Source organism: Amblyraja radiata, chromosome 19 (genome assembly GCF_010909765.2).
Source record: "Amblyraja radiata isolate CabotCenter1 chromosome 19, sAmbRad1.1.pri, whole genome shotgun sequence".
Taxonomy (NCBI): Eukaryota; Metazoa; Chordata; class Chondrichthyes; order Rajiformes; family Rajidae; genus Amblyraja; species Amblyraja radiata.
Genome location: NC_045974.1, coordinates 38,182,597 through 38,712,926, shown reverse-complemented (window position 1 = coordinate 38,712,926; position 530,330 = coordinate 38,182,597). Strand labels below are relative to the sequence as shown.

The window sequence follows — 530,330 nt, the reverse complement described above, 5'->3', positions numbered from 1 at the left end:
CAGTCCGAATGGCCTCTGGGAAGAAACTCCTTCTCAACCTCTCCGTTCTCACCGCATGGCAACGGAGGCGTTTGCCTGACCGTAGCAGCTGGAACAGTCCGTTGCAGGGGTGGAAGGGGTCTCTCATGATATTGTTGGCTCTGGAGTTGCACCTCCTGATGTATAGTTCCTGCAGGGGGGCAAGTGAAGTTCCCATAGTGCATTCGGCCGAACGCACTACTCTCTGCAGAGCCTTCTTGTCCTTGGCAGAGCAATTCCCAAACCAGATGGTAATGTTCCCGGACAAGATGCTTTCCACCGCCGCTGCGTAGAAGCACTGGAGGATCCTCGGAGACACTCTGAATTTCCTCAATTGCCTGAGGTGGTAAAGGCGCTGCCTTGCCTTACTCACGAGTGCTGAGGCGTGTGATGCCCATGTCATATCCTCGGAGATGTGGACTCCCAGATATTTAAAACAGTTCACCCTATCCACAGGATCCCCATTTATCCTCAATGGAGTGTACGTCCTCGGATGATGTGCCCTCCTAAAGTCCATGATCAGCTCCTTCGTTTTTTTGATGTTCAAGAGGAGGCTGTTATCCTGGCACCAGAGTGCTAGACCAGCCACCTCCTCCCGGTAGGCCTTCTCGTCGTTGTCTGAGATCAGGCCCACCACCACAGTGTCATCAGCAAACTTAATTAATGAGTTGGAGCTGAACCTAGCCACACAGTCATGTGTGTACAGGGAGTACAATAGGGGGCTGAGGACACAACCCTGGGGCGATCCTGTGCTCAGGGTGAGGGACTTCGATGTATTCCCTCCCATCTTGACTACCTGGGGCCTGGCGGTGAGAAAGTCCAGGACCCAGGCACACAGTGCAGAGGAATGCCTGTATTGTGCAGCTGGGCTGTTACCAGCATTCTATTTTGTAAGTCGTGATACATTTTAGGACATTCCTGAGTTTGGATATCTTGGTCTTGGGAATCGTTGGAAATTAAATGTATTTACTAAACTGCGTCAAGAAAATCTTTGTTCTTTCTCTGACCAGTTTACCAAATTCTTTGTTGTAATACTGCTCAAAACATTCCAGGAGGAAAATTAACACATTGCATAGAACCAGAGAAACCAACTCGATTGAAGAGGACAGTTCGGCCATCGTGTGCACAAACTGTAAGGACTCACAGTTATACAGCACGGAAACATGCACTTTGTCCATCTCGTCAATGCCAACCAAGCTACCATCTAAGCTACTTCCATTTGCCCACATTTGGCTAAACCTTTTCCATCTATGTCCATATCCAAATCCATGAACATGATAGTTGTACTTGCCTCTATAGCTTCCTCTGGCAGCTCATTTCATATACCCACCACCCTGTGTGAAGAGGTTTTCCCTCAGGTTCCTTATAAATCTTTCCCCTCTTCCCTGAAATCTATGTTCTCTAAATTTTAGACGTCCCTAACCTGGTAATAAGACCAATCATCCCATCTACATAAATGAATGAATAAGTTTATGTCAAGTATGTACACATACATGGAATTTGCCATGGTGCTCCGTTCGCAAGTAACAACATGACACACAGTAAAAAAGAATAAAACATAATACATTAAGAATAGAACATTATAGTTTAAATATGTGAATGAAATAAAATACCAGAACACAAGGAGGCTACAGACTTTTGGCTGTTGAGTAGAGCTACTGCTCGTGGGGAAAAAAGCTGTTTTTATGTCTGGCTGTGGCGGCTTTGACAGTTCGGAGTCACCTTCCAGAGGGAAGTGCTTCAAAGAGTTTGTGGCCAGGGTGAGAGGGGTCAGAGATGATCTTACCCGCCCACTTCCTGGCCCTTGCGGTGTACAGTTCGTCGATGGGGAGAAGATTGCAGCCAACAACCATCTCAGCTGAACGGACAATTCGATGCAGCCTCCGGATGTCGTGCTTGGTGGCTGAGCCAAACCATTCTATGATGGAGAAAGTGAGGACAGACTCTACGATGACAGTATAGAATTGGACCATCATTGCCTGTGGCAGATTGTGTTTCCTCAGCTGCCACTATTAGAAGCAGTGTACAAAAATATAAGCAGCGGCATATGACATAATACAGTTATTGTACAGCTTCAATTTTAATTTTTAGCTAAAAATGAGAGAAAAGAGAGAAAAAGCAAGAGAGAGAAAAAGTGGATGTGCAAGAATAGAACCCCTAGACTACCAAATTGGTGTAGCCAAAGAGTGAATAAGTAAAAGAAGAAAGAATGTATCCTTTATTGTCATTCAGACCTTCCGGTCTGAAAGAAATTTCGTGCCTGCAGTCATACATATAATAAAAATAACAAAAACACACAATAAACACAAATTTAACATCCACCACAGTGAGTTCACCAGGCACCTCCTCACTGTGATGGAAGGCAAAAATCTTAAAGTCTTTGTCTCTTCCCTCCTTGTTTTCCCTCTGCGCTGAGGCGATCCAGGCCTCCGATGTTGTGACCCCGCCGGGTGCTGGTAAGTAAGTCAGTCACGCGGCTGAATCCAGCTCCGCAAACGGCCCGGTTCAAACTCCGCGGCCCGGGGTGGTCGAAGCTGCCGAAGCTGCCGCCCTCCAGTCCAGCGGACGAAGCTGTTGTTGCGGGAGCTCCGGAAAAACAGGTCACCAACCTGTGACCTGCGAGCTCCCGACGATGTCGTCCACTGGGCCCGCGGCCGATCCTCCGAAGACGGGCCGCCGCTGCCGGAACGCTGCCACAGCCCCTGAAGCCGCGCAGCCGCTGCCGCCACAGCTCCAAGTTGGGCCCGCCACCGCCGCTGGAACGCCGCCACAGCTCCAAGTCGGGCCACCGCTGGAACATCGGAACGCCACCATAGCCCCGAGGCTGCCAGCTCCGCCAATAGGCCTCAGCACAGACGGAGACGGAGACGGGGGACACAACAAGAAAAAGTCGCAACCCCCCGAAGGAAGAGACTAAAACCATGTTTCTCCCCCCCCACACTTACACAACCTAATAAACTAAACTAAAACAGACAAAAGAAAAAAAAAAAAAAGGAAAAACAGATGGACTGCAGGCGAGCCGCAGCTGTCAGGCAGCGCCGCCACTTTGAAATAAGAAAGACGTAGAGAAATAAAAAGACAAAAACAGAAAGAAAAACAAAAGGTGATGATATACCTGCTTCGTATCCCTCCCCACCCATCACCCAACCCGTAATTAGATTTAACTCCAAAATAGTGTTGCACCAAACTATCCTTGTAATAAATCAATGAATGGTATCCATGTGTTCGAAAAATGCTCTGGTTTTTTTGTTGGGCCTTTTTGACTGTGGAGTCAATGGTGGTGCCCCCCCCCCCCCCAATCAGGGTTGTGTCATCTGCAAACTTGAGAAGCTTGACATAGCAGTCTGTGGAGGTGCATTCGTTGGTGTAGAGAGTAAAGGAGAGGGGAGAGTACGCAGCCTTGCGGTGCTCCTATGCTGAGGGTCAGCGGGTCCGAGGTGTACTTTCCCAGCCTCACATTCTGCTTCCTGTCTGTCAGGAAGTTGGTGATCCGCTGACGGAGAGGTTCAGGAACGGTAAACTGGGAGAGTTTGGAGAGTAGTAGCTCTGGCACAATGGTGTTGAATGCAGAGTTAAAATCCACAAACAAAATCCTTGCATAGGTCCCCTGGTGGTCTAGGTGCTGGAGGATGAAGTGCAGGCCTAGGTTGACTGCGTCATCCACTGATCTATTGGCCCGGTATGCAAACTGCAGAGGGTCCAGCAGGGGGTTTGTGATTTTTTCAGGTGGGCCAGCACATCTTTCAAGGGACTACAGAGGTCAGTGCGACAGGCCTGTCTGTAGCCTTTAAGACCAGTAATCCTTGTATTTTTGGGTACAGGGACAATAGTGGAGACTTTGAAGCAGGCAGGGACAGTACAGGTTTGCAGGGACTGGATAAAAATGTCTGTGTACCAGTTGTTCGGCACATAGCTTGAGGGTAAAGAGGAAAATATTGTCTGGTCCTGGAGATTTCTGGTTATTCTGTCTTCTGAATAGCCTCTCCACCTCCTCAATTTCTATTGTTGGTGATGGAGAGTGGCCAGACTGATGTTGTGCAGCATGGAGGGGGTGGATAGTGGACGAGGTCCCAGTCTTTGTAGACTGGAGTCAGGCTGTAAGTGGGTGTTAAGTGGGGAAGGGCCCAGTCTTTGCAGACTGGTCAGGCTGTAAGTAGGTGTGAAGTGGTAATTGGGGAGGAGGGGGTTGTGGGGGAGTTATGTTTCTGTTTATCGAACCTGCAGTAGAACTCGTTCAGGTTGTTGGTCAGCTGACGATTGTCCAAGGAGCAGGGTTTTTTCTCTCTAGTGATTTCTTGTTAGCCCTTCCAAACTAAAGAAGAGCCATTAGCTGAGAACTTGCTCCTTAACTTCTCAGCGTACCTTTCCTTGGCAGCTCTGATTCCTCTTCTCAGCTTGTACTTGGCCTGCCTGTAGAGGTCTACATCCCCACTCCTGTAGGCCTCATCTTTCGACTGGCGGAGCTGTCTGAGTTCTGCTGTAAACCAAGGCTTGTCATTGTTGAACCTGATCCGGGTCCTAGTGGGATTGTAACTGTCCTCACAAAAGCTGACATATGATGTCAAGGTGTCTGTATATACACCGAGGCTTGTGGTTGCTTCCATGAACTCATTACAATCAGTGCAATCAAAGCAGGACTGTAGGTTCTCAATACCCTCTTTTCATTGTTCTGACCACAGGCTTAGCAGATTTTAGTTTCTGCCTGTAGGTCGGAATAAGGTGAAGTAAACAATGATCAGAAACCCCCAGACCTGCCCGGGGAACAGAGCGATATGCTTTCTTGATTGACAGTCAACAATGGACTATTGTGGGCTCCTTGGCTTTTTTTGTTCTGTACCTTTTCTACTGTCCCCTCTCCCCCGACTCTGTCTGAAGAAAGGTCTTAACCCGAAATGCCGCCTATTCATTTTCTCCAGAGATACTGAGTTACTCCAGCATTTTGTGTCCATCTTCGGTGTAACCCTGCATCTGCATTTCTTTCCTGCGTACTTTTAAAATGTGATGTTACTGCCTCTACTAAACTTTTAGGCTATGAATTCCAGACCTCCAACTCCACCCCTTCCAAGGAGAAAAAAGTTCACTTTGCTCCCAAAAATTCTTGTCTATTACTTTAATGCCCTATTACTGATACCCAGAAACAGTGGCTCTTCAATGTTCGCCAGTAGTACTAAAAAACAAAAGGAACACAGATAAACTCAGTATATTTAAACAGGTGAGAACTGTATGCTATAACAACACTAGAGGGTGTGTTGCAATTTTGTTATATTAACCCCAATCTGCAAACTTGAAAGATCGGCTTGGTGCAGAAGTTGACTCATCTGTTTCGGTGGCACGATCTGCTGAATGTGTGTCTCAGATTTATATTCTGCTTTCCTTGGTGCATCTTCATAGCAGAAACTCAGCTGCGACTTCAATCGGAGGCTCCAATATACTAATCAGGCAAAGAGTTTCTCGTCAAAAATAAAAAGCTGCAGATAAGCACAGAATCAACAAATCAGGTCAAAACTAGGAGAAATTAGAAAATAAAAAAATTCAAGTTGCAGAGAAAGAGAAGGGGAGGATTACAAAGACTTTAAGGAATGCCTCTTTTTTCTCCCATCTGGCACATTACTATCCCTTGGACTTAAAATTGAATTTAACAATATCTAAATCCTAAAAAAATCATAGTCATGTGAGAGCTCTTAAAATTTGCAAAACATCTTTACCATGCACTGCAGATGGAATCTCCAGAACAGCTAATATCGTGGAGTTATAGCGACAACATTATAGTACTTTATTCAACTGTGTCCAAGATGATTTGTATAGGGTGGACAATATTGAGAGTAATGACTCAGTAGTGATTATGTCACATGAGGTGTATCATGCCATGAAGAAGATTTTCAGCTTGTATTAGAGCTGGCTAATTCTGATGACAAATAGCGTCATGGAGTACCGAAACAGGTCCATCAGCCAAACTTGCCTTTGCTGACCCAGATGCCCCATCTATGCTAGTCCCATCTGCCATTCCTATCCATGTACATATCCAAATTTATTTTAAATGTTGCTTTAAATGTTTTTAATCTTCAATTTGTTATGTTAACACCACTCTCCAGAGATGACGCCTGATCAGGTTTTTTTTAACGCATTGATTTTTAGGGTCTTCGCACCATAGCCAAGGTCAGCATTTATTACCTATCCCCCTAATTGGCCTAGAGAAGATGGTGGTGAAGTACCTTCTTGAACAGCTGAATTCCTTCTGGAGAAGAAACTCTCACTGGGCTGTTGGAAATTTAGATCTAAGCCTTATGATGAAGGAGAAGTAATAAAGATAAAGTTCCAAGGCAGGGCTTTTCCCAACATGAAGAACAAGCACCTGCTGCCCTTCTCCGTTTTAATGGCAGAAATCATATGTTTGGGGGGATGCCATTGGAGTACTCTGGGTGGGTGACTACAGTGGATTTTGTAGATTGTACATACTGAAGCTATGTGTAGCAGCAGTGGAGGGAATTAATATATTATGTGGTTAACAAGGTGCTAATGAAGCCGATTGCATTTTCCACCATGGAATTTAATTTCCTGTTTAGTGTAGAGATACAGCGCTGAAACAGGCCCTTCGGCCCACCGGGTCCGCGCCGACCAGCGATCCCCGCACATTAAAACTACTCTACATTTAATAGGGACAATTTTTAAATTTACCAAGCCAATTAACCTACAAACCTGTACATCTTTGGAGTGTGGGAGGAAACCGAAGATTTGGAGAAAACCACGCAGTCACAGGGACATGCGCAAAAACTCCGTACAGACAGCACCCATAGTCAGGATTGAACCCGGGTCTCTGGCGCTGTAAGGCACAATTCCACCGATGCATGACCATGCCACCCAATCTGTGCCTGCTAAGAGTGAAAACATTTTCAAACCCCCGATTCAATGAAACCATCCCTTAAAAAAACCTTACCATATTTAGACTGGCAAAATCACTGCTTAAAATACTGCAACTTATTAGGAACATAAGAAAAGTAGACTTATTTAGAGTAACAATTGTTTACACATATTTTGATCATATATTTTTTTTTTTTTTTTTTTTTTTTTTTTAAATTTTTTTTTTTTTTTTTTTTTTAATTAGAAGTACGGTAAATTACAATAACACACAGCACATATATCTTAATACATTTTTTGTACCGCTTCATTTTTTTTTTTTTTAAAGCTTTAAGAAAAAGATAGAAGTAAGGAAAGTAAAGAAGGTGCGCAAGAGTTGTGAAGTGCAGAAGAGTGTTGGGAAAAGAAAGCCCCTTAGAAAAGAAGTTAGAGAAGGAAGTAAAGTAAGAAAGTAGACCCTAGAAAAGAAAGAAAAAGAAAGTAAGGACAATCGCTCTATTATAACATTAAACTCCGCAGAAAGACTACCAACCAAGTCTGTTTTTGTTGTTTTATCTCCCAATGCCAGGTCCTGATACCATTTATTTATTTATTTATTTATTTTTAAATTACTATTGCACCTCATGCTTGTAATAGGTCCATAAACGTAGACCACGTCTTTTGGAATTGGTTTGCTTTATCTGCTAAGAGGAATCTCATCTCTTCCAGATGTAATGTTTCAAACATATTTGATATCCACATTTTTATTGTTGGTGTGGGCGCATTTTTCCAGAATTTAAGTATGAGCTTTTTTCCCATTATTAGCCCGTAATTGAGTAAATTCTTCTGATACACGTTTAATTCAGGGATATCTTCCGATATCCCAAAAATGATCCATTCTGGTTTTGGTACCAGTTTTATTTTAATTACTTTTGAAAAAATATCAAATATTCCATGCCAGAATTTTTGGATTTTTGTACAAAAAATAAAAGAATGCGCTATGGTAGCTTCTTGACACAGACATTTATCACAGATTGGTGAAACATTGGGAAAGATTTTATTTAATTTAGTTTTTGAATAGTATAGTCTATGTAATGTTTTGAATTGGATAAGCGTATGTCGTACATTGATCGAGCATTTATGCACCTGTAGTAAATGTTTATCCCAGCTCTCTTTTGAAATTTTTATAGCTAATTCTTGTTCCCAGTCTCTTCTAATTCCATCTGTTGTGGGTATTTCTATGTTTAAAATGATATTATATAAGTACGATATTAAGTTAGCTGATTCCGCCTTTGTCTTCATTGCTTCATATATTTTTAAACTACGGTTGCCTAGGTTTATACCAACATCATTAATGTTGTAATACTTGCTCTGATTTGGGAATTCAAAGTGGCTTTTGTATAGTCTTTAAGAACAGATGGATTAAAAGCTCTTCTTGAACCTGGCGGTCACAGTTTACAGACCCCACCCTATACCTTCTTCCTAACGGTAGGAGTGAAATGTGAACATGGCCAGTGATGTGGGTCTTTGATGATTAGCTGCATTTTTGAGGCAGCAGCTCCTGTAGATCCGTGCGATGGTGTAGGGGTCAGTACCTGTGATGGATTGGGCAGTATCTACCACTCTCTGTAAGCTCCTTTGTTCCTGAGTGTTCAAAATGCCAAACCAGGCTGTGATGCAATCAGTCAGTCTGCTTTCTATTGTAAATATTTCTATTTTAAATTCTTTTAAAACACCTATTTATTTTTACTAATAAGTGTACATATGTGTCAATGTTTGTCGTGTTTGTATTGTTTTTAACCGGAGGAGATGTAATGGAATTTCGTTGCACAGTATTGTGCAATGACAATAAACGTATTCATTCATTCATTCATTCATTCATTCATTCATTCATTCATACATCTGTAGAAGTTCAAGAGAGTATTCGAACGACATACCGAATATCCACAATGTTCCCAGGAAGTTGAGGCATTGATGGTCTCTTTGAGATTGCAACAATGTCCAGAGCCAGGACGGATCTTTAGAGATGTACACGCCATGGGACTTGAAATTATTGACTCTCTCCACTGCCAACATATCGATGAAAACGGGTTTGTGGATCCTTGACTTTCCCCTTCTGAAGTCAACAATAGCTCCTTGGTCATAAGGGATAGAAGAATTAGGCCATTTGGCCCATCAGGTCTACTCCACCATTCAATCATGGCTAATCTATCTCTCCCTCCTAACCCCATTCTCCTGCCTTCCCCCCATAACCCCTGACACCCGTACTAATCTGGCGCCGGATGTCTGGTCTTGCTGGCGGAAGAGCAAGATTGCTGTTCTGGCACCATTTTCACTCCTCTTATACTTAAATGCCGAGCTTTAGTCGACGAACAGCAGTCTGGCATACGTGTTCTTATTGTCCAATTGTTCCAGTGTAGAGTCCGTGAGATCGCATCTCCTGTTGATCTATTATAGCAATTGGCAAACTGTAGTGGGTCCAGGACCTTGCTGAGGTGAGAATTGATATGTGTCATAACCAACCTCTCAAAGCACTTCTTCACCACGGATGTTAGTGCCACCAGTAGGTAATCATTGACACAATCACCTTACTCTTCTTGGGCACCAGCGGTGTTGATGTTCTTTTAAACCAGGTGGGAACCTCGGACCTGAGTAATTGGAGGCTGTAGATGTCTGCCAAAACTCTAGTCTGTTGTTCTATGCAGATTTTAAGAACACAGCCAGGTATACCATCAGGCTGGACTTTTTTGAGAAATCACTTTCTGATGCCAACGAATTGTGCAGAACTATTTTTGAGTAATCTGGTATACATAGTACAACAAATTAATATTTAAAAGTCCTGAACTTTAACAAAAGTGATATGATAGTTTAGTTTAGTATATAAATAGCTGTGAGCGTTAATGTTTCTAGAAACCTACAAAAAATGGCAAATACTGCACTTAATTATAATGGCATCTGTCAAAATCCCTGGAGATAGCAAGATTTGAAGAATAAATGTCTTATCCTTGAGTAAGTTCTACAGTCAACAAAAGTGATATAACAGCTGTTATCAACAAAAAATATACATCAAGGCATTAAAACATGTTGTTTTAATTTGTTAAACATGCAGCAGCTTCATGAGCCATTAAACTGGCATATATTTGTTACTTCGTGTACTGGCAATTATATTAGCATCAAAGGCATGGCATTATCACTAAATTAAGATATGCTGAGTAAAAGCAAGGCATTTATTTTCCAGTAGAGGGGCAAAGAAGCACTGCCTTGTCAAGTCAGTGAAACTTTCCATGTTAGGCTGAAATAGCACAAAAAATAAAAATATATATATATCCTCAGAGCAGTCTTCTTTCTGTGTTCAGAGTCTTTGCAAGGTCAATTTTGAAAGGGCTGATATATTTGTGAGAATGTGATATAATGAAAAGGGCCTAACAATTGTAATCAGCAATATGTCATGTGCCCCCTCAAGCATTCTTCACCATATTTTGAATCCAGTATCTCATTCAAATCCCTCATAAGATCTATTTGATTTCTTGTTTCCAAATTCAATTGAGCACAGGCATGAATACAACTTAGCAGTCAAGATGAACTTTCAAGTTTACAAGAGGTAGTAAATTAAAAATACGGCAAGAAAATATTTTTTCCAAAATTAATTAAACTACTGACCTAAATATGTATTTTCAAGTATGAATACCTAGCCCTTTCCCTTCCCCATGTAGAATGCAACTTTTAGAGGTCAAAATGGGAAAGGAAACTGCGGCCCTGCTATTAAAGAATATAATAAAGATAGTGGAGAACAGCAATCTTGTCTTAAAAGTTCTTTAGTAACTTTAGTAAAAGGTTCTTTAGTAACTTTGTTGAACTAAATTAAGGCGCATGTTGCAATCAAAAACGCTTGAACAATTGGTTGGGAAGAAAGCCAAACTGTAAGAAAGAAAACATCGAACAATTGCAGTTTTGATGAAGCTAAGAAAAAAAGATAGAGAATTTGTCGGTTGTATATAGTTTGCAAAACTGTAGTTTTACTGCAAGGAATAAATCAAGAAATTAGTACAGCTTACAAGGATACCATAATAATCATAGGAATCTCCATATTGATTTAGCAGTAATAATGTAGAGGATAAATCGATAAGGTGTAAATGATGGTTTCTCAATATTGATGAACAAACAAGATAACAGCTTCTTTTATATCTGATGGTGTAATAATGAGAGAGCGAATGATCTGGTAGTTAAACAGCCTTTAGGGAACTGTGATAGAAATTTACATTGAAATTATTTAGTTCAATCTAAAACAAGGATCATAAATCTGAATAACACAAATTTCAAAACGTATGGGAGTTAATTGGGAACTACATGCAAGTATATTATAGAGAACCAGCAATTATGAACATTTACAGGATTTATGCATAGTTTTCTAGTAATACAGATTTCTATAAGTATAAAGAACAGGAAAAATAATCGAACTCTTGTCAGCTAAATGAAAAATAGTATTTGAACTAAGAAAATTACAAGGTTTTTAAAAGAAGACTCCAGTAAATGTGAGGAATGGGAAAATATTGTAACTTTTAACAAAGGAGACCAGATAAAGGTATGGAGAAACTGCAACAGGAAATAAGAAAATCGCAATGAAATTTACTGCTTGTTCTCATGTGAGCATAAGAAACCTCCTAGAATGAACTCAACACTGCAAGTCTAATGTATGAAAATAGTTTTGGTAAGAAATTAGTACTGGAGAATTTAATCTACCTGAAAAGTATTAAGATTCAGGGCTTGATGGCCTGCATGATAGGGCCTAGCTTCGAACATAGTAGATGTACGAACAACTTAAAATTCTTTAGACTGGAATTGATCTCATTAGAGGGTGGCATGGTGTCGTTGTGGTACAGCTACAGTGCCAGAGACCAGTGTTCGATCCGGACCACGGGTGCTTGTCTGTAAGGAGTTTGTACATTCTCCCTGTGACCTGCATGGGCTTTCTCCGAGATCTTTGGTTTCCTCCCACACACCAAAAGACGTACAGGTTTGGAGGTTAATTGGCTTAGTATAAATTTAAATTGTCCCTAGTGTGTGTAGAATAGTGTTAAGAGTGCGGGGATCGCTGGTCAGTGCAGACTTGATGGGCCGAAGGGCCTGTTTCCGTATCTCTAAAACTAAACTAAACGGGTGTAAATGTAACCCCAATATTTCAGAGGATGTAGAGAGAAAACAGGGATCTGCAGTCTGACATCAATACCAAGGAAATTCTAGAATCCATAACAAAGAAATAGTTACAGGGCAATTACAAAAAAAAGATTGGACATAGTCTATACAGATTTAAGAAAGTGAAATTATATTTGATAATCCCATTGGATTTTGTAAATTGCAGAATAGCTAATGCAAACCAGCTGATGAGCTGCATTGGGATTGTCATAAGGCATTTAATATCTCCACATGGGAGATTATTAAACAAAATTATACTAATGCCCCTGTCCCACTTTGTAAACCTAAACGGAAACCTCTGGAGACTTTGTGCCCCACCCAAGGTTTCCGTGCAGTTCCCGGAGGTTTTTGTCAGTCTCCCTACCTACTTCCACTACCTGCAACCTCCGGCAACCACTTGCAACCTCTGGGAACCGCACGGAAACCTTGGGTGGGGCGCAAAGTCTTCAGAGGTTTCCGTTCAGGTTTCCTAAGTGGGACAGGGGAATTAATGATTTAGGGGACAACATACTGGCGTGGATTGGGAATGAATTGAATGAAAATAGAGTTTTCAAATAAACGTGTTGAGGGTAATACTGGTGTTTAGGGACGCGAGATGGTCAAACGAAATATAGTCATGACCTGTGGAATTTGCTGCCAGAGGACTGTAGTGGCCAAAAGGTATCAAAGGATATGAGTAGAAAGAGGGAATATTGGATTGAGATAGATGATCAGCCATGATTGACTGAGTGGCTGGAAGATGAAATAGCTTATTGCTGTTACTAGTTTCAACACTTTTCCTTCTGAATATAAAACTAAGACGGTGCCTTTTTTTTTTCACTTAAATTTTTATTGATTTTTCACAGAGATATATACAAAACAGTGCAACACCATCACCATAAATAAAACAAAATAAAAAAATAAATAGATAGGGAAAAGAAAGAAGTGAATAAATTTTTTAAATGGAATAAGACCGTGTGGTTCACTTACCAAATTAAAAAAACATTACACTGATTAGTTATCTGGAGATATTTTAATATTCACACAAACATACCATCTAGTTCTATATAACACAATCTTCCCATATCTAGCTCGGCATTTATCTAGTTGGTGTCATGGCTCAAATAAACGGTCCATTTTTCCCAGATCTTCTCAAATGAATTATCCTTGATTCTCAAGGAATATGTCAGTTTCTCCATATTAAAGATGTCTAGCACAATTTCTAACCATTGTTCCTGTTTTGGTCTTTTTTCATTAAGCCACTGCCTGGTAATGGCCTTCTTACTTGCTGCAAGCAAAACTTTAATCAAATATGCATCTTCTATCTTTACTATATCTTTAATGTGCCCCAGATACATCACAGGGCAGGTATTTGGGATTTTATAAACCAAGATATTTTTAACAACTGCGTTAACATTTTCCCAGTATGGCCTTATCTTTACACAGTTCCAGAAAATATGCGAGTGGTCTGCCTCCATACTCCCGCAGTGTTGTTGTACAGCAAGTTGTCTGCTTTTTATTTTGGGTGTTATAAAAAAGCGAGTTAGATTCTTCCAGCAAAATTCTCTCTATACTAGTGAGCTTGTGAATGTACATTGTGTTTCACACATTTGATACCATTCTTCTTCTGTTATTTGAATTTTTAATTCTGCTTCCCATATTGGTTTTATGTAGAGCGTTGATTCTCCCCCGCTTCCCACCAGAACTTGGTAGAAAGCAGAGATGACCCGAGACCCCTTCTGTTTGTATGCATCCACAATCACCTTGATCACATTATTTGAAGTTTCATCTAGCTCTTTTGTAATGTAGTCTCTTAATTGCAAGTATCTAAAAAAAATCTTTGTTTTCGAGACCATACTTTGACTTTAAAACTTGGAAGCTCATAAACTCGCCATTTTCTGTAACTGTATACATTGCCGTTATGCCTTTTTGTGCCGATTCTTTGAATCTTGAATTATACACCCCTGGCTTAAACTTTGAGTCATATGCAAACCACTTCAATGCATGAACCCCTCTTTTTAATTTGTATTTTTCCATAACATTCCATATTTCTAACATAAATGCTACTATTGGATCCATAGTATGTCTCAAAGACCCTCTCAGACCTTTGGTCTCCCACCAAAATCTGGTGACTTTTCAAAAAACAACATTGCGAACACTTGGAGTTCAGCAAAGCACAATCAGTACTTAATGCAGCATAACAAGTTGGAAAAGATACATAAATTACCACAGGGCATATTTTCGATGAGGCACATTATTGCCCTTTCTGCTCAGTAGTGATTTTTATTATCCTCATTTATAACTCTTTGCCTTGTATAATAATTCCTTTTGTAATTTAATGTCCTACTCCATTAGACTTTCCCCTTTGTTTTTGACACCCTGTCTTCCTTTTCACCATTCTAAAATTAGTTATCTCTATTATCACCAGATTAAAACACATTATTTCCACATGGATGCTGTCCGAACTAATGTTTCCAACACTTTTATTGTTCCATTCCATTTTTATCATAAATGTTACCTGAAGGACATCTCAAGACCATGCAGAATGCAGGTCATCACAATGACCTGATTTAGTTTAGAGATACAGCGTGGAAACAGGCTGTTCAGTCCACCAGTCCATGCCGACCATCGATTACCCGTTGACACTAGTTTCATGTGATCCCACTTCCTACACACTTGGGCCAATTCACTGAGGTCATTTAGCTTACAATCCTGCAAGTTTAGTCTTTTTTGTTTTAGAGATACAGAGCGGAAACAGGCCCTTCGCGAGTCCGCACCAACCAGCGATCCCACACATTAACATTACCCTACACACACTATTACACCTATACCAAGTCAATTAACCTCCAAACCCGTGTGTCTTTGGAGTGTGGGAGGATAGCGAAGACCTCGGAGAAAACCCATGCAGTTACAGGCAGAATGTACAAACTCCGTAGATAGCACCCGTAGGAGTGATCGAACCCAGGTCTCTGGTGCTGCAAGCGCTGTAAGGCAACAACTCAACCACTGCGACACCGTGCCACCCTTTGGGATGTGGGAGGAAACCAGAGGAAACCTACGCGGTCATAGGGAGAACATGCAAACTCTTGACAGCACCCGAGGTCAGGATCGAACCTGGGTCTCTGCCGCACTATGCCAACCCATCAGTTTAGAGTTATGCTCAGATCACTAGACCGATTCTAGCTAGAGCAACAGTCAAGAGCATGTTTTTGACTGTCATATGCATCGGAAACAGAACAATACAATTCTTATTTGCTAGCATTTTACAGATCTGTTAATGCAATACACATGAATAAACATACAAAATCAATAAAACAATAATTTAATCATCAGTAATACTTGGTAACCAGACGATAATAGCCCAAAATCGAAGTGCAACCAAAACAAAATCCATAGTTGATCATAGATGCTGAGATGGGGTAGTTAGTGGTGTGTAGTGTTCAAACGCCTAATAGTTGTTGCGAAGATGCTATTCTTGAAGCTGGAGGTTAGTTTTTAAGCTCCTGTATATTCTTCCCAATGGTAAATAGCAACAGACCAGGCAACACCTAGCACTTTCTGCAGCCTCCGTGGCTTGATTTACCAAACCAGGTGGTGATGCAATCAGACAATACGCTCTCTAACGTACACCTGTAGAAGTTCCATGAGCGTATTCTGCAACAAACCCAATCTCCCAAGGAAGTAGAGGCCTTATTCAGCTTTATTTGTGGCTGTGTCAGCATGCTGGGCCCAAGACAGGTCTTCAGAGATATGCAGGCCCAGTTACTTCAAGTTGTCTCTCTCCAATGCCTTCCAGTTGATGAAGAAAGATTCCTGGAACTGACAAGCTTATAGCAGCAATTTTTTTTTTTTTTAACTGTTAGCTAGCTTACAACCTCACCATATGAACATTGAATTTGCCAACCTCACACAACCCCACCACTCCCTTTATGCCCCATTTGGACACACACCTATTTCTCCCCTCCCCCTACATTCTTTTATCTTGCTACACAATTCGCAACTCTTCAATCCTTTTGTCACACGTTGTTTTTTCACCTTTGGCCTTTGTCCAATCCTCTGACTATCACCCACCCCACCCCCTCCCTCACCTTGTTCACCTATTACCTTCCACACTTTGTCCTGTTCCTCTTTCTCAGAATTAAAGGAAGTTCCTTTAAGAAGATGAGGATGGATTTCTTTGGTCAGAGGGTGCTGAATCTGTGTTATTCTTTGCCACAGAAGGCTGTGGAGGACGTCAATGGACATTTTTAAGGCAGATATAGATAGATTCTTGATTAGTTCGGGTGTCAGGGGTTTTGGGGAGAAGGCAGGAGAATGAGATTAGGAGGGAGAGGTAGGTCAGCCATGATTGAATGGAGTAGACTTGATGGGCTGAATAGCCTAATTCTGCTCCTAGCACTTATGACCTTACAACATTCTCTCTCCCCCCCCACCCGACACATTACCTATCCATGTTGTACATGGATGTTGCCTGACCCCCGAGTTACTCTAGCACTTTGTCTTTAAAATAAAAAGTCTGTTGATTTAATAATAACCTGTTATGCTCAAATTTATATTGCAATTTGAATAATTTGGTAAGTACACAAAATCATTTCAAGCATTTGCCATTTTATTTTGGAAAATCACTTATGAAGACCACAAAATAACTGTCAAATCAAATAACTTGTACAATTTGCATTATTTTAGAGTGTGATTTTTTTTTTAGAGCAACGGTATTAAACAAAATAATCACCCACCAACTTTTAATACAATGCCTGAGTGTTGAGGTTCAATATTAATCTTCATAAATGATTTTTTTTCTTTCAAAAAAGAACGATAGAAATAGAGGGAATAAACTGCATTGAAAATTTATTTCTATGAACCAACATGGGCAAAAGGCCTCCTCCTTTCGTGCATAAGCCTTCTTTTCAGTACACATTTTACCAAGGTCCAATGCTGATTAAACTGTGAAAGTTAACCCTTTCCACAGACGCCGAATATTTCTTAACTAGAGTTCTAACATCTGCAGCATTTGATTTTCAAATTAAACAGCGCGCCTGCTGCCTTGGACACCAAAGATCCTATAGCGGAGGATCTTTGTTGGACACGTTGCAGCACAATCGGAAACGGAAACGCGCTTAATTGTTAAACAAAAGCTGATGCAATAACTGAAAGGGTCCGTCGATGCGAAAGTTAAATTTTTCGCATCGTTTCTCACCCTGGTTACCTGGCTTTAAGCCAGCATGCCCACCGAGCAGATAATGTAAAAAAGAGACGGCCTCCATTCGCGAAAGCGCCCCAGGTAGAAACAAAGATAGACACAAAATGCTGGAGTATCTCAGCGGGACAGGCAACATCTCTGGAGAGAAGGAACGGATGACCTTTCGGGTCGAGACCCTTCTTCAGACTGAGGGGAGGGACATAGAGATATGGAGGGTAAAGTGCGAAAACGACAGATCAATGCAAACGTTGATCAAGGAAATGTAGACTGGTTCAATGGGAGGGGAAGGCGACTACGCCATACTGAGTAATATTAGTACGAAGAATCAGTATGAATATATATTTCACTAACCCTTGCTTTCCCACTATCTCTGTCCCTCCCCAACCCTAGTTTCACTTTCCTTTTGATTAATTTTACTCTGTGTATGCCTCCTTGTCACCTTCCCCTCATCTAACATTGAACCATTCTACATTTCTGAGTCTGAAGAAGGGTCTCGATCCCAAACGTATTCGGTATATAAAGCAGCATCTGCATTTCCTTCCTACACATTTCCTTGATTAGCGTCTGCTTTGATCTGTCGTTTTCACACCTTACCCTTCCATATTTCTAGTGTCCCTCGCCTCTCAGTCTGAAGAAGGGCCTCGACCCGAAAGGTCACCTATTCCTTTTCTCCAGAGATGCTGCCTGCCTGTCCCGCTGGGTTACTCCAGCATTTTGTGTTGTCTTGGGTGTAAAACCCAGCACCTGCAGTTCCTTCCTCCACCTTTCCTCTGCAGTTCCCTCCGACAGGTAGAAGCGGCGAAGAAGAACTACATCTCCCGTCATGCTCAGCGCGCGGAGGGCGGGCGGATGACGGCACAATACAAATGGTGCGACCGAGCCAATGGGAGTGCATGTTTGGGAGGCGTTGGGCCGCGGACTGCCCCTCCCCCCTCTCCGCCGCCTCTCGTCAACGAACGACCAGCACTAAGCTCAGGCGCCATATTGGAACCATTTTAGGAAACAAAACAGTAACATTTGGTCGGTGTAAAAACCCTGCACTTTTTCAACATGCTGTACTTGGAGGATTACTTGGAGAGTGAGTATCGAGGGGAATCGCAGCGGCGAGAGGGGGGGTTGATAGATTTATTTTAAAAAATAAATAAAAAGCCGTATTGGTCGAAGCAATAATGTCGGACGGAAAGAGAAGCCGCCCCTCCATTGACGACGCTGTTGTTTCTCCCCCCCCCCTCCTTCTCTCGACAGTGATCGAACAACTTCCCATGGATCTCCGCGACAGGTTTACGGAAATGAGGGAGATGGACCTGCAAGTACAGAGTACGCAGCGCCACGTTAGTTATGCCAGCGCCGCACACCACACTCACTGCCCACCTCCCCTCATGTTCGCTCTGCCTGCGGTACATGTTCACGGGTGGGGGCTGGTGCCGCAACACATCCCCATCAATATCACTCATCCCTTGCCTGCCGCAATGCGCGGTGCAATATCATCAATAAAGAACTCCCCAACCCTAACGCTGATTAATAGCTTGTAAGAGAAAAGTTCAAACAAAACGCTCCCCCACTTTGAATAGTTGTTTAAGTAGTTTTGGCATTTTAGAGGGGACATTATAGTTTTGGCATTTTAGAGGCACATTAATGGGGAGGAGGTCCATTTTTTGTTTATACACAAGTCTGCAACCGTGATTAAGCGAATCGAGTCAGCTAACACCATAGCAACAGCGTTCCTAGCTCCGTGTACTTACCGCGTTATCTCAGAGGAAGTAATTTCTCCCAAGTTTGAATCATGTAATTAATTTGATTAATTGTGCAAACCTTTTTGAATGGGATTGCAGTGAAAAATGCACGCGTTCTGGGAGCGAAAATGTGGGAAGTTTCCCCGATCTGTCTTTGGGTGCTTGCATTCACTCGTTACCTTTTATTCAGGTATTAAAAAGTAATTAAGAGGCAAGTAATTTGTTTAGATATTGCACACATTAAGTAACGAAATGGCCAATTGTGAAAATGAACACTGAATAAGTTCTTATCTACTTCTCATTTAAGATTGAGAACATATAATGTGGATATATTTAATTTTGTGAATCAAACAATAAATGGAAAAATGCAATTTAAATTTTATTAAGATTTATACGTTTAAAAAAAAAATCAGTTTTTAAAACCATCACTACAAATGCTTACCACGTAAGTTTTTGATTAGTCCGGCTTAAATATGTATGTTTAGTTCAATTTCAGTCCACTTAAAACCCAATTAGGCCATTTCCATTCACATTGAAGCTTTGTTGCTCATGAAAAGGTGGTTGTTGGTGTATAACCAGTCACTTAACAGAAAAGCTGTAATTAACCCTTCAAGATGCAGAATTCATGTTGATACTCCAGTTAAATGAATTGTGATATGTGAAGAATTAGTGACATTACATAATTTTCACTATGATTATTCTTACTGATCAAACTTATTGTCAACTCTTCCCATTTAAGAAACTTTAATAAACTGCATTGTATATATAAATAAAAGTGTTATGTTGTGAGCTATCTTTCCCCAAATCATTCAATTATGAATTGGTCTCTGAGGCTGATTCAATTCAAATTAATAATGTTCAGAAAACACTAATATTTAACCAATTTGATAAATGTTCAAAAACAGCACTTACAAGATTTCTTATGGGTTTTTTTTAATATTCACCTGAAATCCCATACAGTAGAGTGTAGATGGTTATAATTATGGGACATGAAAATCAAACAACTGCAGGTGCTTGAAATCAGAAATAAAAACAGAAAATGTTGGTAATTATCAGCAGGTTAGGCAGCACCTGTGGAAAGAAACAAAGTTCATGTGTCGGGTGAAAGACACTTCACCAAAGAGGGATTTGACCTGAAGCATCAACTCTGTTGCACATTCCAAATATGACCTACTGAGGATTGCCTATTTTTAAAATGAAGGGAACATTTTATAAATACCAAATAAGCTAAAATTGAAATTGAAAAGGGTAAACTCTTTAATTTTAAGCTGTGCCGACTATATAACTATATTGTATAAACACACAATTTAAAAACAAATTATGATTAAATGACTTATTTTTGAACAATTATAATTATTTTTATAATGGAATGATTTTTAGAATGAAATAATTATAATTATTTTTAAATAGTAATTACTTGTAATCAATTATTTACTAAATTACTGATGATATAAATTTAGACTGGTGCCATTACATATGGACATATTGAGAGTACTTTGCTATTTAGCATTACTGAAATTTGACAAAATATTGGTGCTGACTAGAGAAGGGCTAGATTGTCTTCCTCAGTTGTAATTATCTTGACTTCTTGTTAAGTATCATGTACCTCTTTTTTCTTTTACATTAAACGTAAAGTAGATTTATTGGAAAATAAATAAATAGTGATCTAATAATCATTAAAATGTGTTATAATAATAGACACTTCGTATAATCAATGGTGTCTTTAATGTGCCCCAAAGAAAGTGATGCTTCATGAGCAATAAGCAGGTGCTGCATTTTACCATTTACATTACATCTTTTATTTATTTCTATCTGCATCTTAATTGGTCTGAGTAACCCTTGGTTGAAATATTTATGCAAATATAGTTGATAGATGTAGTTTATGCATGTATTCCATTCAACAATATTTTGCATAACCTGAGAAAAGGTATTATACAAAAAATGTATTATACAAAAATATTTGTAAATCCAATAAGAGAAAAATAAACTGGCAAAGTGTTTCATTGGCATTGGATAGAATTGTGTTGTAGACTCGTAATTATCATTGATTATAGAGGAGCCAATTTCATAATCACTGATCATAATCAATTTTTTTGTTAATCACATCATTATTGTAGTACAGGCTTTTTCCAAAGTACTTGCTTCAAGTCAAAAGCATGCAATTGAGCTGCTCCTTCATTGAGAATGATTTTTCGTAACTAAGTACAATTTGAGCACCAGAAATGTATATGATTCTGTTCCATTTACTTTTCCCAATGACGTATCAACAAATATTAATTTGAATTAAACCTGCATGTTTGTTCGATTGTCCCCTGCGTTGTGAAAATAGCTGGTTTTCTTTCCTCCTTGAACAGATGCAATGGATCAGTTAGAACAAAGAGTCAATGAGTTCTTTATCAATGCAAAAAAGAACAAGCCAGAATGGAGGGAGGAACAAATGGAAGCAATAAAGAAGGCAAGTGCAGTTGGATTCATTTTTTTATTACTATTTATATTTAATATAGCAATTGCCAATTTTAAGAGTAGGAAACCTATCTGAAAATGCATTTGGTAAAAAGATTTAACATACCAAAAATAGCTTTGAAATAAATGTAACCTAGTCTCTTAATCATATTAAAGTTTTACAATATCAACAACAAATTAGAATGGTTTATTGTTCTATTTGTTTTCTCCTTCATTTTTTTCCCTTTCTTGTTCTGGCTGTGTTCTTTGGCAAAAGCAAACAAAGCTGTGGATTTTGGAATCTGAAATGATGATCTTCTGTACATTGAAAAAACTACACACTTTGGGTGGTTGCTTTGCAAAACATATGCATTCAGTCCACAGAAGTGAAACTGACCTTCCATTTGCCTTCCACTGTAATTCACCATTCCACACCCATTCTGCCTGTGGCCTCTTGCACTGTTACAACATGAGATTGACAAGCATATCTAATTTTTCATTTGGGCATGTTACTGTTTATGGAACTCAATAATGGATTCTCCAACTTCAAATAACTTGTTCTTCTTTTCTGTTTGCATCTTTACTGGCCTTTTGTGCTTGCCATGCTTCTCCATTTTATTTTTCATTTATGTATCCTGACCTGCTCAGTACACCACAGTAGGCCAGACTATACAACATCTCGCAGACTTCACAAAAGCAAAGGAGCTTAATTTCCTTTCAATGGCTACATCATTTCAACTGATTACAGTCATTTCCTTTGTTCCACACATAGCTTTCCCTGTCTCCTCTGTTACTTACACTAATTTGCTTTCTCTCTTTCTCAATTCCGATGTAAGGTCTTCAATCTGAAATGTCAACCACGTTCTTTTTCTACAGATGCTGCTTGACTAGCTGAGTTTTTCCAATATTTTTGTTGTTAAATAGCCATTCATTTCTCAGTCACCACAGACAACATGGATTTTCTAGATTTGTGCAGGTCAGCTGATAATTAGATAAGCTTGCCAGAATGTCAAGGAGCACTCTGTTTCTTCCTTTTTTAATTAAAAGATTACTGACCAACAATTACTTCTAAGACAAATATTGGCATTGAAGGTTCATGAAATAATTTCCAGATGGCTGAATCCGGTCTCCCATTGTAACTTTATGGACAAACAGAAGAAGCCCCAGAGAAATGTCAAAAAAGGCATTTTATGTCAATTTTATAAGTTAACGTGGAAAATCAGGGAGCATCCATGGAAACTACACGTAAATGATGTGAGCCCTTCATGCATCAAACTGTAAAGTTTAAAACATTGAAAATAAATGGAAGTTGTTAATATTAAAACTTAAATATAAATGGCTTTTATTTTCTAATAGAACATTTACAGACTGTACCTGAGCCTTCAGAATGCTTTTTGATTTGTAATTTAGAGTTCTTGCAGTAGAATGCAGCATCATATTTTGTAAGAAATATATAAGTAAATATTTGTGGCACTGTGTCATTTTTTTCCTTTACCAATAAGCGATTTTTAAATGTTTTTAAAGGACTACTATAAAGCTTTGGAAGATGCTGATGAAAAAGTGCAGTTAGCAAATCAAATTTATGATTTGGTGAGTAAATGTCAATCAGTATTTTTATTTAAAAATCCATACAAAAATTCTGGTATCTGCCTATGTCTAACAATAATATCTGGAAATACATTGCAAACAGCAATTATGAGAAAAAGGATCACCCGGATGAAAAATAATAAGGTAAATGAAAGAGAATAATTCTAGCTGGCAAACTGCTGTGATTTTTATTGAGAAAGTGACTTTCCAAGCGAATAGTAGAAAATTATATAATATTCATTTTATCCTCAATTATCTCACAGAATATTACTCTTGAAACGGATATTAAGGTAAAATGACAGTATGAATAAGAAATTTACAAAGGATAGAATTATGGTATTCAGATCAGAACATGTGAGCTTTAGGAAAATTTAATGTTGAATCATTTAAGGTGTTTTAAGAATGGAAACTGTCCATCAGTTCTCTCCTACCCATTCAGCTGTTAGTCACTTGGTGATCCACTCGTTATTTGGACAATATAGATACACAAATCCATTTGTACTTCGGTATCCCATGCAGCAACTGCAGGATATTGAGTTGATTGGCATTGCACATTATTCTAGCAAGTTTTCACATTCCTTAGCCTAATGCCAATTCTTGACACTCCTTAATTTGTAAACTTTTAACCTTATACCAATAGTGGCCAGATAGGTGTGAACATAATTAGTCCACATTTTATTACTGAATAAGTTTTATAGCTGTAGCTATGATTATTTTTGCGTTAATAATATTCAAATGTTCACAGATAAATTTTGCAATCTTGCAAGTAAATCAGCAAAGTAGATTGCAAGAATACACCAAAGCTCAGGAATTCTACAAACCTGAAAATATCAGACCTATTAAAAACGAGATAAGTCAACACTATTTCATATAGAACACATTTAAACAGTTCCTGCTTGATTACATTGGCCATCCCCAACACTGGTGGAAATGCTTCCCCTACATTTCCTTGAGTAGTGAGTGCAATTTACAATCCCAAAGACCACCAAATCTAGCATAATAAAACCTGCTGGGGCTCAAGAAGAACCAGATATAGATTGTTCAATGGAGAGATTTAAAAACAAATACAAATTCCATAATGCTTGAAAAGATTGCAGAATTGTCCAAAATGGCACCCTGCTTGATCTGTTAAAAGCAACTTTTTTTTTCAACTGACATAGGGACTTAGGGCGGCACAGTGGTGTAACGGTATAGTCGCTGCATTACAGCACCGGAGACCTGGGTTCGATCATAACCACGGGTGCACTCTATGGAGTTTGTACGTTCTCCGTGTGACAGCGTAAGCTTTCTCCAGGTGCTCCGGTTTCCTCCCACACTCCAAAGATGTACAGGTTTGTAGGTTAATTGGCATCGATAAATTTTTTTGTAAAATTGTCTCTAGTGCGTAGGATAGTGTTAGTGTACGGGGTGAAGACTGGTCGGTACAAACTCAGCCTGTTTCTGCGCTGTATCTGTATCTCTAAAGTCTAAATGGCAAATCCTTGGTTTATTTTCTCCAATTTATCTATAAAAGTGCTTGTGATTGAAATTGCAACAAAGAATTTTTCAATGGTAAATAATGTTATTAATTCATTGTATTTTGATTGTCCAGGTGGATAGACATCTGCGTAAATTGGACCAAGAACTTGCCAAATTTAAAATGGAGCTTGAAGCTGATAATGCTGGAATTACAGAAATATTAGAAAGGAGTAAGTACATCAATCTTTCATTCTGATGTTTAAAGTCTCATCGTTTAAAGATATTTTTGAACGCTTTGCCACTGTATTTGGTATTTGTACGTTATTGTAATTCCTCCAGTCACACCGGTTTTCTCCTGTACCTGGTGAGCCAGATGCTAAACCATTGAGATTTCTAAATAGTGGCATAGCATTATGTCAAATTTTTACTGTAACAGTAAATTGCCAGTACAATTTCAATTGGTTTGTGTAAATGTGTACGCATAATAAAGATAAAAGAACACAACAAATCAGAGCAAACCAGAGAAAGTCACAGCAGCACTAAGAGAGGACATTCTGAAGGGACCATTCTTTCAGGCAATATGGGGAGAGCTTAAAAATAAAAAAGGTGCATTCAAATGGGATTATACTGTAGCCTACCTAATACCCAGCAAGAGAAAGAGGAATAAATATGGAGATGGGTTATGCAAAGATCTAAAAGCAACAGTGTTGATGTAGTGAATGACTTTAGCTCCCCCAGTATTGACTAGGCCTTTCTCTATGCGAAAGGGGAAGACGGGGCAGAATTTATTTGATGTGTCCAAAGGGGTCTCTTGATAAACTGCGTGAATTGTCCAACTAAAGGAGGGACCAAAACCGGGGAAATTAGCCTGGCAGATGATTTCAGTCAGAGAGCACTTTGGGAACAATGATCAGAACTCTTTAAGGTTTAAGATAGTTATGACTAAGATAAGCCTGGATGTTGGGGTAAAGTACGAAATTGGGGGAAGGAAAATTACAAAAGGCCAGCTTTCTTAAATTGATATGGAATATAATCGTTTACCCCAACCTCATCTAACACTCCCACAAGACGATATTTTGGAGAGGAATACCATGGCTTTGCTGCCTCTGATCTGAATTCGTTTCGATTTTGTCTGTTTTAATGATATCCCCTGGTGTTTGTGAAATCCTTTACAGCATTCTCACTTTTACTGTCAAGTTAATATTCTCCTCTCAAAAATAATTTCTCTTAACTTCTATATATCACTATATATCAAATAATGAAGGGCATAGGTAGGGTAAGTAATCAGTTTTTTTCCCCAGAGTGAAAAGGTCAAATACTTGAGAGCGTAGGTTAAGACGAGAGGGGCATTAAGGACATGTGCAAGGGATGGTTTTTTTACATAGAGAGTGATAGGTACCTGGAACACAATGCCTATGGAGGTGCTAGAAGTAGAAATGATAGCAACTTTGAAGAGGCATTCAAATCTGGCAAATGTAATTCATTTAAATTAGGATCAAGGTTGGCACAGATACAGTGAGCTGAAGAGGCCGTTATTGCGCTGTACTTTCTATGTACATTTTCCATTAATCTCTGAAGCACCTGTCCCACAGGCGATTTTTTTTCGCCGACTACAGGCGAGTAGGCTGTCGCCACATGGTTGCGGGGTGACGCCTGTATGGTCGTGAGTAGCCTCCACAAGTCGCCTAAAGAGTCGTAACGTTTTTCTGGTCACCGCTGGATTTTGAAATGTTAAAAACCTTTCGGCGACTGTGGGCTTGACGTAGCTTGTCTTCTCCTGTCGTTGGTGCTGTCATAGGTTGTCGCCAGGATGACGCAGGTTGTCGCCGGGTGACGTTGGTTGTCGCCGGGTGCTGACTTCGGTGAATTCCATGTGCGACTACCTACGTCAACTGGTGACAGGTACCGGCAACTGAATTGTCTTCAGTTGTCGCCGACAGGGTCATTGCTTGTCGTAGCTTGTTGCGGGTGGGCGTAGGTTGTCATAGGTTGTCGCCTGTTTGGTCGTAGTTTGTGGTGGGTGTGGTCGTAGGCGGACGTCCTAATGGGTCACCGGTTGTCGGTAGCTTGACGTTGACTAGGTGATAGGTTGTTGTAGCTTGTCGTAGACATTGTCGTGTGGGGGGGGGGGGGGGATCCAGTCGCCGCTTTTTTGGCGACCTTTTCCGACTGTGACAGTCGCTGGTAGTCACCAAAAAAAATCGCCCAAGTGGGACAGACCCTTAAGGCTCTTGACTCATCAACACGTCGCCTTATTAAATCCAGGTTTTATGGATTCTATATCACCAAAACTATTTACATAACCCAGTCAGAGCCTTCCTTAATTTTAATCTAATCCATGTAGCATGAATGAGAAAAGTTATTATAAAACCTCCCCTTGCTGTCTGTAACATTTTTGCTTTGTACTTTAATGTGTCTAGGCAGTCTATTCCAAGGACCTAATTTGCATGCAAATGACATTGCTACATGATGTCACCGGTGCCACCTTCAAATATCACGAGGAGAGCTAGTGCACAAATTGTTGCCTATAATCAGGTCCAAAGAAATATGATGTAAAAACAATTTTAATTAGCATCAATATCCTTCCAATATGTGAAGAAAATAAATAAATTATCAATCTGGATTGGTAAAGTTGTTAAATTTTATCTATTATAAAGCTAAAATGAGGCAAGCTTTGTATTGATCAAATTAAATTTGCATTTTGGATGAGTTTGTTGCTGAATTAGAATATTTAGGAAATGTTAAGTACTGACATTTACTTCAAAGTTATTCCCATGTTGACTCGTCTCAACTTGCCTCAATTCTCAGTCAGTATTATAAATTAATTTGTCATTAACACAAATGGCAGATAAAGAATTGTGACTGATAGTGGAATATAAAGTGCTGGAGTAATCTCTGGCAGCATCTCTGAAGGACACGGATAACCGATTAATCAAGTCGAGACCCTATCCACGTCCTTCAGAGATGCTGCCTGACCAACTGAGTTACCCCTGCACTTTGTGTTTTATGCAGAATTCCAGCATCTGCAGTTCCTCGTGTCCTGTGTGATTGATAGTCCCAGTTGCATGTGGGTTTTCATTAGCATTTCTGATTGGCTGATGGCTTAGCCTTACTCCTGTTAAGCTATATTGTTTATTATCTCTACTGCTCATTGTTCATAGAGTCTAAACATACAGCACGGAAACAGGCCATTCGGCCCATCTTGCCCATGCTGACCAAGATGCCCCATCTACGCTAGTCCCATCTGCCTGCGTTTGGTCCATTACCTTCTACAACTTTTTTTTGTTTAATTTTATTCATATAATGTATTGTATAGGTTGGCAAGAACCAAATTTTGTAAATCCCAGTTGTATTCTGGAGGTATTACTAAAATGAACAGTAAAACTGAAGCTTACTACTACAAAACACGTTTTTTTTTGTGGTTAATGTAGTTAGAAGGGTACAACTTAAAATGGTGCTAACATGCAGATTTAGCTGGAGCCAAAAGATAAGAATCATGACCTCCAAGAATAATTCTCCGTAGTCAAAGAATGATTTAACTGGTATTGTTTCTATTTTCCTTTTCAGGATCTTTGGAATTGGACAATCCACCTCAGCCCGTTAATAACCACCATGGCCACTCGCACACTCCAGTAGAAAGTGAGTGCTGAGCAGTGACTTTAAAAATAATCTTGCTGGTTTGATTTCACTTCATGTACCTTGCATAGATCAGAAAATATCTGTAAAAATGTAATATCATTTCTGCTAGTATTGTTACATCTATACTTGGCAGCTCCAGATAATTTTGCATTTGATTATGTAATATTTGTTGATTTTGATTACGAATCTGTTACTGGATAAAGAAAAAATACTGTTAAATAAGTAACTTTCATTAAACTGATCAGCATTTGATTTTTTTGGTGACATATTTGCAGAAAGGAAATATAACCCATCGACGCACCATTCTGTGGACCACGTTCCTGAGAAGAAATTCAAATCAGAAGCTCTTTTATCAACACTTACATCAGATGCTTCAAAAGAAAATACACCAGGTAATTTGAATGGTCCACTAGCTAAAATAATTCCATCATTTTAGACGTAACCATTTCACATTTTTTACAGTTCTTAGTGCAGCATTATAAGTGATAATGAGTTGGCTCATCTGACGTAGGCACCGTAATTGCCACTATTTAACTTTGGTTTTGCGTGACCAGTTCAGCAGACTAGCTTGCTGCACCGAGCGAGTTACACTCAACTTCTGCTGATTGGTCAGGCAGATCCCTCGTCGTGCTACTGGAAACTAGGATCTCCCAGCCTTTCATGAACCAATTTTCAACTGTGATGCTAGTTTACACTGAAGATAGACACAAAATGCTAGAGGGCCAGGCACGGGACGGGCAGCATCTCTGGATGGAAGGAACGGGTGATGTTTCGGGTCGAGACCCTACTTCAGACTGAGAGTAAAGTAAGAGGGAGACACAGATGGATCAAAGGGGACGAAAATCAAGGAAAATGTGGAACAGTTCATTGTTAGCGTGAAGGTGACAATGAGGCGTACAAAGATACATTTTAATCAGGAGGACAGTCAGACTGGTAGGAGATGGATGGAGAGAGAGGGAAAGCAAGGTTCACTTGAAGTTCGAGAAGTCAATATTCATACTGCTGGGTTGTAAACTGCCCAAGCGAAATATGAAGTGCTGTTCCTCCAGTTTGCCTTGGGCCTCACTTTGACAGTGGAGGAGGGTCAGGACAGAGAATGGGAGGGGGAGTTAAAGTTTTTAGCAAACGGGAGATCCGGTTTCCTGTTAATTTCCTGCCAATACAATGATGACAGAAGCTGGATCTCAATCTTATGTTAAACTATTTTTAAACATTTTCAATTTTCTGCATATTTCAATTGGAAATCCCTGGTGATTTTTCACAGCTGTCTCTTTGTGTTCAAGGATATGAGGTCTCTCCTACCTCAAAAAGGGACATAGATAAAAACATACCAAGGTTCCTGAAGAAGGGTCTCGACCCGAAACGTCGCCTATTCCATTGCTCCAGAGATGCTGAGTTTCTCCAGCATTTTTGTTTACCTTCGATTTTTCCAGCAACTGCAGTTCTTTCTTAAATGTTCTTTCATTAATCACTTGTGAAATGCAGAAGGTTACTTCATCTATGCAGGTGAGGGCTGGTCATGTGATCCCCGCATTTCCCAATGATTAGCAGGTAAACTTGAGCCCACCAGTCAGGAATTTTGCACGATTGTTGATCTTGCATCTGCAACACATGTAGATGCATTTACAAAGTGAGTGGAGGCTGTGGCAATCTGGTCCATTCGTTGTTGGGAGTAATGATATTATTTTTCTTGTACAGATTGGACAAGATTAGGAAAAAATTAATATTTTTTAATTTTGATGTTTATGAGGATAGTTTCTCTTTTGATGTAACCAGTTCTTTCCTGTTTTTTTTGCTGTGAAAGATAGCAAGTGGCATAACATCTGAAGCCTCCTTTCCTCTATTTCACTCTTATTCAATTTTTTACATCTCTATTTCCACCTTGTCCTTTCTCTCCCATTTTTTTGCCATACCTTCCTTGCATAATGAAAGGAAATGAATTGGTCTAGACAGGGTGAGTAAATTTTAATCAAAGGTAGAAAATATGTTGGAAGTAGAATCAGCACTTTCACAAACTGAACTACATAAACTCCTAGTGCTGAACTGTGACATGGAGACAGTAGGGGGTGGTACTGTTTGAAGCTTTACAGTCCTGATGAGTAGAAAATTCCTTTCAGCTCCGAGTATGTGCCCAGAAGCTCAGAACAGTGCAAAACTTGCTAGTCTCAATGATGTGGAAAAGGCCTGAAGGTTTTTTTTTTACAAAAGATCCAAGAAGTAGCAATGGTAGCAGTATGACATTACAATGACTTGGGGGTTGATATTGCAGAAAGGAGCTGGAATGAGGAGTTAAGAGTCATGGAGAAGAGCCTTGCGATGAAAGAAATGTATTCATAAAGTGCCATCAAGAAAAATGGAACTGGCCCAAGAAGCTTGGTAGAATAGGAGCAGCATTTAAATTTGGAAGGGAGAGCGTCGAGGCCTTGGACAATTTTACTTGAATAAAACCGGTGTTGAGTAGAGTGACGAAGAAGGTTAAAGTTGTCCTAAGACCAGACACAAAATGCTGGAGTAACTCAGTGGGTCAGGCGGCATCTCTGGAGAAAAGAAGTAGGTATTTTTTGGTCGAGACCCTTCTCCAGACTGAGCGTCAAGGGCCTGTCCCACGAGCATGCGACTGCATGCGGCAAGCGCGACCTAACGTGGTTGCTTGAACCGTACGGCCTCGCGGGGCCGGTCCCACTTCGATCGCCGGAGCCGTATGGAGTTGTGCGGAGCTGGTCCCGACATTGGTTCCGAGAAACTGACACTGTCCAAAAAACTGATTCTGTCCAAAATTTCCACGCGGCAACGGCCTGCCGGCCCGCAGCCGCATTGAGGCCGTACGCACCGCCTCGACGGGTGTGCGCAGCGTCTTGACAGGCGTACGCCTAGCGTGAACTTCCCGCGGACTTCGCTCGAACTTCACGTCAACTCGTAAGGGATCACTCGACCTTCGCGCGGCCCCCCCTTCCGGTTTGGTCGCGCTTGCCGCGTTCAGTCGCATGCTGGTGGGATAGGCCCTGTACGGGGATCACTCAACCTCCGCGCGACCCCGCTTCTGGTTTGGTCGCGCTTGGTGCATGCAGTCGCACGCTCGTGGGACAGGCCCTTCAGGAGAGAGTGAAACTAGAGGTGAGAAAAGGTACAGAACAAATCAGAGCCGGCACCGATGACTCAGGAAAGGTGGAGCTCACTAAGGTCCATTGCCCATTGCACTCATGTTGCCCAAGCTTAAAACCCAGCAGTATGAATGTTCTCTCTAATTTCAAGTAACCATTGCATTCCCTTTCTCTCCATCTTCTCCCCCCCCCCCCCCAATCACCACCCCCCCCCCCCATCCTAATCTTGCCAGCTCGTCTTGCTCGTTTCACGGTTCGTATCTCTTCGTTAACATCTCGTACACAGCCAACAATGGATCATCGTGGGTTCCACCTTTCTTGAGTCATTAGTTCTGGCTCAAATTTGCTTTGTACCCTACCTCTAGTTTCTCTCTCCCCTCAGTCTGAAGAAGGGTCTCGACACAGAACATCACCTATTCCTTTTCTCCAGAGATGCTGCCTGACCCGATGAGTTACTCCAGCATTTTGTGTGTATCTTCCATGTAAAGCAACATCTGCAGTTCTTTCTTACTCCTAAGAACAGAGTCTGGCCAGTGTTCAAATAACAAACTAGCTCATTAAGTAAATGAGGAGAAACATTTTCTGGTGGAACGAAACTTCAATAATCATTGGAAACAGAATTAATTTAATTGACAAAAGAAGGATGACATCATATTTTCTTTGTAGGTCAAATTGAATGCACTACCTAAAAAATACATTGTAAACAGAAACATAGAAAATAGGTGCAGGAGTAGGCCATTCGGCCCTTCGAGCCCATTCAATATGATCATGTGCTGATCATCAAAAATCTGTACCCCGTTCCTGCTTTCTCCCCTTATCCTTTGATTCCGTTAGCCCTAAGAGCTATATCTAACTCTCTTGAAAACATCCAGTGAATTGGCCTCCACTGCCTTCTGTGGCAGAGAATTCCACAGATTCACAACTGGGTGAAAAAGTTTTTCCTCATCTCAGTCCTAAATGGCCTACCACTTATTGTTAAACCCCTGGTTCTGGACTCCCCTAACATCGACTAGATGAAAGGTAATGTTTGGAATTATGGACTAGGAAATCTGGTGAGAATAGCAGAGAAATATGATGAATTAAATAACTTGTGAAAGAGTTGACACTCGCACAAGAGGTAGTTAAACTATATACAGGACAACAGGTAGTGCAAAGAGAAAATAAACAGTGCAGAATACAGTGTTACAGCAATTGAGTGCAGATAAAATAGTGCAAGGTCTGCAATAAGGTAGTTTTGGAGATCAGCATCCTTAGCTTATGAGAGGCCCATTCAAGAGTCTTATATCAGTAAAGAAGAAGCTGTTCCTTAAGCTGGTGGTACATGCTTTCAAGCTTTTGTTTCGAAAGCTTGACGGAAGAAGGGATTTTGTTGGCTGCTTTCCCAAGTCAGTCAAGTATTGATGGAGGTGAGATTGGTTTGCATGATGGACTGGTATGCAACCATAATTATTTGCATTTTTTTGAGCAGTTGTCAAGTTGTGATGCATTCAATTAGGATGTTTCCATGGTGCATGTACATAAATTGGAAGTTTTGGAAGTTCTGGTTGCATTTTAGTCCCACGATACAGGTGTAAGGCATTGGAGGTTTTGTCAAATTCCTTGGTCTTCTGAAGAAGTAGAGGCATCCGACCGTTTTCTTGGGTGTAGCGTCAATTTGGTTAGAGCATGACAAATTGTTAGTGAAATTTATGGCTGGGAACTTGAAGCTCTGGACTTTCACCACTTAAGCATCATTTATGCAAACTGGGACAAGTACGTCACCCCGGTTCCCAGAGGGGTTGGTGAAGTGTGGGGAAAATGTTAGTTTTTACTGTGATGGAATTGGTTCAAGAAGTTCCAGATGAAGATGAAATAGTCACTAATCAAAATATAAAAATGTAGTGAACATTAATATAGCTGGAAGTTTCCTTGTGCTTGATCGGCTAAATGACATGATAATCCTGCACAAACAAAAGATCTGCTCCACACCACCACCTAGTGGCTGGAGCCTAGAATGCATATAAAGTTTTTAATCGCTCAGGTACACAAAAATGCTGGAGAAACTCAGCAGCATCTATGAAGCGAAGGAAATAGGCTACGTTTCGGGCCGAACCCCTTCTTTAATCGCTCATGTTTGTTCTAAAAACTAGACTATTTTGTCAAAGAACTATTACTTGTTGGAATGTAACAATTGTAGCAGAATCATCTTTAAATCCTGCAAGTATTGATAGTAACAATTGTTTAGTAGGGAGTTTAGCTCACATTATCTCAACATTCCTGACCAATTAGCAAAATAATTACAAAAATGTAGATCTAATAATTTGTTAATTCATTAAGCAATAAATGTGCCAAGTTAATATTTTAATGGATACTGGACCAAGTGGGACCCGTCGGGCCCCATCCCCTAATAAGGGGGGGAGGGGGTGCGGCGTCGGCACTCACCCCTCACAAGGAAAATTATGGAATTTATGGTGGCAATCAATTGTCGGGGGGGGGGGCAGCAGCGAGGGATTGGGGGTGGGCCGAGGGGGGCAGGAGGGGTGGTATGGGGGGGGGGGCGGGGGGATCTTGTCCAGGCCCAGCAGCAGACTGACAGGGAGATTCCCCCTCCCCCCCCCCCCCCCCCCCCCGATCGGCCCTCCGCACTCCCTGCCTTGTGTCCAAACACCAGGATCGTGGGACTAAAATGCAACCAGAACTTGAGGAACAGCCCCTTCAGATATTCGTGGTGGGGATAGGGGGGGGGATGGTGGGGATGGGGTGCGGGGGGGATGGTGGGGGTAGGAGGGTTGTGGGGGTAGGGGGCATGTGTGGTGGGGGGAGGGGTGGGTGAGTGGAGGGTGGGGGAGGGGGGTTGTAGGAGGGGGATGTGGGGAGGGAGAGGGGTTGTGGGGTAGGGGAGGGGTGTATGTGGGAGGGGGTGGTGTGGGCCCCCGCTTGCAGAACAGAGCACAGCCTCCGCTCGCAGAACAGAGCACAGACCCCGCTCGCACTCTGCTCACTACGTTCCTTCAGGCTTATTCTCAGGCCGGTGATTGATAATGGGTGCCGGAAGGGGCGTTGCCGTCCTGGTGAATAACAGACCAATAACTTTTCCAATATTTCACCGATCGGAACAAAACCTATTTGACTTGCAGCAGAGGAAAATGGTGAGTAAGGTGGCGAAAAATCGTAGCGCTATGGGGATCATTTTTGCGCAAATTTAATTACAACGCAGACAACGTAAAGTGGTCAAGATGAAGTTTTAGTAATAGTATAGACAGATTAAAAGTGAAATGATTCATTCTCTAGTCTTTGGACTGAAATTTCAAATTTGTGAATAATGCAAATGGCATAAATATATCTCTGCATTTAAGAATTTAAAGAAATCTATTGTATTCAGTCTTCAGTGTTAAAATAGAGACCTTAATTTATTTCTGCATTTTAATTAATGTACAATAACATGTCTGCAAACACATGAGACAGGTTGTTTGGCCCAACTGAAAATCGATGATGTTCAATTTTTCTTCTCACCTCTTTATCAGACCCAGTCACCAAACTGTTCCATTATTTCCTCATTCATATTCTTATCTAACTTCCCTTTCATTGCATCTGTATACCATGTCCCTACTACCACATGTTGCAACAAATTCCATATTCACATTCGTTGTTAGTAATGTTTTCCTAATTTCCTACTTGCAGTGTGGGAAATAATTGAAATGTAATTACATAATCATGATGCATGTCTTTAGCAGTCGTCATTACCTTAGCGACTAATTATTTTCCATTTACATTTTGATCATTTATTCAAATTTTCATAAAGTTATGGCATGACTCTTGATATTTCATAATAACTTGCAACTTTACGCAAATTTTAATATTTTTCTATTAAACATTCTAACTGAAAGAAAATAACAATAATTTGTTTCATTAAAGTTTAGTTTCACTAAAACCAGTAGATTATTATCTATCCAAAAAGTGCATTGCTGATCAGCAAGTTAAAAGAGCCATAAACCTGCGCGTTCCACCCTGGATCTGACGGAATTTCTGGTGTGAAGTAGAATGCAGAGCTTTTTACAAGCATGTTTAATGTTGCTGAGTGGAACGGAATTTCTCAAGATGGGTAATCTTTCTCATGTTAATAACATTTGAACCAAAATTCTCCATTTCATGTTCTACTAAGAACTAGAAAGTGCCCATGGTAAGACCATTCTGTAAGGACTGTTAAAATAATAACAAAGTGAAACTATGTTTTGAGAGTCTGTGATACATGATATGTTGTTACTTTATAGCCATTGATAAAATGTATTCCTTTTTTATCTAGTGTTTTTTTAAATTCTTTTCAGGGTGCCGTAATAACAACTTAACATCAACATCTAACAGTGCCTACAATGCTAATTCATCACAGCCCCTCAGCTCGTATAATCTAACCTCATTATCTCCAGGAGCGGGACCAGGAGCTGTAGCTATTACAATGGCAGCAGCCCAGGCTGTTCAAGCCACTGCGCAGGTAACAAATGCTTTTCATAGATTTTTTGATGCGATAGAACAACTTGCGTGGTAGCATATGTTGTTTCTTTCAAACAATTTTTTCTCAAATATCTCTCTAATTATTCCACACGTCTTCTTACATCAGACATGTGTTTCTATATATTTGGCAATACTGTAAGCAATAACAAAATTTGTAAAGGAAGTTGTTTGAAACAGTTGTTAGAAATAAATAAAATTAATGATGCAGCTGTGTTACATTTGTATTTTGCCTTTATATATAAGATGAAGGAGGGCAGAAGAACATCTACTATAAAGGCCACTTATGAAGCATTCAAAAACAATGATTTTCAGCTGGCACGAGAATTCTCCATTTCAAGAGAATCAACAGGTTATCCATCGACACTTGCCTCGACACTTACACAGACATTACCTACATCAGCCACAGATTCACGAAGTGGTCGAAAAAATAAGTAAGTGTTTTCATTATTGATTGATTCATTTATTTTTGTTACTTATTTGGTTAACGTGGTTTTATTTATCAAAGTTCAGAATATATTACATATTGTTAATAATGAACTTGTATCAATTGCATGTTTGTTTGTATGGCTGTGGAAACAGAATTTCGTTTGAGCCTCACTGAGGCTCAAATGACAATAAATTGTATTGTGTTGTATTGTAATATAAATCTCATGGTGGTCAAATGTATCCTGAAATAATTGCTCATTTGATCAATGGCTTTTCAATTTCAAGTATGTGTCCAATACATATCTGGTGACTTGTTAATACAAGCTGGGATAAAGTTCTCCATTGGGGTAAAGTTCTCCATTGGGTCAAAATTCATGTTGCTTTGTTGTCGTATGTGATCCAGAATCTAAATTCAAGTTTTGTTTGCCCCTTAAAAACTGTGTTAGAAACAGTTAGTGACAAGATAATAATTTCAACCTGAATCATAACTTTTCTGTCTTAAAGAAGTCATCAAATCATTTAAAAATTACAACCAGGAATTTGTCTGGTTTGCTCTAAAGCTTAATTTAAGTAGTTAATACCAACTTAAAATATGTAGAGGATGGAAGATGTTTTAAAAATCAATAAAACTGCAGATGCTTCAAATCTGAAACAAGAAAAAAAATTCTGGAAGCATTCAGCAGTTCAGGTAGCATCTGTGAAAAAAACTCTCACAGATATTATCTCAAGTCAAAGTCCTTTCATTGGCATCTTCATTTGTAAAACATTTGGGATTGAATAAGATTTATAATTGATTTAAAAAAAAATCAAGATCCTGTTATTTTTATAAATTTGCAGTTTGTTCATAAAGTAAGAAACAAACTATTCGTGTATGATATGCTTTGTATATAAAGAAAATTCAGTTTTTATTATGGCAAAGAAAACTTTCTTATGACAAAAAGCCACCAAAATTCCTTGTTGAAACTGGTAAAATGTGATTTTGGTTTTCTGCTTTTTTTTGGGTTCTTTTTTTAATGTGAAGTGAATATATGGAAGTGTCAACTTATATTTAGGTTTTGTACCTGTTTTGTAGTTGATTGTCATCTTGAAGTTGTTTGTTTTTGATATGTTGTTACTTGTTTTGGTGGGTGAAGGACAAAAGACCAAACTGGCTTATACACCAAAAAGTTGTTGTTATAAACTGTGAAAAAAATAATTTGTAGAAAATGAACACCATTCAAGAAGTGTGAAGCGAGGCCTGAGACCATTTAAATTGGGGAAACTGAACCAGGCAATGGCAGGAGCTAGGTGTCAGAATTCTCAAGAATAAACCAGCCCAGCATCTCAACAACAACTTCCACAGAAATAGTAAATATCTTATGATCCTTCAGCTAATTTTAATAAAGAACCAACACGCTGCAGTCAATAATGCATACACACCCAACCTTAAAACTGAAAAAGTGTCCAAGGAGGATCTCTATTCCAATCTTGAAAGAAATTCTGGTCGCCAAATGGAGAGAAACTGATCTTCTTGAGTGACTTTAACACCAGAATGGGAAGCATTCAACCCAATGGTAAGCTACAATCAATAAGACAAGAGCATGAAGACTAAATGCTGCTGTGTCCTTCCATTAATGAAATGCTTGGAACATGGCCCTGTCATAATAAATAACCTCTTTCATCAGAAGGACAAGAACAACACTTCGTGGAAATACTTCCAATCTAAGTGTTCGGGTTGGATTATATTATTGTCCAGATGATGGAACCCAAATATGTTGGCATCAAGGCATCATTGCAGGCATTTTTGACTGCTTGATTGACCACAACTTAATTCCTCTGCTATCTTTTTCTACATGACCCCAAAGTGTATGCATTAGCGGAGATGTTGCCTCAACAAGATCAATGTTGAACCTCTTGTGAATAACACAGGACGAGTGTCAAGTCTCGGACTAACACTGTCGCAAAATATCCACAGTTTATTGGCTTCTCTGAAATCTGCCGCGATACTTGCCACGATTGAGACTCTTGCTTTGTCCATCAAGAAGAACTAAGAATGGTTTGATGAGAATGACAAGATGATTGAGTAACTAATCAGGTGCAAACATAACGTGTTCCAGATTGGAAGTTCCACCTTTGCTCTAGGAGAAAGGAAAAGCTATGCAGAGGCCCAGCAGAAAACCGATGACCCAGAGAACGAATGGTGGATGGAGAGACTGCTGGAGGCTCAGCGATCCACCAAAAGACATAAGGTGCATGAATTCTACAGTGCTGTAAAAACCACCTATGGCCCAAACACCCAAAGCTCCACGCCACTGAAACAAGAACAGAGAAGAGGTCAATGTCTACTGGAAGGAATACCCCCAAAGATCTTTCAATTGCAACTTTGTCCTTACGTGAGCACCCTTGAGTCCATCCTGCAGCAACATTTTTGGGCTAGTCCTGTCAATTCTAACAAGAAGTCAAGAAGGTCATATATCAATTCTAAAATAACAAGACATCTGGACAGACAGTATCCCTGCTGAAATTCTAAAACACAGCAGTGAAGAGCTTCACAAAACTTTGCAATCTCATTGTTTATATCAGAAGAAGAGGATATGTCGAGGGACCTCAGAAATGCCATAATCAATGTTATTGTTTATGGCTGCCTTCCATTAGGAAAATCATTACCTGGGTCCTCCTCACAGTGGCCAAAGAAGATCTCCCCACATCCGCATCCATCTAGAGGCACAGTAAGCTTCATCTTCACCACACAAGTTGCCTAACCAAGCTGGTAACACTTGTCTTCGCTTGGTTAACATCCCTGCAACCGTTTCCTTTCCATGTTTCTGTCCAAGTGTCATTTTATGTCACTTTCTTTGACACTTTTTCTGGCACCTCGTTCTGCTGTGTGATAAGGTTTCCTTTTATATGCTTCCCCTCTTCCCTTAAATCTATACCATTCAGCTTTAGATGCCCCTTTCCTGGGAGAAAGACTGTGGCTAGTCATCTTATCTATGCCTCTCATGATTTTATATACCTCTATAAAGTCATCCCATAGGCCCCTACACTCCAGAAAAAGTCCTAGTCTTCCCACCATTGTATGGAAGTAATTGTGTGAAGCACTTTGGGGTCAATGCAAGTTGACTAAAAATGTGCTGTATAAATAAAAGACATTATTATTATTATAACTCAAACCCTCCAGATGCGGTAACACCCTTGGAAGTTTATTTTGCACCCTTTCCAGTTTAATGGCATCTTTCCTATAGCAGTGCAACCAGACTGCACTCATTACTCCAAATGTAGCCTTATCAACGTCCTGTACGGCTGTAACGTTACGCCCCAGCTCCTGTACTCAATACCGTGACTGATGAAGGCAAGTGTGCCAGAATCTTTCTTCACCACCCTGTTTAACCTTGCTGCCACTTTCATGGATCTATGTACTTGCTCCCCTAGATCTTTCTGTTCTACAACATTCCCCAACACCCGTTCTTTTACTCTGTAAATCCTACCTTTTTAGTTTGTCTATCTGATTACAACCTATGGCAGCTCGTTCCATATACCCATCATCTTCTGAATGAAAAGTTTGCCTTCTGGTTCATATTAAATCTTGTTCCTCTTGCCTTAAATATGTCCTCTTGTTTTTGATACCCCTACCCTGCGTAAAAGGCACCGTGCATTCATCCTGTCTATTCCCCTCATGATTTTATACACCTCTATAAGATGACCCCTCAACATCCTGCGCTTAAGGAAACAAGCTCTAGCATGCCCAACCTCTCCCTATAATGTTCTTCTCTTGCCACTATACCACAAAATTTCATGTAATCTGCAAGCATACTAATAATGCCACCTACATTCTCATTCAATCGTTAATGAAGATAACAAACGCCGATCGACCCACCACCGATCTTTGTGGCATGCTACCTTCAACCACCATCCTCTGTCTCTTGCATTCAAGCTAATTTTGTAGCCATTTGGCTAGATCTAACTGGATCCCATCTACTATGACCTTCCAGAACAATCTTTCTAAAGTCCATATAGGCAATGTCTACTACACTGGCCTCGCTAGTCTTCTCGGTCACCTCTTCACAGGTATGGAGTTAATTTTAAGAACAAATGGGAAACTTCTATATGTAGCAGCTACACTCTGGAACCAAGGTCACCCAGTACTCATGCAGCATACAGACGATACTTGTGCACATTTGGAGTTTGGGCTCCAAGAATTTGTGGACTTGTTCACCAAAGCATACAAGAGTATAAGCATTACATGCAGGATCCATAAACAGGTCCTCTACCACTTTCTGCCTCCAACATAAAATGGTTCACAGCTTGCCCACTTCTCATATATCAAGAGCCACCTCTCAACAAAAGCAAACACCATTAACAAAATTGACCACTGCCTTTAAAGCACCGGCACAACACAAGGTTGATTGAGGAAAAGGGTCTTCAAGGCACAAGACCTCAGACCTGGCGCAAAACCTGTGGTCTATTAGGTAGCAGTGATCTCAATCACATGCTTCTGAGTCATAGACTACCCAGAGCAAGCATCTGAAGGCACAAGAAAAATATGATCAATTCTGCCTGCAAAATCATCCAAATTTACTCGAATAATAAGTGAACAAATGTCAATTTTTCCACCAAGCAATATTTTCAGCAATGAAACACCAGCTACACACAATTAACTTCTTTGGGTAGACTATATAATTTGGGTGCCTGACATCATGGTCCTGAAGCAGACAGTCTAGTCCAAGCACAGTAATGGGTAGTGATGGGTCAGAGACCGACTTCGGGAACTCCAAGCCGCAGGAGCAGGGGCTTCAATCACCCCGACGCAGGGGCTTCGACCGCCGGTTGCGGGAGCTTCGATCGCCCCAACAGATGGTTCGACTGCCCCGGCCGCGGGTGAAGAATGAGGGAAGAAGATTGGACTTTATTGCCTTCCATCACAGTGAGGAATGTGGGGAATCCGCTGTGATGGATGTTTATGGTAGTTGTGTGTCTTGTTGCTTTTTTTGGTATAACTATGGTAATTCGCATATCACTGTACCTTAATTGGTACACGTGACAATAAAAGACCGTTGAAACCTTTGATTACCAAATGGATAGGTGAAAAGATTCAATGATGTAGTCAAGCCTTCACTGAAGAAACACAACAATCCCACTGACACGTGGGAACCTCTGGCCCATGATACCTCAAAGATGAGAAGAAGCATTTTGGATTGAAAACATCGAGGACATGCCTCAAGAGCATGTGGAAGCTCTGCAGAAGTGCTGGAAGGAGCTCACCACCTCACAAACAATCCTCCAATCACATCTAAATAATCTTCCAATCACATCTATGGAAGAGAGTGTTATTCCCTCATTGACATCATAAGCCACTTCAGAATTCAAAACTGGAGTGGAAGCAGGTTATCCTCGATCCCAAGGATCTGAAGAAAATTTCACCAGTACTAGAATCATCCAAACGCTATTGTCCACTCAGCCCTCCACCTCATCTGCTGTCTCCTCAACCTGTGCCTCCACTTATGTATGAAGATATGAATTAGGAGCAGGAGTGGACCGTAACCTGCTGCATCATTCAATGAGATCATGGCTGATCTGATTAAATCCACAATTTTGTATTCCTGCCCACTTGGAAGATGTATAATCCTATGTTGTTTCCCATTGTAAATTGAGACATGTCTGTATGTGCATGACACGCATGATCAAAATTGTGCTCCGCCAAAGAGGAATCTATGCTTCAGTGCCCCTTCATGCACCAGTAAATAATAGTGTGGCTGGTAGAGCTCCTGCCACACTGGTTCAGTGACTGGCTCACCCTGACTATTTTTGTCTGCGTGGTGTTTGCACTTTTTCCCTGTGACCAGGTGGATTAATTGGCCACTGTGAATTGTCATTAGTATGTAGTGAGCATTATAATCTGGGGAACATTGATGGGGATGTTGGAAGAATAAGTTCCATAAAAATGTAGTTAAGGAATGGGATTTCTCTCAGTTGCCATAGACTCAATGAGCGAAAATGGTTTCCTATGTCATTAGGAATTCTAAATATAAAGTATCAGCTTTGATTTTGTTCTTTCATGCTGCTATGTTCCCAGTTTTACTGAAATATTCTAATTTGTATTTTATATTGTTATAGATTGGTAAAATATAAAAATCTTTAGTTAGATTGCCCATTTATAATCTTTATATCCTTTTTCTCTCAGAAGCAGCAACAAGTCTTCAAATCACCAGTCGTCATCATCATCTTCATCATCATCATCATCTTCATCATCAGTAGTAGCACAAGAAATCCCTCAGCAGACCCCAGTTTTACCAGAGTCTGATTCCAATAACCAAGTCGATTGGACATATGATCCCAATGAGCCTCGGTATTGTATATGCAATCAGGTAAGCTTGGAGAAGCAGATAATAGCGGCATTCAAAATAAACACACCTTATGTTCTGTTACTTTTATATTTTCAAAGATGAAAGTCGCAATTATACTAGGGTTTTCTTTTCTAGAAATTGTACTTTAAATTTTTATGGTAGTTCCAAAAAATTCGAATTAACTTTATCTGCAGAAATGTGTAACAGAAATAGAATATTTTGTAGCCTGTACTGAGAGTGAAAAAATGTTGGTTGAGTTTCCATTTAATGTAAGTGATAAGTAGTATGTTAAAAAAAATTAGCGATGAAAGATTTCTTGGTTATATCTAACATCAATTACAAGAAGCATGTTTAATTACTGTAAGTTCTTTTAGTTTTGTTGAATAAATCTCAACTAATGCTGCTATACATTAATGAACCTAATTCTAACTGCCACTTCCAAGCACTAAGTGGGGTCAACATACAGTATGATGCAAGCTTCAAAGAACCAATGACTGAACACACTTTTAAATATTCAAATACATTTGTAAAGAAGAGATGGACACCATATTAGCTGAATTGGTATTAGTTTATAATTAACACGTACCAAAATACAGTGAAAAATGTTGCATGCCTTCCAGTCAAATCAAACTGTACCTGAGTACAATCAACCCATACTCAAGAACAACTGGTAGTGCAAAGAGAAAAATCCCGGAGTACAAATCAAAAGTTCATAAGTTAGATGCAGAATTAGGCCATTTGACCCATCAAGTCTACTCTGCCATTCAGTCATGGCTGAACTCTTTTTGCCTCTCAACCCCATTCTTCTACCTTCTCCCTATAACCTCTTGACAACCGTACTAATCAAGAATCAATCAATCTCCTCCTTAAAAATATCAATTGTCTTGGCCTCCACTGACGTCTGTGGCAATGGATTTGACAGATTCACCAATATAGATTCACAGAATTTTAGCACTACAGCTACAGAGAAAGTGCAGATAAAGTTCAAAGGCTGAAATAAGGTAGGTTGGGAGATCAGGACTCTAGGTTTAACTTATGAGAGGACCGTTCAGTAGTCTGATGACAGTGGGGAATATGCTGTGCTTTGTGCTTTTCAAGGTTTTATATCGTCTCCCTGATGAGAGAGGAGAGAAGGGTGAATGACAGGGATGTAAATGGTTCTTCATTATATTAGCTGGTTTCCCGAAGCAATATGAAGTGTAGATGGAGTCTGTGGGGAGAGGTTGTTTTGTGTGATGAACCGGGCTACAGTGGCTTGCAAAAGTATTCATACCCCTTGAACTTTTCCACATTTTGTCACATTACAACCACAAACGTAAATGTATTTTATTGGGATTTTATGTGATAGACCAACACAAAGTGGCGCATAATTGTGAAGTGGAAGGAAAATGATACATGGTTTTCAAATTTTTTTACAAATAAAAAACTGAAAAGTGTGGCGTGCAAAAGTATTCAGCCCCCTTTACTCTGATACCCCTAAATAAAATCCAGTGCAACCAATTGCCTTCAGAAGTCACCTAATTAGTAAATAGAGTCCACTTGTGTGTAATCTAATCTCAGTATAAATACAGCTGTTCTGTGAAGGCCTCAGAGGTTTGTTAGAGAACATTAGTGAACAAACAGCATCATGAAGCCCAAGGAACACACCAGACAGGTCAGGTATAAAGTTGTGGAGAGGTTTAAAGCAGGGTTAGGTTATAAAAAAATATCCCAAGCTTTGAACATCTCACGGAGCACTGTTCAATCCATCATCCGAAAATGGAAAGTGTATGGCACAACTGCAAACCTACCAAGACATGGCCGTCCACCTAAACTGACAGGCCGGGCAAGGAGAGCATTGATCAGAGAAGCAGCCAAGAGGCCCATGGTAACTGGAGGAGCTGCAGAGATTCACAGCTCAGGTGGGAGAATCTGTCCACAGGACAACTATTAGTCGTGCACTCCACAAATCGGGCCTTTATGGAAGAGTGGCAAGAAGAAAGCCATTGTTGAAAAAAAGCCATAAGAAGTCCCGTTTGCAGTTTGCCACAAGCCATGTGGGGGACACAGCAAACATATGGAGGAAGGTGCTCTGGTCAGATGAGACCAAAATTGAAGTTTTTAGCCTAAATGCAAAACGCTATGTGTGGCGGAAAACTAACACTGCACATCACCCTGAACACACCATCCCCACTGTGAAACATGGTGGTGGCAGCATCATGCTGTGGGGATGCTTTTCTTCAGCAGGGACAGGGAAGCTGGTCAGAGTTGATGGGAAGATGGATGGAGCCAAATACAGGGCAATCTTGGAAGAAAACCTGCAAAAGACTTGAGACTGGTGCGGAGGTTCTCCTTCCAGCAGGACAACGACCCTAAACATACAGCCAGAACTACAATGGAATGGTTTAGATCAAAGCATATTCATGTGTTAGAATGGCCCAGTCAAAGTCCAGACCTAAATCCAATTTAGAATCTCTGGCAAGACTTGAAAATTGCTGTTCACAGACGCTCTCCATCCAATCTGACTGACCTTGAGCTATTTTGCAAAGAAGAATGGGCAAAAATGTCAGTCTCTAGATGTGCAAAAATTTCAGTCTCTAGATGTGCAAAGCTGGTAGAGACATACCCCAAAAGACTTGCAGCTGTAATTGCAGCGAAAGGTGGTTCTACAAAGTATTGACTCAGGGGGGCTGAATACTTTTGCACGCCACACTTTTCAGTTTCTTATTTGTAAAAAAATTTGAAAACCATGTATCATTTTCCTTCCACTTCACAATTATGCACCACTTTGTGTTGGTCTATCACATAAAATCCCAATAAAATACATTTACGTTTGTAGTTGTAACGTGACAAAATGTGGAAAAGTTCAAGAGGGTATGAAAACTTTTGCAAGCCACTGTATATCCACAAGTCTCTGGAATATCTTGCAGTTGCAGGCAGAGCTGCTGCCAAACCAAGTTGTGATGCATCTCCTTAATGTTTCTATGGTGCATCTGTAAAATGTTGGAGTTGCTGGAGACAACTTCGTCTTCTGAGGAAGTAGAGGCATTAATATGCATTCTTGGCAATAACTTCAACATGGTTGGTCCAGGCCAATGCCTAGCAACATAAAGCTCTCAAGCATTAATGCTGACTGGGGTGTGTGCACCACCTTGACTCCTGACATCAACAGCTGGCTCCTTCATTCAGCTTGCATTGAGGGAATGGTGATTGTGTTAAATTATCCAACTCATAATGTACTTCTTGCTGAGGCATAAAATATTGTCACAATATTTTAATCATGAACAAAAATGGTTTTGGTGCCAAAATTGCAGCATAAAAAGTTAAAGGATTAATTTTAACCTGGCAATTAAGGTTGGCGTTAATGTAACAAATCTGAAAGACAAATTGGTGGCGCCCGCAAAAAGGCACAGTGATTCTTAAATTGAATCCTTTAGTTAATTTAGTACACCAATAATTCACTGAGCATCAATATATATTTTTACCCCCTCTTTTTTCAGGTATCCTATGGAGAAATGGTAGGATGTGATAATCAAGATGTAAGTAATTTCCGTAATCTAATTTTTGGGCCATTACAGCCAGATACAAATTATATTGCTTGGTATAATTATCAATCTTTATTCAAGATGTTCTGTGAATAAATAATGTAATAAATGAAGCAAAAAAAAAGGGATAATTCCCTGGGGTAAATATAAGATGCATATTCAGATGTTTACAGATGCTGTGAGGCATGTTTCTATAAAGTAAATTGGATGTAATGCAATTGACAAATTGAGGGATACAATTTGTTTTACACAGGCAGAATTGGTTATATGATTTTCATTGGGAACTAGAGAAAAACCTTAAAAGTTACTTTGGAAATTGTCAAGCCGGGGGGAAAAAACTGTCTTGGAAGTAAAAACAGTCAATTGAAAAAATACAGTTTCCATGTAATCTCCCTACAATAATCAGACATAATTGTTTCTTGAAGTACAGTCAGTTTCACGGCAGATATCACCGAAATTGACAAGCAGTCACTTCCATTAAAGTCATTTGTGCAATGATATAATTAAATAATGTAACAAATGGCCTTTAGTATTTTTAACAAACTAGACCAAGTGAGACCCGTTGGGTCCCGACGCAATATTCCACCACTCATCCGTTCCCGCAACGCTACCCGTTCCACCAACGCAATATTCCACCACTCACCCATAGCCCCCAATTGCGCAGGCGCGGCTCATTTCTCCTCATCCCCCAGCACTCCCTCTCCCTCCTCTTCACTCTCCCTCTTTTTAAACTTTAAAACATTGACTTTTCATTTAAAAAAATCCAATTCCACTTGCTGCCCCATGCCGTTACAATGTTACAAATGACAGGACTCCCAGTGTCCTGTCATTTGTAACGGGCAGGGGCAGCAAGTGGAATTGGATTATTTACAGTGAAAAGTTAATTTTTTAAAAGTTTAAAATGTGAATAACTTGTAAAGTATACCTTCAATCTGAACAAAACTTGATACAGTACACCGCAGGACAATGACGAGTAAGGTGGTCCAATTTGTAGCGCTATGGTATACCGTTTTGGGGTAATTTCAGGACATCACAGACACGCACACAGACAGACATAGTAAGTAAATAAGTTTATTGGCCCGGTATTCACATACAAGGAATTTGCCTTGGTGCTCCACCCACAAGTAACAACATGACATACAGTGACAGTTATGAATAATTCAGAAAACACTAAACATTAATAATAATAAAACATTAATGATAAAACACCATTGATCAAGCATGTGAACCAACAAAATACCAGATCAAAGGGAGGCTACAGATTTTTGGCTGTTGAGTAGAGCAACTACTCGTGGATAAAAACTGTCTGGCTGTGGCAGCTTTGACAGTCCGGAGTCGCCTTCCAGAGGGAAGTGATTCAAAGAGTTTGTGGCCAGGGTGAGAGGGGTCAGAGATGATCTTGCCCGCTCGCTTCCTGGCCCTTGCAGTGTACAAACAAACAAGATAAGAATTTTAGCAATATATAGATAGATTAACCTAAATTAATTTGTAGCAATTTAAAAAATACCTTTGAACATCCTGCGGGATGGGAAAAAAAACATTGTTGCGATTCTGAAATCCTCTAGCCCTTACTGCTTTCTCCCTTCACTCTTCCCACCCATCATTGACAATTGTTTTAAGTAACACAATTGGTATAACGTGAGGTTCCTTGGGAATTCAACTGTCATATTATTGCAGAACAGCACATACATGAAAAAAAATAAATAAAAAAACCAGTTGAACAAGCAAAATGAAACTGCTTTGCAATCTGCCTAACAACATTTAATTTTCTTTCAAAGTGCCCCATTGAGTGGTTTCATTACGGATGTGTCGGGCTAACAGAAGCTCCAAAAGGAAAATGGTACTGTCCACAATGCACTGCGGCAATGAAGAGGCGTGGCAGCCGCCACAAGTGAAACTGAAAGACTGAGGAATTAATGTGACTGGTGCTTTGTACAAACAAACAAACAAACTTTAATAATAACATTGAATGGGAACAAACAATTACTGCAATATGTGACTTTTTTTGCAGTACCCATATCTGTTCATATCTGAGAATGTAAAGCTTATTGATGAAAATTTGATTTTCAATGTTTGTTTTAAGATGCAGGATGATTAATTATCAATCTCAACAATATTCTCTGAATAGTCTAACTGAAGCAAAAAAAATCCCAAATGTACAGTTCATATTTGTTTAAAGATGCTTTACTTTTGTGTTTAATTATTACTTCTGGGAAACTTAAAAGTTCAGCTGGCTGAAATAAAACGCAATATGGGCAATAAAATCTTGTAAAGCTAACAAATGTTAATGTCCTGATACATGAACAAATATTTCTTTATCATGTGAATGCCAGTTTGTGCCATTAGTGTTCAATGTTTTGGTGCAGCACGTTTCTTATAAAGAATATAAAAATAAAATTATCAGGATGTCTTTGATACTTAACAGAGTAAAAAACATTATGATGTGTTTATGGAAACATGTTTTTTCCTCACTTGTATTAGACATGACATTTGTGTTTAACCAGTAAAAACATGATGATTGGTAAAGTGTGAGTTTTTTTTAATAGTGTCTGGAACCAAGATTGAATTACAGTTGCAGAATGGCAAAATTGTTTTCATGAACAAACTATTTTGTGCATCTTTATTGCATTGTGTGATAACACATACATTACTGCAGTTTTAACACCAAAAATGGTCCATTATCTCTTCATGGTTTTGCTGTCATGAAAGACACTCTACAAATGCAAGTATTTCACATAGAATATACTTCTGCGACGTTCAGAAATTGTTTAAAATACATTAAGGCTTGAATCATTATCCTTTTGTCTACATTTTTATTTACAGACTACATCAGACCCCTAATATTTTTTTAAGTTCTAAATATACGTTACTCTGAACATCTAGGTCTAGCCTAGGATGTTTTAGTTAGACTTTGAGCTAATCAACATGGAGTCTGAGTTCTTTAAAAAGTTGATTTACTCCTTTTTCTAGACTCAAAGTGAAATCCACTATTATATGTGAGCTATTGTTACAAGCATTAAGGTTAAAGGAACTAATAACCTAATATCATCTTCATAAGATTGTCTGTTTAGATAAATCATGGCACTGAGATACAGATTACTTGTCGTTACAGACATTATCGTGAATCCAGAGATGCTGCCTCACCCTCTGAGTTACTCCAGCACTGTCTTTTTTTTATCGTTCTAGGCATTGCATTTAGAATAGTTCCAGATCTGCGCAACAGCTGAACCACATTTGTATTGTAAAACAATGTTGTTGTACAAGTCTAAAGTTGCTGTATAAACTAACTGCTAGATTTACAACTTGATCAGCTGCTGGCTCTAACAAGTTAACATCAGACCTTGTTTCTAGTTTGGGTTTTGTAATCTTGTCTGCTGACTTTTTATGCTGGAAGCATGTGATGTATTGCTATTTGTGGCAGTTGTCATCATCTTGTCCTGGCTCGGCAATCTTGCAAAAGCATTTATAATGTTACTGCAACTATACCGTGTGCAGGCTTCATGCTACGCTTACAACATGAAAGTAAATAATGTGGCAATGCACTTTATTAAGTTTACATCAGTTATATATTGAATTTTGTCTATGAAAACCTGTTTTCATTTGTACAGAGAAGTCCAATATATATACTCCAGATGTATAGTTTTGTAATTTTACTGTTGTGATACATGTGGCTACTGAATGATTCTTTATAAATAGTTTAATTGCTGAAATTTCAGCTTACAATTCTGGATCTTCTTGCTCTTGGCCATATCCTTTTATTTCTTGTCCTGTCGATAAAATTAAATTTTAACATCTGAAGAATGAAATTTTAAATGTTACTAAGAAAATGCCCTTTGGAGTTCTAATAATAAAACTGAGTAAATGTTAATAGAACTCCTTCTAAAGCATCATTTTTTTGTCATATGTCAGCAGAAATTATCCTTTTGAAAAAAAAATCAACTTATTCAATTTTGTCTCTACTGGTCAATTGATGTGCAAATCAATTGGGGCTTACTGGTGCAGTCTGGTGTTAGTTTGAAATTAGATGGACAGAATATTGGTGTTGGAAAACTGAAATATAAATAAACAAGACCAAAGAAGCATTTGGGAGGGGAGGAAAAAAAAGATCATTTACGGCTGGTAATGTAAATAAATACTGGAGAAGGGAAGAAAAAGCAAAAGGGAAAAGCTGTAATAGTGCGGTGCACAAGACAGAATAAATGAACAACAGAAACATTACTGGAACCTGCTATCTGAACAAATATAGGAGCAATTGTTATGCTATGAAATTGTTGAGCTTTGAGTTAAGGCGGGAACAATGTATGATGCCTTATTGAAAGATGAGTTGGTGTAGGAGGCTATATAAGTGAGACCTGGGAACTAGATTGGTTTCAGATATTGTCATTCCATCTTGATCCTATATAATTACATCTCTAATACAAAAATAAAATGCTGGAGATCTAAAATGGTGAAAATACTGGGCCAGTCTGACAACTTATGTGGAGATGTACTTCTTATTAAAGATCAACAATCTGAATCCTCCCTGATATACTGTGTATTTAAAGCATTTTCTGTCATCAATGATATAATTAAAACAATGCCTAGTTAATATATTTTTAAGAAACCAGGCTGTCACAAAACATTATAATTTCAGAGTTAACCATGAATTAAAAAGGGAAAACAATTAGAAGGGATTGCTCCAATTTGCGCGCACACACACCACATTGTACTGCATCTACCATGCATCTACCCACTCACCCAACCTGTCCAAGTCTCCCTGCATCCTCTTCACAGTTCACACTGCCACCCTGCTTTGTTTCATCTGCAAATTTGCTAATGTTACTTTTAATTCCTTCATCTAAATCATTAATCTATATTATGAATAGCTGCGGTCCCAACACCGATCCTTGCGGCACCCCACTAGTCACTGCCTGCCATTCTGAAAGGGACCTACTATTTGTTTCCTGTCTGCCAACCAATTTTCTATCCATGTCAATACCCTACCCCCAATACCATGTGCTCCAATTTTGCTCGCTAATCTGTGGGACCTTATCAAAGGCTTTCTGAATGTCTAGGTACACTACATCCACTTGTCCATTTTACCTGTACTTGTTACATCCTCAAAAAATTCCAGAAGATCTGTCAAGCATGATTTCCCCATCGTAAATCCATGCTGACTTGGACCGATCCTGTTACTGCTATCCAAATGCATCCCTATTACATCTTTGATAATTGACTCCAGCATCTTCCCCACCACCGATGTCAAGCTAACTGGTCTATAATTTCCTGCTTTCTCTCTCCCTCCTTTCATGAAAAGTGGGATAACATTAGCTATCCTCCAATCCACAGGAACTGATCCAGAATCTATAGAACACTGGAATATGATAACCAATCTGTCCATGATTTCTAGAGCCACCTCCTTGTGTCCCTGGGATGCAGATTATCAGGGCCTGGGGATTTTTCAGTCTCATCAGTCTACCCAACACTATTTCCTGACTAATGTGAATTTTCTTCAGTTCCTCCATCACCCTAGGTCCTCTGTCCCCTAATACATCTGACTAGTGGGGTACCGCAAGGCTCAGTGCTGGGACCCCAGCTATTTACAATATATATTAATGATCTGGATGAGGGAATTGAAGGCAATATCTCCAAGTTTGCGGATGACACTAAGCTGGGGGGCAGTGTTAGCTGTGAGGAGGATGCTAGGAGACTGCAAGGTGACTTGGATAGGCTGGGTGAGTGGGCAAATGTTTGGCAGATGCAGTATAATGTGGATAAATGTGAGGTTATCCATTTTGGTTATCCATTATCCAATCCGCTCAACACCACTCCCCTGGCTCCCTGTCCTATCCAACATAGCCCCTCCACACATCCGGCGAGTAGTCCTCACTCAAAGGATGCTCCAAAAGACCAAAAACTCCCCTCATCTGCCAATTCACATGGACATCTTCAACCCACCCACTGCTCGACTTCCATCTAGACGACCAATTTGGAAGAACCCACCACCAGCTGATTTCACCATCCAATCAGCTTGGAAAAGGGAATGGGAGTCCAAGGACGTCCCAAATAAACATCTGGTGTCAGACCCCACCCTACCGGTCCCTGGCACCAATCTCCCAAGGAAGCAGTGGACGACGCTGAATAGATTCAGGACTGGACATGGCCCCTGCTTGGCCAGCCTTCACAAATGGGGCAGCGGTCCAACCCCATGGTGTGCTTGTGGAGAGCAGCAAACAATGCAACACATCATTGAAGCATGCCCTCAACAAAGACTCAAAGGAGGACTTGTCACCCTTCATACAGCAGATCAAGAGGCAACTGCTTGGCTAAAGGACTTTGCATTCGCTAAATAAAATCCATTTTGGTGACAAAAACAGGAAAGCAGACTATTATCTAAATGGTGGCCGACTAGGAAAAGGGGAGATGCAGCGAGACCTGGGTGTCATGGTACACCAGTCATTGAAAGTAGGCATGCAGGTGCAGCAGGCAGTGAAGAAAGCGAATGGTATGTTAGCTTTCATAGCAAAATGATTTGAGTATAGGAGCAGGGAGGTTCTACTGCAGTTGTACAGGGTCTTGGTGAGACCACACCTGGAGTATTGCGTACAGTTTTGGTCTCCAAATCTGAGGAAGGACATTATTGCCATAGAGGGAGTGCAGAGAAGGTTCACCAGACTGATTCCTGGGATGTCAGGACTGTCTTATGAAGAAAGACTGGATAGACTTGGTTTATACTCTCTAGAATTTAGGAGATTTAGAGGGGATCTTATAGAAACTTATAAAATTCTTAAGGGGTTGGACAGGCTAGATGCAGGAAGATTGCTCCCAATGTTGGGGAAGTCCAGGACAAGGGGTCACAGCTTAAGGATAAGGGGGAAATCCTTTAAAACCGAGATGAGAAGAACTTTTTTCACACAGAGAGTGGTGAATCTCTGGAACTCTCTGCCACAGAGGGTAGTTGAGGCCAGTTCATTGGCTATATTTAAGAGGGAGTTAGATGTGGCCCTTGTGGCTAAGGGGATCAGAGGGTATGGAGAGAAGGCAGGTACGGGATACTGAGTTGGATGATCAGCCATGATCATATTGAATGGCGGTGCAGGTTCGAAGGGCTGAATGGCCTACTCCTGCACCTAATTTCTATGTTTCTATCTGGGAGATTGTTTGTGTTTTCCTTAGTGAAGACAGAACCAAAGTACCCGTTCAACTCGTATCCCATTCCCCATAATTAATTCACCTGTTTCTGTCTTCAAGGGACCCACATTTGTCTTAATGTTTTCCTCTTCACATACCTAAAGAAGCTTTTACTATCCTTCATATTCTTGGCTAGCTTACTTTCATCTTTTCTTCCGGTATTGCCTCTTTAGTTACCTTCTTGATTAACTGTCAAAGGTATGGGGAGAAAACAGGAGAATGGGGTTGAGGGATAAAAATAGATCAGCCATGATTGAATGGCGGAGCCGACTCGATGGGCTGAATGGCTTAATTCTGAATGTCTTATGGCCTTATGAAAAAATAGGAATCTGAAGTGGCGTATCAAGAAAGCACTGTAAATAAATACATATATGCCAACCTTTACGCCCAGCTATTCATGATGCATCTAAAGGTTGGCATGATATCATTAAGCTGAATGTAACTATAATGCTCTGCTAAGCCAGGGTTTTAAAATACCCTGACTATATGATCTGGAATATTTATAGACTTGTGCAAAGATTTGTTAATTGAGATAAAAATTCATTCGGAGCATCTATGACCCTGTTCAATAACATCTAACTGCAACCTTTGCACAATTTTAACATTGGGACAACAAAAACAAAACATGATTCTAGGAGAAAAGTTACCCACTGCCATAACCTAACAAAGGAATGCAATTTTCTTAATTCCTGTATTAAATAATTTAACTATGAAATAGGTATTGTCAGTGACAGCATTCAGAATCACCACATTATCAACGTCATTGCAAGGATGAGAAGAGTAAACATTGGTTGGCCGGTTTGCAAATTGTTTATTTCCGTACTTAAGGTTTTTATTTAAGGAACATACAGTGCTTGGAATGTAGAATTGTTTGCAGCGCAAAAGAAGGCTCGTTAGCCCATTTGAATCAATGCTGCTTCCAAAATAGCAAAGATAGACTCAAAATGCTGGAGTAACTCAGCAGGACAGGCAGCATCTCTGGAAAGAAGGAATGGGTGACTTCAAACTGAAGAGTCAGGGGAGGGGGAGATACAGAGATAAGGAAATGTTAGGTGTGAGAACGAGACATAGCAATCCCGTGAGTCTCATTCCCCAGCTCTTTCCCCATATCACTGCAAATTACTTTCTGAGTGCCAATCCATTACCTTTTTCCTAAAATGTTAAATGAGTGTCCCTGCTCGTCGTATCACCTTACAGTTTCCCTCTGAACAAACCAGACTAATTGTGGGTTGACTCAATCATGCAAGTGCTGGCATAATTTCTTCAGTTTCACTGGTTTAGTTTGGTTTAGTGATACAGCGCGGAAACAGGCGCTTCGGTCCATCGGGTCCGCGGTGACCAGCAATCCCCGCGCAGTAACACACAAACAAGGGACAATTTTTACATTTACCAAGCCAATTTACCTACATACGTGTAGGTCCTTGTGGGAGGAAACCGAAGATCTCGGAGAAAACCCATGCAGGTCATGGGGAGAAAACGCACAAACTCCGTACAGACAGCACCCGTACTCGGGATCAAACCCGGGTCTTCGGCGCTGTATCCGCTGTAAAGGGCCTGTCCCACTGTACGAGCTAATTCAACAGCTCTCCCGAGTTAAAAAAAATATCAAACTCGTGCTAAGTACGTAGCGGGTACGTCGGAGCTCGGGACGGCTCTTAGCGGCTCGTAACGCTAACGGCAGGTACTCCGGAAATGCGGTAAACTCGTGAAGACTCGTGAAGATTTTTCAACATGTTGAAAAATGTCCACGAGAGCCCCGAGTACCAACGAGCGGCTATTACCGTAATTCTCCGAGTTCGAATCGGGAAACTCGGGAGAGCTCTTGAATTAGCTCGTACGGTGGGACAGTCCCTTAAGGCAGCAACTCTACTGCTGCGCCACCGTGCCACCCGACATGGTCATCAACCTGCAAACCCTTTGATGATGTTACTTGGCTGGTGTCCTTTGACATGTTGTGTGGCTACCTACCAGCAAACCACAAAAGAAGTACACAGCTGACAAATGTCCCCAGACTTTCCATGTCGTCTGGGAAGAAGGGGGGAAAAATGGGGGCAGTTTCTGCCTCCATATAATAATTTCCCAAAGTAATTTCTGCTGCGTTGGCTATTGTTTGGGCAAGCAATCTTATGGGCAGTGTCAACCAAATTTGCTTCTTGAGAGCCCTCCTTCCACTGCTAGAGTCTCCATGTGAATGTGACACCATAGAAAGGCAAAGTAGGATCTCACTCAGCCAAACGCCCATCACCATTCAAACATACAGTGATGCTGTAAAAATGCAGTCCTTGATTGCTGTATGGTAGGGCCTGTTCTCTGCTGCTGATGCTGAGACAAGAGATTCTAGCTTCCAGGCTCTCAATAATTTTCTGTCTATGCCCAGTCAAAGGCAGTCAAAAGGTAACTGGCACAAAAATCAGTTGGTTACTCCACTAATCCATCTGACTGGATATAGAAGTAGAAACCAGTGGTAGAGCAGCTACCTCAACAGACCCAGAAACCAGGTTTGATCTTGACTACAGGTGCTGTCTGTATGGAGTTTGTACATTCTCCCTATGTTTTCTCCAGGTGCTCCGGTTTCCAAAGACGTGCAGATTTGTGGGTTAATTGACCTGTAAATTGCCTCTAGTGTGTAGGGTGTGAAGGTAAGATAACATAAAATTAGTGTTATTTTAGTGTTATTAGTGATCAATGGTCGGCGTGGACTTGGTGGACTGTAGACCCTGCTTCCACATTGTATCTCAAACTTAAATGTCAGTTTGTTCTTTGGAATATCTAGCCCATCATGAATCTTAGAACATACAAAGAGGCACAGCTGATAGAGCTGCTGCCTCACAGTGCCAGAGACCTAGGTTCAATACTGTCCTCAGCTGCTGTCTGTGTGCAGTCCACACTTTCTCTCTGTGACAACATGGAATTTCTCTGGGTGCTCCGGTTTCCGCCCACATGCCAAAAACGTGCGGGTTTGTACGTTAATTGGCCTCTGTAAATTGCCCCTAGTGTGTATGCAGTGAATGTGAAAGTGGGATAACATAGAACTAATATGAACTGGTGAGCCAAAGAGCCTGTTTCCATGCTGTATCTCTAAACTAAACTAAACTAATTCCATTTCCTCTACAAACAGATCTCTTAACATACCTTGCTCTTTAGACTACATCCTCTTGCCCATGACGTTGCTCAATTTTAAAGATTTACAATCTATTTTTTCACAAAGGTCACAATTAAATATTGCAAGTGTATTAAATGATGCAAGCTAAACTGTTACAGGCATCATGCACTGATTTCTCACAAGACAGAGTTGCACAATGTCACTCATATTTCTAGTCATATTATTTGTATAGTTCAAGTGGCTCATTTATATGTTAAATTGGTGAGATGACAACTAAAATCTAACTGATGGCTAAATTCCTGCTAATTGTAAAATGAAATCCAGGAAGCCAAAATAAATAAAGGTTTTGATGCAAATAGAATTAACACTTTAAAGTTGCCTGGAGCACCGTTGTAATTTAAAAATCAAGAATTAATTTTGTTCTCTCTCCAATTAAGTACAGGATGAGTCAGATAATGAGTAAAACCAAACGTATACATTTCCTGTAGAGCCATCTGCTATCATTGTTAATATAAAGTATTAATACTGCTCAGCAAGCCTTCAGGAACACAGTACATCATCCTCAGTGAATAATAATCATCCAAAGATCAACGTCCACCTATCCAGGCAGCAATAAGCCAATGGACTGTGAAGGTTTAGTTGATTAAAGACTTCAGATTAACCAGAGAATAACATGGGATGAAGTTTTGCTTTGATTTGCAGTTGGTCTAAAATTATACACAAGAGACCGCGTTTCCATTAATTCAAATTTTATGACAGTGTCGTTATGTTTGGATTGGAGAAATTATCCCACGGTATGTAAAATGTCAGACCCTGGATATTATCTGTGCTGGCGATTACATCTTGCACGTTGAAATATCCTGGAGGTTGAAGTGTACCTGAGTTTATTTCATCACTTAATGAGCTGACGAAAATGAATATTTGAGAACATGGTCCCCTCGCGAGGACACCAAGTTGGAAATGGATGTAGCCAGAAGGAGACCTGAATATATACAAAAATTAGTTATCAGTAATAAATCAAGGTAGAGTAAAGATATATCCTTTATACCAGTGTCATGTCACCAGTGTGGAATAGATGTTTATACATTTGTTTACAGCATTGTAAAGGCCTTGAAAGTAATGGTTTGCTTGATCATTTCTATTAAACCTCATTGATATGTTCAGAATATCATGCGCTATCGAGGCCAGCAGGCAGATTGATTTCCTGGACATGAAAGAACGAAATAAGATTTTATCATAATGCGGTAGTTTCATGATCACCATTAGTTTAAAAAAAATTTAATTTTGCAGTTATTTAAATGTATATTTCCGAACTGTGTGGTCATAAGATCATAAGGGATATGAGCAGAATTAGGCCATTCAGCCCATCAATGGCCACTCCGCCATTCAATCATTGCTGATCTATCTCTCCCTCCTAACCCCATTCTCCTGCCTTCTCCCCATAACCCCTGACACCCAAAGTATCAAGAATCTGTATATCTCTGCCTTAAAAATATCCATTGACTTGGCCTCCACAGCCTTCTTTGGTAAATAATTCCACAGATTCACACCTTTTGTTGTGGTGGAATTTGAACTTGCACGTTGAAAGTCCAAGATCAACAGTCCAAGCTTTTGGATATTTGTTCTGTAATTTAACCAAATTCCACCATAACCTACGTGGATTACAAAAACACATAACAAAAAGACTGGATTTGAAGGTGAGGAGGAGGTGAGTTATAGAGGGCAATAAATTAATTACTTTTGTAGCTGTTCCTTAGAAATCCAAAGTAACTTGTTACCTCTAAAGTATTAGGCCTAAGGGAGACAAAAGTTTCAGGAAGTGAAAGTGAAGTATGTATGCATTGTGCACAATTTGGAACAAATAACATATCAAGAATAACACCGTTTGCCAAATGAGATGGATTAAAATGAGAGCCTTCGAGATTATAATATCAGGATACTTGCTGCTCACATATAAACTATTCAAACATAGGGATATAAACAAAGGAACATAAGACAAGAAAATAGATAGCAAAAAATAATATGTTTTCTTAGAATACCAACATCGGTTCATGGAAAGAGGTGGCCTGCACAGCAGAATCAGAGTCACCAGAGTAGAATGAGAAGCTTTGGTCTCACTGGGAGAGTAATTCACTCCACTGGATAGGGTTTAAATTAGCACACACCACAGGAGGTGAAACGGGCAGGTAGCTATCCTGCAAGTGAAGTAAAAAGAGCAACATGCAGTGAAGTATGCTGCTGATGGAGTAAAGGACAAGGCTGAATGGAGTAGGGAACCCCAGATGACAAGCAATATTGAAGGGCAGGTCAGAAAAGGATGAAGGCATGGGTTAGGGACAAGCAGCTGGGAACAATGGAATCTCTGGAGGAATACAAGAGAATACAAGGGATGCAAGAAGGAAATCAGGATATGGGATGGCTTTGGCAGAGAAGATGGAGAATCCAAAGAGATTTTATAAATATATTGAGGGAAATAGGGCAATTAGAGAGAGAATAAGGGCCCTCAAAAAACAAACTATGTGTACATGTACAGTTGCAGGAGCTGGGTGAGGACCTCAATAAATATTTCACCTGTTTTTTCCATGTAGAAAGACATGTAGACTCAGAAAAGTTAATTGGAATCTCTTCGAGAAAGTCCCCATCACAGTAGAGGCAGTGATGGACAACTTAAAATGTATGAAGGAGATACATCTCCAGGGCCTGACTAGGTACATCCAAAAACACTGTGGGAAGCTAGACAAGAAATTGTGTTCTCCCTAGCTGAAATATATACATCGTCATTAAATACGGGCGAGATGCTGGAAGACTGGCGAGTGGCTAATATTGTGCCTTTTTTTTTTTTAAACGTTTGCTCAGAAAATCCTGGAAACTATTAAACACGTAAGCCTAACAGTTGTGGTAGATAAATTACTGGAGGGGATTCTAAGGGATAAGATAAACAGGAGTTTATTAAGGATAATGAGCACGGCTTTTGAGCATGGGAAACCATTTCTCATGAATTTTATTGAGTTTGCAAAGAAGGTTGATGAGGGCAGGGCAGTAGACATAGTCTATATGAACAAGCAGGTCTTTTCATTAAGTTCCACATGGTTGGCTGCTCTGAAGTTTAGATTGCTTGAGATCCAGGAAGAACAAGTTAATTGAATGCATCATTGGCTTCTGGGCGGGATGTTTGTTGTTGTTTGCCATCTACAGCAATAATTTGATGAAACCATACACGGTACGGGGAGCATAATAGCAAAGAGGCCTATGTTCCCTGAAAGGGACATCACTTGATTCATACTTTATTGTCACATGCACTTGGTGAACTTCTTTGTTTTGGACACATTATACAAGTATGCAAAGAGGCCCCACATATAGGGAACCGACAGAGTTACGAAAAGTATTCAATATAGTACTGATGGTCTCTCTTCCTTCTTGCCCCCCCCCCCCCAAACCCAGGTCCCCCTTTGTTCTCTGCGGCGCATTCTCCATCAACCGCAGGGACTCCCGCGACCCATCCTCGCGGCCAGTCACGCGGGCCAAACACCGGCACTCATGCGGGCGACGGCTATCTGACGGCACTCCCCTCTCTCTGACTACCCTCCTCACTCACCGACTGTCCACAGGAGGTGAAGTATTTTGGCTTCACTGATGTAAAAATAGACAATAGACATAAGGTGCAGGAGTAGGCCATTCGGCCCTTCGAGCCAGCACCGCCATTAATGTTATGGAGCACAATAATTGATGTTATGCTGCAATTGTACAAGATGTTGATGATGGGCACTCGGAATATTATGTTGTTTAAGAAGGAACTGCAGATGCTGGAAAATCGAAGGTAAACAAAAAAGCTGGAGAAACTCAGCGGGTGCAGCAGCATCTATGGAGCGAAGGAAAAAGGCAACGTTTCGGGCCGTAACCCTTCTTCAGACTGATCGGGGGTGGGGGGGCAGGGAGAAGAAAGGAAAAAGGAGGAGGAGCTCGAAGGCTGGGGGATGGGAGGAGACAGCAGGAGATCTATATTGGTGAGACCAAGCGGAAGTTGGGCAATCGTTTCGCCGAACACCTCCGCTCGGTCCGCAATAACCAACCTGACCTCCCAGTGACTCAACACTTCAACTCCCCCCCCCCACTCCATATCCGACCTCTCTGTCCTGGGTCTCCTCCATGGCCAGAGCGTGCAACACTGGAAATTGGAGGAACAGTACCTCATATTCCGCTTGGGGAGTCTGCACCCTGGGGGCATGAACATTGAATTCTCCCAATTTTGTTAGTCCTTGCTGCCTCCTCTCCTTCCTCAGCCCTCCTGCTGTCTCCTCCCATCCCCCAGCCTTCGAGCTCCTCCTCCTTTTTCTTTTCTTCTCCCCACCCCCCCCCACCCCCGATCAGTCTGAAGAAGGGTTTCGGCCCGAAACGTTGCCTTTTTCCTTCGCTCCATAGATGCTGCTGCACCCGCTGAGTTTCTCCAGCTTTTTTGTGTACACTCGGAATATTATGTTCAGTTTTGGTCACCCTGTAATAATAAAGATGCCATTAAGCTGGAAACCGTGCAGATAATATTTATGAGGATTGGAGAAGCTTAGTTTTTGTAAAAGGATGGGCAGACTTGGACTTTATTCCTTGGAGCATAGGAGACTGAGAGAGATTTTGTAGACGTGTCTATAATCACCCCAGAAGGGACATACTGTAGATAAGATGAATGTGCACAACCTTTTTCCTATGATGGGGAACCAGGAACTAGAGTGCTAAAGGAGCTGTCCCACTTGGGCGACTTAATCCGCGAGTTCTTGTGAGTTTGCCCTCGACTCATATTCGCAGCATAGTCGACATGGGGTCGTAGGAGGTCTTCGTAACTCTCCGTCATGCTCGAGAGTGGTCTCCGCATACTCGAGGCCTCAGCTAGGTCGTGGCGTATTTTTCAACATGTTGAAAAATGCCCGCGAGTAAAAAAAGGTTGCCATGAAAAAAATCGGATATTACTCGGAGGTTTAGTCGTAGTAGGTCGTAGTAGGTCGTAGTAGGTCGGCATGTTAGTCAAAGGTAATCGAAGGTTGGCGAAGGTAGTCGTAGATGGTCTTCAACATAGTCGAAGGAGGTCGAAGGAGGTCTTCTACATAGTGGAAGGAGGTCTTCAACATGTCATTTTTTCAAACTCTTATAAACTCGCCAATTAGGTCGCCCAAGTGGGGCAGCCTCTTAAGGTTTAAGGTGAGAAAGGAAAGGTTTAATAGGAACCTAAAGAACACAGAGGGTGGTACTTATTTGGAAAGAGCTGCTGGAGGTACTGTTCATCCAGGTACAATGACAACATTTGAAGCACATTTGAACAGGTTTATGGAAAAGAAAGATTTAGAAAGTTATGGGTCAGAATTGGGCAAATGAGACTAGTTTAGATGAGTTGGGCTGAAGGGCCTGGTTCTGTGCAGTATGACTCCATGACTCTAAGTACAGAAACAATTGAGCTAATATTATTAAAAGATAAATAGAGTTAGTAATAATGTAAGTGGCAAAGACAGGAAAGTGTTTTATCGTACTACTTCCTGCATCATCATGCTTTTAGTCCAACATTCTAGGAAAGGAAATAGATTAAGCAGACAAACTTCAGAAAAGACCAGCTGTTCCATTCTAACAGACAACTACATAACAAGGCTTATTTATGCGAGTTCTACTATCAACTGTACAATGCCTTTTGTTTGGCGATGTATGAATGATTTGCTAGCCCCATGGTTAAGCTAAAAGCCAAGTAGTTCCGAGCAAGATAGAAACAAATTCAGATTTTAAGAGAAATCAGTGGATTAATTGTGGGAAGCTTTCTTTCTGGGCGACCTGGGCGACCTGGTGAGTTTGCCCTCGATTCATACTCACAGCATGGTCGTCACGAGGTCGTAGGAGGTCTTCGTAACTCTCCTTCGTGCTCGAGAGTGGTCTCCGCGTACTTGAGGCCTCAGCTAGGTTGCGGCGTTTTTTTTTTCAATATGATACAAAATGCCCGTGAGTAAAAAAAGGTCTCCATGGAAAAAATCGATACTTTTTTTACTCGTAGGCTTAGTCGTAGTAGGTCGTAGTAGGTCATTGTAGGTTGCCATATTACTCGTAGGTAGTCAAAGGTAGTCGTAGATGGTATTCATCACAGTCGAAGGGAGGTCGAAAGAGGTCGAAGGAGATCGAAGGAGATCATCTTCACTCTCCATTATTCGGTGTCCAATTTCCCCGAAGTTAGTCGTAGCTAGTTATAGCTGGTCTTCAACATAGTCGAAGGAGGTCTAAGGAGGTCTTCAACATGTCATTTTTTAAAATTCTTCTATACTCGCCAATTAGGTCGCCCAAGTGGGACAGGCCCTTAAGACAATCACAGATTGGTTGCAGGATCAAAGGTACATTACCCAAGATCTCGTGTGTTTTCTGCCCAGGAAGTGCCAACAACTGTATCTAGTAAGTCCACCAGCTTCTGTTTCAACATTTGCAGGAAATCTCCGCTCACTGCACAAGCCAACAACTTATTCCAATAAAATATAACTTATGAAAAAGGTAAACAATCTGACATCTAATTCTTGTTAGAGGAATACATGATTTGTCTTTATTTCTTCTTTACCCTAATTGTAATTCAAATAATTTGTCGAAATGCACACCATCCTCAGTACATAATGAAAAGTAGATTTCCATCAATGCGAACAAGACATAATTAAGGTACTCAGAAGTTCAGTGCACAAAGATAAACAGAATTAATGCTTATGGGTGATGTTCTTTTATCAGAAGTGGAGGTGGACAAGTTTTAAAGTGAAGATAAAGGTGTAAAGGGAGGTGAGCAAATGAAGGTCTGTAAGGCAAGAAACAAAATAAAATGACAAAAGGGATGGTTGTGCAATGTGGAAAGGAGTGGTATTGGAATGGAGAGCAGCAAAAGACCAGCTTAGAGGGCATCTAGGTGGCAGAAGCAGAATAGTTATCTGAAATTTGAGGCGGAAAAAACTGTAGATGCTAAAACTTGAAATTAAAACCAGAAAATGTCAGAATGATCAGTGTTTAATCCAGAAGACTATAATGTACAAAGTTGGAAGATGAGGTTCTGTCATTTGGAACAGTAAATACCTGCGACAGAGGAATTGGAGTGATGGAGATAAAATGATTAGCTGCCAAAAACTCAGGGTTACACTTATGGACTGAAAAATGGAAATAGAGTCTACATTTGGCCTAGTCACTAAAGGGGAAATTGGATTTGAACCAGTAAATGTAGAATATAAAGTTAAAGAGATACAACCAAATCCCTTGAAGATGCATATGTCCATGACCACATTGGTAGAAGTGACCACTGCTCAGTTCTGTGGAGACAAAGTTTCATCTTCACATTAAGGCCATGCTCAGCCGCTTCTTCGGCAACTTTCCTTGCATTATATACTCACTCTATACCCATGACTATGTAGCCAGACATAATGCAAACCCCATCATCAAGTTCGCCGATGACACCACTGTTGTTGGACGAATTACAGATGGTGCAGAATCAGAGTATAGAAGTGAGATCGACCGATTGACCAAATGGTGCCAGCACAACAATCTGGCTCTCAATATCAGTGAAAACCAGGAACTGATTGTGGACTTTGGAAGGGGAAGGATGAGGACCCACAATCCTGTTTTTATCAATGGGACGATTGTGGAGAGGGTCAAAAACTTCAAATTCCTGGGCGTGCATATTTCCGAAGATCTTTCCTGGACCCAGCACACTGATGCAATTATAAAGAAGGCACATCAGTGCCTCTACTTCCTGAGAAGATTATGGAGATTCGGTATGTCAAAGAGGATTCTCTTGAACCTCTACAGATGCACAGTAGAGAGCATACTGACTGGTTGCAGTCCTGGTGTCCTAGTTTGACAACTTGAACATCCAGGAGCGGAAAAGACTGTAAAAAGTTGTAAACACTGCCCAGGCCATCACCGGCTCTGACCTCCCCACCATCGAAGGGATCTATCGAAGTCGCTGCCTCAAAAAGGCAGCCAACATCATCAAAGACCCACACCACACTCATTTCACCACTGCCATCGGGAAGAAGGTACAGGAGCCTGAAAACTGTAACGTCCAGGTTCAGGAACAGCTTCTTCCCTACAGCCATCAGGCTATTAAACACGACAACAAATAAGCTCTGAACTACAACAGACTATTATTATTATTACACTATATTTGATTATTTATTAAGTATGTGTGCATGTGTATACACACACTGAACTTTTTTTCTCCCGTTATGTACTATGTTTACATATTCTGTTCTGCTGCAGCAAGTAAGAATTTCATTGTCCTATCTGGGACATATGACAATAAAACACTCTTGACTTTTGACTCTTGACTCTTGTATGTCTGAAATGGGAATGTTTATTGTTGATTACTTTATGTTAATTCCGTTAGGAACTCCTCAGCAAATGAAGCAGACTTCAAGCGAACCTGGACAGCGTTCAGTCCTGTGCTGAATAGTGACAAGTAGCATTCATGGCACCAAAGTGCTTCGCTGGGCAATGACATCTCCCCAGAATGATTGCAACTCCATTGACAATCAAGAAACTCAACAACATCCAGGATAAGGCAGACATTGGACTGGAACAAAACGAACCACCCTAATCAGTCTGAAGAAGGGACTTGACCAGAAACGTTACCCATTCCTTCTATCCAGAGATGGTGCCTGTGCTGCTGAGTTACTCTTTTGTATCTATCTTCACCCTAAACGTTCATTCCATCTACCACAGGCTCAATGTTGCTGCAGTGTGTAACATCTACAAAATGCTCCCCTTGCGTACCATGGCAGCCTCTTCCGTTACTGTGACCTCGACCATTAAGAAGGACAAGTGCAGCAGGTACAGTATATGAGATAACTTACCCAACTTACAGATTTCTCTCCAAGTCGCATGCTTCTCTGACTTAGATATAAATCACCAATTGGACTTCAACGAAGCATTCGACAAGGTTCTGCATGGTAGGCAGTTCTGGAAGGTCAAATCGCATGGGATCCGAGGAGAAATAGCTGAATGGATAGAAAATTGGCTTCATGGAAGGAAGCAGGGGGTGATGGTGGAATATTGCTTTTCAGACTGGAGGCCTGTGACTAGTGGTGTACCTCAGGGTTCGGTGCTGGGCCCGTTACTATTTGTCATCTGTATCAATTAATTTGATGAGAGCATACATGGCAAGATTAGCAAGTTTGCTGATGATATAAACGTGGGTGGTTTTGCAGATAGTGAAGATGGTTGTGAAAATTTGCAGCAGGATCTTGATCAATTGGCCAGGTGGGCTGAGGAATGGTTGATGGAATTTAATTTTCCATTTTGCATTTTGGAAAGTCTACCATGGGCAGGGCCAACACAGTGAATGGTAGGTCTCTGGGGAGTGCTGTAAAGCAGAGGGATCTCGGAGTGCAGGTGCATGGTTCCTTAAAGGTGGAGTCACAGATAGATAGGGTGGTCAAAAAGTATTTTGGCACATTGGCCTTCATCAGTCAGAGTATTGAGTTGGGAGGTCATGTTGAAGTTGTATAAGATGTTGGTGAGGTGGCATTTAGAGATATTGTGTCCAGTTCTGGAAACATTTTATAGGAAAGATGTTGTCAAGCTGGAAAGGGTCACAAGGATGTTGCAAGGACTAGAGGGTCTGGGCTATTGAAGACTGAAAAAGGTGAATTTATTATGGGGAACAAGGAAATGGCAGATGAGTTGAACAGGTACTTTGGATCCGTCTTCACTAAGGAGGATACAAACAATCTTCCTGATATAGTAGTGGCCAGAGGATCTGGGGGTGACGGTGGAACTGAAGGAAATCCACATTAGGCAGGAAATGGTGTTAGGTAGACTGATGGGACTGAAGGCTGATAAATTGCCAGGGCCTGATGGTCTGCATCCCAGGGTACTTAGGGAAGTGGCTCTAGAAATCGTGGATGCATTGGTGATAATTTTCCAATGTTCTATAGATTCAGGATCAGTTTATGTGGATTGGAGGGTAGCTAATGTTATCCCACTTTTTAAGAAAGTCAGGAGAGAGAAAACAGGGAATTATTGACCAGTTAGCTTGCCATCGGTGGTGGGGAAGATGCTGGAGTCAATTATAAAATATAAAATAGCAGCACATTTGGATAGCTGTAACAGGATCGGTCCAAGTCAGCATGGATTTACAAAGGGGAAATCATGCTTGACTATTCTTCTGGAATTTTTTGAGGATTTATTAGGAAAAGGGAGAGCCAGTGGATGTAGTGTACCTGGACTTTCAGAAAGCATTTGATAAGGCCCCACATAGGAGATTAGTGGGCAAAATTAGGGCACATTTTATTGGGGGTAGAGTGCTGAAATGGATAGAAAATTGGTTGGCAGACAGGAAACAAAGAGTAAGGATTAACGGGTCCCTTTCAGAATGGCAGACAGTGATTAGTGCGGTACCGCAAGGCTCGGTGCTGGGACCGCAGCTATTTACAATACACATCAATGATTTAGATGAAGGGATTCAAAGTAACATTAGCAAATTTGCAGATGACACAAAACTGGGTGGTAGTGTGAACTGTGAGGAGGATGCTATGAGAATGCAGGGTGGCGGACAGATTGTGGGAGTGGGCAGATTATTATCTAAATGGTATCAAGTTGGGAAAAGGGGAAGTACAACGGGATCTGGGGGTCCTTGTTCATCAGTCAATGAAAGTAAGCATGCAGGTACAGTAGGTAGTGAACAAAACGAATGGCATGTTGGCCTTTATAAGAAGAGGAGTTGATTATAGGAGCAAAGAGGTCCTTCTGCAGTTGTACAGGGCCCTAATGAGACCACACCTGGAGTATTGTGTACAGTTTTGGTCCACTAATTTGAGGAATAACTTTCTTGATATTGAGGGAGTGCAGCATAGGTTTACAAGGTTAATTCCTGGGATGGCGGGACTGTCATATGCTGAGAGAATGGAGCGGCTGGACTTGTATACTCTGGAGGTTAGAAGGATGAGAGGGTATCTTATTGAAACATATAAGATTATTAAGGGTTTGGACACAATAGAGGCAGGAAACATGTTCCCGATGTTGAGGGCATTCAGAACCAGGGGCCACCGTTTAAGTATAAGGGGTAAGCTATTTAGAACGGAGACAAGAAAACACTTTTTCTCACAGAGAGTTGTGAGTCTGTGGAATTCTCTGCCTCAGAGGGCGGTGGAGGCCGGTTCTCTGGATAGTTTCAAGAGAGAGCTAGATAGAGCTCTGAAAGATAGCGAAGTCAGGGGATATGGGGAGAAGGCAGGAACTGAGTACTGATTGGGGATGAACAGCCATGATCACATTGAATGGCGGTGCTGGCTCGAAGGGCCGAATAGACTGCTCCTGCACCTATTGTCTATTTTCTATTTTCTATTGCCTATTGTATATAGGGAGAGGTTGAGTAGGCTGGGACTCTATTCCTTGGAGTGAAGGAGGATGCGGGGTGATCGTGTAGAGGTGTAAAAAATTATGAAAGGAACATATTGAGTAGATGCACAGAGTATTTTGCCCAGAGTAGGTGAATTGAGGATCAGAGGACATAGGTGTAGGGAGAAGGGGAAAAGATTTAATAGGAATCGAAGGGGTAACTTTTTCACACAAAGGGTGGTGGATGTATAGAACAAGTTGCCAGAGGAGGTAGTTAAGGCTGGGACTATCCCAATGTTTAAGAAACAGTTAGACAGGTACATGGATAGGGCAGGTTTTGAGAGATATGGGCCAAATGAGGGCAGGTGGGACTTGTGCAGCTGGGGCATGTTGGCCGGTATGGGCAAGTTGGGCCAAATTGACTCTAATACTTCATTGTTACTGGGTATGAACGCAAGAACTCTGTACGCAATATTATTGTGGGAGCATCTTCAGAAGGACTGCATCATCTTAAGAAAGTTGCTGACCATCGCCTTCTCAAGGCCATAGCGGTCGATAACAAATGCCAGCCTTGCCTGTGATCTGCATATCATGAAATATCAATTAAAAGTAACTGATTTTGTGTTGTCTAATTCTAGATTCCAATCAGTTATGGTGAATCAGAACTCATTTTTCTACTTTGTAACCTAACAGCAACATTTTTCATTCATTAACCTGATTTAAGTCCAGATTTTCAATGTAAGTGAATATGCACTAAACTTTAAGATGAAGGTAAAAATATATAAAGCCCATCTAGAATGAAAATGCATGGCATTTGACTGGCATCTTTTATAATATCGATGCTTACTTTCATTTTCAATAAATGCATCTGGTAATGATAAAGAAGGAGCATTTCAAACACTATAAATCTCGCTGAAGATCACGTCAACTTGTATGAACTCCAACATCTTGGCTTCCAACGTTGACATTAGTTTAGCATATTCAGTGTTTCTACTCTGAACAGGAAATTAATGATTTGGTTTCAGTCAACATTTTGATTGAGATTATAATGCCTACCGGCAGCTAATTTATTTAAACTAGTTCTGTAAATAGTAATAAACCTTACCCAGAAGTTGATATTGTAGGTATCTCCCCATGTTGGAAATTTTAAGAGAATATTTGTGGAGACTAACAGATAAGGTGAATGAGGAGGAATTTTTTTAAATTTTACTAGAAAAACAACGAAGCTGAGATATCTAATGTGGGGTAGACACAAAACGTTTCGGGTCGAGACCCTTCTTCAGACTGATGTCAGGGGATGGGGTAGGACAAAGAAAGAATGTAGGCTGAATTTAAATAGTAATGATATTAAGGCCTGGTGCTCGTCTGTGGGATCATGGTCCAAGGATAAGTAGGAAGAGTGTCCGAGAGTTGTCGCCTGGCCTCAGTCCTGTGGAGGTCAGCGCGCCAGACTACCACGGCACCTCCCTTGTCGGCGGGTTTGATTACCAAGTCGGGGTTGCTACAGAGTGAGCGGAAGACATTTATATTTGGGAACAGTTTAATTTGGGAACAATTTTCAAAGATTGGATTAAGTACAGTTGAAGAGATTGTCAATTTCTTACACCTTGATATGTTAATGGTAGAGAATAGGAGTTGGGAAGTAGACATCAACATAGAGGTTTTCTTTCCCAGTCCTTGAAGCTAAAGAAGCTTGTGAATGTTTAAAGGTTTTTCTAAATGAAGGCACAAATTTGTAAAGCAGTGCTTCATATTGCTGGAGATAGATGCAAAATGCTAGACTCATCGAGTCAAGTAGTATTTCTTGAGAAAAGGAAAAGGTGACGTTTCTCCAGAGATGCTGCCGACATCATCGGTGTAAAGACAGTATATGGTGTGCTTGGTCAGGGCATTGAGTACAAGAGTCAGGAAGTCATGATGCGGCTTTATAGGACTTTGGTTGGGCCACATTTAGAGTTATTGTGCTATTCTGGTCGTCCAATTACAGGAAGGATGTGATGGTTTGGAAAGGGTTTACCAAAATGGTGCCTTTATTAGAGGGCATTAACCACAGGAATAGGTTGGACAAACTTGGAACCCCGGAGGTTGTTGGGAAGCCTGATAGAAGTATATAAAATTATGAGAGGCATAGATAGGGTAGACAGTCAGAAGCTATTTCCCAGGGTGGAAATATCATAGCTTTAAGGCGAGAGGGGCAATGCTTAAAGAATATGTGTGGGGCATGTATTTTTCAGCTGTCGCATGTGGTGGTGGATGCAGATACAATAGTGACATTTTAGAGACTTTTGGAAAAGCACATGAATAGAGGGATATGGATTATGCACACATAAGGTCTTGGCATCATTTTCAGCACATACATTGTGGGCCAAAGGGTCTTTTCCTGTGCTGTTTTGTTCTATGTTCTATGTAACAAACTGAATCAAAAGATTTTATAAAAGGAACTTACAATACATTAGGTACATTTCAAGAACGGAACCAGTTAAAACAGCATCCATGGACCTCCATGCAATTAACAAGCGTGTTTAATTTTATATGCATCCATGACTGGATCAATGAAATTCTGACTTGGTTCTAGCTCTGCAGGTAAATTAAATGCAATTAAATGACCAATAAATATACAATAGATTGTCAAGTATTCTAGGTAAACCAGACCATGATAGTGCAAGCCAAAATAAATGTACAATCTCAGACATGCAGAATCCACAGTCATTCGATGCTGAGGTAGGATTGTTGTTAGAGGTAAAAAGAGAGGTCTAATAGTCTAATAGAGGGCTGATGGGAAGAAACAGTTCTTGAACCTGGAGATGATGTTTCTCAGACTCTGCTGCCTCCTTCCCACTGGTAGCAGCGAGATGAAAGCATGGACAGAGTGGTGTGGGACTTTGACAACATTAGCTGTCTTCCTGAAGGGCCTGTCCCGCTTTCACGACCTAATTCATGACCTTTTTTACTCGTGGACATTTTTCATCAGGGTAGAAAAAACACCGCGACATACTTGATGCCACGAGTACCTACGATTAGCATCACGACCTGCTATGACCTACCTACGACCTCCTACGACCTCGTGACGACCATGCTGCGAGTATGAGTCAAGAGCAAACTCGGCAGAGGTCGTGAATTAGGTTGTGAAAGTGGGACAGGCCCTTTAGTCAACATTTCCTGTAGAGTCCTTCAGTGGTGGGGAGGTCAATAGCCAAAAAATAGAGGAAGAGAAGGAAGCATTGGATAGAACATATAGAACAGTACAGTACAGGAACGGACCCATCAGCCCACAATGTTTGTGCTGAACATGATGCCAAGATAAACTGATCTCATCTGCCTGCAATATCATCCATATCCCTCTGCTCTCTGCACTTTTATGTGCTTATCTAAAAGCCTCTTAAACATAGAAATATAGAAACATAGAAAATAGGTGCAGGATTAGGCCATTCAGCCCTCTGAGCAAGCACTTCCATTCAATATAATTATCCAAAATCTGTACCGTGTTTCTGCTTTCTCCCCATATCTCTTGATTCCGTTAGCGCAAAAATCTATATCTAACTCTCTCTTGAAAATATCCAGTGAATTGGCCTCCACTGCCTTATGTGGCAGAGAATTCCACAGATACACAACTCTCGAGGTGAAAAAGTTTTTCCTCATCTTAGTCCTAAACAGCCTACCCCTTAAGGGCCTGTCCCATGGCTATTTTTTCAGTGACTGCAGGCATCATTGACTGACGTATCAGGTCACCAAAAAATTTGTAACGTGATGCGGCGTAACACGGCCGTGACGCGGCGTGATGACGTATTGATGCGCGGTGTTTTTTCAAGTGTCGCAACATTTTTTTGTCGCCGCTGGATTTTGAAATGATCAAAATCTTTTGCCGACCCTGATATGACGCCGGCAGTCGCCGAAAAAATCGCCAAGTGGGACAGGCCCTTTATTCTTAAACTGTAACCCCTGGTTCTGGACTCCCCCAACATTGGGAACATTTTTCCTGCATCTAATCAGTCCAGTCCCTTAAGAATTTTACATGTTTCTTTCAGATGCCCTCTCATCCTTCTAAATTCCAATGAATATAAGGGCCAGTCGATACATTCTTTCATCACCATCATACCTGCCACCATCGTACCTGCCTCCACCATTGCCTCTGGCAATGCGTTTCAGGCCCCCACCACTATCTATGTAAAAATCTTATCCCGTACATCTCCATTAAACTTCCCCCTCTCACCTTAAAACTATGCCCTCTAATGTTGGGCATTCCCACCCTGGGAAAAAGGCTCTGACTGTTTGCCCCATCAGTGCCTCTCATAATTTTATATGATTGACAATGATGTCTCAAAAAGGGACATAGATAATTGAGTATTTCAAAGTTATAGTAAATGCAGTTCCATTATTGCTGTCAAGTTGATGGGCAAGAATTCATTAGTAATTATACCAATAGGTCACATTTTTTTACAGTGCAACTGTGCTCATTCTTGACATTACTATTAGGGAAAATGCTGGGATCTATTAATAAGGAAATGCTAAGAGGCCACTTGAAAAATAATACCAGATTTGGGCAGAGTCAGCAGGAATTTACATTTGACAAATCGTTTGGAATATTTTGAAATTGTAACCATAGAATGAATAAGGCAAAATAACACTCAAAGTGCTGGAGTAAGGCAGCATCACTAAAGAACAAAGGGAGGAGGGGCAGGACAAAGCCTGGCAGGTAATAGATTGATACAGGTGAGGCAGATGGTGGACAAAGGTCAGAAATTACGAGATCGAAGGTGTGAGACAAATGGATTGAAGAGTTGCGAATTACGAAGGTGGAGGAAGGAATGTACGTGGAAGGGGAGGGGGGATAATAGGTGTGAGGCCAGAGGGGGGACGGGGAGGAGAAGGGAAGTGGGTGGGAGAAGTTGGGGAGGGCGGGTTAGAGCGGAAGACAGTAGATGGAAAGATTATGCAGTTGCCTAAAATTGAAGAAATCAATGTTCGTACCGATGGGTTGTAAATGAACCCACAGTATATGAGGTGTTGTTCCTGCATGAATGTGGCCTGATTCTGGCAATGGAGGAGGCCCAGGACAGAAAGGTCAGTATGGTAGTTAGGAGTTAAAAGCTGTCAAAAGGAACTAAAAATGGTAACTCTATAATTATTCCATCTTAGGGGAAGAGGGAGTGAGAACAGAACTATGGGACACAGTGTAGATGTGGGTGAGGGATCCATCTGTGACAGCAGGAGGGGAACCGTGTTTAGCCTCTGTCCCACTTTCCCGAGTTACTCACGAATTCTCCCGAGTTTTTCCCCTTGATTCAAACTCGGAGAATGTCCATAGCGAGTCTGTAGGAGTCCGTAGTGAGTCTGTAGGAGGCCGTAGGAGTCCGTAGATATTTCGTAATGGCTCGTAATGCCAGCCGTAGGTATTTGGGGCATCAAGTCAGTCGGGACGCTTTTTCAGCATGTTGAATAGTGTGCACGAGTAAAAAATATAGTCCCAAGTACCTACTGCTGGCTATTACCGTAATTCTCCGAGTTTGAATCAAGGGGAAAAGTCGCGAGAATTCGTGGTAGCTCGGGAAGGTGGAACAGGGTCATCTCGGATGTCCTAGGATGGAAAGCTTAATTGGGAGAAGATGCGGCAGACACTGAGAATTTGAGAGTAGGGCACACCGTCTTTGCAAAAGGCAGAGTGGGAGTAACTGTGGTCCAGAAAACTGTGGGAGTTGGTAGGTTTAGTAATGGATGTCAGTGGATAATAGCCTGTCACCTGTGATGGAGACAGAGATATCAAGGAAGGGGAGAGAGAGGTGTCAGAGATAGTCTAAGTGCATTTGCAGGCAGGGTCGCAGTTAGTGGTAAAGTTAATGATATATATGAGTGCTGCATGGGTGCAGGGGTCAGCCCCTATGCAGTCATAGATGCAGTGGAGGAAGAGTTTGGAGATGGTGTCAGTGTACATTTGGAAAAGGCTACTGTATCTACAGCTTCCACTTTTCCCAATGTGGCCACCTCTGCATCAGAAGACAACGTGTAGACTCGGCAACATTAATGGCCCTAACCCTAACCCAACGGAATTAATAAGGTACACAAAAATGCTGGAGAAACTCAGCGGGTGCAGCAGCATTTATGGAGCGAAAGAGATAGGCAACGTTTCGGGTCGAAACCCTTCTTCAGACTGATATTTGAACTTTCAGTACGACACCACTCAGAAGATAATTAAGCAGCATTTTGAGCTTATAGTTTTGGGGATGATGTACTGGTGTGGATCGTTAGGTCAAAGATTTGGATGAGGGGATCTGGTATAATAGAACATTGAACAGTACAGCACAGGAATAGGCCCTTCAGCCCACCATGCCTGTGGCAACCATGATGCTAATCTAAGATAGACACAAAGTGCTGCAGTAACTCAGCGGGACAGGCAGCATCTCTGGAGAGAAGGAATGGGTGAATTTTGTAATCTAACTTAATCATATTTGTCTATACTGTACGTGGTCCTTATCCCTCTATTGCCTGTCTGTTCATATACTGTACATGAGTTTTGCTGATAATATCCATGGTAGTATGAGCTGTTAGAAGGATACAAAGAAGTTTAGGGGGGATAAAGATAGGGAAAGTGAAAGGATAAGATATACAGTAAATGGAGAAATTACAGGATACATTACCTGTAGAAAACCAGTCCATATACTTTGTAGAAAAATCAAAAGACAGTAGTTTTTAGAGAATGGAAGATTAAAAGAGGGACCTGAATGCCCTTGCACATAAATCTCTGCAAGTTAATATGCGGATACATGAAAGCAATTTATTGCATGGAATTTAAGCACGAGCATAAGATTCAAAAGAATCAAGGGTCAAGAGTGTTTTATTGTCATGTGTAACGTCAACAGAACAATGACGTTTAGCTTGGCAGCGGTAAGGCCTTCAGCATTGAGCTGCAGTAACGGTAAACCTTGACAGTTGCCGGCGTTTAACGGTGCCGCCTGGCCTGGGGAGGCATGGCTTTTAGCCGTCTCCATAGTATGGCTATGCTGATGACCTGGCCATCCTGGGAAGCAGCAGAAGAGGGCCTCTCTGAAGACATGAATATCCTGTCTTCATACCTGAGGAACTGGCGCCTTAAGCTCAGCATGGGTAAGACAACATCTTCAATGGTCCACCTCAACAACAGGGAAGCGAGATGAACGTCATGGTGGATAACGCCCGGTTACGGTCCCAGGTGTGAAGCTCGACAGAACGTTGTCATTCAAACAACACCTGGAAGGTGCCAAGGCAAAGACAAGCGCCCGTGCCGGACTGATACGCCGCCTAGCAGGCACCACATGGGGAGCCACGACGAAGACACTGCGCATGTCCACAGTGGCCCTGGTGTTCTCAGCCGCCGAGTACTGCGCCCCGGTCTGGTGCCGTAGCCCTCACGCCAAGAAGCTGGATGCTGCCCTCAACAGCACCCTGCGGACTGTCTCCGGATGCCTACAAGCCACCCCAGTAAACCAACTGCCCGTCCTCGCTGGCATCGCCCCAGCCAACATCAGACGGGAAGCAGCCACGCTGGCCCTCTCTCGAAAGGCACAGACCAGTGAATCCCACCTCCTCCATCAGATCGTCACAGAGACACCACGACGAGTGCGCCTCAAGACACGCAAGTCCAAGAGCTGCTCTGCACAACACCGGCTGATGCCTCTAAGGCCGCCTGGGTCAAGACGAGATGGAGAGACCAGTGGAAGTCAGCGGAACCATCTAGGCTACATCAGTACATCAATGACCCCATGGACGTCCCTGGCCAGGGCCTGCCCCGAAAGCAGTGGACAATCCTCAACCGCTTGAGGACAGGCATCGGACGCTATGGATTAGCGATGAAGAGGTGGGGCCTCGTGGACAGCGAGTGTGGGGACCCAACTCAGACAGTGGAGCACATAGTCACCAGTTGCCCCAAACACCGGCCACCAAATGGTGAACGAGGCCTGATTGACCTGGACGATGACACGGTGGCCTGGCTCGCCTCAACGGAGCTGCAGGTCTAAAAGACACACGACAGAAGAACAGAACAATGACATTCTTACTTGCTGCAGCTTTACCGGCTCATTTACGCAATAACATAAAAACAAATATACAATAACCGATAGTATAAATTAATAAGCAGTAATATATGGTAACCAGACCACATGATTGCAAAACTGAAGTACGTAGTGCAATCAAACCAAAATCATAGTTGTCTGTATAGGGTTGTGGTTAGCGTTAGGCACTGTTCAAGTGTCTGATGGTTGAGCTCACAGTTTTCAGGCTCCTGCATCTTCTTTTTGATGATAGAAGCAGGTTGAGAGCATGGCTAGAATGATGTGGGTCTGTAGATATTGGCTGCCTTTTTTGATACATCGCCTCTTGTTGATCCCTTTGATGATTGCAGCATCAATACGTGATGGATTGGGTAACTTCTACCACTTTCTGCCATCTCCTTCTTTCTTGGGCATTCGAGTTACCAAACCAGGCCATGATGTAACCACTCAGTATGTTCTGTACCGTACACATGTGAAGGTCAATAGAATATTTGGGTCATATCGAATCTCCTCAATCTTCTACGGAAGTAGAGGCATTGATGAGTTTTCTTTGTGACTACATCAATATACTGGTGACAAGGACAGTTCTTCAGAGATATTCATGCCCAGGAACTTGAATTTCACTCTCTCCACCACCGTTATGTTCACGAAGGCAGGTACATGGATCCTTGGTTTTTCCTTCCTTCCTGTCAACAATGAGCTCCATGGTCTTGGTAATGTTCAAAGCAAGAAAGCACGATTATTGCTCTAGCACTAGTCAATCAAATGATCAATCGGATTATCAATCTCCCTTTGTGCAGACACATTGTGCATAACTCTAATGAACTGCCAGGTTCCTATTGTTCATTGTTCTGTTCAAGGAAAGCAGAGGTTCAAGTCCAGCACTGCTTTGAGTCGGTAGACTGGGCAAAGTTCAAGGGCAGGGTAATGGACCTGAACACATATGCTATGGTTGTTACCAATTTCATAAGGAAATGAGCAGAGGAAGTGTGTCCCCACCATAACCATGCAAGTTTTCCCCAACCGGAAGCCTTGGATGAACCAGGAACTCCACAACCTTCTGAGGATCAGATCTCGGGCATTCAAGTCTGGTGATGCAGATCCATGCAGGTACAGGTACAACCTGGATAAAGCCGTCAAAAAGGCTGAGAGACTCTTTCACTCTAAACTGGAGAATGGGACGAATGTTCAGCAGTTACGGCAGGGCTTGCACGCCATTGGTTCCTGCAATGCAAAACCAAGTGACAGTGAGGCATCAGTCTCAGACATACTCAGTGTATTCTATACATGCTTAGAAAAGGAGAACACTGATGTGCCTTCTCAGTCTCCCATAGCCCCAATAACATTGTCATCTCAGTCATCAAGGCAGACATCAGAAGATCCTTCATGAGATGAACCATTGTAAAGCATTTGGACCTGATGGTGTACCTGCTCATGTTCTCAAAAACTGTGCCGACCTACTGACTAGAGTTCATGCAAACATCTTTAACCTCTCATCACTGAGGATCCCACCTGGTTTAAAAAAGCATCACTCACACTGGTACCCAATATCCCTTCTTCTTGCATATGGTGTGCACAGCCTAATGTTGTAGGACAACTTGTTCTATTTGCATTTATCGAAACAGGGCAGACCACGTGAAAGTTGCAATCTTCCACCCCACCCAATACCTCAATGACCACCTACTGGTAGCACTATTGTCCATGGTGATGGTGATGAAGTGCTTCGAGAGGTTGGTTATGGCACTTATCAACTCCTACCCTAACAATTTGAACCCACTACAATTTGTCTTCGGCCACAATAGATCAATGGGGATGTGATCTTGCTGGCTCGGTTCATCGACTACAGCTCGGTGTTCAACACCATCACCCCCTCCAAACTTGTTACGAAGCTCAGGGAACTGAGTCTGTGCATCCTTTTGCAGCTGGATATTCGACTTCCTCATTAACACATCACAATTGGGACAAATTGGCACCAACACTTCCCCTTTGGTAACCATCAGCACATGAGCACCACTCCAGTGGTGTGTGCTCAGTCCCCTGCTCTACTCACTCTATACTCATGACTGTGTAGCAGTACCAACACCATTTTAAAATTCGCCACTGACGCCACTGTTGTTGGACAAATTACAGGTAATGATGAGTCAGAGTATAGGATGGAGATCCATTGTCTAATTGAATGGTGCCAGAACAACAATATGCTCTCAACATCAGTATGACCAAGGAGCTGACTGGTGACTTTAGAAGAGAGTTGCCAAGGACGCACTAACCTGTCTTCATCGACGGGTCGGGATGGAGAGAGTCAACAACTTAAATTGCTGGGCGTGTAAACTGTATCTCTGAAGATCTGCCCGAGGCTCAGCACTGATGCAATCACAATAAAAGCCCAATCAATGCCTCTTCTTCCTTTGAAAATTGAGGAGATTGAGTGTGTCGATGAATACTCGCTTGAACATCTAGAGGTGTATGCATCATGGTACACAAAATTGCTGGGGAAACTCAGCGGGTGCAGCAGCATCTATGGAGCGAAGGAAATAGGCGACGTTTCGGGCCGAAACCCTTCTTCAGACTGATGGGGGGTGGGAAAAGAAAGAAGGAAAAGGGGAGGAGGAGGAGGAGGAGCCCGAGGGCGGGCGGATGGGAGGGTGGGAGGAGACAGCTAGAGGGTTAAGGAAGGGGAGGAGACAGCAAGGGCTAGCCAAATTGGGAGAATTCAATGTTAATGCCATAAGGACGCAAGGTCCCCAGACGGAATATGAGGTGCTGTTCCTCCAATTTCCGCTGTTGCTCACTCTGGCAATGGAGGAGACCCAGGACAGAGAGGTCGGATTGGGAATGGGAGGGGGAGTTGAAGTGCTGAGCCACCGGGAGGTCAGGTAGGTTATTGCGGACAGAGCGGAGGTGTTCGGCGAAACGATCGCCCAACCTACGCTTGGTCTCACCGATGTAAATCAGCTGACATCTAGAGCAGCGGATGCAGTAGATGAGGTTGGAGGAGATACAGGTGAACCTTTGTCGCACTTGGAACGACTGCTTGGGACCTTGAATGGAGTCGAGGGGGGAGGTGAAGGGACAGGTGTTGCATTTCTTGCGGTTGCAACGGAAAGTGCCCGGGGAGGGGGTGGTGCGGGAGGGAAGAATTGACGAGAGAGTTGCGGAGGGAGCGGTCTTTGCGGAAGGCAGACATGGGGGGAGATGGGAAGATGTGGCGAGCGGTGGGGTCACGTTGGAGGTGGCGGAAATGGCGGAGGATTATGTGTTGTATTTGCCGGCTGGTGGGGTGAAAGGTGAGGACCAGAGGGACTCTGCCCTTGTTGCGTGTGCGGGGATGGGGAGAGAGAGCAGTGTTACGGGGTATGGATGAGACCCTGGTGTGAGCCTCATCTATGGTGGCGGAGGGGAATCCCCGTTCCCTGAAGAACGAGGACATTTCCGATGCCCTGGTATGAAATGTCTCATCCTGGGAACAGATGCGGCGTAGGCGGAGGAATTGGGAGTAGGGGATGGAGTCTTTACAGGGGGCAGGGTGGGAAGACGTGTAGTCCAGATAGCCATGTGAGTCAGTGGGTTTGTAATGTATGTCGGTCAGGAGTCTGTCCCCTGCGATGGAGATGGTGAGGTCAAGGAATGGTAGGGAAGTGTCGGAAATCATCCAGGTGTATTGGAGTGCCGGATGGAAGTTGGTGGTGAAGTGGATGAAGTCAGTCAGTTGTGTGTGGGTGCAGGAGGTGGCACCAAAGCAGTCGTCAATGTAACGGAGGTAGAGGTCGGGGATGGGGCCCTGGTACGTCTCGAACAAGGATTGTTCAACGTACCCGACAAAGAGGCAGGCATAGCTGGGGCCCATGCGTGTGCCCATAGCTACGCCTTGTGTTTGGAGGAAATGGGAGGAGTCAAATGTAAAGTTGTTGAGGGTGAGGACCAACTCCGCTAAGCGGAGGAGAGTGTCAGTGGCTGGGTATAGGTTGCTCCTCTGGTTGAGGAAGAACCGGAGGGCTCCGAGGCCATCCTGGTGGGGGATGGAGGTGTAGAGTGACCGGACATCCATGGTGAAGATGAGGGGGTGAGGGCCCAGAGAGTGGAATGCGTGGAGGCGGCGGAGAGTGTCTGAGGTGTCTAGAACATAGGTGGGGAGGGATTTGACCAAGGGGGATAGGATGGAGTCAAGGTATGTGGAGATGAGTTCGGTGGGGCACGAACACGCAGAGACAATGGGTCTGCCGGGAGAGCCGGGTTTGTGGATTTTGGGGAGAAGGTAAAAACGGGCCGTGCGGGGCTGGGGAACAATGAGGTTGGAGGCTTGGTCAGGTAGGGTGTGGGAATTGATGAAGTCGGTGATGGTGCTAGAAATGGTGGCCTGGTGCTCGTCAGTGGGGTCATGGTCCAAGGGTAAGTAGGAGGAGGTGTCCGAGAGTTGGCGCGTGGCCTCAGCTTTGTAGAGATCGGCGCGCCAGACTACCACGGCACCTCCCTTGTCGGCTGGTTTGATGACCCAATCTGGGTTTTTGCGGAGTGATTCGATGGCAGTGCGTTCAGAGGGGGAAAGATTAGAGTGAGACAGGGGAGTGGAGAAGTTGAGGCGGTTGACGTCGCGGCGGCAGTTCTGAATAAAGAGTTCCAGAGCCGGGACTTTATGAGGGGGGTTCCATGAGGAGGGGGTGCGTTGGAGATGGGAAAAGGGGTCATCATTGGGGGGCGAGGACTCCTTCCCATGGAAGTGCGCTGTGAGGCGGAGACGACGGTAGAAGCGCTCCAAGTCATGGTGGGCGCGGAACTCATTGAGATGGGGACGGAGGGGGACAAAGGTAAGACCTCTGCTGAGGACAGACCGTTGGGTGGGGGAGAGGGGGAGGTCGGGGGGGGATGGTGAACACCCGGCAGGGGTGGGAGTTGGGGCCAGAGGAAGGCAGGTGGGTAGACTGGGGACGGGGCGATGTGTGGGGGGGGGGGGTTGTGGGTGTTGGAGGAGTGGTGGGTGGTCAGGGGGTGGGGGGGAGAGAGGGCTGTAATGTGGGTGGGGAAGAGCGGGTGTGACATGGTTGGGGGAGGGTCAGTGGAGCAGCCACTGAGGTTAGCATGGCTGGGCAGACGGGCGCTAGGACCCAGTGGAGTTAAATCCAGGAGAGTGGGAGTAAGCAGCGTGGAGGCTGCAGGCCCAGTGCAGAGTCCGGGCTCCAGGTAAGGCGACGGCTGTGGGTTGCTGGAGGGGGGTGGAGTGGCGCGGGTCACCGGACCCGATGGTCGGAGTCGAGCGGCGCGGGTCACCGGACCCGATGGTCGGAGTCCAGTATGCATCATGGCCTGGTTCAGCAACTCGAACACCCAGGTAACAAGGACATTCTAAAAGGTGGTGGACACTGCCCATTCCATCACCGGTACTCTCCTCCCCAACATTGAAGGCATCTCCAGACAGTCAGCGTCATCAAGGACCCACACCACTCAACCCACGCTCTCATTTCACTCCTGCCATCGGGAAGAAAGTATATGTGTCTGAAAACCATGACCTCCAGGCTCAGGAATAGTTTCTTCCCAACAACCACTGCAAACACCAACAAAACTTCAACTACCGACTGACTTGCTTACACTGGGGACTCTGGGCTTCTGTCTGCATTAATATTGTTTTTATTCTAATTTAGTCAACTTTTTTTATTGTATTGCGAATGCATTTGGGAAAACAATGGATCTTGTATTTCAAGTTTTAAGTTTTTTGTTTAAACACAGAGGAATAAGCTGAGCTGGAACATTTGTGACCTGTTTGTGAGCATTTGAATTGAAAGTTGTATTCAATGAAAAGTGACCTAATATGTGCAATAACTTTCACTTTAAATATAAATATTGAAAGTGTTTCCGCCGACCCTGCCTGCGCATGGAGTCTGGCGTCATCCTGAACTGTTTACTTTTGGGAATGTTAACGGAAACCATAAGTTATGGAAAGTGAGGTCTGAATCGGGGTGGAAAGTACAAAAAAACAAGATTTTGTTTGGCTTTGACAATCCTTTCCCTTTTTAACAATGCAATTGGTCACCGTTTCATGCCACAGTCTACTTCTGTGGAAGTTTGATTTGCCTTTATCGTGATGTCGGGGAGATGCAACTGGTTTTAATCATTGAGTCGGGAATCGCTTCCCGCAGTTACAGAGAGCTGCCGTCGGTGTCCGCTGCACGGCACAGACTGAATTAATTTTTAACTGGCAACTGGGGGGGTGGGGAGGAGGAATTAACTTCGGTGACAAGAAACGTGTGCCACAGAACGACTGCTATTTGCACCGCTCGACGCCGACGTATATTTGCAAGTTAAAGAAATTCCAACCTCTGAAGAAGAAGTGGGAATGGTGATATTTTTATACCAAGATGGAACAAAAGGCTGGGAGAACTCTCCTCCTTTTTGGGGCGTGAATTAAAAAAGTTTCCAACTGAGCATCAATTGAAGATACAGTTTGTCCTCGTTTTAAAAAAACTTTTCTCGCAGTTCGCGTGATTTAGAGGAATTCTTGAAAGCTGGAGCGGTGCTGGGATTTTGCTGTGATTTCAAGGACAGACCCATGCTGGCTAAGTGACCCCCCGGTCCTGTGTGGGGCGGCTGCGATGTGACCGGTCCGGTGTTACCGTTATATTCCTGGACGAGCAATTGAATGGAATTGGCCTCCAGGATTAGGCAACAGCAGCAATCCGAAGAGATGTCACGGACACACGGCCAGGTGCCACACACCCAGGGGACACGGGAAGGGACGTGGTCGGTGTAGAGTCGTGACTATTGCTTCTTGATCTTGTGCCATTTACAAACACAGAGTGAGGGCGCAGAGCGCACAGCGCCGTTGACATGTGCGTTCGCCAAGTCGTGCCACACTGTCGCCGGCTGAAATGCTCTCATCCTTTCGTGTTGGTGGCGGCGATCGCCGTGTGCTTGGTTTACCCCTCGCTCACCGTGTACAGACTGAGAGCGGGCGGCGTCAGTCCTCTAGGGCTGAAGCTGAGAGCCTGGAACAAGTCGACACAAGTCCCTGCGAACGGGCAGGAATATGACGGGAATCTCAATTGCGTCCCTGGACCTGCTGCGCTTCAAAGCCTAACCGAGGTGGGAAACAATTACCCTTCGCTTTTGTAAATAGCGGATAGTAAGCAAATCTTTGGATAAACAGTCAATTTCGCGTTTCCCCCCTTTGTTTCATGGACTTGGGACTTTGCAGGAGTAGGACAAACAGTACACTGCCATTAAATCAACATAAAGCAGAACTGGGCGTTGCTTTTAAACTTAGTGAGATTTCCACTGGGGAACGCGTTTAAACTGTAGGGTCACTGATATGTCCGGTTGGGATTTGGTGACTTGTCGCTTGAAGTTCAAATGATGGCCAATAATAAGTAGGGCATGAAAGATGGATGAAACGTTATTAATAGGTTTGAGAGCTGACAACAAACAGCCGCCGATTGATGGATAGAGTTGAACTTATTTATAGTACCGGACCCGCTGAAACGCTTGCAAACCAGCCTATGGTACAGGACCTAGTTGAGGAGTTCAGAGTGAGGGATAAATCGGGTTTAGAGCGCGCATCAGTCAGTAATCTGATTTTTAATTTGAAAAGTGATAGCAGGAACTGTTCCAGAAACGTTACTTCCGATTATCCCATTGCAATAACATCTGGTAGCTTCAATGTTATGTGCAAAAAAACTGCAAATCGCCAATAAATTACACGACAGCGCCATATTAGCGACACACGCCGGAGATTTGCGCGTTTTTGAAAATTAAGTGGATAGAATCTGAACATCTTTATACAATAAATAATGAACAACGTTATTGCAACTTCGCATTTTCGGTGTACTTTTCTCAAACTTTGGGGTGAAAAGTCCTGAGGTGAGAAGTTTTAAGCAATCGTAGAAATTTACCCTGGACTTATTACAATAGACTATTACATTGGACGGCCCTTTAAGATTGTTATCCTTATTTCCGTGGTCGTTGTTACAGATGTTACATCCTTTAGTTTGGAAGCTACACGAAACGATTAGCAAGTATTGTCAAACGAAGTTTTCGCGTAATATGTCACCCACTGATATGAAACTTCTTAACCTGGCACGTAGACACAAAGAACTGCAGATACGGACTTATTAAAAAAAAAGACACGACGTGTTGGAGTAACAGCAGATCAGAGATGCTGCTTTATCTCCTTATCTCGCTACTTTTTGTCTTTTCATCACTTGTGCAGGAAGGAACTGCAGATGCTGGTTTAAACCGAACATTGACATAACATTCTGGAGTAACTCAGCAGGACAGGCAGCATCTCCGGAGAGAAAGAATGGGTGACATTTCAGGTTAAAAAAAAGGGTTATGTCCCAAAATTTACCCATTCCTTTTTTTTCAGAGATGATGCCTGTCCCGCTGAGTTATTCCAGCATTTTGTGTCTATCCACCTATCACTTGACAGGTTTTGTCTCGTCCCTACCTCTCTTCCAGCTTTCTTCCCACCCCCTCTCCCTTCCACTCTATTACAATCAGTCTTTAGAAGGGTCCCGACCTGAAACATCGCCTATCCATTTTTTTCCAGAGATCTCTAAACTAAACTAAACTACAGATGCTCACTGGGTCAGACAGCATCTCTGGAGAAAAAAGAATAGGTGATGTTTCGTGTCGAGACCCTTCTTCAGACTGAGAGTCAGGAGAGAGGGAAACGTTTCCCTTTCCTCTGACTCTCAATCCGAAGAAGGGTCTCGACACAAAACCACCTATTTCCTTTTCTCCAGAGATGCTGTCTGACCACTGAGTTGCTCCAGCTTTTTTGTACCTATCTTCGGTTTAAACCAGCATCTGCTGTTCCCTCCTGCACATATACTAAAGATGCTGCCTGCGTTACTCCAGCACTCTGTCTTAACTTCACAAACTGGATAAGCTTGAAGGTGTAGATCTTTAGTATATATGCAGGAGGGAACAGCAGATGCTGGTTTAAACCGAAGGTGTAGAAGCAGGAATTGATATGTTGTCATTACTTCTGGAAGGATAGATAATATTAGATATAGCAACACCCCTGAACTCAATATCCAACTTCTGCATTTAGTTATCTTGGAGATTTTTGTCGAAAAGATGTATTCCAAGTAGATGAGGTTGTTATCTGTGGCAGCCTTGTCTTTTGCTGGAACTCCTAACAAGAAACAAAGGCTTTCATGTTATCTAATTGTTTCAAAAGATTTTAAACAGGAACATGGGAACTCACTAATTAGTCTAACACTGTTGAGTAGTGAGTGATGAAGAGGGACCTATCAAATGCAATCGATTTTTAAGTGGTAGTTATCTTGGGTTTTGTAATGTAGACAAAAATGCTGGAGAAACTCAGCGGGTGAGGCGGCAAATAGGCAACGTTTCGGATCGAGATCCTTCTTCAGACTGGGTTTTGTAATAGTGTCTTGGAATGTTTCTGCTTAGCAGGGGGCCATCCAATCTATTCTGGGTCTTTTTAAGAGTTGCTCAGTTCGCCATTCGCATATTTTTTCCCCATGTTTTTCATTCACATGTTCAGTTTCCTTTTGCAAACTTTAAAAAGTCATGTATTGAAAATCTGGCACAAAATCAGGACATTCTGGAAAAACTCAGCAGGTCAGCAACATCTGTGGAAAGTAGCAGGTTCACCTTCGCAGACAGCGCATAATCCTCCGAAATTCTCGCCACCTCCAACAGGATCCCACCAGTAGCCACTTCTTCCCTTCTCCACCCCTTTCCGCTTTCCGAAGGGACCGTTCCCTCCACAACTCCCTGGTTAACTCATCCCTTCCCACCCAAACCACCCCTCCCCAGGTACCTTCCCCTGCAACCGCAGGAGATGCAACACCTGTCCCTTTACCTCCTCCCTCGACTCCATTCAAAGACCCTGACAGTTCGTTCAGGTGAGGCTGAGGATCACTTGCACCTCCTCCAACCTCATCTACTGTATTCACTGTTCGGCGAAACATAGGCTCGGTGATCGTTTCGCTGAACACCCCCACACAATCCACTTAGGGCTACGCAATCTCCCAGTTACTAAACACTTTAACTCCCTCTCCCATTCCCAAACTGACCTTTCTGTCCTGGGCCTCCCCTACTGTCAGAGTGAGGACCAATGCAAGTTGGAGAAACAGCACCTCATATTTTGCTTGAGCAGCTTACAACCCGGCGGTATGAATAAGAATTTCTCTAACTTCAAGTAACCCTTGCATCCCCTCTCTCTCAGTCCCTCTCTCATCCTAGTTCTCTAACTAGTTTCGCTATCCTCCTTCCCCTCACCGACAATAAACCAATCTACATTTCCTTGATCAACGTGTGCTTTGATATGTTGTTTTCACACCTAACCCTTCCATATTTCTCATTTCTCTCTCTCCCCTGACTCTCAGTCTGAAGAAGGGTCTCCTCCCAAAGCGCCACCCATTCCTTCTCGCCAGGAATGCTCCCCGTCCAGCTGAATTACTCCAGCATTTTGTGTCTATCATTTTATTAACCTTTCAGCTCTACCACCCTTCCCTTTTGGCACTTGCACTTGAATGGGCAAGAAACTCATCCGCATTGTGGCTACAAGGTAAAGATAATTCTCCTTTCTGATTCTTTAGGCAATTATTTAAAATCTGAGTTATGGTTGTAATTGTGAGTCCCATTTGGTAAATTTGTACCATTGAGTAGAATATGCCTGGAATTATTGGGATATAATGTTGAGCCAGTCTGGCAATTCGGTTGAACATATTACATAGATGTTCGGAAGAAGTTTGATTATCCAAGTTTGATTTTATTTTGTTTTAAATAAAATCCATGGACTATATTTAAGCATAATGAAAAATGTAATTTGTGGAATAAGTGAAAATCCATTTCAGGAAGTTGCAACAGCTATTGGATTGTCTTTCTCAAACTCTTAGGAATAAGTGAAAAATGTCTGAGTGGTGATTTATTTGATTATTATTCACAATTTACACACAATTTGTTACTACTTATGCTATGTTCATAACACATAGGAGCAGAATTAGGGTACTCGTCCCATCTAGTCTACTCTGCCATTCAATCATGGCAGATCTACCTATCCCTCACATCCCCATTCTCCTGCTTTCTCCTCATTATCTTTGACACCCGTACTAATCAAGTACCGATCTATCTCCCCTTTGAAAATACCCAATGTCTTGGCCCCCGCAGTCGGATGTGGCAATGAATTCCACAGATTCACCACCCTCTGGCTAAAGAAATTCCTCCCCATCTTCCTAAAGGTGCGTCTATTCTGAGTGTGCCGTATTGTCCTAGACTCTCCCAATAGTGGAAACATCCTTTCCACATTCACTCTATCTAGACCTTTCATTATTCAATGTTTCAATGAGATCCCCCCCCCCTCATCCTTCTAAACTCCAGCGAGTACAGGCCCAGAGCCGTCAAATGCTCATCATACGTTAACCCAATACTCCTCTGGTTCATTCTCGTGAACCTCCACTGGACCCTTTCCAATGCCAGCACAACCCTCCCACATATGGGACCCAAAACTGCTTCAAATACTCCAAATATGGTCTGATCATTGACTATTAAGCCTCAACATTACATCCCTGCCTTTATATTCTAGTCCTCTTGAAATTAATGCTAATATTACATTTGCCTGCCTAAAAGCCCTGTCCCACGGTACGATTTCATTCCAAGAGGTCTCCCGAGTTTGCCCTGATTCGAACTCTGAGATTTACGGTAATGGCCACTCGTCGGTACCCGGGGTTCTCGTGGACATTTTTCATCATGTTGAAAAGTCTTCCCGTGCTTACCTGCCGTTAGCGTTACGAGCCGCTTAGTGACGTCCCCGAGCTCCGACGTACCCGCTACGTTCATTCTCCGTGCTTACCACGAATTTGATTTTTTTAAACTCGGGAGAGCTCTTGGAATGAACTCGTACCGTGGGACAGGGCTTTTACTTGCAAATGAATCTTTTGGGATTCCTGCATCAGCACTCCCAAGTCCCTTTTCATCTCCAATTTCTGAATCCTTTCCCTATTTAGCAAATAGTCTATGCCTTTATTCCTTCTACCAATGTGTATGAGTGCACATTTTGCTACACTGTATTCCATCTGCCACTTCTTTGCCTCGTCTCCCAACCTCTCCAAGTCCTTCTGCAGACTACCTGCCCTCCGCCTGCTTATGTGCTTGCAAAACTCTGCATCAAATATTTTATTTTGAGTGGCTGCCATTTGCCTTTTAGAAGCAAGGAATTGATATCTCTAAATAAAAAGGAAAATACTCATTAGTGTATTAATACTAATGGGGCTGACACACACAGAAAAGTTTGAAACTTTGGAATATTATCAAAATGATACTATTATTAATGTAATTAACTATCCACTCTACTGCCACATGACAGGTTCATGGAATGCTTTGGATTTTAACATTGATCTGTCATAGTGGAACCATGAACATCACCAAAGCTAATAAACAAAAATGCAGCTAGCAAGATTATTAATCACTTAAAATTAACAATATTTGTTGTAGGTAAAAAATAGCTGTATATATATCGTATTCTTTAACATTTCCCTTCTAACGAATCCCAAAACATTGAAAAGGGTTGAAAATGGCAATGTGAATGACACAAGAACCTACGACTCTTGTGTAGCTATTAGAAAAAGTCATAGAATACGGGTGTCAGGGGTTATTGGGAGAAGGCAGGAGAATGGGGTTAGGAGGGAGAGATAGATCAGCCATGATTGAATGACGGAATAGACTTGATGGCCGAATGGCCTAATTCTGCTCCTATCACTTTTGACCTTATGACCTTAATTTAAAATGGATTTTGTGGCGGTAAATATTTTAATGGTTAAAACATCCAAAATCGCTATGAGAAACATAAATAATGATTCTTGAATTGAATACCAAATAAAACTCTAAAAGTTAAATCTCCTTTAAAAAAAATAAATGCTGGTATTGGTTTGACCAATTTGGTTGATGAATAAAACAAGAATGAATAGATTGGGAAATTCAAATTCTGAATAGCTGCTGGATCGAAAGATTCAGACATTAATAAAAATTTGTGCTATTCTAAGCATTTTAGTCACAGTTCAGTAAGGTACTGTAAAGATTACCTCTGAAATAGATTGTAACTTTGCAGATTTTCTCTCAGGAGTTTTAAAGCTGTTAGAAGCCAAAAATAACAAACCGTAATATGAAAGCAGTAAGTTGCAGTCTTAACCATGACTCTATAGTCCTACTCCAGAGCCTTGAGGACATCATTTACGTCGGCACATCTGTGCTGCACTAAGAGTATTTTATTGTGGGTTTTGTTAACTTTTGGAGATAATTGCAAAAGTGATCCCCATCTAATCTGTTAGTGAGTTATATTGATTAACGTAAAAGCTTGCAATTCTATTCAGTTCCATTTGTGAGACATACCTTTTCTCCTGCATTACAACAGTGTCCAGTTTATTTGGCTATAAGATACTTTTGGACAGCTTGAAGTCAGAAGAAGTATAGAACCATAAAAATGGAATTCTTCCTCCTCATTTAATGTGCTGAATAGTGTTTCTTTTACTATCTCAAGGGTAGGTAGTTGTAGCAGGTATTGTAACAGCATTTAAAAGATGCTTGGACGGGTACATTAATAGGAAAGGTTTGCTTAGATAGGGTATCTTGCTCAGCATGGATCGGTTGGACTGAAGGGCATTAATACGCTACGATTCTATAAATTTATTTAAAATAGTTGAACAAAGAATTAAACGCACTTGCTTGCCTTTGGTCATAGGAAAAGGCGTCCCGATTCCCAGAGTCCGTGCGATCCACGGAGGAATCGCAGGTCTCCATAGACGGCCTCTCCCAGAGGGAGTAATGGCCGCCACGGCCACCTTACCGCCGCGTTGTCCCGCGCCCGCGCAGCAATAACGACCTCCGCCGCAATGTTCTAGAACTTCAATACAATACAATACAATACAATACAATACAATACAATACAATACCTTTTATTTGTCATTTGAACCTCACATGAGGTTCAAACGAAATTTGGTTTCTGCAGCCATACAAGAAAAGAACCAAGACACACACCAACACAATTTACACAAACATCCATCACAGTGAGTCTCCTCTTCACTGTGATGGAAGGCAAAGTCTTGTCTCTCCCCTGCTCTCCATTCCTCTCCCGAAGTCGAGGTCAAAGCCCCCGGCGGGCGCTAGCAAGTCCGTGGCCACTCAAAGCCGCGCCGGGCGATGTAAGGCCCTGCCCCGGGTCTTGGTGTTGGAGCCCCGGCGGGCCAAGAAGCCCAGCATGACCTGAGCAGGAGTTTAAAAACGCTAAGTGACAAATTTTAAGAAGTGAAAGTTAAGAAGCCAAGAAGTACAGAAAACAGAACAGGGTGACGTCACTCACAGCAGCAGGCAGTCAGATCCATTGTGACATTATCAGCGAGACCATCTTGTTTATTTTCTAAGTTATTTGAGATTTGTGAACATTTTCATAAATAACTCGAGAAATAATGCATGAATATTTCAGATAAGGCGACTTTTGACATCATGGCGTAAATCCCTATTGGAATATGTAAAAATTTCATCGTCGTGTTTTCGAGGAGATGTTAAACGCACACGAACATCACACACAAATACACACACATCCAAGATCAGGGTTTTATGTATAGATATGGTTAATATTGGTGAGCACAATTATAACGACATAAGATCAAAGAATTATTCTGTAAAAGTCCCATGTTGAGTAAGATTTAGTGCTCTGATTTTTAACATTGTGCAAATGTTATTAGAATAAAGTTGAATGAATTATTAAGAAATGATAAAAGAACAAATTGGCTATTTCAGTCTTCTGGCTAAATTGAATGATTGGTCTTGTTTGGAATTGCTGGCCTGTGCTGCACTTGTAATATAGAAACATAGAAAATAGGTGCAGGAATAGGCCATTCGGCCCTTTGAGCCAGCACCACCATTCAATATGATTATGGCTGATCATCCAAAATCAATACCCCTTTCCTGCTTTTTTCCCATATCCCTTGATTCTGCTAGCCTTAAGAGCTAGATCTCTCTTGGAATTAGAGTGTTTAAAGTTTGCTGGGAACATAAGCTTAATGTTTTGACATCGGTGGCACATGCAGAGACTCCTGGTCATCAAATACGTTTGAATTCATGAGGCAGGCAGAGCTTGATCTGAACACAAGGTATTTGTACCAATGCAATCTCAGCCTCTGTTAAAACAATCCTTGAGTGTGGCCACAGGGGTCACTCTGTTTAAGCAATGTGCTTGCCAAGAATATTAAAGACATGTACTTTTTATACTTCCAGCACAAAATCTACTTATTTTTCTGAAACTGAATAACACTAAATATACAATAGGACTTTGTTTATTCTGTGAAGAACCAGCTCCGAGGGTAGGTTCGAAACTGAGGTAATTTCCCAGTTTAATTGCAAGGATATTTATGTCCGTTTTGTCTTTCTTGTTGAGACCAAGCTGATTATTATTATAAACACCCAATGTGTAAGATAGCTCTGTACCAGTTAGATTTTTCTCCTTTGTTATAAAATTGTCAGGATTTATGTCAACACTTGTGCATGTGCATCAGTTCTCATATATCGACAAGCTAGGTGACCCACAATCTACACCCTAGACAACATAGATTGTGCCAGAGCACTTCATTCAGTCCAAGAGTAGATGCTTAAGGGCATAATTTAGTTTTGTCTGTTCAGTGCAGTACTCGGTGAATGTTAATTGAAATGTCTTTTCGATAAATAAGGACCTACAAAAATAGGAAGGAACTGCAGATGCTGGTTTACATTGAAGATAGACACAAAATGCTGGAGTAACTCAGAGGGACAGGCAGCATCTCTGGAGAGAAGGAATGGGTCGAGACCCTTCTTGAGACTGAGGTCTGAAGTCTGAAGAAGGCTCGACTCGAAATGTCACCCATTCCTTCTCTCCAGAGATGCTGCCTGTCCTGCTGAGTTACTCCAGCATTTTGTGTCTTTCTTCTCAGGACCTACTGATGGTTCCCGTTGATGATTTTGCAGTATTGCTTGGGGAAGAGGAAATGGATTTGCTGTTTTTTTTGCTAATATTCTTCCTTTCACCAACCCCTCAAGGTACAGACACCAAGAAACTGTGGGCTATTCAAATCCAAGTTGTTTTCTCCTCTTTAAATTGTTCTGACTTTCATCTACCATTTGTGTTCTTTTTCTGAAGACAGTGGAACAGTGGAATACTAAAATAATACTTAAGGGCTAGAAAGTCCATGCACGACTCAAATAATAAGGGTTGTGCTGTGAAAATGGGCTTAATTTAAAGTAGAGCAGCACTTATCATTTAACGTGTTTCAGTGCCTACTTTTGGGCCAAATTTCTGTTTGCCTAAGCATCTGCTTTCCAGTATAACATTTCTGCAAGTGATGGCAACAGTAATGCAATGTCCCATGTAATTTTTAAACCTCGTTAATCTGAATAAACGAAAGTTCCATTGGCTCGCCCATCAATCAGCTTTTGCTAACGTGTGATCCCCATGAAGCTATATTATTGAAAGGAGCAATAGTCAAACTGAATTCTTTGTCCTTGCTGAAATCTGTGACCTGAAATACAGCCTTGCACATGTGCTGTGACTGCTCTGCTCGTAATAATCAGGGTCACAGTCACTCTTGGCTTCCTTTCCTTCAGATCATTCCAAGCTGCTGCTGCTGATCACTGCTGATTCAAGGCAGGTCACACACGCTCCAGATGGGGGCAGATGGAACTTCACCCACTTCCCGTCAGCCCAGAGGAGCAGCCAGAGCGGACACCGGCATTTGCCTGCATTCCCATGTCCAACTATTCAGATATTGCAGTTGCCATCGAGTCATAGATACAGTGTGGAAATAGGCTCTTCGGCCCAACTTGCCAACACGGGCCAACATGTCCCAGCTACACTAGTCCCACCTGCCAACATTTGGTCCACATCCCTCCAAACCTGTCCTATCCATGTATCTCTGCCTCAACTACCTGTATCATAGTCTCTGCCTCAACTACCTCCACTGGCAGCTTGTTCCATACACCCACCACATAAACGTTACCCCTCAGATTCCTATTCAATCTTTCCCCCTTCACCTTAAACCTACGTCCTCTGCAATGGAGAGTGGTGACATTTTCCATGTAGCTCCTCTTAAGACAGCCCGCTGTGCTCATTTTTCCTTATCAATCTGTCCCAGCGCTGAGAAAGCCTCATTGCTAAATCAAAGGAACTGTTGGAACAACTAATCTTTAATAGACCTCTCTGCTACAGGCAGTTAGCTGTGAGTACAAACAAACCACAGAGGCATGGCAGTCAGTTAGAGGAGGCGTTCAGGTCCGGCTAAAACAATGAGATTCTGACCTTTCATCTTCCCAGCATACTTCATGCTAATGTTGAATTACTCAAACAAACTTGTAGAGCAATGGGGCTGTCCCACTGTACGAGCTAATTCAGGAGCTCACCCGAGTTTAAAATAAAATCAAACTCATCTAAGCATGTAGAATGTACTTAGCGGGTACGTTGGAGCTCGGGATGTCTCTTAGCGGCTTGTAACGCTAACGGCAAGTACTCGGGAAATGCAATAAGCTCGGGAAGACTCGTGAAGACTTTTCAACATGTTGAAAAATGTCCACGAGAGCCCCGAGTACCTACGAGCGGTTATTACTGTAATTCTCCGAGTTCGAATCAGGGGAAACTCGGGAGAACTCTTGAGTTAGCACGTACAGTGGGACAGCACCATTAGGCTACTGATTTGTTTCGGAAGGAACTGCAGATGCTGGGCCAATTCCTTCTCTCCAGAGATGCTGCCTGCCCCGCTGAGTTACTCCAGCTTTAGGTGTGCAAGGCTACTGTTTCATTGGGAGATCAGAGGCTGACTGCTGTGTTCTCTGTTTCACTGGAACATGGCTCACCCCTGTCTCACCTCACCCCTGCTTTACAAACTGGAGGTATCTTCATTTATTGCATGGACTGTACGAGATCCTCGGGGAAGGGGAAAGGCAGCAGCGTTTGCTTTTAATCAATGCATCGTGGTACATGGATGTGACGGTCTTTGCTCAATTCTGGTGCCCTGACCTCGAAGATCTGTTCATAAAATGGTGTCCCTTTTATATAGTGAGGGAATTGATCGGTACAATCTTTTCAACAGTCTACATCCAAGGTGGAACTGGACAAATTAAACTTGGCCATCAACACTCTTGATACAATAATCCCTGATGTTCTGTTTATCATCGCTGGTGACTTTAATCAAGCTAACTTCAGGAACACACTCCGCAAATACCAACAGTGTGTCTCTGGCATCATGTGGGGTGTTAACACTCTAGACCATTGTTGCACCACCATCAAGTGTGCCCATCGCTTGCCCTCACGACAGCGGCTCGACAACAGTCCGTCTGTCTTTTTTTTTTTTTTTTTGTCTCGTTAAATGTATGTCTTGACTCTAGTTGTTATTATTTTTTAGCTGTGTATATGTGGGGGGTGAGGGAAACCGTTAATCTCTTCCCAGTACGGGGACCCGACTTTTTCCCTGTCGGGTCTCCGATGTCGTTGGGCCTAACATCGTGGAGCCGGCGGCAGCCTCCAACCGGGACCACACTGAGGGCTCCAGTCGCGGAGCCTGCGGACTCGCCATCGTGGAGCTGGCCGACTTCGGAGCGGGGAGAGCTGTAGTGGCGTGCGGCTGTGACCCGACTTCGGACCCTCGGAGACTCCGGCTGCAGGCCCGGTGGACAGGAACATCGGGAGCTCGCAGGTCCTTGGTGGGAGACCGCTTTTTGGAGCTCCCGCAACGGCAACTTCTCCCGCTGGAATCGCGGGGTTTAACATCGCCCGGCGTGGCTTAAACTGCCGTGGGACTTACCACAGTGAGGAGGTGTTGGAGATTCACTGTGATGGATGTTGGTGTAAACTCTGTTAAGTGTGGGGCTTGGGTTTTTTTTGTAATGTAAGACGAGAAAATACAATTTTGTTCAAACCAAGTTGTTTAAATGACAATAAAAGGCATTCTATTCTATTCTATTCTATTCTATTCTAGCGGCCTGTCTGATCACCTCTAGGTGCTGATGCTGCTAATTTACAGTCATATCAAAGTGCGTGTCATCGACACAGTGGAGTACAGCAGTGAGCAGCACTGGACTTCCTACCAGCAGACCTCCGTCGGTCAGAATTGGTCATAACATGTCCTCCACCCTGACCCTCAACACTGGTGCTCCTCACGATCCCCATGTGTGCTCAGTCCACTGCTTTACTCCCTGTACACCCATCACTGCGTAACCAGCAGAATGCTAAACAATCTTTGAGTTCACCGATGATATCACAGTCGATGGATCAACAGTAGCTTCGAGAGAGTACAGGAGAGAGATCGCAAACTTTGTGCCATGATGTTGGAACAAGCTCGCCCTTAACATCAGCAAGCTGGAAGATTTGATTGTTGACCTAAGGAAGTGAGGGGCGAACACAATCGTGTCTTCTTCAATGGGGCTGCTCTTGAGATGATCCACGCCTCAAATTCATATCGCCAGTGAATTAGCCTGGTTCCTTCACACCGATGCAGCAATGAAGAAAGCCAATCATGGTTTGAACTTACTTAGGCCTCTGAGAATATGTAGCCAGAAGCTGCCGAGAGTGGTGAACACAGCCCAGACCACCATAGGCTTGTCACTTCCTTCCGTATAGTCTATCTTCCTGGTGTGTTGCATCTGGGAGACTAGAAGTATTGTCAAGGATGCCTGCCACCCTGACCACTCCCTTTTCTCTCTTCCACCTTCTGAGGATTCAGGAGTTTGAATGCCTGAGCATCCAGACTTAATACAGCATCCATTCATCAAGCAGACTCCTGAACCAATCGGGTAGTTTTCACCTCTTCCCCAATAGTGCTGCCACATACTCTTACTTTTAATTCGATCTTATTTGGTTATTCCAGTATTGCACTTTAATTTTTTTTTGCACGACTTCAGATTGCAATGCAATCTTTGCACCATTTAGCTGTTTTACATTAGCCATTATTGTATGTATTGTTGCATTTGTAGTAGTGATTACATATGAGCTTCATGTAAACTAGGAATTTCATTGCACCCTGGTGTGTTTGACAATAAACTAATCTAATTTCCTCCTTGTAATTCCTTGTAAATGGATGTTCCCTGTGGTGAGAGGTTGTGCTCCCTGTTGTTTGCTGGCCTACTCGCAGTTGTTGTAATCCCTTGTAGACATCCTCTTGCCTCTCTCCAGTCATTGCATCATCAATTCACTAACAACACTACCTCTTCTATCCAATTGTATCCATTTGATTCGGCATCTGGCTCACCCCATGGCCCAGAATGTGACCCCTAAATGTGGATAGATGTGCAGCCAGAGCCTGGGGTTAGGACTGTGAGCCGAGTACGTGGCTGGAGTTGGGGTCAAGATGCACGTCCTTCATTCCTGCAAATGCAGGGATCCTGAAATGAAGGGAGTCTGAAGAAAGGTCTCGACCCGAAACGACACCCATTCCTTCTCTCTAGAGATGCTGCCTGTCCCGCTGAGTTACTCCAGCTTTTTGTGTCTATCTTCTGAAATGAACTCCCTTCTGAAGTTGTTTGAAGGTTTCAAGGTCAGTTTATTGTCACATGAACCAATTAAGGTACAGTGAAATTCGAATTAACCATACTGCCATACTAAAAAAAAGCAACAAGACACACAACTACATAAAGTTAACATAAACATCCACCACAGCGGATTCCCCACGTTCCTCACTGCCCTGGATGGCAATAAAGTCCAATCTCCTTCCTCTTTATTTTCCCGCGGTCGGGGCAGTCGAACCATCCACAGTCGCGCAGGCTCCCGCTGTTGGAGCTCCGAAGACGACCCCGACAGGGATCGCAAACTCCGAGATGGTAAGTCCGCAGGCTCCCGTGATGGATCTCCTGGTCGATCTCCAGCAAAGGCTGCCAACACCTCGATGTTAGGCCGCAGTGCGGACGGAGATACGATACGGAAAAAATTGCATCTCCGTCGAGGTGATTAGAAAAAAATTCCAACAACCCCTCCACCCCTCCCCACATAAAACAAGCTAAAGAACACCAAAAAAACATACATTTAACACATACAAAACAGATACAAAGAAGGAAAGGACAGACAGACTGTTGTTGAGGCAGCCATTGCTGGCGCCAGCTGGTGGAGAGCAATCTGGCATTCACAAGGTTGGTTGAAAAGTGTGTTATACCATGTAGTGTGGGGTGGCGGTGTGGGGGGGGGGGGGGGGGGGGGAGGTTTACGTGAAAAATAAGTGTTTGGATTTTTACAAGCCATTTTCACAAGTCTGGAAAATCTGCAGCCTGGCACCACCAAAGTCCCAGGGTGCCAGATTATTGGCGTTTTACAGTTGTAATGTTCTCCTGAAGGTGCTAATTTGAAAAGACATACGACCTACCAGGAGTGTACTTGGCCTTCTCTCAATAAATATTGACCAGGTTTTTACATGTATCATTAATGAAAGGGCAAGAATTTGTATAAAATGATCTCCCCTAATACCTAAATGACCAAGATGCAGTTAATGCTGAATTTGGGGAGTTCCAACACAAAAGTCACAGGTTTTATATACCAAATAGTCTTTGACCTTGATGTCTGTATCTTGGGTTATTTTTAATTTAATTGTATTCCCAAAATGGCTATGAATTCAGCTGCAGGAAAAATGTAAATGAATCTTGGAAATTATCCATTATTGCTGTTTTATAAATCTCAGTAGCAATTCAAATTAAATAATTAAGTGAAACATAGGGGAAAATTGTCCCTAATATTACAATATTACCTTCTGCTAGATTTCAATAATCAGATCATACTTTTAACACTTTTTCTCACAGAGAATGGTGAGTCTGTGGAATTCTCTGCCTCAGAGGGTGGTGGAGGTGGGTTCTCCGGACGCTTTCAAGAGAGAGCTAGATAGGGCTCTTAAAAATAGCAGAATCAGGGGATATGGGGAGAAGGCAGGAACGGGGCACTGATTGGGGATGATCACATTGAAGGGCCGAATGGCCTACTCCTGCACCTATTGTCTATTGTCTATATCTGCGCAAATTTAGAGCAGAATCTTGTGATTGCTTTTTGAGGGAGTTCAGTTCTGCAGAACAGGGTGATATGGTGGCGCAGTGGTAGAGTTCCTGCCTTGCAGCGCTTATAGCACCAGAGACCGGGGTTTGATCCCGATTATGGATGCTATCTGTACGGAATTTGTACATCCTCCCCGTGACTGAGTGTGTTTTCTCCGAGATCTTCGGTTTCCTCCCACACTCCAAATACGTACAGGTATGTAGGTTAATTGGCTTGGTGTGTGTGTAAATTGTCCCTGGTGTGTGCAGGATGGGTTTAAAAAAAAAAAAAAAAAAAATAATATTTTATTTTTTTAGACGTAAGTACAATCATATGCACCAAAGTGCCTAATATATATTTTCATAATACATTTTATGTACAGCTTCTTTGTTTTTTGTTATATTAAAGAAAGATTAGAATAAGAAAAAGAAATTAGATAGTAAAGGATAGAAAGACGTGAGATATATAGTGTGTGAAGAAAAAGAAAAAAGACGAATGAGTGAAGAAAGTTGAGAAAAAGAAAATAGAAAAAAGAGAATAAAACATTAAAAAAAATAAATTTAAAAAAAAGGTAAGGAGATCATTGTTTATAATCTTGACCAATCCTCGTCCAGTCCTGAAACAGTTATTTTTTACAATTGTGTTGCACCATATGATTCCAAACAGGATGGTGTTAATGTGCAGGGATCGCTGGTCAGTATGGACGGTGGGCCGGAGGGCCTATTTCCGCGCTGTATCACTAAATTAAACTAAACTAAGAGATGGATAAATATGTGCTTGAAAAAAATTAATGATTAGAGTTGTGTTCTATAAATAGCTCATTCTAAGCTTCCCCCAGGCTAGTTTCAGTCAATAAAATACTGTCAAGCACTTGCGAATCCAAACTTTATTTTGGAAAAACACAATAACAGTTCCCACTACTATACCTAACCACCGAGGGTTCGATCCTTGTATCTGCCAGCCTCGTGCAACCAGAGACACTCCAGAAGGTCACGCAGTCCTAAGCGTTCTCCCAGAAGAGGAGCGGCCTTTTATAGGTCCCCGAACCTTGAGGGGCCAAACCACATGGGGTGGTCTCTATACTGTCCAATAACAGATATCGATTAACACAGTACATGATAGACATTTCCCTAACCGAATAATACAGTGACTAATACAATGTATTTGACAAAGTGTCTAGATGCAAGATAACAGAGATGAATTATGCAACATGTGCCTAGATATTCAAGAAACCCAGACAAGGCTCAACACTTAACCCAATCAACATCTAGCAAAGTAAAGCTTTGCACCAATATTTACAATGCGTATGTCTAGTTTGCATTCACCCAATCCGTTCCATGCAATTTACATCTAATTGTCAGAATCTGCAGATGTTCCATTCTCTTCCTGCAACTCTTATCTGGGCTCTAGACCAAGTGGCACCATTCTGCAGCTTGCCCCATTTCTGCAGAAGGCACATTTAAATTGACCAAATGGCCTCGCAGTCCAGAAGCCTTTACTCAATTTTAGTGTCCTGGGATCTCCAATTAGGCCAGAAATAACAGTTCCACAAGATGTAAAACAAATTATACGGGTAGGAAAATTAATGTTGTAACTTAAATCAAATTCTGAGAAGAGGGTAATAAAAGAACATACTTTGAAACTAGTGAAAGAGAAATGTTAAATTTCTGTAACAATGAGTACAAGGAAATCTCTCTCCACTCTTGAGCATGTGAGGGTCATGGAACAGACACACGACAAATAGCAAATCATTTCGGAAAGTTGAATATAATTAAGCCTGCTCAACGTTGTTTTATGAAAGATAAATCCTGTTTGACAAATTTGCTCAAATTCCTTGAGGCTGCTACAGGGAGAGTTGATAGAGATCTTGTGGACATTTCCAAAAGGCATTTGACAAGGTGCCACATCGGAGGGTGGTGCATAAAATAAAAGCCCATGGTATCGGACACATTCCAGGTAGTCCTACTGTAACATGTATTTCCACAATGTGAACTGAATATAATCTGATTGATGAATCAGGAAACACTATTGTTTTTATAACCATTTCTATCGGGAACTAGACAGCCAGTTAATAGTCACTTTGGGAATTAACAAACAGACATTAGATCCAGGTTCAATCCTGACCTCGGGTTCTGTCTGTGTGGAGTTTGCATATTCTCTCTGTTATCACGTGGGTCTCCTCCCACATTACAAAGATGTAGATTAATTCGCTTCTGTAAATTTATCCTAGTGTGTAATAATAATAATAATAATAATAATAAATACTTTATTGATCCCCTCAGGGAAATTCAGATTCATGTAATGAGTGGATGCAAAAGTGGGATAAAATAAAATTGGTGATCGGATGGACTCAGTGGGCTGAAGGGCCTGTTTCCCTGCTGTATCTCCAACAAAATCTTCAAACACCAAGTTATATTGGAGGAAAAACAACTGTCCAGGGAAAAAAAACTGTTTCCATGTAAACGACCCACAGAAAGCAAAAACCATAATCTCTTAAGAACACAGTCTGTCAGTTTTATCAACAGTGGCTACTGCAATTGGCAAATAATAGCTGTTACTGACAATTGGGAAACAATGTAACATACAAGCTTTAGCATTTTTAGCTTGTAGTTACAAAATAAAATTCTAGATATTAAAAAGAAAGTCCTGCTAGCGACAGAAAAATGTAACTGCGAGTCTGAAACTTCCTCACCTCTTACCTCTTTGCCCTGTTGACATAATTGTTTTTATGGCATGATTTCCAGTAATGCGAGATTTCCTAGAAATACAGCTATTACCTTGCAGAAAAACAACCTGTATGTTAGAATGGATTGAAAACTGGCTGAATCATGGAAAGCTAAGTAGGAATGATTGTCCTTTTTCAGACAGGAAGGAGGTAACTAGTGAAGTACCACACGGTTCAATTATTGTCCTACAATTATTTTAATGAGCTGGAAGAAGGAACGTTATGTAAATCTTCCAAATGTGTTGATGCTACAAAAAATATATAAGAGGGCAAATTGGGATATGGATACTGTGACGGAGTATCGATACATTGTGCAGGTGGGCACGACTGCTAAATGCAGTTAATGTGGGACATGTGAAATTGTGCACTTGTGGGTAGGAGAAATCAAAAGGCGGGTTCATATGAAATGGAGATATGAGTGAATTTCACAGAGATCTACATGTTCTAGTTACCCGAATCACAAAAAGGTAACAGGTGGGTCCAAAAAGTGGCTCAGAAAAGCATTGCCGCCCACATTGCAAAGGGATTTGAGTTATTTTAGTTTAGTTTAGAGATACAGCGCGGAAACAGGCCCTTTCGGCCCACTGGGTCCATGTCAACCAGCGATCCCTGCACATTAACACTATCCTATACCCATTTTTACATTTACCAAGCCAATTAACCTACAAACCTGTATGTCTTTGGAGTGTGGGAGGAAACCAAAGATCTCGGAGAAAACCCACGTAGGTCATGGGGAGAACGTACAAACTCCTTACAGACAGCACCCGTAGTCAGGATCGAACCCGCGTCTCCGGCGCTGCATTCGCTGTAAGGCAGCAACTCTACAGCTGCGCCACTGTGCCGCACATATATATATTATAAACTAGACTAAGTGGGACCCGTTGGGTCCCAGCATCACAACGGAGGGCTGGTCCCCCAACACAATATTCCACCTCTCCACCAATTCCAATATTGGTGGCCAGTGCGGGGGGCTTTCTGGAGAGCTAGAATGGGTGTTGCAGGCTGAAGGGACTGGTTTCCAGAGGGCGAGTATGGACATTGTGGGCTGAATGGATTCTTGGGCTGGCGGCTAAGTCACTCAAGCCTGTTGTGCTGGCAGCTCACTCACTCACGGCTGGTGGGCTGGCAGTTGACACGGCTAATCCTTGAAATTCCTTTTCAAGCAGGGTGCAAAGCCACCAAATTCAAGTGCAGTTTCATACCATTTCAAGCAGGGTGCAAGGCCACTAAAGACAGCGAGTCGTGACCTCTCCCTCCTCCATCTTGCAGAGACTGAGCCACGCCCACACTTCCGGGTTTTATAGTCCTTCCCCCTCCCACCAGAAGGGGTGTGGCCTTCACAGAGTGATTGACAGGAGAGAGAATCTCAACATTTTCTAAACACTAATAACTCTTTTATTTTTCATCGATGGGAAAAATCCTCGGCATCTGATGAGCAGAGGGGGACTGAGTAAGATAGCCAACAATCACAGCCATACGTGGTAGAGTTTTTTCTAAAATCAATATAAAGGGCAAACAGGAAGTGGTCAAGATTAGACTTTTAATTATATCGAAGGCAAGGCAACTTTAATTAGGCATTTCCAAACCAAAGGCAACACAGCTTTAGCATTTCCAAACCAAAGGTAACACAACTTTAGCATTTCCAAATTACATTTTCAACCCACATTAAGGGCACTGACAGGTCAGTAAAACCACTCACAGTTTAGTAGACATGTGTTCAGTGTTATTCACAGCTCAGACTGAGAGACATGACTCTCTCGCTCCCCCATCTTGCAGAAACTGACTGAGGCACTCAACACTTCATAGAAACATAGAAAACCTCCGGGTTTTATAGTCACTCCGGAAGGGACGTGGCCTTCAGGAGAGAGAATCTCAATATTTTTTAAACACTAATAACTCTTATATTTAATCGATGGGAAAAATTATCGTGTCCTGCGCAGCGGAGGGGGACTCTGAGTAAGATGGCCAAAACTCACAGCCGTAAGTGGCAGCATTTTTTATAAAATCAATATACAGAACAACAGGAAGCGGTCAAGATCAGACTTTTAGTAATATAGATAGAGAGGCTTTTTTGCAATCTTACAGGATGTTGGTGAGGCCTCTGGAATATTGCATTTTGTTTTGGTCCCCTAACCAGAAAATAATATTATCATTGGCATCAATATAAAGGGATTAGCCAGGCTAATTCCTCGGATGAGAGGGTTGTCATACAAAAAACGACGAAATACTTTTGATCTATATTCCTTGTGGTTTTGAAGAAGGAGGGGAGACCTTTATCAAACATGTAGTATCCTAGAGAATCTTTCACTAGTGGGAGAGTAGAGAAGAACGCATAACTACAAGATAAGTTATCGGTCATTTAAAACTGATGTGCGTAGAAGTTTTTTCTCACAGAGAATGGTGAATCAGCAAGAAAAAGGTGATTGTGATTGACTCCAGGAACAAAGCGGTACACACACCAAGTCTACATCGATGGCACTGAAGTAGAAATGGTTGAAAGCTACAAATTTCTCGGATTAAATATCATCAACAATTTGTCCTGGACCAGCCACATGGAAGCTGTAGCCAAGAGAGCACACCAATGGCTCTACTTCCCTTGGAGGCCTTGGAATCTCGGCATGCTCCCAACAACCTTCAACTTTTACAGATGTGGCATAGAAAGCATTTTATCAGGATGCATCGCAGCTTGGTTTGGGAACAGCTCCAACCAAGACCACAAAAAAATTGCAGAGTTGTAGACATAGCCCAGACAATCACACAAACCAACCTCCGTTCCATTGATTCCATTTACATGCTGCCTCGGCAAGACCGCCTTCATAATCAAAGATCAGTCTTGCCCATGTCACTCCCTCCTCCCCTCCCATCAGGCAAGAGGTTTTAAAGCACATACAGTACCTCCAGATTCAGGAACAGTTTCCTCCCAGCAGTTATCAGGCAATTGAATGGTCCTCAGACTGTGGTTCTGAGATCGCATCCACTTCATTGGAGACCTGTAAACTATCTTGAATCAAATAACAATGCTATATCTTTGCACTCTTTATCTGTGCCCTGTGGACGGCTTGATTGTATTCATGTTTAAAAAAGACTGCAGATGCTAGAAAAATCAAAGGTAGACAAAAAATGGTGGAGAAACTCAGAGGGTGAGGCAGCATCTATGGAGAGAAGGATTTGGCGACATTTCAGGTCTGAAGAAGGGTCTCGACCCGAAACGTCGCCAATTCCTTCTCTCCATAGGTGCTGCCTCACCCGCTGAGTTTCTCCACCATTTTTTGTCTACCTTTGATTGTATTCATGTCTAGTCTTTTTGACTGGATAGCATGAAAACACTAGCTTTTCACTGTACAGAAATACCGTGACAATAATAACAATCTAAACTGAACTGGTGTGGAATTTTCCTCCCTGGTGGGTGATAGAACCAGGATTGTTAGAAGTATTTAAAGTGGAGGTGGGCACATATTTAGTTGATTAATGAATACAGGAGTATGGGGAAATGGCACAGATGAGAAGCTAAGGCCAGCAGAGATGAGCCACGGCAATGTTAAATGACAGGGAAAGCTTGGTGGAGCTCATGGCCGAGTCCAGCAACATTCTTGTATTCTTGTGTCCCTTGTTTGAACATATGGGGAAGACAAATGCCAGAAATGTCGGGTCTCCGATGTCATTGGGCCTAACATCGTGGAGCCGGCGGCGGCCTCCAACCGGAACCAACCTGAGGGCTCCAGTCACGGAGCCTGTGGACTCGCCATCGCGGGGCTGGCCGACTTTGGAGCGGGGAGAGCTGTGGTGGCACACGGCTGCAGCCCGACCTCGGAGCTTTGGAGGCTCCGGCCGCAGGCCCGGTCGACAGGAACATCGGGAGCTCGCAGGTCCCTGGTGGAGACCGCATTTTCGGAGCTCCCGCAATGGCAATGGCCGGAATCGCGGGGTTTAAATGACTCGGAGCGGGGCCTAGCATCGCTCGGCGCAGCTTAAACGGCCGCAGGACTTACCATCGCCCGCCGGGGGCTTTATCATCGTGAGCCCCAGTCACCTCGACGCTGCAGTTGGACTGCTGGACCGCGGGAGAAGAACAAAGGGAAGAGATAAGACTTTTTCCTTCCATCACAGTGAGGAGGTGTTGGCGATTCACTGTGATGGATGTTTGTGTAAATTGTGTTAAGTGTGTGTCTTGGGTTTTTTTCTTTGTAATGTCATTACTGCAGGAATTAAATTTCATTCAAACTTTGTCTGTTTGAATGACAATAAAAGGTATTCTATTCTATTCTCTTAAACAAAACGTGAATTAAAAGTGTGTTAGGTTATTGATGGGAATAACATCCAGGAAGATCAGCTCGACTTGTACCAAACACCTGAACGTGTCAGATTATTGGCATATTATATTTTATTTTTCATTTTACGTGACGTTAAAGCTTATTTTAATCTTTCATGTTTTAATTTTAATTTTGTATATTTTTGATATCTATAAAATGTTTTTAATATTAGCTAAAACTGGTGTTTTTTCCATCCTATCTGTAAACATCTTTTTTGAGATTAGTTGCATAGGGAGTTTAATGCAAGCACTGTTACTGGGTACAGGAATTGCCTGATGGACAATGCACAGAGATGACTAGGAGGAATCACAGAGGGGTTGCGGAGATAGAATTTGTGATAGGGCCAGTGTATGCCTGGTACAGGGATTGTTCGACGTACCCTGCTAAAGAAGCAGGCAGAGCTGGGGCCCATGCGAGTGGATTTGGAGGAAGCGGGAGGAGTCGAAGGAGAAGTTGTTAAGAGTAAGGACCAGCTCTGCGAGGCGGAGGAGAGTGTTAGTAGAAGGAAATTGGCTGGTACTGCTGTCAAAGTTGTGGAGATAGGCCTTTGTGTGGAGATTTCTTCGTCAATGTTCTTGTTATTGATAAGAAAATAACAATGGTGTAAGACTTTATATCTTTATTTTGCATTCTATGGAGAGAGGGTGACAGTTAACTCCATCTTCAAGATTGCTCATTTTAGATTTTAATATGAAAATCTCATTAAACTGTAGTTTCATATTCAAATTGCATTTTGTAAACAACATACAATGAATCATTTTGAAGAATATCGTTTGGAGACTTTTGGCTAAAATCTAAAATAATAATCTGAATTACTATTTAATTTTTCACAGAATGAACCCACAAAATCTAATGCCTTCAGCAATCGCAAGAAAACTGTTGTCCTAGGAGGATATAATTCCATTAGTTCATCTGACCTTCGATTATATCGGCAAATCTTTGCACAATACGGTTATGAACTTGTCCTATCGCCACAAGTTGGAGGTTCCAGCTACAATGGAGTATATAAAGATATTGGTAAGAAAATGGTTACTTTACTGCTGCGTTTTTTGCAATTTCTCAGTCTGCCTCTTGCAACGATTGTCTGAAGTCTATTTTTAAACGTTGAAAGGTCTTGTGCCCTTCTCTGTGATCCTACGACTCAGAAGCCAGCTGGAGGGAGCAAAGTTCATAACTCCATATGCTCTGACAGCAATACCACTCCATGTGCAGTCATCTCCCAGACGTTGTACTGAGCGAAGTCAGAGGGAAGGTCTATATTTACACTCCTGAAACCTAACAGTTTTCACTGTTGCAGATGCATTACCATGTGCATGGAAAGGGAGTCAGAAGACTTTTAATACTGGAAGTTTGCATCTGTGAAATTGAGCATTTGAATGACCAAAAGAGGAAATGAACTGTAGGTCTTATGTTGCAGCAGCCACAGAAATAACATCAAGATGCTTTTACAGTTGCTTTCTCTTTGCTGTGAGGTTTAGTTTAGTTTAGAGATACAGCGCTGAAACAGGCCATTCAGCTCATCGAGTCCGCACAAACCAGTGATCCCCGCACACTAACCCTAGTTCTACACACGCTAGGGGCAATTTACATTGATACCAAGCTAATTAGTCTACAACTCTGTACATCTTTGGAGTGTGGGAGAAAACCGGAGATCCCCGTGAAAACATTAAAAACTCTATCAGACAGCACCCGTAGTCAGGATCGAACCTGGGTCTCTGCCACTGTAAGGCAGCAACTCTAAATCCATTCTGTTTCCGCATGTTTACTATGCTTGGGGCAGGGTTGGAATTGAGAAGTGAAGCTAATTGCAAGAAGGATTGCAGCCCAATTAGTTTCTGGCACAGTAGCAGGAATCCTGGTTGACTATCCTTTCTATCAGGTCTTCAGCTTCCTGTTCCACATAATTCTTTCAATGATTAAGCAGTTTATTCTATTCTCAGTGAGGATCCAGGTGGTGGGGTAATGTTTGAACAGTCTAAGTTTCAGTAAAAGACTTGCCCCTTGCAACGAAATGCATAATCCCCTCCATCGCAGTACGGTAGTACCATGCTGTGACACCAACCATTGCTATAATAGATGGCCTTTGACAGGGCGTTTAACTAAACCATATCCCATCATCAACATGGGTATAAGATCTAGGTATTCTTTAATACCCTGACCGCATTAAGTCCCTCTACCACCCACAAAACCAAAGTTAGGAATGTGGTAAGGTAGTTGTCATATCAAAATGAGGTCAGCTGCACCAACTAGTTCACTATCATCATGGGTTAACGTACATTTGATCAGGACTCCATGCTCACCACCGCCTTCATCAGTGTTTGGTAGTTGCAGAATTTGTGGGATACACAGGAACAACATACCAAACATCACGGATTCACAAGCCCTAATATGTAGCGGGGGGAAAACAACAAGGTCTTGCAAATCAACAGCAAGTTTGTTTACAAATCAAATACCATTCTGACATTCTCATTTCTTGATCTTCATCATTGGACCTCACCACTACAAGTACTATTGTGATTCCAACTGTGGTATTGCCATCTTTTCATATGGTTTAGTTTAGTTCAGTTTAGAGATATAGCACGGAAACAGGCCCTTCGGCCCACTGAGTCCGTCAACCAGAGATCTCCGCACACTTACACACCGCACACTTACATTATTTGAGAAGGTCCCACAAAGGAGATTAGTGGGCAAAATTAGAGAACATGGTATTGGGGGTAGGGTGCTAACATGGATAGAAAATTGGTTGGCAGACAGGAAACAAAGGGTAGGAATTAATGGGTCCCTTTCAGAATGGCAGGCAGTGACTAATGGGGTACTGCAAGGCTCGGTGCTGGGACTGCAGCTATTTACAAATATATATTAATGATTTAGATGAAGGGATTAAAAATAATACCAGCAAATTTGCAGATGACACAAAGCTGGGTGGCTGTGTGAACTGTGAGGAGGATGCTATGAGCATCGCGGGGCTGGGGCTGCGGGCGTCCGGCCGCGGGCGGCGCTGGATTTGGAGCGCCGCAGAGCCAGGTTTCGAGTTCGCTGGGGTCGGAGCTACAACCGGCGCGGCCTGAGGACTACGAGTGCCCCGGTCCCCAGGGAGGAGGCAGCCGCTCCAGACTTCTCCAAGCCGCTGAGGAATGTTTCACCCGACGCCGAAGTTCCATCTTCACGGCAAGAGGGCTCTGAAAATCATCGGACTGGCTGCAAGGCCACAAATGGGCCCCGACCTCAGGTGTTTCACAGAGGAAGAGGACTTAACTTTCTGGTGCCTTTCCCCACAGTGGAAAGTTTTGATTCTGCTGTGGGGGGACGTTTGTGTTGAACTCTAAAATGTGTTGTGTCCATTTAATACATTTTTTTTAAACCTTTTTCTATGGTTTGTAATGGAACTTATTATTTAATTTATGTAAAGCACTTTGCTGTTATGTTGTCTGTTTATGATGTCTTGTTTATTCTTCTGTACAGCACTTTGGTCAACATTGGTTGTTTTAAAGTGCTTAACAAATAAAGTTGGATTGGATTGGATGAGGATGCAGGGTGAATTGGACAGGTTGGGTGAGTGGGCAGATGCATGGCAGATGAAGTTTAATGTGAATACATGTGAGGTTATCCACTTTGGTAGCAAAAACAGCAAGGCAGATTATTATCTAAATGGTGTCCAGTTGGGAAGAGGGGAAGTACAACAGGATCTGGTGGTCCTTGTTCATCAGTCACTGAAAGTGAGCATGCAGGTACAGCAGGCAGTGAAAAAATTGAATGGCATGTTGGCCTTCATAACAAGAGGAGTTGAGTATAGGAGCAAAGAGGTCCTCCTACAGTTGTACAGGGACCTGGTGAGACCACATCTGGAGTATTGTGTGCAGTTTTTGTCTCCAAACTTGAGGAAGGACATTCTTGCTATTGAGGGACAGCGTAGGTTCACAAGGTTAATTGGCGGGACTGTCATATGTTGATAGATTGGAGTAGCTGAGTTTGTATACTCTTGAATTTAGAACGATGAGAATGAATCTTATTGAAACGTATAAAATTATTAAAGGTTTGGACATGCTAGAGGCAGGAAATGTGTTCCCAATGTTGGGGGAGTCCAGAAACAGGGGCCATAGTTTAAGTATAAGTGGTAAGCCATTTAGAACGGAGATGAGGAAAAACTTTTTCACACAGAGAGTTGGGAGTGTATGGAATTCTCTGCCTCAGAGGGCGGTTGGGGCTGGTTCTCTGAATGCTTTCAAGAGAGAGCTTGATAGGGCTCTTGAAAATAGCGGAGTCGGGGGATATGGGGAGAAGGTAGGAACGGGGTACTGATTGGGGATGATCAGCCATGATCACATTGAATGGCGTTGCTGGATCGAAGGGCCGAATGGCCTACTCCTGCACCAATGGTCTATTGTCTATCCTACACACACTAGGGGCACTTTACAATTTATAGCAGCCAATTAACCTACAAACATGCACATCTTTGGAGTGTGGGAGGAAACCTGAGCACCTGTAGAAAACCCATGCAGGTCACGAGGGTAATGTACAAACTCTGTACAGACAGCACCCGTAGTTAGGATCGAACCTGGGTCACCGGCAATGTGCGGCAGCAACTCTACAACTGCTCCACTGTGCTGCAAAATTTTAAAAAAGTTGGATAAATATTTGAAGGAAAAATAATAAAGGATTATGGGGATAGTGAATGTGGCCAACTGGATTATTCTTCAGGAAAACGAGCATGAACATAATGATTTTTTTACAATTTCGTTGTACATGGTTCATGTTACAATGACAATAAAGAAACTATTCTACTATTCTTCGATTTGAATAATCTCCTATTATGCTATTTGATTCAATGATAAATATGGCCTTTGATGCAAATGCTATTCAAAACAAAGGGCAGAAATTTGTTTTGGGTGGTTCGTGTTAAACGAAGGATTGAGCAATTGTGTTCACAATTCAGCTCCATTGTCCATTGTGAAAAGTAAATACAACTGGCAGCTAATCCTATGTACATATTTCTTAGTGACCAAAGATCAATTTTCACCCGAAATTATTCTAAAAACTGATGCACGTTTATTTCTTTTAACATTGCATCCATATTCTGGCATCTCAATTGGATGTTTCGAGTTTTGCTCAAGAACTCATTTTGCAGACTCATTTTATGAGTTATTTTATCGTTAAAACATTTCACCTACAGTTACATAGTGTTAAAGATAAAGGTCAGGGGTACGAATTTTTCTGTGACTATTTTATTTCTATTTTATTATTTTGCTGTATCAAGTATTAGAACATAGAAGACTATGGCGGCACAGTGGCACAGTGTTAGAGTTGCTGCCTTACAGCGCCAGAGACCCGTGTTCGATCCTGGCTGCGGGTGGTGTCTGTATGGAGTTTGTACGTTCTCCCTGTGACCGTATGGGTTTCCCCCCAGGTGCTCCAGTTTCTTTCCACACACCAAAGACGTGCAGATTTGTAGGTTAATTGGCTTCTGTAAATGGTCCTTAGTATGTAGGATAAAACTAGTGTATGGGTGATTGCAGGTCCTGTGCTGTACTCGTCTATATCCTATGGTCCATTTGGTAAAACCTTCAAGAAATGGAAAAGACATGTTCATTAGAATATACTTGCCTACCTGTCATCCTTTCAAAATTGCAACATGAAATTGGCTTATGTTGCTAGTTTGATCTGCAGCACCATTTTCAAGGAGCATTTTTGATCTGGAAGGAAATTCAACATCTGGATGAACTTCCGACAATGTGGACATGATATGCATTTGCAAATAAAATATTATTCTCATAAGTTCACATGTGACAGGAGCAGAATTAGGCCATTCAGCCCATCGAGTCTACTCCACCATTCGATCCTGGCTGATCTATCTTTCCCTCTCAACTCCATTCTCCTGCTTCTCCCCATAACCCCAGACAAATGGAAGGGAAGGATTCAAGTTGAGAAACACGATGGCGCCAAAGCAAGGCAACTCTCTGCGTGTTGGTCCCAGAAGTGGATCTGTAATCACGCATTACAATTGCTGCAAATGTTACGGTGATTCTGCGCAGTTAAGAATACATTTATTGTGACCTTTATCTCAAACATGCTGGGATGATTGTCAATGTTAAAGATTCTACATAGTCACGTAGTGGTGATTGATTATAAGTGTTAATCATGCTTATTCAATGCACTCTTATGCAAGTGTACTTGGAGAGGCCTGAAAACTGCTATTTCACCAGCCCCCAAACAAGGTACTGATCTGTGGCATTGCATTTACTTGATCAGGTTTTTATAGCATTGATGCTCCAAAGTGTGTATCAGTTCATAGCTGAACCCTTTCAGAAGTGTGGTCTTGCTGTTCTACCTTTATGCTCTCAATGTTTAACCATCTGCTTTCTGAAAAGCGTTCAAAGTACAAAATGTCTTACCATGTGGTAGTTCAAATAGAATCGATCAAAGTAGTCAAGAGAAAATGAGAGGAATACTCGAAACCCAACTTAAAAGTGGAAAATGTCTGTGGTCATGTGAAACGATGGGATATTGAATTAGATGCGTTAGTTGCAGTAAGCTGCAGGCAATGATAAGCGGCATGATGAGCTGAATTATTTTCTACTTCTGTCTTTTTCTATGCTTTTTGCTATAAATGGCCAAAAATATTGTTGATTGTGCTTGCCCTGTTGTATTTCAGAGAATAATGTGTGTTTTGTGCATTGCACTCTCTGCACTTGAAGTTTGTGTTGGCATAATGAATAATATCTTTCACATTACATATTTTATTTTGAATCCGTTGCTGTGGTTACATCTATCCCAAAGGCCACATTTTCTTACAGCACCCAGCCCATCTGCAAAGTTCAGAAATGTTTATTGGCTGCAGGCTAGATTCCCCACAGCGGTTGAAGCAACATATAAAACTATAAATACTCAAATACCATGACTTAAAAAATAGTTTTGTTACCCTGCTAAGTAAGCAAGCACTTGCATTTTAATATTGCACCCAGAAGATAAAAGGAAGTGTGGGTAAAGATGCAGACAGTCTGACGACAGAATGCCTTTGTAATCACAGGACTATAAACTATGTTCAAAATGTCATGGTTTTTCTTTTCAGCCTGAAGCAATGAACTAGTGTAGAAAGTGAATGCCAGTTAAAACATATTTCAGCAGCAAATACGCAGTTGTTTTATGAAATGTAAATATTTTCAAATGATCCAGAAAATATCATGCAGCTTGCAACTGAGGTTTGACTAGAAAGGGGAGGTGGCTAACAGAGGAAGCTATGATTCATTTTGTTTGGAGCACCTGAAATGTGTCTGTTATATGGAGGGGCATGGGATAGACTGGGACTCTTCTCCCTGAAGCGCAGGAGGCTAAATGATGACCTTAAAGAAGTTTATAGAATCATGAGTGGCGTGGCCACAGTCTATTCCCCAGGGCAGGAGAGACTAAAGCTGGAGGACATAGGTTTAAGTTGAGAGGGGAAAGATTTAAAAGGGATCTGAAGTTCAACTTTTTCACATAGAGGATGGTGCATATGTGGAACGAGCTGCCAGAGGAAGTGGAAACAATGAAACATTTAAAAGACACAAGGACAGATACATGGATGTATTTTTCATGATATGGACCAGTCACAGGCAAGTAGGTTAGGCAATTTGGTCAACATGGATGAGTTGGGCTGAAGGGCTTGTTTCCATGCTGTATTGCTCTACAACTCTATATCTCCAATCCAATCTGGGAGCTAAATGATTGTAGATTTTGAGATGAAAATTTCTTCCATAGATTTGAAAAATTAATGGTTCACAATGCAGAACAAGATGAGGAATCACACCTGTATCCATGCAGATTTTTCCAGTTAAATTATTAATGGGAGGAGCTTCATTACCAAAGGTAAATATAATGTCTAAATAGTCTAAGGTGAATGGGGAAGCAATGGTCAGTTTACAGAAGGCTGTAGAGGCCAAGTCAATGGAAATTCTTAAGGCAGAGATAGATAGATTCTTGATTAATACGGGTGTCTGAGGTTATGGGGAGAAGGCAGGAGAATGGGGTTAGGAAGGAGAGATAAATCAGCCATGATTGAATGGTGGAGTGGACATGATGGGTTGAATGGCCTAATGCTGCTCCTATCACTTTATGAACTTATTACTCCTTCCTTTCTAATTCTGCGTAATTATTCTGAAGATAGACACAAAATGCTGGAGTAACTGAGCGGGTCAGGCAGCATCTCTGGAGAGACGGAATAGGTGACATTTCAGGTCGGAACCCTTCTTCAGACTGAAAGATAGAGAAGGCCAGAACAGAACGGGGAATGCCACAGATGACCTCAGAAAGGGTGGAATCCATAATGGGCCATACTGGCTGGGGAAGATGCGCTAACAACAGGGATACAAGGATGTGAACAGTGGAACTGGAAGGACAACTAGTGAGGGGAGAGGGGTGGGGGAGAAGGAATGGAGGAGTTACTTGCTGCAGCTGAAAGGATGTTGGGGTCCCTGGATGAAGTTGAGCAAGGAGGTATAAGGACAGATGTTACTTCTTCTACGGTTGCAGGGGAAAGTTCCTGGGCAAACGGTGGTTTGGGTGGGAAGGGATGAATGAACCAGGGAGTTGCGCAGGGACTGGTCTCTGTGGAAAGCGGAAAGGGGTGGAGATGGGAAGATGGGACTAGTGGTGGGATCCCGTTGGAGGTGGTGAAAATGTCGGAGGATGATGTGTTGTATGTGGCGGCTGATGGGGTGAAGGTGAGGGCTGGGGGGGACTCTGTTCCCGTTACAACTGGGGGGGAGGCGGAGCAAGAGTGGAACTATGGGATACAGAGGAGACACGTATGATGGCCTCATCTATGATAGAAGGGGGGAATCCCCATTCCCTAAAGGATGGGAACATCTTGGATGTCCTTGTATGGAACACCTCATCTTGGGAGCAGATGTGGTGGAGACAGAGGGATTGGGAGTGTGGGATATAGTCTTTTATCCTGTTGTAGCTTGTACATTTTTTATTTATTTTTATTTCAACAATTTAAACTATTAACTCTATTTCTAGGGTTAGCCACCCAGTTCAAGTTTTTCTATTTGGCCAGTTGATTTTCTTATGATTTAATAACAACTAAGACTTCGTAATGGAAATCTAAGTGTTGAGACTACACATCTGGGCTGCATATGTTTATCGTTATGTTGGAAGCTGATTTTTTTTATTTGTGAACCTCGTATAAGACCTTGTTCCTTGGATATAAAGCAGAACTTAAAAATATGTGGAGGAATAGTAAGCAGAATTGATTGTAATGCTATTTTGTATAGATTCAACACCATAAAAAGGGAGATCACAATGTGGAATTCTTACTGTTTAAGATCGAAGATGAGATTGGTTTACAAATTGCTCAAAATAGAATTGAATCATGTGCATGTGGAATGTGTTCCCCCTCCCCCACTTCCGGATAACAATGTTTGCTGAAACCACTAAAATGGGGGACAAAAATTGTATCTCATGATTGCACTGTGTCCAAAGAACTGTTACTCGAGGTAATCCCACACAATATCCAAGGCAGCCATCCACTTTTATGATCTTTATTGGTTTCTGTGCATGAGAAACCTGCAGAGTGCTGAAAGTTGAAGAGATAATAATGCAGGCCCAGGGATGGTTTGGACAGCAGGCATAAGGAAAATAATGGCAAGTGTGGACAGATACTGGAGGCCAGATGGTCAAGGGCTGCAATATCCGGAGTAAATGCTGGATTTCAAATGCTGGGAAAACAAGAAAGATAATAACCAGTCCAAAGGGCAGAGATAGACCATAACAGAATGTAGGTGGGAGTAGAGGCCAGACTGCTGGCAAGGCGCCAAAGGGAAAGGAATCGTAGTAGGATTTTAAATTAAATTTAAAATTATTATCTGTTATATAATGGGAAAATTGAAAATATGTTCATTTTGACAATGTAAAGAGAGGGCCATCATGGGACTTAAAATAAAATGGCGGACATATTTAGTTGCAACACCATCTTGTGTTGGGTAGATTGAAAAGTTAGTCATCTGATAATCAAGGATAGTTTTTGTTTCTCTCTGTTGGTCTAAATATTAAAGTTTTACTGTACCACGTTCCCTAATTATCATGGGGAAACTTTATGATCCTCGAGGGACAGGAATTGACATTGAACAGTTCCATGAACTCCAATGCAGCTGCATATCAGAGGGGCTCATAATGGGAGGTCAGTAATTACAGTGCTCGATCAAATCAAAGGGACATTTCAAACCCATTATATCTTTGGCCACAGCTTTTAACTTGTAAAAAATATCCTTCAATCCTTCCAAACTTATTATTTTGAACTTTATTGAACTACAAATATTATGAAGAAATCAATCTCCATGCTTACTTTCATTAACCCCTTCTGTGAAACATTTAGGTTTTATAAAATGTTGACTGCAGGTGCTCCACAGATGGGTTTTATTATAATGTCCTTTTGTGGCACAACAGGGAGAGGTCTACAATAGCTTATTGATCCTGATCGTAACAGCACAGTTCATTGACTTGCTCCATTTAACAGCTTGTGTAAACACCAAATGCCACTATTTTCTCCTTTATTTAATCTCCAAAGGGTGATGAGCAACAGCCAATGTGTAAACTGGTCTGATAATCGCAGAGTTTAGACTGATCAATGGAGGATTTTGTCAAATATTACGCATGCTAAACTGAGACTGGATGGTGCCCACACAGGTTACAATAGACAATAGACAGTAGACACTAGGTGTAGGAGTAGACCATTTGGTCCTTCAAGTCCATTCAATGTGATCATGGCTGATCATTCCCAATCAGTATCCCGTTCCTGCCTTCTCCCCGTACCCCCTGACTCCGCTATCTTTAAGAGCCCTATCTAGCTCTCTCTTGAAAGCATCCAGAGAACCTGCCTCCACCGCCCTCTGAAGCAGAGAATTCCACACTCACCACTCTCTGTGAGAAAAAGTGTTTCCTCGTTTCTGTTCTAAATGGTTCCAAATAGAGTTTAATCCAAAAGTTGAAAGCATAAAATTGATTAAAAAAACACCTTTCACCTTTGGAATACTTACTTACACCGAAGATAGACTCAAAATGCTGGAGTAACTCAGCGGGACAGGCAGCATCTCTGGAGAGAAGGAAAGGGTGACGTTTCGAGTCGAGACGGGTTCAGTGTGAAGAAGTGTCTCGACCCCAAACATCACCCATTCCTTCCATCCAGAGATGCTGCCTGTTCCGCTGAGTTACTCCAGCATTTTGTGTCCATCAGGAGGTGATGGTGGAGGCAAACATGATTGTGGTATTTAACTGACTACTGGATATGCACGTGGATGTGCAGGGAGTGGAGGGATATGGATTATGTGCAAGCAGATGAGTATTGGACTTGACATCATGTCTGGGGAAAACTTTGTGGGCCGAAGGGCCTGGTGCTATGCTGTACTGTTCTATGTTTTAATTGTTGATTTTACTTCGGAGTCACGTGAGTGACTACGTGAAGAAGGGCCGTCCGTCTGCGTGCGCGTCATTACGTCTGAACGCAACGCGCGACGGACTGGCAGGCACTGTGTCCTCCCAGACCGTCAGATTGGGCAGGTAAGGGAAGTTGAATTACTTACCTGCTTTCTTTCGGGCTTGAAGCTTTTTATAGTTTCAGGGCCCAGATGTCGTGGAGACGGTCCGCGGGGAAATCGGCTGCCGAAGACCGCAGCATTCCCAGTAGCTGGCGACGGTGTGGGCAAGTTGTGCCGAAGGGCCTGTTTTCACACTCTATGACTACATTATACCTCCACCATGCATGAATGCTTCAAAATCAAGTGATTGCCTTCCAGGACAGGTGACAGATGGAGGATGTCACTTCATCCAGGTTTAACTCATTTGTGCAGTACAGACTTTCAGAAACAGCAATTATTTCTAACAGCAATTATATCTAACTACTGTTTTATAGGAGCTTCCTATAAAATGGTCACATGGCATGCATCGACCTCAAAGCTGCATACTATTCGGTGTCTATTCACTAAGAACAGGAGATATTTGAAGTTTAACTGGATGGCATGGCTTTGCCAAATGGGTTGACATCAGCTCCTAGACTATTGACTAAACTACGGAAACCAATTCTGGGACTACAAAGGTCTCAAAACCACATAGTAATGGCATATTTGGAGGACATTTTCATTTTTGGAGTCACCAAGAATTGGCAGAAGCATCAGTCAAAGCAAACCAAAACCCTGTTTGAAAGAATTGGTTACCTCATCCATCCAGTTAAATCAAAATTGACACCTACAAGGGTAATTGATTACCTAGAATTTACTATCAAAAACAGTAATATGTTGGTGACTTTGCCTAGGGGCAAACGACAATATTAATTAAGCCTGCAATGACCTGATAGTCAAATACTAGCCATCTATCAGGCAAACAGCGAGTGTAATTGGCAAATAGTAGCTGCATTCCCAGCAGTACGTCACAGGCCTTTGCATTACAAGAATTTAAAGCAAGCAAAGGAACGAACACTCAGATTACATGCAGGCCAAATTGGCAAACTATGGATTGCCAGCAGAGGCCATTGTTGAATAACTATGGTGGATAACGAATGGGAAACAGCTCAAGGGATGGCTCGAAAGCCATCGGGGGTTCTTCAGACCTATGCAAGCGGCTAAGGATGGGGAGCCACCAACACAGTCTAGAGCTGTGGGGGCAGATGGAATGAGCAGGAGTCTGTAATTCCCCAACACATGGAATCAATTACCCAGAATTGTTGGGGGCACAATATGGACTCAAGGTTCTCTGTAGCGATATGCAACCGGTTCTTGTTCAAATTCAGATTGATTACACCACTGCGGTGGCATATATCCATTAACAAGGATAGTGTCAAATCTGTATCTTACGACAGATTGTCGAACCTCATTTGGCACTGGTGTATCGAGAGGAATATTTGGGAAATCTACGAGGTAGATATAACACGGTGACAGATGCTGGATCACAAATGTTTAATAACACACAGAATGGATGTTCAATCAGACAGTATTTAATGAAATAACTACATGATTTGGCATACCAGATGTTGATCCGTTTGCATCTAGACTAAACCATTAGTTACCCAGATATGTGTCCTGCGAGCTGGATCCAGGAGCAAGGCAGTGGATGCTTTCTCCCTCAATTGGGGAGGAATGTTTATGTATGCTTTCCGCCAATTTGTCTCACAAACCGATGCTTGACAAAAATCAAGCAAGACTAAGCCACAGGCATATTGGTAGTGCCAGATTGGCCTACTCAAGCCTGGTCCCCAAAAGTTTTGGGAATTATAGTCCAGTCAGTTATGGCTGTACCCAAGAGCAGGGACCTCCTAGTGAACCCAGTTACAGGGAGCAATCATCCGCTACATGATTGTATTAACTTGTTGGTCTGCAGATTCTGAGGAGGCCATTTCAAGGCATAGGACTGTCCGAACAAATACAACACAGTTCGGATAACGGATGTCTTGGAGTTCCTATCAACTCTGTACTATAACTATAAACAAAGTTATAGTGCAATCTATAGTGCCAGAGGCGCACTCTCCTCCTATCTGATGCCGGAAGCAGGGCACGGTTCGATAGGAACGCAGTGGTACAACAAAATTCATGAAGGGAATTTACAATTTAAGACCTCCAAGGCCAAGGTACATGGACACATGGGATGTGAGCGTGGTACTAACCCTACTTTGACAGTGGGGACCGCCTATAACTAACCCTGAAGGTGGTATGCTGACAAAGAGTCCAGACACTGCAAAAGCTACGGTTGGACTACATGACCACCAATATGAACAACATAACATTCCTAATCAGGAACCTGATAAAACAGAGCAGGCCAGGAATGCCAGGGATGGAGATCCAGTTCTTGGCATATCCAGAGGACCAACGGTTGTGTGTGTGGTAACATACTAACACCACTATCTGAGAGTTACGGAGAACCTCAGAGGCTCAGAACAATCGGTCCTCATCAGCCATAAAAAACCACACCAAAAGGTGTCAACTCAAACCATCTCCCGATGGTCAAAGAGGTAATGGCGGTAGCAGGAGTAAACATTTATATGGTTACATCTCACTCCACCAGGGCTGCATCTACGTCGGCAGCAAGAGCTATGGACGTGCCCCTTGACGACATCCTAGTGGCTGCAGGATGGACGAATGAAATAACGGTCCACCGGTTTTATAACAAACCCATAACCGGACTGGGGGTGTTTGCACATACCATTTTAAGTTCTGTCCCTTAGTTTTCCCCCAAGGTTGGGAGGGGTAACTATTTTTTAAAAGCTTTTCTTTCATTTAAAGCATCAGTGTCTTTACTTAACTGCGTAATGTCTGAATGCTTTAATGATTACACGCATCCATGGTCAACCCATTCAGTGTGTGACGCCTGGATTCGTAACGGGCGTAAAATCACAGAGCTTTGATATCTTCACGTAGTCACTCACGTGACTCCGAAGTAAAATAGTAAGATTAAACGAGAACTGACCAGTTTGAAGTTTGATCTTAATTTTATGAGGAGTTACGATGAGCGATTACGTGCCCACCGCTCCCACCCTCATACTATCAAGGTCATATGGAAGTTCTAGTTTCTTCACAATCTTACTATTCTCAGGTCTTCTTTTTATCTGTGATTTAACACCGCTGCTTTGAAGATTGACGCGCACGCAGACGGGCGGCCCTTCTTCACGTAATCGCTCATCTTACTATTTTTTAGCATTTGTTTAAAAGATTATTACAAAACAGGTGTTCTGTTGTTAATTCATAAGATTTTCTTCAATTTGTGAAATCTTATAGAAATTGTTTATTTTGTGCCTATCATTGGAGACACAGCATTTAAAAGTTAACTAAATCACCCTGCTGACCACTGCTGAAGAAGGGCTTTCTAAAGCCATGTTTCTTCTTCAAGATTCCATGCTGCTATTACAACCTCTTCCATGTGCAGCCCAGGAAGTGGTAGTGGGATAGCAAACATGTTGGCATTGGGTCTTCCTTGCATCCCATCACCATCCACTGCAGGTCTTTGTGCTCCTTGCGAAAGGGGCTGGCAGCAATAATTGTGTCATGATAGAAGGAACTCTTGAAGCAGATCAGAGCTTTTTCAGTCATTCCTGATAATGGCCAATGTCGTAGAGAAAAATCCCAGCTTGGATACTCAAAGCCTTGTAATCAACTTTGATCTATCCACATATTTTGGCCTGGCTTGGTAACTTGAACTCCCGGGAGTGAAGAAGACTGTAAAACATGGTGAACACTGCCCAGTCCATCACTGGTACTGACCTCCCCACCATCGAAGGGATTTACCGGAGTCGTGGCCTCAAAAAGGCATCAGAGACCCACACCACCCTGGCCACGCACTCATTTCACTCCTGCCATCGAGAAGAAGATTCAGGAGCCTGAAAACTGTAACGTCCAGGTTCAGGAACAGCTTCTTCCCTGCAGCCATCAGGCTGTTAAACACTACAACTTCAAATAAGCTCTGAATTCCATAAACTTGGGGGGATTGGTTTTGTCTTTTTGCACTACTATTGTTTGTTTGTTTTTACTTGTATGTATGTGTGTGTGTGAGATATATATATATGTATGCATGTGTGTGTATACATGTATATATATACACACATGCTGAACTTTTTTCTCTCGTTTATTACATTGTTTACAGAATACTATGTTTACATATTCTGTTGTGCTGCTGTGTAAGAATTTCATTGTTCTATCTGGGACATACGACAATAATGGCAAAGATGGCGGATGTGCAGGAGTGGGCGCCGTCTGTGTATGGCAGCCTGCCCGCAGTCCGTCTCTTCACCTTTTTTAAAATTTTAAGTCCTGTCAAAAAATGTTAGTTGGAGGTCTTTTATGTGGTGGGTGGGGAAGGGGGAGACTTTATTTCTTAGTCCCCTACCTGGTCGGAGAGGCAGCATCCCTCCGAGCTGCTTCTTCGCCCCGTCCTCGCGGCCTACCATCGAGAATGGAGCGGCATTTCCTGTCGGGACCGGCTGGGACTACAGCTTCGGCGGCGGTGGCGCAGCTCTGGGATACCAACACGGAGCGGGCGATGCCTTACCGGGTCTCCGAGCGGTAAGCTCCAGAGCACTGTGGCCGCCAACTCCCAACCACGCGGAGCTGTGGCTGCGGGCGTCCGGCCGCGTGCGGCGCTGGATTTGGAGCACTGGGATCGAGTTCGCCGGGGTCGGAGCTCCAACCGTCGCGGCCTGAGGACTACGAGTGCCCCGGTCTCCGGGGAGGAGGCAGCCGCTCCAGACTTTCCAAGCCGCTGAGGAATGTTTCACCCAACGCCGGAGTTCCATCTTCACGGCAAGAGGGCCCTGAAAATGATCGGACTGGCTGCAAGGCCACAAATGGGCCAAAAAGAGGATCTAACTTTCTGGTGCCTTTCCCCACAGTGGAAATGTTTGATTCTGCTGTGGGGGGACGTTTGTGTTGAACTCTATAATGTGTGTCCATTTTCTTTATTTTTTTAACCTTTTTCTATGGTTTGTATGGAAACATTATCTATTTTATGTAAAGCACTTTGGTGTCAATGCGAGTTGACTTAAAACGTGCTATATAAATAAAACTTACTTACTTACTTACTTACTAATAAAACACTCTTGACTCTATTTCTCAATATTTAAAAAAAAGATAGAGGTCGACTCATCTTCTTATCATTTAATTCTGATAAAGTAATTGAAGCACATTGCAAGTATTTGTACCTTATTTAAAATCTGTCTTGATGATAGTATTGTCAGTTTGTTAATAACAATGTTTATTTTGGTCAGATCTCATTTGAATCTACATATGTAGCAGCAGTTTGCATGGATAAGGACAAAATTGCCCTAATAATTATCACTAATTGCAATATGCAATTCAGTTTTAACTGCACAGTACATCCACTGTAGCTTTTTTTCCTTCAGCTAACAGGCTGAATCGTGCTGTTTTGTGGAGTAATACTACAAACTATTTGCATCTTTGAAATGTTTATTATCACTTTAATTCGTAGCTCTGTAGAAGTGTTTACCTTTTTCTTTAATCAGACCAAGCTGTTCTTTTAAGCAGGGTTCATTGAGAAAGTTCCTTTGCATACAAACTATTTTAACTTTTTCCGATGACCTTACACCAAAGAATTCTCTTTCTGCCATAAATGGTCTTAAAAGAGACGGTTGTGTCTGGTTTCTACGCCAATGAAATGTGACTGTTTCCTAAACTGGATTGCTTTTGCTGTTTGTAAATGACAACCAGATGTTTTATGCAACACACTGATTGTCATGACAGTATATTCTGGGCCTTTGGGGGCCCTTTATAATCCTCCTTGTTCAGAATAATTGACATTTTTCTCCGCTGTGTATTGATTAATTGTGTAGTAAATGTTATTAATGCATAAATTCTAAAGAGCAGGAAGTCTATTTGCAACCAGTAAAAGCTTGCACCATGTTTACTGTTTGAAATGTGACAGCCTGAAGGTTTATAACTTGGATTTCAGAAGTTTTAGAATTATCCAGAAAGTGGGCATTTAAAATGTATTGTGGCCCCTGCACATTAGTTAAACAGCATTAAAAGTATGACATTATTGGAGATTATAATTAGCACTAATAATTCCAGTTGCCAGCATGCCACAGGAATATAACAAAATAAAAACAAAAGTGGCATTAGGCATTTGTTTTATCTTGTAAATACTGCGTCTTTGATATTTCTGAATTTTCTTTTGATTGCCTTTTGAAAAAACTGTGTTGATCTGGTAAAAAGTGAAAAATTATTTGGGAAGACTCATCACCTCAATCACCTGCAAAGAAGTGGCTGCCAACATTTTATACTATAAAAATTGCCACTTGATACTCTAAAAATGGACCAGTATTACATGCCCTATTAAGGAAGAGCACACTTAGAAGATTCATACTTCATTTTTGCTGGCAGATAAAAATTTGTTAAATGAGAACAGCTTGCTTTGATAATTTAAGAGAAGGATTTGTCATGCAGAGTGTAGGTAAGAAGAGTTGGACAGAAGATATCTGCCTCAAAATATATAACATGAAGTGGTGCAATGAGCAAGAAGAGTAGATTTATTATAGTCTGCGGAAAACATGAACTCAGATTCAAATAAAACAGATGACGTTTCACCTGATAAAAATTACACTAAAATTCCAGAAAGCCTTCCAACGTTAAGTATTTTTCCAAGCAAGACCTGCTACAAATTGTGCCACATAATGTATAACTCAGGTTTAAACCTCCACGTTTTATGAGGATGTAGCCAGGACTAGAGGTTCAATTACAGGGAGTGGTTGAGTAGGCTGGGTCTCTATTCCATGGAGTGCAGGAGGATGAGTGGTGGGTGTATGGAACAAGCTGCCAGAGGAGGTAGTTGAGGCTGGAACTATTTCAACATATAAGAAACAGTTAAACAGGTACACGGATAGGACAGGTTTGGAGGGATATGGACCAAACGCAGGCAGGTGGGACTAGTGTAGCTGGGACATATTGGCCAGTATGGGCGAGTTGGGTCAAAGGGCCTGTTTCCATGCTTTATTACACTGTGACTGTGTATCCTAAGCATTGCTGCATTATAGTCCTATAAAGAATGAAACAGTTCTACCAATGTAAGACAAATACAAGTAGAAAGTTGGAACTGACAGATGAGATCTTTGTTAAGATAAACTAGCCACTTGTTTCATGTTCATGAAGTAATTAATAAGATCATATGCTGCACATGGCTGTACAATATTGAGAGGTTTGGTGTACAATTCTCTGAACAAGCTCTGTGCAAACCACTCAAAGGTTCAATGTAATGGAAGACAGCAACAAGTGATTCCAAGTTGCAATTAAAATTCTAAAATAAAATGGGATTGCAGTTAAAAAAATCTGCTGTTTTCATCATTCAAAGCATTGAGTATAAAAATTGGCAGGTCTTGTTGCCGCTGTAAAAAACTTTGATTTGGCCACATTTGGAGTATTATTTACTGCTCTGGGCAGCACGGTGGCGCAGCGGTAGAGTTGATGTCTTACAATACCAGGGACCTGGATTCGATCCTGACTATGGGTGCTTTCTGTACAGAGTTTGTACATTCTCAACTGTGACCGCGTGGGCTTTCTTCGGGTTCTCCAGTTTCCACCCACAGACCAAAGCCGTTCAGGTTTGTAGGTTAATTGGCTTTGGTAAAATTATAAATTGTCCCTGGTGTGTAGGAAGTGCTAGTGTACTGTATCTCTAAACTAAACTAAATTAAATAGTGGTTGACATTTATCAGAAGGATGTGGCAACCTTGGAGAGGGTGCAGAAGAGGTTCACTAGGCTAAACTTATTTTCATTTCTACATTTCATTGCATGTTGCCTGTATTGGAGAGTTTCTATAAGGGGAGGTTGGCGAAACTGGACTTGTTTTTTCCAGACCATCAGAGGCACATGGGAGACCTAAGAAATATCCGATTATGCGAGGCATAGATAGGATAGGTAGACTTTTTTCCTGGATGGAAATGACAAAAACTGAAGTGCTAAGGTTTAAAATGGGAGGGGAATGTTTAAAGAGGATTTGTGAGGCAAGTTTTGTTTTTTCACGAGTGGTTTCGTTGAGGCTAAATATGAGGCTTTGGCTCAAGGAGCTTTGGCGAGGAGGCGGAGTAAAGGCTGAGCAGAGAGGGGCAAGAGTTAAAGGTACAGTCCGCTGTTTCTTGTGTGTGATTGGTGTGTGTTTTTCCTCTTAGCTTTAGTGCAGTGGTGATGGCAGGTGGAATGGTGCAACGTTCCCCCTGCAGGATGTGGGAAGTCAGGGAGACGGCTGGTCTCCCTGGTGACTACAACTGAGGGAACTGTGTCCAGGGGCATCTCCTTACAGACCGGGTCAAGGGAACTGGAGCTGCAGCTGGATGACCTCAGGATTGTCCGGGACAATGAGAGCTTCATAGAGAGGAGTTACAGCGAGGTGGTCACGGCTAAAGTACAAGAGTAGGTGGCTGACCATGGGGAATGGGAGTAGACAGAGAATACAGCTGACCCCTGTGGCCATTCTCCGTCAAAAACAGGTCTACCCTTTTGGATGCTGTTGAGCTGCAGAAGCACCAGGGAGGCAACACTCCATCCTGGAGTCTCGATTGCTGCTACAAAATCTCCCATCTACCCCCTTAACTAACAAGTCTCCAACCACTGCATCTGTGCCTGACATTACCCTTCCCCATTGCGCCTCTGAGCCAGGCTCATAGTGATAATAATGTAGACGTGGTGGCCCAAAGGACTTATTCCTTTGCTGTACTTTTTATTTGTTCTGTTGGTTTTCATTGCTAAGTTTAATTATTAGCAATAACTCTTGTCTTAGGCACTCATTGCTTCTGTACTTGCTTTGCTCGACAAATTAAATCCTCCAAATTTGATTCCAATTTTCAGCAGTTATTTTACATTGACCATCTATGATTATTTGTGCAGCTGAATTTGTCTGTGAACTCATTAGTCTGTAATTTGGGTTTTGCCCCAGGGGCCTGTCTGTAATAATTGGAGGAAGTTGAGGATTAGACAAGGAATGCTTGTTAGATGCCATGTTTAAATGCATCCTGATGTTGTGCTTCATGTGTCCACGGAATGGTAAGCTTAACTGGTTGAGGAGTTTGGACTTTAGGGGCCCACTTTCCGAAGACCTGTGCCTTGTAAACCATTCCTGCTACTGGCTCATTCATGCAGTAGCCTCATTCTTTGTTTGTCTCTAGGGTATCCTTTGCTTCCCAGTTCATATCTGCGGTTACTGAAGCTGACTAGACTCGGTGGTTCCAAACTACTAGCTTTTGAGTGTTTCACGAACACCTCCTGTATTTGTGTGACCAAATGTGAAACTCTAACTTGGGTTGTGATACCGAAGCCCCTTTGCTGAGCCCCATGTAACAAACCCCCTCTGCACTGAGACATGCCCTCTCCATCTCCTACTGAGCCTATCTGCTATGGTATAAGATCAGTTCCACATTCATTACAAAGGTGATTTATAGCCGAAAGACTCGGAAGAACAAGTTGTCTTCATACCTATTTTTACTTGTTTATTTTAGGGAGATTTTAATGTTTTTTTTAATTTTATGAGCCATTTTAAAAGGAGGATGATTATGTTTAATTTATAAAGCAGTCTGATGAGACTGGAATGCAATGTACAATATTGTTCATTTAAAGAAGAATGCATTGAAAGGAGTTGAGAGAATGTTTAGTTAAATTTTTACTGTGTGAACCCACCTAAGTTCAATTTAGTTTAGGAATACAGCATGGACACAGGTCCTCAGGCCCACAGATTCCATGCCAACCAGCGACCCCCTCACACTAGCACTACGCTTCACACTAAGGACAATTTACAATTTTATCGAAGCCAATTAACCTACAAACCTGTACATCTTCAGAATGTGGGAGGAAACCCGAGCACCTAGAGAAAACCCACGCGGTCACACGGAGAACGTACAAACTCCATACAGACAGCACCCGTAGTCAGGATCAAACCCAGGTTGCTGGCGCTGTAAGGCAGCAACTCTACCCAGGGCCAGATTTAGATTTGATGAGGCCCTAAGCTATTTGAGATAATGGGGCCCTTTATATGTCCAGATGTCCTATGTTGGCGACAAATCGTCGCTGTTTTTTGTGTTTAATATACTATATGATTTTTTTGGGGGCCCCCTAGAAAGTGGGGGCCCTAAGCTATAGCTTGTATAGCTTATACGTAAATCCGGCACTGACTCTACCGCTATGCCACTGTGCCGACCAAACTAATGTGCCACCTCTATAAATCCCATTTACCAGCACTTGTTCGATAGCCTTCTATGGCTTGGTGAGCTAAGCTAGATGCAATAAACTTTACTTTAGATTTTAGTGATACAGTGTGGAAACAGGCCCTTTGGCCCACCGAGTCTGCACCGACCAGCGATCCCCCCCTCCACTAATACCTAGTAGGGACAATTTTACAATTTTTACCGAAGCCAATTAACTTACAAACCTTTGGAGTGTGGGAGGAAACTGGAGCACCCGGAGAAAACCAACGTGGTCACAGGGAGAGCATACTAACTCCATGCAGACAGCACCTATAGTCAGGATCAAACCCGGGTACCTGGCACTGAAAAGCAGCAACTCTACCACAGGGGCCAGTGTGCCACGAGATCGGAGAAGCAGAGTGTATGAATATTATTGCGTCAGAGGTAGATAGATTCTTGATGAGCTGGGGGATGTAAACAGGATGGCAGAGTTGAGGTTCTGGTCAAATCAAGTGATGATCTTGATAGCTTGAAGCTGAGTGACCTTCTGCTCATGGTTTCTGTATACTAGTAATAATTTTTACATGTCACCAAATAACACATTTAACAACTCTGGAGATATGGAGAAGCTCTTGGGTTTGGATAGGAGGTGAATCTTTACCCCAGTTTTTTATCCTATCAAAGGCCGTTCCAGGCATGTGGGATTGTGAAATCAGCCCGCACATCCAAAGCAAGCAGGGGAGGACCATGGACGGTGATTTTAGCTGGTGTACTGGACCCAATGGGATTCAGCCTATTGCAACAACCGTCATCCAATCTAGTTGATGGCAACTAGATGCCTCGATCACTGCCACACAAGTTGTTTGCACAGATCTCTGAAGGGGCAGCCAAATCTACTTGTTTAAAGGTGGTCATATCGTTCTGTGCAAATTGCGGTCTGTTTGGAGCTCACATCCTCTACTAACCCATGAGAACATCACAGTGGGGTGAAAAACCAGGGACACGGGCCTTTCTTTTTGAGGACAATTAGGAATACTCCTTCAAAGCCCACTGGGAAAACTGACAGGAATGACCTGTTCTCACTCCTATAATATCCCAAGAGATATATCTTCTCTAGTGCCATTTCAGCAACTTCCTGTCCAATCCAATAATCGTCTGCAAAATCTCTACATATCCCTACATAAAATCCCCCAAACTGATTGCAATTATGTCATCTGCATTTATTTCAGTTTATGTCTACCAATATATATATTTTTATTTGAACTTACTCCACTTTCAAAGTACTCCCCATTAATAATTACTAAAAGTGTTTTTCTTTATGTAAGATCAAAACCGCATGCAGCTAGCAATCTCTTTCCACATCTAAATGTCTACATGAGTTCTAATGCCTTGTTGCATTAACAATTGGGAAACTTGTTTTTTTACTGTCTTTATTAAAGAGAATAGTACTTCCTGAAACACCAAAGAAATGATTTCCTTTGCGAACTAACTTACTGTCAAGAAGATTTTCACATAAAGTGAATAAATACAAATATTTAACCATTTTTACATATTAACAAAGATTTAATATTAGGTTAAATATTTTTATATATAGCAAAATATATAACCAGCAGCTCTATTAGTTGCACATTGACGCAGCTGGTGGAGTTGCAGAGTCAGAGAGCTGGGTTTGATCCTGATCTTGGGTGCTGTCTGTGTGAAGTTTGCATGTGCCCCCTGTGGCCTGTGGGTTTCCTCCGAGTGCTGCGGTGCCACTCTCACGTCCCAAACACATGTGGGTTTGTAGGTTCTGCACCCGCTGAGTTTCTCCAGCATTTTTGTGTACCTTCGATCTTCCAGCATCTGCAGTTCCTTCTTGAACACATGGGTTTGTAGGTTAATTGGCTGCCGTAATTCGCCCCTAACGTGCGGGGAGTTGATGAGACAGAATTGGTGTAAACAGATGATGGATGGTCAGCATGGACTGGGTGGGCCGAAGGGTTTGTTTCCCTGCTGCAGCTGTAAAACTCAATGTAATCTTGAATGTGACCTTGCAATTGAAATGTGGTGCTATTTTCTAGTCAGCAGCAGGACTGAACTATGAGGAGTTTGGAATGTTATCCCATACAGGGAACGTGGCTGTAAGATTTGCTGTTTGCAGCATTCCTCATCTCGTTTTTGTGAGGTCATTTAAGGTAAAGCAGCTAAAATAACTTTTGTTATTACTGTACCCAAATCAGGGCTGCCAACATTGGGTGAGAGTTGGGAGTGAGAAATTTGCGAGAGACCAAGCCCGAGGGAGCATGTTCCGTACCAATGCCCCCTCCCATTGGTACGGAACATTTGCATTTTTCAGCTTGAAATTGTGCAATATGGTGCATACTGTAGCGAGTCGTCTAACTTACACTTGAATGCAATATATATGCTTTAAATTGGATTGGAGCGTTTTTGAAAGGGGGGAGGCAGTGCGATCACTGATCACTGGCCTTGAGGGTACCTGGTGAGGGAGTGGAGCAACCGAGTGGGGAGAGGGTGTGGAAGAAGGGTAGGAACTTTTTGAAATTTGATGTATTAAAATCATGTTTTAGTGCACTGTAGAAGTATGATTTCAATGTTTTTTGTATGAAGTATTTTTAAGAGGTAACTTTTTAAGGGGTAACTTTATCCACACAAAGGATGATGGGTGTATGGAACAAGCTGCCAGAGGAGGTAGTTGAGGCAGGGACCATCCCAACATTTAAGAAAAAGTTAGACTGATACATGGATAGGACAGGTTTGGAGGTATGGACCAAAAACAGGTAGCGTAGCTGGGACATGTTGGCGGGTGTGGGCAAGTTGTGCAGAAGGGCCTGTTTTCACACTGTATCACTCTATGACTACATTATACCTCCACCATGCATGAATGCTTCAAAATCAAGTGATCGAGTTTTATTGCCATATAATCAAGCATAGAAACATAGAAAATAGGTGCAGGAATAGGCCATTCGGCCCTACGAGCCAGCACTACCATTCAATATGATCATGGCTATTCATCTAAAATCAGTACCCCTTTCCTGTTTTTTCCCCATATCCCTTGATGTCGTTAGCCCCAAGAACTAAATCTAACTCTCTCTTGAAAACATCCAGTGAATTGGCCTGCATTGCCTTCTGTGGCAGAGAATTCCACAGATTCACAACTCTCTACGTGAAGAAAGTTTGTCCTCCATCTCAGTCCTAACTGGCCCCCCCTTTATTCTTAAACTGTGACCCATGGTTCTGAGCGCCCCCAACATCGGGAACATTTTTCCTGCAGTTACAGTAAGTGAAAATCTAGCAGGCCATCTCTCTCCCCCCCTCTCCCTCTTCTCTCTCTCCATTCACTCCCCCCCTGTCTCTCCCCTCTATCTCCTCTCACCCCCCCCCTCTCTCTCTCTCTCTCTCTCTCCACAGTCTCCCTGTTTCCTTCCCCTCTCTCTCTCTCCACCTCCCTTTGAGAGTCTGTCCCTTCGGTACAGAGACTCTCGCGGTAGCAGCAGCGGCAGCGGCGCAACGCTTCCGACGCCTCCGACGCCCAGGACTTGCACTGTCCGGAGTGCTCCATGGCCAGAGCTGCAGCGAGCGACACGCCGGCCCCGGCAAACACTCGTCCGTCCCGGCTCCCCGCATCTGTTCCGGCCGCTGGTGCTGCTCCCATCCCTCCCGCAGCCCCTGCTCTCCAACACCCGTGGACCATGCAGTTTATCCAAGTTTTGAAATTTTCGTTGATCACAAAATTTCTCACCACTGAGCGTGAGAAATTTCTGATGAGCGTGAGGGCGTGTGAGTTTGCTTGAGAGCGTGGGTCTCACGCTCAAAGCGTGAGAGTTGGCAGCCCTGCCAAATACAAATATTAACATATTCATGGGAGGTCATTTTTTTCTGCCTCAATAGTTTTTTCTCAATTTTTACCCATTTTCCTCGCCCTCTGTAAATGATTTAAAGCCCTGTCCCCGGTACGAGTTCATTCCAAGAGCTCTCCGAGTTAAAAAAAAAATCAAACTCGTGGTAAGCACGGAGAATGAACGTAGCGGGTACGTCGGAGCTCGGGGACATAGAAACATAGAAAATAGGTGCAGGAGTAGGCCATTCGGCCCTTCGAGCCTGATCATCCAACTCAGTATCCTGTACTTGCCTTCTCTCCATACCCTCTGATCCCTTTAGCCACAAGGGCCACATCTAACTCCCTCTTAAATATAGTCAATGAACTGGCCTCAACTACTTCCTATGGCAGAGAATTCCACAGATTCACCACTCTCTGTGTGAAATTTTTTTTCCTCATCTCGGTCCTAAAAGACTTCCCCCTTATCCTTAAATGTTTGCAGCCTCTGCAATGGGACGTCTCTTAGCGGCTCGTAACGCTAACGGCAGGTACTCGGGAAGACTCGCTAACGGCAGGTAAGCACGGGAAGACTCGTGAAGATTTTTCAACATGATGAAAAATGCCCACGAGATCCCCGAGTACCGACGAGTGGCCATTACCGTAAATCTCCAAGTTCGAATCAGGGCAAACTCGGGAGAGCTCTTGGAATGAACTCGTACCGTGGGATAGGGTTATAACGGCAATGGAGACAAGGTATTGGCCCATTGCTTTTTGATTGGGAAACTGAAAAGCAAAATTAAATACCTTTGCTCAAATTAGTTACCCTGTCTGTGCACTCTGATTATGTTTCCTCAATAAAAGCATCTCACAAACGAATAACGCAGCACACTGGCATACAGTAGCTGGTGGAGCTGCTGCCTCACAGCGCCTGAGACCCGGGTACGATCCTGACCATGGGCGCTGTCTGTGTGGAGTTTGATCATTCTCCCTGTGACCGTGTGGGTGCTCCGGTTTCCTTCCACATCCCAAAGATGGGTTTGTAGGTTAATTGGCCTCTTAAATTGCCTCTAGTGGATGGGAAAGTGGGATAACATAGAGCTAGTGTGAGCGAGTGATTGATAGTTGGCAAGGGTCAGGCTGAACACACTCTTCCATATTGGGAGTTTCTGGAGATCTGAATTTCCTAGTCTCTAATTATTGCAGTTCTCCTCCTGAAGAGTGGTGGCACAATTGATGTAAGGATAGCACTAGATGCTGTGACTTCAGCTGTGCTTCTCATGATGATTTGGTTGTAAGTCTACAGAATGTGAATGCACTGTTACTGCTTCTCTTAAAGTCTAATATTCAGCCTTGCACTTAGAAATCAAGGGTGAAACTATATACAAGAAAAGATGCAAAGTGCTGGAGTACTGGACAGCTGAACATGGACAAACCCTTCTTGAGACTGGTTGCAGTAAGGGTGGAGAAAGCTGGAAGCGAGAGGTGGGGCAGAACAAAGCCTGGAAAGTGATGGGCGGATACAGGTCAGGGGCTTTGCGATTGTCAGATGGTTGAATAAGGCCAGCAATGAAAAGATAAAAGGTAGGGGATAAGGGTAGGGGAGGAAAAGGAATATAGCTGGAAGGGGACGGGTATTGGGGGAAGGGAAGAAATGGGTTAAAGTACCGGTATGCACGCTGCACCTGATCTGCAGCTAATCCGGGAATCCTAACTCATCCTTTACTTTGGCTGAAGTTTTTTAATCAGATGATGAAGAGGTTTATGTTCCCAATCCACAATCCAAGATAATATGGGAACTCTTTATTCCCTGAGTTCATTACCAATGCAGGGCAGCATGTTAGTTGGCCACAGTAAATATAATGAAGATCTGAAAAACCTTGCCTCAGTTTGTAAATAGTTAACTATATTTTGCATCTACTGCAAGAAGTTTAATGGCTGTTGTGCGGTCATCCACAAGTCCACACATCATTTACTGAGTTAATCGGATGTTACTGATGGAAGTGTAAATGAAAACGGATGGTGCCAAGATCGAACCTGGAATGTCCCATTATTCTGAAATCAAAGTTTGCTAATCAACTGATGTGTATGGAGATTGCAGTTCATGATTACAATGATAATTTTCACGGGATTAATCCAGATGTTTTCAATAGTCAACCATGTCGTAGGCCATGGGTTGAGTCCTGACTAGTTACCATGTGCTTTATTTGTACTTGGTCAATTTGTTTTGTTCAGGTCCGAAACCCACACTGCTGCTTTGTGATACCTTCATCAAAGAATTGCATGTCTTCTGCAATGGCATCCTTGCTAGGAGCTTGAAACGTGGTAATATGGAAAATTAGCAGGAACAGGCCATTTGGCCCTTTGAGTCTGTTTTGCCATTCAATACAATCATGACTGATCCTCTGGCTCCACACCATATTCCTGTTCTCTCTCTTCATTTATGAAATGTGTATCTAGAAATATATCTATCTCTTCAAATATATTCAGCAATGTCTGTGGTAAAGAATGTCATAGGGTCAGTACTCTGAGTGTAGAAATCTTTCCTTTCCTTACGCTAAATGTTTTGCCCATATCCTGAGACTGGGAGTTCTGGTTTTATAGCCTTCAACCAAGTGAAACATCTTGTCTGCAACCACAGATAGTCACAAACAGCTGGCGTAACTCAGCGGGACAGGCAGCATCTCTGGAGAGAAGGAATGGGTGACATTTCGGGTTGAGATCCTTCATCAGGCCTCCTGTCCCGCTGAGTTACCCCAGCATTGTCTATCTTCGGTTTAAACCAGCACCTGCAGTTCCTTCCAACACATTCTATTTGCATCCAATTTGCTAGAATTTTCTATGATGGGATTATCTCCAGTGAATACAGACTAGTCAACTCAATCTCTCCTTAAGTACCAGTTTATTGATACATGATGTACATTAATAACAGCACCTTTAATAAAGTTGGATGGCTGCTTTACTTACTTTCAAGGTGGTGATGCACTCTGCATGTTGCCCTAACTAGTTTATCTAACCAGAAGCATGTACAGTGGTTAAGAAGCCTATCCATTAGTTGACCTAGGTTTTCAGAGAAATTTAAAAATATATATCATATTTTAAAAGTTTTGTTTTAATACATTTCTTTCAATTTCATTAATTTTTTAATATTCACTGGAGTTGCCGACAGTGCAGCTGATGCCCAGTTTCAATTTAACCTCTGGTGTTGAGTTTGCATGTTCCAATAGACAATAGGTGCAGGAGTAGGCCATTCGGCCCTTCGTGCCAGCACCACCATTCAATGGCTGATCATCCCCAATCAGTACCAGTTCCTGCTTTCTCCCCATATCCCCTGTCTCTGCTATAGGTTCCAGAGGTTCCCCTCTGACTACATGGGTTTCCCAAGGGTGGACTAGTTTTCTCACACATCTCAAAGACCTGCTGGCTCGGCAGGTTATTTGGCTGCTGTAAATTACCTCCAGCATAGATGGTCAATAGGGAAATGGTTTGTCGGAAACTAAGTGGGGAGAATGGAATTACTCTGAAAAACAGCATAGGCTGAATGCCCTTCCATTTCACAAGAATATGTGATCTAGCATTGAATATTATAAGTGTAACAAACTTGCAGCACATAAACAGGCTCTTCAGCCCATTATGTTTGTGCTTCACAATTTTTTAATATTACTATCATCCTAATCCATTTTATTCTCCACACACTTCCATAACACCCACCTATTTCTAACACCACAGGTCGAACAAGGGGAAAGATAGAGTGCAGAATATAGTTCTCAGCATTGGAGTGCATCAGATCCAAAGACAAAGTCCACTCCACAATGGGATAGAGATCAATCGAACGGTACCCTAATTTATGGAAGGACTATTCAGGTCTGATTATGGAAGGGAAGAAGCTGTCCCTGAGTTTGGCAAAGAAAGAATGCCCAGGATTGCTATTACCCCATTCACACACACACGTCAGAGCACTGGTTTGGTTCACTGATAAACACAACATATGTAGTTTTAGAGCTAGTTTAAGAGCAGCACCATTCATCCAATACTGAGAATATAATCTGGCCCAGTGTGTTTCATTGGTGTCATAGAAATGTTGGCAGCAAACTCAGTAACATTCTGTTTTCTTCTTAGGAGTTGAACATTGGGACTTACTAATCTGTTTCACATCAAATGAGGTTGATGGTGACAGGTGCATTCAAAAGGGAAAGTTTGATCAACTTCTATTCCACCAGAAGGTAACCACATTTCCTCTGAATTATGACAGATGTGGTCTTTTGTTTAAAATCATGTTCAGTGTTTTGCTTTTGCCAGGCACATCCAACTTCACAATCTGGTAACAATTGAAAGTGACCTTCAAAACTCGAGATACTAACTAACGATGTAATTCATAAATCATTGTATGATCATTGCTTATTATTGGCACTTTGATTGTCCATAATTATGACCCTTTGATTGAAATACAGCTGCCATAAACTGAATACAGTGCTATGACTGCCTAGCCAAAGGTCTGATGTGATCTAAATCTAAGATGCTAGTTTCATAGAATCAATGGTACTGCTATCATGACAGCACATTATGTAAATATTATTTTTCAAGCTTAGAAATGTTTCCACACATGTTCGGTGATAGTCATGTACAAAGTAATTAGTTATTGTCATTTTATTTTAATTTCCATGACATTAAGTATCGTTGAGTGCAGTTGTATTATTGATGGATATTGTTGGCAAGCCTGAATCTTTCTAGATAGGCCCTTATCTTATTGACCCTTAAGGGCCTGTCCCACCAGCATGCGATAGCATGTGTCTAGCGTGACCAAACGTGGTTGCTTGAGGCCTACGGCCTCGCGGGGCCGGTCCCACTTCGATCGGCGGAGGCTACGGAGTTGTGCGGGGCTGGTCCCGACATCATGCGGGGCTCCATAAATCTTGCACTGTCCGAAAATCCCGCGCGACAACGGCCTGTCGGCCCGCAGCCGCATTGAGGCCGTTCGCAACGCTTCGACGGGCGTACGCAACGTCTCGACGTCGTACGCAGCGTCTTGACGGCGTACGCCTAGCGTGTGGCGCTGCGTGATGACGTCACCGCCTGGCGTGCCGTTGCGTGATGACGTCACCGCCCGACGCCGTGCAATGTCCAAATTCAGTCGGCCCGCCACCTGCCCAGCTGATCGGTGAGTTTGACGTAAATTGCGTGAACTTTGCGCGAACTTGCCGCGTACTTACCGCTTCCGTTTGGTCGTGCTAGACACATGCAATTGCATGATGGTGGGACAGGCCCTTTACAGAGCTTGAAATTGTATTTAATTATTTATTGATTGGTCTTTTCTGACATTGGTCTAATGTGCCAAAGAATAGATTAACACTGGAATACAACGCAAAGGCAGGGAGATCCATAGTGGGTCTGGATGATTCACTGTGCTTCGACAATTCTTCCAGTTGTCATCTTTATTTCAGCATAAAGTGCATTCAGAAAGTATTCAGACCCCTTCACTTTTTCCACATTTTGTTACGTTACAGCCTTATTCTAAAATGGATTAAATTCATGTTATTACCATCAATCTACACACAATACCCCATAATTAAAAAAGCAAAAACTTGCTGTCTAGAAAATTTGGCAAAGTAATGAGAAAGAAATGACTGAAATATCACATTTACATAGGTATTCAGCCACTTTGCTATGACACTCAAAATTGAGCTCAAGTGCATCATTGATTAGTAAGTATTGATTAGTTTCCATTGATTATCCTTGAGATGTGTCTACAACTTGATTGGAGTCCACCAATGGTAAATTAAATTGATTGGCCATGATTTGGAAAGACACACACCTGTCTATATACGGCCCCACAGTTGACAGTGCATGTCAGAGCAAAATCCAAGCCATGAAGATGAAGGAATTGTCCGTAGACCTCCGAGACAGGATTGTGTCGACACACAGATTTGGGGAAGGGTATAACACAACTTCTGCAGCATTGCAGGTTCCAATGAGCACAGTGGCCTCCGTCATTCTTAAATGCAAACATTTCTAAATTTCGCTTTTTTATTATGGGGTATTGTGCATAGATTGATGATAAAAAAATGAATTTAATCCATTTTAGAATAAGGCTGTAACGTAACAAAATGTGGAAACAGTGAAAGGTCTGAATACTTTCTGAATGCACTGTAGACTGAAATAAACAAGTTTGATTCTTGCCTATGATTGATCCAAGCAAACTTGTTTGTTTTCTATTAACCAAGGTTGTGGACTTTTAACAATTGATCGAGTTTCTTCACTGTAGTAACTCAAACTTTTTCAGGATGATGTTTATAAGTTCATAAGTTCACGTTATTGGAGTAGAATTAGGCCACTCGGCCCATCGAGTCTACCCCGCCATTCAATCATGCCTCCTAATCCCATTTTTCTGCCTTCTCCCCATAACCCTTGACACCCGTTCTAATCAAGAATCTGTTGATCTCTGCCTTAAAAATATCCACTGACTTGGCCTCCACAGCCCTCTGTGGCAATGAGTTCCACAGATTTAAGGGCCTGTCCCACATGCCGATTTTTTTCGGCGACTGCCGGCGTCATATCAGTGTCATCAAAAGATTTTGATCATTTCAAAATCCAGCGGCGACAAAAAAATTGTCGCGACACTTGAAAAAAACACCACACGTCAAACATCATCACGCCGCATCACCGTCAGTGACCTGATACTTCAGTCAATGTTGCCGGCGGTCGCAGAAAAGATCGCCAAATGGGACAGGCCCTTTAGTAACTTGACTGTTCAAAAGTTAATTTGACAGCACTGGAAAATCAAAATAATTTATCACATTTTTGACATAATTTTGTATTAAACGGTACTGGTAATTATCAACAAAAATTATATATTTTTTAATTGGCCATTTTATTTTGTAAGGTAAGAAATAGCATCAATGATCGTGTATTTCTTTACAGGTAAACAAAATACCAGGATTAGAGAGTACACTTTGCAGAAAAGATGGCTTTTGCCAAATTATGAAGATAGCTCAAAGTCTACCAGGTAATGTCCTTCTCATTTTCTGTATTTGTTTGTCTTACTGTGGCATCTTGGTCGGCATAGGCAAGTAGGGCCGAATGGGCTGTTTCCTTGCGGTATGCCTCTATAATTGCAGTCTTGATTGAGATACTTAATCAAACAATTTTATAAATTAACAAAGCTCTATTTGGTCAGGATTGCTTGCGGTAAACTTGTTACCTAATAATCCATAACATTATATCAAAAGATTGCAGTACAGCACAGCTCATTAACTGAGGTTAATGTAGAATGTTACAAAACCTACCTTCAGCGATGCTGTAGATCTGCCACGGACTGAGTGTGCGACTCCGGAGCATTTTGGGGGGGGGGGGGGGGGGAATTAAAATGCAGGTTTGTATTGCTTGTCAGAGAGGGATTTCCTTGGGCTGCTTGTTGATGAAGAAAAATCGATCGGACCTCCGTTCCCATTTTTCTTTTTAAATCGCTGGACAATTTAATCTTTGGATTAAAGTAAAAAACTACTTCTAATGCCCTCAACGTGACGGATCGCAATATCAGGACAAAACAAAAGGCAAGTTGTGTATTTCACATTTAATCTTGCTTCTTGGGGTGGCTTTAGTCTAATTTTACGATGCGAAAATGTTATTTATTCCCCATACGAATCAGCCGTGTCTTGCCTGCCGATATGGGCTTAAAATTTACGGCAATGGCAACGTTCCAATCGATTACATTCCAGAAACACCCACTCTCAAGATGATTAAATTTCTCTTTTTTTATTGGACTATCATGTCTATATTTTGTGTTATTGTCTATCCATAATCAATATTTTCACACTAAATATCCACAACAGTTTTAGTCACATCTATTGTGCAGAAAATAGTAATTTTGATTATATTGAGAGTGGATGTTTCTTGATTAATTTATGGGAATTAAACATTAAATTCCTTCCATTTGGCATATAAGCTCATGACAGTGAGATTTAAAAATTATGTTATATTGTGAATTATTTTTCTGAATGGGATCAGTTTGTTATTTGGATACTTAGGCTATTTAAAAAATTTCGCCTTTTCTTAAGAAATGGACAGGTGTTTAGATCTAATACTTGAATTTAGATGAATTTAATTGATTTAATGAAACTGATGAATATGAATTTTTTGTTGGGTATTTACTATTTGTTTTAGCGTTTAACTTTATAATTTCTACCTTTTTTCTAAAACTGCAAATAATAACTTGTTTCTGTTAAAGCTGTTCAGTGTTTTTTTCCTTTACATTTTAAACAGATGTCTCTGAAAAAGAAATGCAAAATTGTCAATCCAAATGGCCATCAAAAGAGACTGATTTAGACAGCATTCGCAGAGATTATCCGAATTTGGACTACTCCAAATGTGATGATCTACAGGACATTCTTAATGGGAAAGTAATGGACAGAAAGGCATGCCATGCGTGGTTTGAGGAGCAAAAACCTGTGGTTTACAATGCCAAAATTGAAAAGTTGAGGGAAAACAAGGTGTACAGAGTCGCTTATTGATTGCAATCTGAGGAGTATGATGATGCTATTGATTATGATATGCAACTGATCTTCTCCATAAAGACTTGGTCTATTGCTAGAAATTGTAATATCTATCCATTACGGACACAGCATATAATACAATAATATTAAAGTTCTGATCTTGAGAATATCACATTTTTGAATTTTCAAGGCAGTCTGGGTGTTTATTACTATTTCCATCACAACGGTCAATTTTGTAATTAGCTCCAATTAGATAATTAACTAATTATATGCTTTAATTTCAAGTCATCCAAGTAAGATGTTTTATATTTGTTTCAGAATGCTTCAATCTATAATAACTGACAATTTAATTTTTAAGAAAGTTATGGGCTTTTGACTGTCCTCGATCACAGCTTTTGTGTTAAGTCAATGGAAAAGCAATAGGGAACAAGATTCTAATTTCCGAGTATGAAAATGGCCACAATTTTTTAAATACTGAAGATATGAAAGTGAATTAGGTGTCAAATTAAAGTTCTCTTTATGCTTTATCTGATGGGATAAATTACAGACTTGATTTTTAAAATCTCAAAATTTTGTAACATTCCTAATAAATGCTGAGATAAATTCTCATATACACCTGTGTGTTACGTTCTGGAAGTTGGGACCATGCTGGACATCAAATGCAAAGTTCTACATGCTGGTTAGTTCCACCATGGAGTTCAACCTACACACATGGCAGGAAAATGGGCCACGTCCAGAGTAGGGTCTGGCATTGAGCAGAAGATTTATATGCAGTATGGTATCATTATATATGGTAATTTTAATGTCCATTCAAAATTGTATAGCCCGTCATCTGGCTCTGCACTGTACGTGAGTGAAGTAATGAAGACAAGATCTGGTGTCAAGAAACAAACCGGATTACTTTAATTGCAAAGCACACAATCCATATCTTCAGCAACTATAAGGCTAATGTCATATGAATCACTAACTTGATCCACTTTAATTATCTTATTCTGTTTAGAATGAGCTTTAAGCTATTTTAATAACTCTCACTTACACTTGTCAAGTAGTCTAAGATGGATGCAATGTCATCATTTAACTCTAACATCCTGGACATGCTTATGACAATCTATCTGGTTGCAGCCTTTATACAAATTGTTTTGCCACAGTGTCTTTTGCTATGTTTATTTTAAACCAGTGAGAGAAATTTACAAGACGGTTTAAGTAATATGTGACAAAAGAATGCGTGGATTAATTAATACGGGATGCATCTATAAATAAGTTCTGGTCTCGAAGAACGGAAATATAAAACATAACATCACTGTCTATTTATTGTTCTAATTCAGTTATTTTTAATGCATTTCAGATCTCAAGAAGAATATGGGAACATTTATACCTCTCACTAGCAGATATTTATTAGAATGTTTGTTTGACTGTATCTCTGCTAAGATTCTACTTGTCTACACTTGGGTGGAATCTTGATTCTTGAATGATTTTCTCAAACTCCGCATTGGCATCTTTGTGCGATGCTGTTCTTCATCCATAATAATCATGAGAAAGGAGGAGCAACTAAATGCTGTAGAATTGTCAGTAGTAAAGAGATTGTTTCTAAATGTTGCAAAATGGGAGAAAATTAACGTCAGTGCTGCCACGAATTGTCCCTTCATCTCAGTGACTTGACACGCTTCTTCAGAGAGTGGTTAGGAGTCTACTTTGGTTTGTGAATCTAAAATGGGCCAGACAGGATAAAAGTAGTACATCTCTGCTCTGAATGGCATCAATTAACCAGGTGGGTTTTTATGACAAACTGACGCTTTCAAAATCAGTATTACTGATATCAGCTTGAAAAGCGCATTTTGTTTTAGAGTCGATGATTCCCTTTAATTGCTAAGTAAATAGAATTTTAAAAAACCCTTAAAAATAGAATAGCATAATACCAATTAAACCAAAAGGAAAAGATTTAAATGCCACACAATCTGGAGCTAATAATTATCTACGCTGTTTCATAGTTCATCTTCAGATGTACTCCAGCTGGAATTGTACCTACATAATCCATACCTACATAAGGCCTAAGTTTTAAACTTTATGGCCAGCTTATTGCACAGATCATTTGGTGATTCTGCTTGTTTAAAGCATTGGGATTGAAACAGTTGGGATAAAATTCCCATTTAAGTCTTTGACGTAGAACTCTCAGTGGCGTAGCCTGATTCATTATTTAGGATTCATGACAATCATTTCACATTTGGGATTAAAATCTACCATAACTAAACTAAGTGCGTAACCTTCTGATTTGATGGAACTTATTGTTAAATATGTACAATAGACAATAGGTGCAGGAGTAGGCCTTTCGGCCCTTCGAGCCAGCAACGCCATTCAATGTGATCATGGCTGATCATCCGCAATCAGTACCCCATTCCTACCTTCTCCCCATATCCCCTGACTCCGCTATTTGTAAGAGCCCTATCTAGCTCTCTCTTGAAAGCACCCAGAGAACTTGTGGCATTGTGGCATTGTTGGGGAGGAGAAGGTGGAGTGAATAAATGTGTTATTTTTATAGCAAGAATGTTGTGGACTAATCGCTAATCTTGCATTTTTTTCTTCTTCTGGGGAAGACTACAGCAAGTCCATAAAGCAAAATAATACATTGAGATAGTTTCTATAGTGTTTGTTAAATTTGCATTATACTTTTGATTTTCAAGAAAACATATATTTGTAACAAGAAAACACATGATCAGCAATAACAGCAACTGTTCTATTCAATATTTAGTGGCTTTTACTGTTGGTGTTTAGTTTAGTCTAGTTTAGAGATAAAGCATGACACATACTGAGTCCGCACTGACTATCGTACACTATTTCTATACACTAGTTAAATGCTGGGATAGTCCCTGCCTCAACTACCTCGTCTGGCAGCTTGTTCCATACACCCACCATTACCCAAAAAGTTACCCCTCAGATTCCCATTATATATTTTCCCTTTCACCTTAAACCTATGTCCTCTTGTCCTCAATTCACCTACTCTGGGCAAGAGACTCTGTGCATCCATCCGATCTATTCCTCTCATGATTTTATACATTTCAATAAGATCACCCATCATCCTCCTGAGCTCCAAGGAATAGAATCTCAATATTGTTGGTGAACAAAGATAGCTGCAGAATTGTGGAAATGCCACATGAAATGGTTCCAAAGAAACTCCATAATATTCTGTTATTCACTGTCTTGCAGTGCTTCAGCCCTTGGTCGTTTCTCCTTTGTGCTTTGACCACTATTTGGAATTGGAAACTGCCAGTGACAAAAGAATGCATGGAAACTCCATTCCTCATGATGAAAATACTCCTCTAAAGCGGCAGAAGCTGAACAACGACATTGGCATGAAACAGTAAGAAATATGAGGGAAATTACGATTTTTTTGACAAACGTAGCCCTTTTCAAGTGCTATCATTTTTAAATTGGCTACTAATCTCTTAATCTTTTTTCTCAACCAACCCATTGAAAGTGGTGACATCTTGCCAGCAACAACAAACTGAAATAAGAACTTACTAACCTGATGGAGTTTTTTGAGGAGGTGACGAAGGTGATCATTGAGGTTAGAGTGGTTGATGATGGATTTTAGTAAGGCATTGGATAAAGTCCTTCATGGTAGATCCAGTAAATTAGGATGCATGTGATTAACGGTGACTTGATCATAAGGATTCAGAACTGGCTTACCGATAGAAGACAGAGGGTTTTGGCGGAAGGACAATATTCAGGCTGGACGTCTTTGACCAGTGGAATTCCACAGGGATCTGTGCTGAGACCTTTGTTGTTTGTGATAGATAAATGACTTGGACACAAATGTAGATGGGTTGGTTGGTAAGTTTGCAAATTACACCAAGATTGCTGGGGTTGCAGACTGTGAGGAAGGCTGTCAAAGTATACAGCAAGATATAGGTCACTTACATAAATGGGTGGGGAAATGGCAGATGGAGTTTAATCAGAGCAAGTTGGAGGTGTTTCATTTTGAGAGGTTGAATGTAAGGAGAAAATATACAATTAATGGCATGACTCTTAACAGCGATGATGTGCAGAGGGATTATGTGGTCTATTTCCATAAATCTCTCTGAAATTGGTAACGCAAGTAGATAGAGAGGTAAAGAAGGCATATAGTGTGCTCTACATCATTGGTTTGGGCATTGAGTATAAGACATGAAGCATTCGTCATGCACTTTGTGATTTCCTCAAGTTTGCAACATCTGTGGCTCCTTGTAGGGCCTGTCCCACTTACGCGATTTTTTTGGCGACTTGCCGACACCCGTCATAGTCACAGCAGGTCGAGAAATTTCAAAATGTTGAAAATCCAGCGGCGACCAGACAAAGGTATGATTCTTTGGGCCACTACTAACGACCATACAGGCATCACCCCGTGACATGCCGAAAAATCGCATAAGTGGGACAGGCTCTTGTGCCTCCCGCTTAGAAATTGACACCTGATTTTAAGCATAAGTTGCATGTAAGAAGCAACTGTTATCTGCTGTGTGTTTGCTCTCATTTCTGATAGAAGTGCTGCCCACTGGGAAATTGGACTAGACCTTTCGACACATGATTAACATTAAAGCAGGCTTCATTTGCGCATTGTTTCCCAAGCTTGATGGATCATCAACACAACCTGGCTCAATTTAGTAATTTAATCACAGAAATTAGATGGAAAGGTGGTGATTTTTATGGTTAACTCACAATAAAATACAAAAGTACATATGTGGATAATAATGAACTTTGTAAAGATTAAACTATCTATCCCGCCACTCAAGACATTGTCTGCATATTAAACAAATGCTCTATTTATTTATTTTATTCAAAAGTTTCCTTTTGCCTCCCCATTCGCCAATGTCAGGCTACCATGGGAAGCTCTATTTAAAAATATTGACCTACTGGATGTTTGTAATTTGATATTAGCTCCAGGCCCAGGAACTCTCTAGTCCACCATAAATCTAGGCAGATTCCTTTTACCAATGTGTAACAAAATATGTTACATGATGCCTTTTTGATATTTCTTTAGATTCTTTTAAAATACTGGCCTTTAACTAATATGTGTGAAAAAACAAAATATTCACTCTGGTGCAAAAGATTGCAGTTTACCAGAAGAAGCTTGATTTTTAATCTTATCGGCCATGTTTAATGCTGACTGTTCATTGCAAAATGATCTGACCCATAGTACGAAAAATCCTTCCCTCAGGGGGTGGGGGGAGAGAACAAAGGAGGACTCGGCATGGGGGGAATCGCCGTAGCGGGGGTGTACAAAGGAGGACCTCGCATGGGATACATTGTAACTTTATCGGCACGTGGCAACTCTTTGCATACCTTGCGTATGCAAACCAAAGAATATCACTGTGACGTCACATGTGACAATAAAGTATCATTCATTCTTTCATTCATTCATTCATTCATTCATTCATTCATTCATTCATTCATTCATTATTTCCTTCATACATTCATCATTCATTCAGTATAAAAGCCACCAAAATAATATTTAATGCAAAATAGCTCACAGTTAATCTAAGAGGTTTTTTTTCTGTGACTTCTCTGGAAACTGTTATTTTTTAACAAATCTATCTCTAAGTATGCATTTCTAGTTCTGACTTTTTTAAATTCTTACCGCTGTTTTCTTATTGCTTTTTAAAACGTACGACTTTTTACATCATTTCAATATGTTGTGATCTCTTCTAGATATTACGCACTTTCAGAAAATGCACTCTGGGGAAGGAAACACAATGCTCCGATAGAAGGTCTTTCTGCAATTCTCAAAGTGTATGTTTTGGTGACCTCGTTGTCTCCACTCCGGGCATTTATTCATTCAACTGGACTTGTCCAAGGTGTACCCAATAAGAAGTTCTTTGTTACCAAGGTATAACTGTTTATACTTGGACTTCACTTGGAACTGTTACATTGGGAAATCTGTAGCCAGGGGAAATTCAGAAACTAGCATGCTCTAATATTCAGCATTTTGAGTTGAAAATTTTCAATGCTTTTGAATTGTCGCCTAACCTTTATGAACGCCTCATTAAAAGTGACATCTAAGGAGCAATATTCGCGTGAATTAAAAACGACTAATTTCTCATCTCTAAGTTTTATTTAAATTTTACTTCAGGAAAACATGATGTTTTGATAAATCAATATCTAATATTTTAGCTTCTTTATCAAATTCACTAATTGGTTAGAAATGCAGATAATCTAACCTATGATGGTTAACATAAAACATAGAACATCACAGCACAGGGCAGACCCTTCAGCCCACTATGTTCTATACATGATGCAAATTCAACTAATCTCCTGCACATAATCCATAACCCTCCATCCTTTGCATATTAATGTGTCTATCTAAAAGGCTCTTATGAGTCACTATCATATCTGCCACCACCACCACTGCCAGTGCATTCACCCACCACTCTTTAACATATCCACTATGGTAAAAAGGTTCTGACTGTCTACCCCATCTCTATCTCTCATAATTTTATATAGTTATATAATTCTCTGATGCACCAGAGAAAACAATCCATTGTCCAAACTCTCCTTGTAGCCTCTACCCTTTAGTCAAAGCAGCATTCTGGTAAACCTCTCTGCACCCTTTCCAAAGCCTCCACGTCCTTCCTTTAATTGAGTGACCACAATACAATTAATACAATACTGTAAATGTGGCCTAACCCCAGTTTTATAAAGCTGCACCGTGGCATTATAACTCTCATATCCCAAGTTCAGACCAATGAATACATGCATACCCACACGCCTTCTTTCCAACCTATCTCATAAGGTCAAAGGGAATAGGAGTAGAGTTAGGCCATTCGGCCCATCAAGTCTACCCTGCCATTCATTCATGGCTGATCTATCTTTCCCACCTAACCCGATTCCCCTGCCTTCTCCCCATAACCTCTATGTACTAATCAAGAATTTGGGTTACCACTTTCAGAGAGCAGTGGACTTAGACCACAGATCCCTCTGTACATCAATGCGGTTAGGGGGGTCTTGCCATGAACTATATACTTTCCTCATACATTCGACCTCCCAAAGTGCAACACCTCACACTTGCTCAGATTAAAATCCACTGTAAAGATGTACTGCCCATGATGAAAGCCAGGCAATAGTCCTTCAATTGTGTTTAGGCAAATATGCATTGCAGTAACCTAAAATTTGTTTGTATTATCATGTCAAACATTATAAATCACACCTCCTGCTGGGTAGAAAACTAAGCAAACAAACTGACCTTACATGGAAGAACAAATTGTGGACAGCCCATTACTATGTCAGAGTGAGCACTTGTTTCCATTTTACACACTCCAGCTTTAAATTCGGATGCTTGTGACTTAATCAATTTGCTATGATAGAATAATTATTAATGAATATATTCTCCCATACATAACTTACTTGTGTGGCTGTCAGTTCAATTAAACATGGCAGCAACAGACTAAAGACAAAGTGTGAGAGTAACTCAGCGGGTCAGGCAGCATCTCTGGAGACCATGGATCGGTGACATTTCAGGTCAGGAAACTTCTTCAGGAGGAGGTGGAGTTACAAAGCTGGAAGAGAGGAGGGGCAGGGCATGGCCTGGCAAGTGATAGGTACCTCTTTACCCTTATCTCACATTTCTGGCATTTCATCTCTGGCCTTTGGCTCCAAACATCTGCCCATCTAAAGAATCTGTATCCAGCTATCACTTACTAGGCTTTGTTCTGTCTCTCCTCTTCCAGCTTTCTTGTCCCCCCCCCTCCCCCCATCCCCCCACCACTACAATAGGTCAAAAGAAGGGCCCTGACCTGATAGGTCACTTATCATTGTTCTCCAGATGCTGCCTGACCCACTGAGTTACTCCAGCACTTTGTGTTTTTTTTTTGTAAACCAGCATCTGCAGTTCCTTGTTTTGACAGAATAAGTAAGTCTGCACCTGACATTGATCAAGTTTGGGCTAGAAATTCTCCCTCGAGGGGGAGGGGGGGGGGGGGGGGGAGTGGATGGCAGGTGAACGGTTGTGAGATTTGGTCGAGATGGGGAAGGATGTAATTGGGCCTGATTGGGGCATGATCCAGGGTAAGTCAGCCAGATGTGAAGGCGAGGCCCCCTAGGGGCAATGGCAGCAACTGCAAGCAGGGTCTGGAGAGAGCGGAGGGATAGAACTTTAAGGAAGATGGACATCTGCGTGGAGTTCTCTGGGCCAACTCAAGGGTCAGCTCGATGGTTTTGAATGCACCACCTGTTAATTTGAGCTATAAACCTGATTATTGCACGCAGCTGGCTCTTTTGCAGATGTTTTCATAACCTACACAGAGACTGCAGGCATTGCAATGGGATTAAATGTAACACATACTTTGAAGTTATTTGTGTAAATAACATAACCCACTCAGTCCTTGACTGGATGGTTGAGATCTGGCCTGGCAGTAGATAATGAGGGGGGGTGCTGAGTTTACCAGGACCACTGTCATGTAAATTTCTTCCAACCACTGTTCCCCCCCATCCCTGCTCACTATTGCACCCATGGCACCTCCACATTTAGCCAATCCTACCCAGATCCAGCCCGATCATGATTCTTCCTAATTGTTTCTGCTCCACCGCCTATTGTTTGGCCATCAATTTCCTTACCATTTCCAACTCCAGACCCCATCTTCTTTAGCTTGTTTTCCCCGGCTACACACACCTCCAATGGTCCTCTTCCTGTCTTAACAATTGTAAACATGGACTTTCTGCATCTCTGCTCTTGATGCTGGTCTGTGCCTGAGTCAGAACTTCGCACACTCTCTTCACACAAAGTGCATACAATCGCTTTAAATGGGCAATATAATTTCCCTCGAGAAAGTGGACTTTTCATGTTATAGATATCTCACATGTTGCTCATCAATAACCCTGGTCCATTTCTCATGTAGCTCTGAATGTAGCAAAGCCACCACAGCCTGACATAAAAACAGCTTTTTTCCACAAGCAGTAGCTCTACTCAACATTCAAAAGTCTGTAGCCTCCTTTTTTTCTGGTATTTTATTTCATGCTTCACATATTTAGATTATAATGTTTTATTTTTAATTGTTTACTGTATATCGTGTCGTTACTTGCGAGCAAAGCACCAAGGCAAATTCCTTGTATTTATACATATTTGGCCAATAAAATTTATTCAATTCAATTCAATTCAATATAAAACAAAATGCTGGACTAACTCTGCGGGTCAGACAGCATCTCTTGAGAGAAGGAATGGGTGACGTTGCAGGTTGAGATTCTTCTTCAGATTTCGGACTAATGTAGCCGAGTTTGCCTCTTCTGTCTGCAACTGACCTATAACTCAACTGAGCAAGATAATAATAATAAATTTTATTTATGGGCGCCTTTCAAGAGTCTCAAGGACACCTTACAAAAATTTAGCAGGTAGAGGAAAAACATGTAAGGGGAATGAAATAAATAGTAGAGACATGACTAGTACACAAAGTAAAGACATTTGTTAGTGGAGTGATTGCCTAAGTTCATCGTCCAATAATGAACAGAAGTGTATGAAGAATGAAAGTTGCAATTTGGAAAAACGGCAAGATTTCAGAGAGGGGATGGAAAGCGCTGTGTGAGGTGGAAATGCAGTAGTGGGGAAAAGTGGTCTGAGAATAGGCTTCAGATTCCAATGAAAGGAGATGTGGGTTGAAATTTGATTTGAAATTCAACATAAATAAAGTCAGTGGACAGAATGTAATGAGACAATTAAGAGTGAAGAGGGACAATTATAGACAAAAGGTGCAGGAGTAGGGCATTCGGCCCTTCGAGCCAGCACCGCCATTCAATGTGATCATGGCTGATCATCCCCAATCAGTACCCCGCTCCTGCCTTCTCTCCAGACCCCTTAACTCCGCTATCCCTAAGAGCTCTATCTAACTCTCTCTTGAAAGCATCCAGAGAACCAGCCTCCACCGCCCTCTGAGGCAGAGAATTCCACACACTCACAACTCTCTGTGTGAAAAAGTTTTTCCTCATCTCCGTTCTAAATGGCTTTCCACTTATTCTTAAACTATGGTCCCTAGTTCTGGACTCCTCCAACATTGGGAACATGTTTCCTGCCTCTAGCGTGTCCAAACCCTTATTAATCTTATATGTTTCAATAAGATCCCCACTCCATTACAAATTAGTAATTAGCTCTAACAATACCATCACCAGGAATTGAACTAAGGACAGGGGCAGAGGCAGACCAAAATGAGAAGAGACAGGCTGAGTCACGGGCCACAGGCAGAGGGAGAGGTGCTCTCTTTGGATGGAATTCAACATGCATGTGACCAAAGCAATCCACTGTGGCACTGAATGAGCCAAGAATATTGTACTGCTTTACACTGCCACCCAGTGGGCAGAGCTGAAAAATGCAGGGAAGTACAAATTATTATTTTTTTTTAATTGAGAAATAAATAAATGTGGTATAGAAACATAGAAACATAGAAATTAGGTGCAGGAGTAGGCCATTCGGCCCTTCGAGCCTGCACCGCCATTCAATATGATCATGGCTGATCATCCAACTCAGTATCCCGTACCTGCCTTCTCTCCATACCCTCTGATCCCCTTAGCCACAAGGGCCACATCTAACTCCCTCTTAAATATAGCCAATGAACTGGCCTCGACTACCCTCTGTGGCAGAGAGTTCCAGAGATTCACCACTCTCTGTGTGAAAAAAGTTCTTCTCATCTCGGTTTTAAAGGATTTCCCCCTTATCCTTAAGCAGTGACCCCTTGTCCTGGACTTCCCCAACATCGGGAGCAATCTTCCTGCATCTAGCCTGTCCAACCCCTTAAGAATTTTATAAGTTTCTATAAGATCCCCTCTCAATCTCCTAAATTCTAGAGAGTATAAACCAAGTCTATCCAGTCTTTCTTCATAAGACAGTCCTGACATCCCAGGAATCAGTCTGGTGAACCTTCTCTGCACTCCCTCTATGGCAATAATGTCCTTCCTCAGATTTGGAGACCAAAACTGTACGCAATACTCCAGGTGTGGTCTCACCAAGACCCTGTACAACTGCAGTAGAACCTCCCTGCTCCTATACTCAAATCCTTTTGCTATGAAAGCTAACATACCATTCGCTTTCTTCACTGCCTGCTGCACCTGCATGCCTACTTTCAATGACTGGTGTACCATGACACCCAGGTCTCGCTGCATCTCCCCTTTTCCTTGTCGGCCACCATTTAGATAATAGTCTGCTTTCCTGTTTTTGCCACCAAAATGGATAACCTCACATTTATCCACATTATACTGCATCTGCCAAACATTTGCCCACTCACCCAGCCTATCCAAGTCACCTTGCAGTCTCCTAGCATCCTCCTCACAGCTAACACTGCCCCCCAGCTTAGTGTCATCCGCAAACTTGGAGATATTGCCTTCAATTCCCTCATCCAGATCATTAATATATATTGTAAATAGCTGGGGTCCCAGCACTGAGCCTTGCGGTACCCCACTAGTCACTGCCTGCCATTGTGAAAAGGACTCGTTTACTCCTACTCTTAGCTTCCTGTTTGCCAGCCAGTTCTCTATCCACATCAATACTGAACCCCCAATGCCGTGTGCTTTAAGTTTGTATACTAATCTCTTATGCGGGACCTTGCCGAAAGCCTTCTGGAAGTCCAGATACACCACATCCACTGGTTCTCCCCTATCCACGCTACTAGTTACATCCTCGAAAAATTCTATAAGATTCGTCAGACATGATTTACCTTTTGTAAATCCATGCTGACTTTGTCCAATGATTTCACCACTTTCCAAATGTGCTGCTATCCCATCTTTAATAACTGATTCTAGCAGTTTCCCCACTACCGATGTTAGACTAACTGGTCTGTAATTCCCCGTTTTCTCTCTCCCTCCCTTCTTAAAAAATGGGGTTACGTTTGCTACCCGCCAATCCTCAGGAACTACTCCAGAATCTAAAGAGTTTTGAAAGATTATTACTAATGCATCCACTATTTCTGGAGCTACTTCCTTAAGGCCTCTGGGATGCAGCCTATCTGGCCCTGGGGATTTATCGGCCTTTAATCCATTCAATTTACCCAACACCACTTCCCGGCTAACCTGGATTTCACTCAATTCCTCCAACTCCTTTGACCCACGGTCCCCTGCTATTTCCGGCAGATTATTTATGTCTTCCTTAGTGAAGACGGAACCAAAGTAGTTATTCAATTGGTCCGCCATATCCTTGTTCCCCATGATCAACTCACCTGTTTCTGACTGCAAGGGACCTACATTTGTTTTAACTAATCTCTTTCTTTTCACATATCTATAAAAACTTTTGCAGTCAGTTTTTATGTTCCCTGCCAGTTTTCTTTCATAATCTATTTTTCCTTTCCTAATTAAGCCCTTTGTCCTCCTCTGCTGGTCTCTGAATTTCTCCCAGTCCTCCGGTATGCTGCTTTTTCTGGCTAATTTGTACGCATCATCCTTCGCTTTGATACTATCCCTGATTTCCCTTGTTATCCACGGATGCACTACCTTCCCTGATTTATTCTTTTGCCAAACTGGGATGAACAATTTTTGTAGTTCATCCATGCAGTCTTTAAATGTCTTCCATTGCATATCCACTGTCAACCCTTTTAGAATTAATTGCCAGTCAATCTTGGCCAATTCACGTCTCATACCCTCAAAGTTACCTTTCTTTAAGTTCAGAACCATTGTTTCTGAATTAACAATGTCACTCTCCATCCTAATGAAGAACTCAACCATATTATGGTCACTCTTGCCCAAGGGGGCACGTACAACAAGACTGCTAACTAACCCTTCCTCATTACTCAATACCCAGTCTAAAATAGCCTGCTCTCTCGTTGGTTCCTCTACATGTTGATTTAGATAACTATCCCGCATACATTCCAAGAAATCCTCTTCCTCAGCACCCCTGCCAATTTGATTCACCCAATCTATATGTAGATTGAAGTCACCCATTATAACGGTTTTGCCTTTGTCGCACGCATTTCTAATTTCCTGTTTGATACCATCTCCAACTTCACTACTACTGTTAGGTGGCCTGTACACAACACCCACCAGCGTTTTCTGCCCCTTAGTGTTTCGCAGCTCTACCCATACCGATTCCACATCCTCCAAACTAATGTCCTTCCTTTCCATTGCGTTAATCTCCTCTCTAATCAGCAACGCTACCCCACCTCCTTTTCCTTTCTCTCTATCCCTCCTGAATATTGAATATCCCTGGATGTTCAGCTCCCAGCCTTGGTCACCCTGGAGCCATGTCTCCGTGATCCCAACTATATCATAGTCATTAATAGCTATCTGCACATTCAACTCATCCACCTTATTACAAATGCTCCTTGCATTGAGACACAAAGCCTTCAGGCTTGTTTTTACAACACTCTTACCCCTTTTACAATTATGTTGAAAAGTGGCCCTTTTTGATTTTTGCCCTGGTTTTGTCTGCCTGCCACTTTTACTTTTCACCTTGCTACCTATTGCTTCTACCCTCATTTTACACCCCTCTGTCTCTACGCTCACACATTTAAGAAACCCTTTCCCTTTAACTCCATCCTCCACTATCCCATTCGACACCCCACCCCCCTTATTCAGTTTAAAACCACCCGTGTAGCAGTGGCAAACCTGCCTGCCAGAATGCTGGTCCCACACCTGTTAAGATGCAATCCGTCCCTTTTGTACAGTTCCCCCTTACCCCAAAACAGATCCCAGTGATCTAAGAATCTAAATCCCTGCCCCGTGCATCAGTTCCTCAGCCACACGTTCAGGTCCCGTATCTCCCTGTTCCTGCTCTCGACAGCACGAGGAACATGTGATACAGTTATTTGGTGTTACAAATATCATAATGGTTAATACTGAAGAACAAGACAGCTGCAACTGTAATATTGCAAGAAACTTGATACCTGGTCTTAATGTTCCCAGTGGGACATCAGAGTTAGAATGGCAAAGAGGCGTTGGTACACATTTTGCAGTATTGGGCACCATGATGTGATTACAATTTAAGCATTATCGAGGTAGGACCCCAGCTTGTGTGCTACAGGTACTTTTGGCATAAATGACATAAGTAACGAGAGTATTTGCTGCCTTTATAACATTTTCGGGGTGGTGGGAGATGGGGGTTTGTGGCAATACTGAGATACACTGGGTGAAGGTTGAAGTTTTCATGCATGCTAGCAAAAGCTAATGACCAGGTTTCTAGCTCCTGTCATGGATACTCAGCAATAACAGCTTGCATTTATATACTTTTAACACCATTACCAGGAGTGTTAACAAACAAAATATACTGTAATGCCAAGCCACATGAGGAATATTAAGAGAGGTACTACATGGAACTTCAGATGCTGGTTTACAAAAAGAGACGCACTTAGGAGAGGTGATTGAAAGCGTGATGACAAAGCTGGGGCCTGGACGACTGAAAAAGCACAAATTATAAAAATCTGATCTACAATATCACAATTTGCAGAGACGTTTCCTCATTTCTACTGTGAATTTTGTGCAGTGCCTTCCTGACCTGTGATAGTTGAGGACTTCTTTACTGAGTTATATTTCCCTGAAAATATCAATAAATGTCAATCTCCCACTCGGTCACTCAGCACAGGGGCTTCACAAGGCTCTATACCTCTACTCTATAACTATGATTGTATAGCAACACACAACACGAACACCATCATTAAATTTGCAGACGACCTGACAATGGCGGGGCTGATCACTGAGGACGTTGAGTCAGCTCACAGGGAGGAGGTAAAGAGGCTAATAGGCTGGTGCTCAGAAAACGACTTGGCACTCAACACCAAACAAACAAAAGAGCTCATCATTGACTTCAGGAAGAAGCAGGGTGACCATTCCCCACTGCACATAAACGGAGAAAGAGTGGACAGAGTTTCTAGTTTCAGGTTCCTGGGCACCCACATCTCAGAAGATCTCAGGTGGTCAACTAACATAAACTCTCTGGTAAAGAAAGCACAACAATGACTTCACTTCCTAAGAACACTCAGGAAAGTCAACTTGCCACAACAGCTGCTAGTGTCCTTCTACCGTTGCTCCATAGTGAGTGTCCTGACACATGGCATCCTGGTGTGGTATGGCAACAGTTCTGCTGCTGACAAGAAGGCTCGGCAGAGAATCATCAGCACAGCCCAGAAGATCACCAACACACACCTGCCTGCCCTGGAAGACATCTATAGCTCTTGTTGCCTGCGGAAGGCATCCTGCATCCTAAAGGACCCATCTCACCCCGCACATCACCTGTTTGCCCTTCTGCCCTCAGGAAAGTGCTACAGGTCCATCAAAGCGCACACCACAAGACTAATAAACAGTTTCTATGCTAAAGCCATCACCACACTGAACTTTGCACTGAAAGCACAACCCCTCATAGTCAATATTTATACTGTACAACACACACCTTTGTGCAATACTGATATATTAATTTATAATATTTATTTTTATAATACTATTCTGTGCAATATCTTATATTCTGACAATTACCTTCTAAGCACAATATCTTATATTCTGGCAAGGGTGTATATGTAGGAATAATGTGTATGTGTGTGTGTGAATCTGTCACAGAATGTGCACGTGAGGGTATGAACTATTTTTATTTTCATCACCTTTTTGCCGTTATTTTATTTTATTTTTTTATCTTGTACATTTGAACGCCGCTCAGGCTGTGTGCCTGAATTGTATGCACCACTACAATAACAATAACGTCGTCAAGTCAAGTCAAGTAAAGTAATTATAAATACACTGCACATTTATGAAGGAATTCCACTTTATAGCACATCTATTGAGAACATTTGGTAAATGGAAATACAGGTTGTCTAAGCAAGTATGAAATCTTTGACAGCTTCTGGAATATTTTGAAAAATACTTTGGTACAGCATCCTCCGCACAGGCCTTTGAGAACATGAAGGAGCTAATTACGCAAGTTTTATTAATAGCGGAAGTGAATATTGAATCCTCCATTAATAGTCAAGGAACGTCAGAAAGGTGAGTAACCTGACTGCTATCATTGGAGTTTAATCTTTGTTTTCTATTTTGACATCTAAATTGAACTTTATCGAATCATTGAACTTTAACGGAGTAATCTACAGTATGAATTATGTTACTGATTTCTATTGCTATAAAAATTAAAAAATGTTAGGTACCGTATTTCTCATGAATCTGGAAAATGATAAATGCAAAATTGTTTATGTTGTTGGTGATATGTTGGCTGGGCTTGCAATTTTATGTTACTGAATCCACTGACTTCATACCTCTGCTGAACGCAGGACTTACAATTATTACAGATCTTGCTGTTAAATGTCTGGGACTTCAAGTGTTTACCAGTGCAAATATACGTAATAATGCTCTGAATGATGACCAGAATATTGCGACCTTCATAATTTGAAATAGATCTTAAAATCTAACCACGCTTTTTTCTTGGCAGCAAGTTTCAGTTATTAGCTAATCATTTTCAGTAATTCCCTCCTAGTGTAGGAAGAAAAGAGAACAAAATGTTATTCCAGGAGTGACAACATGACTCCCGATACACGGAAAAGCAATGGATGTTGGAATCTGGAGCAACAAACAATCTCTTTGGCTCGAAGATAGACACAAAATGCTGGAGTAACTCAGCGGGACAGGCAGCATCGCAAAGAGCAATCACTTTGGCTCACTGAGTTGCTCCAGCAGAATTTGTCTATCTTTAAACCATTTGTATTTACAAGTCCAAGCAAGACAACCTTTCCGACCCTTACAGATACGATGGAAATTTATTTGTGGACTAATGTGCTACACATTGTATTTTTTGAAACTCAGTTCATTAGAATTCAATAAAGGTAGTTCATAGTAAAATACAATATCTTGTCCACTGGGATGTAGCCATTTAGTGCATGTGACTGAGGACAAATTTCTATCTTGTGCAGGCCCGTACGAAGCTTTTCAAAAGGATTACAAAAAACGTAATGTGAGCGAGCGCGAAGCATGAAGTCCCTCGATGCCAGGGTCCAGGGCCCGCTTAAGGGCCCTGGAAGCTCAGGGGTTTTAGATGCTCTCTGATGCATTCTTTTTTTAAATCAAAATATTTTTTATTTAGTTTTCAGGACATAACAAAGAGCAAAGTTGTCTATTTGTTACAGACAGAGGGTACGAAAAGAATAAATAAAAAACAACTTATGCTAACATATAACAAGACAACAACAATAAAAGAAAAATGAGATACCAAAAATAATCCCTCCTCAGTCACTGCCAGTGAGCATATGCAAATATCAGCCTGTCACAACAATAATCCACGATAAATGAATGGGTAGACTGTTAAGCTGTTACACTGTGCTTGATGATCAAGCATTTATGAAGTCTGGAATGCATTTAAAAAAGGTCCCCATGCTTTCTGAAACCTTCCATTTGAATGTTGAAGTGAGTACCTGATTTTCTCGAGCTTTAGGCAGGACATAATATCTGTTAACCATTGAGTATGAGTGGACGGGGTAGGTTCCGTCCACCTGAGCAGGATTGTTCGCCGATGCATTCTGAGCCTTATATTGGAGCATTTTTGCACCAAATTTATGACCAATATTTCAGAAATTAACAGGAATCTGAGAGGTAGCTTTTTCACACAAAGGGTACTGGGTGTATGTAACGAGCTGCCAGAGGAGGTAGTTAAGGCTGGGACTATCCTAATGTTTAAGAGACATTTGGACACGTACATGGATAGGACAGATTTAGATGGATATGGGCCAAACGCGTGTGAGTGGGACTAGTTTAGATGGGACATGTTGGTCGGTGTGGGCAAGTTGGGCTGAAGGGCCTGTTTCCACACTGCATCATTCTATGACTAAAAAGTGAAGAAGAAAAAATGCACGTAGATAAGTAGAGCAAATTTGAAAGAGCTGTGAAATGTAAAGGCAGAGAGAGGTTTATGGGTGGAAAGGAACATAGGAAAGGAGGGGGGAGAGTGGGCTTGGGCAGATGGGTGAAGAGAAAATAGTCACAAAGTGCTGGAGTAACTCAGTGGGTCAGGCAGCATCTGCGGAGAATATGAATAGGCGACCTTTCACAGAGTACTGGAGTAACAGCGAGTCAGGCAGCATCTGTGGGGAACATGGATAGATGACATGTCACAGAGTGCTGGAGCAACTCAGTGAGTCAGGCAGCATCTGTGGAGAACATGGATAGGTGACATGTCACAGAGTGCTGGAGTAACTCAGTGGGTCAGGCAGCATCTCTGGAGAAAAGGTATAGATTATATTTCGGGTCAAGACCGTTCTCCAGTAATATTCATGATGTGACATGCATAGACATTCCTGAATGTTACCCAAACCATCGTGAGCTACTTTGTTACGGTGCTTGCCCTCTCCTATAACATCTCTGCTGCCTTGGGTGATGCAGGACAGGACACAAGCTTTGGGACATGGTGTGAACCTGTTGCCGTTTGTCCCAGCCTGTTACAAACCTGGATGGAGTGGATTTGGAGAGGATGTTTCCACAAGTGGGAGAGTCTAGGGCCAGTGCCCACAGCCTCAGAATTAAAAGACATTCCTTTAGGAAGGAGATGAGCAGGAATTTCTTAAGTCAGAGGGTGGTGAACTGTGGAATTCATTGCCACAGACAGCTGTGGAGGTCAATGGACATTTTTCAGGAGGAGATTGATAGATTCTTGATTGATACGGGTGTCAGAGGTAATGGGGAGAAGGCAGGAGAATGGGTTTGAGAGGGAAAGATAGTCATAGAGTGATACAGTGTGGAAACAGGCCCTTCGGCCCAGCATGTCCCATCTGCACTAGTCCCACCTGCACTCGTTTGATCCATATCCCTCCGAACCTGTCCTATCCATGTACCTGTCTAACTGTTTCTTAAATATTGCGATAGTCCCTGCCTCAACTACCTCCTCTGGCAGCTTGTTCCATACACCTACCACCCTTTGTGTGAAAAACATACCCTACAGATTCCTATTACATTTTTTGCCCTTCATCTTAACTCTGCTCCTCGATTCACTTACTCTGGGCAAAAGACTCAACCATATCTATTCAAATCATGATTTTATACACCTCTATTAGATCATCCCTCATCCTCCTGTGCTCCATGAAATAGAGTCCCAGCCTACTCAACCTCTCCCTATAGCTCTGGCCCTCTAGTCCTGGCAACATCCTCATAAATCTTCACTGTACCCTTTCCAATTTGATGACATCTTTCCTATAACGTGGTGCCCAGAACTGAACACAATACCCTGAATGCGGCCTCACCAACTTCTAATGCAACTGCAACATGACCTCCCAACTTCTATACTCAGCCTGACCCGCTGAGTTACTCCAGCACTCTGTGAAACGTCACAGAACAGGGCAAGATTAGCAAGTTTGCTGATGATACAGAAGTGAGTGGTTTTGCAGATAGTGAAGATGCTTGTGAAAGATTGCAGCAGGATCTGGATCAATTAGCCAGGTGGGCAGAGGAATGGTTGATGGTTGCATGGTTCCTTGAAGGTCGTGTCGCAGGTATATCAGGTGGTCAAAACGTATTTTGGCACTTTGGCCTTCATCAGTCAGAGTATTGAGTATAGAAGTTGTGAGGTCATGTTGCAGTTGTATAAGACATTGGTGAGACCGCATTTAGAATATTGTGTTCAGTTCTGGGCACCATGTTATAGGAAAGATGTCAAACTGAAAAGAGTACAGAGATCCCCATCCTGGATCAGTCCAATCAGGGTTGTGTCATCCGCAAACTTGAGAAGCTTGACAGAGGTATCTGTGGAGGTGCAGTCATTGGTGTGGCGAGAGTAGAGGAGAGGGGAGAGTACGCATCTTGCGGTGGTCCTATGCTGAGCGTTTGAGGGTTCGAGATATGCTTTCCCGCCTCACATGCTGCTTCCTGTCTGTCAGAAAGCTGGTGATCCACCGACAGAGTGGTTCAGGCACAGTCAACTCAGAAAGTTTGGAGCGTAGTAGCTCTGGCACAATGGTGTTGAATGCAGAGATAAAATCAATAAAACAAAATCCTCGCATAGATTCCCTAGCGGTCTAGGTGCTGGAGGATGAACTGCAGACCCAGATTGACTGCATCATCCACAGATCTATTGGCCCAATATGCAAAATGCAGAAGGTCCAGCAGAGGGATTGTGATATTTTTCAGCCTGGCCAGCACAAGCCTTTCAATGATCTTCATGACTACAGAGGTCAGTGCGACCTGCCTGTAATCCTTAAGACCAGTAATCCTTACCTTTTTGGATACAGGGACAATAGTGGAGACTTTGAAGCAGGCAGGGACAGTACATCTTTGCAGGGACTGGTTAAAAATGAGTAATTGGGTGTGAAGTGGTGATTGGAGTGGGGTGGGTGTAGAAGGGCCCAGTCTTTGCAGACTGAGGTCAGGCTGTGAGTGGGTGTGAAGTGTTGGTTGGGGTGGGAAAGGGTCCACTCTTTTCATACTGGAGTCTTGCCTTAAGTAGGTGTGAAGTGGTGAATGGGAAGGAGATGGTGCAGGGTCCATTCTTTGCAGACTGGGGTCTGGCTGTGTTTGTTGGGGAAGGGGTACCAGGGTTGCATTTCTGATTTTCAAACCTGCAGTAAAACTCATTCAGGTCGTTCGTCAGCTGACGATTGTCCAAAGAGCGGGGGGCTTTCCTCTTATAGTTGGTGATTTCTTGCATGCCCTTCCAAACTGAAGAAGAGTCATTAGCTGAGAACTTGCTCCTCAACTTCTCAGAGTACCTTTCCTTGGCAGCTCCGATTCCTCTTCTCAGCTCTTTATCGATTAGGCTATCTTTTAGCTCTTTAACGATTAGGCTATCGGCTTGATGCATATTTGCCCCCAACCTCCCGCCCCCCCTCCCCCTGATCTCGAAATGGAAATGTTACATCTGTATATAATGATCCCATTAAAATGTGTATTTATGTCACAAACCATGGAATTCATATTTTTCAGTATTGTTATCAAGGAAACGAAAGCAGTTCCAATTGTTTGATATTATATGATATTGTTTAATATTATTCATATGGAGAAAATATAATACAGGTGCACAACCTTTTATCCGAAAGCCTTGGGACCAGACACTTCTCGGATTTCGGAATTTTTCGGATTTCGGAATGGAAGATTTTTAGCGTAGATTAGGTAGGTAGCGCGGGCGGCTTGAAAAGTCTGGCGCAGCTGCCTCCTCCCCGGAGACCGGGGAATCAATGTAAATCATTGCTTAAATGTTAGTCAGTTAGTTTGGAGGGATTTTATGTGGTGGGGGGGGTGAAGGGGGAAACTTTAATTCTTAGTCCCCTACCTGGTCGGAGAAGCGGGGAGCGGGCAATGCCTTACCGGGTCGCCGTGCAGCAAGCTCCGGAGCGCTGTGGCCGCCAACTCCCAACATCTGGGGCTGCGGGCGTCCGGCCGCGGGCGGCACCGATTGGAGCTCCGACCCCGGCAACTCTGCCCCTGGCTGCGCGGCGCTCCAAATCCAGCGCGGCCCACGGCCGGACGCCCGCAGCCCCAGCTCCGCGATGTTGGGAGTCGGCGGCCACAGCGCTGGGATACCAGCGGGGAGCGGGCAATGCCTTACTGGGTCACCGTGCGGTAAGCTCCGGAGCGCTGTGGCCGCCGACTCCCAACATCGCGGAACTGGGGCTGCGGGCGTCCGGCCGCGGGCGGCGCTGGATTTGGAGCGCCGCGCAGCCAGGGGTAGAGTTGCCGGGGTCGGAGCTACAACCAGCGCTGCCCGCGGCCGGCCGACCGCAGCCCCAGCTCCGCGATGTTGGGAGTCGGCGGCCACAGCGCTCCGGAGCTTACTGCACGGCAACCCGGTAAGGCATTGCCCGCTCCCCGCCTCTCCGATCAGGTAGGGGACTAAGAATTAAAGTTTCCCCCTTCACCCCACCCCTTCACATAAAAGCCCTCCAAACTAACTGACTAACATTTAAGCAATGATTTACAGATATTTAAGTGTCTCCCCGGTCTCCGGGGAGGAGGCAGCCGCTACAGTAGTACAGACCTGGGTTGACCGTGGGTCATTTCGGGTCAAGTTTGGCGCCAAACGTGAGCTTTGGTGTGCAGACGACATCCTGGAAAAAATGCCCGGTTTTCGGAGCTTTTCGGTTTCCGGAACTCCGGATAAAAGGTTGTGCACCTGTAGCTCCAAAACCTACCTTAATTTTGCAATCTCACTAAAGATAATCCCCCTTTCCCTCTCCCCTCCCCCATCTCTCTCTCTCCCCTCCCTTCCCCTCTCTCTCTCCCCCCTCTCACATCCGCCCTCTTTCTTGCCGGGGGGGGATGGGGGAGGGGGCGAAGATGAAGGTGGCGCGGGCCCAGCGGGCGTGGGGATGAAGGTGGCGTGGGCCCAGCGGGGGTGGCGGGGGCCCAGCGGGGGTCAGTGGGGGTGGCGTGGGCCCAGCGGGGGTGGCGTGGGGTCAGCGAGGATGGCATAGACCCAGCGGGTGTGGCGTGGGCCCAGCGGGGGTGGCGTGGGCCCAGCATGGGTCAGCGAGGTTGGCGTGGATCCAGTGGGCCCAGCGGCGGTAAGCGATAATGGAGTGGACCCAGCGGGTGTGGCGTGGGCCCAGCGGGGGTCAGCGAGGGTGGCATGGACCCAGCGGGGGTCAGCGGGGGTGGCGTGGGCACAACGGGGTGGCGTGGGCCCAGCGGGGGTGGCTTGGGCCCAGCAGGGGTGGCGTGGGCCCAGCGGGGGTCAGCGAGGGTGGCGTGGACCCAGCGGGGGTCAGCGGGGGTGGCGTGGGCGCAACGGGGTGGCGTGGGCCCAGCGGGGGGTGGCGTGGGCCCAGCAGGGGTGGCGTGGGCCCAGCGGGGGTGGCGTAGATCCAGCGTGGGTTAGCAAGGTTGGCGTGGACCCAGTGGGCCCAGCGGCGGTAAGCGATAATGGAGTGGACCCAGCGGGGGTGGCGTGGGCCCAGCGGGGGTCAGCAGGGGTGGTGTGGGCCCAGCTGGGGTGGCGTGGGCCCAGCGGGGGTGGCATGAGCCCAGCGGGGGTGGCGTGGGCCCAGCGGGGGTCAGCGGGGGGGAAGGTGGCTTGGGCCCCGGCGGCGGGGGGAGGCGAGGGGAGCGGGCTCTGTCGCAGCGGCGTCTGGTGTTGGGCTTACAGTCATTGGGTTTAGATTCAGCCACTCCCGCCCGGCGACGGGAGAACAGAGAACTGGCCGTTTCCAAAGCGGTTCTTAGGGGGAGAAAAAGGGGGGTGCGGTCGCATCCAACGCACCCCCCCCTTCGGACGGCCATGCTGTGGAGAGACTTGTATTAAGGCAAGAACTGGAGCCACTTACTTTAGAGATACCTGTAGCCAAGAACTGATAGTTGTCAGCGACTATTGTTCTCTAGAATGTTTGCAAGTGGTGTAGCAGCTAGATTTATAAATGGTCAAGAAGCCAATAGTTGAGAAGCACAGATATCTTGGAGGAAACTATATAATTAATGCTGGTGTGCAGGCGCAGGTATTTGGAAACAAAGGCGCCAGTTTTTAAATGGACGTTCAAGAATGGTTCAATAAGATTTAGAGTGAATTAGGACCCTGACAGCAGAATACATAGTGACCTTAAATTTAGATCAAGCAAGGCCAGACAGAATGCAATGGATTATTCATGTAAGGAAGAGTAACAAATTTACCAAGTGCAAGGGAAATTATTGGAATCCCTGTTTGGGTTGTTAATTAGAGCAGAGTAGCTTCTGTGAATAAAAAAAAAATCACTAAATCAAAAATGGATGTGATCAATAGTTGTCAAACACACCAAAGCCTGTTTCTAGACTCTGCCCAGTGTTTGTATCAGTCGTGCGCTGTATCAGCTACCTCTTGCCTACTCTATGCTGGAGGGCACATTACAAACAGGAACACTTGCTCCCTCTAAACATACAAGGGCAGGCAATTAAGTTTTGAGTTATGATTCCACTCTGTCCCATTGTACTCTGGCCTGCCACCAACTAGCAGGGGCCTCTGTTTAATACTATGTAATTTGAAACAAAGAGAATTTAATGGAAAAAATATCACAGCAGTTCAGTCCCATTTCTGACCAAGTAAACTCGAATGGTATTGGACAATGAATCATTGAAGCCAAATTTAAAGGAACATTTAATTTTTGGTCGACATAAAATGCTGGAGTAACTCAGCGGGGCAGGCAGCATCTCTGGAGAAAAGGAATAGGTAACATTTTTGGGTTGAGTCCCTTCTTCAGACTAAGTCAGGGGAAAGGGGAATGAGTTTTTGGTGTTTGGAAGGATCATAGTTTGACAAAGACCAGTTTTACAGCTTCCATTTTAGTTTATGCACCCCATTGTCACCATTGCTCTTGATTTCTTTGCCAGTGGCTACTGCTAGTCTGTTACACAAGGCATCTGCACTGGAGCTTTCTGCAGCTCGTTCCTATTAGTTTCAAGGAGGAATGCAAGAGAGCTTGGAGAACTGCAGTGGACGCTAGCTCTCAGAGAATCATTTGCTCACAACCTTCTCCTGAGGCAGATCCCGGGGATCTAGGATGACTTGCTTCCACTCTGAATGTGTGGTTTCTGAGGTAGTTAAGGTGTGAACCATATGGGGCAAGAGTGACCGAAAGGGGGGAGCAGTTAGATAGATTGCAAGATGCCGTGCTCCGACCACTCCTTATGCAGGACTTTGTGCGTGGGCTTGCACTGAGCATCATATTGCCATCAAGGTGATAGCATCTGCCATCAGCACTGGGCAATAGAAAATATTGTCATTTCATCAATACTGCAATATACTTGTCTGGTGATGTTTATCTATCTGACCTCCTTTCCAGGAATGTGATGGGATGGATTGGAGGGAAATGGAAAGCACTAGTGGATAATAATTTGCCGCTATATCTGAGCATTCTATGTGCAAGCAAAACCATTGTGTGCATGATTGGAAAGTTCTGCAGCATGTACTTATCTCACGATGTCTCAGAACTCCCGATAACATGTCCTGGAGTTTCTGTCGCATCAGACTAGACCCGAGTTAAGAATTACTACAATAGATAATTGTCGGTCCTATAAAGTAAGGAAGGATTTGTTGGATTGGTGAGTTAATCAGGCCTTGAACTTCATAAAGAGTTAGCAGACATCTGAATGAATTTCTGTGAAAATCTGCTGGAAATAGACAAAAAAAAAGCTTATCTGCTCAACAGGGGTAGTTTACAGCGATTAATTGACAATTCCAACCCGCATGTTTGTTTTGGGATGTGGGGGGAAACCAGTGCACCCAGAGGAAACCCACACAGTCACAGGAAAAAACATGCAAGTTCCACACAGACAGCACCAGAGATCAGAATCGAAAGCAGGCCTCTGGTGACATGAGCCAGTGGCACTTCCAGGGTGTTGCCCTGGTAACTGAATTTGATAGAAACATATAACATCCTTGGGGATCTTGACCAGATGGATGTGGAGAATCTAAAATTGGTTAGCACGTTTAAGACAGTGATTATAGTCTCTTTCTTTCCCCCGAGGGTTGTGAATCTATTGAATTCTCTTTGTCAAAGTGTGGTGGATGTAGAATCTTTGAAGGCATAAACTGATACTTGCTAACCAAGTGGGCGGACGAACTGTTTCGTAAGTTCTGTATTTGAATGGGAAAGAGGAACTTTGGTTGCATTCAGAATTGCCATGACTTTGTTAAATACTCCAGCAGGCAACTCCTCTCTCGGGTCAAGACTACTTCTTCATTCCTTCTCTCCAGAGATACTGCCTGTCCAGCTGAGTTACTCCGGCATTTTGTGTCTATCTTCGGTGCAAACCAGCATCTGCAGTTCCTTCCAACATCAATCCCGGACTGAAGGTGGAGGCAGCTAGCACCAGCATCACCAGAAATACAAGAAGGAACTGCAGATGCTGGAAAATCAATCCCGTTTACCACCAGCAGAGGGAGTGCGATAAAATATTTGGTTTAATAATAATAATAATAATAATAGATTTTATTTATGGGTGCCTTTCAAGAGTCTCGACACCTTACAAAAATTTAGCAGGTAGAGGAAAAAAATGTAAGGGGAATGAAATAAATAGTAGAGACATGACTAGTACACAAAGTAAAGACAGAATACAATTCAAAACACAATAATAATAATAAAGCTTTATTTCAGACAGGTCCATATAACACATCATACAGTATAAGGAGATACAAAAATACATTAAAAATTGCATATTAGCCTATAAAATATACAAGCTATTGCACCAATGCCGTCTTAGCCTAGAAGTGAATCTATAGCAGCTTTTCAGAGGGCTGACTAGGGCTTCAATTATGTGATTCTCTGACTTGTCCAGGCGACACATAAAACTAAACATCAGCTGTCTTAAGAGTGCTTCACAGGTTGGCACTCTAGTGGACACAAACAATTGACTGGCACTATGCCATCTAGGGACACGAAGCAGCAACCTCATTGCATCATTGTATGCTACCTTGAGCCTCTGCATACTCTTTTTCTTATAGTTAGACCACAATTGAGCAGTATATAACGGTGTGATGTAGGTTCTGAACAAGGAACACTTCACAGAGTCAGAGCACAGAGAAAACTTCCTTATAAGCATGTTAGCTTGAAAATAAATTTTACAGCGCTATCGGTAGAGGTCTTTGTCATCCGTCCAGTCATCGGATATGACATGACCTAGGTATTTAATTTCCTCACACACAGCAAGAGGACTGTCTGACAAATAAAAGGTCGGTTTAATAATAATAATAATAATAAATAATCATAAGTTTCGAGTTATGATTCCACTCTGTCCCATTGTACTCTGGCCTGCCACCAACTAGCAGGGGCCTCTGTTTAATACTATGTAATTTGAAACAAAGAGAATTTAATGGAAAAAATATCACAGCAGTTCAGTCCCATTTCTGACCAAGTAAACTCGAATGGTATTGGACAATGAATCATTGAAGCCAAATTTAAAGGAACATTTAATTTTTGGTCGACATAAAATGCTGGAGTAACTCAGCGGGGCAGGCAGCATCTCTGGAGAAAAGGAATAGGTAACATTTTTGGGTTGAGTCCCTTCTTCAGACTAAGTCAGGGGAAAGGGGAATGAGTTTTTGGTGTTTGGAAGGATCATAGTTTGACAAAGACCAGCTTTACAGCTTCCATTTTAGTTTATGCACCCCATTGTCACCATTGCTCTTGATTTCTTTGCCAGTGGCTACTGCTAGTCTGTTACACAAGGCGTCTGCACTGGAGCTTTCTGCAGCTTGTTCCTATTAATTTCAAGGAGGAATGCAAGAGAGCTTGGAGAACTGCAGTGGACGCTAGCTCTCAGAGAATCATTTGCTCACAACCTTCTCCTGAGGCAGATCCCGGGGATCTAGGATGACTTGCTTCCACTCTGAATGTGTGGCTTCTGAGGTAGTCAAGGTGTGAACCATATGGAGCAAGAGTGACCGAAAGGGGGGAGAAGTTAGATAGATTGCAAGATGCCGTGCTCCGACCACTCCTTATGCAGGACTTTGTGCATCTGCCATCAGCACTGGGCAATAGAAAAGATTGTAATTTCATCAATACTGCAATATACTTGTCTGGTGATGTTTATCTATCTGACCTCCTTTCCAGGAATGTGATGGGATGGATTGGGGGGAAATGGAAAGCACTAGTGGATTATAATTTTCCGCTATATCTGAGCATTCTATGCGCAAGCAAAACCATTGTGTGCATGATTGAAAAGTTCTGCACCATGTACTTATCTCACGATGTCTCAGAACTCCCGATAACATGTCCTGGAGTTTCTGTCGCATCAGACTAGACCCGAGTTAAGAATTACTACAATAGATAATTGTCGGTCCTATAAAGTAAGGAAGGATTTGTTGGATTGGTGAGTTAATCAGGCCCTGCTCTTCATAAAGAGTTAGCAGACATCTGAATGAATTTCTGTGAAATTCTGCTGGAAATAGACAAAAAAAAGCTTATCTACTCTACAGCGGTATTTTACAGCGATTAATTGACAATTCCAACCCATGTGTTTGTTTTGGAATGTGGGGGAAACCAGAGCACCCAGAGGAAATCCACACAGTCACAGGAAAAACATGCAAGTTCCACACAGACAGCACCAGAGATCAGAATCGAAACCAGGCCTCTAGTGCCATGAGCTAGTGACTCTTCCAGGGTGTCACTCTGGTAACTGAATTTGATATAAACATATAACATCCTTGGGGATCTTGACCAGATGGATGTGGAGAATCTAAAATTGGTTACCACGTTTAAGACAGTTATTATAGTCTCTTTCTTTTCCCCGAGGGTTGTGAGTCTATTGAATTCTCTTTGTCAAAGTGTGGTGTATGTAGAATCTTTGAAGACATAAACTGATACTTGCTAGCCAAGTGGGCGGATGAACTGTTTCGTACGTTCTGAATGGGAAAGAGGAACTTTGGTTGCATTCAGAAATGTCATGACTTTGTTAAATACTCCAGCAGGCAATTCCTCTCTCGGGTCAAGACCCTTCTTCATTCCATCTCTCCAGAGATGCTGCTTGTCCAGCTGAGTTACTCCGGCATTTTGTGTCTATCTTCGGTGTAAACCGGCATCTGCAGTTCCTTCCATCAATCCCGTTTACCACCAGCAGAGGGAGTGCGATAAAATAGTTGGTTTCCATGCCAATAGGTTACTGCATTAAAAAAACTTTTTAATTCAAGTATCCTTGCATGTTGAAGGGTAGTTTGGGGACCATTTTATGGTTTTGATAAACTATTAAAAGCAGCAATGTACATCAAGTTCGATAACTAAATCAGTTTGTACATCAAAAGGGTTTGTATGAAATAGTCTGTAATGTTGTGATTCTGAGTCTTGGACTGAAAGTGTAAATTGAATCTGTTTTCTGAGAACAAGGGAAATGATGCAATGCTTTTTAATTTTCAGTGAGGTAATGTATAATGACAAAGGTTCTCCCTGAAATTCCTGCGAATTTGCTTGTGCCTGCCAAGATTTTGGACGGGAATGATGCATCATGCAGATAGCCTGCCTTTGGGTGGAGTCAGATCCAAGCTAAAATTTCAAAGAAAAAAACAGAAAATGGGCAGCATATTTTTAAATAATTAAGCCAGGGAAGAAATCTCGTTTTTTTTTCTACAGAAATGGAAATTATAACTGCTCCAGTCGAACTGCAACTTGTAACATCAATTCCTGACCTAAACAATTGTTTAGCTGTAGTGTATTAACTTCTCACATAATCTTACCTGTTGTATCGAGTGGGTCTGCATGCTTAAGATTCAACCTCAGCCTGTTACTTAAATAGCTCTAACCAAAAGGAAAAATACTTGTTTGTGTTTAGAACCACAAGGTTGTAGAGGTGACTTGGGCTCCCCAAAATCTCCCTCAGACTTCTAAAGGGGGTTTCCTTTCCAATGTAAAGAAACCATGTCTGTTCAGCGCAAAGTGGAAGCTTCACATAGCTGAATGAAAATTGTGCCATTCACTGGTACATTGGATGAATTTTAAAGAAGACCACAAACAGGCAAAGCAATGATTTTGTGACACAAAATACTGGAGGACAGGCGGCATCTCTGGAGAGAAGGAATGGGTGACGTTTCAGGTTGAGACCCTTCTTCAGACTGGAGTGGAAATGGAAAGGCTCTGCAAATGCTGCTCCACCATATCATCAAAAAGTAAGGAGAGCCCTATAGCGATCCCATACAAGGCTGAAGCACATATCATGAGGCCTTTGTAGCTTAATTATGAAAAATGCAAATTGCAGCACTTTACAAGTCAACTTTTGCCCTTGCCATTATTCCAGAATATCGGCAATATAAGTGGCCTTATCATGGAAGTCCAGTCAAGATGATAAGATTGCTGTAATCCATGATCATTCTTCTTCTTCTTTACGTGCCCATCTTGTTTAAAATGTTTGTTATCGCTGTCATCGTCCGTCCTGAAAAGGACGCAAGCTTCCGGCAACAATCAGTGGAAGCCATCACATGCCGCAATAGATGACGGTGGTAGCAGAATTAGCTCAGGATACTTCCAGTTTCCAGCCCCATGACGTGGGCGCTTCTGTTATGGGGCCTCCATGGCCGTTGAGATGCCAGTAAAAAGTATCCAAAACTCACTTATTCCCCTGCCCCTGAGTTTCCTTGTTGTCACTTGAGTTGCTGGACATTCAGTTGGCATTCCCTGATTTATTTAAAGGATTTAGCTATTTCACAATGCACTCAACATATTCAATGTTTACCCACATTGTATGGCATTTTGCTCTAATGTATATTCAAAACTTCATCCCAATTACCAATCATCCACATCCATTCTGCTATCAATTTTGCTTTACCACATATATTAAATATCTTTTTCAAATCAAGTGAATGTGTGACTTCCACTTTATTAGGGTTTATTTGAACAACACCACTAAGGAGACGGGCAAAGGTAAATTTATAATATTCTGTGATAATAGCCTGAAGAAGGGTCCAGACCCAAAACATCACCTATTCCTTTTCTCCAGAGATTCTGTCTGACCTGTTGAGTTACTCCAGCTTTTTGTGTCTATAATCTGTGGCTGGTGGGAATGTTGATGCAGAGAGGGAATTCTGTTGAGATATGATGACCCATTGCATGCCATGCCAAAAGATTCCCAGTCACAACTGGTGAGTGAGCCACAAATACTAGATTCCTGGAGCCCATGTTGAAAATTGCCATCCAAATCAATCACCACTTTTATAATATAAGAAGCAAAAATATTGAAAGTTGCATTCATATTACGTTATGTAAAATTATGTACACTGCAAGGGCCAGGAAGCGAGCGGGCAAGATAATCTCTGACCCCTCTCACCCTGGCCACAAACTCCTTGAATCACTTCCCTCTGGAAGGCGACTCAGGATTGTCGAAGCTGCCACAGCCAGACATAAAAACAGTTTTTATCCACGAGTAGTTGCTCTACTCAACAGCCAAAAATCTGTAGCCTCCCTTTGATCTGGTATTTTGTTGGTTCACATGCTTGATCAATGGTGTTTTATCATTAATGTTTTATTATTATTAATGTTTAGTGTTTTCTGAATCATTTGTAACTGTCACTGTATGTCATGTTGTTACTTGTGGGTGGAGCACCAAGGCTAATTCCTTGTATGTGAATACTTGGCCAATAAACTTACTTACTTACTTACTTACTTACTACATTACTGAGACAAAACCAATCCTTGTAAAATAAAGCATATTCTTTCCTTTTAATTGTCCAAAATCAGTTTAAAACATGGAATAATACTTTTTCTGCATTGTTTAAATGTTCCTTGCTATGATGATTAAATATACTGATGTTAATTTATTTTTCTCAGATGTTGTTCATGTTTTCAGCTGTTGGCCTTTGATCTTAGCTTTGGCACATCTGTCTATCCAGTAATTGTTGAGGTAAGAATGTTTTGTTTTGCCTGGTCAAAGGGGATAGAGCAAATCGATGACATTTGCTTTGGAGAACGAGTCGTTAGTATTATTGAATGACTTGGATTCTACAGTTCTGAGGCTGACTTGGAGCTGTAAAATTCAGGAAACATGTTCCTATAAAACTATTTAAAGTTGTATAGTGAACCTTTTTATAGAATTTGCAGTGATCCACTCATGATGTTTCACAGTGAATGTTCAGAAATGCAGCATAATTCCCCAATGGGACAAACTTATCAATTACACTGCATGCCAGCAAGTACATAAACGACAATAGAAGTGTTAAAGGGAATATTAATTATGGGCAGTAGGATCTGGACAGCGTAAGCTGCTATGTGATTGCTGTGATAACTGCTGTATCTCAGCAGATATACGAGGGCCTTGGGCCCAGAACCAGGGCCTCAATTTATATTGCCTCTATCAGGGCAAAATTGGCGAGACTCTAATAAATAAACCCTAATAAATTCCATCCAAATTAAATAGGCATTTAAAAAAAAAAATCAGTTTAGTTTAGAGATTCAGCATGGAAACAGTTCTTTCGGCCCACTAAGTCCATGGTCGACCATGTTCACACTAGTTCTGTTATCCCACTTTCTCATCCACTCCCTACACAGTATAGAGGCCAATTAATCTGTAAACCCACATAAGGATGCGGGAGAAAACCAGAGCACCTGAAATAAACCCACGTGGTCACAGGGAGAATGTGCAAACTCCACACAGACAGCCCGAGGTCAGGATCCAACCTGGGTTTCTGGCTCTGGTAGTCAGCAGTTCTATCAGCTGTGCCACTGTGCCACAGTAGAACCAGAAGGACCGGTACTGAGGCTAATTAAGTCAAAGTGCCAAAAAATGAATGCCCAGTCAATGTTGAAGCACAACGCCACACAAAGACAATGATCATTTCAAGTCAAGTCAAGTCAAGTTTTATTCGTCACTTCCACATAAAGTGCAGTGACATGAATTTGCCAGCGGCGGTACAATAAAAAAAGAACACACAATACAGAATAAAAATTTAACACAAACAACCACCACAGCATTCATCACTGTGGCGGAAGTCACAAAGTTTGGTCAGTCCTCACTCCATTTTCCCCCGTGGTCGGGACCACAACCCTCCGCAGTCGCCGCTTTACCTGCCACTGGTTTGCCTGCCACTGATGCAATTAACAGACGCACTGGATCTGAGAATTTGTTCTACAAAGTCTTAATAACAGGTTTGAACGGGGCTCCTCAATTTATGTCAATTGAGTTGGGGTCCTAATTGCTTCACAGGACCCCTATTGTTCAGGTCATTCGGAAACATGGCCACCTCTGGGCTTTCATCAAGTAAGCTGGATAACACAGATCAGTAGAAATGACACAAGAGTGAAATAAACAAGTGATCATTAACAGCCCGTCCACCCATCACATTTGTTACTCCTCTTCAGGAAGTTGTTTCCTCTACTGCTATTCAGAAAAAAAGAGCAAGCTTGTAATATGTACATGAACAGATGAACAATTTTACTTTGGATGGACTTTTCCCCATTATAAATTAATGGGCATTGTGTTAAAAAAGTAAAAATTTACTTTGCAATATGAAAGTATTTCCTCACATTTATGTCAAGCTCATATAGTATTGGGCAACACGGTTGCAACAGCGGTAGAGTTGCTGCAGCACCGGAGTCCCGAGTCAATCTTGACTGCGGGTGCCGTCGGTATGGAGTTCGTCCGTTCTCCCCATGATGGTGTGGGTTTTCTCTGGGAACTTCAGTTTCCTGCCACACTCCAAAGACATACAGGTTTGTAGGCTAATTGGCTTGGTGTAAATGTAGATTGTCCCGAGTGTGTGTAGGATAATGTTAATGTGTAGGGATCGGTGGTCCGTGTGGACTCAGTGGGCCAAAGGGCCTGTTTCCACGCTGTATCTCTAAACTAAACTAAACTAAACTAAACTAAACTAAACTAAACTAAACTAAACTAAACTAAACTAAACTAAACTAAACTAAAAACTATTAACCATATATATTTTCGGCCTGTGTCCAAGAAAATTTTAAAAAAGTGAGAGGGGATATGATCAAAGTCATGTTGAGTCATAAGCACAAATACCGTGAGGTACAGATACAATGAAAACCTTGCTTGCAGAAGTGTCACTGGCACTTAGACTTGGGCGACACACAAAAACATAAATTGTATATAAATTGCACACACATTGAGGAAGACCATATAAAGAAAAACATCAGTGCACAAAGACAAGAAAACAGAAAAGAAACAAGTCCATGATAGTGCAAGAGGTGGTCCTTAGAGTTCCATTGCCAAAACACATAGTAGGTATGTTGCAAAGCCTACCTGAAGCGTCGCTGAAAATCTGTCGCTGCGGGTGTGCGCGATTTTGGCGCCGTTTAGAGGGGGCGGGTTTAAAACGCGATTTTCTCTAGGCTGTTCAAATCGAAGATGTTCAGCCTAGTTAATTATTAACGAAAAATCGCTGAAAGACCCCGTCGCAAAAGCTATTATTAGTTTTAAAGGCCTCGTATAATAGTTATAATAGTTTAAAAATCAATCTCTAAACCCGCGACCGCCAGCAACCGCAGGGTCTCATAAAGCAAATAACTGAAGGAAGGCTGTATATTTTTACATTAAAAAGGGCTTCTAAAGATCCCTTTATACAAAGTTTAATATTGCGAGTAGCTCATTTTGGGCCCATTATATCCCGCAGTATTTTTCTGGGCATTTGGGGCACAAATCTACCGCAATGTGAACGTTCTAAACCAGCGCGTTCCACAGGGACCCACTAGAAAGCTGATTTAAATGGGCATTTATTTACAGCAATTGAACACTAAATTCCTTCCATTTGGTCTATAAATTAATGTAAATGAGATTTAAAAATCATGTTTTATTGTGAATTATTTGTGAATATTATTTGGACATTTAGGCTATTTAAAAATGTTAATCATTTATTAAGAAATGGATAGATGTTTAGATCTAGTAATTGAAGTCTGAAATTAGCTACAATTAGGTAACTAACTAATTATATGCTTTAATTTCAGGTCATCCAAGTAAGATTATTTTATATTTCTTTCAGAATGCTTCAATCTATGATAACTGAAAATTTCATTCAGTTCTCTTAATTTTTAAGAAAGTTATGGGCTTTTGACTGTTCACGATCACAGCTTTTTTGTTATGTCCATAGAAAATCAATAGGGAACAAGATGCTCATTTCCCAGTATGAAAATGGCCATAACTTTTTAAATACTTGAGATATGAAAGTGAATTAGGTGTCAAATTAAACTTATTTTTATGCTTTATCTGATGGGATAAATTGCAGACTTGATTTTAAAAATCTCAAAATTTTGTAACATTGCTACACATAGTAGTCACAAAAGGATATACAAAATAAGACAGGGCCTGAGTAACTCATTGGGACTGGACTATCTCTGGTGAACATGAATAGATGATGTTTTGGCTCAGGACTCTTAGAGTCATAGCGTCATACAGCGTGGAACCAGGTCCTTCAGTCAAACTTGCCCATGAAGACCAACATGCCCCATCTACATTAGTCCCACCTGCCTGCATTTGGCCTCTGGCAGGTCGTTCCATATACCTACCACTCTTCGTGTGCAAAGTTGCCCCTTAGGTTCATATTATATCTTCCCCCCTCACATTTAACTTGTCTTCTTGTTCTTGATTCCCATACTCCCCGTAAAAGACTCCATGCATTTACCTTATCTATTCCTCTCATGATTGTATCTGCCTCTATTAGATCACCCCTCATCCTCCGGCACTCCAGGGAATAGTCCTAGCCTGCTCAACCTCTCCCTGTAGATCAGGCCCTCCAGTTCTGGCAGTATCCTTGATTATTTCTCAGCACCCTATCCAAACAAAATGTTTCCTATACAGGGTGACCAAAACATAACACAATACTTTAAATGTCTTGTACAACTGTAACTTGATATGCAACATATACTCAATACTCTGACAATATCAAAAGCCTTCTTGACAACCCTATCTACTACCTGATTTATTCTGACTGGTTGTGGTGGTGGGGGTAGAGGGGCAGGAGGAGGGGCGAATGCTGGAAGGCAGAAGGGGCAGGATGAAGCCTGGCTAGTAAGAGGTTTTTTGATTGGCAGATGGTTGGACAAAGGCCAGAGATGAAAAGAAAGAACATGTGGGGCAAAAGGATTGAAGTGCTGATCAAACCCACTCACCTGCATCCACCTATCACTTGCCAGGCTTTGTCCCACTGCCACCATCTCTCTTCCAGCTCTCTTCCCCCTCAGTCTGAAGGTGGTTTCCGACCCAATATATCACCTATCCTTGTCCTCCAGAAATGCTGCCTAACCCACTGAGTTACTTCAACACTTTGTCTTATCTGAGATGTCTTCATGCTTTAGGGAATGGGGGTTCCCCTCTTCCATCATGGTTGAGGCCCTCACATGTGTCTCCTCTGTCTCCCACAGCTCTGCTCTTGCACCCCCTCCCCCCAGTTGCTACAGGGACACAGTCCCCCTAGTCCTCACCTTTCACCCATCAGCCGTAGCATACAGCACCTAATCCTCCGACATTTTCACCACCTCCAACGCCTGTCCCGCTGAGTTACTCCGGCATTTTGTGTCTCTCCCTGGAAAACATGAACCACTTCTCAAGGATGTGCTGAAAGACTTCTTGTACAAAACATCCCCATTGACTTTTGGGACCCCTTGGCTCATGACTGCCCAGTCTGGTGCAGAAATATTGAGTATTGTGTGGGGGACACTTGCCAGCTCCATTAACTGGCAGAACGAGTCCACCACCTTGCCCACCGCATCGACACTTACTGCCCCACCTGCGGAACAGGCCGTGATTCCCACATTACCCTCACCAGTCCCTCAGAACCCATAATACTAGAGTGGGAGCAAGCCATCCTTGATTCCAAGGGCCTGCATAAAATGTTATTCTTAAGGTTTCTTTAATTCCCCATGAAGTTAATGGGAGTTAAGGTATAGTATTGCAGCAATAAATATTGAAAACATATTATATCTATGATGCAGTCTTCTATGACACTACGCTTCACTTAGATTATTTTTGTTGTTTATCTTGGATCTTGGCTTGCATGTCATCATTCAGCAATATTATTTGATAGCATTTTAACCCCTGTGATCTGCAATGTCTGAATATATTTAAAAAATATATCCACTAGAGGCCAGCAGAGCACAAGAGACTAAGGATCAAATGCATTTTTATTTCTTCACTCAGAATAATGGGCCTTCAGTTGGAGGCTTGACAACATGTTAAAAATAGTCCTATATGGTCTTGCATATGTGAACCAGCCAAAAGTGGTTTGGGTTTCAAAACTCAAGTATAGGTGGGTGTGCATCATGTACGCAGATATAGACACAAAATGCTGGAGTAACTCAGCGGGACAGGCAGCATCTCTGGAGAGAAGGAATGGGTGACATTTCTAGACTTCTTCAGACTTCAGAATCTGAAGAAGGGTCTCAAAACTTCACCCATTCTTTCTATCCAGAGATGCTGCCTGTCCCGCTGAGTTACTCCAGCATTTTGTGTCTATCTTCGGTGTAAACCAGCACCTGCAGTTCCTCCCTACACATGTGCACAGTTATACATTGACTCCACATATTTTCTTTACATTAAAAATAAAAAATGTTGAAAACATTTTTGTCGTTCATCTTTGCAAAGAGAAAGAGTTGATGTTTCTGTGCCAAGACCTTTCTCTTTCTAATGGAGGGTCTTCAACTTGAAAAGTAAACTTTGTTTCTCTTTCTACAGATGATGCCTGACATTCTGCTTCCAGCATTTTTAATTTCTATTTATTATTTCTAGCTTCTACAGTTTAGATTTTTTTTAAATTTTTGTCTTTATTATTGTACCACATAGTGTCATAGAGACACAGTGTGGAAACAGACCTTTCGGCCCAACTTGCCCACACTGGCCAACATGTCCCAGCCACACTAGACCCACCTGCCATCATTTGGTCCATATACCTCCAAACCTGTCCTATCCATGTACCTGGTACCATGTACCATTCTTAATTGTTGGGATAGTCCCTGCACCAATGACCTCCTCTGGCAGTTTGTTCCATACACCCACCACCCTTGTGTGAAAAAGTTACCCCTCAGATTCCTATTAAATCTTTTCCCCTTCACCTTAAACCTATGTACTCTGGTCCTCGATTCACATAGTCTGGGCTTGAGATTCTGTGCATCTACCTGATCTATTCCTCTCATGAAAACCTCAAAAATATCTTGTGTAAAAATGCCTCAAGGTGTCGACCGATTTCTACATCAATTTGCCGATTGAAAATTTTGGTTCAATTTTCTGCACACATGTTTATTTACAGGGAATATAAAATTAAATATAATGCAAACACTAGTGGTCCCTGCTGGTATGGATAAAAATGACTAGGCTGTTGTCTTGTACTATTTTTAGTCACATCCGTGTTACCAATATAAATACAGGGACATTATAAATGGATTCCACTTGAAATAGCTTGTATTTAAAATATTATGCAGAATTCTTCTTAAATTGCAAAATTCTTGGAGATTTCCTATACTTTGAGGACAAAAACCTTCAAAAATATTTTAATGCTGATCATAAAAACAGTTTATAAAATGGATTGTCAAAGTAATTGAGAAATTCTGTTGGATAAATGCTACCAAATGTTCCGTGTATATTTTTAGTAATGGTTTGAGAAGTTGACATTTTAATTAAGTTGCTATCAGCTAATGGGTTGTTCCAATTGATTACAGGTCTGACCCATATGTCAGGCGCATGTTTTATAAGATAGTGTGATCTTCCTGTGATTAGGTAGAAATTTAAACACATTTAATTAATTAATCTGACTGTATGAAAGGTTTTGAGATGTTTGAAATCGGAGCTAAAAACTAATCTTTTAATTCTTAGGTACATGAACAACCTGTTTTTGAAGCAAATGATAACATAGCTTTTGAAGATCGTATCACCAAAGATTTCATACTGGAAGACACTTTTGAGCTTCTGTTATCTGGCTCATCTGCAGTAAGTGAAATATCTGAAGCTTTAGAAAATATACATCAAACTGAACGATTGAAGGTAAGACTTTGAAAGGGTATTTTGATCATATTATTCCACTATGTGAAAATCCAACAGTAGAGATACTAGCCATTTGACCCAGGTGATCGTTCTGTGTGGTTATACATTAGTTTATTTGCCCTCCTGTATCTCTTTATCCCACCTAAATCTCTCCCTTCATGTCTGCATCAAGTCCGTTAGCTTCAGCCACACAAAGTGCCGACAAATTCCACAATCTCTTCACTGTGGTAATAAATTGATCCTAAACTCTTTGACCTCCCTTGTTCCAGAGCAAAAAACAAAATGCTGGAGGTGGTAACAGCTCTTAGTGTGTAATGCAGAGTAATGCTATGACAGTCCTTTCAATGATGGCCATCCCTGTACTCCTTGTGTTGTTGGTCAGCATTGCAGGATGGATCAACTAATTTGACTAATTCGTTATGGTTAATCATGTTCAACAAAGGCAATTGGAGGGTGGAAACGAGGCGTTGAGTAATAGGAAATCATTTTATATTTTAAATATCAGCATTTGCCCAATTTGCGGTGAGAAACGACTCCATCTAGCAGAGGTAAGGAACCACAGTTTTTTTATTTTAAAGTACAGCATGGACACAGGCCCTTTGGCCCATTGAGTCCATACTGACCGTCGATCACCCTTTCACATTAGTTCTATGTTATCCCAATTTCTCATCCACTCCCAACACGTCTAGGGCGTTTTACTGAGGCCAATTAAGCCACAAACTGCACGTCCTTGGGATGTGGGAGAAAACCAGAGCACACGAAGGAAACACATGTGGCCATAGAGACAACATGCAAACTCCACACAGATAGCACCAGAGGTCAGGATAGAACCCGGGTCTCTGGCTCTGTGAGGCAGCAGCTCTACCAGCTGCGTTACTGTGCTACCCATTGAAACTTTGTTTATCAAACTGAAATATATGTTTATTTTGTTGGAAAGTGTACTGGAATCAGGGACCAATCAATGTTGAGGCACTCTCTTTCCATAGATGCTCTCTGTCCACCACAGTATTTCCATCATTTTCTGTTTGTATTTCATTTGGTATCAAGTTCACTTTACTATTAAGTATTCTTCACCAGATCATTCTTATTACAGAATCACAGCCGGTTCCAGAAACATGATCTTTGTCTGAGTTCAAGAGATATAACAGTCATTCGTAATTTTCATATGGAATTCAAGAACCAAGGGAAGTTTCAGTTGGTATGTAAATTGGGCTTTAGGGTTACTTTGGTGCCTCGAACCAAATGTAGGTCTTTATAGAAGAAGTTTTTCAGGTTAAAAGTCCCTTTCAATGCATCCAACACATTTAAGATGTTTCTGGTCCCAAGATGTGCTGACAGAAAGCCTGAGGTTCCAACACAATTCCAATGGACAACAGCTGCTTTGGCACAGGGTTCTTGGATGAAAGGCAAAAGTCTAAGTAGTGCAACGTGGGCGTCTGCCATTGGACTCATATTGAGCCTAGCATTGATGCAATGATGTGTTCAAGAGGCCCCCTTCATTCGCTAATTCTGGGAGGCGGGCAAGAGAAACATTTGTCACCATTCATTGTAATGAATAATTTAAATATTAGAGTACTTTGTCTTCAATTTTATATTTCTTATTCACCTAATTATAAAATTTCTCAACTCAGATCTTTAAAATCTTTTTTAAATAAAACATTTGGCAGCAGGGCCTCAAGATAAACCTCTGAGGCCTACACGCCCCTGATGCCTGCTCCACCTCAGGGGCCTCATCTTTGCAGCAGAAGGTCAACTTGTACGGCCTACTGCATCTGCTTGCAGTAAGTGTACTTGGAAGGGAGCAGGAGCCAGGATGTTAGGCCTGCTGAATTGGAATCCCTGTGTAGAATTGTTCCTGAAACCTCAATTATTTGTTCAGCTTAGTCCATTTTGATTCTCTGACTTGCAAATTATTATATTTTTATAATTAAAGCAAGGCAAATTATTTTTTAGAATCACTACGAACATATGAATGTGAATTTAATTTATTTTTGATTTTAATTGTGTTTTTTTCTCTCCAGCTTTATCCATCCACTAACCCAGACTATCAAAGAATATTGTATGCACTATATCACCATTTTGATTACACATCCAGAAGAAGATCTAATCTAGGGATGCATCTGCTTCTCTCACAACTAAGAGACCAGTTCCAAGCTCTTCAACTAAAGAGCAACTTGAATTATTTTCAATGGTAAAAATATCAGATTTCGTCATTATATATTTTAATAGTTTAGAAACACTATTGAGAAGATCAGGTCCTATTTTGGTTTATAACATATATCACTGTTGTATAACGTATAAGCATAAAACATTACAGCACAGGAGTTGGCCCTTTGGCCCACAATGTCTGTGCCGAACATGATTTTAATTTATGTTCATTTCTTTCCTTTAATTGCCAAATTTAATTTCTTCTACCTGCATGGAATTCATATCTCTCCATTCATTGCATAGTCATGTGCCTGACTAAAAGCCTCTTAAATACCACTATTGTATTTGCTACCATCAGCACATCTGATATTGCTTTCAGGTCATCTACCTGTCTCTGTGTTTAAAGACACTTGCACCGCACATTTTTTTCAAAATATCCCCACTGGCATTAAAATGATATCCCTTTAATGTTTGGTAGACAAAAATGCTGGAGAAACTAAGGTTCTCGACCCAAAACATCACCTATTTCCTTCGCTCCATAGATGCTACCTCACCCGTTGAGTTTCTCCAGCATTTTTGTCTACCTTCGATTTTCCAGCATTTGCAGTTCCTTCTTAATCTCTTTAATGTTTGATTTCTCCACTGTGAGGAAAAGATTCTAACCGTCCACCCTATCTATGCCTGTCATAATCTTATATACTTCCATCAGGACTCTCCTCAGCCTCCGATACTCCAGAGAAAACTGTTCACATTTGTCGAACCTCTCCTGAAGACTAATGTACATTTGAGGGGCTCATTAATGGAGTGGGATAATCTTTCTGATTAGAGGATTAGAAAAGTAATATAGGGAATGTTAAGTACTGTTCTACTGTACTTGTAATTCAGGCAAGATCGTTGTGTGATACATCTGACAAAAGGTCTTTGCCCTGAAAGTCTATTTCTCTTTCCACTGTGGCTGTCTGAGTTGCTGAATGTTTCCAGCATTTTCAGTTTTATATACAATAAATTAGTTTGATATTCACCCATCAATGTGTGGCTCTGATTCTATTTTATTCAGACGGACTCCTCTACTACCATAACAATGCTTTGTCTATTGCCCTTTGCACAAGTACATGCCAGGCATAATGAAAATCTTACTTGCAGCTGCATCACAGACAAATAGACTCAAGCAAGCACACTAAAACAAATTATACATAAATTCCACGTAAAATTTCTAAAAGAAAGAAGACTGTCAAAAAAATAAGACATTAGTGCACAACATTAAAGGGAAGATTAGGATTGTGCAAGTTGGTTCAAGAACCTGATATTTGTAAGAAAGTAGCTGTTCCTGAACCTGATGATGTGGGATGTCAGACTTCTGTACCTCCTGCCCGATGGTAGCAGTGAGAAGAGATAGTGGGAACTTTGATGAAAGATACCACCCTCTTGTGGCAGTGCCTGATGTAGATGCATTAACTGGAGCGGCCTGTGAAGAACGATTACTTGGTCTTGTTGACGTCGAGTGAGAGGTTATTGTTGCGGCACCTGTTAACCAGGTGGTCTATCTCTCTCCTATTTTCTAATTCAACACCACCTGTAATTCCGCCAACCACAGTGGTATCATTGGCTGATTTGTAGATGGCAATGGAGCTGTACTTAGCCTCGCAATCAAGGGCCTAAAGAGAGTAGAGCAGCCTTGAACCAGCTATTTTAATGGTCAGTGTGGAGGAAATGTTGTTGCCGATCTGCGCAGACTGAGGTTTCCCCTTGACGTCAAGGATCCTGTTGCAAAGGAAGGCACGGAGACCCAGCTCTTGGATATTGGTGATTAGTTTAGAGGAGATGATTTATTCTTCTTCTTTGGTTACTATGATTTGTTTGTACATGTGTCATATATTAAAATTAATGTTACTACATTTTCTCTTCCATGGTACTGCTGGAGTTAGTTGAACAGCAGTTCAAACCCTGACCCAGTACAAGCACAAGAATAGCTATAACAATGGGACTTTAGTGTTGTTATCACATTGATATGAATCGGGGCGGAGATTGCAACCTTCACATGGTCAGCCCTGTTTCGACGAATGCAATCAACCTGGCGTGCACAATCAAATAAGATCAAATAGAACAAGTTGTCCTACAACTTTAGGCTGTACACACCATACGCAAGAAGAAGATTGATTTAAACCCAATTGCAAGAGATAACAATGGTTTATTGGCAATAAATACTTCATGTACAAATAGACTTGATCCTAGGAAACAGCCTTGCAACCCTCACGCAGGGGAAGAGTTTGCATCTATTCAATTAATCTCTTCAAGTATCGCAGCTTGATTATTCTCAATTACTGCAGGCATATAATAATGACATTCTGATGGATGAGTGGCTTGGCTATTTGTTATTATTCATGAAGCTGGGCAACTAACTTGGTTGTGTTATATTCCTTTTTATGACAGGGAACCATTTCAGACAATACCCCCTCATACATTTGAAAAGATTGACAACAAGATGGGTAAGATATTTAGTCTCCGATGGATATTGTTTACCATACAAAATTAAGTTTTGAAGTAATTCTGCATATATTTTAATTTAAAAATACTAGCATTTAGGAGTTGGATTATTTTTGTTTTGGAGATATAAAATGAGCAGAACAGTGATGTTACAGGTCGTGCAGCTGCGATGACCAATATGTGATCCTGTTGCCCAGTGCTATCTGTGTGGAGTTTGCATGTTCGCCCTGCAACCACGCTGGGTTCTGGCAAATGCTTCAGTTTCTTCCCAAATCTCAGACATGTTGAATGGTTGGCCATTAATTGGCCACTATAAATTGTCCCTTGTGTAGTTACAGTAGCTGGTGGGAAAGTTGGGCGATATTAATAGGAACATGGGTTACGGGAAACTAAGTGGACAAAGGGGAATGCTCAGAGTGTTACTATCAGCCTTGGTCAAGTGGCTTTCTTCTATGTTATAAGGAAAAATAAAAATGAAGTGATTTACTTGAAATAATATCTTACAATAAATCATTTCTATACAGCAGGAAATTACAAAGCGGGATTACAAGAATGTAGAAAACCATAAGATGTAAATAATGGCTCTGGAAGTAGCAATAATTTGAAACTATTCATTCTCTGAAAAAATTACAGAAAATAATTGACTAAATATTACATTTGCGATTTATCATTTCTTTAATTGTCAATATTTAATATTTTTATGCAGGTCGGAACAAGCAGAAAAACTGCAGCACAGGTAAAAAAGTGTTGATCAATTTCTGTGAACTGTAGTTTTTAATTTATTGAACAGTGGGAGTAAAAAGTGTCAAGTAAATTCTTCTGATTTACTGTGTTTATTGTGAACATTTAAAGGGACACAAAGATGCCGATGCTGGTTTAAACCGAAGATAGACACAAAAAGCTGGAGTAACTCAGCGGGACAGGCAGCATTTCTGGAGAGAATGGGTGACATTTCGGGTCGGGACCCTTCTTCAATCTGAAATGTCACCCATTCCTTCTCTCCAGAGATGCTGCCTGTCCCGCTGAGTTACTCCAGCTTTTTGTGTCTATCTTCGGTTTTAACCAGCATCTGTAGTTCCTTCCTACACATTTAATGTTTGCAGTAAGCGCTGTAAATGTGCCCTGACACCTCCTTTGTTAAAGAAAGGAATGAATTTGCCTCTGGCCATCTACCAAAGGGACCTGCAGAAGCTTTTGGGAGGAGTCCCTCCATTGCGGCCCCATGTCTTGCAAGAGCCTTGCGTGTTCTTAATGGGCATCACATGGGGAATTCCTGCTCATAAAATGTGAAAAATGTATTAATAACTCAATAAGCCATATCCCCATACTTACCCAGAAGTTCCAATCTGAATATTTCTGCAGCATTCAAAATATTTGTAAACTCCTTAAACAGAAAATTAATGAATACAAATTAATATGGGTGAAGAATTTAAAATATAATTCAAACAAAAGACCCTCAGTTGTAATTACTCTTGAGCACTTACAAAACATTCAACTCTAAACACTTGAATGGCTTAACTTAGAAATGTTAAAGATTCAAAATTCTTGCACAGATTAGAAAGGGGTTTTTAGTTTAAAAGTTAAAACTAATCAGAAAAATATTTTATATTAATAAGTTCTTGGCTGGGAATCTTGCTAGAATTCCCTTTCTTTGACCCCAAGAAGAGAATCAAGTGTTGCAGCTCTTAGACCTGACACAGAATTCTTTGGCAAGAAATGTTTGCCAATGTTAGACACTTAGAACAAGATGCCCTGCTTGTGTCCCCATGAGTCTGAAGAAGTGTCCTGACCCAAAACGTCACCTATCCATGTTCTCCATGCTGAGTTATTCCAGCATTTTGTGTTCTACGCAAGTTTCCAGCATCTGCAGTTCCTTGTGTTTTCTCCCTGTTCTTGTTGATCTTTCTGAAGAGTCAAGACACGAACATATTATGAATCATTTCTACATGACGGTGTACGTGTACAGTAAATCTGAAAGCGCTGTCAATTATGTGGGATGAGGAAACACTGACATTTCCACCATTGTTGGCCCAGAACATTTGTATTAATAGGTCCTTATCGCCTTGCCCTCTACCACATGTTTTTAATCCATGTAATTTCAGCAAGTAAATCCTAAAAGTAGCATAAAACAGAATATAGTAAAATGGCAGTGTGTGATACTTGACCATCAGAGAATGTACCTTTTTGTTTTTACATTTGTGAGATTTGGGTAGAAGTATGTCAAGAATGGTGAAACAAAGCTGCTTAGCTCGCGATGTCCCTTTAAGGATCCCATATAAGTCAGTTTGCACGCTTGGGGCTCCTGATTTACTGTACCTTCAACATTTGATGCAGTTAAATTAATCTCTTTGCTGGCTAAGGATTTTCTCCCACGTGACTTTTGGAATAGAATGGGCTAATTTGGGATAACCAGCGTGGCTTTGTATGTGGCAGGACCTGTCTTACTTAAGCCCCTGTCCCACTTTCCCGAGTTACTCACGAATTCTACCGAGTTTGCCCCTTGATTCAAACTCGGAAATGCCAGCCGTAGGTACTCGGGGCTATTTTTTTAACTCGTGGACATTTTTCAACATGCTGAAAAAACGTCCCGACTTACCTGATGCCCCGAGTACCTACGGCTGACATTACGAGCTGCTACGGCCTCCTACGGACTCGCTACGGACATTCTCCGAGTTTGAATCAAGGGGAAAACTCGTGAGAATTCGTGAGTGGTGGAATATTGCATTGGGGAATGGGTTGCTTTGGGGGACCAGGCCTCCCCTGTGACTGGGACCCAACGGGTCCTACTTAATCTAGTGATACTCTATTGCTCGGTTATAGTGGACAATCTTGAATAATGGACACCATTATTATATAGTAATATATCTGTTATGCTGCTCTGACTAGTTATTGGAAGATTTACTGGTTTTGATCTAACTTAGTAAAGTATCCGTTACCGGCATCCGTTAGGGTGCAAGTTGTTTGATATTTACTACAATCGTCAAGGGGAGCTTGTAGCATGTTATTAGTGGATGATCCTTTTTTATAAAAGGATATCCTGTGAAGGTCATATTCTTCAGGCACTACCAGTGAATTGTGCGTGGATCTGTAAATATATACACAAGCATATCAGCGGGTGTCTGTAATATTTTGTTGCCATTTAATAGCTGAGCAAGCCTTTCCTGTTCCAACTCATTATCCGCGACTTTAGGATTGTGAAGAGTATCTCCATTATAATGAGCTTTCTGTTTGCACTGTCCATACTACAGCTTTTCCAAGGGTCAATAACAAAAGATTTAGCAAAAAATATTTTGCAGTAATGAATAATGGAGTAGGCAAAGATCATAAACCAACAGTGATTGTGGTTTAAGATAAAATGATGATCTCCTGAAAGAGGAGGCGAATTAACTAAATTCTATTGATGACAGCACACAAGGCTGGGGTAACTCAGTGGGTCAGGCAGCATCTCTTAAGAAAAGGAATAGGTGAGGTTTCGGGTCGAGACCCTTTTTCAGACAACAGATGTCAGTTTCAAGCCAGCGTGCGGTATTGGTTGCCCCGTTTCAGGAAGGATGTGGAGGTTTTGCAAAGGAAGGAGAGGAGGTTCACCAGAATGATGCCGGGATTAGGGGATATTAACTGCATGGAGAGGTTAGACAGACTTGGATTGTTTTTTCAGGAATGCCGGAGGTTGGGCCAAGACCTGAGAGGAATATATAAAACCTGGAGAGACATAGACAGAGAGGCAGGCAATCAAAATCTTTTTCCCAGGATGGAAAAATCAAATACCAAGGCCATAGGTGTATGGTGAGCGGGGCAAAGTTTAAAGGAGATGCGTGGGGTAAGTGTTCTTACAGAGGATGGTGAATGCCGGGAAGGTGCTTCCAGGAGTGATGGTGGAGGCAGATACAATAGTTGCGTTTAGAAGAATTCTGGATAGGAACATTGATGTGCAGGGAGTGAAGGGATATGGATTATGTGGAGGCAGATAGGGGTTGGTGTTGGCATAATGTTCGGCACAGGTATTGTGGGCCAAAGGGCCTGTTCCTGTGTTCTTTGAGTAAATACTTGGTAAGGAAAAAGCTCTGCTAACCTTCTGGCCAGTTCCAAGAGCTTAATGTTTCCGCCCTGAAATATCTACGTAACACCTCTCAAATATGTTCATGACATTTCATTCCACTGCCGCCATGAACCCCAATGCATTCTTCATGAGGGAGAAGGTTAATTCTTTCCATTCCACGCTATCAAAGTATCATTTGGCAACATTAGAATTTACCAAGCTCCCAGAATGCTGATCACGCCCTTCTTACTTTGTGTGACAAATCATTTAACAATGGAGCAACTGAGCCTGTAAATGTTTCAACATTTGGTGCCTGATATTTCAGCTTGTGAGGCATTTCTCAATGATATTGGGGACGTTTGTACCAGGTACTGAGGCTGTGGACTATTGACGTTCATATTGAATGGTGGTGCTGGCTCGAAGGGCCAAATGGCCGATTCCTGCACCTATGTTCTATGTTTCTATGTTCTATGGTTCTATGTTCATGGTCACCTGCCTGAGGGTTGAAAAGAATGGGCATTTCTTTTCTCTGGCTGATCTCCAGACAGTGGAGAATTCGTTCTTGTTCAGGAAAGTCTCCGCCACTGTTTGCAACACCACTTCATCTACATTTCAAACCCTTCACTGAAAGATTCTTCTGACTGTGTTGCCACGTACTGAACCCATCACATAGCTGAATAAGATCACATGATCTTATCGAAGTGTATAAAATCATGAGAGGAATAGATCAGGTAGATGCACAGAGTCTTTTGCCCAGAGTAGGTGAATCGAGGACCAGAGGATATAGGTTTAAGATGAAGGGGAAAATATTTAATAGGAATCTGAGGGGTATCTTTTTCACACATAGGGTGGTGGGTGTATGGAACAAGCTGCCAGAGGAGATAGCTGAGGCAGGGACTATCCCAACGTTTACAAAACAGTTAGACAAGTACATGGATAGGACAGGTTTGGAGGGATATGGACCAAACGGTGGGACTAGTGTAGCTGGGACATGTTGGCCGGTGTGGGCAAGTTGGGCTGAAGGACCTGTTACCACAACTGTATGACTCTATGACATGGCATATTTTGCTTTTGTCAATGTCTCATGATCACTACTGTCCGGAACAAGACAGGAAAACGATAAAACAGATACTGCACCGTAAAATGTCAATAACCCACTCTTAATATTCAGTTGACGGACATAAACTGCCCATTTATTGTTTGTGGAGTTTATGCTGAACTACAATGAAATTGCATTCTTATAAATGATTTTATTATCTGTGATGCACTTCATTGGCAATTTGAAATGTTTTTTTGTTGTACTACTAATCTAAAAGGCATTCTGGCTGCATAAAGGCTGGAGTCCAATAAATTAACAAATGGTTATGTTGATCGGTGACTGATACACATTAAATATTTATTGCATATTTTACAATAATCCCATTCATGCAGTCTGTATAGAACAGGTCAGTGATAATCCATATCAACTGCACACAATGGCAGGAACATTTTCATTTGAAATTTTCATTTGATTCTATGCCAGTCTCATTTATTAACTTTAGAATGACTGTGCACTAGCCGTGATAGGTTGGTGAAAAATCTGGTAAACTGGTCTCCACAGCTGAAAAATTATTAAATAACCTGGATATTCCAAGACTACTCCACAGAAAGAACAAATCCATTATTCACTTCTGTGAAAGTAACCAAATGTCTCAAGGGGAAGAGGCACACTATATACAAAACACAGAGCCAGCAAGTTTAGTTGATGCCAGTGGTAAAATACAGCAGTTCTTAAAAAGCCGCAGAATAATGAAAACAGCGCTGTACTAGGAGGCAGTGAAATTGAATCCTGAGCCTTTAATGAGATTAACATCTGCAAGTTTGCGGAAGACACAAAGCTGGGTGGCAGTGTGGAGAATGCTATGAGGCTGCAGGGTGACTTGGATAGGTTGGGTGAGTGGGCAGATGCATGGCAGATACAGTATAATGTGGATAAATGTGAGGTTATCCACTTTGGTGGCAAGATCAGGAAATCTGATTATTATCTGAATGGTGTCAGATTAGGAAAAGGGGTCGAACAACGAGACCTGTGTGTCTTTGTACATCAGTCATTGAAAGTAAGCATGCAGGTACAGCAGGCAGTGAAGAAAGCTAATGCCATGTTGGCCTTCATTGCAAGAGGATTTGAGTTTAGGAGCAAGGAGGTCCGACTGCAGTTGTACAGGGCTCTGCCGAGACCACACCTGGAGTTTTGTGTGCAGGTTTGGTCTCCTAATTTGAGGAAGGATATACTTGCTATTGTGCAGCATAGGTTCACCAGGTTATTTCCCTGAAAGGGTTATGTCCCCTTTCGTAACAGACATATGATGAAAGAATGGGTCAACTGGGCTTGTATTCTCTAGAATTTAGAAGGATGAGAGGGCATCTTATAGAAACATATAACATTCTTAAGGGATTGGACAGGCTAGATGCAGGAAAAATGTTCCCGATGTTGGGGGAGTCCAAAACCAGGGGTCACAGTTCAAGAATAAGGGGTAGGCCATTTAGGACTGAGATGAGGAAAAGCCTTTTCACCCAGAGAGTTGTGAATCTGTGGAATTCTCTGCCACACAAGGCAGTGGAGGCCAATTCACTGGATGTTTTCAAGAGAGAGTTAGATTTAGCTCTTAGGGCTAAACGCATCAAGGATATGGGGAAAAAGCAGGAACGGGGTACTGATTTTGGATGATCAGCCATGATCATATTGAATGGGGGTGCTGGGTCGAAGGGCCGAATGGCCTACTCCTGCACCTATTTTCTATGTTTCTATGTTTCTTTGCCACTAGGGTAGGAATTTTAACATTTACCTTTATGTAGAGGTGCGTAGAATCCACGGGCCTGGTTTGTATCTGGTTAATACAGGCATATTTCCAACATGGAGAGTGTGGGAGTGGCCAGAGAGTGGGTGATGGGGGCTATTCCTGATTCCTGGCCATTGTACGTACACCCAGATTTGTGATAAAGGGCTTGTCTGTCTCCAAAAAGGAATAATATAAAATTAAAACAAAATTACAACCCTATCCAGGTAATCCTTGCCTGGAACATTCTCCTTCCCCACTGAGTTATATTCTACCCTAAAGAAAACATAGCGTGCTAGAGTATCTCAGCGGGTCAGAACAGCATCTCTGGAGGACATTTCAGGGCAGGACCCTTCCTCAATCTCTGAAGGGTTCTGACCCGAAGCGTCACTTACCCATGTCCTCCAAAGAGGTGCTGCCGCTGAGAATCTCCAGCACTTTGTGGTTTTTTTTGTAAACCAGCATCTGCTGTCCAGATACCACCCTTCCAGATGTGATGTGTGCCAATGTGGTCTAACGGCCTTGGGACTTGCTGCCTGAAGCACCTGCTCCGGGCATTTCCTTTGGCTGTCATTCGCCTTTTAAGGAATGGAAGTGATGGTTCCATCTTTAAACAGGACGAACACATCTCCCGAATCGGTGGAAATTTTATTAAGCCTATGACAGGTGGCCCAGAATATAAAAATAAAGGAGGTAGACTATGAGAGTGCAGTAGCAAATAATATAAAAATATACAATAAAGTCTTCTCGCTCAATGTCAATAAGAGCAAGAAATCGTCCATTACAGGCACAGCCCACCCTCCATTGAAAGCATCTACATTAGGTGCTGCCTCAGGAAGTCGGTATCTCTCAAGGTTCCCTCTTCTTATTGCTACTGTTGTCGGGTAAACAATAGTGAAGGGCTAATAATGAGTAAATAGGGATGTGGATTGTGCTAATGTGGTGACAGGAAACCGCAGACAAGGCCTAACAGGCATTTCATTGATTATGTGTGCACCCATCATTGTAACAGAGATTTGGATTTACTGTTAACGAATTTGGACTTGTGAATAATCATTTCATTCTGTTGGTGACCTAATTAAGTCTTTCTGAATTCCATTGTGCCATTAAGACTGTTACTGTTAATCAAGTTTCTAAGTAATCTTGTCATCTGAGAATATAACAAACGTACCAATGTCACAGTTGACAGGTCATCTTTGGCTGGCCTCCTGGTGCACACCAGTTTAATAAATCGCCTGTTACTTCAAACCCCAACTCTCCGTGGCCTTTGCATTTTGCTCCTACACCTACCACCAGGCAGGATGTACAGAAGCCTGAAGTCCCACACATTATCTTCAGGAACCATTACTTTCCTACAATGATCAGATTCTTGAACCAACCTGCCCAACGCTAACCCTCCCTTTTTTCTTCTAATTGCATTTAGCACTAAATGCCTTTTTTTTTTACTGTCTTCGTTCATTTAGAAATTTTACGTCATTTAAATATGAATTGTTTGCCTGCATCTATTTTTGATGTCGCTGCAAGTAAGATTTTCATTACCCCGATGCCTCACCATACTGTTTTACTTTCCTTTGAAGGATACGACTGGGAATTGTGAATAGGGAATTGAGAAATGGTAGAACTTCTAAATATGTTGGATTGTTGTTAACTGCAGAAAGCACTGAAACATTACTGTAATAATAGATTTATTGTTAGGCTGTGAAGAGGGATCACCTTAAAACAATCTCTTTAAGGTGATAAGGTTGTAAGTGATAGGAGCAGAATTAGGCCATTCAGCCCATCAAGTCTGCTCTACCATTCAATCATGGCTGATCTATTTCTCCCTCTTAACCCGATTCTCTTCCCTTCTCCCCATAACCCCTGACACCCGCACTAATCAAGAATAACTGGAGAGGGGGGGTCACTGAATATATTCAGGGTGGAAACTAACAGACATTTAAATGGCAAAGTGAATGGGGAAGTGGTGATGAAACCTAGGTTAGATCAGCCATGATACTACTCCTTCTCCAGTTTATCTTTTGCAAAGACTTCAGGCATTCAGGTGTCTGCTGGTTTTTAGGGCGTTTTCCAACTTTCGCAGCAGGCTTGGACCCTTAACAGAATTTTTTTTTTGAAATACTGATGTCAGTGCCAGAGCTATTGTTCAGCAGTAACTGATGGATATTGTTAAGCTATGACCTGAATATCGAGTTACTAAAGGGCATCAACTGATACATTGCTGCCAACTATTGTTCTTTAACGTCTTGTTTAACTACGTTAATTAGTTTACCTTTTCCTTTCTGTTTTGTGCAGCCAAACACACTCTGACACATATCTCTCGCATCCTTACCAGACCGCAGTTGAAACTGAATCCAACCTTCACGTCAAAAAACAAAGTGTACTATTCCGAAGTCCCTTTTGATGTGGTGATAATAAAGATTAGAGCAGAGGCAGCCAATTGCCACTGTCAGGTGCATTTAGATGAGAAAAAGGGATCCAGGTAAAATAGTATTTATTATTCCAAAAAAACATTATTCAGAATAAAAAATATATAGTCAAAACAAAAACTGTGCTAAAAACTCTTCCGACAATCTCAGTGTCTGTACATTCATTAGTGTTTTACTCAGTATGCTCCTGTCTTTAAATAAATCATCCTTGCTACTCATGTGGCCCTCTGGGGTGATATCCTACCCTTGTTTGAGTCTGTGTCCCCATCAAACTCAAACTGCCCCCCAATGTTCAGCAGCAAAGTGCTTTAGACTGTGACCCCGACCCATCCTCACAGAGCCTTGGTGTTGGCTGCATCGGGCTTCAGGTAGTCTCTCAGCACATACTCCTGCAGCCTGGGAAGTGTCCATCAGGCAGTGGTTAGCACGGAACATCCTGCAGGCACTGCAGGAAAAGGACTCGATGGATCCTGTAGCATGGCTCTCATACCAGACTGCCCAACTTGTCAGGCAAAATGCCTCATCGCCAGAACTCACCAACCAAGCACGAAGACCTGGCTTGACTGGCGGTGAGAGGAGCCCTCCCCGTCTGGTCCTTCCTGCACCATCGGAACCTCACTACCAGCGCACGCTGCCCTCTGGGCGGCTGCAATGGAGACAGTTGCCCATCTCTTAGCAGAGTGTGGATTTGTGAAGAGAGTCTGGAGAATGATGCAAGGGTCCTTGTCACGGTTTATCCTGAACAGCTCTGTGACAGAGGACTCTCTGATTTATGGACTGTTCCCAGGGACACGTTTGGAGACGCATATCAAGTGCTGCTAGACGGTCATCAACTCTGTGAAAGATGCTCTTTGGTCTGCCCGAAACTTGTGGATCTCCCAGCTGAGCGAGATGTCCATCAGCGAATGTTACTGACTGGTCCATTCCTTCCAATCAATCTTCTTCTTCTGGCGTATGGCATGCACAGCCTAAAGTTGTAGATCAAGGGTAGACATCCAGGCCAGGGCAGCATCGGTTTCTGGGTGGATGGGCTTTGATGCCACCAGGGAAAAGCCTCAGTGAGCATCATTCACAATGTGTAGGATGGTCTGGTCTGGATGTCCGCAGTCGCAAGCAGGGCTGTCTGTCATCCCCACTTATGCAGGTGATGGACTGTTCTTGCATGGAGGGTGCCGATTCTGTTCAAGGTTAGCCATTGCTTGTGATGGAGGCCAAAACCCGGTGGTTTCACTGTGCGGTCTGTGATGACCTCTCCGTTCCAGTCAATGCGAAGGGTTCTCAAATCTATGAAATTTTGGAAGATGACAACCTGCACATTCACAAATGCCAGAGGTCTAGCAAACTCAGTCAAAACCTTAGTTATTAATATCAGCAGGTTCTGCACACCTACTGCCTTTCAGTCCAAATCATTTATTCTTTTTTTTAACCATTGCATTTTCATTCATCTCCTCATTCATTCTATCTGTATGTTTTCCATTTTGTACACTGAGAAGACAGTCACAAAATAGTGGTCTAACATCTCCTGACTGACTAATATGATTCCCCCTATCTTAATCGCAAAAGACAGGCTATCACATAATAGCTGTTCCCTCAGTCTGTTATTCTATTTCCCCTTTCCTTGTTAACTTTTTTGTTGCTTGGCCGAATTCTGAAATGTTCTCAATTATCAGACTTATGCCCCTGTCCCACTTAGGAAACCTGAACGGAAACCTCTGGAGACTTTGCACCCCACCCAAGGTTTCCATGCAGTTCCCGGAGGTTGCAGGTGTTTGCTGGAGGTTGCAGGTAGTGGAAGCAGGTAGTGAGACTGACAAAAACCTCCGGGAACCTCCGGGAACCGCACAGAAACCTTGGGTGGGGCGCAAAGTCGCCAGAGGTTTCCGTTCAGGGTTCCTAAGTGGAACAGGGGCATTACTCTCCACTATTCTGCAATGTTATAGCCTTTCCTATTGAACTAATTCTATCGTGAGCTTCTCAGCCACAGTTGGCGAAATTTTATTTTGTGTTGTTGTACTTTAAAGAGGTACAAATTTGTCATATTATCTACTAATTATTTAACTATTGCTCATTACTAAAAAAATGTATTAGTGGTTTCATACCTTTATAGTTTGCTTTGTTTAGAATAATACCCTAGTTTCACAATATATAATTTTTGACATTTTGTATGAATTTGTAATATTTCAATCCCTGTTCTCCAACAAGACACATAATTTTACCTCCATACCATTACTACCACTTTTGTGTGCCAAGCCCATATATCAATTAATACCACCTATGGTGATTATAGTATCTGTGTTTTGTGTGCATCTAATTTCCCGTTCTACTACATTTAGGTGTGGGTGGTGGGGACAATAGACTATCTCAATCAATGTCTTGGTGTTGCTTAGCTCCACCAAAAATAATTGCATTCATAATTCTATCGTTAGTTTTCTGATGTTAGATGAGATTGCAATTACCAGTAAAAAAAAAAATCACAAATCATTTTTGTTTTCTTTTTGATTAATCTCAGCATCGCCAATTATCCTCTTGGCCTAGGAAACAACAGAATCCATATACTGGTATCGGATGAGTCTCGAGCCAAACCTGCTATTATAGCAACGTACACCATCAATGTTTACCGCCACAACCGCCCCAGTCTTCCGGCACTGGATGGAAGTATAGCGTGCAGCTTTGTGCAGGTAATCACTTTGACAGCTGGATATGACCTCACATTCTATCACAGATGAGGGGAAGTGAATGAGTAAGTAAGTTTAAGTTTAAGTAAGTTTAATTTATTGGCCAAGTATTCACATACAAGGAATTTGCCTTGGTGCTCTGCCCACAAGTAACACATGACATACAGTGACAATTACGAATTACTCAGAAAACACTAAACATTAATAATAATAAAACATTAATGATAAAACACCATTGATCAAGCATGAGAACCAACAAAATATCAGATCAAAGGGAGGCTACAGATTTTTGGCTAATTGGAAAGTATTTAACATCAGAGATTAATATACTGTCCTTGTATAAAATCATGAGAGGAATAGATCGGGCAAATGCACTGAGTCTCTTGTCCAGAGTAAGTGAATCGAGGACCAGAGGACATAGGTTCAAGGTGAACGGGAAAAGATTTACTAGGAATCTGAGGAGTTACTTTTTGACACAAAGGGTGGTGGGTGTATGAAACAAGTTGCCAAAGGAGGTAGTTGAGGCTGGGACTATCCCAACGTTTAAGAAACAGGTACATGGATAGGACAAGTTTGGAAGGTTATGAACCAAACACAGGCAGGTGGGACTAGTGTAGCTGGGACATGTTGGCCGATGTGGGCAAGTTGGGCCGAAGGGCCTGTTTCCACACTGTATCATTCTATGACTCTATGAGAATTGTAGGAGAGTAAATAATGTTGACCGGTTCACTATTTTCAACAAGTGAATCTATGAAGGATGAAACCATGCTAACATTGGGAAATAAGTCTTCTTGATACTTGAAGCTATTCCTGTGCAGGTGACAACTAGTATGAAGTATGAATGTCGGGTAATGTTATTCCGTGTCAGGCTTTCCTAGAGCAGTATTAACTAGCTTTATTGTAGCTTTATGTAAAAGAATAAATGTATGTGTAAGAAGCCTGAACACAGTAATTATACAAATTGGGGGACGAATGAACTGGAGGAAAATTAAACTACCTGGATTTGTCTATTTAGTAGCTATTATAATTGACCCAAAAGGGCATATGTAGCTAACAATTGTAGTATTGATTTCGTTATGGGGTGGGGTGGGGTTGAGTCTATTGTCTGTTGTGATTATTTGTTTCCTGGTTTGTAGACAAATCACATATTTAGCCGTTTTTTCTGATGGATGATTGCTGTAACTACCCTTGCACTTACATTGCAATCAATCTTCCATAGAGAATTGCGACAGTAGTATATAAATACATCAATTAATGCATTTTAAAATCATTTATAGTTATAATTATGATCTAAGTGATTTGGATCAAGCGTTTTGAGTGTATATGAAAAATTGCTTTGTTTCTCATGACTGGAAATCAATGCTATATTTTATACTGCAGTTAGTATGTTGAAAGCTTCCTCTGACAACAAAGGCACAGAGGTCGCTATTTCATTTTGCTTTTGCTGATTTACTGTGTCAGGTTGATTCTCTCTCCCCACAGAGGAAGTGGTATGGACTGGCAGAGTGAGTGGTTTCGTACTTGTCCTCTCCATAATCAAACACCTGTTTCGGTAGCAAAAGGATAAATACGGTGTGAACAGCTAGTCTTCCTGAGACACGATTAAACACAACTGGCATCATGCGGAGGAGGATAAGGTCACTGTCAGCAATGTGGCCTTTTCTCACAGTAGTAATCAGTTCAACTAATCCAGGGTATTTATTTCTAGTTTTCTTTTATGTTTAATCCCATTTGGATATTCAAGTTTCAGTGCAAACTGATACCGTGCTGAAGGTTGCAAAATCAGAAGCAAGGGATGTTACTTCCCTTTGAATGGTATATTTGAGTAATCCTGGATTAATTTTAAGGCCATTCAGTTAAAAAAAAGTGTGCAGTTCATAGTAGCATAACTTCTATGCTTTTTCTACACTTTCTTTTAAAAACCTTGAAGCATTTTGTAAACCAATTTAGTACGAAGTGTTTTAAGTTTTAACCAAGCATCTTATCAATAGAATATCAGGTTGGGGTGGGAGAGGTCTTGGGCAATTATCAGTTCATTCTATAGAGAGAAATACATGCAAATCATTTTGGTTCAGATATTTATATTTTCTGGAGGAAATACTTCAGTCTCTGTGTCAATGTAAGCTTTATTCCTAAATTAATGCTACACACTTGGAGCAAACAGAGAACATTCTGTCATGATTTTACCATTGAATATCTTCCTCTTGTTCACCATCTGCTGAAATGGTTTCACCCTCATTTCAAGAGTGTTAGATTTTTAAAACATAGATTAAGGACCATCTCTGTGAGCAGGTGCAAGTGGAAGTAAGTTTCATTGGAAAAAGCATTCCAGTCAAATTTATCTCGGAACAAATCCTAAAAGATTCTTATGTAAAATACTTTTCACTTGGCATCTCTCGAAACTCGTCTCTCCTATTTCGGTACCTATTTAGGTAGTAATGCCTCAGAATGAAGTGGACCTGTATCTTAAATTGAGAACATAAGCCAATATCTCACTAAATATTAGTAAAAAATGCTTCATTCATTCTCATTTGATATGTATTTACTTGTGCCACAAAGAGAAAGAGAGCAAAAGAAATTGGATGTGATGGAAAGCAAAGTTAGAAAGGATAGGTAAAAAAGTAAAATATAACCTTTTAAAATATTTAAACAAAAATTAACTACGATATGACCTTCTAGGTTTTGATTGTTCACTCTTTAGACTAGTAAATTGATTTGTATTCATTGTAGATTTTCCAACAAATTAAAATTAATTTTAACTTGGATCCAATACTAGCATTCAAGAGGCATTTGGATAGGTAGATGAATACACAGAGAATGGAGGGATATGGATCACGTGCAGTCAGAGGAACTTAGTTTAACTTGGCATCATGCTGGGCACATACATTGTGGGCTGAAGGGTCTATTCCGGTTCTGTACTCTTCATTGTTCTATTTCTAAAATTGTTGATTGCAAAACATTTGTAAAATCAAAGAAGCTGGCCAGTTGGAGAATGCACAATAAATCTACCGCCATTTACAATAGAGGATGATGTAAAAGACATTTGAAGAGGGTGGGGTGTTATGGGCAGGAATTTCCCTTTAGTGTGGAGTTTAGAAAACATAATTAATAACACCCCAATCCTGCACTTAGTAATCAGGAAATCAGTAGAGAGAGAGAATGTGTGTCGAGTGTGTTTAGAAGCAAGACCAAGCTATCCCTATTCTAAAGTGGAGATGAACGTTAGGGAGCAGGAAATAGACAGCAGCATCGAGAAACAGACATGAATTAATTTAAGAAAGAACTGCAGACGCTGGAAAAATCGAAGGTAGACAAAAAAGCTGGAGAAACATCAGTCTGAAGAAGGGTCTGGACCCGAAATGTCGCCTATTCCTTCATTCCATTGATGCTGCCTCACCCGCTGAGTTTCTCCAGCTTTTTTGTCTACCTTTAATTAATTTAATGCCATTTCAGATACTAAGATGGAATGTACTTCTGGAACTATTTACAAATGAATGTTGCTGCCATTCATCCTGTTTGTTATGCATGCCTCATAGTTGGTTATCACAAGAAAGTGTGCATTTATTTTAAACACAAAATGCTGGAGTAACTCAGTGGGGCAGGCAGCATCTCTGGAGAGAAGGAATGAGTGATGTTTCAGGTCGAGACCCTTCTTCAAAGTTTGAAGAAGGGTCTCTTCCTGAAACGTCACCCATTTCTTCTCTCCAGAGATGCTGCCTGTCCCACAGAGATACTCCAGCATTTTGTGTCTATCTTCAATGTAAGCCAGCATCTGCAGTTCCTTCCCACTGCATTCATTTTAATATGAGTTCTTGGCCAACAGAGGACATTGATGTGCCTCCCTCCAGTCTATACATGCTAACTAAATTGCCAGTGGGCAAAGGACTGGAAAATTACATTGTCATTCTGATCTGTGTGGAGAGCGCAATGTCACAATGGAGATCTTGCTAGATTAACAGAAGGTTGTTAAACCTATGGTAGACAAAAGTGCTGGAGAAACTCAGCAGGTGCAGCAGCATCTATGGAGCGAAGGAAATAACCAATGTTTCGGGCCGAAATCCTTCTATCCTTCTTCAGACTGATGTAGGGGGGGGGGAGGGGGGGGGGGGGGAGAAGAAAGGAGAAAGGAAGAGGAGGAGCCAGAAGGCTGAGGGAGAGCTGAGAAGGGGAGGAGACAGCAAGGGCTACCGGAAATTGGAGAAGTCAATGTTCATGCCGCTCAGGTGCAACCTGCCCAAGTGGTCTATATGAGGTGCTGCACCTATGTTGGTCGGTACCTGTCAAGCTACAAGAAAGGCCACTCATTAGAGGAATAGCTGTGAATGGCTTTCGGAATGTTCAAAGTTCATAAATACATTAATTTAAAAACGTAAACTCGCAAATTCTAGCAATTAATGGACAGAAATGAATATGAAAGTTAAGAGTCACCTTTGTCCAAGTGGAAGGTAAGGGCGCCTTTTCAGAAAAATGTACAAATGCAAACCCTGAGGGGGAAAGGGCATATTGTTCTTGAATTAGCAAATAAAAAACATTCCAGTATTGCTTTCTTACAACAGCATTCTACGCGAGCTTTTCCAGTGATGTTTATCATTGCATGTGAAATAAGTGCAAATGAGTTGAAATATTTAAAGCTAATCATTGAAGATTACAGAGTTAACTTGTCTTTACTTGCAGGTGTTAAAGTATGTATTTAAGATCAAAATAAGATCATAAGACATCAGAGCAGAATTAGGCCAATGAGTCTGCTCCACCATTCTTCTGAAGAAGGGTCTTGACCTGAAACGTCACCCATTCCTTCTCTCCAGAGATGCTGCCTGCCCCGTTGAGTTACTCCAGCTTTTTGTGTCTAACCACAATTCGATCATGGTTGATCTATTTTTCCCTTACAACCCCATTCTCCTGCCTTCTGCCTGTATCCTTTGACACCCTTACTAATCAAGAACCTAACAATCTCCGCTTTAAAAATACCCAATGACTTGGCCTCCACGGCTGTCTGTGGCAATGAATTCCACAGTTTCACCATCCTCTGGCTAAAGAAATCCCTGCTCATCTCTATTCCAAAGGTATGTCCTGTATTCTGAGGCTGTGCGCTCTGGGCCTAGACTCTCCCACTACTGGAAGCATTCTCTCCACATCACTCTATCTAGGCTTTTATTTATTCAGAAGGTTTCAATGAGATCCCCCTCATTCTTCTAAACCCCAAAGCCATCAAATGCTCCTCATACGTTAACCCAATCACCCCCGATATCATAAGCCTCCCCTGGACACTCTCCATGGCCTGTACACCCTTCCTCAGAGATGGGGCACAAAACTGCTCACAATATTCCAAATGTGCTCTCACCAATGCCTTAAAAAGATTCAGCATTACATCACTGCTTTTTATATTCTAGTCCTCTCAAAATATATATATATATACTGTATGTAGGAAGGAACTGCAGATGCTGGTTTAAACTGAAGATAGACACAAAAAGCTGGAGTAACTCAGCGGGACAGGCAGCATCTCTGGAGAGAAGGAATCCGCTCCCCATTTAGAAAATGATCTATGTGTTCCTTCTTCTACCAAAGTGTATGACGGGACACTTTGCTATTCAGTATTCTATTTGCCATTTCTTTGCCCATACTCCCATTGAATTCCACCAACTTATTTTTTTATCACAATTATAATGCTTCATCACAGTAACAAGTTAATATTTTCCTTTAGTTTTGCTTTCATTATTTACCAAATTGGCATTTTTTTCCAAAATATAATTCATTGCCATTGGAATTTGGTTCTCTGGTTTTCCTGTTGTTCAATCATCCATCTTCTTTAACCTTCCTCCACTTTGCTCAAGCAGTCGACAAGCTGCCGTGTGTTCCTTGGCCTCCGATCTTTTGGCTAATATATAATTCTGGTGCCATTAAATTTATTTCTATGAAACTGCGCAGGTTTCACCCCCACCTAGCAACCAGCCTGGGAGTTGTTGACACATGCAGTCACTAGAAACTTAGAACAATGGGTAAAACGTTGTTGTCGTTAACCACGTCCATGTTTAACAACGCATAGTGTGCCGTGCGCCAATGAAGAAAATGGGGCTTGTTGCACCACAGGTCAATCAATTGTCATCTCACTACTGAAAGATTCAAATGTGCGGGCTTGGTTACTAATGAAGTGGGTAGTTGACCTGTTGCTTGTGAACTCAATAAAATGTACGGGGTGAAACAGCACACATACAGCTTGGAACGTTAGTCGGTTAAACCAGCTCTTTCAAAGACCTTGATGGATTGTACCCAACCCATTTCACCAACCAAGAAAACATCCTAAACTTTTTCCTCCCATCTTTCCAAAGCTAACTTGAATTGAAACTTAAACACGAGGAACTGCAGGTGCTGCTTTCCACAAAAAAAAGACACAAAGTGCTGTAGTAATTAAATTGAACTAACCTTTGCTCTCACTAATGTGACTTTGTTTAAGCATGCTAAGGATAGTAGGACTCACTACCTAATTCTGCTGGAGAAGCGGTAATATTGTTCAGAATATTTTTGCTAGAAATAAATGTCTGCATCTCATTAGATTCAAGAGTTACTTTCTGTTAAAGAAAGTAATAAACATGTTGACTTTATTTGTAATTTGGATCTCAGCTTTTGTGCACTTAAACAATGTACTTTAGGAATCATTAACGTTGGCAAAGAAAATGTAAGAAAGATCTCCAGATAATTTAATTCCTATGTGTACAATTTTTAGTGGTATAAATTTTGAGTGCCATTTCATTTTGGCTGCAACAATTTTGCTGCACTGTTCACCAATAACAGGACTTCTTTGTGATCATCAGCAGTAAAAATATAAACGGTTAGGACAACTGTAACGTGGCAATAAAGTTGTGGTAAATTTCCCATAGCTAGAAATGTTGGCTAGAAATGGGAATGGAGGAATTCTTTGCAAAACATGGAAATGTTTTGAAAGAAGAGGAAATAGAGTTTTAAATAATAGTTCCGTCAGTGACTTAAGGTATGAAGAGTTAAATTAAATGGCGATGACCCTGATATTCTGTTGGGAGATTTGCCACTGATGTTTCTGTTCTGTTGAATAAAGGAGAATACGATTTTTTTAAAACAGTGGATGCTTATAACATTGGGTATGCATCAAATGCTGCTCCTGTGACTAAACCTTCCAGTGGAAAATGAACTTGTTGGAATTGAAGGCAAAGCATTTAAATAGACACAAGAATTGGTTCATTTTAGGCATCCCCATTTATTTTATTTAGCGAATGCAAAGTCCTTTAGCCAAGCAGTTGCCTCTTGATCTGCTGTATGAAGGGTGACAAGTCCTCCTTTGAGTCTTTGTTGAGGGCATGCTTCAATGATGTGTTGCATTGTTTGCTGCTCTCCACAAGCACACCATGGGGTTGGACTGCTGCCCCATTTGTGAAGGCTGGCCAAGCAGGGGCCATGTCCAGTCCTGAATCTATTCAGCGTCGTCCACTGCTGCCTTGGGAGATTGGTGCCAGGGACCGGTAGGGTGGGGTCTGACACCAGATGTTTATTTGGGACGTCCTTGGACTCCCATTCCCTTTTCCAAGCTGATTGGATGGTGAAATCAGCTGGTGGTGGGTTCTTCCAAATTGGTCGTCTAGATGGAAGTCGAGCAGTGGGTGGGTTGAAGATGTCCATGTGAATTGGCAGATGAGGGGAGTTTTTGGTCTTTTGGAGCATCCTTTGAGTGAGGACTACTCGCCGGATGTGTGGAGGGGCTATGTTGGATAGGACAGGGAGCCAGGGGAGTGGTGTTGAGCGGATTGTTCCTGTGATGATCCTCATTGTTGAGTTCAATTGGGTATCCACATGGTGTGTGTGGGATGACCTGGACCAAACAGGGGCACAATATTCGGCTGAAGAAAATGCAAGGGCTAGTGCTGAAATGCGCAGTGTGGGGGCTGCTGCCCCCCACTTTGAGCCAGCAAGCTTACTGAGGAGATTGTTTCTGGACTTCACCTTAGCTGCTGTTCTTTTAAGATGTTCCTTGAAGGATAGGGTCCTGTCAAGGGTCACTCCGAGGTAGGTTGGAGTGGGGGCATACTTCAGTTTGGTCCTGCTCAGATAGATGTTTGGTTCTCTTGTGGCTTCTGCATTATGGAGGTGGAACACACTGGAGACCGTTTTTGCTGGGCTTGGTTTTAGGCGCCAGGTTTTGCAGTACTGCATGACATTGCATCTTGGTCTCAAAATGTTACCTTTGTTTTGGTGGGTTATTATTGATCTGACCTCTTTTTAGCACTTTAATCATTTCAGATTAGGTTATTAATATTATAGAGAGAGACCAAAAGCTTTTCTTAAAGTTAATGGGTCAAAGCAAGTTTAAATACTTGGAACTTAATCTCAATGGGCTGGAAATTAGAACTTGGTTATCCCCTGCAATGCCTTTTGGAGTGATTATCGGCTTGGAAAAGCTATCCAGACGGCTCAGCCTAGTTTCTCTGGAACATTGAACCAGTGCCCAGAAATAAATAATTTGTTGCAAGCTACATTGGTCCAACATTGTTTTAGACGGTGCTTTTGTAGTGGAAAAAACTAGAAGATAGCAACTACACCCACTTAAAATTGGGGGGAAAATCAGAGACATTTCCATCCACAAGGTCGGTCCATTGAGAACCAAATACAAGAATTTAAGTTAAAGTAAACCATCATTAGCCCTGGACTGGCAATTGTGAGATATACTGTAGTTACTTCAAAAAGATCATAAGGGGCCATTTCTATTTCTTTGCACATTGTTTATCCCTGGTTAGACACAAAATGCTGGAACTCAGTGGGACAGGCAGCTTCTCTGGAGAGAAGATATAGGTGACGTTTCAGGTCGAGACATTTCTTCAGACATCTATCCCTGGTGCCCAGTTTCCTGCTAAGCAAAGCACGTAGTCACTTATCTGAATGAATGGTTCTCCCTCATTCCCAGAATTTTGAGAGATGCATAGCTAAAAATCTGTAGTGTGAGTCTCCAGAAACTTTCAGATATACTGTAGTTACTTCAAAAAGTAACTGGCCCTAAAACTTTGTTTGCGTCAGTTGCTTGGCCCAGGTATAAAACCCTATTGTGTTCTTAATAGGCAGGCACAGAAATGTCAAACTCTAAGCCCTGGTTCAAGTTATAGCACTTGTGTTGACTGATGGGGTTTTATGTTCAAGACTAGAAACCTCACGGCAACACCTAGGAAGAGTTACATTCTCAATGGTACCGTCTGCTGCAGATGTGAATCAGGACATAACTAATTTTTGGCCTCGTCTTTGCGTGGGGGGGGGGGGGTCACAAGAGAATAATCTCCTTGGTATCTTGGCTAATATCAGTAAAATTGATTATCCTCTTGTCAAATTGTTCCTTTTGTGAAAATTGGTGAATGTAATTCCCCATTCTCTAGAATTTTCAAGCTATTTGATATATCACAGATGTGTAGGGTGGTATATTTCACATTCAATATAATGGTGGATAGTTGTTATTCTGGCTGGAGGCCTGTGACAAGTGGGATGTTGCCAGGGTGAGTATGCTTGTGATATATATAATCATATAACCATATAACCACATACCAATTACAGCACGGAAACAGGCCATCTCGACCCTACAAGTCCGTGCCGAACAACTTTTTTCCCTTAGTCCCACCTGCCTGCACTCATACCATAACCCTTCATTCCCTTCTCATCCATATGCCTATCTAATTTATTTTTAAATGATACCAACGAACCTGCCGCCACCACTTCCACTGGAAGCTCATTCCACACCGCTACCACTCTCTGAGTAAAGAAGTTCCCCCTCATGTTACCCCTAAACTTCTGTCCCTTAATTCTGAAGTCATGTCCTCTTGTTTGAATCTTCCCTATTCTCAAAGGGAAAAGCTTGTCCACATCAACTCTGTCTATCCCTCTCATCATTTTAAAGACCTCTATCGTCCCCCCTTAACATTCTGCGCTCCAGAGAATAAAGACCTAACTTATTCAACCTATCTCTGTAACGTAGTTGTTGAAACCCAGGCAACATTCTAGTAAATCTCCTCTGTACTCTCTCTATTTTGTTGACATCCTTCCTATAATTGGGCGACCAAAATTGTACACCATACTCCAGATTTGGTCTCACCAATGCCTTGTACAATTTTAACATTACATCCCAGCTTCTATACTCAATGCTCTGATTTATAAAGGCTAGCATACCAAAAGCTTTCTTTACCACCCTATCTATATGAGATTCCACCTTCAAGGAACTATGCACGGCTATTCCCAGATCCCTCTGTTCAACTGTATTCTTCAATTCCCTACCATTTACCATGTACGTCCTATTTTGATTTGTCCTGCCAAGGTGTAGCACCTCACATTTATCAGCATTAAACTCCATCTGCCATCTTTCAGCCCATTTTTCCAAATGGCCTAAATCACTCTGTAGACTTTGGAAATCCTCTTCATTATCCACAACACCCCCTATCTTGGTATCATCTGCATACTTACTAATCCAATTTACCACCCCTTCATCCAGATCATTGATGTACATGACAAACAACAAAGGACCCAACACAGATCCCTGAGGCACCCCACTAGTCACCTGCCTCCAACCCGACAAACAGCCATCCACCATTACCCTCTGGCTTCTCCCATTCAGCCACTGTTGAATCCATCTTGCTATTCCTGCATTTATACCCAACAGTTGAACCTTCTTAACCAACCTTCCATGAGGAACCTTGTCAAAGGCCTTACTAAAGTCCATATAGACAACATCCACTGCTTTACCCTCGTCAATTTCCCTAGTAACCTCTTCAAAAAATTCAAGAAGATTAGTCAAACATGACCTTCCAGGCACAAATCCATGTTGACTGTTCCTAATCAGACCCTGTTTATCCAGATGCTTATATATATTATCTCTAAGTATCATTTCCATTAATTTGCCCACCACTGAAGTCAAACTAACAGGTCTATAATTGCTAGGTTTACTCTTAGAACCCTTTTTAAACAATGGAACAACATGCGCAGTACGCCAATCCTCCGGCACTATTCCTATTTCTTTCTCCTCTTGTGTCCGAGTGCTTCCCTTTTCTGCTTCCTGCCTCCCATTCTGTCTACTAGCTTTCTCTATTTGAGTCCCTCGCCCCAACCATTCTAGTTTAAAGTCTCCCCAGTGGCCTTTGCAAATTTCCCCGCCAGGATATTGGTCCCCCTCGGGTTCAAGTGCAACCCATCCTTTCTGTACAGGTCCCACCTTCCCCAAAAGAAGTCCCAATGATCCAGAAACTTGAATCCCTGCCCTCTGCACCAGTCTTTCAGCCACGCATTTATCCTCCACCTCGCTCCATTCCTACTCTCACTGTCGCGTGGCACAGGCAGTAATCCTGAGATTGTTACCTTTTTGGTCCTTTTCCTTAACTCTCCTCCCAACTCCCCAAATCCTCCCTTCAGGACCTCTTCCCTTTTTTTACCTATGTCATTGGTACCTATATGTACCACGACCTCAGGCTCCTCTCCCTCTGATTTCAGGATATCTTGGATGCGTTGAGACACGTCCGAGACCTTGGCACCAGGGAGGCAGACCACCATCCTGGTCTCCCGACTGCATCCACAGAATCGCCTATCCGACCCCCTAACAATAGAGTCCCCAATTACTATTGCCCTCTTCTTTTTTTCCCTACCTTTCGGAGCAACAGGGCCGGTCTCTGTGCTGGAGGCCCGTCTGCTGTCGCTACCCCCGGGTAGGCTGTCACCCCCATCCGTACTCAAACAGGAGTACTTAATTGCAAGGTGTACCGACATTGGAGTACTCCCTCGTTCCTGCCTCTGCCCCTTGCCCTTCCTTAGCGTGACCCACATGTCTCTCTCCCATGGTTTTGGAGTGACCACCTCCCTATAACTCCCCTCTATGACCTCCTCACTCTCCCTGACCAGACAGAGGTCATCGAGCTGCTGCTCCAGGATCCTAATACGGTCCCTTAGGAGCCCCGTCTCTCTGTACCTGGTGCAGATGTGGACGTCTGGAGGGCTATCCGACACCATGACCTCCCACATCTGACATCCAGAACAGTACACTGCTCTGACTGTCATTCTCTCGCCTTACCCTGGATCCGATACCAGTATAATACAATAGAAACTGCTGGGAGAAATCAGCAGGTATCTGACTCACAAACAGCTGCTCCCTCTTGCCCTTTAAACTGCACCTTTATTATATAAACAAAAAGCACTGTACCTTTAGCCCACTGTACCCTTAGCTCACTGTATCTTTACTAAAGCACTGTACCTTTAGCTCACTGTACCTTTACTAAAGCACTGTACCTTTAGCCCACTGTACCTTTAGCCCACTGTACCTTTAGCTCTCTGTACCTTTACTAATGCACTGTACCTTTAACCAGAAAGCAGAAATGCTAACCTGAGGTTGCACCCAATCAGCTGCTTCCTCTAGTCCGCCTCCACCAATCAGCGACTTCCACCAGAACCCTCCCTATGGAGTGTGGAACGTTACGGATTTTGGTCACTGCCCTGACCCTCCTCCACTCGCTCCAACGGTCCTGGGCCTTTGTGAAAGAAAGCCCCGCGCCTGATTTAAGTACTCACCGCCCTGACCCTCCTCCACTCGCTCCAACGGTCCCGGGCCTCTGTGAAAGAAAGCCCCGCGCCCGATTTAAGTACTCACCGCCCTGACCCTCCTCCACTCGCTCCAACGGTCCCGGGCCTCTGTGAAAGAAAGCCCCGCGCCTGATTTAAGTACTCACCGCCCTGACCCTCCTCCACTCGCTCCAACGGTCCCGGGCCTTTGTGAAAGAAAGCCCCGCGCCTGATTTAAGTACTCACCGCCCTGACCCTCCTCCACTCGCTCCAACGGTCCCGGGCCTCTGTGAAAGAAAGCCCCGCGCCCGATTTAAGTACTCACCGCCCTGACCCTCCTCCACTCGCTCCAACGGTCCCGGGCCTCTGTGAAAGAAAGCCCCGCGCCTGATTTAAGTACTCACCGCCCTGACCCTCCTCCACTCGCTCCAACGGTCCCGGGCCTCTGTGAAAGAAAGCCCCGCGCCCGATTTAAGCACTCACCGCCCTGACCCTCCTCCACTCGCTCCAACGGTCCCGGGCCTCTATGTAACCAACATGAACATAAATGAGGATGCATTAGTTTGTAAGCTTGCAGATAACATAAAAATACAGATACATGCGGAGTAATGACAAGTGGAGTTTAACCCGGGCAAGTGAAAATATTGGGAAGTGAAAATATTTACACAATTCCCCAAATACTTTCCAAATCATTATATCATTACAAGCTTGTAATTTCCTTCAAAGATGTGGGAGAAGACTATTGAACCCATCATTTGTTAGTCAATCTACAAACACCCTACATGCTACCTTCTGTTAAAGAGAAACAACAGCAGGTCAGGCAGAAGCTGTGGAAAGTGGAACAGAGTTAAGGTTACAAGATAATGCCCCTTCCATCAAAATCTTTCTGTTTCTGTTTTTGCTTTAATTTTAATTTTATGGTAAAACACGTATCTTGCAGCCTAGATATATAATTTCCAAGAATCAATTAGAGATTAATTAGACACAAAATGCTGGAGTAATTCAGCGGGACAGGCAGCATCTCTAGAGAGAAGGAATGGGTGACGTTTCGGGCCGAGACCTTTCTTCAGACTGAATTCTCAGGTTGGTATCACCGTTGTTTATCTGAAGTTGTGTTTGAATTCCACTGTGGCAACTGACAAATTTAAATTAAATTACAAATAAAAAGTTAGCTACTGTCAGTAAGGGCGATCATGAATCTAACATTGTTGTACCAATTTCTCCAATGACCTGGTCTGGCCACACATTACTTCATACTCCAGACTACTCTAGATTCACAACAGTAAGCACAATGCTCCAGCAAGGCCACTAGTTTAGGGACATTTGGGACTGGTAAATCGCATGAACACATAAGCAAATATAAATGTCTTAATCTGTGTGTTTCTATACAATTAACCTTGAAGTAGCTGACAAATTATGCTAAAGTCAGGTGGTAGAGTCCTTCTCCTACACTTGTTTTGGGAGTGTCTTTATCTGGAAAGGAATTTTCTGTGAATAATTCTCTATGAATTCTTCACTGTTCTAAGAGGTCATGCACTATTTACTAGAAATATATCATATCTTGACATTTTATGCTTCAGTGATGATCAAGCGTTTGCTGAAGTTATCCTCACTCCTGCAATTAAAATATATTTCAATTACATTTAAATGTTCATCCCACCCAGAACATTACTATTTCAGAATGCTATGTATTATCACCAAAAGATTAGCAGAATACGAATGACACACTAGCATAAAGTACTTTTGTTAAACTCAACAACAGCTCTCAAACATTGGTTCCTTGATCATGGTGGCAAAAAGAAATCAGATTCATCATGGAATACACTGTTGATGGACCAGTGCAAGAAACTTATCTTAGGTGGAAGGGTAGATGAGGCCAATGTTGAACTTAAGACCTACCATGAAGATGTTGTGGATGTTTGCTCATTAAAATAGGCAATAGACAATAGACAATAGGTGCTGGAGTAGACCATTCAGCCCTTCGAGCCAGCACGACCATTCAATGTGACCATGGCTGATCATCCCCAATCAGTACCCCGTTCCTGCCTTCTCCCCATATCCCCCAACTCCGCTATTTTTAAGAGCCCTATCTAGCTCTCTCTTGAAAGCATCCAGAGAACCTGCCTCCACAGCCCTCTGAGGCAAAGAATTCCACAGACTCACAACTCTCTGTGAGAAAAAGTGTTTCCTCGTCTCCGTTCTAAATGGCTTACTCCGTTTTCTTAATCTGTGGCCCCTGGTTCTGGTCTCCCCCAACATCGGGAACATGTTTCCTGCCTCTAGCGTGTCCAAGCCCTTAACTATCTTATATGTTTCAATGAGATACCCTCTCATCCTAAACTCCAGAGTGCACAAGCCCAGCTGCTCCATTCTCTCAGCATAGGACAATCCTGCCATCCTGGGAATTAACCTTGTAAACCTACGCTGCACTCCCTCAATAGCAAGAATGTCCTTCCTCAAATTAGGGGACCAAAACTCCACACAATACTCCAGGTGTGGTCTCACTAGGGCTCTGTACAACTGCAGAAGGACCTCTTTGCTCCTATATTCGATTCATCTTGTTATAAAGGCCAACATGCCATTCGCTCTCTTCACTGCCTGCTGTACTTGCATGCTTACTTTAAAATGAAATGGTATCATAGAACATTGAAAAAACAATGAAGGAACAGGCCATTTGTCCCACAATGTATGTATGCCAAGCCCAATTCTTACCTGCCTGCACGTAATCCATATCCCTCCATTCCCTGCAAATCCATGTGCTAATCCAAAAGTCTCTTAAATGCCACTATCACATCTATCTCCACCATCACCCCTGGCAGCACGTTCCAGGCACTCAACAAAACATGCCCGCACATCTCCTTTAAACTTTGCCCCTCTCACCTTATAGCTGTGCCCTCTAGTATTTGATATTTCCATCCTGGGGGAAAAAATCCATCCTCAGATAGTGCAGTTCATCTTTCTGTTTGCCACAACGTAGTATCCAACCCCTTGGTGTCTCTTTCTTCTCGTTAGATCGTTTTATTTTTCCTTTTCAGACAGTTCTTATGAATAAATTATTGCATTTGGTGAACAATTTCATTTTATGAAGCTGCACGCAAGTGGGGTTTCCATGTAATAAGATGCCCAAATCATGAATGTACTCTTGATATCAGATATTTAGAGTCAAGAGAGACAAGGGTATTTTATTGGCGTATGTCCCAAAATTGCACAATGAAATTCTTACTTGTAGCAGCACAACAGATATGTAAATATAGTATAGATAGAAACAAAAAGCAGGAGGGCGGCACGATGGTGCAGCGGTAGAGTTGCTGCCTTACAGCACTTGCAGCATCAGAGACCCAGGTTCGATCCCGACTACGGGTTCTGCCTGTACAGAGTTTGTACATTCTCTGTGGGTTTTCTCCGAGATCTTCAGTTTCCTCCCACACTCCAAAGACGTACAGGTGTGAAGGTGAATTGGCTGGGTAAATATTAAAAACAAATTGTCCCTAGTGTGCGGGGATCGCTGGCTGGCACGGTGGGCCAAAGGGCCTGTTTCTGCTCTGTATCTCTAAAACTAAAACTAAAACTAAAAGAAGCAGGAGTAACTCAGTGAGTCAGACAGTATCTTTGGAGAAAATATAGTAATCTGTAAACACCAAAATAAACAACAAAAAGAAGTTCCATATATAAAAAAATGAAAACAATACAGCAAAGATAAAATAAATGCCCATCCAAGTCTATGTAGTTTGGAGCTACATATAGGACAGTTAGTGTCTCTATGTAGATAGACGTCTGTCTAAATAGACAGATATCTGTCTGGGCAATCGGGAAAAATCAGGAGGATTAATGAGAATACTGGAAGAATAAAATTGACCTGAAATCTGTTGAATGGATGAGGTCTTAAAATAGTGGGAGCTGGACACATAATTCATATTTTGACAAGTTTAATTTAACAAATGCCAAGTTAAATTAGTCAAAGTATTCCTGTTGCAGAAATCCCAATGAAACACTGGAATGTGTATGAGCAGTAAGGTTATGGAACATATTTCAAGGTATGGGGGGGGAGAGGGAGCAAACTTTAAACATCACAGATGTGTGGGTGAGATTTCCACCAGAAAAGTGGATTTATGTGATACATTGCCAGTGCATTAGTGTTGCTGGGTCTAAATACAAGAGTGCTCTATTCAAAATTCATTATGAGAGTGTCTTCACCAGGATTGCAACAGTCCAAGATGGCAGCACATTATGACCTTCAGTTAGATAGAGCTGTTTGGGGCTAACGGAATCAAGGGGTATGGCGAGAAAGCAGGAATGGGGTACTGATTTAGGATGATCAGCCATGATCATATTGAATGGAGGTGCTGGCTCGAAGGCCGAATGGCCTACACCTGAACCTATTTTCTATGTTTCTATGTTTCACGAGGGCAATTATAGAGGGGCAATAAATGTTGACATCTATATCTTGAATAACGAATAAGTAAAAGGCTTGTTCAAAAATTAGATCAGTATTTTGCATAAACAGTATTGTATCTTTCAACAATATAAAGTCATGCTTGCGTGAAATGCTTTATTGTTTCAATTATTTTAAGAGATTTTTTGAGAGTCGCAGGAATGTGTTTTGTTTTGTTTTCTTTTAGAGAGCGTTTATGTTCCCTGTGTGCTCTGTTTGTGAATTACACAATTAATAGAAGAAAAGGTTGCTGGTAAATGGAAAAGAGAGTAAAGGGCCTGTCCCACTTGGGCATCATTAGCGCGTAATTAACGCGTCATCATTTACGTGTCACGACGCAGGCGTTGTGCCACGCACGTGATGGTGCGCATTACGCGTGCATGGTGCACATTACGCGTGCGTGGTGCCATAGTCAGTGCTATGCGATCGCGTGCGGCGCCCCGGGATTTTGGTATGTACAAATTCTTTGCGCTCGAAGAAAACTGGAAGAGAGGAGGGGCAGGACAGAGCCTGGCAGCCTGACAAGGTAGAGGCAAACACGGATGATCAGCATTTTTTGATAGGCAGATGGTTGGACAAAGGCCTGAGATGTAAAGACAGAAGGTGTGAGACAACAGGATTGACGAGTTATGAATTGTGAAGCTGGAGGAAGGAATGGAGATGGAAGGGGAGGGAAGAACTCGGTCCGAGTCCAGGTGGGGCGCAGAGGAGGGGAAGAGGAATTAATTAGGGACGATCAGCAAGTCGTGTCTTACTAACTCAATCAAATTTTACGAGGAGGTGACAAAGGTGATCGACGAGTGTTGTCTACCTGGATTTTCGTAAGGCATTTGGTAACGTTCCGCATGGTAGGCTGATCCAGAAGATTAAGATGCACAGGATTAATAGTGACTCGGTAAAATGGATTAGTATGGATAGAAGACAGAGGGGTTTTTGTGGAAAGACAATATTCAGGCTGGAGGTCTGTGACCAATGGAGATCCGCAATGATCTGTGCTGAGACTGCTGCTGTTTGTCATAAATGACTTGGACATAAACGTAGACGGGTCGGTTAGTAAATTTGTAGATTACACCAAAATTGCTGGATTGTGAGCTGTGAGGAAGACTGTCAAAACAGGATATACAGCAGGATATAGATCAGCGACAGAAATGGGCAGAGAAATGGCAGATGCCGTTTAATCCGAGCAGGTGTGAGATGCTGCACATTGGGAGGTCAATTGTAAGGAAAAAATATACAGTTGATGGCATGACCTTTAACAGCGTTGATGTACAGAGGGATCTTGGGGTCCAAGTCCATAAACTCCCTGAAAGTGGCAACACAAGTAGATAAAATGGTAAAGAAGCCATATGCTATAGAAACATAGAAACATAGAAATTAGGTGCAGGAGTAGGCCATTCGGCCCTTCGAGCCTGCACCGCCATTCAATATGATCATGGCTGATCATCCAACTCAGTATCCCATACCTGCCTTCTCTCCATACCCTCTGATCCCCTTAGCCACATGCTTTCATAGGTCCGGGCACTGAGTATAAGAATCAGGAAGTCATTTAGGTCTTTAGTGAGGTGGCATTTGTCCTATTGTGGTAGCCCATCACAAGAAGATTTGGAGGCTTTAGAAAAGGTGCAGAAGTTTAACAGAATAATGTATGGATTAAAGAGTGTCACCTATAACAAGAGGTTGGACAGACTTGGATTATTTTCTCTGGTTGTGGGGAGACCTGATGGACATATATAACACGATGTGGGGAATAGATGGGGTAAACAGTTGGAATCTTTTTATCCAGGATGGAAAATCAAATACCAGAGGGCATGGCTAAAGTGAGGGCAAGGTTTAAAAGAGATGTGCGGGGCAAGTTTTTTGCACGGCGTGGTAAATGCCTGGAACAAGCTGCTGGGGGTGATGGTTGAAGCAGATTAGTGACATATAAGAGACTTTTGGTTAGGCACATGGAGAAGCAGGGAAGGGAGGGGTACGGGTTATGTGCAGGTAGATAGGTGGTGGTCATGGCATCATGTTCAGCACGGACATTGTTGGCCGAAGGGCCTGTTCTTGTGCTGTACTATCCTACATTCTAAACTAGAAAGGGTACAAGCTTTCAGCATGTCACCGTCTGGAGAGTTTGAGTTATCGGAATGGGCTGGGTCTGTTTTCCCTGGATCTTAGTCACAGTCACCGGGTGGTGAATCTAAAACTAAAGGGCATAGATATAAGGGAAGAATGGAAGGATTTAAAAGGGACTGAAGGGTAACTTTTTCATGCAGAGGAACGAGGAGCTAGGAATATCAGTAGAGAAAGTGGCATTTAAAAGACACTTGGGCAGGTCATGGATGGCAAGGGTTTGCAGGGATATGGGTCAGGCAACGCAAATGGGACTAACTCAGTTAGGCAACTTAGTCAGCATGGATGAGCTGGGCTCTGTGACTAAGAAATTCCTTCACCCTCCATAAAGTAGATCTTTGCAATGCTTTCCCCAAGAGGGCAGTGGAGGCTTAGTCACTGAATATGATCAACACAGAGATTGATAGATCTTTCAATATAAAAGCTATCATGAGAGGAAGGGATTAATGCAGAAACCATTGAAGTTAAGATCGGTCACAAGGGACTGAATAGCCTACTCGTGCTCTGTTCATGTTCATATCTAAATGTATTTTGTACACTTAACCTTTTAATCACCAAGATGGAATTAATGCTTTACTTGATCATATTCATTTAGTGTAAATAATGGTGGACCATACTTAAATATAAAAAACACCTAAAGGGCCTGTCCCACTTGGCGATTTTTTCAGCGACTGCCGGCGTCATTGACTGACATATCAGGGTCGCCGAAAGATTTTGAACATTTCAAAATCCAGCGGCGACAAAAAAAATGTTGCGACACTTGAGGAAACGCCGCGCGTCAATACGTCATCACGCCGCATCACGCCGCGACTTTTTAGGTGACCGGATACGTCAGTCAATGATGCTGACAGTCGCCGAAGAAATCGCCAAAGGGGACAGGCCCTTAAGATGTAGAAAACACCTATTATGTTTAGTTTGGAGATATATCATGAAAACAGGCCCGTTGGCGCACCGAGTCCTCGCCGAGCATTGATCACCCATTTACACTTGTTCCATGTTGACCCACATTCATATCCACTCCCTAAACACTAGGGGCAATTTGCAGTGGCCAATTAACCCACACGTCCTTGGGATGTGGGAGGAGACCGGAGTTCCTGGAGGAAACCCTCACAATCACAGGGAAAATGGGCAAACGCCACACGGATAGCTCTCGAGATCAGGATTGAACCCTGGTAGAGACTGTGAAGCAGCAGCTCTACCAGCTGCACCATTGTTCCACCTTCTCTGGAAAGTTGATATTCTGTGATGCATTCCCAAGGGAATACTTTCTGGATGGTAAGCAGATCATTCTATCCTTGTTGCCATTATTAACAGATTTCAAAACTGGCAGTAATTGCTTAGCTTAATATCATTATAAGCAATTATCACATTGATCGAGGGAAGTTTTTTTTCCTGGTCTTTATGACTGAGATGCGTCTGCGCTTGCCTTTCATGTGTCTGCGGTGTACATTGTGAGAGCTGAAAGCTGCTGCAGCTGCCATTGCTGATCAGTCAGTAGTTACAGCCCCTTGGGGAGGCACCAGGAACAGCAGATAGAGGGAGGTACAAACCCATGTAGACGGGGACTGAGAGCCGGTAAAATTACACTCCACTTCTGTCCAGCTCATCAGCCTCAGAAATATAATTTAGATGATTATCTACCTTGCCATTAAACCTTGTGACCCATTAGAAGTTGTTTGAAGTTTGCCTGCTTAGACATGCTAATATGAAGAATAGAAGGATTAACTCGGAGGTCATATAATCAGAGGGAAGCACAGAAATACAGAAATTGCCCCCTAAAAAAAATTGGGGGGAAATGTTTTTTCCCTAAATCTATGAGCAGCAAAGAAATGTACTGATGTCATCAATGATAAAAAATAAATAAAAATCAATAACCAGAAACTTAGTAAAAAAAATTACATATTCTTGAGAATCATTCAACACAAGTGTAAATTATTTTGACATGGTGTATTTATCTTGAACTGTGTCTAAAGACTCAAGATTAATGTTTGATTGTCAGGTTAGAGAACAAGCCATAATTTCTTCAGAATGTTGAACTAGAAAGTTGGGAAATTATCCTGATCCTGCATGCACAAAACGTGTAATTTCCAGATGATGAGAGCCAGGTATTTGAGATTTTTAAATGTATTTTTATTTATATGAAATTCACGGCAGCTAAAATGAAGTTTCTGTCAGTCTGCCAGTGGGGGTATGGGGTGGTTTTCAAGTTATTTTGAGATTTAACCGTTACCAGAATCATTTTTAAAAAACGGGTGACTTCAATCGTGCAACACAAATCAATCACCTATTTCCCAGAGGATTTTTTTAAACTAACTGTTTAAGTTGTCAGGGTTTTTTTAACAAAGGATTTCACGTGACCCTAGAGCAGCTTCTTTGGAAAAGAAATGTTACCAGATAGTCAAAGCAATGAATTTGTACAATAAACGATAATTAAGTCAAGCAAATGTTTCTGCATCCGATTAAGCCCATAGGAAGCAACAGTCATTCAATGTTACATGTTGAGACGGTTGTCCTACTTGAACGGTTGACGTATCAAGTTGCACACTTTCATTAATCGTTGCCATTTCATTTATACGAATACTTATTGTTAACATTCCTCAAACGTCCCATATTTAAACAAAAGTGAAGCATTCTTCAGGATAATGTCCTCAAATTGTGAATTGAAACATTTCTGTTTTGTATTATTTAATATATTTAATTTTTTAGCACCATGACTGAGTTCAAACTTGTTTATTTGAATTGAGACACATGTATGACCATAGATCGATGAGCTTAATTATGAATGGAGCATTGAAGGACTAATATCCTCCACCAAGCTGTTTTTTCAAACAACAATGTAATTCTAAACATAATTTGCAATGATTTACGTAACTTTATATAACCATATTAGGTCCATTGATGAGGTTCTTGAGAACAAGTTAATATCTATTATCTACATTAAGACTATGATCAGCTTAGGTCAGAAGCTTAAACACTGGGTAGAATCAGTTACTCAAAATTGAAGTTAATTCTTTTTCATATAATTTTATGCTTTGTATAAAAAGTCTCAGTTGACTGGCTAATATTTCTTAAAAGAATGAGCAATACCTCCTCATGGAGCTGCAGTTTCAAAAGAAAAGCTGACAATGACTCATGATTTTCAAAAGATTTCTGCCATAGTTGGCACAATGTCTATGATGGTCCTAATGTTCCAGCTCCCAAAGTTCATATTGAGGAGTGGAAGTTGTTTGACAACTGCTAATGTTGGGTAGTTTTCTCATAAATAACATCCAGTTTCATCAAAGAAGAAAGCATAAGACTTCACAGCAACATCCTGATCCAGACATTGGCGTGTGTCACATTATATCACTGCCCCTGCAACAGACAGCAAGGATATCCGCATAACCCCCTCCCAGTTAGATACTGTTGAAAAACATTTTGGGTCGAGTCTTGTTCGGGTCGGGTCTTGACCAAAATGGTTTCTGAAGTGAATGAGACTCTGGAGATGGATCCAACCCAAAACATCACCTGTTCATATCTTCCAGAGATGCTGCTTGACCCGCTGAGTTACTCCAACAATTTGTGCATTTTTTTACTAAACCAGCATCTGCCGTTCCTTGTGTCTCCAAAGACTGTATTATTGCCCAAATTCTTTTTCACAGTCCTTCTTGCAGTAAATATCCACCTCACCTCCACCAATCATCCTGATAGAACATGACTAATAGTAAGATTAAACGAGAACTTGCCAGTTCGAAGTTTGATCGTTATTTTATGAGGAGTAACGTTGAGGGATTACGTGAAGAACCCGCCAGGACGCATGCGTGTCATTCTTCAAAGCAGCGGTGTGAAATCACAGATAACAGTAATGACTGAACATAGTAAGATTAGAGAAGAGGATACCAGTTGAACTTTATGATCAACGGTGGGAGCGGAGGGCACGTAATCCCTCAACGTTACTCCTCATAAAATAACGATCAAACTTCGAACTGGTAAGTTCTCGTTTAATCTTACTATTTTACTTCGGAGTCACGTGAGTGACTACGTGAAGATTTCAAAGCTCTGTGATTTCATGCCGTGGAAACGAGTCCATGCATCACATCTGCCTTAATTGACTAAGGGAGGAATTGTGTTAACATGTTTAAACATGAATCCGACATTGAAATCCATGATAAATTTATTAACAACAAATTATAGCCCCTATTTCATGGGGTGAAATCATATTACAGAACTTAAAATTGATTCTGCAAAAGTTCCAGGTTTAACCACTGGTTTATGGTAGAATTGTTGCAACGTTTTTTCCCTTGACCATCCTGCTGTCTCCAGGATTTGGTCCATCGGTACGTCCAACTCCATAGCTGCCGATGTAGCTGCAGCCCTGGTGGAATGAGATTTGAGTATGTTAGTATCCACCCCAGCTGTTGTTAAAACCTGTTTCAGCCATCTGGAAATAGTTTGAACCGACACTTTTTTGTGGGGTTGCTTGTGGCTGATTAGTAGTGCCATCTCATAGCCTCTGATGTTTTTGGTGTTCTCCATATATAACAATAAATGTCTTATTATACAGAGATGATCATCTATAGGGTAAGCCCTAAATTCTATTTTGAGGTCTGATGGTCCCGGTCTGTTCTGTTTGACTAATTCGTGAATATGAAAAGTTATATTTCTTGTTGAAGAAGTCATATTGTCCAGCCTTAACTTATGTAAAGACTGTAACCTTTCTGCTGTGACCAAAGCCATCAGCATGACTGTTTTATGCGTCAGTTTTTGCAGAGACAGAGCTGTTGTTGGAGACCAGTTCCTTAGCAACGTTAGGACAATACTCACATCCCATATTTGAGAGTACCTGGTTCTTGGGGGATTTATATAAAAATTCCCCTCATATGTTTGGTTACCAGGGGGTGAGTCCCGACAGAATGACGCTCTGATCTTCGCAATATATATGCTGAAAGGGCACTTCTGGCGCAGTAAATGGCACTGTAACTGAGCCCCTCATCATAATGGAGGCCTGCCAGGAATTCCAGAACAGACGTTATGTTCATCGAGCTGTAAGTGATGTTGTTTCTGTGACAATATATCTCCCATTTCCTGATGTATACCAGATATTGTTTTTTGGTGGACTGCCTGTGAGCCGCTGAGATAATGTTCAATGTTCAGTCCATCAGTCCCTGTTCCAGTAGAGGTTTATTTAGACTCTACAAATTAATAAGTTTGTCGTATTATGACATGGATGGCTATCCCCAGTTACGGGATGAACCAACAAATCTGGTCATTTCAGGATGGTGATACATGGTTCTAAGACCATGTCGAGTATCACAGGGAACCATGGTTGAGTAGGCCAATAGGGCACTATCAAAATACCAGATGCCGAGTCTTGGTGTATTTTGCGTAATACCCGACTGATGAGGCAGAAAGGAGGGAATGCATAGAAAAACAATTTCCCCCAATGCAGCGAAAAAGCATCTATCGCTGATGCCCCAGGGTCTGGTTCCCAAGAAACATAGTTTGGTAACTGGTGATTGAGTCTAGATGCAAATAGATCGATATCTGGTGTTCCATACCGTGCTACAATATCAGCAAATACTTTTATATCCAACATCCATTCGATGTTTTCATTGAATTTGCGTGACCTGGTGTCTGCCACTGAATTTAGGTTACCTAGTAGGTAAGTAGCTGATATCCAAATATTTCTCTGGATACACCATTGCCAAATTGTATTAGCCGGATTGTCACATGATGTCGATTTGATTCCACCCATATGGTTAATATATGCCACCCCGGTGGTATTGTCAATCTGTAGTCTAACATGCTGGTGATATATTCCAGAACAGTATGACTTTAGGCCATAGAACGCACCCAACATTTCCAGGTAGTTTATGCTAAGTGTCTGTAGTAATGATGCCTCCTATGCATTCCATCTACCTCCACAGCTGGAGATGGAATTGGTAGCACCCCAACCAAGTGCACTGGCATCAGTTTGTAGCACCACTGAGGGGTTGCTGATAATGATAGGGCTGGAACAATGCCGAATGTTATCCCTCCACCATTTTAATTCCATAATTGCTTTGATTGGTAGCTTCATTGGTCTGTCGAAATGACCAGCATTAATTTTGAGTGCTTGTATTTTTGCCCTTTGTAAATTTTGATAGTACAAAGGTCCAAATTGTGTGGCTGGAAAAGCAGCCATTTTTTTTGCCAATCACCCTTGCTGCCAATCTGATAGAAGGTTCACTGATGTCAATGAGGTTGTTGCAGGCCTCAGTTAAGACTGTAGCCTTGTCCTTTGGAAAAGTCACCGACATGTGAACTGAGTCAATAGTGAACCCCAAATAATCCATTATGGTGGAAGGTGTTAGTTTAGATTTAACTGGATGAATGATAAACCCCAGTTTCTCAAACAATTGTTTGGTGGCTGATACAGCTAGTTTGGTTAATTCCAAAGTTTAGCCCACAACCAATATGTCATCTAGATAGGCCATGATCATATGTTTTTGTTTCAGAAGAAACGCTAGGGCTGGTTTCAAAATTTTTGTAAACAGCCTGGGGGCTGATGTTAAGCCATTTGGTAGAGCTCTATACTGCCAATACTGCCCCATCCAGTTGAATTTTAAATAACGTCTGTGATCAGTCCGTATAGGCACTGAATAGTAAGCATCTTTTAGGTCGATGCTAGCCATGAAGTAGCCTGTGGAAATCAATAACAAAGTTTTCCATTATGAAATGAATATACTGCACAAATGTATTCAATTTGGTCAAATCTATGATGATGCGACAACCACCATCTTTTTTGTTTTTGGTAAAGATATTAGACACAAATTCCAGAGAATCGTGTTGGGTTTTTTCAATAACCCCCTTAGCGTGGAGTCTCACCAGTTCAGCATGTGCTTCCAATTTTTCTTTTCGTGAATGTACAAACGTTCGGTTCGGTACATGCTGAACTGGGGGCTATTTTTGTGCACAAATTCAATGGTATATCCCTGGATACTGTTTAGGATATAAGTGTCTGTTGTTAATGCACTCCATGCCTCCCAAAAGAAGTGTAATCTCCCACCGATATGTGTATTATCCACACTTCCTATAATTTGTAAGGGACCAGACCCACCTACCTCCATGGTTACCAGTGGAAAGTTTACTTCTTCCTGTGTAGTCTTCGAGGAGGTTGAGGCGCTGGTGTCTGGGTTTGGGTTTGGGGTTTGCGCATTTTCCACGAAGGCCGGTCTGGGCCATGGCCTAAAAAAGACCGCTGTCCTGTATGTCCGGCCTTTGAGCTTTCACCAGCTTCTGATTGTCTTGCTCTGCTGGTGGGTGCGTAAGGGTGCTGTCTTTGAGTGTAGGAGGTCCTTCCTGTTGTCGCCTTTATGAGCCCCAGGGTTTTTGCCTCCTCATCGAGCTCCTTCTTTCTCCTTCCTGCACCCCCTGCACACTTGTTGTTTGTTCAGCAAACCCTCTTCAGGGTCAGCCCAGAATTGACCCCCAGTACTCCCCTCTGACGAGGGAGATGCACTGTGCTGTGGGTGTTTTGTATAACCCATGGTGACTAGACTCCATCTCCCGGAGTCTGTCACGTTGGAGCATCTGCTCCATAAGCCGCTCCATTTGGCGCCAGCAACGCTGGTCCCCGCGGCATTTCTTGCAGTCCGACTTGTCAGAGTCAACGGCTCTGTTCCGTATAGCCTTCCCGCCCGGCCGTGGTGTTGATCTGGCCGGCGCGGGTGCCAAGTCGGGCACAGCTGATCCCACTCATGGTGATCTGGTGCCGTCAGCCGCTGCTAGCTGCCCGCAACTCCGCGGTTCTTTCCAGCCAGTGCAGCCCTGTGGACTCTTGTCCATAGTTTCCCCTGTGAAAAACAGCACGGGAAATAAAAAACGACCGCAGAGTAATTCCCTTACCTGTCGGTCTCGGTTTTAAACTTGCCGCTGCGGGGAAACGCTCCCTCCGCCTGCCGTTTCGACTTGTCAGAGTCAACGGCTCTGTTCTGTATAGGCTTCCCGCCCGGCCGTGGTGTTGATCTGGCCGGCGCGGGTGCCAAGTCCCACTCACGGTGATGCTGGTGCCTTCAGCTGCTGCTGGCTGCCCGCAACTCCGCGGTCCTCCCCAGCCAGCTTAGACGCAGCCCTTGTGGACTCTATTTTTGTCCATAGTTTCCCCCTGTCAAAAACAGCACGGGAAACAAAAAACGACCGCAGAGTAATTCACATACCTGTCGGTCTCGGTTTCAAAATTACCGCTGCGGGGGAACGCTCCACCCCGCCTGTCGTTTCGCAATGCGTGAAGCGATATGACGCATGCGTCCTGGCGAGTTCTTCACGTAGTCACTCACGTGACTCCGAAGTAAAATCAATAGGACAAGTGGGAAACTCTTTAACCTGCATCGCCTCTTCATCAGAACAAGATCACATGGGGCACCACGGTGGGGCAGCGGTAAAGTTGCTGCCTTACAGCGCCAGAGACCTATCGATCCTAACTATGGGGGCTGGCGGTACGGAGTTTGTACATTCTACCTTTGTCCGCATGGGTTTTCTCCGGGTGCTCCAGTTTCCTCCCACACTCCAATGATATACAGGTTTGTAGGCTAATTGGCTTTGGGTGTAAATTGGCCCTAGTGTTAGGATATGGCTATCATACGGGGATCGCTGGTCAGTGCGGACCCGGTGAAATAGCGTTTCTGCGCTATTTCTTGAACTAAAAATCACTCCATCCTCGCTCATGGAGCTGCAGTGTGCTGACGATTCTTGCTTTTGAGCAGTTTCAGAGGCCAAAGTCTAAGTTATCACTGACTCCTTCACCGAGGCATATGAGAGAATGGGGCTAGTGCTTTAAAAAAAAACTGTTGTCCGACTCAGGCCCCAGTGCACAATGCCTCCCCTTGACAACACAGCTTTAAAAAAACAAGTGAAAAGCAAAAAAATTGCAGATGCTGGAACTGTAAAGTAAAAACAGAAAATGGTGTAAGTTGTTAGCAGATCGGGATACGTCTACAAGAAACAAAGCTAATGTTTCGGATCAAAGACCCTTTCATCCGACCGGAAAAGTTTTGTAAATGGCCTGTCCTTCTTGGGCGTTATTTGCACGTCATTTACGCGACATCATTTTTGCGTCACGATGCACGACGCAACATAATTTACGCATCACTTCCGTGTTGTGATGCGCGCATGGCGTGCATTATGCGCGCATGGCGCGTGGTGCGTGGTGAGACATGGTGGCATAGGCAGTGATGCGCGGTCGCACGCCGCCCCCCAGGATTTTGGGATTCACAAAATCTTTGCGTGACGCGCAAATGACGCCCAAGTGGGCCAGGCCCTTTACTCTTTGGAAAGATGTTGCCTGGCGAGCTGATTATTTCTGCTTCTTTTATTTTAGAACACCCTAGCTTCTCTTACCGTTTATAAAACTGGAGGGGCAGGTATGAAGTTAATGCGTCAACTCAGCTCAGCAGAATTGCATTGAGGCCGGTTGCAGTGGTGTCCAACCTCCAGTGCATTCTGTGTTCTATACTGCAACGTGCAGGGAAATGCTGAGTCAGGTGTTGCTGTTAACCAGGTACTCTGTGGAGCAGATGAAGAGAAGCTCAAACCAATCATTGTGTCCTGGCATGTCTGTATGGAAAGGCAGATGCTGGCTTTAATGACGGGAATAAATAGTTCAACGCTGTTAACAATGCATTAAACGTTCGATGAATTAGAAGCATTAATAGTAAGATTAAACGAGAATTTACCAGTTTGAAGTTTGATCTGTATTTTATGAGGAGTTACGATGAGGGATTACGTGAAGACCCCATCCAGCACGCATGCGCGACATACTTCAAAGCAGCGGTGTGGAATCACAGAAACACAATAATTGAAATAAACATAGTAAAGATGAGGAGAACTAAGATACCATTTGATCTCTATAATTGAGGGTGGGAGCGGAGGGCACGTATTCCCTCATCGTAACTCCTCATAAAATACAGATCAAACTTCAAACTGGTAAGTTCTCGTTTAATCTTACTATTTTACATCGGAGTCACGTGAGTGACTACGTGAAGATTTTAAAGCTCTGTGATTTCAAACCGTGTAACAGTCCATACTTCACTCGCTGCCGAAGTCATCCAAGGGAGGAAGTATGTTATCGTAATCAAACCTGAATCTATTTGTAAAACAACAATGGTATTATTTGAAAATAATAACAAAGAAATTAATGCTCCCCCGGGCTAAATTATTTATTTTTTGCAGCGTCTAAAATTCTCTCTGCAAATGAAACAGGTTTTAATGGCTTGTTGTAGAATGTTTGAAAGTTCTTCCCATGGACCACCCCGTTGTTACCAGGTTAGGTCCAGTGGCACATCCATACTGTTAGTCGCCGACGTGGATGCTGCTCTAGTGGAGTGAGATGTGTAAATATCGGTATCCACTCCAGCAGCTCCCAATACCTGTTTGAGCCATCTAGAGATGGTTTGACTCGGTACCCTGACCCAGTGGCTTTTTTGTGGCTGACCCATTTTGTCTCCCTCGGGAATTTTAGGTTGTGTTGATAAATTGTAGAAGGTGAGTCACGACATTTAACGGTGGTCAGGTGGGTACGCCCGGAATTCCATAATGAGTCCTGAAGTTCCTGGTCTGCTCTGTTTTACCAGCTCCTGAATGGTGAATGTTATTTGGTCTGATGTTATGACCATATTGTAGGTAAAAGACTGGACCCTTATGCTGAGACTAAGCCATCAGCATGGCCGTATACAGTGTAGCTGTTTTCAGAGTAAGGAATCTGGCTGGTGGCCATCCCTTAGGTATGTCAGGACAACGCTGACATCTCAGATCTTGGTATATCTAGGTCTAGGGATTTTTAATAGAAGGTACCTCTCATTAATTTGGCCACCAGTGGAAGAGACCTATGGCCTGTTTCCCTTGGTGCCTGCCTTAGATAGGTTGACAGTGCACTTCTAGCACATTTGATAGTGCTATAGTTCAGACCTTCATCGTGGTGAAGGCTGGCCAGGAACTCAGGTACATAGGTATGGTGGTTGATTAGTAGGTTGTCTCTGTTCTTGAGCAGTATGTTTTGCATTTTCTTATACTGGAGAGATATTGTTTCTTGGTGGAGTCGGTGAGATGCTGTCATCGTGTTCATGGTCCTATTTGACAATCCCAGGTCCATCAAAAGGTCTTTTTGGAATCTGCAACCCAGTAGGCTTATTCTGTCATGGCATGGGTGAATTTCGCCTGATACAGGGTGGATCAGTAGATCTGGTCCGCTGGGAATGGTCATGGGTTTCAATGACCCTGTCAAGGACCACTGGGAACCAGGGATGTGTCGGCCAGTCGGGTACTACCAAAAGTCCGAAGCAAAATTCATCTGTATTTTGCATAGTACCTGACTGATGAGGCAGAAAAGGGGAGAAAACATAGAGATTAGTTCTCCCCCCCCCCCCCCCCCCCCCCCCCCCAGTTCAGTGAGAATGTATCCATCGCCGCTGCCTCAAGGTCTGGTTCCCATGCGACATACATCGGTACGTGGTAATTCAGTCGGAATGCAAAGAAATCGATATCTGGTGTTCCATATTGCTTTGTAATTTCAGCAAATACTTTGGTTTAACATGTCTGCCACAGTATTTAGCTCACCTGGTAGGTAAGTTACTGATAGCCAAATATGTTTGACGACATACCATTACCAAATTGTGTTAATCAAATTGTCACATGATATCGATTTTATTCCGCCCATGTGGATTAGTATAGGCCACCACTATGATATTGTCAAATTTTAAACGAACATGCAAAATGGTGCACTATTGAACAATATGCTTTTAACCCATAGAACGCACCCAATATTTCCAACTAGGTTTTATGTCCAGTGTCTGTAGTGGTGATGACTCTAGATTAGTCCATTTACCACCTGTTCCGGATATGGGTTATTTTGTTTAAACGCTAGCACCTTAGCTCTAATGGAAAGGTCCAAGTTAAGTAGCTGGTAATGCTGCTACTAATTTCCCAATTACTCTTGCCACTTTGTCGAATGGTTGGTTGATTGTTAACCATTAATTTGTTACAGGTTTATGCCAATTATGCTGACTTTCCTTTTGGCAACGTTATAGACATGTGGACTGAGTTAATTGAATACCAGATAGTCCATAGTTGTGGATGGTGTCAACGTAGATTTATCTGGATTATATGACAAAGCCCAGGCTAAATAGGTTTTTAGTAGCTAATGCTGCTGTTTTAGCTAATTCCATGGTTTGTCTGTTGTTAAATATCATCAAGATATGCCATGACAATATGTTTCCTTAATAGTGTCAGGGCTGGTTTGAATATCTTGGAAAAACAGTTTTGGCTCATATTTAGCCCATTAGTCAATAGTTTATACTGCCATAGTTACCCCATCCAGGTAAATTTTAGGTATCTCCGATGATTTTTATGAATGGGTACTGAATAGTATGCATCTTTTAAGTCGATGCCTACCATAAAGTATCCTTAGGAAATCCATGTTTGGCAGTTACAATTTCCATTAAAGTGTGTATACCTGGTGAAAGTATTCAATGTGGTTAAGTCAATGATGGTGCGACATTCACCATCTTTTTTCTGTTTTTTTGGTAAATTTAATACGGGTTCCAAAGGTTCATATTTAGACTTCTTTATGAGCCCTTTGTATGTCTTCTCCAGTTCAGCTTGTCCCTCATGTTTCCTTTTTAGTGAGAGGGTAAAACCCCTTTGGGGTGCATGCTGAACTGGTGGCAAGTTTTTCTTAAATTCTATTTTTGTCCTTGAATACTTTTGGTATATAACTACCAAGTGTGATAGTTCTTCATGCTTCCAAAACCAGGTGTGGTCTGCCCCCCCCCCCCACCCCCCCCCCCCCCCCCACCCCCCCCCCCCCCCCCCCCCACCCCACCCCACCCCCCACCCCACCCCCCCCCCCCCCACCTGTTAGCACAATCCCCTCACCTTTTATGTGATGGTAGGAACCATACTCACCTACGTCCACTGTTGTTTAGTGGTGTGTTCATTTCTTCGGTTTCTGGTTCCATGTCTGTCGGGGTGGTGTTGTTGGGGGATAGCACGTTTTCCATGGGGCCCGCTCTGGGCCCTGTCTCGAAAGACTTGCGGGGACGGTATGCGGGCCCCGAGCTTTCACCAGTACCTACTGGTGGATGCGTAGAGGTACTGCTGTCTGGGTTTTTGAGTGGTTTGCTCATTCCAGGTCCTGCCCTCATGAGGCCAAAATGCCTTGGATTCTTTGTCCAGATTTTAGGCTTGATTTGGTAATTGTTTGCCAAATAGCAGGATCTGTGGTTTTGAGGTCGACGTTCTACACAGTCCTGCGAATTTTTGAGGTTGAGGGCAGGTTTTATGACCTCCTTCCGGAGGTTGCCAATCACATACTGTAGAGCCAGGGTGTTTTGACATGTCAACCCTGTCCATGGAATGAGCATGTGAAATGATAGCCGACGTCAAAGGTATCTACATTTTTTGCAATTTTAAGTTTTTTGGGTTTTTTTTACCCTGCTCAATGTACCCCCTGTAATGGCAGGCAGATTGAGCAAATGCAATTTTGGGGGAGGCGTGAATAAGTCCAACGCCTCAATGACTACCTGTCTTGAAGAGGTTTGAAGGACAGGTAGTAAGCTGGCCGCCAGTTTAGGCTGTAACGGCCGTTCCGCTCGTGGTGTTGCCACGTAGCGGTTCACCACACCCAGCAGCTCTTCCTGGTCCTGTACCTCAAGCATACTCCCGATTTTGTTCAGCCAGTGACCCCTCTTCTTAACCAGCCCAGCCCTGGTCGCCAACGCTCCCCTCTGTTGAGGGAGATGCGATGGCCAGTGCTGTTAGTGCACTGGAGCGGGAGTGTTTGTGCTCCCTTGGTGAGCTTGCCCCAGCTCCCGGAGCAAGTCTCGCTGGAGCTTTTGCTCCATGAGCCTTTCCATAAGGCTTGAAACGGTCACCTTCTCGCTCTCGGGCGGTAGTCTACCGTGCCGGGCTCTGCTGAGTGAACCGGCCGGTCCGACTTCCGTGTGCCTGTTCTGTTCCTATTTAAAATAAAGCAGAACAGGTTTTCGAAAACGCCATGTCCTCAGAGTAAGATTTGCTTACCTGAAGGTCCGTTTTCAAATTGTTGCAGGAGAGCTCGTACTCCCGTCCGTTGCTGTGCACTGCGTGAGACGCTATGTCGCGCATGCGTGCTGGACGGGGTCTTCACGTAGTCACTCGCGTGACTCCGAAGTAAAATTTGTGTAGTTTAGGGCAGATTTATATGGAAGTAATTAGTGTTACAATTAAATAAAGTTTTCTTAAATAATAATACACTGTGCATCATATTATTTCATAATTAATAACCTATGAAAAATCATTGCCCAAATAGATAAAATAACAAACAGAAATGTGCTTTCTGAATAGTAAATGAATTTTACATAATTTCTTGAACAGAAAATAAAACCTAATGAAAATTCTTAATGTATTTGTTAATTGTGTATTAATAATGAAAGATTCACCTTACATGGGTTTACACAAATATACGATGATGTGAATTAATTTTAGATGATTTGTTTTCATCTGTCTCTGAAATGCTTCCAGCTGGTGAAGCCCTTCTCTCAAGCTTTTCAAAGTTGTCAAGGAAATTGAATGTTTCCAAATGACTCTGATGTTAAAATGCTAGGCAGCAATTTAAAGTGTAGAAATACACTAAAATCAGTACAAATTATATATAATTTTTAATAGGGGAAATGCCTTGCACTCATGTTTACAGTCCTTTTATCTTGTTGAAATCAATGGTCTAGCCGGACATGCCAGACTAACTATTAGGAAATCTTCAATAATTTGGAGTCCACGGGTCTATCCCAGAGGGGTCCAGTCATGCAGCTCAGAAGAGCAATGTTCAACCACATGGAGCGGATGCCACTTCTGCCTTTGCTCAAGTTCCTAACTTTCACCCTCCTACAGAAGTAAAAGTTGGCAGTTAGAACGAGGTATTGCTCCCAAATGGAAGATGTAGTCCAATGTTCTCAAAGATTTCTTTCAGCTGCTATTAATTTCATTCTCAGTTATAGATTTGCTGATATTGGCATCTTCTCCATGTACATTTATTTTAGTGTGTGATGTTTTTGGCCGAGGAAGCTTTTGTAACTACTTGGAAAGCTTCACCACTGAAAGGCAACATCGCTATTAGGAAAAGGGATGATTTATCTTACTTCCATTAAACTCTTTTTCAAAGAAACATACAAAATGCCACTACAAGATAAATACAGAACTTGATTCAGCTCAACACAAAGCAATTGATGTTCTTGTTATTTGATCCAATTGAATTTTTTAAATGTGATTAAGATTAAGGTCCTGGTCCACCCTCTTGTTATCACCTTCATTCTAATTTCCAAAGAACTGCTTAGTATTCACATGACTAATTTTATAGTTAATTCATTAAACTAAGAAACGGTGAGGAAAGTGCAGTTTATATGGTATAGGTCTACGTACAAATGGAACGTGAGAGACTATTGTCTAAAGCATTTAATATCAAGGTTAAAGTCTGTGGAATAATAGGGACAGTTTTAACATGGCTGCAAAATTGTCTATGGCACAGTAAACAGAGTATTGGTCAACTGTTTTGTCTCTGGGCTGGTGGGAAGAGTAGTAGTCAACTGTTTCTTCTCTGGGCTGGAGGGAAGAGTATAGTTTTGTTCCCCAAGTGTCGGTACCAGGACCATTGCTTTTCTTCAGTGCGCTGAGTACAAGATCCACATGTACAAACTTGGATGCACACTGCACCAATGAACAGCGAAGAGGACAGTAACAGACTGGCAATTTGGACAGACTGGTCGAATGGGAAAATCTGTGGCAGGTGGAACATTGTATAAAATACGCAAGGATTTCCATTCGGTTAGGAAAGAAAGGAGAGGTAATAGAAACCAGAAAAGATATAGAAGAAATGTTCTAGAAGAATTGTGGGACATGTGAACAGGAGGACGTTCCCCTCACAAGACGGCATGGTGGCGCAGCGGTAGAGCCAATGCCAGAGACCAGTGTTTGATCCTGACTATGGGCGCTGTCTTTATGGAGTTTGTACGTTCTCCCTGTGACTTGCGCTAGTTTTCGCCCGGGATCTCCGGTTTCCTTGCACACTCCAAAGACGGACAAGTTTGTAGGTTAATTGGCTTTGTAAAATTGTAGATTGTCCCTGGTGTGTGTAGGATAGTGTTAATGTGTGGGGATCGATGGTTTGCGCGGACTCGGTGGGCCAAAGGACCTGTTTCCACTCTGCATCTGTAAAATAAACTAAACTAAACTAAAAGACAGGAGGTTGAGAAATCTGAAAGGGTTTTATTTTTAATTATCAAGGACCCTGACAGCGTAGGTGTACTGTTGGATTGTAAGCAACCTCCTCATTAAAGAGGCCTCAGTGGAGTGTTTAATCCAGATCACCAATTAAGATTTCCAATTTTGCTTCAATTTCTCAGTACTGCCCTGGAGAGCCAACAGTGATTTTTCCGCTCATTTCCCTGGATTGAATCCACAACACAACCTTTGTCTTGGCGCGGGATGAGTTGGATGCCTGCTATCGCTTTGGCGGCACGTTCATAATTTCACATTACAGGCCCCAGCAAAGGTGTGGAAGATGGGAAGTGATGACATCTGCTCATGTTACTCCAAATATTAAATATTCTTGCCTCAGTTCCTTCAGTGTGATGGTGCTGTGAACGACTCCAGCAACATTTCAAAACATCTCTGGCTTCTCCATCTTGTGAAACTATGTCACTGTCTTAATCTGACTTTTTATGAAAACAACCTTTTTTCCATCTTCTTACAATCATGCTTATCAAAGCCATTGTGTCAAACTATTCCTATGTGTCGAATTCATTTCACTAAATCTCAGTGAAGGAAAAGGTTCTGTCTTTATTTAATTTCCACATTTTCTTAGTCACGTTGTCACAGAAACATCTCTTCTGTAATCTTTTTACAGTTTCCAATGCAAAATACTTCAGAGTTGTCATTCATTTTTATTTATTCAATATGGCTGGTCGGGGGGAAATTACTTTCCTTTAAACTAGATACTGTGGAAAAATACCATGATGTCATTCTTGATATGCTATATAAATGTGTTCTTGTTAAATTCTCCTTGAACTTTTGCTGAGGATGTTTGCTGTGTTTTCTGGGGGGGGGGTTTTGAAGTGCTGCAGTGTGAAAGGACCAAGTGCTAGTTTGGAACTCAGTATATCTCTGGAAGAAATTATCTTGAAAGTTATTCTCAACATTCACAACAGTTGAGTTCACAGGTCGGTTTCCAGCATGATCTACATGTCTACTCACGCTGAAGATGATGATTTTGTTCCTTCTACCAGACTGTGATGGAATCGTAGAGTTGAACAGCACAAAACCAGTCCTTTTGGTTTAGGTTTAGTATTGTCATGAGAAACAGTGACAGATATTGGTTTGCATGCTATCCATTCAAGTCAGATAATACTACACATAAATACAAACAAGTTCAAAAACAATAGATAAAGGGGAGGTTAAAGAGGGCAGGATATAATTATCTCCAGGTAGTAGAGAGATTTGAAAGAGTTGCACAAATAGTCCACATGCTCCAGCGCCATCTCGCCTCATCCATCCAACAAACATGACACCTATCTGCGCTAATCCTATTCACCAGCATTAAGTCTGCATCCCTCGGTGCCTTTTGAATTTCAGAAAATTCTGGAAGAAACATTGGAAAATTGACAGCAGTTGGTGTTTTCCAAAAATAAATCGTTTTCTATAACTTACTCATTGACTTTATTTTGCAAATCTACTAAAATGCACTGAAAGGTCTGAAGTCTGAAGAAGGGTCTCGACCCGAAACGTCACCCATTCCTTCTCTCCAGAGATGCTGCCGCACCCGCTGAGTTTCTCCAGCACTTTTGTCTACCTTCGATTTTCCAGCAACTGCAGTTCCTTCTTGAACATTGGAGCGAAGGAAATGGGCAACGTTTCGGGCCTAAACCCTTCTTCAGACTGATGCAGGGTGGTGGGGGGGGGGGGGGAGGAAGAGTGGGAGCCAGAGGGCTGAGGGAGAGTTGGGAAGGGGGAGGAGACAGCAAGGGATGCTACTCCCTCACCGCTCCAGTGATCTGGGTTCAGTCTTGACCTTAGTTTTCTCTGTCTGGCAGTTTAATGAACTACTGTAAATTACCTGTTTAATGTTGGTTGGTGGTGGGACGATCAGGATGGAGTTATTGGATGGGTGAGGCAGAGCTGCCATGGATTCTGAAGAATTATTAGTCTGAAGAAAGGTCCCGATCTAAAACATCCTCTGTCCCTTCCCTCCCCAGGCGCTGCATTGCCCGCTGAGTCCATCCAGCACTTTGTGTTTAGCTCACCTTCCAGCACCCGCATTTTCTCGTGTCTCCATCCTGCTGATATGGATTTGATGGGTTGAATGGCCTTCTTCAGTGTAATACAATATGACTTAGTTTTTCCGAAGTCTCTTGTCTGTGCAATTAATTACACAGGGTTGAAAAGTGAAGCAGTTAGTTGTTGTCATTGCGAGAGTGGGGAATTTGTGAGGTCGGTGGGCTTGGCATTTGTGAATGTACACACAATGTATCATGAGAACTTGGCCATTTAATGCAGCATTGCCTGGAAACAATAACGAGCTGAAGCTTTCAACACACACGTTTGGAAAATGTAGAACTGGCAATTGAGGCTACATCAGATGTTAATTTTAAACCTGAGATTGATAACCTTTGGTTCACCAAAAGCATTTAAGGGATGTGACAAAAGGTGGATAAATGGAGTTGGGGCATCGCTCGGTGGTGATCAGACTGAAAAATGGAACAAGCTTGAGGAGTTAAACGTTCCTTTTTTCCTGTGTCAATGTTTATATGACTCTTGCTCTGATAGCAGTATAGTTAATGACTTTCAGAATTCATTCTTATCGAAATGGCTGTCAGCCAGATACAATTCGCTACATCTGTTTGAAAACCTGCATGGGAAAATACATGAGTCCAATCTCTCTTTTATATCAGCTGTGCAGCATATGTTTATCCTCTGGTATGCTAATCAGGACATAATACAACAATAAATCATCCTGTAAGGTAAAATATTCAGATCTTTGAAGTTGAAGATCATAGGAAGAACCAAAGACGATTTCTTTTCCACCTACAGTGGCTGTACAACAGCAAATCCATGTTAAGTTAAAACTAACCAAGGCTCTGAAAATCCAGAACTCTTTGGAGTTTACTGAGGGACTTCCTGCTGCGTTAAGCAGACATTTGTCAACTCTGGCTGAAAATAAAATCAATAACATCTGACATAATGCTTGGGTGACCAAAGATCTATTGGAAACAGATTCTTCTTGATGGTAAGCCTATAATAATGATAATTCCTCATTATGGCTGCAAGCAATGTTATTGCTCAATTCTGATTATACTAGATGATCTAATTACCAAAGACCCATTGTTTCCCATTATAATGTCTTTGCTATGAACTATTCAGATTCCAAAACTGTTTGCAGTCACATGATGTAACTAGTTACCCAGTGTTTAATTGTCCATGTGTACCAAAGAATGTTACATTCCCTTGCATTGCCCCACAGCACAGCACAGCACTTGTTTTCATTGCTTCCTTTTGGATTACTGTGTGCAAGTTGGGATTTAGGTAATGAATATACCAAATAATCCCCTCAGCTGCTAATGCCTGTAAAAAACCTCTTGAAGCTCTGTAAGTGCTCAATGAATAAAGGTAATGTATGATGGCATGTCAAGCAATGCAAATCCATAGTGAGCAATCCTGATGCAGGAAACATTAGACCAGGGTAAACCCAAGTAATGCTGCTGCTTGATGATCACCAGAGGGAGATTAGACACAGAATGCTGGAGTAACTCTGCGGGACAGGCAGCATCTCTGGATTGAAGGAATGGCTGACGTTTCGGATCTCGACCCGAAACGTCAGCCATTCCTTCTATCCAGAGATGTTGCCTGTCCCGCTGAGTTACTCCAGCATTCTGTGTCTATCTTCAATGTAAACCAGCATCTGCAGTTCCTTCCTACACCAAAGGGCGATTCATTGGTGAGTTGTGTTCCCGAACCAATGGATAGGTTACCACTCAAAATCTACCTGACCACTGACCACTCACATGTCTGGAGCTGGGAACATAGAACATAGGACGGTCCCAGTCCACATTAAAAACATGAATTTTTGGCTGGAAGAAATGGACCAACAACCAGATTGGCTAATGATGGAAAAGGAAGACTGTCTACCTTTTGAAATTGGACTGATCATATTTGCCCCCACAAAACTGCACAAAAAAACCTATAAAGAAAACCCCATAATACATAGTGGAATACGAATTTGGGAACAAATAAAAAAAGATTTAAAATTGAATAATATACCACTCTGCCTTCCCATTGTAAATAATCCTTTATTCAAATCATCCTTTATGGACAAAGGTTTCACACAATGGAAAAATCATGGAATCAAAAATATAGGACATCTTTATGGGAAAGGTACTTTTCTTTCATTTCAAGAGTTACAACTGAATTATGGACTGCACTCAAATAATTTCTTCAGATATCTACAAATTAGAGATTATGTTAAATCTAAAACACAAGTTTACAGGAATAGGGAATCAGAAATTCTTGATGAATGTCTGAACAAGCATCCTAATACTGAAAAACTAATAGCTTATATTTATAACACCCTACTAAATAACGAGGTACCACCGACCGAACCATATAGATACAAATGGGAAAATGAAATAGGTCATCCTATCACGAAAGATATGTGGGACGAAAGTTTACAACAAATACATCAATGTTCATTAAATGCCAGACATACTTTAATACAATTCAAGGTCTTACATAGACTACACTTCTCTAAAATAAAACTAAATAGAATCTTCCCACAAATCTCTCCTATTTGTGATAAATGTCTACATTTAGAGGCTAATTTAACACATACGTTTGCAAACTGTATAAAACTTAAACATTTCTGGACAGATATTTTTGAAATAACTTCAGAAGTTATTAATACAAAACTGGACCCAGACATAAAATTAATAATACTTGGAATATCAGAACAAAGCTTAACACTCACAACAAACCAAAGAAACTTCCTCAATTACAGTATAATAACCGGAAAAAAATTAATATTAAAATTTTGGAAAGGCCCTACAACCCCCACAATTAAAATGTGGATTACGGAAATGTCGGAGACCCTATACTTAGAAAGAATTAGACTTGTCTTAATGGACAACAAGATCTTTTCCATAAAATTTGGGCTCCATTCATTAACTATCTGAAGAGATAGATTGGCACAGCACGAGGACCCAGCTGAAACTTGAACTCAGGAACAGATGAAAATCTATACTCTATGCTTTATAACCTACGAACCTATCTCCATTGATGTATTATAGGTAACCCATTCCACCTCCCTTGTTTTTCTGTTGTGTTGTTTTTTGGTTTTTTTTTGCTTTCTTTTTTATTTGTAACTTTCTACCCTCTCTTTTTCTCGCTTTCTATAAAAAATAAAAATACTAGAAGCAGAAGTAATTGATAATGGAAAATTTTAATAATGTATGACTGATGTATATGAAAAGTTTTTTTTTTTTTACTATAATATGTAACTACATTTTATAATATGTCTACTTCTAATAAATAAATAAATAAATAAATTAAAAAAAAGAACATAGGACGGTCCAGCACAGGAACGGGCCCTTCGGCCCACAATGTTTGTGCCGAACATGATGCCAAGTTAAACTGATCTCATCTGCCTGTACACCATCTGTACACCTCTATTCCCTGCACTTCCATGCCCCTATCTAAAAGCCTCTTAAACATCGCCATCGTGGGAGAAGGCAGATTTCAAGAGAGAGCTAGATAGGGCTCTTAAAAATAGCAGTCAGGGGATATGGGGAGAAGGCAGGAACGGGTTATTGATCGGGGATGATCAGCCATGATCACATTGAATGGCGGTGCTGGCTCAAAGGGCAAAATGGCCTACTCCTGCACCTATTGTCTATTGTCTATTGTCTCTGCCTTCACCACCACCCCAGGCAATGCATTTCAGGTCCCCACCACTCTCTACGTAAAAAACTTAACAGTGAAATAGAGGGATATAGAACACATGAATGAAACATTTCATTTTTTTATCCATTTCAAGGTTTCATTCGTTTGCTGTATATCTCTCTATATCACCATCTATATCTCTCGTTTCCCTTCCCCCGACTCTCAGTCTAAAGAAGGATCTCAACCCGAAACGTCACTATTTATTTTCTCCAGAGATGCTGTCTGACCCGCTGAGTTACTCCAGATTTTGTGTCTATGTTCGGTTTATAACAGAATCCGCAGTTCCTTCCTACACCAATCTAATTCATCATGGGGAGAAGGCAGGAGAATGGGGTCAGGAGGGAGAGGTAGATCAGCCATGATTGAATGGCGGAGTAGACTTGATGGGCTGAATGGCCTAATTCTGCCCCTATCACATGAATTTATGACCTTAAAAGCCTTTGCTTGATGTACATATGCACACATCCAACCTTCTACCCTCATTATCTACTGCACGACCAGTTCTTGACTGGCTAATTAGTGTATTCCCCACTGACTCACAACAGTGCCATTTCCTGAGTATTGTCACACAAGCCTGGACTGTTAGGTTACGATAGGAACAGTTTGCCCACCCTTGTGAATGTTAAGTTATCCTTCAAGTACACTCTGCAGTCTTTACCAGTTGTCCTTTTAACATAATTTTTTTCTGTCTCTCTCCATGGGGATCAATTAGTTAATTCCATAGCAAACATGCACAACAAAAGCCAAGTAATAATTTTTAAGGTCCTAATTTTTCGAATTTGAAGTGGTCGTTACATATTTTTTTAAATTGATAAATTAAATGTTTAAGAATTAGTTCATTTTAGATATTTCAATTTTCTGAACGACAGATATGCAATAATATTTACGGCTTTAATCAAAGCTGGGTGAAGGTCTTCACCAGTTGTCAACATTGTAAGTTGTGTATCAGGGACAGGGTTCTGGTGCATAACTGGAGACCCTGGTACATCGGCCATGCTGGTGGCATCTGAGATGCTTTGGGCCTGATTGGTAGATCTTTGCACTAGGACAGGTAGGCTTTGACTTGGTGAGAGCATGAGTAGCATGACTGACATCAGAATTTAGCTGAGTGACATTTGATATATCTGAGTATCTCTGGGTACCTCTCATCCAGATATAGAGGACTATGCAACAAGTGTTAGTAAACGGAATTGGTATAGATGGTTTATTGATGCTTAGGCCAGATATGAGAGGCCAAAGAGTCACCTACTGTGCTGTAAGATTCTGTGATTGTATTTGGCAAAGAGATATTTGAGAGACGATCTTATGTGTGTATGGAAATATTTCATTTTGAAGGCTGACTTAAAGATCATGGCAAGTGAAATTGCCATACGTGGCACAGATGGTAGAGCACCTGCCTCATAGCACTAGAGAAGAGTGTTCAATCCTGACCTCGGGTGCTGTCTGTGTGGAGTTTGCACGTTCTCCCTGTAACTACATGGATTTCCTTCGGGTGTTCCGGTTTCTAGTTTCCTCCCACATCCAGGAAAATGCATGAAGCAGCAAACATATCCTCTCAGGAGGTAGCTGGTGTCTGCAAGTTCACTGACGCAGAAAAATGGCACCATATTGAAATGAAGCAGAACACTAGTAAGTAGCAGAGAGAGAGGATGAATGCAGAAGGCATGATGCATAAAGTTTAGAAACATAGAAACATAGAAAATAGGTGCAGGAGGAGGCCATTCGGCCCTTCGAGCCAGCACTGCCATTCATTGTGATCGTGGCTGATCGTCTCCTATCAATAACCCGTATCTCTCCATATCCCTTGACTCCACTAGCCCCTAGAGCTCTATCTAACTCTCTCTTAAATCCATCCAGTGACTTGGCCTCCACTGCCCTCTGCGGTAGGGAATTCCATAAATTCACAACTCTCTGGGTGAAAAAGTTTTTTCTCACCTCAGTCTTAAATTACCTCCCTTTTATTCTAAGACTGTGGCCCCTGGTTCTGAACTCGCCCAACATTGGGAACATTTTTCATGCATCTAGCTTGTCCAGTCCTTTTATCATTTTATATGTTTCTATAAGAACCCCCTCATCCTTCTAAACTCCAGTAAACTCCAGTTTACTTTCACATTAAACCCAAGACACAAATTATTCAAGCTAGAATGAAATAATGAACTCTTGAAACCTTTGAGTGTCTGTTTCAACAATCCCACTCACTTAATCAGGAACCACTGTATTTGTGCAGAGCCATGAAACAAATATTATTTCACTAATTTGTGTAATAAATTAATAAATTCCATGCAATCCATTTAAGTATATACTCCTTAGAAAATCTGCCACAAAATTTCTCATCCAGAAAAATTGAAAGTCTTGATGAACCATGTAATTTGCAGATTTTTGTTTTTATCCATCAATATTACAACCTTTTCATTGGATTAAAATATACAAATCTTTGTAATATATTGAAAGGACCAAGCCTTTAGTGAGCTCGGTCTGCAGTAATATTAATTTACGGAGCATATACTTCTCTTTATAATATGTCTGATACTATATTGTCAGCAAATTAGAGTCTGGAAATATATATACATAATTCTTTACCCACCAAAGCTATCAATTGGGAATTGAAAATAATCCTTTTTTTTTTTGCTTAGTCAATGGGCTAAATGTTTTTTCCATGCAATAAGATTTCTGATTCTTTATTATTTTAAATGGAAACTTAAAAATATAACTTAAATTCTTACTCTCTATATTAATAATGTATCTATCAATTATTCAAAATCAATGAAGTAGAGTTCCTGCATAATTACAATAATAATTTGTCCCTTCTCAACAAAGCCTCGATGAACAATTAAATGTTGTGTAGGAAGGAACTGCAGATGCTACACCGAAGATAGACACAAAATGCTGAAGAAGGGTCTTGACCTGAAACATCATCCTTTCCTTCTGTTCATAAGGTCATAAGTTCATTAGTCATAGGAGCAGAATTAGGCCATTCGGCCTAGCTAGTCTACTCCATCATTCAATCATGGCTGATCTATATCTCCCTCCTAACCTAATTCTCCTGCCTTCTCCCCACAACCCGACACCTGTACAAATCAAGAACCTATCTATATCTGCCACAAAAATATCAACTGACAGCCTCTACAGCCTTCTGTGGCAAAGAAGTCCACAGATTCACCACCCTTTGACAAAAGAAATTCCTCCTCATCTTCCTAAAGGAACGTCCTTTAATTCTAACGCTATGAATTCTAGCCTGAGACTCTGCCACTAGTGGAAACATCCTCTCCACATCTACTCTATCCAAGCCTTTCACTATTCAGTACGTTTTAATGAGGTCCCCTCTCATTCTTTTAAACTCTAGCGAGTACAGGCCCAGTGCCATCAAACGCTCATCGTATGTTCAGAGATGTTGCCTGTCCCGCTGAGTTACTCCAGCTTTGTGTCTAATTCAATGTCGTTACTTAAAGCCCTGTCTCACGGTATGAGTTCATTCCAAGAGCTCGCCCAAGTTTAATCAAAATCAAACTCGTGGTAAGCACAGAGAATGAACGTAGCGGGTACGTCAGAGCTCGGGGGCGTCTCTTAGCGCTAACGGCAGGTACTCGGGAAGACTCGCTAATGGCAGGTAAGCTCGGGAAGACCCGTGAAGATTTTTAGACATGTTAAAAAATGGCCACGAGAACCCCGAGTACCGACGAGTGGCCATTACCGTAAATCTCCGAGTTCGAATCGCAAACTCGGGAGAACTCTTGGAATTAACTCATACCGTGGGACAGGGGTTTAATTCTCCAAAATGAACGACATGATTTTGAATTCTTCCACAAACTTCCAGTCGTTGCTTCAATGTCCATTTTCTCTCTTCTATACATATCTTCAACTTTTTCTTAACTGCGCCTATGTTTTTAAACTTGCTCTGCAAAAGCCGATCAAGCTCATTTAGAAGCATTTGCTTTTCTGCCAGATCTGGAGATTGGGAAAAGGTAAGAGCACCACTGTTTAAGCAAACCTCCATTCTCCAGTGGAAACAATTCAATCTTGTTTGCCCTGCCCCGGTCTCTGAGCACACAGTATCCTTTTAAAAATAAAAGATGATTTGGCCCATCTTAAGTCAACCCTCACTTAAAACAATAAGATGCCACAGGAAGTCCAAGGTTTAATTTCAGCATTTCTCATTGATATCTATTTCAAATATTTTCATCAGCCTCTGCACACAGGATGATTGTTGGTTCTAGAATCAACTTACTTAAGCCTTAATTCTTCAAAGTGAAATACAGTCCATCACTAAACAGCATTGGTCTATTGGAATCCTGATTCCCCTCTTCTAATGGCAAATGAACAATCCCTCTGCATGGGAAAAATGTCTCGAGAGCTTATTAGGATTGTTTAAATTATCCATGGAATCCAGCTGGATTGGCAGCCACTCTCAATCACAGGTGCATCTGGGAACAGTGGTTATTTTGAGATTTGGTATTTCCAGGAAGGTAAAATAATAAAGAGGCAGAATTTGAAGAATTTTAGGTTTAAAATTCTTCCTTCAAAAATGTAAAATAATTCCTTGTGCCCACACTAATTGCAAAACTATAATAAAGGTATAACAGCAATTGTAATACTGCAAGGAAATTCAAATCTATGTGTAGATTTAACTTAATTGTAGAACATTCTACTTTAGGAAAATTGATGCTCCACCTCTATAAAACTGGACAAAGTTAAACTAACGGTACCTATGCACTTTTCCCTCTGAAATAGTGTGCAAAGCAGCAAGCACATGTTTTGAGTTATTTCTAAGAAAGTGAAGATAAATACTTATCTTCAAATTCATTATTTAGAAGATTTGTGTCAACTCGTTAGTTAGTGGACACATTATGGAAATTTTGAGGAATGTGACCTAACATAGTGAAACTGAAACAGAGAGGTAAACAACATTGTATGTTTTATCTCAAGGTTTGTTAGTTGAGGAATCGCTGGGACAGATGGGGAGATCCTCGCTGGTTGGAGATGGGTAAATAAACCCAAATCCTAGAGTCAGCGTATCGGGACGAAAGATAGACACAAAAAGCTGGAGAAACTCAGTGGGACAGGCAGCATCTCTGGAGAGAAGGAACGGGTGACGTTTCGGGTCTGGAATCATTTGTACTGGCAGAAATTGAGAAAATGTGGAACTCTTTTCAATAATAGTGGGGAGGGGAAAGGAGTTGGAGGGATTACTTGATAATTTTAAGATTCAGCAAAATTTTTGTTCACTGATGGTGTTGAGACGTATGGGGGAATAGATGTTGTTAGGAAACGGTTTTTTAGTAGACATAAAGATCCCAATAGGCCCATTTAATAAACATACGTGTTCTGTTGCCAGAAAAGGAAAATATGATTAACTTTGTGGAGGTGTCAATCCAATCTACCAGGGTGTACCATCACTAGTGTTAGGTCTGTCGGCCAGCCAGTCGACAGAGACATCTGCCCCTCTTGCACTAATGATGGAGTCCACATTTGGGCAGCCATCTCCAAAGGTCCCAACCCGAAACATCACCTATCCATTTTCTTCAAAGATGCTGCCTGACCCGCTGAGTTACTCCAGCACTTTCCATCTATCTTTGGTATAAACCAGTATCTGCAGTTCCTTTTTTTATTATATTCCAGAAAGCTCCTCTTCCAGAGTTATCAGCAGTTTCCTCCACGAGAACTTAACCCCCTGCACTAGCCTTGATATCGCACCAACTAACAACATTAAGACGTAAAGGCAGCTGTAATATAGCAATCAGTTGACCTCTTGCAGAATATAGCATCATGTCATATATAAATGTCACATAGAATGTGTATATATCTTTTGCATTATTAAGGTGAATGCAGTGACAGGGGAAATTAACAATTTGTTGCTGAATGGAGTTGTATTACATGGGGCTGATACCCTTCGTGGGCTGCTTAGTTACTCCTCTCCCTCTCCTCAGCTGCTTATCATTGAATCGGTAGCAAGAAATGTGCTTTGTAATGCATGGTTGTTCAGTGCACTGGTTTCACCGTGGATCTTGAGAGCTGCATGTTGAAAGAGTGGAATTACTTTCATTCTCCATATAGGAGTGTATTGGACAACAGTGCCTGCAAAGCAACATGTGTGTAGTCACTTGCACCTCACACCAATGAACATCTCACAGACATCATAAAACCTGCTGACTGCCGATGTTTGACAGAGAATGAAATGTAATTGGCTCTGTCTGAAGCAAAAGGGTCAGTGACCTCTTTATAAAACACTGCAAAAGGTTAGATGCTGCAAGTATCTTCAGTGTCATCAGCATTCGTTGCCACAGACAACTTCATCACCCTTGGCAGTGCAGTCTTTGCCATTTTCGGAGGTTTCCACTATATATGTAGCAGGCGATAAAACTGGAGGTGCAGAAATCCCACAAATACGTGATAGGAGCTGAATTAGGCCGTTCAGCTCATCAAGTCTACTCCTCCATTCAATCATTGCTAATCTTTCTCTCCTTCCTAACACCATTCTCCTGCCTTCTCCCCATAACCCCCAACACCTGTACTAGTCAAGAATCTATCAATCTCTGCCTTAAAAATATCCATTGACTTGGCCTCCACAACCTTCTGTGCTTTAATTAGGAGAATTGCTCCCTGAACACCTTGAGGAAACATAACTACCAATATGCTTTCTCCACCACCTCCTCCATCTCCACCTTCTTGCACAAAGTCTCCTGAGGTTTCCGTTCAGGTTTCCTAAGTGGGACAGGGGCTCTTAATTCAACAACCACTCCACGTAGAGCTTGAATCTGCCAAAATATAAAGGTCCAAACTTTTGTAGATGCAGAAATACCATTAAGGAATCAACAGGCAACTAACCTGCAGTTATCATTTCTTAATTAATGTTGGTGATGTGGTTGGTGTATTAAGTATGCTTCTTCATCCTGATATCACACTGATTTAAATAAAACATTACCTACTACTTCTCTCTTCAGTCAAATCAATTATATAAATAATTAATAACATGACTATTCACATTAATTGTCTCCAGTATACTTTGCACATGCTCTGAATGATGTTTAACTGTGCTCATGGCATTGCACAATAATACATAAAACACAAACAGATTTTTTGGGTTCCTAGATTGGAAAGTCTATTGAGGTTCAATCTTGTTTCAGTTACATTTCTTTCTGAAAAAAATGTAAGGTAAGAGGACTTAAGTATATTTAGGAAACCATTAACTTGTTGCCAGAAAATGTAACTATAAAATGGCATTTTAAGTGTTATTTGGTAAATTGTTCGAAGAATATATTCTTTAAGCTTATGTCCAATTACATAGACCTATAGATTCTGAGATTGTGTCACTTGGTATTAACTTCAGAAAAACGCTGAATGCATTAGGCGGCCATCTCCACCAAAATGGAGGTGGGAAGAATTCAAATTAATATGTTAATTCTAATAATTTCAAGGTCATGGTGAATTAATAAGATTTATATTTTTATGTAATGTTTACTATTGAAATGTGCAGAAGCCTTCCAAAATAATACGTTACAAAATACGCTCAAAGATAGAAAAGCAGTATTGGAAGTTAAAAGGGTGGTCTAAAACTGCAAGCTCTCATTACAAAGATGTCTTAACTTTAAAAGAAGCATCATGGTGTCACTTTATATTTTACAATGGAGAAGCTTATGCTTCGCTCCCTTCTTTTGAAGTTTATTTGCCCTCAAACATTCAAGGGTGTCAAGAAATGGCAATTTTTTCTAAGCTAGAAGTTCCAATCTCCAGGGACTGCCCTGCCACAGCAATCCTTCGGAAAGGGGATACTGTTTGTCAGTCCATGAAATTCTCTAATTATGGCATGTTGGAAAACTGCCTTTAGTTTTGCCTGTTGGTATTTTAAGCTTACCTCAATTTTCAAAGAGATGGACAACATATTCTTTCTTGCTCTCTCTACACAATCTGCATAAACAACATTCCTCTGTCCAGTCATCCCTTTCCCCAGACACAACAGTAGTCCTCTGACTCTCCTGGCTGGCAATGCAGTTCTTCCATAGAATTCAGTGAATTGACATAACTTTATACAATTACTCTAATCGACTGTGAGTACAGAAAAGATTTGTGAGCAAATTGTGGTCAGAGATTTATGTGAAATGATGAAGGAATGTGACCGCTGTAAGCCAGGACTATTTACTCATGGGTAGCTAAATGAAAAGAGGAGTTAAAATGCTTTTTTATTGCATTAAGTGGACTTTTAATAAGTACAAGATGAATATTTTAGGTGAATTAAAATATTTTGAAGACAGATAAAACTATTATGTTAATGATTGAATATATATACTTTGACCTTTTTTTTTAATCCAACCTGGGATAGATTAATATCTCTGTAAAAATTGTGAATGTAGAGAGAGAGAGAGACTATATCTGCCAGTTTCATGACCGATCAATTCCAGGCTCCAGTTTTTGCTTCATTAGGTTGACCTGGATGATTGCACTTGGATAACTACTCAGGATGTCTAGTGCCTAGTTTTAAGAATTTCCCTTTGTTGCATTTATGGCATATTTAGAATTTTGGAACCGATTCGGATGTGGGGGGGGGGGGGGGAGTTTTAATTCTGGCTCCTGTTGGCTCACAGTTAAATTATTCGATTGGCAGCCAAGCGACCTGGATCATTGATCCAGAGAAGAGTTCCAACCCCACAAATTAACTCTTAAGGGACTGTCCCACCAGCATGCGATTGCATGCGTCTAGTGCGACCAAACGTGGTCGCTTGAGGCGTACGGCCGCGCGGGGCTTGTCCCACTTTGAACCGCGGAGGCGTATGGAGTTGTGCGGGGCTGGTCCCGACATCATACTCACCAATCAGCTGGGCAGGAGGCGGGCCGACTGAATTTGGACGTCGCACGGCATCGGGCGGTGACCTCATCACGCAACGGCACGCCAGGCGGTGACGTCATCGCGCAGCGCCACACGCTAGGCATACACCGTCAAGACGCTGCGTAGGACGTCAAGACGCTGCGTACGCCCTCAATGCACCTGCGGGCCGACAGGCCGTTTGCGCGTGGAATTTTCGGACAATGCAGGATTTTCGGAGCCCCGTGCGATGTCGGGGCCAGCCCCGCGCAACTCCATACGCCTCCGCGATTTGAAGGGGGACCGGCCCCGCGTGGCCGTACGCCTCAAGCGACCACGTCTGGTCGCGCCAGACGCATGCAATCGCATGCTGGTGGGACAGGCCCTTTATCTGCCACCTCACTTCTGGGGCAATTAGTGATGGGAAATAAACACAAATGTCGTCAGTGATGTCCACAACCTGCATATGAATGAAAACAAAATGCTGCTCCCATTTTCATACCTTCATAAGAGGAGCGTGTGGTGGTTGGGTGGCCCTCATTCACAATGCGAATAGGAACTTCTGAAAATATTTGTGCTGAATGTTTACTCACGATGGACTCCTCGGCCAATGCTGGCCAGTAATGTGAGGTTTGCTGTAGACGAGGAAACAAAATGTAGTCATGCAGATGTAACCGTTGGAAGATGGGAGGAATTAATTGTGGAGACAAGCCACATGACAAATAACATTTCAAGTGGGATCAAAGCTACTTCCCAGGTCCTCTGCCTTTATCTCCAGGTAGTTCCTGGGTTCTGGTCATGTCACAGGAATGGAGGAGTTGCCTCATGCATCTTGTTTAGTGTTTACTTAAGAGATACAGCATGGAATATGGCTGACCAGCCCACCAAGTCCACACCGACCATCGATCACCCTTTCACTTTAGTACTATCCCACTTTCTCCTCCCATGGTCCCTGCATGTTTGGGGAAATTTTATAGAGGCCAATTAACCTATGAACTCGCACTTCTTTGGGATGGGAGAGGAAAACACAAGATCACAGGGGGAACATGCAACCTCCACAGAGACAGCACCCAAGGTCATGGTTGACCTGGGATCACTGGTGCAGTGAGGTAGTGTCTCTACCAGTTGCAACACTGTGTAGAGAAAAAGAGGATGCTATCTTTTCCACCCAGAGAAAGATTTGAGATTTGGATGGATATGCTGGCAGGGAATGATACCTTATTTTTCAATTGGTTCTGCCAGATGTCCTGAAAAAAATCCAGGACACAATTAAACATAATAGGATAGGGAGATATGGAGGTGATTATAATTTGTTTTACCTCTTTTGATCTGTTCTTCCTTCCTAAATAATAATTTTAGATCCATTGTTTGAATTACATGTAACTCAAATCTTCACAATTGAATTATTTTAAAGACGCTATCCCTCTTATTGGCAATGGAAAATCAAAAACCACAAACTTTATGGTTGGTTTTCAAAATAGATGATTCATTAAATAAAATTTGGAATTTAAGTAAAAAAACAATAGTAGGTTTCAGTTGCTATGAATCTACTGGATTGGTGCAAAGACCCATCTGTTCACTTGAGTCCTTCAGGAAATAAAATTGGCTTTCCTTACCTTAGTTAGGCATAAAGTGCTGGAGTAACTCAGCGGGTCAGGCAGCATCTCTGCAGTACATGGACAGGCAACGTTTAGGACAGGCAACGTTTAGGCTCCGGACTTATCTCCCGACCACTTCATCCAACAGCGCTTACCCAAGTTGGTCGATGTATGACTACACACCCATTCGTGTGGTTGAGTCTTAATTGGTCCCTTGATTCGGGGTCAATTAGAGATGATCGATAAATGCTGGCTTTACCAAGGAAGTCCCTCTCCAGTGAAGGAGTTGATGGCCCCGTCTGCAGGTAGCCGCAGGAGAGCAAAGGATCACCAGAGTCATGGCTGCAGCCCGCGGGTGGCTGGAGTGTAGATAAACGTCAGCGGTGGCCGCGTCGTTGGCAGCCCGGCCTGGTAGCGGCCGAGGAAGCCATGTAGGCCGGTGGTGACATTGGCAGCCCACCCTGGAAGTGGCCGGGGAGGAGTCCATCCACAGTAACCAAAATCCGTTATAAAGAGGTTCGTAATAATGAGTGTTTATTGTACTTATAACTTTAGGTCGGAATGCAGCTCAAAAATGTGCTTTGGGAAATGTCCTCATTCATGTAGTTAGTCTTTCTGCCTGATCTGACACTTTGGTCTTTGTGAAAATGGTAACCTTTATATCCCTCTCACTGGGGGGGAAAAAACAGGCTGACAGTTATTTTCCTCACCTGCTGGTGAACAAGCAGTTTACTAACGTGTATAACAATTTCTCACTGTTCCAAGGCCTAGTGGGGCACCTGTCATATCTTTAACCTTGTTCTTATCTCTGTGACAGTACATAGTCTCGATTATCCTGAAGCAACATAAATATTTTTCAAACTTAGTTGTTTCCCAGTAACATTGTTCAATTCAGTGGTTTCACAGTTTATTGTTCTGTGCTCTATTATGTTTGCAACTTTCTGAACCATTACATTAGTGTTCATTAAAGTCAAATTTAAAAGTCCACAATGAAGAGTCCAAAATACTGCACCTTAGCGACTTCAGATGAATTCACTCCAAGTTCTTAATTTTCTTTCCAACATATTACCACATAACTAATGCAAGCTGTTATGCAAACTAATGTTTTTCATAAAATAAAACAAAATTGTGGAAACCAGAAAAAAACATTTTTTTGAACTTCACAAAATTCCAATTTGCAACCATATGAGAGTTTGGCTTTTGGCTGCCTAATTAGTAGAGTATGCAAACTGTTTGATTTTTCCAGTGATGCAGTGGCCCCTGCAAATTGTTTTGTTCTGGCGTCCTTTACAATTGCCAGGCAAATTGGATGACAACCAATTAGCGCTACCTGCAGCTCACCAGCTTCAGTGCAGGAACATTGGCTAGAGTATGGAATATAACCTTAGAAGCTTACCAAAATGATAAATATAAATGATTTCCTCTATTAACATTCGGTATTGCTTTACTTTGGCGAGATCTGCTGTAACTTGCATGGTAGGCTTCTTTGAAAATGGTGTTTCCACATCTCGGGCATTAGCTGGGTAGAAGGATATTCATATGCCAAGTATACATTACCAAAGATTTTACCTTTGTTACAATTTCATGTCACTGCAAAGATTTAAAAATACTTGCTGGGGGGAAAAGATCCACATTCATAATTTCATAATCATTACCGATAGTAATTTGATTACTTTGATAGCTGATGGATGCTCAGTGGTAAATAGTAAGATCCTGAGAACATATCCAGCAGCATGAAACTATTGGAATGCACCTTCTCTGGGTGGTACTGGCTGTATCCCTCCAAAACAAGGGCCAGTCAACATCATTGGAATCCTCATCACATCCCAGATAATCACGTAGGTCCATATAAGCATGGGTTCAAATCATGCATATATGTTTGCAAACATGAGAATAATTGTAAATATATATTAGTTTTGAGATACAGCATGGAAACAGGCCCACTGAGTCTACGCCAACCATTAATCACCTGTTCACAGAAGTTCCATGTTATTTCATTTTCCAATCCACTCTGCACACTTGGGCCAATTAACCTACAAACCCTCATATGTTTGGGATGTGGGAGGAAACTGGAGCACCTTGAGGAAACCCATGCGGTCACAGGGAGAACGTACAAACTCCACGTACTCACATTCTATGTGACCTTAAGGCACCCGATTCTGTGTTGGTGTATTCTATTTGTCAGTTTAAGTATGCATTTGGGCTTGATTTTCATGCAGTTTCTCACCATGTGTTTAGTCTAGTCCTACTTTGCTGTGGTCCAGCATATGTTGTCTGGCTATTACAGTCATGTTTGGTCTTTACAGATTGTGGTTAACCTTTAATCAAAACCTTCAGCATTACACATGATTGTAAACATGAGTGCAATAAATTAAAATGCAGAATATGTCATCACAAAATAATTGAAAACTCTTGGTGATGTGTGAAGAAGTATTCTGGTATATTACCAATAGAGCTATTTGAAAAAGAATGTTGAGTGTCAAGCCAAAATATTATCAGCTTGAGCAGAATAGTTTTAATTTTGATTGCATTGCAGTTTTTCGGAGAATCAATTTTTCGGAGAATCACTAGGTTTTCCTGGATCTTACCTCGAACACCCATTGCACACATTCTCTCAGATGATTCCTCATTTAATATACCAGCTGTACTTATAGCATAGACTAACAACAGAGGGAACCTTATCCTTCTGAGCTACAGTATGCTTGTGAGCTTTGTTGACTGATAGTAAGTGGCACAACATTCAGACAGATTAGGCTCAAAACTGCAATTTGTTTAAATTATACTTAGATTACTTCCAAGGACACATGTGGGGAAAACCTCTGAGGAAAATGGAATATTCAATTCTCTTTTACTTTGCATGTAAACAAAATGTAGTCTTGTACAATTAGTCTTGTTGCTTAATTGTACTTAACTATCTAACATTCTGCTGGAGTAGAATCAACATGGTAATAATAGAATTGCTGACACAGATTTTTTTCTGGCCTTCTGATTGTTTATGCGATTTTGTAAAACAAAATAACGAGCATTTCTCACAACTAAGGGGTTTAGATATGGTTGAAAATTTCTTCCAGTCGGTTTCATTTTATATACAAAATATTTTTGGCTCCAGTATTTTGCACAAAATGTCCCAGCTGCACATTGATAACTTTTTATTCCTGACAAATTTTTGTCTTGCCTCAAAATTATTAGTCCATTCGTGTTTAAGGATATAATTTTGAATCATGTTGGAAGGGCTGATACTCTAAAGAATTCATGGAAATACTTGTGAAAATTTTAGGCTTCCTGGAAGCCAATATTTATGATGCTGGAGGGACATGGCTATATGCTAATTTCAAACCAAATACTATGGTTTCTACACCGCTCTTCCTAACTTCATAACAAGAGGATTTCTGTACAGGAGTAAAGAGGGCCTTCTGCAGTTGTATAGGGCTCTGGTGAGACCACATCTGGAGTATTGTGTATAGTTTTGGTCTCCTAATTTGAGGAATTCCCTGCCACAGAGGGCAGTGGAGGCCAAATCACCGGATGGATTTAAGAGAGAGTTAGATAGAGCTCTAGGGGCTAGTGGAATCAAGGGATATGGGGATAAGGCAGGCAAGGGTTATTGATTGGGGACGATCAGCCATGATCACAATGAATGGCGGTGCTGGCAGGGCCAAATGGCCTCCTCCTGCACCTATTTTCCATGTTTCTACGTTTCAATATCTTTTATCTTTAGTTAATTTTCACCTTTAGCTTTTCTGGTATTGAGTCTCATGCATATTGGGCTGTGGGGGTGGGATGGAACTAATTTCCCTGTGTGTGCTAGGTTGGCTCAGAAATCCTTTGGATAGTTCATGTAACCACATCGGCATTATGTAATTTTAATTCTCAATTTTCATCAAAATCAATCAACCAAATGTAGACACACGGAATTGCAGATGCTGGTTTACAAACAAAGTCACAAAGTGCTGGAGTAACTCAGCAGGTCAAGAAGGGTCCCAACCTAAAACATTATCTATCCGTGTTCTCCAGAGATGCTGTGTCTTTTTTTCCAATCAACCACATGATGAATTGACTAGAGAGATACACTTATGGATGGATGTGTATGTTTTAGGATAGGTTTTCTTCCAAGTAGTGTTTAGCTGCCTGATTGCAGAAATATCTGACCCATTGACATTAGTTTTGGGTAATGACTGTTCATAAGATCATAAGTGATAGGCGTAGAATTAGGCCATTCGGCCATCAAGTCTACTCTGCCATTCAATCGTGGCTGATCTATCTCTCCCTCCTAACCCCATTCTCCTGCCTTCTCCTCAACACCTGTACTAATGAAGAATCTATCCATCTCTGCCTTAAATATATCCACTGACTTGTACTCCAAGGCCTTCTGTGGTAAAAAAATTCCACAGATTCACCACCCTCTGACTAAAGAAATTCCTCTTCATCTCCTTCCTAAAAGAACGTTCTTTAATTCGGAGGCTATGATCTCTAGTCCTAGACTCTCCCACCAGTGGAAACATCCTCTCCACATCCATTCTATCCAAGCCTTTCACTATTCTGTACATTTCAATGAGGTCCCCCTTCTAAACTCCAGCGAGTAGAGGCCCAGAGCCGTCAAACACTCATCATAGGTTAACCTACTCATTCCTGGGATCATTTTTGTAAACCTCCTCTGAACCCTCTCCAGAGCCAACACATCCTTTCTCAGATTTGGTGCCCAAAACTGCTTACAATATTACAAATATGGCCTGAGCCATATCACATCTCCTGCCTTATTTTTCAATGGTCCAAGATCCACTCTTGCCTCTTTCTTACTCGTTATATAACTGAAGAAACTCTTGCTACCTATCCTCTTTTATATTATTGGCTAGCTTACCTTCAGGGCCATCTATAGAGTCATACAGTGCGGAAACAGGCCCTTCGACCCAACTTGCCTTCACTGACCAACATGTCCCAGCTACACTAGTCCCACCTGTCCACATTTGGTCCATATCACTCCAAACCTGTACTATCCTATTTAACTGTTTCTTTAATGTTGGGATAGTCCCTGCCTTAATTACCTCCTCTTGTTCCATACACCCACTGCCCTTTGTGTGAAAAAGTTACCCCATAGATTCCTATTAAATCTTTTCCCCTTCACCTTAAACCTATGTCCTCTGGTCCTCGATTCACCTACTCTGGTCTAGAGACACTGTGCATCTACCTGGTCTATTCCTCTCATGATTTTATACACCTCTATAAGATCTCCCCTTATCCTCCTGCATTCCAAGGTATAGAGTCCCAGCCTACTCAACCTATCACTCAGACCGTCTAGTCCTGGCAACATCCTCGTAAATCTTCTTTGTACCCTTTCCAGCTTGACAACATCTTTCCTATAGCATGGTGCCCAGAACTGGACACAATACGCTAAATGTGGTCTCACCAACATCTTATACAACTGCAACATGACCTCGCAACTTTTATATTCAATACTGATGAAGGCCAATGTGCTAATGTTTTGACCACCTGATCTACCTGCAACTCCACCTCTGCTCTACAACACTACCCAGAACCCTACAATTCACTGTATAGGTCCCGCCCATGTTAGACTTCCCAAAATGCAACACCTCACATTTCTCTGTATTAAATTCCATCAACCATTCCTCTGCCCACCTGGCCAATCGATCCAGATCCTGCTGCAATTTTTCACAACCATCTTCACTATAAATCCACCCACTTTTGTATCATCTGCAAACTTGCTAATCTTGCCGTGTATGTTCTCATCCAAATCATTGATATAGATGACAAACAGAAACAGCATCAAACCCACTAGTCACAAGCCTCCAGTCCGAGAAGCAACCTTCCTCCATCATTCCTTCCATGAAGCCAATTTTCTATCCATTGAGCTATCTCTCCTTGGTTCCCATGTGATCTAACCTTCCAGAGCAGCTTACCATGCAGAACTTTGTTGAATGCTTTGCTGAAGTCCATGTATACAATATCTACAGTTCTGCCCTCATTAACCTTTTTGGTCACAATTTCAAAAAACGTAATCAGATTTGTGAGACACGATCTCCCACGTACAAACCCATGCTGACTATCCCTAATCAGCCCTTGTCTGTCTAAATGCCTGTATATCGTATCCCTCAGAATACTCTCCATTAATTTTCCAACTACTGGTGTCAAGCTCACTGGCCGATATTTCCCAGCATTTTCCCTGCAGCCCTTCTGGAATAGAGGCACAACATTTGTCACCCTCCAGTCTTCCAGCACCTCTCCTGTATTTAAAGACGACTCGTAAATCTCGTAAAGTCATTTTAACTCGACCAACTTGCAAATTTGGGTGTTTGTTGTGTTGGAAGGAGACACGCTGTGAATGCAGCTGAATGTCCAGAAGAGGTATGGATGAGGACATGGATTTTTGGGAAGTGGGTTGCTGGTACATCAGTGGCCCGGATTGTATTCCCTTTACTCCCAAACTCACTGAAAACACTGAGAAGCACAAAGTCTTCTTGACCTTTGTGCTACCTACTGAATTTGTTCTGTGTGTATTTACACATTGCCTGCTCCATCCAGTTAGGATTACTTAAAATTTCAAAGTCGTGCAGAAAACAGAGGGATATGAAAGGCAGTGAATTTCAGAGAGCCCCTTGCCTATCAAGACAGCAAAAGAACATCTTGATACCCAATGTTCCTATGACCATTCTGGTGTAGCATGGGTTTTGTTGAATAGATTCTCAGCTGCTATTCTGACAGTTCTTGTTCTAATTATTATTTATGGGAGAAAGAAGTATGTCACACACAAGCTATCTATTCATGTGATTTGCTGTCTTTGAAGAGGTCACGGGAGAGAATTCCAAAGGGTGAATGCGCCTCAGCAACTTACCGTACATCAAATTTGATGTGGATGATTCTTTGTAAGTTTTCACGAACCAGCTGCAAACAAACCAAGTAATAACCTCTTGTTCAGGTCATGACAATATTTATTAAAGGAGCTTGTAAAACAGTGTGAGTGCTATCTATTGCATCTGAAGTTTCTTAAAATAAATCCTATACAGTAAATAGCCCTATTAAACTAATGTGTAGGAAGGGACTGCAGATGCTGGTTTAGGCTGAAGATAGACTGGAGTGACTCGGGCAGCATCTTTGGAGAGAAAGAATGGTTAATGGGTGACGTTTCGGGTCGAGACCCAAAGATTATTTCTCTCCAGAGATGCTGCCTGCCCCGCTGAGTTACTCCAGCTTTATGTGTCTATCTTTGGCTTAAACCAGCATCTGTAGTTCCTTCTTACACATAGTAAAATGAATGCATTGCTTAGCAGGAATGAAATAACAAATAGGATTTATTTTGCACAAACATTATATATATCAGGTGATCTGCATTCAGAAATGCATTCATCAGATAATTGATAATATTCCTGGGAGTTGGGAATTTTATCCGGTTTGACATTACAGCAGAGCGTAAGTTTAATTGGAAGAGAGACAGTCTGAAGAAGGGTTCCGACCCGAAACGTCACCCATTCTCTCCAGAGATGATGCCTGTCCTGCTGCTACTACAGTTCATTGTGTCTATAATTGATTTTACTATCCTTATTCTTGTGCCACAGTCCCCTCATGACCACAACCCATCCATTTTATGTACACTCCAGCCCTCCATGCACATATTTTACATTACCCTAAGCCTGATATTTTGCACATTCCTCCCCGTTTGGTCTCACCACTGCCATCTTTTCTAAGATGTCCATGAAGCCTAACTTTTGGATAACGCGTTTGGACAACTGTCTGCTTTGTCTGTCAGGCTATGAAGAACCCTGGGGTGCTGTAAGGGTCATTAAAGGCACTAAGTAAATGGAAGTTACTTTTGTTGATATGACATGAGATTAGAATTGTCATGAACATTTTGGTCATGAGCAGAGCTTTACGTTGCACATCTATGTGGAGGGGGGGGGGTGCAGCACACCTTACCTCTTTGAAAAAGCGCATTCTTCACACATCACATTCTTCATTGAGCTAGTTAGGACCTTTATAGTCTTTAAATCCTGTTGAGAGAGTTTCACCTTCGAGACCATTCTTCAGGCAGCAGGGGTGGGCAGCCGGTGGAGTGACTGTCTCCACTCCAGCAACTAGATTCAGTCCCGACCTCCAGTATTGTTTGTGCACAGTTTGCAAACCCTGCTTGTGACCACATGGATTTCTTCCAAAGCCTCCAGTTTCTTCAAAAGATCTGAAAGACATATGGATTAATAGATCAACTGGTCACTGTAAACCATCTCTTGTTTCTGCGTTTGTGGTAGAATCTGGGTAAGGAGGGGTGAGTCATGGGAAACTTGAAAGAATAAAATGGGATTAGTGTAAATGGTGTTTGATGATTGGCACAGACTCCGTGGGCTGAAGAATCTGTTTCTGCACTTTATGACTGTATGACTCGTTGTCTCATTCTGCCTTCCGCATCATCCCCTACTTCATAAATTCATGTCATAGGTGCAGAAGTAGGCCATTCGGCCCATTGAGTCTACTCTGCCATTCAAACATGGCTGATCTATCTTTCATTCGCAACCCCATTCTCCTGCCTTTCCCCCATAACTCTAGACCCCTTACTTATCAAGAATCTGTCAATCTCCGCCTTAAAAATACCCAATGACTTAGCCATCATCTTCTCATCATCTTCCATTGAAACAGCCACCAATTTGTATTTGTAGCACCTTTGACATAACAAAATGTCTCAAGGCCCCTGACAGGATTTTGACTAACATCACACCACTAAAAGAGATATTACAGCAGATAACTAAGAACTCGGTTAAAGAGACAAGTTTCAAGAAGCGTCGTAAATGGAGGAAGAGAAGCACAGAGATAGAGATGTTTAGGCACAGAGAAAGATGTTCAGAGAGGGAATTGTACAGCTTTGGACCTTTACATCTGCCAACTGAGGAGAGATTACATTTCGGGATGATGAAGACTGAACATAATGTGAGGATTGTTCAAGAAAGAACTGCAGATGCTAGAACAATCGAAGGTAGACAAAAAATGCTGGAGAAACTCAGCGGGTGAGGCAGCATTTATGGAGAGAAGGAATAGGTGTCGAGTCGAGATCCTTCTTCAGATTGTATATGTCTTGGAGACTGGTGATTACAGAGGACATTTTATTATGAAAGCTAGGTATCGGTTTGCAAACATGGGAGTATTTAGTGAATGGGATGTAATGGTTTCAGGGATAGGCAGCAGAGTTATGATTGAGTTTAACGTTTCTGGAGTACAGAGGAAGAGGCTGAGAAGCAACTTGCTGAATAGCTGAGACCAGTGGTAACAAAGACAGATATGAAGATATTGGAAGATTCATGGTCAACGTGAACCCTGTATCTGGAGCTGAGAATTGTACGGGGCAAAAGAGATCTGCTCTCTAGCTTGGTTTAGAGATAACATGATTTGTCTTTGTTCAATGCTGAATAAAGGTATCAAATGCGGATTTTTTTTTTGAATTCCCATTAATCATGTCCTTTTGCTGGCTTTCCTAGATTTTCTGTAACATGCAGTGAGCTTTTATTATATTTTTTATATTAACTGACGGGTGCCATGTAACTTGGCAGTCTGGTCCTGTACCAAGTGGTCCTGAGCCAAGAAGAGTGATATAAACGTCTGATAAGTAATCTGGCATCATGTGGGCTTCATCCCATTGCCATTTCTCTCAAGCCTGGTGTAGAACTAAATTTTAAAAGGCAGTCCATGTACCTCTTGTGGACTTTTTTTAAATGCAGTGTGTAATCTTTTGAATATTAAAAGGGAACTGAATTCCATTTGATCTCAAGAAAAGCAAACCACTTTTGAAGTAAGTATGGTGTTCATTTTCTAATCATGTAAATAAAAAACATAGTTTCTATTTCCACAATAGAAAAGATTTTGTAAGAATGTTTCTGTCTTAAGAATTCAACAATTGCCATTTAACACAAGCGTTTAAGGATTTGTGAGTTTTTTTCTAACAGTGAGATGGTGAGAACTCTTGTTAAAAAAAGTACTGCATTTCTTTTCACCTTTTGCAGATTGAGAACCTGGTAAACATTTGTGACTTTTGAAAAACTGTTTCAGCTGAGTAATAACCATAAACAGTTATTATGCCCTCCTTCCCAGTGGTTTTATGTTTTATTGCTAACTGAGCAGGCTATCATTGTTTGCTTTAAAATATGAGATGGTTTGGTCATTGTGGTGAGCAATGAGCGACTGAAACACTATCTTGAACATAATTTTGCAAAGTACAAACAGATGTTCAATAAGAAACCTTGCTGATGAAAATAATCATTAACTGTATTTTTTGAAGCTCTGTGGACATGTTTCACAGCTACAGCACAACGGGCAGGGTAACATTTCTTCGATACTCTTGACAAGATTTTGATAAGATAATTAAATTAATGTTTGAATTATTACATTTATTGTCTATTCCATCACAGATACAGTAATTATTCATTTTTTCTTCTTTTGCTGCTTTTTGAAAGTTCAATTTGGGTTTTAGATCAAAGCAAAAATGCATTTGTCTAAAGAATAGCTTAATCCTTTAGCTAGGGTAACATAAGGTCTGGCTCATTAACCTAAGCATGGTAATTACAAACTGTGGGAAAAAATGTGGCTTACAAATACTTTGTTGCGTGGAAATGCTGAGGGGGTAAAGCGGTGGTTTACTTCCTTCAAATCTTTGTGATGGGTCAAGGAAGGGCTTCACAGTTATTATCCGGCATCTAATGATTTAAGAAAAACCATGAATGTACGAAATAGGAGCAGGAGCGTCCCTCTAGCCGGCACCACCATTCAATAGAATCATGGCTGCTCTGATCTCAGCCTCGACTCCAATTTGTTGCCTGTACCCCAGAACCCTCAACTCCACTTTTAGTCCAGTGAACATTAGTAGTTCAACTTGGTCAAGTAGACATAACATTTATTAAAAATGACATTTATTAAAGATTTATTAAATATTTGGATTTCAATCCACTTGAAATGATCCAAATAGATATATTTTGCAAAAAATGCATGACTTGAAATAATTCAAATGGATATATTTTGCCAAACATACATTAAAAACTGAATGTGACCCTATATCGGTTACGCTAAAACTAATCACAGTTCGGCTAGCTAGTATTTGCATTTGTTAAAACAATCCTTTTTTTTGTTTATGCAATTATGTTTAACTTATTGAGCAGGAAAAGATCCAACTCCTCCAAGAGATGTCCTTAGTTCACTTTAGGATATGTTTTTAAATCTACATTGTTGTTTCTATTTGGATGAAGCAACAGAGGAAGAACTGGAAAATTAGGCAGAGAGTGCTTTTCCTAAATATCTACTCACTAAATATGGATGATCGAATCATAGAATAGCACATGAGGCCATTTGACCCATCAAAGCCATGCCTGGTGTTTGGTATAGCTACCAAAGAGGTGCAGACCTTTCCACTCTCTGTAGCCTGGTATTTTCTTTTATCATGGATGAGAATTTGCAAACCAAATGTGTGGAATTTGTGCTCAAATAATGTTTGAATTACTAAACAACCCCTGTCAAGGAAGAAATATCCTGCAAACTGGACGTGTTCTGTATGCAAGCAGTACCTTGTTTGTTACCTCCCTGCAAGTTTCATAAATTTATTGCTTTTGCTCATTAGTTTCCCATTAAAATTGGCACAAAAATTGCGCCCGGCAATTAATAATATAAGTATCCTTTAACAATGTCATATTTGGTTATGGCCATCATCAATGTCTCCAACCTAGAAAGTATGTGCAAGGTCTCACTCCTTCAAGTAGTAAGTTGCCAGAGATTTTGAAATATATACTAGACTAAGTGGGACCCGTTGGGTCCCATGTTCACATGGGAGGGATGGTCCCCCAACTCAATATTTCACCTCTCCACCAATTCCAATGTTGGTGGCCAGTGGGGGGGGCTTTCTGGAGTGCTAATATGGGTGTTGTGGGCCGAAAGGACTAGTTTCCAGAGGGCTAGCATGGACATTGTGGGCCGAATAGATTCTTGGATTGGCAGCTCAGTCACTCGGGCCTGGTGGGCTGGCAGCTCAGGCCCCGTGGGCTGGCAGCTCAGGCCCAGTGTGCTGGCACCTCAGGCCCGGTGTGCTGACACCTCAGGCCCTGTGGGCTGGCAGCTCAGTCACTCAGGCCTGGTGGACTGGCAGCTCAGTCACTGTGGGCTGGCAGCTCAGTCACTCACGGCTGGTGGGCTGGCAGCTCAGTCATTCACGGCTGGTAGGCTGGCAGCCGACCCACGGCTGGTGGGCTGGCAGTTGACTCACTCATGGCTGGTAGGCATACACACACACACACACACTCATATACACACACACACACACACACCCTCCATCTCACACACACACCCACCATCACACACACACTCCATCTCTCACACACACACCCACCATCACACATACATTCCATCTCACACACATGCACGCACACACTCACACACACACCCTCCATCTCAGACACACAACCTCCATCTCAGACACACACCCACCATCTCACACACACACCCACCATCTTACACACTCACACCATCCATCACACATTCTCACACAACATATATATGACAGTAAAACTCTCTTGAATCTACTCACGTGGTTGAGGACGGCCTCTCCCCTGGGTGGGTCTTCCGGAGTGGCCGGGACCTCCGGAATGAGCGTGACATTCAGTTCAAGCTGCACAGTGCAGACCATCTCTTCAATTCAGTTCAAGCAACACAGTGCAGACCAACCCATCAATTCAGTTCAAGCAGCACAGTGCAAACCAATCATTCACTTCAATCACAGCGTAGATTCACAGTTCTGGACTCAACTCTCACTCACAGTCTTCCGGGGTGACTGACTCACGTCCGGCCTCTGGGACTTTATTCTCCTGCCCCCCCCGGAAGGGGTGTTATCTTCATCATGGTGACTGACAGGTGAGAAGACCAATCTGCAGATCTCATGATTTTTTAAACATTCATAACTTTTTTATTATTTAACCGATCGGAAAAACCTTGGGGCAGTTGGAGGAGAGGAGGACGATGAGTAAGATGGCGAAAAAATCATAGCGATGTAGTGTAGCGTTGATTCTAAAATGTATTTACAACGTAGACAGAAAGTGGTCAAGAAGAGATAATAGTATAGAAAACAGAAAACTTTACATTTTAACATATATTTCATTTGCCTTTTCTTTTACTCATAATCTAATACTTTATTTTCCTTTCTGTATATATATCATAAAAGTGACTATGTTTCCAAACTACTTACCAGATGGTCTAAAGGTCTAAATAAATAGTAAACAATAATTATTTTTCTCTGAACGGTTCAGGGTTAAGTCGGACTAAGTTGGTACACTGAGTTTGTACTATTCCACCATCTTGTTATCTATCATTTTAATGCCACTTATCCACTTGCAGACCTCAAGTCCAAAACAACCTAGAACGTTCTTCTAATTGTAGAATCAATGTGAATTGAGTTAGTATAGGCATGATTTCCCTATTTCTGGTATTGGTTAACGTTTAGTTTAGTTTAGTTTAGAGATACAGCGCAGAAACAGGCCCTTTGGCCCACTGAGTCCACACTGACCAGCAATCCCCGCATATTAACACTATCCTACACAGACTAGGGACAATGTACACTTACACCAAGCCAATTAACCTACAAACCTGTACGTCCTTGGAGTGTGGGAGGAAACTGAATATCTCAGAAAAAACGTGGTCACGGGGAGAACGTACAAACTCCGTACAGTCAAGCACCCGTAGTTGGGATCGAACCCGGGTGTCTAGCGCTGTGAGGCAGCAACTCTACCGCTGCACCATTGTGCCACCCACATGAAACAATCCAGTTCCAAATATTTTCTGTTTGAAGGACAGTAATAATTTAGAGAGACATTTGTAATTGCTTGGTAGATTTTGTTTGACATTTTGTTCTCTTCTGGAGGTGAATGCTCTGCTTTCTTATGTCTTTGGCATGGAAATCAGAAAGACATTATCAGAATAAGAAATCCTTTCAAGTTAGAAAGGCATGGATGAAGTAAGAAAAAGTATGGCATCCACTGAAAGGAACTATGTGGTGGTTTACTCTCAAATTGGTGAAGTCTCTGTGAGAAATTACACAAAAGCATTTAGGCAATCTTTCACATCAGCTTATCTAAAATAAAACCTCCCATCCATTCCACCAACGTTGGTGTTTCATCAGTAGCACAGCTAATCCCTTCAATGATTTATATAAATATTATATTGCACAAGCATACAGTAATCTTAAATGGTAGTAGCATACAGTATAGTCATTACACTAAACTCTGTGTACTGGTGATAGAGAAACAAAGCTGGAGTAACTCAGCGGGACAGGCAGCATCTCTGGAGAAAGGGAATAGGTGATGTTTCGGGTCGATAACCTTATTCAGACTGAGAGTCAGGGGCAAGGGAAACGAGAGAAATAGACGGTGATATATAGAGATATAGAACAAATGAATGAAAGATATGCAAAAAATAACGATGATCAAGGAAATGTGGAGCCCACAATGGTCCATTGTTGGCTGTGGGCTAGGTGATAATGGGTTAGACAGACTGTGAATCTCACCAGGACGACAGTGAAACTAGTATGACAACTAGGGTACCGGAGGGCCGGAGAGAGAGAGGGGACGCAAGGGTTACTTGAAGTTAGAGAAATTCATCTTCATACCACTGGGTTGTACTTTGCTCAAGCAGAATATGAGCTGCTGTTCCTCCAATTTGCATTGGCCCTCACTCTGACAGTGGAGGAGGCCATGACAGAAGGGTCAGTATGGGAATAGGTGGGGAATTTAAAGTATTTAGCAACCAGGAGATCATGTAGGTCTAGGTGGTCTAAGTCTAGGGGGTGGAATGAGATGCTATTCCACTAATTTGCGATTAGAGTATATCTTGTTGTTTTATTTTGGAACTGGGGACATTCTGTTGTTTTATTTTAGAACTGGGGACATTCTGAGACTGCAGTGTGTACTGCCTTTGAACACGATGAATGTGTGATGGCGAGGAGTGGGGGCTTCCTGAGGAACATGGGTTGTGCGCAGACCGAAACATGGAGGTAAACAACATTGTATGTTTCAGCTCAAGGTTGGAAAGCAGTAGAGAGGAATTGCTAGGAATAGATGGGGATCATCTCGCTGATTGGAGATGTGTAAATAAACTCAATCCTTAGTCTTGCCCAAGAAAAATATGAGGTGCTATTCCTCCAATTTGCGTTTGGCCTCACTCTGACAATGGAGGAGGCCCTGGACAGAAAGATCATTGTGGGAATGGGAAGGAGAGTTAAAGTGTTTGGCAACCGGGAGATCACATAGGCCAAGGCATACTGAGCGTTGGAGGTGCAGCACAACGATCGCCCAGTCTACATTTGGTCTCGCCGATATATAGGAGTCAACACATGAAAGAGTGAGATACAGTAGATGAGGTTGGAGGAGGTGCGAGTGGCCCTCTGCCTCACCTGAAAGGACTGTTGCTGGTGTTGGATATGCTCCAAAGCAGTCTGACTTGTTGTAAGTGATGCTGAGCTGTTTGAGTTGTGTCTCAGGTGCAGCAATCCAGGGAGGTTAACGATATTCATTGCATTCCTGACTTTTGCCTTGTAGTGTGGCAGAAAATGTTGGTCAGAATGTGCATCTGCATCTACACCATTCCACACCTTTGATGTGCTTTAACAGACATGATATTTATACTATTGATGCAGTTTAATTTTTAGTTATAACTGACACCGATATTTTGACATGGTGGGTTGGTGTGAGGATTCTGCAAAAGTACTAATATTAAAGGTGAAGGTGTGGCAACATTTCCTGTTGCAGAATGTTGATTGAAAGAGAGAATTGAGAACATTGAAATCCGTATCATTTTTGGTCCTCAAAATAACCCCCACTATAAAACACTGGGTTGAATAATAGCAATAATCATTGTAATAAAACTGACGTTTAATCAGAAAGGCGAATGTACTCTCTAAAATACACGTTCTATCGCTTGGTTAAGCAATCAGATTTTAACACTTTTGTGAAGAAGCTTACATTTTGATATTTCATTTCCTGTTTTGCTAACTTTTTTTTTAAATTGAACAAATTTTGTGTGCTCTGGTTTTGGTGTGTTAAGAGTTACTATGCCATTTTGTAGAACTTGGTATCATATGGTATCATTTTAAAGCTGATTTAGTGACATCATAGTGGTACTTGAAACTACAATGTTTGGATTAGTGTTTCAGCTTTTGTACCTGGCACATAAAGTTATGATGAATGTTTGTTTATGAAAACCTGTTCTGATGTGTTTTAATATGCAAAGGAATATCAGTCAAAAACTGAATACATAATTAACCATGATCAAGTAATTTAACAAATCCAACACCATTTATCTACATTTAAATATTTATTCTACAGTACTTTTCATTAGTACAGCCCTTTGCTCCCATCTCAGTTGCTAGCAGTCTATTTTTATCTGACTTCAAATGCATAATCTAACAGAAATAGTCACTGTAAAAATGAAAATGGTCTCAATGACTTGCTTGCTTCTTTCTCATCTTTAGTATGAGTGATAGTTTGTAAACATACCAAAGTTGGTGATTTGTTTCATCTATGTACAAGGCAACAGGGATGTCATGGCTCTTCAGTACCTCTTGATGACATGATAAATCCACAAGCTGTTAACAAAACCCATAATGTAAGTCTTGGAAGGATAGCTAATGTGCATATCCTGACCTCTGGCAATAACTGTTTCTCTTTTACTTTTGACAGTGTGTATTAGCAGCCTCATTGATCAAAAGAGATGATCATGCTGGGCAAACAGTATTAAATCAAGAAGACTAGAATTACTTTTAAAGTTTTTATAATCGTAATATATTGTAGTATTCAGTTGGGTCAAACAAGTGAGAAAAAAAAAATAGGACTTTACAATCACATTTATGAATTTTTAATTTTTTTAATTTTCTGTGAAAAGAGAATAGTCGGAACCATCTACATTTTGAAAATCAATGAAAGTAGAAATTTTCCGAATGTAAAATCAAAAATGTGGTTTCCTCTGGCAAGATCAATTAAAATTATTGCCATGTCTTTCCAATAAAAATGTGATTGTCTTTTTTTTAAATTTCTTGAACCTTCTTACATTTAATGTGGTGATTTTGTGTTTGACACGTCTACCAGGCAGTGCACAAGTATGAACAAGCAAATCCCTGTTAAGTTATCTTGTTGCACTTTGTTGACAGCAGTCACAGAATGTTCAGAAATTTCATACTGCCCTGTGAAGCTCTGTGTAAATTGTTAAGCTGCAAGGTAGGAACTTTCTGATGTCCATGTTAGTTTGAGTAATTCCTCCAAATAACTGCAGTCCGCCCAGTCCTCTTGGCTCTAAATGCAAACTTCAGTCTGACACAATTGATTCACAGTAAGATTCACCTTGTTTGACCTATCTACATATCGTTAAACAGAAGAGGCCTTGTGCCAAACACAAATTCAGAACTGCTTCTGAAATCTTTCCAGCCACAAGTGCCACATCATATTCTAACCTAGAGTAGTCAAAAGTTTTTAATAAAATCTATCCATATTAATGCTGGCAAACATCCTGTTTAGATCAAAAGCAAGAAATCCATTTATTTTGCCACTTAACCTGCATTAAATTTTTAAGAGATGAAGGATGAGTCATCAGTATTTTAGCGTGTACAGAGAATAAACGCTGGTGTGGATCAGTTAGCTCAATGTCTCATTTCATCATGAAAAACATACTTCAATAATTTATTATTCTCGTCAGAGTATACTTGACCAGATCTCATTTGTCTGCTTGTGTTTGCTTTAGTTTTCCAAGTTTCATGTGTTTTTGCTTGCAATGTTCGTCCTATCAACATAGATAGTTAATATAGAAAACAAAATTAAAACAGCATAGGCCCTCCTGAAATATTAAAATATCTTGATCTTTCACATGGTGGCTGACCTGATCTTTTAGTTTTGTTTTACAGTGCTGTACTTGACTGTCACCACAATCTACTCAACAAATCATTGACCATGCTCTCTATGTTTTATCTTACTAAATGCCTGCATTCTCATGAACAAGTTGTGATGTCTCCCCCATTCCTTCGATCCTTCTATCGGGATCAACTCACCTTTCCCCTTCTCCTTTAAGGTGTACCTTCTGTTCCAGCATTGAGCAGCCTCTTTTCCCCGGCGACTAGAATCTCCACTTTCAGCAGGTGGAGAAATGGTAAGATGATTTGCACAGTCATGAGGACCGATGGACCTGCACTTCAGCTCCACTCACCATCCCTTTTCACTTTGATCAACATCCCCCTCCATGTGACCATGCTCCAACTCTATCAATGCAAGCCATCTCAAGATTTTTGAGGTGTACTCCATTTTCTTCATCATCATAGGATTCATGTTTTGGAACTCCTCTCTCAGCAGTGGTTTAAGAATGTACTGTAGCTCACCACAACTTTCTCTTGAGGCTTATAGGGGCAGTGCAATAAATGTATATATATAGTGCAATATATAGCTATGGTGAAGATTACCACATTCCCAAGAAATGAATACATTGAAAAATGGAGTACATTGCTTAGTTTACCTTTCCCAAACATATCCCAACACTTCTCCTTGCTAACAAGTCTGTTTTCCAGTCTCTATTAATTGTTTCCTTGCAAAATACCATATCATCACCTTAGGCCTCATGTTCACCAATAGCTTCTCAACAGGGTCACTAAAATGTTAAGATCTGCATTGCCGCATAATTTGCACCTGTTGTCTTTGTCCTACTAATGTAGAATTAAACTGAGCTTGGAAGATACCCAATCAATTGTCATTCTGCATTTATCCTGAAGATATTACCAAAGGAATTTAGATGGGGTTGAGATGAAAAATCAGTCAGTGATTTTCTCAAGTCCTCTATCCTTTTCCAAAATGCAGAACAATAATGAATTGAAGACACTAATTCCACAATATGTCGTTATTCAGCCATTACACTTCCACAGCATCAGCACCTTTGTTTTTTCATCTTCAATGTTATCTTCAAAAGTCTCTTTAAAACATATTTGACCATGCCTTTCTCCCTATCTGATTACCTTTTTTCACCACTATCTTTGCCTCCAATACTGCCCATAACACCATATGGCTTTGTCAGAGATTTATCTGTGCAAGAATGCTATGGCAATGCATATGTTGTGTGTCGCTTACGTGTTCAGTTGTGTAATTCCATGTAACAGTGTGATGTTTTTGGTGGCCTATTACTGGTTGAATAAATTGACCTAGTAAATAAAATGCATTCATTTTTAGATTACCAATGAGGATTTCTCCTCATCAAGGAATTCTTAGCTCTTTGTATAAATGTCCAATTTAATCCCCTACCATAATTTACAAAAATACATAGAAAATAGGTGCAGGAGTAGGGCATTCAGCACTTCGAGCCAGCACTGCCATTCAATGTGATCATGGCTGATCATCCACAATCAGTACCCCGTTCCTGCCTTCTCCCCATATCCCTTGATTCCGCTAGCTCTAAGAGCTCTCTCTAACTCTCTTTTGAATGCATCCAGTGAATCTGAGGCAGAGAATTCTGCCCCTGTCCCACTTAGGAAACCCAAGGTTTCCGTGAGGTTCCCGGAGGTTCCAGTCACTCTCCATGAGTCACCAGAGGTTTTGGCCACTTGCCTGGAAAGCCTCGACCGAAGCGTGAGCTGCATCTACTGATCAAAGATCCTATAGGATCTTTGCTACCGACCGCACACACACACAAACACATTGTGAAGGTGGGGGCCAGGGACAGCGGAGGAGCGCTGTCTGCGCGATGAAGAGGAAGGTAAACGGCTGCCACAGAGCACGGTAAGTCCTTTAGAGAGCGCTGGAGGGAGGGAGAGAAGGGGAAAGAAGGGGAGAGAAGGACAGAGAAGGGGAAGAGAAAGGGAGAGAGAAGGGAAGAGAAGGGGAGAGAGAAGGGGAGAGAAAGGGCGAGAAGGGGGGAGAAGGGGAGAGAACGGGGGGAGAAGGAGTGGAGACAGTTTTAAGAAGTTTAATAAAGTTAGCGGGCATTTTACCTTCTGGCGGATCTTCTAGGTCCTGAAAACCAAAGATCCTACAGGATCTTTGCTGAAAACTCCAATGAGCCAATCAAAATGGCCGGTCAGCGAAGGAGATTGCCTTTGACTGCCTGTAAGTAAATAGCGACCCCACTCCACTGGCGTCGACCAAACGGCAACCTATTTTTAGTCGAGGCCTGTTTTGTTTTTTTTGAAATAATCGCAGGAACATAGAAGAAGCCTCGACTACGCGGAAACCACTTTCCACCATTAGGGAGAGTGACCGGAACCTCCGGAAACCGCCGGGAACCTCACGGAAACCTTGGGTGAGGCGCAAGGTCTCCAGAGGTTTCCGTTCAGGTTTCCTAAGTGGGACAGGGGCATTCCACAAATTCACAACTCTCCGGGTGCACGAATCCACAACTCTCTGGGTGATTTCTCCCATAACACTGCAAACTATTTGATATTATCAAATTATGTTATTTAAATTTAGTTTGTAAAGTTACTCAAACAGATCTTGTCATCCTATTCTAGATCAAGATCTTAAATGTATAACTCAAAACACAACTAATACACTATTGAATGCATAGCTCAAAAAGCGACTTCAATTAATGAACGGAATGAAAGCATGGAATTATTTCCTTTGGTGTAAGGAGAGTGGGAGTTATTAGCAAATAAATCCATTTAGGTTTTTATCATGAGGTGGGGTGCACAGATAAATAATCTGGTGTTTCAACCTTGCTATTTCTGGGATGTCACAAAATGCTTGTAAAACTTTCCATCCAGAGATTCAATGCACAGATGGAATGCATGAAACCATGAGGTGCGGCTGATCTGTGGCAGTGACTTGCTTGAGTTCCTCACTACTGTTCCATCTGCAAGGCTGGTGATTTTTTTTTAAATAATGCAAACTAAAAAATGTCATTCACCCTGTTCTTTATTTCCACGCAGGACTGTGGGTTGATAATCCAACCTGACAAGCCTTGCGGCCTGCAACCAGTGTCCAATGGCTACCTCTCACCAGTTGCTCAGAGGCAGATTCAAATCTGTAAAACAGGCGATGCCAAAGGTTGGTAATCATCACAGGATGGTTTTTATTAAAATTGTAGTCGGCAGGAATCCCCTGTCATGCGCAGATAACATTCCTGGCGATATATCATTAAAACTCTGCCCTAAGCACCACCTTTTCTTCTGTGCAAGACTATGTACTGTATATCATACATAAATAAGCTGACAGCATTTTCTGTCTTCATATCCTGTAAGAGGAGCATGGAAGATATTAGTAGACTCCAGTTGAAACGTGTATGGGGTGAAATCAAACTTTGACAAGAGTAACTAGTGGAGTTAAATTGTTTGCATACAACTTATATTTGAAACTTACATACTCACTGTGGAGGAAAATGTATTTTTGTTTAGTTTAGAGATACAGTAGGGAAACAGGCCCTTCAGCCCATCAAATCCACGTCGACCATTCATCATCCATTCTCACTAGATCTATCCCACTTTCTCATCCACTCCCTACACACTAGGGGCAATGTACATAGGCCAATTAACCTACAAACCCGCATGTCTTTGCAGAATGGGAGGAAATCAGAGCACCTGGAGGACACCCACATGGTCACAGGGAGAACATGCAAATTCCACACAGACAGCAGCCGAGGTCGGGATTGAACCAGGTTCTCCGGTGTTGTGCTCTATCAGCTGCAATTGTGCTGCCCCTGAGATGTATGTCTGGAAATTTCACATGCATGTTTACTGCAGAAATTCATTTGACTAGTTGAAATATTTAAGGCTAAATCGAGCAACAAAAAATATTCAGAGTGGAAAGATCTGAAGATGGCCACATTTTCATTGATTTTTGTTAAGAACTATTGCAATTCGCAAGAGAAAGGAAGATGATTGATAAGCTCAAAGTATAGTTACATGAGTGGAGTGGGGAGCATCTATCTGGAACACCATTTAAAGGAGATGGACACAAAAAGCTAGATTAGCTCAACGGGTCGGACAACATCTCTGGAGAAAAGGAATAGGTGACATTTCGGGTTGGGGCCCTTCTTCACTGAGAGTCAGGGGAAAGGGAAACGAGAGATGTAGATGGTGATATGGAAAGATATACTGTAGAACAAATGAATGAAACCTTGAAATGAATGAAAAAACATCACCTATTCCTTTTCTCCAGAGATGCTGCCTGTCCCGCTGAGATACTCCAGCTTTTTGGGATTATCCTGTTTAAACCAGCAGCTGCAGTGCCTTCCTGCACACCATGTAAAGGAGCACTTATTGCTTCATCATTGATGAAGCAATGGAGAAAATAGGTGAAGATAGTTGTCCTGAGAAACAACTCCACCGATAGCCTGCATTTGTATATCTCTCTGTAGCCTCCACCATCTTAATGTGTGTTTGATTTCCATTCATCTACTGGAGAGTTTTCCCACTGATGCCCACTAGCTTCCATTTTACTCAGGCTCCTTAGTGATGTGCTCAGCCTGGTCTGCCTCGATATTTAGAAATGTCATTCGCATCTCACATCTAGTGTTTGACTCTACTTGGACCACAACTTTAAAGAGGTCTGCAGATGAGGAGCACTGATGGAACACAAACTGAGCATTGTCAAAGAAGTCATTTATGAATAAGCTCTGCTTGAAAACAATCTTATTGACAAATCCCTTTGTGTTACTGTTTCAGGGCAATGGCTTGTTCCTTGTCTGAGCTGCTCAGACAACCAGACCTGTGACTGGCAGAAGGCAAGGTGGCACCCAGACAACTGTCATCACCTCTCACCAACTAAAATACAACTTCAACAGTGTCTGCGTGGAAGAAAGGTAAAGGTTGTTCCATATGACTTTAATTGCAGCAAGTCAGTTTTAGTTTATTGTCACGTGTACTGAGGTCCATTAGAAACATAGAAAATAGGTGCAGGAGGAGGCCATTCAGCCCTACGAGCCAGCACCGCCATTCATTGTGATCATTGCTGGTCGTCCCCAATCAATAACCCGTATCCTTCTCCCCATATCCATTGACTCCACTAGCCCCTAGAGCTCTATCAAACTCTCTCTTAAATCCATCCAGTGATTTGGCCTCCACTGCCCTCTGTGGCAGGGAATTCCACAAATTCACAACTCTCTGGGTGAAAAAGTTTTTTCTCACCACAGTTTTAAATGGCCTCCCCTTCATTCTAAGTCTGTGGCCCCTGGTTCTGGACTCGCCCAACATTGGGAAAATTTTTCCTGCATCTAGCTTGTCCAGTCCTTTTGTAATTTTTCTATGTTTCTATAAGATCCCCCTCATCCTTCTAAACTCCAGTGAATGCAAGCCGAGTCTGCAATTTTTCCTCATATGACAGTCCCGCCATCCCAGGGATCAATCTCGTGAACCTATGCTGCGCTGCCTCAATCACAAGGGTTTCCTTCCTCAAATTAGGAGACCAAAACTGTACACAATACTCCAGATGTGGTCTTACCAGAGCCCTATACAACTGCAGAAGAACCTCTTTACTGAAATCTGATACTGAAATCCTCTTGTTAGGAGGCCAACATTCCATTAACTTTCTTCACTGCCTGCTGTACCTGCACGCCAACTTTGAGTGACTGGTGTACAAGGACACCCAGGTCTCGCTGCACCTCCCCCTTATCTAACCTAACCCCATTGAGAGAATAATCTGCCCCCTTGTTTTTTGCCGCCAAAGTGGATAACCTCACGTTTATCTATATTATACTACAGAAAAACTTCTGTTGCATGCTGTCCAGTCAGTTGAAGACTATACATGATTGCAATCAAGCCATTTGCAGTGTATAGACACATGCATGATAAGGGAATAAGGTTAAATGCAAGGTAGAGCCAGCAAGGTTCGATGAAGGGTCACCAAAGAGGTAGATAGTAGTTCAGCGCTGCTCTCTGTATGTGGTAGAGTATTTATATAATCATGCACTGCAAGAATAATCAAACAACAGAGTCTAAATGATTGCCGCGCATAATAAATTAAAATTTAATGGAAATTTATACCACACATTTGTACACATAATTCAATAACCTAATAATGTACCTGTTGGTATAAAGACATTGCTCAGTGGTCGGTGAAAGTTGTAGTGCTGGATGGAGAGTGACTTCTTCATCGGGAAAGGAGAGTTGAAAACTAAAATGTCTTTGATCACATAGTGTAATGTTACCCTGAGGTTTAACTGAAAACTCATGCTCATATCAAAAGAGAAATAAACCAACAACATTTTGAATGAGTTCAGTTTGACTATATTCACTTTATTTGATCAAGACATTATTTTATTCGCTTAAAATGTAAGATGCGGCATGGTGGCGCAGCAGTAAAGATGCTGCCTTACAGCGCTTGCAGAGCCAGAGACCCAGGTTCGATCCTGACTAAGGGTGCTGTCTGTACGGAGTTTGTACACTCTCCCCGTGACCACATGGGTTTTCTCCGAGTCTTCAGTTTCCTCCCACTTTCCAAAGATGTATAGGTTTGTAGATTAATTGGCTTGGTGTAAGTGTAAAATTGTCCCCAGTGTGTGTGTGGGATAGTGTTAGGGTGCGGGGATCACTGGTTGGTGCGGATTTGTTGGGCTCCATGCTGTATCTCTAACTAAACTAAACTAAACTAAACTAAATATAATTAGGATTACTTAAAATTAAAATGTTTGAGTTAAGGCTTATATGTATGTTTGTGTGTTTACATTAAGTCTCGGTGCCTACATCTTTATTTTATGCTTAAAGATAACTGAGTAAATCAGATTGCTGCTTTCAAGGAAGATTTTATTTTCAATCGTGATATTTTCAATATATTTTCAATATAATATCTGATGGATTTTTCATTTTCATCTACAAGGTTCTTTTTATTGGAGATTCAACTAATAGGGGAATGATGTACTACCTAATGGAAGAAGTGAATGAAACTCTGCAGGACTGGGACAAAGCACATGACAGTAAATTCTGTTACAATTTAAATGGAGGAAAGACATTCACTAGTTATGTCTACTATCCTCAGTTCTGGCTGAGTTTAGATCAAAGACCAACATTTGAAAAGGCTTTGGAGCAACTCATACAAAGGTACAATATTTTTGAAAATCAAAAATCAATCAATTTGCAAATCTTATTTGTAATCCACTGACTCTTTGTTTGGGCATAACTTTGTGGGAACGGTCCAATACCCTTGCATTTTGCAATAACAATTCAATTAGAGAATATGTAATATGACACCGCTCTAAAATGGATAAACCCATTGAGCATCCTGGAACAATTTTACATTTTATTTCAATGGCTGAAAATGGCATTTAAACATCCCAGTGATAAAGCAAAAATTAGCAGATTGTATCAATGGCTTTCTTAATTAGTAAAGTACATTTTTAAGTATTTCCAAAATTTGGGTATTTCAGGTACTCTCTGCCTATGATGGCTAATGGAGCACCCACAAGATAAAATGAAAAAGGTGAAAACTGCTGCTTTAGTTATATACATTAACTTTGCAATACAAAGTTAAATTGTTTACTTGAATTAATAAAATTATCTTTAAAAATTGGCAATGAAATCGGGAGCTTCCCAGCATTTCAATTGCTTGAAAATCATAATGAAATTCTGGACCTGTTGGCTATCACCAACTTAGAAAATGATACAATCGTTTTCTGCGTAGGAAGGAACTGCAGATGCTGGTTTAAACCAATGATAGATACAAAAAGCTGGAGCAACTCAACGGGACAGGCAGTATCTCTGGAGGGAAGGAATGGGCGATGTTTCGGGTCGAGTCTGAAACATCACCCATTCCTTCTCTCCATAGATGCTGCCTTTCCCGCTGACTTACTCCAGCTTTTTGTGTTTATCAATCATTCCCTGTGCTTCTTTCACTCCTGAAGAGATTACAAACTTAACAAACAAAATGACAGTTGCCAGCTTTCATATTGTAATTCAACCAATTGGTATTGTTTTCATAGAGAATGATGTCTGGCCTTTCAATATGAGTGGGTATTGCCACTTTGTTGATCAAAATGCAAAAACCTGCAGACTGTAGAAATCTGAGATAAAAACAGAAATTGACAGAAATACGCAGTGGATCAAAAGAGAGTAAAAATTGGTAAATGTTTCAGGCCTTTTCATCAAAACCCATCTGAGGAGAGGTCCCACACCTGAAACATTCATTGTATTTTTCTCTCTCTGCAAAGGCTGTGTGATCTGTTGAGTAATTCCATCATTCTCTGTTCTATTATTGCTTTGTTAATCTTACCTGATCTGTTATCCAAATCCTCACCCAGAACTAAGATTTTCCCTGCTTCCCTGCCTCTGCTTTAAATCATCCAACACCAAGCCTTCAAAAATTCAATTACAGAAGTAATTGGAGTCATAGATTCACAAAGTAATACAGCATGGAAACTGAATCTTTGGCTCAACATGTCCATTCACCAAATCCCTAAGATTGCCAACAGACTTTCATTATTCATATATCATTCAAAATATCTAAATCTCAATTCCTTAGCTTCCACAGTAAAAACGAATAAGAAATATTAAATATCTCACCGATCTCCTGTTGTTCCACACATGGACAGCTATGCTGGTGGCCTTTAAGAGGTCCAATTCTTTCCATAGCCAGGCTTTACTCAATATGGCTCGTGATCCACCTCATGCCCTCATTCTGCCTTCCTGATATCCCTCTTCAGTGTATTCCCACGTGTCATGGGATTCACTTGATCCCCATTCTCTAAACCTGATGTTTGCCGCCTCCTTTCCTTTGATCCGAGCCTCTCGTCAACCAGGGTTCCCTAAACTTGCCAGCATTGCCCTTCACTGCAACGGGAACATGCTGTTCCTCAACATTTCCCATTGCACTTTTAAAAGTCTCACACTCGCCAGACATCCCTTTATCTGCAATCAGTCTCACTTAGTCGATTTCTGTAAGTTCCCACCTAGGATCTTAAAGGGCCTGTCCCACTGCGGCGACCTAATTGGCGAGTTTAGAAGAGTTTGCCCTCGACTCGTACTCGCAGCATGGTTGACATGAAGTCCTACGAGGTCTTTGTAACTCTCCTTCATGCTCGAGAGTAGTCCCCGCTTACTGGAGGCCACAGCTAGGTCACGGCGTATTTTTCAGCATGCTGAAAAATGCACGCAAGTAAAAAAAGGTTGCCATAGAAAAAAACTTTTTTTTTACTCGTAGGTTTAGTCAAAGTAGGTCGTAGTACGTCGGCATGTTAGTCGTAGGTAATCGAAGGTAGTCAAAGGTAGTCGTAGATAATCTTCAACATAGTCAAAGAGCGGTCGAAGGAGATCGAAGGAGATCGTCTTCACTCTCCACTATTCGGTGTCCAATTTTCCCGAAGCTAGTCGAAGCTAGTCTTCAACATAGTTGAAGGAGGTCTTCAACATGACACTTTTTCAAACTCTCCTAAACTTTTCTAAACTCGCCAATTAGGTCGCCGCAGTGGGACAGCCCCTTAACTTGTGGACCATAATAGAATTATGATTACTGGTCTCAAGGTCCCACACTGACACAGGAAACTACCCTATTATTCTTACAGCTATCTGCGATCTAGCTGCACATCTGATTCTATAATTCCTGCTATTGGGAGGCCTATAATACTGTCCCATCAAAGTAATCATCCCGTTTTTGTTTATAAGTTCTATCCATACAGCGTCACTGGACGATCGCTCAAGAATACCCTCTCAAAGCATTGTTGTAAAATCCTCCCTGATCAATTAAGCACCCCCCCCCTCCGCCTGTACCTCTACCATGCCCATAACCTCAAAGCCAAACTACCAAGATAAATTTGTTACATCAAATTGAAAATTATAAATAAATACGAACCATGAACTGAATGTTGAGCAGATATAGAAAAATAATCCAGTTAATTTGATTACTTTATGTCTTATTGTTTTCAGGTCACATCCTTTGGAAAACAATGACCAGACGGTTCTGGTTGTAGGTGGTGTGCAATGGTTAAACACACATCACCTGCACATTACACACAAGGTTTTACAAAGGTAATACAAACCATGATGTATATTTTTACAATAATTGTTAGAAGAAAAAATTAACTTGATGTAAATGACTATCTGTTTAACACCAGCATCCCCTTTCTATTTTCCTTCAGTAACCGAAAAGCCCCTCATAATAATTTGTGCCCCTTACCAATTATATCCGCAATATTTTACCTTTGTAACCCCTGGCTGCTGTCAGCTCAATTCCACTCACTATTACTCCTTCCAGTCTTGTTTATATGAAGTCAATCTACTTTAGAAGGGCAATCCCTCACCAGAATCATCACAATGTCCTAAGAATGAACACTTGGGCGGGCATGGTGGCGCAGCAGTAGAGTTGCTGCCTTACAGTGCTTGCAGTGCCAGAGACCCAGGTTCAATCCTGACTAAGGTTGATGTCTGTACGGAGTTTGTACGTTCTCCCCGTGACCACGTGGGTTTTCTTCGAGATATAACCATATAACCATATAACAATTACAGCATGGAAACAGGCCATCTCGGCCCTTCTAGTCCGTGCCGAACACTTAATCTCCCCTAGTCCCATCTACCTGCACTCAGACCATAACCCTCCATTCCTTTCCCGTCCATATAACTATCCAATTTATTTTTAAATGATAAAATCGAATCTGCCTCCACCACCTCCACTGGAAGCTCATTCCACACAGCTACCACTCTCTGAGTAAAGAAGTTCCCCCTCATGTTACCCCTAAACTTCTGTCCCTTAATTCTCAAGTCATGTCCTCTCGTTTGAATCTTCCCTACTCTCAGTGGGAAAAGCTTATCCACGTCAACTCTGTCTATCCCTCTCATCATTTTAAAGACCTCTATCAAGTCCCCCCTTAACCTTCTGCGCTCCAAAGAATAAAGCCCTAACTTGTTCAACCTTTCTCTGTAACTTAGTTGCTGAAACCCAGGCAACATTCTAGTAAATCTCCTCTGTACTCTCTATTTTGTTGACATCCTTCCTATAATTAGGCGACCAAAATTGTACACCATACTCCAGAATTGGCCTCACCAATGCCTTGTACAATTTTAACATTACATCCCAACTTCTATACTCAATGCTCTGATTTATAAAGGCCAGCACACCAAAAGTTTTCTTTACCACCCTGTCTACATGAGATTCCACCTTCAGGGAACTGTGCACAGTTATTCCTAGATCCCTCTGTTCAACTGCATTCCTCAATTCACTACCATTTACCATGTACGTCCTATTTTGATTTGTCCTGCCAAGGTGTTCGATCTTTGGTTTCCTCCTGCACTCAAAAGACATACAGGTATGTAGGTTAATTGGCTTGGTGTATGTGTAAATTGTCCCTAGTGTGTGTAGGATAGTGTTAATGTGCGGGGATTGCTGGTCGGCGCGGGCTCGTTGGGCCGAAGGGCTTGTATCTGTATCTCTAAACTAAACTAAACTAAACATGTCTCTCATCCGATTAGACCAGCATACATTCACCTCCCTTGTGCTTGTCTATTCACCGGTTTATGATACGGGCAATTATCTTTATAATACAACAAATTAGTTCACCTCTTCAATCTTTCTCCTAATTGCTTGAGCAAGATTTTGAAAATATTCAGCATGTCAGACTGCATCTACAGAAAAATTCAGATGAAAGGTCATCAATCTGAAAGGTTGACTAACTTTCTCTCTTCATGGATACTTCTTAGTCTATCAAGAGACACAAGAGTGTTTAAATTTCATATGCACCAGACATAACAATTAAATTCCTGCTCACTGCAGCTTTATGGGCACATTAACACAGCAGCACTATAAATAAATATAACCATAAAATAAGTTATTCTAGGTAAACCTGACCATGGTAGTACAAGCCAAAGTGTGTGGAGTGACCGACCATTGTAGTGCAATGCCCATTGTGTACTTTGTTCCTGGTGGCAGCTGCAAGGTAAGATGTGGCCAGTGTGGTGTGGGGCTTTGATGATATCAGCCTCCCCTTTCTACTTGCGCTCCTGAGGCAGCCCTTCCTGTACCTTTGATGGTGGGGAGGTCAGTACCCCCGATGGACAGAGTAATGCCCGACAGTTTCTTCAGCCTCTTACATTCTTGGATGTTCAAGTTGCCAAACCAGGCCATGATCCAACCAGTCAGTACACTTTCCACCATACACCTGTGCACGTTTGATAGACAGTGGCAGTGACATGTCAAATCTCCTCAAATGTCTGAAGAAGGAGAGGTGTTGATGAGCTTTCTAACCTGAAATGCTAGAAATGCAGTTATTCCTTGTATGGATTTCTATTGTCTTTGATTCCAACGCATTGTACATCTCACTTCTATACTTGGACAACTGACATTCTGCGCTCTAGGTCCAAGAGTGCTGCAGTATTGGAAGCAGTTGGGAAGGTCCCACAGGGTAGCGCACGCGGCTGAAACCACCCACAGGGCAGAGCGGTGACAGGGGGCTCCCGGCAGGTGGGCCCAACTCACCATCGCCGTGGACCGACGGCGGAGGACCGCCAATCGCAGATCGCTCGCCATGGACAGAGAATAGCTGACCATGACTGGTGGCCCCGCACACCGCAGACTCCAAACTCAGGCCCGAGCCACCGACATTGACCAAGAACGAGGAGGGATGTGGAACATGAGGTCGGAGGTCGCGAACGGGAAGAACAAAGGAGACCTGTGGTGGGGGGAGGGGAAACAAAGAAGGGACCAAAAATATACTTTGATCCTTTGTAAATGTCTGTGCCTTGTGACAACTCTTTTGTGTACTGTGTATGCAAAAACATAGAATTTCACTGTACCTTCATGGTACAAGTGACAATAAAGTATCTATCCTTATCTCAACCCATACCTATGTGGTAATATTATTACTAATTTCCTGTAATTAACTACTTTGACTATAGTAGCTTGTTGTATCCCTGCTTCTCAAATAGTCATGACTTTGCCACCTTAGGTGAGGAGATGATCATCAATCCTTTCTTTGCTAATGTGCATTCCTGAAACACAGCTATATTCTCCAAGGTGATGGAGCGTTATTAGCCTCTGAAACTTGAGCTAGTCCAATTAGTCAGGGACCCCTTATTTACACAAAACAATCCTTAAAACGTACAGATTGCAGCAGGGACATCCCTCATCGTGTAGGTATTGCACCTCCTGGGCTTCAGCTTCTTCATTAATTAAAACATTGCACTTTGGACATTTGAGCACTGATCAATTCAGTCATCCACTCCTTTAAATTTAATATTTGTCCAGCTGCAATTCAAGGCTGAACTCGCCCAAATGCTGAAACCTTGTTGAGACTGCACTGCACTAGTCTCTTACTACTCAGGATACTCAATGAGACCATAATCTTAATTTACATACTGGGTGAGATTTTAAAAAACAAGCAACAATGACTGATCATTTAAATAAATGGGAAACATACAATTTGAGCAACAGCAAGGTGGCTTTCAGTGGTGGAGACGTGGAAACACAAAGGCTGGAGTTGAGGAAGAGGAGGGATTGCCAGCATTTCCCTACACGTTCAGTCAAGAATTCGGGAATTGGATTGTCCCACTGTATCTGTGCTGTTATTCAGACCACATCCTGACATTGGACATGGAATCCTGCCGTGGAGCTGAAATGTTTACACAAGCAACATTAATTTAATAACTCCACTCCCTTCATGTAGACAGCAAAGGTTTTGCCTTTAAATTAATTAACAAATGTATTTATTTGTGTATAAATGGTCTTTTAACTTTATTTTTTAAGTCTCTTTTTATAGGATTTAACTATTTTCTGTAGTAAAAATCAGTTTTATTGTTCTTTGAATGTTTTTAAATGTTTGTGGTATTCCTACTGGGAATCTGCTCCACATACATTGGGGGCACAGTGAGCAGAGGAATCTGAGGCAACCAAATATCCTGAAAGTAACAGTTACTCCACGCTTGTCCCCTCCCCATGCACGACCTCCAACCCACTAGCATGCCAACAAGGTGTTAAAAATAGACAATAGGTGCAGGAGTAGGTCATTCGGCCCTTCGAGCCAGCACCGCCATTCAATATGATCATGGCTGATCATCCCCAATCAGTACCCCGTGTGGATTACAAAAAAAAAGAATGCTTTTGTTGTAATGGACAAAAGCTGTTCATTTAGGGATAAAGCAGGTCTGCCTAATTTCATAAATTTTAGCAGCAGAATTAGGCCATTTGGCCCATCAAGTCTACTCCACCATTCAATCATGGCTAATCTATCTTTCCCACTCAAACCCACTCTTCTGCCTTCTCCCCATAACCCCTGAAACACTTATCAATCAATCCAGTGGAGTTTTTATTGGAAGGTCAATAAGACAGTCTGTGGTTTTCCAGAAGGCATTACATTAAATTCTGTAAAAAAATAAATAAAATACTATCAAACAAGATTAATATTTCCCATTTAGAACCACAGCAAACCTATTTACATTCTGTTTAGGATAATGTAATTGGGAAAGATGGTCTTTGATGGAGTACAGCGTAGATTCACTAGAATGAGACGAGGATTCAAGGGTTTAAAACATGAATGCAGGATGCAAAGATATGGAGACATAATCAACTAAAGATGTTGGAATCTTGAGAAACAAACTTAGTGGGCCAGGCAGCATCTGTAGAGGGTAATGGCCAGTCAACCATTCATATCAGAACTCTTCTTAACATTCAGTCAGGAGTGGGGGCAGGAGGTTCTGGAACCTTCTTCCATCTGAAGAATGTCCCGACCTGAAAAATCATCTGTCTATTGCCATCCACAGATGCCACCTGGCCCTCTGAGTTTCTCCAGCAATTTGCTTTTTGCTATGTAAAGGTATGGTTTGGATTCTCAAGATGTTGATGATGATAAAGGCATTGGAAAGGAACTAATTCCATTATCAGAAGGTACAGAAGGATTCATTGCCCGAAATCAGGATTTTTTGTCAAACAGTTTCCTATTTAAGAATCCATTTTTCTCACAATGGGGTACTATATTATGTAATGGTATTAATCATTTTTATCTCAAAATTCTTTGGAATTCTATACCCCAAATTCCTGTGGAAGCTCAGCTACTGATTAAGTTCCAAACAGAAATTGATACTTTTTAATATAAAGATGCGGGCAAAAAATGTTACTTGAAGTAGAAGATCAGCCATGGTCTTAGTAAATGGTGGAGCAGACTTAGAGAGTTGCTCCTATTTCTTATGCATACAGCATTGAACAGCAGACACACAATCTTAAACTTGCATGTAGTTCCACAAATGAATTGCTAAAACAATGTGACAATACTGGACTCCAACACCCAGGCATTGGATGATTCCCAACCATCCTCTAGGTGAAAACATTCATCTTCACATCCCCTATAAACTTCTTCCGTCTTACTCTAAACTTATGTCCTTTAATTTTTGACGCTTCCATAATGGGGAAAGGTTTTGTGCTATTGCCCCTTCTAGGTCTCTCATCATTGTGTATGCCTCAAGAATCAAGGGTGTTTCATTGTCATATGCACTGGGACTGAAACAATGAGTTTCTTGCTTGCTGCAGCCTTACCGGCACATTACATGCAACAACACAATACTATTTTCTGTGTGCTTAAGCAAAGCAAGAATTTCATTGTCCTATACAGGGACACATGACAATAAACTCACTTGAACTTGAACTTGAACAACACAACAAATAAATGTACAGTAAATAAATTATCAGTTGTTTCGTTTTTTAGGTTATAGATACAGCGTGGAAACAGGCACTTCCGGCCCACTGGGCCTGCCCCAACCAACGATCCCTGCACTTAATACTATCCTATACCTACTAGGGACAATTTTTACATTTACTAAGCCAATTAACCTACATACCTGTACATCTTTAGAGTGTGGGAGGAAACTGAAGATTTTGGAGAAAATCCATTCAGGCCACAGGGAGAACGTACAAACTCCGCACGGACAGCACCTGTAGTCACGATTGAACCCGGGTCTCATTCGCTGTAAGGCAGCAACTCTACCGCTGCGCCAGAAAAATAGAAGCTATGATAGTGCAAGTTAACATATGCAATGCATCCTTGGTGCAAAATCCATAGTAATTTAGTGCTGAGGTAGGATTGTGCGTGGGGTTATACATGGTGGGCCAGAGCACACTGGCTGATGGGGAGTGGTTTATCTTAAATCTGTAGGTAATAGTTCTCAAGCTCTTGGACCTTCTTCCCAACAGCAACAGTGAGAGGAGAATGTGGCGAGGGTGGTGGGGTTCCATGGATTGTCACCTTGTCGTGGTGGAGCTTGTGTGGGCCTGAGATCCTGGGAGCGATGCAGTCTGGAGCTATGCTCCAGGTAGGGCGGTGAGGGGGAGGTCTCTGACGAAGAGCAATCCAACCAAGACCTCAACGTGGAACAGGCGGAGGACGATGGCTGACCTTAGTGGAGCGTCACAACGGCTGGGAAGGCGGATGAAGGCTGCAGCAGAAAAGGGTCTCCGGTCGTCTTGGACTCCATGCCACTGGATCCTGATCCACATCTGTCAAGGACCGTGGGATGGCTGTCTGTACACCAGTCTCCCCACGTTAAACAAATAGGCGTCCTCCATTTAGGGAATAGCACCCTGGAGACACACCATGGTCAACCATGACCGAAGGGGGCTTAAGTAGATAAGGTGGGATCTTTGATGATACTTGCTGCCATCTTGAGGAGCAGCTTCCTGTAGATCCTTTTGATGGTAAGGATGTGATGTGATGGATCGAGCCGTGTCCACCACTTTCTGTCGTCTCCTTCACACCTCAGCATTCAATTTACGCAACCAGGCCATGCTGCAACCAGTTAGTATACACCTGTAACGTACCAAATCTCTTGAATCTTGTGAGGAAGTGGAGGAGTTGGTGAGTTTTCTTTATTATGACATCAAAGTGCTGAGCCCAAGACAGATCCTGAGAGTGTATCTGCAAGAAGCTGAAACTGTTGACTGTCTCCACTGCAGTGCCACTGGTGAAGACAGGTGTGTGTGTGATCCTTTGACTTCCCCTTCCTGAAGTCAACAAGCAGCTCCTTGGTCTTGCTAACGTTGACAGTAAGATTGCTGTTCCGCCTCCACACTTCAGTGCCCCTCGTGCACATTGACTTGTCGTAACCTGCTATTTGTCCAAATATAGTGGCTGAGTTTAAAGATGGCATTGGAGCTGTGTCTGGCTACACGGTCATGGATACAGAGAATAGAGCAGGGCACTGAGCCTGCAGCCCTGTGGTGCCCCTGTGCTGATGGCATGGTGCCAATTCATACTGATTGAGGTCTGTCGATGAGGATCCAGATGTGGATCCAGATGCGATGAGATTCGATGAGTTTGATCTAACAGTTCCCTCTCTGCTCCAGGGATGATCCAGTTTCTCCTCATAACTGAAACTCTCCATCCAGACACTATCCTGGTAAATCCCTTCTGCACTCCTCTTGTGCAATCACATCCTTCCTCTGGAATGTTGACCAGAACTGGACAAAATGCAGCATTGTTGCATAACCAATGTTCTGTAAAGTTGTATCCCAACTCACTGATCTTATATTCTATGCCTCAGCACATGGAGGTTAGTATGCCGTATGCCATATGCCATCCTTACTTTACCTTGTGCTGCCTTCTACATGAGTCCTTGCCCTTGAACGACAAAGTACCTCTGTTTCTTAATGCTTAACCCCCATCATTTACTACATCTGGTCTCCCTTCTTTACTTTACACTAACACCATCACCTCACAAGAGGATTAAATTCTATTTCCCATTATTTTGTCTATTTCCCTCCTGTACCCTGATTCATTATTACTCATTATTCATCCAACAACTGTGAGGCAGCAGCTCTAGTAGCTGCCCTACTATGCAGTCTGCCAGATCTGGATGGGCCTTGTAGTTTCTAGCATTGGTGCACCTCATAGTTCCATAATTGTTTGAAGGAATTTCATTTCTCATCACAATGGATATTCTATCTGAACACTGACCATACTTTGCATGAAAAACTATTTTCTGTTATTGATGCCAAATTACCTTTACTCTAGTTAGAACCTGTGTCCACTTGACAATTCCACACTTGTGTCTCCACTGCTCTGGTACTTGAAAATTACTTTGTCTTTTAGTTTGCATGTCATAATGAGGTGCTCACTTTACTATTCACCTACCAACCCAACATCATGGCAATGGACAGATTCAGATAGGTAGGATTAACACCCAAATTATCAGAGAACTATCTTCTTGGACAATCCAAGGGATTTTGAGTAAGGATTAAGATAATCAAAATGTTTAAGAAAGAACTGCAGATGCTGGAAAAATCGAAAGTAGACAAAAATGCTGGAGAAACTCAGCGGGTGAGGCAGCATCTATGGAGCGACGGAATATGTGATGTTTCGGGACTTATTGTGTCTTATTCGGGTCTGAGGAAGGGTCTTGACCCGAAATCTCACCTATTCCTTCGCTCCATAGATGCTGCCTCACCCGCTGAGTTTCTCCAGCATTTTTATCTACCAAGATAATCAAAATGGTCACCTTTTGAGTTATTGAAATATACAACCAAAAAATCTTTGTTTTTATATTCTTTATATTTTTCTTTGCAGGCAGAATCTTTTGAATATTCTTGTAATCATAAAAACCATAGGAATGGGATTTCACCTTCCCGTGGATGGAATCCGATCCTTGTCTTTGGTAAGCAAATTATTATTTGTTGAGATTGTTGAATTTCTATCACGGAGAACAACATGTCCCTAAACTGCTTTGGATTCAACATAACTTTCGCTTGGCTTCAACAGCATGGTCTATTTTCACTGACACTAGTCTTAAAGATGTGTGTTATTCAGCTATTATTGGAACCATGCCATACGCATTCTTTAAATGTTATCAATTTGTCCAAAGGTATATGGAATGATGAACCCCTATTGAGATCAACAATGTACAAACTACACCAAATGCTGGCGCATAAACACCAGTGTAAAACACACAAAAACAGAAGATGTAACAACATGCAATAGTTTTCTTCCATTGACAAATGAAATCTCATCACAAAATATGGATGGTTAAGTAGGTATTAAGGAAATGATTAAGCTGCACCAAAGCCTTTGATGTCCAATAGAAATTTGCTACTCCTCTATACCTAAGATTTAAAATGCTTCATTTAGTACCTCTTCTCCCTATTTGTGAGTAGTTAAGAAGATACATTTTCAAATTGTTAACATTTAGACTGAAATGGTCAAGGAATATCAAACTCATAATTGTTCTTGTGAATAGTAAATATTTCAATTTGAGAGAAATAAGCAATTAAGGATAATGAATAACTTAATTTCCCGTGATCCACAGAGCTACACCAAAAAATGGTGCATCGGAGAACATCATAATCTTATAGTTTGTGCAGAAGCTTCTAACTGACCCAAAGCTTTGTAATTTCTGTGGTATTCACAGCAGGATGGACAAGTCGCCATGCAGCCAAACGGACATTTCCCTTGCTGCTCTTGCCATGCAAAGGACTTGACATCCCCTTTTTACGCCATCCCTTTATATTTAAAATGCATCCAAAATAGACTGGATATGCGACATTAGGTTCCAGGGCTACAGTGAAAGATGATTACACAGACATACACATAGCAATAAACAGTGTCTGGGCCGAACATGATGCCAAGATAAACTAATCTCATTTGCCTGTTCCACATCCCTCCATTCCCTGCATATTCACGTGCATTTCTAAAAGCCTCTTAAACACCTTATCATATCTGCTTCCACTACCACCCCTGGCAGGCGTTCCAGGCACCGACCACCCTTAGCGTAAAATAAAAACAAGTGCTGCACATTTCCTTTCAGCTTTACCCCTCACACCTTAAAGCTATGTCCCCTAGCCTTTGACATTTCCACCCAGAGAAAACTACTTCTACTGTCCACACTATGCCACAAAAATAAAAGTGGCTGAGACTATCTTTAATTTCACTTTCCAATTATTTCAAAGCGCTAGTGCATCAATTAAATTCTGGTTTTAAATTGGTGCCATAATAGATGTAGAAGGGCACTCGGGGACGGCCACATTACAGATAATTGAAATAACATAAATCAAAGTTTAAGCCATGTTCCTTTCATGTGCATTATTTCCATTATAAATGGTACTAACGAGCAAGCCAGACATACTTTCTCAGAGGGTCAGTTTCTTCTCCTGCCTGTCCCCAAGCTAGTGAAACATTAATGTAAATTTAATCCAGCAGCTGGCTTTCAAATACTGATTGGGTATTTATTCCAATTCCTTTTCCCTAAATTTGTTTTGTTTCTCACTCAAATGTCTTCAATGAATACTTTTAAGCAGGTCTCTATCTTTCAGGTGCAATCATTTGATACCTTTTGTCCCATTTGACATATTGTATATTAATCTATCATCTCAGGTTGCCTCTTTTTGTCTTTGAGAATCAAATTATCATTTAAAATAGCTATTAGTTTTTATTTCACAAGTTTCGCTGGTTATAACCATATAACCATATAACAATTACAGCACGGAAACAGGCCATCTCGACCCCTCTAGTCCGTGCCGAACACATAATCTCCCCTAGTCCCATATACCTGCGCTCAGACCATAACCCTCCATTCCTTTCAAATCCATATAACTATCCAATTTATTTTTAAATGATAAAAACGAACCTGCCTCCACCACCTTCACTGGAAGCTCATTCCACACAGCTACCACTCTCTGAGTAAAGAAGTTCCCCCTCATGTTACCCCTAAACTTCAGTCCCTTAATTCTCAAGTCATGTCCCCTTGTTTGAATCTTCCCTACTCTCAGTGGGAAAAGCTTTTCCACGTCAACTCTGTCTATCCCTCTCATCATTTTAAAAACCTCTATCAAGTCCCCCCTCAACCTTCTGCGCTCCAAAGAATAAAGCCCTAACTTGTTCAACCTTTCTCTGTAACTTAGTTGCTGAAACCCAGGCAACATTCTAGTAAATCTATTATGGTTATGGTTATGATTTGTCCTTTTATATATATATTGATGTATCATTGGGCTTCACGGTGGCACAGCGGTAGAGTTGCTGCCTTACAGCGCCAGAAATCCGGGTTCAATCCCGACCACGGGAGCTGTCTGTACGGAGTTTTTACGTTCTCCCCGTGACCGCGTGGGTTTTCTCCGAGATCTTCGGTTTCCTCCCACACTCCAAAGATTGTAGGATTATAGGTTAATTGGCTTGGTATAAATGTAAAATTGTCCCTAGTGTGTGTAGGATAGTGTTAGTGTGCGGGGATCGCTGGTTGGAAGGGCCTGTTTCCGCGCTGTATCTCTGAACTAAAAACAAATTGCTCATCTAAATGATGCAGCCGCATCTTTTTCTATCTGCATTTAACATTTCTGCATTGAGCTAATGCAAACACTTGCAACTCATACATTGAGGATTATTTCCCTTCCTACATATTGCCTCTATTCTTGCAATAGAAATGCCATTCCTCACCTGCTGCAACATACATCAACACTGGAGTCTCTGTAACTAAGCAATATACTTCAAAAAACCATCATGCCGTCCAACCGTACGGATAATGTCTTTTTCAAATTATTTTCACAGTAGATTTGAGACATCTGGTAAATTAGACAGGAAAACTACCTAAATAATTCATTGTGCCAAGATAGATATACCATTCAACCAGTGAGAGTTTTTTTCACAAACTTGATTGCTCCACTCTTAGTTTCTATGGTTTCAAATGGTCCCGATGAAAGTGTTTCCTATGTAACTGATCCTTTGTACATTGAACTTGCACTTTTATACTGAGCTTCACATTGTGTTCCCTTATTTCATGCCTCTAACTCTTTCATTCCCATCTCTGGTCATTTGCTCTCTCTCCAATATCCACCACCACATTTCCACCTATTCGTTTTCTCACTTCCTGCGTTATGTCAAGCATATGTCACTGTGTCAAAATTGAAAATCTTCAAACGAACAGGTCAACATTTATGATTGGATGACCATATTGCATCATGATATGATTTCACTTAAACAGTTTATTGATTAACCTCTAGATGCAATGTAGAGAGCCAAGACTGACAACATTTACAGATGTACCTGGTATTCTCCTCACTGACAGAAATGAGCAATGGGACATTACCTAACTAACTCAAGGACTTTGGTTAGTCCTGGTCATAACTTATCTTAAAAATAAATCTTTTATTTTCTTCATTGTTGCATTCCTGACATCAATCAATTGTTTTCTGATCATTATTGGAAGAGTACTATTAGCACCAAATTTCACCACTTATAGCCCTGTCCCACATTACGAGTTCATTCCAAGAGCTCTCCCGAGTTAAAAAAAAATCAAACTCGTGGTAAGCACGGAGAATGAACGTAGCGGGTACGTCGGAGCTCGGGGACGTCTTTTAGCGATTCGTAACGCTAACGGCAGATACTCGGGAAGACTCGCTAATGGCAGGTAAGCACGGGAAGATTCGTGAAGATTTTTCAACATGTTGAAAAATGTCCACGAGAGCCCCGAATACTGACGAGTGGCCATTACCGTAAATCTCCGAGTTCGAATCAGGGCAAGCTCGGGAGAGCTCTTGGAATGAACTCGTACCGTGGGACAGGGCTTTAATGGACTAGACTTACGAAAGACTCCAAGAAAGACAAATTACTGAGTGACATGGAAATAATCAGATTGCTCTCGGATTTTTCAGCAACACCAAGATTAATTGTGTATACCAAGGCGAACTGTGTATTGAACTGTCCACCATTTTTCCTAATGGGAGGAGGCAGAGACCATGTAGAACCCCAATTATCTACCAGTCCCAGGTACACCAACATCCCACAATCCTAGTTAAGGATTTTCAGGATGTTATAAACCTCAATTTTATTTAGTTTGAAAATAGGGAGAAGACCATAAGTGTGTATCATTGTCAAAGTTAAGTTGGACAGCGACTTCCACTGACTGTACCTTCACAGTTAAACAGAAATAGCATCATCTTGCTGAATGAGCTGCCCTACTCCTCGGTATATATTGAGTCAATAGCATCTCACTAACAAACCTTGATTTTAGGGTTTAGTTTTGGACATACGACACAGAAACAGGCTCTTCGGCCAACCGAGTCCACGCTGACCAGCGATCCCTGCACACTAACACCATCTTACACACACTAGGGACAATTTACAATTTTTACCAAGCCAATTAGCCAACAAGCCTGTACATCTTTGGAATATGGGAGGAAACCGCAGATCTTGGAGAAGACTCATGCATGTCATGGGGAGAATGTACAAACTTCGTACAGACAGCACCCGTAGTCAGGGTCAAATCCAGGTCATTGGCGCTGTAAGACAGCAACTCTACCACTGCACCATTGTGCTGCCCCAAAGGTTATTAAGGTTACACCAGAAGTTACAGTACTTTAACTTTGTTAGATGGTACTTGTCCAATTTACTGGTTGTAATTTTTAATGAATTATGGATTTATTTACAGTTAAACAAACTCTCACAAAAAAATTACTTTTCATAATGATAGACTTTCATTCCTTCTCATTTTTCAAATATTAAGAAGAGAACATTTTCTATTTAATATTGAACTTTATTCTGTGCCTTATCTCTCTTTCAATGCTTCATTTTGTTTCACTTTCTCCACAATTTAATTTTGATTGAACTATTCTAAGTGACACTTCCATGTTTGATTTTCCTTGCCTCAGTGGGGATATGTTCCCCCGACTGCCCAACCATAGTTGCTCTCCCCATACTTACAGATTCCTTGCGTGATGAAATATTTAGTTGCCGATATAATTCACCTGGAGTGCGATGTGCTATAGCAATCTCAAACTGATTCAGCAAATGTGATTCATTGCAAATAAAATAAAAATACAAGATCTCTGAAGCACTTGCAGAATCTGGCTATGTCCACTGCACCTAGAACTTCCATTATTGTGTGGTATTTTGCTCTTTTTTTTTTTTTTTTTGGGCCGTGTGGGATTTCTAAACACTCCAAAGACGTACAGGTTTGTAGGTTAATTGGCTTGATATAAATGTAAAATTGTCCTTAGTGTGTGTGGGGTAGTATTAATGTGCGGGGATTGCTGGTCGGTGCAGACTCGGTGAGCCAAAGGGCCTGTTTCCGCACTGTGTCTCTAAAATTAAAAAACTAAAAATTGAAACTAAAAAAAATAGGGGCCGTTACTTTAAAAACAATCTTATTTGGATGCTGAATGTTTGCTTGAAGTATATAGTTCAGTTCAAACATAAAAATATGTTTTGCACAGATAAACCCATCAGTTTATTTTAAAAAGTAGATGCATTAGACTAAGAATAATTTACTGATGCTTGCAGCAAAATCGAATGCTAATAAAACTATTCCTACACTTAATGACATCCTTATAACTGAGAAGAGCAAGAGCATGATTAGGCATGCTTAAAATATTTAAAAACACTCGTGCTCAAACCTTCATTTTGCAAACTTTGTTCTGAAGTATTAATTCAATTCATTTTAAATTGGCATTAATTGGAATCAGTTCAATTCAAATGTAAAATTCTCGCACCAAGGGAAGGAATGGCCTTCATTCAATCCATCATGAAGTTACCAGTTCATTAAAAAAAAATACAACAGACTGCCACTGGAAGGCTTATGTCATTGCTGATCAACTCACCATTGCTAATTGTGTTGCTATATGAAATCCATCTAAGTAAATCTATCTACAATAAATCTAAGTAACCGTGTTACTAGACAAGCTGTTCTTCACTACTTAGTGTAGACATTTAGAAAAATGTACACTTAGGATAGGGTCAACGAAAGGTTCACCTTTTCAACAGATTAATTCATATAACAAATACATTTTCAAGGTCATCTTAACCTTGCATAGTTTCCTTTACTTTTGTTGGTTGAAAATTAATTGTACATCATTCAGAGGGTTCCAGAATCATTTATAATCAATGGAATTTGCATTACATTGAATGACGGAATGTCTGTAAAGTGAAACAGTTCAGAGCAACGTTTAACATGTTTATTAGTTGTTATAAAATTCTTGTCTCAAAAATAAACTTCAAGGTTGATGTTTGGAAGGAACATAAGATTTTATAAGCAACAGATAAATATAGTCCTGATTTTAATTGGATAATAACAAAAAATTATAATAAAGTATATAGTAGAGGTTAACTAACTCACTTCATGCCTGATCATTTTGAAGAATGACTACCTCCCCCTGACAGGACCTATATGGCCGCAGACAAAAGGCCTCCCTTGGCAGATATATATTAGGAGATAACATTTTGTGGGAGTTATTATTCACCATGACCTGAAAAGATGTGTAGTTGACAGCATGATTAAATATAAGTGTACTGTCCCGATCGATGTTCTGGGGCAGTACAACAAAGCAGCTAGTCTATACAACAGTAAATCAGCAATGTGACCATACACCTGCCCTGCTGAGTCAAATGCACTGTGATCACCATTACCCGCAACTGGTGCACAGGATAGCACTTACAACCTGTTTTGCCAACAGTCTATCTCTTACTTGTTGTTACTTGTGGGCGGAGCACCAAGGCAAATTCCTTGTATGTGAATACTTGGCCAATAAACTTACTTACTTACTTTGAGAAATACCCCATTAGTCTGTCTTCATATTCTCTCACCAGACATATTCTGTATGAATATCTACTAAATCCCCTCACAAAACCTGGGAAATCAAAAAAGGCAGCGTGCTCCTTCTTATAAAAAAATGTAAATAAGGTCCATCTCCCAATGTACTATAAATAGATTTATATACAGATAATATATATATATATATAATATTTAGATACTATATTTATATTTTCAGAATATAATTATTTAATGTAAAGAGACATATTAAGACAAAGAGTTAATTAGTACAGAAAAAATCCGTAAGTCCATCTCATCCATGCTGACAAATGTGCCTATCTCAGCTAATCCCATTTGTCTGTGTTTAGTCTATATCCATCTAAACATTTCCTATCCATGCACCTGTCCAAATGTCTTTAAACGTTGGAACTGTGCTTGCCTCTACCATCAGTCCGAAGAAGGGTCCCGACCCAAAACATACCTATCCATTTTCTTCAAAGATGCAGCCTGATCTGCTGAGTTACTCCCACATTTTGTGTATGCGTCTTCACATTCTCTTTGGTAGGTTATTCCATAAACCCAGCAACCTGAACTACTATCTGCCTCATTGGAGACCTTCAGACTATCTCTATCTTTGATCAGACTTTACTGGCTTTATCTTGCATTAAACATTATTCATGTTATTCCGTTTATCCTGTATCGGTACACCGTGGATGGCTCGATTTTAATCACGTATTGTTTTTCCGCTGACTGGTTAGCAGGCAACAAAAGCTTTTCACTGTACCTCGGAACACATGACAAACTAAACAAACTCAAACCTGTGTGATAAAACCTGTTGCTCTGGTTCCCTTTAAATCTTTTTCTCCTCTCCTTAAACCTATGCCCTCTAGTTTTTGACTTCCCTATCCTGGGAAAAAGACTGTGACTATTCACTTTATCTATTCCCTTCATGATTTGAAAAACCTCAACAAGGTTTCACTTCAGCCACCTTTGGTCCAGGGAGATCATCCCAGCTATTCCAGTCTCCTCCTGTAACTCAAGCCCTCCAGTCCTGGCAACATTGTAAATCTTTTTCTGAACTCTCTCCATCTTAATCTTATTTTTCCTATAGTCTGGTGACGAGATCTGCACACAATACGCCAACATCTTGTACAGCTGCAACTTGATATCCCAACAATTAGTGTCCCACCCAATGAAGGCAAGCTTCGTTTCGGCCCGAAACGTTGCCTATTTCCTTCGCTCCATAGATGCTGCTGCACCCGCTGAGTTTCTCCAGCATTTTTGTGTACCTTGCCATACACCTTCATCAAAGCAAATGTGGGGCATGTGGTTACTTGAAGCAAATCACAAAGTATTCTGTGCCCATTGTTTTCCGCATAAAAAGTTCAAGGCACTATAAGTCACAATTCCTGAGGAAATAAAAGGCAGTATTAAATCACTTTGGTTTAAACAGCTTGTACTATCCATGCAAGGATAAATACATGGAGCAGTAAAAAATTGCAAAGGTAAGCAAAATTAAATCTACTCATACTCACCCACTGCTCCAAAAGATTGGTAATATTCATACTGTCATTGAGTCATAGAGCTCTGAAACAGGGCCTTCACCCAACTTGGCCGTGCAGACCAAAATGCCCCATTTCAGTTAGTTCTATATCTCTCTAATCCTTTCCTATCGATGTACCTGTGCAAATGTATTTTAAATATTGTTATAGTACGTGCCTCCTTGGGCAGCTCGTTACATTAGTGCCATTCACTGCACACGTTAAATGGATTTCTTGACACGGACTGAGGCATTCGCAAGAATGGAAATGCAGATGAGAATGAATGGAGTTGTGAGAATGCTGTAAGATCCTCTCTTGAGGAACCACAGTGTTAATACCACCCCTCCCCATAACAGGGCCACTAAAACAGTTGTGTATGAGGCAAGGAGGACTGAAATGTATCTTGCACATGGGCTGGAAGCCGCATAGAGCTCTGTTTACATGTCTGTTAAGGAAGGAGTAGTGACCATCAGCACTTGTGGCAGGAAACAAAGAGATGAGATGGTATATTTTCATTTTCTATGATTTGTTACCATGATCCCATTCAATTACAGGTGGAATTATTGAAGAAATTCATGCCTTATATTACTTAATTGAATATCAACCATTCATAGATTAGTTTACATAAACATTAAACCCAATTATAAATTCTGCAATAGCTGAGCTTAATGTGTTTAACTTAAGGCAAGGAATTCTATGGACTCGCCTCAAAAAATATATATTTTGTGAATGTGGCTTTACCGTTATTCCTTAAAAATTCATGCCATTTCTGGGAAATGCTCACTAACTGATATGTATTTCACAAAATCTTAATTTAACATTAGTTTTGGAGTCAATTGTTCTCCTGTCCAGTAACCTATATGAGTTTTATTGGGCACAGTGACCAACGAGACCATGTAATGGACCATTTGAAACCAATGGCATTTTGCAAGCACTTTCTCTGATAGCATTGTGGTGCTTTACACATTTTGACCATCATTTTCCATTCAGATCTGCAGCATTTTTCATTTTTATAATACATTTGATCAATTAGTTTGTGGTTCAGCATTATAAATGATACACTCACTGATCAAATGGAGCAGTAAATTAAGTTTATCTCCTGTCCTCCTTGTGCTTTACTGTTTCATATTTCATTGGTAGGTGTATTTTTAAGTGTTTCAGTGACAAAGAGTATCTTTGTATAAAACATTAGGCAATTCAATTTAGGTCACAAAGAAAATTATATTTCTTAGCATATAATAGATTTTTCTATTCAAGAATTTCCATTAACACAGGATACATTAGATTGCTTGACTTAAAACAAAGTTTTTTTTAAAGAGGTTAATGGCATTTCTTTGGCATTGTTCTGCTACATGCAATTATGCATCTGGCATATTAGAAGGCCGATGTTTACTGGGTCTTTTTGGTTGAATAAGTAAATACAGAGGCAAGCATTATTCATTAAGTACAACAGGCAGCTTAATAGAGCTGCACTATATTTTACCGAAGTAGCAAAATCAAAGCCCTTTCCAACAGTAGCGATTCTACACTAGCAGTCATGAAGGCATTTTGCAAGACCAGTTTTTCCTCTTAACTGCATCGAATATTTTAATGTAATAAAAATAAACTGCAGATGCTGGTTTATATCAGAGATAGGCGCAAAATGCTGAAGCAATTCAGTGGGTCAGACAGCATCTCTGGAGATAATGGATAGGTGCCATTTCGGGTCGAATCTGAAGAGTCTCATCTCTCCATTTTCTCCAGAGATGCCGCCGCACCTGCTGAGTCACTCCAGCATTTTGTGTCTATCCTTGAATGTTTCAATCCAAACATCCTGCAACTCCATTCATGTAGTTCATTAAATAAATCATTCTGGTGCCTTTCCACAATGCTGTTTATTGCCACTTCTATTCATTTAATGGATGCTCTACCAATTGTTTCCCTCAGCATATATTCAACCCTCAAATCAGGCTTGTATTACAACAGGTTAACAGAGTGGAATTGTTTTACTCCATTTATGGGACAGGGCACTACTGATTAGCAAATATTTACTCCCCATTCCCAACTCCCTTGAGAAGATGATGAGCATTGAGGAGATGCTAGTAAATTAGCCTGCAGGGGTAACTGCAATTTGTTTCATATATGGCATATGCTGCAGCTACTGTGCAACAGTGGTGGAGGGAGTGAATGTTTTGAGGTGATGAATGGAGTGTTAACAAAATGAGTTGCTTTGTTCTTGATGGTGTAGAGGAATAGCACATACTGTACATTGTCAAGCAAAGTATTTCATCATGTATACTGTATAGGAAGGAACTGCACATGCTGGTTTACACCAATGGTAGACACAAAATGCTGGAGTAACTCAGTAACAGGCAGCATCTCTGGAGAGAAGGAATGGGTGACGTTTCGGGTCGAGACCCTTCTTCAGACTGAGAGTCAGGGGGCCATGGCAATGATAATGTCAAAGATAGGTGATTCGACTCTTGTAAGAGATGGCAATTCCCTGGGGCTGGTTTGGCACAATGATACATTACGTGCCTGCGTCTTGCTGCACTGGAATCAAGCATTGTGAAATAATCGGTACGCATGATCTGATAGAAAGGAAATCTTTGATGTACCTAAATGCATCCTTGTCAAGAGAGTTGGGATTGGGGATTCTGAAGAAGGGTCTCGACCCGAAACGTCGCCTATTTCCTGCGCTCCATAGATACTGCCACACCCGCTGAGTTTCTCCAGCATTTTTGTCTACTATTAAGAAGGTATTGTTGAGTGATTTGCTGCTTGAAGGCACTGTGGACAACACTTTGATAATTGGGAGTATATTGAAATGCCTTTTTTGTGTTCTTTTACACTTATGGGCAAATTTCCACATTGCCAGGTGAATGCTAGGATTGTACAGGAATAGTTTAACTAAGTTAAAGTTGGTTCTCTAGATACATGTTCAGGACTACGACTAGGATGTTGTCTGGACTGATAGCTTTTGTTGTGTTTAGTTCTAAGCAGTGTTGTGGAATTCTCATGTTTTGGCTAAATGAAAGGGGAAAAGGGTTTCAGGAAGGAATCCAGTCTATGACTAGAGGATGGAACAGATGCACCAGTTATGAAATATCTGCTTCTCTGTTTCTGAACAAGCAATACGTGGCACTTTAAGAACATATTTGCTGATAGTGGCAGAACACCCTGCATCCACGGCCTTTTAGAATAAAATATGCAGTTACTTCTTCATATTTTCACAGTTTTCAAAGAAATCTTCCACCAGTGGGAATCTGCTGTTTCTAAATAATACTCTGATGGAAACAAACCAGAAGTTAGATATTAGTTAATGACTGTGTTGTGAATACACACCCTTCCCTGTATGCGGGTGCAGGCACTCCCGCCTTATGGCTCTTCTGGTTACCAATATTTGACTTACAGAATTTACAAATCACTAGCCAAACATTTGAGACATGGAATAAAATTTGCTCTCACGGAATGTGTGAGAAAATACTGTATTAAACAAATCAAATGTTTATTTTCACCACTCATTTCTTGACACGTGGCTTCACCGAATTGAAATTCGTGATGTGTCCAAGTTTCTAGGAATGTACACATCTACTTAATGTGGGTGTTGCCGGCAGTCCAATGAGTCAGGTATATCAGCTCTGATGTGTAAGAAGGAACTGCAGATGCTGGTTTAAACCAAAAATAGACACAAAATGCTGGAATAACTCAGCAGGTCAGACAGCATCTCTGGAGGAAAGGAATAGGTGACGTTTCGGGTCGAGACCCTTCTTCAGAGGCCTGACTCTCAGTCTGAAGAGCGGTTTTGACCCAAAACATCACCTATTCCTTTTTTCCAGAGCTGCTGTCTGACCCACTGAGTTACTCCAGAATTTTGGGTCTCTATCAGCTCTGATTACAACATTAGGTCTTGGCACAAAATCCCTTATTTCTACCTCTGAAAATCTTCATCTACAGTACAAAAAGTGTTAAGGACCTGTCCCACTGTACGAGGTAATTCAAGAACTCTCCCGAGTTTAAAAAAAATCAAACTCGTAGTAAGTAGGTATGTTGCAAAGCCTACCTGAAGCGTCGCTGAAAATCTGTCCCAGCCCGTGTGCGCGATTTTGGCGCCGTTTAGAGGGGGGCGGGTTTAAAACGCGATTTTCCCTAGGCTGTTCAAATCGAGGTTTTTCAGCCTAGTTAATTATTAACGAAAAATCGCTGGAAGATTCCCTCGCTTGAGCTATTATTAGTTTTAAGGGCTTTATATAATTGTTGTAGTAGTTTAAAAATTAATCTCTAAACCCGCGACCATCGGCAACCGGCCGGATCTCATACAGGGGACAACAGAAGGTAGGCTGTTTATTTTTACATTAAAAAGGGCATCTTAAGATCCCTTTATACAAAGTTTAAAGTTGCGAGTAGCTCATTTTGGGCCAATTATATCCCGCAGTATTTTTCTGGGCATTTGAGGGCACAAATCTACCGCAATGTGAACGTTCTAAACCAGCGCGTTCACAGGATCCCACTAGAAAGTTCCTGGTGGCGGCGCGACTCGTTGCAGCGGCTCCTACAGCCTGTCTGTCTTTTTTTTATTTTTGTCTAGTTAAATGTAGTGTTTGTGTTTTTTTTAAGCTTGGTTTTAAATGTGTATATGTGGGGGGCGGCGGGGGGGAGGGGGAAACCGTTTTAAATCTCTTCCCTGTTCGGGAGACCCGACCTTTTCCCTGTCGGGTCTCCGTTGCCGTTGGGGCCTAGCACCGTGGAGCGGCCTCCAACCTGAACGACCCGGGGGCTCGGGAGACTGCAGATCTGCGGACTACTCACCATCGTGGGGCTGGCCGGCCTCGGTGCATGGGGAGCGGTGGTGACTCGCTGCTGCGACTCGACTCCTGGGGCTCGGAGGCTCCAGCAACGCAGCCGCAGGTCCGGTGGACTGGGACATCGGGAGCTCGCGGGTCCGGGGGGAGAGAGAGAGACCGCTTCCCGGAGCTCCCGCAACGCGACTTCTCCAGCCCGTGTCGCGGGGTTGGAACGACCCGGACCGGGGCCGTACATCACCTGGCGCGGCTTCATGGCCGTGGGACTCACCATCGCACGCTGGAGCTCCGACCTTTTACTTTCAGACCGGGAGCGGGGCCGTAAATCGCCCCGCGCGGCCTAAAATGGCCGTGGGACTTAGCATCACCCGCCTGGAGCTTGGACATCGGGAGAGAAATTGAGAGCAGGGGAGAGAAAAGACTTTGCCTTCCATCACAGTGGGTTCACTGTGATGGATGTTTGTGTGAACTTAATTGTGTGTATGTCTGTAGGACATTGTTTTTGTTTGTATGGCTGTGGAAACAAAATTTCGTTTGAGTCTCACTGGGGCTCAAATGACAATAAATTTGTATTTGTATTGAAAGCTGATTTAAATGGACTTTAATTTACAGCAATTGAACACTAAATTCCTTCCATTTGGCCTATAAATTAATGTAAATGAGATTTAAAAATCATGTTTTATTGTGAATTATTTGTGAATATTATTTGGACACTTAGGCTATTTAAAAATGTTAATCATTTATTAAGAAATAGATAGATGTTTAGATCTAGTAATTGAAGTTTGAAATTAGCTCCAATTGGGTAACTAACTAATTATATGCTTTAATTTCAGGTCATCCAAGTAAGATTGATTTATATTTGTTTCAGAATGCTTCAATCTATGATAACTGAAAATTTCATTCAGTTCTCTTAATTTTTAAGAAAGTTATGGGCTTTTGACTGTCCACGATCACAGCTTTTTTGTTATGTCCATAGAAAATCAATAGGGAACAAGATGCTAATTTCCGAGTATGAAAATGGCCATAACTTTTTAAATACTTGAGATATGAAAGTGAATTAGGTGTCAAATTAAACTTCTTTTTATGCTTTATCTGATGGGATAAATTGCAGACTTGATTTTTAAAATCTCAAAATTTTGCAACATTGCTATAGTAAGTGCGTAGAATGTACCTAGCGGCTACGTCGGAGCTCGTGGATGTCTCGTAGCGGCTCGTAATGCTAACAACAGGTACTCGGGAAACGCGGTAACTCGTGAAGTTTTTTCAGCACTGTGAAAAATGTCCATGAGAGCCCCGAGTACCTACGAACGGCTATTACCATAATTCTCCAAGTTCGAATCAGGGGAAACTCGGGAGAACTCTTGAATTACCTCGTACAGTGGGACAGGCCCTTTAAGCTGTATAGGTTATAGGTTATACCCATGCATTGCTTGATGCTTCCTTATTATGCTTCAGCTCACAGTTCCCTCTTATGGGCCTGTCCCACTTAGGCGGTTTTTCAGCGGACTGCCGGCGACTGTCAAGTTGCCGGCAATCGCCTGAAAAACCGGGAACTGCAACGGCGACTGTCAGAGTGACACACACACGCACGCGCACGCGCACACGCACACACACACACACACACACACACACACACACACACACACACACACACACACACACACACACACACACACACACACACACACACACATCGCAAAGGTGGGGGCCAGGGCAAGCAGGGGAGCGCTGTCCAAAAAATTTTCACGGTGCAAAGCCAAGGTGATACAGACACACACCGCGATGAACAGGAAGGTTGGTGCTGTAATTAAGATGGCTAAAGCACAGTGTTCAGAAAATCCTTTAAAAGAGGGGGAGAAGGAGGGAGAAGGAGGGAGAAGGAGTAGAGACAACTTTTAAGAAGCCAGAGATACATGGCTGTGAAGCTTGGCGGACATTTAATATTACCGGTCAGTTACTTGGTTCTGAAAACTACTGCTTACCTTTTTTTCCCCTAATGAGTCAATGAAATTCACCGGTCAGCACTGGCTCCAACCTACGAGAACCTCCGACCTCCTGGCAACCCACTAGGACCTCCTTGCGACCCACCCGTAGGTGAATTCTCGCCAATCTCGCTTGAGAATTCTCGCCAATCTCCATGGTGGCTGCATTCTAGTCATCGCTAATTTTTCAACATGTTGAAAAATTCTCAATTACCATAATGAGGCTGCGACTAGTTCCCAAAATGTGGGAACTCCTCACGACCATGAAGGCGACTCCCCGGCAACCACCCGCGAACATGTGGCGAACATGTGGCGAACATGTGGCGACTACATAGTCTCCAGCAGTCGCCCAAAAAGTCGCTTAAGTGGGACAGGCTCATAAAACTCTGTTAGTAAAGCACAAATGCTTCCTCTAAAAGCTCTTGAACAGCATCATCTCAAGTATTATTAGAGGTTCTTCCTCACTCATTCAATGACAGCCCAAAAAACAAATAGTAAATGTGAGTTTTCTTAAGGAATCCTATTGCTCAGAAACAGGCCCTCACAGAACATTAAGCACCATTTACACGTCTTGCGTAATCCTATTTTATTCTCACCGCACTTGCTCCAACTCCCAACACATAAGCAAGTGCAGGTGTTGGAATCTTGAGCAAAAAAAAAACAACTGGAGGAACTCAGCACGTCAGGCAGCATCTGGGAAGGGAATGAACAGAGGATTCTTCAGGCCGGGTCCCTTCTTCAGATTGTTGGAGTAAGGCAGGGAAAGCTGGAAACGAGAGGTGAGGGTGGGGCAAAGCCGGGCAAATGATAAACTACTGGCAAGTGGGTACAGGTGAGGGTTACATGGGGAGAGTAAGAGAAAGGCTAGAAGTGAAATGGAGACAAAAGGGAGTCAGATAAAGAAAGAAGAGGAGGTAGAGTGTGGTAGCGGTGTGGAATGAGCTTACAGTGGAAGTGGTGGAGGCAGGTTCGTTGGTATCATTTAAAAATAAATTGGATAGGCATATGGATGAGAAGGGAATGGAGGGTTATGGTATGAGTGCAGGCAGGTGGGACTAAGGGAAAAAAGTTGTTCGGCACGGACTTGTAGGGCCGAGATAGCCTGTTTCCGTGCTGTAATTGTTATATGGTTATATGTCCAGTGATCACAATACCATTAGTTTCAAGAAATGTAAAGCTGGCGGGAGGAATAAGGGTAGAAAGGGACAGGGGAAAGGGAAAGAGGTGATATACGAGGAAAGTATTGGACTCAGGGGTGGGCAATGAGCACACATGAAAGGGGAAAGGAGCAGGGTAATAGAGGTGGTGGGACAAATGTGTGTGCACCAGGTTGGGGGGGGGGGCCGGGGGAGTGGGGCACAGGAGGAGGAGGAGGAGCAGTGGAGTTTTATTACCTGAATTGGGCTTGGACTGCACCCAGATTCTGCCACTTATTACACACTAGAACCAACTTAAGGTGGCCAAATAAGCTATGAACCCAAATGTCTTTGAAATGCTGACAGATGCTGGGGCACTTGAATGAAACCCATGCAGTCATTGGGAGAAAGGTTCAGATATTTCATTGGACATGAAAGGTTTAGGAATATATGGGCCAAATGCTGGTATATGGTACTAGGTCAGAGAGACATCTTGGTTGGGGTAGACAAGGTGGGCTGGAGGGACAGTTTCCATGTTGTATGACACTAAAATAAACACAGACAGTTTGAGAGATTTGGATTGAGCCCAGTCACTTGAGCTATGAGGCCATAGCTCTACTAACTTCACAACCACGTCACTCTTCAATGCCACAACACCTTTCCTATGTTCACCATGAAGCTAAAAGACTTTGTTAATTTTCTCTGGAATGCTAATCAAGCAGTTTTCACTCCAAAATCTTCACCTGATAATTACCAAATTGGTTCTTCTCATTGAAGAACCCGTCTGAAGAAGGATCTCGGCCCGAAAGGTCACCTATTCCTTCTATCCGGAGACGCTGCCCGTCCCGTTGAGTTACTCCAGTATTTTGTGTCTATCTTCTCATTGCACTCTGTCTTCAGCATGTAGTTAATATCCATATATATATATGAAAAGTGGTATACCATTCATAGCAGGAGAAATATCACTGATGCTGATGTTAATGCAGTGAAACAATATGTTATTTTAAATGAACTAAAGCCCCTACTAAAACAAGGATTTAGGAAAATGGAACTGATTATGGCCAGAAGTTATTTTTCACCTGGTATGAATCATTACATCATAAAATGTTACTTACTTTGATGGAATTCAATGAATTCCATAAAATCTGAAAGTTCAACTGCTTTGAATCAATGGCATAACGCCAAGAAATCTGGCAGTTTCTTTAAAAAAAATGTAATTTATTTGTGAAAGAAAGATTGAATAACGTGATAAAATAATCTTTGATAATCATGTATCGCAGATCGTCACCTGATTGGTACATTGAAAGGTAATTCTGATCACAAATTCCAAAAGAATACTAAAACATTTGACAATAAATGACCACCCACAAGATTGAAACTTGCAGATCTCGTTCCAACTAAACCAGGTCCCCACAAAGTTTAACAAAAACATAAGTATCCACATTTACTGAAACACATCTAGATTGATTTGTGGCAGCAGTGTTCGATAACTAATTTTACTATCCTCAAAGAGCCTGTTACAGCAGCAAATCTGTTTTCACACAAGGAGAACATGGTGCAGCATTTTTGTAGAAGTTACAGGCACAAATTCCAGAGAATTAGAAGAAAATAATAGCGTTCCTATACTGATAATGACTGAAACCCAGCTCACTCTGAGAAAATACAAAATAGAAGCAATATAGGCTCTATAGAAGCTTAGAAGCCTTGCCATTAATGAAGGTGTGCTGCAAACCCTCTTTCCTACCTGATTACCGCATCCTTTGATGAATTTCTGCACATAAGGAGAATCAACCAACTTTGAATGAAAGTCCAACTTTTGAATGAATGACTGCTCCCTTAGATGATGAATTCCTTAACCATTTACTCAAAGAAAGGTCTCCCCATCTCCATCCTAAGTGCAGATTCTTATCCTGTGCATATCTGCTGCTTCTGGAGAAGCAAAGAACTGCTCACCTGATAGGACTGCTAGGGTCCCTGGATGGAGACAAGGGAGGAGGTATAGGCAGAGCAGGTGTTACATCTCGTGCAGTTGCAAGGGAAAGTGCCTGGGAAGAAGGTGATTTGGATGGGCAGGGATGAGTGATCCAAGGAGTTGCAGAGAGAGCATTCTCTGCAAAAGGCAGAACGCAATGTGACTGTGGTGGGATCATGCTGGAGATGACAGCAATGTCAGAAGATTAAGTGTTCGATGCTGCAGCTGGTGGGATGAAAGGTGAGGACCAGGAGAACTCTATCCTTAGGGGTAGATTTGGGCGGGAGGGGAAGCGAGAGCACAACTACGGGACATGGAGGAGACATGAGTGAGGGATCCATCTACGACAGTAGGGGGTAAACCTCGTTTACTAAAGGAGGAGGACGTCTTAAATGTCCTCGAATGAAAGGCCTCATCGTGGGATCAGATGTGGTGGAGACAGAGAGGGATTGAGAGTAGGAGATAGCGTCTTTGCGAGAGGCAGAGTGGGAGGAAGTGTAGTCCAGAAAACTGTGGGACTTACAGTAAAAATCGGATTATAGTAAATATCAGTCGATAGTCTGTCTCCTGTGATGGAGACAGAGAGGTGAAGAAAGAGGAAAGAGGAATAAGGTGTCGGTGAATATGAGGACAGGGTGGAAGTTAGTGGTGAAGTTAATGAAATCAATGAGCTCTGGGTGCAGGAGGCAGTTCCGATGCAGTTGTTGATGTAATGGAGAAAGGGTTGGGGAATGGTGCCAGCACATGCCTGGAATAAGGACTGTTTGATATAGCCAACAAAAGACAGGCATAACAGGCCTTGCGAGGGGCCATGGCTACACCTTTAACTTGGAGAAAGCGAGAGGAGTCAAAAGATAAGTTGTTGAGGGTGAAGACAAGTTCTGCCAGGCAGAGGAGAGTGTTCGTAGAGGGAAATTGATTTCTTCTCTGTTGTAATAAGAACAGGAAGGCCTTGAGACCTTCCCGGTGAGCGATGGAGGTGTAAAGAGTCCGAACATCATCCGTAAAGATGAGCTAATTTGGGGCATAGAAATTCAAATTTATTCGAATTGAGGGGTATGTGATGTGTCCCGAAGGGCCGAATGGCCTCGTCCTGCACCTATATTCTATGTTTCTAAATGCTCTACATGATGTCTGACCCAGAACTCATTGAGGTGTGAGTGTAGGGCGTCCTCAGCTACCTCTGGACTGTGTCTGTACAAGGAAATGGCCTTTCAGTATCTTTCTATATTTGACTCTATAGAGTCATAGAGTGATACAGTGCGGAAACAGGCACTTCAGCCCAACTCACCCACACCGACCACCAATGTCCCAGCTACATGAGTCCCACTTGCCTGCGATTGGTCCATATCGCTCCAAACCTGTCCTATCCATGTGCCTGTCTAACTGTTTCTTAAACAATGGGATAGTCCCAGCCTCAACTACCTCCTCTGGCAGCTTGTTCCATACACCCACCACTCTTTGTGTGAAAAAGTTACCCCTCGGATTCCTATTAAATCTTTTCCCCTTCACCTTGAACCTACGTTCTCTGATAGTCGATTCCCCTACTCTGTGCATCTACCCGATATATTCCTCTCATGATTTTGTATACCTCTCTAAGATCTCCCCCTCTTCCTCCTGCGCTCCATGGAATGGAGACCCAGCCAAGTCAACCTCTTACACCCTCTAGTCCTGGCAACATCCTCGTAAATCTTTTCTGAACCCTTTCAAGCTTGACAATATTTTTCCAAGACATGGTACCCAGAACTGAACACAATATTCTAAATGCGGTCTCACCTCCTTCTTTAGCAATGTCTTTGACCACCTTAACTACATGCGACTCAAACTTCAAGGAACCATGCACCTGTACTCCGAAAATCCCTCTGCTCTACAACATTACCCAGAGGCCTACCGATCCAGATCCTGTTGCAATCTTTCACAACCATCTTCACTATCTGCAAACTTAGTATCATCAGCAAACTTGACTGTTCCCTGTATGATCCCATCCAAATCATTGATGTAGATGACAAACAGGCCCAGCACCACTACTCACAGGCCTCCAGTCTGAGAAGCAACCTTCCACCATCACCCTCTGCTTCCGTCCATGGAGCCAATTTGCTATCCATTCAGCTACCTCTCCTCGGATCCCATGCGATCTAACCTTCCAGAGCAGCTTGCCAAGCGGAACCTTGTCCAACCTTATTTGAGATTTATGGAGATATTCAAGTACTAAATAATTGCTTGCACTAAAGTACTGTGCTGGGTTTCAAATGATGGTAAATCCATATATTTAATCTCACACATTCCTCAATTTCATTGTGGCTTTGAATGAAGATCTTTTTTTGCCTTTACATCTAGCTGTATGACCTTCCTTTAAGGCAAATTTCAAAGGACAATATCTCCGCAGCTCTGGAATGCTCGCCTAGGTTCTGCATTCAAGTCATTTCTTTTTGACAGACGCTGGGCCCATAAACCTCAAAGACAAATAGTGTGATAGTGCTGTGAACTAAACAAAGCTGACATCTACTGTATCCAATCTCAGCTATGTCTCTATGGAAGAATGCCAAAAGAGGCCAGTTATTCCCCAGACTCTTTGCTACGTTCCTATGGGACACTCCAGAACAGCAATGCCATACGTTTGGTAACAGGTTACTTGTTTACCTTTTTTCATAACCGGTGAAGAGTGCAGAAGAGGAAAAAAATGTTGTGAGTACACCTTGAAAATAAATTAACTTTTAAAATTCAAATTGTTAATTTTAATACAATGAACCTTAATACCACAAGATTAAAATTATTATATTTTCAATGATTATCAACAAAATCAAATTCACTAACTATCATGCTTGCCTTGATTTGCCACTGTAGACCAACTTACTTCAAACTAATCACCATATTATTATTCCATCCTGCAACATTAGTCATAACCACTGTTTCAACTTGAGGTGCTTTAATTCCACCATTTACTTAGCTGTTTAGGTCAGTACCATTTTATTGATCAATGTTAAGTTAATATCAACTTTTTTGATGGTAATGACTCTTAGTTGAACATGTTTTCACATTGCTGAATCGTAATATTTTGTTTTGCAATTGTTATGCTTTCATTGTGTTGTTGCAAATAGTTTACTGTGTGCAGCACGTCTTTATTAGTGAGACCTCTGATCCAATTATTATTAGAAAATAGTTGATTACCACCTAGTAGACCGCAGTAAAGAATATTGTTGAAGACTTGGGAGTAAGCTTAATTCCAGCAACCGTGTTATATTTTTCTCCCTGAGATCAGTAGGGTGAATTTGAAAATAATATTAAAATAACCTTAGTTGTTAGTTATAGCTCAAAAAGATGCTTTGTCCATGTTCCATCTAAGAAGAGAAAATACAGAAGCATATTATTTTGTAATTTACAATTAATTACCCAATTTTGGAGTGTGAATTAATTGCAGCAGCAAATTAATCATCCAGTCAACGACATCTATTTTTATATAAAAGAAAAGTAAAAATTGCTGTAAACCTTCAGTGGGTCAGGCAGTAACTATGACAAGAGAAACAGAATTAACTTTTCTGATCAGACCCTCCTAACTTCTGACAAAGGTTCCTTGACCTGAAATCTGTTTCTCTTTTTATAGATGCTGCCTGTCCTCCTCAATGTTTCCAACATTTGGTCAAATGCACCTACCGTGTGCACAGGTTCAAGTTTGTTTTTATTTCAGATTTCCAGCATGTGCAGTATCGCACATAAAGTCTGATACCATCATTAACATTGCAATATAACATCCAAAGTTCTAATTTGTGCTTAATGGCACATTTTTCTCTACTAGATAGTAAATAATCTTGAGAGATTGTTGATTCAGTATGAAATTTGCAGGATGTTATATTGGTTAGGAGATTTGTATATGGACATACTTAGCTACTGACAGCATGCATAGAAACATGATGAGATGGAAATTAATTTGCATAATTGATTTAAAAATACAAATGCATCATCTCTGCAACTCTACTAATCTTTATCATCAGATGGTCCATGGATGCAAAGATCCCTGACGAGGTGGAACTATTTTTTACATACATGGGCTTTCTGATAGGCACAATGCCTTTTGTTTGCATGTACTTAATCCTCACTTTCTGTGGGCAGATCCATCAATATCCTGAACTGAGCCTTCTGTGGCCAAGAGTGTCCAATATTACATAGAAAACATAGAAACATAGAAAAATAGGTGCAGGATTAGGGCATTCGGCCTTTCGAGCCAGCACTGCCACTCAATATGATCATGGCTGATCATCTAAAATCAGTACCCCGTTCCTGCTTTTTCCCCCGTATCCCTCGATTCCTTTAACCCTAAGTGCTAAATCTAACTCTCTCTTGAAAGAAAGACTGTAAGGACGCTCAAGCCTTTGAGAGTAGAAGCATGATTAGAAGAACTGGTGGGGTGGAGTGTTGCTTCTTATTTTTATATTTCCTTGTGGTATAGAAGACCATTTAACTCATCGTCTATGCCAGGTACCATAGCAACCCCTCAATCCCACACACTACCCTAACACCTATTCCCTCTCCTGTACCCATTAATACCCTTTCATTCTCCCATCAGCCACTTAAGTTAATTATTATTTTATAGTAGCCAATAAATTTAATCAAAGGCACAGTTTTTGTTTGTGAAAGAAAAATTGATCACTTGGGCGTACCTGCAGCACCATTGTGCCGTTCATATAGTGATGCTCTAGAGTGCGGAGAGAGTTATTTACAGGCCTCCCAAACGATAGCCAGGAAGTTACATCAGGAGATACAATTGGCTTGTAAGAAATGCAATGTTACGGTGGTCATGAGGATTTCAATATGCAGGTAGACTGGGGAAATCAGATTGGTACTGGACCCCAAGAGGTGGAATTTGTAGAGTGCCTACAAGATGGTTTCTTGGAGCAGCTTGTAGTTGAGCCTACCAGGAAAAAGGCAATTCTGGATTTGGTATTGTGTAATGAACCAGATTTGATTAGGAATCTTAATGTAAAAGAACCACGAGGAGGCAGTGACCATAATAGGATAAAATGCAACCTGCAATTTGAGAGGGAGAAGATGAAATCGGATATGTTTGTATTTCTTTTGAGCAAAGGTGAAAGTTGATTTGAAAGAGATGTTAGCAGGAATGACAGTGGAACGGCAATGATAGGAATTTATGGGAACAATTTAGAAGATGCAGGATCTTTTTATTCCAAAGAGGAAGAAAGATTCGAAGGGGAGAATGAGGCGACCGTGGTTGACAAGGGAAGTCAAAGACACCATAAAACTAAAAGAGAACATTGCAAAGATTAGTCGAAAGCTGGAGGATTGGGAAGCATTTAAAAAACTACAGAAGTTAACTAAAAAGGCTTTACAGGAAATAGCAGGATAGACAAACATCAGGCACGGAAATCGCTATCAAAATATGGAGGGGACCGGGGGACAGGAGGGACACAATATTTTGGCGGCCGCGCATGCATGCGCACACTCACGTGCGAGGCTTCGAAGGCTCAATCCAGCGCTGAATGCAGCTCAACTCTGCCTGTCTCGCCGGGTTAACCTACAGCCGTGCCTGGACTGACGGGACACCAGCGCAGCTTCTCCATGCTGACTGTAAGCCTGGGCCATATTTCCAGCAAGTCCAGGAAGGGCTGTAGGTTCACCTGGCGGGACAGGCAGAGTTGGGCTGGGTTTAGCGCTGCTTCTCTGCGCTGGCTGTGGGCCTGGGGGCACAGCTCCCATCTAACTCCTGACGTCTTTGGCCACCCGTGGGGGGCACGCGGGACAGCGCCGGTGATCCAGGATCGATCCTGGCTGCAGATGAGGCGCAGGTCTGTGCCGCGTCTCCCTCTTCCAATCACTGCTCTCTATCCTCAGTCCCTCCCCCGCCCCCCCTACTCCTCCCTCCTCCAATGATCATGCTGAATCATCATGTCCTGCCCCCTTTGCCTGCTGACCGATGTCTCTCTCGTCCAATCGGCACCTTCAATCATCAGTCCCACCCCCACTGTCTCGCGGAAAGCGGAGATTTCACCGGGTTTTAAAATCCGGATTACAAAAACTTGGGGGGGATGTCCCCCACCTCCCAAAACAGACGGGGGACGTGTCCCCCCTGGGTTTTCCGCCCCTGCAAAGGATAGTCAGTGGATGTGGTTTACCTGGATTTTCAGAAGGCCCATGTAAAGGTGCTGCACATGAGGCTGCCAAGGAAGATGAGAGCCCATGGTATTAGTAGGAAGATACAAGCATGGATAGCAGAATGGCTGGATGGCAGAAGGCAGAGTGGCAATAAAGGGGGATTTTTCTGGTTGGCTGCCAGTGACTAGCGGTGTTCTGCAGAGGTCGGTGCTGGGGCTGCTACTCTTCATGATGTATATAAATGATTTGGATGAGGGATTTGAAGGCTTTGTGGCCATCTTTGCAGATTATATGAAGATAGGCAGAGGGGCAGGTAGTGTAGAGAAAGCAGGGACTCTGCAGAAGAACGGGTTGGGAGAGCGAGCTGAAAAGTAGCAGATGGAATACAGCGTAGCAAAGTGTGGAGTCATGCATTTTGTTCGTAGGAATAAAGGGGTAGACTATTTTGTAAATGAGAAGAGAATTCATCAATCGGAGCTGCAAAAGGACATGGTAGTGCTGGTGCAGGATTCTCAAAAAGTTCATTTGTAAGTCGAATCGGTAGTAAGAAAGACGAGCGCAATGCTAGCATTTATTTTGAGATGGCGACAATACAAAAACAGGGATGTCATGCTGAGGCTGTATAAGGCACTGGTCAGAACGCATTAGGAGCACTGTGAGCAGTTTTAGGCCACATATCTGGGGAAGGATATGCTGGTGTTGAAGAGGGTCCAGAAGATGTTTACGAGAATTATCCCAGCAATGATTGGGTTAACATATGACGAGGGTTTGAAGGTACTGGTCCTGCACTCGCTAGGGTTTAGAAAGACGAGGGGGGACCTTATTGAAACTTACCGAATAGTGAAAGAACTGGATTGAGTGAATGTGGAGAGGATGTTTCCATTAGTGGGAGTGTCTAGGACCAGAGGCCATAGCCTCAGAATAAAAGGACATATCTGTGGAGGCCATCAATTATATTTTTAAGGTGGAGATTGACATATTGTTAATTAGTAAGGGTGTCAGGGGTTATGGGGTGAAGTCAGGAGAATGGGGTTGTGAGGGAAAGATATATATCAGTCATGATTGAATGGTGGAGTAGACTTGATGGGCTGAATGGCCTAATTCTGCTCCTAGAACGTCCAGGTGCTGTGGCAGATATATGTTTAGGTTGGTCTAGCAGATGTTGGTGTGAATGGGGATTGCTGACAGAGGACTGCAAGATGGTGAGATAGTTAGAGAGATGATCAGGGGGCCTGTTAGACTGGTGTCAGGCAGACACTTGGTGGACTGGCCTTCTGAAGACATCGACAGCTTCTGTGTTGTTGTCAGATTTGTATGTATGCTAGACACTTCCCAACAAGTCACAAACACTACACAACATTAACCTTAACAATGAAATCTAGGGACATCTTTTGTTGCACTGAGGACTTTAAGGCTTTTTTTGCAGCGATATTGTGGTTATTAATTGACTGACATTTTGTTTATTATATATTCTCTATGAGTATTGTGTTTACAGACCTGTTATGCTGCTGCAAGAAAAAAAATCATTGTTCTGTTGTCGATACATATGACAATTAAACACTCTCGACACCTGAGATTTTTATGCATGACATGTAGCAAGTGTTGCACCTATTTGTCTCCATGTGTTCAGTGCAGTTGAGCGCTTGACACATACTGGAGCACTAAGAAAACTTTCATTCTGCAGCCTTCTGCACTAACCCGAGAATGGCTTCTCGGTCTGAGAGCTGGAGTGCCAAGGCACTAAATCAATATTTAGTGGCAGGGGATGCAAGGAATTGCAGATGTTGGAATGTTGAGCAAAACACAAAGTGCTGGAAGAAATCAACTGGTCAGCCATCAACTGAACTGCTGTCTGAATGGACAGACAGCAGTTCAGTTGGGAACCTTCTTCATACTTTGTGTTAGTCTTGGGCCGGTAGCTATCAATGCTACCTGATCAGGGAGGTCTCGGTGTGCTGCAGAGAAAAGTAGATTACTTTTTGGTTGTAATGAAGGAAGAGGGGAAGCAAGAAATCGAAAAAAAGTTCAATAAATAACAAATATAGTGCAGTAATAATATATTATTTTGCAGTTCAGAGCTCAGAGCTTATTTGTTGTAGTGTTTAATAGCCTGATGGCTGCAGGGAAGAAACTGTTCCTGATATTACAGTTTTCAGGCTCCTGTACCTTCTTCCCGATGGCAATGATGAAATGAGTGTGTAGCCAGGATGGTGTTGGTCTTTCATGATTTTGGCTGCCTTTTTGAGGCAGCGACTACGATAGATCCCTTCAATGGTGGGGAGGTCAAAGTCAGTGATGGACTGGGCAGGGGCACAACCTTTTGTAGTCTTTTCCGTTCCTGGACGTTCAAGTTGCTGAACCAGGTCATGATGCAATTGTAGGAATTGTGTAGGAATTCAGCACCTTAAGGGCACGTCCCACTTGGGCGTTATTTGCGCGTCACGCAGATGGCACGCAAAGATTTTAAACATCCCAAAATCCTGGGGTGCCGCGTGCGACCGCTCGTCACTGCCTAAGTCACCACGCACCATGCGCGCATCACGTGCGCGTTGTGAGTCATGACGCGTAAATGATGTCACGTAAATAACGCGCAAATGACGCCCAAGTGGGACAGGCTGTTTAGTTTCCATCCTGCACGAATTAGAACTCTGAAGTACTGAGTGTACTAGATATATGTACTGAGATTTATATGTGTGTGTGTCTGTATATATAAAATAACAATTGTGTTCAAATCTTCTTTGATCATGTGGCAATACAATGACGCCCAAACTAAAAACTTGAAGTAGAGGTACCATGGAAATTGTTCAGCGCTACTATAGCTGCTTTGGAATCTTATTCCGAGAGTCACTTAATTAACTTTGAACCAAATTAAGTTATTGCAGACAGTTTGAAACCAAATGTCATGTGCTTATGGGATATCTGAACATGCCATCCGATAGTGGTGTGTGCAGTAGCTACCAGTTAGTATTCAAGTCTTCAGCAGTTCTGTGCCAGTGCAGAGTCCAGTAAGAATGCCCATATCTCTGATATATCTGAACCAACCAGAGCACAAAAAGATATTGGCTTTGATTCACAAAGATATTGATGCAATTACTCCCAGGTAGATGTAAACACATTTGTTTGTATGTCTGTGGTCAGCCAATTAACTAAAAAGCAATCGATCAATGCTATTCTTGGTAGATGGGCACATGCAGAACCAGCATGGGGGTCATTGCACATTGCAGTAAACATATACATCACCACAACTATCCCATTAAATAAAGCCTGCTTTAGGCAGTCCATGATTTGTTTACTGTGTGGAGATTGCCACTGTGAATTGTGCCACTCTGTGTGATCTCATGGGGCCTCCTCCATTACGTGGTAATTAGTAATGACTGCTGCAATCAACGACTTAGACCAAAACCATCTGTGCCCGCCCATTTTTATCAGAGCTATTACTCTGAAATTCTTCCCTTCAGTACAGTCACTAGCTAAAAAATGACATCTATTAAAGAACTTTACATTTTTTTTGTGGGGTGAATTGATCATTACTAAAAATAAAATTTTAAATCAGCCTTTTTCTTCCTTCCATTTTCTGATCTATTTTAAAAGCAAATGAATGTCCATTTCATACATTAATGGATGTTTTTGACTGAATTCCATTGAAGATCGTGGAATTTAAGTATTTTTTTAAACTCAACGCAGTCGTTATAGAGAGTGCCTCATGCTTTCAGGAGGTAAAACCTCCCAAAGTTTGACACAGTAGATAAATTACACCAGCAAAGAAAGTGGAGACAACCTTGAGGAAATCCTTAAGTGCAGCTTCCATGTCTCAGTGCACTTAATGTGCCACATGCTTTGCGAATGCCACCTGGTCATTTCATAAGCCATTGGATACTCTTTCATTAAAGCTTCAGGATGACGGAATTAGACCTAGGGTATCATTTCAGGAGATTAAATATTTAACCACTGTGTGATCCAAACCTTTGAAAGTCTCAAGGTTGCAACTGGAGATTTGGCAGCAGGTGTGGTAAACGGAAGTACTAATGGATTTAAGGTCCAATTAAATGCGTTGCCTTTTCATCGAGCAAAACTCGGTGTTCACCTTAAGCCCTTTAACATGCGTAACTCATGTCCTACAAAACAAGATCCAGAATCTAAAGTTGTTGGCATCAGACACCTCAGCAAACTGAAAAATTGTTATTTTGCGGAAAATAAACACGAACAGCAACTGGCGTGGGCAAAGTATCCCTATATTTGCTATGAACTGTTATGGTCTAAGATATTGCACGATCAAAGTATCCCTTGACTAGTTTTACAGGAGTCCAGCAGAACTTTCAGAAGAACATGGAATATTATTTATTCTGCAGAACCACCTTGTGCAGGTCAAACAACTTTTCAATGGTTCAAACTTTCCACACAATCTAATGTGGAAAAAAGAAACAAAAGCAGAAGGTCATAGAAAGATTAAAAAGCTGAGGATGAGTTGGGAGCATTGATGCACTTTTTAAATTTTAAATGGCATGAAATGTGCAGCACACAGCGTATGTTTACCAAAAGATATTCATGAGTTCATAAGTGATGGTAGCGGAATTAAGCCATTTGGCCCATCAAGTCTACTCCGCCATTCAATCATGGCTGATCTATCTCTCCCGCCTAACTCCATCCTCCTACGTTCTCCCCATAACTCCTGACACCTGCCTGCACTAAGCAAGAATCTATCTATCTCTGCCGTAAACATATCCATGGATGGCCTCCAGTGCCTTCTGTGGCAATGATTTCCAGATTCACCATTCTCTGACTAAAGAAATCCCTCCTCATCTCCTTCCTAAAGGAACGTCCCTTAATTCTGAGGCTATGACCTCTGGTCCTAGACTCTCCCACTAGTGGAAATATCCTCTCCACATCCACTCTATCCAGGCCTTTCACTATTTGGTAAGTTTCAATGAGATATATCCCCTCATCCTTCTAAACTCCAGCGAGTAAAGGGCCTGTCCCACCAGCATGCGATTGCATGCATCTAGCGCGACCAAACGTGGTCGCTTGAGGCATACGGCCTCGCGGGGCCGGTCCCACTTCCAACCGCAGAGCCGTCTAGAGTTGTGCGGGGCTGGTCCCGACATCATATTCACCAACCAGCTGGGCAGGAGGCGGGCAGACTGAATTTGGACGTCGCACGGCGTTGGGCGGTTACGTAATCACGCAACGGCACCCCGGGCGGTGACGTAATCGCGCAACGCCACACGCTAGGTGTACACTGTCAAGACGCTGCGTACGGCGTCAAGACGCTGTGTACGGCATCGAGACGCTGTGTACACCCGTCGAGGCGCTGCGTACAGCCTCAATGCGGCTGCGGGCCGATAGGCCGTTGCCGCGCGGAATTTTTGGACAGTCCCGCACAACTCCATACGGCTCCGGCGATCGAAGTGGGACTGGCCCCGCGTGGCCGTACGGCTCAAGCGACCACGTTAGGTCGCGCTCGCCGCATGTAGTCGCATACTGGTGGGACAGGCCCTTAAAGCCATCAAATGCTCATGATAGGCTAATCCACTCATTCCCGTTATCATTCTCGTAAACCTCCTCTCCAGCCCAGCACAATCTACCTCAGATATGGGGCACAAAATTGCTCAGAATACTCCAAATGTGGTCTGATACCTATTACCTCCAAACCAAAACCAACCATAAAGCCTATCAATAATACCATCTGGATGGGTCTGCTTAATGTTAGGTCTCTTAATAACAAATCATTTTTAGTCAACGATTTTATTACCACCTCTAAACTGGATTTTATGTTTTTAACTGAAACATGGCTAGAACAAAATAACAGTGCAACCATTCTGATCGAGACAGCTCCTCCCAACTATAACTTTTTTGATGTATGTAGATCTGGAAAAAGAGGTGGAGGGGTTGCTGCTATATTTAAAAATGTATTTCAGGGGAAACAGATGTCACTTGGTGATTTTCCATCATTCGAATACCTTTGTGCTGTATTGAAATGTTCCCCCAGAGTTCTCCTATTAATTATTTACAGGCCTCCTAAATATTATGCTAATTTTTTCGATGACTTTACAGAATTATTGTCTAGCATCTCCACTGACTTTGACTGTCTAGTTATAACTGGTGATTTTAATTTTCATACTGATGATTTGAATGACAAGGGTGCAAAATAATGTTTTACTATTTTAGACACATTTGAACTGTCTCAACATGTGAAAGAGGCTACTCATTGTAAGGGGCACACCCTGGACTTGATTATCACAAAGGGTCTCAATGTTTCTGATATTTTCGTGACTGATCCTTCATTGTCTGACCACTTCTGTGTTTTCTTTAATATATCTTTTATTCCCGACATACAGACAAAATCAAAGTACTGTCAAATAACGGTATATAAATGAACATTCTAATGTACTCTTTAAAAATGCCATCTCCTTGTTACCACCTCTAAACCCATGTTCTGCTGATGATCTTGTAGATAACTTTAACTCCAAAATTGTGAAAGTTATAGATGTCATTGCACCTGTTACGGTTAAAACGATTTCTGGTAAGCAAAAGGCACCCTGGAGAAAAGCTGCTTTTGTAACAGCCCAGAAAAGAGAATGCCGGAAAGCTGAGCGCATCTGGCAGAAAACAAAACTTCATATTCACCATGACATCTATAAAGAGAGCCTCCGTGCCTACAATTTAGACTTAAAAAGTGCTAGAGAAACATTTTTCTCCAATATCATTAACAACAACAATAATAAGGCAAAAATCCTATTTGCAACTGTTGACAGACTGACCAACCCCCCAACACAAATACCACCTGAACTCCATTCCACGCAGAAATGCAATGAGTTTGCATTATTTTATACAGATAAAATTGAAGGCATCAGACGTGCCATCAATATCACCGCTTCAAACAAAAATGTTGGATCACCACCCTGTTTAGGCAAAGGTAACGTGGCAATGACGACATGCTTTAATGTCATAAACTCTAAAACTCTTGTGGAAACGGTAACACAACTAAGGCCATCCACCTGCTGCCTTGATGCTTTACCTACCAACTTCTTTAAGAATGTTTTTGACTGCCTAGCAATAGACATACTGCAAATAGTTAACAGCTCTCTTCAATCAGGCAATTTCCCAAAAGCCTTGAAAACTGCAGTAATTAAACCTCTTTTAAAAAAGCGGAGCCTAGATGCCTCTATTATTAATAACTATAGACCAATATCAAACCTATCTTTCATAAGTAAAATCATTGAGAAAGTTGTCCTCCAGCAACTTAATCACTTCCTGGCTTCAACTGGCTGCTACGACAACTTCCAGTCAGGATTTCGACCTCTTCATAGCACCGAGACCGCCCTTATTAAAGTTGTAAACGACATCCGTCTTAACACAGACTCTGGCAAAGTTTCAATATTAATGCTATTAGACCTCAGTGCTGCATTCAACACTGTTGATCACTCAATACTTTTGGACAGGTTGGAAAAATGGGTGGGGCTCTCAGGCACAGTCTTAAGTTGGTTCAGGTCATATCTACAAGATAGGAACTATTTTGTTTCCATTGGCGACTTTGTATCAGAACCAACCAACGTGACGTGTGGAGTCCCGCAAGGTTCGATCTTAGGGCCCTCTTTATTCAACATCTACATGCTCCCACTAGGGCAAATCATGCGAAATAATAATATTGACCACCACTGCTATGCCGATGACACTCAAATCTATGTAGCGCTATCACCAAATGACTATCGCCCCATAGGTCTGCTGTGCCAGTGCATTGAGCAAGTCAAAGACTGGATGTGCCAAAATTTCCTCCAACTAAATAAGGACAAAACGGAGATAATTGTTTTTGGTGTTAAAAAGGAAAGGTTTAAAGTAACCCAACACCTTCACTCTCTATCCCTGAAAACTTCAAACAAAACGAGAAATCTTGGGGTCATTATGGATTCAGATTTAAATTTCGACAGTCACATCAAATCAGTAACAAAATCGGCCTACTATCACCTCAAAAACGTAGCATGTCAGCTCAAGACTTAGAAAAACTTGTACATGCCTTTATTACTAGTAGGCTAGATTATTGTAACGGTCTCCTTGCAGGTCTTCCAAAAAAAAAGTAGAACACATGAATATTGCCACATAATAAGAAAGAAAGAAAGATAATCAACTTACAATGTACCTGCCAAATTGTTTCAATACTACTGCAGTTTTCTTTTGATTCTTTGGTCAGTAGATCTAGAATTCATAGAGTCTGAAGAAGGGTCTCGACCCAAAATGTCACCCATTCCTTCTCTCCAGAGCTGCCGCCTGTCCCACTGAGTTACTCAAGCTTTTTGTGTCTATCTATAGAATTCACACTGTATGCATTACAAGAAGATGAATTACTGCCATCATTTTAAAACATTCAGATATTCCCAGTAACGGTAGCTTCAACAGTGTGTAAACATTTTGAGGATTATGGGTAATTTAAAATAATGTCTAAATAGCTCGCTAAAATAGATATATCTAAATTGATCCCCAAATTTAAGACCAGGTGAAACAAGTAATCACTTCAAATTCCTAATTTTCGTTAATATGCCAAAGACTAAAGATATTTTCATGTATTTGATTATTTTTTGTTCTTTTAGGAAGAAGTACAAAACTTGTGGAAAGAAAATACAGAAATACTCTCCGAGGCAAAGAAATATGGTTTTGATGTAGTTGATACATTTAGTATCACTATGGGACGTTATAAAGAATTTCTTCAGGGAAAGTGTGCATGTCATTTTCATGAGGTAACTTTTTTTTAAATGTTTCTACTATTAATTTTGCAATCAAGATATTACAATGAGATATTCAGTGTACTTATCTAATTCATTTTCCATAACTTATTATGATACACAATATAGTTTCTACAGCGTATCAAATGCTTTTGAGCATTCAAGACATTGTAGAATTCCCACTGAATATTATGTCATGATTCCAACAAATCCCAGATCTCACCAATCACACCGGTAAATTAATTAGCCTTGGTGGTTCACCTCTTCCCGGAATCTTTTTCTGAATTTTCCAATTCCATGCCACTCTTATATCAGCATTATATATGAGATAGCTTTCCCATAGTTGCACAACTCTACGTATCATAACAGAGGTTCCACAGGAGTAGTGAGTCCATGCCAATAGAATCAGTCTGTACATCGAAGGACATCAGCCCGCCAGCATTTGTACAATCCACAATCGTCTCATGAGGAACTTTATAAAGCGTTGTAAATAGAACAGGTCCACTTCTGCATAGATGCCAGTGCATCAGCTTCACCACAATAATATACACCTTTGCTTCACTGCTGTAACCTGCCTGTTTGTGGCAATTAAGAAGAAACAAGCACCTGAGGGAAGAGGTTAATAAAAGAGTTGAGTCAGCAAACAAGACATAATAAAAGACACAAAATACTGGAGTAACTCAGTGGGTCAGGCAGCATCTCTGGAGAACATGGATAGGTGACATTTCAGTCGGGACCCTTCTTCAGAGCATGGATAGGTGATGTATCCATTTTCAGACTCCTGGAATCACAGAGAGGGAGCTGTGAGAGAGGGTCTCCCAGAACCTCCCGGTGGACCTAATAAATTATCAAAAGAATATAGGGCATTCTATAAATGCATCAGCAACAAAAGGGTAAAGAAAATAAGCACTAAGGAATCTACTAATCTTGTGGTGAATTAGTAATATAAACTAACCAAAACAATTGTACAAAATTGGGGGGTTAAAGGATAGATCACCATGTTTCAGTTTAATTGATAAGGATCAATAAAGCCAATGACAACAGATAAAATAAGATGATGACAGATAGATATTTCAAGAATTAAAATTCAGAGCCCAAAATCTAGCTGCTTAAATCCAAATATTATATCAAATCTGTGAGGATAATATCTTGCAAAGTTTAATGGTTCAAGTAAAAATGAAATACCTTGATAAGAGAAGTGACAATGTCTTGAATAGATATCATTTGAAACTGATTTTATCAAAAATAAACATTCTTTTGGAATATATAAATGATGATTTTCCCTTTTTTCCCTCCTCTCCTCTTAGGTAACCAGTTCTGAATACTCTAGATCAACAATGCGTATAAAAATGAAGCATTTAGCACGCTCCTTTACTGGAAAGGACAACTCAAGCCAGAGCAAGGCTTCAGCACTCCGAGATGCTTTGTCTGCTTCTAAATCACACTATCATGTCAAAGGTCCAATAAACCAGGCCTATTCAGAAATTCTTCTCAGCAGAGTCTGTGTTAACAGATTGAACATTCTGAGTACTCAGCAGTAAAAAAGACACATTTTACAGTTTTAAGATTTGCTGCTTCCCTGGAGATCTGTGCAAAATACCGCACGGTATGCATTCTGTTTCTTGCTGATTGGCTACATATCCTACCACCACCAAAGACATGTGACACTTTTTAAATCTTTATGAAATCAATATGTGCCTCTGAAAATGTGAGGCTTCAGAATGGCAGATGGAAAAGCAGAAAATTGATGTGATTCGCTGTCTGGCCAGATGAATTGCATAAACAGCTGTGGGCGAAACAAAGTATTTTACATAAGATTAAGTACATATGAGACTTGAAGTCCTTAAGTAAGCCACTTAATCCTTTTCTGTGCAATATTCAGTCACTATCTGCACTATTTTCTGCTGGATTTCTGAATAGCTTTTTATTTTTATATGTATTGTTCACGAGAAATCACATTCCCCAGATATTGCTGGTGATATCAAATTATATATACCTCACAATGCCTGTTTATACAAGAAAATAATTTAGAATGTTGCCTAAATACTCAAATGTCTTAAACATATTTTGCATACAGAGAATGTTCAATGTTTATAAAATGTTGGTATTTTTTTACATCTACTTTTAATACATTTATGTATTTTTAATTTTTCTATTAAAACATATAATGCTTTAATTTACAACACTGCAGATGCCTGTTTTTTTGTTTATCATCCATGGATTGCCTTGGAAAAGAGGGATTGAAAAGGGTTTTAGAAGGGCAATGCTCTGACACAGGGCTAAATATCTTTCTATAATTCTTCTAACAATTCTTTATAACAGTATTAAAAATAATTAGTGTGCCTGTCAATTAGAGAATTTCACTGTCATTCCTCATTGCAAACAAGAGGATAACAATTGAAACATCATAATTTATGTGTGTAATATGAGGAACTGGAAACTGTAATGCCCCATGTTACCATGTAGGAGATATTGTATGTCCCTATTATATACTGTACATGACCCCTGCAGCAATATACTATCATGCACAAAGCTGAAGGTGTCGCAGAGGACTTTTGTCTGCGAGTTCTTGACATCTGAAGAAGGGTCTCAACCTGAAACATCACCCATTCCTTCTATCCAGAGAAGCTACCTGTCCCGCTGAGTTACTCCAGTATTTAGTGTCCATCTTCAGTGTAAACCAGCATCTGCAGTTCCTTCCTACACAACTTGGATAAGGGAGCTCTTTGAGAAAATTTGTTGGCTGGCAGATTGTTGGTGGAGGTTGGGTGGTTTGTAGGGAAGGAAAGTAACATGAAAAGGATCATTGATTTGGGTAGGGTGGTACATATTCAATTGTGGGCAGGCAAGTGATGGTCGAGCTTCAGGATAATGGCTGCAAGGAGATGGAGCATTGTGTGAACGATCACTAGGTCATCATTATAAGATCAAGTGCAAAATGATCAAGGAAGAAACTGGATGCTTCAAATTCCTCAGCATCAACACAGGTAGCATGAGCGCCCATTTAAATAACACCGGTTCAAGTTTTCCAATCAAGGCTTGCTTCTATTTTCAATGTCAATGCATTTCCGACATATTCACCAAATAACCTATTTGGTGAGAACATCCAACCTGCCAGGCACCAGTTACAGCCAGCACTTCAATTCTCTGGTCAGGTGGTGGCTGGATCAAGGGGTTGTTCACTAATCGGTGAGCCAGCAATCTCCAGGCCACCCACTCACTGCAAGGTATCTCCTCGAACTCGTGTCAGCTGTTAACTTCCACTGCCAGCAATCCATCAAGAATTTTCAGCACTGTGTGAGACCCCAGGAAGCGACAAACACTCTCATTCAGCCTAAGACCCATATGCTGGATCTATCAGGAAGGCAATCCTGCAACACCCAATGTGCATTAAACTACATGATATAACAAGTCATTCATATTTTTTTTAATAAATGTAAAAAAAAGGAAAATAAATCAGTGTTTCATAAGGGATAGGAATAGAATTATGCCACTCAGCCCATCAAGACTGCTCCGCCATTCAATCATGGCTGATCTGTCTATCTTAACTCCATTCTCCTGCCTTCTCCCCATAACCCCTGACACCCATACTAATCAAGAATCGATCTGCCTTAAAATTATCCACTGATGCTGCTTTCTTCTGACTTTCATTTCTCCATCTAATCCATGGTAAACAGAGCCTCTGAACTGAAGATTAAATTTCCTTAAACAAAAGCAAGCATTCCGCAAAGGACCTCAGTGTGTATCTAATTATAGCACCTCTCCAAAGAGAGATGATGGGCAGGCAGAAAATCAGATGTCAACTCTGATCAGTTTAATGAACTGACCACTTCAAACACAGCTTTACTTTTAAACCAGCTATGTTGCAGTTTCACCAGGGATAGCAAATGGAAGAAAGTCAGACAGGATAGATCTTACAGGGTATTTTACCTGAAATTCTGCCTGCTTAAATAGAGGTACAATTGCATGGCATGTTCAATTGTGACCATATAATAAATCTAATATGACAAGTGCAGGAAAAATGAAATGTGCTGAATTAGTCTCCACATAACACGGGCATCGTATCAGTAAAGTCAAAAGAGTTTATTGTCATGTGTCCCAGATAGGATAATGAAATTATTGCTTGCTGCAGCACAACAGAATAGTATAGACATAAATACAGAACAGATCAGTGTGTTTATATACCATGAATGACCATATATATATACACATAAATAAACAGATAAAGTGCAGTAGGCTGTTATAGTTCAGATTTTGTATGATGTTGTGTTGAATAGCCTGATGACTGCGGGGAAGTAGCTGTTCCTGAACCTGGATGTACCAAATTTCAGGCTCCTGTACCTTCTACCTGATGGCGACGGAGAGATGAGTGTGTGGCCAGGATGGTGTGGGCCTTTGATGATGTTGGCATCCTTTTTGAGGCAGCGACTGCGATAGATCCCTTCGATGATGAGGAGATCAGAGCTGATGATGGACTGGGCCGTGTGCGGAAGTGGCACTGACGGATGAGAGGCCAAAGCAAAGAAGTCGAAGCCAAAGAACCTAATGGAAACGAGGCCAAAACGCCAATAAACTGAAAGATTACGAAGACGAAACGCCTATTAACCGAAAGGATGGGACGCCTAAATGCAAACTAACCGAAAAGGCGGGACGCCTAAAAGCCAACGAACCGAAAAGCTGTGTCGCCTAAAAGCAAACTTACCGAATGGCCGCTCTGTCGAAACGCCACCTACCCGAAAGGTGGCGTCGCCTACACGCCAAAAGACCGACTGCCGCTCAACAGAAAAGACCAATAACGGACATGACGTTGCCGGGGACAGGACTCGTCAGCAATTGGTGCAGACCCCCGTGTCCATCATATCACTGGATGCGTCCATCACATTCGGTTCTTTGGCTTCGACTTCTTTGCTTCAGCCTCTTGTCTGTCGGTGCCACGTTCGGGTACCGACTGGGCAGTGGTCCCAAATTTCTGCATTCATTTCCGCTCCTGGATGTTCAAGTTGCCGATGCAACCAGTCAGTATGCTCTACTGTGCACCTGTAGAAGTTCGAGAGAGTCCTCCTTGACATACCGACTCTTCTCAGGAAGTAGAGGCGCTGATGTGCTATCTTTATAATTGCAACAGTGTGCTGGGACCAGGAAAGATCTTCGGAAATATGCACGCCCAGGAATTTGAAGTTCATGACCTTTTCCACCATCGTCCCGTTGATATACATGGGACTGTGGGTCCCTATCCTCCCCCTTCCAAAGTCCACAATCAGTTCCTTGGTTTTGCTGGTGTTGAGAGCCAGGTTGTTGTGCTGGCACTATTTGGTCAGTCGGTCGATCTCACTTCTATACTCTGACTCATCACCATCAGTGATTCGTCCCACAACAGTGGCATCGTCGGCAAACTTGATGATGGAGTTCGCAATATGTCTGGCTATGCAGTCATGAGTATAGAGTGAGTACAGCAGGGGGCTGAGCACGCAGCCTTGAGGTGCTCCAGTGCTGATTGTTATCGAGGATAACACATTTCCACCAATACAGACAGACTGTGGTCTGTGGATGAGGAAGTCGAGGATCCAATTGCAGAGGGATGCGCAGAGACCCAGATCTGAGAGCATGGTAACCAGCTTGGAGGGGATGATGGAATTAAACGCCGAGCTGCAGTCAATGAATAACAGCTTGACATATGAGTTTTTGTTGTCCAAGTGGTCCAGAGCGGAGCGGAGAGCCAGTGAGATCGCATCCACCATTGATCTGTTGTGGCGGTAAGCGAACTGCAGTGGGTCGAGGTTCTTGTCGAGGTAGGAGTTGATATGCGCCATAATCAACCTCTCAGAGCACTTCATCACCACAGACGTTAGTGCTACTGGTCGATAGTCATTGAGGCACGTCACCTTACTCTTCTTGGACCCTTGTATTATTGTATTGCATTGTATTATTGATGCCCTTTTAAAGCAGGTGGAAACCTCAGACCTCAGAAGTGAGAGGTTGAAATGTCCGTAAAAACTCCAGCCAGTTGGTCCGCACAGGTTTTTAGAACACGACTTGGGATACCATCAGGTCCAGACACTTTCCGAGGGTTCACCCCCCTGAAGGATTTTCTGACGTTGGCCTCTGTGACTGTGACTGAAATACCATCACAGCGAATGGGGACTCGGGAAGGCGCATCAGTATTCTCCCTATCAAAGCGAGCATAAAACGCATTGAGCTCATCAGGAAGTGATGCTTCACTGACATCTGAGCTGCCTCCTGGTTTCGCCTTGTAGGAGGTGATGGCATTCAGGCCGCGCCACAGTTGTCGAACATCCATCTCATCCTCCAGCTTGGAGCAGGTCCTTTTTGGCCTTTTTGATGGCCGTACCAAGGTCGTATCTGGACTTCTTGTAGACCTCTTTATCTCCAGACCTGAATGTCCGGGATCTGGTCTTCAGAAGAATGCGGATCTCATGGTTCATCCAAGGCTTCTGGTTAGGAAACACTCGGAAGGTTTTAGGACCGAGATGAGAAAATCATTTTTTACACAGAGTGGTGAATCTGTGGAATTCTCTGCCACAGAAGGTAGTTGAGGCCGGTTCATTGGCTAGATTTAAGAGGGTTAGATATGGCCCTTGTGGCTAAAGGGATCAGGGGGTATGGAGAGAAGGCAGGTATGGGATATTGATTTGGATGATCAGCCATGATCATATTGAATGGCGGTGCAGGCTCGAAGGGCCGAATGGCCTACTCCTGCACCTATTTTCTATGTTTCTATGTTTCTATGTTTTATTTATCTTCTCTTCTCCTTCCTGTACATCCCCAGCTTTCCCCAGTTCTAACTAATGGTAGCCGACCTAAAACATTGATTCTATTTCTTACTTCATGGATGCTGCTTGACCTGCGTTTCGAGCATTTTCCCATGTCTTAAGATTTCTAGTATCTGCAAAATATTGCTTTTGTACAAGGTGATGAATGATTATTCAGGATAAAGAAACAGGTCAAAGAAAAGCAATCTTCATTCACTCTCCCCATCCCCCCACTCATAACAAGGGCAGAGTCCCCCTAGTCCTCACCTTTCACCCCACTAACCGTCACATACAACAAGTAGTCCTCCGTCAGTTTCGCCACCTCCAACGTGACCCCACCACTCGCCACATCTTCCCATCTCCCCCCCTGTCTGCCTTCCGCAAAGACCGCTCCCTCTGTAACTCCCTTGTCAATTCTTCCCTTCCCTCCTGTACCACCCCCTTCCCGGGCACTTTCCCTTGCAACCGCAAGAGATGCTACACTTGTCGCTTTACCTCCCCCCTCGACTCCATTTAAGGACCCAAGCAGTCGTTCCAGGTGGGACAGAGGTTCACCTACATCTCCTCCAACCTCATCTATTGCATCCGCTGTTCTAGATGTCAGCAGATCTATATCAGTGAGACTAAGCGTAGGCTTGGCGATCGATTCGCCGAACACCTCAGCTCGGTCCGCATTTACCAACCTGACCTCCCGGTGGCTCAGCACTTCAACTCCCCCTCCCATTCCGTATCCGACCTCTCTGTCCTGGGCCTCCTCCATGGCCAGAGCGAGCATCACCGGAAATTGGAGGAACTGCACCTCATATTCCGCTTGGGGAGTCTGCATTCTGGTGGCATGAACATTGAATTCTCCCAATTTTGTTAGCCTTGCTGTCTCCTCCCCTTTCTATCTCTCCCTCAGCCCTCGGGCTCCTCCTCCTCCATTTTCCTTTCTTCCTTTCTTCTCCCCGCCCCCACCTCCCATCAGTCTGAAGAAGGGTTTTGGATAGTTATATGGATGGGAAAGGAATGGAGGTTATGGTCTGAGCGCAGGTATATGGGACTAGGGGAGACTATGTGTTCGGCACGGACTAGAGGGGTCGAGATGGCCTGTTTCCGTGCTGTAATTGTTATATGGTTATATGGCCCGAAACGTTGCCTATTTCCTTCGCTCCTAGATGCTGCTGCACCTGCTGAGTTTCTCCAGCATTTTTGTGTACCACTGAAATACTTTGGACCACCAGCTCATTGAAATAGCAAGGGATCTCAGGAATCCAATAACTTTTTTTAAAATAGTCAGAGTCATAAAAAGACAAGTATAGAAACAGGACCTTAGGCCACAAAGTCCATCCTGATCATCAATGACTACATTAAACTAATTGTATAGTAATACCTTTTTTAAATTCTCCCTACATTCTCATCCGTTCTTCTGGTTGATTCAAACAGTTTCAGAGGCCATAATAAAAATGGTAAAGTGATCTTTGACACCATTCCATCCAATGCAAATGGTTCTGGGAACCCAATGTTGCCAATAGCTAATTTTGAATATATTTACTAATCAGTTTCAGGCAGCTAAACTTTGGAACTCAAGACAGGCACTGGTAAGAATTTCTAAAATCATAGAATTGTTGTAACTCTGAATTTGGCCCATTAAGTTCATATCAGTTGTTTACTGTGCAATTTAATTGTTCCAGTTCTTTTCCCATAGCAAATATTCTTGCCTTCTAATATTCATGCAGTTCCCCTTTGGAAACTGATAAATTCCTTAATTTTGTAATTAAAAAGTCGTTTTCCTTAAGTCATCTGTAATGTTTTGCCAATGTATTTAAATATGCATCCTCTTGTGCTCAATGTTATCCACTGAAGTGAACCGTTCTCTCCATCTACCATCTCTCAACCCAGCAATCTCTTCCCAGCCTTCCCAACTCCAAGCAGATTTGAAAGAGTGAAACCTTTCAATTAATATTTCTGCATATATTTCTGCAATTTTAATCATCTATTCCTGTGTATTAAATTATTATGGTCAAACATCCTCTTGTGAAAGTACCTCATGGCCTGAATGCTTCTTGACCCTCTGCTACTCAACGGTATGAAGCTCCCTATCATATACAGTACGATTCAATACCCATTTTCCCAACCTGCCTTGAAGGATATTTCCAGTTAAACCTGCAGGTTTCTTGGTTTGTGTGTACACTTAGCCTTTATGTTCTTTATTCTTTCTTGTCTCTCCTCATTCTTTTGGCTAAAATGAATAATTTTGCACTTTTCTCCAGTGAAATTATTTGTCAACTATCTTCTTATTTCACTTGACAAAAATGCTGGAGAAACTCAGTGGGTGAGGCATCATCTATGGAGCTTCTTATTCCACTATGTCTCTTAAGAAGACTTTGGCCTGTTTCCCTAAACCAATTTCTTATCCCTAATCTCTTCATTCTACAGGCTTCAAATTTGTCTTTCATGCTAATGGCTTTTTTGGCTTTTACTTTTGCTTTTGTCTCTTTTGCCTATGAATGGTTTTTATATGTGAATTTATGATATATTTTCTGAAAATCCAGTCATAAGTACCACTTTCCTTTCATCAGCACTCTTTTACTTAATCAAACATTTTGAGTTTGTGGCAGGAATGGAACAATTATAGACTCCTGTAATTTTAACAGATTGCCCATGTTTTACCTATCAGGTTGGGAGAGTAAAAAAATCAAGTCTATTACACTGGAACAATGACACAAATGTTGACAGAAATCTTAATTCAATACAAAACTTGCCGTTCCCACCTGTTCACATTGATGTGTACCATGCGATTCACTGCAATTGTCAGTCTCCACCTAATACCACAATTACAGGAGTTAAATTCCTGTAAGAACTGAATGCAGAGTTGCTCTCTGCTTGTCATCTTTTTGCTTCATTGCTGGTTTTAATTATGTATTCTAATTTTAGAAATTTGAAAATTTAGTGCACAGGAATATTAAATAACTATAACTAATCTCAATACTACCAGAAACCCCAGTGAAAAGAAGAATAGTTGGAATAACAAACTAAGGGAAAGATGATTGCTGAGAAGTTCGGCATTGTGGGTGGATAAATGTAGGGAGATTTGAAAGCTTGCTTGTGTCCAAATAAGGCCCAGTGATGGAGCAAACCAGTTCCCAGTTTTACAATTCTAATAGGATTAGATAGGGCTGTTCAGTAGCACAGTTAGTAGAGCTACTGCCACAAGAATGCAGATTCTTGGGTTCAATCCTGACCTCAGGCACTGAACTGTGTGACATTAGCATGCTTTCTCTGTGGTCACGTGGGTTTCCTCCCACATCCCAATGATGTGCGGTTTCTTAGGTTAAATGTCCCAGTATATAGCTTTGTAATGGGGTGGGATAGGGGGGGGGGAGCAGTTGATATAAATGTTTCATTAATGTAGGTTGGTCTAAATGGGTGGTTGGCCACTTCTTTGCTATATCTCTCCGAGGTTCTAACAAAGTGAGACTTAGGAGATGAAGCTGCCGGCAGGAATTTAAGGCAACTGCTGGAATCCATGCTTGAAGTAGTAAAATGGCATTTAGTATAAATTAACAACACTGGGCAAAGTCAACATGGAAATAATGAAAGGGAAAAGGCAGGATATATAAAAGAGACAGGAAATATGATGTATCTTTTGATAAAGAGCCACTCAAGAGATTAATGAACAATATTAGAGCACATGGATTTTTTTTTCCCACCCAGAATGAGTCTTTAGTTCTCTGTCTAGGATAGCGGTGGAGACTCAGTCACTGAGTTTACTCCAGACAGATCCATAGGCTTTTGGATATTAAGAGAATCAAGTGCAGGAAAGTAGTGTCAAAGTGAATGGAAAACCGTGATCTTATTGAACGGTGGACCAGGTACAAGGGATCAAATAGGGCGTCATGGTGGCGCAGCAGTAGAGCTACTATCTTACAGGGCCAGAGAGCCGGGTTTGATCCTGATTATGGGTGTTTGTCTGTACGGAGTTTGTACATTCTCCCCATGACCTTCGTGGGTTTTCTTCGAGTTTCCTCCTATACTTCAAAGAAGTACAGGTTTGTAGGTTAACTGGCTTGGTATGAATGTAAAATTGGCCCTAGTGTGTAGGATAGTGTTAATGTGCAGGGATCACTGGTCAGCGTGGACTCAGTGTACCGAAGGGCCGGTTGTGTTTTCCACATTTCTTTTGCATACAAATCCTTCACTTCTATCTATAATCTCTCCATCTTCCTCAAAATAACATTCACTTATATGAACCTCACTGACTCAATCCACCCACCTTTGCAACCATATGGGACAGAATGTTCAACCTGCCATGACAGTAATGAAAGCAAATGCACCTCTTGCAAATACTCACTGATTCTCTCCCACCGGCAAATCACACAGGGAGTCTCCACACCACACAGAGTGCCACATGTGTTGAGAATGCCAGCCTTAAATAGCCTTCTTTGTGTCAGGTCTTGTGTTTGTTGTATTGGATCTCTCCTAGGTGGTCACATTTAATAAAAGCCATCTATCTGCACCTTCTGCAGTGGATAGTAATTCAGGTCAATTACCTTAATAACTTTGAACTTTCCCTGTATTATTCTCCTCGACTCAGTGCATGCGTTCTATTGTCTATTGTTCTATGTGTTATAAGTCAACGGTGGGCGGTGGTGAAGTATTTAAAGTGGAAGTAGATAATTATTTGATAGGTCAAGGAATAGTGGGGTATGGAGAAATGGCACAGAAGAGGAATTGAGGCCAGCACAGATCAACCATGATCGGATTAAATGATGGGGCTGGCTTGAGGAGCCTGATGGCACACATCCTGTGACTCCTGTGTTATTTTTTTATCATGAAATAAACCTTTGATAACAGCCACTGCCTTTAGGAGAACCTCCACCCATTCTTTCTCAAAATTCATTGTTGAACAATATAACCAGAACTCCTGCCTTGGTTTATAAACGTGTCCATTATCAGGGCAATCTGGTAAAGGAACTTCTATTCCATATTAAATGCACTCAATTTGCATTTTTCTTTCCAAAGAAGGAACCCGACATGAAACATCACCAATCCACGCCCTCCAGAGGTGCTGCCTGACCAGTTGCTATTCCAGCACTTTATGTCTTTTCTATTTGTGCTCAATTCATCTGCCTTTGCAGATAAGTAATCACACTTACAGAAGTGCAGATAAACCATTGTCATATTCTAATTCACAAGGAGGATGGGGCCAATTTCCTACTTATGATATCAAGAGCTTAGTAAATAGAATCATTCTGATTAATACATAAATATCATGTGTTTTCTCTCAGGCGTTTGCTTCATATCGTATCCACAGCTGTACGATACCAGTGTCACTGGTCCCTGAGAAATGAACCCCATGCTGCTGGTAGACCCAAAGCTTGAGTTATTAACACTGGTCCCCGAGGTGGTCACTCTGCCTGTCAATTTTGACAAAATCAACATTTACATTGGAAATATCAGTCTCATGAGAGTCTGAGGTTCACGGAAACATATAAAGTTTATTCTGTTCATGGTGGCCGTCTGTCACCTGCAGTCATTTCACTACTTTCCAATGGTATGATCTGAACTCATGACCACTGGTGATGAAAACTGACTACAGCCAGGATATAGCAACATTTGTAGGAGCAATTTGCACATTATCACATAATCCAAATATGTAATTTCAAATTATTATGTAAGGTTTGATGCAGAAAGAAAGAAAGTGGAAAACAGAATGAATATCCGTGAAGAGGAAAATTAATGTTGAAAATAGATACAGTGGGTGAAACATTACAGTACTTGGGTCATAAGCTGCATTAAATGTGCGTGTGATGTCCACGGATATGATCTTAGAGTAAAGGGACACAATGAAGAAATACAACAATCAGTATAAAAACTGAAAAGGCTGGAATCTCTGAGCAGGTCGGATGGAATCTGTGGAAAGATAAGAAGAGTTAACATGTCAGGTTTCTTTCACTGGGGGTGATCCTGGCCTGCTCAATGTTTCCAGGATTGTGTATATTTATCTCAGATCTACAGCATCAGTAGTCTTTTTTATCATATCCATCAGATAAAATGAGCACTTAGAAGGTTAATTTTAAGAGAGAGAGGGGGAGGGAGATGGAGAGAGGGAGGGAGGGAGGAAGGGCGAGTGGGAAAGAGAGAGGTAGAGGGAGAGGGAGAGGTAGAGGTAGAGGTAGAGGTAGAGGTAGAGGTAGAGGTAGAGGGAGAGGGAGAGGGAGAGGGAGAGGGAGAGGGAGAGGGAGAGGGAGAGGGAGAGGGAGAGGGAGAGGTAGAGGGAGAGGGAGAGGGAGAGGGAGAGGGAGAGGGAGAGGGAGAGGGAGAGGGAGAGGGAGAGGGAGAGGGAGAGGGAGAGGGAGGGGAAGGGGAAGGGGAAGGGGAGAGGGAGAGGGAGAGGGAGAGGGAGAGGGAGAGGGAGGAAGGGCGAGTGGGAAAGAGGGAGAGGGAGAGGGAGAGGGAGGAAGGGCGAGTGGGAAAGAGGGAGAGGGAGAGGGAGAGGGAGGAAGGGCGAGTGGGAAAGAGGGAGAGGGAGAGGGAGAGGGAGGAAGGGCGAGGGAGGAGGGAGGAGGGAGGAGGGAGGAGGGAGGAGGGAGGAGGGAGGAGGGAGGAGGGAGGAGGGAGGAGGGAGGAGGGAGGAGGGAAGAGGGAAGAGGGAAGAGGGAAGAGGGAAGAGGGAAGAGGGAAGAGGGAAGAGGGAAGAGGGAGAGGGAGAGGGAGAGGGAGAGGGAGAGGGATGGGGAGAGAGAGACTAGATACTAGATGGAGAGAAAGCTAGCTGAATTTCTAAGTTTAGAGCTTTGGTAAATGAAGAAGTAGCCACTACTATGGAGTGCCTATGTACTATGTACTAGAGACTTTATGGTGGATGTAAGGGTGTAAAAGGAAAAGGCGGGGAAGATTTTTTTTAACTGGGGCAAATGTACAAAGGGAAGTCAGGATTGAAGGGTTATTGGTGAAAGGATTTAGAGGATATATTAGAGTTGTATTCCAACTCTCATATTGAAAAATACTGTTGCAATTTACATCATTTTATGCGATGGCCAAAATAACCTCCTTTTGTGATGAAAAACTCTTGGTATAATTCCTTTCAAAGTGTAATGTACAGGAGGAACTGCACTTGCCATGATTTTAAGTTAACAGGGAACCACTGATAAATAGGGGCGGCACAGTGGCGCAGCGGTGGAGTTGTTGCCAGATGGCGCAAAAGACCCAGGTTCGATCCTGACTGCGGGAGCTATTTGTATGAAGTTTGTACATTCTCCCTTTGACCGCCTAGGTTTTCTCCGAATGCTATGGCTTCCTCCCACACTCCAAAGACCAACAGATTTGTAAGTTAATTCACTTCTGTAAATTGTAAATTGCCCCTAGTGTGTAGGGTAGTGCTATTGTATGGGGTGGTCGTTTTTCGGCATGGACCCGGTGGACTGAAGGGTCTGTTTCCACGCTGTGCCTCTAAAGTCTAAAGTATAAAAGTATAAAGCTTGCACCAAGATCTGAAACACTGCATTACTTAGGACAGTTAGATAACAAGATAATTTATGCAATCCAAAATTAAGTAGCCAGAAAATGACACAGCAGATCAGACTTTGTGAATAAATTGTCAAAACAAAACTGATTGGGATTATAACAAGGAAGAAAAGTACAATATAAGCTTTCAATCTTCAAAGACAGGCTCTGAAGGTATGCATTCTTTGGATGGAGTTAGGTGGATGGGGTGGTAGAAACAAAGGTGACTAGCACTAGTTTAGTTTATTTTAGTTTAGAGATACAGCGTGGAACAAACGTTTCAACCCACCGAGTCCATGCTGACCAAATATCACCCATACACTAGTTCTATCCTACACACTAGGGACAACTTACAAAAGTCAATTAACCTACAAATCTGTATAGGTGGGAACTGCAGACGCTGGTTTAGACCAATGTATAAAAACACACTATACTAGGCACAAAATGCTAGAGTAACTCAGTGGGACAGGCAGCATCTCTAGAGAAAACGAATAGGTGATGTTTCAGGTCCTTCAACCTACAAACCTGCATGTCTTTGGAATGTGTCAGGAAGCTGGAGGATCTGGACATAACCCATGCAGTCACCGGGAGAACATGCAAACTCCATACAGATCATCTGTGGTCAGGATCGAACCCGCTCGCTGGTGGTGTAAGGCAGCAACTTTACCGCTGCGCCACCTCGCCACCCTCTGCTGCGGCACGGTGCCATCCTCCTGGTGTGGAAAATAAATGTACCATTGAAAGAGAGACCCATACCAAAGTAGGGAGAAATATAAATGTCTTAGTTAAGTGTTGCTGGCAAACTGCTGTTGCTCATCAATTGGATAGAGGACTAAATCAACCAGCCAGGGTGGGGCTAGGGTGGAATAATTGTGGGCAATAAGTCTTTGTTTATTGATCCAATTTTATTGGGTGACATCAATGGCAAACAATTATTGTTTTAAATTGCTCTAAACAGAGCTTTGGGTGTGTAAAGTTGAACGTACAAGTTTACACCTTCGTTTTGGGCTCAATGTTCTACAACTAATGTGGAACCATAATTTATGCAGAACCTCACTGCCTCTATCAAATTCACAAGGTGACTAAAAGTCATTCAAGCCAATATAATAGATGTACAATCCATGCCGGATGTGACACATCATTGCTCAGAATTCAGGTGTCCAACATTCATTCTATGGGCCCAAACAGCTGATAGACAACAAACAAAATAATGTTCGCTTTTACACATCTGATCTTTTTTGTAGAGACTTTTTCTTGGGCTGAAACTATTTAACATTGACTACATTAATATTGACAAACACCAATGGTTCATACATTTTCCATAACTAATACAGTGCATCACAGTTCATGCTACTTCAAAAGGCAACAGATTGATACCTGGAAATTGACAAATATAAACAGTACCTGCTACCTTCAAATCCAAAAAGCATAATGCCAAATATAATACTAAATATCAACGTAATCAGCATCAAAACTTAACAATTAGGAGAAAGTGGTCATTAACGTTTTCAGTTGACTTGGGGTGAACTTCCAATTTTTCATAATAATTACTCATCTCTTGTTCCCATGTACAAAAAAGCAAAATAGCTGTGTCAGATTCAAGATGTGGATTATTTTCAGCTGGAAGGGAAAAGTAGCTTTTCAAGCCATGAACCTGAAATACTGTTAGTTGTGAAAAGCAATGACTGCTTTTGCATCATATTTCCTCTGTGACTGATGATCAATACCATTATCTTAGTAGTAGGCCCCCCTTAGTCATGACTGACCATTATCTTATACACATGAATAATTGTAATGGTGTCACATGGATATGAACATGGTAAATACAGTACGTGACATTGATCGAGTATGTATGAGTTGGATTTTATTTCAGCTGTGTTATAGAAAAGAACTAACACACTTTGTAGCTATTATTTGACATTTTATGTTATCCTCAAAGATTAAAGCGATGTGCATTCAAATTTAATAGACAGCATGAGAAATATTGGGTGCGTCAGTTTTTTTTGGTTAAGACTTTTGCCTCAATCGGAAAGTGACAGTGCTTAAACTAGGTTATGTTTTCACGCTTGGGTTTAAATCCCAAACATGAATGTATAATGCAGCTTAAATTTTAAATAGTAATGCAAATTCTATTCAATTCAATCCATTCAATATAATGCTACTTTTTATTTTGCTGGAGCCTACTTTAAGATGAAATATTAAAGGTTAACCACATGCAGCTGTTTGGGTACATAAAGAAGTTTTGATAACTGAAATGATAGTTCTCCTGTTTTCTGACCAGTTTATCCGAAATGACATCAGCTGAACTAGATTGGCCCAGAATTTACAGTTGTAGTGACAGTAACATTGTCAATATTCCACATAATTTCTCTGGAAAGCTGACAATAACCATTTTCTCCTTTAAACAAGATGTTGATCAGTGATGTTGTTCTCCTCTGCAGATTCCCTATTGCACTTGATTACTGATGCAACTAAAATAAAATCAATTATTTTAAAATAAAAAATGGAACTGGAGTGTGATGACATGTTGCCAGTAGATGAGACAGATAACCCTATATATACACCCGTTTTAATTCCTCATGCTAAGAAAATCAGCAGAAATCATATCTGTAGAAATGCCCTGACTCAAAACATTGTCTGTCCACTTAGAAAATCAGCAGAAATCACGTGTCTCAAGGAAGGTCCTTTCTTTGTCTGTTCATTCCCTCCTCGGATGCTGTCTGACCCATTGAGTTCCTCCAGCACCTTGTGTTTAGCACAAACCAGTGCAGTAGCTAAGAGACTTCTTAAGGGCCTGCCCCATTTTCACGACCTAATTCACAACCTTTTTTACTCGTGCACATTTTTCATCAGGCTAGAAAAACGCCCCGCCATGATTGATGCCACGAGTACCTATGACTAGCATCATGACCTAGCTACGACCTCCTAGGGCCTTGTGATGACCACATTGCGAGTATGAGTCAAGGGCAAACTCGGCAGAGGTCGTGCATTAGGTCGTGAAAGTGTGACAGGCCCTTCACTATCACCCAAGAGATACAGACATCCTGACCTCGCAACACACAGTCACTGTAATTACAGGGCCTGCATGTGCCATGGAGACTTCCATTGTGCCCTGAAATGTGGTCAGCAGGACAACCTCCAAGTAAGGGTGAAGTGTTGGAGACTACACCTCCAACTCCATCCCAGGGCCCCCCTCAATGACCCCATGATCACAGTCAATAGATAATCCTTCACAAGACTGAATCCTTGGAAAGTGTCCTGCCCTGATGGTGTACCTAACCATGTTCTCAGAAACTGTGTGGCCTAACTAGTTGGAGTTTCTGCCTTTCCCCACCTGCTTTAAAAGGATATCCATAACACCTGTGCCCAAGAAAATCAAGGAGACATAGCTGATCAAGTACTGACTGGTGGCACTCACGTCCATTGTGATGAAGTGCTTCGAGAAAGTGGTTATAACATAAATCAGCTCCTAACTCAGTAATGACCTGGTCCCACTGCAATGTATCTACTACCACAACCTGATTGTGAGCTGATCTGATCGAAGAATAATAAATACGAGTCAGAATGCAGGAGGGATAGTGATAACCTGATTGAGTGGTGCCAGAACAACGATCTTCCTCTCGATGTTAACAAAACCAACGGGCTTAATTTCAGGAAGGGAAAGCTGAGGAATCATGCATCTATTATCTTTGGTGAAGTGGCATTGGAAAGAATCTACAGGTTCAAGAATCTGTACCTACACATCTCTGATGATCCAATCTGGGTCCAGCACATAGATGCGATGACACAGAAACTCACCAACACCTCTACTTCCATGGAGGTTTAAGACGATTCAGCATGTAACGAATACTCTATTGAACTTCGACTGGCGAATGGTGGAGCGCATACTGACTGGTTGCATCATGGGCTGCTTCAATCATTTAAATAAGAATGACAGAGGATGCATAATGTGGTAGACCTCCCCACCATCAAAGGAATCTACAGAAGCCATCTCAAGAAGGTGAGTAATATCAAAAACCCACAACAACCTGGCCACGCTCTCTTCTCGCTGCTACCAGTCAATATAGGAGCCAGATAACCATTACCTCTGTTCAAGAACAGCCTTGTCCTGTATACCACCAGGTACCACCCTGCACAACCCTATCTCAGCAATTAACCACTAGACTCTGCATTATGGTTCCTCTGTGAACTTTGTATGTTACACTATCATGGTCTTGTTTACTGACAATAACATATATTTTTTTTGTATATTTATTGTGTCTAATAAGGAAGTAAGAACGTCATTATTCTGGTTCATATCCCGTGTAAATGACAAATAAACGCACTTGAACTTTACTTTGAAATATTGTAAAAAATTCTGGAGGGCCAGAGGGAGTGATAAAGCAAGAGGATTTTGGAGAGAGAATCTTGAGCAGAGCACTTTGATGGCCAAAGCTCTGTCAGCTGCAATGAAGTGGAGCCAAATCTGAAGGATGGGAACAGCAGGATGATTGTCCAGGTAATCTGGGACAGGGTCATGATAGAATTGCGATCAAGCCGTAAATGTTGAAGTCAGTAAATGGAAGACAAAAAGCCCGTGTGAAGCCAGGGTTATTGGTGAGCTTTTTCCAATGTCATGAATAAAATTTGACAGTTAGTGCACACGTCTGATTTCGTGGACTTGTAACAGTTTACGACGTTTACAGAAATAGTTATCATTGCATGAAACGTATAGCAGTGTAATTTATTTGCAAATGCACATGTAAAGTAAGGGAAGATGGACACAAAGTGCTGGTGTAACTCAGCGGGACAGGCAACATCTCTGGAGAGAACGAATGGAGAGAAGGGCCTAGCATTTTGACTGATAAATCATGGGACACAAGTATTTTTATTCTGAGATTAAATAAAATAGGATTTTACAATATACATCCACTTAATGACGATGCTGATAAATACGTCAAGGTCTCGCGACCCTGTAATAAAAAGGGATTTGATCGAAGGTTTTAACCAGAAAAGTACTTGGGACTGAGCAAATTAGCCTTATGGGAGACATTGTGATCCGTGTTATTGGAAAAATATATTCATAGATATCCTTTCACACATCTCATCTTGGTAAGGAAGCAGCTCGAAACACATTGTCATTTAATGAATCAGATTTGAGTAGCGCCACGGCAACCGCCTCGTTGAGTACCGCCAAATAGATATATACAGTATTGAGTGTTGTTAACTGATATTGAACAACTATCAACAGTGGTTTAAGCCAAACAAGAGTTGCAATTATCAACCCGTATTTTGTTCAAAATATTTTCGATCATAGGATCCTTTCCAAAATACTGAGTTACAGAGTTCCGGTGACTTAAACAGAATAAATAGCACAACTAGAGTATCTATGGCTGCGAATTTCAATTGTTCTGCAGGGTACTTTAAACATCAAGACTGATCTTTGTAGCAGAATAATTACATATTGGAAATGAAAGGAAGTATGTTTACCATTTGGCGGTTATGTTGGTTATGTTAATTTGTAAATACACGTACAATTTTATTGAACGCATTTTTCCATTCGACTGGTGTTTTATTGATTATCATTCATCAATGATGTTCGTGGCTCTGGTACTTACTGTTGACCTGATGTGGCATGGTTTTTGATTTTAAATATACAGAAAGAACGTACCATTAAATTCACATATGCGACAAGTAACCATGTCAGTAGAAAAATGTAGTCGTTGTTTTAGATTAACTAGAAGCGTTTTAAATATAAATATTAAAATAGCAATACTAAAAATGACATTTCTAAATGCTTCCTCGTTCCCCTACCCTAAACACTAATATTCAAATTTACTGCCTATAACAGAAATAAACTAATCCGCTTGGAACTTTTCTTTAGACTGGTATATTAATCTGCTACATATATTAACTCGGCGAGTTATGAATAGCAGCTCAACTGAAATGGCTCCGTTAAATTTACAAAAATCTGAAACACATGTAAATAATTCAAACTTCAAACATGTCACGGTGGCACAGCGGTAGAGTTGCTGCCTTACAGCAAAATGCAGCGCCACAGACCCGGGTTCGATCCCGACTACAGGTGCTGTCTGTACGGAGTTTGTACGTTCTCCCCGTGATCTGCGTGGGTTTTCTCCGAGATCTTGTGTTTCCTCCCACACTCCAAAGACGTACAGGTTTGTAGGTTAATTAGCCTGATTAAAAAAGAATGTAAAATTGTCCAAGTTGGCGATATGCAGAGTACTGCCCTGCCGACTACAAAACTCAGAAGGTTCAGAAGGTTCATGGTAATATTACAACGACTTCTAATAGTGTGCCGGTTAAATTGCACGTCAAATAAATGGTGAGGGATTAAAACCCCGATGATATCAAATAAATGATAAGCGTTAAAACAGGACACCGGTTTGAGGAATTTGTTAACACACACAAATGCGTGTTTTTTATAATAAAATTATTTCGCTATCAAATGCGGAATCAATGTATGTAGCACTTGTATTGAACGAAAGAAACGTTATTATTGTAGAATAGTTTTCGTTAACCGATCAAACTATTTTGTTTGTTGCAGGAATGCACATTCTAGGGGAATTAAGGTAAACTATCCACATTGCGAAATTTAGAACGGTAATAGATTTACCATTATGTTAAAATTGTACGAGATAAACTCTGAAATTTACATTGTACTCTAAAATATTCATACTTAACGTCTGTTTTTAAGCACTGCACACCCTCTGCACACCCTCTCAACCAACACCCCTCCTCTACCAATTATGTCACTCCCCTCCCCCGAGTCCACCATTCTTTATAATTGATTCTTTCGGATGAAACTAATTTTAAAGGCTTCACTTGAAGTTACGGAATGTCTCACTCCATTATGGCTGTTGTCGTATTTTCCAAGGCAATCCTTCAGTGATTAAGAGCTTTCAACGAGTCGCTCGAAGTATACCAGAAGCACATTTATTACCGTTTGCAGTCAATCTGCCAGGTAGACGCACAGACACACATAATAGGTTTGCACCCGCGCGATTATTCATCCGCATGCCCACGTGTTGTGAAAAAGGCCAACTCTGTGTGCCTCGTGTAACAGACTTTACTTTTGTTTTTGAACCGAAGATGGACACAAAGCTGGAGTAATTTAGCGGGTCAGACATCATCTCTGGAGAAAAGGAATTGGTGACGTTTCGGGTCGAGACCCCTCTTCAGACTGAGAGTCAGTTTTACTATCCACGTTGAATATGGATAAACTAAAATGTTTACATTGGTAATTCCGGATTATCTCCATTACATTGAAGAGTAATAATACATCGTTTAAGAAAAGCGTTGACATAATCTGATCAAAATATAGCATCGCAAATAATCTCCATCACCTGCGATATGCTTTGTGTAAATGTTAGCTCGCTAATGTTGAGTAACAACCGAATCACTTTGGCAGGATGTATCATGCTAACTGCATTATGTGCTTTGATGAAGGGAATGATTAATTAGACGGTCGGCTGTGGAGAGATTTGACAGTAAATTGGGAATTATCCATTACACGTGAAAACAGAAACCATAAACGCTGTCGAACAGGATGCTTGGATTAAATATCCCAAATCGTTTTGGAGAATAATGAAGAATCTCGGTTTATTTTTAACACTCAAACATATACGCACAATTCTTACTTAAACGTGCCGTGATCGTCCAATACATTCGCCAATTTGATAAAGTACTGCGAGATGTTCTTGAAGCTAAGAATTTGCATTGCAGTGAGGAAGTAAGAATTTAATTTAGTTCTAGAGGTACACCATAGAAACAGACCCTTCGGCCCACCGAATCCTCGCCGATCATCGATCATCCGTTCACATTCGCTCTATAGTTAAAGATCAGATGTGTAAATTGTACAATCTAAACCATCACCTTGGCAAACTAGTATGTACAAACAACACAGGAATAGCTATATCAGCTGCATCGCAAGACTGATTCAAGGAAGTAGCCGTAGCACATAAATACCCCCCAAGTAACCATGGGCTAGTTATTTATTTGCAGTTATCATCCGATGGAACTTTAAAAAAACAAACAGATTGCCACATTTTACATTCGAATAATAATTCGTAATTTCCTACTTCAGGTTTGAATAGACAAGAAATGTGAAGGTTTGCTGTTTAATGACAATTATATTTCAATCTGGATTAGAATATTTCCATGTGTATAAATAAAGCCAAATATCCCGGACAAGAACGATAAAGCACAATATAACATAGGAAGATAGACACAAAAAGCTGGAGTGTCTCAGCGGGACAGGCAGCATCTCTGGAGAAAGGACCCTGAAGAAGGGTCTCGACCAGAAACGTCACCCATTCCTTCTCGTCAGAGATGCTGCCTGTCCCGCTGAGTTACTTCAGTTTTGTGTGTGTCTATCTTCGTTTGAGACAATAACATTTACGAAATATTTCCAAATAGATAAAATGTGATTAGAGTTATCAAGGCCAGAACAACATTTAATACCGCACTGCCCTTGCACACGCACACAATAAAAATGCTGAAGTCCGATTGAGTTTAACATTTAGAAAATATTGCCTGAACAGTATTTCATTGTGTCAGGGTCAAATCATTAATAGTACAACCCTACTTCAAATGACAATATTTTTACGGAGAAATGGTTCAAGAATCTGGAAACGTGGCTGAACTTAATTTCCACATTTCATACAAACTTTTAGATGGTATTTATTTAACTTGAACAACGTCAGCAAACAAAATATAAACATTGCCTGGAATAGGCAACAACGTATCTGAAAAGAAAAGACACACTTCATGTGGTTACATCGCAGTTTCTCGCCACTGATGTTGCCTCGCGCGCTGCGTGTTTCCGCGTTCTTTACTTTCATTTAAGATTTCCAGAAAATTGAGTTACTTTGCTTTTCCGCACAATTATTAAATTACAAATCGGCTCCTATTCAATAAAATAATATTAAAGTGGACAGAATAGAGTTTGTGGCAGCATCGTTTTAGTAAGTTCTGTGTGTGTGTGTTTGTGTACCGACTAACAAGCTGGTAAAGCACTTCAGAACTTAAGACCCACAATGATTTCAACTGAAGTTGAACTTGAAATATTTTATTAAACTCTTAGCCTCCACCCGCAGCAGAATGCAACCCATCTTGTGTTTGAGGTTAACACTTGAATGGATAAAGTATATAGAGCACTTCTCCGGGTATGGTGTCACAAGGCCACCGACCAATCGCTCCAGTAGTCTGCCTGTTTTGTTGTAATGTTGCCTTTGTCCAATGGGCTGTTGTGGGCGGCAACTAAAGGTTTGTCAGGAACAATCCTTCCCAGGGTCAGCTTCATCTCTTTTGTTATTCTGCATCTCTTTTAAACTTTGCCTCCCCAGTCCACCGGTCAGTGTCCCGTTCTGTAAACTCCCGGGGAATTACAGAATGGACAGTGTGTTCGTTATAAGGAACAATCCCCCTAAAGTTGCAGGAGTTTGCGCTTATTTTCAATTGCATTAACGACGCAACACACTCGCGTGGCAAAAGATAATAAATGATTCGGTCATGGAGAGAGGGTCTTCGTTTGGATTACACCGGCGTTCTGTGTTATTCGCCGTCATTCTAACTGTATTTCCATGTTACTGTCATGGAAATTGGATGTAAGTAAAGCTTAATACGTCCAACTTAAGTGCGAGATGCCTGTCTATTCGCGGCGTGCAGTTTATTTGGTAGTGATGTACGTTTCTATATACTCGCGACAGGTGGCTGGGATCCACAGCCAGTGGACTCACGGAGAAGATGGGCTGCCCGGCTTTGCCGCTTTCAAACAAACTGAAAGATCTGTGCAAAAGGAAACCCAGTCTTTTGCCGGCCATTAAAGAAGGAGCGCGCATTGGTATCCACGAGTGCCAAAGTCAATTTAAACACGAAAGATGGAATTGCTCCATCACCAGTGATTACTCCGTGTTTGGCTTTGAGCTAACCAGCGGTAAGTCAAGAATTGTATTTTTAATGAATGTTCCAATCCAGGTATAAATAAAGCCACTGCTTCAATGCTCCAGCCAGAGTAGAAGATGGAGTTTCATTATTAGGTGGCAACAACATATGCAAATCCAACGTTACTATTTCTGATGGTACACAAAAATGCTGGAGAAACTCAGCGGGTGCAGCAGCATCTATGGAGCGAAGGAAATAGGCAACGTTTCGGGCCGAAACCAAGGGTTTCCTATTTCCTAAACGTTGCCTATTTCCTTCGCTCCATAGATGCTGCTGCACCCGCTGAGTTTCTCCAGCATTTTTGTGTACCTTCGATTTTCCAGCATCTGCAGTTCCTTCTTAAACACTTTACTATTTTTTATATCTGGCTAAATCTAATACCGTCGATGCAATAAAAGAACACTGCAGTTGTTGATTAACACAAAATGTTGGAGTAACTGTTGTTGTTGAATAGGTTTTAGAGATTATCATTTTAAATGTAACGATGCAAGTTGATTCCACTGTTCCGTGAAACCGCCAATAAGTAAATGAGCCATTCTGCAGGTCATCGTGCCGCTGCTTAATATCCCCATGTAATTTCCGTTAACTTTGTCAACAAGTTTTCAACCCTCATCTGATATCCGTTTGGTGAAATTAAACGTTTCCGAACACAACAAAAAATTGTAAGAAAAAAGATAGGAACAGTTGAGGTGAATTTGACTGTGGAACCAGTGTGATATAACAAATTACAACGTTAAACCAAATTAAGTTATTTATGGTGGGGAAAGAACTGCAGATGCTGGTTTAAATCGAAGGTAGACACAAAATGCTGGAGCAATTATTCCTTCTCTCCAGAGATGCTTGCTGACTTCCCTCTAAGTTGCTCAAGCATTTTGTGTATTTAAGTTATTTATGGTGTATTGTAATCGCATTTTAAAGAAAAATACCTTCTTTACACGATGGATGGTTTCTGTCGGATAAACGTATCCAGTTACAATCATTTAGTAAAGTATTTTACAGAAAACGTTGCTTTTAAGGGGATCGGGGAATTTCGGACAGATAACGATCGGTGTAGGTCGTTAAAATGGTTCTAGAAAATGGACAGGTTACAGCAACAAAAATAACCCCTTCATGTACTCCACAATCTCACCTAATGGTTACATTTGTGTGCGCGGTCCACTGCACCGCCCGCAGCTGGGGAAAGGGGATAGTGGACATTCACGGGAAAGTATTTGATTTCTATCTGTACAACATTGTGTGTGCCGTTTGCACAGGAAACAAGCCGACCATATTTCAATGAAATGGAAATTAAGAATTGCAAGCTATTCAAGTCCTTTAGTACTTGCCGCTTGCTTGTTCTCCTGCCTTTCAGAGCGCAAGCCGGAACCATAAAGTAAGCCGATAAGAATTTATCATTTGTTAAATATTCATTCATGAAAAGACGGCCAGCTACTCACCCTACACACGCCGTAATGAGTCTGGGGTCCTCGTGTGACTACCGAAGTGTTGACTCTCGGCTCCAGACTGGCGCCGGAACGCGGGCATGGGAGACTGCATTGACTGAGATTGCAGTACAAACTCCACGAGATATATATAACAATTTTCTGGTTATAAAGAATTGTTTGTTATTGAATGTTTCTTCTTGTCATAGAGTCGTACATCAAGAAAAAGGCTATTCAGCCCAATTTGTCCATACCGACCAAGGTCCCCCCACATTTGCACGCATGCTTTTCCTACCTTCAACTACCTCCCCTGACACCTCTTTCCATATACCCACCCATGCGAAAATGTTCCCTCTCAGGTTTCTAGTAAATGTTTCCCCTCACATAAGACCTATGCCGTAGAGGCACACAGCGCAGAAAAAAGCCCTTCGGCTTAACTTGCCCGTCGACGCTGGTGCCACCTGCCCTCTGGTTTGATTCTGATACGGGAGGATGTTATTTATACATCCGTTGCGGTGTGTAAAAGCAAAACATAGGGGACATTTAAACAAAAAGTACACACATTGCTCAATTAGCAGCCCAACCCCTAGACCTAGACCGCCTAGACTTACATGATCTCCCACTTTAATCCCCTTCCCGTTCCCATACTGGCCTTTCTATCCTGGCCTCCTCCATTGTCAGAGTGAGGCCCAACGCAAATTGGAGGAACAGCACCTCATATTTCGCTTGGGCGGCTTACAACCCAGCATATGAATATTGATTTCTCTAATTTCAAGTAACCCTTGCTTTCCCTCTCTCTCCATTCCTCCCCCATCCGATTCTCCAACCAGTCTGATTGACCCACTGATTAAATTGTTTCTTTATATGCCTCCCTGTCACCTTCCCCTAGCTAACAATGAACCATTCTACATTTCCTTGATCATCGTCTGCTTTCACAAGTTCACAAGTTATAGGAGTAGAATTAGGCCATTCGGCCCATCGAATCTACTCCGCCATTCAATCGCGGCTGATCTCTGCCTCCTAATCCCATTTTCCTGCCTTCTCCCCATAACCCTTGACACCCGTTCTACTCAAGAATTTGTCTATCCCTGCCTTAAAAATATCCACTGAGGGCCTCCACCACCCTCTGTGGCAATGAGTTCCACAGATGAACTACCCTATGACTAAAGAAGTTCCTCCTCACCTCCTTTCTAAAAGAGCGCCCGTTAACTCTCCCACCAATAAAAACATCCTTTCCACATCCACTTTATGCCTTTCATTATTCTGTAAGTTTCAATGAGGTTCCCTCGACCTTCTAAACTGCTTTGATCTGTCATTTTCACACCTTACCATTCCATATCTCTAGTCTCCCTCTCCCCTGAGTCTCAGACTGAAGTAGTGTCCCATTGCTATACTTGCTATTTGCAGCTGCTATGGGAAGAATGTTGCACTAACGGCGTGCTTTGCTCTGCTCCGCGGTGCAGGTACTAAGGAGAACGCCTTCATCCAGGCGGTGATGGCGGCGGCGCTGGTGCACGCCGTGACGCGCGCCTGCAGCGCGGGTAACCTGACCGAGTGCTCGTGTGACCGCAGCCTGCAGGCCGGCGGCTCGGCCGACGAGGGCTGGCACTGGGGCGGCTGCTCGGACCACCTGCACTACGGCACGGCCATCAGCAGGAGGTTTGTGGACACGAGTGCCCAACCGACGGACGGGGAACTGGAGGCGGACAGAGAGGCGCGGGCGAGCATGACCCTGCACAATAACGAGGCCGGCCGGCAGGTAGGGAACTCTTTATACCCCCTCACTCACTCATTTTTATCCTCTCTTCCCCTCTGCCACACCACAATGTGCACCCATTACTTCCTTACCCCTCCCCGTCCCTTCCCAACCCCCTTTTGTCCTCCTATTCCTTATGACCTCCCCCCCCCCCCCCCCCCCCAACCCCCTCCAACTCCCCCCACTTCCATCTCCCTCCATCCCCTCTCATACATACAGAATAGTGAAAGGCTTGGATAGAATGGACATGGAGAGGATATTTCCACTAGTGGGAGATAAGGACTAGAGGTCATAGCCTCAAAATTAAAGGACGTTCTTTTAGGAAGGAGATGAGCAGTCATTTCTTTAGTCAGAGGGTAGTGAATCTGTGGAATTCTTTGCTACAAAAGGCTGCGGAGGCCAAGTCAGTGGATATTTTTAAGGCAGAGATAGATAGATTCTTGATTAGTACCGGTGTCAGAGGTTATGGAGAGGGCAGGAGAATGGGGTTAGGAGGGAGAGGTAGATCAGCCATGAATGAATGGCGGAATAGACTTGGTGGGCTGAATGGCCTAATTATACTCCTATTCCTTATGACCTCCTTCCCCCCCCCCCCCCCCAATCCCTGACTACCTCACCCCGCCACTTCCCAATTCCTCCGACCCATCCCAACTCCCCCTCCATTCCCATTCAACTGTCCCAATCCGATTCAATCACATCCGAATCCTTCCAACCCCCAACCCCCCTCATCCCGTTTCCAAACACCCCCCCTCGTCCACTTGCCAACCCCTTACTCCAGCCGTCTATGGCTTTTTTCAGATTGGGTTCTGTGTCCCTCTGTTAAACTCCAGTGTCGCCATTCAGTCTTCAGTAAATGTGGTTAAACATGGCCACAATCTCATGAGAAAGAAACAAAAAGTGCTGCAAATACTCAGTAGGCTACAGTTAACAAAACAAAAACACAAAATGCTGGCTTGACTCGGCAAGTCACACAGCATCTCTGGAGGACACAGATGGGTGACATTTCCGGTTGGGACCCTCTTGCAGACTCATTGTAGTACGGAGGAGAGAGCTGGAAGAGAGGTAGGGGCGGGTCAAATGATAGGTGGATACAAAGGGCTCTTTATTTGGACAATGAGTGGACAATGGCCAGAAATGAAAAGGCAAAACATGTGAGATAAGAGAAGAATAGGAGATGTGTGAAATGTGAAGCTTTGGTCAATTTAGTATAGGAAGGTTGTCATCAAGTTGAAAAGAGTGTCAAAGCCATTTACAAGGATGTTGCCAGGACTTGAGTGCCTCAGCTGTAGGAAAAGGTTGGGCAGACCAGGACTTTATTCCTTGGAGCGCAGGCGGCTGAGTAGTGATCTTATAGGTGTGTATAAAATCTTGAGGGGCATGGATAGAGTGAATGCAGAGTCTTCACCCAGGGTAGATGAACGAGGAACCAGAGGACATAGGTCGAAGGAGAGAGCGGAAAGATTTAAATAGAACTCAAGGGGGCAACGTTATCTTGGATATATAGAGGTGGTTGAGGCAAATACTATAACAACATTAAAAAGGCAGGTACAAGTGGACATTTACATGGATACAAATGTTTAGATGGATATGGGGCAAGTGGGGGAAATGGGACAAGCTTAGATGGGGCAATTTGGTCAGCATGGATGTTGATCCGTGGGACTAGTTTCCGTGCTGTATGACTCTGTTGGAAACCTGAAATAAAATCAAATGCCAGAAAATGTACAGCAGAACAATTAGGGTGACACGGTGGCACAGCAGTAGAGTTGTTGCTTTACAGCATAAAGCTGCGGGTTTGATCATGACAATGGAGTCTGTACGTTCTGCCTGTGATTGCGTGCGTTTTCTCCGGGTCCTCTGGTTTTGTCCCACAATCCAAAGACATGCAGGTTTGTACGTTAATTGGCTCTTGTAAATTGTCCCTGGTGTACAGGATAGAACTACTGTACGGGTGATTGCTGATCGGCACGGAATCAGTGGACCAAATGGCCAGTTTCCCCACTCTATCTACAAACTAAACTAAACAGCACCTCTGGAGAGGAACAGTTAATGATTCTGTTGATAGTTTATGATTTTTGGCACTTCATTTATATGCAGTTATTCCATTCCATTTTTCTACAGAAATTCTGATATTTTTTATTAGGAAATGTTACTGTGGCTTCTGTATCCTTGAGCAGATTTGTTTTCCAAGTTAATTGATTATACACAGCAGACTATTTGACCAATCATGCCCTCCTCTCCCTCTGCTGACTCATTGGTTGACCTATTGTTGCCAGTAAATGTTCTTTGCTTTGAATTGTCTTTCACACTCTAAACAAGAGACTGCTGGGATAAGTACATCATTATTAACTATTGAAAGTTTATCCCTTACTAATGAGTACAGTTTAAAGCCTTATGTTAAAACAAATAGAAATTCACAAGGTGACTTTCCACCTTGAGATGGTTCGTCACTGATGAGATATAGTTTTTGTTTTTTAGTTTTAGAGATTCAGTGCGGAAACAGGCCCTTTGGCCCACTGAGTCCGTACCGACCAGCGATCACCCCATACAACAGCACTATCTTACACACTAGGGATAATTTACGATTTACCGAAGTCAATTAAACTACAAAACTGTAAGTGTTTGGAGTGTGGGAGGGAAGTGGAGCTCCCGGGGAAAACCCACGCGGTCACGGCGAGAAGGTGCATACTCTGCACAGACAGCCCCTGTAGTCGGGATTGAACCAGGTTCCCTGGTGCTGTAATGGCAGCAACTCTACTGCTGTGTCACTGTGCTGCCCCGATTTGAATGCAGGTAAGAACAAGAGAAAATAGGAGCAGAAAAAGCCACTGTGTCCCTCAATCCTGCCCCACCATTCAACATGACCATGGCTAATCTATGCTGGCCTCAGCTTCTCTTCTGTGCCAGTTCTTTATAATACTCCATTCAGTAATCTTTCAAATATCTATTAATCTGACCTTAAATATATTTAATAGACTGACTCCAATGCGACTTTTTAGGTAAGGAGAACAAAAGTGGGCGCAGAACTTCAGAGTCACGAACACCTTTATAACTGTAACAAAACCTCTCTATTAAACTTCAAGCCCATTGGAATGAAGGCCAGTGTTCCATTTGTCTTATTTGTCTTCTCTGGACTTCATTCATTTGCATACATTTAGATAAATATTTGCTTTTTGACTCCTTTTCCAAACTGCATAACCTCATGCAACCTTTCATTAAATTAAAGAATAAGTCTGAAGAAGGGTCTCGACCCAAAATGTCACCCATTCCTTCTCTCCAGAGATGCTGCCTGTCCCGCTGAGTTTACTCCAGCATTTTGTATCTACTTTCAATTATAGTTGTTTCCCTTTTCTGAGTTCTTATAAATTAAAGGCAGATCAGCTTCCAACAGGTTAAGAAACCAAAAATGTCCTATTTTGCATGTTAACCAGGATCTCTTACACCTATTTTGGCTTGATATTTAAAATCATGTCCAGATTTAAACATATCTGTGATTCAAGAAACAAAACTGCTGGAGGAACTCAGTGGGTTGAGTAGTGTGTGTGTGTGTCTTTCTGTCTGTATATGGGGGGTGGGGATGAAATGCTGACATCCATCCCCACCCTCCCACCCCCCCCCCCCCCCCCCTCCCACCCGCACACATGCGCACACACACACACACACAGAAGCTGCTCGGCCCGTTACGTTCGGCATTTTATTTTTTACTTCAGATTTCAGCATCTGCCATCCTTTGTTTATCTCCTATTCCTGTGATTCAGTGACAAAGGTCTGACATTATTATGAAACTATTATTTCATTTTCCGCATTCCTGGGCTGTTTGAGCGCCATCGAGGTCAGAATGATGACACTAAGACAAAGAATGTTTGAATTCAAGTGAAAGAAGAATTTAAATTGCTTTAACAAGCCCCTATCCTGATCTGCTATCCTGAATAATGTGGGTTAAGAGTAAAGCAATGAAAGTTCTGCAAATATTTTAACCTTGCAGATATTTGCATTGTTAATCATTCAGAAATATAATGCACCACTGGTAGAAGAGATTGTGCTAAGATTGTGTTTTTGTTTTGTTTCTATCCTGGAAAACAGTGGCTGGAAGTTGAGCTGCCCTTGGAACATTGATATATTCTCAATATCTGGTGCTGAATCTGCATTGGCAAACTTTATTAATAATTCCCTAAATACATTTACAATTCAGTATTACTATCACAGTTCTGATTTTTTTTCCTTACAGTGACATTGAAACTATAGCTAATCCTCACATTTACATTTGGAACTCTGTGCTCATTAAAGTAGTAAAATTGATCATGATGCTATTATGTGAATTAAGATGGGATGCAGATTCTGGCCCTAAATTGTCATTGGAGCCAAAAGCTTTGATATTTCTTTGTGGGGTTTGGGAGCTCGTATTTGCTTGTGAAACCGATTTGCATTCCATAAATTTAGCAACAACGTAGGCTACAAGGCTTTCCATCACCGTCGGCGAGAACAAAGACGGACCCAGTGTAGGGGGGCCGCTGATATCAAAGAGGGGCTCTGGGTGGGGAAGGAAGAGACTATGTATTGTATGCAAAATAAAGAATTTCTCTGTACGTAGTACACGTGACAATAAAGTATTGCAGTTGTAGGAAAAATATGCCCAGACTTAAAAAGTTTCCTTTTCCATTTCTTGATTTAGAAAATAACTCTGAAGTTGCTCCTGATCACTGATCACACATCAGTGATGCCTAATCAGCTGGCATTTACAGTTGGAAACGCTGGCTTAAAATGAGTACTTATTTTTTTCTGCTTGATTTAGTTAACATGGAATAGGTTTCCAAAAGAAAATTCATATTACCACCATCACGCTGCACTGCAATATATTCACTTCATATATTCAATGAAGACAAAGCAAATGGGCAGGTTAATGGTTAGAAGGGTGAGTGAGTTATGGGCCAAACACAGGCAGGTGGAACTAGCTAAAATGGGTATCTTAGTTGCAATGTATGAGTTGGGCTGAAGGGCTTGTTGCAATGCTGTGTGAATCTATGATTGTAAATGAGTTTCTGTGATGAAGTTTGCTTAATGTCTGTTCTAGGTAGACCAGTGCACATTATTTCATTATTTTACTTAGTAATTGAAAAGGCAAAATGCATGAGAGATGTATGTTTAATTTATAAGGGTTGTGTATGTAAACTAAACAATAGTGGTGGTAACCATTTGTTTTGATTTCTGCTATAGGCTGTGTCCAAGTTGATGTCAGTGAACTGCCGGTGCCACGGTGTGTCTGGCTCCTGTGCGGTGAAAACCTGTTGGAAAACCATGTCTTCCTTTGACAAAATCGGCCAATTCCTCAAAGAGAAATATGAACACAGTGTCCAAATACTGGACAAGTCAAAGAAGAAGGTTCGTCGTAAAGACAAGGAACAGCGGAAAGTGCCAGTGAAGAAGGATGACCTAGTCCACATTAAAAAGTCTCCCAATTATTGCGTAGAGGATAAAACGTTAGGCATCCATGGGACTCGGGGACGTCAATGTAACCGAACCTCTCCCGCTGCAGACGGCTGTAACCTGCTGTGCTGCGGAAGGGGATACAACACACACGTTGTCCGTCACGTGGAGCGATGTGACTGCAAATTCATATGGTGCTGTTATGTGCGCTGTCGGAGATGTGAAACAATGACTGACGTACACACCTGCAAGTAGCCGTGGTTTGAACATGGGAAAACACACCAAAGAAGTGTGAGATTGCTTTATTGGATTAAATGAACAATGAACTTCAAATAAAGTTGAACAGGCTGTTAGCAATAACATTTTGGATGGTCATGATCTTTGGTTGAGTAGAATATATATGTATAATATATTGTGATTTGTATCCATGAGCTAAACCCAGGAAACATCAACAAGCAGAAGGATAAGACCATCACCACTTGATCTCTCAAAGTGTATAAAAGCCTCAAATATAAAGAGCCAAAAGTAAAACTATGAGGAACAGCACAAGTACTGGAATACTACTACTACACAAGAGACTGTAGATGCTGGAATCTGAAGCAAAACAAACAGATGGAGGAACTCGGAGGGTCAGGTAGCATCTTGATGTAGGGCCCAAAACAACTATTCCTTTGCCTGCATAGATGCTGCCTAGCCTGCTTTCTTCAACAATGTGGGTTTTTTTTAACTGAAATACAATCATTAGGTGCATTTTTAGCAGAGTTTGAATAAAGTACCATTTCAACATTCCAAAATAATTGCTTGAAAACGTTGTGATTTTATGAAGCTCAATAGCACAACTTATATAAAATGGCTGCTGTACTTTGTTAAACTATAGAACAAATTAAACCTATGAAAATGTAGCATTGTCTGAAGACAAGATATTCAATTTTCTTCTGGAAGATAAAATCTAAATTATTGATCACTTACAATTGAAAACATGGAGACACTGTATTTCAGTTGCATGGCAACAATGTGTCTAAAATCGTATTACTTACAAAGTAACATAATTTAACTTACTATGGTGTGATCTGATATAGCAGTTCATACCTCTTGAAAAAATATATGTATAGAGAGTTTTAATTTTGGACGACAAGCATTCTAACAGCTAATAATATCTGTAAATATTTAACTTATGCAAAATGTGTAAAAGGACAGCCATAATCTCACTGTAAAAATTGTAGATTATCCCAATTGCTATGCTACATTATGTATAAAAATTCAGGAGAGAATTGAAAACATTTAAAATGTGTAAATTATTTTGTCTTTTTGATATCTGCGGGTTACTGGTAAATGACAGTTTTGGAGTTTAATTTTTGATACAGCATATTTGGCAGGAGATATTCCTAATTGGAAAACAAGATTTTGATACAACACATGCAGTTTTTAAAGTTACCTTTTCAGAAAATCTAGGCTTGTGTGTAACAGTTTTCCTAATTTCCCTTAAACCTCTAGTATGAGTGAGGATGATAAGTTGTGAAAAATAACAGGGCGGTGAAAAATACCACGTTGATTATTTAAAAGAAGGAGTTTTAGTTTAATGATGACCTTGGGATTATAGGTCTTGCCAGATTTGTTTGTAAAGATGAAAAATAACAAGCAACATAATCTGTTAAGAATTTAATAGTTTATCATCTGCCTTGACAGTGAATTAATCCTGTTATATAAACATTATTGCAGGCTTCCAGTTTGTATAATTAACGGATGATGTTGTAAAAACAGAGAAGCATCAATAGTTGTACAAACATCCGTGCACGAGAGTACATACTTCAGATTACATGATATTTTTAATTTATATTACATCATGTCATCTAAAAAGACATCCAAACATTTATACAGGAGGTTCTTGCCATCTGCTTGTATGCACATCTAACATTGTCATAGGCATGTTTTTTTAATCAGGCCTCTAAGGTCTTGAGACAAACCATTTATCAAAATAGTGCAAAACAAGAAAACTTCAAACTGTCCACAGAGTAAAATGTAATTTGATGCTATTATTTAGGGAATTCATTGGATTTTGTTTTACACACACATGGGGGGTTCCAATTGTCTAATCTATATTTAAAATGTCATTGCTTATTAAACAAATTCGTAATACTCTTTTATTCTAATTGTGGCAATTAGGATGTATAATCTTTCAATTTAATTAGACGTGTTGGCTTCCTGGTGTTAGTATGTGCAATTCAGTCCCTTTGAAATTAGATTGATTCCAAAATCAATCATGCCAAAATGAAAATAATTGTCTTTGGAGATATACATATACAAATTGAGGATGTGTATTTGCAGGGCACCCTGTTCAGATAAAGGGAAATATAATAGCAAGCAGTAAAATATGTGACAGTTAAATCAATGTAACATTGGTCTAAATATATTGGTTTTAAAATATTTTGTGGTGAATGAAACATATGTTATAGAACGTAATAAATATTTTACTGCATCTTTATATGTTGCTTTTGATGTGTTAAATATGGATCATTTGGTAGCATGGTTGCCTTGGCGTCTGAGGTTTGTAGCTTTAAATTCTACTCCAACAAATAAATCTAGGTCAATAATCCCAGTGTAGAACTGAGACACTCTCAGAGGTCCTGTCTTCATGGTGCAATGTTAAATCCTGCATGCCCCCTGCTTAGATACAAGAGATCCTAAGCAACAATTTCACAAAATGCAAGGATTTTCTTAATCTGGCCAAAATACATATGTTAAAAGATGATTATTGCCATTTGTAGAAGCCTTCAATGTACAAATAACTACCATGTTTTCTACATCGTAACAGTGACTACATTTCAAAGTACTTTAGACATGAATTGTTGTGGCATGTCCCAAGGCTATAAAGTGCTCTATAAAACAAAATGTTTTAAGGAGATGATTTCATTGTGTTTATTAATAAGTACACTAACTAAAATACTTTTCCAGGAAATGTGAAGTTTCCATTACATTTGTGACTTACGAGATGAGTCACTCATATAAGATGCCTAGCCCTGAGCTCATCATGTCGCCACAGTGTTTATGTGACTGTTTCAGTGAGCTACGGCACATAGGTGGTTGGGGTTAGTAATTTCATTGAATGTCAAGGGTACGGAGTTGGACTCTTTTGTTGGAGGTAATCATTGTCAAAAGGATTAGTGATGCAAATGTTCACTGCCAGTTATCAGCTCATGCCTATTTGTTGTTTGGACTACTCCATTTGCCGACAGTGGCAAATCGAATTGAGCGCCATGCAATCATCCCCAAACGTCCCCCTTATGACTTTCTTTCCGATGGAAAAATGTAATTGCTGAAGCATCTAAAGTTGGTTGGGTTTAGGATTCTGCCTAATAGCTCGAAAAGGAAAACGTAATTCTTTGATGTTATTAGAAAGGAACATGCACAAGTTGATTGGAGTAGGTTATTTGCGGGCAAAGGAATTCCAAAAAGTGGGATTGTTTTAAAAGCGTGATGGTGGGAGTTCAAAGCATACGTGTTCCTGTTAAAGTGAAGGGCACAGAGCTATCTCTATCTGCAAGAGATAGCTCTGGCAGATAGAGTATGGAAAATCCAAAGATATTTTATGAGTATCTTAGGGAAAGAAGGTAGCTAGAGAGAGATTAGGGACCCTCAGAATCCAGTGGTCATGAGTAAAAGGAGCCCCAGGAGATTAGTATGGTTTTCTATGAATATTTCTCAATTAGATTTTACTATGGAGAAAGACATGACAACCAGGAAAATTGGAACAGAAAATGAAGATGTCTTGAGGACAGTCTGTCTTAAGGTCGAGGAGGTGCTGGATGTTCTAAGGCATATGAAGATAGATAAAACTCCTGGGCCAATTAGATATATCTGAGGACACTTGAAATTCCAGGGGCCCTGGCTGAGATATACAAATCATTATCTGTAGGAAGTAACTGCAGATGTTGGTTTAAAATGAAGATAGACACAAAAAACTGAAGTAACTCATTAGGTCTCCAAAGAGTTAGGGTGGCTAATGTTGTGCCTCTATTTATGAAGAGCTGCAAAGAAAACCCTGGGAACTCGTGAACCTAACATCTGTAGTAGGGAAGTTTCTGGAGCGTATTCTGAGAGATAAAATATATATGCATCTGGGGAGATAAGGGCTAATAAGGGGTAGCCAGCATGGTTTTGTACATGGGAGTTTGTGTCTCACAAATTTGATTACGTTTTTGGAAGACGTAACTAAGAGGATTGATAAGGGCAAGGCGATAGATCACAGATTAGCCTCCGAGCTCAAAGGAATAAAGTCCTAACTTGCCCAATCCCTGGTGTGCCAGGGATGGGTGCTGTGTCCATTGTTGTTTGTGGTTTATATCAACGATATAGATGAGAATGTGCAAGGCATGATTAGTAAGTTTGCAGATGACACCAAAGTAAGTTGTTTTGTGGACAGGGAATATGATTATCAGTTTACAGCACAATCTTGATCAGCTTGGTAAATGGGCTGAGTTGTCTAATGGTTTAATGCAGATAATTGCAAGGTGTTGTATTTTGGGAAGTCAAATGAGGGAAGACCTTTACAGTGAATGGTAGGGCCCTCGAGTGTTGTAGGGAAAAGGGATCTAGAAGTACAGGTACACAGTTCCCTGAAAGAATCGTTACAGTAGATAGGGTGATAAAAAAAAGGCTTTTGGTACATTGGCCTTCATCAGTCAGGGAATTCAGTACAGAAGTTGAGATGTTATGTTACAATTGTACAAGACGTTGATGAGGCTACACTTGGAGTACCGTGTTCAGCTTTGGTCACCTTGCTTTATGAAGGATGTAATTAAGCTGGAAAGAGTGGAGAAGATTTACGAGGATGTTGCCAGGACTCGACAGCCTGAGTTATAGGTAGAGATTGGGCACGATAGGACTGTATTCCTTTGCGCGCGGGACGATCAGTGATCTTATGGAGATATTATAGGGTTAATGCACAGTCTTTTATCCAGGGAATGGGGATTCAAGAACTAGAGGGCATAGGTTTAAGGTGAGAGCGGAAAGAATTAATAGGGCAATTTTTTCACCTAGAGAGTAGAGGGTATATGGAATGAGCTATCGGAGATAGTTTGCCTCTAGCTGCTTGGTAGATAATAAAACAAGACAAAATTACCGTATAGAAGTGTAAATACTAGTGAGAACCAGGCAGCGACAAAATAATCAACGTTGATACAAATTAAAATAAGGAGGAGGAGTGCACATCAGAAAATATTAGTTGCCAACGTAAGTGGGAATTTAGAAGTATTCAAAACATATTTAATAGTAAAGGGGTCATATGTGGAGCACTGAGGCATATTAAGAACAGCAACTAGAATTTGCAGTTGGATGCTAAGGACATAGTTAAGATACTAGGTTGATACATTGCATCTGCCTTTATCAAGAGGAGTAAAAGGTGAAGGAGATAAGTGAGAGACCAAATAGGTTTAAAAGTAACACAGAGATATTAGAAACACCTTAAATATGTCATTCACCATTGCTCGACGGGCTGCATCCTAAGATGTTAATGAAAGCATAGGAGGAAAGGGCAAAGTACTGCCCTGGTTGTAATGTTCCAGTGTTCTTTGCATGAAGAGGACTGAAGAATAGAACTTTACTCCATTATTCAAAAAAGCGAATAAGGATAAACAAAGCAACTACAGGCATGTCAGTTTACACTTGGTGGTGAGAAAGCTTTTAGGAAATGTACCCAGGACATGATTAAGTCACTCAGTGGAAAATTGATTAATTAAGTAAAGCTAATAAAATGTTTGACAAATTTGTTGTTTTTTTAATGAAGTAGCAGATAGAGTTGATGTTAGTAATGCAGTCAATGTGGTCTATATATATCTTGTTCCAAAAGGCAAAGTTAAACCACATGACATAAAAGGGACATTGATGAGATGCATCTGAATTTAGCCAAATAACAGACAACTGTGGTTGACAGTTGTTTTACCGACAGATGGGAGATGAATGGTGGTGCTTCCTAGGGACTGGTTTTGGGCCATTGATTTTATTTTGATCAAGATCAACAACTTGGTCATGGAGGTGCAAGTCACAATTTTAAAATCTGCAGGTGACATAAATTTGGCAGTACTGTGATCCTTGAAGAACATATTTCTCTACAGCATAGCACAAACTGGCTGGTGGAATGAGCAGACACATGGCAGATGTGGAGAATTGTGAGATGATGCCTTTTGGCAGGAAGAATGGGAATGGTATGGTTTTAAGGCACTATAGTACAAAGGAATGCAGGAGCAGAGAGATCAAGGGATGCACATCCATAAATTATTGAAAGTGGCGCAGCAGGATAAGAGCAAGGTTAAGAAGGCAAACACAATTCTTGGCTAAATCAAGGATCTGCCGAACTTTTATACATATTACTCAAATTCAATTGGAGTATTGTGTTCAATAATGGTCACCAATAAAGGAAAGATGTGAATACATTATTAGAAGGGGATCAGAAAAGATTTATAAAAATTGATTACTGAAATGTGAGAGGATACAATGATGAGGATGGGACTGCCTTTTTTTGCAGAAGGCTGAGGGAGGATTTGACAGAAACATATAAAAGGTTGAAGGCTCTGGGCAGAGTGAATCATGGCAGAGTGATGGGGAAGGGATCAAGGATTAGAGTGGCAGTAAACATAAAGGGGAAGAGAACTAAAAATAACTTTTTAAAGTAGCTTCTTGATAAGCAGGGGGATAAAAGCATATTGTGGTAAATGGGAACTTGGAATTAATATAATGGATATATTGGTTTATTATTGTCATGTGCACTCAGTGAAAAACCTTGTTTGCGTGCCATACTATGCATGAGTACCATCAAGCCTTACGCAAGTTCACCAAGCAGTACAGAAAAAAACACCAAGAGTGCCGAATATAGTTTTACAGTAGTATAGTGGTACAGTTACAGAGAAAGTGCAGGGAATAAAAAGTGCAAGGTCTGTATTGAGGTAGAGAGTTGAGAGATCAGGACTATGCCCGAGCTTAAGAGAGAACCATTCCTGAATCTGGTGTAATACATTTTCAAGCTTTTATAGCTTCTGGCTGATAGGAGATGGGAGAAGAGGAATGACCAGGCTGAAAATTATCCTTGATTATGTCGACTACTTTCCCAAAGCAGTGTGAAGCGTAGATGAAGTTAATGAGAAGAGGCCTGCTTGTGTAATGGACTGGGCTATATCCACATCTCACTACGATTTATTGTGGTCTTGGGCAGAACTGTTGCCAAACCAAGCATCTCGATAGAATGCTTTCAATGATGCATCTGTAGAAATTGGAATCATTGGAGACATGCCAAATTTCCTTAGTCATAGAGCCACACAGCACAGAAACAGGACGTTCAGCCCAACCCATCCATGCTGACCAAGATGCTCCATATATGCTTGTGTTTGGCCTATATCCATCTAAACCTTTCCTATCCATGTACCTGTCCAGTCTGCTGAGAAAGTAAAGGTGTTAGAGTGCTTTATTTGTAATAGCTTCAATGTGGTTGGTCCAGGATAAATTGTTGGTGATATTTACACTTGAAACTTGAAGTTTTCGACCATCTCCACTCAGGCACCTTTGATGCAGGATGGAGTGTCTGAGTACAATGATTGAGATTACAATCAGAACAGCCATGGTCTCATTGTATGCCAAGCGGGTTGAGGAACTAAGTGACCTGTGGTTTCTAATTCACATACTTGTGTGTTTAAATTAAACCTAAAATCTGCAGGTAGTTAGGTTGGCTAAAGGATACAAAGCAATCGGCACTTATTAGGATGAGGGAAGTGCTCCAGAGAAAACTGATTTCAAACAATTTTGTTCCAACGTGAATTACCCATTTGAAAATCCCATGCAAAATACCCATTTGTAACACAGATCTTTTTGTCTGCATTATTTGATGCGTTGTTCTTAATCCACAGATAGACCTATAGACAAGGATTTTAGTTGATCTTTAATCCAGCAGCCACAAATGGACCAAATCTTACAGTGTAATTGCCATTGCACCTAAAGTCCTGATATTTATGTCCTAGTGCAGCAAAGGTGTTCAATCCAAGAACTGTGCAAATTAATCGAATGGTAACTTGTACATGGGAATAATTGAAGCTGAGCACGCTGCCACAGATCCATAAAATCAATCGACTATCTAAAACCATTCTAGGCAAATAAGATTTAACAGGAATGCAACTGTAATGTAATGCAAGAAAATCTACAAAATAAGAAGATTATTTTACATAATGAATGGTAATTAAACAACTAATGAGATTACGGGTATTAAGAGGAAAGAATGAAAAGTTGAAGGAAGACATTCTGAAACAGTGCTGTTCCAAAGGCTATGTTCTGAACATACAAATATTCTTGCCAGCAAGGAAGTTGGAGTGTGGCCAGTTTTGAAGACAAGAGTTACATGATGTTATCACCACATGGACTCTCTACCAGACAGAGCTGACATCTCTAGAACTAGGCTATTCACCAACAGTGCGAGCTGGAAATCAATTCCGTGTATTACAAAATAACAAGTTTTATTGGATTAATTGGAGTAAGCCGTTCCTCTGACAGGAATCAATGATAAAGGCATTTCAGTTTTAAATTGTCCTTGAAAGAGAAAAACAGGTTGTTGGGTTTGAGATGCTTTTCCCCAATGGTACAAATTATTTCAAATTTCAAACTGAGGATTATAGTGAGGCATAATGGGATGGTGGGATTAATGTTAAATTGCCCTAACAAAGAAACTGCAATAAAACAAAATAATTGTGTTCGGTCTTTCCTTGAACTCGGACAGTATAGCAACTTTTCTGTTCAGCAGCAAGTTCCTTTATAGCTACTTTAATATTGCAAACTATTCCAAGGCAGAGTGACATAAAATCAAAGTCGAAACCAAGCCATGAAGATATATGGTTGCAGGTGTCCAAAACCTTGCCAAGGAGCAGAGAAGTGGAAGATATAATAGCTAGAATTCCGCAGTTTGGGCCTGATCAGATGGACAAATATTTCCCAAAGATTGAGGCAATAAAACTGCAATTGGTCAAGAGACCAGAATTAGAAAATTGGAGATATTTTAGTCAGTTATAAGGGAGTTGAGGCCTACTTTGTTCAGCGATGATCATATTGAATGGCGGAGCAGGCTTGGAGGGGTTAATTACTTAATACTGCCCCTATTTCTTGTTTTCTTAGTGGGCTGGACTAAATGTTTTAAATGTTTTTTTATAATGTTTTAAATGTTTTTTTAAATTGTTTCAGGTTTCTGGAGAGAAAAATTAAGGCACCTGCAAGCGTGCTTTGGAATTGCCATCTAGAGGAAACAAAGACATGGATTAGGGTGTCAGAAGCAAGTGAACTTTGGCAAGGCTGAAGTCAGACAACCTTAGATCAACTGAAGAAGACTTCAATGTTGAAGACATTCCAAGCATATATGCAAGTGTTGGAGTCAACTTGCAGTCAGATATTGCTTTTAGTTGTGAACTCTCACTTTATTTTTGATATGATTTTAAAATCATTTTGGCAGCAAAGTTAAGAGTTTACAAAAAAGCTTTTGGGAAATTCACATTAGTAATGCTTCACTTTTCTGTGATCAGATCAGTGCACATAATGCACAGTCTTATGTTCAGTAACAAATTAGCACAGTTGAAGCTTAGGAATTCCACCAGGGTATTATAGTTTAACCAGATAAAACCATTTGTCCCAACCAGAGCTTGAACACGAGTGGCTCTTGGATGTTAAGGCATTGGGTTTCAGGGATATCTAGAGTTCCAGAATCCAGTAATGGATAAAATATATTCAAGTTATATTTTTTTAAAACAGACTAAGTGAATAATTGGAAACAGTGGTTTGAGTTCTCCAGGGCTGTTTGGATTTGGAGATTGCTGCCAATTTTAATCCTGTTTTAAATTTTATATGGGCCATCTCTGACACTTCCCTTTCCTTTCTGAACTTCTTGATTTCCATCTCAGGGAATAGATTAGCAACCAATGTGCATTAAAAGCCCAAAGACTCCCAAAGCTATCTTAACTGCACCTCCTCCCACTTGCCCCTGTTGTAAGGACTACATTCCATTCTCTCCGTTTCTACAGTTCTGTGACATCTGTTTGATGATAATGCCTTTCACACACACCAGTGCCTCTAAAACGTCTTTTTTCTTAACCATGGTTTGTTCTACATTATAATCAATAGAGCTATCAGTCACACTTATTCGATTTCCAATCTCATCTCCTCTCCTCCAACCCTGAGCAAGTATCGAATTCCCGACCCTCATCTTCCATTACACCATCCCAAAAGCCACAGCACTGAGTGGGTCATTCTCCAGCGTTTGTAATATCACCACCAATTACACTCGCCTCTCCCCTCCCAGCATCCTGAAAAGACCATCACAGATTTACAACTCCCAGATTTACTCTTCCATCTCCACTTCTCACAGATTCAACAATGAATTTCAGATGTCTTACCAATTTGTAGCAGAACTGTCCTAGATCTCTCTTCACTGATGCTGCCTAATCTGCTGAGTATTTCAAGAATTCACTTTTATTTCAGATTCCAGCAACTAAGGTATTTTGCACTTTGCAAGTCCAATATTGTTGTCTTAATCTATTTTTTAATCAATTTCTTTCTCATTTTATCTCCTTCAAATACATCAGATGTGATGAACAAGCTTCAATTCCCTCCTTCAACTGACACCATAGTATTTTGTTTCAATATGTTTCTCTTTGTCACCACCCTCTCACTGACATATCATTTATTCTCTCCGTCTCTCGCTTTTCTGCAACTTTGATTTCTAACATTTCTGAGTTCTGATGGAATGTTATTGACATAAAACATTGACTTTGTTCCTCTGTCCACGGATGGCACATGACTGGCTGAGTATTTTTGCTGTTTTCTACTTTCATTTTTGGTTCAAGTAACCAAGTCTGATTTGGAGATTTGGTCTAAATTCCAAATTTAGAATGCCTAGAATGTAATTTAGAAATAATATTCAAGCAAAATAAACCTAATAAACCTAAATAAACCTTTCCTGCAAAAGGAACTGACATTACTTGTTCATTGCCCAAATGAAGCATGGAAAGCAGGTACAGGTACTAAGAAGTTCTTACAAGCATCAGGATCAACGTGTCATAAATTTACATAAAGACCTGAAGATGCAGGTTTACAAAAAAAAACATAAAGTTCTGGAGTAACTCAGCAAGCCAGGCAGCATTTTTGGAGAACATGGCTAGGTGACGTATTGGGTCGAGACTCTTCTTCAGACTCACCAGTCTGTTATTCAAGCACTTTGTGTTATTATATTGTTTTAGGACATAAACTTTAAAAAACAATAATTTTTTCCAATTTTTTAAATAATTGTAATGAGTTTTGAATGCTTTTGGAAGTCAAAATTTAGAAACATTGAATAAAATTGATGACTTTGTCAGTTCTAACTAAGCTGTGGGTATGTGTTTTTTTTGAAGGGGGGGGGGGGTTCTTTGCACATGATCCTATCACACAGTGGGAGGCCCTGTCATTGAATATCTGAAGAAGATTCCCAACCTGAAACATCTTGTCCATTTCCTTCCACTCACAGCTGCCTGGCCTGCTGAGTTAATCCAACACTTTGTTTTTTGTTGGTCTGTAGCTACAATGCCAGAGTGATTTGTGTTCTTCGAGGTGTTTCTTAAATGACATGATAGTGTATGCTTCCGCTGTCTTCTCAGGCTGTGCATTCCGAACTTCAACCACCTACTGGATGAAAAAGTCTTCCTTAGATCCCTTGTAAACTTCACCTTAAATTTCTGTCCTCAGACATCCCTGGGTACGGTTTCTTCTTATCTACCATATTTATGCCACTCTTAATTTTGTGTACCTTAGATTCACTCTCTTCTGCACTAACAAAATCAAGCTCAGCCTCTCTAGCCTCTCCTCATAGATGAAATGCTCCATTCCAGGCTAGAGCCCGGTGAATTTCCTCAACACCCTCTCTGAAGCAATCAAATCATTTCTGTAATGTGATGACCAGAACTGTACATAATACTCCAGCTGTGGTGGCCTAATAACTGTGTTCACAAGGCTTTTTCTAAACAACAAATGTCAATATGTTTTTATATACAATGAAATTAATTAACATTAATATAGAACATGTAACATCCATATCTGTAGCAGATTTGTGAACTGAAACGTCAATAATGTAACACAATTGATGAACTAATGCCATGTGATAATTGAGCTGTAGCATTCTAATGGGTTTTATTGTATCTCCCAGTTACATGGCAGAATTACAGATGGCTAAACGCAGCAATACCAAAATCACTTGGCAGTTCAGATACATCCATGGAGAGATGAGGAGAATCTACATTTCAGGTCAATAATCCTTCATCAGAAATGAAAATGTCTGAATATAAGTGTATTATAAACTACAGAGAAGTAGAGAGAACTGAGAACAAAACCTACCATCAGTGGCGCTCCAGATCTGCCTGCTGATGGTTCAGATTCCTGAATCTGAGGGAATTTTAGTGAAAGGGCACATACCAAATTTGACAAGGCTACCATTACTTTAATTACTGATAGTGACAGAAAATGAATAAAGGAACAAATTATTCTCAAAATATCCAGCGAAAATCAACAGATTTTCCTGCCATCCTTTAAGGCTTTTCCATCATCTGCATGGAACAAGCCAGGGCCATGATGGAATTACACTTCACCTGCATGAATGAGTGCACCACCAACAGGTCAAATGAAACTTGACAAGATCCAGAATAGGGCAAACAATTCACCATTTTAAACATGCATATCTTCAACCCGCAGCCCACTGCAGCTGTAGTGCATCTACAAAATGCACTGTAGTTGCTCACCCAGGTTAGTCAAACAATATCTCGGAAACTCGCAATCTCTACCGCCAAGGACAAGGACAGCAGATTCATGGGAACCCTAATACCTGTGTATCACCCTCTAAGTCACACTCCATCCAAACTTGGGAAGTTCAGTTTTATTGTAACTCACTCTTAATCCTGGGATATCTTTCTTACAACAAGTGCTGCAGTGTTTTGAGGCAGCACTTCACTTGACACATAACAGCCCAACCCAGAATGGGGCTTACACTGGGCAGGCATCTTCTCAAGGGTAATTAAATGTGGGCCTTATAAATTAGGACCATATCCCAAAACATAGTTAAAAGATTTAAGTTATCTCAAGGGTTCTAATATTTCGGAAACAAAATATTACCCATTCCCAAACCACTCATTAAGCTATGTTCACTTCCCTGGTATATCTTTTCCCACAGTGAATGAATATTTTTAAAAGCTGGTTAACTTATCAAAGCAGCCTTCAAAGGTACAAGGTCAAATTGCACTATCATGCGCTGCCCCCTAAGGGTTACATTTGGGAAATATTTTAAATACATTACCAGTTTACATTTAGAGATTGGAATCTAAATAGTAATATTTAATTTGTATAAACAAAAATGATTATCATCTCTCATAACAAACTGGAATTTGAAGCTACATTTATTGATTTGTGATTGGTAGCAAGAATAGTACGATATCTGTAATTATTTCCTGATAAATGTTTGTAGACAAAAATGTAGACAAAAATGTTAGGTCAAAGCATCCATGCTGTTCCATTGTAATGATCTTTATTTAAGCGCTAAAAATGCATTTATAAGACAAGATAAAAAATCACATCCAGGCAATTTACAAGAGATTCAAGCAAAGCTTAGATTGGACGTAGTTCTATTGTAGCTGACTTTTGTTTATTTTTATTTCAGGTTCATCAAGATCAACATTTATTGTCCATTTATAACAACCCCCAAGAAGTGGATTGCCCTCTTGCACTGCAGCATTGTTTCTGATGAAGGTACTTGAACAGTGCCTTTGAGTAGTGCCAGGATTTAGAACCAGCAACGAGGAAGAAACAGCATTTTCCCCAATTTTGATTGTATGCAACTTACCATGTGCCTGAAGCTCCTGGTGCTGGATGCTGGAGATTTGGGAGTGCTGTTGGATAGATGAAATTTTATGAAGGGTGCAAACTGTAGGCACTATGCAATGATGATAATAAAGTACAAGAAGTTTGAGTACACGAGTCAGGAAATCATCTTGCAGCTTTATAGAACTTTGGTAGACTGCATTTGTAGTATCGTATTCCAGTTCCAGTTGCCTCATTACAGGAAGGATGTAGAGGCTTTGGAGTAGGTGCAGAAGAGTTTTACCAGAGGTTTACCAGTCAGAAGAAGGGACCCGAGACAACACATTGCCTATCCATGTTCACCAGAGATGCTGCCCAATCTGCTGAATTACTCCAACAATTTGTTTTGTAAACCAGCATCTGCAATTCCTTGTGTCCATATTTTTACCAGAATAGATGCGACCTGGAATAGAGACTATTACCCATAGAGATTGGTTTTATTTTCTCTGGAATGTCAGAGGATGAGGGGAGCCCAGGTAGAAGTATATATAGAAGTCTGAGAGACTTAGATAGGGCTTTTTCCCAGGATGGAAATGTCAAGGATTATAGGGCATCACTTTAAGGTGAGAGGGGCAAAGTTTAAAATAGATGCGCTGGGCAAGTTTCTTTTTTACCCAGAGTGGTAGGGGCCGAGAACGCATTGCTAGTGGTGGTGGTGGAGGCAGATAGTGGAATTTAAGAGACTTTTACATTAGCATATGGATATGTGTTGGATATAGTGCCAATAAAACAAGCCTTTTGGTCCAGGATGAAACAGAGCTGCTTATGGTGTTGGAGCTGCACTCATAAAAACAAGTACAATGCCTTCTTCCATCATATTTCTGGCATGCTATGGTTAAAAGGCTTTGAAGTGTCACACAGAAGGTGAGTCACTTTCTTCAGACCACCTCGTCTCTGTAGTCACATTATTTATGTGGCTGGTCCATAATTTTTCCCCTAAATCAACTTTACTCAGAATAAAAAATGTACTCAGCTGGTAGAGTTGTTGTATCACAGCACCAGAGACCCGAGTGTAACCCTGACCTTAGGTTAGAGTTTGCACGTTTTTCCTGTGGCCACATGGGTTTCCCCCAGGTGCTGTGTTCCTGCCACATCCCAATGATGTGCGGGTTTGTAAGTTAACTGGCCTCTATAAAATTGCCCAATTAACTATTTGATCAATGGTCAGTGTGAACTTGGTAAGCCTAAGGTCCAGTTTCTATGTGGTATGTCTAAACTAAACAAAAACTGTGTAAAAACTCTGTGTCTATACATCTAATACTGTCATACCTATCTTTAGTCAAAACACCCTTGCCACTCATGTGGCCTCCCGGGGCGCTGTCCCTGCTCTTGTTTGAGTGGTGTCTCCAACCTTCACCACACAAATATGCATGCCACCCTTTACATGGTATTACGGTACTACACAAAGACACACTCTCTCTCTCTCTCTCGGGCCTAGTTAGAAAGCCAGAGGCAAACAGCTGGCTGTTGAAATGCTCCAGTGTATTTGTTGGAATAAAGTTGGACTTCATCATGAATGTGTTTTTATTATTGGGCCGCCAATAAACATCCAGGGGACCCTGTGTTTCAATGGCCAGCTTCAATGCGTCCCTCAGCACAAGTTCTCCCTGTGACTGCATGGTTTTCCTCCCACATCTGAAAGACACGTGGGTTTGTAGGTTAGTTGGCTCTGTAATTGTCCCGAGTGTGTACAAAATGGATGCGAAAGTGGGATAACACAGAAATAGTGTGAACGGGTGATCGATAGTTGGCGTGGACGCAGTGGGCCTGTTTTCATGCTGTATCCTTAAAGAAAGAGGAATTCCTGCAGCTGGGATGATTGACCTCCAACAATGCCAACCATCGCAGTGTTTTCCCACTGATGCCCATTGACTTTACCAGAGCTCCTTGATGCCACACTCTGGCAAATGATGCCTTGATGTTGAGGACAGTCATTTTCATGTTACCTCTAAACTACAGTCTGAAGAAGGGTTTCGGCCCGAAACGTCGCCTATTTCCTTCGCTCCATAGATGCTGCTGCACCCGCTGAGTTCCTCCAGCAATTTTGTGTACCTCTAAACTACAACTCTTTGGTCTATGTCTGGACAAATGCCGTGATGAAGTCTGGTCCTGGTAAAACCCAAATTTGGAAGTAGCAACTAGGTTTGGTTGAGTAAGTAACACTTAATAATGCTGCTGATAATATCTGTACCCTTTTGGTGATGACTTAGAAAACACTTGTTAGGCTGGAATTTGTCAGATTGGAGATTTATTTTACATTTTATGAGCAGGATTACCCTTGTAATGTTCCACATTGTCACGTAGATGCTGGTATTGTAACTGCACTTGGATTGCTGGGCCACAGACTCAATGTTCTGAATTGCTTATATTCAATATTACAACTGAGATGTAATCTCCAGACAGATCAGCTGTCATTAACAAGTCTCCACTGGATTTTCTCAGCCATTCTACGTTCTCTGTAATTTCTACAGCACGTTCAGTAATTTCATATTTTTCTTGATATAACATAAGAGTAAATAGCATTGACTGATCATCCACTCAGCACTTCTGGAAGAACTTCCTTGTGCATGTTATTGCTTGGAATAGTTTGCAGAGGACGTTTGCATCCAATACAGTAAAATGTCAACCATTAAATATGACTACCTTTAAATAATAATTATTACCACATCACTGAAATAAACAAGCCGTGTGTATTGCTACATGAGTATTTATAGATTGTCTTTAATTTAACAAATGTTAATGGTTCAACCAATTTGATTCTGCAATTTAAAAATATTTCCTTAACATTCAGGTCTAATAACCTGAATGATCAGACATTTAATCTACCTTCGATTTTTCCAGCATCTGACATTCTTTCTTAGACAATTAATCTAGTATGTTCTAGTCACGTTCTTGAAATGAAGTGTGTCTTCACATGCTGAAGCTCAAAAGACTACTTTTACATATTTTAAATCTGAAAGAATTTCTTTATACATAGATCTTGAATTACAATATATCGTTTAGCACATTAACTAGGTAAATTTTCTATTTCACAATGCATATGGGAAGTCTGAATTCTCAGTATTGCATTTCATAACTTACAATATTTGATCATTTCCATACTTTGGGGAGGATTTATAGGCCCTTTGTTGTGGGGGATGGATCTAATATGTCCAAGAGTTAAATTCCTAGGAGAGATGACATACACTAGGGCTGTATCGCTGCAACTAAGCTTTCAAGAAAATAAAGGAAACAGATGGGGGACAAAAATCCTTCCATTGAGTTGGATTTCCACGATCAAGCAACATAGCTAATATTTTTAGGAGTGAGATCTGGCAACTCTTCTTCATATTTGGAGTGGATTAAGTCTGTACTCAACAAACTGCAAGTGATGGCGGACCCATTGTCAGTTAATAATCTAAAGATTGCTTTATTTTTGTTGACCAAAGATATTATTGGATGTTAGACTTAAGAAGTTTGCTTTTGTTCAATTATTATAATAATGAATCTATTTGCATTTGGTATTCCTAGGAGAGATTGCAATTCTGATACATTATTAACAATAATAACACTTTCATTTTACTCAGAGGTTGAACAGGACAGAACTTTGTTCTTTGGAGCACAGGGGTATCGGGGATGTTTGTATAGATGTGTATAATCATGAGGGTAATATGTGGGGTTCGTTCGCTCGTGTGTCAGATGACGTATAGTTCGCTGTTGGCTTCTGTCGCCGTCCAACATGTTGACAGAATTGGTCGCCGGACGTGTCACAGAGTGCATTGTGGCGTGGTTTCGGGGATTGCCACGTGGAGGCTTCTGTCATGATCCCCATAGATGGGGTGAATGCACAGTCTTTTACCCATAATATGGGAATCACGAACCAGAATACATAGGTTTAAGGTGAAGGGAGAAAGATTTAATAAGAACCTGAGAGGCAATTCTTTCCACAGAGAGTGGTGGATATATGGAACAAACTGTCAGAGGCAGTTTAGGCAGGTACTACAACAACATTTAAACTACATTTGGACAGGTACATGTATAAGAAAGATTTAGAGGGATATGGGTCACATGCAGGCAGGTGAGACTAGTGTAGATGGGGCACAGTGGTCAGAGTGGGCAAGTTGGGCCGAAGGGTCTGTTTCTACACTGCATTACTCTAAAATAAGATCGTGGCAAATCCAAACGTGGTCAACACAACTTTCCCTGACATTGACATAAAATTACCTTAATTTTTTCTCTCTCCACAGATGCTGCCCGACTTCCAAGGCATTTCCAGTGTTTATATTAGTTTGTGTTCCCACCAGAGACCAAAAGATATGGCAGATACTAGAATCTTGAGAAGAAAACAAACTGGAACTCAGCTAGTCAGACAGCATCAAGAGAGGAAAATGGATAAGCGACCTTGGGCCGTTTGAATTGGGCCGCTTCTTCAGACTGCTCATGGAAAATGCTAATTTCCCAATCTGCAGCATTGCTCTGCACTGCATACAAAATAAGTCACACTCTCTCATTATTCATCTCCATTTATTAAAATCTCCAGACAAATCAGCTGTCATTAACAAGTCTCCGCGGGATTTCTCAGCCATCCATTGATTTTGTATTATCATAGCTATTCCCTAAATTCACCCCATCCTTCCCTCTGCAACTTAAAACATAGAAACATAGAAATTAGGTGCAGGAGTAGGCCATTCGAGCCTGCACCGCCATTCAATATGATCATGGCTGATCATCCACTCAGTATCCCGTACCTGCCTTCTCTCCATACCCTCTGATCCCCTTAACCACAAGGGCCACATCTAACTCCCAAAACATGTTTGATCTCCAATTTCTCCTTGCCCTGAAGACTGCTCGTCAACTTCCAACGTCGCCTGTTTTATTTCCGATTTCCAGCATCCTAGATTGTTTAGAGATATTGTATAGCAGCAGGCCCTTCACAGCGACCACCCGTTCAAGAAGGGTCTCGACCCGAAACGTCATCTATTCCTTCTCCAGAGATGCTGCCTGCCCCGCTGAGTTACAAACTCCAGCATTTTGTGTCTATCACCTGTTCACTGTAGTTTTGTTTATCCCACTTTCGCACCCACTCCCTGCACCAGGAGCAATTGAGAGGCCAACTAACCTACAAGGTCTCGACCCGAAACGTCACCTATTCCTTCTCTCCAGAGATGCTAATTGCCCCACTGAATTACTCCAGCACGTTGTGTTTATCTTCGGTTGAAACCATAAGATATTTGGTTGAAACCAGCATCTGCAGTTCCTTCCTACAAACCCGCTTCGGGGCGTGGAGGGAGGAAACCGAACCGCCCAGCAGCGCCTCTGCCATCTGCGCTTTTCGACGAGTTTCCTGTTGGTCTGAATGCAAAAAAAAACACACACAAAAGGCAGCGTTTTAAAAAATAATAACTGGGAAAGTTTGAAATAGCTTGCATTGCACAATAGCGACATCGCATGGAAAGCCACAGGCCCGGGCGGAAGTGAAGGCGGCTGGAGGTGACGCGCATGGAGCGGCCGTTGCGTTGAGCGGGCTCGGCGAGCGCGGGTGAGTGGCGAGCCCAGGGTCACCATAGTAACGGGGGTTGGGGCCTGCGGTGGGGCCCGCCTGTGCTCCTGGCAGTTGGGGCTCTCATGTGCCAAATGGTCGCAGGCATGACTCCTCGCTTTCCCCGCGTCTGCGGTAACTGACTGCAATATCATCGCTGCTCCGTCTCTTCCCCAACCACCCCCATAAAGAGGAAGTATCTAGGAACCTTGCATCGGCGAAATAAATGGTAGGGATGCTGTAATTTAGAAAATTACAAGTAATGCGGATCACTGCTGTCTGCTCTCCGCATGGGGTGTTGTCACATACAAGAGAAATTTGGTGCATCTCGTACTTCATGAGATGGACACAACGTGTTGGAGTAACTCAACGGGACAGACAGCATCTATGGAGAGAAGGAATGGGTGACGTTTGGAGTCGAGACCCTTCTTCAGACCTTCATGAGTACAGCTTAAGCGTAAGCGCAGGTTTTGTGATGGTAGACGAACTAGGTGGACACTAGAAGAAAGAGAGAGAGAGAGAGAAAGATGTGCGAAATCTGTAGCAAAACTGTAAAAGGCTGCACGCAATGATTATAGACCAGTTTTCATCACTATTGTAGAACTGTAACCTATAGAGAGACAAGTCATGAGTGGAAGCATCTCATGAAACCGAAGGAGCGTCCCAACCAGAAACGCCCCATTCCCTCCACAGATGCCATCTCGCCCAGAGATTCGCCAGCGACACGTTTTGCTAATTGATAATCGCATCAAATTGTTGAAAGACGCATCGAAACAGCGTAGTGGCTGGTCCCAGGATATAGTCAAATATATACAGCATGGATATAAAACATTCGGCTCACCCATCAACTACTCATTTACACGAACCCAAGGAAAACCTCACTTTTTTTTATTCTTCCTGAATTCTCATCGACTCCCTCCGGATTCTACCGTCGACATACAGTGCAATTTAAAGTGGCCAATTAACCACACATCTGTAGGATGGGAAGAAACTGGATGACCCAGAAGAAACCCACACAGTCACTGGGAGAAATTGCGAACTCCACACAGAAGGACCCAAGGTCAGGATTGAACCCGATTCTCTGGCACTTTGTGGCAGTGGCTGCATAAGCTACACGACTGTGTAGCCCATCACTGCAGGAAATTCTTAGGCAGTGTGCTAGGCCTAACCATCTGCAACACCTACCTTCCATTATTATAAGTTTAAAGGGGTGTTTGCTAACGATTGTAAAATAGCTAATTCACTTTAATAGCTAATTCTCAAAAAATGAAGGAGCCCATTACCAGCAGCTCGGCACCATCCAGGACAAAGCAACTCTCTTGTTTGGCATCCTATTATCAACCTTAAGCATTCATTCACTCCACAATTTTTGTATACGAACTACAAAAAGGACTGCAGTTACTCACCTAGACTTGGGCCTTTAATGTTATATCTGGCACTGAATGCTATAACCTTTATCCTTTATTTGTGCACTGTAAACAGCTCAATTAGTATAGTCATGTATAGTCTTTTCACGCAACCAAACGTTTTTCACTGTACCTCAGTGCATGTGACAATAATAAACTAAACTAAATTAAACCTCCCAAACCCACAACTTCACTAAGAAGAGGCAGCACATACATGGAAACACCATCACCTGCAGGATTCCCTCCAAAGTGCACATAACCCTAAATTGGCAGTACATTGTCAGGCCTTTGTTGTCGTGAAGTCTAAATCCTGGAACTCACTCCAAAAATGTAGTGCTTACCACCGCAATAGATCAACAGACGGTGAGATCTCTCTGGCTGTCTATTCTGCACTGGACCACTTGAACAGTAAAAGCACAAATATTAGCCTGTGCTTCATAGACTACAGCTTGGCGTTCAACACCATCATCCCCTCCAATCTGTTTCCATGGAACTGGATCTCTGCACATCCATTTGTAACTGAATTCTCGACTTCCTCATCAACAGACCACAATCAGTACGAATTGCCCAAAACATTATTTCTCAATAACCATCAATGCGGGGCCACCTCAAGGATGTGTGATCAGTCGCCCGCTCTACTCACTCAATACCCATGACTGTGTAGCCACACACAGTTCCAATTCCATCTTTAAATTTTCCACTGAACCACTGTTGTTGAACAAATCGCAGGTGTCGGAGTATTGGAGGAAGATTGATCGCCTGATTGAATGATGTCAGAGTGACCACCTTGCTCTCAACGTTAGTAAAACCAAAGAACTAATTGTTTACTGTAGAAGAGGAAAAGTGAGGATTCACAAACCTGTCTTTATCGATGGGTCGGTGGAAGAGTGAGCCAACAACCTCAAGTTCCTGGGATACAAACTTCAGATTGAAGAAGGGTCTTAACCCAAAAAGTCACCCATTCTCCAGAGATGCTGTCTTACCTGCTGAGTTACTCCAGCACTTTGTGTCTATCTTTGGTATAAACCAGCAAACTGGGGATCTGTTCTGGACGCAGCACATTGATGCAATCATAAAGAGCCCATCAATGCCTCGACTTCCTTAACGATCAAGGAGATTTAGTATCAACAAATACTCTCTTGAACATCTGCAGATGTACGGTAGAGAGCATATTGACTGGTTGCTTCATGGTCTGGTTCAGCAACTCAAATGCCCAGGAACAAAAGAGATTACACAGAGTGGTGGACACTGCCTGATCCATCGTGGGTACTGACTTCCCCACCATTGAAGGGATCTGTATGAGGTACAAGCTCATCACGGACCCACACCACCCTGGCCACACTCTCATTTCACTCCTGACATAGGGAAGAAGGTATAGGAGTCTGAAAACCGTAACTTGCAGGCTCAGGAACAACTTCTTCCTAACAACTATCAGGCTACTGAACACTACAAATGCCAACTAAACTCCAAACTATGAACTGCCTTGGTTGCACTAGGGACTTGGGTTTTTGTTTTTTGCACTAGTATTTTTTTTAAATTATTGTGTGGTCTCAACTGACATGCAGCATCTTGCTATCTTGGAATTAAAATTGTTTTCTTTGCAAACAATTGAAGTACCATCCAAAATAAAATATATATACTCCACCCTACCTTTGATCTAATCCTGGTACTATTTGTATGTGCATTTTTTTCCCTGTGAATTTAAATCATACAATAATTATTTTCTAACAGATGAAGGAAGATGAGTACATCAATAGACCCAAACTCCTACATCCGCTTCTTGAACCACAAGTTTATTCGTGAACTTGCGGATATGTTGGATCCACAAGATGGGTGGAAGAAGTTGGCAGTAAACATTAAAAAAACTACTGGAGAGCCAAGATACAGCCAGTTACATATAAGGTAGTCAAAACTACTCTCAGCACTTAGCTATTTAATTGCTTAGTAATTTGCATCAGTGAAATAACTGTGTAAGAATCCAGCTAAGAAATTAGCATTTCATTCAAATGATAGAAATTTACAGCTAAGAATGAAGTTGTTTAGACAGTTCAGTTCATGCTAGTTGTTAAAGAGGTATATTAGCTAATTTCAATTCTCGGCTCTCAGAAGCAAAAGTAAGCAAGCACTGGCAGTTGCTCCCATAACTATTGGTTGATGCATCAGATAATCTAACCTTTTACAAATATTTTTTTTAGTTGCATTAAAGGTTTGTAACATTTCTACTCATGTGACCGGTCCACAGATACTGTCCTGCAGTCCGTGGAAATATTCCTCTATAAACTATAAGCTCTATTTTTGTAAGTCTAAATGTGAACATTTATCAGGCAAAGTTCCTCCCGCTGTTCCACCTTCCTTTTCCTCTGTTCCACCTTCCTTTGCACCAAATCCCTCAGATTAAATAGAATATTTCACAGCCAGTTACTTCTGCTTTTGTCTTAACCCATATTAAAGACTTTGAAACTAACTACACCAGTTATAGATACTACAAGATACATTATACTTTTAAATAAATAAAAAGCTTGTATTTTGTTATTGCAAGTTTGCCTTCTGAGAAAATAATTTGTGACATTATTAATTATTATTCCAGTTTATATTATAGCAGTATTCAAGTAATTAAAAATTATGTCGGTCCAGTTGAACCTATTTTGAGATATACATTTTGTCATTATCCGTGGACTTGTTATCCATGGATCTGCATGCTGTATTACTAAGAACATTGGATAGTATTACACATTTCTTGAGAATTCTAGTTTTGGGTGAATCCTGCTTACTGTGAGAAGGATTGCATTTGATATCTTGTTGTGATATATGTGTGTGGCCGGAAACAGAGTCAGAGTTGGGAACACCTGGGATCTGAAGTTTGGGCAGGGTGTGTGGCTGGTGCTGGGGACTGAAGCTTGAGTCACTTGTACATTTGAAGCCTGGGCCCAAAGTGTGGGTTGGATTTGTAGCGGGAGTCAGGGTCAAGGTTGGAGTTGGGAACTCTGAGGCTCAGTAATCAGGGGATTTACATCGGGACTATAGTCTGAAGTGTTTACGTGGTGCAGCTTGTTTTGGGAAGCTGAAACATACCAACTGAAACTTACATATAAATTGCTATATTTATGGAGGGGTGATCGATGTTTGTCATTACAGACATAATGTCAATGACAGCAGCCTTTGTAATATCTACAGGTTTTTTTGTCATGCGCCTAACTCGTGAATAAAAAGGACGGTGTACAAAGTGAATGTTCAATTATGTTTTCTTCTGGATTGTTCTAATTTCAAAAATACGACAGATCTTGGACCTGTACTCCCACTTGGATATTAGCATAATTCAAATTATTTCATTTTATCACCTAAAACATTTGCATTTTCACGAATATTGTATAATTTTTATCAAGGTGCATTATCAGAATCATAAAATTCAGTTATGGCTTTTGTTGTTGCTGAGATAAAAATTGCATAAATTGAACAAACTAATTTTGTGTAACTTGTCTGAAGGAGATTCGAAGGCGTGGTTCATATGGGAAAGAGTCCCACGGCAGAACTTTTGTTTGACTGGGGAACAACCAATGCTACAGTCCACGAGCTTGTAGAGATCCTGATTCAAAATCATTTCCTAGCTGCAGCTAGCTTGTTGCTTCCAGGTAATTGAATTTATTATTCTGTACAGTGGATTAATGCTAATTGTTTTTATGTATCATTGTTATGGAGCATTCATGGGTCCTGAGACCCAGAACCATATGCATCGCAGTCTCTGATTCTTCTGAGTTATATTTATCCCAATTGTCTTTTTACTGTCTTAAAAATATCAAAGCAAAGAATGATAATCAGCTACTTTTTTTTGTTCTTTTTGATTAAACCTGAGAATCTCCATGGATAGTTTATGGTCAATTAAGAGAAAAATATTATCAAGATTAAATAAATTAAATTTGTAGCTCACGTGGAATGTCAATATATATCTGTGCTGAAATTCTATATGTTTACATTTTGATAGGAACAAATTTAATTGCTGGTAAAAAATGTTGAACAATATGTTTTTATTGGCGGATGGAATTTAATCCCAACAAGTGCAAGGTGATGCATTTTGTGAAGTTAAATAGGGTTAGGACATGTACAGTACAAAGGTAACAAATGCTTACCTTCATAGGTCAGGGCACAGAATGGAAGAGTTAGAATGTTATGTGGCAATGTGATTGCAATCAGAGGATGTAAGGAAGATTCGCCAAGCTGTTGTCTGGAATGGAGGACTTCAATTATTTGATAGAGTGGTCATGTCATAAGTGATAGGAGCAGAATTAGGCCATACAGCAGATCAGCCATTCAATCATGGCTGATCTATCTCTCTCTCTCTCTCCTAACCCCATTATCTTGCCTTCTTCCCATAACCATTGACTCCCGTACTAATCATGAATCTATCTATCTCTAAGATCTATCTATCTCTGCCGTAAAAATGAAAAGATTGAATAGGTTGGGCTTGTTTACAATGGAATGAAGATGGCTGAGTGATGACTTGATGGATAATTGTACGATGATAAAAAGCATGGAATGTAAGAGACGTGAGGATATAGGTTTAGGGTGAGAGGAAGATGTTTTAAAATCAACCTGACGGGTAGGACTATTACACAGAGAGTGGTGCATCTAGAATGCATTGTCAGAAGCGGTGGTGGAATTAAATAGAATTACAATAGAATAAGAAAGAGACTGCACGGAAAGAGGCATTTGTGGACCACCTCATCCATACCAACCTTGATGCTTATCTATGCAAATCCCATTTGCCCAAATTACGACCATATGCCTTGACTCCTTTCCTATCACTATCTCCTCTGACAGCTTGTTCCAACTCTTCACCATCCTCTGTGTGAAAAATGGACCCCATAGATCTCCTTTAAGTTTCTCTTATGTCCTCTAGTTTTAGACTAATAGAGTCAGAGTGAAAACAGTTCTTCCAACTTGCCTACACTGACCAATACGCCCCATCTACACCAACCCCACCTGCCACAACTAGCACCTCTGACTGCTTGTTCCATACACCCACCACCCTTTGTGTAAAAAAAATGAACCCATTAAGTTCTTATTAAATTTTTCCACCCTCACCTTAAACCTATGTCCTCTGGTTCTCGATTCCCTTACTCTGGGCATTTACCTGATCTATTCCTCTCATGATTTTGTTCACCTCTGTGAGATCACTCCTCGTCCTCCTGCGCCCCAAGGAATAAAGTTCAAGCCTGCTTCACCTCTCCCATAGCTCAGACCCTCAAGTCCTAGCAAAATCTTCATGAATCTTCTCAGCTTGACAACATATTTACTATGTGTAGGAAGGAACTGCAGATGTTGGTTTACACTGAAGATAGACACAAAATGTTGAAGTAACTTAGCAACAGGCATCCATCTCTGAATGGAATGAATGGGTAACGTTTTGGGTCGAGACCCTTCTTCAGACTAAGTCAGGGGAGAGGGAGACACAGAGATATGGAAGGGTAAGGTGTGAAAATGAGATATCAAATGGGATGAAGCTCAAGGAAAATGTAGAATGGATCATTGTTAGCTAAAGGAAGGTGACAACGAAGCATGCAAAGATAAAATTTAATCAGGAGGACAGTCAGACTGGTCAGAGAACTAGGATGGGGGAGGGATGGAGAGAGAGGGAAAGCAAGGGTTACTTGAAGTTAGAGAAGTCAGTATTCACAGCACTGGGTTGTAAACTGCCCAAGCAAAATATGAGTCTGCCTAAACTTACATGATCTCCCAGTTGCTAAACACTTTAACTCCCACTCCCATTCCCATACTGACCTTTATATCCTGGGCCTCCCCCACTGTCAGAGCCCCAATGAAAATTGGAGAAATATTGCAGAGAAACCAAGGCAATTATGAAGGCAAATCATATGTTGACCTTGATGGCAAGAGGATTTGTGTGTAAGAGGAAAGGCATTTTACTATAAATAGTAAGGAAATCTGGTGTCACAGTAATTGGAATATTGTGAAAGATCTCGTCTCCCTATCTATGAAAGGATTTACTTGCCATTCAGGAAGTAAAACAGAGGTTTGCCGCATTGATACCTAGGATGAGGACATTGTTTTAAGGGAAGAGATTAAGCTTGCTTGAGTTTAGGACAATGAGTAATGGCCTGATTGAGGGAATGCAGCAAGGGTTCAACAGGTTACTTCAAGACATATGAGGAGAGACTGCAGACTGGGCACTTCTTAGAGTCTGGTGAAATGAGAAGTGATTTTATTGAAATGTACTAAGTTACTGATAGCTTGACAGAGTGGATGCAGTGGTGATGTTTTACCTGGTTGTGGTGTCGAGATTCAGGGATTATAGCCTCAAGTGAGGGGTTGGCCATTTGAAGAAATATCTTTATCCGTTGGATGTAACATTTTTGGATAAAATTTGTAACTGAATAGACTGAGTAAATACAGATATTATTTCCATTGACTGAGATGTCTAGAATCGGGCTTCACAATTTCAAAATAACGGGTTGGTCATTTGAAGACAGATGAGAAATGTCTTCACCTAGTGGAAAATAATTCTTTATAATTCTCCACAAAAAAAAATGATGGGGTGACATAAACAATAGACAATAGTCGCAGGAGTTGGCCATTCGGCCCTTCGTGCCAGCACCGCCATTCAATGTGATCATGGCTGATCATCCACAATCAGGACCCCGTTCCTGCCTTCTCCCCATATCCCTTGACTCCGCTATCTTTAAGAACTCTATCTAACTCTCTCTTGAAAGCATCCAGAGAACCGGCCTCCGCTGCCCTCTGAGGCAGAGAATTCCACAGACTCACAACTCTCTGCGGAAAAAGTATTTCCTTATCTCCGTTCTAAATGGCTTACTCCTTATTCTTAAACTGTGGCCCCTGGTTCTGGACTCCCCCAACATCGGGAACATTTAGCATAGAAAGCAGTTGGACCTCAGTTTAACTTCTTATCCAAATTATAGCACCTCTGGTGTTTGTTAAAAACATGTGTACTCCAGTCTCTAAAGTAGATTGAAGGATAAATTGTGATACAGGGAATGTCGTGTGAGTTCAAAGGGATGTTGGTGGTGACATGTGAGGCGAGATTAAGAAGACTGGGCCAATTCTCACCGGAGTCTCGTGGAATGCAAGATGATCTTATTGAAATGTACTAACGTTTGATAGCATGACAGGATGGAAGCAGTGGTGATGTTTGCCCTGGCTGTGGTGTCTAGATCCAAAGATGGCAATCTCAAATAAGAATAAGACGCAGCATTTGGCCAATGGACCCCACATGGTTATCTGCCAATCTATAACATCATTGCTGATCTTTTATCTCAGTCGTATTTACCTGCACTAACCCTACATCCCTTGATTTCCTTAGTACTTAATATTCCATTGACCTTGGTCCCAAATATACTTAGTGATTAAGCATCAATAGATCTCTTCGGTACAGAAGACCCCACATGGTTATCTGCCAATCTATAACATCATTGCTGATCTTTTATCTCAGTCGTATTTACCTGCACTAACCCTACATCCCTTGATTTCCTTAGTACTTAATATTCCATTGACCTTGGTCCCAAATATACTTAGTGATTAAGCATCAATAGATCTCTTCGGTACAGAAACCCATATCTCAAATAAATGTTTGGCCATTTTGGACAGAGACGAGAAGAAATGGCTTCATCCAGCAAATGTTAAATCTTTGGGTTTCTGTACCGAAGAGATCTATTGATGCTTAATCACTAAGTATATTTGGGACCAAGGTCAATGGAATATTAAGTACTAAGGAAATCAAGGGATGTAGGGTTAGTGCAGGTAAATACGACTGAGATAAAAGATCAGCAATGATGTTATAGATTGGCAGATAACCATGTGGGGTCCATTGGCCAAATGCTGCGTCTTATTCTTATTTTAGTAAATCTGAATGGCATAAAGTCATAGATTAGATATGTAATATTGGCTATGTTACTCATTGCTGAATTAAGTTATTTATGCATCTGATAATTTAATCTTGATCTCAATTCAAGAGTTTTTCAAAATAGTTACATGTTGCTGCTAAATTGTAGTGGGTATCTGTTTGCAGAAGGGACAAATAATGAGCCACGTTTGATCCATTCCAATGCTTATTTAGCAAATATGTATAAATATATATAAATGGAGAAAGGATTTACCATACCAATTATTTAATTTCCCTCAACTTATGGAACTGCTGTAAACAAAATATTTTAAATATTTTTTTGAAAAGTTTTATTTGTATTTCAAATGCTGAAGTAGAATATTTAACTTGTAATTGTATAATCGGTTTAATATAACCAATCAAAGTTTTTAGTTACAGGATACATAAAATAATTCTGTATACAACTATTTTTGTGATTTTTTAAAATTGTGTCTTTTTGTGAGCCTATGTGATTCATGAAGATACTGGAAACAGACATCTGTACTATAATGATCTATAATGTAAATGTTCATAAATGTTTTTTTTACCCATAATAGTATAGGATAATGTAATGCCATTTTTTCTGACAAATTAACACACATTATTGAAAACAAACATGACCAGAAACACAATTAAGTTATTAATAATTGCTCTGACTAATAATTGTTAATCAGGATTGGAGAAATATCAAGTGCTTTAATGAAATGGAAACTGAGTGCTGGATATAGAATCCCTGGAAGCATTTTTGCAGACAGGAAGAGTTGGTAAAAGTTGGAGATTAAATAAATATTAAGAAATGAGTGTAAGAAAGAACAAGCGACGTCCATAAAAGTGAAGAGTTTAAATGATAAAGGAGATGATGCAGGACAAGAGGATTTAATATTGTGGATAATGAAAGATGGTTAGAGGAGCTGAGAGCAGGAATAACAGAATAATTTCCTGAGTAATTCTGTTTTTCCTGTTTTTTTAACATTTCAGATGAATATGTTTTTCTGGAAATTGTAACATCTCTTTTTGTAGTCTTTGTTCTGGAGGTAGCAGTATCAAATCTAATTTTGAACATTTAATTTCCCAATGTTTAGTTATGTCAATTATGTGTTTCCATCACCTAATATATTTTATTGAGAGCAAAAAGTAATTATTTGCTCTTGATTTACATGGTGGCTGAATCTAAATATATATAATATAATAGCAAATGATAGCATGCCCTAATGGTCATATTCCATGTTTTGTGTTAACTATAATCTATGATTTAATTTAACAGGAGAAGTATCAAAGACAAACCCAACTTGTTCACGAACTGGAATAGCCGATACCACTGTGTCTTGTAAGTCTTCTGATACTTCCACATGTAGGTCAATGATACAGGTTTCTGAGCGTGAATCTGGTCACCTTGGCAGAAATTGCAAGACCCAGGAGACTGCCTTATTGACAGACTGTTCAAATCAGCAAAGCATTGTGTCTGATTCTACGGAAACTAGTAAGTAAGATAGGCAGTTTTGAGTCAAATGTTTGTGATGATATTTACATAAAAATATAACAAATAATTACAAAGTCAAAGTTAAAGTCGTGCCAAAGTGTTTAAAAAATATATAATAGGGTATAGAATCCTAAAAGTTGCAAGATGAATAATTTAGGACGAAAGTTGTACAATAGTATTATGCTTAATTTTCATCAAATTACATTCTGGTGAAATTTGTGTTCAGTTCACACCCATCAATTAGGTATATTGCAAAACTTACCTTCAGCGGCGCTGCAGTTCTGCCGCTGCCCGTGTGCGCGACTTTGGCGCCTTTGAGAGGGGGGCGGGTTTAAAACGCCGTTTTCTCTAGGCTGTTGAAATCGATGTTGTTCAGCCTACTTAGTTGCTGACGAAAAATCGCTGCGAAATTAGTTCGCTGCAGCTATTTTTAAACTAAATTGGGTTATTTAATTGTTATAGTAGATTAAAAATCATCCTCTAAAGCCGCAAACGCCGACAACGGGACGGATCTTATGTAGGGGACAAGGCAAGGTAGGTTGTTTATTTTTACATTAAAAAGGGCTTCTTAAGATCCCTTTATTCAAAATTTTAAGTTGCGAATACGTGACTTGGGGGCCCATTCAATCCCGCAGTATCTTTCATGCCGCATATGGGCTTCAAATCCACCGCAATGGCAACGTTCCAAACCATCACGTTCGAGAAAAACCCACTCGCAAGCTGATTTAAATGGCCATTAATTTACAGCAATTGAACACTAAATCCCTTCCATTTGGCCTATAAATTAATGTCAATGAGATTTTAAAATCATGTTTTATTGTGAATTCTTGTTTGAATGTTCTTTGGACACTTAGGCTATTTAAAAATGTTAATCTTTTCTTAAGAAATGGATAGATGTTTAGATCTAGTAATTGAATTATATGCTTTAATTTCAGGTTATCCAAGTAAGATTGTTTAATATTTGTTTCAGAATGCTTCTATCTATAATAACTGAAAATGTTTTTCAGTTCTCTTAATTTTCAATAAAGTTATGGCCATTTCACTGTCCTTGATCACAACTTTTGTGTTAAGTCAATGGAAAATCAATAGGGAACAAGATGCTAATTTCCGAGTATAAAAACGGCCATAACTTTTTTAATACTGAAGATATGAAAGTGAATTAGGTGTCAAATTAAACTTATTTTTATGCTTTATCTGATGGGATAAATTGCAGACTTGATTTTTAAAATCTAAAATTTTTGTGACATCAATGCTATTAGGGAACATTGCCAATCTCTAAAAATATGAAAAGACAGCAAAGTCTTCCCAAGGTGTGTAGAGGAATCGGCATGGGTGCTTTCTTGTGCAAAGGACTTTAATGACAGAAGACATAAGATACTGCAGATGTTGGAATCTTGTGTGAAAAAAACAAAAGCAAACTGAAGGTAGAATTTGTTGGTCAGGCAGCATCTGTGAAGGGAAATGGACAGACAATGTTTATTTTTTCCACACGGAGCAAACACAAACCTGCACTGCTCCCAAAATCAAATTAAGAGTTAAGGGGCTGTCCCACTGCGGCGACCTAATTGGCGAGTTTAGAAGAGTTTAGGAGAGTTTGAAAAAAATGTCATGTTGAAGACCTCCTTCGACTATGCAGAAGACCTCCTTCGACTATGTTGAAGACTAGCTTCGACTAGCTTTGGGAAAATTGGACACCAAATAGTGGAGAGTGACGACGACTTCCTTCAATCTCCTTCGACCTCCCTTCGACTATGTTGGAGACTATCTACGACTTCCTTCAACTACCTTTGATTACCTTCAACTACCCTCGATTACCTGCGAATAAAATGCCAACCTATTACGACCTACTTCAACTAAACCTACGAGTAGCAAAAGTATCGATTTTTTCCATGGCAACCTTTTTTTTACTCGCTGGCATTTTTCAACATGTTGAAAAATACGCCGCAACCCAGCTGAGGCCTTGAGTATGCGGGGACTACTCTCGAGCATGAAGGAGAGTTACAAAGACCTCCTAGGAACTCGTGTCGACCATGCTGCGAGTATGAGTCAAGGGCAAACTCGCCAGAATTTGCGGATTTGGTCGCCGCAGTGGGACAGCCCCTTTACAGTCACAGGCAGAAATCTGCCTCGTGGTCCATGCAGGCTATCTACTAACATATTCTGCGCACAACACTTTACAACTTACTGCTACACTATAGGTAAAAAAAAACTCTACTGGCAAAATGAGAAAGCTTCAATTTTTGATAAAAAAGCAACTCGAAAAGGTATTTGGCTGGCTTGCAGGCATCCCAAAGGTACAACTATTCATAAAGACCACATGCCCTTATAGACTCGATTCTGTTAATCTTATCATTTGGAAGAAAAAACAGACTGCTGGAGGAAATCAACTGGTCAGGCAGCATCTGTGGAGACAGGTGGACTTTGACGTTTTTCAAGACGAGTAAAGGATAGATAATTGGGAGAAAGAGGTGAGGGGAAAGGATGGGCACAAGCGGTAGGTGGATCCTGGTAAGGAGTAGTTGATTAGCAGTTCAATCAGGGGAGCTAGAAGGGTAGAGATACACTGACAGAGGGGTTCAGGCACAGTCAACTGGCTGGAGGTGAAGACAAAGGGTGGGAGATGGTGAAATATAGAGCCAGAGTGAAGAAAGAGGTAGGTGGTTGGAATAGGGGACCAAGAGTGCTTATTGGTGGGTGGAGAAGGAACTGGATGGCGGGGGGGGGGGGGGGGGGGGGGGGGGGGGGGGGGAGGAAGGAAGGAGGTGGTAGTGGAAAGAAATGTGTGTATGAGATAACCTAGGTAGATCAAATGGAGAGAGAATAGTGTGAGTACAGTTTACTTGAAACTGGAGAATTCAATGTTCATGCTGTTGGGTTGTAGATTAGCCACGCAGAATATGAGGTGCTAGTCTTCCAATATGCCTGCGACCTCACTCTGGCAATGGAGGAGGTCGAGGACATGGGTCGGCATAGCAGAGGAAAGGGGAATTGAAGTAGCCTGCAGCTGGTAGCTCCAGCTGGTCTTGACAGACAGAGCACAAGTGTTCGGTGATGCAGTCGTCTAGTCTACGCTTGGGCTTGCTTATCCTCAACCTTTTTCCTCATCTCTTTGTACTAATTATCTCCTCTGTAGTGCAGTCATGGGGAAAGATCCCAACCCGAAATGTTGTCCGTTCATTTTTCTCTGCAGAAGCTGCCTGACCTGGGTTCCTCCAGCCTTTTGTTTTCGCTGATTGAATTGGAATTTTGTCATTAAAGAATCAAGAATAATTGAATGGAATTGAATAAATTTTATTAGCCAAGTATGTATACATACAAGGAATTTGCCATGGTGCTTTGCTCACAAGGATAACAGCACAATATACAGTAAACATAAAGCATTATAATTTAAACATATGAAGAATAAAATAAAATACCAGAGCAAAAGGAGGCTACAGACTTTTGGCTGTTGAGTAGACTACTGCTTGTGGGAAAAAAAGCTGTTTTTATGTCTGGCTGTGGTGGAATTGACAGTCGCCTCCCAGAGGGGAGTACTTCAAAGAGTTTGTGGCCAGGGTGAGAGGGGTCACAGATGATCTTATCCACTCCCTTCCTGGCCCTTGCAGTGTACAGTTCGTCAATGGGGGGGAAGGCTGTAGCCTCCAGATGTCATGCTTGGTGGCTGAGCCAAACCAGACCATGATGGAGAAGGTGAGGACAGACTCTATGATGGCTGTATAAAACTGGACCATCATTGCCTATGGCAGATTGTATTTTGGGGTATGGGAGGGGGAGCTCACCTAAAGTCTACAATCAATTCCACTGTCTTAAGAGCATTGAGCTCCAGGTTGTTGCGATGGCACCAGGACACCAGCTGTGTCACTTCCTGTCTGTATGCAGATTCCTCCCCATCCTGGATCAGTCCAATCAGGGTTGCGTCGTCTACAAACTTGAGAAGCTTGACAGAGGAGTCTGTGGAGGTGCAGTTGTTGGTGTAGAGCGAATAAAGGAGAGGGGAAAGTACACAGCCATGTGGCTTCCTGTCTGTCAGGAAGTTGGTGATACACTGACAGAGGGGTTCAGGCACAGTTAACTGGGAGAGTTTGGAGTGTAGTAGCTTTGGCACAATGGTGTTGAATGCACAAACAAAATGGTGTGGAATCCACAAACAAAATCCTTGCATATGTCCCCTGGCGGTCTAGGTGCTGGAGGATGAAGTACAGGCCTAGGTTGACAGCGTCATCCACTGATCTATTGGTCTGGTATGCAAACTGCAGGGGGTCCAGCACAAGATCATTTTGAAACAATATTTTTGAAACAATAATTTCAGGAACTGAACTATGATTATTGCTTCTGCAAACTAGCAATATGTATTAAAAAAAAATCCAATTTGAGCTATCATCTGCAAAATATTAAATATTTTAACTACCTTTCATTACAATGTACAAAGTCTGACAACTGCAGTAAGTTAAATGAGGTGGCTATAATAAATACAACGTTATAGAAAAAGAGAAGGAATTATTGAATCTGATATTTTAAAGTTGCACATAATGTGTCATTTTGTTGTTTTGCTGATGTTTTGTAATTTGCATTTCAGATCTTCAAAGTTTCAGCTATTATGAATTAATGCAGAAGACTAGTAACTTTGATGGGCGTCCAGTTTCACGTGGTGGCAGTAAGATTGGCGAGGGAGGGTTTGGAGTTGTTTACAGATGTTTCATAAATAACAGAACAGTGGCTGTGAAAAAATTGGCTGGAGTGAGTACAACTTATAGCGTATAATTTAAGAACTTCGTCTTCTATGTTCTCCTGTTGGACTTTCAAAGATCATTAGTTTAAGAAGATTAATTGGAAAATAATACATGATTTATGTAATGCAATGGGCCTGTTTTATAGTGATTAGTAAGTAGGTTGCCTCGTCTAAGTCTTATTTCTGAGTCAAGTCATGAATGCACATCCCACACCAGATCTACATAATAATCTAGTTGGCTCTCGATTGAATGCTGCATTGTCAGACATGTTTCTTTTGGATGTAATAGGAAAATGGAAAAATATTTTACATTTGATTTCTAAAATGTGGATGCACTTTATGCCATAGAGACTAGCTACTTCACTTTATCAAACATAAAGGCTCTAGAAATCGGCTATGGAAATTGTGGATGCATTGGTGATAATTTTCCAATGTTCTATAAACTCAGGATCAGTTCCTGTGGATTGGAGGGTAGCTAATGTTATCCCACTTTTTAAGAAAGGCAGGAGAGAGAAAACGGAATTATAGACCAGTTAGCCTGACATCGGTGGTGGGGAAGAAGCTGGTCAATTATAAAAGATGAAATAGCCGCACATTTGGATAGCAGTAACAGGATCTGTCCGAGTCAGCATGGATTTACAAAGGGGGAATCATGCTGACTAACCTTCTGGAATTTTTTGAGGATGTAACTAGGAAAATGGACAAGGGAGAGCCAGTGGATGTAGTGTACCTGGACTTTCAGAAAGCATTTGATAAGGTCCCACTTAGGAGATTAGTGGGCAAAATTAAGGCACATGGTATTGGGGGTAGAGTGCTGACATGGATAGAAACTTGGTTGGAAGACAGGAAACAAAGAGTAGGGATTAACGGGCCCCTTTCAGAATGGCAGGCAGTGACTAGTGAGGTACCACAAGGCTCGGTGCTGGGGCCACAGCTATTTACAATATGCATCAATGATTTGGATGAAGGGATTCAAAGTAACATTAGCAAATTTGCAGATGACACAAAGCCTGGTAGCAGTATGAACTGTGAGGAGGATGCTATGAGAATGCAGGGTGACTTGGACAGGTTCGGGGAATGGGAAGATGCATGGCAGATGAAGTTTAATGTGGATAAATGTGAGGTTATCCACTTTGGTATCAAAAACAGGAAGGCAGATTACTATCTAAATGGCGTAGTTAGGAAAAGGGGTAGTACAACGGGATCTGGGAGTCCTTGTTCATCAGTCTATGAAAGTAAGCATGCAGATACAGCAGGCAGTGAAGAAAGCGAATGGCATGTTGGCCTTTATAACAAGAGGAGTTGAGTATAGGAGCAAAGAGGTCCTTCCGCAGTTGTACAGGGCACTAGTGAGACCACACCTGGAGTATTGTGTGCAGTTTTGGTCTCCTAATTTGAGGAAGGACATTCTTACTATTGAGGGAGTACAGCATAGGTTTACAAGGTTAATTCCCGGGATGGCGCGACTGTCATATGCTGAGAGAATGGAGCGGCTGGGCTCCATTCCATTGGAGTTTAGAAGGATGAGAGGAAATCTTATTGAAACATGTAAGATTGTTAAGGGTTTGAATACGCTAGATGCAGGAAATATGTTCCCGATGTTGGGGGAGTCCAGAACCAGGGGCCACAGTTTACGAATAAGGGGTAAGCCATTTAGAACGGAGACAAAGAAACACTTTTTCTCACAGAGAGTTGTGAGTCTGTGGAATTCTCTACCTCAGAGGGCGGTGGAGGCAGAGAATTCTCTGGATACTTTCAAGAGCGAGCTAGATAGGGCTCTTAAAGATAGCGGAGTCAGGGGATATGGGGAGAAGGCAGGAACGGGGGACTGATTGGGGATGATCAGCCATGATCACATTGAATGGCGATGCTGGCTCGAAGGGCCAAATGGCCTTTTCCGGCACCTATTGTCTATACTATTAATATTAGGTGAATGAATTTTCCACATCCTTTAGCAGACTTTTAGTAGATGAGGGCATCAATAAACAGCTTTTATAAGTATATGAAAATATCAATTACAAGTGCAAGTGAGACGTTACAAATACTTCAAGTTGCCATGTGCCAAGAGATGCATTTGTCAATCTTTGCTTCTTCTTCAACCCCTCTTCCTGAATGAGGTTTATATCTTTTTCTAAAATGCTGGACACTGCAATCTAGACAAATCTACATAACGTCTCATCTTGACCAATTCCTGTCTGCGCTGTATATTGATTTTAGAAAAAACGCTACCCTATATCGATGCGATTTTTGGCCATCTTATTCCCAGTCCTCCTCCGCTGTGGCAGTCCGAAGGATTTTTCCAATCGATGATAAATATAAATGTTATGAATGTTTAAAAAATCTTGAGATCAGCTGATTGGCCCTCTTGCCTGTCAATCATCATGATGAAAGTAACGCCCCTTCCGGGGGTGGGGGGCAGGACTATAAAACCCTGGATGCCTGGACATGAGTCAGTCACTCTGGAAGATAGCGAGGGAGACGCCACAACTGTGATTCTGCTGTGAGTCAACTGAACTGTGAGTCTGCAATGTACTTGCAACAAATGATTTGTTAGCCCTTAATGAAAATGAGATGAGTTGTTTGGCCTGCCCTGTGCTTGAAACTGAAATCGCAATGGAAATTAAATGAAATGAAAATGAGATGAGGTGTTTAGCCTGCCCTGTGCTTGAAACTGAAATAGCAATGGAAATGAAAATGAGATGAGTTGTTTGGCCTGCCCTGTGCTTAAAAACTGAAATGGCAATGGAAATGAAAATGACATGAGTTGTTTGGCCTCTGTGCTTGAAACTGAAATGGAAATGAAATAGAAATGAGATGAGTTGTTTGGCCTGCCCTGTGCTTGAAACTGAAATGGCAATGGAAATGAAATAAAATGAGATGAGTTGTTTGGCCTGCCTGAAACCAAACATTTTGGCCCAAAAGGCCCAGGAAAAGTCCAGAAAAAGTGCCTTTCACTGAGATTTCACTCCGATTTTCTTTTTGTCCCTTCAGCCCATTAGGCCTGTACTAGCCCAGGAAGAGTCCCTTCGGCCCATCAGTAAGTGTTCCCCTAGCAAGTATTAAACCTCACCCCAATATTTTTCTCCCTCCCTTCATTGGCTCCCTGTGAGATCCAGGCCAGGATAGACTTTCCACCTTCACTGTGATTTGCAGAAATAGATGAAAAATTTCTAAAATTGATTCTCCACCCTCTCCCCCTTCTCTCTCACCTGTTTTGGGCAGAATTTCTGGCAGTTTCTGAGCTGCCTGCCCACCAGGCCTGAGTGACTGAGCTGCCAGCCCACCAGGCCTGAGTGACTGAGCTGCCAGCCCACCAGGCCTGAGTGACTGAGCTACCAGCCCACCAGGCCTGAGTGACTGAGCTGCCAGCCCACCAGGCCTGAGTGACTGAGCTGCCAGCGCACCAGGCCTGAGTGACTGAGCTGCCAGCCCACCAGGCCTGAGTGACTGAGCTGCCAGCCCACCAGGCCTGAGTGACTGAGCTGCCAGCCCACCAGGCCTGAATGACTGAGCTGCCAGCCCACCAGGGCTGAGTGACTGAGGTGCCAGCCCAAGAATCCATTCGGCCCACAATGTCCATACCAGTCCTCTGGAAACTAGTCCCTTTGACCCACAACACCCATACTAGTGCTCCAGAAAGCCCCCCCCCCCCCCAATATTGGAATTGGTGGAGAGGTGGAATATTGCGTTGGGGGACCAGCCCTCCCGTGTGAACATGGGACCCAACAGGTCCCACTTGGTCTAGTAGATTCTAAAATGAAACAATTAAGTGTTTTATGCAATAGATTTTGTGCAACACAATTTGTCTAATTTACCAATCATTGGACCATAATATTGCTTTTGGTGGGTAAACTGCGCCTTGTAAATTCATTATGTAGGTCCTGGAAGCTGCTTGTGCTTGAGCTATAAAAAACATATTATTCACAGCTCTCTTTACAGCAATGAGGTGGTTATGAGAGGAGATGGATCCATTGCATCTAACTATTGCATTCATTGCCTTTACTACAGTAATTCACGTTTCATTTAATTAAGTTATAGCCACTCACTGTCATGGAACAGAAAGAAACTCAAGTAAGCAAACAGTAACAGTCCACTACGAAGGGGAACAAAACACATTAATATCCCTTTGCTCTTAACATATAAAATAAATAATTGGTGCATTATACCATTGCTTTTCAAATTAATTTAAATCATAGCAATTTTATTGGGATTTATTAAATCCAACTGGAGAGATTCATTGTTAAAAACAAACGTGTACATTTTATTTTAAGGATGAAGACTGTGTAAGTGAGCTATGAGCAACAGTCTCATGTTTGCCAACAATATAAATTGCTGGCATATGTGATGCTAAAGTTGATTATTCCATAGAATTACCTAATATCTGTAAATTTGTATCTGTTTTATTTTGAAGTACTTTACATTTGAGATACAGCATGGAAACAATCCCTTCGGCCCACCATATGCATGTTGACCATTCACACGGGTTCTATGGTATTCCATTTTCTCATCCACTCCCTGCATATTAAGGACCATTTATAGAGGCCAAGTAACCTACAAACCTGCACGTCTTTGGGATGTGGATGGAAATCGGAGTCCCCAGAGGAAACCCACGTGATCACAGGAAGAACGTGCAGGATTGAACCAGTGTATCTGGCAATGGCTGTTCTACCAGCTGCACCCCTTCAGTGATATTTAGTGATATTTGTTTCAGCTCAACAGAACATTTTATTTTCTCTTGTTTTTGAGTACACTTTCAAATATACCTATTTTAGACTAAATGTAGATTCCTAATCAGACTCATTTATATGGCTTTGTTTGTGCATCAAAAAATAGGACTTTATGTATGTGTAAACAATAGTAAGGATTAATTTAAATTCAGCATCTGGTCAAAATTAAAGATAAATGTTTGGGGAGGAATGACCAAGCATGCCTAACTAAAAATAATGAGGAAAAGAATCTCAATACACTTTAAGATATTTCTTACATCTTCAGAACAAGTCGCGTTGAAGATGTAAGAGACATCGTGAAGTATATTGAGATTCTGCAATATTTGAAATGCATCTGCCAATTTCTGCTCATTATGGTCCCACAAGCACCAGTCTGATAGTGTCTAAATAGACACTAGACAGTCGATCTGTCCGAGATAAAGGAAGACAGCACCTCAATGCATAAAGCACAACATTGATATTACAAAGACTCATGTAAAACATGTTGAAGGGCATCAAACATGCTGCATATTACTTAATTTGTTATTTATGCAGAATGACTGAAGCAAACAAGAAAATAAAGCAGGAGTTGGCCACAAGCCTTCCCTGCCATTTGATATGATCATTGCTGAACTATGCTGACCTCAATTTCATATATGTGTGAGGTCTTTATATCCCTCAATTACTCAATCTTCCAAATATATGTTTCCGTCTTAAATACATTTAATAATTTGGCCTCCACCACCCTTGGAGAGGGGAGGGGGTGAATTCCAGCCATCACTTGCATGCACATGCACCTCAGTTTTAAATTACTGGCACTTAGTTTGCAGCTATGACCCCTCGTTCTTGACTCTCCCAGTTAAGAAAAAATCTCAACATCTATCCTATCAAGCCCTCTTAGGCTCTTAGGTTTGAATAAGGTCACTCCTGATTCATCAAAGCCTCAAGGAGTACCCACCCAAAAAAGATCCCAAGGAGATTTCTCAACTGTGAGCAGCATCTAAGCAAGAAATGTAATCAACTGTGCTTCACTTGGAGAATGATCACCTGTCCTAAAACTCCAGCTCAGGGAATAGTGGCATGTCTCCAGTATCTAACTGGATCAGTGGCAACTTGCCTCTGGATGCTTTCTTGGACAGTGGCTGTCCATCCTGGTGCCCAAGTTCAGTGAGTTAAATCTGCTCCAGGTCTCCAGGATCTGCCTCAGAGCTTCCGCTGAGTGAATGCTCTCTTGGTGTGAGCTGTTTAAAAAAAAAACCCCAGTTCTCTGGTGCTATGTAGTTAATCTTGTTTCACTCCTTCACTGCTGTCTTCTTGTTCCAGCTTTGTTGATCTGCAATTTGTCAGGCCTCAAATGCACACTTCCTGAATATTTCTAGCAATTCCAGCTTTTATTTCAGATTTCTAGTATATGCAGATTTTGTTTGTTTAATAAATTCTTCACAACCTCCTGATCTTTATTTAGCATTGAATCAGTGTCACAAAAAAAAGCATAAAAAATGGTTTAATGCCACTGTTATTTGCAGAGCATTTATGTCTTTAATCACCTGCCATATTGCCGACATATCAAAATGATTTTATTTGTTGATTGCAAAGCATTATAGAATTTCCTCGTTATTGAAGGTGCCATGTAAAGCTAAGTCTTTCTTCCAAAGCTCTCACAGGATAATCCAATATTTGGGAAAGTAAGTGGTAAAATAAAACATTTTAAATGAGCAGGTACAAAATATTCTAATAACACAAGGTGAAAGAATTATGTTGTATCGGAAGGAACTGCAGATGCTGATTTACATTGAAGATAGACATAAAATGCTGGAGTAACGCAGCATCTCTGGAGAAAAGGAATGTAGACCTAAAACGTCACCTATTTCTCCAGAGATGTTGCCTGACCCGCTGAGTTATTCCAACTTTTTGTGTCTATCTTCGAAAGTACTATGCTGTTCATGTAAAGACAGTTATATTTTCTTCAATAAAATACCATATGCAGTTTCTTCTGCCAGCTTTTTCATCCCTTTGATGTGTAAAGGATTGTGAAAATCTATGCTAGAACTGAGTTATCAACTGATTATAAACTTCATCTTGTTTTTTTTTTCCCCCCACAGACAGAACGTCACCAAAATATCAGTCCTGACGAGCTCAAGTGCCAGTTCTTTCAAGAAGTTAAAACATTAGCGAAGTATGTCCAGTTTCGACAAATAGTTGTTGCTACTTTTATTAGTCTCTAAGAATATTTTTTAACTTGATGATAACTCTGGTGTAACACATTTCCAGATGTAAACATGAAAATTTGGTCGAGTTATTTGGTTTCTCCAATGATTGGGAACATCCCTGCCTGGTTTATGATTACATGCCCAATGGGTCATTGCTGGACAGATTAGCATGTCGGGTAACTACATTTATGCTTCATAAAAGTCTGAACATGGTGATCTTTGTATTAGTTTTGATTGATTTACAATGGCGTCATTTATTGATTAATATAGTTAATTCTTAAACATTTTCAGGATAAGACACCTCCAATTTCTTGGCACACAAGATGCAGTATTGCTTTGGGTACAGCTAATGGGTTAAAATACCTACATGAAAATAATCATATTCATCGTGATGTAAAAAGGTAACAAATATTTTTCATGTTTTTAACGTTTCTTTGTATTTCCTGTGTTGTATCTATGGTATTTTCTTATCATTAGATGGCTTGGAAAAGTACTAACTGAAGAAATCATTGATTATTATCCAAGTTTTTCATAACAAAAAGACATTCACTGATTTTTTTTATCAGTGTGCAATTTCTAGCAAATCAATCCAAAAGCAAAATACTGCAGATGTTGAAAATTTGAAATAAAACAGAAAATGCTGAAAATTATCAACAGATCAGGCATTATCTGGGCAGGGAAAAATTGGGTTAACATTTCATGTCAGTGACCTTTAGAATCATACAGCACGGAAACAGGCCCTTCGGCCCAACTTGCCAATGCTGACCAAGATGCCTTATCTACCCATACTTAGCTAGTCCCACCTGCCCATGTTTAATGCATATCCCTGTGAACCTTTCTTTTCAATGTACCTATCCAAATATCTTTTATATGTTGTTTTAGTACCTGCCTCAACTACCACCTGAAAAGGTGTTCCGGCCCAAAACATCACCTATTCTTTTTCTCCAGTGCTGTTGCCCGACCCACTGAGTTACTCCAGCATTTTGTGTCTGTCTTCAGAATAAACCAACATCTGCAGTTCCTTCCGACACATACCTTATCTGGCAGCTTGTTCCACCACCCACTGTGTGAAAAACCTGCTCCTCACGTTACTATTAAATCTTTCCCCTCTCACTTTAAACTTATGTCCTCTGCTTCTTGATTCCCCTACTCTGGGTAAAAGACTGTGCATTCATCCTTTCTATTTCCCCCTCATGATTCTATACACCTCTATAAAACCACTCACCAACCTCCTGCTCTCCAAAGAATAAAGTCCTAGCCTGCTAAACCTCTTCCTATAGTTCAGGCACTCAAGTCCTTTCAACATCCTCATAAATCTTCTCTGCACTCTTTCCAGATAACGACATTGTTCCTATAGCGGGGTCACCAACACACATACACTAAATGCTACTTCACCAACATCTTGCACAATTGATACATAACATAACAACTTTTATACTTAATTCCCTGACTGATGAAGGCCAGTGTACCAAAAGTCTTCTTGACCACCTTTTTTACCTGTCATGCCACTTTAAGGGAAGTATGTACCTACACACCTAGACTGTACTCTGCTCTACAACACTCCCCAGGGCCCCGTGAAGGTCCAAATATCACCTCACTGAAGTCTGCAAACTTACTAATCATGCTTTGTATATTCTCATTCAAATCGTTGATATAAACCACAAACAGCAATGGGTCCTAAGGCATACCACTGGGAAACAACCTTCTATCATCACCATCTGCTTCCTTCCATGACACCAATTCTCTATCCAGATGGTTAGCTCAACCTGGATCCCATGTGATCTAACCGTCCAGAACAGATTTATCAAGTGCCTTGCTGAGGTCCATACAGACAATGTCTACGGCTTTGCCGTCATCAACCTTTTTGGTTACTTCTTAAAAAAACTCAATTTGATTTATCTGAACAAATTTATAATTTTTACTTTTTATTAGCATTATGCTCTATCATTTTATTATATCATTTCAGTATTTGTAATTGTTTTAATTGTACTCTAACATCATAGAAGAAATTAACCAATTATATATAAATGTAACAAGTTAAAACAAAGATAGATACAGTGAACTGCAGATGCCGGTTTACAAAAAAGACACACAGCGCTGGAGTAACTCAGCAGGTCAGGCAGCATCTCTGAAGAACATGGTCTGAAGAAGAGTCCCAATCCAAAATATCGCCTATTTATGTTCTCCAGAGATACTGCTTGACCCGCTGTGTTACTCCAGCATCTTGTGTCTTTTTAAGTTAACACAAACATTGGATTGGGAACAGATGTTTATCATAGATTAACATTGTAAAAGGTAAGGATCATGGACCAGTTAGGCAGTTTATTTGGAGGGTAAAGGGCCTGTCCCACTGAGCTTCATTTGCGCTTCATTTACGCAACATCATTTACGCGTCACGACGTTCGCATGGCGTGCATTACGCGCGCATAGCGCGCGCCGAGGCGTGGTGGCGTAGGCAGTGGCGCGCGGCGCCCCAGGATTTTGGGATTCTCAAAATTCTCGCGCGCCACCTGTGTGACGCGCAAATGATGCCCAAGTGGGACAGGCCCTTAAGTAAAATGGGAAATTGGGGATTAGTAATTTCAGTGTGGGAGCAAGTTGTCACATTTTAGAAGAGCAGATGGCAGTGGTGTGAGGTTGCAACAGCATCGGGATGCAAAGTGAGAATTAATGTGGCGGGTCTGTACAGTGTGGTGTGAGCCAGGATGAGGTTAAATCATTTCACCTATCTGGCATTCCTGCCCTGTGCTATGAAGACTATTTTGTTCCAGGTATGTTTAGTTTCTAGAAACAGTTCACAAGTTATAGGAGTAGAATTAGGGCATTTGGTCCATCGAGTCTACTCCGCCATTCAATCATGGCTGTTGTCTGCCTCCTAATCCCATTTTCCTGCCTTCTCCCCATAACCCTTGACACCCGTTCTAATCAAGTATTTGTCTGTCTCTGCCTTAAAAATATCCACTGACTTGGCCTCCACAGCCCTCTGTGGCAATGAGTTCCACAGATTAACTACCCTCTGACTAACAAAGTTCCTCCTCACTTCCTTTCTAAAAGAGTACCGTTTAATTCTGAGGCTCTGGCCTCTTGTCCTAGACACTCCCACTAATGGAGACATCCTTTCCACATCCACTCTATCTATGTCTTTCATTATTCTGTAAATTTCAATGAGGTCCCCCCTCAACCTTCTAAACTCCACTGAGTATAGGCCCAGTGCTATCAAACACTCATCTTATGCTAACCCACTCATTCCTGGAATAATTCTTGTAAACTGGACCCTCTCCAGAGCCAGCACATCCTTCCTCGGGTATGGGGCCCAGATTTGCTCAGAGTACTCCAAATGCAGCCGAACCAACGCCTTATAGAGCCTCAGCATTACATCTCTGTTGTTAATTTGATGGGTAATTCCAAACTGAACATTGAAAGGGGAGTAATGTATTCCTATGCTCCCTGACAAAGAGGTTGCCATGTATTTGTCAATTAAATCTCAGAATGACAAAGAGACAATTATTTTGACATTTAATTTGGGGCAAAAAAACTGATTTTGAATTCCTAGGCAGGAAAAAGTTGAACAGGGATATGATATTAAAATAAGTGAACCAAAATATGTTGGTGAAATGGTAGCCAAAGGAATTAGAGGAAAAAACCCCTAAAGAATCCACATTTAAATCTCAATGCTCACTTCCATACACACTCAGACTTTTTTCCAGATGCACCCAACCCATTAGGTTAAAATGGTAGGCAAACATGTATGTTTGTATGGAAGCATATATGTATGTATATCACTAGATATTAGTTCTCTGTTGATATATGTGGAGGTGTCCTCCTTCCTAAAGATGATAAGATGAAATAAATGTTTTACATTGATTGCAGTTGGGGAGAGAAAGCTGGAAAAGTGGTGAGGGCGGGACAAAGCCTGGCAAGATAGGTATTTACAGGTGAGGGGGTTTTGATTGTAATATGAGTAGACAAAGGCTAGAGATGAAAAAGAGCGAAAAGGGTGCCAGACAGAGAGGAAGAGTGAAATGTAAAGCCAGAAGAAGAGAAAGGTGGAAGGGAAAGGGGGTGGGATAATGAGAAAAATTGTTGTGCATCATTTATCAGATCAGCTATTCTAATATTTATTTTGAAATACCCTTTGAACAATACGAAACATGCAATCAGAGAAATTAAAAATTGTATTTCTTGAAGAAGTTGAAGTATCTCAGAAATTGTTTATTGATCATTTTGTTTTTCAGTGCAAATATCTTGTTGGATGCTTTGTTTGTTCCTAAAATTTCAGACTTTGGACTTACTCGGGCTTCAACACAATTACCACAGACTGTGTTAACAGATAAAATTGTAGGCACAACTGCATACATGGCTCCAGAAGCTTTACGTGGGGAGATTACACCAAAGTCAGATATTTTTAGCTTTGGAGTGGTAGGTACTTGAGTTTTTTTTCCTACCTGACTGAACGATCGAATAAAGTGAAAAAATATTACACAGAAGCTTCAGTGAATCATGTCTGCACCAGTCCTGGAAGAGTGACCTAACCTAACTGATCTTAAAGATAATAATAAGTTCCGTCTTTATCTTCCCTTTGTTCAGTGAATTCCAGACCCGTTCCATTCTCAGAGTGAAAAAAAATGTCTGCTTGATCTCCCCTCTAATCCTGAGCATTAATATCTCAGATGGCCAGTACTGGGTCCAGCACATAGATGTAATCACAAAGCAGGCACGCTAGAGCAACAACATTTTTAGAAGGTTAAAGAGATTTGGCATGTTACCTTCTAACCTCTAACCTTCTACCGATTCACTGTAAAATAGATCCTAACTTGTTGCCTGATGGCCTAGTGGCAATATCAACATAGATGAACACAAAAGACTCCAAAGAATGATGGACTCAGTCAAGTCCATTACAGTCACTGTACGCTATTAAAAGTGCTGCATCTAACATCAGGCATCCCCACCATTCCAGCCATGCCCTATTTTAGTTTAGTTCAGAGAGACAGCGTGGAAACGGTTCCTTCGACCCACCGAGTCCACAACGGCCAATGATCATCCATACGCTTTTTCTATCCTACACACTAGGGGTACCAGAGACAATTTACAGAAGCCAATTAACCTACAAACCTGCAAGTCTTTTGGAAATGTGGGAGGAAACCGGAGCACCCGGAGAAAACCCACATGGCCACAGGGAGAATGTGCAGACTCCATACAGACAGCATCCAAGGTCAAGATCGAACCTGGGTGTCTGGCGATTCAGAAACAGCTACTTTCCTACAACCGTCAGGTTCTTGAGCCAATCTGCACAACCTTAAAACCATAATCTTATCTTGGAAATGGAGCAGTGTAGGCCACATCCTGAACTACCACGGACTTGTTTTCTAATTGTTGTTTACACTAATGCCTTGTTTTGTGCAGTTTTTATTTTCATTGTCTTGTTTAATTTTTATATGATTTTTCTACAATTTATATGTGTTCCTGCGTTGTCATCGCCTATGTGCTTTGTGCTATCTCACAGTACTTGTGCATATGACAATAAACTCAACTTGACTTACCATTTACCTTAAATTTCAGCCCCTTTTACAGTGCCCTCCAGAATGTTTGGGACAAAGACCCATCGTTTATTTATTTGCCTCTGTACTCTACAATTTGAGATTTGTAATAGAAAAAAAATCACATGTGGTTAAAGTGCACATTGTCAGTGTTCTCTGGTGATGCTCTGCTAGGCCTGTATTGTAGCCATCTTTAGCTTATGCTTGTTTTGGGGGCTAGTCCCCTTCAGTTTTCTCTTCAGTATATAAAAGGCATGCTCAATTGGGTTCAGATCGGGTGATTGACTTGGCCAATCAAGAATTTACCATTTTTTAGCTTTGACAAACTCCTTTGTTGCTTTAGCAATGTTTGGGATCATTGACTTGCTATAGAATGAACCGCCGGACAATGGGTTTTGTGGCATTTGTTTAGAGTAGATAGGATACGTCTATACACTTCAGAATTCATTGTGCTACTACCATCAGCAATAGTATCATCAATGAGGATGTGAGCCAGTACCTTCAGCAGCCATACATGCCCAGGCCATAACACCCCCACCACCGTGTTTCTCAGATGAGGTGGTATGCTTTGGATCTTGGGCAGTTCCTTCTCTCCTCTATACTTTGCTCTTGTCATCACTATGATATGTTAATCTTCGTCTCATGTGTCTACAAGACCTTTTTCCAGAACTGTGGTTTCTCTTTTAAGTACTTCTTGGCAAACTAACCTGGCCATCCTTTTTTTGCGGCAAACCAGTAGTTTGCATCTTGCAGGGTAGCCTCTGTATTTCTGTTCATGAAGTCGTCTGCGGACAGTGGTCATTGACAAATCCACTCCTGAAGAGTGTTTCTGATCTGTCGGGCAAGTGTTTGGGGATTTTTCTTTATTATTGAGAGAATTCTGTCATCAACTGTGGAGGTCTTCCTTGGCTTGTCAGTCCCTTTGCGATTAGTAAGCTCACCAGTGCTCTTTCTTCTTAATGATGTTCCAAAGTTGATTTTGGTAAGCCTAAGGTTTGGCTGATGTCTCCAACAGTTTTATTCTTGTTTCTCAGTCTCATAATGGCTTCTTTGACTTTCATTGGCACAACTTTGGGCCTCATGTTGATAAACAGCAATAAAAGTTTCCAAAGGTGATGGAAAGATTGGAGGAAAGACTATGTGCTGAGAGCTCTCTTATATCTGCATTAAGGAGGCAATTAAACACACGTGAGCAATTACAAACGCCTGTGAAGCCATGTGTTCCATACATTATGGTGCCCTGAAATGGGGGGACTTTGTATAAACACATGTAATTTCTACATAATGAAACCAAAATGTATATAAATGGCCTTTATTAAAATCTGACAATGTGTACTTTAACCACATGTGATGTTTTCTATTACAAATCTCAAACTGTGGAGTACAGATGCAAATAAATAAATGATGGGTCTTTGTCCCAAACATTATGGAGGGCACTGTACTTCTCTTTCTACTTGACCCATTGCTGGTAAAAACAGCATCCACGGCTTATTACCTGCAGTTTCTATTTTTCCATACTTTCCTGGCCTTCATGCCATTTCTGTTTCTGGGGCGGCATAGTGGCGTAGCACAGTGCCAGAAACCTGTATTTGATCCTGACCATGGGTGATGTCTGCATGGAGTTTGCAATGAAAGCTGTATTTCCTGTGACTGCATGGGTTTCCTATGTCTCAAATTTGTGCAGGATTTTAGGTTAATTGGCCTATGTAAATTGTCCCTAATGTGTTGGGACTGAAGAAGAAAATGGAATAACATAGCGCTGGTGTGAACTTGGTGGTGTGGTTGGTGTAGACTTGGTGGGCACAATGACCTGTTTCCATACTATATCTTTCAATCAAGGTCAATGGCCAGGTATTTCCCCGATTAGGGATGTGCTTTAAGTTTGTTAATGTTGCTTTATCCCCATCTTCACAAACGTGCCCTCCTGCCCTGGTTGATTATGTAAAATCCACAAATGTGTAGGTTTATTTCCTGTATTAATGAAATGTTCAAAGGTTATGAGGTTAAAAGCCATAAAAATTATATTCTTAAAAGTTTAATGTTATTAATGAATAAATTATATTCCTCTTTTAAATTATAAAAGGAAAAAAATTAATGTTCACTGTAATTATTTTCACAGTATTCAATTTTTATTCACTTCAAATTTATTTTATATAAGTTTGCATAATCCAGAAATGAGAAAGGCATCTTACATTATGCTTATAAAAACGGTAGTTGTAAATATCACATTTAGGAAGGTCAATTAGCGTGAAAAGATTGACACAAGTGGAACATTGAGTTGTAATTGCACAGTTGTGACAAATAATACATTTAATTTGAATTTAAAAAGATAGGAATACTGAAATCATTAATGATTTAAATGAAGGGATTAAAAGTAACATTAGCAAATTTGCAGATGACACAAAGCTGGGTGGCAGTGTGAACTGTGAGAAGGATGCTATGAGGATGCAGGGTGACTTGGACAGGTTGGGTGAGTGGGTATATGGATGGTAGATGCAGTTTAATGTGGATAAATGTGAGGTTTTCCACTTTGGTGGCAAAACAGGAAGGCAGATTATTATCTGAATGGTGTCAAGATGGGAAAAGGGGAAAGTACAACAAAATCTGGGGGTCCTTGTTCATCAGTCACTGAAAGGAAGCATGCGAGAAAGCGAGTGGCATGTTGGCCTTCATTACAAGAGTATAGGAGCAAAGAGGTTCTTCTGCAGTTGTACAGAGCCCTAGTGGTCTCCAAATTTGAGGAAGGACATTCTTGCTATTGAGGGAGTTCACAAGGTTAATTCCCGGGATGGCGGGACTGTCATATGTTGATAGAGTGGAGTAGCTGGGCTTGTATACTCTGGAATTTAGAAGGTTGAGAGGGATTTTATTATTGAAACATATAAGATTATTAAGGGTTTGGATACGTTGGTCGCAGGAAACATGTTCCCGATGTTGGGTGTCCAGAACCAGGGGCCACAGTTAAGAATAAGGGGTAAGCCATTTAGAACGGAGATGAAGAAAAATGTTTTCACACAGAGGGTTGTGAATCTGTGGAATTCTCTGCCTCAGAAGGCAATAGAGGCCAATTCTCTGTATGCTTTCAAGAGAGAGTTGGATCGAGCTCTTAAAGATAGCGGTCAGGGGATTTGGGGAAAAGGCAGGAATGGGTACTGAGTGTGGATGATCAGCCATGATCACAGTGAATGGTGGTGCTGGCTCGAAGGGCCAAATGGCCTACTACTGCACCTATTGTCTATTGTCTACATAGGAGATTTTTTTCCCTTGGATTTCCGTGTTTCCTCTTCACTTCCTAGATAATAATCAAGCAAGACTAAAACTAACCAATGTTGGCAAATGTAGATTTAGCATATTCCAGAACAGACTGAAAAATGTGTATGACTGTGCCTTTCTCCTCCTTGCATATAGGTCTTACTGGAAATATTAACAGGGCTTAAAGCAGTTGATGAGCATCGTGAACCACAGCTATTGGTAATACAATACTCCAATTTTTAAACTTTCAGATTGCTGTTGTAATTTAGGCTGATGTCCAGTCTAATGTGGGGAAAATGAATTCATTGTGGGAAACGTTGTTCTTTCTGTTTGGATTGTATAGTGATACTGTACTTAGTGCAACTGTCTCACAACCCCCGCTACTTGGGTTCAATTCTGACCTCTGGTACTGTCTGTGTGGAATTTGCACATTCTCCCTATGCCCACGTAGGTTTGTCCTGCATGTTTCAGATTTCTTCCTCATCTCAAAGACCTCCTGGTTGTGAGATTAATTGGCTACTGTAAATTATCCCCAATGTAGGTGGCAAGTGTATGAATCCAAAGTTTTAAGAGCTATGTGTGAGAAACTCAATAAGTAAATAAATTGGAGAGATGAGATTGCTTTGAGAGCAGGTACAGTTTCAATGAGTCCATGGAGCCTCCTGTATTGTGAGGAAATATAAAGCTTATTTCAATGGCCTTGGTGCAATGGTACGCTTGCAGACTGTTGTTACATTTTCTGAATAAAATATAAATCAACTGCCCATGGTGTTATATTGAATTACATTTGATATTCACCCGTATTAGTATAACATTTTATTTGCACCAGTAATAATTATTTTAAAAGCAAGAAAGATATCTGAGTTTCACTTTATCTTGAATCCGAAAGCTTGATATCAAGGAAGAAATAGATGATGAAGAAAAGACAATTGAAGATTATGTTGACAAAAAGATGCAAGACTGGGACTCTATGGGAATTAAGAAAATGTATTTAACGGCAAGGCAGTGTTTAAATGAAAAGAAGAACAAGAGACCAGATATTACAGAGGTATGTACTACCGATACATCTATTCAGGATAATGACTTCATAGCTGTTTTAAATATTAAATATTAAAACATAATTTCTCATTCTTTTGCAGGTGTATAATTCATTGAAACGAACTTATCCAGTCACTTCATAATGAGTTGAAGCTGGAATCCTCATTTACAGGTCACAGGAAAAATATTATTCAGTGCACAATGTAAACTTTGCATTTTTGATATATCCAGAGTATTCTTGATAAACGTTTACTGCTTATAGGTCTGCACATTCCGTGCACCATATATTCAGAATAAAAATTCTCATGCATGCCATCTATATTGTGATCATAAATGGTGTTCTTGGTCCGTTTTGGTTACCTTTTCATTATTAACAAAAATGAACAAATTATACAATGTTATCTTTGATCCCAAATCATTGTCTTCACTGACCCTATTGCTGGAGAAATATAATTTTGTTTATATAACACGTGATACCCTCTTGATAAGGAACTCTTTGATATGTTGTTTTACTTTTTGTAAATTATAGGATTATCTGTACAGATCTATAATGCTATGCTAACCTCAAAGACACAAGGGAGGTAAAGAGCACTTGTATTGCCTAGGTTTTGAAGGCTACAGGCCAAGTGCTGGAAGGTGGGATTAATACAAATGGGAGCCTACTGATCATCATAGACATTATGGGCTGAATGGCCACCATCTCTATAAAGTACCCGAATATGCACTTGGAGCTCTTGTAAGCCTACCAATAAAGTGCATATAGATGGGATTAGGTTGTCAAATCTTTACTGAGTCAAACAGACACAGGTGGCCAAATGGTCTCCTGGGTCATTATTTTTCTGGGATTCTTTGAATCGATGTCAGGCTTCACTTAAGGAGCATGCTGCACATTAATTTCCCAACATTTTGCACAAAGGTTCAATTCCCTATTGATAATTGAATCATCCACAATAATCATTGCAAAAGTCCATACACCATACGTCTAAAGTTCAACTCAGCTTGCATTCTCATCCTAAACCTTATGCTGGCCTTCATCCAGAAATTTTAGTTTCACACCTGTTCTCACAAGAAGCACAAATGAACATTTCCAACAAATTTCCAAAGTCAATTTAGAACCTTTCATGAGAGGTGTGGATGTGAGATGAGGATTGGCTACTCAAACTGTCTTTCTTGCCATAATCATTAATGCTGAAAATGAGGACAATGGTGAGGCTGAACCAGTCGGACTATCTCATCCGTTAGACATTTAATACATACTGGACTAAGTGGGACCCGTTGTGACCCATTCTCACACGGTAGGCCTGGTCCCCCAATGCAACATTCCACCAATCACGCATAGCCCCCAACTTCGCAGGTGACGCTGACGGATTCCCGTTGTGACGTCCCTGATCCCCCCTCCTCCGCTCACCACCCCCCACTCCGCCCCTTGTCTCCTCCCCCTCTCCCCCCCCCCCCTCACGCGCTCACTCCACCCCCCCCCCCCCCCTGGGCACAGCAAGTGGAAAAGGGATTTATTAAAGCTTAAAATGTGAATCTCTTAAAATATAACGACAATTTAAAGTTAAAGATGAGATTTATTCAGTCCATTTCTTGTTGTGTCTCTTGTTGCGTTCTGCAGCCGGGGTAGAGGGACGGCTACAGGCGGGGACTGTCGGGGCCGGTGGGGGAGGGGGAACGTCTTGCAGCCTGGGGAGGGGCACGGCTTCAGGCGGGGCCGGTGGGGTGGGGGTGGGAGCGCAGCCGTGGCCTACCCCTTGTCGCTGCCGTGGCCTACCACTGCCGCTGCCTACTGCTGCCGTGGCCTATTGCTGTTGCGGCATACCGCTGCCGCTCCCCACCGGCCTCAGGCGGGGACCGGTGGGGAGCATCCTGCAGTGGGGGAGGGGGACGACTTCAGGAGGGGGCTGTTGGCGGCCAGTGGGGGGGGGGGGGGGGGGGGGGTGAGGAGAGAACATCCTGCAGCCGATAGAGGGGGGACAGCTTCAGGCGAGGGTTGTCGGGGGCCGGTGGGGGGGCGGCTTCAGTCGGGGGCCGGTTGCGGGTAGCGTCCTGCACTCACTCTATACCCCCTCAACCACAGCAAGTGGAAAAGGGATTTATAAAAGCTTAAAATGTAAATAACTTAAAATATAACAACAATTTAAACGTTAAAGATGAGATTTCTTCAGTCCATTCTTTCTTGTTGCGTCTCTTGTTGCGCCCTGCATCTGGGGGAGGGGGATGGCTTCAGGCGAGGGCCAGTGGGTGGGGGGAGGAGAGCGTCCTGCAGCCATGGGAGGGGGCGGCTTCAGTTGGGGGCTATCGGGGGGGGGGGAGGAGAGCGTCCTGCAGCTGGGGGAGGGGAACGGCTGCAGGTGGGGCCTGTTGGGGGCCGGTGGGGAGAGGGGGGAGCGCTGCAGTGGCCTACTGCTGCCGTAGCCTACCGCTACCACTGCCTACCGCTGCCATGGCCTGTCGCTGCCTATCGCTGTCGTGGCCTGCCGCTTTCGTGGCCTACCTACCGCTGCCGTTCCCCACAAGCTTCAGGCGGGGGCCAGTGGGGGGGCGGTGGAACGTCCTGCAGCCAGGGGAGGGGGACGGGTTCAGTCGGGGGGTGGCTTCAAGCGGGGGCTGTCGGTGGCCAGTGGGGGAGGGGGCAGTGTCCTGCAGCCGGCGGAGGGGGATGGCTTCTGTCGGGGGCCGGTGGGGGAGGGGGCAGTGTCCTGCAGCCGGGGGAGGGGTTGGGTTCAGGCAGAGGCTGTCGGGGGTCGATGGGGGGAGTGTTCTGCAGCTGGGGGAGGGGGACGGCTTCAGTCTGGGGCAGGTGGCGAGAGGGGTGAGAGCTGCTGTTGCCTAACCCTGTCACTGCCTACCCCTGCTGCTGCCTATCGCTGTCATGACCTGCCGATGCTGCTCCCCACCGGCTTCAGGCGAGGGCCGGTGGGGTGGGGGGGGAAACGCCCTGCAGCCAGGAGAGGGGGACGGCTTCAGGTGGGGGCTGTCGGGTACCAGTGGGGGGGGGAGTAGTGTCATGCAGCTGGGGGACGGCGACGGCTTCAGGCGGGGGTTGTCAGGGGCCAGTGGGGGAGTGTCCTGCAGCCAGCGGCCGATGGGGGGGGAGCGTCCTGCAGCCGGGTAGGGGGACAGCTTCAGGCGGGGGAAGGGGGGGAAAGCGTCCTGCAGCTGGCGGAGGGGTACGGCTTCAGTCGGGGGGCTGGGTGGGGAGAGGGGGAGCGCTGCCGAGGCCTACCACTGTTGTAGCCTACTGTTGCCTAATGGGCCTGTCCCACTTAGGTGATTTTTCAGCGGACTACCAGCGACACATGCACACAAACGCATCGCAATGACGGGGGCCAGGGATCGCTGTATAGAATTCCCACGGTGCAAAGCCAAGGTGATACAGGCACATACCGCGATGAACAGGAAGGTTGGCGCTATAATTAAGACAACTAAAGCACAGTGTACAGTACGTCCTTTAAAAGAGGGGGGGGGGAGAAGGAGTGGAGACAATCTTTAAGAAGCCAGAGATACACGGCTGTGATGTTCGGCGGACATTTAACATTACCGGTCGGTTCCTTGGTTCTGAAAACTACTGCTTATCTATTTTTTTCCCCCAATGCGCCAATGAAATTCACCGGTCAGCACTGGCTCCAACCTACGAGAACCTCAGAGAACCTTCGACCTCCTGGCGACCCACCTACGGCTCGAGAATTCTTGCTAATCTCCATGGCGACTTAATTCTAGTCACTGCTAATTTTTCAACATGTTGAAAAATTCTCAGTGACCATAATGAGGCCGCAATTAGTTCCCAAAATGTGAGAACTCCTCATGACCATGAAGGCGACTCCCCGGCAACCACCTGCAAACATGTGGTGACCATGTGGCGACTGCAAAGTCTCCTGCAGTCACCTAAAAAGTCGCCCAAGTGGGATAGGCCCATAACCCTGCCACTGCCTACCCCTGCCGCTGCTGTGGCCTACAGCTGCCACTGCCTATCGATGTCATGGCCTGCTGCTGCCGTTGCCTGTCGCTGCCACGGCCTTCAGGCGAGGGCCAGTGGGGGGGGGGGGGGGGTTTGTGGGCATGGTGGGTGTGGGGGGTAGGGGAGGGGGTGTATGTGGGAGAGGGGTGTGAGCCCAGCGACTCCGGCCTCACTCCACGACTCCGGGCTCACCCAGCGGCTCCTGGCCTCTGCTCCAGACTCACTCAGCAGCTCCTGCCGCACTTAGCGGCTCCCGGCCCCGGATTTGACCTCACTCAGCGGCTCCCGGCACCGGCTCCGTCCTCACACAGCGGCTCCCGTCCCCGGCTCATGCCGCACACAGCGGCTCCAGCCTCACTCAGCAGTTCCCGGCCCCGGATGCACTCAACGGCTCGCGTGTCATCGTGGTGGTGGTCGCCCCTGCCCGTGGACACAGCCTATGCCCACACACTGTTTCTTCAGCTTTATTCTTCTCGCCGCCGGTGATTGACAGCGGATGCCGGAAGGGGCATCGCCGTTCCAGCGAATGACAGGCGAGAAGACCAATAGCTTTTGTAATATTTCACCGATCCGAACAAAACTTGGTGCACTGGCAGCACAGGAGAATGACAGGTAAGGTGGCGAAAAATCGTGGCGCTATCCGGTACCGTTTTTGCGCAAATTTAAAAACAACGCAAACGGGAAGGGGACAAGATGAGTTTTAGTTATAGACTAAACTAAGTTGGGTCCCATGTTCACACGGGAGGGCTGGTCCCCCAACGCAATATTCCACCTCTCCACCAATTGCCAGTGGGGGGGCTTTCTGGAGCGCTGGTATGGTTTCTTGGGGTGGCAGCTCAGTCCCTCAAGCCTGATGTGCTGACAGCTCACTCACGGCTGGTGGGCTGGCAGTTGCAAGGCCACCAAATTCAAATCCATTTTCCTATCATTTCAAGCAGGGTGCAACGCCACAAAATTCAAGTGCAATTTCATACCACTTTCAGCAGGGTGCAAGGCCACCAAATTCAGTGCAGTTTCATACCACTTCAAGCAGGGTACAAGGCCGCCAAATTCAAGTGCAGCTTCATTCCACTTCAAGCAGGGTGCAAGGCCACCAAATTCAAGTGCAGTTTCATTCCATTTCAAGCAGGGTGCAAGGCCACCAAATTCAAATGCAGCTTCATACCATTTCATGCAGGGTGAAACCACCATAAAACCACACTAAACACCAAACTCACAGTTCAGTAGACATTCTGTGTGTTCAGTTGATTCACAGCTCAGACAGAGTCGTGACCTCTCCCTCCCCCATCATGCAGAGACTGAGACACACTTCCGGGTTTTATAACCCCTCCCACCGGAAAAGATGTGGCCTTCATGGCGTGATTGACAGGAGAGAGATTCTCAACATTTTTTAAACACGAATATCACTTTTATTTTTAATTGATGGGAAGAATCCTCTGCACCTGCTGAGCGGAGGAGGACTGAGTAAGGTGGCCAAAAATCACAGCCGTAAGTGGTAGCGTTTTATCTAAAATCAATATACTGTGCAAACAGGAAGTTACCCAAAGCACCTAAGCAGTAGCGCCTTTTAATTTCAAGCCAAAGCACCCAGACCACCATTCGCAGTAGCGCCTTTTAACTTCAAGCCAAAGCACCCAGACCACCATTCGCAGTAGTGCCTTTTAATTTCAAGCCAAAGCACCCACACCACCATTTGCAGTCGTGACATTTAAATTCAAGCCAAAGCACCCAGACCACCATTTGCAGTAGTGCCTTTTAACTTCAAGCCAAAGCACGCAGACCACCATTCGCAGTAGTGCCTTTTAACTTCAAGCCAAAGCACCCAAACCACCATTCGCAGTAGTGCCTTTTAACTTCAAGCCTAAACACCCAAACCACCATTTGCAGTCGTGCCTTTTAACTTCAAGCCAAAGCACCCAAACCACCATTTGCAGTAGTGCCTTTTAACTTCAACCCAAAGCACCCAAACAACCATTTGCAGGCAGTGCCTTTTTACTTTAAACCAACCATATTTTCATTTTCAAACCACATTAAGGGGCTCACAGTTGAGTAGACATGTGTTCAGTGTTATTCAGAGCTCAGAGAGATGTGGTCCACTGGCTTCCTCCATCTTGCAGAGACTGAGTGAGGCACACCACTTCCTGGTTTTATAGTCCCTCCCTCTCCCTCCAGCAGGGGCAGCAGAGAGAATGACAATTTAAAAAGAAAATTAATATCTCTCTGATTTTTCATTGATGGGAAAAATCCTCTGGTCCAGAAAGGCGGACGTGGGCTCTGAGCGAGGTGGCCAAAAATGACGGCCGTAGGTGGCGGCGTTCTCTCAGAAATCGCACCACAGTGGGCCAAAAGCAGTCAAGATCAGACTTTTAGTAATATAGATAGATAGATGGAAGATGTAGATGGGCCAAGCATTGGTAATGCACAGGGATTATACTCTATGGCCTTGCTGAATAAACACTGCACTTTTGCATTCTACTGAGACCAAGTCCAGAGGTAGGGTACAAGAATGTTACGTGGAAGTTCACGTTAATATTTTGGAGTGGTAGGGAGGAAGGAGGTTTGCTGATCTCAGAGTAAGTTATATTAATATTTTTTCTTCCCATTATGTACAAATTGTACACATCCCGTTTGGTCTATATGCATTACTTTCACCTTATTTAGTTCTGCAGTGGTTGCGAATTCACTTTTTGCATTCATGCGAAAACTATTTTTATAAGCACTTTTAAAAATAATTTACCTTCCTCAAATCCTAAATCTAGAATCCTCATGTTTGCCATTATAGGGACACTAATAATAAACCTGTTATTGCATGGTTAAGATAGTTCTAGGGTCATACAGTGTGGAAACAGGCCCATCGGCCCAACTTGCCCAACATGTCCCTTCTACACTAGTCCCACGTGCTGAATTTGGCCCATATCCCTCTCAACCTATCCTATCTATGCACCTGTCTAAATGTTTCTTAAACATTGCAGTAGTATCTGCCTCAACTACCTCCAGGCAAAATGGATGAACTCAGGTCATGGATAGGTTTGTGGGACTGGGATATGAGAGCCATTAAAGAAACATGGCTAATGGAGGGTCAGGACTGGCAACTTAATATTCCATGGTATAGGTGCTACCGGCATGATAGAAGCGGGGGGAAAGGGAGAAGGGGGAGTTGCATTTTTGATTTAAGGAAAATATCATGACAGTAGTCAGAGTTGTCATTCCTGATGACATCATGGCCAGGTTTTAGAAATCTGAATTCGTGAAAATAAGAGACGGCAGAAAGTGGTGGACATTGCCAGGTCCATCATGATACTAGTTCCTCGGTGTGCAAATTACAGACAGCCTCACCTGGTCCAAGAACACCACTGGGACCGTCAAACGGGCCCACCAGCGACTGCACTTCCTGAGGAAACTAAACCAGGCCTCACTCCCCACCAACATCCTCAGGACTTTCTACAGGGGTACGGTGGAGTCTGTACTCACGTACTGCATAAATACGTGGTACTCCACCTGCAACTGCTCGGACAGGAAGGCTCTGCAGAGGGTAGTGAGGGGAGCAGAGAGGATCATTGGCGTCTCCCTACCCTCGGTACAAGAACTGTTCCAGAGCCGCTGTCTGAAAAAAGCTCAGAGAATTGCTAAGGACAAACTGCACCCCCTCCACATACACCTGGATCTCCTGCCATCAGGCAAGAGATATCGAAGCATCAAAGCCCGGACTACAAGACTGCTAAACAGCTTCCTGCCACAGGCTGTGAGGCTGCTAAACAGTCACTCTGTACTCACAGTCACTTGATTCGGCGCTGGCACGGACACTTTAATAACTGGCACTGGCCACTTTAATATCTGGCACTGGCCACTCAAATCAGCTGCCCCGGACATGTTTATGATTGGTTTATTGTATTTTAACATTGTGTTTTACCTGCTTTTAACTATTTATTTATTTATACTGTTCCATCAGGGACTGGATTGTTTTTAGTGTTATTATGTGTGAAACGTTTTAAATTTCATGTGCGATGCTCCGCTATTCCCTGGGAAACGTTTTTTCATTTTGCACTGTACAACTGTTGCTTGCAAGATGACAATAAAGGTTAATTGATTGATTGATTGATTGATTGGTTGATTGATTGATTGATTGATTGATTGAATAGTGACCAATCCACCTTCGAAGGGACCTACAAGAAGTGCTGCCAAGAAAGCAACCAATATCAAAGACCCACACCAGTCATGCTCTATTCGTGCTGCTACCATTGGGAAGAAGGTAGAGGAGCCTTAGGACCGTTACCAGCATCTTGAACCACCTGCACAACCCTGCCACCACGGACTTTGCATTGCCTTGGTTTGCTCTACATAATCTGGTTCTTGCACTATCATGGTCTAGTTCACTTCGAATAACTGATAACTTATTGCATTGTAGCAGCACCTAGTGGTGGTTTGAGGAAGTTCGAACCCTCGTCATTGTTTGGCCCGATCACATGACCGCGAGGGTTCGTTCGCGGGCTTTCTAGTCAGTCGTCAGCACTCCCAGCAGCAGGAGCTATTCTAGTGTTAGCTGACCAGGCATGTGTGTACTGAGTTTTATTATCGTTTTGTTTGCCAAATAAAATTTAACTCAACCTGCCTGATTCGCTAAAATGGTGACCCCGCTGGTCCGAATGTTTTTTCGGATCTTTACAATGAAAGCCGCCGAAAATCTCAGCGCGCAGCCCGCCCAGCAAAACGCAGTTGCACTGAAACTGCCCGTTTTCTGGGCGGTACAGCCTCAAGTGTGGTTCACCCACGTTAAGGCTCAATTCGAACTCCGCAACATCGTCGCGGATGCCACCTGTTACTTCTACATGGTGGGGAGTGCTCAGTCAGGAGACTGCCACCCGATTGCTGCCGTACCTGCAAAATCTGCCCGCATTCGGCAAGTATGAAGGCCTTAAGGCGCTGCTGCTCGGCACTTTCCGGCTCAGTCGCCGCGATCGCGCGGCCCGCCTGTTACACATGGACGGCCTCGCCGATCGTAAGCTGTCTGCGCTGATGAGCGATACGCTCGCTCTTATGGATGGCCACCAGCCCTGCCTCCTGTTCGAGCAGGCCTTCCTCGAGCAGATGCCTGACGACATCCGCCTGCTCCTCGCTGGGTCAGATTTCACCGCCCCCCTGCAGCTCGCTGAACAGGTCGACGAACTGTGGCTTGTCAAACAGCAGGACGGCGGGTCCATCAGCTGGGTGTCCACGCCTTCGCACCAGCAGCCTCGCAGGGACGTCCAGCCCTCCGCTGCCATCGCCGCGCCGCAGTCGACCGCCGGAGACCGCAATAAGAGACCTGCTCATTTTCGAGAAATGCCTCAGCCGATCGCCAGTAGAGGCTATTGAGGTCGGCCAGAACCATTGCCTCTATGTCCGGGATCGCCATTCCCGACTTTGCTTCCTTGTGGACACTGAGGATGTGCTGAGCATCCTTCCTCCGTCTGGGCTCGATACTCATGCCGATAAGCATGGCCCCGCCCTGACCGCCGTCAACGGCAGCCCCATCCGCACCTACGGCACTCAGACCCTTTCCCTCGTCCTCGACTCCCGCCGTTACTTGTGGGCTTTTACTATCGCGGACGTTTCCCAGCCGTTGCTGGGCGCCGATTGTTTGCGGGCTTTTTCTCTACTGGTAGGCGTGCGGGGCCGGCGCCTCATGCCTCCGGACTCCCCCCGGGCCACGCCTTTGCGGCCCGCAGTTCACTCCAACCCGCACCTCGGATCTGTGATGGATGTGGGTGGGGCATATGTTCCCACACCGGCTGAATTCCCGGAGCTTCTGACCCCACGCTTTCACGCAGCTGCCCCTAAGCAGCTGCGTGGACAGTCACTGCTCCCCGAACCTGGAGTATGTGACTGTTAAATGCAGGCCCATTTATCTCCCTAGAGAGTTTACTGTTGTCATGATAACTGCTGTGTACATACCACCGGATGCTAATGCTAACTCGGCTATCGGATATTTGTATGGTAGCACTAGCAGTCAACAGAGCATATATCCTGACGGTGTTCACATCATAGCAGGGGACTTTAACCACGCGGACTTGAAGAAAATGCTCCCCAAATTCTACCAGCATGTTAAATGTGCTACAAGAGGAGCTAACACACTGGACAAGGTCTACTCCAACATCAAGCTGGGCTACAGGGCTAGACCACTACCACACCTGGGTCAGTCGGACCATATGTCCCTGTTTTTAATTCCTGCATATGCCCCCCTCAGGAAAACCGCTCCTACCATCACAAAGACCATCACAACCTGGCCTGATGGTGCATCTCAGCAGCTGCAGGACTGCTTCGACAGGACCAACTGGGATGTGTTTGAACACCGGGACCTGGAGGTGTTCACAGACAGTGTACTGTGTTACATCAAAAACTGCATGGACACGGTCACAGTGGACAAACGCGTCCGGGTCTACCCCAACCAGAAGCCCTGGATGACCCGGGAGGTCCAGCAGCTGTTAAAAGAGAGGAACACCGCTTTTAGGTCTGGCGATAGGGCTTTATACAGCACGGCCCGAGCTAACCTGAAGAGAGGCATCAGAGAGGCCAAATCAGACTACAGGAGGAAGATAGAGGACCACCTGGACAGTAACAACAGCAGGCAGGTGTGGCAGGGGATCCAGTATCTCACCAACTACAAGACCAACCTTGGAGCTGCTGAAGGTGACGCCTCGTTGGCAGAGGAGCTGAACCTCTTCTTTGCTCGCTTTGAAGTGGAGCCACCCGAGACAGCCACATCACACCACATGGTCCACAGCAGCCTAACCCTCAAGATAGAGGAGCATGAGGTGAGGCGCACGCTGCGGGCCATCAATCCAAGGAAGGCTACTGGACCCGACGGCGTCTCTGGACGCGTGCTGAAGGACTGCGCTGACCAGCTGGCTGGAGTCTGTACGAGGATTTTCAACCAGTCTCTGGCCCAGTCCACTGTTCCACCCTGTCTGAAGTCCGCAACCATAGTCCCCTTGCCCAAAAAACCCCACATTTCCAGCCTCAACGACTACCGGCCAGTCGCACTCACACCAGTGGTGATGAAGTGTTTTGAAAAACTGGTCCGGGGTCACATCACATCACTCCTGCCCCGAAGCTTTGACCCCCACCAGTTTGCGTACAGAGCGAATAGATCTACAGAGGACGCTGTAGCCACAGCTCTCCATGCTGCACTGTCCCACCTGGAGCAGCGGGGGAGCTACGTGCGGATGCTCTTTGTGGACTACAGCTCTGCCTTTAATACCATCCTTCCCCACAAACTGGTGGACAAACTGGGGGACTTGGGACTTCCACACTCCACCTGCATGTGGATAAATAGCTTCCTGTCGGGTCGCAGCCAGAGAGTCAGAGTGGGCCATCACACATCCACGGCCCTCAGCCTCAGTACCGGCTCTCCACAGGGCTGCGTGCTGAGCCCCCTGCTCTACACCATCTACACACATGACTGCACCCCCGCCCACCACAGCAACACCATTGTCAAATTTGCGGATGACACTACGGTGGTAGGACTCATCTCCGGGGGGGACGAGTACGCCTACCGGGATGAGGTGGAGCAGCTGACAGTGTGGTGTGGAGAAAATAACCTGCTCCTCAACACCTTAAAGACAAAGGAAATAATAATAGACTTCAGAAAGAATAAAACGGACATGGTACCATTAATTATCAGAGGGGACTGTGTGGAGAGGGTGGCGGATTTCCGCTTCCTGGGAATCCATATTGAGGAGGACCTGACGTGGAGCGTGAACACCTCTGCGCTGCTGAAAAAGGTCCAGCAGAGACTGCACTTCCTGAGGGTGCTCAGGAAGAATAACATCACTCAGAGACTGCTGCTGTCCTTTTATCGGTGCTCCATTGAGAGCATCCTAACATACTGTGTATGCGTATGGTACACCAGCTGCACAGCGGCTCAGAGGAAAGCGCTCCAGAGGGCCATTGACAACGCCCAGAGGATTGTCGGCTGCCCTCTCCTTACCTTGGAGGACTTACACAGTTCCCGCTGCATCAAAAAATCCCAGAGTATTATAAAGGACATTTCCCACCCCGGACACTCCCTGTTTGAACTGTTACCGTCAGGCAGACGGTACAGATCTACAAGGACAAGGACAAACAGACTTAAAAACAGTTTTTACCCCACTGCTATAAAGGCACTAAATGTAGCCGCCAAGGAACGCAGGGGCGATACATACTAAGAGACTGAAATCGACAGAAGGATGTAGGGCTGGGTGTTTATGCGTGCTATTTTTATGATATTTATTTTAGTTGTTTATCTTTTTTTAAATATTTTACCTTGTATGTATCGTTAGCTTTTTAGAAATGTTTGAATGGTGCACTGACTGGCTGACATTTTACAATTTCGTTGTACATGGTTCATGTTACAATGACAATAAAGAAACTATTCTATTCTATTCTAAGCATGGGGTGGTCCATCATATTCTTACTGCCGGCCCTCCACTGCATGCAAGGGCGCGCAGGCTCCCGCCCGACAAGCTGCGTCTCACCAAGGAGGAGTTCCGGCAAAGGGAGGACATGGGGATTGTGCAGCGCTCCAACAGCACGTGGACTTCCCCATTACATCTGGGGGGTGGAGACAATGTGGGGATTACCGCCGCCTGAACGCGGTCACGACCGCTGATCACTTTCCAGTCCCGCACATTCAAGACTTCACAACGCAATTGGACGGTACTACCATCTTTTCCAAGGTGGATCTGGTGCGCGGCTACCACCAGATTCCCGTCAACCCCGATGATGTGCCGAAGACCGCCATCATCACCCCGTATTGCCTATTTGAATGGCTGCAGATGCTGATCGGGTTGAAGAACGCCGCGCAGGCTTTCCAGCGGTTGATCAATATGGTGGGTCGGGGGTTGGAGTTCGTGTTTGTGTACCTGGATGACATTCTGGTCGCTAACCGCTCCCACCAGGAACACTGCGCGCACCTCCCGGTGCTGTTCCAGTGGCTTCAGGATATGAGCTGGTGATCAACCCCGACAAATGTCAGTTTGTGCTCTGCTCTATTTCCTTCCTGGGACACCATGTCACCTCACAGGGTGCTGCACCTTTTCCTGCTAAGGTGGAGGCTATTCGGCAGTTTCTCCGGCCACTCACCATCAAGGGGCTACAGGAGTTCGTCGGCATGGTGAATTTCTATCATAGTTTCGTGCCGTCGGCGGCCCGGATCATTCAGCCCTTGTTCCAGTGCTTGGTCGGAAAGCTGCGGGACCTAGTGTAGGACGCCTAGACCGCGGCTGCCTTCGACGGTGCTAAGGAGGCGCTAGCCAAGGTCACCATGCTGGTGCACCTACGGGCTGCTGCTCTGATCGCCCTCACCGTGGACGCCTCGGATACTGCTGACGGAGGGGTCCTGGAGCAATTTATTGACAGAATGCTGACAACCGCTTGCCTTTTTCAGCCGGCACCTACATCCTCCGGAGCGGAGCTACACGCGTTTGATCAAGAGCTCCTGGCCCTTTATTTGGCGATCCGTCATTTCCGCGAGTGCAGACCCTTCACGCCGTTCACAGGCCACAAGCCCCTCACGTTTGCGTTAACAAAGGTGTACGACCACTGGTCAGCTCGGCAATAGCAGCACCTGGCGTTTGTGTCGGAGTACACCACTGATGTCTAGCACGTGGCAGGCAAGCTGAACCTGGTCGTGGACACTTTGTCTCGCCCTGCAGTCCCGACCATGTTGTCCGTGGACCCGGGCATGGATTATTCTGGGCTGGGTGCTGCACAACGCGAGGGCGGTGAGATGGACACCTATCGGACAGCAGCGTCAGGATTGGTATAGGCCGATGTTCGGTCCTGCAGGTGTGACGGTCCTCTGCGACATTTCCACCAGGAAGCCACGTCCCATCGTCCCTGTGGGTTAGCGGCGGTGTGTGTTCGACGCTGTCCACGGTCTGGCCCACCCTTCCATCCGGGCGACTTCTGCGTTGGTGACGGACAGGTTTGTCTGGCAGGGGCTTCGTAAACAGGTTGTGGCCTGGACTAGGGCCTGCATTCCCTGCCAGACGTCAAAGGTCCATCGACATGTGCGAGCGCCGCTTCAGGATTTTGTGGTTCCCCCTCATTGGTTCGAGCACAACCATGTTGATTTGGTGGGTCCGCTACCGACGTCTTGCAGTGCTACGCACCTGCTTACCATCATGGATCGCTTCACGAGGTGGCCAGAGGCCGTTCAACACAGACACCTCCGTCGCGCCTTATGCTCGTGCCCTCGTGGCCCACTGGATGGCTCGTTTTGCTGTACCTGTGGACATCCTCACCGACCGTGGTGCCCAGTTTACTTCTGCCTTGTGGTCAGCTCTGGCACAGCTGTATGGGATGCAGCTGCATCACACCACCGCCTATCACCCTCAGGCCAACGGTTTGGTGGAGTGTTTCCATCGGCATTTGAAGTCGGCGCTGAAGGCACGACTTACGGGCCTGGACTGGGTGGACCAGTTGCCTTGGGTGTTGCTGGGGATCCGCACGGCCCCAAAGGCGGATTTGGACACATCATCTGCCGAGCTCGTGTACGGCTCCCCGCTGCGGGTGCCTGGGGATTTCCTTCCTGCAGGTCGGGGGCTGCAAGAGCGCACTTCGTCTGTGTTGGCGAACCTACAGGAGAAAGTGGGCGGCCTGGCTCCTATCCCGACCTCTCCACATGGGATTGCTCTTGTCTATGTTCCGCCAGACCTTAAGGACTGCCTGTTTGTTTTTATCCGCAGGGACTCGCACTGGACTCTGCTGCAGCGGACCTATGAGGGTCATTTCCGGGTGTTGTGGCCTGGCATCGCAACTTTTCTGTTGGATGTCGGGGGTCGGAAGGAGATCGTTTCAGTGGCTTGCCTCAAGCCCGCCCACCTGGTTGTCGATAACCCGGTGGTGGTGGCTCAACCCTGACGTAGAGTTCGTCCGCTGGCAGTACATGTTGTGCCTGTCTCTCCTGTTACTTTGCCGCCTGCTGGCTCTGTTCCGCCTGTTCATCCTGTACCTCCGGTCTCGACTCAGTCTGGTCGCCTCATTCGGCCTCCCGCTCGGTTCCTTTCCTCAGGTTCTGGGGGGGTCCTGTAGCGGCACCTAGTGGTGGTTTGGGGAAGTTCGAACCCTCGTCATTGGTTGGCCAGATCACGTGACCACGGGGGTTCGTTCGCGGACTTTCTAGTCAATCGTCAGCGCTCCTCCCAGCAGCAGGAGCTATTCTAGTGTTAGCTGACCAGGCACGCGTGTATTGAGTTTTATTATCATTTTGTTTGCCAAATAAAATTATTTAACAACCTGCCTGTCTCGCTAAAGCATATTCATTGTTTTTTGTTGCATCTAATGTGCCTGTAAAACTAAGAATGTCATTGTTCTTCTGCATGACAAATAACACTCTTGAGCCTTAAGAAGTATCATAGCCAGGTAGACATAATTATATGTGCAACCTAAACAATGATTTAATCTGCACAAAGAAATTAGTGATTTAGTATGAGCCTAAATGAAGTTAAGAATTTTCATTCTCCTAAAACCATGCAGCATCAAGAGAAATGAGACATTGACCAGTGAATATTTAATTGAGGAAATGTTTTTATTCATGGATACCAGACCAGCCATGCCAGATTACCATAAACCATGGATAGGTCTACCGTCTTACTTTGATGCAATTCTTTTAAAATTGAAACATAAAACAAAAGTTGCTAGCTTTGGTGTTTTAATTTTCATATATCAGAATTTAATGTGCAATATTTACTGATTTATAAATCGTATAACAATTGCTACCCGTGTAACTATTACTTTGCATTCCAGAGTTGAATTTTACAGCAACAGGTGAAGTGTAATCAGAACAAAATTTTAAACCTGATTATTTAACAAGTGCAATATTAATCACACTTCAGACCAAATAATATTCTCATAAAATACAATATGGATAAAAAATATCAAGCCCTAGTTCACCTTGTTTTAATATGGTAAATCATTTGCAAATTGAATTCTATACACCCAAGTTTAAATCATTAATAAATATTAACCAAACTAGATTCTTCCATTTAAAAAAGGTTATTATACTGCACTCTACGTCCTATTACTTTGGCAGTTTCTAACCATGCTACTATAGTTCATTTTATCCTGCGATTTTCATTGTGAAAGGCAAGAAAAATAGTAAGAGAAGTGGGTTTCTGTGAAAAGAATGCAACTGGTACCTCTGCTATGCTGGACAAGAGGAAGGCAGACTTTAAAGAATCTCTTTCCATTACAGCTGCTGATTAGATGTAGAAAGATGTGCCGTGGAAATGATATAAATATGTAAATATAAAAAAGGTGGTGGAGGGGGGCGGGTGAGGGGAGTGGTGGGAGTGGAAATGACAAATTTCCAGTGAGTGATTTCCAACGTTAGAGTGTTGCCAACACCCTAATTCCACCTCATAATTACCTGGTCTAATTGAGTCCCACGTCACAAGTGACCTCGCGCCAGTGCAAGGTACAAGTTAATGGGTCTGGCAAACAATGCAGCAACTTGATTAACAAAAATATGTTAATATTGCCAAGTCTTATGCATATGTGCAGTTGATGCTGTGAGAAAATTATCAATATCACAGGAGGGATCATTTAGCTTGTATTGTGCTTGAGAAATCATGTCTCGCAAATCTGATATTAGAATATTTATTTTTGAAAAGGTCACCAATATTTCAAGTTCTTTGCTGGGACATTTTGAGGGGTCATTCCTGATAATAACTTGGACAAAGAGCTGCCTTGCTTCAAATCATCTCCTCAATTGAGTCATCACCAATATTTGAATTTTTATCCTCACTGTTATTAAAATACTAAACGAGGAAGGGTTCATTTGACCCAGTTTTCTAAACAGGAATAAATTTAGAAAAGGCAATAATTTCATAACATTGAGGTCGTTGTCTATTAAAAGTAGTATTGACATACTAATGGTATGGAAAATGTTTGAGGAACGTCAAGCAATTAAATTTATGTCAAACATGACAATATTCCATTATTTGAGATTTTGAAAAAGTAATTAAATATTACGTCTAACCTAAACTTCAGACAAATTAAAATGAGATCCAAGTTATTGACCAGGTTTGGCATTACGTCTTAATTAATTATTTAAAAACAAAAACATGTAAAACTATTTAAAAACAAAAACATTGTAATCTGCAATTAGAATATTACAGTAGTCAATTAACTAGTAATCTGAGCATCATAACTAATATGAAGGCATTGGTTCTTCATAAATGATTTGATACTAAATATATGATTTTCCCATTATACAAGTATTACATTTAACAAATGTGTTGCATCAGTTTCAGCTATGTGCGTTTAGGCAAGGGCAGATTGAAACCTACGCAGACATTATAGATATTCAAGGTTTTTGTAATGCCTCTATTGTATTATACCTTGATTTTAAATAAACTCACAGAGAACCATACTGGATGCAGTCATAGTAGTTTTATTAAAACATTTTACATTCATCCTCATTATTAATAATGGTATATGTTGGGAATCTAGGTATCCCAAAATTCGTGACCCAGATCTCTGTTGTGATTGTAAGGAAGCTTGGAGGGTTTTAGCAATTCTAGAGATCAACTCAATCCCGTTTCATTTGAGTTTGCTGGGATTGACCCGACTGATCAACGATCAGAATAATAATGATCATCGATCTGGTAAATGGATAAAGGGTTTAGATAAAACATGCTGGTGATGTCACTTAACAAATGTAATTTTGGGCAATTGATTTCCTTCTGTTGTAATTACAAAGGTGACCAGAGACATATGGTTTGAAATTATTAGCATTCATTTTATCCAAGGCTTCAGCATCCAATTGGAGCAAAAAAACAAACTGAATTATCACCAGCATGCAAATGTAATGAAATGCACAACTGAACAATGTGTACTACTTGTTTGAATTCAATATAGCATATTTAAGAATTATTTTGGGTCCTATTTAGTTTCATACAACTTGACGTCATTAATGATGAGAAAAAGAGAGAAACTTGGCATTATGGTCAAATTGAAGTCCAGTTTGGTAGCTTGCACTGAGCATATTAAGTTTTCACTATAAGTTTGATAAAAACATCAGTGTGGCAAACTATATCTCAGCTGTAGTTTGCATTCAAACTTGCAACTTTGATCCTTTACCACAGTAAGAGCAATAGCATCTTCAGGAACCGAGCTAGTGAGAAAAACTAGGATGCCAAACATCTGACCAACACCCAAACGAAAAAGCGTAATTACAGAAACTAACTCAATACTCCAGACATGATAAACAAGATAAGCAAAATATAACAAAATAGAATAGATTGGATGTAAAATGATATAGAATGGCCACAGTATACAAAAGTATTACCTATTAAGCCTTAAAAAAGCAAGATCTTAGAAGATATACTATTTTTAATCAGTTTTGTCAGGTTCTGCTGGCCCTCGTATTAATCGCCTTATACCCCTCTTGCCTGCAGGGCCCTTTGGTTTTGCAAATATTTGTCTGTGTGCGAGCTGCTTTGGATGTACTTCCTCATATAAGAAGTCAGGGGTTAACTCATTGCCGTCGCCGATTTCAATCTGAAAGCACAGAGGTGAACCACTCGGTTACACCATTTAATTTTACAAATGGAAAAATATGATAAATTCAAGCAGATTTGAGGATAAGAAGGACATTTTTACCAAATAAATTATTTCAAGACCACATGATCGGACTAAATATATCATTGAAGGGAGAGATATACATGATAGCAGGTTATAAGTTATTTAGATTTAAATCAAGACATAGATACAGATTCAGTTAATAACTAATTAAATGCCAGAGAGAACTCAAGGACCACGCGAGCTATTCCCACATGTTTTTGATGGAGGAAGGATTGGGAGATTGTTGGCACTTTCTTGGTTGCTAAAGAATTGTAGAGATGGTAATTGCAAACTGGTACAAATGAGCTGAAGCACTTCATTTTTTTTTACCTTTTTAGTTATTTCCAGTGAAAGCTGTTTTTCCACCATATCAATAAGGGGATTCTTACAACTGGAATATAACATTCGTTCTCGAATGCTACAGGTATAGCCAGGCATAGAATATATAAATACTGGAAAACAAAAATATTTATGTTTAAAGAAACAATTTACAACTTAATTATAATGTATTCAAAAATGAGAACAATTAGTGTGAGGAATTAATTATGTCAGCCAGTTCAGAGAATGCTTCCTCGTACGATTATTTCCGTTATTAATAAAGATCTGTCATTTGGTCGTTGCATATTTGTACTTGGTTGCTGCCATGAAAGAAACATGATAGAATCAAATCCGACTTCAAAACATGCACTTCCTGTGAACTGGTGATGCAGTAACAATGACAGGAACTCGAGATCGACCTATATTGAACCAACTTTGATAAAAGACGTTCCAGTAAAAATATTAAGAAAGGCAACAGCAGGAGAGAAAGAGCATTTACAATAAAATCAAGTCCCCCTTGGAAGTGTTTTTTGTGCAGGAGATTTTATTATTTTGTGGATTCAACAATAGGCATTTCAAGGTCCAACAAATAACTGCAAGATGAGTTTCCAAGTTTACAATGAAATCAACATTAGCGAAGACATTATACCTATAGACTCCCTGTAGTCTCCTTCGTACGAGTGCTTATAGAGGAAGAAATGATATCGTGCAGAATCCTTTGGTACACGCATTGGTAAATCCACTATCTCCGTATGGGATGTATCAGCCAACACTATACTTTCATGATTGAAGTCTATTTCCTGCCAACAAAAAGAGGTGGTGCATTGATTAATCAATGATAACAACAATGAATAGGAAACACATTCTGGTGAGAGCAGATGACCTTGCATAACTAATTTATTGAATTTAAAGGAAATGGTAGATATTGCTGACAGTATAAATTCTGCAAATGTGATATATATTTTAATTGCATGTTGTACTTTTAAAGCTTTTATTTTCAAATGACACAAGCATTACAAAGTTGAAAGCAATTTAAGGGAAGCCCTTCATCCACAGTTTAACCAATTCCTATGTCTAGGGCGACAGCACATGTGGTCACATCAACACAAGCTCAATATGTGGCAATAATTTGTACCTGGAGAAAAAAAAAAAATCGAACTTTCTGACAATGAAAGCAAGCAAAGTTTTAAGAGATTTGGAAGATGGAAAGGGAAGCTGAAGTATAGCAAAATGAAATCAGATACTTAAACACAGCCAAAATCATGATGAAAATAGGAAGAAAGGAACAAACAAACAAACTCTCCATGCTTTAGAAAAAAACAGAAGATTTTATTGGATACTAATGGTCAACTGATTGTGAAAACAAAAGTAAAGAAAACGAACCATGTTTTTACAATGTGTAACCACAGGAGAGATAATACAAATGTTTCTGTACAAACCACCAGGATTCTTGGAATACGGCAAGGACAGGCAGCCTTGAGGCTGTGCAGAAAATGGGAAGTAAAATGATCAATGAATTAAGATATCCACAAAGTGTAAAAAGGCCTGGGTTCTTATCATACTTTGGATATGGGTTTATTCTTGTTAAGTGTACATGTGTACCATGGTACAGTGAAAAACGTTATGCTACCCATTCAGACCAGATAATACTAAACACAAATACAATCAAGTCAACTCATATACAATAGGTAGAGCAAATGAAAGATAAAGTGTAGAACATAGTTCTCAGCATTGTAGCGCACAAGTCCCATAGACAAAGTCCAATGTCCGCAATAGGAAGAGGTAAATTGGACAGTAGCATATGGAAGGACTGAGCAAAAGCCTGATCACAGGGGGCAAGAAGCTGTTCCCAGGTCTGGTGGTGCACGTTTTCAAGCTTCTTCACCTTTTTTCCGATGGAAGTGGGAAGGAGGAGGAATGACGGGGGTGGGACGAGTCGTTGATTATGTACATCTTCTTCCTGGTGGTAGGAATGAAATGAGAGCATGTGCAGAGTGGGTCTTTTTATTGGCTGCATTTCTTCGAGGCAATGCCTCCTACAGAACCTTTTGATGGTGGGGAGGTCAGTACCTCTAGTGGACCAGGCAATGGCTGTGACTGCTATTGTTATTTTGCTGTATCAGCAGTACTACAAAACATTATCATTTCTTCATTATCATTTCCATAGAGAACAACATGTAGATTTTAAAAAATTAAGCAGTCCATTCACACAAATACTTACAAGTTGGACGTAGCTCAGCTCTTTGTGTTGGAGTTTTTCCAGGGCCTGTACAGCATCTTCCTGCAAAGGAAAGGCTATTCCTTGCAATGTTGGTCGTTTAGTTTCTACAAAGATTTCAGTGTCCTCCTGCCAAAAATATAACAAGTGGTTTACCAATGTATTTTTATTTTCCGACAGCCATTCATGGGGTGTGGATTTTGCTACCAAGCATAGTATTTTTTGCACATCCTGATAGCCAAGGCATTGTTAAATCTAAGGAACAGGTTTATATTTCCAAGTCAAGATGACATGCAACTGGGAGGGAAACTTGCACATAATTGCGTTCCCATCAATGGAGTTATGAGGAGTCTACATAACAAATGCAATTCAATCCAGAGAAGTTCAAAGTAATACACTTGGGAAAGGAAACAAATAAAGGCAGGTCACACCAAAGAACAAGAGTATGGTTTCGAATAACAGGTATTTTGGAAGGAATGTTCACTGCTCTTCAGTTAAAAGGACACAAGGGATTGTTGCCTTTGTTGGCCAAGCCATGAACTGCAAGAGCAGTGTGATCATGCAAGAACTACTGAAATATACTACAACCGATGGACTGCATTCAGTTCTAGTCACCTCACTGGAGAAAGACTGGATACCTCGAGGGCTCTAGAAAGTCTAACTGTTGTCAGGCTTGGCACTGGGCCTCTACTCGCTGAAGTTTAGAAGGATGAGGACACCTCATTGAAACTTACCGAATAGCGAAATTGTTGGGTAGAGTGCATGTGGAGAGGATGTTTCCACTAGTGGGAGAGTCTAGGGTCAGAGGTCATAGCCTCAGAAATAAAGGACGTTCATTTAGGGTGGAGATGAGGTGGAATTTCTTTAGTCAGAGGGTGATGAATCTGTGGAATTCTTTGCCACAGAAGGCTGTGGAGGCCAAGTCAATGGATATTTTTATGGCAGAGATATATAGATTCTTGATTAGTACAGATGTCGGGTTATGGGGAGAAGGCAGGAGAATGTGGTTTGGAGGGAGACATAGATCAGCCATGGTTGAATGATGGAGTAGACTTGATGGGCTGAATGGCCTAATTCTGCTCTAATCACTTATGACCTTATGTATTCTAGCTGTGATAGATTAGTTTTTTTTTAAATAACGGACATCGAGTTTTTAATCATGTTATGTAAATTATGAGAGACCTACACAAATTAAACAAAATACACCCATTTTGCTTGGCAGGTAGATCAATAATAGGGAAACAGATTTAACTAAACAAAATAAAGTACTACAAGGAAAATTAGGATTGTTTTCCCAACTCAAAAAGTTAGCATTAACTATTACGAACTAGGCCCTTTGGCCCCACAATGTCTGTGCCGAACATGATGCCAAATTAAACTAACCATATCTGCCTGCTCATGATCCATGACCCTCCATTCTTTGCTTGTTTTCATGCTTGTCTAAATGTTTCTTAAATGTTACTATCAGGTCTGCTTCCACCACTGCCCCAGGCAGCACAATTCAGGCACCCCTTGCCCCACATCTTTGAATATTCCCCCTCTCACCTTAAAGCTATACCCTTTAGTATTTGACATCTCTACCCTAGCAAAAAGTGAGATTAAAAAAAACAGAACAAGCCGAGGCCGACAACAAATGACCTCAGGCAAGAAGATTCCCTGATAGGCTGACAGGTTAGAGACAGTGTGAGGCCAAGAAGGATATTTTGTTGTGAACCATGGAACGGGTTATATATTTTCTACACTTTATCTTACTCTTCCATTCAGTCAACCAGATGAAACCACAGACCAATACTCTACTTGTAAATTCCAACAAAACAATAGCCCAACAAAAGAATAGAAAAAAGCAAACAAACTCCAATGCACGATGAGCAGTGAGGGGGGGGTAAGATGGAGGGTTGGGGAGGAAGGCGTTTGGAGAACTTACCCAAAATTGAAAAATTCAACGTTCATACCACTGCGCTGTAAACCACCCAAGCCAAATATGAGGTGCTTTTCCTCCAATATTCGAGTGGCCTCACTCCAGCAATGGAGGAAGCTCAGTACAAAAAGCTGAGTATTGGATTGGTTGGAGGAGTTAAAGTGCTTAGCACCCAGGAGATGCAGTAGCCCATGGCACACCAAGCGCGAGTGTTCAGCCAAACGGTCGCTGAATTTGCAATAAGGTATCCCTCTTACGCTCACAGTCTCTAGCCACCAATTGGACTATCAGGGAACCTCCTTGCCTGCAGTCATCTGTTGCCGACCCCGATTTGTCCTGTTTTTTTTTCTTGCGTCCAGTTTCGCTCCCCCACTCAATCAGCTTGAAGAAGCGCTTGACCCGAAACTTCCCCTATCCATTTTCTCCAGAGATGCTGCCCGACCCGCTGAGCTTCTCCAGCAGTTTATGCCTATCTTTAGCACCAACCAGCATTTGTAGAACCTTTTTATTATATTTAGCTCATTTACCTTAATCTTCTGTAGCTCTTCTTCTGCTGCCGTCAGTGGGACGGGATCCTTTTGCGAAACAAGATGCTTTGTGTAACCACTGAAGGAAACATCCTCCTACAAACACAGAAGTGGAAAATAGAAAAGCTGACCCAACAAAATACACTTTATCCTCACGTTATTCAACGTTCTGTTCCTATCACCACTCCCCATTATCCCAGCAACCTCTTCCCATATCCAACGTTTGCTCATCCTTCCTTAGATAAGAAGGCAATCCTGTTTTGGCCCTGCAGATAATAAAACTTTCAACTCAGTAATTCCCCGTTATTTGATGTGGCTCTATTTGCTTCTAACAATCCAGTCCTCGAACTATATTAAGAGCCAATGATGGACAAAAAGGTTGAAATTTACAAGGAGCACGGTTTGGGAAGGGCCACATAGAAAGATGGGGGTCATTTTAATTGAAGCATCAGTAAATCAGGAGTCAATTGAAGTCAGTGAATCTAGAATGATAAGCAAACAGAATTTGACATGAAATGATCTTTATAGTTCAGCTGATACTTATAGAGGAAAGAGGAATAGCAAAGCAGGGCTCGAAATTAACGGTTGCCCTGGTGCCAACGGCCACCTAAAGTCCTGCCGGGCAACCTAAAAGCTGTGCCATTTTGCCCGGCTTGGCAAGCACCCGGGACACCTGCTGTTCAACTCTGAGCGGGCCCCCCCTCTCTATCTCTCTCTCTGTCACTCTCCGTCTCTGCCCGCCATCCGTGTCTGGGCCGCCGGGTCTCCGCTCTCCGCTCGCCGCTCCTCATCCGCCGGCCGCCTTGCACATGCGCACTGCTACGGCCAGCACATCATCAGTCGCCCTGCACATGTGCACTGCCACGACAACTGGTCGGCGCCGGGCACTTTCTCCCTCCCTTTGCATTATGGGAGATCTGGCCACCATTGCTGTCCGGTTACTGCCTCGCCGCGACCGCTGAAAACTAACGCAGAATCACTCCCTGGAGCTGAAGTAACTCTCTGGAGTAATTCGTGCTTCTTGGTTTCCTGGTCCTCCAAAAATATTCTAAATGGAATTTAAACTGGAAGTGTTGGAGGGTCCACAACCAAACTCCAAACTCTGAACAATAACAGCCTATTGCATTTTATCTGTTTATTTATTGTATATATATATGGTCTATGGTATATAGACACACTGAACTTTTATCTCCTGTTCTGTATTATGTTTACATATTCTGTTGTGCTGCAGCAAGCAAGAATTTCATTGTCCTATCTGGGACACATGACAATAAAACTCTCTTGACTCTTGACTTGGACATAAGCAAAAAAGGGTTCTTGGGGAAAAAAGAGCTACCTTAAATTTAGTTGCGTGTAACTATGGTAGGGTGAAGACTATTCCTTGCTTTAATTGTGCGGGGGAACTCCATGGAGTAGCCAGCATCTCTGGATAGAAGAAATTTGGTGACGTTTCGGGTAGAGACCTCCTTTAGACTCCCTCTGGTTTTAGTGTTTTAGTTTAATTTAAAGATACAGCGTGGAAATAGGCATATATATATAATGTGTGTGCGTATAATGTAGTAGAGCTAATAGGACTTGATGTTTCAATCCCTGTAATAAGTCGGCACTCTTGCTATTTGCAGTGGGATTGGAGTGGTGGAAGGTAGGGTAGGTACGTCATCGGGTTCATCAGGTGTGCACCCTCCTTCTTTGACATTTCATTGATAAGCCCACAACATTTCCAGAGGGCTCAACGGTGATACCTGGCGTCCCAGTTACACCCCCCTCAGTTCCATACCCTCCTGTCTTCATCTTGCAGCCCAATTGTTGTCTCTCCTTTAGATCCAAATCCAATAGCTGCTTTTTTCTGCAGAATTTGATAATGACTTGATTGCTCACCCCCATTTTCTTTAATAGCCTGGTCATAGGTGTATCAACAAATCCCCTGCATCCCAATTCGACAGGGAAAATCTTGATCTTCTAGCCATTCTGGGAAGCTTCAGTTGCCAATTCAGAGTACTTGGTATTTTTCCTCTCATAAGCTTTAACACCATCTTCCCATGGAACTGTCAGTTCCACAACGTATGCCAACGTGGCTGTTGTAGACCATAGGACCATGTCTGACCGGAGTGTTGTAGCCACAATGTCAGGAAAACACAAGCCTTTTTTCTAAGTCCACTTCCATTTTCCAATCCCGAGCAGGCTGCAGAATGCTTGCATCCATTGATGTTATCTGGAGCTCTGGAGGTTGGCCTGCTGGTACAAATGTTGTGAAGTGGACATTTCGTGCCAATGTTGGTGGGGAAGCATTTGTGGTCGTTCGCCTCTGTTCAAGGATTGATGCCAGCTGTCTGAGAACGTGGTTATGCCGCCAAGTGTAACCCCCTTGGTCGAGGCTCATAGTGCATCCTGTTAAAATGTGCCTTAGTGATGCAGGTGCTTGGCAAAGGGAGCAAGCGGGGTCTTCTCCAAACCACTGCTTCAGGTTCTGGTGTGATGGTAGAACAACATAAGTGGCTCTGATGACAAAACTTAGCCGAGATCCTTCCTTGAGCTTTGCATCATGCCATCGACACAAACTCTTCACTGGCATTTCTGAAACAGTTGGAACAGGTATTCCGTCAATATGAAATCTTTGATCCTTGACTTGACCTTTGACAATGGAGATGCTTCTGCACTTGCTGGGTTTAATCTTCATCCTTGCCCATGTGATGTTTTGATGAAGTTTTTCCAGAAGTCTCTTGGTGCAGGGGATAGTTGTTGTTAGTGTTGTTATATCGTCCATATTGGCTCTTATCGGTGGCAATCACTGACCACACTGAAGCCATTTTCCTCCCACAACCCATTTTGATGCCCAGATAATGAGCTCCATTGCCACAGTGAAGGCCAATGGGGAGATGGTGCACCCCACCATGATGCCTACTTCCAGTGGTTGCCATGCTGTGGTAAACTGATGTTGTGAGACAAAATTGCAGATCCTGGAAGTAGTTTTTTACTAGATTTGTTATTATTGCAGGCAACTGAAAGAATTCAAAAGCAGTCCACAGTAGCGAATGAGGAACTGATCCATAGGCGTTGGCCAGATCGAGGAACAAGACATGCAGATTATTTTGTTCTTTCTTAGCAGTCTGGATTTGATGCCATATAATGCTGGTATGTTCAAGGCATCCCGAGAAGCCTGCTATGCCAGCCTTTTGGATTGACTTATCAATGAAATGGTTTTGTTTCAGATACTTTGTAAGTCTTTTCACCACCACACTGAAATTTTTGTTAGTTTTGAATATTTTGCCTCTAGTTCCAGGGGCTCATGTTCCCTTTAATGGGCAACAATTAATTAGACTTGGAGCACTCTCTGACTTGGTAAAGCCAAACGATGGATGTGGATTAATTGCACACAGTTCATTTTACTAGTGATGCAACATCAATGCAAATAAAGTAATTTGAGCACATTAGGAACTGACATCAAATATCACCCTGAGATCGTCACTGATATCCTGAGATAGAGTAAGGACTGGTAGCAAAACAAAAACGAACCACAGATTAAAAAGTAGATTCATACCGTTACAGTCCCAAATAATTCATCTTTGATGTGGCTATTCCCAAATTCCTTCTTCAAAGTTGTTCTTGTTGCTGCATATAACATTTTTTGTCGAACCTGCAGAAAGGATATAGGAAAATAAAACTTCACAAACCTTCTATGAACACAGATTCAGCTTTTTTAAACAAATACCATCAATGACAATTACGTAGCTCTAGGCTGCATGAAAAACATTCACCCACTTTGAAAAAGTCTACTTAGATTAAGTAAACATGTCATGACATTTGCAAATGCAATGTGGATACATAGATAGTGCCTCTGAATGTAATGAACTGGGAGTATTATCAAACAAGACTTGACACTCAGGCACAGTGAGTGCAAAGTAACTAACCTGGAAATGCATGGATGCCCCGAATTAGAATAGTGCAGAAATCTACAAATCATCTTATTTATTAATACTATATCTAATTTATATTTATTTTAGAAAATATTTCATATTTTTTCAACTGGTATGTCAGAGCTACGTGACAAACATTCAAAATATATATTCTGCTTTACAAAAAATCTACCATAAGAACAATGTTAAATATGTTGCATTATTGGGAGCAATACTACGTTAATTAATATTGATAGGATGCACTGATAAACCACATTAGGAAACTGAACATCGGAAATAAAAAAAACATGCATTAAAGATAGTCTTGAAAACCTTTTAAAATAATCTCACATTTATGTATTTACACTGTTAAGATGCTTTATTTTTAAAAAAACTATAAATTAGAAAAATAAATCAAGCTATTTGGTAATGGTACAAATGATCAGATAACACACATTCAAAGAATACTTGCATCTAAACTTCAACTAGAATCTGTTGCAATTTTGGACCAGAAGAATTTGAAAAGTGGATGGAAGGTACTGACTCCATTCCACCAACAATATACTTTAAACATATTCTAACAATGGGTGTTAGTCCAAAGCATTAACTCTTTTTCATTCCACAGATTCTGTTTAACCCACTGATTCTAGCAATTTCCATTTTTTTTATGTTCAGTATCATTTACTCCAAATTCTACACAATAATAATCTACAAAATAATTCCATAATGCATTAAGATGAAATCTCTAACACTAAGTTAATGCTATATGCAGGCAACATTTTCTGTAGTGACCAGAACATATGGGTAGAACCTTAAATGTTGCAGAAGCAGGTATTTAGCCAGGATCATAGAAAATGGATTCCTTTATGCACATTGTACATAAAATCTTTAATTTGTTATTTTTTGCTAATTGTAAGCTGTAGAAATTCTTCCCATTGGGAAAATGGATCAAATAATTGTGGTGTGATTCACATTTGTACATCCGAATCTAACCATCAGATCCGCATGCTTGATATTCAGTTCTGTAATCACCAATCAATGCAATAGAAATTGATCTTAATGGTGCAACTAGTGACCTACACTTCTCACTGGCAGTAGAATAAGAAGCAAACTCCGGTGTATAGCGATCAAAGGGCAATTACAGTCCCTGTAGATCAAGGAGGATTTTCAGAATTGATTAATGTCAATCCTTGCAGCATCTCCAGTTTGCATCTATAACGTGTCTTGTTTTAGATAAAATGGAGAGGGAGAGTCTGGAATGTTAACCAGAATTTATAAGCTTTGTGATTACTTAGATGCCTGCTATAATATTCCAGTTAAAAATTGCTTTGCTACTTTTTAATGTTATCAATATTCCTCTATAAGATATCCCAAGGCTGGGTGTTAAACCCTTATGAAGATATTTAACTTCAAGATTCATAAAACAGCAGTGATGATTCACCCACTTAAATCCTGTGAGCACAATGCACTGTATTAATTCAGTTATATCAATTACCTAAATACAATTAATTAATTGCAAATTCCCACAGATGCCAGCATTTTGACCTGTTGATGCAATTTATGAAGCTTGTGATATCACAGCATAAGCAAGCTACTGGAGAGTGTTGCCATTTAATGAACGGAAGCTGCCTTGATGAGAGTGGGACATGAGAATGCACCCATAAAGGAAAGAGCTGAGAGCTGGTGAAGGTACTGGCCATAAGAAGCACATCGCTTGTGCAAAATGGTGGCAGAGACTAGGAGACAACAGCCACGTCCTTCTGGAAGGAGGCATTTGCAAAGACCTTGGATAAACTTTATGAAAATCTGGACTTTAGAGCAGCTGGAAATGTAGGAAAATGCCCATCTTACTCTATCCGTTCCTGCAGAGATTTGTAACACCAGCCTGGAAATGATCCAGAGGTCAAAATGCCAAAGGGCCATGAACTCCATGGACAAGGTGGACAAGAGATTTGTGAGGCTGCATTGAGGACACATTAGATCCGTCAATATCAGTTCCAAGCTAAACGAGTTTAGAATAGAATAAGAACTTTGTTTATTCAATGGGAACTTTGTTTATTCAATGGCAACTTGAACGTCCAGGAGCAGAAAAGAATGCAGAAAGTTGTGACCACTGCCCAGTCCATCAATGGCTCTGACCTCCCCACCATCGAAGGGATCTATCGCAGTCGCTGCCTCAAAAAGACTGCCAACATCATCAAAGACCCACACTATCCTGGTCACACACTCATCTCTCTGTTGCCATCGGGAAGAAGGTACAGGAGCCTGAAATCTGTAACATCCAGGTTCAGGAACAGCTACTTCCCCACAGCCATCGGGCTATTAAACACAACATCAAATAAGCTCTGAGCAATAACAGTCTATTATTACTATTGCACTTTATCTATTATTTATTGTGTATATATGGTCTATGGCCTATAGACACACTGGACTTTTATCTCCCGTTCTATATTCTGTTGTGCTGCAGCAAGTATGAATTTCATTGTCCTATCTGGGACACATGACAATAAAACTCTCTTGACTTAAGATGGAATTTAAGTATCATGTGTATGCTGTACACACCAAAGATTAATTTTATATGCTGCACTATTATTGGCACCATTTGGGATGAGATTCACACTGGACAAGAGGTGATGGGGAAGGGAAAATCCTGCTGAAAAGTAGAAAGTTAAATTTCACAATGACTGCTGAGATTTCAACCACTGAGTATCATTGTTTTACGATGGGTGTTTGGTTTGGTTGTGAAAACTGCACTGCAGAATCCCTCGACCCCTCTCTAATAGCTATAGCGGCTCTGAACCGGCCCTAATGAGTGCCCCCCCACCCACCCCCCTTTGGACAGTCTCCCTCAGATGGTCACGTCAATCAATTCAGCTTGTTTATTTATGTATTGTATTTATTTACCTTTCTTGTACATCAGTGGAGCTGCACAACACTAAATCTCGTTGCACTGACGTGCAATGACAATAAAAGATATTATTATTATCATTATTATTAATAGACACACAATTCACTACGTTGATTCAAGGTAACATACAGCCAAGAGTGCCTATAAACTACATCCTAATAAACAACAACACCTTCCTGTTAAATTGGAAAGACGGAACCTTCTTAAAATGCTATTCGGTCCCAAGGCCTTTTCTTGCAAAGCTTGTTATATTTAAATCACATTTTCATTTATCTTCATATGACAGCCAAATTCTTACTGGTGAAAGGTCAGGTGACCAGGCAATAAAGAGCCACTGAAATCCCTGAACATTCATGGTGTCCAATCGGTACAATATATAGGCAGGCTGCCGTTCTTCTAACAGAGGAAGAATACACAGATCATATTCGTGGTCCCATCTGCTAACAGACTCTCTGGATGCACCAACCTTGAGTTGTTCTGTAACAAATAATTAACATTAGCAAGGAAAATTAGAAGAAAAAAAAAAATCAGAAATGCAAAACCCAATCCTGTAACTTGCCTACATTTTATTTTAATGCTAAACTATTGTCAAGTCATAGAGTGATATAGTGTGGAAACAAGCCCTTCGGCCCAACTTGCCCACACCGGCCAACATGTCCCAGCTACACGAGTCCCACCTGCCTGCTTTTGGTCCATATCCTCCAAACTTATCCTATCCATGCACCTGTCCAAATGTCTCTTAAACGTTCCAATAGTACCTGCCTCCACAACCTCCTCTGGCAGCTCGTTCCATACACCCACCACCCTTTGTGTGAAAAAGTTACCCCTCAGATTCCTATTAAATTGTTACCCCTTCACTTTAGACCTATGTCCTCTGGTCCTCGATTATAGAAACATAGAAACATAGAAAGTAGGTGCGAGAGTAGACCACCAGGTCCGTCGAGCCCGCACCGCCATTCGCTCATGGCTGAACACTAAACAGACACACTTACCCACAAACAGTAGACACAAGACACAGAACACAAGACACTACCCTCCCCTTTATACCGCTATCACCCCTCTCCACCACAATAACCTCGTGATCTCCTGGGGGAGGCAAAAAACCGGATAAAAACCCAGGTCCAATTCGGGAAAAAAATCCGGGAAATTCCTCTCCGACCCCAATCCAGGCGATCGACACTTGTCCAGGAGATCACTCAGGTCTTACTATACTAACCATACCTAGGTCCATATCCCTGCCCTCTCCCCGTAGCCCCTTATCCCCTTGGCAGCTAAAAAACCATCTATTTTAGTCTTAAATATATTTAAAGTTTCTGCTTCCACTGCTCCCTGGGGCAGTGAATTCCATAAATTAACCACCCTCTGGGTGAAGAAGTTCTTCCTCATCTCAGTTTTAAAAGAGCCCCCCCTTATTCTGCAACTATGTCCCCTAGTTCTAGTCTCCCCGATCATCGGGAACATCCTCGGTGCATCCACCCGATCAAGGCCCCTCACGATCTTATATGTTTCAATGAGATCGCCTCTCATTCTTCTAAACTCCAAAGAGTAGAGTTCCAGCCTACTTAACCTTTCCTCATATGTCAATCCCCTCATTGCAGGAATTAATCTTGTAAACCTTCGCTGCACTGCCTCCAGGGCTAGTACATCCTTTCTTAAGTATGGACCCCAGAACTGTACACAGTATTCCAAATGTGGTCTCACTAATACTGTGTACAGCTGCAGCAAGACCTCCGTGTTTTTATACTCAATCCCCCTAGCAATAAAGGCCAAAACTCCATTGGCCTTCCTGATTGCTTGCTGCACCTGCATACTAACTTTTAGTGATTCATGTACTAATACCCCTAGATCCCTTTGCGTTGCATTACAACGCAGCTCCTCCTCATTTAGAAAATAACTTGCCCTATCATTTTTTTTCCCAAAGTGAATGACTTCACATTTATTAATATTAAATTTCATCTGCCAAGTTGTTGCACACTCACCTAGCTTATCTATATCCTTTTGCAGACTCTTCCTATCCTCCTCATCCCCTACTTTTCCTCCCATTTTTGTATCGTCCGCAAATTTTGATATATTACACTTGGGCAAGAGATCTTGCCCTCACTCTGGGCAAGAGATCTATGCATCTACCCGATCTATTCCTCTCATGATTTTATACACCTCTATAAGATCATCCCTCATCCTCCTGCGCTCCAAGGAATAGAGACCCAGCCTACCCAACCTCTCCCTATAGCTCAGATCCGCTAGTCCTGTCAACATCCTTATAAACCTTCTCTGAACCCTTTCAAACTACAATATCTTTCCTATAAAATGGTGCCCAGAACTGAACACAATACTGCAAATGCGGTCTCACCAACGTCTTAGTCAACTGCAACATGACCTCCCAACTTCTATACTCAATACTCTGATGAAGGCCAAAGTGCCAAAAGTCCTTTTGACCATCTTATCTACCTGCGACTCGACCTTCAAGGAACCAAGCACCTGCACTCCTAGATCCCTCTGCTCGACAACACTCCATTGATTAAAACAGCATGGATGGGCAGAAATGCTGTTTGTTAGTTACATAAAGATTGTGAACTTCAAATGGAAGATTCACAGAACAGCACTGAAATGCTCAATTCTGACAGTTCCTTATTGATGTGTTGCAAATTCTCAGCAAAAGACTTCAGAGATGACAGCAGGAGGAAAAGCCACATTTACTAACGAAAGAGGACATCTCCGGCGCAACAAGGATAGAGTTCCCTTGGTCCTCACCTTTCACCCCACCAGCCTCCGCATCCAACACATCATCCTCCAACATTTCCATCATCTCCACTGTGATCCCACCAGTAGTCACATCTTCCCATTCCCACCTCTTTCTGCCCTCTACAGAGGCCATTTCCTCCACAACTCCTTGGTTCACTCATCCCTTCCCACCCAAACCATCCCCTCCCCAGGTACTTTGGCCTGCAGCCATATAAGTTGTAACACTCTCCCTATCTGTCCTCCCACACCTCCATCCAGGGACCCCAGCAGTCCTTCCAAATGAGGCAGAGGTTCACATGCACCTCGTCGAACCTCATCTACTGCATCCGGTGTTCCCGATGTGGCCGCCTGTACATCGGTGAGACCACATGCGGATTCAGTGATTGTTTCACTGAACACTTACGCTTGGTCTGCCAAGGCCCACAGGATCTCTCGATTACTATCCATTTTAACTCCTCTTCCCGTTCCCATACTGACCTTTCCTTCGTAGACCTCCTCCATTGCCAGAGTGAGGCCACACAAAACTAGAGAAACAATACCTTGTACTCCACTTTGGTAGCTGAATGGTATGAATTCTCCAATTTTCAGTATCCCCTAGCTTCACAATTTGTATCGCTTTAATCCTGTATCATATCTTCTTGCTTTTGTGACGTGAGTCAAAAGATATACAAATTGAGAGAGCACAATTTATCCCTCTAATTATTTTTAAGACCGTATTGGACTTCAATAAACGTGAGCAGGCAGTATCTTCAATCAGTGTAGTGGAGTCATAAATCTTACATTTGAAGACAATTAATTTGGCTTGCATAATATAATTTTGTTTTCGTATGATAGAATTTGATGTTTTATAAGGAGCATACTAAAAGGTTTGACTGTTTAAGATGTGACATAAAAGACAATTCTGTGGTGATTCTCGCTAAGTGCAGATTCCAGCTCCTGAACAACCTACCGTTTTCAATCACAATTTTCAGGACACAGAATTCTCCATTCCTGGCTCTGGCAAAGATATTCTTTAGTTCTTTGGAAACTGTGGGAAAAAACAGAATAGAATATTTCTGCCAAAAAGTGGTTAGTTGTGTTTAAGAAATGTCTTTTAAGATTATGGAATCTATACATTTAAATACAGTAATTACTTAAAGTGTTTACCGCTATTAGGTATAGTTCAGAAATACCATAAAATTATAAAACTAAAGAACAATACTGTAGAAATGGATGTGACGATTAGTTGTTATTGACAAATAAAGACTAATTGCAAGTGATTTCAGCTCAGATGGTCACCGTCAACGATATTACTGAGCTCAAAAGTCCCTGCATGACGTCTGTCTTTTCTTTTTAAAATAGAACAATTTCTTCACCCACTGCTCCAGTTCAATACAGCATACATATGATACTTAAATTCCATCTTAATGATATATGGTCCAATTTTTATTTAGCATGCTGGTAAACAGTTATCAACAGCCACCTCAAATATGATCATACTTCTGCCGTGTGATTTCTTCCTGAATAGCGGTAAGCACAGTTTCTTCACTACAGACTTTTATGCAGATTGAGTACAAGAGGCAGGAAGTCATGATGCAGCTATGTCAGACTTTGGTGAGGCTGCATTTGTAGTATTGTGTGCGTTTCTGGTCACCACATTACAGGAAAAATGTGGCACCTTTGGAAAGGGTGCAGAGGAGGTTTACCAGAATGATGCCTGGATTAGGGGTATTAGCTACAGGGAAAGGTTGGACAGACTTGAATGGTTTTCACTAGAGTGTCGGAGGTTGAGGGGAGGCCTGATACAAATATAAAACTATGTGAACATATAGGGTAGGCAGTCAGTACTATTGCCCGAGATGGAAATATCAAATACTAGAGGGCATAGCTTTAAGATGAGAGGGGCCAGTTTTTTTTTAAAGTGATGTGCGGGTTATTATTTTTATACAGAGGGTGGTGATTGCCTGGAACACATTGCCAGGGGTGGTGGTGAAGATAGATGCAATAGTGACATTTAAGAGACATTTGCATCGGCTGAGAATGGAGGGATATGAATTAAGTGCAGGCAGATGAGAGTTGGTCTTGGCATCACTTTTGGCACATTGTTTCTGAGCTGTTATTCTATATCCTTAAAAGTTATTGCTAACATAAAGACAAATAATGTAGACTGTAAACCAATAAAAACTAAATGAATATAAAAAAGACTACAGATAATAGATATCTGAGATGGCTGAAAATACTCAGCAAGTCATTCAGCAGGACATGAAATTTCAGAACATGACTATCACCTGGAAGATTATTCTGAAAGATCAATACAGCCTTTTCTTATTTTTTTGAATGATTTACATTAACAAAAAGCAAATTATTAACAATCTGATCAGTTACAGCAGTAAATATGATATTGCATCTGTAAAATATCACAATGTTACATTTGTTCTGTTAAAATAGCCCAAGGCTGGGAACTCCAGCGTAAGTGTGTGTGGACTCCTAGGTCATGGTTCCAGGGCCGGCCTTAGGGGGTGCGGGGCCCAATTGGGAACAATTTTGGTGAGCCCCAGGTTCCCAGCCAAGGTCTGTCAGCCCTGTTATTTAGTATATATTATGAAATTGTACACTGCTATGGATTATACACTATCTGAATCTCTCCTGCTCCCATTTGACTGTCAGTAACTCCGCTGGCTTCCAACCTTTACCGTGGCAGCTAATTACCATAAACTGCATTATGTGATTGGACACAATGCCCTTGGAGACAGCGACTGATTGGACGGGAGGAGACCTATTTGTTGATTGGACGGGAATTTTAAGGCAAGCTGGTTGGTGATTGGACGCAACCCCCGTAGAGACAGCGATTGATTGGCCGTCAAATAATCAGGCACAAAAAATTTGACAAATAGGAAAACAAAAAACGCTGGTCTGGGCGAACTCAGTGGACTATCTCGCTCCAAACTAAACAGTATAATATGCAGGTACATTCATCTATCTATCTTCTATCGATCTATTCTATCTATCTATTATTATATAAAACTCTCGCCCCATCCGTCCGACATCCGTCCGGCTGCCTTTATGCCTTTTGATTCGTTCCCGCCGTGCGATGCCACAATGCCCGATGCTCGCAGACGTCCAATCGCGATGCCCGACGCTCGCATACGTCCAATCGGAAAGGATCAATTTACATGTACGGTTTCCGGCAGCATTTCTCCCATTGATTCCCTGCAACTCCGAGACCAGACGCAGAATCGCCAACTTCTTTTCCATTTCGGTAGAGATTTCACTTTTCTTTCTAAGTATCCGCTCCTCATTACATTTCGTCGTGTTAAAGTACACGTTTTAAACCAAAACCCCCCCCCCCCCCCAAAATAAACTGACTTGATGTCACAATGCCCAATGCCCGCAGATGTCCAATCGGGATGGATCCATTTACATATGCCTTTGAACCAGCCCCAGCCCCTGGTGACCTTGTCATCGTGTGATGACACAATGCCCAATACCCAAAGACATCGTTGCCATAGAGAAGGTTCACCAGACTGGTTCAAGGGACATCAGGACTATCATATGAAGAAAGACTGGATACACTCGGCTTGTACCCGCTAGAATTTAGAAAATTGAGGTGATATCTTATAGACTCTAATGTTTCTATGTTTCCCTCTCCACAAACCCCCCCCCCCCCCACTCCAACCCATCCCTCTCCTCCCCACCCCGTTCACTCTCTACCCCACCCCCTTCCATCTCCCCCCTCCCCCAAACCCAAACCCTCTGTCCCTCTTCCAACACTACCGCAACCCCTCCCACACCACGCTACCACTTCTCTCCCCATTCCCCCTCCACTCTCCCTCCCCACTCTTACCCCTCTCACCCCCCAAAACCCCCCTCCCACTCCATCCCTCCTCCACTCCCTCCCCATCCCACCCCTCCCACACATCTCCCAACCCATCCACCCCTCTCACCCCCTACCCTGCTCTCCTTTAACCTCCAAAATCTGCCCCTTTTCAACTTCCTCCTCTCCCCTCCTTCCCCTCTTCACACACCCCTCCACACACCTGTGTGTTTGGGGTGTGATTAATGTGAGTGTGTTGCCGCAGCAACCAACAAACCCCCCCCCCCCCACACAAACGCCGTTGGGAAAACAGACCCAACGGGTCTGCACTTGGTCTAGTTAATATATAAAACTCTCGTGCCATCCGTCCGGCTGCCGTCCGGCTGCCTTTCTGCCTTTTGATTCGTTTCCATCGTGTGATGTCACAATGCCCAATGCTCGCAGATGTCCAATCGCAATGCCCAATGCTCGCAGATGTCCAATCGGAATGGATCCATTTACATGTACGGCTTCTGGCTGCATTTCTTCCTTTGATTCACTGCAACTCCGAAACCAGACGCAGAATCGCCGACATCTTTTCCATTTCGGTAGAGATTTCACTTTTCTTTCTAAGTATCCGCTCCTCATTACATTTCGTCGTGTTTAAGTACACGTTTTTAATCAAACCCTTCCCCACCCCCCCAATATTTCAAAAATAAACTGGCTTCTCTTCTCACCCATAGAAGCAGCACCAGCCCCAGCCCCTGGTGAACGTTCCATTGTGTGATGTCACAATGCCCGATGTTCACATATGTCCAATCGGAATGGATCCATTTACATATGCCTTTGCAGGAGCCCCAGCCCCTGGTGAACGTTCCATCGTGTGATGTCACAATGCCCAATGCTCAAAGACATTGTTGACATAGATGGAGTACAGAGAAGGTTCACCAGACTGATTCCTGGGATGTCAGGACTTTCATATGAATAAAGACTGGATAGTTGATGCCTGTTCATTGGCTGTATTTAAGAGGGAGTTAGATGTGGCCCCTGTGGCTAAAGGGATCAGGGGGTATGGAGAGAAGGCAGGTACATGATACTGAGTTGGATGATCAGCCATGATCATATTGAATGGTGGTGCAGGCTCGAAGGGACAAATAGCCTACTCGTGCACGTAATTTCTATGTTTCTATGTTTCCCTCTCCTCACCCCTCTCCCTCTCCCACCCATCCCTCTCTCCCCCACCCCCCTTCCATCTCTACCCCACCCCCTTCCCTCTCTCCCCCCGCCCCCTTCCCCTACCCCTCTGTCCCTCTTCCACCAGTCCCTCTACCCCTGCCTCCCCACTCTTCCACTTCTCTCCCCTTACGTCACCCCTCTCCCTCCCTCACCCCTCTCTCTTCACCTCCCTGTCCCACCCCTTCCCCTACCCCTCTGTCCCTCTTCCACCACTCCCCCGTCCCTCTTCCACCACTCCCGCTACCCCTCCCTCCCTCCCCACTCTTCCACTTCTCTCCCCCTTCTCTCCTCCCCCTCTCCCTCTCCTCACCCCTCTTCCATCCCTCTCTCCCCCACCCATTCCCTCTCTACCCCAACCCCTTCCCTCTCTCCCCCGCCCCCTTCCCCTCTGTCCCTCTTCCACCACTTCCCCTACCCCTCCCTCTCCCACTTCTCTCCCCTTCCCCCACCCCTCTCCCTCCCTCACCCCCCCTCCCTTCCCCTCTCTCCCCCGCCCCTTCCTCTACCCCTCTGTCCCTCTTCCACCACTCCCCCTGTCCCTCTTCCCCCACTCCTGCTACCCCTCTCCCCCTCCCTCCCTCCCTCCCTCCCCACTCTTCCACTTCTCTCTCCCCCCACCCCTCTCCCCCTCCCATCCCACTCTCCCTCTCCCTCCACACTCTCCCCCCTCTCCCTCCTCATTCCCTTACCGTGCACAGTCTCTGTCTTTAAGAAGGAACTACAGATGCTGGAAAATCGAAGGTAGACATAAAAAAAGCTGGACAAACTCAGCGGGTGCGGCAGCATCTATGGAGCGAATTGAATGGTCAACGTTTTTGGCCGAAACCCGGAAGAAGGGTTTCGGCCAAAAACGTTGCCCTTTTCCTTCGGTCCATAGATGCTGCTGCACCCGCTGAGTTTATCCAGCTTTTTTGATGTTGTACCAGCCTCTCTCTCTCTCTGCCCTTTTCTCTTCTCTCGACTCATGCACGCCCGCTCCAACCCCTCCCCCCCTTCACCTCTCTCCCCCATCCTCTTCTCCCCTCCCCCTCCCCCTCTCCCTCTCCACCCTCCTCCTCCCCTTCCTCACAAAATATTTTTTGTGGGGGCGGGTCCTCAATGTGTGTGACTGTTTGTGGAGGAGGCAACGCGCTCTCCATTCAAGAAGACACTCATCTGTTTGTGGAGGTGCGTGCTTAGTATGTGACCAAAGATCTTATAGCGGAGCTCTCCGCTACAAGATCTTTGTGTGTGACGACACACGCGCTCCCCCCCCCCCCCCCTTTGGTGCAGGAGGCGCGCGCAGCATCTGAACGCTCAGCGATTATTTGAATTCTTCACTAACCGTCATTCTGACTTTGCTTGTGAAGAGAAAAGTCCTGAATTGCATTTGTCTGATGCAGGAAGATTGTTCCCGATGTTGGGGAAGTCCAGGACAAGCGGGTCACAGTTTAAGGATAAAGGAGAAATCCTTTAGTACTGAGACGAGGAAAACATTTTTCACACAGATAGTGGTGAGTCTCTGGAACTCTCTGCCACAGAAGGTAGTTGAGGCCAGTTCATTGGCTATATTTAAGAGGGAGTTAGATGTGGCCCTTGTGGCTGAAGGGATCAGGGTCAGAGAGAAGGCAGGTACAGGATACTGAGTTGGATGATCAGCCGTGATCATATTGAATGGTGGTGCAGGCTCGAAGGGCCGAATGGCCTACTCCTGCACTTAATTTCTATGCTTCTATGTTTCCCTCTCCTCACCCCTCTCCCTCTCCCACCCATCCCTCTCTCCCCCACCCGCCTTCCCTCTCTACCACCACCCCCTTACCCCTGCCCCTCTGTCCCTCTTTCACCACTCCCCCTACCCCTCCCTCACCACTCTTCCACTTCTATCCCCTTACCCGACGCCTCTCCCTCCCCCACCCCTCTCTCTTCTGCTCCCTTCCCCTCTCTCCCCCACCCCTTCCCCTATGCCTCTGTCCCTCTTCCACCACTCCCCCGTCCCTCTTCTACCAATCCCGCTACCCCTCTACCCCTCCCTCCTTCCCCACTCTACCACTTCTCTCCCACTCTCTCCTCCCCCTCTCCTCACCCCTCTCCCATCCCTCTCTCCCCCACCCCCCTTCCCTCTCTACCCCACCTCCTTCCCTCTCTCCCCACCCTCTCTCCCCTCCCTCCCTCCTCCCCTCCCTCCCCATCCCCCCTCCCCCACATCTCTCTCCCCATCTCTCACCCCCTTCCCCGCTCTCCTTTCCCTCCCAAATCTATCCAGTTTCCTCCTCCTCCTCTTCCCTCCCTCCCTCCCCTCTTCTCACCCCCCCCCCCCCCCCCCCCCCGCAAACGCAGTTGGGGAAACAGACCCAACGGGTCTGCACTTGGTCTAGTTATATATTAAAACTGTGTGCCTGTCGCCTGCCGTCTGTCCGGCTGCCTTTCTGCCTTTTGATTCGTTTCCATCGTGTGATGTCACAATGCCCAATGCGCGCAGATGTCCAATCGGAATGGATCCATTTACATGGACGGCTGCTGGCCGCCTTTCTTCCTTTGATTCACTGCAACTCCGAAACCAGACGCAGAATCGCCGACATCTTTTCCATTTCGGTAGAGATTTCACTTTTCTTTCTAAGTATCCACTCCTCATTACATTTCGTCGTGTTTAAGTACACGTTTTAAATCAAATCCTTCTCCCTCCCCCCCCCCCCCCCCCCCAATATTTCAAAAATAAACTGGCTTTCCACCCATAGAAGCAGCACCAGCCCCAGCCCCTGGTGAACGTTCCATCGTGTGATGTCACAATGCCCGATGCTCACAGATGTCCAATCGGAATGGATCCATTTACATATGCCTTTGCAGGAGCCCCAGCCAATGGTGAACGTTCCATCGTGTGATGTCACAATGCCCAATGCTCAAATACATTGTTGCCATAGAGGGAGTACAGAGAAGGTTCACCAGACTGATTACTGGGATGTCAGGACTTTCATATGAAGAAAGACTGGATAGACTCGGCTTGTACTCGCTAGATTTTAGAAGATTGAGGGGGGATTTTATAGAAACCGATGTTGGGGAAGTCCAGAACAAGGGATCACAGTTTAAGGATAAGGGGGAAATCTTTTAGGACCGAGATGAGAAAAAAAATGTTCACACGGAGAGTGGTGAATCTCTGGAATTCACTGCAACAAAAGGTAGTTGAGGCCTGTTCATTGGCTATATTTAAGAGGGAGTTAGATGTGGCCCTTGTGGATAAAGGGATCAGGGGGTGTGGAGAGAAGGCAGGTACAGGATACTGAGTTGGATGATCAGCCATGATCATATTGAATGGTGGTGCAGGCTCGAAGGGCCGAATGGCCTACTCCTGCACTTAATTTCTATGCTTCTATGTTTCCCTCTCCTCACCCCTCTCCCTCTCTCCCCTACCCCCCTTCCCTCTCTACCACCACCCCCTTCCCCCTACCCCTCTGTCCCTCTTTCACCACTCCCCCTACCTATCCCTCCCCACTCTTCCACTTCTATCCCCTTACCCCACGCCTCTCCCACCCACCCCCACCCCCACCCCTCTCTCTTCCCCTCCCTTCCCCTCTCTCCCCCACCCCTCTGTCCCTCTTCCACCACTCCCCCGTCTCTCTTCCACCCCTCCCGCTACCCCTCTACCCCTCCCTCCCTCCCCACTCTACCACTTCTCTCCTCCCCCTCTCCCTCTCCTCACTGCTCTCCCTCTCCCATCCCTCCCATCCCTCTCTCCCCCACCCCCCTTCCCTCTCTACCCCATCCCCTTCCCTCTCCCCCCCCCCACCCCCTTCCCCTATCCCTCTTCCATCACTCCCCCTACCCTCTCCTCCTCCCTCCCCACTTCCACTTCTCTCCCCCTTCCCCTCCACTCGCCCTCCCCACTCTTTCCCCTCTCTCCCCTCCCCTCTCCCCCTCCCTCCCTCCTCCCCATCTTCACCATACCCCCCTCCCCCACATCTCTCTCCCCATCTCTCACCCCCTACCCCAATCTCCTTTCCCTCCCAAATCTATCCCGTTTTCTCCTCCTCCTCTCCCCTCCCTCCCCTCTTCTCACCCCCCCCCCACCCCCCGCAAACGCCGTTGGGGAAACAGACCCAACGGGTCTGCACTTGGTCTAGTCTATCTATCTATCTATCTATCTATCTATCTATCTATCTATCTATCTATCTATCTATCTATCTATCTATCTATCTATCTATCTATCTATCTATCTATCTTCTATTTAATATATAAAACTCTCGCCCCATCCGTCCGGCTGGCGTCCGGATCCCTTTCTGCCTTTCGATTCGTTCCCGCCGTGCGATGTCACAATGCCCGATGCTCGCAGATGTCCAATCGCAATGCCCGACGCTCGCAGACGTACAATCGGAATGGATCCATTTACATGTACGGCTTCCGGCCGCATTTCTTCCGTTGATTCCCTGCAACTCCGAAACCAGACGCAGAATCGCCGACAGCTTTTCCATTTCGGTAGAGATTTCACTTTTCTTTCTAAGTATCCGCTCCTCATTACATTTCGTCGTGTTTAAGTACACGTTTTTAATCAAAACCTCCCCCCCCCCCCCCCCCCCCAATATTTCAAAACTAAACTGGCTTCTCACCCATAGAATCAGCACCAGCCCCAGCCCCTGGTGAATGTTCCATCGTGTGATGTCACAATGCCCAATGTTCACATATGTCCAATCGGAATGGATTCATTTACATATGCCTATGCAGGAGCCCCAGCCAATGGTGAACGTTCCATCGTGTGATGTCACAATGCCCAATGCTCAAATACATTGTTGCCATAGAGGGAGTACAGAGAAGGTTCACCAGACTGATTCCTGGGATGTCAGGATTTTCATATGAAGAAAGACTGGATAGACTCGCCTTGTACTCGTTAGATTTTAGAAGATTAAGGGAGTATCTTATAGAAACGTATACAATTCTTAAGGGGTTGGACGGGCTAGATGTTGGGGAAGACCAGAACAAGGGGTCAAAGTTTAAGGATAAAGGGGGAAAGCAGAATCACCGACATCTTTTCCATTTCGGTAGAGATTTCACTTTTCTTTCTAAGTATCTGCTCCTCATTACATTTCGTCGTGTTTAAGTGCACGTTTTTAATCAAATCCTTCTCTCCCCCCCCCCCCCAATATTTCAAAAATAAACTGGCTTCTCACCCATAGAAGCAGCACCAGCCCCAGCCCCTGGTGAACGTTCCAACGTGTGATGTCACAATGCCCAATGCTCACAGATGTCCAATCGGAATGGATCCATTTACATATGCCTTTGCAGGAGCCCCAGCCCCCGGTGAACGTTCCATCGTGTGATGTCACAATGCCCAATGGTCAAAGACATCGTTGCCATAGTGACAGTACAGAGAAGGTTCACCAGACTGATTCCTGGGATGTCAGGATTTTCATACAAAGAAAGACTGGATAGACTCGCCTTGTACTCGCTAGATTTTAGAAGTTTGAGGGGGTATCTTATAGAAACGTATACAATTCTTAAGGGCTTGGACAGGCTAGATGCAGGAAGATTGTTCCGGATGTTGGGGAAGACCAGAACAAGGGGTCACAGTTTAAGGATAAGGGGGAAATCCTTTAGGACAGAGATGAGAAAAACATTTTTCACACAGAGAGTGGTGAATCTCTGGAATTCTCTGCCACAGAAGGTATTTGAGGTCAGTTCATTGGCTATATTTAAGAGGGAGTTAGATGTGGCCCTTGTGGCTAAAGGGATCAGGGGGTAAGGAGAAGGCAGGTACAGGGTACTGAGTTGGATGATCAGCCATGATCATATTGAATGGTGGTGCAGGCTAGAAGGGCCGAATGGCCTACTCCTGCACTTAATTTCTATGTTTCAATGTTTCCCTCTCATCACCCCTCTCCCTCTCCCACCCATCACTCTCTCCCCCACCCCCCTTCCCGCTCTACCCCACCCCTTCCCTCTCCCCCCCGCCCCCTTCCCCTACCCCTCTGTCCCTCTTCCACCACTCCCCCGTCCCTCTTCCACCACTCCCGCTACCCCTCCCTCCCTCCCCACTCTTCCACTTCTCTCTCCCTTCTCTCCTCCCCCTCTTTTTCTCCTCACCCCTCTTCCATCCCTCTCCCCCCCCCCCCCGTCCCCCTCTCCCCCACCCCCTTCCCTCTCTCCCCCGCCCCCTGCCCCTCTGTCCCTCTTCCATCACTCCCCCTACCCCTCTCCTCCTCCCTCCCCACTCTTCCACCTCTCCCCCTTTCCCCTCCACTCTCCCTCCCCCCACCCCTCTACCCCTCCCTCCCCATCCCCCCCTGCTCTCTCCCCATCCCCCTCTCTCACCCCCTACCCAGCTCTCCTTTCCCTCCCAAATCTGTCCCATTTCCTCCTCCTCCTCTCCCGTCCCTCCCCTCTTCTCACCCCCCCCTACCCCCACCTGTGTGTTTGGGGGGTGGTTAATGTGAGTGTGATGCCGCAGCCCCCCCCGCAAACGCCGTTGGGGAAACAGACCCAACGGGTCTGCACTTGGTCTAGTTTAAAATAAAAGTCAGTGATTATTTCACATGATTTCTCACTGTGTAAAGCTCAGTATCTAACCAATTTCTGTTTAACACGTTTGGTCTGCCGTGAGCATTTTTCTCTTCCAAAACAGTTCATATCTAGCAATACGATCAACAAACCAGACAGCGGTTGGACGCAGTCATGCGATTAGCAAGCGATTGATAAGATTTGATGGGGCACCCTGAACTTTTTTGCATCAGTATTAGGGTTAAGTTATTGAATTTTGTCGTTTCTCATACATTCTCATATTCTATGAGTATTGTGTTTACACGCCTGTTATGCTGTTGCAAATAAGAATTTCATTGTTCTGTTGTGGGTGCACATGACAATTATACATTCTTGACTCGACTCTTCACTCATGCATTTGTGCAATAGGAAACAGATAACCATTGCACTCTGCGCCAAGTTAAAAAGAGTCAGCAGTAAATACTAAAGACACAATGAATAAAATCTCTTTATATGCAGATGATGTATTAATATATATTACAAAGCCAGAAATTAGCATTCCAAATTTACTAAATCTAATAACTCAATTTGGTCAATTTTCTGGATATAGAATTAATTGGAATAAAAGCGAAATCATGCCAATAACGGAACTTAATTTACACACACTACAACAATCCCATTTTAAAATAGTGAAGGAAAAATTTAAATATTTAGGAATTTATGTAACTAAGACATATACTTCTTTATTTAAATTTAACTTTCCACCTTTACTGAATAAACTACATAAGAATATTCAGTATTGGAAAACACTTCCCATTTCAATGTTTGGTAGAATTAATGCTATAAAAATGATCTTTTTACCACAGTTACTTTACCTATTCCAATCAATATATCTCCCAAGGTCGATTCTATTGTTACAAGCTTCATCTGGGATAATAAGAATCATAGAATAAGCAAAAAACATTTATGCAAATCAAAGACAAGTGGAGGTTTAGCCTTACCAAATTTTCTGTTTATATTTTGGGCAGTCCAAATTAAAAACATGAATTTCTGGCTGGAAGAAATGGATCAGCAACCAGATTGGTTAAGGATGGAAAAGGAAGACTGTTTGCCTTTTGAAATTGGTTCGATTATGTTTGCTCCCACAAAACTGCACAAAAAAACCTATAGGGAAAATCCTATAATACATAGTGGTATATGAATCTGGAAACAATTAAAAAAGGCTTTAAAATTGAATAATATATCACTCTGTTTCCCCATTGTAAACAATCCTTTATTTAAACCATCCATATTGGATAAAGGTTTTACACAATGGAAAAATTGTGGAATTAAAAAGATGCTACATCTTTATAGGAAAGGCACTTTTCTCTCATTTCAGGAGTTATAACAGATCTACGGTTTACATTCAAATAACTTTTTCAGATATCTACAACTTAGAGATCATGTTAAATCTAATACACAAGATTATAGGACTAGGGAACCAGAAATCCTTGATGAATGTTTGAACAAACATACTAATACAGAAAAATTAATAGCATATATTTATAACATCCTCTTAGATAGCGAGTTTCCATCGATGGAATTATATAGACACACATGGGAAAATGAATTAGGCCAACTTATAACGAAAGATATTTGGGATGAAAGTTCATAATATATACATCAATGCTCGTTAAATGCCAGACATGCTTTAATACAATTTAAAGTATTACACAGATTACATTACTCTAAAACAAAACTAAATAGAATTTTCCCACATATCTTTCCTATCTGTGATAAATGTCAGCATCTAGAAGCTAACCTAGCACATACTTTTGTGAACTGTATAAAAATCAAAAATTTCTGGATTGATATTTTTAGAATAATTTCTGAAGTTATCAATACTAAATTAGATCCCAATTCAAAACTAATAATACTTGGCATATCAGAACAAAGTCTAACACTCACAACAAGCCATGGAAATGTCGGAGACCCTACACCTGGAAAGAATCAGATTTGTCTTAATGGACAAACAAGAACTTTTTGTTAGAATATGATCTCCATTCATTGACTATTTGAAGGGGTAGATTGGTGCAGCACGGGAACCTAACTGAAGCTTGAACTCAGGATTAGATGAAAAGTTATACTTTAGAATCCACGAACCTATCTCCAAATATGTATTATTAGTAAATCTTTCCATTCTTTTTTTATCTTGACATTTGTGTTTTTTTTCCCTCTTTCTCTCTTACTTCCTGTCTTTAAAAAAAAACTAGAAGCACAATCAATCCACAATTGATAATATTAATAATATAGTACTGATATACATGAAATGTTTATAATATGTGTTTGCTTCTAATAAAGAAATAAATTAAATTAAAAAAAGTCAGCTGTTAGTCAGGAAGTGACTATTTGCCTCCAAAGAGCAACCCTTTGTTAGGTGGCTTCACTAAATGGTGTGACTCAATATTCCTCCAGCGGTTTGTTTTTTTTGCTCAAGATCTGCACATCTGCAGTCGCTTGCGATTTAATACTATGTTCTGCTGCGATATAACTAATTGATGGCCCATGCTGAAGCACACGCAGCATTGAAATGATAATACGACATTTAGCAAGAATATTGAACAATACAGTAACACGTAGCTTAGAGGACACTGGGGTTTAATTTTACAAATGCCCATTTTCACGAAGCAAGTCACTTTTGACAACGATACCAGTTTTTAAGAGGGCAGACTTTGCACTGACCACTTGAAAATAAATCAGTGGTTAACTGGCAATGTATGATGGTGTGCCTGCCACCAAAGCGGCAGGCACCATGGGAGGAAGGTGGGGGAGAGGGAGATGAATGTGGACGGACAGGGGGTGAAACAAAAAGATAAAGAGCTGGTTTTAGTCCAACAGCAGCACAAAACTTGAAACAGCTGGTCACAGGGTGAAGAGGCTGAAGTGCTTCAGGCTGCTGGTCACAGGGCGTAGAGGCTGAAGTGCTTCAGGCTGCTGTTGGACTGAAACCAGCTCTTTATCTTTTTGTTTCACAGAATCACTTCAAGCTGCATTATAAGTATAACATGAACAGTGATGGAAATGGGTTTAAGGAACTAGGGTTAGTTGGGAAGGAAGGGGGGGGGGGGGGGGGTAGACACTATAAGCCCCCTGTGAGAAATTTTGTTTCTCTGAAATTGAAGATAGACATAGAGCTGGAGTGACTCAACAGGACAGGCAGCGTGGCGACTCTGGAGAGAAGACCCTTCTTACAGACTCTCGTCGGTGAGAGTACTTGTGATTGGCTGAAGAAGGGTCTCGACCAGAAACGCAACCCTCTCCCCAGAGCTGCTGCCCAAAGATCTTATAGCGAAGCAAGATGGGTTACTCTCACGCAAACGTGTAATACGCTCATGGGCGGATTCATGGGTGATTATATGACTCATTTTAGCAACCAGCCCCCGCCATCTTGTTCCGCCATCTTGCTCCGCCATCTTGCTTCCGGCCAAAGATTGGATCCGCAGTGGGGAGAGGGAGTGCGCGGCCCGGGGCAGCGGGAGAGGGAGTGTGGGGCCAGGGGAGAGGGAGTGTGGGGCCAGGGGAGAGGGAGTGTGGGCCCAGGGGAGAGGGAGTGTGGGGTCCGGGGCAGCGGGAGAGGGAGTGCGGGGAGAGGGGCATAGGAGGGGGGGAGACATTGTAGTGAGGGGGCAGGCGAGGGAGTGCCGGGGGGGATAAGGCCTAGTGTGTGTGAAGTGGCGGGGAGGTTTACAATGTTTCTTATTTACAATGTTTCTTATTTAATGTCCCTTGTCTAGTCTGAAATAAAGTTCATTATTGGATCAGAAGAAATATAATTGTGTGTGTTTTATTATTATATACATTTATATAATTTTCATGTATGTGTGTTTATAAACATTTTATTCTTTAACAAGAATTAACAGAATTATGAACTAACAGAATTATGAATCTAACCCTATATCACACACAAAAAGTTCCCCCATAATGTCAATTACCCTGCGAGTCGGGTGGGTTCCGGTTACTACAAAATCAACTCAAACACTGCTTGTGAGCCATTTAAAAAGAAATGATTTAAAAAACATTAAAAAAGACAATTACCAGAGTCAAATTTTATTCTTGACAAGAAGTATGAACTGACAGATTTATGAATCTAACCCACACAAACTGTTGCCCCGCAACATTGATTACACTGCGAGTCGGGTCGGGTCAGGTAGGCTCAGGTTACTAAAATGGGCGGGGAAAAATGCCCAGGATCCCCTCCATAGCGTACTACACATCAGCCCATTGCATTTCGCAGGAGTAGCCTATCTTGCTCCGCTATAAGATCTTTGCTGCTGCCTGTCCAGCTGAGCCACCTTCAACTTCAGAGCCAAACAAAAAACACAGAGTGCTGGAGGAACTCAGCGGGCAAGGCGGCTGCCTCACCCACTGAGTTTCTCCAGCATTTTTGTCTACCGCAAAACGTCAATGATTCCGGGAATGCCGAGGCGACAGGGTGAGAGAGAGGGAGTGAGAGAGCTAGAGAGAGATGAGATGGGGAGCGGAGAAGAATAATTCTGTTAATTCTTGTTAAAGGATAAGAGCGAAATACGTATTTGTATCAACCCCAAGGACCTGAACCTTGCCATCAAACGCCCGCACTACCCCATGCGAACAGTGGAGGACGTCGCTGCACAGGTTGGCCCGGCCACTGTCTTTTCGGTTCTCGATGCCAAGAGTTCCTTCTGGCAGATACCGCTTGACGAGCAGTCCTCTTACCTGACAACTTTCAGCACCCCTTTCGGCAGGTTCCGGTTCCTCCGAATGCCATTCAGGATCAACTCTGCCAGCGAGGTGTTCCAGCGGACGATGGAGCAGCTGTTTGCCGGTCTACCGTGTGCCATCATCGTTGACGACATCCTGGTTTACGGTAAGGATGTTGTTGAGCACGACTTCAACCTCCGCCAAGTCCTGGACCGGGCCCGGAAGATCAACCTCAAATTAAACCCCAAGAAGTGTCGTTTCCGCATCCCGGAGGTCACTTATGTGGGCCACGTTTTTACAGCCTCGGGGCTGAAGCCCGACCCACAGAAAACGTCTGCGGTCTCCGGTATGTCTTCACCTACTGACGTGCCCAGCTTGCAGCGTTTCCTGGGCATGGTCAATTACCTGGGGAAGTTCATCCCCGACCTCAGCGAGCTGAGCGCGCCCCTGAGGGAGTTGATCAAGAAGGACACTGCCTGGGCCTGGTTCCCGCAACACCAGAGGGCTTTTGACGTCCTGAAATCCAGGCTGATCAGCACCCCCACGCTCAAATATTTCGACCTAAAGCGTCCCATTGTCATCGCCTGCGACGCCTCCAAGTTCGGTCTTGGTGCCGCTTGCCTACAGATCCATGATGGACTGCAGCTGCCTATTTCCTACGCGTCCCGCACCATGACCCCTGCCGAGCAGCGCTATGCTCAGATTGAGAAGGAGTTGCTAGCTGTGGTATTTGCCTGCTCCAAGTTCAAGGACTACATTTTGGGCAACAACTTCACTATCAAGACCGACCACCAGCCGCTGGTCACCATTCTCAACAAGCCGATCCATGTTGTCTCATCCCGGTTGCAGCGCATGATGCAGCAGCTCCAGCGTTTCACGTTCGAGATTGTCTATCGCAAGGGCAAGGACATGTTCGTGGCCGACACGCTGTCCCACGCACCGCTAACGTCCACCGATCGCCACCCATATGAAATGTCTGACCTGATGGTGCTCAATGTGAATATTGTGCCTTCACAGCAAATGCAATCCCTGGTCCAGCACACTGCCAAGGATCCTGCCCTGCAGCAGCTTGCTGCCGTCGTCCAGCAGGGCTGGCCAGACCGTCGCCGTGCCCTACTTCCTGGTCCGTGACGAGCTCGTACTGCACGACGGCGTGGTCGTGAAGGGGCACAAGGTTGTTGTGCCTGCTGCGCTGCACGACCACTATTTTCAGGCCGCCCACCGCGGTCATCCTGGTGCCGAGGCCACTTTGTCTCACGCTCAGAGCCAGTTCTACTGGCCCGGCATGGCTCAGTACATCCGGGAGAGGGTCTCCGCCTGCTCCACCTGCAACAGCCTCGCTCCCCACCAACAACGACAGCCACTTCTGCAGCAGCCTGCTCCCGAACTGCCCTGGATGGCGGTTGCCACTGACATTTTCGAGTGGCGTGGCAAGCACTTCCTGGTCCTTGTCGACTCTTACTCCAGCTGGTTCGAGGTTGACCAGCTGCACTCCCTCACGTCTTCGGCCGTTATCGGGAAGCTGCGCCGCCACTTCGCTGACCCTTTTGCTCCTCCGCTGCAGTCTCCTATACCGCCCGCCGCCCCCCGCATGCCTCGGACCCTGCCTTCTCAGCTCTGCCAGCCAAAGTCTCCTCCGGCTCATCCTCCCTCACCTGCCCGTCTGCCCGCTGCTGCACCCGTTTCCCCTCCTCCTTCTCCGTCTTCTCCCTCTCCTCCCGGATCCCCCGTTCCGGTTCGGTCTCCTGCCCCTGCGCCGGTTCCTCTTCTTCCTGCAGGGAGGGGAGATGGCGAGATGCGAACTCGGTCGGGGCGCGTTGTCAAGCCGCCCGTCCGCTATGGCGATTTTGCGTAACTGTTCACAGCGCATGAGACGTGGTCGCCCTGTCACTACCTTGTTGCCTCTTGTTTCTAAGGGGAAGGATGTAGATGATATGTGCATGCACCTTTAACATAGTGACCTCACCACTACTAACCACTCCCCATATCACAAGTATAATTACAACCTCCCCACCCACTGATCTCTCTCTAGTTCCCGTGACAGACCACGTACAGCTAGTGCAGTAATGTATGTACAGTATGAATAAACTGGAGTCAAGTCACAGAGTGTTGGTGACTCTTCTTTACAGTAGGTGAATGACTAACCTGCACACCAAGAAGAAGCCCCTTCTCGCGGTCCGGAGCCCTCAATCATGATGGTGAGTTTTAAGAAATTCTCAACGTGTCATCAATGCATCGATCTACATTCCTCGGTAAATGTAATTGTGTTTTGAACAAGTATTAATGACGCCGCATTAATTTTATTCAAAGGAACGCGGCATCATTAATACTTGTTCAAAACACAATTACATTTACTGAGGAATGTGGATCGATGTATTGATGACATATTGTATAACTACTTGTTAACTACTGGCTGTTAACAAGTGCTAACAGTAGTAGTTAACAAATTGTTTGTGTCTGATGGCCGTGCAACGGTTGTTATCCATGATCGTATTAAAAAAAAATCCGGATGGCGAATGTTTTTTTAAAAAGCTTTATTTAACAAATTGAATTTGTATTTCTGTATGAAATAAGGAACATTAGTGCGAGGCCCCCCTAAGGCGCGGGGCCCAATTGAAAGCAATCGGTCCAATCGGCTTAAGGCCGGCCCTGCATGGTTCTATTCCTCAAGACCCACTATACTGCCCAGACTTGTTTTAGTCTTTATCCACAAGGACAAATAGCAGACTTCTTGTTTGAAGGGGTGGTCTGAAGATAATTTTGAATATTCCATGATGCATTTTCAATCTCATTAGTTTTAATGACCTCGTACACAAATAAACTGGACTAAAATATCTATTTTATCTTGGTAATTCTGAAGCAAAGAAATTGTTCTGAGATATACAGCTCTTGAGTACATACAAACACTTTCTGTTGGATTTGGCACAAAAGATCAAAAAAAAAATCTTTCCAGTTACCATAGTAACCAGTGGCAATACCAGTCCAATAATCTCTGTTGTTCATTGAGAGAATCAATCACCACATTTAGAGGTACAAGTCAAACTTTGCTTTAGGTGTCAGCAAAGCAGCAGGTACAGAAGATCACCCTTTCTTTAGGCAACTTGTAAACAATCCCCACAAAACCCACTGAGAAACAACGAAAGAATGCACTCAGGTCCCATTGCATTCAAAGCTTTCATCAAGTAGCAGAATGGCTCGTTAACATGCTCACACATTGTCAAACTGTGCCGGGAGACATCAGGAAACTTTCTAGGAACCATAAAAACATTATTGTATCGTTCCTAGAAGATTAATTAGAATGGTCGGCATAATAAACTTGCAATGAGAAACTAACTGGTTTTAAATTTTCTAACCACAGTTAGAATTACAAACTGCATAAAATGCAATGGAAAGAGAGAGATATAATTTGGAAGCCTTACAAGTGTATAAAGGAGATATAAGGAAATTCAGATATTAGGATGAGTAAAAAGCAAAGTGCTGGAGTAACTCAATGTATACTCATTTATGCCACCCTCCTGCCCCACCTTTCTTTTTCCCCCTCCCCCCCCCCTCCTTTCTCTCCCTCCTCCCTCCCCCCCTCCCCCCCCCCACCCGTCCTTTCCCACTTATATCCCACCCTCTGGCTTTAAATTTCATTCCTAATTCACTTCTTATCTTACACTCTTTTGCTTCTTCGTCACTCTTTTTATCTCTAGCCTTTACCCTACCATTTGCCGATCAAATCTCTCCTCACCTATATCGACCCATCACTTGCCTGGCCATAGGAAGGGGAATTAAAATAATTATCAGCAATAAGAAATTCAGCAGGCCTTTGCAGACCGAGCGCAAGTGTTTGGCAAATCGGTCACATCGCTGGATGGAGGCGAGGGAGTTGGTATTGCGACAGGTGTTACGTCTCCAGCGGCTTTGCCGACTAAACCTGGGGAGGAAGCAGTTAGGGTAGGAAAGGATGAGAGCTCCAAGCAGTTACAGAGGGAATGGTTTCTAGTGAAAGCAAAAAAGGGATGGGGACAGGAAGATGTGACAGGTTGTGGGATCATGATGCAGTTGGTGGAGATGTCAGAACATTATGTGTTTGATGCAGAGGTTGTGGGGTGAAAGGCTATGACCAGGGGAACTTGATCCTTGCTCTGAAAGGGGTGGGGTGGGGGGAGGGGGGGGGGAAGCGAACACAGAATTGTGAGACTCAGTAGTGACATGGATGATGGACCCAACCCCAACAGCAAGAGAGAAACCATGTTTACTAGATGACATCTCAGATGTCTTGGAGTGAAAGCCACATCTTGGGGGCAGATACAGATGGTGTTCTTGCAAGGTTGGGAGGAAGTATAGTCCAGATGACTGTGTAGACCAACAAATATATGTTTGTCTATAATAACTCACGGAGAGCCACAGGAATTATATCACAAAGGAATAGATATAGAAAATGGAGCAGAGCATCCCACGGATTGATAAGTTGCAAAAAGGGGACGCAATTTAAAATTATCAGAGAACTTAGAACAGGAGGTTGAAAAAATGTAATAGTCACAGGAGCCAATGGAGTATTAAATTCACAAATTATTGGTGAAACAGCCCAGGTCATAATTCAACAATTACAAAGCCTACGGATAAGAAAATTAGATCAGGGGTATCCAAACAATGGAGGTAAAATATAATCCGATCTGTCATTAATTCCAAAATCCCCTCAATAGGGAACCCTACTGGATAATTCAAATTAATTCAGGCACTAACACGTGAAATCCCTCAAGGCTACAGTGGAAAATAATAATTGAAAATAAAAGTGCACCAAGTCAGGGATGACAACAATGTTCCTTTATTATCCAGCGCAGGTGCAGCAGGTACGTCACAGCTGGTATGATTTACCCACAACATTACCAAAACAGGCTTGAACAAGGCATGATGATAAATGATTTTTGTTATGAACATATGCTCACATTTTAAACTACGTCAATGTTGTTTTCCTAATAATCACGATGATAGTTGCAATTCATAATCTACCCATAATTACATTGTTCATATGCTGCATCCTGATTTTGAGAACATCACATGCAAGATCTTCCAGTATGTGCACAGTAACATCAATCTGAATATCTCATACATGAAAGGAGAGGACAGGTTAAGATTCAGTCATGATACTGGCCACGTAAATAATTGATTGTGAGTCTCTGTTACATCCCACATATAAATTGTTGCTGTATTGGTGGGGCGATTCAACTAATCATATTATTGCAAGACCAAAATGTCTCCAAAGAAGGAAATAATGCCTATATTATAAAATAGGGCAAGATCTTTGAATAATCTGGAAATAGAATTGACACTAACAACTACCAGATTAAATTTCAACTGAAATAACAACATTTGATAGACCGGTAATTATATTTTCTCCATTACTGACACTGAATGTAATAAATAAGTGAAATGGGTGAAATATTAGAAACCATTCATGACCAGTTTTATATAGTTGTAGTGAGGACCTAACAGCATTAAGTAAAACTCTGGGGAAACAATTCCTAACTCCGAGACCAAAGACCAAACAGAAATATTGAAAAAGCTGGAAACTTGAAACAAAGAATATCGGAAACATTCCACAGACCAGACTCATATGGAGAAAAGAGACAAGTTAACATCCTAGACAAGTTTCTCGAAGAGCTCCATCCTGGGTCTGCAGCCAAAATATTGTGCCCCTTACTTTAAAGGGTTAACTTGTGTTTTACAATCACAAGTAAATCACATCCCAAGGCCAACTGCACCCTGATTACAACTTTAGACAGACACAAGAAGCTGGAGTAACTCAGTGGGTCAGGCAGCATCTCTGACAAGAAGGAATGGGTGACGTTTCGTGTCGAGACCCTTCTTCGGACATAACCATGATTAGAACTAATGGATTATCATTTGAAATCCATCAATATTGTACTGCAGGAATATATAGAACTCAAATAAATGACCAGGTGATCTATTTTCTTGTCATTGGCCTTGGGAAAAATGAGACACAAGGAACTACTGATACTGAAATCTTGATTATTGGTCTGAAGAAGGGTCTTGACCTAAAATGTCGCCCATTCATTCCCTCCACAGGTACTGCCTGACCCACTAAAGTTACTCCAGCACTTTGTGTTTAACCCATGGGAGAAATGTTAGCCAGATTGCTAGGAGCTCGCCTCTTCATTCCACTTTAGTTTATATCTTACGCAAATGAAAGCACTTTTGAGAATGCAGGGGCAATGTGTTTTCTTGAACACAACACAGAGACTGGAGTATTATCAACCGAGACAAAGACACAACTAAAAAGCACAAATAAAGTCAACAATTGTAAACAGAACAACCAAGCTCCATTCTTTGAAACTAAATATTTTAAAAATACAAAGAAATATATAATGCAGAATAATTCAGCTTGTCAGACAGCATCTCTAGAGAACATGGATAAGTGATGTTTCGAGTCGGGATCCTTCTTCAGACATGGCAACTGGATTTCCCTTATTTTCACCTGCAGTGAGCCAGAGCCAGACTGTTTTGTGGTTATATTTAAAGGACCAAATATATTAATAGTAACTAGTGAAATATTACCAAACTGAAGCTTGTGTCTGATGCAACTGCTTATTTTTCTTGTTCAATCCTGGGATACAGATACAACTGCCAAGGCCAGCTTTTGTTGCTAGTTACTAATCACCAGAGGAAAGTGGTAGAGATTCACTGACTTGAACCATTGAACTCTGCGCAAAGATGGGACTGGAACAGTTTTGTACCTCCGATAGCTCCGGGAATAGCAGCTTGTATTCTACCTGGTTAGCTTCCTACCCAATGGCAGGAGCAGCAAATTCTCCAATTTTAGGCAATCTCCTGCTTATCCCAGCTCTCCACTAACCATGACCCCACACCTCCCTATTTCTCCCCCCTTCCCTCCCCATTGCCCAACCTAGACTCCCACCTATTTCTTCCCACTACTTTCCTCCCTCTAGCTTCGCAATTTACATCTCTTCAATTCTGTCTCACACCTTTTAACTGTGGCCTTTGTTTCAAACAAATTCTCCTACCCCCACCCATCAGTCTGAAGAAGGGTCTTGACCCGAAATGTTGTTTCTTTTCCAGAGACGCTACCTGACCCACTGAGTTACTCCACCACTTTGTGTCCTACCTGTTCAATGGTGTTCTTTAATATATCCCGCTCTTCTCACGGTCCACCTGGCTACATTTTGTTCACAGATCAACCCTAAACATTTGTTTTCTCTGCAACCTCTTCATTCAGGTGCCTTCCATTGTGCTCCTAATGAATCCAGTTTTACTTTACTCCCATTAACATTCCCTCCCATCTCCACGATAACTAATGTTCTCATATAATTCCAACATACTATGACTTCCTTTCAAAGCTTCCATCACCAACCATTTACGAGGATGATGCCAGTACTAGAGGGTGTGAGCTATAAGGAGAGGTTGAGTAGGCTGGGTCTCTATTCCATGGACCGTAGGAGGATGAGGGGAGATCTTATAGAGGTATACAAAATCACGAGAGGAATAGATTGGGTAGATGCACAGAGTCTTTTGCCCAGAGTAAGGGAATCGAGGACCAGAGGACATAGGTTCATGGTGAAGGGGAAAAGATTTAATAGGAATCCGAGGAGTAACTTTTTCACACAAAGTGTAGTGGGTGTATGGAACAAGCTGCCAGAGGAGGTAGTTGAGGCTGGGACTATCCCATTATTTAAGAAACAGTTAGACAGGTACATGGGTAGGACAGGTTTGGAGGGTTATGGACCAAGCGCAGGCAAGTGGGACTAGTGTAGCTGGGATATGGTTGGCCGGTGTGGGCGAGTTGGGCCGAATGGCCTCTTTCCACACTGTATCACTCTATGACTCTATAACCCATCTCACTCTCCCCCTTTTCCCAATGCCCTTCTCAGAACAACAACAAAAACACTTTCAACACCCCCGATAAAAATAACTAGTCCATCTTCAGCTATTCCATCCTGTCCAATGTTCTACATTTGTTATCACCTTCTACATTTGATCTCACTCTGACTTCTAACTCACAAACTCATACTTTAGTATTTCCCCCATCTTTTGTGCTCCAAGTATTGCCCTTTCTCACTCTGAACTTCTTTAGGACTTCAACCACTTAAAGCATCCCCTCAATTTGTGTCTTATGTCCAGCATTTGAATATGACAGAAACATCTGTAACAAAAATAATACTAAAACTCCATTAGTAACTTTAACACTCGGTTAGAACATTCCGGAGGTTGTTTTCCAATGCCAGGTTTGGTTGTGATGGCTCCAGCTGGTGAGCTCTCAGTGCATTTTTTAAAACCATGACCACAAAATATATAGTTAATAAGTTTCGTTGGCAAATACTCAAACATACCATAAAGTTGATTCTGCAGAATCTTGAGTAAAAAAAAACAAATTGCTGGGGGAACTCAGTGAGTCAGACAGCATGTGTGGATGGATTCAGGCAGTATGGAAGGACTCAACCCAAAACATCATTCCACCACTTCCTCTACAGATGCTGCCTGACCCACTGAGTTTTTTCCAACACTTTGTTATTTGCATCTGATTTGTCCGGTTCAGTATTGTAAAATAATTATTTTTGTATACAATGATACAAAAATATAATTATCTGTCAAGATGAATGCATCATATATTGGCATTAGAAGGACCTTGGTGTCGTTTCATCCAGAAAGTCCTTCTCAATATATTGTCCATTCCAAGTCATCAATGCTTGTGCACTGACACGACTTAATAATGTGATATATTTTTTAGACTCATAAAGCAAAGCACACCTGTTTAAATCACTTCGCGTCCTCTGCGGATAGTCATCAAAACATTATTTGAAAGCTACTTAATAAGGATTAGGTTCTTAAAAGAGATTAATAGTTTTCCACCTGACTGTGGCCACAAATGTAAAAAGCAACAGATTTGAGGCCGGTGAGTTTTCACTTTGAAGCGATCCAGACAGAGCAGCGAGGTTTTTTGTTTGATACAGTACCTGGAATGCCGGTCTGATGGCACATACTGCCCTGCTCCCTTATTCCAGGTGCATTGGTTTCCTGCGGCACTAGTGCAATGTCTGTTGTTCGCGAGCTCCAGTCCCGACGTTCCCGGGGAGGGTTCGATCCGCTCCCGGGGAGGGTTCTATCTGTCCCTGGCTCGCGCAACCACTAAATCCGGGATGGTTTCATCGCTCTCTGGCTCAGTCTCTCCGCCCCGGGAGCTTTCCTTGGTCGCGTGACAGCAGCGCCGCTGCTCGCACTCCGCCCCACATAATCTGAGCTGCAGTGCTCGGCATTTACGATGCACGGCAGCAGCACATTTCCCGTCACCTGAGCGAGGTTCATAATAATTGATTGATAGACTTTATTGTTTGTTTGTTGCACTATCATTATATAACTTTTTGTTGCTTATTATAGTGTTTACAGCATAATTCTGTTGTGCTGCTGCAAGTAAGAACGTAATTGTTCCTTTTCGGGACATGACAATAAAACGCTCCTGACTCTCCTGACTCAACATTACATGAAGTAGATGGAGCAGCAAAAGTAGAGCTAAAAAAGTTTATTTAGTGTAGTTTAACAGCCCATTACGACGAGATTGCAGCAAAACACAAAATGCTGAAGTAACTCAGTGGGTTAGATAGTATCTGTGGGGGAATGGATAGCTGTTCCTTATACATTGCCCTTAAATATCAGACTCATTAAACAATAGTTTATTTGGCACAACTAACGGTTTAGCTTCCCTCCAAAATATTCCTGTTTTGAATGGTAAATGAACGTTGCAGTGGGAATTACTTACAGATTTGGAGGGGGGGCGGGGGGGGGGGGATTCAGGGTGTGGTAGGATGGGGAAAAGGCAGGAGGGTGAGGTAGTCATGTGTAGAGATCAAATGGGCATTTATGAAAACCAAGCATTGGCCCAGCAAGATGGAGATGCAGACTGGAGATGCTGGGTCTGGAGCAAAAAGTAATCCACCGGAACTCATCGAATCTGGCGGCATCTGTGGAGGCAAAGGGATAGTGGACGTTTTGGCTGCCGTGCTTCTATCCATTAGTAATTTCCATCCACTACCTCATCTTCCAAAATTTGTGTTGTATCGAACAACGACGATTATTCTTCGTGTGACAACACTCGTTCAATGTCTGAAATCTGAAATATAAACAGAAAATGCAGGAAGTACTCACCAGATCAAGCAGCAGCTTTGGAAGGAGAAACATGGGCTATTATTCTCAAACGTTAAAGTTTAGTTTCCGACATTTGCAGGATGTAGGAGGCTAGGGCATAGGATTTGTGTGGACTTCAGTGCCTCTGGTCTTGTCAATATTTAGGTGGCAGGTGCATCTAATAAAATGCAACGATGATTATGTACACTATTATCACACCTCTACTAAAATGAATCTATAATTTGGTGCTAGTCTGTGTGCCATTGGAGTCCATTGGCATCATTCTGGTTTTAGCCACACCACCGTTTGATATCATAAGCAGATTTTGAACATTGACTGTATTCTAAGTCTAATTTTATATATACACACATATACAAAAAAAAACAAGTCTTGGAAGGTCACCATTGTTGACCATCCTCTAGTCTGAAGAGGAACTATTTACATATTACTTTACATTTACTCTAGAAACACAACCTGACATTTACCCTTTAATCCCATTAATTTCAATATTGTTAACCAGATTTTGTGATATTTGCTAAACGCACTTAAAATCCACAAAGACAAATAGAACAGACAAAGGGGAATCAGTGTATGTAGTTCACTTGGGTTTTCAGAAGGCCTTTGGCAAAGTGCCACACATGAGGTTGCTAAAACAAGATGAGAACCAAATAGAAGGTAGGTACTAGCATGGATAAAAGGTTGGCTGAATGGCAGAAAGCAAAGAGTGGAAATAAAGGGGCCTTTTCTGTTTGGCTGCCAGTGACTAGTGGTGTTCCGCATTGGTTTCTGTTGGGTCCGCTACTTTTCACATTGTATATTCATGATTTGAATGATGGAATTGAAGGCTTTGTGGCCAGGTTTGCGGATGATATGAAGATAGGTGGACTGGCACGTGGTGTAGAGGAAGCATGGAGTCTGCAGAAGGACTTGGACAGGTTTGGTGGCAAAAAAGTGGCAGATGGAATACAGTGTAACAAAGTGTGTGGTCATACACTTTGGTAGTAGGAATAAAGGCATAGACTATTTTCTAAATGGGGAGAGCATTCAGAAATGGGAGCTGCAAAGAGACTTGGAGTGCTGGTACAGGATTCCCACAAAGTTAATTTGCAGGCTGAATCAGTAGTAAGGAAGGCAAATGCAATGTTAGTATTCATTTCAAGAGAACTAGGATATAAAAACAGGAATATAATGCTTGAGCTTTATAAGGCACTGGTAAGACCACATTTGGAGTATTGTGAGAAATGTTGAAACCCATTTTTGAGGAAGGATGTGCTGAGTGGAATGGCTCTGAGCCTGTACTCACTGGAGTTTAGAAGGATGAGGGGCAAATTTCATAAACATTTACAGTACAATGAAAGGCCTGGATTGATTGGATGTGGAGAGGTTGTTTCCACTAGTGAGAGAGTCTAGGACCAGAGGTCACAGCCTCAGAATAAAAGTACGTCCCTTTAAAAAAGATGAGGAGAAATATCTTTCGCCAGATGGTGGTGAATCTGTGGAATTCATTGCCATAGACGGCAGTGGAGGCCAAAGTACTGGGTGTGCTTAAAGCGGAGATTGACAGGTACTTGATTAGTAAGGGTGTCAAAGATTACAGGGCGAAGGCAGGAGAATTGAGTTGACTGGGAAAGATAGATCAGCCATGATTGCATGGTGTAGACTCGATGGGGTGAATTGCCTAATTTCTGCTCCTATGATTTATGAACATAAAATTTGTTAATAATTTTCTCCTGCCAGATTTATAGGTGTGGTGGTTTGCTCCATGTTTCTTCTTCATCAAAGGCAGTCTATATTCTTCCTAATCAGCTTTATAAAATTAATCCCATCGCGTGTGATAATCGTACAAAATTTGCTCACCAGATGGTGAAGAGATTTACTCACCTGATCATTTTGTTGTTGAGTTTATGGGCTTTAGCACCATTAAATATGTAAGGACTGCGAATAGGTATTTATTCATAAGCATTAAATATAATTACTTTAGCATCTTGTTTCCCTCCCGATGGTAAATTTCTTCATGATAGTTGGGAAAACCAGTAGTCTTGTTCTGCTATGATTTTAGTCATAACCCCACATAATTTTTCTTATGCTGGCTCCAGCTTCCAAATGATAAATTTGCATTTCCAATGATCTGAAACCTAATCTGATATATTGAAATTTGATGCATTTAAAAACGTAGGCCCATCCTTACTCAATAACCTATCTATGTAACAGCTTATTTCAGGAAACATGGATTTAAAATGCTAGGTATCTATTGCAAGAGATTATGTTATCTATTATTAAGCAGATTTATCCCTAAACTATTTAGACACAAACAGTTAAGAATGGTTTTGAAGAGCCCAGTCTGTTGCAGGAAGGCTGGAAATGATTTGCGAGGAGTTAAATAAATCAGAATATTTGAAAAGTGCAGGTTGCACGTGAGAAGTCACAGCTTATCACGGCAAATGCACAGAATTGTACAATGACTGATGTTTTTCTTAGTGATCCGCTGAACATTTACAATTATTCATCCAACTATAATGAAGTTTAGACACAAGGAACTGCAAATGCTAGTTTACAAGAACAAACAAGTGCTGAAGTAATACAGTGGGTCAGGCAGCATCTCTGGAGAACATCGGTCGGTGACATTTCGGGTCCCATAATGTGGAAGAGTACCATTTCATTAGTTTAACCTTAAGCCATTGGAGTTGATCCGCCTGCAGGCAATGTCTGAATATTCTCAACTTCACATCAACTTGATCCACTCTGTATCTAAAATAGAAGATAGACACAAAATGCTGGAGTAACTCAATAGGTCAGACAGCACATCTGGAGAAAAGGAATGTGACATGTCGGGTCGACATTCTTCTTCTGAAACATCACCTATTCCTTTTCTCCAGAGATGCTGTCTGACCCGCTGAGTTACTCCAGCATTTTGTGTCTATCTTTGGCTTAAACCAGCATCTGCAGGTCCTTCCTACCACTCTGTATTTAGTTTGCCAGCAGAACTGTGGTAGGAATATAGGAATGGGATAAAGTTATTAGCCTACTGTTCCTATTCATAGTTAAAGCAAGAAATATGATCAATTAAATTTATTGATCAATCCAAATGAAACCTTACTAGTGGAGTTGCTGCCTCCTGGCATCTAGTGATGCCTGTTTCATGTTTTCACAATTTTCTGTGGGATGCACTGCATTCCTTCAGTGCTAGTTTTTTCCCCACAGCCCAAAGATGTGCAAGGCGGTAAATTATTTGGCCACTATGACTTGCCCAGAGTGGATAGCAAAATCAGGATAACGCAATACAGAGCAAAATTGGGTACTTATCAATTGACTGCCTTGGTGGGCTTGAGAGTCTGCTTCTGTGCTGCAGGACTTTAACATCTTAGGTGAATTGTGTGCTTGATGATAGGAATATTATTGAGGGGGTAGTAAGTTGCTTTTATTACAGCAGCACAAATTATGGAGAAACAGATTTAACTAATGTACTGTCAAAATGTTATTGTTTACCTAAATTGCTGAGCTTCCCTTTCCAAAGATGTTGCCCGACCTGCTGGAATTTCCAGCATTTTAAAAATTTTATACTAAACGCCAAATTGACTGATTGTGACAGATGTTAGGAATCAAATTCATGAACAAGTGTGAGAATTCAGTATCATTATCACCAGAGCAGAATTTCTATTTAAATGCCTGCTCCAAGATTGTTCCCTGTGCTCACTTAATGGGTGTGATAAAAAGAAATGCCAAATGCCAGGCAGTGGGAACTGCTTAATCCAGTTACGTTTAATAACAACTACCTTGCTTTAAAAGCCCATTCTACATGAAATGTGCTTCTCAGTTTGGTTGTCTGTTTGATCCCTCATACATGGAAAACTTGGAAAATTGGGAAATATAAACAGTGGCAGGTCAGGCAACTTCCGTGGGGATATCAGCAGTGATGATGTCTCAAATACTATCCTAATCATACTTATTTCACTTAACGCAAGAATATTTTTCCTTTCCTATTATGCAAATAGCTATTTAGATATTGCTATAGGTACACAAAATTGCTGGGGAAACTCAGCGGGTGCAGCAGCATCTATGGAGCGAAGGAAATAGGCGACGTTTCGGGCCGAAACCCTTCTTCAGACTGATGGGGGGTGGGGGGGGGGGAGAAAGAAGGAAAAGGGGAGGAGGAGGAGGAGCCCGAGGGCGGGCGGATGGGAGGGTGGGAGGAGACAGCTAGAGGGTTAAGGAAGGGGAGGAGACAGCAAGGGCTAGCAAAATTGGGAGAATTCAATGTTAATGCCATACGGACGCAAGGTCCCCAGACGGAATATGAGGTGCTGTTCCTCCAATTTCCGCTGTTGCTCACTCTGGCAAAGGAGGAGACCCAGGACAGAGAGGTCGGATTGGGAATGGGAGGGGGAGTTGAAGTGCTGAGCCACCGGGAGTTCAGGTAGGTTATTGCGGACTGAGCGGAGGTGTTCGGCGAAACGATCGCCCAACCTACGCTTGGTCTTTTATAACTGCACAACTATTGCTATAGTTGTGCAGTTATAAAATGTAACACTTAAATGCAAAAGTTTTTCAAATTTTTCTCAAATTGATCAGAAATTGCAAGTCAAGAAAAGCTCAAGTCACTTTGTAGGAATATAATATTTTAGACATTGTAAACATCACAGGCTTGAAGCCTACATTTTCATTTAAGCATATCACAGTTAAAGTATGCAATACATTACAAACGGTCATCTTCACATAATAGCTTCCATTTTACACAAAATTGCAGTTTTCTCCATTGGGTTTATCAGTTTAATAGCACACAGCATTGAAAAAAAATTTCAAATGTTCACAAACAGCTTTGTTATTAAAGCTGTAAAGTTAGGAAAATATGATTCTGTTTGGTCAGTACAGAACCAATAGTGCTTGTGGAAGATGATGGACTGGTAATAAGAAATAAATTCAATCGTTTTAACGAATCTGAAGTATCTAAAATTCTCCTATTTCATGGAGAGTAAATTTGTTTGCAATTTTCTCTGATGTTGGTTTACAATTAATCAATTTAGTAGATTTAAAGAGCATTCGAAGATAATTACTGGCTCGATAGATAGAATGCAATGTTTTTCCACAGAGATTAAAGAATGGACAGTACAAACCAAGTAAACAGATGGGACAAAACAATCTTGGATTTTTACCCCTTAATAAAGGTATCATTAATACTCTTCAAAATAGACTGCACTGTGGAACTGCATAAAACATTAGTTAGGCCACAGCCAGAATACCACGTATGGCTGTGTCCACCAGATCATAGCACATATTGCTAGTCTTGGTTTGAGTGGGGGGGGGGGGGGGGGGGGAAATAATAGTTCATAGAAGAGACTGGCTAGGTTGTTTTATTTGGAATAAAGGTGAAGGGTGGGTGATTTTAATGGAGCTGATTAAATTTTATGAGGCCTGGGCAAGAAGCAATTTCCGTTGACAAAGCAGAAGATAATAGCAAAGTGTCATATATTTAGTATATTAGCAGGACTAGAAGCAGGAATTGAGAAAAATAATGAGTCCTGGAACTCTCTACCCGGGAGGCAGAAATTCATTTTGGAAAAGTACCTGTTTGAGCACTCAGAAAGATCTCTCACCAGGTGAGAGATAGAGCTTTGAATTGGGACTAAACTAAATTGCACTAATTTTATTTGGCATTGACATTATGGGCCTAATGGCGAACTGTTCCATAAATTTCTATGATTATAAAAACGTCCTGCAGAGTCCAGTTTATTCAGACTATCAGTAAAGATCATTTCTAAAATTAGGTAACAATGGAAATCAATGATGGCACATGAAAATTGACAAATTTCATTGAAAAGTGGACTCTTTCTGTGATTCAAAAATATGCTATTTAATTGCTAATCTCTCCACTTTCTCAATGATGTAATACTAACCAAGTACCTAAAATCAGATCTACAGTGCATTCAGGAAGTATTCAGCCCGCCTCACTTTTTCTACATTTTGTTACGTTACACCCTTATTTTAAAATTGATTAAAAAGAAATAACTGAAATATCACACTTATAGTATTCAGACCCTTTGCTATAACACTCAAAATTAATCTTAGGTTCATCCTGTTTCCATTGATTATCCTTGAGATGTTTCTACAACTTGATTGGAGTCCACCAGTGGTAAATTAAATTGATTGGACATGATTTGGAAAGGCACACACCTGTCTGTATAAGGTCCCACAGTTGATAGTGCATGTCAAAGCGAAAACCAAGCCATGAAGACGAAGGAATTGTCCGTAGACTTCCGTGACAGCATTGTGTCGAGACACAGATCTGGGGAAGGGTATAAAACAATTTCTGCAGCATTGCAGGTCCCGAAGAACACAGTGGCCTCCGTCATTCTTAAATGGAAGAACTTTGGAACCACCAGGACTCTTCATAGAGCTGGCCGCCCGGCCAAACTGAGCAATTGGGGGAGAAGGGCCTTGGTCAGGGAGGTGACCAAGAACCCGATGGTCACTCTGACAGAGCTCCAGTATTCCTCTGTGGAGATGGGAGAAACTTCCAGAAGGACAATTATATCTGCAGCATTCCACCAATCAGGCCTTTATGGTAGAGTGGCCAGACGGAAATCACTTCTCAGTAAAAGGCACACGACAGCCCGCTTGGAGTTTGCAGAAAGACACCTAAAGGACTCTCAGATCATGAGAAACAAGATTTTCTGGTCTGATGAAACCAAGATTGAACTCTTTGGCCTGAATGCCAAGCGTCACGTCTGGAGGAAACCAGGCACCGCTCATCACCTGGCCAATACTAGACCTACGGTGAGGCATGGTGATGGCAGCATCATGCTGTGGGGATGTTTTTCAGCGGCAGGAACTGGGAGACTAGTCAGGATCAAGGGAAAGATGAACAGAGCAAAGTACAGAGAGATCCTTGATGAAAACCTGCTCCAGAACGTTCTAGTCCTCAGACTGGGGCGGAGGTTCACCTTCCAACATGACAGCAACCCCAAGCACACAGCCAAGACAGCGCAGGAGTGGCTTTGTGACAAGTCTGAATGTCCTTGAGTGGCCCAGCCAGAGCCCAAACTTGAACCCGATCGAACATCTCTGGAGAGACCTGAAAATAGCTGTACATCGACGCTCCCCATCCAACCTGACAGCTTGAGAGGATCTGCAGAGAAAAATGGGAGAAATTATCCAAATACAGGTGTGCCAAGCTTGTAGCGTCATACCCAAGAAGACTTGAAGCTGTAATCACTGCCAAAGGTGCCTCACAAAGTACTGAGCAAAGGGTCTGATACTTACGTAAATGTGATATTTCAGTTATTTCTTTGCAAACATTTCTAAACACGTGTTTTCACTTGTTTATTATGGGCTATTGTGTGTAGATTGATGATTAAAAAAATACATTTAATCCATTTTAGAATAAGGCTGTAACGTAACAAAATGGGAAAAATTGAAGAGGTCTGAATACTTTCTGAATGCACTGTAGATAACTAGCAGCACATTAAAAACATTATATGCACTAGAAGTAGTTTCTTATGGTCTTTGTGTCAACTTGCTCTTTTCTTCTTCCTGCTCACCAAGTTTGAAATGCGTGTAAAATAAAATACCAAACAATGTACACAGAATTCCTAGACCTTGATTAATTGAAAGAGGGTCTTTAAACAAAATGTATCCTCCAAGGAGGGTGATACAGAACTTGAAATGTCCAAACATATTATATCTGAAGTTTAAGTCAAGGAACAAAACAATGTTGTGCAACAATTATTCTATTGTATAAGAAACAAACGTACATGCTAATGGAAGGTCCTTCTGCATTTTATCAAAATTATTGCAAGGGACATTTGGTGAGAGTGCAGATGAATTTACATAATCGTTTGCCACAGGCGTGGTACCAGAAGACAGGAGGGAGGCCATTTAAAGGGAACAAGGACAAGCTAGAGCGCTACAGGAAATTAGACAAAATGCTGGAGTAACTCAGCGAGACAGGTAGAGAGAAGGAATGGGCGACGTTTCGGGTCAATACCCTTCTTCAGACGATGCTGCCTGTCCTGCGGAGTTACTCCAGCATTCTGTGTCTTCCTTCGATTTAAACCAGGATCTGCAGTTCTTTCCTACACGCTACAGGAAATTAAGTCCTTCCATAAGCTAGGGTTTTGTCCAACTCACCTCTACCCCATTGACGACATTGTCTTTGGAAATGATGCACAATAATATTCAATTATTTCAATCACACACGTAATTGTCACTTTGTCACATCTACCCTGGCAGTGAAATGTGCTACATGCTGGGAACTATATCCTGCACTCTGTATCTTCCTCTTTGCTCTATCTATTGTACTTAAAATTGGCTTGACTGTATTTATGTATGGTATACCTGATCCATCAGATACCATGCAAAACAAAGCTTTTCACTGTACATGCTGGAATATTTTGGATGCAATTCTTGAATGATTCTGGATAAGGCATATTCAATCATTCTATGCTCACTGGAGGCTATGTACTTCTGACTCAAAGGGAAATACAGTAACTTACAAACTCATTTATAGGAAAATGGAATTGGTAAAAACCTAATGCAGGTCACGGAATTCAAATTTGTAGGGAGAAAGAAAACTTATGTGGACTTTAGACCTTAGAAAATTTGTTGACACTCACATCAACCCAAATTTTATTTAAATCGAAATAATTCATGTAAAAAAGTAAAAACTGCAAAACGTATAGTTTCAGCAACACAGTGAATGACTATGACTTGGTAATAATACAGAAGGATACGTAACAGGCGAGGTATTTCCAATGATCCAGTAAATGGACAAATTCACCAAAAAGGCAATTATTCCAGAAAACACTACCATCACCTGCAAAATAAAAAGCTTACATTTATTTATCATGTTTTATTACAAATTAGTGGCGCAGAAAATGCAATTTTTACTATATTCCAAATAAATATAATTTAAACTCTGAGTGTTCTTGTCCTATTTTTTAAAGCACAAGTTATAAATGAAAGCAGAACTGTTTGCTGCTGGGCAATCAGATAAACTGGAACCCATCCCATTTGCAATATATATTTATAAAACTAAAGCTCCCTGCATCTTCAGTACATTGTAGTAATGATTCAGGCCAAGAACTGAATTTACAATCCCTGGATGTGATCGTTCCTGGTTTACAAATTGAATGGTTTTGCAGTCAATACTGTGCTCCCATGGCTTCCTTAGCACTTTGAAAGTTTATCATTCTCCTCCTCTGAGAGGATATATCATATGCACCTGGCTTAAAACTAGTTTGAGCTGGGCTCTTGGTCATTATTTTACTTTGAGCTCATTTTAGTCAATATGAAAAATGCACTCAACTAGCTATCTGGCATGCCAGCAAACATTCATATTATTACTCAGGCATTCTGATGGGGTGAGTATTTCCTCTCAACTTGAATATGGAATATGAATATAATAAAAACTAAGTCGGAATGCAAAGTCCAACATTTAAAACTAAATTGTTAGTTTCATTCAGCAAGGTCAAAAGAGTAGAGGAGAAATTAAAAATATCACATTGTTGCAACAAGATGTTCTTATGAAGTATGTGGTTAAAAAAACATGAAACTTAAAGGGCCTGTCCCAATTAGGCGATTTTTTTAGGCGACTGTTACAGTCGTAGCAGGTCGCTGAAAAAGCGGCGACTGGACCCCTCCCACGACAATGTCTACGACAACCAAACACCTAATCGACGTCAAGCTACCGACAACCGGAGACCCAATCGTCACGACTTAGGACGTCCACCTACGACCACACCTTCGATAACCTACGACCACACAAACAACATCCTACGACAACCGAAGTCAACCTACATCAACCCGCGACAAGCTACGACAAGCAACGACCCTGTTGGCGACAACTGAAGACAATTCAGTCGCCGGTTGACGTAGGTAGTCGCCCATGAAATTCACCGAAGTCAGCACCCGGCGACAACCTGCATCATCCTGGCGACAACCTACGACAGCACCTACGAAAGGAGAAGCCAAGCTACGTCAAGCCCACAGTCGCCAAAAAGTTTTGAACATTTCAAAATCCAGCGGCAACCAGAAAAACATCACGACTCTTTACACGACTTGAGAAGACTACTCACGACCCCGCGACCATGTGAAAACAGCCAAGTCGCCTGTAGTCGCCGAAAAAAATTGCCTAAGTGGGACAGGCCCTTTATTTCTTTGTAGGGCAGCGAATACAGAAGGGACTTGTGTTCAGTGGGTCCTCAAAGTATTCTTTACTTAAGCAGTAATAGTTCTTTGATTAACAGTGCATTAAATGACATTTGTAATCTGTACATCACTTTTGTACTACTTCAAATACATTGGAGACCACTTTAATTTCGATTAGATGTAGCAGTTTTAAATATTCTGGTCTTTCACGCTTGACAAAGAAAATCTTAAATTTCAGTACTCCCGATATTTTTTTAAATTGCACAAATAATGATACCAAATATTGAAGCAATCTTACCAATGCTGTAGTGGACCAATTTCCAAAAATTCCCCCGTCTCCAATCACTGGTTCAAAAAAGGGAACAACAAACATAAGAATGGCAGAGGACATCGGAGCCTGGTAATATAGGAGCTGCATAGAGTTCACTTGTAGTTCATGTTGTTTGGCTCCTACCCACTAAAAAGCCAAAAAGAAACACTATTGTGCACATTAGTAAATAACCATCATCAAGTTGTTCATCTGAGCCTGATAATAATAATACCAATAATACTAATTCCCAGATCCAGCAATCTATGCATTTACATTTACATTTACAAGATTTGCAATCACATTTACAAGAAGTGTCAGGTGAGAATTAACTCTCACAATCTATTCAAATGAACAGATAATGGAAAACCTCGGCTCAATGAAGCAGCACCACGTTAGGAAGCTATCTCTTTAATTTCACATTGGAAAATAATGTCACCACGCCAATTTAGTTTGTTTTGTTTGCCTTAATTATGCAGACATTAAAAAGTTCCACAGCAATATCAATACACTTGTGGCCTGAAGGAAAGAATGGTTGGCACAAACTAAAAGTGTTTATTTCCAGAACAGCAACACTATCATGTATATTTTTAGTGTCAGTTTGACATATAATACATTGGCTTTCTGGAAAGATAAGGTTTCATAGCAGGATAACTAATCGGTAACACTTTGGAATTCTTCCATGTCCAGCCTCAGTTAACTCAACACTGATCAGAAACTAAATTATGGATCTTACTGGCATTTGTGGCACATTCGTTTTTTCGAATTCAGAGAAAAATAATATTCTCATGGAAGGATTTTTTTTACAATGGGCAAAATGCACACCTGCTAAGGGGCCTCAAGGGAAATAAAGCACCATACTGATTTCAGTAGCACTTGACATTGGCGTTGACTTCTCACTGCTATGCCAAAACACTTTCTGAAACACCACATATCCAAAACAGAAACAATTCACAAATAAAAATTAAAATAAATAGTTTGTTGGCATTAAAAACGAAATTACCAGGATTTGGAAAGCCTTATGTAACTTGCAAAATTAAGTCTTTGTGAAACCTACTTATAACAATTCCAAATATATAAAGCAGTCACCCAAAATTGAAGATCGTAGACATACCTACTATTAAAAATTGCATTTATGTGACACTCGTGATATCAGTCCATGTTACTTTGCAGACAATTAAATCATTATGACAATTGAAATGCAAGAAATGCAGAACTGCAAAATCCCACAAACAACAAAGTGATAATGACCAGATAACATTAGCCAAGAGATAAAGTTAGCTAAAAATTGACCGGGATCCCAGTGATAACTTCCAACTCTTCTTTGAAATAGTGGAGTGGGATCATTTATGTCCATCTAAGTGAAGACAGGGCCGTGGTTTAATGAATAGATTTTTATTCATTAAACCAAGTTTTATCAGATAGATGGATGGTGCTCAGAAACAGTGTTGTACTCTTTCAGTACACTGAGGTACATCCTAGGTAGTTCAAGTCTCTGAAGTAGGGCTTGAGCCCACAGCCTTTAAGATTTGAGACTACTATCAACTGAGCCACAGATAACACTTGTTAAGTATCTGGGAAACCATCCTTTGAAAATAATTAAAGAATTGCAAAAGAGAAAGTAAATTGCTCAAATCACTCAAGATATTTAATATTACATTTAAAATTTACTTACTTGAATAATCTTGTAAAATCATGGTAAACTAATTTGTTAAATAGAGTTAAATAATTTTTTGAAGAAACACTTGGAAGAAAAATTGGTCTTATCTTTGAAACTGCCTTCAAGTTTTTATCATCGTCCTGCTGTTCTCTCAAAAACATTGGATTCTTCAGAATCTCGAAGTTTATATTGTGAGCAAGGAGCATTTCATTACAAAACTATAAAGAAAGTATCAGAACTACTAACCACTTGATACAGAGAAGTAACCAAAATACCAAGAGTTGCAAATAGTATTCCCAGAAAATTAAACTGCACGTCAAAGTAAGAGTTCAGAACTACACCCAACGTAATAGGGATCTGCAATAAATAGGAGATGATTAGATCAGAATATTTACAACTTTACAGCTAGTACTAACTATGGCATCTCCCAGGGAGATGGTCTAAAAACAATGAGCTAAACATTTATAGATGGAATTTACATTTCGAAAAGCAACAATTGTAACTTTCAGAATATTTAATGTAAAAGTCTATTCATTAACTTGTTTACGAAATATTGTGAAAAAACAAATTTCAAGAGTTCTTCCAGTAATTTTACTGATGATGACGCATCTAAAAGGCAAGCTCTGTAAAAGTGTTGATTCAAGCAAAAGATTATTTTCACAATAAACTCTTCATGGAAAGCACAGTGCTAGTTATTCATTCTCCGTTATTTCCCCCATGTATTAAACTCGTAGTCATGAACATTTACTTATATTCACTTCTAATGGGGGGCTTTAAACTTTCCATAACTGCACATTAGAACATTCAGTGCTACAGTATGCATAATCATTTATGGTATTCGAGGTTGAAAAGCAGAGTACAGATACTGGAAATCTGATATTAAAACAGAAAACGATAGAAAAACTCGGCAAGTCGGGCATACATCTGTTGAGAGTGGAATTTGGAGTTAAGTTTTGAAGTAAAATATTTTGTCAAGCTTACATAAAATCGTAGATTCGTATTGCATGGAAACAGGCCATTCAGCCCAACTTGTCCATGCCGACCAGAGGGCACCTGTACTGACCCTTCTGCATCATGGGGGCACTGTTTCCAGTGCTTCCTTCAAACTCACCAGGTCTACCAGAAAAAAAAAATTATACTACGGTGCAACATTTAAGCAAATGAATTAACCATGCATTGAGGTATTATTAGGAGTGAATTCCAACAGATATAAAAAATCTTCTACCAAAGCCCCGAGGAGCTGGATTATTAGAGTTTGACGGTATTCCTCCGATTAAATGCCTGAAGATGTTTAGAAAAGGTTGAGAGGTTTCCCACAACTAATTTTGTTCAATGGGACGGAAAACAGGCCATTCAGCCCAACATGTCTGCGCCAGTCTGTTAACGGTCATCCATCCGTTCAGGGTTATATGGATAACTCTCCATTCACCAACAATTAAACTTGAGCTGGCAATTGCTAGTCTTATTTCTGTTCTGCATTACTTGTGGATATGATGTCAGTCTAACTGATTCCGTCTGCCTGCATATAGTTTGTATTCTATTGCCTGCCTGTTTATTTGTCTAAATGCCTTTTAAACATAGCTATCGCATCTGGTTCTATCACCTCCACTGGTGTTCCAGGCACCTATCAGCTGGTGTAAAAAGACGGCGCACAAATCTCTTTTAAACTTTTCCCCTCTACCACATATCTACACCCTCTAGTATTTGACATTTCCACTCTGAGAAACATAGAAAATAGGTGCAGGAGTAGGCCATTCGGCCCTTCGAGCCTGCACCGCCATTCAATATGATGATGGCTGATCATCCAAATCAATATCCCATACCTGCCTTCTCTCCATACCCCCTGATCCCTTTAGCCACAAGGGCCACATCTAACTCCCTCTTAAATCTAGCCAATGAACTGGCCTCAACTACCTTCTGTGGCAGAGAATTCCACAGATTCACCACTCTCTGTGTAAAAAATGATTCTCTCATCTCGGTTTTAAAAGACTCCCCTCTTATCCTTAAACTGTGTCCCCTTGTTCTGGACTTCCCCAACATCAGGAATAATCTTCCTGCATCTAGCCTGTCCAACCCCTTAAGAATTTTGTGCGTTTCTATAAGACCCCCCCTCAATCTTCTAAATTCTAGCGTGTACAAGCCAAGTCTCTCCAGTCTTTCTTCATATGAAAGTCCTGCCATCCCAGGAATCAGCCTGGTGAACCTTCTCTGTACTCCCTCTCTATGGCAAGAATGTCTTTCCTCAGATTAGGAGACCAAAACTGTACGCAATACTCCAGGTGTGGTCTCACCAAGACCCTGTACAACTGAAGAAGGGTTTCGGCCCGAAACGTCGCCTATTTCCTTCGCTCCATAGATGCTGCTGCACCCGCTGAGTTCCTCCAGCAATTTTGTGTACCAACTGCAGTAGAACCTCCCTGCTCTTATACTCAAATCATTTTGCTATGAATGCTAACATACCATTCGAGAAAAAGATTGTGTCTGCCTATATTGTATGTGCTTTTCATAATTGGTTACCAAATTCATTTGTGGAGGCTGGAACTGCAGATGCTGATTTAAACTGAAGATGGACACAAAATGTTGGAGTAACTCAGCGGGACAGGCAGCATCTCTGAACCTCGTTTTGGGTCGAGACCCTTCTTCAGAATTTATCTGCTCTGTTTATCTGCATAGCAACAGTTTCATTTGTAATTTTTGTAAACATATTATAACATTGTGATATGCTATCCAGACATGGGATTCTGTTTTAGCAAAAGGGGAGCAAGAGGAAGAATCTGTTTTAGCAAACTGGTAAAAATAAATTCAGGTGGTAAATCTTTGATATAAAATAACGATTGAGAATGTTAAAGCCTGAAAACCCAAGAAACTTGTCAAAAAGCGGCTGACAAATACACACAAATAATGTTAGGGAAAATAACATCAATTGGTTAAAGATGAGAATAGAGGGAAATTATTTTCTAAGGAAACAATTAATCTCAAATGAGCTCAAGAACTCAACTGTAAAGGTAACAAAGGCTTTTTAGCAGATTGTTTGGCTATTCATTGATATTTTACACAAATATCTGGAAAAGGGCCTTACAACGATGAAATAAATTGGCCATAAAATAATTGTTCCCTACAACGATATCAGACTGAACACTGCATTAATTCAGGGTTAATTCTAAATACAGTACTCACGACCGTTTGCCGTTTTGTCCTACATATACTGTTTCTAAAATCCAAGTGGCTTGTCACATTGTAAATCGGTACAAATAGTTTCAACCTGTCAGAAATAGAAACCGAAGGTAGACACTAAAAGCTGGAGTCACTCAGCGGGTCAGACAGCATCTCTGGAGAAAAGGAATATTTGAGGTTTCGGGTCGAGACCCTGCTTCAGGCTTTTTGCGTCTATCTTCGGTTTAAACCAGCAGTTCCTTCCCACAGATAAAAGTAAGCATCTCCGTCCAAAGAATCAAATTTGCAGACTTCGTTTTAATACTTGTCAAAACTTCAGGTGAGTGCCTGGGGAACATTTGCTAATTCTTCTAAATGCCCAGTTTTTATAAGACAGTGAATAATGCGAGAGTATCAGACAGGCAGAATAAGTTTACCTTGTGTCCTCCTTACCAGTGTCAGCTTTATCTTGGTGGAGAAAGTTTTCTTGTAGTAGAAGGTCTGGATGCCAATGATGACCGGCGTGGTCATGGCCTTGGCCAGCTGGTAGGTGCCGATGGTGTTGTTCTGCAGGGACAGGTTGGTGAAGACAACGAAGCCGCAGAAGCTGAGCGCCAGCAGCAGGACCCTGCTGGGCCGCAGGCTCTTGGGGCAGAAGAGGCCGAACGCCTGGCAGAGCCACAGCCCCAGGGCGGTCATGACAAAGTGCACCAGGGTCAGGCTCATGTTGGGGAAGCCGTACTGCACGTAGATCCACTTGTTCACCAGGACGATGCAGATGGACGAGGCCAGGTTGACCAGCAGCCCGAGCACCAGGCGCCCGCTGCCGCGCAGCTTCAGCGCCTCCGAGACGGCCATGACCCGGCCTGAGGCCCTCCCTCGCAACGAGAAAACTCAGCCCCGCTCCCCGCTACCTCCACGCCATTGCCACCCCACGCCGGCCCTCGATTGCTGGCAAACACCGAACGGAGGGCGGGCGGGCGGAGCGTCCTTTCCCCGGCTTCATACAACGCGTCCCTCCTCCTCAGCCCGCACCTCCCTTGCCCCCGCCCCATCCCATTGCCCCGCCTTGTCCAGAGGATGTTTGTCTGTGCCTTGAAGGGTTCAACCGTGGTTTATTTGTCACATATGCAACTGCACAGTGAAATTCGTTTTGCATATATATATATTACACATGCAGGCGCCTCATTTTTGGCACCGTTATTCAAAGTGCAGTCGGCTCAAACGCTCGATGTACTGGAGCAGTTCCCACAAACCGACATCCCCCTCCTCTCCTAGTCCGACTATCTTTGCGTTGAGGGGTGGGTGGGGGCTCCTCCTGCAGAGATGTAACACCGGTACTTATACCCAAAGATCCTATAGCGGAGCTCTGCTATATGATCTTTGCTTATACCTCTTCCCTTGTAGCCGCCTGAGGCATTACCCCGGGTCACCTTAGTTTCTACTTGCTCTTGCTCCTCTCGTCTGGCGTCTCCAGCTCCCTCACGGTTACGCCGTCCGATGAGCCTTTGAGAAAGTCTAAGAAAGCTCGGCATTTATCACTTTTCAGCCTGTCTCCCAATTTTTAATCCCTACACCTCCTCCCGCACATCCATTCAGGGACACCACCATTCCTTCCAGGTGAGATAGAAATCCAGAGAATGGAGCAGCTGGGCTTGTACACTCTGGAGTTTAGAAGGATGAGAGGAAATCTCATTGAAACATATAAGATCGTTAAGGGTTTGGACACACTAGAGGCAGGAAACATGTTCCCGATGTTGGGGGAGTCCAGAACCAGGGGTCACAGTTTAAGAATAAGGGGCAAGCCATTTAGAACGGAGACGAGGAAACACCTTTTCTCACAGAGAGTTGTGAGTCTGTGGAATTCCCTGCCTCAGAGGGCGGTAGAGGCAGGTTCTCTGGATGCTTTCAATAGAGCTAGATAGGGCTCTTAAAAATAGCGGAGTCGGGGGATATGGGGAGAAGGCAGGAACGGGGTACTGATTGAGGATGATCGGCCATGATCACGTTGAATGACGGTGCTGGCTCGAGGGGCCGAATGACCTACTCCTGCACTTATTGTCTATTGTCTCACGCTCTTCCTCAACCACTGCATTCGGTGCTCCAGATCGACAAGACAAGGTGTAGACTGGAAGGTACACAAAATTGCTGGGGAAACTCAGCGGGTGCAGCAGCATCTATGGAGCGAAGGAAATAGGCGACGTTTCGGGCCGAAACCCTTCTTCAGACCCTTCTTCAAGGTGTAGACTGGGTTCGTTTCACCAAAAACTTGCATTCAATTCGCCAAAGCCTGGTTGCTAATCATTTTAACTACCCATTCCTGTACTGACCTTTCTGTCTTGGGCCTCCTTCATAGTCAGAGTGAGACCACATGCACCCTGGAGGAACAATGGTGGAGGCCCAGGAGAGAAAGGCCAGTATGGAAATAAGAAGGGTAGTTGAAATATTTCGCATTCAGGAGATCTCATAAGCCTCAGCAGACCTAAAGTAAGTGTTCAGCAAAATGGTCGCAAGTCTACATCTGGTCTTGCCGATATATAGGAGCCCACATCAGGAGATTGCAGTAGCTAAGGTTAAGAGGAGGTACATGTGAATCTCCGTCACACCTAAAAGGACTGTCAGGGTCCCGTCTGGAGTAAAGGGATGAGGTATAAGCACAGGTGTTACATCTCCTGCGGTTGCTGGGGAAAGTGCCGGAGGAAGCAGTGGTTTGAGTGGGAAGGGATTAGTGAACCAAGGACTTGCGGAGGGAGAAGTAAGGCAGAAAGGGTTGGAGATGGGAAGATGTGATTAGTGGTGGAATCCCTTAGGAGTTGGTGGAAATGTTGGAGTATAATGGGTTGGATGCGGAGGTTGGTGGGGTGAAAAAAGAGGACCAGGGGAACATTGTCCTTGTTACGTCTGGGGGGGGAGGAGGAGCGGAACTACCGGACACAAAGGAGACACATGTGGGCTCCATCTATGATAGAAGGGAGGAACCCACGTTCCCTGAAAAATGAGGATATCTTGGATGGATTACCTCATCTTGGGAACAGATGCAGCAGAGACGAAGAAATTGAATTGAATTGAGAGTAGGGAATAGCATCTTTGCAAGAGGGAAAAACTGTAGTCCAGATTAGGTTTGTAATAAGTGTGCATCAATAGTCCCTCTGCTGTGATGGAGACAGAGATCAAGAAAGAGATTTGAGGGCAGGGCGGAAGTTAGTGGTGAAGTTAATAAAGTACACAAGTTCTGCACGGGTGGAGGAGCCCTAATCTAGACGTTGATGTAGTGGAGAAAGAGCTGAGGGATAGGGCCGGTGTAGAGTGCAGGGCACGGGAGAACTGTTGTGAGAAGCAGTGGATGGTACTTGAAAGCGTCGTGCGGTTCCATTCTACTAGTGGACATGGCGAGTGGCACAGCGCCGCTGACCGGGGTTCAATCCTGACTACAGGTGCTATCTGTACAGAGTATGAACGTTCTCCCTGTACATGCTCCAGTTTCTCCCCACATCCCAAAGATGGATAGATTTGTGAGTTAATTGGTTTCTGTAAAATTATAAATTGTCCCTAGTGTGTAGGATAATGCTAGTGAAAAGGGTGATCACTGGAGGGCAGAGACCCGGTGGGCTGAAGTTTCCATGCTGTATATCTAGTCTACTCTGAGAGTATGCTCTTAAGAGATTCTAACCACAACATGCTAATTGTATGATTGAAAAATACAAGATCAGCCTTTTGTTCGACCAATCCATGGGATAACACTCCTAAATTATTTGTAAGGAAGATTTTGAGATGTTAAGTGATCTGGGAATGAATTCTAGTTGTTACCTGAATGTAGCAGTGAAGCTCAGATTTATTTTAGATCCTGCATTGGTACAGAATCTGAGAACACACCTACTGATTAGAGTGAGGAATGTAGGGCAAAAGTTTAAGGTAAATTACTTTAATTAATAGGCTTTTACCTAATTGCATTAATAAATATTAACATTTAATTTCTTATTCAATTTCATTTGTTTGAATTGAATCCAGTAACTAATTAACTATAGTGTTCAACAAATAGGACGATCTATAGAATGCACATAATATTTTTTAAAGTACATAAATCAAAATGGCTAAACACAAAATATTTCCACTTTATTGATTTATAATTACAAACCAGAACCAGTGCATTTTAGTAAAATGCTAAAAGATTTTTACAAAAGTGTAAATAAATCCAATGTTGGCCATTTCCAGTTAAACAAAGTTCAACTTTAAATGGAGAAGCAAGGGTGGTGGATGAGAAATTGTGAAATCTGAACAGAAATTGGCAAATTTTGGATTCCTATTTTAAAGGAATCGTATCTTCTCACAGCAATTTCAGATATCCTCTAGGACTGTAATTCATATCCGAGAGGTCCGAGATTCTGATCCAACAGCATGAGTGATGACTCTCTCAACAATCGCAAAAACTTAGCCATTTCCTCCTTAGCAAACACCTGTTGTAAGGAAATACAAATTACATCAACATTACAGAAGAACTTTACTCAATATTTAATTATCAATTAGATGGATCTGGCTGACATTTCTGATTGGGAACACAGGCATGTAGTTACTGAAACGTGTAAGCAGTCCAAGATTTCCAGGCTTACACTGGCCCTATCCCCGAACTCTATCTCCATTACATTGATGACGACTGCATCGGTGCTACCTCCTGCACCCATGCAGAGCTCATGGGCTTCATCAATTTCACCATCAATTTTCATCCTGCACTCAAATTTACTTGGACCATCTCTGACACCTCCCTCCACTTTCTTAATCTCAGTCTCCATCACAAGAAATGGACTATTAACTGACATCTATTACAAACCCACTAACTCCCACAACTATCTCGACTACACTTCTTCTCACCCTGCTTCCTGCAGACTCTATCCCCTACTCCCAGTTCCTCCGTCCACACCACATATGCGCCCAAGATGAGGTGTTCCATACTAGAACATCCGAGATATCCTCATTCTTTAGGGAATGGGGGTTCCCCTCTCACATCATAGATGAGGCCCTCACTTGTGTCTCCTCGGTACCCCACAGCTCTGCCCTTAGTCTCCCTCCCCTAGTCGCAACAGAGACAGAGTCCCCCTAGTCCTTACCTTCCACCACATCAGCCGTCGCATACAACACATAATCCTCTGAAATTTCCACCAACAACGGGATTCCACCACTAGCCACATTTTCCCATCTCCACCCCTTTCCGCAGAAACCATTCCCTCCGCAACTCCCTGGTTAACTCATCCCTTCCCACCCAAACCATCCCTCCCCAGGTACCTTCCCCTGCAACCGCAGAAGATGCAACACCTGTCGCTACATCTCCTCCCTCGACTCTGTCCAGGGATCCCGACAGTCCTTTCAGGTTAGGCAGAGGTTCACTTGCACCTCCTCCAACCTCATCTACTGTATCCGTTATTCAAGATGTGGAGTCTTATACATCGGCGAGACCAAACGCAGACTGGGCGATTGTTTCGCGGAACCCAACCTGATCTCCCAATTGCCGGACACTTTAATTCTCTTTCCCATTCCTACAGACTTTCAGACTTCAGTCTGAAGAAGGGTCTCGACCCGAAACATCACCCATTCCTTCTCTCCAGAGATGCTGCCTGTCCCACTGAGTTACTCCAGCATTTTATGTCGACCTACACAGACCTTTCTGTCCTCGGTCTCCTCCATTGTCAGAGTAAGGCTAAACGCACCTCGTAACAGCATCTCGTATTACACTTGGGCTGCTTACAGCCCAGTGGTATGAATATTGATTTCTCTCACTTTAGGTAGCCCCGGAATTCCCTCTCTCTCTATCCGTCCCCCACCCAAGTCGCACTAGCTTTTCATTTTCACCCCACTAACAGCTTACAATGGCCTGTTTCCTTTATCATCGTTACTTTTTTGCATATCTTTAATTCATTGTTCTTTATCTCTCCACATCACCGTCTATATCTTTTGTCTCCTTTATCCCTAACCAGTCTGAAGAAGGGGCTCGACACGAAACGTCATTCTTTCCTTTTATCCTGTCCCGCTGAGTTACTCCAGCTTTTTGTTGTGTCCATCCTAGATTTCTGTAGTTGGCCTAAAGCAGCCAGCGAAGCTCAGTCTTACTTTAGATCCTGAACTGTCACAGAATCTAAGAACACATCCATTGATTCCAGGAGAGATTGTAGGGCAAAGATTTAAGGGGCCAGAGGAGAAGGTAAATCACTTCAATTAGCCTTATTGTATTAGTAAATATTAACATCCAATTCTTTTTAGCAAATTTCAATATTTAATTGACTGGATGTCCAACACAATATTTATTTTTTTACAGCTGACAAAGCGTCACCCACAGCCTTGCTAGCAGTTATAGCTGGAAGGAGCTTTCTGTGATTGGCATTCTCACTGCATCACACATGACCCTATACATGCTGAGTGCAAGCAGGGTCTGGGACATGAAGTGCACAGAGAATGAGATAGTTGGCACTGGGAGGGCGCAAATGCAGGCATGGGTAGGTGCGACCTACTGTACCTACCATCAAACTGTGCAGCTCCTCCCCATCTGTTGTGGGGTAGACTGACTCCCCCCCCCCCCCCCCCCCCCAATCTTTGCACATCCCCAATCCTGGACTTTACACTGGTCACTTTAATTTCATGTTTTGTGTATCTTGTTGTGTTTTACGGCTGTTGGTGGACCAATTCACCTCCTGGGATAGGTTCTATTGTACGGTATTGTGTGTGGTGGGGGTGGGGTGGGAAAGAGACTAAGGATAGTGGTGGGAAGGCTAGTGAGGTTTGCCAGTTCAGGAAAATCCAGCCAAATAAAATTATTATGAAAACATGTTTTTGATATTCGTCTCCCTTACCAGAAGAACCTACCATGGCATATCCTTTAAAAGTGACAGATTACTTATATATTACACGATTATGTTTTACCTTTTTAGCAGAAACGTTGCACTCATTAAAACAGCATGTCATTGCAATAATCATTCTTTTAATATTGGGTGAAATATATCAAGGAGATTTTAAGACTTCTAAACCCAATTTAATACGGGTCCTGGGAAGGTAAATTTAATCTATTAACAGAGAACCTTTTATGTTGATTGGAATAATGTTTTCAAAAATATCACGATTAGCTGTCAGATGTACAAAGTCTATTTCTCAAGTGAATCGTGCTTTACTAAATTACCAATAGCTGACTAGATCAAAGATTTTAAATGGATCTCAAATCTGCTTGCTTACTTGATAAATTTTGTGTTGTTCGGATGAAATCACATCAGCCAGCTTTAAACATTGTTGGTATTGCTTAGTGCTGTGCAACACAGTATGAAGCAGGAAGCACATGGCTGGTAGGCAGAGCTGACGTAACAATTTCAACTGGTGCTTGCGCTCGACATCTTCTTCACCATTCTGGATCATAAGAATTATCGGTTAACTATAGGAATTTTGTTAACATTGCTGTAGACAAAATATACATCACTTATAAGGTGAAATTAAGCTAATTAACTGCAACATTTTCAAAGCCTGTTATCATAGTAAATTAATAAAACTAAAAACACAAACAAACAATGGATCAACTTGCAGTTTATTTAACGTCTTGCAACAAAATACTTTCAGGAGCCAATTGTGAAGTTTTTAGGAAATTGTAATTTTACATTGCGATGGCCAATGCATTAAAATGTTAAAAATATTTTATATGAAAATACTGCTTTTACTAAATTTTCTTTCTGGATATATTTTGGATGACAGCTCTTCAACAATGGCCTCCTCAAACCTGTTACGCCATCTAACAGGCTTTATTTGTTATACGAGTTGGAATTTCATGAACCTAATGAGTCTGCTGCACTTATTACTACTCCACCGATTTGAGCCAAGGATTGGACTAGACTGAAATTCAAATAGTCAAAACAAAATATTGGAAATACACAGGTCCGGCAGCATTTATGGGGGAGGTGATGGTAAGAGATGGCACGATTCAAGGGTTTATCTTTCATCGGAACTAAGGAAACTTAGAAATCAAATATGTTACAAATTAAAGGGAAAGGCAAGCATTGGAGTGAACAACAGGTATGTCTGGTACAGAGCAGACCAAGAGAGACCAATTATGTGAGCTGAGGGGGATGCAAGCATATTAATTGCAGCTGGGGAAAACGGCAATTTGATTTGAAGGGATGGCTTGTTATGATTAGATGGGTCTCATGTCAGGTTGTCAGGAACTGATATAAATGTATAGGAAGGAACAGCAGATGCTGGTTTAAACCGAAGAGAGACACAAAAAGCTGGAGTAACTCAGGCAGCATCTCTGAAGAGAAGGAATGGGTGACATTTCAGGTTAAGACCCTACTTCAGACCAGCATTTTGGGTCTAAGAACTGAAATAGATGTGTGTAGATTGGCCAAAAGAATGGTCATCCATGACCAGAGGAGCCGTGGGTGACAATTACTGGGGAATGACAATGACTACAATGAACTTAAATAATTCCATGACAAAAAAATAATGAAAGACCTTCAACAATGAACTCAAATAATTCCTTGATGAAAAAATATTGAAAAACCTTCAACAACGAACTCAAATTATTTCTTGTCAAAAAAAGTATTGAAAGAAATTCAACAATTAATATATTTTATTTTTACCTCTCTTATGTCAACCAACCATCCTCCATTTACAAAAAGTAAGACATTATAGATATTTTCTTTTACATCATTGGTCAGTTCTTCTAAGTTGTCACTCCATCTTTTATAATCAATCTATTGAGGGATTTAAAAAAATCATTGGAGAAACACAAATGGAAAAAATAAAACGGCAACAGCTAAAATGTTTACGTATATTTTTAACCTGGAACTTTTTCTGCTTGTGCTCATGAGCCACCGTCTCTGTGAAACTTGCATTTTCAGTAAGAGTGGGTTCTGGTGGTGCAGATTGCATCACTTTAAACCACTCATTAAATTTTTCGTGTGCTTCCTGGAAGAGAGCATAATTTATAAAATTACAATGGCAAGGTGCAGAAAAGCGAGAATACTAAGAAATCATACAATGCAAAAAACACATTTGCACAGTAAAATTTGACAGTATGTTTTCACAAGATTACTCCAGCTTAAATAATTTAAAAAAAATAAAAAATTAAGTTATTGGATAAATTAGAAAAATATATAAATAAGGGTGAAAAACTCCAAGTTATGTTTACACCACTTGGCTGAAATTAATTGTCTATATGAATTCTGTTAACGGTCAGCCATCCGTTCAGGGTTATATGGATAACTCTCCATTCACCAACAATTAAACTTGCTAGTCTTATTTCTGTTCTGCATTACTTATGGATATGATTTCACCGCGAGGAATGCAGCATTTTGGAATCGTACCAGATAAGCCCTTATACACAAGTGTTCCCGGACAGCATTTTCATCCTCTGCTGGAGGCATGGATTCCATTCCATAATCATCCCAGTTTGCATACACCTCAGCTATAGAATCCTGTGGGATTTTGCTGAACACTTCTTTAGCTGCTTCATATTTCTTAGAAGCTAGAAAACAAAATTACACTTCTTATATAATAGACTACACTCACCCATTACATGGTTATATTTGGTTATATTTTATTACAAATTTATCTTTTGGAATGTCACAAATAAAAATTAATAAATACCAGGTGCTGGAAATCTGAAATAAAAACAGAAAATGCTTGAAACACTCAGCAGTTAAAAAAAGTTAACGTTTCAGATCTGGGACCCTTCAAGAGAACGAACTTGAGACGTTAATTCTTTCCCTTTCCACAGAAGCTGCATGCCTTGCTGTTTTCTTATCTTTTTGGAATATCATTGGAAGTCTCTGGCACAGAAGGCAGTGGAGGCCAATTTTTCATTTTTCGATGGTTTCAAGAGAGAGTTAAATTTAGCTCTTAAGGCCAAAGGAATCAAGGGATATGGGGAAAAAGCAGGAAATGGGTACTGATTTTAGATGATCAGCCATGATCATATTGAATTGCTCAAAGGGCTGAATGGCCTACTGCACTTATTTTTTCTATGTTTCTATTTTGATGATGCTTTTATGTTTTTAATTCCAAATATTAAATGTCACATGGAAAAGCTCTTCAGTTGCCAAAATAAATACATACAATATTTATTTAATAATATCAGAAACACTGAGAATTACCAGAAACAAATTTGAGAAATTCCAAACTAAATCCAAGTTACAAAACATATATCCTTAGAACTCTAACAACCTAAAATTAAAATTGTGTGAAAAATAAATGATTGCGAATTGTATCTATAATAAAGCATAGAAGGCATGACAAAAATAGGGCTGAACAGGTGCAATTATGGTAAACTGTTGGCATTGTTTTACGTCTAGGGACACAAAATTCCACAAAGTACAATGCATAAAAACACACTAAAATAGACACAAAATGCTGGAATCTCAGAAGCATCTCTGCAGAGAAGGAATGGGTGATGTTTCGGCTTGAGATCCTTCTTCAGACTGAGAGTCAGGGGAGAGGGAGGCTAGAGATACGTGGATGGGGAAGGCAAGAACAGGGTACTGATTGGGGATGATCAGCCATGGTCACATTGAATGGCGGTGCTGGCTCGAAGGGCCGAATGGCCTACTCCTGCACCTATTTGTCTATTGTCTATAAGGTGTGAAAACGACAGATCAAAGAAATGTAGAATGTATCATTGTTAGGTGAGAGGAAGAAAAAACACGCTAGGTGTTTGTCATTATCTATAACACGCTCAAGCCAGCAGAATTGAATAGGATTTCACAGCAGTGAAAAAAACCATGGAGCTCCCAACGTCACTTCAATGAAGTCAGTAAGTTGTATACTGATGTTCACAACCTATGTCTGAAGATTTGATTATTTCTAGGTTCACACCATCCATTATACAATGAACTACAAGAGAAAGGCCTTCAACATTGGAGATTAAAAAAAACATTCCATCCCAAACTAACATTCAAGCAAGCATAATGGAATGCCTCCATTGACATGATGCTATGGTGTGCAATTGCCAGTGTGCAATATGGTGTGCAATATGCTCTTGATAATACAAGTGAAAATAAACCAGGTATTAAGTTAATGTTCTGATACTGATCACCAACATTAAAACACCAGCCTTCTTTATGGATGTCTACACAGTACGAGCTTGCCATAGCTCACTTCAGACATTTCAGAGGCAGTTTAGAATCTAGAAAATGGACACTGCACAGCTTAATTCCAAGGCAAGAAAATCTACATAAACATTAATCATAAATCAGTGATTACTGAGATTTACACATCTACTTTTAATTTATGACAAAATAAACATTAAAAAGTTGTTTTTAAAACATGCATGCAGTAAGAAAGCCAACATACCCAAGAATTTTCTCATGATCGCATTGCTTTGTATTAGTGCTTCTGCCCTTTGCGAAGGATCAAACATCAACCACTCAATTACATTAATTTTCAATTGATCTTCCTGTAAAAGTCATAAGTTATTACCTGACACAGACAGCAAAATTTTAAATTAGTGACTTTACTGTTCTAGTTTTTTCTCTTAATATTTATTTGTATTAATCGACACAAGTTTCAAGCATGGACTTCATGTAACTTGAAGTTTCAAGCCTTGAACTGATTATAAGCAAAGGTTTAGAATCTCCGTTGGACAAAATCGAATTCTAATGCAGCCATAGATTAGACTGCGGACAAATTTCTTCTGCTCAGTAACTTTGGAGAGTTATTAATGAATCACAAAATATTGGTCCATTCTTGCCTCAAATATTTTGCTAAAATTGGATTGAAAGAATGCCAATGGCTCAAAATAAAATGTATTTGTTTACTAAATGCCATTTGTCAAGCATATTTTAATGGAAAATAACACTCACTTTTGTCGTAGCAGTGTCCAGAGATGGTGATAGATCATGGTGAGTAAAGTCCTTGGCATCCCTTTTCCTGATATTTTCCACGACAGACTTTGTCACAGCTGCTACATCAAGACCTGTGTAATAATTTTGACAAAATATCGCAATAAGTATTCATACAAAAATATATTCACTGAGAAGTTAGCATTTAAAGCCTTTCAAACCACATAATACTAGTAGATTATAATATGTTATACGTAATTCGAAATGTTATCTATTCAGCATGTGATATGCTTTCAAAAGCATTGGCATCCAATGGTATTGGTTTAGCAAGATCATGAAACCTAAGGAATTGAGGCACGTGAGTTGTGAACAGAAACAAACTACCAAAGAGGTAATGCTGGCAGGTTAAAGCATTTTAAGGAAGATAAATCTCCACGGCCTGACTATGTGTATCCTTATTGACCCGTGGAAAGCTAGTAAGGAGATTGTGGAGGTATTCCCATCGTCGTTAGTCACAGGAGATGTTCCAGAAGGCTGGAGGATGGTTAATATACTGTAAAAGGGAAGCAAGGACAAGCCAGGGAACTGCATGCCACTGAGCCTGACGTCAGTGGTGGGTTTGTTGACGGCAGATATTCTTTTGGACTAGGTCTACGAGCATTTGGATAGGCACGGACTGTTTTGGGCGAGTCAGCATGGCTTTGTAGGTGGAAAATAGTCTCACAAATCTAAGAGTATTTTTTGAAGAAGTCATCTGGAAGACTGGATGTTGTCTATATGGATTTTAGCAATGTCTTTGACAAAGACCCGCATAATAGTCTAGTCTGAAAGGCTAGCGCATGTGGAATTCAAGGTGAGCTAGCCATTTGGATTCACAAAAGACTTGGAGCAAGTGGTCAATGAGTAGATGTGGAGTGTTGTTTTTCCTGATTGAAGGCCGTGCCCAGTGGAATTTCGTAGGGGTCAGTGCTGAGTCTACTGTTGTTTGTCATCTACATTAACTATTTGGATGACAATATAGTTAACATTGTTGGTAAATTTACAGATACACTAAAATTGGTGGTATTGTGGATAGTAAGAAAGGATATTTAAGTTTATAATAGGATCTAGATAAACTGGAAAATGTCCAAGGATTAACAAGTATGAGGTAGGTATGTTACAATACTTACCTTCAGCGGCGCTGCAATTCTGCCACTGGCCATGTGCGCGATTTTGGCGCCTTTGAAGGGGGGGGGGGGGGGGGTGGGGTTAAAACGCGTTGTTTTCCTACCTTGTCCTGGATTATATTTGCTTGGAGTGCAAGCTTTTGCTGAAGAATCGTTCCAACGAGCGTTTTTTTTTTAAATCGCCCGACAATTTCAGCGCTAGAGTCATTTTAAAATCAGCTTCTAAAGCCGTCAACGCCGACAACAGGGACGGATTTCAGGTACGGGACAGGTAAACGAAAGCCGTTTATTTTATGTATAAAAGTGGTCCTTAAGATGCATTTAGTTTACATTTTAAGTTGCGAAACGGTGATTTAGTCCCCATCCGAACCGGTAGTATTTTTCCTGCCGATATGGGTCTAAATTCACCGCAAACCGCAACGTTCCAATTGATCGCGTTCCAGAAAAACCCACTCGCAAGATGATTTAAATGGCCATTAATTTACGGGTATTAAACATTAAATTCCTTCCATTTCTCCTATAATTCCATGACAATGAGATTTAAAAATTATGTTATATTGTTAATTCTTGTGTGAATGTTATTTAGACACTTAGGCTATTTAAAAATGATAATCTATTCTTAAGAAATTGATAGATGTTTAGATCTAGTAATTGAATTTTGTAATTAGCTACAATTAGGTAACTAACTAATTATAAGCTTTAATTTCAAGTCATCTAAGTAAGATTGTTTCATATTTGTTTCAGAATGCTTCAATCTATAATAACTGAAAATGTATTTCAGTTCTCTTAATTTTTAAGAAAGTTATGGCCATTTGACTGTCCTCGATCACAGCTTTTGTGTTTAGTCAATGGAAAAGCAATAGGGAACAAGATGCTAATTTCCGAGTATGAAAATGGCCATAACTTTTTTAATACTGAAGATATGAAAGTGAATTAGGTGTCAAATTAAACTTCTTTTTACGTTTTATCTGATGGGATAAATTACAGACTTGATTTTTAAAATCTCAAAATTTTGTAACATTGCTATATGAGGGATTTAACTCTGAGAAGTATGAGGCATAGCACTTTGATATGTTAAACCAGGGCAGGACTTACACAGTAAATGGTAGAGTCCAGGAGCTTGTTGAAGAAGTGGTGAGTCAGGTGGACAATGTGGCGAAGGCCTTTGGAACGCTTGCCTTAATCGGGAAGGGTATGTAGTATAAAGATCGGGATATCATGATGCACCTGCACAGTCACTTGCAATAGTGTGTGCAGTTCTGGTCGCACAGCTGCAGCAAGGATGTCATTAATTTGGAAAAAGTGCAAAATAAATTCACCAGGATGTTACCCTCGATTTCAGATTTCAGTTACAGGGAGGGATTGGATTAACTGGGACTGGTCCCTTTGGAACATAGGAGACAGAGGGGTAACTATATTGAGGTGCACAAGATCATGAGAGGTATGGATAAAGTGAATGCCGACAGCCTTTTCCCCCAGGGTTGAGAATTCTAAAACTAGAGGGCACAGGGTGAAAGTGAGAGGGGAAAGATTTGAGTGGGACCTTATTTGTGGGCAATATTTTCATTCATGTTACTTTTTGAAAGATATTTGGATAGGAAGGGTTTAGTTGGTTATGACCCGATTGCTTGCAAATGGGACTAGACAGATGTGTCGACTTGATCTACATAGCTGAAGGCCTATTTCCATGCTGTATATTCTATGACTCTTTATCTCTTTCATTTGAGCTATTGCCCATTCTTAGTCATGTGTGTGATCAAAAAAAGAAAAATTGTGGAATACATCAATTAATATTACATTACTAAAACTCTCATCTTGTTGGTATGTTATTCAGGGATGCCCTGAACTACGCCAAAACTGTACATGATAGCACTGCAATTTTTGCACCACCTTACTCACAAATGTCTTGTGGTGTGTTTAAAAAAAAAACACAAGTTTCATTCAAATTGATGTTATATTTTACAAGTTATTCACATTTTTAACTTTACAAAATCCTACTTTGAGAAATATTTCTTCCATCTGCACTGGCAGTTACAGCTATGACATCACAATGGGATTGTAGCCCTGCCCGCTACAATGTTGCAATCGCAGGACACTGTGTCTTGCCAGCTCTAGCGAGTGCAATTGCATTTTTTTTAAATTTTAAAATGAGGTAGGGTGAATAAGGGGAAATGAGCCACCCCTGCACAATTGGGGTCTATGGGTGAGTGGTGGAATATTGCGTTGGGGGAACGGGTAGCGTTGGGGGAACGGGTGCGTGGTCGAACATTGTGTTGGGGGACCAGGCCTCCCATGGGGGCTATGGGTGAGTGGTCGAATATTGCCTTGGGGGAACGGGTTGTGTTGGGTCCAGGCCTTCCGTGCGACCCACTTGGTCTAGTCGCTTCTAATTCTGAAAGCATTACAGGTATATTGTTTTGTACAGTATATATGATTCATATTTTTTTCAAAGTTTATCAAGTGGATTTTTTGTTATGCTGACAATGTTTGTTTAGGGTCAGAGGTCAAATATGATTGGTCATGTGTGACCTCACAGGGAAATATTTTTTTTCATAACTCAGCTTTATCTTACAAACTGAATTTTAAAAAGCTAGAATGTTCATATCTTCAGCAGACATGCATTATAGTTCTGTAGGTAGGAAAATAGCAATGAATAAGGTTAATCTCTTACAATAATTTTTCAATGTATTACTTTCTGTGATGACATCTGGTCACGTATGTTACATTTTGGTTCACTTTTGGAGAATTTAGAATCAGCCTTTTTTATGACATACTTGTCACAAAAGTTTTGATATTTCTCTACATCTCAATGGATTCTCAAAGGATTTTACATCTAAAACTCACTTTTCTGCCTTTCATCTCAGGACAGCCCTAATTAATTAGAGATTCATCCTGAGAATATATGAGTAACCAGACGAAGCAATGAAGTCTATTTAATTGAGCCTGAACAGAAGTTACTTTTAGCAATTTTTAATGCAATTTAATCAAAACATTTATGTCACAGCAATTATATATTACAATGTTTCCTTACCAGCCTCTCTTGCAAGGTCTAGACAACGTTTCCTTTGTTCCGTCTCTGTGACGGTCTCCAAAAATGCTGAATATTGAGCTATACCCAATTGCTGCGGTAAATGTCTTACATAAAATGCTATCAAGTCTATGTACTTCATTCCAATTAGGAACTGCAAAGGAAAATATTTTTTTAAGTGATTTTTAATGTTTGTATTCTTGCAATAGACAAGAACTTATTTCTATCATATACGGGAGCACATGAAGTTATATTATCAGGAAAGCCGAAAATAATTTGTTAAATTATGCATAATAAACACATCAACAGTCATCCAATGTGTAGCATACTCAAAAGTGGTGCTTGGAAAGAAATTAATTATCTCACCTCAATATAGCTTTTTAGAATGCCCATACAAACATCCTCCTGAAAATAATGAAATAATTAAAGTAAGATAATTTAATATTTAACTAAGATGATCTGCATGAATTTAACTTGTTTATACAACAAAACAAATTAATTCACTTTATTTAATTTTATCAAGTATAAAAGCTTGAACGGAAAGCAAGGATAAAGAATACGCAGAGAGGGAAAGAGAACCCTGAATATCGCTCAGGTTTGCTCCAGTATAAAAAAAATATTTGTATTTACGAACAAAATGGCATTAGCTCCTTCGTTCTCAAGTAGCAGAAATGGATGTTACAAAAAAAATGGTGATGCATGTAAAATATATTTCAAAAAGCATTTCTTCAGGAAGGAGAGTTCAATAATTAATCGAGAAAATTAGATCTTAAATGAAATCCAAGTTTGCTGAATTTAAAATTCAAAGGAACTGAAATTTTAATTTCTGATTTCACATTAAATTTCAATTTCCTTTGCATTAAGAGACTTCTCAAACATTGCAATATTAAATTGTGTTTAACAAGTGTACCTTTGTTGGTATGCCAAGATTCCATAAGAACAACACGAGATGAGTCATGAAACGTAGGAGATGAGGAGGAAGCTGTAACTTACACTTTGTAAGCCAATCCCGAAATTCATCCATCAGGCCTATTATTAACAAACAAAGGACAATTACAAAAAACTATACAATTTAGGTGATAGATGTCAAATCTCACACTTTATTTTGACACAATTCACATTTATTTTTCAAAAATACTCACCATCGATATCTCCCAAGATTATGTATTTCTGAATGATGTGATAATGAGCTTTATTCTCCTCTAAGACTTGCTACAAATAAAGAAATTAGTTCAATATTCACAAATTTGTGAGCAATTTTTTGGTACCAACATTTTATGCACACTAATAATGCACACAAAAATAAAAATTTTGGTACCAACATTTTATGCACACTAAACATAATCCAACTCCTGACACCAATCTCCTTTTTATGAATGGATTCATTTTTGACATTGGGCATTTGCACACTATAGGGCAAAATCTTTAAACCATTTAGAAAAATGAAGAATTTGGAAATCAATATTTACTTTAAATATATTTTCCTTGATCTCTGGGAAAAATCAAAGATTTTGGGATAACTGCAGAATTGACTGGAAACATTTTTGCAATGTACCAGCCTAAACACAAATAGCTGAATGGTCTATTATGTGTCTTTGTTTCTAATCTGCAATATTAGCAACCATTTTGATTTCAAGGAAAAGCCTGGCAGTAAGCCTAACATCTGTGGTAGGCAAGTTACTGGAGAGGATTTTGAGATAAAATATATATGCATTTTAAGACAAAGGCTGATTGTTTTGTACCTGGCTGATAGTGACTTACAAATTTGATTACGTTTCTTAGAATAAATAATGAAGAAGGTTGACAGGGGCAAGGCCAGACATTATCTGCATGGACTTCAGCAAAGCCTTTGATAATGTTCCATTTGGTAGGCTGCTATGGAAGGTTAGATTGCATGGGATCCAGGGAGAACTAGCTACCTGCATACACTATTGGCTTCATGGAAGGAAGCAGAGGTTGGTAGTCGAAGATTGTGTTTAAGATAGCAGACATGTGGCTACCGTTTGCTCATTGCTGTTTATATTGATGATTTAGATGAGAATGTACAAGGCATGATTAGTAAGTTTGTTGATGACACTGATACAGGTAGTGTTGTAGACTCTGAATATCCTTATCAAAAATTACAACAAGATCTTGATCAACTGGGCTAGTGGGCTGAGGAATGGCAATGGAGCTTAATGCAGATAAGTAAGAGATGCTGCATTTTCAGTGCAGCCATGGCAGCAGCCAGGGCAGAGCATTTAGAGATTGAGAGTGCAGGCACATAGTTCCCTAGAAGTAGATATGACAGTAAAGACAGCTTTTGGTTCATTGACCTTCATCATTCAGGGTATTGAGTACAGAAGTTGGGACATACTGTCACAGTTGTATAAAATAATGGCGAGGCCACATTTGGAGTACTGGGTTCAGTTTTGATCATCTTACTACAGGAAGAATGTCATTAAACATGAAAGAGTACAGAGAAGATTTACGAAAATATTGCAAGGACTCTAGGGCCTGAATTACAAGGAGTGATTGGGCAAGCTCGGACTTTATTCCTTGGAATGCAAGAGACTGAAGGGTGATCTTATATAGCTGTAAAAAAACCATGAGGGGAATAGATTCGGTGAATGTCTTTTACTTATGGTAAAGTCTTTTATTTATGGTAAAGGAATCAAGAACCAGACATAGGTGAAGATGTCAAGGGAAATATTTAATAGGAACCTGAGGAGCAACTTTTCCACTCAGAGGCCGCTAGGTATATGGAACGAGTTGCCAAAGGAGGACGTTGAGGTAGGTATTACAACTGTATTTAAAAGAATCTTGGACTGATAGATGGATAGGAAAGATTTGGAGGGATATGGGTCAAATGCAGGCAGATGGGACTAGCTCAGATGGCATCTTGGTCGGCATGGATGATGTGGGCTGAAGGGACTGTTTCCATGCTGTATGACTATCTAAATTTCACAAGGTTTTGAACCTATTGAATTAAAAGATGGATCTTCAGAAATATTTATGGTTACATTTTGTTCCTAATATTATTTAACCAGAATATCAAAACGTTGTCATGTACATTTCTAGGGTGTCCAGATAACATTCAGCATTCTCCACACTTCCTCTTCTGCAATTCTCTTTGGTTATTTTTAGTTCTAAAGGATTGAAATAAGTTTTATTTAACTGTTTCCCCTTTTGATGGGCCTACACCTTTGATCAGGAAGAACCAAAACCCATGGCCCTCATCAAATTTATAAGACTCGGTTACTATTCACTTTAGGTCAGATTTTTAATATGCGTCAGAAGACTAGTTCTAAAATTGATATGGAAACATCTATTGTCAATAAACCACATACAAATACAACTATATTTTCTCAAAGGAGTACACTCAGAGCCCCAGCTGATCAAAGGCAGTAAAAAATGAACTAAAAAAAATAATTCAATAAAACCTCGTTTTACGGACCATGGTTATTACCAATTGTCTGCTATAATCGAATACGGTATTTTCAATACATGGAGCTCAAACAAAGGACTGCAATTGCTGGTTAATACGCAAAAGAACACAAAGTGCTGGAGTTACTCTGCAGGTCAGACACCATCCATGGAGAACATGGATAGGTGACATCGGGACCTTTCTTCAGACTATTTAGTCTGCTGAGTTACTCCAGTACTTTGTGTCATTGCATCTTAAACAGTTAGCACGGCTGTCGTTGCGGTTCATGTTGTAGCCCATGGGGATGGCACTTTCTTCAGGCTGCCGTATACAAAGATACCGTGGGGCTCCCTCCCTCCCACCTGCTGCTTTTTCTTCTTGTCAGCCCGTTGTTTTAACCACTCCGGGCTGGACTGCGACCTCAGAAAGGTTTGCAAGGATACATGCCAAACATGGGCAAATGGTGCTAATTTAGATGGGGCATATTAGTTGACATGGACAAATATGGCCGAAGAGCCTGTTTCCATGCTGTATGACTCTATGACAACATAATGCAGTCCCAACAAGTCAAATCAAAACTTCTTTCCAATTAAATTCAAAATTCAAACTCATCTACGAATCCTTATGAACTATGTTCTACTCTATTTTTACAAGCTCAAGTTTCACATCCTCTAGATCGCAATTTACAACTGAAATCCTATAGTAATCCTCAAATATCACCATTCCTTTCTCTTTCATTGAAAACCTCTAGAAATTGTGCCATAATTTAACGAGGCCATGGCTGATCTGTAGCCCAATTTAATATCCCACAATATTCAGAGTTAACAAAAATCTGTGTCAGATTTAAAATTAACATTGCTTTTTCCAGGAAGAGTTCAAAACCTCTATCACCCTTTATGCCCCAGAAGTGTTTCCAAATATAATTCCTGAAAGGCAAGTCTCTAATTTTTTGGATGGTGCTCCTTTGACCTAAAATTACCATTGTTTTTTTTTTTTTACACAATTTCCCTAATATTTACTATTCCCCTTCACATCTCAAAAAATCCAAAAATACAAACCTAATTTTTGTAAACCCTCTCAATTTAATGAGAGCTGAGGACCCACTCCTTTAAAATATATGTTGCATTCCTTCCGCTACAAGTACTACACCACTGATAGTACTGTCAGCCCTTTGTCCATCTTTGGTGCAATTAAATTATTTCTTTTCCTAGACCAATGTCTTGGAATCTTGCTCCATTTTCTTGCTCCATTAGGTGACTTGGGTCACCATTTTATATAAAGACATTTAGAAAAGACAGGCTTATTCAATAGCATAAAACATTATTAATTAAAAAATAGAATTTAAGAACACACATGCCTTATGTTTTGTCTTACCCTTTTGTCTGTTGCTTGCATTTCTTCAAATATTGCCTCTGGTGTCCAACTGAAAATGTACAAGGCAAGGTTTGTAATGAATAATGTAATGTAATCAAGAATACTGAGTGAAACCTGAAATATAATTGCCTATTTTGTGATGTTTAGTAAAAAAATTTGAAGTTTATACGTACTTCGCCTCTATGTATTCTTTAGGTAACTCTTCAAATTCACTCATAGGACTCAATGAGCGGATTTCTTGTTCCACAAGAGTGTCTACCATGACCCTGAAGTATGCCCAAACGCAGTCTTCCCAAGTATCACATACTGAAATGAGCTAAAATTGATGACAAAATGTACTGTGAAACTGTAGCAATTCAAGATTTCTGCATTTTCTGTATGGTTTTGTTTAGAGATCTGGAAAAGGAAGAGATTGCTTTGAATATATTACCTGTTTTAGGTTTCCACTTAGAGCAGCATAGATTGCTCGTTCATATCGGTTAAACTGTTCCTAGAAATTCAAATAATTCATGGTTATTCAACATTATAATATTTACAAAGCTCTGAACACCAAAGAGACTGCAGATGCAGGAATCATGAACAAGAAACAGAATGCTAGAAGAACTTAGTGGGTTAAGCAGCAGATGTGGAGACTAAGATCTATGTTGAGCAAATTGAGATCTTGCAACAGACTTGAGCTAGAAAATAGAACAACACAGCACAGGAACAAGGCCCACCGACCTAAAATGCCAGTGCCGAACATGATGGCAAGACCAACTGTTATTTGCAATGAATGGTGGGATATGCATACAATCCGTATCCCTCCATTCCTTGCATATCCATGTCCATGTGCAATCTAAAATTCTCTCAAATACCACCATTGTATCTGCCTCCACCATCACCCACACCAGCACGCATCATCTTCTGCGTAAAAAAAAAACATGCCGCACACATCTCTCTTAAAATTTGCCCCTCTCAAGGTTCTGAATGTCTATCCTATCTATTCCTCTCATAATTCTATATATTACTATCAGGTCTCCCCTCAACATTGGGCATTTCAGAAAAAAACAATCCACATCAATCCAACCTCTAACCTCTCCCTGTAGCTAAGAACCCCTAATCCATGCAGCATTCGAGGAAACAACTTTTGCACCTTCTTCAAACCGTCCACTTCCTTCATGCATAAGGGCTCCAGAACTACATGCATTACTCCAAATGTGGCCTAACCAAAGTCCCATAAAGCTGCAACATGGCTTCCTGTCTTTTATACTTTATCTACTCTATCTACTTATGTTGCTGCTTTCAGGGAGCTATGGCCATGGAGCCCAAAATACCTTTGAATATCACTTCTGTTGAGGGTCTTGCCATAAATTTTATATTTTCACCATAGATTCGATCTGTCAAAGCGCTCACACTTTCTTGGATTAAATTTCACCTGCCATTTCTCCGTTCATTTCTATAGCTTATCCATACGCTGCTGCACAACTTTGGCAGCCTTCCTCAGTCTGCGACCCCAGCAATCTTGGTCTAATCTGAAAAATCAATAACCAACCCACCCATGTTTACATCCGTGTCATTTATAATTATACAACACAAGCGACAGAGACCCCAGCGCGAAACCCCTTGAAGCTCAACTGGTCACAAACCTCCATCTGAATATGGTCCTTCCACACCGAACCGTCTGTCTTCTATCAGTAAGCAAGTTATATATCCATATGACCAAGTCACTGTTATTTAGTCTACCATGGGGTCTTTATCCAAGTTCTTCTAGCATTCTTTCCAAGATTCAAAATTACAAAGAAAGACCATAAAACTTGAATTTCAATGTAAAAAATAGCCTGGACTCCAAATTATCTACAACATTGCTCAATCAGCGCATTTATAAGATTTAAAACGACATGTGTAGCTTACATCTTCTGCCATCCTCCAACAACAAGCCTTCCAAACACTTCTGTATGGATTTCCTTCTACACTTTCAAGCGTTGATCCTGAAATCAAACAGCAATTCAAACAATAATCTGAAGCCATCAGAATAGCTAAGAGATTAAACATTTTAGAATTATCCTCACCGCCATTAAGGTTTGGATCGTGATACAGTTTCCACCCTTCGAGCGTTGCAGCTCTCCAAGCCTGACCACAACGTTCACAGAGTCGCTGAGCCTGGTAAGTGTTACATTATAAATTATTACATAGTTATTATACAACCAAACGAGGAATTTTGCATCGGGCCTGTCAAAATGAGATCAAAACAGCTGTACCTTATCTGTCATTCCAGCTCGGATGAGAGCAAAGAGATATTTCATAAATCTGGCATCATCTTCCCTATCCAAGTCAGCAAGAGGCATTTTCTGTCTTATAGGAGCATCTGGATCCTTGGAGAAAACATAAAAGTTTGGTCAGAATTTTGTTTTTGTGCACTTATCACATTTCAGTTTAGTTTAAGCTTAGAGATACAGTGCGGAAACAGGCCTTTCTGTCCACTGAGTAGTGATCACCCATACACTAGTTCTATCAGACACTCTAGGGGCAATTTACTGAAGCAAACAAACAAGCACGTCTTTTGAATGTGGGAGGTAACTGGTGAAACCTGAAGAAAATCCATGCGGTCCCAGGGAGAACATACAAACTCCGTACAGACAGCACCCGCAGTCAGGATCGAACCCGGGTTTCTGACACCGTAAGGCAACAACTTTGCCGCAACGCCCCTGGCTGTCCTTATGTGAACCAGATTAGCTGAAGTAGAAGCACAAAATACAACAGATGCTGGAAGTTTAAAATAAAATAGAAACTCAAATCAAGTGAGACAAAACCTTCCGATTAAAAGTTATCACAATAGGTTAATGGGCCTGTCCCACTTAGACGATGTTTTAGGCGACTGCTGGCGACTAGGCTATCGCCACATGGTCGCCGGGGTGTCGCCTGTATGGTCGTGAGTAGTCTCCTCAGTCGCCAAAAGAGTCGTAGCGTCTTTCTGGTCGCAGCTGGATTTTCAACACGGTGAAAATTTTTCAGACAGTCGGCGATAGTGGGCTTGACGCCAATGAGAGTAACTTGACTTCTCCTGACGTAGGTGTCGCCAGGTTAACGTAGGTTGTCGCCAGGTGACGTAGGTTGTTGCCGGTGCTGACTTCGTTTTTTATTTTGTGAAAGTAATGATTCTATTTCAAATTTTATGTCGAAGGGGGGTCCAATCACCGGTTTTTCAGTGACCTGCTACGACTATGACATTCGCCGGCAGTCGCCTAAAAATGACTGTCCTCTTCCACATATGCTGCCTGACCTGCTTAATGTGTCCAGTATATTTTTGTTTTATTTTAGTTAAAATAGAGATCATGTGCATTAATGTACACCTCAATTCACTAGCTCACCTAAAACAAAAATGATCTTAAAGCCATTGAAAAATCTTGATCAGCTCACCAAATAAGTTCCCTATGGGGAAAACTGATTTTTATTCCAAGCAACCAAGTGGATCGGAACTAACTGGTCCAAACAGAAAGTGTCTGCCTCACTCTCCTGAAGCATGCCACATCAGTGGCTTGAGTACAGTAGGGACTCCATCCATTGCTGTGGAAGCCCAGTAATTTGAGACACAGAGCTGATCAAGGTCCATAACCAACTTTGCAATCTGTGGAAGTTGAGCTTTTAAATAACTTCAAAAAGTATTAATAATAACCAAAATCATTGCAGAAACAAATTGAAATTACCTAAAAATATACACAACAAAATGTTTAAATAAAATTTAAAGGGAGATTTGCTTTATTATCCATTGGCATTCAGTTATCATAAATTCTATACGGTTACGGATGACTGACAATTGGAACACCTACGTCAGGTGCTATTCATTCTCCACAGCTCAGCCTTCAACACCACAATACCAAATAAGTTCATCCCTAAACTTCTGGACCCGAATCTTGGGGCCTCCACCTGCAACTTGCATCTGGATATTTGTCTGGCAGACCTCAGTCAGTTAGAATTGGTCACAAAATTTCCTCCGCCCTCAACTTCAACACTGGTGCCCTTCATTGTTGAGTGTTCAGTCCCATGCCCTATTTCCTGTGCACCCGTGATAATAACCTAGCCCATCACGTCAGCAAGACAAAAGAGTTGATTGTTGACGTAACTTAAAAGGATAGGGGTGGGGGGGCATGGTGAACACAATCCTGTCATCATCAATTGACTTGCTTGTAGCAGAGATGGTTGAGTTTCGAGTTCCTAGGCATCAATATCATTAACAACTTAAGATACAGACACAAAAAAAGCTCAGCGGGACAGGCAGCATCTCTGGGGAAGGGTCTCGAAACGAAACGTCACCCATTCCTTCTCTCCAGAGATGCTCTCTGTCCCACTGAGTTACTCCAGTTTTTTGTATCTATCTTCAGTTTAAACCAGCATCTATAGTTCCTTCTTACTCAGTAACAACCTAACCTGGTACAAGATACCGCATCAGCATTTTTATTTTCATAGATGTCTGAGTTTCAGCATGTCCACAAGGACTCCCTTGAACTGCAGATGCGAGAGATTGTATCTGACGGAATGCATCTCAGCCTCATACGGCAACTGCTCTGCTCTTGGCTCCCTGAACCTGCAGAAAGTGGTGAACACAGCCCAGTACATGATGGGTCCATTATTTTCTTCCATTCAGTCCGTCTTCACAGGACGTTGCACAAGGAAGGTTGAAAGCATCCTCAACAATGCTTGCCACACCGGCCACTCTCTTTTATTTCTTCCACCTTCAATTCTGCACCTTTTTTGCACTTTTCATTGTATTTTCTTTTGTATTTATAATTTTTTTGCTCTGAGCTTCGTGTGAACAAGGAATTTCGTTGCACTTTCATGTATATGATAATAAATAAATCTAATCTAGCCTAATCATGCACCTTGCACGGGCCTGACAGCAAATTCCCCAGCAAAAATGCTAGGAAATGCCAGCATGGATCAGTTCCAGTATTCCAAAAGTTTGGGATTTCTGCAGTTGTTCCAGCCAATTTAATGTAAAAAAGGGCAAGCCCTGACCCCATGAACCAATATGAGGAAAATCAGAACAAAACCTACCAGCTCAGTCACAAGTTGCCTTGAAAATCCAGAGATTCCAGATCTTTGTTGTTTCAACACATGCAGTGTATTTTCCCTACAAGATTAAAATAACATTTACAAAACCGAATTAACAAATTGTTCTCTACATTTATCTCCTTAATGGTTATTATATCTACACTACCATCTGTTGATTGGAGACTAGCCCGCTGATGTTATTTCCTAACCAGTAACGAGGATAATGATCTCTAAGGTAATTAACACCAACTAACTGTCCCCCACCCCCAAAGTCTGCAGATGGATATTTGATCAACTATTTTATCAGCTTAAAAAACAGCAGTTGGAATCTACCTTGAATAATAAAAGGCATATATTTAAATAACATATATATCGAAATTGTAGAGTCTGGAAAACTGAAGCTAGTAAAATGTTGGCGAATCAATCACCATTTGGCAGAGTTGCTGCTTTAAGGTGCCAGAGACCTGGGTTCGATCCTGACTGCGGGCGCTGTCTCTATGGAGATAAGATAGTAGGGAAGGTTTAACTTACTAAAAATATTCCACTTGATACTATCCTTCTTAGCTTATGTTCTGGAGAGAAGGAATGGGTGACGTCTTCAGTCTGAAGAAGGGTCTCGACCCAAAACGTCACCCTTCCTTCTCTCCAAAGATGTTGCCTGTCCCACTGAGTTACTCCAGCATTTTATGTCTACCTTCAATTTAAACCAGCATCTGCAGTTCTTCACAGAAATGAAACAAAGATCCCAACTTGGTTCACACACTCCAATAAAATTCACACACTCCAATAAAACTGTGGTTCTTACCAGTATACAGATTTTGCATAATATTCTATATTCTCTGCAAAATTTCCAGCCTCGTCGTTGGCAATACTCTCTAACCAGTCTACAACAATCTATGAAATTAAAAATAGATCATTAACATTCTTAAACAAGATCAGATAAATCCTCACGTTGCTGATTATTGGACAAAGCACCCACCATGGACTTAAAAGGTGACTGGGACCAGTGACCTCAAGAGAAGCAAGCGATCAGAAGTTAAGTGTGTGTTGTTACAATCATTGAAAAAGGACATACATTGCATATGGAAGATGATACTGAAAGCTTACTTTCTCAACTAATACAAATTAATTCATATTTTAATATACTATTGTATAAATGTTAATATTATCATATTATTATTAATAATATATAATTAATAATATATTATATTAAGATTGTTCATATTATTTTAATATAAATATTAATATGTAAATATTATGTCAATAGATTATTTTGTCCACAATAATATTTAATATTTTACTAATTAGTGTCTCAAGTACTACCAGATAAGATTATAACACATTAAAAGACTTGGAGATGGTTAATTGCAAATCAGTTACACATTAAGTTTAAAATAAGCATCTACACAGTTGAACATTTACTTTTAATAAACCTTCCTTACTATGTGGCACAACCTAACTGAAAGCTAGACTACGACACTTCCTAATCACCATTGGCAAATTGAAACAACAAATTCACAGGTAATTTATTACAATATGCCACTGTGTAAGAGATGTGATAAATATGGAGCAACATAATCAAAGACAATGTGCTGATCTCAAATATCTTTCACTGAAGAATGCAGTGGAAGAACAAAGAAGCAACTACTGATTTATTTTTTAAATATTTTAAATTATCAAAATTCCGTTAGGCTGTTAAATTTGGACTCCTGACTTTATTGTACCTTTATTATCAATTGATATATGCTGAACAATTTAATGGCAGGTCATATTCATGTACGACAGTCACTTTCTGAACAGATAATATTCGGAGGATTTTTGATTTTCTACGTATTCAATTATAAGGAATTAAGATTTTAAGCAGGTAGCCTACAGCTGGCAGTGCAAATATTTTACATAAATCAATCCAAACAACAGATCACCATTTTTTAAACTTAGTGGAAACATATAAAATCTGCAAAATTAACGGGCAAATAGTACAAATTTACATGCAGGATATATTTTTCCAGTTTGTGCATAATAAATACTCTAGGTACCTGGCTCTGTCGGATCAGTGAATCTCGCAGGAAAAGCATCTCAACAATGGTCTTTTCAGTTGCATTTGGAGTCTGAAAAAAAAATGCTTTTCTCATGTAGCAGATTATTTGACTTTTTTCCATTAGAAAATTCTTAATGCTCCATGTTAGCAGATCACTCCTCATTTAAAATGTAATCAACTTCTCAATCATCAAAGACAGTACAGGATCACCCAACCCACACCCCCATAACAGTAGTGTGGAAGGGAGGACGGTGTCAGGCAAGGAATACAGTGCTTATTTTAAGAGCATACATCAGCTCAAAGATACATTTTAATAATGTTTTGAAATACGCCCTTCCTCCCAAATGGCTCATGTGGAAAACAATGTTGACATTTTTTTTTTGCTCTTAGTTTGGGTTAAAAAAGGACCACAATCAAAAGACTTTTGCATAGATCTCTTGTCAACCACCTGGGAAGATTAAGTATTGAAAGTCATCAGCAATTGGAGGTCAGTCAAATTAGCCTAAGTGGGACAGGCCCATTAATGTACATCAACAGTGTATTACATTAGTGTATACTTACAGATATATCATACATTACTCCCTCTTCATTACTAGATTCAACTCTATCCCTGTATAAAAATAATTTAAAAAATCAACAATTAAAGAAAATAAAAATATTTTAGAATTTCTTAGTTTCTCATTGAATACAGAACTAAAATTATTAGTCCACATGGTCATAAATATAATGTGAAAGTCTAATTATTCTCCTTTTTGTTTTTAATTTGATTTTCTCTTTTCTTATACAATTCTTTTCAAGGAGAGCAGAGGAAAATTAAATAAAAAATCAATTTAACTGATAAGTGATCTACCTGCAGAATTAAATTATTGTTCATGAATGGAAATTATATAAACAGAAACAGAATACTTGATGAACTCAGCCAGTTAACCAGCTTCTGTGGAAAGACAAACAAGTTAATGTTTCAGGTCAAGGATCCTTCATCAGTGTTCTGATTCAGAAGGGTTTTTTAGATCTGGAAGGACATTAATTGAGAGAAAAGACTCAGAAAATAATTACAATACATTTATTAACAAAAGAAAAACATTAGCAAAACATTTAAGAAAGGCAAAGAAAACCACATCTGAAACAGACCAAAGAGAGAACTTCTTCAACATAGGCATTCATGGAAGAGAAATTGAAGGGAATTCAACAGCAATGGAATACAAATAAAACTGCTGATGTTGGAATCTGAAACAATATATCTAAACTATATAAAATTGCATCCATGGGCATCATAAGCTGAAAGACAGCAGGCATGCAATTTAAAAGCAGCAAATAGCAATCAGATTAATTTTATATTCAACAAAACACAAATTTGGGGGGTTCAGGCAGCATCTGTGAAGGAAAATTGATGGAAGACACTTCAACTTAGAACCCTTCTTCAGACTGGAGTAGTAGGGAGAGAGCAGGTAGAAAGGTGTGAGATGATAGGGTGGAGCAAAAGCTGGCAAGTGATAGATATGTGGATCCCATATAAGATGGGGCTAAACAACATTGAACTCTAATGCAAAAAACTGCTGACGGAACAAGGCAAACTGCAGCAAAGTGAAAAGGCAGAACAATTAATCACACCTAAAAGAACTGATAAAACAATTAGAACAGTACAACAAACAAGTAGTTTTTCAAAGAGGATAAAGTAATTGCAATAATCATAATTTTAATTTATTTTCACCAATTAAAATCGTTAGCCAACTTAGTTAAAAGCAATCTGTCCAAGATGATGCAAGTACAAAAACAATTGAAACAAGTGCATCCACAACACAGAGATTACTAGTAATATTAGGTAAGGCAACAAGGTGAAATTACATTAATTAGAAGATGCAAAATGCTGACAAGGGCTTGTGTTATGCCACAATAGGGTGGCACAGCGACACAGCTTGTGGAACTGCTCACGGCGTCAGAGACCTGGGTTTGATCCTGACCCTGAGGAGTTTGCATGTTCTCCGTGCAACTATGTGGGTTTCCAATGGGTGCCCCAGTTTCCTCCTACATCCCAAAGACGTAGGTTAATTGGTTTCTGTAAAATTGCCTCTAATGTGTACAGAGTTGATAAGTGGGATAACATAGAACTAGTATGAACAGGTGATCCAATGGGACATGTGGATTCGGTGGGCTGAAGGGTCTGTTTCCAACCAAACATTGAGAAATCTGATGTTACTACCAAATGAAAATTCAGATTATCTAGTACTCAACTTCCTAAAATTACCTGTAAAGAGAGCCAATTAAACGCCAAGTGACCATCTCCTGCTGAAGAAACCAAAGAACACTGGCTGTTTTTGAAAACTTCTGTTGCCCAGGAGTTGCACGGTTCACAATCTTCTGCAGCAGTTTAACCTGAAACAATTGAGCACTTAGAACTGCATATTTGGTGTTTTAACAAATACATATTAACAGTCATCCTGAGGCCTTTAAGTACCCGTCAGAAAATATTAATATCCCTTCAAAAGAAGCAATAAATCGATGCCCTGCCTTGGACGTGCCCTAGCAACATTCATTTAGGACTTTGCACAATAACCAAGCACACAATAGAGCACTCCTGGAGTTTAATAATAATAGTTACTGTATTTCCCGGCAATGAAGACGCACCCCCATTTTGAGTAGCTAAATTTTGAAAAAAGGTTGGCGGGTACAGGATCAAGGGTTTGGTTTTAGTCCAGGGGCCGGCAACCTTATTTGCATAGGGGCCAGGACCCATGTTTGTGAGCGGATGGCGGACCACATCTATCGCCATAGTTAATAAATGGAGGTAACAATACATACTAACTAAATTAGTAATAATACATAAATTAGTAATAGTACATACTAATAATGCATAGTTTTCACGTGTTTTTCAATCAGTTTTCTGCAGTTTCCAGATCGCCTGCATGCCCCAGGACTGGCTGCAGTTCCCAGATACCTCGCATCCCCAGGACCAGCTGTAGCGCCGAGGTCACCTGCGAGCCCTGGGACTAGCCGCAGTTCCCACGTAGCTTGTCCCGGGACTGGCTGTGGCGCCGAGGTCACCTGCGATCCCCGGGACTAGCTGCAGCTCCCAGGTCGCTTCTGTGAACCCCGGGTCTAGCTGCTGTTCCCAGGTCGCCTGCGAGCCCCGGGTTTAGCTGCAGTTCCGCGGTCCGGTCCCGGCGGCCGCTCGCAGCCACCTGAGCTACTGAGTGAGTTGCTGGCATGATCCTCGACCCCCTCCTTCTCAACGCTCCTGCCCTCCCCAGCAACTTTACCCCTAGTGGCCCAACCGTGCTGACCCGGGCCAGGCTCCCCACACACTGTGGAAGGAATTCTGCCCCCCACCCCCCAGCGGTGCTGTCCTTTTACAGCCGCTGTACTATAGTCTATCTGTCTTGGCTAACAATCTAACCTTCGGCCTCCAAGACGCAGGTCAATTTGCAGGCCTTATTTTCAGGTTAAAAATAGCGTCCTCATTATAGGTAAATATGGTATATCTGAACTGGACATTTCTTCTGCTTTGAGGTTGGGCAATGAACAAAACATCTAAAACATCCTTTACTTAAGTAACAGCAACAAATTGCTGGAGATCCTATGCAGAACAAGCAGCATCTGAGGAGTGAGTGTGAGTGCAGTAGTTGCAGGGACAATTTTGCAACATGCATCAGTGCATCACTACCTGTATCCTGATGACCACATTTGTTCTCAGGGAAAAGCAGCCCTTCTTTATTGCACTCTCATTCCAGAATATGCTGTGTCTCATTCCCAGGCAGTGGTATCAATATTGTGTTTGTCATGACTATTGTGTTGAATCTGGAACTGATTACTCTGATCTGGCAGTCTGCAAGCAATAGATTTATTTGCTACTTCTCTAGCCCATTTTACCAGTGGGTTTGGCAGGGCTCAATGCACCCCAGAGTCAAGTTACTCATAGATCCAAAAGCAAAAAAAAACATTGGACGATTCAGTGGGTCAGGCAGCACCTGTGGAGGGAAATGGACAGTTGACTTTTGGGGTCAAGACCTTTCATCGATACCTGACCCACTGAGATCCTCCAGTAATTTGTTTTGCTCCAGCATCTGCAGTTTCTCATAACTCCTAGATCTCTTCATTCCTAGGTAATAATTACTTAAAACATAGTTCCTTGTTCGAAGCAACTCAATCTAATCTGCGCCCATGAGGGAGGTTGGGGATAAAATTAAGCAGAAAATTAGGGATGCGTGTAGCAAAGGTACAGCAGTTATCATGGGTGACTTTAATCCAGGTGTTGGCAACCTAGGGCCCATGGGCCGAATCCGGCTCATAACACGAAATCATCCGGCATCCAGGCATTTTTTTCCCCTCAATCTTCCGGCCCTCAGACTTCCGTCATCTCCGGTGCCTGGAAGGTGATTTTCGGATCGAGGGTCAAGTGAAACACTGAAAATGTGCTGGCCATTGCCCTGCGTGAGGCCGGGTTCCTCCTCCTGGGCGCAGGCACGGTGACGCAAAGAGGCCTGCGCTGGCGGTCGCAATAGCCAAGTGCCGAGCTCTGGCTGTACCGCATCCTGCGCAAAGCCACCAGCACATCCACGCACCTTCTGTGTCTGGGCTTCACTGTCGGGATTGGGGTTATCAGTAGGCCGGGGACGATTGAGTATGATATTTGAGCCCAGTGCTCTGGGTGGCATCCTCGAAGGGGTGGAATCTATGTGAACACGTGATTTGATGTCTGCCATCCGGGGCGGGATACATGTGTACACGTGATAGACGTGGCCCACCATCCGCTCACAGACATGTGTCTTGGTCCCTTGGCAGAAAATGTTGCCGACACCTACTTTAATCTATATATAGACTGGGCCAACCAAATTGGTAGCAGCGCCGAGGAGGAGGGTTTCCTGGAATGTATACGGAATGGTTTTTTAAACCAAAATGTAGAAGAGCCGACTAGAGGACAGGCTATCCTACACAGGGTGTTGTGTAATGAGGAAGGATTAGTTATCGATCTTGTTGTGCAAAGCCCCTTGGACAACAGTGACCATAATATGGTGGAATTCTGCATTAGGATGGAAAGTGACGCGGTTAATTCAGAGAGTAGGGTCCTGAACTTAAAGAAAGGGGACTTTGAAGGTATGAGACGGGATTTGGCCAAGATAGACCAAACAAGGGAAATCAAGGATAGTGTTAAATCCAAGGAAGAGGCATATAAATTGGCCAGAGGAAGCAGCAAATTGGAGGACTGGGAGAAATTTAGAACTCAACAGAGGAGGACAAAGGGGTTAATTAAGACGGGGGAAAAAAGAGCATGAAAGAAAGCTTGCGGGGAACATAAAAACTGACTCTAAAAGCTTCTTTAGATACGTAAAAAGGCAAAGGTTAGTGAAGACAAATGTAGGTCCCTTACAATCAGAGACAGGTGAATTTATAATGGGAAAAAAAGAAATGGCAGAACAGTTAAACGAGTACTTTGGTTCTGTCTTCACAAAGGAAAACTCAGACAATCTCCCAGAAATACTAGGGGACCGAGGATCTAGTGGGAGGGAGGAACTGAAGGGAATCCACATTAGTGCGGAAATGGTGTTTGGTAAACTATTGAGACTGAAGGCAGATAAATCTCCAGGGCCTAATGGTCAGCATCCCAGAGTACTCAAGGAGGTGGCCCAAAAAATGTAGATGCATTGGTGATCATTTTCCAATGTTCTCTCGACTCTGTGGACTGGTAACCAATGTAACCCCACTTTTTTAAGAAAGGAGAGAGAAAACATGGAATTACGGACCAGTTAGCCTTACATCAGTAGTGGGGAAGATACTTTAGTCGATTGTTAAAGATGTTGTAGCAGCGCATTTGGAAGGCAGTGACAGGATCGGCCAAAGTCAGCATGGATTTATGAACGGGAAATCATGCTTGATTAATCTTCTGGAATTTTTTGAGGATGTAACTAGTAGAATGGATAAGGGAGAGCCAGTGGATATGGTGAATCTGGACTTTCAAAAAGCTTTTGACAAGGTCCCGCACAAGAGATCAGTTGAAAAATTAGAGCAAATGGTATTGGGGGTGGGGAGCTATTGGAGGAGCTATTAGAGCTCGGCCGTCTCTGCGTAACGAGCCCCAGAAGCGACTTTCAACTGCCGCCGGAGATCGCCAAGACACCGTGGTCTAGCGGGTCAGCTTCCCCGACAGGAAGTGCCCGGAGGCGGCGCAGGGACCGCAAACAAAGACGTGGGAAGCGGGGAGGACATCGAGCTAGGCTGAAATTAAATCCTCACCAGCCAGCTCTGCCCAGCATTTTCCTCGCGAATGTCCGGTCCCTGGTGAGTAAAATCGATGAACTAAGGCTGCGGATCACCACACACAGACGGATCGCTGACTGCAACGCCATGGTCTTTACTGAAACATGGCTCAACGGCAACATCCCGGACAACGCCATCGAGCTGGAGGGGCGCACTGTCTTCAGGGCCGACAGAACAGCGGAGGACTCCGGTAAGACCAAGGGCGGCGGACTGTGCATCTATGTGAACAACTCATGGTGTACGGACGTCGTTAGGATTGGTAGTCACTGCTCTGCTGACCTGGAATACCTGATGTTAAAGTGCAGGCCCTTCTATTTGCCAAGAGAATTCTCATCGACTGTTATCACCGCAGTCTATGTACCCCCGGACGCTAATGCCAGGCTAGCAATGGAAGAGCTGCAAGCTGCTATCAGCAAACATCTATCTGCTCACCCAGAGGGGGCATTTATTGTTGCGGGTGATTTCAACCACTCCGACCTTAAAACTGTACTCCCCAGGTTCCATCAGCATGTTTCCTGCCCAACCAGAGGAAACAATATTCTGGACTTAGTTTACACTAATATTACTGAAGCCTACAAAGCCCTCCCCCTCCCCCACCTTGGTCAGTCTGACCACCTCTCTCTGTTCCTGCTCCCCAAATACACACCTCTGATCAGACGTGTGAAACCTACCACGAGGACAGTGAAGGTCTGGCCTGAGGGGGCTGTCTCTGTTTTACAGCAGCAGTTTCAGCAGACAGACTGGAGTCTGTTTGCTACCCAGTCCACCTTCAATTCACAAGTGGACATCAACTCATACACCTCAACAGTTATGGACTATATAAAATTCTGCACCGATAATGTCACTACCCACAAAGAAATAAATACCTTCCCTAACCAGAAGCCGTGGATGAGCAGGGAGGTCAGACTCCTACTGAAGGCTCGCGATGCCGCTTTCAGATCTGGCGACGCTGAGGGATACAGCTCATCCAGGGCCAATCTGAAAATGGGAATTAGGAATGCCAAACTCAATCACAAACGGCGGATTGAGGAGCACTTCCATAACAACTCTGACCCCAGGCGCATGTGGCAAGGAATCAAATCCCTTGCCGATTACCAGAAAGTTAACACCCCTCCCCCAGACAACGCCACCCTTCCTGACGAGCTAAACCATTTCTATGCTCGCTTTGACCGAGATAACAAAACCCCAGCCATCAAAGTTGCTCCACCCCCAAATGAACAACCCCTCAGTCTATCCACCTCTGCTGTACAAGATGCACTGAGCAAGGTGAATGAGCGCAAAGCTGCCGGCCCCGATGGCATCCCTGGCCGGGTGCTTAGGGCATGTGCTGGACAACTATCCCAAGTCTTTACCGACATTTTCAATCACTCACTGGCCCAGGGTGTTGTCCCCACTTGCCTCAAGACATCAACCATCGTGCCAGTGTCCCAAACAGTCAGCCACAGGGAGCCTCAACGATTTCCGCCCAGTGGCACTCACCCCTGTCATTGCTAAGTGCTTTGAGCGGCTGATCTTGGCTCACCTCAAAGCCAGCCTCCCCCCCACACTGGACCCCCATCAGTTTGCCTACCGGGCCAACAGGTCTACAGAGGACGCCATATCGGCGGCCCTACACTCTGCCCTGACCCACCTGGACAACAACAACTCCTACATCAGGTTGCTGTTCATTGATTTCAGCTCCGCTTTCAACACTGTCATCCCCGCCAGCTTGATCACCAAACTCAGCGGGCTTGGCATCTCCACCTCCCTCTGCAACTGGACACTGGATTTCCTCACCAACAGACCACAGTCTGTTAGGGTCAACAACCTCACCTCCACCACTATAACACTGAACACCGGCGTGCCACAGGGCTGTGTGCTCAGCCCTCTCCTCTACTCCCTCTTCACCCACGACTGCATCCCTAAGTACGGATCCAACGCCATCATTAAGTTTGCTGACGACACCACGGTGGTAGGACTGATCAGTGACAACGATGAGTCAGCCTGCCGAGAGGAGGTCCAGCACCTGACAACCTGGTGTGCCAATAATAACCTCGTCCTCAACTCCAAGAAGACGAAGGAACTTATTGTCGACTTCAGGAAGGTCAGAGAGGGCAGACATACCCCCATCCACATAAACGGGACTGAGGTGGAGCGCGTCTCCAGCTACAAATTCCTCGGGGTACACATCTCGGAGGATTAGTCCTGGTCCCTCAACACCTCCAAGCTGATCAAAAAGGCACAGCAGCGCCTTTACCTCCTGAGGAGGCTCAAGAAAGCCCACCTGTCCCCCCAGATCCTGACCAACTTCTACAGGTGTACCATCGAGAGCATCCTGACTGCCTGCTTCACGGTATGGTACAGCAGCTGCACTGTTGCGGACAGGAAGGCACTACAACGGGTGGTGAAAACCGCGCAGCACATCATCGGTGCCCCGCTCCCTGCCATGGATGCCCTCCACCGAAAACGGTGTCTGAAACGAGCTGGGAAGATCATTAAAGACCCCTCCCACCCCAACCATGGACTGTTTGCCCTCCTCCCATCAGGGAGGCGGTACAGGAGCCTCAGGTCTCGTACCAGTAGGATGAGGAACAGCTTCTACAATCATACCGTCGCATTGCTGAACTCGGTGTCCCGCCGATAGATTCCTCCGGTCCCTCCGTCCCCATTGTTTAATTATTCTGTATTTTTTATTATTCTGTATCCTCTTTTTTTTTAAATTTCTATATTGCACTACTACGGACTGACGCAAAACTGCATTTCGTTGTACCCATACTCAGTATTTGTGCAATGACATTAAAGTTGAATTGAATTGAATTGAATTGAATTTACATTGATAGAGAACTGGTTGGCAGATAGGAAGCAAAGAGAAGGAATTAACGGGTCCTTTTCAGAATGGCAGGCAGTGACTAGCGGGGTGCTGCAAGGCTCGGTGCTAGCACCCCAGTTATTTACAATATATATTAGCAAATTAGACGAGGGAATTAAATGTGACATCTCCAAGTTTGCGGATGACACAAGGCTGAGTGGCAGTGTGAGCTGCGATGAGGCTGCAGGGTGACTTGGGTGAGTGGCAGATGCAGTATAATATGGATAAATGTAGGTTATCCATTTTGGTGGCAAGAACTGGAAGGCAGATTATTATCTGAATGCTGTCAGATTAGGAAAATGGGAGGTGCAACGAGACCTGGGTGTGCTTGTCACTGAAAGTAAGCATGCAGGTACAGCAGGCAGTGAAGAAAACTATTGGCATGTTGAGATGATGTGAGTTTATAGCGAGAGGATTCGAGTTTAGGTGTACAGGGCCCTGATGAGATGCAGCTGGAGTATTGTGTGCAATTTTGGTCTCCTAATTTGAGAAAGGACATTATTGCTATTTGAGGGAGTGCAGCGTAGGTTCACCAGGTTAATTCCCGGGATGGCGGGACTGACATATAATAATAATAATAATAAATTTTATTTAATGGGCGCCTTTCAGACATCTCAAGGACACCTTACATAGTAATCGGAATAACATATAATCGGAATATAACAAGTAATATAGACATCACAGAGACACAAATTAAAAACAGAATTCAATCCAAAAACAGAAAATCAAAAACACAATGATGTAAATACATATGATGAAAGAATGGGTCGACTGGGCTTGTATTTACTGGAATTTAGAAGGATAAGAGGGGATCTTGTAGAAACATAAAATTCTTAAAGGAATGGACAGGCTAGATGCAGGAAAAATGTTCCCGATGTTGGGTCCAGAACCAGGGGTCAGAGTTTAAGAATAAGGGGTAGGTCATTTAGACCTGAGATGAGGAAAAACTTCTTCACCCAGAGAGTTGGGAGTTGGCAGTGGAGGCCAATTCACTGGATGTTTTCAAGAGAGTTAGATTTAGCTCTTTGGGCTAATGGAACCAAGGGATATGGGAAAAAATAAGGAACAAGGTACTGACTTTAGATGATCAGCCATGATCATGGCCTACTGCTGCACCTATTTTGCAATGTTTCTATGTTCCTATGATCTCTGCTGCAAAACTATGATAACAGCTGAACTCATCTATCTCTATAGTTCCCTCCTGCAGAGTCCCTCTTGCATTGATGCTCCACACCATTTTGATATGCCTTAGCAGAAAATGGTTGTTATTCCTCAAACATATCCTGGCCTACATAAGACTAACTTGCAACCCGCAATATTTTGTTCTTCCCTCAATCAATAAAGCAACTTTAATCACATCATCCATGTCATTCTCCACGGGAATGTCATTCAGCATTCCAATTGACACCTTGATCAACTGCCACATGTACTGTTCTGAAACAGGACTGGTCCCAACCTAGTCTCTTGTATCCAAGACAAACAAGGACTATTATGTTAACCAGCAATTAATCTATGCATGTGTCAAGAAATGAGAACTACAAAAAAAATGTTTGTTTAATTTTATTCATTGTTATAAATTTTTCCTACAAAATTCTACAAGACCAAATTTTATTCTATGTTTTAGGTTTTTGGATAGTAATTTGTGAATCCTGTAAGGGCAAATTTCCGTATCACGAATGGCTATAACGCAGGTGTCGCCTGTATTGAAATGGGTCAGGAAGATATGAAGGTTTCTCTATATTAGAATATGGAACATTGTTACTGCAGAAAGCAAATTGCAGAATCTAGGTTTTACGTTTCTTACCTGTTCATTACAAGTATCTTCATAAGATTCAATGAGATCAAAGATAGGACTAGATAAATGACTCAGGAAAGAATTCAAAAACTCCGGGAACAGGCGGGCTGATGCTGTCAACAGAAAAATATTAAAATTATGAGTTTTACTCCAATATGGCAGAATATCTTCGAAAAATTATACTGTTGTTGCTAAAATATATTCAGACTTTTATCAAAGTTACCACAACTTTATGATCAAGCCCACTGCTCACCAGTTACTCCTGGATCATCCACATTCAATAGGGCAGCACTAAGCGTTAAGTCCTCAGTGAAACTTGCAGGTGAAGCAAATGACTTCAAGATAATCCCCTGTGAAGTGAATTCGTCTCCTTCAATCTCATCTAATTCAAATGAAATTTGGTGCTGTGGACAAAATTTTAAAAAGATTTAATTAAGCAGAAAGCAATGTTAAAAAGCAATCATTCTTCTGTATAATAAACAATGAACCATCAACTTTAAACTGTGAGCCCTCAGTGAGAGATAAGAAGTAATAGATGAATCAAAATCAATGAGAAAGTATCACAGCATCACCAGTGCTGATTGGGATGCACTCTGCGTTACTTATGGAGGTAAGGATGCTGATTGTATAAGAGCCTGCTCGGATTTCCTTCCACATCCCAAAGACTAGTTACTTAAAAGGTTCAGTGGCCACTTTAACAGCTCCTAGTGTGTAAGGCAAAAGGTTGAATCTGAGGGAGTTAATGAGATTGTGTGAGATTAAATCACAGGGAATAGTTGTCAGGAATAGGACTGTTCTTTCTGTTGGCATAGGATCAAAGGGCCAAAATGTCCTCTCATGTCATATATAAATATAAATTGTGCTAGCACATTGAAACAGATGCTAGACTATTCCCTGGGAAACGTCTTTTCATTTTGCACTGTACAACTGTTGCTTGCAAGATGACAATAAAGGTTGATTGATTGATTGATAGACGACGGGTGAAAGCAGAGGCTCACACACAAATTAAATATCAGATAAGCAATTGAATTACCAGGGCTAAAGTCCAAATGCTGGTAAATGGTATTGGTACAGGTGGGTGCTTGATAGTCAACATGGACATGGTGGGCTAAATGACCTGTTCTGCGCTTACGAGTCTCTAACTCCAAGTCTCTCTAAAAGTAGTCAAGTTCAAGTTCAAGTTCAAGTGAGTTTATTGTCATGTGTCCCTGTATAGGACAATGAAATTCTTGCTTTGCTTAAGCACACAGAAAATAGTAGGCATTTACTACAAAACAGATAAATGTGTCCATATACCATGATATAAATATATACACACATGAATAAATAAACTGGTAGTGCAAATAACAGAAAGTGGTTGCTAATAATCAGAGTTTTGTCCGAGCCAGGTTTAATAGCCTGATGGCTGAGGGGAAGTAGCTATTCCTGAACCTGGTTGTTGCAGTCTTCAGGCTCCTGTACCTTCTACCTGAAGGTAGCAGGGAGATGAGTGTGTGGCCAGGATGGTGTGGGTCTTTGATGATACTGCCAGCCTTTTTGAGGCAGCGACTACGATAAATCCGCTCGATGGAAGGAAGGTCAGAGCCGATGATGGACTGGGCAGTGTTTACTACTTTTTGTAGTCTTTTCCTCTCCAGGGCGCTCAAATTGCCGAACCAAGCCACGATGCAACCGGTCAGTATGCTCTCGACTGTGCACCTGTAGACGTTAGAGAGAGTCTTCCTTGACAATCCGACTCTCCGTAATCTTCTCAGGAAGTAGAGGCGCTGATGAGCTTTTTTGATAATTGCGTTAGTGTTCTCGGACAAGGAAAGATCTTCAGAGATGTGCACGCCCAGGAATTTGAAGTTCTTGACCCTTTCAACCATCGACCCGCTGATATAAATGGGGCTGTGGGCCCCCCTCCTACTCCTTCCAAAGTCCACAATCAGTTCCTTGGTTTTGCTGGTGTTGAGGGCTAGGTTATTGCGCTGGCACCATATGGACAGTTGCTCGATCTCTCTTCTGTATTCTGACTCATCCCCATCAGTGATACGCCCCACAATAGTGGTGTCGTCAGCGAACGTGATGATGGAGTTCGCACTGTGGTTCGCTACGCAGTCATGGGTATAGAGTGAGTACAGCAGGGGACTGAGCACGCAGCCTTGAGGTGCTCCCGTGCTGATTGTTATCGAGGCTGACACATTTCCACCAATACGAACAGACTGTGGTCTGTGGATGAGGAAGTCGAGGATCCAATTGCAGAGGGATGCGCAGAGACCCAGTTCTGCGAGTTTGGTAACCAGTTTGGAGGGGATGATTGTGTTAAATGCCGAGCTGTAATCAATGAATAACAGCCTGACATATGAGTTTTTGTTGTCCAAGTGGTCCAGTGCGGAGTGGAGGGCCAGCGAGATCGCATCCACCGTTGATCTGTTGTGGCGGTACGCGAACTGCAGTGGGTCCAGGTTTTTGTCGAGGTAGGAGTTGATTTGCTCCATGATCAACCTCTCAAAGCACTTCATCACCACCAGCGTTAGTGCCACTGGTCGATAGTCATTGAGTCACGTCACCTTACTCTTCTTGGGCACCGGTATAATTGATGCCCTTTTAAAGCAGGTGGGGACCTCAGAACTCAGAAGTGAGAGGTTGAAAATGTCCGTAAAAACTCCCGCCAGTTGGTCCGCACAGGTTTTTAGAACACGACCGGGTATACCATCAGGACCAGGTGCTTTTCGGGGGTTCACCCCTCTGAAGGATTTCCTGACATCGGCCTCTGTGACTGAGACTGAAATGCCATCACAGCGAATGGGGGATCGGGAAGGCACATCAGTATTCTCCCTGTCAAAGCGTGCGTAAAACGCATTGAGCTCGTCAGGGAGTGATGTTACACCGACATTCGAGCTGCCTCCTGGTTTTGCCTTGTACGAGGTGATTGCATTCAGGCCGCGTCACAGCTGCCGAACATCTGTCTTGTCCTCCAGTTTGGAGCAGAAGTCCCTTTTGGCCTTTTTGATGGCCTTACCAAGGTCGTACCTGGTATTCATGTAAGCCACTGTATCATTGGAGGTGAATGCCCTGTGTCTGGACTTCAGGAGAGTGCGGATCTCAAAGTTCATCCAAGGTTTCTGATTGGGAAACACTCGGAAGGTTTTTGTAGGGATGCAGTCCTCCACACATTTCTTTATGAAGTCTGTAACAACTGTGGCATATTTGTTCAAGTCCATTGCCGAGTCCTTGAACATTGCCCAGTCTACAGACTCCAAACAGTCCTGGAGTTGTTCTTCTGCCCCCCCCCCCGACGAGCTCTGTACTGTCCTCACTTCTGGGGGTGCGCTCTTTAATTGCTGCCTGTAGGCAGGAAGAAGCAGCACCGCGGTATGGTCGGATTTACCGAAGTGAGGGCGAGGGATAGAACGATAGGCATTCTTGATGGTGGTGTAGCAGTGGTCGAGGGTGTTAGGTCCTCTGGTGCAGCAGGAGACATGTTGGTGGAAGTTGGGGAGTGATTTCTTGAGGTTCGCCTTATTGAAGTCCCCAGCAATGGTGGCAAATGCCTCGGGGTAAGACGTCTGGTGTTTGTTGACCACGGCGTGCAGCTCCTCCAGTGCCAGACGGACGTCTGCCTGGGGTGGGATGTAGACCGCGGTCAGGATAACGGAGGTGAATTCTCTCGGGAGGTAGAAGGGACGGCACTTCACCGCCAGATGTTCCAGGTGTGGAGAGCAGGAGTTGGACAGGGCTGCCACGTTGGAACACCACGCAGAGTTGACCATGAGGCAGATGCCCCCTCCTCTCCCTTTCCCAGATGCCAGGGTACGGTCCATGCGGTGGATGGAGAACCCTTCAGGCTGGACCGCTTAGTCTGGGGAGCTGGGGGTGAGCCATGTCTCTGTGAAACAGAACACAGAGCATTCCCTCAGCTCCCTTTGATAAAGCAGTCTTGCCCTTAAGTCCTCCACTTTGTTTTCAAGGGACTGTACATTAGCCAGTAGGATAGTAGGGAGAGGGGGCCGAAGGCCCCTGCGCTTCATTCTGATCAAATCTTTGTGATCAATTGTTAACGAGGTGGATATTAAGTGCACTTCATTGCAAGTAATCACAAAATTGGTATAAATTCGTTGATTATCCACATCTTAAAGTTGCCGTCTACTACACAACTAATCTCTAAATTGTAATGCATGTCACAATATTTTCCTGTGCTTCATGTTTAGTGTACTGCTAAGAATGATGAGTGGCATCATGTGACCCTGCCACAGCCAGAGAACGTGTATCAGAAAAATATGGTGTCAATTACACAACTAAACCAGTGTTTCCGAAACGGAGTTCATAATTTAAAAAATAATCGCTATCAAAAATAAATGTGCCAATTTAAATCCAATGACTGTAAATTATAACAATGTTATGCTTAAGATTGTATACAATAAACTTTGAATTATTTTGTAATCATGCAGTAATCAACACTCATGACACTTCCATCCACTTTTACTCCTGACCTTGTTTTAAACCAGAGAAATATTTTAAAATTGGAGTAATTGGCTGGTACTTACCGTTGATTCATTTGGTGTTGTTAATGTTACGGAATGTTGAAATGTCAATGAAGTACCAGCTAGATCATGTATTTTAAGGGGACAAACTCTGGTCTGTGCAGTATCTGTAAAGTAATGCCAGATGTCATTATTAAACAATGATGTTTGAGTTTTATTTCTGTAACATTATCGAATTTAGGTAATTTCTACTTAAAAGTGGTTACTCTAATCAATCACATGGTCCAATACCTTTGAATGATATTGCAAATTATTTCAAAGAACATTATCTTGAAGACAGAAGGCCACAGAATTGCACTGTCACATTTCTTTATATTTAACGGGTAGACCCTAGGGTCCAGGCTTCTTACGTCATCGCTATCAAAGTAATTAAATTAGCAACGCAAAATATACTACAACGGGAGATACACAGAGATCTCAGAGGGCTGCAGAGTTTGTGTTTCTGAAAATGGAGTGGACATGTATAAAATCCAAATCAAGGATAACAATTCAAAATTAAAATTTGTTAAATCCTGATTCAGTCAGGAGGCTCATAGGCTAAATGCAAATTGGTGCAAGTTAGGATGCAGACTGGAGGGATTAGTAAACAGGCAATAGTGACAAGAAAGCAGAGAAATAGATGAGTTCACGTTTATTAGGTGCTCAGGGTGGGAGATCACTGGAACAAAGTCCAAAGGTAATTAAAGCATTGATGATGGTTTCAGTACGAATTGAGATAAAGATGGAGATTGTGGGAGCACAGAAGTGGATCTAAGAGCATAGGGTGATAAAGCAGAAACTAATTTCAGTGTTAATTATGAGACTAAGTTTGGTTGAGTATCGGACAGTGCTAATGAAGCATTTATAATTGGTTCCTACATGATTTGTTTGCAGCAAAGTTCAAAAGCCATGGCATTTCATTTCCCAAAAGTTAACCATGGGACATTTGTTTACCCAGTACTGAGTTCACATAAAAAGCGATGTGACCAGAATTAGATTGCTGAAAAGGCTCATTTTTCAACATGATTAAAATATGAAAACAATTTGTGCATGGAAGTATTTAATGAACAAGAACGTTAATTCAGTCTTCACAAGGTCTGGGCCATGCAAATGGACATGCGTTAAACTTATAGAGTAAAATATGGCAACAAGGAAATATTTCAATGCAAGCTAAGTATAATATGTGAGACTGAGTCTTTCAAAAGATTCAGTCCACTATCACCTTACTTCTCTAACCCAATCTAACTACAACTTGGTTTTCATCTTTCTACATGAATGCAGAGGTTCAAAAGAAGCTTAAGTAACTAAGTAAGTTTATTGGCCAAGTATTCACATACAAGGAATTTGCCTTGGTGCTCCGCCCACAAATAACAACATGACAGTGACAGTTACGAATGACTCATAAAACACTAAACATTAATGATAAAACACCATTAATCAAGCATGTGAACCAACAAAATACCAGATCAAAGGGAGGCTACAGATTTTTGGCTGTTGAGTAGAGCAACTACTCGTGGATAAAAACTGTTTTTATGTCTGGCTGTGGCAGCTTTGACAGTCCGGAGTCGCCTTCCAGAGAGAAGCGATTCAAGGAATTTGTGGCCGGGGTGAGAGGGATCAGAGATGATCTTGACAGCTCGCTTCCTGGCCCTTGCAGTCTATAGTTCATCAATGGAGGGAAGGTTGCAGCCAATAACCTTCTCTGCTGATCGGACGATTCGCTGCAGCCTCCAGGTGTCGTGCTTGGTGGCTGAGCCAAACCAGACCATGATGGAGAAGGTGAGAACAGACTCTACGATGGCCGTGTAGAATTGGACCATCATTACCTGTGGCAGATTGTGCTTCTTCAGCTGCCGTAGGAAGTACATCCTCTGTTGTGCCTTTTTGACTGTGGAGTCGATGGTAGTCCACCATTTAAGGTCCTTGGAGATGGTGGTTCCCAGGAATTTAAAAGACTCCACAGATGTGACTGTGGTGTTGTTGATGGTGAGTGGGGTGAGGGAAGGGGGAGCTCTCCTAAAGTCTACAATCAATTCCACTGTCTTAAGAGCATTGAGCTCTAGGAACTGGAGATCATTGTTCCCTCTGTCAAAATTTAATTGTTCTGTTGCCAGTACATATGACAATTAAACACCCTTAATTCTTCGTATTAGTCATCAATAAAGTGTTCTATACTCAATACTGAGCTCACAAATTTCAGATTTCAATCATTTTCTGTTTCCATTCTAACATCCATAGTATTTTCTTTTTAATAATGATCTTGCTATTCCATTTATACTTCCGGATTAATTTTGTTATTCTCTGCCAGATCAATCTAGCTTTTCTTTATTGGTCCCCATTAACGTACCTTGATTTTCTATCATTCTTTTGTAATTTAATCTCACCTGCCTTCCATTTTATGGCAACAATTTCCTTTTTTTCCTCCCCACACCTTCCATCTAACTCTGCATCTTATAACATTACCCAGCCTGATGAATGTTCACAGATCTGAAGCCGTTCTGTTTTCTTGCTGCAGAAATTGCCTTTTCTGATTTTCTTTTAATTTCAAGTATCTGGCCATCTGAAAGAAGGAACTAACCTTAATCCATAAAAGGAATAGAAATCCCTAAAAGGAATAGGTTATTTTAATAAATACTTACAGAATTCATGAAATATATGACCTTCAGCACGGCCAACTACTGGCAGGTGTATACTAGAAGCTCCTTTAGCAGCTGGCCTCAGTTCTGGAGAATGTGTTAAGGTTGAATTAGAAAGTTCAAAAGAAAATATTTATAATTTCATAATTTCTCTGGAATTATTTTTTTAAGAATGTCAAGTGCAAATTGTATGTCACGTCTCTTCAGAGGTACTTAGCTGTAAAACAGTGAGGAATGACCCAAAACTTTGAGAAGAACCATATATATGGACATCCATTTCCTTCATCACTTTACTGTGGAAAGAGCAAGGAGTCTCCCCCCCCCCCCCCTCCTCCCACAATGTACACATTTTTCAGGATGTGGATATCTCTGGAAGGACCAAAATTCCCATTTGCCCTTGAGACAGTAGTAGTCCATTGCAGCCCTACGCATGACGAAACTCAACACAATGCTGTTGGAGAGGGAATTTCAGGAATTAGACCCAATGGCAAGTGATATTCAAAAGCGAGTGATCCATTTTCATGTCTGGTTAGTGGGCATTTTGCGAGGGGAACCTTCAGCAGGTGGCGATCCTACATGCCTGAACCTCTGTATACTTGAGGATGCAAGTTTGAGGTACATTATCAGAGTAGCTTAGATGCCTAGACAATGCAACCACTGAATGCCAGAGGTGGATGGAGTGAACATTGAGGGTGATGAATGGGGCACCAATTACGTAAGCTGCTTTGGAACACAAAGTGCTGCAGTAACTCAGCGGGTCAGGCAGCAACTCTGGAGAACATGGATGAGCAACCTTTCGGGTCAGAATCCTTCATCAGACTCACAGAAAGCAACGTTTCAGGTCGGGACTCTTCTTATAAGAAATAGGAATAGAATTTGGCCATTCGGCCCATCAAGTCTACTCCACCATTCAAACATCCTCTCCACATCCATTCTATCCAAGCCTTTCACTATTCTTCATCAGCATTTTGTGATCTATGTAGGATTTTGGCATCTGGAGTTCTTTGTGTCTACAAAGTACGTTGCTTTGTCTGAAATGGTGTTACGATGCTCCAGGGAAATAAAACATACACAAAGTTGTTGTTATTTGTTGGGAAAGGGAACAAAGATTTCCTGAGGTTAATAAAATACATGGATACCCCTAAGGCGGGCAGGCAGCATCTCTAGAGAGAAGGAATGGGTGATGTTTCGGGTCGAGACCCTTCTTCAGACTTCAGTCTGTAGGCCATATGGTCAAAAGTAATAGGAGCGGAATTAGGCCATTCGGACCATCCGCCATTCAATCATGGCTGATCTATTTCTCCCGAATCGATGCAAAACTTCACCCATTCCTTCTCTCCAGAGATGCTGCCTGTCCCGCTGATTTGCTCCAGCTTTTTGTATCTATCTTCGGTTTAAACCAGCATCTGCAGTTCCTTCCTACACATGGTACCAGTGAAGATAATTATGCAAGGCTTGAACAGACCGCACCTGAATTATATTACGTTTACTTTGTTTTTAAATATATATTTTATTTAAAACATCAAATGCCTTGGAATAAGAATCTTTTATTGGGATATTGTGAAAATGTCTATCTTCATTTTAAATCAGCATTTGCAGTTCCTTCCTACACGATACCTTTAAGGCCACCGGCAACAACACTAAGGCTACAATGATATCGAGCGGTCAATCTCTCCGTGATAAAGCAAATTCGAGGTATAATTCACTTTGTATGTTTCAGATTGTCAATACAAGCTTTTGGTTCACTGTAAACTAATAGATCAGCTTCACTTTTCTCATCATCCATAGCCGCTGGTAAACAGTGGCAACCACTGAAGTACTAAATAGCAAAGTTGCCAGTGCGACTACCCTAGTTCTGGCTGCAAACTTACCAACATTCTTGACCAACTCTGGAGTCTAACACCAACTGCAATAGTCATAGATTAATGAAGCTCTTACTTAAGTTTAGCTAGCGGCTTGGGGAATTACATACAAAGAAATGGAGGCTTAGATGCGATAATCCAGAGTAAAAATTAAACTGCTGTAAAAAATACACCCTGGCTACATTCCTGATTCTGCTTCTGACCACACACCAACTATTGATATATCACTACATACCAACACAAGACATCAAATGAGAAGAAATTCCTAAACAGTTCGATAGAATTGCCTCTTTACCTTATCACTATGTTTCTTTAATTGACTCTCCCAATAGTCATAGCATCTTACCATCTGCCATATCATGCTGCAATTCCTTCATCATTCCTATGCCTAACCTGCTAGTCTTTAACCAGCAGCAGTATGGGAGTATCTTCAAAAGAACTGATGCGATTCAGGAAGATGCTCACCACCACTTGGGTAATTGTGCATATATCTTAGAAAATTAATTAAAATACAAACAGTGCCAAATAGTGAGAAAGTTGGAGATTAAGTTTTTGCGGAAAAATCCTGGACTCAGTGGCATCTATGCCATCATAGAATACCACGGAGAAATGCCAGCATTTCTCCCATGTCAATTACTTTGGCAACTTTTATTTCTGCTCCTCAATTCACCTAATCTTTTCTCACGTGTATTTTTGTGGGTTTCGTCCTTCCACAGCTGTGATGGTCAATTTGATGCTTCAAGGGCCTTTCCTTGGCTAGATAATTTATTCCTTCTTGATGGCTTTTCTTCCAGACATTATAAACTAAAAATTCCTGGAACGTCCTGGCCTTAAATTTCTAGATAATGACAATGCTCACATAACCCCTTCTAAACCACATCCATAATTCCCGAAAGCACCATGATCAAACTTAAACAGAATCCTTGCAAGTCAATTTAAAATGAAACAGATAAATTTGTATGAAGGAACTGCAGATGCTGGTTTAAACCGAAGATAGACACAAAAAAGCTGGAGTAACTCAGCGGGACAGGCAGCATCTCTGGAGAGAAGGGTCTGAAGAAGGGTCTCGACCCGAAAGGTCACGCATTCCTTCTCTCCAGAGATGCTGCCTGCCTCGCTGAGTTACTCCAACTTTTTTGTGTCTATCTTCGGAACAGAGAAAAAGCAAGGTACAGAAATACAATCAATGCACATTGATTAAAAAAAAAATGGTTAAGTGTAGAAGTCCTTTATCAGAATCAGCACCAGAGAAAAAGGATACCAATAAGTTGTTCTCCAGTGCTGGATCGCCTTGCAGATCTGCTGAGCTCAGGCATCCTAATAAGAGGAGATATTATTTCGTCTGAGTCCCGTCTGCAATAGAAAATTCAGCGAGTTTAGAAAATAATTGCTCCCCTTGCATTCCCCTGCCCATCAGAGGCTCTCTCTCTACCCACCCGGAGTCTCCGCACTCCCCTGAACTCTCCCCCTTGGGCTCACTCCCACCCACCAGGTAATCTCCCCCGTCCTCTGCCCCCTCACCCACCACTACCCCCTCACCCACTACACCCTCCCTACCCCCTCACCCTCCACATACCCCCTCACCCACAACCCTCCCTACCCCCCTCACCCTCCACATACCCCCTCACCCACTACACCCTCCCTACCCCCCTCACCCACCACATACCCCCTCACCCACTACACCCTCCCTACCCCCCTCACCCACCACTACCCCCTCACCCACAACACCCCCTCCCCTCACCATACCCCCTCACCCACAACCCTCCCTACCCCCCTCACCCACCTACCCCCTCACCCACTACACCCTCCCTACCCCCCTCACCCTCCACATACCCCCTCACCCACAACCCTCCCTACCCCCCTCACCCACCATACCCCCTCACCCACTACACCCTCCCTACCCCCCTCACCCTCCACATACCCCCTCACCCACAACCCTCCCTACCCCCCTCACCCTCCACATACCCCCTCACCCACTACACCCTCCCTACCCCCCTCACCCACCACTACATCCTCCCCAACTACTACCCCCTCCCCACCCCCCTCCCTCCCACTCCCCACCCTCCTCACCCACCCACCACTACCCCCTCCCCACCCACCAGGTAATCGCCCCCGCCCTCTCTCCAGCGGGCATTCTAACCCTCTTCCATGCACTCTCTTCTCTATGTCACCCTCCCCTCAGCACTCTTTATTCCATGTCCCTCTTTACCCGCCTCTCTCTCCACCCCCCCCCCCCACAGGCCGGCTCTTACCCCCTCTCGTCTGTTCCCCCTCCCCCAGGCTCCCCAAGTTCCTAGTCGCACCAGGCCGCGGCCGGGCGAGGCGGCGCCGCTCGCTGCTCCTACCTGAAGGCCATGTTAGCGGCGCCTTGCTGCGGCCCAGCGATCCCCGAGCGAGCGAGCGAGCAAGCGAGCGAGCGACCAACCGCCAGCCAGCCAGCAACGGCCGCTATCGCGCCGGGAAGCGGGGACTCGACTCCAGCGGGCGCGCCCTCTGCCGGCGGCGAAACGTCACTGGCTCCGCTATAGGATCTTTGCTGGTCCCTGAGGGCTGGAGTAACTCAGTGAGACAGGCAGCATCTCTAGAGAGAAGGAATGGAGGGCGTTTCCGGTCGAGACCCTTCTTCACATTCCTCGGTGATGTGAAGGAAGGAATTGCAGATGCTCCGAAGATAGACAGGGGTAACCCAGCGGGTTAGGTAGCATCCATGGTGATGGTTGGGGTCAGAACCCTGGTTGTAGGAGAGGAGGAAGAAAAGGTCGAAGAGTGGAGGGGCAGGACAAAGCATTGCATGTGGCAATGCAAGGCAAGTGAAGGCAGGCAAGGGTTTTTTTTATTGAAGGGCAGATAGTTGATCAAAGGCCAAAGATACAAATAAAAATGTGCGACAAAAGGAATGAAGAGTTGTGAATTGTGAAATTAGAAGAGGAAGAAATGATGAGGCATATGATCAGAAGACATAGGAGCAGAATTTGGCCATTCGTCCAATCAAGTTTACTCCATGGACTACAGGGGACGGGGGAAAGAAAGAGGGTATGGGGAGGGGGGTGGGTTAGCGGTTAGAGTTAAGGGCCTGTCCCACTAAGGCGATTTTTTCGGCGACTGCCAGCCACACAGTCGCAGGGGTGTCGCCTGTATGCTCATAGGCAGTCTCCTCAGAATCGTAGCGTTTTTCTTGTCGCCGCTGGATTTTGAAATATTCAAAACTTTTCGGTGACAATCGTAGACCGTGGGCTTGTCGTAGCTTGTCTTGTCCTGTCATAGGTGCTGTCGTAGGTTGTCGCCAGGATGACGTAGGTTGTTGCTGGTGCTGACTTCGGTGAATTCCATTGTAGTCGCCGGCAGTTGCCTAAAATATCGCCTAAGTGGGACAGGCCCATTAGTCCAATCGCCAGTTTTTCGGTGACATGCTACGACTATGACAGTCGCCGCAGTCATCTAAAATTTGCCTAGTGTGACAGGCTCTTTAGAAGCTAACTAAAATTGGAGAATTCAATGTTCATACCATTGGGTTGTAAGCTATTCAAACAAAATATAAGGTGCTGTTCATCCCAGTTTTCATGTGGCCTCACTCTGGCAATGGAGAGCACCTCAGGAGGAACAGCATCTCATATTTTGTTTGGGCAGCTTACGCTCCAGTGGTATGAATATTGACTTCTCTAACCAAGCAACCCTTGCTTTTCCTCTCTCTCCATCCCTCCCACTTCCCAGTTCTCCAACCAGTCTGACTGTTTCCCGATTACATTTTATCTGTTTGCTTTGTTATCACATTTTAGCTAACAATGATATATTCTACATTTTCCTATAACCAAATCTCTTTTGATCTAATTTTCACACCTTAGCCTTCCTTATCCCTGTGTCTCTCTCCCCTGACTCTCAGTCTGAAGAAGGGTATCGACCCAAAATGTCACCCATTCCTTCTATCTAGCGATGCTGCCTGTCCTGCTGAGTTACTCCAGCATTTTGTGTCTATCTTGGTTATAACTGTAACATTGTTTGATTGTTTGCATGGTACATATTTCTAGCAGGATTACTGTGACCAGTGGTGTATCATAAAGATCCAGGTAGTGGCCACCAGGCAATAAAATCAGAAAATGAAGGTTGTAGAAGCAGCAAATAACACGTTACTGGATTGACCAAAAGCAAATGGATTTTTTAAACCAGGCTATATTTGTAGCACAGGAAGGTTATCGAATGAAAGAGATCAAACAAGTTTCCAATACATTTCTAAAAGGCAGATTGATTTTTATCTACTCAGCATACTCGCCATTTCAAATTTACTTCCTGGTTGTCTGTGCAGGCAAGTCCTGAACTGAATATACAACGAACTGTTGGTGCTGGAGTAATTCAACAGATCAAGCAGCATTTTTGGAGAACATGGATAGATGATGTTTTAGTTGGGACCCTTGTTCAGACTGATGGGGAGTGGGGGGGGAGCTAGAAAAGAGGACGGGCAGGACAAAGCCTGGCGAGTGATAGGTGGATACAGGTAACAGGGGGTTTTGATAGGCAAATGCTTGGAGAATTCAATGTTCAAAGCATTAGGTTGTAAGCTAACCATGGAATATGAAATGTTGTTCCTCCAGTTTGCCTGTGGCCTCACACTAACAATGGAGGGGGCCCGAGACAGAAAGATCAGTGCAGAATGGGAAGCGGAGTTAAAATGGTTAGCAAACGGGAGATCCAGCATGTATTGGCAGACCATGCGCAAGTGTTTGGCAAAATGGTCGCTAAGTCAATGCTTGGTCTCGCCGATGTAGAGGAGGCCACATTGGGAAGGCCAAATGCATATGAGGTTAGAAGAGGTGCATGCGAATGTCTGTCTCACCTGGAAGATCTGCTGGGGTTCCCGGATGGATGTGAAGGAGTAGTTATAGGGACAGGTGCTACATCTCCTGTGGTGGCAGGGGAAGGTACCTGGGGAGGGATTGGTTTGGGTGGGAAGGGATGAATGTCGTTAGGCAGGAGCTAGGGAGGGTAGATTGGGAGCAGTTATTGGCTGTCCACAATTGTTTAAGGACAGTGTGGGCAAGTTGGGCCAAAGTGTAGGATTAAAGTGTAGGATTAGTATGTTCCAATAAGGAGGAGAGATAAGAACGGCAAGGCAAGGGAACGGTGGATGACTAAGGAGGTTGTAAACTTGGTCAGGAACAAAAAGGAAGCATATGTTGGGTTTAAGAAGGTGGTATCAGATGGGGCTTATTTGGAATATAAAGCAAATAAGAAATAACTCGTGGGCAATTACAAGGGATAAAAGAGAGTTTGATTAAGGAAAATCCCAAGGCTTTCTAAATGTATAGTTAAAACAAAGGGTGACCCGGGAGAAGGTAGGACTGTTCAAGTATATAGGAGGGTACCTATGCTTGGAGTCAGAGGATGTAGACGAGTTGCTAAGAGTACTTCACATCTTTTACCAAGAATACAAATATGCTGGGGCAGTTTGAGATTGAGGAGGAGCTGGAGCTGAGGCTCATGAAGAACATTAAGATGACATGTCCCCAGGGCTTGTCGGGATCTATCCCAGGTTATTGAGGTAGGCAGGAGAGAATGTGGGAGCCTTGACAAGTATCTTTGTTCCTTCTCTGTCCAGACTGGAGGACTGGAGTGTGGCCAATCTTGTCCTTTGTTTAAGGGAAGTAGAGAGAACCCAGGGAACGATAGGCCGGTAAGCCTCACACCAGTGGTCAGGAAACTATTGGAGAGAATTTTTCGAAATAGGGTTTACTCCCATTTGGAAGAGAATGGGCTAATTAGGGATAGCCAGTGAAGCTTTGTACGCAGCAGGTTGTGTCTAACTAACTTGATTGAATCTTATGAGGAGGTGACAAAGGAGATTGATGAAGGTTGGGCGGTGGACATTGTATACATGGATTTTAGTAAGACGTTTGATAAGGTCCCTCATAGTTGGCTGATTCAGAAGATCAAGATGCATGGGATTCACAGTAACTTGGAAGTATGGATTCAGAACTGACTTATTCATAGTAGACAGGGGTTGCAATGGAAGGAAGATATTCTGGCTGGAGGTCTGTGACCAGTTGCAATTGGCGGAGTTGCAGACAGTGAGTAAGACTGTCAGAAGATATAGCGGGATATAGATCAGCTGCATAAATGGACAGTGAAATGACAGATGGAGTTTAATCCAAGCAAGCATGAGGTGTTACACTTTGGGAGATTGAATGCAAGAGGAGAGTATACAGATAATGGCAAGACCCTTAACAGCATTGTGCAGTGGAATGTTGGTGTCCAGGTTCATAGCTCCTGAAGGTGGCAACACAAGGTGCTTGCCTTTATTGCTAGCGGCATTGAGTATGAGAATCAGAAAGTCATAATGCAGCTCTGTGCGGCTTTGGTTAGGCCACATTTCGCGCAGTTCCGGTTGCCCCATTATAAGAATGATGTGGAGGCTTTAGAGAGTGCAGAGGAGGTTTACCAGAATGATGCCTGGATTAGAGAGTTTCAGCTACAAAAGAAGGTTGGGTGAACTTGGATTGATTGTTTTCTCTGGAACATCAGAGGTTGAGGAGAGACTTGATAGAGGTGTATAAAATTATGATAGCCATAGATAGGGTAGACAATAAGAACCTTTATTCCAGAGTGGAAATGTCCAACACTAGAGGGCATAGCTATAAGGTGAGAGGGGGAAAGTTTGATGGAGAGTGCAGGGCAATTTAAAAAAAAAATTTTTTTTAAACAAAACACATTGGTGAAGGCCTGGAACACACTGCCAGGGGTGCTGGTAGAAGCAGATGCAATAACGGCATTTAAGATGCTTTGACATAGGCACATGGAAGTACAAGGAATAGAGTGATATGGATTATGTACAGATCAGTTTAACTTGGCATTAGTTTTTGGTGCAAACATTGTGGGCTGAAAGGCTCATTCATGTGCTGTACTGTTCTATAACATCTTCTAATTAAACAACACATGGAGCCATTTCTACGGCAGTGATAGGGTACAAGATCCTACAATCTATAAACCCAGGAATTGATATATTCGACGGACTTTCCAATCATGTCTCTGTAATCACCTCAGTAAAGGTGACTACAGATGCATGAGGGAGGAGCTGGCCAAAGTTGATTCTAAATGGACCCTAGCAGGAATGACTGCGGAGTTGGGAAGGAGATTCTGGGAATAATTCAGAAGACGCAGGATCTTTTCATCGCAAAGAGGAAGAAAGATTCTAAGGAGAAAATGATGTGACTGTGGCTGACAAGGGAAGTGAAAGACAGCATAAAATTAAGAGAAGGCATATAATGTTGAAAAGATCAGTGGGAAGCTAAAGGCTTTTAAAAAACCACAGAAGGTAACTAAAAAGGCCATACCGGGAAAAAAATATGAAACTAAGCTAGCCAATAATACAAGAGAGGATAGCAAAGGTTTCTTCGCATACATAAAGAGTAAGAAAGAGACGAGGGTGGACATAGGACCGCTGGAAAATGATGCTGGAGAAGTGATAGCAGGGAATAAAGAAATGGCAGATCAATTGAATACGTTTTTTGATAAGGTGTGACGTGATGCTGTTAAAGATGCGGCACCGACAACCTGGAGCTGTGGTTCGCGGAGCTCCCAACGCGGGCGGGGCTGACAAACATCGTGGGGTCCTGCGACTCTGCCCGGCTCGGGAGCTGCGGACTCGGGAGCTGCGGACTCCGGTGGGAGGCGGCTGATTGGGAGGTCCGGGCCGCTGAGTTGGATTTTCACCATCGGGGTTCGGCGTCGGCGTTCCATCAGCCCGGCGAGAGGGCCTGAGCATCGGGCCGCCCGGGGTGGCGACTGCGGGTGCTCGGAAGGCCCCGACCACGGGTGAACATCTGGGAAGATCGGAGGGGAGGCTGGCTGGACTATGGTGCCTTCCTCACCAACTTTCTGTGTTTGTGCTTTTTTTTAAATTCTATTTTATTTTTAATATGTTTTATTATTTATTTATTTTTATGATACTGACTGTAAAGGGAAATTCATTTCGTTGTCTCTAATTGAGACAATGACAATAAATTTGAATACAATACAAGTGGCAGATAATCATAATGCAAGCCCTTGCACAGCAATCAGAGGTGCATAGGGACTTGGGAATGTTGTTCCAGCACTTTCCTCACAATTTAAAATGATTAGAAGTTGTAGTATGTAACTGTAATCTCGGAAGTAAAGATACATTACCAGAGTAAGAAATTCTGGTTTATCGTCATTTATTAAATTCCTGGTTTGGATTTTTTTCTGCGGTAGCTCAATTCCCCAATTTCAAGTAATAGCCCCCTACCCCATATGCACACATTTCCTCCACTATTACTCTCTCCTTCCCACACTAATTTCCCATCTCCGAGTCTCCCATTTCCATGTTATTCCCCCTCCCAATCACTTTATATCCACCCCTCTGGCTTTACATTTCAAACTTCCTTTTCTCCCCTGATCAGATAAAACAAATTGTCTCCTTTTCACCTCTAGTCCTTGGCACTTGCTTTGCTCCTTTACCAATATCCCCCATCCTTCTCCTGCATCCACCTATCATTTGCCAGGCTTTGTCCCACCCCCATCTCTCTTTTCCAGCTTTCTCCCCCTACTCTAATCAGTCTGAAGAAAGATCACAACCTAAAACATCCATCGATTCTCTCCACAGATGTTGTCTGACCCGAGTTCCTCCAGCACTTTGGGTTTTGTTTAAGATTCCAGCATCTGAGGATACTTGTAGCTCAATTCTTGCCAGTAGTAAATGTGGGCAGACTTGGAAAGAATACTTATCCTATACAGTCTCAAAGGCAGAAATAACATTCGTGATTATCCTCCATTAGCATCCTTCTAATCATCAACGTGGGAAATATGATGTTACTAATACAACCAACCTATTAGAATTAGACAGATCTAAACTGTTCTATTACGTTTCCTTTTGACAATTAGAGAATCTTATTGACTGCAGAACTTTTGAACCAAGTCTAACATCACAGCAATGGATTAGTTCCACAAATAATCACTTGCCTATAGGAGGCATTTTATAGTTGTGCCACAGCATACGAGTTCAAGTTGTAGGAGTACAATGGCAAAAGTTAGTCCTATAAAAGGAAAATGTG

General features: G+C 42.1%; 7 protein-coding genes and 1 long non-coding RNA gene across 15 annotated transcripts; 5 read left to right on the top strand and 3 right to left on the bottom strand.

The window, feature by feature from the left end:
• Positions 1–18,075: 18,075 nt before the first annotated feature.
• Positions 18,076–49,739, top strand: ing3 (inhibitor of growth family member 3). 2 transcript variants are annotated; one of them, XM_033038292.1, is made up of 12 exons: positions 18,076–18,302; positions 18,470–18,555; positions 21,312–21,412; positions 22,924–22,989; positions 24,578–24,674; positions 28,012–28,083; positions 28,359–28,475; positions 35,489–35,652; positions 35,916–36,103; positions 42,259–42,442; positions 45,901–45,939; positions 47,724–49,739. In XM_033038292.1, the coding sequence occupies exons 1-12, from the start codon at positions 18,091–18,093 to the stop codon at positions 47,838–47,840; spliced, it is 1,443 nt and encodes a 480-aa protein (XP_032894183.1). In that variant the 5' UTR covers positions 18,076–18,090; the 3' UTR covers positions 47,841–49,739. The 2 variants fall into 2 exon arrangements, with proteins under 2 accessions (XP_032894183.1, XP_032894184.1); XM_033038293.1 differs by having other exon boundaries at positions 18,136–18,302; positions 18,470–18,541.
• A 31,715-nt stretch (positions 49,740–81,454) lies between these two features.
• On the top strand, positions 81,455–316,606 carry cped1 (cadherin like and PC-esterase domain containing 1). Of its 2 annotated transcripts, XM_033038290.1 has the most exons (22): positions 81,456–82,635; positions 105,415–105,598; positions 134,150–134,253; positions 136,949–137,033; positions 141,721–141,874; positions 144,199–144,376; positions 154,277–154,419; positions 169,617–169,689; positions 176,599–176,766; positions 177,860–177,964; positions 178,788–178,957; positions 181,345–181,400; positions 182,105–182,134; positions 190,546–190,732; positions 193,189–193,357; positions 265,717–265,834; positions 267,451–267,587; positions 269,600–269,820; positions 272,638–272,739; positions 281,250–281,337; positions 314,292–314,438; positions 315,731–316,606. In XM_033038290.1, exons 1-22 carry the CDS (start codon positions 82,381–82,383, stop codon positions 315,962–315,964), a joined length of 3,108 nt encoding a protein of 1,035 aa, XP_032894181.1. In that variant the 5' UTR covers positions 81,456–82,380; the 3' UTR covers positions 315,965–316,606. The 2 variants fall into 2 exon arrangements, with proteins under 2 accessions (XP_032894182.1, XP_032894181.1); XM_033038291.1 differs by lacking the exons at positions 314,292–314,438; positions 315,731–316,606 and adding an exon at positions 281,545–281,687 and having other exon boundaries at positions 81,455–82,635.
• A 21,342-nt stretch (positions 316,607–337,948) lies between these two features.
• wnt16 (Wnt family member 16) lies at positions 337,949–350,124 on the top strand. Its single transcript, XM_033038289.1, has 4 exons — positions 337,949–338,289; positions 338,392–338,618; positions 341,511–341,806; positions 347,015–350,124. Exons 1-4 carry the CDS (start codon positions 338,195–338,197, stop codon positions 347,477–347,479), a joined length of 1,083 nt encoding a protein of 360 aa, XP_032894180.1. The 5' UTR covers positions 337,949–338,194; the 3' UTR covers positions 347,480–350,124.
• A 16,251-nt stretch (positions 350,125–366,375) lies between these two features.
• On the top strand, positions 366,376–399,656 carry irak3 (interleukin 1 receptor associated kinase 3). Of its 5 annotated transcripts, none has more exons than XM_033038286.1 (12): positions 366,376–366,656; positions 369,776–369,946; positions 371,528–371,673; positions 377,200–377,415; positions 381,992–382,152; positions 388,953–389,026; positions 389,122–389,236; positions 389,352–389,461; positions 393,296–393,479; positions 398,006–398,068; positions 398,739–398,897; positions 398,989–399,656. In XM_033038286.1, exons 2-12 carry the CDS (start codon positions 369,786–369,788, stop codon positions 399,028–399,030), a joined length of 1,431 nt encoding a protein of 476 aa, XP_032894177.1. In that variant the 5' UTR covers positions 366,376–366,656; positions 369,776–369,785; the 3' UTR covers positions 399,031–399,656. The 5 variants fall into 5 exon arrangements, with proteins under 5 accessions (XP_032894177.1, XP_032894175.1, XP_032894174.1 ...); XM_033038284.1 differs by having other exon boundaries at positions 366,377–366,638; XM_033038283.1 differs by lacking the exon at positions 366,376–366,656 and adding an exon at positions 366,660–366,867.
• Positions 399,657–416,241: 16,585 nt separating this feature from the next.
• LOC116984153 (twinfilin-1-like) lies at positions 416,242–457,137 on the bottom strand. Its single transcript, XM_033038282.1, has 9 exons — positions 457,105–457,137; positions 432,908–432,985; positions 429,515–429,693; positions 425,954–426,049; positions 422,416–422,511; positions 419,974–420,099; positions 418,402–418,552; positions 417,765–417,886; positions 416,242–417,371 (listed from the first exon to the last, which is right to left on the bottom strand). Exons 1-9 carry the CDS (start codon positions 457,127–457,129, stop codon positions 417,204–417,206), a joined length of 1,041 nt encoding a protein of 346 aa, XP_032894173.1. The 5' UTR covers positions 457,130–457,137; the 3' UTR covers positions 416,242–417,203.
• Positions 420,240–444,475, top strand: LOC116984154. The gene is made up of 4 exons (XR_004414898.1): positions 420,240–420,250; positions 426,798–426,802; positions 433,847–433,858; positions 444,309–444,475. It is a non-coding gene; the product is annotated as an uncharacterized LOC116984154 (long non-coding RNA).
• A 5,727-nt stretch (positions 457,138–462,864) lies between the features above and the next one.
• slc35e3 (solute carrier family 35 member E3) lies at positions 462,865–474,557 on the bottom strand. 2 transcript variants are annotated; one of them, XM_033038280.1, is made up of 5 exons: positions 473,986–474,557; positions 470,626–470,736; positions 468,711–468,869; positions 466,996–467,078; positions 462,865–465,947 (listed from the first exon to the last, which is right to left on the bottom strand). In XM_033038280.1, exons 1-5 carry the CDS (start codon positions 474,388–474,390, stop codon positions 465,761–465,763), a joined length of 945 nt encoding a protein of 314 aa, XP_032894171.1. In that variant the 5' UTR covers positions 474,391–474,557; the 3' UTR covers positions 462,865–465,760. The 2 variants fall into 2 exon arrangements, with proteins under 2 accessions (XP_032894171.1, XP_032894172.1); XM_033038281.1 differs by lacking the exon at positions 470,626–470,736 and having other exon boundaries at positions 465,380–465,947; positions 473,986–474,529.
• Positions 474,558–477,624: 3,067 nt separating this feature from the next.
• nup107 (nucleoporin 107) lies at positions 477,625–523,743 on the bottom strand. Its single transcript, XM_033038279.1, has 28 exons — positions 523,617–523,743; positions 522,533–522,624; positions 519,413–519,496; positions 516,798–516,901; positions 512,522–512,672; positions 512,278–512,381; positions 503,619–503,746; positions 501,935–501,983; positions 501,372–501,443; positions 500,141–500,229; positions 499,339–499,414; positions 496,545–496,658; positions 496,356–496,446; positions 496,198–496,274; positions 494,738–494,797; positions 494,481–494,623; positions 494,308–494,356; positions 490,670–490,739; positions 490,438–490,556; positions 489,894–489,932; positions 489,531–489,681; positions 485,355–485,467; positions 484,846–484,948; positions 482,862–483,022; positions 482,338–482,463; positions 482,136–482,249; positions 480,745–480,912; positions 477,625–477,986 (listed from the first exon to the last, which is right to left on the bottom strand). Exons 1-28 carry the CDS (start codon positions 523,625–523,627, stop codon positions 477,879–477,881), a joined length of 2,766 nt encoding a protein of 921 aa, XP_032894170.1. The 5' UTR covers positions 523,628–523,743; the 3' UTR covers positions 477,625–477,878.
• Between the last annotated feature and the right edge of the window lie 6,587 nt (positions 523,744–530,330).

Excerpts from the sequence above, each read along its gene's own strand:
- slc35e3 (XM_033038280.1), bottom strand. The coding sequence starts at position 474,390 with ATGGCCGTCTCGGAGGCGCTGAAGCTGCGCGGCAGCGGGCGCCTGGTG. Across the intron at positions 468,870-470,625 it reads TTACTTCTCTGTATCAAGTG|TGGGTAGGAGCCAAACAACA; the intron begins GTTAGTAGTTCT and ends TTGGCTTTTTAG. Across the intron at positions 465,948-466,995 it reads GGAAATACCTCGCCTGTTAC|ATATAATATGTTTGGACATT; the intron begins GTATCCTTCTGT and ends CTTAAACTTCAG.
- ing3 (XM_033038292.1), top strand. The coding sequence starts at position 18,091 with ATGGTGCGACCGAGCCAATGGGAGTGCATGTTTGGGAGGCGTTGGGCC. Across the intron at positions 28,084-28,358 it reads CTCGCACACTCCAGTAGAAA|AAAGGAAATATAACCCATCG; the intron begins GTGAGTGCTGAG and ends ACATATTTGCAG. Across the intron at positions 36,104-42,258 it reads CGAAGTGGTCGAAAAAATAA|AAGCAGCAACAAGTCTTCAA; the intron begins GTAAGTGTTTTC and ends TTTTTCTCTCAG.
- nup107 (XM_033038279.1), bottom strand. Across the intron at positions 496,659-499,338 it reads GGCAACTTGTGACTGAGCTG|GATCCAGATGCTCCTATAAG; the intron begins GTAGGTTTTGTT and ends GTTTTCTCCAAG. Across the intron at positions 494,798-496,197 it reads GTTGGAGGATGGCAGAAGAT|GAACAGTTTAACCGATATGA; the intron begins GTAAGCTACACA and ends TTGAATTTCTAG.
- wnt16 (XM_033038289.1), top strand. The coding sequence starts at position 338,195 with ATGGAGAGAGGGTCTTCGTTTGGATTACACCGGCGTTCTGTGTTATTC. Across the intron at positions 338,619-341,510 it reads TGGCTTTGAGCTAACCAGCG|GTACTAAGGAGAACGCCTTC; the intron begins GTAAGTCAAGAA and ends TCCGCGGTGCAG. Across the intron at positions 341,807-347,014 it reads ATAACGAGGCCGGCCGGCAG|GCTGTGTCCAAGTTGATGTC; the intron begins GTAGGGAACTCT and ends TTTCTGCTATAG.
- irak3 (XM_033038286.1), top strand. The coding sequence starts at position 369,786 with ATGAGTACATCAATAGACCCAAACTCCTACATCCGCTTCTTGAACCAC. Across the intron at positions 371,674-377,199 it reads AGCTAGCTTGTTGCTTCCAG|GAGAAGTATCAAAGACAAAC; the intron begins GTAATTGAATTT and ends TTAATTTAACAG. Across the intron at positions 389,027-389,121 it reads GAAGTTAAAACATTAGCGAA|ATGTAAACATGAAAATTTGG; the intron begins GTATGTCCAGTT and ends ACACATTTCCAG.
- LOC116984153 (XM_033038282.1), bottom strand. The coding sequence starts at position 457,129 with ATGTGCCATCAGACCGGCATTCCAG. Across the intron at positions 426,050-429,514 it reads GGTCACCTGACCTTTCACCA|GTTCGACAAAAAATGTTATA; the intron begins GTAAGAATTTGG and ends TCCTTTCTGCAG. Across the intron at positions 417,372-417,764 it reads CACTGGAAATAACTAAAAAG|ATTGAAATCGGCGACGGCAA; the intron begins GTAAAAAAAAAT and ends CTGTGCTTTCAG.
- cped1 (XM_033038290.1), top strand. The coding sequence starts at position 82,381 with ATGTGCGTTCGCCAAGTCGTGCCACACTGTCGCCGGCTGAAATGCTCT. Across the intron at positions 193,358-265,716 it reads TAGCGTGCAGCTTTGTGCAG|GACTGTGGGTTGATAATCCA; the intron begins GTAATCACTTTG and ends ATTTCCACGCAG. Across the intron at positions 281,338-314,291 it reads GAATCCGATCCTTGTCTTTG|GAAGAAGTACAAAACTTGTG; the intron begins GTAAGCAAATTA and ends TTGTTCTTTTAG.